At 41.2% G+C, this 576716-nt stretch overlaps 1 protein-coding gene across 2 annotated transcripts; it reads left to right on the forward strand.

Annotated features, from left to right (window-relative positions):
- The first annotated feature begins 12386 nt into the window (after positions 1 to 12386).
- On the forward strand, positions 12387 to 359033 carry LOC126248542 (DNA-directed RNA polymerase I subunit RPA1). Of its 2 annotated transcripts, none has more exons than XM_049949615.1 (32): positions 12387 to 12551; positions 19161 to 19320; positions 39999 to 40175; positions 57525 to 57707; positions 58379 to 58571; positions 73328 to 73399; positions 123187 to 123328; positions 125814 to 125954; positions 126036 to 126176; positions 129823 to 130043; positions 138207 to 138339; positions 148411 to 148633; positions 151458 to 151572; positions 153494 to 153686; positions 169988 to 170161; positions 187190 to 187348; positions 191663 to 191835; positions 191914 to 192199; positions 200634 to 200762; positions 208886 to 209059; positions 209145 to 209197; positions 215744 to 215972; positions 223365 to 223636; positions 223730 to 223894; positions 232675 to 232834; positions 255369 to 255468; positions 269625 to 269713; positions 301600 to 301746; positions 303319 to 303477; positions 331259 to 331369; positions 351678 to 351870; positions 358748 to 359033. In XM_049949615.1, exons 2-32 carry the CDS (start codon positions 19167 to 19169, stop codon positions 358867 to 358869), a joined length of 4983 nt encoding a protein of 1660 aa, XP_049805572.1. In that variant the 5' UTR covers positions 12387 to 12551; positions 19161 to 19166; the 3' UTR covers positions 358870 to 359033. The 2 variants fall into 2 exon arrangements, with proteins under 2 accessions (XP_049805572.1, XP_049805563.1); XM_049949606.1 differs by having other exon boundaries at positions 12388 to 12441.
- The last annotated feature ends 217683 nt before the right edge of the window (positions 359034 to 576716 follow it).

Genomic DNA, 576716 nt, shown 5'->3' on the forward strand with positions numbered 1-576716 from the left:
CCAAAATAACAGCCCATATGATATAATACTGTGTAAAAAGCAAAAATAGGCTGGTCTTACATAAGCCAAAGCTGCATGATTTTTTTTAATTCTTAAGAAGTACTCCACTCTAGAAAACCTTGCACTAACATAAGTAATTTGTGGGTTCCAATACAATTCACTGTCAATGACAATACCTAAAAACTGAACACTACCTAAATGGTCTCCTAGTGGCAAATTTCTTAAACCAGGAGTGGCTAAGATTTCAGGTCGCAGGCCATGCCCCGACCCGAATGCCTAGGTGCTCAGCCTCCTTCATAATTCCCACACTACCATGCCATGCTATCTGAGTGTGAGGAGAGGAAAGAGGGGAAAACAGCAAATGCACCACATTTAAATGGCAGAGCAGTCACACTACATGTGGCTTGGTTTTATATACCACATTTCTCAGTAACATAGATCACAAAAAAACAAATTTTCAGTATTAATTAATTGTCTTTGGTGCATTGAAGACACAATATAATTTTTATCTGGTACAAACCATCAGCATATGAACAGATACACACAATAGTTTCGCACTCAAGTTGCCAAGTAACCATGACTTACTTAGTTTCATAATCAAAAAAAGGTCTTTCACACAAATATGTCAATTGTAATATTGTAACACTTCTGTAACCTCATTATGGACCAAACATCGAAGATATGTTCATTATAAATCAATTAAACTGATCTACTATTTGGTTGACTTCTGGTATATCATAACAGTAAGGACTAGAACATTCTAATATGCTTGTGTGAACACGTTTCCGTTACTACTGACATTCATTCGTGCAAGATAATAACTACACCATCACATTTAAAATCACTAGCAAATTTGGGTGCCCCTTCAACTGCACTGCTGAGGTACACGTTTGGTTTAATAATAGATGTTGCAAAATACTTAGGTTTTACAAAGTCATTTAGCAACTGTGCAACTTTTCGACTGTGAATGTCAAGCAATAAGTTTTCTTTTCATCAGCGGACTCTCAAGTATTCTTTTTGTTATATTTCCAGAACGACTGTCTCCTTTGGTCACTTGGGCAGATTGTTCTGTTTCGTCAGTTTCTCCACTAAGACATCCTTATGGGACCGTGCCAAATGTTCCTATCATCCCGGATTTCAGATTTATTTCATTGTTTTTTGTTTAACATTTTGTCATATTCAGATGTTAACATTTGCAACTCTGATAACAGAAATTGTTACTTCTTTTCCACCATTAGTCTTCACTTTTACGCATCTAACACATATTTAGATCTTTTCTTTCATGCTCGTATTTACACAGTTACAGCGATAAACATATTTACATTTCAGACATACAATACCTTTAAAGGCTTGCTTATCACCTTAACAGTGGCTGTTGTTCATTGTTTCTTGAAATGCAGTTTTGTGGCTGTACGATGATGGTGATTGTAAACAAAGACTGTGATCTTTATTTCTCTCCATATCTTTCACTGTTACAATACGTACAATTCCTGTCACAAAACCCGTCGAAAATCTTACATTTGATAATTATATCTTCAGATTCTTTGTTTTGTTTGCAGACTTTACTATGTCCTGTAAATTTGTTGCCAGGGTAGCTCTTTTAAAGTGATATAACATTTCATACATAATCGATCACAGTACCAGCCGAAATTTTTATGGGAAACACTTTTTCTTCATTATTTTCTTATAATTATTTCTGAAACTTACACTTCCGTAAATTACGTTGAACATCATTTTAAATATTAATGGCATTGTAATTCTGTCAAGGATAACAAAGGACTTGTAAGTGCATTTGAATGTAATGGTCAGCATATTGGAAGGGGGACATAAAATAAACATCAACCTAAGCAAAAGAAGGGGAATGGAGTGCAGTCAAATTAAATTAAGAAATGCTGAAGGAATTGGTTTTGGAAATAAGACACTAAAAGTAGTAGATGAGGTTTGCTATTTGGGCAGTAAAATAACTGATGAAGGCCAAAGTAGAGAGGATATAAAATGGAGACTCGTAATGGCAAGAAAACCGTTTCTGAAGAAGAAAAATTGTTAACATATGAAGATATTTGTTGGAGAATAGCCTTGTGTGCAAGTGAAATGTGGCTGTTAAACAGTTCAGACAAAAATAGAGTAGAAGCTTTTGAAGTGTGGGGCTACAGACAAATGCTGAAAATAAGATAGATAAATTATGTAACCAACCAGGAACTACTGAATGTAATTGTAAGAAAATTGTGGCATAAATTGACTGAAAGAAGGGATCTGTTAATAGGACACATTCAGAGACATCAAGAGGATATCAGTTTAGTGTTGGAGGGAAGTGTGTGGGTTAAAACTTGTAGAGGGAGACCAAGACATGAGTAGAGTAAACATGTTCATCAGAACTATATTGCATTAATTATTTGGAGATGAAGAGGCTTGCACATGACAGCAAGCCCCTCCCCATCCTCCTCCATCCCACCTCCAACCTCTTCCATATAAGACAATTCACGCTGCAGCTCATGTCACATCAAAACATTCCAAAACGCAGATCAGACGACAGCGTTCACACAGGCCGTCAACGGACCGTCACGTCACATTTTGTCGCATTAAAATTTCTCTGAAATATAATTTGGTGGTACCATTGGCTGCTAAAATCGGAAGTTAATCTATTTTCGCAGCACTGACTTAAGTTATAATAGTGGATTTTGTTGGTTACCTTCTTAATCTTAATATTATTCTATTATTCTTTGTTTTCGTGTTAAATTGTAAATGTCCCATGACACGTTGCATCTTTTTTCCATTGAGTCGTCTTCCAGAAACGAATTCAGATATCTTAAACAAAAAAATAGTTATGTTTTGCAATAAAGAACAGAGCCAAGGCCACACAGTACATAAAACAGAACATAAGCTCATGAAGCAAATTTCGTTCAGCAACATTTTAAGTTAAAAAAATCACATGTAATGAAGGACAAAAATGCAGTTGTTTATGATGTTTTGAGTTATGTAAAAACGAAAAAAATGATAGATAAGGTAAACAGGATCCATTTAGTCCTGTATTGCTTGATATACACCGAAGAGCCAAAGAAACTTGTACGCTTGCCTAATATCGTGAAGGGTCCCCACAAGCACCCAGAAAAGCTGCAAAATGACTTGGTATGGACTTGACTAATGTCTGAAGTAGTGCTGGAGGGAATTGACACCATGAATTCTGAAGGGCTGTTCATAAATCGGTAAGAATATGAGGGGGTAGAGATCTCTTCTGAACAGCATGTTGCAAGGCATCCTGGTTATGCTCAATAGTATTCATGTCTGGGGAGTTTGGCGGCCAGTGGAAGTGTTTAAACTCAGAAGAGTGTTCCTGGATCAATCCGTAGCAATTCTGGATGTGTGGGGTGTCGCCTTGTGCTACTGGAATTCTCCAAGTCCGTCGAAGTGCTCAATGGATATGCATGTATGCAGGTGATCAGACAGGATGCTTATGTACATGTCACCTGTCAGTCGTATCTAGACGTGTCTGGGGTCCCATATCACTCCAACTGCGCATGCCCCACACCATTCTAGAACATCCTCCGGCTTGAAGAGTCCCCTGCTGAGATGCAGGGTCCATGGATTTATGACGTTGTCTCCATACCCATACACGTCCATCCACTCGATACAATTCGAAATGCGACTCATCTGATCAGGCAACGTCGGTGTTAACGGGCCCAGGCAAGGTGTAAAGCTTTGTGTCATGCAGTCATCAAGGGTACATGAGTGGGCCTTAGGCTCAGAAAGTCCATATTGATGATGTTTCGTTGAATGGTTCATACGCTGACACTTGCTGATGCCCCGGCATTGAAATTTGCAGCAGTTTGCAGAAGGGTTGCACTTCTGTCAGTCTGAACGATTCTCTCCAGTCATTGTTGGTCCCGTTCTTGCAGTATCTTTTTCCAGCTGCAGAAATGTCAGAGATTTGATGTTTTACGGGATTTCTGATATTCATTAAACACTCGTGAAATGGTCATACGGGAAAATCCCCATTTCATTGCTACCTCAGAGATATTGTGTCCCATCGCTCGTGCGCCGACTATAGCACCATGTTCAAACTCACTTAAATCTTGATAACCCACCACTGTAGCAGCAGTAACCGATCTAGCAACTGCGCCAGACACTTTTTGTCTTATATAGGCATTGCCGACTGCAGCGCCATATTCTGCTTGTTTACATATCTCTGTATTTGAGTATTCATGCCTATACCAGTTTCTTTGGCGCTTCAGTGTTTTTGTATGTGTACATTTTCGTTAGCAAATAAGCGTCGATGTTTTGAAATCTTGTCTTACTTCTCAACACATTACCACACAAAAATTGCTCAAGAACTTAAAGTTAAAGCAGCGAGGATGAAACAATAGAAACAAAAAGAAAAAGAAATAGAAAGCAAGCGAACTGAGAATAAGCAAGCGATATGACAGTAGGCAAGTGTAGCAGATGCCTTAGCAGCTGCGTTCACCATTGCAGCACACACACAGCCAGGAGTTCTCTGTAGCTGTGAGGGTATGGTCATGTGATGTCAGTTTCTGGTTCGAAACATCAGTGCAACCCATAGAGGATGTATGTATATGGTGTGAGTGTATGTGAGTGGAGTTTACTGCACATGTTCTCAACATCAAACCAGGCTAATCGTGTGATTTTGGGATGATGCTCCTTGTCTACAATTTGCGGTAAATATTACACTTCGCTCCTCATTTTCTATACATTTCTGCAGGTTTGAGTTTTAGTAAGAGCTATGATGCAATATTGTTGTTGCTACAGATGTAAAGAGAAGTATGTGAAAGGAGAACCAGTGATCTTTCGTAGGTATGTGCAACATATGTGTAATTGTAAATGTCATTTTGACTTGAAGCGCTTTCTAGGTCGAAAAATATCAAGGTACAGTATTTCTGTGATCATATGGCCACGTAATTAAGAGAAAAGAACTACACAAATTTGCAAGTGTTATTGAGTAAACTGCCAGTCAATGTACACATATTGGTGCTATATTCATTCACAGATAAAATTTATACATTTCATTCTGATTAATTTGCTCCAATGTATGCAGGTTTTCAAACCCTTGTATGTATTTAAGCATTTCTGCATGAGACAGGTTCCTATCAGTGTCATTGTAATGCAATTAATTAGAACAGATTTGACAATATGAATCAGTGCAATAGAAAATCTAAAAACTATATTGTTGGTTGTCATTTCTTTTATTGCTCCAATATTCCAGCACTGATTTTGTATTTTTTCTTTTTGTATGTAGAGTATTGTGTTACTTTTCTGACAAGACGGCAAAAAGAAGTTACAGATATTTTGTCTGCCTAGAAAGGTAGAAGGGTCAATAAAGTAAAATTGAAAATAATAATGGACAGGCATTTGGTGCAAGTCGCTTACCATCTTTACTGTAACAATTTCATTGTTCCAAATCTCTTATCTCTTCGTGACAGTTCAGTGCTGTTTACAGTGTTATAGGAATGTAATGAATTAGTACAGAGAATCGACAGTATGAATGATGATGATGATGATGATGATGATGAAATACCATACTCCTTCACAGAGCGTAGGGGAACGATGTGGGAGACCCGCACTGCCGTACTAGGCAAGGTCCTAGTGGAGGTGGTTTGCCATAGCCTTCCTCCGACCGTAAGAGGAATGAATCAATGATGATGAAGAAGACACAACAACACCCAATCATCTCGAGGCAGGTGAAAATACCTGACCCCGCCGGGAATCGAACGCTGGACCCCGTGTTTGGGACATGAGAACGATACCACGAGACCACAAGCTGCTTACATAAGTACAAAAGAAAACGTAAAAAACGTTGTTGGCTGTCACTTCTTATCCAGTTGCCGAAAAAACGTAAATAAAGTTGTATCTGCCTTACTCCTTTCAACATGCTAGCAGTCAATATGAGGTGTTGCATTTTGCTTTGATATATCAAGATGATTTTGCTTTGGAGACATCTGACTGTTCCATTTCTTTTCTTATGCCCACTATGTATTTTACTCACATGAATATTATATTCACCATGAGCTGCCATATTGATTATTTAAAACAAGTCTATTCTTCTACACTTAATTATAACGAAATGGTGGAAACTGGCCACCATCTCAAAGAACAGCTATCATCAACAAATGTAATTTAATATTGACTGAGCCAACTGAATAGACACGCAGTGCAGTGGCCAATGGGTGCTAGATTAGATTAGTACTTGTTCCATAGATCATGAATACAACACTTCGTAATGATCTGGAATGTGTCAAGTTAATAAAAGGTGTCTATACAAGATGTTACATTACACAAAATATTACATCACACTAGATTTTTTTTTTGGTGTTGGGGAAATTACCCACTTACTATGTACAAAAATTCATCTAATGAGTAGAAGGAGTTGCCATTAAGAAATTCTTTTAATTTCCTTTTAAATGCAATATGGCTATCTGTCAGACTTTTGAAGCTATTAGGTAAGTGACAAAAGACTTTTGTGGCAGCATAATTTACCCCCTTCTTAGCCAGAGTTAGACTTAACATTGAGTAGTGAAGATCACCCTTTCCCCTAGTGTTGTAGCCATATACACTGCTGAATTTGTTCAGATGGTTAATGACAAATTTCATAAGTATATATATATATATATATATATATATATATATATATATATATATATATATATATATATATATATATATATATATATATATATATACCAAATAGGAAAGCGCTGGTAGATAGACACAATTAAAAAAACACACAGACAAAATTTCAAGCCTTCGCAGCCAATGGTTGCTTCGTCAGGAAAGAGGGAAAGACGAAGGGATGTGGGTTTTAAGGGAGAGGGTAAGGAGTGATTCCAATCCCGGAAGCGGAAAGACTTACCTTAGGGGGAAAAAAGGACAGGTATACACTCGCACACACACACACACATATCCATCCACACATATACAGACACAAGCAGACATATTTAAAGGCAAAGAGTTTGGGCAGAGATGTCAGTCGAGGCGGAAGTGCAGAGGCAAAGATGTTGTTGAATGACAGGTGAGGTATGAGTGGCGGCAACTTGAAATTAGTGGAGGTTGAGGCCTGGTGGATAACGGGAAGAGAGGATATATTGAAGGGCACGTTCCCATCTCCAGAGTTCTGATAGGTTGGTGTTAGTGGGAAGTATCCAGATAACCCGGACGGTGTAACACTGTTCCAAGATGTGCTGGCCGTGCACCAAGGCATATTTAGCCACAGGGTGATCCTCATTACCAACAAACACTGTCTGCCTGTGTCCATTCATGCAAATGGACAGTTTGTTGCTGGTCATTCCCACATAGAAAGCGTCACAGTGTAGGCAGGTCAGTTGGTAAATCACGTGGGTGCTTTCACACGTGGCTCTGCCTTTGATCGTGTACACCTTCTGGGTTACAGGACTGGAGTAGGTGGTGGTGGGAGGGTACATGGGACAGGTTTTACACCAGGGGCGGTTACAAGGGTAGGAGCCAGAGGGTAGGGAAGGTGGTTTGGGGATTTCATAGGGATGAACCAAGAGGTTAGGAAGGTTAGGTGGACGGCGGAAAGACACTCTTGGTGGAGTGGGGAGGATTTCATGAAGGATGGATCTCATTTCGGGGTAGGATTTGAGGAAGTCATATCCCTGCTGGAGAACCACATTCAGAGTCTGATCCAGTCCCGGGAAGGTACGGACAAACTTTCAGGAAACATTCCTCACACACAAATAAAGAAAAAATGTTATGTGGGCATGTGTCCGGAAACACTTAATTTCCATGTTAGAGCTCATTTTAGGTTTCGTCAGTATGTACTGTACTTCCTCGATTCACCGCCAGTTGGCCCAATTGAAGGAAGGTAATGTTGACTTCGGTGCTTGTGTTGACATGCGACTCATTGCTCTGCAGTACTAGCATCAAGTACATCAGTACGTAGCATCAACAGGTTAGTGTTAATCACGAACGTGGTTTTGCAGTCAGTGCAATGTTTACAAATGCGGAGTTGGCAGATGCGCATGTGATGTATGGATTAGCACGGGGCAATAGCCATGGCGCAGTACGTTTGTATCGAGACAGATTTCCAGAACGAAGGTGTCCCGACAGGAAGACGTTCGAAGTAATTGATCGGCGTCTTAGGGAGCACGGTACATTCCAGCGACTGGGGAAGACCTAGAACGACGAGGACACCTGCAATGCACGAGGCAATTCTTCGTGCAGTTTACGATAACCCTAATGTCAGCGTCAGAGAAGTTGCTGCTGTACAAGGTAACGTTGACCACGTCACTGTATGGAGAGTGCTACGGGAGAACCAGTTGTTTCAGTACCATGTACAGCGTGTGCAGGCACTATCAGCAGCTAATTGGCCTCCACGGGTACACTTATGCAAATGGTTCATCCAACAATGTGTCAATCCTCATTTCAGTGCAAATGTTCTCTTTACGGATGAGGCTTCATTCCAACGTGATCAAATTGTAAATTTCCACAATGAACATGTGTGAGCTGAAGAGAATCCGCACGCAGTTGTGCAATCACGCCATCAACACAGATTTTCTGTGAACTTTTGGGCAGGAAATGTTGGTGATGTCTCTGTTGGGCCCCATGTTCTTCCACCTATGCTCAATGGAGCACGTTATCATGATTTCATACGGGATACTCTACCTGTGCTGCTAGAACATGTACCTTTACAAGTACGGCACAACATGTGGTTCATGCACAGTGGAGCTCCTGCACATTTCAGTCGAAGTGTTCGTACGCTTCTCAATCTCAACAACAGATTTGGTGAACGATGGATTGGTAGAGGCGGACCAATTCCATGGCCTCCACGCTCTCCTGACCTCAACCTTCTTGACTTTCATTTACGGGGGCATTTGAAAGCTCTTGTCTATACAACCCCGGTACCAAATGTAGCGACTCTTCGTGCTCGTATTGTGGACGGCTATGATACAATACGCCATTCTCCAGAGCTGCATCAGTGCGTCAGGGATTCCATGCGAAAGAGGGTGGATGCATGTATCCTCGCTAACGGAGGACATTTTGAACATATCCTGTAACAAAGTGTTTGAAGTCACGCTGGTACATTTTGTTGCTGTGTGTTTCCATTCCATGACTAATGTGATTTGAAGAGAAGTAATAAAATGAGCTCTAACAAGGAAAGTAAGTGTTTCCGGACACATGTCCACGTAACATATTTTCTTTCTTTGTGTGTGAGGAATGTTTCCTGAAAGTTTGGCTGTACCTTTTTGTAACACCCTATATATATATATATATATATATATATATATATATATATATATATATATATATATATATATATATTAAGGCTACAATGAAGATCTCTAGCTCTTTAAATAAGTGTCTGCAGGATGATCTTGGATGAGCTCCAGCAATTATTCTGATCACACGCTTTTGTGCAATGAATACTCTTTTACTTAGTAATGAGTTACCCCAGAATATGATGCCATACGAAAGCAGAGAATGAAAATAGGCATGGTTAGCTAATTTACTCAGATGTATATCTCCAAAATTTGCAATGACCCTAATAGCATAAGTAGGTGAACTCAAACATTTCAGCAGATCCTCAGTGTGTTTTTTCCAGTTCAACCCCTCGTCAATGCATACACTTAGAAATTTTGAATATTCTAACTTAGCTACCGATTTCTGATCAAAGTCTTTATTTATTAATGGTGTCATTCCATTTACTGTGTGGAACTGTATATACTGTGTTTTGTCAAAATTTAATGAGAGCCCATTTGCAGAGAACCACTTAATGATTTTCTGAAAAACATCATTTACAATTTCACCAGTAAATTCTAGTCTGTTGGGTGTGATAGCTATACTTATATCATCGGCAAAAAGTACCAGCTTTGCATCTTCGTGAATATAGAATGGGAAGTCATTAATATATATTAAGAACAGCAGAGGACCCAAGACCGAACCTTGTGGCACCCCCATTCTTGGTTGTTCCCCAGTTTGAGAAATCACCAGTTTTTTGTATATTATGTGAATTGTTTATTTCAACTTTATGCACGCTTCCAGTTAGGTATGATTTAAATTATTTGAGCACTGTCCCATTCATACCACAGTACTTGAGCTTATTTAGAAGTATTCCATGATTTACACAATCAAAAGCCTTTGATAGATCACAAAAAATCCGAACGGGTGACTTCTGGTTACTCAGAGAATTTAATATTTCATTAGTGAAAGTATATATATATCATTTTCCGTTGAAAAACCCTTCTGGAAACCAAACTGACATTTTGTTAAAACTTTATTTTTACAAAGGTGTGAAGATACTCTACAATACATTACTTTTTCAAGGATTTTGGATAAGGCAGTCAGAAGAGAGATTGGATGGTATTTGTTGACATCAGACATATCCCATTTTTTATGCAGTGGTTTAACAATGGTACATTTCAGTCTATCTGGGAAAATACCCTGCTTCAGAGAGCTATTACATATGTGGCTAAGAATCCCACTTATTTCTTGGGAACAAGCTTTTATTATCCTGCTGGAAATGCCGTCAATTCCACGTGAGCTTTTATTTTTGAGAGAGTTTATTATCTTCCTAATTTCAGAAGGAGAGATGCGTGGAAGTTCAGTTGTATCAAATGGTGTAGGTAAGGCCTCTTCCATTAACTGCCTTGCTTCTTCTAATGAACATTTAGATCCTATTTTCTCTGCAACATTTAAAAAATGATTATTCAAAATGTTTTCGACTTCCGGCTTGTTGTTTATCAAGTTTCCATTCGCTTTGATGGTGATGCCATCATCCTGTACTCTTCTTTGCCCTGTCTCCCTTGTAATAATATTCCAAATTGTTTTGATTTTGTTATCAGAGGTATTAATCTCAGACATGATGCACATGCTTCTGGACTTTTTAATAACCTTTCTTAATGTAGCACAGTGGTATTTATAATATTTGGCTGTTTCTGGGTCATTACTCTTTCTTGTTGTTAGATACAGTTCCCTTTTGTGGTTACAAGATATTTTTATTCCTTTAGTAAGCCAAGTTTTTTTTGCATGGTTTCTTATAATTAGATTTAACTACTTTCTTGGGGAAACAGTTTTCAAATTCTCTTACAAGTGTATCATGAAATAAGTTATATTTTAAATTAGCATCGGGTTCCTTGTACACCTCATCCCAATCTAACTGCTGAAGATTTTCTCTGAAATTTCTAATTGTTGAGTCATTAATTGAATGCACAACTTTGGAGGGTAGTTTTGAATTACTGAATGGAGCTATGTCATATACTGTAACTAGCTGAGCGCCATGATCAGAAAGCCCATTCTCAACAGGACAAGAATTTATGTTTTTAAACCTATCTTGGTCTATAAAAGTGTTATCTATCAATGTGCTGCTGTCCTTTACTACCCGAGTAGGAAAATTAATGACAGATGACAAATTGAAAGAACCGAGCAAGACTTCCATGTCATTCTTCCTATTACACTCTTTCAGTGAATCAACATTGAAGTCCCCACAAATAATAATTTGCTTTCCCCTATCTGACAGATAGCACAACAAGGCATCCAAGTTTTTCAGGAATAAATGAAAGTTTCCTGAAGGGGACCTATATACTTTTACAATTATAAAAGAGCCCTCCTTCAGTTTAAGTTGACAGGCACATGCTCCTATATGTTGCTCCAGATAAAACTTTTTTGTATCGAAGCTTTCTACACAGTGATAACTTTTGACATATATGGCAACTCCTTCCCCCCCCCCCCCTTATTCTCTCTACTCATATGTTCAGCTACTTTATAACCACTGATGTTTACCTTTTCCATATCAGACACATTATGATGCTCTGACAGGCATAATATATCTATTACATTATCAGATTGAATGTCATCTGCTATCAGCCACAGCCTGACTGTCAGCTTAGTTGGTGCGCACAGTAATACGGTCTGCCGTGTACCACCAAGCAAAACAATTATTCCAGGAAAGCCATAACGGAGAAATAGTTGTTCCAAAAGCTATTGCACAGTAAACAAAGTATTAGAAAACCCAATAATAATTCTAGCGTTTTTGGCGAACTAAGTAGCATAAATCGAGTTTTGAAAAGACCTCTACATACGCATAAAAGGTTTTACAAAAACGGTCCGTATTCTCTGTTCTGTAAGTGTGGAATAAAGCAAGTTTTGGTGAAGCCGGCTGTCAAGGCTTGTAGAGGAAGCTGAACAGTATGCATTGAGAAAGAATGCTATTTTTAAAAAATGCATAAAGCGAGTTTTGCGAAAACGGTCCTCAATTTTCGTTCTGCGCATCCGAGTTCTCACTCCACAGATATTTAGTCTCTACGGTGCAGTCGCCTGTAGGTGGAGCCTGGCATTTTTCTGGTGCGAGACACTGCTGATATCTACTGAGTTCACTATTGAAGATCTTTGAGTTGTTTTCATCATTCTTTGGTTGAGCGCACATTCGAAAACAGATGCCATGTGTTGATGTGTGAGATTTGTTGTGGAGTCGCCAGTGTACGTGTTTAAGCGAAGTGCTTTACCTGAACTGAGATGTGATTCATTTTAAGTGCAAGGTGTAAAGTTATTGAAGTAGAGAATCGTGCTTTGATTAATTAGATTTACGTGTAGGTATTTATAGAGATATAAATCAATATATCGGAGCATAATGTTTATGGATTAAATTACGTGTGATGTATTTAGACGTAATTCTGTAAACTGATTTCTGCATTGTTGTGGGACACCTCTCGTCATATGGCATTTTCGTGTAAATGTTGTATGTGAACATAATACTGTATAATGGCAGAATGACACTCTTATGACCACGACGCTATGTAATTAGTGTTTCTTAAAAGATCGGCAGAGATGTCAAAAGTATGACTACTTCAGGTCTGTTCTCAGCCATGCCAAGGTGATACAATCATGCCAGATCATCAAAGTGTGCACCACAGGACATGGACATTACTTGCACAGGTTATCACACACGTATGCAACATACTGTTAACAATTTTTCCTTTGCTTTTACGTTGTAGAAGGCAGCAGGTGTGATGGCACAAAGTTCATGATCGCCAGTTGTATTCCCAATGTCCTGGACTAAATTCCAAACCCCTCAGCAGCGTTTCATGAAATGAGGCATCCCCTTTTACACACACATAAAGAGTGCATGCATGCTTGCTTTCTCCAGTTAGGCAGCTGAACCTGCTATTTTCAGTCATTCATGCCATATGACCTTACTAAGTTGTGACGGCTGGAATGTGGCTCAGGTGGTGCCTCACAATTCTGGACTACTGCTTGCGTACTTCATCTAAATCCCTTCAAGAACTGCATCAGACCATCTCTAAAGCAACTGGATGACTGGAAAACCTAGACATTGATAGTCAATTTTTCCATTTGTTTTACTGAATGTTTAGAATTATTTGTTGTGTACTCGAGGAAAATCTTAAAAGCTGATCAAATAAGTAAATGATACTTAACTGATCTGAAAAGTTTTAATGTCTTCGCTTATCACACAGAGGTAACAGACTGGAAAAAAAGGGGGGGGGGGGTAGGCTAACATAGTGACAAAAGCCCACACAGAAATTAGGTAAACATGCATGATTATACAGGGTGGTCGGAAATGCGTGTTACAAACTTCTAGGACATGTAGAGGGTAGTGAGTAAATAACTTTTGAATAGGAACCCATGTCTGGAAACATATTGTTTCCATTCTATGACAGTTTCAATGCAGATGATTATTAGAAGTGTACTTAGGCGTGACCCAGTACAATTGTTGCAATCCATTTGAAAAGAATATTGACTCGTTCCGTTGATACTTACGCATTTGCATTACAACTTACACCTTATGGTTTACATAAGTCAACAATAACCCAGCATTACGGCACCAACTGCAACATACCGATGCATTACAACAGTGGCTCGATGCGGCGCCCACCAACATGGTTACACACATTGTACCTCCGAAGCATGTTCTGGTACACTCTCTCCATCCCACCAGGTGTCTCTTCAATGTCTTTTGCAATGGCCAGAACTCGTGCCAGCAGATTTTTCTCTGTCTTTACAGTGTCTCATAAATTAAGCTCTTCATACGACCCCACAAGTAGTAGTCCACAGGGGTTACATTCGATGATAGTGCAGCCACGCCGTTGGACCACCACAACCTATCCATCTTTCACCATACCGTCTGTTGAGATGTCTCTGAACAGCCAGTGAAAAGCGAGATGGTGCTCCATCATGCTGAAACCACATTTCCTGACGGACATTCAATGAGGGTCATTCCATATCAAATCACCCAATTAAAAAAAAATTTTACACCCACCTCCTTAGATTTTCATGAAATTTGGCTCAAATGGTTCTAATACCATCCTGACAACACCTGCAAATTTTTTTTGCTGTATCTCTTATAGTTTTTTTATAAATTTTTAAAGTTTTTTATGTTTTGCGTTTTCCGAACCTTCGGAAATGGTAAATTTAATTTGTATTCAAAACTTTAAAATTGCTTATCTTAAAAACTCTTTTAGATAGCATCATGAATTATTGCAGCAAGTTTATTTGTTATACATATTTGAAGATAAAAATGATACTATTAAAATATATTAATATTTTCTATGAAAAAAAAAATATATATGTATTTTTTTCTTAACGGATGTTTTTTTTTTTTTTTTTTATAAGAATTGCAATATCTAGAGTCTCAGACCTGATAAAATGCTCAAATTTGTTTTAATTTACTCTTAAACATATAGGCTACTTGATAAAACAAAAATAATGATGGCTTTTTAACATGTTTATTAATTATAGTAGATTACATTAGAATTATGTACAAAGATAGTGTACTTACGACACGTATGTATAACCCAACTGATTGCTTGAAACATTGAATTTTTTGAGTAATTTTGTCTTTTTAATGAACATTAATGCTGATTCAAACTGTTTTTCCACTTCATCCAAGAGCTTTCAGTTCTTTTGATACAGTCTTTTTTGAAGTAATACATTCTTCCAGTGCCGCTTGATTGAGGTGCGTCTACTACACAGACTATGTGCTCCAAAGGCACTATGCAAGAATCTTCTCTTTCAGGCCAATAAAATGATGCAGCTGGTCCTGAAGGATGTACAAATAGAATTTCTGCATCTTCTTCATCATTGAATATTGTTTTTACCAGTCCAAAGTACCAGTTACCATCATAAGTTGCAGCCACATAGCTATTTATGGATGGTTCAACACGAACCCAATCAGAAGAAGAATGGAAAGAAAAGACTAAGGAGGGTTTTACACTATCTGTAGTCCTTCTAATTTCAAAGTTGTTTCTTGGAAGTGGTTTGAAGTTATGAAAACTTCTTGTTCCAGGAATGGTTTGGGTTGCTGAAAACGTTTTTCTAGTTTTAACCATAACAAATCAGCTTCTTTTTGGTCAATAAAGTGAAAATGAATGTTTTCAATATTTTTTTCACAAAACTTGTACACATCGATTGCTGTCATTATTTGTTCTTCATCTGAAAGCTGTAGAATGGCTTTCCTTAAAATTCTTTTAATAGTTCCTCCTAGGCCATCACAAATTGACTTCCCATGACTTGTTGCAAAAAAAGTGTTGGGCCTTCAAATTAAAGTCTCTCAAGTGTTCAGTCAAATTTTTAAAACTATTTTTATTTTTGTACTGCCCAGCACAACCATCTGAAAACCAGTCATGTTCTTGGTCATCACTAATAAAACAGTGGTTGGAAACAAAAACATTGTTTTCCTCATTTCTTAGAAAAACTCCAGCTGTGTGTAGAGTACAACCACCTCTATTCCAGTGGTAACTTTGGATCTCATTTTGTATAACAAAGGAATAATTTTCACTGAAATCCATCACAATGGGATTTTGCTATAAACGAGTGTGGGGTGAGCTTTTCCAATGACCTAACCAATAAAGAAATGTAGTCTTCAACACTGATAGACTGTTTGATCATTTCTGCCCTGTCTGTGTTAACCCACTGACTGATTACAATTTCTTCTTCTAAATCATAATCTTCACTTAGTTTTTCAGTTAAGTACTCAGTTAGTGCAGTATTTGCAAGACAGCTGTCGCAATGATGTAGCATGCAGTATTGGTTTTCCGTGTTGCACACAAGCATCTTAATTAGGCCTTTATAAGATTCTTCAATTTTCACAGCATCCAGTAATAGTTTAACATTCTAGTGGATACTGCATACACATACAGTGTGTGTGCCTGCGGCACCAGCAAGGATACACCATTTAGGTCTCAACAAACAAAATTTTGAAAATCCTACTTCTACATTGGGATTCTCCCATTTGAAAGAATAATAGAGTTCTCTCAAGTTACACAAAATGAGTCTTTTTTGCATGTACACATTTTTTTGGACACTTACTTTGTCTTTTGTTCCAGGTAGCACTCTGGAACTTTCATCCTTTTCATAAAAATCTGTTACAAGTCTTACTGTATTTTCAGAAAGAGTTTTACCTTTTTTTGGACCAGGAGTTTCCAAAATACCCTTTTCAGATTTTAGCTTTCTAGCTTGTCGCACCATGTACTCACTTACATTAAATTCTTTCATCACTTTATTTCGACTCCAAGAATCTGGAGCCAAGGTCAGAATCTGGATTTTTATAGACCTCCCAACAGATTAAATCTTCTCTTTCATAAAAGAAAGCATTACATCAAAATCCTTTGCTTTCTCAACCACACTTGTATCTTCTTCGTCATCATCAGAACTTGGTGCATCATATTTTAATGCTTTTGAAACCGCCTTTTTTTGCAGTCTTTTCAATACTGCCAACCTTCCTTTTAAAATAAGACCCTTTACTTTGTTCTGACAAGCCATGAAGCTTTATTGGTGTTAAACCTAAATTATAAAGAGCAATGTTTGTTTGTACGAGGAATTCATTTCTGGATTCCAATGATTCTAATTCAACCATGACTTGATCATCTGTTTCACTTTCATTGACTTCAACTCTTAATTTTTCCTCACAAAAGTTACGACATGTTGAGCAAAGCTTTTGTCCAGGTTTTATGCTAATATTTTTTGTCAGTAATTGTTTAGAAAGATCCAAGCCTACACTTCTCAACGATTTTTTGATGGGCTTTTTGTGTTTTTTTAGTGGGTCTACACATGTTGTTTGATACTTTTCAAAAACATTTAAAAAGTAGTAGCTGTGGTGTGAACATATATTCTTAAATTCACACAGATTAATTCCAGATCGTAAGTGGATCAAATCTTTTTCTTCCTCACTCAATTCAGATACCAGTTGTAACGTTTTTGAAGGTGTGTAGGTTGTTTGGAAACAGTCAGATTTTTTAAATAACCCTACGCTACAGGTCTGAATATCTGACATACTGATTTCACTTTTGGTCTGATTACTGTTCTGGTTACTTTTATAGGATATTGGAAAAGAATCTCTGTAAACTAAGTAACAGTTCTTACTGAAAGTTCGAATAAACTTAATAAAATACTATCCAAGCACTATTTAACACTGTAATAATTTTTTACTTCAAAACACAGGAGTAACAAAACAAAATCCAAGCGTACATTGTTACTCCAAGAAGACAAAAACTTATTTTCGGTTATTTGGTACTTTTTATTTTTAAAATATAATTAATATTATTTTAAAAATTAGATAACTATTAAACAGGTTAAAAAGCCAACATAATTTTTCTTTTATCTAATAGTCTATACAATTAAGAGTATTTTAAAACAAATTTGAGCTTTCTATCAGGTCTGAGACTCTAGATATTGCAGTTTTTGTAAAACTAAACATCCATTAGCTAAAAAAAAAACTTGTAAATTTTTTTTCATTTGGAAGATTTTAATATATCTTTATGGTAATTTTTTTAACATTTAGATATAATACACAAACTTATTCCAAAATTTCATACTGATATCTTGAGTATTCTTTAACATACAAATTTTTTTAGTTGTGAGGCCATGTTTAAGTTACGATTTCCGACTGCTGAAACAACACCAAATCTAAAACCTTTAAAAATTTATTTAAAAAAAACTGTAAGAGATAGAGCAAAAAAATTTTACAAGTGCTTTCAGGATGATAAAAGAAGTAATTGTACCAAGTTTCATCAAAATCTGACATGGTTGGTGTCAAGGCCTGGGTGACTTGACATGGAATGACCCATGACGCAGCTTCCAAGAACGGGTCCAATTTGTGTCCTGGAAAGACTTAAGTATGCAGGACCCGTGAGCTTGGATGGAAGGAGGTATGGTCCAATCACATGACTGTCCAGAATAGTTGCCCGCGCGTTAGTTGCAAACCTGTTTTGAAATCCCTGAATATGCGTGGCATGAGGGCTTTCATCTGCCCAGACATGGCTATTTCGAGCGTTCGGAACACAATCCATTGTGAACCTACATTCGTCTGTGAGAAGAACTTGGGTGGGTCGTTGCAATGGTGCAGGAACCATGTGCAGAAGGTGACGCATTGTGGAAAGTCTGCTGGACCCATAGCGTGTACTCTTTGTTAGCGGTACGGATGTAATTGTTGCTTATGCAGGGCGTCCAAGACAGTACTGTGACTAACAGCCATTGCACGCACAATTGTTCGTGAACTCATTGACGGGCTATCTTCAATGCGACGCAGTACACCTTCTTCAAATTCGGGAGTGCGGCGTCGCCGTGGAGCACCAAAGTCCTGCCTCCTCGCAGTGAAGGTACCCATTTTTCGTAGCCATTGTGTAACTTGGGCAAACAGTTAATGCAATGGAGTGTGACTTTGTGGAAAGCGTTTGTGATACAGCCGACTAGCAGCTCTTCTGTTACCTCCAGCTTCACCATACACAAGGAGCATGTGTCTGTATTCTGCAAGCATGTACTGCACCAGGTTTCATCTATCGGTGATGCACAGGTATTGACTCGGTCTCACAGCAAAGCGGACAATAAGTGACATCTGGGGATCGTTGACGTAGTACATGTCATCGTGTCTACCCTGTTGCATACCAGGACAGAGATCTCTGAGATGTTTCTCTTGCCCTAAGCAGGTGATGACGAGGTACACATCTGAATTGAAACTGGTAGAACGGAAACGGTACAATTCCGGACATGGGTTCCTATTCAAAATGTTCTGTACTCACTACCCTCTACATGTCCTAGAAGTTCGTAATGGGAATTTCCGACCACCCTGCATATTTGTGGCAGAAATTGAAGTGTGATTGTATGTCATTACATTCCTCTTAGTGAACATGCAAGACAACATTTTTGTTCTTAGGTGTATTTTAATATCTGATATTTGTTCCCAGGTCAAAATGAGTGGTGGATATATTGATGCAAATAGTGTTATTTTCTCCTTATACTCATCGGAGGATGTAAGAAAATTGAGTGTTCTTCAAATTACTAACCCAAATTCATTTAATTTGTTGGGACATCCACTGCAAGGCAGCCTTTATGATCCAGCTTTGGGTATGTTTTTAAGAATAGAATTTTTTTATAATTTTGTAGTTATTTCTGTTCGTTCTTGTGTTTTGAAGTAATAAATTTTTGTTGACACTGTTTATAACTTTGTTTTGCATTAAACAGGTTGTCTTTGCTTTGTGTCAAGGTCTAATTTCTAGAGCAAATTTTCATTGAATGTAATGGAATGCTGCTGCTGTTTCAGTTAATTGTTAATAACTCACTTGACTCACTACCTGCATTTAAGAGTATGTCATCCTCTTGTCAGTGCTGTTTATGTATTTCATGTCATGACCTGTAACAGCCAAGATTTGTATTTCAGGCAAAATAATTAATAAAAAATAAAAACTGCATAACTTCTATATTATCCATAATAAAATGACTGTGGTGGGCAAAAGCAGCAAGTGAAGATCGGACAAGCAAAATTCTATGTCTGTCATTAGTACCAGTGATGCTACATGTTCCAATAACAGAAATTTCAAGATGAGATAAAAGCAGAAAATGAAATTTGGTGGTAAACTTATCTCCAAAAATTCCATTAGAAAACACTCTGGCACATAGTTTACGCTTGCTGTTACATTAATTACTTTTTATTTCTCCTGCAACAAAATAGAAAAAAGAAATATTGTTCTGCCATTTACTTTGCAAATCAGCTGTTCCACCATCGGGACTGATGACCTCAGATGTTAAGTCCCATAGTGCTTTGAGCCATTTGAACCATTTGTTCCACCATCATAACATCCCCTAGTAATTTGTGTGAAACATTACCTACTTACACTTCAAAGTTAGTGTGGATGGTCCTTTGTAAAGTTTTTTGACCAGCAACTTTGGAACTCATCATGTAAATATTTTGTTGTACATAAGGCTTAAGGCTATTTGTGGTGCAATGATAATGTGGACCGTGATTCTTCTTGGAAATCATCTGGTAACTGAGAAACTTAATCAGCATTGACCTTTAACTAAAGGGTTATATCTGAATGAGATGATACAGTACTCAGATTTTACAGATACAACATTCAGTTTTCCTTTAGAACATTATCCTAAATTTCCAAGAGTTCTACAAATCGCTTCAGGGAAATGTTGGAATGTGGTTCCCTTAATGTGTAAAAGTCTTTATCTCTCCCATTTTTTGGTGTAATACAGCTATTATCCATTCTCTTCTATGTTAAGTATTGATTCGATATGAATGCCAGCTACTCTTTTACTCAGTGAACAAGATCGCCAGTTGCTTGTTCCACATCACTGTGATATAGCATACAAATGATCCATGGAACATGAAACTTAACTCGCAGTGCTCTTCCTCTCCTGGCCTTCATCATGCCACTCATTGCTGCACTTAAAGCACCATTGTAACACTATAGTGTTCTTCACACAGTGAAGCTGTTCACATTAATTGAGTGTGAATCTCTGCTACATTTTATCTTTGAACCTTCAGGGAACATTGATTTTGCACACACTGTTTGCAGCATTGGAGTTGGTGATGTTGGAGTGTTTGCCTTGCCCAGTAGGCATGCTGAATATTATTTCACAACTGTATTTCTTAATAGCTTTTTGAATCTTCGCAATATTAAAATCAGCCGATTACAGAGTGTGGAGAATATCTACGTATGTGAGGATTCAGTGGCAAATTATGTGACTGTTGGAATACATAACTGTAAGTAGCTTCCTCAGAGCCATAACTTAGTGAACAGGCCAAGTCGATTATTGAAAAAATTTTTCTTGTTCACACCCAAGCTGTGACAAAATTTATTTATTACCCAGCAAAGCGAACTGAACGCCTACCTGGTCAGGACGGTAGCACCATTGTGTTTACACTTGAGGTATAGGGATGGGAGGCAGTAATAGCGTACACTCTTGTAACCATAGAAATGTAGAGCGGCCAACTCTGTAAGTCTGTATGTCAATACCGTGCATAGAGAATTGTAGATATCACCTCATTCATGTGTGATAGCTCATTTATTGAGGCACAGTTTAAAAAACTTCATAGGGAGAACAATTTTTCTCACAAGTGGAGTATGCAGTATGTGATGGGTGTTGGAGAACAGATTAAATAGTTATGTTTCTTAAGGTACCAGCTATCACAAGTAAAGCTCTTTACACTGGTGGGCTGTCATGTAGGAGCTTCATCTTTGATAATAGGATGGGGCCATTTTATCTACCATCCATTACAACAGTAACCACACCAACAGAGGTGCGGTACTAGAGCGTCAGATTGATGCGCTGTAAGTCATTAGTTTCATGCAGACCGATAAAATGTCATAGTTTTGTTGACGTCGAAGTGTATTGATGTATATGATCAAAAATATGAGTGAAGATTGTTTCATTTAATACAACGGTTTATGGAAATAATTATAATAGAGGGAAACATTCCACGTAGGAAAAATGTATCTAAAAACAAAGATGATGTGACTTACCAAATGAAAGTGCTGGCAGGTTGACAGACACACAAACAAACACAAACATACACACAAAATTCTAGCTTTCGCAACCAACGGTTGCTTCGTCAGGAAAGAGGGAAGGAGAGGGAAAGATGAAAGGATGTGGGTTTTAAGGGAGAGGGTAAGGAGTCATTCCAATCCCGGGAGCGGAAAGACTTACCTTGAGGGAAAAAAGGACAGGTATGCACTCGCACACACATATCCATCCACATATACACAGATACGAGCAGACATTTGTAAAGGCAAAGAGTTCGGGCAGAGATGTCAGTCGAGGCGGAAGTACAGAGGCAAAGATGTTGAAAGACAGGTGAGGTATGAGCGGCGGCAACTTGAAATTAGCGGAGGTTGAGGCCTGGCGGATAACGAGAGGAGAGGATATACTGAAGGGCAAGTTCCCATCTCCAGAGTTCTGACAGGTTGGTGTTAGTGGGAAGTATCCAGATAACCCGGACGGTGTAACACTGTGCCAAGATGTGCTAGCCGTGCACCAAGGCATATTTAGCCACAGGGTGATCCTCATTACCAACAAACACTGTCTGCCTGTGTCCATTCATGCGAATGGACAGTTTGTTGCTGGTCATTCCCACATAGAAAGCTTCACAGTGTAGGCAGGTCAGTTGGTAAATCACGTGGGTGCTTTCACACGTGGCTCTGCCTTTGATCGTGTACACCTTCCGGGTTACAGGACTGGAGTAGGTGGTGGTGGGAGGGTGCATGGGACAGGTTTTACAGCGGGGGCGGTTACAAGGGTGGGAGCCAGAGGGTAGGGAAAGTGGTTTGGGGATTTCATAGGGATGAACTAAAAGGTTACGAAGGTTAGGTGGACGGCGGAAAGACACTCTTGGTGGAGTGGGGTGGATTTCATGAAGGATGTATCTCATTTCAGGGCAGGATTTGAGGAAGTCGTATCCCTGCTGGAGAGCCACATTCAGAGTCTGATCCAGTCCCGGAAAGTATCCTGTCACAAGTGGGGCACTTTTGTGGTTCTTCTGTGGGAGGTTCTGGGTTTGAGGGGATGAGGAAGTGGCTCTGGTTATTTGCTTCTGTACCAGGTCGGGAGGGTAGTTGCGGGATGTGAAAGCTGTTTTCAGGTTGTTGGTGTAATGGTTCAGGGATTCAGGACTGGAGCAGATTCGTTTGCCACAAAGACCTAGGCTGTAGGGAAGGGACCGTTTGATGTGGAATGGGTGGCAGCTGTCATAATGGAGGTACTGTTGCTTGTTGGTGGGTTTGATGTGGACGGACGTGTGAAGCTGGCCGTTGGCCAGATGGAGGTCAACGTCAAGGAAGGTGGCATGGGATTTGGAGTAGGACCAGGTGAATCTGATGGAACCAAGGGAGTTGAGGTTGGAGAGGAAATTATGGAGTTCTTCTTCACTGTGAGTCCAGATCATGAAGATGTCATCAATAAATCTGTACCAAACTTTGGGTTTGCAGGCCTGACCGTGGTACTTGATCATCGGGAGTATGTGGCTGAGGGACTGCGTCAGCTTTCAGACAACACCACATACAAAGTTTACCAAGGTAATCCCATTCCTATGTATAGGCGAAGCTTCAAGGAATCCTCAGAACCTTAGGCCCCCTACAAAACCTTTCACCTGACTCCATCAACCTCCTGACCCCTCCGACACCCCGCACCCCTACCTTCTACCTTCTTCCCAAAATTCATAAACCCAACCATCCCGGCCGCCCCATTGTAGCTTGTTACCAAGCCCCCACAGAGCGTATCTCTGCCTACGTAGATCAACACCTTCAACCCATTACATGCAGTCTCCCATCCTTCATCAAAGACACCAACCACTTTCTCGAACGCCTGGAATCCTTACCCAATCTGTTACCCCCGGAAACCATTCTTGTAACCATTGATGCCACATCCTTATACACAAATATTCCGCACGTGCAGGGCCTCGCTGCGATGGAGCACTTCCTTTCACGCCGATCACCTGCCACCCTACCTAAAACCTCTCTCCTCATTACCTTAGCCAGCTTCATCCTGACCCACAACTTCTTCACTTTTGAAGGCCAGACATACCAACAATTAAAGGGAACAGCCATGGGTACCAGGATGGTCCCCTCGTACACCGACCTATTCGTGGGTCGCTTAGAGGAAGCCTTCTTGGTTACCCAGGCCTGCAAACCCAAAGTTTGATAGATTTATTGATGAAATCTTCATGATCTGGACTCACAGTGAAGAAGAACTCCAGAATTTCCTCTCCAACCTCAACTCCTTTGGTTCCATCAGATTCACCTGGTCCTACTCCAAATCCCATGCCACTTTCCTTGACGTTGACCTCCATCTGGCCAATGGCCAGCTTCACACGTCCGTCCACATCAAACCCACCAACAAGCAACAGTACCTCCATTATGACAGCTGCCACCCATTCCACATCAAACTGTCCCTTCCCTACAGCCTAGGTCTTTGTGGCAAACGAATCTGCTCCAGTCCTGAATCCCTGAACCATTACACCAACAACCTGAAAACAGCTTTCGCATCCCGCAACTACCCTCCTGACCTGGTACAGAAGCAAATAACCAGAGCCACTTCCTCATCCCCTCAAACCCAGAACCTCCCACGAAAGAACCACAAAAGTGCCCCACTTGTGACAGGATACTTTCCGGGACTGGATCAGACTCTGAATGTGGCTCTCCAGCAGGGATACGACTTCCTCAAATCCTGCCCTGAAATGAGATCCATCCTTCATGAAATCCTCCCCACTAAACCAAGAGTGTCTTTCCGCCGTCCAGCTAACCTTCGTAACCTGTTAGTTCATCCCTATGAAATCCCCAAACCACTTTCCCTACCCTCTGGCTCCCACCCTTGTAACCGCCCCCGCTGTAAAACCTGTCCCATGCACCCTCCCACCACCACCTACTCCAGTCCCGTAAACCGGAAGGTGTACACGATCAAAGGCAGAGCCACGTGTGAAAGCACCCACGTGATTTACCAACTGACCTGCCTACACTGTGAAGCTTTCTATGTGGGAATGACCAGCAACAAACTGTCCATTCGCATGAATGGACACAGGCAGACAGTGTTTGTTGGTAATGAGGATCACCCTGTGGCTAAACATGCCTTGGTGCACGGCCTGCACATCTTGGCACAGTGTTACACCGTCCGGGTTATCTGGATACTTCCCACTAACACCAACCTGTCAGAACTCCGGAGATGGGAACTTGCCCTTCAGTATATCTTCTCCTCTCGTTATCCGCCATACCTCAACCTCCGCTAATTTCAAGTTGCCGCCGCTCATACCTCACCTGTCTTTCAACATCTTTGCCTCTGTACTTCCGCCTCGACTGACATCTCTGCCCGAACTCTTTGCCTTTACAAATGTCTGCTCGTGTCTGTGTATGTGCGGATGAATATGTGTGTGTGTGCGAGTGCATACCTGTCCTTTTTGCCCCCAAGGTAAGTCTTTCCGCTCCCGGGATTGGAATGACTCCTTACCCTCTCCCTTAAAACCCACATCCTTTCATCTTTCCCTCTCCTTCCCTCTTTCCTGACGAAGCAACCGTTGGTTGCGAAGGCTAGAATTTTGTGTGTATGTTTGTTTGTGTTTGTTTGTGTGTCTGTCGACCTGCCAGCACTTTCATTTGGTAAGTCACATCATCTTTGTTTTTAGGTTTATGGAAATGAAATTATTAATGTGAAACCAGAACTACAAATCTTTCTTGATTTAATTTCACCTGAAAAGTGTTGAGAGTTAAATGTTCGTGGGTAACAATCTATCTTGCTGATGCTTCTCTGATGACAGTTGCTCTAAAAATTCAAAAGTGTATCATAATAAAGAAATTTGCATTAGCCAATTGTATATTGAATATAAATTCAGTTGTATTTTATCACTATGTCATCTTTTTTGGAACCAAAGGAATGAAGGTGGTTATCGGCTGTCATGAAAAAGGAAAGTGAAGCAAGAATAAAGAAAAAGAAAACTTCATTTCCTAGTAGGGCTGAACCTGTAAACTGCAGCATATTAGATTGAAAATTTATGCGTGACACTATCTTGCTATTTCCCTGGCTGCAATAATTTTAATAGGTCATAAATAAATCCATCTCATTTACATTACTTCAACGAAGGCTACTAGGGAGAACAGTTTTAGGGTAAGCTACTTTGCACTTTAAACCACATCACAATTCAGTATGTTCTCCACAATTTCACAGAAACTGATGCTGAATAACACATTCGTCAGCATCGTCAAGGCATTCATATTGTGTGTGCTTTGCTTCTTGTTTTCTTGGGGTAAATACTTCAACTCCATTGATCTCAGGATTGCGTCCTGCCAGCCATAATTTGCACACCAATCAAATTGCTCAGCTTAATGTTTGCTTTTTGTGTCCTGTCACATTCTCCTCTTGCACTTTCACTGCTTTCTCCTTATCATCACCAATGAAGTTCATTGTGTTAACAGAAGATTTCACTGCCTAATAGCAACACACACTTATTTAACTAGAGAGTGTATGTACCTAGCCCCTGCTACTGCCGGATATATGGTTTGCTTTGCCAAGTAATACATGTCTCGTGTCCCCTTCAACTTGTGTCCCCTTAACGTCACAATAGGTGGATCTGTCTCAATCTGGGGTCTAGGTAACTTCCCCCTTCTTTCCAACCTTGTGTACTCAATCCCTCTCTTCCCCGAAGAAAGAACGAATACTTCCAAAGTTAGGTTAGACTGTTCTTCTACTTTTAAATGTCTTGCTGTCTGTAAGATATGAGTATTTCTGTGTATTTATGAAAAAAAGGCCTTTTGTAATTGTTTGAAGTAATATTGTTTACATATACTTCACCTCTGCAGTACAACAGTGATCTCAACACTCCAAAATATCTTTCAGATTTTCTGAAGGACATAATATTGTCGGAAAGATTACAGTTCATAGTAATAGATGGGAAGTCATTGAATGAAATGGATGTGGTATCTAGCATTCCCCAAGGAAATGTTACAGGCTTTAGGGTTTAGAGGACACTCTGAGTAAACCTCTTAGATTGTTTGCAGATGATGATGATATTTACCATCTACAGTAGTAAAGCCATCGGAGGATGAAAAAAAAAAAAAAAAAAAAAGCAACAACCTTAAACAATAAAAAATTGAGATCCTACCAAAATATAAAAGCCAACCATTAAATTTCTTTTACACTATAAACAGAAATTTAAAGGTTTTTGATTCAACTAAATACCTAGTGTTTATTATTGCAAACAACCCAAGTTGGAAACCTCACATAGAAAATGTGGGAAGGTGAACCAAAGACTGTGCATTATTGGCAGAACACCTACTATTTGTTCGAAACTTCCTGAATGAAGACTCCATAGTCATTCTGAAAAGTGGGTAGAGATCAGTTAACTTTGGGCTGTGAGTGTTTTGTTTCCGTCTGCTGCCAATGTTGAGGTGCCATTCAATTCCAAACCAATAACTCATGTGTAATGCCAGCACTTCCTGACAAAAATGTTGCTTAGTCCCATCCGACTAGCTCTCTTCGCTTGACTGCCCGTGTGCTGGGAGACGATGAAAAGAGCTTGCTTACTCTGCTGCAAGTACCCCCTTGAGAATTCGTCCAGGATGTAGCAAACAAACAGTAGAAGGTGCAACAAATCTAATAAAGATAACATCTACAGTACACATACCTGTCCTTTAGTGCTGCATGATACAGGATCCTTACCAGATAAGATTAACAGAGGACATAAGAAAAAAATTTGGAGATGGGCAGCTAAATTGATAGTACCACGAAATAGTCTAGAGAGTGTATGATAAGTGAGTTGGGATACCAGTTGTTTTTTTCTTGTGGCAAGGTATTTTCTCAAAAAAATTGTCATCAAAATATTACATAAACTGCACCTTTAAAGGGTGAAATGCCTATCATGATAAAATAAATCATAGTTTGTGTGGAAAGATTTGCATGTTCCTTTTTTCCCATGAGCCGTTTGAGAGTGGAGTGATGGAGAAATAGTCTGAAAGTGATTCCATGCTGCCAAAAATTTACATGTGAATTACAGACTAATCATATGGTGTAGAATTGGCATGTTGATTTTATTTCACATATAATGAGAGTTCTACAGATTCCAAAATAAACAGTAAGATGGAGATAAAAAGTGTCTGATCTGCTTATAGGACTTCTGATCTACGTATAGTAGTAACACACAGTCCTTCCCCTGATGATAATATCCACATGAGTTATGATAGGACAGTTATTGAGTGTTAACCAGCAACTAAAAGAACTAGGGAGGCATAGGTGCTGAATAGATATCAGCACTATGAACGATAGTAGAATAGACATTTGTCATGATATATTTATTGTATTTTATTAACTCTTGTTCCCATTCCTATTAAGAATCTGTTGCATGGAGTGGCTTTGGCTTTAAAGTAGTGATAAGCTTTGCTGAGACTGTTGCAGCTTCTGAGATGCAATAGAGTCCCAGTGGATTCTACTATTAATGGAAATGTGGGCTTTTAAACTTTAGGACTGATGATGTCAACAGTGACGATTGTGTAATGGACACTTGATCACAAACGTCTCAGAAAGTGTGGATAGGAAGACCCACAGAACAAAATATTTCCAACTTTGCTTATTATGAATTTGGAAAACTTGGTGTGATGCTTTCAAAATTAGACTACTGGAAAAAAGGTAACTGAAGGTTTGAATAATCAGAATCACATATTAAAATGAGACAGAGGGATCAAACAATCTAGTCTTTGTCCACATCACTTGTAATCAATGTTTACTGACTGAAAATTCCTGTTAGTTGCTTGACAAGCAGTTTACAGCAGTGTAACAATAGTTAGGAGTTAAGGCAGTTTCCTATCTTTGCTTGTCGTTGTTATAGTTGGAGTCAGGAATGATGACCATCGAGTTTAGGCGTGTTCCGTGCACATTATGTCATGTTTTCTGACAGTCAATGAGTTTTCATTAGTGTTCTGTGCAACCTGCTGTGAATGTCATAGCCAGGGCAAGCATTAAACATGATTGTAGGAAGTTATTCAGTGAATTTTTATTCCATTGATTGTCACGCTGATTGAGACAAGTGACAAATTTTGTGTAAGCAAGTGACACATAATTTGCAGGATTTAAGCTTTCTTCAAGGCAAAGCATATGTATGTGTTTACAGCAACTGTTGCTTTGAACCAGCAACAATGCAGTCCCTGTCCACGCCTTGATCTGCATGACACGCCATTATTCATCAAGCGGCCTCTACTGGTAATATCAAGTTTCTCCATGTCCTGGATGGTGGTTTTTCATGATGAAATCAACAAAAGCAATAAAAAAAGCATCCCAAATTTATATAAATGCAAAGTTTCCAATATTGGCAAAGTTTTACAGAAGCTCAAAATTTAGGGGGAACTTCAGTGTAAGATGGTTCTAATAGTTTCCACAATGAAACTGTCTCGAAATCTGGTTGAAAACGCAAAGAGATTCTAGTCATATGTAAAGTACACCACTGGCAAGACGCAGTCAATACCTTCATTGCGCAGTAATGGTGGTGATGTTATTGATGACAGCTCCACTAAAGCACAGTTAATAAACACAAACTTCTGAAATTCATTCACAAAAGAAGAATAAAGTAAATATGCCATAATTTAAATCAAGAACAACTGCCAACATGGGTAACTTAGATGTAGATATCCTTGCCGTAGCGAAGCAGCTTAAAATACTTAATAAAGGCAAGTCTTCTGCTCCAGTCGGATTCCTTTCAGAGTATTCTGATACAATAGCTCCATTCTTAGCAATCATATACAACCAATTGCTCAGAGAGAGATCCGTACCCAAAGACTGGAAGGTTGCGCTAGTCACCCCAGTATCCAAGAAAGGAAATAGGAGTAATCCGCTGAATTACAGACCCATATCACTAACATGTGACGGCATGTGTGCATACGCGCATTGTCTTGATGGAAGATGACTTTCTTTCTTGCTAAACCTGGCCTTTTTTCGTGTATCTTTTGTTGCAATTTGTCCAGGAGGTTAGTATAGTATTCTCCAGTAATTGTTTGCTCAATGAGGAAATAATCTACGAACAGTATGTTTCCACTGCTCTGACTGTTGTTTTGTTTCCGGTTTATAATAGTGCACCCAAGTTTCATTTGTGGTCACAAACCGGTGCAAAAAATCTTGTTCGTTTCTCCTAAAATGGGCCAAACATTGTTCGGATATGTCCATTCTCATGCATTTTTGGTACAGCATCAAAAGTCGCAGCACCCATCTTGCAGATAATTTTTTTATTACTAATTCTTCAGTTAAAATGTGATATATCCTTTCAGATGACATCTGACAAGTGTGAGCCATTTCATGCACTTTCAGTCGGCGATCCTCCATGACCATTTTGTGCACTTTTCCATTGATTTCTGGAGTAGTGACACATCTTGGCCGACCATTGCTTGGATCATCATCTAAGCTTTCCCGGCCAAATTTAAATTTTCCCCCTGCGGGTCCGGGGGTTAGAATAGACCCTAGGTATTCCTGCCTGTCGTAAGAGGCAGCTAAAAGAAGGCTCACACATTTTGGCCTTTATGTGATGGTCCTCTGTAGGGTTTGACCTCCATTTTTCAAAATTTTCCCAAAGAGCGAGCCAATTGGGAAAGGGAGCCTTACATGGTGCATCAGGTCCATCATGTGCTGAGACCGATCACATCCTTTGTTGACATGAGTCTGCATTTCTACTCATTCTCCAACAGTTGGGAAAGGTCACCCTCCTGAGTGCATATTTTACCATCAACTGTGCAGTATAATTTGCTCTTCTGACAATGATAATGGACTTGTTTGCTTGGTTGCACCTGATATTCAGTACAGTAGCCAGTTCATTGAGGTGGGGCCGCCATGTACCATGTTGGTTGTAGCCCCCTGGCCACGCAGGGATCACTCTGCTGATGTCTGCACCATTAAATCCCCAAGTATGCCAAGGGGTAGATGCCCATCGCCCTAGGGCATCAGGACTCCCGGCAATGGCCGTCCTGCCAGGTGGCCTTTGCTGCGGCTGGGTGGCACCCGTGGGGAGGGCCCCTGGTCAGAGTGGGTGGCATCAGGGTGGATGACACACGATGAAGCGTAGTACATTATCTCTTGCTGGTGGTCAGACACCAGCAGTCTCTAAGCATTCACCAGCTCATTTCAATGCTCAGAAGTACGACCCCAAATCGTTCCCCTCACTGGCCACACCATGGGAGGAACGTCAGCCTAAAGATGGTGGCGGCTCTTATTCATCTCAGTACCATGTATGTTCGAGAGCTGATGGGGAATCTTTCATGACAATGAAGCCACAGACTTTTGTTGAGCATTTAGAGGACAAGTTTGGGAGGTGGAGGGCTCGTCCAAAATGATATCTGGGTCAGTCTTGATCAAAACAGCACCCTCTGTCCAGTCACAGGCGTTACTCCCTTGTGACAAGCTGAGGGATGTTTCTGTAACCATCATGCCCCATAAGAGCTTAATTATGGTCCAGGGTATATTTCACAGGGACCTTCTTTTGCAGTCTGACGATGAGCTACACGCCGAAAAGAACGGCGAGGTGTACATTTCATTCGGCGTGTCCACCGGGGTCCTCTCAGAGCCAGAAGACTACACCTGCCCCCTTGATGGTGGGGGCCACTTCCCTCCCTGTTGCTCCTGCACCACTTACTTCAGGAGCAACACACCCCCAACCATCGGGGACGTCTGTCCCCACTTCTAAGCCCGAGAAGCGTACCCTTGGGTCACTCCCTTCCAAGGTTTCTGCTACTGGGAAATTTGACACCTGCCAGTGGTAGAAGAGCCCAAAAGCAGCTGGTCGCAGGGCTTCATGCTCATCCTCAGTCCTGGAGACTGAATCAGTGAAATCCTTCAAGCCAGGGAAACCCAAGGAATAGTGAGAGAAATCCAAAAAGAAGGTCCCCAAGACCCAGGGAATTGCGGTGGCACCCATACTACCGCTACCTCCATGCTCTGTGTCTGTGGATGAGGTAGAGATTCTGGCATCCGCTGAGGACCTAGATCTCGCTGGACCCTCAGACAGAATGGATATAGGCGGCTCAGGCAAAAACTCGGTGGCAGCAGGTGACCCTGAGGCGTAAACTGCCTCATTGAATGTTCCATGCCTTCTCAATTTCACAATGACGTCATCCTCCAGTGGAATTGCAGTGGTGTTTTTCACCGCCTGGCTGAGCTGCGGCAGCTGTTACCACTTTAACTGCTCTGGATATGTTAACACGTGCTCCTTTGTACCTGTCCCTGTGTGCTCTGAATGCGATTACGCATGCCACCAGTCCTTCTACCTAGTACTCTGAACTTGTCTACGCGTAGACAGATTCAGAGTACCAGGCAGTAGGACTGGTGGCACATGTAAACATGTTCAGAGCACACAGGGGCAGGTACAAAAGTTTGTGTGTTAATACGTCCAGAGCAGTTAAAGGGTTAAGCTTTACACCTGCTTTCTGCATTGCCCTCCAGGAAACCTTGTTCCCAGCAATGCGAACCCCTATCCTCCGCAGCTATCAGGGATACTACAGGAACCATAGCGACTGTAATTGAGTGTCAGGTGGAGTTTGCATTTATGTCCTAAACTCAGTCTGTAGTGAACCTGTGTCCCTTCAAACCTCTGTTGAAGTTGTGGCTGTCAGAATAAGGACGATGCAGGAAATAACTGTCTGCAATGTACGTATTTCTCCAAATAGTGTAGTATCCCTGAATGTATTAACTGCACTGACTGATCAAACTCCCTGAACCTTTACTACTTTTGGGAGATTGAAACGCCCATAACACCTTGTGGGGTGGCACCATGCTTACTGGTCGAGGCAGAGATGTCAAAACTTTACTGGCTCAGTTCGACCTCTGCCTCTTAAATACTGGGGCCAGTGGCTCGAGGTAATTACTCAACCATTGATTTATCAATTTGCAGCCCAGAACTTCTCCCATCTATCCACTGAAGAGCACATGATGATCTGTGTGGTAGTGACCATTTACCCATCTTCCTGTCACTGCCCTGGCGTCAAGCCCACGGATGACTGCCCAGATGGGCTTTAAACAAGGCAGACTGGGGAACTTTCACCTCTGCTGTCACTGTTGAATTTCTCACGCACGGGAACATCGATGTGATGGTTGAGCAGGTGACTACAACAATCGTTTCTGTGGCAGAAAACACGATCCCTCGCTCTTTGGGTGCCCCAGCGAAAGACAGTCCCTTGGTGGTTGCCGGAAGTGGCTGAAGCAATTAAGGAGTGTCAGTGAGCTCTACAGCGGCATAAGCCCCACCCTTCCCTGGAGCATCTCATAGCCTTTAAATGGCTCCATAATTGCGTTCGCCAACTTATCAAACGACGGAAGCAGGAGTGTTGAGAGAGATATGTCTCGACCATTGGGTGCCCTACATCACCTTCCCACGTTTGGATAAAGATAAAACGTGTTTTCAGGTACCAGACCCCAACAGGTGTTCCCGGTGTTAACATAAATGGTGTGTTATTTACCGACGCAAATGCGATTGCTGAGCACTATGCTCGAGCCTCTGCATCGGAGAATTACCCCCCCTCCTCCTCCCTCCCCCGTCACCAGCCTTTCGCCCTCTCAAACAGTGGCTGGAAGGGAAAGTCCCTTCGTTTACTACATGCCACAGTGAAGCCTATAATGGCCCATTTACAGAGTGGGAGCTTCTCGTTGCCCTTACACATTGCCCTGACACAGCTCCTGGACCAGGTCGGATCCACAGTTAGATGATTAAACGTCTCTCATCTGACTACAAGCGACATCTCATCATCTTCAGCTGAATGTGGTGTGATGGTGTCTTTCCATCGCAATGGCGGGAGAGCACCATAATTACGGTCCTCAAACCCGGTAAAAAAACCCTTGGTGTGGATAGCTATTGGCCCATCAGCCTCACCAACGTTCTTTGTAAGCTGCTGGAACATATGGCATATGGTATGTCTGCAGTTGGGTTGGGTCCTGGAGTCACGTGGCCTACTGGCTCCATGTCAGGGCGACTTCCTCCAGGGTCGCTCTATCGCGATAATCTTGTCCCCCTAGAGTCTGCCATCTGAACAGACTTTTCCAGATGCAAACACCTGGTTGCCGTCTGTTTTGATTTACAAAAAGCATATGACATGACCTGGTGACATCATATCCTTGCTACGTTATACAAGTGGGGTCTCTGAGGCCCACTCATGATTTTTATCCAGAATTTCCTGTCGCTTCGTACTTTCCATGTCCAAGTCGGTGCCTCCCATAGTTCCCCCCATATCCAGGAGAATGGGATCCTGCAGGCCTCTGTATTGAGTGTCTCTCTAATTTAAGTGGCCATTAATAGTCTAGCAGCAGCTGTATGGCCATCCATCTCATCTTCTCTGTATTCATACTGCGCCACCAGTACTGGTGTTGCTGAGCGGTGCCTCCTGGGAGCCATCCACGAGGCACAGTCATGGGCTGTAGCCCATGGTTTCCAGTTTTCTGCTGCAAAATCGTGTGTTATGCACTTCTGTTGGCGTCATACTGTTCAGCCAGAACCAGAACTTTACCTTAATGATGATCTACTCACTGTAGTGGAGACATATCGATTCTTAGGACTGGTTTTAGACACCCTATTGACTTGGCCTCCTCACCTTCGTCAGCTTAAGCAGAAGTGCTGGCAGCACCTCAGTACCCTCTGCTGCCTGAGCAACACCAATTGGGGTGCAGATCGCTCTACGTTGCTGCAGCTCTACAGAGCCCTTGTTCAATCCCTCCTTGACTATGAGAGTCTGCTTTATGGTTCGGCGGTGCCCTCAGTGTTGCGTTTACTCGACCCAGTGCGCCACTGTGGCATTTGCCTAGCGACAGGAGCTTTTAGGATGAGTCCGATGACCAGCATCCTTGTAGAAGCCAGAGTGCCTCCATTGCAGGTTAGGCGTGCACAACTGCTGGCCAGTTACATAGCACACGTTCATAGTTCTCCTGCGCATCCGAATCACCCTCTCCTTTTCCCAACCACGGCAGTTCATCTCCCGCATTGGCGGGCCAGGTGAGGGCTTCCAATTGCAGTTCGTGTCCGATCTTTTCTTTCTGAACTGGAGTCCTTGCCTTTACCACCTATACTTGAGGTCCATCCACTTACACCTCCATGGTGTACACCTAGGCTACAGCTTCACATGGCCCTAAGGACTCAGTTAATCCCGTGGCTCTCCGCTGCCGCTTGACAAGTACCGAGGCCACGAAGTGGTTTACACCGACAGCTCAGTGGCTGACGTTCACGTCAGCGTCGCGTATGTCCGTAGGGGACTTACTGAACAGCATTCCTTGCCTGATGGCTGCAGTGTATTTAGTGCAGAGGTGGTGGCCATATCTCGTGCACTCCAGTATATCCTTTTATGCCCCAAGGAATCGTTTCTTCTGTGTACTGACTCGTTGAGCAGCCTAAAAGTTATCGATCAGTGCTACCCTCGCCATCCTTTGATGGCGTCCATCCAGGAGTCCACCTATGCCCTGGCCTGGTCCTGTCATTCAGTGGTGTTTGTGTGGACCCCAGGACATGTCGGCATCCCAGGCAACGAACTTGCTGACAGGCTGGCCAAACAGGCTTCGCGGAACCCGCTTATAGAGATGGGCATCTCTGAACCTGACTTGCATTCTGACCTACACTGTAGGGTTTTTCGACTTTGGGAGACAGAATGGCATAACAGTACACACAACGAACTGCATGTCACTAAGGAGACTATGAATGTGTGGAAGTCTTCCACGCAGGCCTCTCGCAGGGAATCAGTTGTCCTCTGCCGGCTCTGCATTGGCCATGCTTGGGTGACCCGCGGTTACCTCTTGCGCCGTGAAGACCCGCCTCTGCGTCGGTGCGGCGCCCGGTTGACAGTGGCCCCATATTCTGGTGCACTGTTCCACTTTGACTGCCCAGCGACAAAATCTTGGGTTACCAGACTCGTTGCTGCTAATGTTATCTGACAATGCCTTATTGGCTGATTTAGTTCTACGTTTTATTCGTGAGGGTGGGTTTTATCATTTGATCTAAGTTTTAGCACATGTCCTTTGTCCCTCTGTGTCCTCCATCCTAGTGCATTTAGGTTGGAGGTTATAATGTGTTGCAGAGTGGCTGGCTAAATACTTAATTGTTACATCTACATCTACATCCATACTCCGCAAGCCACCTGACGGTGTGTGGTGTAGGGTACCTTGAGTACCTCTATTGGTTCTCCCTTCGATTCCAATCTCGTATTGTTCGTGGAAAGAAGGATTGTTGCTATGCCTCTGTGTGGGCTCTAATCTCTCTGATTTTATCCTCATGGTCTCTTCGCGAGATATACGTAGGAGGGAGCAATATACTGCTTGACTCCTCGGTGAAGGTATGTTCTCGAAACTTCAACAAAACCCCATACCGAGCTACTGAGCTTCTCTCCTGCAGAGTCTTCCACTGGAGTTTATTTACCATCTCCGTAACGCTTTTGCGATTACTAAATGATCCTGTAACGAAGCGCGCTGCTCTCCATTGGATCTTCTCTATCTCTCTATCAACCCTATCTGGTACGGATCCCACACTGCTGAGCAGAATTCAAGCAGTGGGCGAAAAAGCGTGCTGTAACCTACGTCCTTTGTTTTCGGATTGCATTTCCTTAGGATTCTTCCAATGAGTCTCAGTCTGGCATCTGCTGTACCGACGATCAACTTCATATGATCATTCCATTTTAAATCACTCCTAATGCGTACTCCCAGATAATTTATGGAATTAACTGCTTCCAGTTGCTGACCTGCTATATTCTAGCTAAATGATAAGGGATCTTTCTTTCTATGTATTCGCAGCACATTACACTTGTCTACATTTAGATTCAATTGCCATTCCCTGCACCGTGCATCAATTCATTGCAGATCCTCCTGCATTTCAGTACAATATTCCATTTACAATAACAAATAACTTAAATTGGAACAATCACAAACAGATAATGTTGTGTGGAAAGCAAACTGAAGACTGCAATTTATCGGCAGAACACTTAGAAAGTGTAACAGGTCTACTAAAGAGACTGCTTATGCTTACTTGTCTGCCCTCTTCTGAAGTATTGCTGTTTGGCATGGGATTTATATCAGATAGGGTTGACGCAGAAACATCGAGAAAGCTCAAACAAGAGCAGCTCATTATGTATTATCGCAAAATAGGGAAAAGACTGCCATGCATATGATACACTAATTGGGGTGGCAGTCATGAAAATAAAGCCATTTTTCACTGCGACAGGATCTTCTCATGAAATTTCAATCACCAGCGTTTTCCTCAGAGTGTGAGAATATTTTGTTGACACCCACGTACATAGGGAGAAATTATTGTCATAATAAAATAAGAGAAATCAGAGCTTTCACGGAAAGATGTAAGTATTTGTTTTTTCGGTGCACTGTTCGAGAGTGGAACGGTAGAGATGCAGCTTAAAGGTAGTTCAGTGAACCCTCTGCAAGGAACTTAGTTGTGTATCGCAGAGTATTCGTGTAGATGTACATCTATATGAAAACACAATGAACGGATGTGCATTCATTTTCATCCCTCTGTCACTCCTGGTTCATTCCAGGAAAAGTGAAGGCTTTGTTATGTCTGGAACACTTACAGTTCCCTTGTTTAGTGACAAACCAGCACAACTTACACCATCAAACCTGTGCTATATATTGTTCATGTTTAGGTATATTTATTATTTTCGCGGTAATACTTCAATGTTTATTGTACAAAATGTTGTGTCCATAACAACAGGATGATTCTTGTATGAGCACGGTATGTTTATAACAGTGATTGTGGAAATAACATAAAATCAATTTCTTAAAATCTTCTGTAGGACCACCCAGACAGGAATTTCTATATTAATCAGGGTTGTTGAAATTTAACCCAATCCAAAAAAGCCATGATTTTTAAGTTAAAAAGATCCAACTATATTTAATTATGTTAATTTATTTAACATACAAAATATTACATAGTTAGCCTTAACACAGATTAACACATTTCAGTCGGGCCACAGTCCCTAGAAGTCATAAACTTTTTCAACATCTTTGTGTGGCTTCTGCTTATAAGATGAAGGATAAAGGAGATTCCCGTCTGTTTCAGAAATACTGTCATTGATTTCAAAACTACCATCGTCAATTTTGGAACTAGATTCTTTGAGCAGCACCAGAATTTCATCATTACTCGTGTATCCCCCCATTTTGCTACCAAACTTTTACAATAAAGACAGCAACAGAAGCACACTACAACAACGAATGTGTGGGAACTGATTGCGTGTGTGACATGTTTTGCAAGTAACTTAGCACTTCGTGTAAGCAGGAACATCCACCAAATGGCTCTCCGAAGTGCTAACGGAATCAACAATTAACGCCAAACTGTCACTATTCAGAAATAATACATTGTGAAATACTAATCAGGAAAGCTGTACTGTGAGATTCTTCGAGTTCTGACTGTTATAAAAATCACAGTGCAGCTGTAATCTCTTCAGGGAGCAACAAGGATGTGTTAAAAAGAGCCATTGTAGTTATTGAAGGCAACTATTTACAATCATGAGAATTTATCATTAATATTGTGTTTTAACTTTTCTTGCAGTATAAGAAACACAGTTAAATAACATGTAACTTGCAGGAAAAAAAAAACTTAAATGTGATGTAGAGTAATTATGACAGTAAAGTACAATTTAGTCCTTTTTAAAAGCACATAGGAATATGTAGGCATTCACTAAATTCTCTGCTATTTTCTCTGCTAAACTATATCTTAATGTTGACCAAAGAAGCCTGTAGTTGAAGAAGACTCACTAAATCAATGCAGTGCTGACAGGACAAGAAATATGGCTTTTTCACAAAAGTAATAAATCCTGTAGGTAAGTTGCCTTTTTTTCCATGTCCATTATGTTTCACCATTTGTTTAGATTGAACTGTGTTACGATTGTATCAGAAAACTAGTGGCAGGAGTATAATCAGAGTCAGCAATCCAAAAAGATGTAACACTTGCAATCCACTGTGGATGCACATCTGTGAGCCAGTTTTCCGCACTTTTTTCTTGTTCAGCAGTTAATCTTCTCCCTCTGAACCTAGGATCTAGCATATTAGCAAGATAGTGGACTGGTTCTAGCACTGGTTACTTTACTTTCTTATAGGTTTCCACATCCGGACTTTATAAAAGATTGATCCATAGTTCAAATGATTGTGGAATATTTGTGTTGTCTGCTTGAAAAAGGTCCAGGACTTTACAGCGCTCTGACAGTTGTCAAAGATGATGAGTGGCCTCTTTATATATTATAAAATTAGGCAAGATTTCGATTGTCTTAGAAGGGACTAATTCAAAGTGCTCTTTTACAATTTCTACACATTTAGAATAAAGTAGTTGTAAAAATGAGTTAATGTTTTGAATAAATTAATCATTTGAATTTAAACTGAACTGTTTGTCAGAACAAAAAAATGAGTAAAACCTCAACTTAACACCTTGTTTCTTTTTATTTATTTACTTTTTATTTAGAAAAAAGGATTTTTTTCAACCCTGATACTAATATGGATTGGGATCAAATCCCTTCGCTTGATGTAGTTGCTCTGTATACTTCACCTGAATTATCTGAGAAGCTACAAAGGGTTGCAGATGAGGAATCAAAATGAGTGTCAGATAATGATGAACTCAATTTTTGTCGATTTGTTTTGTGTAAAATTATATTTTCCTCTCTTATGTAGCCTTCAAGAAGAGAAGATGCAATCGTTGGACTTGTCTTATTTATGCAGCCTGTGAAGCACTTCACTGTAAACTCTTTTACTAAATTTTCCTTCTGACTTGTCAGCTAACACCATTTATTGCTCCCATTTTTTGTGGATTGTGTGGGCATGTTCATGAAGTACATTGTCAAAGTAAGAAGATAATGCCATTCAAAACTTAGTGAGAAGAGAAGAAATGGTTACCATAGGTGACATTGTGGAAGTATTATTTACAGAGTGCCTGCATAAGTTGATAATAGTTGATACTTACAATGCTGCCACAGCAGTCTTGTAGAAAGACTTTAGCTGCAGATGTACCTACTGCTGTTTACCTTAACCCCAACCACAGCTGCATGCGTGCATGATGACTCCTAACTTGTCAAGATATATGGGATGGTTAGTGGTGTTGCCTCTAGATTGTGGAGTCCTGGATTTGATTCTCTCTCTCTCTCTCTCTCTCTCTCTCTCTCTCTTCCTCTCTTCCTCTCTTCCTCTCTTCCTCTCTTCTGTAGCCTCCCTGTCACCACGAGAGAGAGAGAAAGAGAGAGAGAGAGGGGGGGGGCTGTGAAATGAAATTTTTGTGCTCTTTCGCTTAATTTTATATTGTATTTACTGATCTATTGTTATTACAGGTCCTGTACATGAGAAAGCCGGACCCTGTGCAACGTGCCTGAGAAATGTTTTCAACTGTCCAGGACATTTCGGTTATATAGAACTACCTTTGCCAGTAGTCAATCCATTGTTCAGCAAAATGATTTATCAAATTTTAAGAATGTCTTGTCTTTCATGCCATGCTCTTCAGATTCAAGGTTAGAAACTATAATTTCATTTTGGTATGTAATCATCTCTTATTATTCTGTAGAACTTCTTTGCATAAAATGGAACTGTTTGTAACTGGTGTTACATTTGGTAGGTGTTGAAGAGATTTGGTTTTGAGATATTAAAATATTTTGATTTTGGAAAGGACAATATTACTTGCTTTTGTTTCTCTAACATATAATTAGCTATATAAAGTAATTCAGTGAAAATATTTTTCTGTCTGCTTTGCTAGACCAAAGGCATCAACCATTCCTATCTTAAATTGTAAGAGCCAAGTGATATGTGAAGGCAAAGCTAATAATCTATAGGACATAAAATTATTACAAAGGTAAATGGAAAATTTCACTATGGCAGTAAAATATAATTTTATTCTTATTCTCCATTCAAGTGAATGGAACTTTCCCAGTGATTTACCACCAAAATGATTCCAATTGTGGTGTGTTACTATTGAAAGTCTGCCTAATACCTATCTGAGCTTTTGCTTTATTTTTTATGTCTTTCAAGGTTCAAAAATGATTAAGAACAAGGAGATACTAAAAGAATCACTAAATTATCAGGTTGCTACTAACCATAAAGAAGACACGTTAAGTTGCAGACAGGCACAATTAAAAGAAACTTAGATAAAGCTTTCAGCTGCAGCCTTCATCAGCAAAACACACACACACACACACACACACACACACACACCATTCATGCACACCTAATGCATATATGACTGCCAACTCCAGAATCATGGGTTGGAATGCAACTCTCAAGTGGATGCAAACAGAAATGTGGAGGGAGTGGGAAAGGGGGAGGGATAGTAGTATTGGATGGGGAGAGAGATCAACACTGTCTGGTGGAGTGTGCAGTGACTAGAATAGCAACAGGTGCAGTGTCAGGAGGTTGTGGGGCAGTGTGTTGGGAAAAAGGAGCGAAAAAGGAGAGGAGTGAGGAAAGACAGGTGGATGCATTGGCAGAGGGCAGCAAATAAACAGGATGGGAGACAAGAATGGGGAGGAGATGATAAGACAGATGGGGGTGGAAACTGTTGGAGGGTGTGGGGACGGTATGTTACTGTAGGTTCATGTTGGGATAATCACGGAACAGAGAATGTGTTGTAAGGGTAGCTCCCATCTGCACAGTTCAGGAGAGCTGATGCTGGAGGGAAGGATCCAGATGGCTTGGGTAGTGAAGCAGCCATTGAAATAAAGTCTGTTACATTCAGTTGCATGTTTTGCCACATGGTGGTCTACTTTGTTTTTGGCCACAGTTTGGCGGTGGCTGTTCATCCTGGTGGACAGCTGTTGGTAGTCAAACCAGTGTAAAAAGCTGTGCAATGATTGCAGGAGAACAGGCAAACGACATGGCACACTGGTGGCTCGGCCCCTGATGGGGTGGGATAAATCTATGACAGGACTGGAATAGGAAATGCTGGGTGGGTCGATTGGGAAGGCTTTGCACCTGGGTCATCCACAGGGATGTGATCCTTGTGGCAACGGGTTGGTATACAGAGTGGCTTAGGGATGGACTAGGATGTTGTGGAGGTTGGGTGGGCTTTGGAACACCACTTGGCAGGGGGGGAGTATCTCAAGTAGGATGTCGCTCATTTCAAGACGTGATAATAGATAATTAAAGCCCTGGTGAAGGATATGGTTAAATTGTTCCAGTTCTGGGTAATAAAGGGGACACTCCTTTGTGGGTGGTCCTAGGGGGTGGTGGGAGGCTTTTGAGGGTGTGAGGGGAATTGGCACAGGAGATCTGGTGGCAGACTAGATCTGGGGGATAGTGTCTGTCTGTGTAAGCATTGGTGAGACCCTCACCATACTGAGCAAGGGAATTCTTGTAACCACAAATATGCCGTCCACAGGTGGCCAGGCTGTATGGGAGGGATTTTTCTGTGTGAAAAGGATGGTAGCTGTTAATGCAGGTGCTGTTGGTGATTGGTGGGTTTAATGTAGACAGGTGCAGATGGAGCCATCAGGGAGAAGGATGTTAACAATTACGAAGATGGCACACTGGTTGACAAGGGCCACATGACGTGGATGAGAGAGAAAGTTTGGAGGTTGTGAAGGAACGAACATAGGTTGCCTTGGCCCTGAGTCCTGATCGTGAAGATATCATCCATGAATCGGAACCAGACTAGGGTTTTGGTAAGCTAGGGGAGTCTCCCCTAGATGGCCCATAAAAAGTATGGCCTAAGAGGGTGCCATGCGGGTGCTCATGGCTGTGTCTTGGATTTGTTTATATACTGTCCCTTCAAAGAAGCATTTGCAGGTTAGGATAAAAGTAGTAAAGTGTATGAGGAATGAGGTAGTAGGTTTGGAGTCTTAAGGATTTTGGGAAAGATAGTGTTTAACGGTGGTAAGAACACTGGCAAAAGGGATGTCGTGTATGAAGAGATGGCGCCAAAAATGATGATCCATGAGGTAAAGGGGGCGATGGTGGAGAGTCGGTGAAGGAAGTGATTGGTGTGTTTGATGTGGGAGGTTACATTGAGGGCAACTGGTTGCAGGTGTTGATCAATGAGGGCAGAAATTCTTTCAGTGAGGGCACAAAAATCAGCCACAATGGGTGTCCAGGATGTCAGATTTGTGGATTTTAGGGAGCATGTGGGAGGTGGGTGTGCGATGTGTCAGGAGTGAGGTGGATAATGGATCCTGGAGAGAGGTTCTGGGAAGGACCTAAGGCCTTAAGCATGGATCGGAGGTTGTGCTATCACTCTGGCAGTGTTACACCCCCTCCCCCCTCCCCCCTCCCCCCCCTCCTCCTCCTCCTCCAAGGGCTCACTTTTCTTTGGTGAGTTTGTGCTTACCCATCACTGGGCTCCAGCCTGTGCAGCATCTTTCCCCTTCCATGCTGCACGTCTGTCCTCCTGCTGTTCTTTTTCCCCTGCCTTGGGGAACATATTGGGGATATTTTTGGAAATGCGTTCTGATTTTTCAGTAGCCTGCCATCCGAACAGTCTTTCAACCGTTTTTTCTTTCGTTCTTTGTTCTCCATCAGCTTCCCTTCCTCTGCTTCGCCATTTGAGGTTCCTCTTTCTTTCTTCTTCCTCCCTATGTGCTCCGGAAAGCCAGCCTGTGCGTCCATCGTGTAACATGTGACTGGATAAGACATAATTTCCAGCAGGGGTCAACAGGCAGGGTTTGCACATACCCTGTGCTGCAGGCCAGGTCTAGGAATGATTGTCTGAGCTGTTACTTCTGAAAGTGCTAGTTGGCCCCTCTGCCAGGAGTGCAGGAGGTGTGAACAGTCACCTAAGTGGATGGGGGTGGGGGGGGGGGGGGCATTTGGAAGGAGTGCACCCTGCTGGCAATCATTTTCTCGCCATGAGCCAGTACGGAATGAGGGTAAAGATTCCACGACACTCCCAGCTGCACCTCGGTTTTTCGTTGTATCACATACTGAAGTAGATCAGTCTTTTGCTACGGTTAATCTGTTTTTTTATTCAGGAAGGTGTTGATGCATTTGCCGGCCCTGTGAAATCCTGCTCCTGTTTATGCAATGGCACTTTGCTTTTGCAGACTAATTGTGATCCTCAAGTGCAACAATTGCTTTCAGCCTTGCTCCTCCCCAGCTATCCTGTTCGTGTCGAGGCCTATCGAACACTGAATTCTTCCTGTGGTGTTATTTACACTAGGCTGCTCAATGGTCTGACTGAGGAAGAAATCCAAACATAGTCTCTGATTGGGGCATCACTGCAGTCCATCGGGTCATGAGAAAAGTTGATGCATCCTTAGTGCCTACATGCACTCTTTGTCTCATGTTTGATAGAGTAATGCTTAATCAGAGAGCAAAGGAGGCCATGAAGTTGTCATGGTCTGACTGTACATTTCGAACCTGATGGGCTGCTACCAGTGTCAACCGCACTCATATGCCCAGTCAAAACCCAGCCAAATGTGTTACTTGCAATGGGGATGCTCACGAGGGCAATTGGTCGCCTCCTCCTCCCCTCTGTATCAATTGCAATGGCAACCTTACAGCCTCATTCCAAAAACGTCCTGTGTATCTTGATGAGCGTGCTGTCCAGGAGATCTGGGTGAAGGAAATGTTGCCTTACCCTGTTACTCGCTAGTTATTGGATGGTTGAAAGCCCTGCGTTTTACCATCTGGCACTTAAGGCACCGTTCTTGCTACACCTCACTCTATGAAGGACACAACCTTTCAGACTTGTGACCTCTAACTCAGCACTGCAGTTGTAGAATCGCTCAGTGTCATGATAGTGTTCCCATCTTCTTCTCCAGCTGTGCAACAAGCCCCCTAATTGTGACCTCCGGCAGCTAAATTACCTGCTACACAACCGGCAGGTGAGAAAGGACACAAGGAATACTCCTACAAAGACTTTTTACGTCCCTCCAGCCAACAGACATCTAAGTCTTCATGTGCCAACCACAAAGGATCCAAGAAATCAAAAAAGGCAAATAGTCTTTTCCTTCGCCGACTCGGAGATACTCTTCAATAGTGTTGCCACATTATACCCTCACATGGTTAACCTCTGTTTCACCGGAGTGTACTGCCAACCGTTTTTGTGCCTTGGAATCCACAGGCCTACCCAGTGAGAATGCCAACTCCCCTTTTAGACCTCATGGAGCATGATACTCCGTACTCTGTGCGCTATAGCAGTGAGTCTTCAAAGGCTGGTACTCGCCAGCTTCTGGGATGAACCCTTCATTTTTCCCCCCTCGTCTTTCCCCATCATGACTCTCCTCCAATGGAATGTTCGCAGCATTAGATCCAACAAGGAGCAAATACGCCTGCTCTTGAAATTGCAGTGTCCACCTGTCTTTTGCCTCCAGCAAACAAAATTGCATCCTCGCAACCGCTTTGACCTCTTGCATTTCTTTCTGGTCTGCTTTGACCTACCCCCCAGAGGACGGCATTCCATGTCATGGGGGAGTCGGGCTGCTCATCTGGGATGACATTTATAGTCAAACCATCTCACCGAACACCTGGCTGCAAACTGTTGCAGTCCGAATTTTCCTTCCTCGCTTCACCTTTTCTCTTTGCAATTTCTACATCCTTCCGTCATTCGGTGTCACTAGAACAGATTTCCTCCAGCTTATTGGGCAACTCCCTCACCACTTTTTGTGGTGACTTCAACGCAAACCATCCTCTTTGCAGGTCTTCTGGATACTGCCTGAGAGATGCCCTCTTGGCTGAACTCAATTAATTAAATCTCATCTGCCTTAACACTGCATTCACAACACTTATACCCATTTGGGGCTTTCATTCTGCGCTGCCCAGCTTGCCCATTGTCTCTGAATGGTCCGTTCTCTCTGACACATACTCAAGTGACCATTTCCCCTGTGCTACCCGTTTACTGACTCCTGCCACACCCACATGTAAAGCCAATTGGCAGCTTTCAAAGACCAATTAGAGGCTATAATCCTGCCTGACGACCTTTGCCAAACAACATTTCCCCAGTTGTGATGGCCAGGTGGAGTAGCTCACAAACATTATCCTTACTGTCACAAAATGTTGCATTCCTCACACTTCACCTTTACCGCGCCGTGTTCCGGGCCTTGGTGGACTGAGGTGGGGCATGAAAATTTGCGTGTGGAGATGTGCTCTCCTTGTTTTTAACCATCATCCTACAGTGGTGAACTGCATTCATTATGAACAGTTGCCTGTGCAGTGTCATCGCATTCATCGAGGCAACCAAAAAGCTAGCTGGATTACATTTACTATTTTTTTTAACAGTTCCATTCCCTCTTCTGTCATGTGGGCCAGCCTCCAACGGATCTCTGGGACCAAGGTCCATCCCACACTTTCCAGCCTGACTGTAACAGATGATGTCATTGTGGACCCCATTGCTATCTCCCAACACCTTGGGCCACTGTTTTGCAGAGCTTTTGGCTCCATCCACTGTCACCCTGCCTTCCTCCATCCGAAATGACTCTAGGAGGCTTGGATGATATCAATCTCCTATGAGAATCGTGAATGCTACAATGCCGCCTTTACTATGCAAAAGCTAGATCATGCTCTCACTTGATCCTGATCTTCTGTCTCAGGGCTGGATGATGTTCATGTTCAGATGTTACAGCACCTTTCTCTTGTGGGCACCCACTTTCTCCTTCATAGGTACAATCACATCTGTGTGGATGGCATGTTTCTCAGACACTGGTGTGAAGCCACTGTCATACCCTTACCTAAGCCCAGTAAGTACAGAAACCTTCCTTCTAGTTGCCATTCCGTTTCTATTACCAGCTGTGTTTACAAGGTGACGGAACGTATGATTTGTGCCCGGCTGGTATGGTGGATTGAGTCTCACAATTTACTAACCACTGCACAGTGGATTTCAAGTGAACCGTTCTGCAGTTAACCCCCTCGTCAATTTGTCAAACCATGTCATGAGCGGTTTTCTGTGGAAATATCAGACTGTGGTCATGTTTTTTGATTTGGAGAGAGACTATGACACCTGCTGGAAGACTGGTATCCTCCGTACTACATGGGGTTTCCAATGCCGCGTGCCTGTTCCCTTCAGGAATTTTTAAAAGACAGAATTTTCAAGGTACATGTGGGTTCGGCCTGCCAAACACTTTTATCCAGGAAAATGGGGTGCCTCAGGGCTCCGTCCTGAGTGTCATCCTCATTGTTATCATCATTAACTGTATTATGGCCTGTCTCCTGATGGGCATCTCCAGCACCCTTTTCATTGACGAATTTGCAATCTATTGCAGTTCTCCACAGCCTTCTGTCCTTGAGTGGCATCTTTAGAGATGTCTTGGTTGCCTTTACTTGTGATGCATTGACAATGGATTTCGCATTTCCACTGTCAAAACCATTCGCATGAATTCCTTGCAGCACAGTGGGTTTCTTCCACAGTCAATACATTGTGGGCCTGTTGCTCCTGCATGCTGAAACTACGAAATTCCTGAGGTTTATGCTTGATAGGAACTTTCTTGGTCCTCTCACATGTCTTACCTGGCCGCCCACTGTAACCAGTCCGTCAGTGTCCTAATGTGTCCTCAGTGGTACTTCTTGGCAGCGGATCGGACCTCCCTCCTCCAATTGTACTGATCCCTTGTGCATTAAAAACTAGACTATGGGTGTTTCACTTATGCATCTGCACATCTGCCCATCTTATACCTTCTAAATACAATCCCACATCATGGAATCTGTTTGGACACTGGCACCATTTACACTAGCCTGGTTGAGAATCTCTTTGCAGAAGCTGCCAAACTACCATTGTCATACCAGCATGATGTTCTACTCAGCAGATATGCATGCCTTTTACCTGCCATGCCTGGCCATCCATCCTGTGCCTTCTCCTTTGACTCTTTTGACCACCAGAATGGGGCACGTTCCTCTTCTCTATTACCTCCTGAAGTTTGATTTTGACTCTCACTCTGGCAGCTTATCTTCATGGAACCTGCCACTTGCTTGATGGGTGTGAACCCTTCACCCCCTTTGCCTAATGCTGTGGCCTGTGTTCACCTTTTTCATTCACTTCATAAGGACACTATTCAAGACTTGATCTATTGCTGTAAGTTTCTCAACCTTTGCACCGAACTTCACGATAGTGCCTTTACATTCACTGATGGCTCTCAGACTGACCAAGGTGTTGTGTGTGCCTTTGTCATTGGCGCTGACCATTTTTGGTTCTGGCTTCCAGAACACTGCTCAGTATTTACAGCAGAGCTCTTCGCCTTTTATCAGGCCATGCAGTACATCCAGTGACACAGGCTTTTCAATTGTGTCCTTTGCTCCAATTCTCTCAGTGCCATTTAGAGCCTCCATGTGCTGTACACAGTCCATCCGAAAGTGGAATGGGTCCAAGAAAGCTCCACTTGCTCACACTTGGGGGAGCCACTGTGATGTTTATGTAGGTCATGGTCACCTTGGTCTGACAGGAAATGAGGCTGCTTCCAAGGCTGCAGTTGTCCTACCTCAGCTCGCAGGTTCTTCCATTCCTTCTGACAATGTCCATATTGCCATCTGTGAGCAGGTGGTGTCACTTTGGTATCACCCTTGGTCTGCCCTTCATGGGAACAGTCTCCGGGGAATTAAAACTCTTCCGGATGCTTGGCCAACCTCCTCTCAGCCCTTTCATCACGAGATCGCTTTAGCTAGGTTGCAAATAGGGAATTTTCATTTTAGCCATTGCTGTTTGTTAAGTGATGATCCCCTACCACTTCATGCTCATTGTCATCAGCCTTTGTTGGTTTCCCGACTGAATTATTGGCCTTTTAGCAAATGATGGACAGGTTGCTGACCATGTTTAGCTTTGTATCCATCGTAGCAATATGGCAAAGGATGTTTAATCTTTAGTTGTGGACCTCCATGGTCTCCATGCTGAATTTTGTGGACCTTCCTCCATGAGGAAGTCTTTCTTCTTAGTCCTCTTTCCTTCCATTGACTGGGCTTTCAACTTATATTTTGTCATAGTGTTCTAAGGTTCTGAAATGGATGCATATGACCTTAGTTGCTTTTGTGCCCTAAAACAAAACAAAACATACAATCTGGTGGAGTTTGTAGGTGGAGGAGTCGGATAATTGGTGGAGGCCTTCTGCCAGGTAGTCATTGTGATTTATAACAACAGTGTTGTTACCTATGTCTGCAGATAGGATGATTAGGTCAGGATTTGTTTTGAGGTTGTATATGGCTGTTCTTAACTCTACTGAAAGGTTTATGTTCTAAGGAAGGGGCCAGGGTGAAGGGTGGTGAGGCTAAATTGGAGGTAAGGAATTCCTGGAAGTGACCACAGGTGGTTAGGTGGTAGAGGGGGAGGATCATGGTTGAATAGTGGTGTGAACTGGCAGAGGCAGGGTTCAGTGTTGGAATTAGGGCAGTTTTAGTTGTAGGGATTGGCAGCAAAGTGCTTCCGATGCAGGCATTGGGAGAAGGAGAATGTCTTTGACAAGTCCAACATGGTTAAATTTGGGTGTATGGTTAAAGGTGAGACCTTTGGATAGCACTGAAACTTCTGTGGAGTTGAGGGTTTTGGTGGGAAGGTTAACAACAGTGTTACAGGAATGTTTTGGTTCTGGATTTGGTGGAGAGTTGGTAGGGAGTTCTGTGGGATGTGGCAAGTTGAAAAGGTCAGCTAGGAAGTTTTAGGTGCTATGAGGGGTTAGGGTGATGATCAAAAGTTTGTGTGGCATGGGCAGATGTGGAAAATAGAACGTTAAAGTACATCAGGATGAGGAATGAGGTGGGATCAATAGGAATAAACATAAATATGAATAAATATAATTACCACTATCATAGTTGAGAATCTGAGGCATCAGATGCTGCATCAATATAATTACATCCTGTTTCTCAAATGCTGTCTGAACCAGCTGCCAAAACCATAGAATCCCCCAAAACAGCATACCATAAAGATTACTTTCTGTGGATCCCCCACCCCTCCCCCTATCACATGTTCCCAGATTTGGCCAATCCCTGGCCCTCACAAATCTGGTACTGCAAACACACATCTCCATGGCACAGGCATCCCAGAACTACCTCTACTCCTTCTACAAGAAACTGCCACTATGCAGTCCTTACTCCATACAGCAGGTTTCTGAAATTTAATCCCTTGTTCTCCAGACACCACCTCCCTAAGTTATCGAACCTTTGACATCTTACTGCCACCATGGGGCACCACTATCCAACCCATATTTACCCATAGTGTTCCTACTCATCCACCTCTCATAGCAACTAAACTCTGTCTAGCTGACCTTTTCAACCTGCTGCATCCCCCAAAACTCCTTACCAACTCTCCACCAGATCCAGAGCCAAAACATTCCTGAAACACTGTTGTTAACCTTTCCTCCAAAACCGTCAATTCCCTAGAAGTTTCAGCACTATCCAAAGACCTCATCTTTAGCATTACAGTCAAATTTAAACACGCTGGACGTCTCAAAGACATACTCTCCTTCTCCCAGTCCTTGCTTTGGAAGCACTTCCTTGCTGCAAATTTCTTGGCAGTAAGCCACAGCCAATTATTTGACTCCTCTATTTATAAACTGTGCCAGAATGATCCCATCCCAGGAGTCCAACACAACATCCAATCCCTGCTTAAAGCCTTTGGCCCTTCCCAGAACCTCTCCCCTGAATCCATTTCCTTCTTCACACCTGTGACACCCCGAGCACCCACCTTTCACATGCTCTCCAAAATCCACAAACCCAACAATCCTGGATGCCCCACTGTGGCTAGTTATTGTACCTCCACTGAAAGAATTTAGGCCCTCATATACCAAAACCTCCATCCAGTTACCCTTAATGTAACCTTCCATGTCAAAGACACCAACTACTTCCTTTGCTGACCCTCCACCATCCCTACTCATGTACCTCGTGGATCACTATTTGTCACTGTTGACACCACCTCTCTGTACACACACAACATCCCTCATGCCCATGGTCTTACCGCCATTAAATACTACATTTCCCAATGTCCTCCAGGCTCCAAACCTACTACCTAATTCCTCATACACCTTAATAACTTTATCCTAACCCACAAATACTTCTTCTTTGAATGGGAGGTATATAAACAAATCCACGGTACAGCCATGGGCACCCACATGACATGCTCGTAGGCCAGCCTTTTTATGGGCCTTCAGAGACCACCTTAGCCTTCCAAAACAACAAACCCCTAGTGTGGTTCGGGTTCCGTGATGATATCTTTATGATCAGGACTCAGGGTCAAGAAACCCTATATTTGTTGCTTCACAATCTCATCACTTTATCTCCCATTTGTTTCACGTTGTCCATGTCAACCAGTCTGCCATCTTGGTAGATGTTAACTCCTCCTCTCTGACGGCTCCATCTGCACCTCTGTCTACATTAAACCAACCAACCATCAACAGTACCTGAATTTCGAAACCTGCCATCCCTTTCACACCAAAAAATCCCTCCCAAAGAGCATGGTCACCTGTGGATGGTGTATCTGCGGTAACAAGAAGACCTTCGCTTAGTACAAGTACTATTGCCAGACCTAGTCTGCAAACAGATATCCTATGCCATTTCCCCTCACACCGACAACCCTCCCACCACCCCAAGAACCAGCCACAAAGGAGTATCCCCTTCATTACCCAGTATCACCCTGGACTGGAACAACTGAACCATATCCTTCACCAGGGCTTTGGTTACCTACCGTCATGCCCTGAAATGAGGGAAATCCTAGCCGAGATACTTCCCACCCCTCGTATAGTGGTGTTCCGTTGCCCACCCAACCCCCACAACATCCTAGGCCATCCCTGTGCCATTCCCAATACCAACCCCTTGCCACAAAGATCATACCCCCTGTGGAAGACCCAGGTGCAAAGCCTTCCCAATTGACCCACCCAGCACTTCCTACTCCAGTCCTGTCATAGGTTTATCCTACCCCATCAGGGGCTGGGCCACTTGTGAAAGCAGCTATGTCATTTACCAGCTCTGCTACAATCATTGCACACCATTTTACATTGGTATGGCTACCAACAGTTGTCCACCAGGATGAACGACCACTGCCAAACTGTGGCCAAAAGCAAAGTAGACCACCCTGTGGCACAACATGCAACGGAACATAACATGTTTGATTCTCATGGCTGCTTCACTACCCAGTCCTTCAGGATCCTTCCCTCCACCACCAGCTTTTCTGAAATGCGCAGCTGGGAGTTATCCTGACAACATATTCTCTGCTCCTGTAATTATCCCAGCCCCAACCAATGGTAACATGCTACCCTACACCCTCCACCCTCCACCCAACAGCTTCCACCCCCTCTACCCTATCTTCTCCTCCCCATTCTCTTCTCTCACCATGTTTACGTGCCACACTTTGTCAATGCACCCACTCCTTTTTTCTCCACCTTTCTGCCATACGGCCTCCTGATACTGCAGCTGTTGGTATTCTGGTCCCTGCACACTTCCTCAGACAGTGTTCACCTCCCCCATATACTACTGCCCCCCCCCCCCCCCCCCTGTGCCCCCCCCTCCAGATTGCTGATTGCATCCCTCATGATAGTTGCATTCTGGCCCGAGATGCTCAAGTTGTTGGTCATCTGTGCATGAGGTGTGTTTGTTTGTGTGTATGAATGGTGTGTGTGTGTGTGTGTGTGTGTGTGTGTGTGTGTGTGTTTCTTTTGCTGATGAAGGCTGTGGTCAAAAGCTTTCTGTAAGTGTCTTTTAATTATGTGTGTCTGCAACTAGACCTGTCTTCTTTACGGTAAGCAGCAATCTGTCTTTTCCTACGTTGTTAATATTCCTACTAGGAGTTTCCATTGTTTGAAAAACTGAATTGTGATGTAATTGGTTCCATGTTGAAGCCCTCCTCATGAATAAATAACATGATGGCTCTAGCTATTACATTTCATGTCATGTAGTAATTTTCTTCATCTTCATTATCTTCTTCTTACGTTGAGTCCAGCCAGCTGTGCACTGCGTAAATCAGTTAGCTGGAGGGAATTGTTCTATTGGCCATTTTTCCATTTTATTATTATTTTTTTGAAATAAAAGATCCATTATTAGCAGTTCTTTCGATGGCACTGAACTCATTAACTTCTTTGTGTTTCCCAAGCATGATGGACAATAGTGTAGCGGTTTTCCGTGTCCCAGATGTACAAGTTGTATGTTTTCATTTTACCATTGGTGAAAAAGTTACTTCATCATGAAAGGCAAGTTTCTTATGAAAACAATCTCTTCCATGTTCTATTGCTATTATGTGGCAAAGTCAGACTGAATTAATTCATACCACTGGCAGTTGTAAACACTAAAATTTCTGCTTTAATTGTTCTGAAAGATCTTTGTCAGTTGTGGAGTGTTGAGTTCTTCATCTGCTCTGTTTGTTAACTGCTGTAGGCTGTTGAGGGAGCTTACCCAAACATGCTCAATCACCTATTTTGTAACACCAAATATTTGTGAAACCTCATTCTTGAAAGGTCATTGAACTGTCATGACAGACTGATGCAAATGAAATTAAAGGCCAACATAATTTCTCAGTGCCTTTCAGTCACTGTAGTCTGCCAAAAGAGAGTCAAAACTAGTGCAATGACACAGATCTTCAGAGTTCTATGATTTGCCTGCAAACAGTCTCAATATCATCATCTTCCGTACATGAAACAGACTATTGTCTGTTCCAAAGCCACAAATAAACAAAATCATTCCCATCTTTTTCTAGGTCTTTTGATATCTCTTTTCCCATTCAGCTTGTAGTTCAGGATCTTCTGGGGAAACAGAAATCGAAGCAGCTTTATTATGTGAAAAAGATAATTACATCAGGCAACAAAGTAAAAACTGTATGGGATATAGTGAAGATAGAGACAGGTGGGGCCAAAAAGGAAAAGGGAAAATAGCTCTAAAAATAAATGAGACTTTGGTAACAAGTGCATGTAGTGTTGCAAACCTCTTAAACAAGCTGGTGGTTATCAGGTTCAGTGAACAGTGCAATGGAGTATCTGAGACCAGTCTTTAAAAATAACTTCAGTAATATGGAAATGTCACTCACATCTCCCAAAAAAGAAGCATCCGTCATAAAATCCTTAAAATCTAAGTATTCCTGTGGGAATGATAACATATCAACAAAGTTAATCAAAGAGTGCTCATGTGAGTTGAGTTCTATCTTAAGTTATATGTGTAATCAGTCTCTTATCCTTGGAACATTTCCAGCTAAAATATGCTGAAGTTCTTGCTTTACAAGAAGGGGGATAAATAGAAAACACCAAACTATCGGCCAATTTCACTTTTGCTGGCTTTCTCAAAAATATTTGAAAGGTTCTGTTCAAGCATTGCATCTGACTGCAAATAATATATTGCCCAAGCCACAATTTAGATTTCTTAATGCTTCTGATATAGAGAAAGTTATTGAAATACATATACATTGAGAATGTACTTAATTCATTGGATAATAAATTAGAGGCTACTGGCATTTTCTGTGACCTGTCAATTTGTGATATTACTATGTCAAAAGGCTTTGACTGTGTGACACACACCATTCTCTCAAGTAAATTAGAATATTATGGTGTCACTGACAGTGTTGCAAATTGGTTTGAGTCTTATTTAATTAACAGGAAACAAAGGGTGTTGTTGCAAAATACCTATGCAGTAAGCAATCAGTTTTCATCTGATAGAGAATTAATTACATGTGGTGTTCCTCAAGATCCCATCTGGAGTCCATTGATTTTTCTTGTGTACATTAATGACCTCTCATCTATTACATTGCCAGATGCTAAGTATGTTTTGTTTGCAGGTGATACAAACATTGCAGTAAGTAGCAAGTCATGTACATCTTTAGAAATAGCTGCTAATCAAATTTTCACTGATGTTAATAAACAGTTTGAAGCTACTTCACTGTCATTAAACATTGAAAAGACCCTCTATATGCAGTTCAGAACCTGTAAGAGATTTCCTTCCAGCATGTGTATAACATATGAAGACATGCAGATCGAAGAGGTTGACAGTGTTACATTTCTGGGATTACAACGTGATAATAAATTCAGTTGGGAAGGGCATACCACAGAATTGCTTAAACACCTAAACTAGTCTGTATTTTTAGTGAGAAAAATGTCAGATTTAGGAGACATAAATATAAAAAAAACTTGCACACTTTGCTTACTTTCATTCTATTATGTCATACGCGATCATATTCTGGGGTAACTCATAAAACGAAGCAAAAGTTTTTAGCATGCAAAAGTGTGTAATAAGAATCATCTGTGGTGTAAATTCAAGAACATCATGTAGAAACCTGTTCAAGGAACCTTGTAATCTAACCACTGCTTCTCAGTATATTTACTCCTTAACGAAATTTGCTACAAGTAATATATCTCTACTTCTAACTAATAGCTCAATACATAGTATCAATACTAGGAATAAGAACAATTTACATTAAGACCTAAAATCACTTACCTTGGTCAAAAAAAGTGTCCAACATTCAGGAACACACATTTTCAATAAATTGCCAGCAACCATTCAAAACTTGGTTTCAGATAAAGCACAGTTTAAACAGAGTTTGAAAGACTTCTTGATACACAACTCTTTCTGCTCTATAGATGAATATTTTAAGAGAAACTGTTAGGCCAGCTTAAATAAAAATGTCTGTTAGATTTCAGTTTTGACAGCACTTTGTCACAACAGTCAAGATTTGGTATTTTGTGTATGATAAATTTATTAATAGTGCTTAACAATATTTCATTCTGACAGCAGATTAATTCTGTAAATATTAGCTGTTCCAGTTTACTGTCATTGTAATCACCTAGTTTGACAATCTCCTGACAAATGATCAGGGTAGTAAGTATTATATTCAAATGTTTTATGCTTTTTATGGTATACTTTGTGACATGTTCCACAGCCAAGAGAATCATCTCATTTTTTGGGTCTATGGAATGAAAACTGAATCTAATATGATCTAATCTAATCTGCGGCCTGGCAGTCTCATGAGGTACCATGTCCAGCCTCCACAGTATTTTAAATTTTTTCTTTCATATTAAAATATTTAAGTCTGTTTTAATACCTTCATTTCTAATCATGTCTATTATTCTAACTCGGATTTCACTTAGGTACGATAACACAGGGACCACCTTCACTTTAAAGAAATTCATGATGGTCTCTTTTTGCCCAGGGTTCTGCTCTTGGTACCATAGGCAGATTGGAATTTGTGTGTTTTATTTTCAATATCAGAGCAAAAATCGAAGTTTATACACAGTGTAAATAAGAGATTTGAGAGTTATTTATCCAAAACAATTTTTTATCTGACTGGGTATTTTTCTCAGAATGCCATTATTTTCTTTTTGTCACTAGAAATTTGAAATTCTATTTCTTGCATATTTCATTCTGGTGGTAGACTGATCTTTGGAGGCTTTTTTAGTAATAATGATGTCATCTGCAAACAAAAGTACATTCAGGTACTCCTCATTCATTTTCTTAATTTCTTTGTTTACTTAACATTTACATTTACAAAGAATGAAGTGAATGTAAATATTACAAAAGATAGGTGATGATACACACCCTTGGCTACACCTTAGTTAATAATTATTTCTTCTAATAGATTCCTGTATTGAATTCTCTGTGGTTTTCTATAATGTTTTAAATTACAAACAAAAGATGCTACAACATGAGTTGTTCAAAGTACATCTCCTCTTGGAATATAATGTTATGAAACTTTATTAGTACAGACTCCAAGAAAAACTTGCTTCACTACCAATAAATAAAGACGCTAGAATATTATGTTAAAACACACACACACACACACACACACACACACACACACACAAACAAACAAAGCTGTGGGTACCGGGCGTGAGTCGTGCTTCGGTAGCTCAGTTGGTAGAGCACTTGCCCGCGAAAGGCAAAGGTCCCGAGTTCGAGCCTCGGACGAGCACACAGTTTTAATCTGCCAGGAAGTTTCATATCAGCGCACACTCCGCTGCAGAGTGAAAATCTCATTCTGGAAACATCCCCCAGGCTGTGGCTAAGCCATGTCTCCGCAATATCCTTTCTTTCAGGAGTGCTAGTTCTGCATGGTCGCAGGAGAGCTTCTGTAAAGTTTGGAAGGTAGGAGACGAGGTACTGGCAGAAGTAAAGCTGTGGGTACCGGGCGTGAGTCGTGCTTCGGTAGCTCAGTTGGTAGAGCACTTGCCCGCGAAAGGCAAAGGTCCCGAGTTCGAGCCTCGGTCGGGCACACAGTTTTAATCTGCCAGGAAGTTTCATATCAGCGCACACTCCGCTGCAGAGTGAAAATCTCATTCTGGAAACATCCCCCAGGCTGTGGCTAAGCCATGTCTCCGCAATATCCTTTCTTTCAGGAGTGCTAGTTCTGCATGGTTCGCAGGAGAGCTTCTGTAAAGTTTGGAAGGTAGGAGACGAGGTACTGGCAGAAGTAAAGCTGTGGGTACCGGGCGTGAGTCGTGCTTCGGTAGCTCAGTTGGTAGAGCACTTGCCCGCGAAAGGCAAAGGTCCCGAGTTCGAGCCTCGGTCGGGCACACAGTTTTAATCTGCCAGGAAGTTTCATATCAGCGCACACTCCGCTGCAGAGTGAAAATCTCATTCTGGAAACATCCCCCAGGCTGTGGCTAAGCCATGTCTCCGCAATATCCTTTCTTTCAGGAGTGCTAGTTCTGCATGGTTCGCAGGAGAGCTTCTGTAAAGTTTGGAAGGTAGGAGACGAGGTACTGGCAGAAGTAAAGCTGTGGGTACCGGGCGTGAGTCGTGCTTCGGTAGCTCAGTTGGTAGAGCACTTGCCCGCGAAAGGCAAAGGTCCCGAGTTCGAGCCTCGGTCGGGCACACAGTTTTAATCTGCCAGGAAGTTTCATATCAGCGCACACTCCGCTGCAGAGTGAAAATCTCATTCTGGAAACTGTAGCACATTAGTGAAACTGCTTCAGTTATTTGTAACACCATTTGTGTGAAATTATTTATTGAGATAACTCTTCTTCAGTTAAATGTATTACAATTTTATTTTTAAGGTTCTGTGAGACACACACTCATTGCACAACTTAGGCTCTTGGATGCTGGTTTCATCACAGAATGTCAAGAGCTGGAGACACAGCTGAGCATGGGTCTTGATACAAAAGAGTCAACTAGTGGAGTGAGCCATGATGTGATGGTGAAAGAAAAAATTGAAAACTATGTGCAGAATGTTTTGTCAGGTAACTAACTTCATCAACAGATGCATAAATTATGGAGCATCAGTCACTCTTGTCAGAATAGCACATTACCATTTGTCTTGAGTGTAAAATTCAGTTAGCTCATTAAATGTAAATATGATGTTAATATATTCAGTTAATGTATATTCTTTTCTTCTTCATACAGTTTAATGATAAGCTGTTTAGTGAATAGGCACATAAACAGTAAGTTCAAATTTGCATTATTAACAGCACATACGCTTGTGAGTATGAGTGTTGCATGATGACAGTTCATGGCTTTCTCTATTGAGAGATCATAAGGTTGAAATCTTTGACTTTGATGGACTTTATTTTCTTCATTAGACTCATAAGAACCCCCGTCTGGATTACATCAGCACACATGTATATGAAGTTTGTAGCTATGAATGATTGTATTGTGCATATAATGAATAACAGGAAATTTAAGTTGCTTTGCATGTCACTTACTTAAATAGACAAATTAAATATCTGATGAACACAGTTAAAAAAAAATCTGTTTATCACAAGTGGTGAAATGTTTGAAGTTAAATCTTTGTCAGTTAGTTCAGTACAGCTTCTTATTATAGCTCTGTCAGTCGAAAAAATAGAAAAATTTATGGTTGCTATATGTTTTGTGATATATTACATGTGAAATAAATGTGTAATTGTTATTGCAGGTGAAAAAAAATTAGGTAGTAAAAAGAGTAAAAATGTTGAAGCGATAAGAAATAGTTATCTTCAAGCTGTAGCAACTAATGTGAAGTCGAACAAATGCATTTCTTGTCAAGCACCAATTAGGAGGATTATTTATATCCATCGACGATTTATGACAACAGTGCAAAAGGTTGATGTTGCTCCAAAATTTGTCGCGTGAGTACTCAGCAACCCATCTGCTTCAAATATATGCTAGTGCTGAATGCTGTACGCAGTAGACTAATTCCTTAATTTAACAAACATTTTTGTTTAATATTGTGTTTGTGTTTAACATTTACAGAAAGGAAACTATATTCTGAAAATGCAGTTACAAGTAATAATAAGCATTTACAGTAGTATGTGTTTGAAGCATAGAAGCTGATAAAAAGTTTGTTTTTACTGTAGCTGATAAAGAGGGATCTTTGTTGTTGACTTAAATGATTTGTAGTTGTGGGTAGAGAGGAAGCTATTCAGATACAATTTTATGTCTTAATTAGGGACTGGTGATGAGTTACACAGAACTTTGGTCATTTGTGGAAGCGCACTAACACAGTACAGGATGTCCAAGAATGAATGCCTGTATTCAGGGATGTGAATACTCATTTGAAGCAAAAAGCGTCATGTGGGCATGGGACCTATTCTGAAGGTTTTCTGAGGTAGAACATGTTCAATGTATGTTTATTTTTGTGGCCAGTGGTGTGCACATATGTGTCTTACACACCCAATCTCTTTGACGTTTTATTCAAGGCCAGCCTAACTCGTTGCTTTCTAATTCTTTGCTCGGAATAGTGAAACAGTGAAAATACTCAATTTTTGGCAATGTAATGTAATTGGATGGATAAAAAATTACTCACCAGGTGGCTGCAGGAGAACACAGTATAAAGAAAAAAAGGTTTTACTTGTGCAAGCTTTTGGAGACAGTGACTCCTCCTTCTGGCAGAAGGGTTGAAGGGAAACAATAAGCTTGAAGGGAAAGGAACTGGAGCAGTTTAGGGAAAGGGGTAGAGTTTGGAAAAGTCAGTTTTCAGCACATTCCAAGATCCCATGTTTCTTCTGAACATGTAGTTCAACAACCTGTGCAGGAACAGTAACATGTTGTTGACATGAGTCAGTGTAGTCCTGCTACCAGCACACAGTGACTTCCTACATGTATCAGTGTCCCGCATACAAGTGTGTGATCATAATATGTGGAAAACTTGTACCTATTTCACATACAGATGCCCCACTCTTCAGATTGACAACAATGCCACAAAACTTGAATTTTTTGACCGGTGAAATAACAGTCATCATTTGCTTCCATTAATACTGTTCACTGATGAAGCCATATTTACAGGGAATGGAAACAACAACACATACTACTGTGGAAACCAGTTTCCAAGTTAATTCTTCGATCAATGTTTGGTGTGACATGCTTGGTAACATGTTGATATGTCAAGACATTTTAGAAGAGTGAACAATGGGACAGAAATACTTGAATTTTTTGGAAAATTTGTTTGTTGATCACCTTAAGGATATTCCTTTGGCCATGCGGACTGAACTGTACTTCCGAGGTGAAGGAGCCTTTCTGCGTTTTGCCAGATATGTGAGGGAACATTTCAACTGTATTCACCTTAATTCCTCAATTTGTCATGGTAATACTTCACAGTTACCAAAGTCACCAGACCTTATGCCATTATATTTTTGCTTATGGGTTTGGATGAAGTCTGAAGTGTATAAATGAAAGGTGAATATGCAAAATGACTGCTTGGTTGCATCATGGATGTGCAGAAGAACTCAGACAAGCAACACATGTTCTCTCAAGAGTGTATAAATGCTTTGAAGTTGGGCGTGGGATATTTGAACATATGTTGTGAACCATACGACAGCTGTAATGTGATGCATACAATAATGCCTAGAGGTGAATGTCCGAAAAATACTTTTTTTCTCTCTCTTCCCTCTCCCGTGCCCAATTGGTACTTCCTAGAATGTGTGTCGTAATGTTTAGTGTTATTCATGTGTATATGTGTAAGCCTGACAGTTTATTGAATAATGCAGAAAATAAATAATAGTGTACATTAAATGTTTTCTATCCTGGAAACTATTTGGTATAGGGCAGATGTCCATCTGAAGTATTTTTGCTTCAGATGACCATTCCTGTCAAATCCCTGGTTATAGATTATTCCTCAGGAGACCCCTGTATAAGTTTAAGGTCACAGCTCACAGGGCAACAAAAAGGTCAGAGAAGACAAGACAAAAAAAAAAAAAAAGTAGAAGAGGGAGAAGTACCAGGAACAAAGAGAAAGAGAAGGAAAAATTGTGGAGATGGAAACTATTTGTAGTAATATCTTCTGTTGTCAACTTTCTAGCCATAATGTCAGTGTAGCAATATAGAGGATGATTCCATAATGATGTTACAAACATTCAGGAATGACGGGGAGGGGCAAATGTACGAATCTGAGGTAAGGGGGCTCTGTCCCAGAAACAAGAGTTGAAAGTCATAAACGAAAATCGTTCTGGTACTTGAGGTAGTGGTCTTTTTCTCCTGCGAGCTATTTGCCTTCCATATTTTAGGAGGAGGTAGTATGGACCAAAACAAGAAAAAAAATGTTGAAACTTTCTTCCCTTGCTGTTCAGTAATTCATATTTATTTATGTGTTTCAAGATTAACTCATCATTAGAACATTTATGAAGAAATGTGGATTCTTCATACACAGTACAGTGTTGTGTGAGCTAATTGTTCCAGAGTACTCTGTGTAGGGAGAATTCATCCTTTGTGACTTCATGACACACTTTAAAAAATCTAGTAAATGTGGGCTCAAAAAGCTGCATACCTCAAGAGTTATGAGCGCTTGTTCGGTGGAAGCAAACAGAAACATAGGTGAAACAGTGCAAGGTGTGTCCATACTGCTTGAACCAAAAATATGGAAAGCAAAGAATTTACGGTGGAGGAGATCACTGTCAGAGACATCAGAAGAAAAGTTTTGCATTAACTTTAGACTGTTGTTTCCGAACCTAGGTCCCTTCTTACCTCAAATTGATACTTGAACGCCTCACTCTCTCTCTCTCTCTCTCTCTCTCTCTCTCTCTCTCTCGCTCTCGCTCAAAAAGCTGCATACCTCAAGAGTTATGAGCGCTTGTTCGGTGGAAGCAAACAGAAACATAGGTGAAACAGTGCAAGGTGTGTCCATACTGCTTGAACCAAAAATATGGAAAGCAAAGAATTTACGGTGGAGGAGATCACTGTTAGAGACATCAGAAGAAAAGTTTTGCATTAACTTTAGACTGTTGTTTCCGAACCTAGGTCCCTTCTTACCTCAAATTGATACTTTAACGCCTCACTCTCTCTCTCTCTCTCTCTCTCTCTCGCTCTCGCTCAAAAAGCTGCATACCTCAAGAGTTATGAGCGCTTGTTCGGTGGAAGCAAACAGAAACATAGGTGAAACAGTGCAAGGTGTGTCCATACTGCTTGAACCAAAAATATGGAAGGCAAAGAATTTACGGTGGAGGAGATCACTGTCAGAGACATCAGAAGAAAAGTTTTGCATTAACTTTAGACTGTTGTTTCCGAACCTAGGTCCCTTCTTACCTCAAATTGATACTTTAACGCCTCACTCTCTCTCTCTCTCTCTCTCTCTCTCTCTCTCTCTCTCTCTCTCTCTCTCTCTGTGTGTGTGTGTGTGTGTGTGTGTGTGTGTGTGTGTGTGTGTTTATTCTCCCCTTCCTAAGCCTTCTGACTAGTCTGATGTGGCCCGCCTCGATTTCCTCTCCTGTGCCAATCTCTTCATCTCAGAGTAGCACTTGCAATCTACGTCCTCCATTATTTCCTGGATGTAATCCAATCTCTGTCTTTCTCTACAATTTTTACCCTGTGTGGATTCCTCTAGTACCATGGAAGTTGTTTCCTGATGTTTTAAATGATGTCCCGACATCCTGTCCCTTCTTCTTGTCTGTGTTTTCCATACATTCCTTTCCTCACTGATTCTGCAGAGAACCACCTCAGCCGGCTGTTGTGGCTGAGCGGTTCTAGGCACTTCAGTCTGGAACCGCGTGACCGCTACGGTCGCAGATTCGAATCCTGCCTCGGGCATGGCTGTGTGTGATGTCCTTAGGTTAGTTAGGTTTAAGTAGTTCTAAGTTCTAGGGGCCTGGTGACCTCAGATGTTAAGTCCCATAGTGCTCAGAGCCATTTGAACCACCTCATTCCTTACCTTATCAGTCCACCTAATTTGCAACACTGTTCTGTTGCACCACATCTCAAATGCTTCGACTCCCTTCTTTTGCAGTTTTCCCACAGTCCATGTTTCACTACCATACAGTGCTGTGCTCCAGACACATTCTCAGAAATTTCTTCCTCAAAGTAGGTCTGTTTTTGATACTAATAAACATCTCTTGGCCAGAAATGCCCTTTTGCCAGTGCTATTCTCTTTTTTATGACCTCCTTGCTCCATCTGTCATGGATTATTTTGCTGCCTAGTTAGCAGAATTCCATAACTTCGTCTACTTCATGATCACCAATCCTGATGTTTAGTTCCTCATTGTTCACAATTCTGCTACTTCTCATTACTTTCGTTGTTCTTCGGTTTACTTTCAGTCCATATTTTGTATTCATTAGACTGTTCATTCCATTAAGCAAATCCTGTAATTCGCCTCACTCACTGAGGACAGCAATGTCATCAGCAGATCTTATCATTGATATCCTTCACATTGAATTTTAATTCCAATCTTGAACCTTCCTTTATTTCTGTGACTGATACTTCAATGTGTAGATTGAACAGTAGGGGGCAAAAGACTACAACCCTGTCTTACACCCTTTTTATACGAATACTTTGTATACTTATTATTCACTCTTGGTTCTTGTACATATTGTTTATTACCCATCTTTACCTATAGCTTACTCCTATTTTTCTCAGAATTTCGAACATCTTGTACCATTTACATTGTCAAACACTGTTTGCAGATAAACAAATCCTGTGAATGTGTCTTGATTTTTCTTTTGTCTTGCTTCCATGATCAACTGCAACGTCAGAATTGTCTCTCTGGAGCCTTTATTTTTCCTAAAGCCAATCCTGTCTTAATCTAACAAATCCTCATTATCTTTTCCAGTCTTCTGTATATTATTCTTGTCAGAATCTTGGATGCGTGCGCTGTTAAGCTGATTGTGCATCAATTCTCACACATGACGGCTCTTGCTATCTTCAGAATCTCAGATGGTATATTGCCAGACTCATACATTCTACACAACGTGAGTAGTTGTTTTGTAGCCACTTCCCCCAATGATTTTAGGAATTCTGGTGGAATTTTATCTATCCCATCTGCCCTAATTGGTTTTAAGTCTTCCAGACCTCTCTTAAATTCTGATTCTAATACTGGATCTCCTCTCTCTTGTATATTGACTCCTGTTTCTTCTTCCACTACATCATTGGACAAGTCATCCCCCTCACAGGAGTCTTCAGTGTATTCTTTCCTCCTATCCATTCTCTCCTGTGCATTTAACAGTGGTATTCCCACTGCACTCTTAATGTTAGTACCCTTCCTTCTAGTCTTTCTCCTACAGTGGCATTCCAATCCATGACTATTAGGTTTTCATCTCCTTTTACATACTGAATTAGCGGTTCAATATACTCATATACTTTCATTCTCTCTTCATCTTCAGCTTGCGACATTGGCACATATACCTGAAGTATTGTTGTTGGTGTTTGTTTCCTGTTGATTTTGATGAGAACAACCCTATCACTGAACTGTTCACAGTAAAATACTCTCTGCCCTACCTTCCTGTTCATAACGAATCCTACTCCTGTTATACCATTTTCTGCTACTGTTGATACTACCATGTACTCATCGGATCAGAAATCCTTGTCATCTTTCCATTTCACTTCGCTGACCTCCACTATTTGTAAATTGAGCTTTAGCATTTCCCTTTTCATATTTTCTACCTTCCCTACCACATTCAGACTTCTGACATTCCATCCCCCAATTCGTAGAATGTTATCGTTTCGTTGGTTGTTGAATATTTTTCTCACGGTGACCTCTCCGGTGGCAGTCCCCTCCCGGAGATTCGAGTGGGGGATGTTCTGGAATATTTTGCCAGTGGATATATCATCATGACACTTTTTCAATTAAAGGCCACATTCCCTGTGAATACACCTTGTGTGTCTTCAATGCGGTGGTTTCCGTTACCCTTTGTGTTCTTATGCCATTGATCATTGCTGATTCTTGCACCTTTAAGGGCATTTTCCCACCCCAAGAGCAAGAGGGTGCCCTGAACGTCTGTCCACTCCTCCACCCTCTTTGACAATGCTGTTGACTGAATGAGGAATGACTTCTTCTGCCAGCCATCTTCGGCCGCTGCTGCTGATTTTTATTCAAAATCTAAGCGGAGGTAGCCTTTGAACCCAGGACCGAGGACATTTTTATTACTAATCAAAGACACTACTCCTAGACCTCTGTCATCCCTGAAAGTTGTCATCCCTGAAAGCTTGAAACGCTTAATTCTTCATCCTGTTCTCAGCAGGTGCACTCTCGAGCTTTGTGAATGATCTTTAGAGGAGCATATAATTCATGCTAACTTCTGCATAAATGAAAAGAGCACAGCCACCATTACATCGCTACCACACATTTTCAGAGGAATTAATTTGTCATGAAATGAGATTTTTCCCAAGTGAGCTGGAACGTTAGTTCAGGTACTGGACTTTTACTTTTATAGGTTAAAAGTCATACTCTGTCATCCAGATTTAAGTTTTCCATTACCAAAATCCCAATGCTGGTATGGCTTCTTTGAAATGGAAAAAATGCAGACTTCCTTTCCCGTCCTTGGCTAGTCAGAGTTGCATCTCTGAAGACACCACTTTTGATGAAACATTTTCACATTGTGTGAATTTGGCTGTGCATATAGAATAAAATACCTGTTATTCAATGAGTATTCCATATAGTTGATTGTTATATCAGTAACTGAGCTATGAACATGTAGTATATAGACATTACCATATTAAAACTTGTAAATTAATGTAAAAATTATATAAATGTATTCATTAGGCACAGCAAATTTAAACATCTGTCATTCTATTAAATATCATGAGGAAAGTCTTTCGTTGTATTGTAATTTGAGGAATCTACTCACCATGTGGAGGCAGGATAACACACATATAGAAGGTATTACAGTTTGCAAGCTTTTAGAGCCAGTGGCTAGCAGAAGGGTTGATTAATCTTACTTATATTTTCAAAAGTTGATTATTTTTGTTGATATATTTCTTTGTATTGTGTACTAGCTACTTCACATAAGTGCTGTTTTTCGTACTAATTCTCTTAGCATAAGTACATCCAGTTATGATGTAGTTGTTTACTATTAAAATAAACTTTTATTCATTAACCATAGCAACATGTCAAAAAAAGTACAGATTTCATTAATTGTTTTTTACTTCTGTCAGCACCACACTTTTTGAGGAGATGCTTATTTGTAAGTAGGATCTAGATCCTGAAAATACCTTTTAAGGTTATATCAACAAAATTATGAAAACAGACTGTGTACACCCAGGGGCAACCAGGAAAAATGCGTTATTTTTTTTTGTCCGGGAGAAAAACAGGGAATTCTTTATAATTTTGGGAATTTTACTTTTCTTTCCAGTTAAATTTTGACTGGTAAGAACTGATACTCTAACAAAGAATTTCACTTTAGCCTGCTATTGCAGAATACAAGGTGTGATTGGAAAGTTTTAAGAATGGGCTTGTAATTGTACAGTGGCGGCGCTTACATGCTACTGTGATGCATCTCCTTCAAAATAGTCCCCTTCTGACTGAACACACTGACTCCAATGGTATTTCCACTTTTTGAAACATTCCTGGAAATTTTTTTCCTGAAGTGTATTAAGAACGCTCTCTGTATTTGCCTGGATGTATCCAGTCAAGTCAAATAATCAAATTGACTGAACTGCATAGAAATATAAATTAAGTTCATCAGCCATCTCCCTAATTGTAAGTCTACGATCAGGGCGGACTAAGTCGCAAACTTTCACAACATTTTCATTCGTTTTTGAGGTTGAAGGATGGCCAAACCGTGGTTCACCTTCAAGTGATTCGCGGCCATTTTTAAATCTGTTGAACCAGACAAAAACATTTGACTGGCTCATACAATTATCTCCAAAAGCTGTTTTTAATAGTTTCTAAGTCTCAGAACCTGATTTCCCAGTTTTAAAACAAAATTTCACGCAAACTCGTTGCTCTGTTTTTACGTCCATTTTCACGCTGACAGAATCCGGCCACAAGCCCTAACAGACCCCGCACTCGACCAGCTGCCACAGTGAACTGAATAAAGGAAACGCCATTTCTTGTCAGGGCATTCAAGGATAAGACAATGACTCACTCCCCACCCTCCGTGTACCTGCCTGCCAAACCAGTAAGCAGTAGCGGATCCATTCTTAAAACTTCCCAATCACACCTGGTAATACTGAGCAATAAATCAGAAATGAGAGGATAACACCAAAATAAGACTTCAGTTGCAAACAAAATTCGCCATTTACTGTTGACAGCAGTGTGTGTCGAAGGCTTTAGGACGAAGACTGTGCAATGCTTTGTAACAACAAACTGCTTTTGACAAGTGTGATGTCACAACTGTTTACATTTCTAACAGGTTACTGGAAAATATTGTGAACGGTAGTTTAAGAAGCGTTACTTTAAAAGTAAATTTCCTTTTACTCCACATTAATTATGTTATTTATGAGAGTGTGTGATGAATTCCTTAAATAACGGAGCATTTGACTCTCATTCAAAACTTAACACTTTGAATACCAGTCTCTTAGAAAAATTGTGGGCCAAAAGACCAGCCACTTATGATGTTATTTCAAATTTCACTGGCACATTTGTGTTTGATATATCTTAAAGAGTAATACACACTAAAAAAAAGACCAGCTTAAAGGTTACTTTTGTGTATTTATTTTAATTCTCCCATAGATTAAAACTAATGCAATAATGATGGCAGACAGTATAATTATCCTTAAAAATAAGTGTGAGGTAAGTTCTTGAGCAATTTCACATGTAATTGGCTTTTCTGTGGAGAAGTTGAAGTGCTCAATGGATCATGTATTTTGGCCAGGTAACTCGCAAAATGCTCAGTACACAGCAGTGAAATTTATAATTGTGCTTGTCAGAAATATTCAGCTGCTGCAATGTATGCTTGCTCTTAGGATCCAGCCTAATCAGACCCTTCGGAAAAAAAGAAAAAAGCATTTTGCCGGCCAGTATCATATCTGAAAGCTTATGTCTACATCTACGTGGTTACTCTGCAATTCGCACTTAAGTGCCTGGCAGAGGGTTCATCGAACCAATTTCATACTACTTCTCTACCATTCCACTCTAGAATGGCGTGTGGGGAAAAGGAACACCTAAATCTTTCCATTTGAGCTCTGATTTCTCTTACTTTATTATGATGATCATTTCTCCCTATGTAGGTGGGTGTCAACAAAATATTTTTGCATTCAGAAGGGAAAGTTGGTGATTCAAATTTCGTAAATAGATCTCGACGCAAAGAAGATTGCCTTTGTTTCGGTGACCAACTCGCCTTTCATATCAGTGACACTCTCACCCCTGTTGCACGATAACACGAAACGAGCTGCCCTTCTTTGCACTTTTTCGATGTCCTCCATCAATCCTACTTGGTAAGGATCCCACACCGCGCAGCAATATTCCAGCAGAGGATGGACAGATGTAACGTAGGCTGTCTCTTTAGTGGGTTTCTTGCATCTCCTAAGTGTTCTGCCAGCAAAGTGCAGTCTTTGTTTCGCCTTCCCCACAATATTATCTATGTGGTCTTTCCAATTTAAGTTGCTTGTAATTGTAATTCCTAAGTATTTAGTTGAATTGACAACCCTTAGATTTGTGTGATTTATCATATACCCCAAATTTATTGGATTACTTTTAGTACCCATGTGGGTGACCTCGCACTTTTCTTTGTTTAGTGCCAATTGCCACTTTCGCACCATAGATCATTTTGTAATTGGAATTGATCGTCTGATGATTTTACTAGACTTAGCTTTCCTTGTAGCTACACTGTATGTATAGACCATTAACTTTTCCTGTTTGTGTGTTCACACTAGTTAACAGCGGTGTTGCTATTGGTTGAGAACGTCATGTGTCACATGTTCTGAATATGTGCTGTCATTAGCTGATAGGGTCATGTGACATAAGCTATGTTTAGCAGAAAAAAGCACATCACTATCTCAGTTTCAGTGCTTTGCAACCTTCAGTGTTGTGTGTGGTGGAATTTGTATTTATACTTCTATCATATGGAAATATGCTGTGTACATCTTGCCGCGCATCAAAGATCTTTCCAAACCAAGGGTTTTTTTAATTTAAAATTTTTTTTTATGAAATTGTTGCACTTTAGGCTGTTAAAACATTATTTATTGAGACTGCAACTTTGACACATGGTCATTTTCAAGCATTGAGGGATGTTGTAACGAACTCAGTAATATTGTCACATAAAAGAAGGTGTAATTAGATGAATGACGAACACTAACTTCACTTAATGAAGGTTTATTCAGCACTTGTACATACAAGAGCGCAGAGCGAACTGCCTCTGCCCCAAACACATACAGTATATGTACAGTTAAAGAACATTCCAGTACAATGATTCTTCACATTTCTACGGTCGCAGGTTCGAATCCTGCCTCGGGCATGGATGTGTGTGATGTCTTTAGGTTAGTTAGGTTTAAGTAGTTCTAAGTTCTAGGGGACTGAAGAGCTCAGAAGTTAAGCCCCATAGTGCTCAGGGCCATTTAAACCATTCTTCACATTTGTGGATACTTTTAGAATGTACTCGAACCAAATATATAAATTAAAATTGTACAGTTCAGGTGAGTTTTGAACTCACGGCCCACCATGCAACAGTTTAGTATCATCACCACTGCACCACGGTGCTACTCAGCTTCTGCGACATTGCTTCCTCCTTAAGAAAACAGTGTCTCACTGTTGCGTCGTCCTAGTCTGGGAACAAGTCATCGGTCCTGCATACTCCGACTCCCGATGACTGATTCTTGCCCTGACGGTGATATTCTTAGAACTTCATTTCCCGCTACGCTCTTCGTCACCTTTGCACTTGTTGCCTGTTGCTGGAGCTTCGAATTTACTGTGGGTTGCAGGATCCTTACAGGGCGTCATTCGAAGGACGTGGACCGTATCTCTGATCTTTCGTTGTCTTGTGTTGTGGTAGAAATCTTCAGCTTCATAAGTAACATCAGACAGTTGTCTTACAACGCTATAAGGTCCAAAGTAACGCCTGAGGAGCTTATCAGAGAGACCAACCTTCCAAACAGGAGTGAAGATCCAGACGAGGTCACCAGGCTGGTAGACAGCAAAGCGATGGCTCGCATCATACCTTCGGCGATTGTTTTCTTGAGCCTGCAGCATGCAGTCGAGCTAACTGCTGAGCTTCCTCAGCTCTGGTTAACACCTGGCTTATGTAATCATCATCCACGTCATCAGGGTGTAACGGAAACACAGTGTCCATTGTCGTAGTCACTTCTTGCCCATGCACCAGGAAAAATGATGTGAATCCTGTGGTGTCTTGTTTAGCAGTGTTGCAGGCAAACATCACGAAAGGTAGCATCTCATCCCAGTTGCTCTGCTCAACATTGATGAACATTGATAGCATGTCGGCCAAGGTCTTATTAAGGCGTCCAGTAAGCCCTTTAGTTTGCAGATGGTAGGCCGTCGTCAAGTGATGAGTAATGTTGCACTGACGGTTTATCTCTGTCCAAGATTTGATTGCAAAACTTTTCCTCGATACGTAATTAACGACCTTGGGGCACCGTGTTTTAATATAATGCCTTCCACGATGAATTAGGCTACCTCAGATGCTTGGGCTGTTTTCACGGCTTTTGTAATGGTCTAGCGTGTCAGATAATCAGGTTTCTTGCCAAGTAAACAGCAACTTTGTCGTGGCCTGATGGGAGTCACTGTGTCATTGATAATGGGCACTATCACAAGGTCCAGTACCCAGCACCTCCACCAGAATAATGTCACATAGAAGAAGGTGTAATTAGATGAATGACGGACACTATCTTCACTTAACGAAGGTTTATTCAGCACTTGCACATATAAGAGCACGGAGCGAACTGCCTCCGGTCAGAACTATACAGCTACAGAACATTCCAGTACAGTGATTCTTCACATTTGTGGATACTTCTAGAATGTACTCAAACCAAATATAGAAACTAAAATTATACAGTCCAGGTGAGTTTTGAACTCATAATCCTCCATGCAACAGTTTAATATCACCACCACTACACCACAGTGCTACTCAGCTTCTCAGCTTCTTCTGCGACAAAATAAACCTGTGACATGCTGTGTAAGAGCAGTTGCTATAGTGGTGTGAATTTATCTGTTGTTTCATATACCATTCACGTTAGAAACCTGGTGAAATAGTGATATAAACACATACGTTTAAATTTTGTGCAACTAAAGTGTTTATATCAAATGTGTAATAACGTAAAGTGAAATGGTTTCATTTACAAATTTCACAAACGCTGCGGACTGAGTCATCGTCAAACTTCTGCAGTGTCCCCCCCCCCTTCCACCCCCCCCCCTAAAGTTCTGGGAAGTTCTGTGCCAATGTATAAAACCTTTACCATTCAAAGGATTGATAAGTTTAACAGCTTCAAGGGAAAGTATATTGTAAATAGTCTTCATGGGTTTGCCGCCGGATCACATTGTGCAAATTCTACAGTATTTCCTTGGAACAACTGTACGACATCTTCAGGTGGTTCAACCTTGCTCGTGGCTAGGTTCGGCTGATGATATCCGCACACTGACACCCTGTTTGTAGAACACATGCGTGAAGAATGCGCAGCCACGGAAATCGTATGTGCACAGTGGTTTGCCATATTCAAACTCCCTCTACCAAAAATTGCAGAGCGGCTCTCCTGCACATGCGCTGTATGCTGCGTTTGTCAACATTTCAGCTAGACGTTACTCACCAACGGCCGTACTAGGCCATTCTGCGGCATGTCTGGCCTATAAACGCTGCTCCACAATGACAAGGAATCTTGTACACACCACATTTCCTCAGTCCAAGGTCATCCTTAACCAAACCCAAAAGGTTTCTCAGTTTTGCAGATGGTTGCAAAACACACTTAATTCCATATCTTCTGAGGACTCTTCCAATTCTTGACTGACGTGGCACCAAAATACGGCAAAAAGGCCAAAGTGGTGGGTGTCTTCGTATCTTCATTTTGCCGCATAGATTGAATTCGCCTGGGCCTGAATGCATTACATATCTGTTTCTCAGAATAGCCGTTTTGTCAGAACACTGTCTTCAGATGTTGTATTTCACTTGACAGGCTCTCAGGGTCTGATACCAATCAAGAATTGGAAGAGTCTTTGGAAGATACATAATTAAGTGTGTTTTGTTTTTCAACCATCTGCAAAACAGAAACCTGTTGGGTTTGGTTAAGGATAACATTGGACTGAGGAAATGTGGTGTGTACAAGATTCCTTGTCATTTTGGAGCAGCATATATAGGCCAGACATGCCGCACAGTACAAGAACAATGCGATGAACATCAGTGTCATACACGCCTTTGTCAACCAGAAAAGTCGGCAATTGTGGAACACTGCCTGAATACAGATCATTGTATGATTTATGAAAAGACGGAAGTTTTATCCCCAGCATCATCTTTATGGGACTATGTCATTAAGAAAGCAATACATATCCATACAGCTGATAATCTCTTCAACAAGGATACGGGATTTCAACTGAGCACAGCCTGGAACCCTGCATTGACTGCTATTAAATCACGTCGCGAAAATCAAGATTCTTCGATAACAGGCCCGTCATAACACTGTCCTAGTACTGCCGTTGGTGAGTAGCATCTGTCCGCACTGTTGACAAACACAGCGTGGGAGAGCTGTTCTGCGATTTTCAACAGACGGAGTATGAATATGGCAAATCACCGCACATGCACAATTTCTGCAGCTGCGCGTTCTTCTCACGCATGTTCAAAAAACGGGGCGTCGGTGTGCGGATACCATCAGTCGTACCTAGTCACGAGCAAGGTTGCACCATCTGAAGATGTCGTACAGTTGCTCTGAGGAAATATTGTGGAATTCGCACAACGTGATCCAGCGCCAAACCCGTGAAGACTATTTACAACACATCCGCCGGGAAAGCTTGAAGAGTCACATCTGGAAAGTATATTGTCACTTAACATGAAAAAAAAATTGTTTTACATGGGGTATAGTGTATTTTTCACCTGGGAAAAAGCGTGTTTTTAGATGGGAAATCCAGGAAAATCAGAGATATTTGTTTTGGCCATGTACACCCTGGCAGAAGGATAGATTGCAACTCATTGTAAAGATAACATGTTGAGGTGCAGACAGTTACAACATAAAGAATATTACATACTGAGCTTACAGCCAAAGCCTTCTTCAGAAAAGAAAACATTCAAACAAGTAAGCACATCTCATGCACACATGACCACTATCTCTGACCGGAAGATATTCCAGCCTGGTATTTTAATGCTATTATTTATTGAAAAGACATTCATTGCTAAAAGTCGCATCAGTTACAAAGGGTAGGAGGATTGAGGGGAGTCTCTATAGCCAGCTGAATTACATGTAAATTGTTGTATTAAATGTAACTAAAAATAATTATAGAATCTGGTAGAATAGTTCAATATTTTTTAAAAATTAAGTACACAGTAGGCATGAAGTACACACCCAGACCAATCCACTGACATGTTTGTGTTCCACTTTGTTTTTTACAGTGCTGTGGAATTTTGAAGACACACAGAACTAAGTATGTTGATAACTCTTGCTTAATTAATTAATAGTATCAATTAATGTTTCTTTGGTTATAAGTGTTGCATTACTACAAGTCATTGTTTTACATTTGGTTTTAATGTGTGTTACCAATTTGGATGAATCAAGAAAGTCTTACTGAATTGTTCTCTGTTTTGATTATTACAGGAAAGGAGAGCTTGCAGATGTGAGAGAAAGAGGAAAATCAAACATAGTCATGATGATGCCTGATGAATGCAGGTGATTATTTGTTTCAATAGACATTTCAAGTATATTGTTTCTGCTCTTAAGATTTGTAACATTTTGAAACTACCCTATGTCTCCCTGTTTCTCTACTGGATGTCACCCTCTATTTTCTTCTTTCTTCATCCTCTTCCTAGCTGCCCACAGACAAAAGCAAAGGGTCCTTTCCTATGAACAGTCTGCAAATGAATTACCTGTATCTTCAGATGTCTGCCTTGCATATTGTTCAGATTGTCATTAATTCTTCAAAAGATAGAGTGAATAATAGTATAACTGGCTATAAATGTGTGTAAATTCCAATTGAGATCAACTTCAGTTGCTGAGAGACGTAACACACTTGCACACTAGTTGCACTGAGTATTAGATTTTGGTTGTATTTTTTCGCTAACATGTAACCCCATGGTTTCGTCTTTGCCTTGCTTTTGTCAGGAAGATACAAAATGTAATTTTTACATTCACTAAAAGCTTTCGAGTGTGTAAGACACATATTTCACGAACACCTAGACATCAAATAAATATAATATTTAATATTAATTTATTTTGAACTCCAACAAAAATTCCAAAACACTAATTACTCGGCCAATGACGGAAAAAAAACTTTTTTGCTGAAAATACCTTATTCTTATGTTTTTTAGGGTGGGAAATCCAAATATGATACTTAAAAAACTACATCACCCACCTTTTCTTCACATTTTACAGTTAAATTTATTAAATTAAGTGATTAAAATGTAGTTAAAAGAATTTTAAAGGAGGTCTAATGAATGTAGATGACGTTGGTAGAAATGCTGAAAAACATTTGCTGGCAAAGAAAGGTTGATTCTATTTTTGTGTTAACAGATGGTGGTATGTTTACAGTCAACCGAACCTCACTTTCCCGTTTCCTGTACATGTGCTCAGTACAATGTCTAATCGTGGTGAATTTGTGATCAAAAAACACCAAAGAAACATTACAGACTTTGTGAAAAATGTTTATCTATCGTACTTTGGATCTAAACTTGGTGATCAACGTAAATCTTGGACACCGCATAAGGTATGTTAAGTGTGTGTTGAAGATCTGAGAAAATGGTCCAAAAAGGAGAAAAAAGCCTTTAGATTTGCTGTTCCTATGATATGGAGGCCCCCCCCCCCCCCCCCCCATGAACCATGGACCTTGCCGTTGGTGGGGAGGCTTGCGTGCCTCAGCGATACAGATAGCCATACCATAGGTGCAACCACAACGGAGGGGTATCTGTTGAGAGGCCAGACAAACGTGTGGTTCCTGAAGAGGGGCAGCAGCCTTTTCAGTAGTTGCAAGGGCAACAGTCTGGATGATTGACTGATCTGGCCTTGTAACAATAACCAAAACGGCCTTGCTGTGCTGGTACTGCGAATGGCTGAAAGCAAGGGGAAACTACGGCCGTAATTTTTCCCGAGGGCATGCAGCTTTACTGTATGATTAAATGATGATGGCGTCCTCTTGGGTAAAATATTCCGGAGGTAAAATAGTCCCCCATTCGGATCTCTGGGCAGGGACTACTCAAGAGGATGTCGTTATCAGGAGAAAGAAAACTGGCGTTCTACGGATCGGAGCGTGGAATGTCAGATCCCTTAATCGGGCAGGTAGGTTAGAAAATTTAAAAAGGGAAATGGATAGGTGGGAATTAGTGAAGTTCGGTGGCAGGAGGAACAAGACTTCTGGTCAGGTGACTACAGGGTTATAAACACAAAGTCAAATAGGGGTAATGCAGGAGTAGGTTTAATAATGAATAGGAAAATAGGAATGCTGGTAAGCTACTACAAACAGCGTAGTGAACGCATTATTGTGGCCAAAATAGATACGAAGCCCACGCCTACTACAGTAGTACAAGTTTATATGCCAACTAGCTCTGCAGATGACGAAGAAATTGAAGAAATGTATGATGATATAAAAGAAATTATTCAGATAGTGAAGGGAGACGAAAATTTAATAGTCATGGGTGACTGGAATTCGAGTGTAGGAAAAGGGAGAGAAGGAAACGTAGTAGGTGAATATGGATTGGGGCTAAGAAATGAAAGAGGAAGCCGCCTGGTAGAATTTTGCACAGAGCACAGCTTAATCATAGCTAACACTTGGTTTAAGAATCATGATAGAAGGTTGTATACATGGAAGAACCCTGGAGATACTAAAAGGTATCAGATAGATTATGTAATGGTAAGACAGAGATTTAGGAACCAGGTTTTAAATTGTAAGACATTTCCAGGGGCAGATGTGGACTCTGACCACAATCTATTGGTTATGACCTGTAGATTAAAACTGAAGAAACTGCAAAAAGGTGGGAATTTAAGGAGATGGGACCTGGATAAACTGAAAGAACCAGAGGTTGTACAGAGTTTCAGGGAGAGCATAAGGGAACAATTGACAGGAATGGGGAAAGAAATACAGTAGAAGAAGAATGGGTAGCTTTGAGGGATGAAGTAGTGAAGGCAGCAGAGGATGAAGTAGGTAAAAAGACGAGGGCTAGTAGAAATCCCTGGGTAACAGAAGGAATATTGAATTTAATTGATGAAAGGAGAAAATATAAAAATGCAGTAAATGAAGCAGGCAAAAAGAAATACAAACGTCTCAAAAATGAGATCGACAGGAAGTGCAAAATGGCTAAGCAGGAATGGCTAGAGGACAAATGTAAGGATGTAGAGGCTTATCTCACTAGGGGTAAGATAGATACTGCCTACAGGAAAATTAAAGAGACCTTTGGAGATAAGAGAACCACTTGTATGAATATCAAGAGCTCAGATGGAAACCCAGTTCTAAGCAAAGAAGGGAAAGCAGAAAGGTGGAAGGAGTATATAGAGGTTCTATACAAGGGCGATGTACTTGAGGCCAATATTATGGAAATGGAGGAGGATGTAGATGAAGATGAAATGGGAGATATGATACTGTGTGAAGAGTTTGACAGAGCACTGAAAGACCTGAGTCGAAACAAGGCCCCCGGAGTAGACAACATTCCATTGGAACTACTGACTGCCTTGGGAGAGCCAGTCCTGACAAAACTCTACCATCTGGTGAGCAAGATGTATGAAACAGGCAAAATACCCTCAGACTTCAAGAAGAATATAATAATTCCAATCCCAAAGAAACCAGGTGTTGACAGATGTGAAAATTACCGAACTATCAGTTTAATAAGCCACAGCTGCAAAATACTAACACGAATTCTTTACAGACGAATGGAAAAACTAGTAGAAGCCGACCTCGGGGAAGATCAGTTTGGATTCCGTAGAAATACTGGAACACGTGAGGCAATACTGACCTTACGACTTATCTTAGAAGAAAGATCAAGGAAAGGCAAACCTACGTTTCTAGCATTTGTAGACTTATAGAAAGCTTTTGACAATGTTGACTGGAATACTCTCTTTCAAATTCTAAAGGTGGCAGGGGTAAAATACAGGGAGCGAAAGGCTATTTACAATTTGTACAGAAACCAGATGGCAGTTATAAGAGTCAAGGGACATGAAAGGGAAGCAGTGGTTGGGAAAGGAGTAAAACAGGGTTGTAGCCTCTTCCCGATGTTATTCAATCTGTATATTGTGCAAGCAGTAAAGGAAACAAAAGAAAAATTCGGAGTAGGTGTTAAAATCCATGGAGAAGAAATAAAAACTTCGAGGTTCGCTGATGACATTGTAATTCTGTCAGAGACAGCAAAGGACTTGGAAGAGCAGTTGAATGGAATGGATGGTGTCTTGAAGGGAGGATATAAGATGAACATCAACAAAAGCAAAACGAGGATAATGGAATGTAGTCGAATTAAGTCGGGTGATGTTGAGGGTATTAGATTAGGAAATGAGACACTTAAAGTAGTAAAGGAGTTTTGCTATTTGGGGAGCAAAATAACTGATGATGGTCGAAGTAGAGAGGATATAAAATGTAGACTGGCAATGGCAAGGAAAGCGTTTCTGAAGAAGAGAAATTTGTTAACATCGAGTATAGATTTAAGTGTCAGGAAGTCATTTCTGAAAGTATTTGTATGGAGTCTAGCCATGTATGGAAGTGAAACATGGACGGTAAATAGTTAGGACAAGAAGAGAATAGAAGCTTTCGAAATGTGGTGCTACAGAAGAATGCTGAAGATTAGATGGGTAGATCACTTAACTAATGAGGAAGTATTGAATAGGATTGGGGAGAAGAGAAGTTTGTGGCAGAACTTAACCAGAAGAAGGGATCGGTTGGTAGGACATGTTTTGAGGCATCAAGGGATCACCAATTTAGTATTGGAGGGCAGCGTGGAGGGTAAAAATCGTAGAGGGAGACCAAGAGATGAATACACTAAGCAGATTCAGAAGGATGTAGGTTGCAGTAGGTACTGGGAGATGAAGAAGCTTGCACAGGATAGAGTAGCATGGAGAGCTGCATCAAACCAGTCTCAGGACTAAAGACCACAACAACAACAATGATATGGAGGGAGCCAAGAAATCATTCCGATGATTGCTTCTTTTGCAGTATTCATACTACTGGTCATAATTCAAAAAACAAGAAGGTAATAAGCTACCCTAACTTTCTGTCTGCCATCTGACCAGTAGGGCATGGTGTAGATTTGCCGGTTCCTGAACCACCAGATGATTTAAATTCTATTCCAACAGAAGTATTTTCTGATGTACAGTCTGATTTAGATGAACCAGATGGTGATGAATTCCATTGTAATACAGGTAGTCTAGAGCCCAAATTGTTTACTGAGACTGAGCTTAACGATTTGGTTAGGGATCTGTGTGTAATGAAAGAAAAATCTGAATTGCTTGGCTGTAGATTAAAAGAATAGAACCTATTGGCAGTTGGAACCAGCATATACATGTATAGAAAGAGAGAGCAGCAATTTTCCAAGTTTTTTCAACAAGAAGGTGATTCAGTAAACTGCTCAGACATTCCCAGTCTGATGAATGAGCTTGGTATTGTATACAAAAAGGAAGACTGGAGGCTATTTATTGATTCATCCAAAACTAGTTTAAAGGCTGTTTCATTACACAATGGTAACATATATGCATCTATCCTGTTGGACATTCTGTACATATGAAAGAAAGCCATGAAAACCTAGAAATTGTGCTAAGTAAAATAGGCTATTCTGCTCATGGTTGGATGATATGTGGCAATCTAAAAGTAACATGCATGCTCTTTGGTCAGCAAGTTGGCTTTGCCAAATTTCCATGTTTCTTGTGTGAATGGGACAGTAGGGTTAGGAATCAACATTGGTGCAGAAAGGACTGGTCTGTGAGGGAGTCATTAAAATGTGGTGAGAAGAACATACTACGCAAAAACCTTGTAGATCCAAAAAAAGTACTCCTACTACCTCTACATATAAAGTTAGGCCTAGTGAAACAGTTTGTAAAGGCTTTGCCTAAAGATGGAATATGTTTTAAGTATCTCTGCCAAAAGTTTCCACACGTTTCAGAAGCTAAACTAAAAAAAGAAGTTTAAAACTTTAGGATGTTTAATGAGCCAGAAAGTTCACTTTTTGAACAGTCACCTTGATTACTTCGCGGACAATGTGGGAGAGATCAGCGAGGAGCAAGGAGAGCATTTTCACCAGGACATTAAAGTGATGGAAAAATGTTAACAAGGCCGATGGAACACCAACATGTTGGGGGCTACTGTTGGTCACTTCACTGAGAAGTTCAGCAAGCAAATCATCGTAGAAAAAGCCTCACAAGAAGCTTCAAAGAAAAAAGAGAAAGAAAATATAAACCAATTCCAGCTGACAAGTGAAACCTCTATTAACACATGTTATTGTTTTAAGTGTTGTTGTTGTTGTGGTCTTCAGTCCTGAGACTGGTTTGATGCAGCTCTCCATGCTACTCTATCCTGTGCAAGCTTCTTCATCTCCCAGTACCTACTGCAACCTACATCCTCCTGAATCTGCTTAGTGTATTGATCTCTTGGTCTCCCTCTACGATTTTTACCCTCCACGCTGCCCTCCAATGCTAAATTTGTGATCCCTTGATGCCTCAAAACATGTCCTACCAACCGATCCCTTCTTCTAGTCAAGTTGTGCCACAAACTTCTCTTCTCGCCAATCCTATTCAATACCTCCTCATTAGTTACGTGATCTACCCACCTTATCTTCAGCATTCTTCTGTAGCACCACATTTCGAAAGCTTCTATTCTCTTCTTGTCCAAACTGGTTATCGTCCATGTTTCACTTCCATACATGGCTACACTCCATACAAATACTTTCAGAAACGACTTCCTGACACTTAAATCTATACTCGATGTTAACAAATTTCTCTTCTTCAGAAACGATTTCCTTGCCATTGCCAGTCTACATTTTATATCCTCTCTACTTCGACCATCATCAGTTATTTTACTCCCTAAATAGCAAAACTCCTTTACTACTTTAAGTGTCTCATTTCCTAATCTAATCCCCTCAGCATCACCCGATTTAATTTGACTACATTCCATTATCCTCGTTTTGCTTTTGTTGATGTTCATCTTATATCCTCCTTTCAAGATAGTGTCCATTCCGTTCAACTGCTCTTCCAAGTCCTTTGCTGTGTCTGACAGAATTACAATGTCATCGGCGAACCTCAAAGTTTTTACTTCTTCTCCATGAATTTTAATACCTACTCCGAATTTTTCTTTTGTTTCCTTTACTGCTTGCTCAATATACAGATTGAATAACATCGGGGAGAGGCTACAACCCTGTCTCACTCCTTTCCCAACCACTGCTTCCCTTTCATGCCCCTCGACTCTTATAACTGCCATCTGGTTTCTGTACAAATTGTAAATAGCCTTACGCTCCCTGTATTTTACCCCTGCCACCTTCAGAATTTGGAAGAGAGTATTCCAGTTAACGTTGTCAAAAGCTTTCTCCAAGTCTACAAACGCTAGAAACGTAGGTTTGCCTTTTCTTAATCTTTCTTCTAAGATAAGTCGTAAGGTTAGTATTGCCTCACGTGTTCCGACATTTCTACGGAATCCAAACTGATCTTCCCCAAGGTCCGCTTCTACCAGTTTTTCCATTCGTCTGTAAAGAATTCGTGTTAGTATTTTGCAGCTGTGACTTATTAAACTGATAGTTCGGTAATTTTCACATCTGTCAACACCTGCTTTCTTTGGTATTGGAATTATTATATTCTTCTTGAAGTCTGTGGGTATTTCGCCTGTCTCATACATCTTGCTCACTTGTTTTAAGTAGCTTACTGTAAATACAAACCATGCTTATGTTGTAACAAAGCATTTCATTAATTTCCCCATTTACCATATAGCATAGGATTTTTATACTATATAATAAAAAGCATATTGCTCGAAAACTATAGGTGATACAAGAAAACTAGCTAGATTTGGATTTAGCACATAAAAATCTATAAAGGTCAGCTATCAAAGTAAAAAAAGTTTTTCAAATAAAATTTTTCGTTGGTCTGTGTTATTCATTTGTTGGGGTTATGTTATCACCTGTTGAGCAACTGGGGTTACTTTTTTTTCAGTTTAAAGTAATTTATTTGGCTCATTAATTTGTGAAAAGTTCCATTGACAGTGTCTGTTTACTGTGGACACCCACATCTGTACTTCTGGTAATTTATCTGGTCACTTTGTATTTTTAGTGAATAACAGTGATATTTCCTCATGTTTCTTACCGTTGGAGACTATGAATTCCAGTTCTGATGAAGGCTATCAGACTTCAGATGAAATTAAAGATTTACCCCTTGTCTTGTCATGTCATCTGTTTCTTCCAGGACTTCAGAATTTAACTTAGTTTGTGATTCATCATATTTATTACTGTTAAATTAAACAAATTGTGGCAATCATCTGGTTTGTTTTAAGTGCTAAAGGTGCTTTTCGCAGTAATAATACATCACCTAGCACAGGTACACTGTGTGATCAAAAGTATCCAAACACCCTCAAAAACATACATTTTTCGTATTAGGTGCATTGTGCTGCCAACTACTGCCAAGTACTCCATATCAGTGACCTCAGTAGTCATTAGACATCGTGAGAAACCAGAATGGGGCGCTCCGCAGAACTCACAGACTTCGAACGTGGTCAGGTGATTGGGTATCACTTGTGTCATATGTCTGTACGTGAAATTTGCGCACTCCTAAACATCCCTAGGTCCACTGTTTCCGATGTGATAGTGAAGTGGAAACATGAAGGGACACATACAGCACAAAAGCATGTCTGTTGACTGACTGACAGCTGACAGTTCAAGAGGACCATAATGTGTAATAGCAGACATCTATCCAGACCATCACACAGGAATTCCGAACTGCATCAGGATCCTCTGCAAGTATGATGACAGTTAGGCAGGAGGTGAGAAAATGAAAACTTGGATTTCATGATTGAGCGGCTGCTCATAAGCCACACATCATGTCGGTAAATGCCAAACGATGCCTCGCTTGGTGTAAGGAGATTGGACGATTGAACAGTGGAGAAACTTTGTGTGGAGTGACGAACCACAGTACACCATATGGCGATCCGATTCCAGGGTGTGGGTATGGCGAATGCCCGGTGAACATCATCTGCCAGCGTGTATAGTGCCAACAGTAAAATTCGGAGGTGGTGGTGTTATGGCCTGGTTGTGTTTTTCATGGAGGGGGCTTACACCCCTTATTGTTTTGCATGGCACTATCACAGCACAGCACCTTCTTGCTTCCCACTGTTGAAGACCAATTCGGGGATGGCGATTGCATCTTTCAACACGATTGAGCACCTGTTCATAATGCACAGCCTAGGGCATAGTGGCTACATGACAATAACATTCCTGTAATGGACTGGCCTGCACAGAGTCCTGGCCTGAATACTGTAGAACACCTTTGGGATGTTTTGGAATGCTGACTTTGTGCCAGGCCTCACCGACTGACATCAATACCTCTACTCAGTGCAGTACTCCCTGAAGAATGGGCTGCCATTCCCCAAGAAACCCCCCAGCAACTGATTGATAGAGGCCTGCGAGAGTGGAAGCTGTCATCAAGGCTAAGGAGGTGGCAACACCATACTGAATTCCAGCATTACCGATGAGGGCACCTCGAACTTGTAAGTCATTTTCAGCCAAGTGTCTAGGTACTTTTGAACACATAGTCCACCTGGTTCAACAACCAGAGTGCAAAAAAAAAAAAAAAAAAAAAAAAAAAAAAAAAAAAAAAAAAAAGCTAAGTGGGAAATTCTTCAGCATATAATGTTATCACAGCTGAAGACTGCTCAACTCACGTCTTTGCTTGGGGACATTACAGTGCCTCCACCACTAATGAGAAAAAAATTTCTTTCTGGTGAGCTGGCAGTTCTTCACTACTTCTAAGGATCTGAAAGGGACTGGTGTGGCAGGTCCCAGGAATTCTTATTCCCCTATTCCACTGCTTGGTCCTGGGAAATCAGCATGAAGATGGTATCAACTGTACAGTTTATAGACACATCATCATGGTACAGTGTCAGCAGATTGTGACCGAGTAGAGCAGGGATGGCACAGCTCACAGTGTTGACAGTATTGGCATATCAGCTAGCGTAGAAAGGGAAAACAAGCTCTAGTACCATATGGTCATCATCGGCAACAGCTTGATTAGATCATGAAATATAACGCACTAGTGTATGAATAATCCACCAATAGACTTACAGTACTTGCCTGTAGCGTAAAGAGTTAGTGATTCATGTGGTTATGCAAGCCTTGTTTTTCTGTCATACATAATACAACGTACATCTGGCAATAAGCATATAAATTCGTAATTTCTATTATATAACAAATTTTTGATTAATTTTTGTATATACAGGTACGTATAAGTTCATGTTGTATGTTTTATTCATGGGGTTGCTAATGCATTGGCATTCTTGTGTGATTTGGTTGGTCCCTCACTTTGTTTATGTTGTAATTCCAGAGGCAGTCCTCTTTGTACTCTAAAATGTTGTGCACAAGGCAATGCCCACTTGTCATTCATAAGGCATTTCCCCTCTTGATGTTAATGTTGCGTCATTGTCACTAATTAACTAGTACTGCCCCAGAATTCTCTTTAAGTCGTAACTAAAATATTTATTGACCAATAGACAAAGTGTTACCTAAACAGCACCTGACTAATCTAAGCACTTCATACACATAACTGTGCATGATAGTAAAGTATCATTATACATCCCGTACACACGTGTATTGTCACAGGAGCCTAGCGAATTCAAGATATCACACATTAATTAGTAAGCATTCACTCAGGGATCAGTGTAAAAAATATTCGCAAATCTCATGGATTCAACAATTATATTACGCCTTTACCACAAAATTCAGTTGCAAATAGCTTCAGTGTATCCATTTAATTATAAATTAATGCTTGATAAGAATACTGTAAGTCAGTCTCTTCTAAACTACTAATCTTTCTGAGAAAATACACAAGGAGAAGGAAAGGAAACAAATCATTTGAGAAGTTTAAGTTTCTGTACACTCTTTTATGCATAGTACTGTAATCACATTTGATCATTCTAATCTCTACGGGGCAGTTCTGTACCTTTGTGCAGTTCCCATGACAGTAGTTCATGTATCTCTTAAATAATACAGAGTGTTTCCATTGGTATAAGACTAATTGTAAAACTTCTTAAAATCCAGTTTTTACACAATTCATGACATGTCCAAGTGAGTCTCCAGTTTCTTTCAGTCTGACACAGGTTGTACTTAATGTCGTGTGATGCAGTAAATGATGATTGATTCCATCAGTTGACACATACGTTGGTCGAAATCAATAACTTAACTTCCCTTGAAGCCAGTATTGGCAGATGCATGGAACATATTGCAAACTGATTTTTGCCCTGCCTAATATGTGATTTAGATGTGTTCTCTGTCGTCACGGTCACTGAGTCTATGAAACATGAAAAGTGTAGTTGTTTGTTTATGAAAGTGTCGAAAATATCAATTTTACTTTTGTGGATCTATGGCCTGCAAACAAAGAAAGCTAGCAATTCAGCAAAAGCTGTTGATCATCCACAATGTTTATAACAGTTGTAACCAAAAACTTCCTGACATGGTGATGAAATAAGATTTTATTTAGCCCCATTTATTTGTGCAGCAGACCCAAAAATAAGACAGTGTTCTTAAATTCTGAAGCTAATGATTCCTGTAAATAGAAAAGGAAGAACATTCATGTGTTGACATTCAGTGATGTGGGAAATATTCTTTCAAACTGTTTTTAAGGACAGAGAAGTGGCAGAATTCCTATAATCTATTCATCATAAGAATAAACCTGATGTAAACAAACACAAATGTGATGATTGGTCAGAAGCCATAGCACACTTACACTGGTGGTGGTACGCTCTTGGAAGTAGGTCCTGCTTATGCGTTAGGTATCTTATTACTAAGTTATGTTAAATGAAACTTTAAGATATTCAAATGTACTAACAGCAATCAACATTTTTCTTAATCACGCTTTAGCTATGTAGCTTTTATTTCAAAAATCGTGTACAGTCACAGCCTCTGCAGCGTTGTGCTCTGATTGTCACGCTGTTAATGTGCGGTATGAAAATGGCTGAGGCTGCTTTCTGTTCTGTAGGGAAACACGCATGGAACATGGTTAAAAAGTGCCGAGAAATTGACTGTTCTTAATGTTTTTCATAAATTTATGGAAATTATCAGCTTTGAAGTTTTCCCAGCATCGTGTACATTGAAGTTGACAACCAAAGTCACATTGAACATGTAGTGCAGTCGGTAGGATAATGGAATGTGAAACAAATGTGGTTATTCGCGCGTTGGTTCAAATCTCCCTAACATCGTCCCCCCCCCCCCCCCCCTCGTTCAATTTTAAATATCTACATCTTGTAATTATAAAACTCATAATCATTTTTTATGAAAAATGCACGTCTTTTTTCTATCTACATATTGGATGCGAAATTCCTGTTTCCGTCTCAAATACAAATACTTAATTATCAATGTTTTGTGAAAGACTGTTCATAAAAGTTGTTTAAATTAAGAAAACCTAACAATGTTTAAATTAAGAAAACCTAACAATTTAATTTTTAAGCCAAAAACGAAAAACCAAATCCTCTTTATTTGGACTATATCCATCGTTTTATACTACAGAGGTAGATAAATATCGCAAAATCATGAAAAACAATCATTTTCACAGCATCGAGCACATCATACAAATGCTGCATTTTTACATTTGCTACTGTACCATTACAATATGAATCCAACAGAACTGATCTGGATCCAAGCTGCGGGATTTGTCCCGAGAAGCAACAAGACTGTTAAGCTGCCTGATGTACTGGAACTAACGCACGCAGCTTTTTCACTCATCACTGTCGAACGCTGGCGGAATATAGAACGGCTTATCATAAAAGAACAAAAGAAAATGGTGTGCCTGGTTGGCTTTGTAGAATCTGTTGTGGATAGGCTCATTATCAACGTAACAGGTGACACTTCCAGAAATGAAATGTATTTCTCGGATTCAGATAAGAAAGGAGCTAAGACATTACCAGATGACTGACTGTAATTAATTCCTTCAGTGGCTTCAATATTTAACTATATGCTGAAGTCCTTCAATACTCTCTTTTGTTACACACAGATTATGCAGAAAAATTACCTGTGGTTAACTCAGGAATTGTTATCTTTTTTGTTTTTTATTACGATAGTGCGTTAGCTAAAAACAATAATGTGTTATGGTTTTCGTATAGTTGTGCAAGGAGCGTATTGTGGGAGATTTGCAGTATTATTTCATTGTGCTTAAAAATTAAATGACATTTGAAGCTGTATTGTTCCTCTGCTCATTTCTTTACTTGTGAACTGCAGCTGGCCACGTCACTGCAGTCTAGCTGTACCAGCTGACCAGCCAGTGCTGTCCAAGTTAAATGCGCCGGTAAAGCTGTTGTCCCACATTATCGCTAAGTCGATGTGCGTGTAATGCACGGCACAAAATGTACCCTTATTATCGTACTTGACAATACTCCAGACAGCTTGGCGCAGTCCCACGTGAAACGGAAATCCAATGAGGTTCCAGCAAACACGGAAGAATACATAGTGCGTTGTTTACATCAGGTTTATTCTTATGATGAATGGATTATATAAGCAGAAAGGTACTGCAAGAGAAGGCTCATAAAATTCCTTTAAAAAGTGGCATTCAGAATTTCAGTGCAACAAATAGCTGGTTGTGTATTTTTTGAAAAATATCGTAATCTATTATTTGAAAGTGTAAGCGGAGAAAGTGAACCTGCAGTCATAGGAAGTTTAAACTGTCAGAAGGGCTTTACATTGCCACGATTGATACAGGGTTATGAGCTCAGAGCCCTTTTCAGTGTTGATGAAACTGGTATATTTTATAGTTTACTTCCTACAAGATCATATTCTGTTAAGGGAGAAGATTGCCATGTAGGTAAAAAAAGTAATGACAATGCTATTGTGTGTAAACAGTGATGGAAGTGAAAATTTTTAAATTCCTAGGTGTTTCAGAAACATAAGGACACTACTCTGTACTTAAGACTACAACAGCAGAGCCAGGATAATGTCACAAATATTCACTAGATTTTTCAGTTGTTTAGATTTGAAGATGGGTTTAGCATGAAGGAAAATTGTATTTAGTATTGACTGAAGCCGTATAAGTCCCAAGGAAACATAATTTCTGTGGAATGTGAATGCTGAGTTCCATTCTCCAATCTGCACAAGTCATCTGTAGCCTCTGGAGCTATCATAATACACTCCTTTACAGCCAAATACAGAGTAGCTGCAGTGGAAGTGAGTTTCATTCCTTGAGAAGAATGAAGTGTTGAGGCTCGGCACTTTACATGCCATTCATATGTTGCTGCCTGGAATTGTATAAAATAACAGACTGTGTTAAATTGTTTCGCAAAGGCTGGCTGTGGTGCATCACTTGTTGAAGACGACAATGTTCCAGAGCAATGGAATAAGATCACTGGTATTTCTGAAAACTTGACATTTCAGGTCTTTGTTTGTTGTGATGATCACATCCACACTCAAGACTGATGAAAATGAAATGTGTAAAATGCTTGTGAAGGAACACCGAAGTAGGAGCTGATGGTGACAATGAAGAAGAAGAAGAAGAAGAAGAAGAAGAAGAAGAAAGGAATGTGGTTGCACCAAGTTTTGCTAGTGCTGTATAACGAATTGATACCATCAGGAAAACCGGCTGAAGTGATGAACTTGTTCAAATGGCTTGTTCAGATGTGGTCTCTGGTTTACATTAAATGCTGTTGGTTTGTTTCTCTGTCCCATTCTGCTGTCTCTCTCATTACTGCAATAGTTACTTCCATATCTCAGTGAATAAAAAGTTTATAAGTATTTATCATACAACAGAAGTGCTTTTTTGCATGCTGTTATTTAAAAAAAAAAAAAAAAACTTGTTTTGATATCTTGAAGCTTTTATGAAATGTGACAATATTTATGCCCACATGATGCCTGTACGCAGGGATGGAATTGAGCACGCCGTGCATGATCGTCTGCCAGATATAAAAGCCAGTATTTCAGGAGTGAAATGAGACATCACTCTGCTCTCAATATTGAATGAAATTTTGATATCTTGTCTACATGTTGTACACAGCAATGCATGAGCTAAAATCAACCATATGCACAGTCTACGTAATGCATTTTTACCTCTGCAAACTCTTTGAAATTTGAATTTAATGCAGCACAGTAACTATGACGAGTAATGAAGAGAAATTCAGTCCTTTATAGAATACAGATGTGACATTGAAATCAAATTTTGTCATTGCGTGATTGTCTTAAAAATGGATGATAAGTATTTCATAGCGGCCGGAACATTGTTTCTCAGCACAGCTAACAGCATTAGGCAAGCAGTATTGCGACAACAAAGCTGTGCTCAGCACGGGATGCAAACGGGACATCTGTAGCAGTCAAAGAGTTACGGAAAACATTTGGGTCCCCAGAGATTAGTTAAAAAGGGGTTTTACTGTAGTCTTTTCTCCTTTCGTAGGTAGCACAACAGCTATACACTAGGATTCAGAAGTTTTGTGGTGATATGTGGTCCTGTGCATAAATACTTCCTTTTTTTATTCAGCAGTGATGCTTTGGTAAGATTATTATTAAAACTTTGTCCCCTACCTGAAAATGCCTGAATCATGTGGTGCGCTTGTCATAAACCCTCTTCCGTTGGTCAGCCTTGGCATTGAGGGTAATTAATGTTTGTCTGATTTTGTCCTCATTTGATACTTCTGTTTAACTTTGAATGGGTCTGACCACTTTGTGCGTGGTTTGTTCCTGTGTAAGTTCCTGCAGCATGTAAGCGCCCAATATTCGTTTCAAATGATTCACAATTTATTCCAAAGTGTGTAACTTATCTATCCATAACCTCTCAAATTTCTGACAATATATTTGAATAGAATGGTTCAGCTCACTGAAAACACATGCATAAGGATTCACTTTCGATGCAATTTTGAAATCAGTAGCTGTCAGATATCATTTGATTCTAGAAACCATTTTCCATGTGTTGCTGGTGAATTGTATCCCATTATGTGACAGTACAGCCTCAGGTTTGCCCAAAGTGATCTAGTGGTTATTACATATGTATCTAATAATCAGTATGCCGACAGCATTTCTTCAATTCGTACGGCTTCACATATATTTTGAAAAGTATTGAAGATTGCAACTACATACTTTGTACCTCTTATTGCTCAATGTGTAGGTCCACAGGTAATTAACCTACATCTACATGGTTACTCTGCAATTCACACTTAAGTGCCTGGCAGAGGATTCATCGAACCATTTTCATACTGCTCCATTAAGTTTCGGGAATGCAGCCGCATGTATCCTGCTTCTTCTTCTAATATTTCGGCTGTATACCTTTCAGCCATCTTCAGAGGGAGCCGTACGACTGACGCTCCAGCGCTCGCTCCATCCTTTTAAACTCGCGGACCGCGCCACTGCGCATGCGGTCACAGATAAACAAGGCACCAGTGATGTTGATTGGCGGCAAAGACGTACAATATGCATGAGTTACGTCTGTGACTGCGCATTCGATCCATGCTGGGAGGTCGATATATTACTAGGAGCTAAACTGTAGCGACGTCTTTGTAAGTTCAATATTGAAAGTGCCGGATTCCATGATTTATCTAATGTGAAACCGCTGTCTCTATTAATTAAATTCTTCGTCAAGCGGATTTCAATGGCCTCTTTTACTACGGAGTCCCAGAAAGATGAAACAGAAGTCAGAATTTCGACATTTTCATATACCATAGAGTGACCAGAATCAATACAATGCTCTGCCACAGCCGATTTACTGGGTTGTAAGAGCCGAGTGTACCTGCGATGTTCCGTACACCTCTCTTGGACTGTACGATTCGTTTGTCCGATATATGAAAGGTCACATTCACATGGTATCTTGTAAACTCCAGGATTGCGGAGTAGTAAGTCATCTTTAACGGAACCCAGGAGTGCAGCCGTCTTCGCCGGTGGACGAAAAATCACTTTTACTTTATGTTTAGTGAGGATCTGTCCTATTTTGGATGAAAGGCTTCCCACATACGGCAGGAAAGCCATGGATTTAAATGTTTCCTCGTCATCTTCTGCATTCCTTATGGACACCTTAGGTTTTGTTTGTAGTGCCTTACGTATCTGTTGTGGAGAATACCCGTTGTCCTCAAAAACTCTCTTCAGATGTAAAAGTTCGTCTTTTAAACTACTTTCATCAGATATGACGTGTGCTCGGTGTACCAAAGTTCTTAGAACACTACTCGTCTGCAAAGGATGGTGACAGCTATTTGCATGTAAATATAAGTCCGTATGGGTCGGTTTCCGATATACTGCATGACCCAAAGTGCCATCTTCTTTGCGCCGAACCCAGGCATCCAAAAATGGAAGACATCCCTCCTTTTCCACTTCCATTGTGAACTGAATTTGTCCATGGATGGAATTCAGATGGTTTAAGAAGTCCTGCAATTTGTCCTCGCCATGGGGCCACACTACAAAGGTATCATCAACGTACCTCCAAAAAACTGTAGGCTTCAAACTAGCAGACTCCAGGGCCTTCTCCTCGAAGTCCTCCATAAATAAATTGGCCACCAAGGGTGACAAAGGACTACCCATGGCAACACCGTCAGTCTGTTCAAAAAAGTCGTTATTAAATAAAAAGTATGTGGAGGTCATCACATGGCGAAACAAAGCTAAAATCTCCTTATCAAAACTTTTTCCAATGAGATCTAAAGATTCAGAGAGAGGTACCTTAGTAAATAGCGACACTACATCAAAGCTGACTAATAGATCAGAGGTGTTCAGTTTCAAAGATTTTAATTTGCCAATGAAATCTGCAGAGTTCCTTATATGATGATCACATTTTCCCACAAGCGGCCTCAATAGTGACGCCAGGTGCTTGGCACAATCATAGTTGGGAGAACCAATATTGCTCACGATAGGACGTAGAGGCACGTCTTTCTTATGGATCTTTGGGAGTCCATAAAGCCTTGGAGGCACTGCACCACTTGGTTTCAGTCTTCGTATGACTTCCGGTGGAAATGGGGAGGCATTCAAAAACGACTTTTTTGAACAGACTGACGGTGTTGCCTTGGGTAGTCCTTTGTCACCCTTGGTGGCCAATTAATTTATGGAGGACTTCGAGGAGAAGGCCCTGGAGTCTGCTAGTTTGAAGCCTACAGTTTTTTGGAGGTACGTTGATGATACCTTTGTAGTGTGGCCCCATGGCGAGGACAAATTGCAGGACTTCTTAAACCATCTGAATTCCATCCATGGACAAATTCAGTTCACAATGGAAGTGGAAAAGGAGGGATGTCTTCCATTTTTGGATGTCTGGGTTCGGCGCAAAGAAGATGGCACTTTGGGTCATGCAGTATATCGGAAACCGACCCATACGGACTTATATTTACATGCAAATAGCTGTCACCATCCTTTGCAGACGAGTAGTGTTCTAAGAACTTTGGTACACCGAGCACACGTCATATCTGATGAAAGTAGTTTAAAAGACGAACTTTTACATCTGAAGAGAGTTTTTGAGGACAACGGGTATTCTCCACAACAGATACGTAAGGCACTACAAACAAAACCTAAGGTGTCCATAAGGAATGCAGAAGATGATGAGGAAACATTTAAATCCATGGCTTTCCTGCCGTATGTGGGAAGCCTTTCATCCAAAATAGGACGGATCCTCACTAAACATAAAGTAAAAGTGATTTTTCGTCCACCGGCGAAGACGGCTGCACTCCTGGGTTCCGTTAAAGATGACTTACTACTCCGCAATCCTGGAGTTTACAAGATACCATGTGAATGTGGCCTTTCATATATCGGACAAACGAATCGTACAGTCCAAGAGAGGTGTACGGAACATCGCAGGTACACTCGGCTCTTACAACCCAGTAAATCGGCTGTGGCAGAGCATTGTATTGATTCTGGTCACTCTATGGTATATGAAAATGTCGAAATTCTGACTTCTGTTTCATCTTTCTGGGACTCCGTAGTAAAAGAGGCCATTGAAATCCGCTTGACGAAGAATTTAATTAATAGAGACAGCGGTTTCACATTAGATAAATCATGGAATCCGGCACTTTCAATATTGAACTTACAAAGACGTCGCTACAGTTTAGCTCCTAGTAATATATCGACCTCCCAGCATGGATCGAATGCTCAGTCACAGACGTAACTCATGCATATTGTACGTCTTTGCCGCCAATCAACATCACTGGTGCCTTGTTTATCTGTGACCGCATGCGCAGTGGCGCGGTCTGCGAGTTTAAAAGGATGGAGCGAGCGCTGGAGCGTCAGTCGTACGGCTCCCTCTGAAGATGGCTGAAAGGTATACAGCCGAAATATTAGAAGAAGAAGCAGGATACATGCGGCTGCATTCCCGAAACTTAATGGAGCAGTCTTTGCGCCGCGAAAACCTGAAGATTCACATTTTCATACTACTTCTCTACCATCCCACTCTCGAATGGCGCGTGGGAAAAAGGAACAACTAAATCTTTCCGTTCAAGCTCTGATTGCTCTTATTTTATTATAATGATCATTTCTCCCTACGTAGGTGGGTGTCAACAAAATATTTACATATTCGGAAGAGAAAGTTGGTGATTGAAATTTCGTAAATAGATCTCGCCACAGTGAAGACCGCCTTTGTTTCAGTGACCGCGACCCCAACTTGCGTATCATATCAGTTACATTCTCACCCCTATTATGCGATAACACGAAACGAGCTGCCCTTCTTTGCTTTTTTTCGATGTCCTCCGTCAGTCCTACGTGGTAAGGATTCCACACCATGCAGCAATATTCCAGCAGAGGACAGACAAGTGTAATGTAGGCTGTCTCTTTAGTGGGTTTGTCGCATCTTCTAAGTGTTCTACCAACAAAGCGCAGTCTTTGTTTTGCCTTCCCCACAATTTTATGTATGTGGTCTTTCCAATTTAAGTTGCTCGTAATTACAATTTTGAACATGGCCGATAATGCAGGAACCATAGATGAAATTTATAATATTACTTGAAAATACAGCTCTTCGGTTGCATAGGTAAAAAAATTTCAACTTTACCTAGGTTTCAACTGCTCTAAGACAGCCTTCATCAGTCTGATGCTGCTTATAGTGCCGGCTGCACATGCGACCCTTAGCAGTGCGTCTTAATCAAGTTGTGCATTCCTAGGAAAATTTTATAATGTACAAATATATTTTTATCTTTAACGTGTGCACTGTTGCTCTAAACCATTTCATAACTATTTACTCTATGTAATGTAAATAATTTTTTTACTTCTGATGAAGGCTGCCTTAGAGCAGTTGAAACCTAGGTTAAGTTGGAAAATTTTTTACCTGTGCAACCAAAGAGCTGTATTTTCAAGTAATATTATAAAATTGCTCGTAATTGTAATTCCTAGGTATTTAGTCGAATGGACAGCCCTTAGATTTGTGCGATTTATCATATACCCAAAATTTATCGGATTTCTTTTAGTACCCATATGGATGACCTTGCACATTTCTTTGTTTAGTGTTAATTGCCACTTTTCGCACCATACAGATATTCTCCCTAGATCATTTTGTAATTGGCATTGATCGCCTGATGATTTTGCTAGCCGGTAAGTTACAGTATCGTCTGCAAACAATCTAATGGGCTGCTCAGATTATCACGTGGATCATTTATATAAACCAGGAACAGCAGAGGGCTTATGACACTACCTTGCGGAATGCCAGATATCACTTCTGTTCTACTCAATGATTTACCGTCTGTCACTATGAACTGTGACCTCTCTGAGAGGAAATCAAGAATCGAGCCACACAACTGAGACGATACTCCATATGCACACAATTTGATTAATAGTCGCTTGTGAGGAACGGTATCAGAAGCCTTCTGGAAATCTAGGAATATGGAATCGATCTGAGATCCCTTGTCGACAGCACTCCTTATTTCATGGTAATAAAGAGCTAGCTGTATTGCACAAGAACAGTATTTTCTGAATCTGTGTTGATTATGTATCAATAAGTCATTTTCTTCAAGGTGATTCATAATGTTCGAGTATAGTATATGCTCCAAAATCCTACTGCAAATTGAGGTCATTGATATGGGTCTGTAATTCAATGGGTTACTCCTATTTACTTTCTTGAATATTGGTGTGAACCATGCTACTTTCCAGTCTTTAGGAACAGAGCTTTCGTCAAGTGAGCTGTTGTATATAATTGCTAAGAAAGATGCTATTGTGTCTGCATACTCTGAGAGGAACCGGATTGGTATACCATCTGGACCGGAAGACTTGCCTTTCTGAAGTGATTTCAGTTGTTTCGCAACACCTAAGATATCTACTTTTATGTCATCATGCTAACAGCTGTTCTGGTTTCGAATTCTGGAATATTTACTTCGTCTTCTTTCGTGAAGGAATTACGGAAAACTGTATTTAGTAACTCCGCTTTAGTGGCACCATCATCGGTAACATTACCATCGCTATCACGCAGTGAAGGTATTGACTGTTTCTTGCCACTGGTGTACTTTACATATGACCAGAATCTATTTGGGTTTTCTACCATATTTTGAGACAATATTTCATTGTGGAAACTATTAAAAGCATTTCGCATTGACGTCCACACTAAATTTCGAGCTTGCGTGAAACTTAGCCAGTCTTGGGGATTTTGCGTTCTTGTGAATTTGGCATGCTTTTTTTGTTGCTTCTGCAACAGTGTTCTGATGTGTTTTGTGTACCATGGTGGATCAGTTCTGTCTCTTATTAACTTACGCGGTATGAATCTATCTATTGCTGTTGATACTGTATCTTTGAATTTGAGCCATATCTGGTCTACACTTACATAATTAGCTTGGAAGGAATGGATACTCACTCATAGGAAGGCATCAAGCAGAATTTTTATCTGCTGTTTTAAACAGATATATTTTGTGTTTATTTTTAGTGGTTTTGGTTGATATGGTTTTGAGCCTCGCTACAATGACCTTGTGTTTACTAATCCTTCATGACGCTCTCTATATCAGGATTATTTGTGGCCAAGAGATCAAGTGTGTTTTCGCAACCATTTACAATTTGTTTGGGCTCATGAACTAATTGTTCAAAGTAATTCCCAGAGAAAGCATATAGTACAATTTCAGAAGATGTTTTCTGTCTTCCACCGGCTTTGAACGTGTATTTTCGCCAACAAATTGAGAGTAGATTGAAGTCTCCACCAATTATAACTGTATGAGTAGGGTACTTATTTGTAACGAGATTCAAGTTTTCTTTGTAGCGTTCAGCTATTATATCATCTGAGTTGGGGGGTCGATAGAAGGAGCCAATTATTGTTTTGCTACAGCTGTTGAGTATAACCTCTACCCATAGTAATTCGCAGGAACTATCTATTTCAACTTCACTACAAAATAAACTACTACCAACAGACACAAACACACCACCAACTACTTTATTTAATCTATCCTTTCCGAACATGTTTTGCGTCTCTGTAAAAATTTCGGCAGAATTTATCTCCGGCTTTAGCCAGCTTTCTGTTCCTGTAATGATTTCAGCTTCATGGCTTTCTATCAGCACTTGAAGTTCTGGTACTTTTCCAACACAGCTATGACAATTTACAACTACAATACCAACTGTTGCTTGGTCGATTCTCGTCGTTTCTTTGGCCTGTACCCTTTGAGACTGGAGCCCTTTTTGATCTTTCCCAAGACTGTCTAACCTAAAAACCCGACCAGTCCACGCCACACAGCCCCTGCTACCCTTGTAGCTGCCTCCAGTGTTTAGTGGACACCTGACCTATTTAGTGGAACCCAAAACCCCAACACCCTATGATGCAAGTCGCGAAATCTGAAGCGTACATGGTCACAGAACTGTCTGAGCCTCTGATTCAGACCCTTCTCTCGGCTCTGTACCAAAGTTCCGCAGTCAGTCCTGTCGATGATGCGGCAGATGGTGAGCTCTGCCTTCACCTCTTCTAGATTTATTGAGTGCTTTATTTTTATGGCAAATGACACACATTCTCAAGATTTTTTGTAATAGCCTTTGCATGTTGTTGAAGTAGCAGTACTTAGCTAACGTTTTTGCTCATTTAACCACACCAAATGTCTCGCAACTTTAATGAGCGTATAATACTAATTTTGTCAACTGATACATGTCAAATGCACTCCAGTTGAAAGAAGGGCAGCTCATATTGTATTACCGTGCATTTTGTATTGCCGTGAAATAGGGAGAATGTGTCATGAATATGATGATTGACTTGGGGTGGCAGTCTTCAAACCAAAGGCATTTTTCACTGTGTCAAGGTCTTTCACAAAATTTCAACCACCAATTTTCTTCACCGAATGCAGAAGTACTTCTTTGGCACCAACCTACATAGAGAGAAATGACCATCGTAATAAAATAAATCAGAGCTTTCAGGAGAACATTTAAGTGGTGCAGTGAGCCCTCACCATTTAATTGCGAATTGCAGAGCAGTCACGTAGATGGAGATCCAGTTATAACTGTTGGCCTGTCATTGTTAGAATAGAAGATCATGGTTACTGATTGTAATGTTGACTCAGTTTTTCATCACTCCTCTGTTGAAACCTCTCTCGTATGCCTTACCAGTGTGGATTCTCTTCTTGCAACTCAGCCATGTGGTGAAACATGTCTAAGAAATATCACTAATAACATTTGGCCTTTGATCAGTGAAACCTCGACATCCTGGTGAGGTTCAGAATTTAAAAGGCACTTGGTTCTTATCTTCAGGTATCTGTGGTGATAAGGCATCTGCAGTTAAGTTTTATTCTGTGTTGATGTAATGTTTCAGAGTCGTTCTCTTGAAGATATAGAGTGCACATCTAATGAATCCTGGGTGGAGCTGCTTACAATTCAATAGATAATTTGAAGTCTCATGATTGACGTGATGTATGTACAGATGGTAATGACAGCAGTGGAATGTGCACGAAGTTGCAAGGGTGTCTAATTTAGTCACTGAGTGGCCAGTTCGTATGTACTTTAGACTCGGGTAGCAGATTATGTCGTACAAAAAGTAAGCTGTCCATTGATTTCTTGAATTTATAGTAGACTTCATCCCAAGCCAATTCCCGAAGCATCTGTCACAAGTCCGAATTCTGTGTTCGTATCAGGATGGTACATTTTGGGAGTACTCAGCTCCCTCTCAATGTCTTCAACATCTTATTAGCATTTGTCTTAACATTCGCATGCAGTACACTTCTTAGTAAACATTCCAAGTGCTTCATTTTTTATTAAGTGGGTTTCCATGTTCCGTTGATAAGTTAGAGACTCCGAATCAGTTGCTTTTTGTTATGTACTCTTGGAAAATTTCTAATGTCACTGACGTTCTCTGAATCAGGCACAATCCTTCCACTGATACTACGTGTTCTAAATACAGTAAATTCCTGTTTATCTGAAATCCGCTTTATCTGTACAGATTTTTCCGATTTTCACAGCTCACATTGGCGATGTTTGACACATTGTGCAGCTACGCTTCTGGCTAGCTAGACTGACATTTGACTGTTTTCAATTAGTTTGCACTTGGAGCCATGCATTCGCTGTTGTCTCTGCTAATCAGTGCACTGGCGCTCAGTTCGTGTGTGTGTTGGTTGAAGTTTTGGCGTATTTCTTGTTCGTACAGCATGGTTTCATGCCATTGCCATCTATTGGAACTCCTTGGAAGTACAGTATGTACAGTATTGCTCTATGCAGCACGACATAGCCCTGTCGAAACCGACAATGAGAGTGCGGTGCCAAAAACTTTCCGCCTGTTGTCGGTAGACCAAATGAAGCCGAGCATTTAGCAGTTTATCAGTGAACATAAAAAGCAATGTTATTTTGCTGTGTGGACTTTGGTAGTACAGGGGAGAGGGGATAGATGTATCGAATGTTCTCATTCGATGGCTGCCACAGTCTGGTTTCAAAAGTCAAAAGCTTTGTCTAGAGCGCCTCATGTGGTCTCAAGTCGTGCGTCTGTCTGTTTTCGATTTAACTTTGTGTGCTTGCACTACATGCTTTAAAATGTCCAGAGAAAAAAGTGGCCAAAAACCAAGAAAGAATCAGTCAAGTGTCTGTAATAAAATGCTGAATGTGACTTTGGGCACGAAAAAAAAAAAAAAAAATGATGTTCGTGAGCCACCCGCAAAAGTTGCTGCGGATTTGAACGTTGGTAGGAATACGTTTACTGATTGGAAGACAGCTCGATCAGAAATTGAAAAATTTTGTTCCATCCAAGTGTCAGGTAGTGCAGTGAAATCTTGAAAAACAATGAGAAAAGGTGCACATCCTCTGTTAAAAGAGGCCTTATTTTTGTGGCATGATCAAATAAGAACCAAAAGTGTGCCAATTTCAGGTCCTTTACTTCATCGAAAAGTGATGACTTTTTATGAGTTGATTGAAGGAAAGGAGCAAGAATTCCTTGGAAGTGATTGCTGGCTGGAATGGTCCAAGAAGCGGCATTACATTCATGAAATTACCATCACCGGCGAATCATTATCCGGGGATGAAGCCGCAATTGCTGATTTTAAGAAGAAACTGCGCACAATCATTGATGGAGGAGGTTTCACTGGCAATCAGCTTAACAACTGTGATGAAACAGGTTTGAATTACAAAATGTTGCCAACAAAAATCCTTGCCTCTAAACAAGAAAAAAAAAAAAAAAAAAGGCATCAGGTTATAAAAAAAGTAAAAAAAGAATTACTGTCCCCACATGCAGTAATGCCACTGGCAATCATAAACTGCGCCTTACTTTCATTGGCAAATCCAAAAAACCAAGAGCATTTAGATGGCAACGGCTGATAAACCTTTGCCATTGTGGTACACGGATCAGTCTAAGGCATGGATGAATGGTGTCATTTTCAAAGAGTGGTTCCAGGCAGACTTTGTTTCAGCTGTAGAAAAATATGTGGAGGAAAATGGACTTCCTCGAAAAGTGCTACTTCTTGTGGTCAACACTCCTTCTTACCCAAATGATCTACAAGATGGGGGATATCAGAGTTGTGTTTCTCCCACCAAATGTCACATCTGTCAACTGATGGACCAAGGTGTACTCGAGATGATGAAAAAACATTACAGATGCGAGCTGCTGGAATACTTAATTGGTGCGATTGATGCTGAAGAAGATTTTGTGCAAGCTCATAAAAAATTAATGTTTTAAGTGTCATCTAATTCCTCCAAAACTCTTAGATCATAAGGCAACTCTGGTGAATTTACTGGAGAAGCTACCAGGTTGTGAAGACACAAACCTCAAAGACGTTGAAGAGTGGATGGAAAATGACTTTTTTGATTTGACTGAGGAAGAAATCGTCCAAATTGTGACCAATCAGAAAGCGTCAGAAGAATATGTCTCTGATGACGAAGCAGAGAAAAAGATTCCTCACACAATCGGTTACGAAGCGATCCAAACCGCCCTGGAGTACATCAGCCAACAGGAGGAGGCGACTTATCCTGAAATCGTTTGTTTCCAATGTTGGAGATATATTGCCACAAAAAAGTTTCTCAAGCCAAAAAACAAAAAAACCATTACAGTCTTTTTTTCCAAAAAAAAAAAAAAATTTAATGAAGTGTTCTAGAACTCCAATGTCCACAAGTTAAAAGGTTTATTTTATTTTATTTATTCTCTCTCTCTCTCTCTCTTTTTCACAATTTTTTACAGTACTTTATTTTTTGTTCAAAAGAGTAGGTAATAAAATAAAAACTCCTGTTTTTTCCTGCTGCCAAATAAGACGTATTTTTTCTCTAAGAATGCAAAAGAAACAAACTTTGTTATTCAGCATTCAAAAACTTTGAGTTTTCAATCATACTTTGGCACCTGTTTAACATGTCATCACAATTTTTTTCAGTCAAAAACAGGCTTATTCACAACCATATCAATAACATTCTACGTACCATACGCACGTTTTACGATCATATTTTGCAGTATTGACGCAATTCAGGGTGTTTCACGTATGAAAACAGGGGGACTTGGTTTATCTGAAATTTTCGTTATCGGAACCAGCTGCCGTCCTAATCATTTCGGATAAACGGGAGATCATCCATGTAAATGTTAACTTTCTTCAGTAGGTCATCTAAAACACTTGCTAGTGTAACAATGAAGATTCCACCAGGAAAATTTGAGTCAATGGTAGTACTTGAAATTGATAACTGTGCCCTCCTGCGATTTCGGGGACTAGAATAGTCCCACGGCCCTTCCTTGCCTGTCGTAAGAGACGACTAATGGGAGTCTTTTATTGAGTCAAGTTTTTTACCTTGATCTTATGACTATTTTCGGACTTTTGAAGGTTTTTGTTCCTTTCACTTTTTTCTTTTTATCGCTTTTTCTCTCACATTTTTTGGGTTTTTAAATTCTGGTCCTTTTTTTGGGTTTGACCTCCACATTCCCAATTTTACCGAAGTGCGGGCCATTTGGGGAAGGACATCTTACTGTGGTGCACTACGTCTACACTGAGCACTATTACCTTTTGCACCTACCAATCAAGTGGATCTACCTCTGCACCCAAAATCCAGCGTGGCAGCCAGTCCATCGTGGTGGGGTTGTCATGTACCCTGACAACACAGGGATCGAACTGTGATGCCTGAGCTGTGACCTCTCTGTGGCAGCCAAGGAGTAGGTAGGTGCCTGTCCACTTTGGGTTACCAGGACTCTGGGCAACAGCTACTATGCTAGAAGCCTTTGCCTTGTCAGGTGGCGCCCCCAGGGGCTCAGCATTCATTTGCTGAGTACGGGCTTGGCGACCCCGGGGTCCTGAGCTGGGGACTGGTCGGCGCCGCCGGTCTCCTGTCACCGTAACCCCCGGACATGGTTCAGCGACCACCTTATGGCGCGGCGGTGGAATGTTGTGTGCTGCGGGGAATGGTAATCTTGGCTTGACCGCCTGGATTGCGAGGAAGGCCAACCTCTATAAAAACCCCTCAATCTTCTGGTGTGCTCCGCGCCTATGAGATGCATGGCTGTTGAGGTGGAACACTCGCAAGCGGGCAACCTCTGGGGCACCTGCCGCACCCCAGTTGTATAAGGCTTACCTAGGCACGCGGGGCTCTGTCTAGGTGGACTTCTAGTTCCCTAGCTGCTCGTGGGACCGAGATGGATCCTTCGAATTCCTCTTTTCCTCCTCCCAGCGGAAAGGGTGGGCCGCTGGAAGGTTCCAACACCTAGTCTCTGAAGAGGGCTCGTGCAGTCAGTCCCCCTGACTGCAGCACATCTTTGACAAGTCAAGTCTTTAGTAACAGAATGCATTCTGGTAATCAGAATGTGTTTCTCATTGTAAAACGGAAGGAGGGTAGTTTTGAGAAGGTTTCGCCCTTCTATATACAAAAGGGTCTGGAGGGCATCTGTGGCTCCTTAAAATCAGTGAAGCGTTTGCGTAATGGGACCTTGCTCGTGGAAACTTCCACTTCCCAGCAAGCCACTAACCTGCAAGCTGCTAAATGCCTTGGGGTGCATGCCATAGACACTGAACTGCACAGCACCTTGAATTATAGCAAAGGTGTTGTGACATGCCGGGATCTAGTCGACATTCCCAAAGACGAACTGCAACGTGAGTGGGCTCCGGATGGTATCGTTGATGTTCAACATATCATGAAGAGGGTTGATGGCAATCTTGTGAAATCCGACTCTTTTATTCTGACCTTCAATAGCACGAAACTTCCAGAACATATTAAAGCTGGTTTCCTTCGCCTTAGTGTGCGGCCTTATTTCCCGTCTCCAATGCGCTGTTTTAAATGCCAGCGTTTTGGGCATACCACCTTCGGGTGTAAAGGCGAAGCGACTTGTGGCACCTGTGGTAAGGCTGCTCATGAAGGAGTTGGTTGCTCGTCTCCAGCTAAATGTATCAGTTGCTCTGGCAACCACCCTGTGTGGAGTAGGGACTGCCGCATATTTTTAGAGGAACGCAAAGTCCAGGAAATAAAAACAACCAAGCGTATCCCCTATGGCGAGGCCAAGAAGATCTATAAGTCGATGCAACCTCCCACATTTGCTACATCTTTTGCATCCCTGGTTCAGAAGCCTACTGCAAAAGTCGATGCTTCGACACAGACCGAGGTGGTGAGTGTTGGCACTAACACCTGCAGCTGTCAGTGCACTTGCAACGCAGCCAGTGTTTCAGAGCCAGTAGCCCCTACTCGACTGGCGGACAAAGGTACAGTGGCGAACTTGGGCCAGCCCCTGGCGCCTCCAACAGCTGCGGCTGTTCCCAAGCCCAGTGCGCCAATTACCGCTCCCGCATCCGCTCCCCCAAAGCCCACCAAACCTCAGAAAGCTCCTGTACAGCAGCCACAGTGGGTCAAATCCCGTGGTAAACCATCTGACCATGCAGATGTTGTTTTCCGTGAGGCTTCCTCTGACTCTTCCCCAGAGTTGATGGAATACGATGTATGTTTGGGGCAATCATCTCGCCCCAAGACTGAGCCTCCACCCGCTGCAGTCTCCCCACCTCGGCGGAAAGAGAGGCCGAAAATACAACCACCGTGATGGCTCCCATATTGCAATGGAACTTGCAAGGGTTCAGGACCCATGTGAAGGAACTACGTCTCTTGATTCAGGATAGACCTATGTGTGTATGTCTGCAAGAGACAAATTTCGGTGAAACATACACCCCTGAGCTACGTGGTTATCTCCTCCACAAAAAGGACGACCTGAGTGGACAGAGAGCTCGAGGAGGAGTAGGTATCTTCGTCAACACCGACTACCACTCCTCGCCTCTCTCCCTCACGACGAATTTACAGGCAGTTGCAATATTAGTACATGTGCATCATATGCTAACAGTATGTTCGCTTTACCTGCCCCCACATGATGTGCTCGACGAGGAGGCTCTCAGTGATCTTCTTACACAGCTCCCCCACCCCTTCATCCTCTGTGGTGATTTTAATGCACACAATGTGCTTTGGGGCTCTGTGAGTACTTGCCCCAGGAGTAGAGCAATCGAGAGGCTTCTTCTGTCTTCCAGTGCCTATTTGCTAAATACAGGTCAAAGCACGCATTTTTGCATTGCCACTGGGTCGTTCTCTGCCATTGATCTATCGCTTTGCTCTCCAGCCATCGCCCACACTGCTGCTTGGGAAGTGGTTGATGACTTACACGGCAGCGATCACTTCTCCATCTGGATTCACCTGCCACATGCAGTGGAACCGGAAAGGAAACCGCCTCGATGGGTGCTCCGTAGAGCAAACTGGGCACTGTATAGTCAACTAGCCCAGTTTGAACATCGGGTTAGTGTCCAGGCATGGGTGGATCATATTACTGAAGTGATTCACCGCGCCAGTGAAGCGTCAATCCCACAGTCCATGGGACAACCGAAGCGGCAGCCTGTCCCTTGGTGGAGCGACGAATGCCGCTCTGCAGTCAGGGCTCGGCGGGCAGCTCTGCGTAGGTTCAAATGCCGGCCAACTGTAGAGAACCTTGCAGCCTTTCGGGTGGCGAGGGCAAAGTGTCGTCGGATTATACAAGAGAGCAAGAAGAGGTCGTGGCAGCAGTTCCTGAACACCATTAATCGTTCTACACGAAGTTCTATTGTATGGGAGACCATAAGGAGGATTTCTGGGAGAGGTGGGAGGTGCCCTATGGCTGCTATAATGCGGAATGGTACTCTCCAAACGACCCCAAAAGATATTGCCCAGTCTATGGCGGCTCATTTTGCAGCTATTACTGCAACCGCCAGTCAGAATCCAGCTTTCCAGCCCCACAGAGTGGCTGCTGAGAGGAGCAGTTTTGACTTCTGCTCACCCAATACAGAAGAGTACAACTGCCCATTTTCCATGTGGGAACTGGATTCTGCATTGTGTGGGGCTCGTGATACATCCCCTGGTCAGGATAGAATCCACTATAGCATGCTGCGGCACCTCACAGGGAGAAATAAAGAAATCCTCCTCCGACTTTTTAATCTAGTTTGGATGTCTGGTCACTTCCCCGACTCGTGGCGTGAAGCAATTTTAATTCCTCTTTTAAAACCTGGGAAAGACCGCACGTGCCCGGGTAGTTACCGTAGTGTTGCCCTCACTAGCTGCGTGGGGAAGACCTTGGAGCGGATGGTCAACTGCCGCCTTGTCTGGATGTTAGAATCCAGACAACTCCTTAGTCACTTTCAGTGTGGGTTCAGGAGGTATTGCTCCACCTTTGATAACCTTGCCCTCCTGGAGGCGGCTATACAGCAGGCTTTCCTGCGCCAGCATCACCTGTTGGGAATATTTTTTGACATTGAAAAGGCATACGACACTACTTGGAGGCATCTTATCAGGCAGCTCCACGAATGGGGTTTTCGTGGATGTCTTCCCAATTTTATTCGGTCCTTCCTGTCGCCACGTTATTTTCGGTACCGAGTCGGAGACGTACTGTCTAGTCGCTTTGAACAAGAGAACGGTGTCCCTCAAGGTAGTGTTTTAAGTGTGACGGTCTTTGCTATTGCTATTAACAGTATTACGTCTGTTGTGAAAAGTCCTGTGCAGTGTTCCTTGTTTGTGGACGATTTCCCTGTATTTTGCTCTTCTTCAAGCCTTGCAACGACTACTCGTCAATTGCAACTCACTCTGCGACGTTTGGATGAATGGGCACAGAAGAGTGGTTTTAAGTTTTCAACTGATAAGTCGGTGTGTGTTCTTTTTAACCGTTCTCGTTCCATTTTTGACTTGCCTGAGTTGAGGGTGAGGGACACCGTTCTGAATTTTAAAGACACGGTGAAGTTTCTGGGCCTCACTTTTGATTCTAAGCTTACGTGGCTGCCACACATTAAGGAACTGAAAAAATGGTCTCTTAAGGCGCTGTCTATTTTAAAATGTCTTAGTCACCACACATGGGGAGCAGACAGGACTTGTCTGCTCCGGTTTTACAGAGCCTTCGTGCGGTCCCGGCTTGATTATGGATGCACGGTGTATGGGTCTGCACGACCCACTTATTTGAAGCTGTTGGATGTGGTGCACCATGAGGGGATTCGGTTGGCCACTGGGGCGTTCAGAACCAGCCCCATACCGAGCCTCTGTGCAGAGGCAGGTGAACCGCCACTTCACCTCCGGCGGCGTCTACTAATGGTGCGCCAGGCCTATCAAACATTATCCACACCATACACACCTGCATACCCACTGTTGCTCGGCCTCCACTGGAAAGGCTTTTTCGCAACCGGCAACGAGCAACAAGGCCCTATGGGATTCGTGCAAAGGATTGCCTTTTAGAGATGGGTGTGGCCGGTGTTAATGTTTCACGTCGAGGTTGGAGCAGATATCCACCTTGGCTCCTCCAGAGACCCACACTGATTTTAGATTTGGCAAATTTTAAGAAAGACAGTACATCAGATTTTACTTTCAAATCTTTGTTTTTTAACATTTTAGACAGGCATCATGATTTTACAGTAGTCTACACTGATGGATCCCAACAGGGGGATCTTCTTGGCTGCTCAGTCGTGTTCCCCGACCGTGTCATCAGGATTCGCATTCCCCAGGAATACACTGTTTTTTCCGCAGAACTTCACGCGATCCTGAAGGCATTGGAGCAGATACGGTTTACTCGGGGCAAACACTTCCTAATTTGCTCTGACTCACTGAGCGCATTACAGTCACTGCAGAACCTGTACCCAACGGAGAAGTTGGAACAGCTGATTTACGACCAACTGTACATCCTCCAACGACAGGGCAAGCAAGTGTCCTTTTGCTGGGTGCCAGGGCATGTGGGCATACGGGGAAATGAACAAGCTGACAGGGCTGCCAAGGACGCCTGCAGGTTACCGGATGTGACACAATGTTCTATTCCTTTGCAAGGTGTCGTTTCTGTGCTGCGGCGGAAGTATCTGCAATTGTGGGAGGAGGAATGGCTGGCGGTGAGGGAAAATAAGCTGCGGTTGGTGAAACCCACCGTCCAGCCGTGGTGTTCCTCCTGCCGGTCACCTAGGCGTGAAGAAGTGACCCTTACACATCTTCGCATAGGGCACTGTCCTCTTACGCATGCCTTCTTACTACGGCGAGAGGAACCCCCTCTGTGTGATGCCTGTGGTGTACGAATCACTGTACGCCACATTTTAGTTGAGTGTGATTTATATCGTTTTGTCAGGGCGGAAGTTAATATTAGTGGGGATCTGCCCTCGATTTTAGCTGATGACGAGGCGAGTGTCAAGAAAGTTTTAAGGTACTGTGCTGTTTCTGGGCTTCAGCCAAAAATTTTAGGTTGGAATTATTAGTGTGTTGCCGAGTGGCTTACCACTCCTTTTTATTCTTGTCATAGGCCAGTTCCAAACATGTGCTATGTGTTTCCTTTTAACCCCTTCCCCTCCGTTATCTTGCAGCTCTCCTCATTGTGTGCTGCTTTCATTTTGCTACTGTTGACGAGCAAACTGCCTCTGTAGACTTTCATCTATAATTTTACTCCTATTTTTGCACTTGCTGCATTTCAGTGACACTCGTCCGTTGTTGTTTCCGTTCGGGCGCTAAAGACTACACTGTTGAGCGCCCATAACACCATATCCATCCACTTGTCAGGTGGCACTCACAGGGAGAGCCTTTGATTGGACTGAGTGGCATTGTTGTGGATGATCCGCAGTGAAACAAATTGAACTTAATGGTGGCAGTGCCACAGTTAGGAACAGTGCTTTTAATGCAGAAGTTTAAATCGTACAGCATTTCTGTCCATGACCATGCCCCAAGAAAAGAGCCAGACAAGGAGAAGTGGAAGTGGAAAGTTTGCTGGGTTCTTGGTTTATTCCCACACTGTCAGCAGCTCTTTTGCTTCAGCGAAGCCAATGTTTTTCATTGAAAAATTGAAGATTAGTTTAGGGAGTTTGCGGCAATAGAGAAAACGAGAAATGGATGTTTGCTGATCAAACATCACACGCCATCCAATCACAGGCCCTTCAGGCCTGTGTCAAGTTAGGTGATACACCAGTCACCATTTCTCCTCGTAACTAGTTCCATAGAATTCAAGGTGTTGTCTTCCATTGGGATCTAACACATCAAACTGATGAAGAGCTGCATATTAATCTGATGCGGTGTGGAGTCCATTTTATTGGCCACATCCAGAAGGGACCAAAGGATAATAGAATTATTACCTTCCTCCTCCAATGAAATGTTTTAGGTGTCAAAGGTTCGGATACATGTCTACCCGCTGTTCTAATGAGGCTATCTGTAGGGCATGTGGATGGGCATCCCATGAGGGCAGTCCTTGTGACCGACTCCCTCAATGTGTCAACTGTCCGGAACTGAACTTTCCTCATTCACAGCAATGCTCAGTGTTCAAGAGGGAATAGAAAACTCAAGAATATAAAATGCTTGACCAACTGTCTCACCGAGATGCAAGGAAAAAGTTTGAAAGATTTCATCTGATTAATAAGGTCTCCAATTTTGCGACTGTCATGACATAATCCACACCTCACACAATGAAAATGTCTTGCATGACACCTCCAGGTTGTGGTCTTATTCCAGGGCCTGCTTTCAGTTGGGGCAAGAAGCATCAACTCCTTCATCCCCTACATCTATAGCAGCGGTGGTTCCCACACCTTTGGTGTAGCCAGAGATGGCTAGTCATCCTCTGGCATCAGGGATGAGGACTCCTCTCAAGCTGCCTCACTCTCAAGACAAGGACCAGCAGCCACAGGTCCGGGCTGAGGAAAAGTACAGTCCTCTTCAGTCCCAGAAGATAAAATGGGGAAATCTTCACAGACATCTAAGTCTCAGAAGGATAAGGAGGATAAACAGAAAAGTAAACTACTTTCTGAGGCTTCAATATTCTGCTCCCCAGCGCTGCAGCAGTTGAGCCTATGCACAAGGATGATGGATCATGCAGCTAGGTGGGCCACAACCTGGTAGCAAAGTAATCACACCCATATTTTCCATTTGCCACTTTCTCAGACCTGACACCAGTGTTCCTTCCATTTGACTGAACTCCATCATCTAATTGCTACTTATTTCCGTAATTGGCACAGCGCTTCAGGACACATGATTTACGGCAACATACCTCCCTGCTCTGAAAAACTATCACCCGTACTGTACCAATTGCGTTAATATCGAGAGGGCATCTGTTGGGATCCATACCTTCATACGCTCAGATATTTTCACTGAGCAGGTGCCCCTTACCTCTGCACTAGAAGCTGTGGATGTTAGTGTCTGTCAGTTCGGATGACATTATGTAATGTTTATCTACCCCCAGACAGATCTGTATATTATCACAAGCTGTTAAGAGTAATAGCACAGCTCCCTGCCACATTCCTCTTTATGGGGGCTCTAATGCCCATAATCCTTTGTGGGGCAGCAACATTACGTCTCACAGAGGCTGAGTACTAGAACATCTCCTTTCAGAATTGAATGTCTGCCTACTCTCAACACTGGAGCTGCAACCCGTTTCAGTGTGGCCCACAAAATGTTTTCAGCTATTGGTCTCATAGTTTCCAGCACAATCATCTTATCTCCATTTCAGTGGTGCACCCATGGCAATCTTTGTGACAGCAACCATTTTCCTCTCATTCTCTCCCTCTCCACTCACAGACATCCAGAACATGCTCCATGTTGGTTGCTGTGGAAAACTGATTGGCAGTCTTTCTCCCCTGCAGCCAGTTTTGGAGCTAGTTGTGTGATGGATATTGACAGATTGGTACAGGATATTATTGATATTATTACTCACACTGCAGCAGCATTGATACCCTACTCCTCCGGCTCATCCTGATGACTGCCAGTACCAAAGTGATCTGAAGACATAACCACAGCTATCAGGGAGTGCTGCAGGGTGCTTCAGCGGCACAAGCGCTATCCCTCTATGGGTAATTTAATAGCATTCAATACTCTCTGCGAAACCATGATTTTTAATAAAGAAAAGGAAGCAGGAGTGATGGGAGCAATGTCTCAACTATGCGATCCCACACCTGTCTCTACTATGTGATCCCACACCCAATTGTCCCAAGTATGGACTAACTCAGTCGCATTGAGGCCATTCATCACCCATGACGCTTCCTGGCATCCTTGTCAATGGTAATATCTGCACTGATCCCGTAGTACTTGCCGAATGTTTTGCGGCACACTTTGCTGAAGTGTCTGCTTGCAGAAATTACCATCCTCATTTCCTGGCCTGGAAACACCTAACTGAGCACTGCCCGCTATCTTTCCATGCACACAGCTCTCTATCATACACTATCCTTTTTAGTGAATGGGAGCTTAACTGTGCTTTCACAGAGTGTCGCAATACAGCCCTTGGACCCTACAAAATCCACAACCAAATGCTCAAACATCTTTGAGCCAACAGAATGACACGTCTCCACTGGCGTTTTAATTGCATTTTATGGGAGGGAATATTTCCCTCTCAATAGCGGAAAGGTATTATTATTCCTGTCCTGAAACCGGGAAAGGACCCACATATTTTAGCCAATTACCAGCCAACCTCTCTAAAAAAAAGGGCAGTGTAAGCTATTAGAATGAATGGTCGACTACTGTCTTTGTTGGTGCCTTGAAGCCGGAGGGCATATATCACGATTCCAAAGTAGCTTTCTGGCTTTCTGGTCTGCCACAGATCATCAGATTCGTTGGGAATCCTCAGTGCTCAATGCTTTTGCACATCGCCAACATCTGATTTCTGTGTCCTTTAACCTGCAGAAGGCATACGATACCACCTGGCGACATCACATCCTCTCTACACTGCATGAGTGTGGTTCCCCCGGGCAGTTTACCCATTTATATCCAGAATTTCTTATCTCCAGTTTTTTCGGGTCCGGACAGGTTCGACTCTCAGCAACCACTATGAACAGGAAACTGGAGTCCTCTAGAGATCGGTTCTGTGCGTAACACTGTTTGCGGTCAATGGTATTGTAAATGCAGTGGCCCCGAAGTCTGTCATTCACTGTATGTGGATGGCCTTTGCCTGTACTATGCCTCTGCAACACTGTGTACTGCTTCAGGGAGCTGTCTGGAGACTCCTTGACTGGGCCATGAACCGCAGCTGTCAATTTTTCCCGACAAAATCATGAGTTATGCATTTTTGTCGACTCTGGACTGTGCACCCACACCCAGAAATTTATCTTGATGACCATTACTTGAAGTTGTTGACACTTTCCAATTCTTAGGTAGTCTATTTGACCACAAGATAAAAATGCTGCCGCACGTCTGATGGTTCAAGGCAACTTGTGTGAAGAAACTGAATGCTGTCCATTTTCTTAGTCACTCCTCGTGGGATGCGAACCGCACAGTTCTGAGATTTTACAGAGGGCTGACTTTATCCTACTTGGACTAAGGATGTGTTGCCTATGGGTCGGCAGCACCATCCGTAATGAGTTTGCTGGACCCTGTTCACCACACTAGCTTGCGGTTGGCAACGGGGACCTTCTGTATGAGCCCTGTCGACAGCCTCCTGGTGGAAGCCAGTGTCCCACTGCTGCTAGTTTGACGATAGCAGCTTCTGGCAAGTTATGCACCCCAGTCTGTTGGATGCCTACCCACCCATGTCACTCAACACTGTTCCACAACCAGCACTTTAGACTGTTTGTAAGCCACCCAAAAATGGGAAGACAAGCTGGGATCTGACTCAATTTTCATTTGAAGGGCTTCCAACAGCCTCTGTTAGTCTGTGTTCATACAGCTTCCTCTCGATATCCTATATGGGCTGGACCATGTCCTGTGATATGGATGGACCTCTTTGTGGCCCCAGGAAGGATGCTGAGCCTACATTTCTCCGACACGTGTTTCTTTCAGTCCTTCACAATTATTCTAATTCTGTATGCATGGATCGAAAGTCAACAACAGGGTCAATTATGCTTTTGCACATGCAAGAGGACATGAGAAGTACTCTCTGCCAAGTGCTTGCAGAGTTGGTTGCCATCTTTCAGGCTTTGTGGTATGTCAAATCCCAGGCCAAGACTAACTTTGATCCCTAGTGATTCCATCAGTTGCTTAAAAGGCATAACCCTGTGCTACCTAAAAATCTTTTAGTTGCAAACATCCAGGACCTACTGGCTGACCTCTACAGCTCTTGAAAGATGGTGAGCTTCGTCTGGACACCAAGCCACATAGACATTCCAGGAAATTTAGTGCTTGGGGAATTGAAATGGCAGGCTACTATGGCCCAAAACAAGTTCAGATCGATTAATGGGTTCACTAAGGTGTGGCATACATCTTTCCAGTTCTCTCAGAAAGATGTCATTGCTGACTACACATTGGTCACATGAGGCTCACCCATGAGTTCCTTCTGTGTCAGGTGGATACTCCTCCATGCAAATGTGGTTGTCTACTGATGATTGTGCATGTTCTTATTAAGTGCTCCCTGCTGGCCGATCTGCGGCATGCTCTCAGCTTGCCTACCTCACTATCTTAGATGCTCGCTGATGATGTGGGGACGAGAGCATCTCCCTCTGGCGGGCTCCCACCAAGCAACCACAGATTTCTTTCTTCCGCTGTCACCTTGTTGTGCTTTTAGCCCCCTTTATATGATATACTGCCTGGTTTCTCTCTTACTTATTGTGGTACAACTACTCTTACACCCTTTTAAACTCCTTGACTTGATTATATAGTTTGATCAGCCTAGTCCCCATTGTTTTCACATTTTACCTTTTGACATGTTTCTCTCACCATCAGGAGGCACCGATGACCCCGTTGTTTAGTCCTTTAAACACATAATCACCATAATTGATAACTCTGATCTGCAAATCTTAGCACAATGAATATCCATGAATCCTTCTCTAAATCAATTTGCCAGTATGACAACATATATCAATACTTGTAAAGTAATGAATTCCATAAAATTTTTGTATTTGGTCTTCTAAGTTCTCGGGTCTAGTTTGTATTAGGATCGAAATTTTACTAAGTGCTCTAGCATATAACGCAAGTCTGACAATGTTTGAAGAGTTATTCGCTACCAACAACAGATTTTATGTGGGCTTCTATTTTCATCAATAACAGTCCATTCCAACATCTGGTATATCTGGCAGTTGGTCTGATGTAGGTTATCAGGTAAGTTTGCATCTGAAAATGTTTGTTTGGTATAACTTTGAGTTTACACACACAGCCTTGTATGGCACCTGTTTTATCCTGAAACACATCTGCATTCTGCGAGATATGGTTTTAAGCTCTTCTTTGTTTACTTTGTGTAAGCTATTATATTCATGCATCTTATCGTCAAGTGCTTTCGTGCCATCTGCACCAATTCTAATTTCCCTACAAATTGACGTGATGATATATCATTAGTGCCTGCTAGTCTCACATCCACAGATTTGTATCCTCTTTTCCCTCTATTTGCATTAGTGAATTACCTTCAGCAAACTTAGTTCTACCTCTATCATGAACAGTCAACCACTAGATCCTCAACTACTGAAAGTATGTATTCCAGGACCTTGCCACAAATTTCTAATCGCAACTTGTGCATGAATCTTGACGCGACCTGTGTGGTTACCTACTGCATCCTAGATCTTGATGTTGCTCATGGTAGTGTCAGAATTTCTTTGTTCTTCTTCCACTGATTATACCTTTTATAGAAAACTAGACTCATCTCTGGTCCACCATCTACCACTGCTTCTACATTTTCTCCATTGCACTTGATGGCAGTTTGTCTCAAATGCTGCTCCTTAGTTGGTTCCTGATACGAAGTGTCTCTTATTAGTTTGCTGTTCTGGTGCCTAATAACCTGGATCTTCCTCTCATCGACATAATTCCGTATGGCCACACCAGCAGAACTTATGTGTCTAGCTGTTGTGTTTGCCAGTCTTATCGTAATTCAGTTGGTTTCCTGTGTCAGGTTGCTAGTTGTTATGGTTCAGTTTGAATCTGCCATTCCTCTTGATTTCTTCCTGTCCAGTTTTTTTATATCATATCCGCCTCTGGTTGTCTAGGTATCTATGGTTCCAAATTCTTCTTTAGTTAGTTGTGCGTTCACTTTCTGTTTCCTATATGGAATGTGTGCACTGCGAACACCAAATCATTCCGTCCTCATGCGTGACATTTCACATCTCCCAGTTGATGTCAACAAATCTTTTTCTTAGATCTGCCCCTCGAAAATACACTTGCTGTTTGTTCCCATAAAAAGTGCATTGATCGTCTTTTAAAGTGTCCAGAGAGTCTACAGACAAGAGGACTGTTTCGATATCATTGTCTTTTACTGTTAATAGCTTCATCCTGGTCAGTGAACAGCCATTTTTCAAACTTTTCATGATATCGGTCTGCGGAGTCTGCTGTTCCCAATATTCAGCCTTGTTCAAAAAATTTTAGAATAGTGCCGGAGACTGCCCTCGCATACATTAAATAGTTCTGAATTCAGTACTTATTTCATAAATTTTCCCCTTATTTCCAAGGATCCTATTTCTGTAAAAAAGGTTTCTCTGACTGGTTGTTTCTATTGTAACCATCTGCAGCTTAGCCCACAGTGTAGCATCTCCCTGCCTAAAACCTTTTATAAATTTAATTTTTGTGGCTATAAATCCAGCTCTGGGGAAGCATTCCACGAAAAGCTTTTGTGAACATGGCTGGATGTAAACCTTTCCTTCCCAGTGCGAATGTCACGAACTGGCAGTGCTTCAGCATGCTATTGTAGTGGGGTACCAGGATGGTGCTTGTAGTTAGGTACTCCACTACAGGTTGTGGTGTCATTAGGTAGATTAGCCAGGTGGCAGGTTTCTGGAGCCAAGTGGGTGTCTGCTGCTGAATCGTAGAGGCAGTGAGTGTACAGTAAGATACTTATTTAGTGTGTGAGCTACAGTGAATGTATTATCATCTTGAGGCGGTCATTTGCCAAGGTTAGACATCAGCTCTGGGTTGTGCAAAACATGCCGAACTCAGCATGTGGCTGTTGCTGGCATGGGCAACCTGCAGACTGCAGCATGGTAAGATCTCGTCATCGGCACTTCAGCAGGTGGAGATATTCAAATGGAGGCAGCATTCAGCTATGACAGGCACTGTTGAAATCAGTCATGTCAGATAATTTAGAGGCGGCGTCCAGTGCAGAACCACTGGAGTGTACCAGTTTGAATCAATGTGCTAGGTGGTGATCACAACTAGCGGAAACAAATTCGCAGTAGTAGTGTGCCCACACAAGGCAAGCCAGCAGCAGCAGCAGCAGCAGCAGCGACTCGGCAGCTGGTCAGACTGTGGACTTCAGAATAGGCTTCCTGGTGTTGGCAGCAGTCGGCCAGGAGCTGGAGCCCCCCCCCCCCCCCCCCCGCCCCCCTGCTCGATCTCACACACACACACACACACACACACACACACACACCTGGAAGGGGCCAGTTAGACTCTATGCAACATCAGGCCTAGGCACATTGTGTAGTTCTGCAGCTAGAGTGGCAGCTAACTGACCGACCTCAGGATGGCGACCAGCGTAGAGTACTTCGCATAGCTGGTGGCAGGTGGTGACCACTACTGCTTAGTTAAATGTGTCAGTATTTATGTATGTTTGGGCCACCAGTGTTTTGCCAGGTCAGCACCCCATGTCACATAGGACATGGAGGTGCGTGGTGGTGGCCCGTGACGTGTGGTAATGCTGGTCGGTGTTACTACAGCATGTTTTCTGTACTTCTGCTGGGTTAATGATGCACCCCCTGATGGAGGCGGTGAGACTCAGATGTATGGTAACTGTGTACTGTGTAGCCTAGGTAGTGGTGCCTGCTGCATCAGCCCTGCCTGCCATAGCTTCTTGCAAAAGAACACCTCAGTGGTCTCCTTGTGTGCTTCTTCCCTGATATTTCTTGCATCAAACAATGGAGATGTTTTTCAGTAACTCAGTCATGCACAAATAAAGGAACCCATGGCACAACATGCCTCCTGTTTATGGAAGATGCAGCCCAGTGAATCACAGCTTGCTAATGGTTCTGGAAAAGACTTGTTACACAATTCACATTATGATGTATTTGTACATTCCTGTCAAGTTTTCCTTTTACCAGGAGTCAACAAGGAGGTGGCTTCCCCCCCCCCCCCCCCCCTCCCTCTGCAGCTGGAAGCCATCAGGCCTAAGCGCATCCTGTAGTTCTGCAGCTAGAGTGCCAGGTTTAACTACAATGTTAATGGAGGAATACATTTTTGTTTTATCCATCTCATTCGCATGAATACACAATTTATTGCTCCATTTGTTACCGGTTTCAAGCTGACTCACCCATTCTCAAACAATACACGCTGTTATTAACCGTGACTAGTTATATAAGATGCTGCCAAAGGTATGAACACCTTTTTACAGCTATGTCGAACTGTGAACAACAAGTACTCTACTGTTACACCCATCCCCCTCCCCCGCCCCAAGGGGCACCACATCTCTTTTGTGAGTACATTTGTGGAACGCACAGTGCTCCAAGCTATTGTAGCCTCTCTTCTCTCTCAGGGTGCATTTGCTTCCCCATATCTACTGTTTCTCATCCTAGGTCGGGCCTCTCCTGCCTCCTACCTCCTCTTTCTCCCGTTTTGTTTTCGTGTATGTTGACCCGCCTATTCCCTCGGTTATGCTATTCTTTTTTGATCTTGTGTCGTGTTGCCACTCTCCCTTTCTTTTCTTTGATCCACCTTGGGGTTTGATCTCCCTTTCTAAATTCTGTTTCCATAGTGTGAGCCATTTGGGGAAGAACTCCTTCCCTATCATCTGTGGTGTGGGTTCATCCCCTCCTCTCCCCTCCTTCCTTCCACCCTCCCCCTTCCTTCCCACCATTAGCCCTTCCCCCCCCCCCCCCCCCTCGTAGGGATCACACGTGTGGTACATGAGCTGTCACTGCCTCATGTATGCCTAGGAATTATTGCTCGTCTTTTTGGGGCTTCAGGACTCCATGCAACAACCACAGAGGCAGGTGGCCCTTGTTACGGGTGTGTGGGGAAGAGCCTCTGATCGGAGTGGGTGGTACCAGGACAGATGATCTGCACACAAAGTGTGCTAAGCTCCATACCTCTGGCCGCTCTTCTGTAGCTGTTTCTTCAGACAAGAACGGTCCTCTTTCTCTGCCCCTACTTTTTCTTCCTCGGCCCTCCCATCCCTGGCCACCCATTGGGAGGAGGGCCAGGGTCATCAGCTTGGGGTGAAACCCTTTGCCTGTTGTTTGTTTGTTCCAGAACAAAAGGAGAGATTTCTGCCACTAACAAACCTACCCTCCCCCCACTCTCTCTCTCTCTCTCTCTCTCTCTCTCTCTCTCTCCCTCTCTCTCGCTCCCCCCCTCCCTCTCCCTCTCTCTCGCTCCCCCCCTCCCTCTCCCTCTCTCCCCTCCTCCCCCCTGCCCCTCCTGTTTTTGTGAATGTGTTGAACATAAGTTTGATGAAGTTGAATTACTTAGTAAGATGCAGACTGTTTCTCTATTGATTAAAACCTCTTCTTCCAGTCAGTCAGCTTCCCTTTGTATTTACAAGTGCTTAGGAGACATCCTGACGAGTATTACTCCTCACCAGCCCTTAGATATGACCCAGGGCATTATTTTCCACAGGGATGTCATCCTTCAATCTGATGAGGAACTCAGGACGAATTTGGAAGCATGCGGCGTTCATTTTGTCCAGAGAGTCCAGAGAGGTCCTGAAGAAAATCACATTGATAATTAATTTCGAGAGATCTGCTTTGGTGGTATTTATTATTTATTCAAACCCCGAGGCCCACCCAATATCCCAGGTAGTGTTGTCACCTTCCTCTCAATCAGGGTCCAATCTTACATTCATGCCACTCCATTCTTACAGGTGATGGGCACTGATTCGGTGCAACAGCTGATTCTGTCCTATTTGACATTCATCTGGTCTCTTGTACTATTCTCAGCCAATGGAACTGTGGTGATTACTACTGTCACCTTCTGAAATTGCAATCTCTTCTTTCTCTTTACTCTGTAGCTTCTGTTACATTGCAGGAATCTTGTTTTGTGGATACTCATTTGCCAACTCTGTGTGGTTTCCAAGCCTTCTGCCGGGACCAGGTTGACTCTTTGCGAGCCTGTGGTGGTGTCTGTATGTTGATCGATACATACATTGTTAGTTCGTGGGTTCCTCTTCATGTTGCTCTGGAAGCAATGTTGTTCAAATCCATTTAGACTTTGCAGAAATTATATGAAGTCTTTATCTCCCCTTTCCAGACCGACCTCCTATGCTTCCTGCTCTTCTTGTTCTCCTTTGACAGCTCTCTCCCCCTTCCTTCTCCTTGGGGATTTTAACACCAATAACCTTTTATGGGGTGGTACTGTGACCACTGGCTGGGGCTGCATTGTTGAAGACCTGCTGGTAGATTTTAACGTCTGCCTCCTCAGTTTTGGAGACCCCACATTAGTGTGGCACATGGCACTTTCTTGGTCATTGATTTATCTGTATGTAGCCCTGGGTTCTTCCCCTCTGTTCAGCGGAGGGTTCATCACAATTTCTGTGACAGTGATCATTTTCCAATTGTCTTACCTTTTTTGCAGCACACTGTCCTGGATGCCGTTTCAGAAGGGTCTTTACTAATGCGGATTGGGGTGTCTTTTCTCGGCTACCATCTCAAGTGATCCACCACATGACAGCATTGATGAGTCCATACAGAGTTTGACTGATGCCATCCTTTTAGCAGCTGCTTTGGTGATTCCTTTTTCCTTGGGTTCTCCCCAGCAGAAGGCTGTCCCTTGGTGGACTCCCGAAATTGCTGTGGCTATTAAAGACTGCTATCGTGCCCTCCAGTACTACAAATGATGTTTATCCCTCAACCATCACCTAGCCTTTAAACTGTTTCGTGCCTGGGTCTGTTATCTTATTAAATACCAGAAAGGGTTTTGTTGGAAATAATGTCATGGGCCCACATACTCCCTCTTCACAGGTATGGGCAAAGATCAGGTGCATTTATGGCCACTGTGCTCCTGTAGGTGTCCTGGGAATTTCCCTGAATAGTGTTATCCTCACCCGCCTGGTCTCCATCATTGAGCATTGTGCTCAGAATTTTGCGTAGGCCTCAATATTGATCCACTATCTGCCCGTATCTTAGGAATGACTCCATTTATCTTTCGTTCCCTGCCACTTGGAGCTTTATAATGTGTGGGAATTCACCAGCATCCTTGCTCTCTGCCCCAACATGGCCCCTGGACCAGATCGGGTGCACGACCAAATGCTTCAAAACTTACAGTGGCTAGCCAACATCATGTACGTGCCTTTTTTAACCATCTCTGGAGTGAGGGGGAATTCGTTCCCAGTGGTGAAAAAGTGTCATTATTCCGGTTTTGAAATAAGATAAACGTCTCCTCAGATGGACCGCTATCATCTGATCAGTTTACCAATGTCCTCTGCAAGTTTGTTGAACGTATGGTGAGTTGAAGGCTGTCTTGGATCCTTGAATCTCAGGATATTTTGGTTTCAACCCAGGGTAGTTTTCACCAGGGCTTCTCTGTTGCACATAATTTAGTCCAACTGGAGTCTGCCATCTGAACGGCTTTGTCCTAGTGTCAACACCTTGTTGCAGTCTTCTTCATCTGCATAAAGCTTATGATACCACATGATGCCACATTAGTGGGGCCCCCGTGACCCACTCTCAGTTTTTAACCAGAACTTTCTTTCATGTCGCTTTGCCAACTAAAGCGGACATGTTGGTCACACCTCTATGCTCTTCAATACTTTAGCAACACCTGCTGGAGTGCGTACCACTCTACTCTGGTATGGCTCTGCACAGCATTGGTCCAGGCTCACCTAGATTATGGGAGTTGCATGGCATCACCTTCGATGTTACAGATGCTAGACCTGACCTGATACACCTTTGTGAGGTACAACTGGCAACTAGTGTCTTTCAGACTGCATCTACCCCCTGTTTTCTGAAGTCAGCATTTCCTTCTTTTACCTCTTCTCTGCACCTGGTCACTTACACGTCCATGGTGCATCCCTTGTCCACTGCTCTCTCTTGACTTACCACAAGGTCCAAAAGAGTCTGCTCATCCTGAGGCCCTCTGCTGTCAGTTCTTCTCCATTCTCGGTGCATTTTGGGGTTCAGAAGTAGTCTATTCTGATGGCTCAGTGGTTGCTGGTCTCAATGGCTTTGCTGACATTCATGCAGGATGTATTGGACTCCACTCCTTGCCAGATGGTTGCAGTGTTTACACTGCAGAATTGGTAACGATCTCTTGTGCCCTTTAGCATATCTGTTCCTGCAACAGTGACTCCTTCCTCATCTGTAGTGACTCCTTCAGCAGTTTACAAGCTCAAGACCAGTTTTAGCTCTTGGCATTCCTTGATCCTGACTATCCAGGATTCCTTTTTTGCTCTTGAACAGTGCCAACATTCCATGGTCTTTGTCTGGACCCTGGGTCGTGTTGGGATCCCAGGGAATGAACACACTGCCAGGCTGGCCAAATTGGCTACCGGCAAGCCGGCTCTTGAAATTGTATTCTGGAATTGGATCTTTGATTGGTATTACACCATCAGGTTCTAAGGATTTGGAATATGAAATAGTATACTCTGACTTTGCCGAACAAACTACGGGCTATAAATGAGGCCATGAATTCGTGGATGTTCTTGATGCATGTCTCTCGCAAGAACTGCATCGTCCTTTGCCTGCTCTGCATTGGCCATACTTGGCTGACTCATGGTCGTCTCCTCCATTGTAGGAATAAGCCTCACTGTCATGGTGCCTGTTTCACGTTAGTCCACATTTTGCTGAACTGTCCTAACCTAGCCCACCTTTGGCGGACTCGTAGTCTTTCTGACTCGCTACCCGTGATGTAACCGACTGATGCCTCAGTGGCTGACACGGTTTTGTGCTTTATTTGTGAAGGGGTTTTTACCTCTCTGTCGGAGGGAGACCGCCTCAGCCTTTGTCGTCCCATTGAGTGGTTGCCAGGATGCTCTGTCGCCTCCTCTGCCCCTAACAGGTGATGGCTGTGAGGACTTCACGGTTCGCCCCAGCTCTCACCCTGTCAGCTCTTGCTCTTCTTCACCCTTCTCTTGTGTTCTGCTTGATTTCTTCTTCTTCCTCTCCTCCTCCTCATCCTCCTTCCCCTACACTTCTCCCACCCTGTCTTTGTTGCTAGTCTCTTCTGGATATTGTTGGGTAAGCGGTGGTTGGGAGGAGGGGGATGTATCCCCCATCGCAGTTTGTGCTTTATGGACCTCTGTCTGCACTGTGGATGGGGTACGTCACCCACTGTTCTCCCTTTCTCCTCATTTTTTTTCCTTCCTTGTTCCTTTGTCTAGGCTTTGTTGACCCTCAGTAGACATTGTAGTTTTATTTCCTTGGATTCTGTACACTAGGCCCTCCTTTGGTATGTGGTTTTGTTAACTTGCCTGTTTCACGTAGGAGGGACTGATAATTTCATAGTTTTGTCCCTTTAATTATTAAACTTACCAACCATCTACTATTACACCTGAACAACACAACAACATTATGTGCTCAGATGTGACAATTGACACGTAGGCTATCTGGCAAATGAGAGGACTTGTTGCTCACAGTTTGACTTCTTTGTGCAAAGCTATTTGTGCCTTTTGACATCATGTTGTATTACTATAGTCCGATCCATGAATGATGATGGTTCACATATGTTCGAACGAGGATTGCATTGCTGACAATTCCAAGCGACAGTTACAGTACGCATATGTGCATGCTTTCTGCTTGAAGAAAGCATATATCCTGTAAATTATATCTCTCCCTTGTGTATGAGGAATATATCACTTACAACCCCCCATCAGTGATGACAACTCTCAACAAATGGAACAAAAATTCGCTAAACAATTATCTGCAATCATGTTTAATGCACACATTAGCTATGGCATTCAGAACAGAGCACTCAGAACACTACTGAACGCTTATTGGCTGTTGGAGAATGTGTGACAGTAGGTGCGCAGAACTAGCCTAAACTCGACCACCATCATTTGTGACACCAACTATATTTATGGTTGATAACAGGGTGTGGAGTTTGAGAATGGGGATATCAGCCTGAAACCAGTAACCACTGCAACAGTAAATTGTGTGTTCATGCAACTGAGATGGACAAAATTTATCAAATTTTCCTCAGTACTATACAGTTGCATACCTATCATGCCACCATGCCTCAAATCAGCAAATACATTGTTAGTTCGCTGTGTACCAAATTAATCTCTATTTACTAATGTTTGGCCCATTCTAATGGTATTTGCTGTACAGGGAATTCAATTAGGAGAGTGGTTCTGTGCCTTAGATGGACTTAGGATTCAGAGCAGTCCAGACCATGATGTTACCAGATTTTGAAACACTTATTACCACAACTATGTTGGGGGGGGGGGGGGGGACCACCTCTTTCCCGCAAACAAATTCCCTTAACAAATAATTATGTAACGGCAAAATAGCCTACTCAATCTCTCATTATTGACATTTGTTCTTGTTTATCTGGTGTCTTTGTTATGCACTGGTTTGGTGCATCCTCCGTACCTCATTTTCGCAACGAAGCTTTACCTTGTGTTTCCCCAGGAAATTTATCCCTATAACTGTTGTGATACACAGCCCACATAGGGTACTGAGGTACTGCCACGTACTTTACCTGCTTTGGTATTAACCACAGGTTGAATCCTTTCCGTGCAGGTGCTATGCTTTCCTGTACCTTTTGGCATTCCATCATGTGAATTCGCCTTATTGAATTTGCACACAGTTTAACTAGTTAGTCCTTCGTAAGAGACTAACCTTGAAGCAGCACATCCCCAACAAGTGTTTTCACCAGAAGGAACATCGTTCCACAAAGCTTTATCCAAAGTCAACTTTGTAATCACTTTACCCTTTTGAGTAAGTAATTAGGTACACAGCAAATTAACGATTCTGGTGCACTACTAATGACTAAATGTGGCTACATTGTCTGTTTAATTGCATGTGCCAACATAATTAATACCATCAATAACTTCTTGTGCATCCTTTGCAATATAATCAATGACAAAATTATCATCCACAGCTATATTCTCAAAGACACAAGAATCATTGGCACATGTACTTCCCTGTCTACGTCCATTCAGGAATACACCTGTCACAAGTGCTGTTGCCTAAGTACATCATCAATAAGCTTCCAGTGCAATAGACACCACCTCAGATCACATAAAAAAATAAAAATAAAATACAGATTGCTGCTTCTTACAGCGGAACAGGTAACTGCATAAATAGTTTTTACGTCAGACCACAGATGCCACAGGTGACGGCATGATCGTCATTGGCCTATAAGTGTCATGGAATTGGCAATGTTATTTCTTCAGTGGGGTGTTTGAGGGTGATTTTGTTGCTGATAAGCAAAAGGTTGAATGACTGAACACCTAATGCGTTCGTTCTGCGGTTGCCTAGTTTAAAGTCACAGGTTAAATCTGAAGGTTTCAGGTTAAATCCTGTAATTCTACAGGTGAAATTTATTTCTATTCCAGGGCTACTTCTCAAAGTTATAATCAGAATAAATAAATTTAATGAATGAAAAGTAATGCTTACAAACATTTTTCTTGATTTAGTGTTTGAATGCAGGCAGTATTGCAGTAAAAGCTGTCTGATGAATTTTGGAGTTATGCATCACATAATTTACACACTGATCGCTTTCCATGCTGTGTGTTACTCTGTTCTGCGGCTCATTTGATGTGGATTATGAATGAAATTATTTCCATTTGCAGGTACAACAAGAAAGCTTTCATATTCTTCTCAGTTTCTTTGAATTTAATCACTCAGTTTACTGACAAATGGTAAACACATATTGCACCAACTCAACTATAAATAACAAATAGTTAACACTTAGAAGTAGATTGTCCGGCCGGAGTGGCCATGCGGTTCTAGGCGCTATAGTCTGGAACCGAGCGACCACTACGGTCGCAGGTTCGAATCCTGCCTCGGGCATGGATGTGTGTGATGTCCTTAGGTTAGTTAGGTTTAATTAGTTCTAAGTTCTAGGCGACTGATGACCTCAGAATTTAAGTCGCATAGTGCTCAGAGCCATTTGAACCATTTTTAGAAGTAGATTGGGTTAATGTTCAAAGTTCTATTGAAAATTTGACTGTAGGTGTCTCAGTATTTTGTTTTCTAGTGGTTGTTTCTTTGTGGTTGTTAAGCACTTGCGAACATGGTCATAGTGATTCTCTCTGTTTCCTGCTTATCAGATACTAGCAACAGTATGAATAAATTTATCCAACTGTAAACAGTTACCTATGAGCTACAGTGCTACGCTTGTGGATGGTACAAGTGTACAGCCACACACTACTTGTTTTACTTACAGTGTTGTTGCCATCCTTCTTTGTGACATATTATTTTCTGTTTTTCCTTAATAGAAAATTATGAAGCAGATTTCATAAATCTTATCACTACATCAGGTAACGGAGAGTCCTGGTAGAATGTAAATAACTGAACTCACCAAGCATTTAGTCATTGAAAGGGACATCGAAAATGCAGCCTTGTTTATGTGGCTTTCTATGACTTAATACTTCCACCAATCAGTGAATTCTTATCACTAAATCTGTTGGCTGTAAGTTACTGTCCAGTATGTTTTCTTATATAGTACACTAGCATTTGCATTTTACATAGTGTACAGAGAAATAAACATGGGAGTGTTAATCAAACAAGAAGTTTGATGATCACACATAATTTATGAAATGTTTGTGATTAATTGGCAATGGTTGGTGTGTACTATTATCACATTTTTTTAAAAAAATTATTATTATGGTCTACTTTGCAGGACACATTTACGAGATATCTGGGTTGAAGGACAAGATTTCATCACAGCAGTGATTCCAGCTCTCAAAGACTCAGCATTACTCCACCCTACTGACAATTTGTTCATTGATGTGGTACCAGTTCCACCACCAAAAACAAGACCTGTAAGACAAATCCTGCTTTCAGAATAGACAGTTAGTAATTTAACCTGGTAGAGTAATATTAGAAATTCACCAATTGTCAGAACAGAAGCAGATTTTGGTGGCTCATCTTCATTCCTTCCTCCCTTCCTTGCTAATAGTCTAGGGCCACTGGTGTGTATTATTACAGGACAGAAACTGGTTTTGCTTTTGTGGCTTCCGTTAAACTTTCCTTCACTCTGATATATGAAAAGCACAAAAGTTTGGATGTTCTACAGTATTAATTTATTACATTAATGAATATTCAGCTTAAAGGCTATCAAAATAGTTAGATGATGGTTTTGGAAAGCAAAAACTAGTTAACAAAATAAATTAATACTGTAGAACATTTACACCTTTGGCTTTATATTTATAAATGAAAGTTGTTCTGCCAATCAACATTGGAAGAATCAGTTAAAATAACTTTACTTCACCTTATTAACACAAATAGCAGTCATGTAGAGCTTTCTAATCACATGCACGTGCTCAAACACCATAAATATTCTTCATTTAATATGTCTTAACTTGGAATTACATTCAGTCACCACACCATCATAAAATTTCTTCATGTGTAATGTTAATATTTTTAGTAGCCTTTAAGTGCACTCTGCATCTTTGTAACAAATTCAACAATGTGTGGACCTAGAATGATGTGGCCATTACACAAATTAATTAACAAAAATAAAACTATATCATGTAAGAGCCAATGTGCGAAGAGTTTGATACAGTATCAGATGTGTCACTATCCTTGTTTTAAAATGTAGTGTAGTTTCAACAAAAAATATATTGGTGATTATTAAAGCCACATGAAATAAGCAAATAAAGTTTGAAAATATAGCATTTTGAAATTTGATTTTTGCATTTATTTAGCATTTATGCTTTTTGATGTGTTCAAACATTTAAATGATCCTAAACAATATATACAAACAAAATTCTTACCTTCAGCTTTGATTTTTTTCTTTTTCTCTATTCAGTTTTCTTTTTTAATAGAAAATAGAGGAAATTGATTATTTCCGTAACACAACACCATATTGCTGTTTCTCGTTCAAATTAACACACATTACAGGTCTATTGCAAATGTTTATATATTGAATGCAATCACTGAAGTTGTTTAATAGTGTCTAGCTCTGTTGACCTCCTGTTACAACTAAATTGTGTGTTGAGAAGTATAGCTCCACATCCACACTATTGGTAGGTGCCCAAACTGCAGATAAAGCGGCTCTTCGAAATTCATTGTATTTAAGCTTCTCACCAATTAAAAGCTGCACTTTATCAGGCTTTTCATCACATCTCAAACAGTTAACTAGGTGCCGGTGGAATGACAAATATGCTTAAAAACCTGTCAGATAGAATGCTTTCAAATTGTGGAACTTTTTTGTGCTGTATTAACAGCAGCAAATTCATTTAAATATAGCTTTGCATCACAGACTGTGGGGTTGAAGAGATCCCCAATGTTTTTGTGAAAAAAATATTAGCAGCAGCAGCAGATTTGTGACTGTTGTTTGTAGATGCTTTCTGTGTTATGTTTTGAAGTGCCTCAAACAATTAATACTGCCTGTTAAACATTCACAGTTTCTTTTCAGTAGTAATTTGATACTCTCAAGCTCCTCCCATAACAATTGTGCAGATGGGTAAGTTGTGCCTTCTAGTGTTGTAATTAAACTGATAATGCTAGCACTTGTCAGTCACAAATTTGACTAAGACTAAATCTGATGCAGCTTCATTTTTTTATATCTTCAAAAACGAGCTCAGTGACAGCATTTTTGTTTTTCAACAATCTGAAAAACTCTTTTGATTGCTGGTAAATGTGTGACCAAGTATGATACTGCATTACAGCATATTATTACTGGTCATTGTAGCAGTTACAATTCCATGTAAAATTTAAAAGAGTTGAGGAATTCAAGTGCCTAATTCTGGCTTTGTAATAATGTTTCCCTCTCGGCTTGCTAAGGTATGTTCTTTTTAATATTGAAATGTCAAGGTTTGCAGCATACTCAGTATGTTCTTGATTTCGTACTTCACCCGTCTGCTATTCCTAGTGCATGTTCTAATATGATTGTCATCATTTGCTCTGTAATTTTTACCTGTACGCTTATAAGTAGGCAGTTAGGATGCTAAATCTCTCCAAGTTTATTAATTTAAATAAGTTACTGACATTTGTTTTTGTTAATTTCATATGTTGTAACATGCAGTACTTGCTAGTTCTCTTTAAGAGTTGGGGAGGGTTGCTTGTCGTTTAATCTTCATATCAGTTCTTTTTTCTGTGGTTGAGTGGTCAAGTTCCTGTAGGAAATATTTTCCAAATATTAAGTAAGTAGTATCATACTGTCTTGTTTTTTAACATTCTGCGCATGTTACTTCTTACCATATGTGCTATTGTGTTTCATGTGTGTATTATGTGGTATTGTGTTTAACTTGTGTAGCTGTAGGAATGCTGCTTCAGCAGACATGATATAGGTCCTGTTCACAGGTAAATATTGTTGACGGAAGAAAAGTTGAACACCCTCAGTCTCAATCCTACAAACGTATTTTACAAGACTGTGTAATCTTAAAATACATCATAAAATTAAAACTAAGTGGAAATACGAATGATCTGCCTGAAGATGGAAAGGTATGTTTTGCATAATGTGATGATGTCCTGACTTTAAATTTTGTAAGACAGCAAGCAAAAAATATTACTTTTTCTGCAAAGGCATTAGTACAAGAACTGGAAGGAAATACTGACAGTGAAAAGCTCCATAATGCCTGGAAAACTCTTCAGCAACACGTGGATGAATTGGTTGATTCGGATCTTGCTCGTTCTACAGAGAAGAATCTTATTGGACTAAAGCAGGTACTGTGAATAACTTTTAATTCAAGAAACTAATATTCATCTTAAAATACCAGGATGACAGGGTTGCTGACAGGTAGACATGAGAATCATTCTATGAATTTCGTTTGTCTGCAGCATGTTCAGTGTGCTATTGCGGAGAAACGTAGGCTATAAGAATATTTTTGTAGACATTATATTTAAAAAAAAAATTATTGGAGCTCTAATAAGCAGCATTATGATAGTAAATATCAGAATATAGATGAGAAGTGATTTTTTAAAGTGTGATTATAGTAAAAATTGCACAGGTGCAATGTGGAAGTGTATAATGACTGTTGATCCCAATATAGTATGTAACAGCAATGGGCTGTTCATATTATTTAGCATAATGAACATTACAGCGACTAGAAAATGGTATTGTGACTAAAACTAGTTTCAAATGTATATTGTATACATAAACTGCTTATTGTTGCTACAAAAATTTTGTTTTAATAGTTTATAAGCACTGTTGAAGTCCTGGGAAGCTGGGGAACGTTATCAGATGTGAAGTTAATTTTTATTACTTTATTTTTATGGTAATAATTTTCCCGAAATGTACACAAATCAATTGACAGTTACAGTTTCTTTCAGTGAAGAAAAATGAGCTGTGTACCTTTGTCTGAGTACCAGAAGGTCAATGGAGATTTGTGCTGATGCTTTGTCTGTGTAATGTAGGTAATTACTTGGTTCGTGAGGTATAGGGATTGCATGTTGACTTCTTGCTGCCAGTATGCAGTATGTATTCACAAAAAATGGATTTCTTTGAATCCACTTTCTTCATTTTGTATTAGAAGTCTGTATTTGGCATCTAATATAGTTTAATAACCACTTGCACTACTCTTCCCTTTAAAAATTTTGTATGTGGTTGGAGCAGTAGCCATAGGGCGAAATCTTCAGGAAGAAATAATCAGTCAATCAGTTGCAAAATGGAGGCTTTATTTAAACCCCTTGACTGTGGTTTCAACATTTATAAAAACGTCATCTTCAGATGGACATAAGTGACAGGAAAACTTCCGGTGAGAGAGGGCATTAGTAGTTTGTGCGAGGATGATGCGCATTAGTGAATGAACATTATGATGTTGAACTTCTTTAATATGTTGTTTATGGTAATATATTTCTTGAGGTTTTTGTACACAATTTCTCAGATACGTTATACTTTTTAATTATATGAATATAATAGAGGGAAACATTCCACGTGGGAAAAATATATCTAAAAACACAGATGATGTGACTTACCGAACGAAAGTGCTGGCAGGTCGATAGACACACAAACAAACACACGAAATTCAAGCTTGCGCAACAAACTGTTGCCTCATCAGGAAAGAGGGAAGGAGAGGGAAAGACGAAAGGATGTGGGTTTTAAGGGAGAGGGTAAGGAGTCATTCCAATCCCGGGAGCGGAAAGACTTACCTTAGGGGGAAAAAAAAGGGCAGGTATATATACACACACACACACACACACACACACACACACACACACACACACACACACACACACACACACACACATCCTGTGCGGATGGATATGTGTGTGTGTGCGAGTGTATACCTGTCCTTTTTTTCCCCCTAAGGTAAGTCTTTCCGCTCCCGGGGTTGGAATGACTCCTTACCCTCTCCCTTAAAACCCACATCCTTTCGTCTTTCCCTCTCCTTCCCTCTTTCCTGATGAGGCAACAGTTTGTTGCGGAAGCTTGAATTTCGTGTGTTTGTTTGTGTGTCTATCGACCTGCCAGCACTTTCGTTCGGTAAGTCACATCGTCTGTGTTTTTAGATACACTTTTTAATTATACGCACAGTTACTATCTCGACTCTCTCTTGACCCCCTCTTTTCTTTCCCCAATCCCCCCCCCCCCCCCCATTCAAACTAGCTCATGATCTGGTTTTTATTATCATAGTCCTAATTTCAGTGCTTTAAGCAAGTTCAGCATAATAATAGTCATTCGCTAGTGTACACCATCCTTGCACGTACTATAATATTGAAACCGTGTTCAAGTGGTTTTGCATTTGATTGGCTGTAATTACTTCCTCACTAAGTCTTCCGTACCATAATTTCTGAGATGCTCAGTTTCTCATTGAAATGAAATTATTTGCAGTTATCAATAGTCGATAAAGAATGTTTCCTGGAAGTTTTGCCTTTTTCCAGTTTAAACGACTAAATCTCTTCAGGGCTCGAAACTTACAAACCCTAATTTTGAACACAGACAGTAGCATCCTCATTTCCTGAAAAACACCAGTAAGAAGTAATGTCGCTTATTTCGTGTCAGTGATTCATCAACAGTTGAACTTACTTATTCCCTTACAGTCGAGATGGGGTTGGGGATAGAGGACAGGTCAAATGCCAGAAATAGGGAAATAGAGAATGAAAATACCAATATGAATGAAACAAAAATACCACTTTTGACTTTTCATTTTCTCATATCTCGTGTGTTGCAAGAATTTTATTATTTTTTTTTATTTGGTATCTGCTACACTTTGTGTTCCATGAAAGAGCGAATCTTTGATGACTGTCCTGAGTAGTCTCATTTCTGCCATCAGTTTTCTCTTGCCAGATAAAGACTCCTTTCATTTCAAAAGCTAGCATTTTTTCCCCACCATAAACTCTTCCCGTGTGCCTCTTACTAAATAGCCATTTTTCCAGTGTAATTTAATTGTATAAAATTGTGGAAAGTATGCCTGCTCTCAGTGGCCAGAGACAGTATTGTGTGCGAGTTGTGCTTGTGTAAATGTGTGTCCCCTTCACACTTCAGAAGAAGGCCTTTTGGCCAAAAGCTTAAAAGTATAGCAGTCTTTTTGTTGTGACTGTGTGCAACTCAACATATGGTGAATATCAATCTTAACCTTTTCATATTATTGTCATTATTCCATCCTGGATATTCTGTTGCTTAATTCAATGAATAGCAAACCTTACTGCATAGACTTTGCATTTTTCTTATCGTAACAACAGAAAATAATAAATAATATGCACGGTTTTGCAGTTCATATTATTTTTAAGCATAGGAGAATGCAATCTTTTACACTGATGAGTAGTTCTGATGTTTTATAAAAATGTTGTATTTTGAGCTCTTCAGTATTTAAGGGGAAATAAGTCTTGCAGGACAGTTGCTATTCGTTTACGTTAGTGTATCTCAGTATATGTATCTCATTATTCTGCTACATTGTGTTGTATAAAGTGTAGATTTTTTACCATTTTGGGATTAGAGGGAGAATCTAATAAACCTTTTTCTCAGGCCGTAAGGAGTATGGAAGAAACTGGATTGCTTTCAATGCAAGTGACTGTTTTGCAATCCAGCTTGCATAAATTAAGAAGACAGCAAAAGAAGAATAACGATTTATAAACTGGGATTTTTGTGTTGGTTGGGAACTCAAGTTCACTATTTCCACTTTACCATCCCACTCAGTTAAAATTATGCATGGTCTGCATAAGTAGAAATACAACAAACAAAATACGTACATTTATTTCAGCTTGCAGATTGTTGTAAAGATATATACAAATACTGTGTTCATTAAATTAGGGATGTCATTAACACATTCCATATTTATATCATGTTCTTGGCCTGATAGTTATTGGCTTTATTAAATACTCTTTATAGCTTCTGGTAGCTGTAGACATTTTAGATTTTGTTTTCTTGCAGATCATTGAGAAGAAAGAAGGCATTATACGAATGCATATGATGGGCAAGAGAGTCAATTTTGCCGCTCGTTCTGTAATTACTCCAGATCCTAATTTAGATGTAGATGAAATTGGTGTTCCTGAAAGGTTTGCTATGACATTGACATATCCAGTACCAGTAACAGCATGGAATGCCAATCATTTACGGATGCTTATTACAAGAGGACCTGCTGTACATCCTGGGTAATATGTGGCTGTTAACCTGCATTAGTTATAAAACATTGTTTACAATAAAACTGTGATGTATGTTGGAAACATTAACACAGTTATCTAATTTATATTGTATTATTTTTGATAATTACAAATTTAATTATACATATGCCTATGTACTGATATAATAGTTTACCCCCCATTCTCTCTCTCTCTCTCTCTCTCTCTCTCTCTCTCTCTCTCTCTCTCTGTCTCTCTCTCCTCTTCTCTTCCTTCTTTTCACATTGCTAAAAATAAGTAAAATTATACACTCTAAAGTGAAGCATAAATCTGTGGCTAAATGCTAGGAAAACCAATGTCAGTTTTTCATGAATTTGAGATACATTACATAAATGGCTAAGAAAGTTACCAAGTTTTGTATGTTAGAATAAACAATCTTCGATAGGAATAACAGTACATGGCTTTCGGGAAACTAATGTCCTATCGTAAACAAGGAAGTATTTCATGCAATAGCAGCCAGTGTATATATTACTGAGAGACCTTCCATGTTTTTCCTTGCTAGAACAACCAATGCAAGAAAAAACTATAATACGAGAAGAAAAGGAAGTTCATTTAAATCAAACTATGAGCAGAAGAAAATAAACGAAGAGAAAATTAGGGAAAATCAAAGCATTCATTTACTGCAGATTTGTTCCCCAACTCCCCTTCTATACAGTGTGACGGCTTTCTACAAATGATCACTGTGGACTCTTCATTTAACTGTGTCCTCTGTAACCAGGAAGCACAAATCCACTCGGTATTATATGTAGGATGAACTGTTGCTGGCCATGGAGGAAACTTATTTTATGGTTTTGTGAAGAAGTTGAAGTAGTCTGAATGTGTAGTGACTCCTGGAATTGCGACAACAGGAGTATTAACTTCTCAGCCATGTTCATGAATATATTTCATGTGGAAAAATACCATAACAGGAAGTTAGAGGTTATTAATCATAAGTTCCTTGAAACTTGTCACATCCATGTGGATGCTGAGTCCATTCCACCAATAAATTTAGTCTAACATGAGCAGAACAGTTTGCTTAATGTCAGTGAACTACTTAGTTGATGTTATGCACATAGAAAACAAAGGATTTTCATTACATAAAACAATACAGGTGTAATACATCTGAGAATGTATACTATACATTTTGCTTCTGTCCACGATGTTAAATATAACAAGAAGAGGCAAACATTCAGTGAATCATGATTTGCAGCCCATTCGCATGACACCCATATGATTGTTTGTAGTGAAGGTCAAAGAGTCAAAGACCTCCAAAATGCAGCATCGTGCCAGAACCTATTATCAAAGCTGTCCAGGAGCTGCATAACATCCTTATGAATGATGGATAATGTTACAGTGTGAAAATTACATTTTATTTGAGTTTGAAAGAGTTGTTTCGACTTCCTCTACTATGTACTGATACACACCATGACAATTCCATATAGAGAAAACCTTCAAATATTGTGACATGCAGAATTATCTAATATTGCTTCTTCTTGTATGAATGTATGGGGATCAGTGCAAAATGTATAAATGCAAAAATTTTTATTAATACAAGTTCCTGATTTACTGTGTTGCCAAAAGTGGCAGAAATAGACATATTTTGTAATTAAAGAATGTCAAAAAACAACCAATGTCCAAAAGTTACTGAAACTAACTGAATACAAAAGCTTTCCAGTGTCAGAAAAATTATAAAAGTGCTAGAGAACTTTTAGACACCACAAATAATAGCATTGATACTCATATTTATTATTGCCAAATATGAAACTGCAGAATAAAGTATTAACAGCATTGAAACTTTTCTATAAATTTCAACACTTGAGCCCCACAAAAAAGATGTTTTTGACATCAGTTGTTCTTGCACTAAGCCGTAGTAATACCTAATAACCAGAGTGGTAAAAGTCAATGTGTTATATTAAATGTGGCTCAAAGATAATTGAAATCTGTACCCAGACACTCAATACAAATCTTCATAAAAAGCTCAATAGTCGTTTAGTTATTAATATATTTGTACATTATAGCTGTAGAAGACTTTGAAGTATTATAATAAGATCCAAGCAACCCCCCCCCCCCCTCCTCCCCATTGCCCCCCTTCCTCCTGGACAGGACTTTCATAATCCTAAGGGCCCAGCAGAAACAAGAAAGTCACGTTGCGTTGCATACAGATGCCTATTTATCTTCACTCAGTTCTGGAAACCCCTCCCAGATTCCTTTTGCATTCATGTGATGTCTAACACAATGCCTGATTATCCAGCCTTCCACCATCTTTCCCAGATCCTGATCTACCTATGTTACCACTCTTCTCAGCAGATGTGGAGGTTGGTGTGTCACAGGAGCTTGTGGAAATTTCCTGCACCATATCCTTCAAGCCCCTAATCCTCCTGGCCTTAGTCTCTGCTAGTGCCTGTCAAAGGTATCCCCTGTCTCTTGATCCTAGCTTTACTGATCCTGTACTCACACCCTCCTCTCCACAGTTGCCTTTTTCTCTGTTTGATGCACATTTCTAATTCATACCTCTCTGTCCCCCCCCCCCCCCCCCCCCCCAATGAACCATGGACCTTGCCATTGGTGGGGAGGCTTGCGTGGCTCAGCGATACAGATGGCCGTACCGTAGGTGCAACCACAACGGAAGGGTAACTGTTGAGAGGCCAGACAAACATGTGGTTCCTGAAGAGGGGCAGCAGCCTTTTCAGTAGTTGCAGGGGCAACAGTCTGAATGATTGACTGATCTGGCCTTGTAACATTAACCAAAACGGCCTTGCTGTGCTGGTACTGCGAACGGCTGAAAGCAAGGGGAAACTACAGCCGTAATTTTTCCCGAGGACATGCAGCTTTACTGTATGATTAAATGATGATGGCATCCTCTTGGGTAAAATATTCCGGAGGTAAAATAGTCCCCCATTCGGATCTCCGGGCGGGGACTACTCAAGAGGATGTCGTTATCAGGAGAAAGAAAACTGGCGTTCTACGGATCGGAGCGTGGAATGTCAGATCCCTTAATCGGGCAGGTAGGTTAGAAAATTTAAAAAGGGAAATGGATAGGTTAAAGTTAGATATAGTGGGAATTAGTGAAGTTCAGTGGCAGGAGGAACAAGACTTTTGGTCAGGTGATTACAGGGCTATAGATACAAAATCAAATAGAGGCAATGCAGGAGTAGGTTTAATAATGAATAAAAAAATAGGAGTGCGGGTTAGCTACTACAAACAGCATAGTGAACGCATTATTGTGGCCAAGATAGACACGAAGCCCATGCCTACTACAGTAGTACAAGTTTATATGCCAACTAGCTCTGCAGATGATGAAGAAATTGATGAAATGTGTGACGAGATAAAAGAAATTATTCAGGTAGTGAAGGGAGACGGAAATTTAATAGTCATGGGTGACTGGAATTCGTCAGTAGGAAAAGGGAGAGAAGGAAACATAGTAGGTGAATATGGATTGGGGGGAAGAAAGAGGAAGTCGCCTTGTAGAATTTTGCACAGAGCATAACTTAATCATAGCTAACACTTGGTTCAAGAATCATAAAAGAAGGTTGTATACCTGGAAGAATCCTGGAGATACTAAAAGGTATCAGATAGATTATATAATGGTAAGACAGAGATTTAGGAACCAGGTTTTAAATTGTAAGACATTTCCAGGGGCAGATATGGATTCTGACCACAATCTCTTGGTTATGAACTGCAGATTGAAACAGAAGAAACTGCAAAAAGGTGGGAATTTAAGGAGATGTGACCTGGATAAACTGAAAGAATGAGAGGTTGTAGAGAGTTTCAGGGAGAGCATAAGGGAACAATTGACAGGAATGGGGAAAGAAATACAGTAGAAGAAGAATGGGTAGCTTTGAGGGATGAAGTAGTGAAGGCAGCAGAGGATGAAGTAGGTAAAAAGACGAGGGCTAGTAGAAATCCCTGGGTAACAGAAGGAATATTGAATTTAATTGATGAAAGGAGAAAATATAAAAATGCGGTAAATGAAGCAGGCAAAAAGGAATACATACATCTCAAAAATGAGATCGACAGGAAGTGCAAAATGGCTAAGCAGGGATGGCTAGAGGACAAATGTAAGGATGTAGAGGCTTGTCTCACTAGGGGTAAGATAGATACTGCCTACAGGAAAATTAAAGAGACCTTTGGAGAGAAGAGAACCACTTGTATGAATATCAAGAGCTCAGATGGCAACCCAGTTCTAAGCAAAGAAAGGAAGGCAGAAAGGTGAAAGGAGTATATAGAGGGTTTATACAAGGGCGATGTACTTGAGGACAATATTATGGAAATGGAAGAGGATGTAGATGAAGATGAAATGGGAGATACGATACTGCGTGAAGAGTTTGACAGAGCACTGAAAGACCTGAGTCGAAAGAAGGTCCCGGGAGTAGACAACATTCCATTAGAACTACTGACTGCCTTGGGAGAGCCAGTCCTGACAAAACTCTACCATCTGGTGAGCAAGATGTATGGGAGGTGAAATACCCTCAGACTTCAAGAAGAATATAATAATTCCAATCCCAAAGAAAGCAGGTGTTGACAGATGTGAAAATTACCGAACTATCAGTTTAATAAGTCACAGCTGCAAAATACTAACGCGAATACTTTACAGATGAATGGAAAAACTGGTAGAAGCGGACCTCGGGGAAGATCAGTTTGTATTCCGTAGAAATGTTGGAACACGTGAGGCAATACTAACCTTACGACTTATCTTAGAAGAAAGATTAAGAAAAGGCAAACCTACATTTCTAGCATTTGTAGACTTAGAGAAAGCTTTTGACAATGTTGACTGGAATACTCTCTTTCACATTCTAAAGGTGGCAGGGGTAAAATACAGGGAGCGAAAGGCTATTTACAATTTGTACAGAAACCAGATGGCAGTTATAAGAGTCGAGGGGCATGAAAGGGAAGCAGTGGTTGGGAAGGGAGTGAGACAGGGTTGTAGCCTCTCCCCGATGTTATTCAATCTGTATATTGAGCAAGCAGTAAAGGAAACAAAAGAAAAAATCGGAGTAGGTATTAAAATTCATGGAGAAGAAGTAAAAACTTTGAGGTTCGCCGATGACATTGTAATTCTGTCAGAGACAGCAAAGGACTTGGAAGAGCAGTTGAACGGAATGGACAGTGTCTTGAAAGGAGGATATAAGATGAACATCAACAAAAGCAAAATGAGGATAATGGAATGTAGTCAAATTAAATCGGGTGATGCTGAGGGAATTAGATTAGGAAATGAGACACTTAAAGTAGTAAAGGCGTTTTGCTATTTATGGAATAAAATAACTGATGATGGTCGAAGTAGAGAGGATATAAAATGTAGACTGGCAATGGCAAGGAAATCGTTTCTGAAGAAGAGAAATTTGTTAACATCGAGTATAGATTTAAGTGTCAGGAAGTTGTTTCTGAAAGTATTTGTATGGAGTGTAGCCATGTATGGAAGTGAAACATGGACGATAACTAGTATGGACAAGAAGAGAGTAGAAGCTTTCGAAATGTGGTGCTACAGATGAATGCTGAAGATGAGGTGGGTAGATCACGTAACTAATGAGGAGGTATTGAATAGGATTGGGGAGAAGAGAAGTTTGTGGCACAACTTGACTAGAAGAAGGGATCGGTTGGTAGGACATGTTTTGAGGCATCAAGGGATCACAAATTTAGCATTGGAGGGCAGCGTGGAGGGTAAAAATCGTAGAGGGAGACCAAGAGATGAATACACTAAGCAGATTCAGAAGGATGTAGGTTGCAGTAGGTACTGGGAGGTGAAGAAGCTGGCACAGGATAGAGTAGCATGGAGAGCTGCATCAAACCAGTCTCAGGACTGCAGACCACAACAACAACAACCTCTCTGTCCCTATGTGTTGCACACAACTCCCCCACTTGTGAGCAGAACTGGCTCACCAGCATCCTGTGCATCTGCTGCCTTTTCCTTGCAGCTGTCAGCCACCTTTCCTCAACTCTCCATCCCACTCACACCTCCTTTCTCCCAGCCCTCCCCCCCCCCCTCCCGTACCCCTCACACCTCACCCCCTTCCTCCTCCCCCCTCCCCCCACCCAACGCCACCCCACCCCACCCAACCCAACCCAACCCAATCCAACCCAACCCAACCCAACCCAACCCAACCCACCCATCTACTTGACCCGACATGCATTCACCTAGTCAAGCTACTATGCTGCTGGCACGAATTGGCACAATGTGATAAGTGAGGAAAGTGTGGCCGTGCGTGTGCAAGTGTGTGTGTGTGTGTGTGTGTGTGTGTGTGTGTGTGTGTGTGTGTGTGTGCGTGCGTGCGTGCATGCATGCTTTACAACTCAAAAGATGAATTCATCCAAAAACCAGTAGTATTCTGTCATGTTTATGTGCTTATTGCTGACTCAGCCTCTTCCCACCAACTATTCAGTTAGTTGTTATTTTTACTCTTTAATTTATAGTCCACCAGTGACTTTCCATTACCATAGTTACGCATTTGTTATGTGAATGTGATACAGAAGTTTTATTTCACTACCATCTATTTGTTTGAGAAGTTGCCCTTTTTTCTTTTAGGACATAATTATGTATTTTCTTCTGGGTCCATCATTCTGGCAACCTTACTCTAAATCCACATTTTGCCCTCTTCTATGTGGCGTCTTATCTTTGTTACTCATCATGCAGCTCTGACTTGTAAGTAGTAGCACACTCAAGGCAAGAAATGTAACAAAGGCCTTCCGTAGCTTGATATTGTTGTATTTGCTCATTTTTGAGACTTCTTTCAGCCTGAAGGGGATGTTTATCGAGAGCTATCCTCTTTGTAATTGATTGAGATTTGTTTTAAAATAATCAAGTTCATGTAGCAATAGTATGTTTCTTTTTTATCAGTTTTGCATCGTCAGAGTATGATTTGCTGATCATCCTCGCTTATATCTATCAGCATTGTTTCATTTGTTTCTTAGCATTAATTTACACTGTTTCAGATCATCGTATTGTCCTCGAACATTCTGAATCAGCTATTAAAGAAATATCACATGCAAATCGTATGCAGTGTAGTGTAGTTTCTCCATTATATTAAATTTCATCTTTGATGCATATGTCCCATCACATTTCCTCACATCCGTGTTATTAAAAGTGGATCACATTAGAAGTTCTCATTTCTGCCTGTAACTACCATTGATCTTTTTTCACTTTCACCCATAATGATTTTACATCAAAGAAAGGCCCACTGTAATTCCCTTTCTTTTGTACCCTTGAACTTTTGTTGTCAACCTTTCCATTAGTTCTCTGCGTTGATAGTTGTGACCAGAATTTTTGTTCTCTTTTAATCTCCCTGGTGCTCTCTACCATAAGATTGTCTCTTATCTGTATAAAATCATCTGTCCTTCTGCTGTCTGAAATGTAAATCCTTAGTTTTCATAACATTGTGGTATTTCATTTTTTTTCAAGCGAAGACTAATTGTTTTCTTTGTTCTGACTATCCCCATTCTATTATTTTTCTCATGGCGATATCATTATTTTGAGAAATGTGACGAGGATTGATAGTAGCATGGTTTTCATTTCAGGGCTTGGATTCAAGCAGCTGGTTGATAGAACTAGTCTAGTTTGGTATTGTGCAATAAGGGATATTTTTTCCTTCTTTTAATGGGGGCACCAGTCTTGTGCTTTACTGTTAAGGGGTACCAAATTCAGTTTGCTAACACACTAACACTGATTGGGTTAGTCTTAAGATGCAAGACACTCGGATTTAATGTGCTAGTCCACAGAAATATTGGCATTTTTCTTAAAAAGTCCAGGTTGCAGTGTAGAGAACACTCATTGTGTGATAAGGAAGAAATCTACCTCTTCAGACAAAGAAAATGGTATGAAACAGCACTTACGTTACAATCTTCAGCACAAGTACAAGAATTTACTCAGTCACAAAATGTGCGGTGTGATGTTCACAAGTAATATGGCATAAAACAAGTTTTTAAGTGTAACAAAGCAAAGCTGTGTGAAGATATGAAACATTGAAAATTATGAAATTTAGGTTTGTGAAGTCTGTTTTAATAAATAAGAGTGGTAACAGTGAATTTTCTTGATGTGTAATTATTGTAAGCCTCCTGAAATTGCTCAGTTCAGTCCTTTTCCCCTTTTCCTGTTTTTTGCATGTAAAGTAAACTGTGACTCCCACAATCTATAGCTTTTACTAATTAAATAACCATTCTTTCTAGTGCTGTTTCTGTAGAACATGAGGATGGCTCCATAAGCAGAATCAGTGCTCAAGACGCAGCACAACGTGAAAATATAGCAAAACGTCTGCTAACACCGGTTGAAAAATCTGGCTCATTCAAAGGTGTAAAATATGTGAGTATTCTTTGATCTGTTCAAGGCATTTCATGACATGATAAACACAATATACTTTCATAAATATTTGAAATTGTTTTGGTTCTAAACTATCTTATACATTTTTTCATTTCATGATTTTATCATGGTAAACAAAAAGCTTGTCAAGAGATATATGACCTTATTGGCACTATTTGGTGAAACACGTATGTTAATCATCAAAACATTTTATTTATATAATAGAGGGAAACATTCCACGTGGGAAAAATATAACTAAAAAAAAAGATGATGTGACTTACCGAACGAAAGTGCTGGCAGGTCGATAGAAACACAAACAAACACAAACATACACACGAAATTCTAGCTTTCGCAACCAACTGTTGCTTCGTCAGGATAGAGGGGAGAGGGAAAGACGAAAGGATGTGGGTTTTAAGGGAGAGGGTAGGGAGTCATTCCAATCCCGGGAGCGGAAAGACTTACCTTAGGGGGAAAAAAGGACGGGTATACACTCGCGCGCACACACACACACATATCCATGTGCACATACACAGACACAAGCAGACATTTGGAAAGGCAAAGAGTTTGGGCAGAGATGTCAGTCGAGGCGGAAGTACAGAGGCAAAGATGTTGTTGAAAGACAGGTGAGGTATGAGCGGCGGCAAATTGAAATTAGCGGAGATTGAGGCCTGGCGGATAACGAGAAGAGAGGATATACTGAAGGGCAAGTTCCCATCTCCGGAGTTCTGACAGGTTGGTGTTAGTGGGAAGTATCCAGATAACCCGGACGGTGTAACACTGTGCCAAGATGTGCTGGCCGTGCACCAAGGCATGTTTAACCACAGGGTGATCCTCATTACCAACAAACACTGTCTGCCTGTGTCCATTCATGCGAATGGACAGTTTGTTGCTGGTCATTCCCACATAGAAAGCTTCACAGTGTAGGCAGGTCAGTTGGTAAATCACGTGGGTGCTTTCACACATGGCTCTGCCTTTGATCGTATACACCTTCCGGGTTACAGGACTGGAGTAGGTGGTGGTGGGCGGATGCATGGGACAGGTTTTACACCGGGGGTGGTTACAAGGGTAGGAGCCAGAGGGTAGGGAAGGTGGTTTGGGGATTTCATAGGGATGAACTAAGAGGTTACGAAGGTTAGGTGGATGGCGGAAAGACACTTTTGGTGGAGTGGGGAGGATTTCATGAAGGGTGGATCTCATTTCAGGGCAGGATTTGAGGAAGTCGTATCCCTGCTGGAGAGCCACATTCAGAGTCTGATCCAGTCCCGGAAAGTACCCTGTCACAAGTGGGGCACTTTTGGGGTTCTTCTGTGGGAGGTTCTGGGTTTGAGGAGATGAGGAAGTGGCTCTGGTTATTTGCTTCTGTACCAGGTCGGGAGGGTAGTTGCGGGATGCGAAAGCTGTTTTCAGGTTGTTGGTGCAATGGTTCAGGGATTCCGGACTGGAGCAGATTCGTTTGCCACGAAGACCTAGGCTGTAGGGAAGGGACCGTTTGATGTGGAATGGGTGGCAGCTGTCATAATGGAGGTACTGTTGCTTGTTGGTGGGTTTGATGTGGACGGACGTGTGAAGCTGGCCATTGGACAGGTGGAGGTCAACGTCAAGGAAAGTGGCATGGGATTTGGAGTAGGACCAGGTGAATCTGATGGAACCAAAGGAGTTGAGGTTGGAGAGGAAATTATGGAGTTCTTCTTCACTGTCAGTCCAGATCATGAAGATGTCATCAATAAATCTGTACCAAACTTTGGGTTGGCAGGCCTGGGTAACCAAGAAGGCTTCCTCTAAGCGACCCATGAATAGGTTGGCGTACGAGGGGGCCATCCTGGTACCCATGGCTGTTCCCTTTAATTGTTGGTATGTCTGGCCTTCGAAAGTGAAGAAGTTGTGGGTCAGGATGAAGCTGGCTAAGGTAATGAGGAAAGAGGTTTTCGGTAGGGTGGCAGGTGATCGGCGTGAAAGGAAGTGCTCCATCGCAGCGAGGCCCTGGACGTGTGGAATATTTGTGTATAAGGAAGTGGCATCAATGGTTACAAGGATGGTTTCCGGGGGTAACAGACTGGGTAGGGATTCCAGGCGTTCGAGAAAGTGGTTGGTGTCTTTGATGAAGGATGGGAGACTGCACGTAATGGGTTGTAGGTGTTGATCTACGTAGGCAGAGATACGTTCTGTGGGGGCTTGGTAGCCAGCTACAATGGGATGGCCGGGATGATTGGGTTTGTGAATTTTAGGAAGACGATAGAAGGTGGGGTGCGGGGTGTTGGTGGGGTCAGGAGGTTGATGGAGTCAGGTGAAAGGTTTTGTAGGGGGCCTAAGGTTTTGAGGATTCCTTGAAGCTCCGCCTGGACATCAGGAATGGGATTACCTTGGCAAACTTTGTAGGTAGTGTTGTCTGAAAGCTGACGCAGTCCCTCAGCCACATACTCCCGACGATCAAGTACCACGTTCGTGGAACCCTTGTCCGCCGGAAGAATGTCGATGGATCGGTCAGCCTTCAGATCACGGATAGCCTGGGCTTCAGCAGTGGTGATGTTGGGAGTAGGATTAAGATTTTTTGAGAAGGATTGAGAGGCAAGGCTGGAAGTCAGAAATTCCTGGAAAGTTTGGAGAGGGTGATTTTGAGGAAGAGGAGGTGGGTCCCGCTGTGACGGAGGACGGAACTGTTCCAGGCAGGGTTTAATTTGGATAGTGTCTTGGGAGTTGGACCATTAGGAGTAGGATTAGTATCATTTTTCTTCGTGGCAAAGTGATATTTCCAGCAGAGAGTACGGGTGTAGGACAGTAAATCTTTGACAAGGGCTGTTTGGTTGAATCTGGGAGTGGGGCTGAAGGTGAGGCCTTTGGATAGGACAGAGGTTTCGGATTGGGAGAGAGGTTTGGAGGAACGGTTAACTACTGAATTAGGGTGTTGTGGTTCCAGATTGTGTTGATTGGAATTTTGAGGTTTTGGGGGGAGTGGAGCTGGAAGTGGGAGATTGAGTAGATGGGAGAGACTGGGTCTGTGTGCAATGAGAGGAGGTTGAGGTTTGCTGGAAAGGTTGTGAAGGGTGAGTGAGTTGCCTTTCTGGAGGTGGGAAACCAGGAGATTGGATAGTTTTTTGAGGTGGAGGGTGGCATGCTGTTCTAATTTGCGGTTGGCCTGTAGGAGGATGCTCTGAACAGCCGGTGTGGATGTGGGAGAGGAAAGATTGAGGACTTTTATTAAGGATAGGAGTTGACGGGTGTGTTCATTGGCCGAGTTGATGTGTAGGTGAAGGATTAGGTGGGTAAGGGCAATGGATTGTTCAGTTTGGAACTGGTATAGGGACTGATGGAAAGAAGGGTTACAGCCAGAGATGGGAACTTTAAGTGTGAGGCCTTTGGGAGTAATGCCAAATGTCAGACCAGCCTGAGAAAATAAAATATGGGAGTGTAATCTGGCTAGGGCGAAGGCATGTTTGCGGAGGGAATGTAAATAAAACTTAATGGGGTCGTTGTGGGGATGTTGTGAGGGTGACATGGTATTAGAAGGTGGAAAGTGTAACATGAGGCTGAAATGAAAATGAAAATAAAAATATATGGCGAGAGATAAAGGTGAACTAGAAAGCAACTGGAGATCTGGTGTGAAAAAAGGCGAACAAGTGTTGGTTATAGCTGGGCTATGTTGATCCTGTGGTGGACTTGGGTTGGTAGACAACGATGTGCACAAAGGTTATGTGGTTGTGTTGCCGCCAAAACACGTTAAAGGGTGGAGCAATTCGGGAAAATTTCGAAAAAACCGCGTGTAAATGTATTAAAAGGAGTGGTTATGTGGTGGCAGATTGTGAAACTGAGGCTAACAATTGTCTGACTAAGAAATAATGACGTTAAAACCTGTGGGAAGCGGCTAAAAAAGATCGTGATGTGGGAAAAACAGAAATGGAAAAAAAGCGAAGAAAGGCGAAAGTTATTAGAACTAGCCGAAATAGCTGTTTAATAGCTGAAAGGAACTGTTTGTGAACTGGAAAATTGTCCAGGCGGAGCTTCAAGGAATCCTCAGAGCCTTAGGCCCCCTACAAAACCTTTCACCTGACTCTATCAACCTCCTGACCCCACCAACACCCCGCGCCCCACCTTCTACCTTCTTCCTAAAATTCACAAACCCAATCATCCCGGCCGTCCCATTGTAGCTGGCTACCAAGCCCCCACAGAACGTATCTCTGCCTACATAGATCAACACCTTCAAACCATTACGTGCAGTCTCCCATCCTTCATCAAAGACACCAACCACTTTCTCGAACGCCTGGAATCCCTACCCAGTCTGTTACCCCCGGAAACCATCCTTGTAACCATTGATGCCACTTCCTTATACACAAATATTCCGCACGTCCAGGGCCTCGCTGCGATGGAGCACTTCCTTTCACGCCGATCACCTGCCACCCTACCGAAAACCTCTTTCCTCATTACCTTAGCCAGCTTCATCCTGACCCACAACTTCTTCACTTTCGAAGGCCAGACATACCAACAATTAAAGGGAACAGCCATGGGTACCAGGATGGCCCCCTCGTACGCCAACCTATTCATGGGTCGCTTAGAGGAAGCCTTCTTGGTTACCCAGGCCTGCCAACCCAAAGTTTGGTACAGATTTATTGATGACATCTTCATGATCTGGACTGACAGTGAAGAAGAACTCCATAATTTCCTCTCCAACCTCAACTCCTTTGGTTCCATCAGATTCACCTGGTCCTACTCCAAATCCCATGCCACTTTCCTTGACGTTGACCTCCACCTGTCCAATGGCCAGCTTCACACGTCCGTCCACATCAAACCCACCAACAAGCAACAGTACCTCCATTATGACAGCTGCCACCCATTCCACATCAAACGGTCCCTTCCCTACAGCCTAGGTCTTCGTGGCAAACGAATCTGCTCCAGTCCGGAATCCCTGAACCATTGCACCAACAACCTGAAAACAGCTTTCGCATCCCGCAACTACCCTCCCGACCTGGTACAGAAGCAAATAACCAGAGCCACTTCCTCATCTCCTCAAACCCAGAACCTCCCACAGAAGAACCCCAAAAGTCCCCACTTGTGACAGGGTACTTTCCGGGACTGGATCAGACTCTGAATGTGGCTCTGCAGCAGGGATACGACTTCCTCAAATCCTGCCCTGAAATGAGATCCACCCTTCATGAAATCCTCCCCACTCCACCAAGAGTGTCTTTCCGCCATCCACCTAACCTTCGTAACCTCTTAGTTCATCCCTATGAAATCCCCAAACCACCTTCCCTACCCCCTGGCTCCTACCCTTGTAACCGCCCCCGGTGTAAAACCTGTCCCATGCATCCTCCCACCACCACCACCTACTCCAGTCCTGTAACTCGGAAGGTGTACACGATCAAAGGCATAGCCACGTGTGAAAGCACCCACGTGATTTACCAACTGACCTGCCTACACTGTGAAGCTTTCTATGTGGGAATGACCAGCAACAAACTGTCCATTCGCATGAATGGACACAGGCAGACAGTGTTTGTTGGTAATGAGGATCACCCTGTGGCTAAACATGCCTTGGTGCACGGCCAGCACATCTTGGCACAGTGTTACACCGTCCGGGTTATCTGGATACTTCCCACTAACACCAACCTGTCAGAACTCCGGAGATGGGAACTTGCCCTTCAGTATATCCTCTCTTCTCGTTATCCGCCAGGCCTCAATCTCCGCTAATTTCAATTTGCCGCCGCTCATACCTCACCTGTCTTTCAACAACATCTTTGCCTCTGTACTTCCGCCTCGACTGACATCTCTGCCCAAACTCTTTGCCTTTCCAAATGTCTGCTTGTGTCTGTGTATGTGCACATGGATATGTGTGTGTGTGCACGCGAGTGTATACCCGTCCTTTTTTCCCCCTAAGGTAAGTCTTTCCGCTCCCAGGATTGGAATGACTCCTTACTCTCTCCCTTAAAACCCACATCCTTTCGTCTTTCCCTCTCCCCTCTATCCTGACGAAGCAACAGTTGGTTGCGAAAGCTAGAATTTCGTGTGTATCTTTGTGTTTGTTTGTGTTTCTATCGACCTGCCAGCACTTTCGTTCGGTAAGTCACATCATCTTTGTTTTTAGAAACATTTTATGTATCATCTCATGACACATTTTGGGGGAACCATATTATCAGATCCATTTAAACCAATGCAGAGTATGTTGTCACTTCTTAGTCCATTCTGTAACACCATCACTGTTTAACATATTTTATATCATTTTTCAATTTCTGCGTATTGGCTTCATATAACGTTTTCCATAGGCTGTCATTCTAAACTATCTGCCCTGCAGACACTCTTCCAGTACAACTTGATATCATAATTTATCTATACTTTCAACTTTCATTTTGAAGCAGAATCATCATGTTCAGATATATGCAATTGGACCCTACTAGATTGTGCAAAGGGACATAATTAATTTTTCTTCGTTTCCATGCAGCGGTCATTTTTTCTCCAAGAATTCTCTTTTTGTTCCTGTTATCTTCAAAGTTTTGTTCTTCAAGTGCAGTACTCATCTTTTAACTTTTTTCTGTATTAGTTTGTATGTGAACCGTATTGGAAATTAATTTCTGCTTTTTTTTTAGATGTTTTCTGACTTGCTGAATCCTGGGTATTGTTCCAAATAGTTCCATGTATGTTAAGTATTTTGGGTAACTCTTGTTGCTGAGTGTCTGTGGATGTATTCATAACGTTTTAATGTAGGTGTGTTTTATATATATAATTTGCTGTGAGATTGGGTAAATTTTCTGTTGTTTTCTGGGATTTTAGTCTGTAGCTATCTTCTGTTTGGGCTGAAAACCTTCCTTAGAATTTTGCATTCCTGTTTCAAGATGTTTTCCATGTCACTTTTTATGTGAAGTGTGAGAGTTTTGCTGGCATACAAGTGTTTTTGTTCAATAATTGTAGTGTGCCTGATTTTTGTATATGGTGAGAGACATTCTTTGTTGTAGACATGAGTTCTTCCACTGTTTTCCTTGCATTTCTGTAGGTGAATTTTCTATGCTGTTGCCACCCTTCCCTCCACCTCTCCCCAAACATCATCCCCCCATCCTCCAGTACGTTCAAGTATCTCGCGTAAGTATTTGAAGTGTGAGTCACTCTTGACTTGACATTGCACTGTGAACAATTTTTGGATGTTGAGTTTTGAATATATGAACTGCGTTTTCTTGTAAGGAAATTTAAGATAACTTTTTCAGTCTATTCTTTGAGGGTTCCAATCTGTCTGATTGCTACGACTTCGTAATTTGCAAATTTGGCGAAATTGTCTCCAAAGGTGAGGCATGCAGTTTTGTTACCAACTTTCTGTAGTCAGTGACATTTAGTGTTCATGGGAAGGAGATTGGATTGGTAAATGTTGCACCTTGCTGCTGTCTGTCATTGACAGCATATTCTGAAGCTGCACAATTGTGTTGTAGTCACTTAGTGGTGAATTAATGAGTGGCCGGAAAATTACTGCACTTCTCTCACCATTAATTGTATTACTTGTGGACTGCATAAATATGTTCAGTTCAGGAATTGCTGCCACTTGCAGGGTGGGCTGCACTGAGTGGAGCCACGTACCACACATTCATAGTACATCTTCTAAGATGGGTGTGAGTATGTCTGATGGAAAGGCACTGATCATTTTCAAATCTAGAGTAATGCTTTGCCTGACTTAACTTGAAGTATCTGAAGTTCCATAACAAGTAGGTAACCTACTTCTGTCGCAGAAGGGCCAAGTTTAAGCATCCGAGTCTCTTCAGATATTGAGAGAGCTGTGACTGAATTGAGGTAGTTTTTATTCCTCATGCTGCGAAAAGTTTTACAGCTGCTGATAGTTTAGTCAATGAAATCAACAATGTCGAATATATGTTACTGGCGTATTACGCTGGGACAAGCTATTCAGTATGTTAGACAATTGACAGCTTCAGCTTTGGAGCTTTTTTTACATAACAACTCAAAGTTGCAAATAAATACTCACTTAATAAACTGAAAATAACTCCACTGTATAAACACATGCTCAGTAAAGTTATTTTGTTAACTCACATGAGAGAAATGGACAGGAATTGCTGGGGAGGTATGGTCTGTCTGTAAACTGAAAAGCAAGTAACACTTGTGGTGGGGGAAGTTGCTTTCCAGCAAGAACGCTACAGTTGCCATACAGAATAACAACAACCAAATTCTTCTCTAGCAGTGTACAGAGATTTATTTAGATTCTGTCCTTCGGCATTCCTTGCATTACTGTTTTTAGTAATTTGTATGTGTATTCCATGTAGTGTTAAAGACCCTGTGGAAAATAAACACCCCTGGGCATGTGTGCACACTGCATTGACAGTGATTCATAAGGCGAGTGCTGAAGTGAAGTTTTGGTATAACTTTGCAAAACACCCTGTAGTTGCTTTTTGTGATGTAATGTAGTAGAGAGTTTGTAGACGTATGGAGGAGGGAAGTGCGTGATTACAATCCGGCAACATACCTTCCCTCACGCTTCTAACATCCACCCCCCAATCCTCTTTCCACCCTATTACACTCCTAGGACAAAATACATCCCTCAATACAGTTTTCCTGACATAGGTGTGTTACACATGTTTAATATGTGTTCCTAAGCATTTCACTTAACAAAAAACACTATTTTCAAACCTTTGAAACACTGTTTTTAATAGTCTGCAATTTTTTCATCCCATGTAACACACAAACTATTGGTTGTAGAGAAAAAATATATTATCTATCTTGCAGGAAATTTGACGTAGTTTAATTTTGTACTTGGAAACATCACCACAAGCTGCAGTTTTCGAGATTCTAAATATATTTAAAAAATGACCTTAAATGCCCCGTCACCCTCATGCTCACATGCCACCGGTCAGCATTTTTATTCTCTTGTTCATTACACTCTTTCACCTTCAACAGTAAAAAAATTTCTACTGCATGAGTTTTTTGCCCCTAATTTTCCATCGGCAATTTTAAATTACATAAATGGGTTTGGAAAGACAGCTGCAAGAATGTAGAGAGATCAGTCATAAATATTTTAAGAACCAATAAAGCCTTTGGGCCGCTGTTATTTAAATACAATTTGCAAATTACTTTTAGTCAGGAAGAAGGAAATATTAATTTGCCCTTAATCAATAATTTGCCATTAATCAAGTGCAAAGTACTCAGGGGCATTACCATGGTGTTTAATTTGTGGTTGCAATTAGACAAACGGAACTGGCAGGCGTACTTAGGGGTGTGTGTGTGTGTGTGTGTGTGTGTGTGTGTGTGTGTGTGTGTGTGTGTGTGTGTGTGACAGAGAGAGAGAGAGAGAGAGAGAGAGAGAGAGAGAGAGAGCGCTGTAGTGCATTTTACCGGGCCATGATTGTCCTATTGTCGGCAAATCTGATGATGCACTGTTGTTAGTTAGCAGCATCTCGTAGTAGTATGAAGGCCGTGGGTGGATATCCTGGCAGTTCTGGTTGCCCGGCTCAGATGCCCACTAGAAAGTATCACTGATGCTGTCTCAGACACAAGTGTCTTCTTTCCCCCAAGTGTCCACTACCACAATATTTTAACAATCTCCAGAGTTCTTTCTCTGGATGTGGCCATATCCCCAATTGGCTAGCTTGCATTCTTCTTCCAGCCATTCAGAATTATTGTGTATGTTATCATAAACATCCTGGAGATGGGGGTATCTGGTCATTACCTGCCTGCCTGCCACAGAGGCAGAGAGTGACCAGGAGCTGGAATGGCCAGGCCCCTATCCTCAGGTCCATTACTAGATTGTAGAGTTTTGGACTGGGTCTAAGGTTAAGAATAAGAGATCAGATACAATCTGAATTTTTAACGAAAGTGGTTAACATAATAGCATGAAAAAATGCTTGCGTACATGACAGTATCCAATAGAGAATGTATACATTTATAACATTTTCATAGGTATCAGTATTATGAAAAGGTTAGTTGCTACTTTTCATAATATTGTTACATTTCATCCTGGATTTTTCATTGTTTGATTCTCGTTGGTATTGCAGTTTGAAAGCCAGAAGTGTCAGAACACAAGATCTAAACACCCAGTTGTATGTTTTTAGACAGTTCTTTTTTTAAATTGCATTTCCTACATATAGATACGTGATTTCACAGGTGCACAGGCATCTGCACAATGGTGACATTCTTCTCATGAACCGTCAACCAACTTTGCACAGGCCTAGTATAATGGCACATAAAGCCCGTGTTTTGAAGAGGGAAAAAACATTTAGATTACATTACAGTAATTGTAAGGCCTACAACGCTGACTTTGATGGTGATGAAATGAATGCACATTTTCCACAAAATGAACTAGCTCGCAGTGAAGCCTACAATTTAGGTATGTAAAATTTTATTACCCAACTTTTTTAACCTTGCAACATTCTTCTGCTCCTTTAAGTAGCACATACAAGACCATGCTTATAGAAATAGTTCAATTATATCTATTCGTAACAAATCATTGGTCATTAATAATTTATTCAGCTAAGAAGTGGGTTTTAAAAAGCATTGTAATCACATACTATAAATATGTATTTGGAAAGGTTACTTCTGATTTATTGGTCCCAGCTTTCTCCAATCTGAGCTTGTGCTCTCACTGTAACAAGCCCATTGCCTATAGTAGTTTTAATCTTTCTCATTTTCTTCCATAGCACCACTTGTATTATTAATTACTTTTATTCTTATTTCCAAAGCCATGTAAGTTGTATGCTCATAAAACATCAATAATTTCACAAAAATGTGTATGGGAAGAATTACAAAGGGTGTTCAAAAAGTTTTGCGCAGTTGTCTCTAATTTTTTTATTTTTTGCAGGAGGAGAATGAAATTTTTTGTGAACATACTTGGAACGTTTAGCTATACATTGAGCCTCCTCAATGTAGCTTCCATCATCTCTGACACATCTCGCCCAGTGTTCTTTCCATGATGTAAATGCACTTCGGTAAAATTCTGGGACTGACTTTTATACCATCGCTTGACATAGCAAATAAGGTCTTTCTCACTATCAAATGTTTTACAGCGCAGGTGGGCCTTCAGATGACCAAGGATGTAAAAATCAGACAGAGCCATGTCTGGACTGTAGGGAGGATGAGGAACAATTTTCCAAACCATTTTCCTGATTTTCTTCTGTGTCATAAGGGCTGTATGGGGTTTGGCATTGTCATGGTGTACTCTGATGAGCTGACCCTGAAGCTGTGGTCTGTGGGTCTTGATGGCAAGTGGTCTGATGATGGCATGTCGTCACACATCTGTCATTTGGGATGATTTGATCAGTGGTCTCCTTATTCACATCACTCACTGCCATCAATGGTCTACCACATCGTGGAGTGTCCAGTAGAGAGAAATCACCTTCTTTAAACCTCTTCAACCTCTGCAGCCACTGCTGGATACTGCTGTGATCCACTGTGTCCTTCTCATAAATCGGGAGCAACTTCCTGTGAATCGATGTGGCAGAGTCATCACCAGTCTTGAAGAGGAACTCCATCACCGACCATTGTTGCAACCTGAAATCTGCTTCATGGTCCACTATGGATCACCTGTAAATAAAAGAAAATATTTTTATATACCAACTTATAACTAAATGTTCCAAGTATGTTCACAAAAAAGTTCATTCTTCTCCTGCAAAAAATAAAAAAATTAGAGACGACTGTGCAAACCTTTTTGAACACCCTTTGTATTATATAAAAGTAGCCTCCTTATTTGGAAGATAATGTGTGTGTGTGTGTGTTGGGGGGGGGGGGGGGGGTTGTGAACACCAGAAAATTACACAATCAACTATGCAAAACTCCTGCAAATTATCATAAAATTTGATGGAATTTACATTTGCACAGGTGCCAGAGTCTCTAAAGAAATGTGGCAAATGGATTACAATGTTGGAAAAATTATTATACTGTATCAAAGAAACTCTTGTAACAGTCAGTGCAGTTAGGTCTGAGTGATGAGTGGTGTGCTGAACATGATGCATAATGAAGTTACAGCTGGCAGCAACTTCACCATCAAAGAATGCTGGATTGCAGTGACTGTGTGATTACTGGACACTGAAAGGCCCCACCTGTGGGTTAGCCACACTGGACAGCACTGACTGTTGATGTGTCCATATCTGGTGTGTGATGCTGTGACACCTCTTGCTTACAGGTCCACTATTGCTTTGAAGACCCCACTAGTCTAATGTGCATAGCACATCACATGTCCCTAGGACTGTTGCTGTGTTATGCACAGGGTTCAAATACTGTATTATTGCTGGTACTTTAAGTATCAAACAGAATAGTGGTTCATGCTAGAGCTGAGCAGTTGCGCAGTATGATCAGCTGTAAATAGAATCCCAAAGTACAATGAGCTACTACTCGTACTATTACTGTGTAGTATTTATCTTCTCTTCATCTGTCATTGGTTGGTTTCACCTGTCATTCTGTGTAGAAGGATTTTGTAAATTCTCCGTTCTCGGGCAGTATTGTGTGTGTACAATGGCAATATACCCAACTTGTTTCCTACAGGCGGGTGAAAGCCCAGATGATGGCATTCTGATAATGCCTACGGACACTGGCTCTCTTCCATCTCCTAAACAGAACATCCTTTGTGTGAGATATTATTTTGCTCATGAGCCAAGCTCATGGTCTCGCCTGGATATCTCTGCTGGTGTCCCTGTTCACTACAAAAACTCCTATGACACGTCTGGGCCACTTAAGTTTCTAGGGAGAAATGGAAAGTTTCTTGAATAAAAGTCACTGAAATTAACACATAAGCTGCAGAAGTTGCACTAAATTCAAAGGCTTGCTCCATTCTGGGAAGTACAAGATGTTATCATCATCAATACTCCTCTTCTTAAAAATGGGTACACTCAAAATTCATTATTGCACTTAATTACATGTACAGGTATGCCATATGCTGATAAATGTGTGTGCAAATCAGTAGTGGAGAGTGGACCACACACAGTATTTCATACTCTGTTATAATAGATTATTAATTTCAATCATACCCTCTATAAAGTGTTTTTACCTTTCTTGTGGGACCATGGTAATGTTCGTGCCTTACTCCAAAAAGTCCATTCTGTTTAACCATCTCCCTTCTTCTCTTGTGCCTGTCAGATTTTGATTGTGTTTGCAGTCTGATGCCATTTTGTACATTGTTATATTACCTGTATTTACATGCCTTTTCAAATCCATTGCAGCCAGTGTACCTCATCAGTATCTTGTGCCTAAAGATGGCTCACCATTGGCTGGATTGATACAGGACCATGTTATTGCTGGTGTGAAATTATCCTTGAGAGGAAGATTTTTTACCAGGTATGGTTGTTTTTTGTAACTGTAATTTTTGCTAACCTTTGTTAGGAGTCAAAGGAGATATGTATTATCCAAATTTTTCATCACGAAAAATGCTGCAGCAAATAATTTGCCTGTAAATTGTACTTACATGCACAGCTTTTGAGATACCTAACACACATTTTTATATTGTTTCTTGCAACTGTTTTGTGATTGATGGAAATAACAGTAGAACAACCAAAACTCGTTATTAGGTATGTGAAAATATAGCATCTATTTTTGGCAAAATTTGCATCTGTTCTTGGCAAATTTCACATGTAATTTTTTTTAATACATAAATGATTAGACATACAGATGTAAAAGATTTTCATGTTATATGCCTGGAGACGAAGCCTTAGCGCTTTGAAATTGAATTTGGGGGGGGGGGGGGGGATTGGTGATTTGGAAACTTTTTGATTATAATGTCTGCTTTTGCAATAACTTCGTTTTTTTTTTTTTTTTTTTTTAGCCCCCAAATTGGTTTTTGCCTGTTTTTTTCCATTTTGCTCTGTTTAAGTTTTCAGCAAATGATTGTTTCTGTTGAGAAGCAGCACTATTTTGTGCCTCTTATTTAAGATATTTCTCAGCAATAGTTTTATTTTTTCCACCCAATTCGATAATTACAAACTCAGCGGAATATTGATTTTTGACATTTCTTGGTTATTGATAGACATGCATATCCATACTTGATAAAGCTACAGATTGAACCAACAAGGTACTTAGCATAGAAGTAGAACCAAAAGTAGCACTATTCACTTTTTGGGAAAAGGCTTTTGGCAAAGTCTAAACATGTAAACAGATTTTGTTTTCCAGTAGCTCTAAAGTGCTGATCAAGGACAATATAAACTGACAGTTGGCTGCGAGCGTAAACGAAGTTAGTTTTAATTGTCAGAGAGGAGAGGATTGGTGCGAGGAATCAAGCACACTTGCAGGGCAACCAGCTTACATTTATATTCTTTGCTTCTGCGAAAGCAGAAATTGACACATGGTCATAGGGATTGATGATACCTTCTGGTGTTTTGAAGATGCTAATGAAAATCCATGGTGGACCAGGATTATTCTCTTCACTCACTTCAAAATAAGAAAACAGCAAGCCTTACACACTGCACAGTATTTGTTAATGCCTATCGCCCAGTTGTTTACTTATGTTGGCAGTGTCATAAACAAGGTAGTTCAGGCCTGATCTCTACCAGTATTTGATGCAACCACAGTTCAAAACACCCGTTGTCTAAAATTGCCACATGAAAAGGTCTGGATTGCACCAACTTTTAAACTTCAGCTTGCAGACAAATATACAGATTTCTTTGTTCTAAAATGCTAGTTTCCACAGTTGAGCCCTATGTTACATTACCTGACATGTATATTGTGCAGACCACTCAATCGCACACAGTTGGTGTGACACCAGAACATTGAGCGTATTGATACATTGTTGCAGTTGTGCACTTTGTATTTTGCAAATATATTCTTTTGCACTTTATCTTTAAAAATTGGCCTTTTGTAGATGATTTGCAATATCAGTAACCTAAAACTGAGTGAATTTTTGGTATTAAAAAAAAAAAAATAAAAAAATAAAGCTATTATAAACTATTGCTGATAAAACAGTTCATCTGGCTACAAGTCACTGTGAAGTAGCATTTGTTAGTTAATTTCCTGTTTTTGCATTTTGAGACGTAATTCGCACCTGTATTTGCATTTATTGCAAATTTTCCAGGTCCCTACTTACAATAATCTTTATCATATCCAATTGAAAAAGTAGTTTTTCATCTCTCTAGTTATTTTGCATTACAGACTATTTACTGTACTATTATTTCGTTTTAGATAACTAAAATCTGTATTGTGAACATTGCAATTGTTAAAATTCGTGTAACATATTTATTTTTGGTGTTTGTTTGGTTTCATGGAAAAGAGAGGATTATTGTCAAATGGTGTATCAAGCATTTCCTCGTATAGCATCAGAAATCAAGCTGCTGCCTCCAGCAATAATTAAACCGATACCTCTTTGGTCTGGCAAACAGATATTCTCAACAATCATCATGAATAGTACCCCAAAGGGAAGGCCATCTATTTATCTGGAGTCTACAGCAAAAATTGGTGCTAAGGTATTGATTTTGTTTAACAGTACAAATATAATTTAAGTGTAAAAAATAATTGCTTAAAAGAAATAATACAGTCTTTATGCTCTTCTTTACTTGGTAATTTTCTTAACATGATATCTATGAGTGTGAAATAAAGCTGTAATTCAAATAATAGAGATTTTGACAGATATTCAACAGTGTCTTGATAATATTTTAAAGTGTTACAAAGAGTAACAACTTGCATTAAATGTTCAGAAATATTATGCACTCCACAAAATGAAAAAAATGGAGTATCTCATGATTACATTACATACAAGCTACAATTGGAATTGATCGACTCATGCAAATACCTTGGTGTAACAGTGTGTAGGGATATGAAATTGAACGATCACACAGGCTCAGTTGCAGGTAAAATAGGTAGCAGACTTTGGTTCATTGGTACAGTACTAGGGGAAATCAGTTAGTCTACAAAGGAGATTGCCTACAAATTGCTTGTGTGACTCATTCAAAAATATATCTCAGTTGAGAGTGTGGGATCTGTACCAAATAGGAATGACCGGGAACATTAACTGTAGGCCTGTACATAGAAGGGCAGCATGATTGGTCTTAGGTTTGTTTGACCTATAAGAGAGTGTCACAAAGTCACTGAAGAAACAGAAGTGGCAGATATTTAAAGATTGGTGCAAACAATCCCAAAAAAGCCTACTTACAAAGTTTGAAGAACAGCTTTAAATGATGGCTCTAGAAATATATGATATGATCGCTAAGTGTCTCTCTTATATGAATCATGAGGACAAGACTGGATTAATTGCAACATGCATAGACACATTTAAACAATCTTTTTCCAGTGCTCCATACATTAGTGGAACAGGAAGAAGCCTTAATAACTGGCACAGTGGGAATTACCCTCTGTCATGCACTTTAGTGGTTTGTAGAGTACAAACATAGATGTAGATTAGTAGGAATCAGATTTGTGTTTTCATCTCTTTTGAGAAACACTCTCGTAGTCTGAGAGTGGCACAGTTTAAAACTTAAATTGGACAATATCTTTCCCATATATATCATAACTCTACAGTATTGTTTCTGTCAAATCTCTTATATTTGTTCTTTTTCATGCAGTTTCTGCTGATGTGATCATTATTATACATTTATGTAGGTAAGTTTCTTTACGTACAGACATTACCACCAATGGCAAGTGCATCAGTACTCAAACTTCATAAATTGTGCCGATCGTTTGTAGCAGAAAAAAATGCCAGCAGCTCATTTTTGACACATTCGTATTCAACCTGTCATGATGATTTGTGTCTGAAATAGTTTGTCTCCTGAATTCTTTAGAAAACTGATTCAAAACTTCTTGAAGATACCAATACTGCAGTTCTGATGTCCCTCTATTTCACAGTGATTTGCAATGAATTGCACATTTCTTGAGACCATTGATAATGATATGGGAGCCTTGTGTTAAACCAGATGCTCCCATTGTCTGTTGTCTGCTTGAAATGTACTGTTTGAGAAACATTTGCATCTATTCTGTGTTAGTATTTCATACTAATGAAGGTATTTCATTGAAGAAAGGTTTCTGTATCTGTGTCAATTTGTTTCTGATGGCTTCTTTGTTCCAGCCATCTTGCGTAAAGATGTTTTGTATATAGTGGAATTCTTCCACAATTTTGATGTTCAGTGATTCACTATCCTAATTTGCGTTATTCTCCACCACTTTCACCTACATTTGGTTTTGCAGAATTCCTGCTGTGTAGACAGACATACTATTGAACAGTTCTATGTCTTCCTTCAAAAGAGCTTTACAGATGACAAACTTTATCATTGGTATTTGTTTTCTTTGCATTCCTGTTACAAAATTTCTTTTCAGTTCCTTCAGCGCTTCTTTTACATGCGAGTTAAACAACAGTGATTACAAACAGGCCTGTTCCCATCTCAACAGAAACATTCTTGAAGGAATTGTAGGCTACGTGTCTAATTCTATGCTTGGCCCCTATTCTTAATAATATTTAAAACAACTCTTTTCAGTTTATTAAACTGGAAGCATTCCCTAGGTTCTTAAATTTAATGGATGTTTTGCAGTTTTTCTTTATTTTACCAACAGCAAGGTCAGAAATGTGTCTGTGGCATCTTTACTTTCTCTGAAGACAAATTGATATTTCCTTTTTCAGTTCTTCTCAGGTTCTCTTTCTGTTGCCTGTATATTATTCTAGTAAACAACTTATAAGTGTAAAATACACTGCTCAAAAGAATTAAAGGGTAACTTTTTTGGAACGCCATCATTTCTCCCATTGCCATGCAGAAGTGTGAAATTTGGCTCAAAGGTGCCTACAACCTTCCTCTATGACACTGCAGAAGTATGGCGCCCTGCAATGCCACCTCGGTCTGGGTGACACTTCAAGCAACAAGGTGTCAATGTGTGAAAAAAACCCCAGAAGCCAGAAGTTCATGTAAGGTAGGTTAATGTTGTCACATGGGCACCAAATTTCACCACAATTCTGCCCAATGCTACCATGGACATGTCACATCATGGGGAGCTCATCACAACCTTCCTTACCCACATCTCACTCCTTTGTTCAATGCCTCTGTGATTGGAGGTCAGAACAGCAATGCCCAAGGTTGAAATCATATGATTCTCTTATGGGTGGCTCAGGAAAACATTTGAGACACACCACCGCTCAGAGTAGACATGAAGAGGCCTCAGGAGGTGGCATAAAGTGCATCAGTGAAACTACCCCTTGCCTTGGAGCATTCATTTACATACATTTAACAGTTAAAAACAAAGATTTGCAGTGTGATGTGCAACAGAACAACGTTCTTGACATCTTGAAAAATGTAACATTTCCGCCTTGAGCTGATGGTAGAATTCTTTGTTTACGCAACCAGTTTTGGTGGGCTGACCATCACCAAGTTCATAAAAGTATTCACAGCTTCATCTTAGGCAAAACACCAAAGCAGTATCATCAAATGATAAAACCATGAGTTAGACACTGCTGTAATCATAATATAAATAACATTATCACTCTATAAAACCTGTGCTAGGTAGTGCAGTCATTCATTTTACTGGCATTAATGCTGATTTTGTATTTCACTAAATACAAAGCTTTGAACATTTTTATGACAGTCATTCAACCAAAACCAGTTGTGTAAATAAAGAATTTTACCGTCTGCTCAAGCAGTAATATAATATTTTCCAAATATATATGCACTGGAGACCACCTCCTGAAAATGTACAGTTCTTGACAATCTTTGACACTGCTGACACTACCTGGATGTTCAGCCCTTTGCTAAGGACTTCATGGGGCTGAAAGTAGGTGTAGAGCAGCAGCTGAAGGTTGTTGAGGGGTTGCCTGTCTGCAGGCATCTAGGAATCGGTCAAGGTTTGTCTCTGTACAGCTACATTTTGAAAGTGCTCAACCAAGGTGCGCAAGTGAACTGAAGGCGTTGGTGAACTTTGTGGTCATAGAGGACCCTTTGCTGATTTATTCATGCATGTGTCAGTGTCTCTGTCTTTCTCCGCAGTTTTCCCTCTGTGGCTCCCTGTAGTACCATTTAAATTGTTCTGTGATGTCATAATGCATGTCCTGTTATCCAGCCCTTTCTTCTTGTGTTTTCCACATATTCCTTCCCTCAGTGATTCTGCAGATAATCGCTTTCATTTATCTTCAGTTCAGTTTGTTACTTAGGTCCTGAATTACTCTGTATAGAGATTATTTACAATAAAAATATGTTTCTGCTTTTATGGATGCTTCTTACACTGCTTATTTGATTCAACCTTGGAATGGTAAGAGTCATAACGTACATTAGGGCCATCTACTCACTGCAGATCATTAGTGATGTAATGGTACCAAGTCATATAGTGTATTTTTTGGCAGCATTTGAGGCAGTTTGCATGTAGCTATGATTCTAGCTGCAGATCATTAGTGATGTAATGGTACCATTCCATATAGCGTATTTCTTGGTAGCATTTGAGGCAGTTTGCATGTTGCTATGTTTCCAGGTGCTTGCTGTGTTTCTAGGGAAGGTTGCAAACCTCGTAGAAAAGTAATGTATCTCTGATCTGAACATACTATTTCTGTTTCCTAGTATTTGTTCCTTCATACAGCTTCTGCTGTTTTCATGATTCGGAGAACTAAGTTTATTTAACTTGGTGGCCAGATTGCCTTCTTGTCACTGCAGTCTTCAGTTATCCTAAAGGAGGGAAGTTGGGTTTGTGCCATCGGTCTGTTAATTGAGTAAACTTTGTTTTATGAAACACAGTTCAGTTTCTGAATTGGGAGAAGTACTGTTGAACGTTACAGAGATCAGCAAAGTGGCACTAGAAATTTTTACAGATGACTGTGGTACATATATATTCTTATATGTGTCCAAGGCTTTTGATACTGTTGACCATAAAATACTACAAAACTAATTATTGTTAATACTCGATTATTGAAAGCAGTTGCATGAGCTGACAGAGGTGGGGAGGGAGTAGGGAAGGACGCATGTTGGTGATAGAGGAAAGAGGCATCTGTCCAAAGGCTTTACATCTTGTTGTGCAGCTGTTGAGTCACATGTTCAAAGTATGTTGCTTACTTCCTTCACAGCCTTTCCACAGTCCCTGTCCCATTACCACCAGACTCCTAGTTGGTTACTATGGGTGTGACGTCCTTGTACACCAATGTCCCCCTTGTCCATGGCCTTGCAGCCACCTGGAAAGCTACCTTTCTCAACATCCTCCTGATACCCAACTCACCACCTCTTTCCTAATCCATGTTGCCAGCCCCATCCTGATCGACAATTATTTCACTTTTGAAGGCCAAATCTATAAACTAATCCTTGACATTGCCATGGGTACTCGCATGGCACCACATATGCCAACTTATTTATTGGCCATCTGGAGGAAACCTTCCTATCTGGTAAACAAACACAACTTCTTGACTGGTTCAGATTCATTGATGAAATTTTCGTGACCAGGATTCACAGGAAGGACACCCTTAGCTTTTTCCTCTGTAACCTCACCACCAGTTCTCAAATCCACTTCACTTGATCCTTTCCATTACATCGAGCCACTTTCCTGGATGTCAGTCTCCACCACTCATATGGCTCTATAAATACGTATCAGGTGCTTCCATCTCCAACAGTATTTCCACCATGACAGCTGATACCCATTTCATATTAAAGTCTCTTCCTTACAGCCTCACCATCCATAGATGTCGCATATGCAGTGGAAAACAGGAGTTGTTGAAATATACTGATAACCCTAACAGATCTTTTACTGACAGACAAAATCCAGCTCATCCATAAACAAATCTCCCATGCCATCTTCTTTTCTGACATCCAATAAACTTGTTAATCAGCTACTAACTAGCACTCCTCTGACCATCCAGTATCACCCTGGCCTTGAAAAGCTCAACCACATCCTTCACCAGAGCTTTGAGTACGTCTTGTTGTGCCCTGAGATGAGGGATATTCTACCCAGAATCAATATCTACATCTCCCAAAGTAGTGTTGTACCACCCGTCCAGCTTAAAGAAGCTCCTTGTCCATCCCTATTCCAATCCTACCTCTAAACCTGCACCACATGGGTTGTTCCTTTGTGGTCGGCTCAGGTGCAAGACTTGTCCCATATGACCACCTACCACCTTCTACTGCAGTCCAGTCACTGGCATCACCAACCTCTAAAAGGCAGGGGCACGTATGATAGCAGCCATGTTATACAGGGATCCCAGAAGTGTTGTGACAAACTTCTAGGGAAGGTGAGGCACATCTTAAGGATTAAGCATTGCTTAGCAACTTGGCAGCAAAGGGTAGCAGAGGTCAAAGATCAGAAAGAAAACAAGAAAGTGATTCATTTGGACATAATGAGTACACATGGTGTTGTATGACACGAATTCTACTGTAATGTTACAATAGATGCTCAAAGTTTGCATGATCAGACGCCATGCCATGCATGCGTGACACTGACAGAGCATTGACTGCTGGACACAGTGGGAGTTATTTGATTGTAGCAGCTGCACAGATAATTTTCTAAATGAGAACCATTTCAGACTCCACACAAGTGCGATACATGAGAGATTTCATGGCTCCCCACAGAAAGAAATCAACCCATCAATGCTGGAATGATCTGTTCAGATGCCTACGAACAGCAGGTCCAATATAAGCGTCACATTTGTTGGAACAATTTCAGGCAAGCCGGAAGGAACCTTTTCCACAATGCTCAGATAGTTCATGGTAATCAAGCTGGATGGACAAAGGTAGGGCGTGACTAAGTAGTCACCAGCCAAACTGCCCACACGTTACCTGTGAAGTGATATTGTATTGCATGGTGCCACACACTGTGAGGATTTGGTGGTGCCCACAAATACTCATTGTGTTGATTGAATACACCATTCCTGGTGAATGTGGCCTCATTCAATGAACAACGTGTAAGCTGGGAAATATACATCTTGGCCACATTGTTGCAGAAACCACTTGCAAGATGCACATGTGCATGATGGTCACTGGGTGCAATAACGGGTCTCTTTGGAGGTGAAAGTCATGTATGGCTTCGGTGTTAAAATATACTGGAAACTGCTATGAGTCATTTTTAAGCGCAAGGCAAAGGAACATAAGCTGATGCTTAAATTAATCTTCACAGCATCCAACACACTTTCTTCTCTAAACAACCAAACACACCAACATTGACATGCTTTCAGTAGCCTTGCACTAATTTCGTAGTGGACATGTAGACAAACTGTGGTGTGGTTGATGTCTGCCTGGGAAGCGTTCTCAATAAATGCATCCAAAGACTCATCCATTGCTCTCACCTATTCTGTACATTAAGTGCATTTGTACAAGCTCACTTTTCATATACTGTAACGTGCTCCTCATATGCAACCTAGCACTCGAATGAGGAAATCCTCACATCCCCCTCCATTAATCTCATGTACAGCACCACCTAGTGGCATAAGATGATGATTGTGGTCATAGTTTGCCATGCAATTCTCAATTATTATGCTGTGCCCCACCTGTCATAGAAGTTTGTCACAACATTTTCTGGGACACCTTGTATAACAGCCACGTGGCAATTACTGCACAGAAGGACAAGTAATCAATTGAGTACTCGTGAGAGTGGCCACTGCCAATCTGTGACAAAACCCAAATGTGACCATTCAGTTACCTCACATGTTGCTTACCATAACACAAATGATTTTGACAGCAGCTACACTGTGTGGACAATATGAATTCTCAGTTCCAGTGCAAGTTTCTCTGAACTACACAGATGGGAATTGTTTCTCCAACATATCATGTGCTCTTGCAATCCCCCTAGCCTAAACCTCTACTAATATGTTCTCACTGCCTCACTTTACCTCTTTCCTTCTGTCTTCTGTTCCACATTATTCCTTTCTAATCCAGATCTTGCACTGCCATCCTCCGCCACTCCTCCCTCCTCATTCTCCATGTGGGTGTACTCAGTCTCCCTCCCATTCTCCTTCTTCACATTTCTCTCATTTCCTCCCTCTCAGTTTCCTCACCTCTCCATTTTCCTACATCTCCCTTTGCTTTAGCATCTCTACTCTTTCCGTACTGCTGCATGGCTATGGAATCATCTGTCGAAAGACATGCCTCTTTCCCACTACCTTCTCCATGCACCCATCCCTACCCCCACCCCACCTCCATCAGCTTAGGCAAATGCCTACCACAATCAAGTATCAATAATTAGTCTTCCTGTGGCCACGGCAATGTGCATTTGAGTGTCTGTGTAGTCGTGTGTGAATGTGTGTACTTCTGCTAGAAAAAGACTAGTGCTGGGAACTAGTATGATAGCTGTTTTCTGTTGTGTTCTGTTCTCCACCCATCAGTCCGCTATGTAGGTGGTTACGTTTCCCTTACTTTACATATATTATGAAACTGTTGTTGAATTTTTAGTAAAACAATTGTCAGACAGAAAAAAAGAAACAAAAGTGCTGCCCCTAAGGTTAGTATATTGGGTCTCATTCTGTTCTTAATGTGTATCAGTGACTTTACAGACAGTACAAGACAGGAAGAAAAATGTTCTCTTTGCTGAAGACAGCAACATCATAATCACTGATAAAATGCCAGAAATCCTATTAAAGAAAGTAAGTGAAATCCTCCAGGATGTTTGTGATTAGAGAGTATGTAATAAATTAACACTGAACATAAAAATGAAAATGGACATAGAAAATCATGGAACAAGAGCCAGTTTGGACTTTAATTTACCAGGGAAAAGCAAACAGAAAATTCCAAACAGTATTTTCTATCAGAGAGAAAAACTGTATAATAGATTTCCCATAGAGATGACAAAGTTTACTAAAATACATTTGTTTAAAAAGGTGGCTGAAACTTTCTTTGTAAGTAATGCCTAATACACAGTTGAAAATCAGTTAGAGGAAACAGAGCAGTTTTTAATAGTGGAAGGGGAGAACTGCAACACCCTGGCACATCATGATCACCATGTAATGCTTTTACAAGTAAACCAAGCACCAACATCTGTAGTGCATGACTGTAATTTCTTCTCCCTCTCTGAAGCTCATCATCTTATAATCATGGGGAGCTAACTAATTTTTTCAGGCAGATTGAGTGGAGGGCGTGAACACATGTATGGGGCATAATTACAAATTGTGTGTTTATAGGCCGGGTGTCAGCTTTCCTTACAGCCTGGAGGAAGTGCAAGAGGTGTAGCAGCGTGTGTATGGCCTAGAAGTCATTATTAGGTGTCCTTGGTCTGTACAGTGATGCAGTGCAAAATTATATTTTAGAATGTCAATTATCTAGTGCAAGGAGTGCTTAAATCAAAGAACATTGTACAATAGGGACCAGCCAAATGAGGCATTGCAGTTGTTAAGATACTGCCTCATATTTGGGAGTATGGCGTTTGCTCTGTCCAGCCATCCTGATTTAGGTTTTCCTAAATCATTTCAGGCAGATGCTGTTATAGTTCATTCAGCAAGCCGTGGCTGACTACCTGCCCTGTCCTCATAAAAATGTACTTCCTAATTCTGTCGATATTGTTCTGCTCTCAATTTCAAATAAAATTTTGATGTCTTATCTAAATGTTATTCACTGCAGTGCTTGAGCTAAAATCAACTTTACGCATCATTTACGTGTTGTGTTTTTAGCTCTGCAAAGTCTTTAAAACTTTGTGCAATGTTTACTTAATTTTATGCACCGCAGTAACTATGGTGTATAATGAAAAGAAATTCAGTCCTTTATTGAGCAAAAATATCAAACTGGTAAGATGTGCAAAATAAAATTGATGACTCTCAGCACAGGCACCAGCATTTGGCGAGCAGTACAGCTATAACAAAAGATGTCTCAGTGTGGAATGCAGAGAGCACATCTGTAGCAGTGAAACGATTAAGATGACAAATCCTATATCATTGTTAGATGATCCTGGGATGAATAAATAAATCAACTCCATCAAATCAGATTGTTTGTTTACTGTATTTTATGAGGTAGGGATCCGGGCCAGCCCAACATATACCAAAGTGAATGTGGAAAACCATCTAAACCCCACAGTCAGGCTGACCATTGCACCAAACCAATGAATGATTCAATCCCATTCTGGCTCTCCTTCCTCTCCCAAAAGCCAGTGCACTGCATGTTATGCCATATAAGCAGATGAGTTGATAATAATTAACAGTAATAAATAAAATTCAAATTATTGTATTAACATCCTGGTCAGGTTAACACATTTAATTTATTCGGAATGTTCATTTCAGCATGCTCCCTGCTGTAGAGCAAAAGATTGACTATGTAGTTGTGATGTATGATGTGACTGATGGTACAGTTACATATGCATCGAAGTTTGAAAATTTAGAAGAAACTGGGAAGTGAATGATTGAAAAAATTTAAAGTGTAATTAAAGCTGGCTGATGCCCACATGTGGCAAAATGTTTAACTGTTTTCATATACCTTGGAAATATTGTGAGTTATATGATTAATACTACTAACTGTGTTGACAATACTATCCCCAATAGTGTATATTTCATCAATAGCTTCCCAAGGAAAGTAGCAATAATGTCTGCTCTGGCCCTATGCTGCACTTCAGATGCTGCTCCCCAGTAGCTGACTGTGGATGGTGCACAGAAAGGTCTTTTAGATTAGACGACTCTCCATCCAGTCCAGATACCTATAGCTGTAGTGTAGAGGACCCAAAGGTGCCCATATAAGATCGAAAGAAATGCCCCGTATGGGCAAGAGTACTAAAATCCTAGTGTTAAAGTGCCAAGGCATTTGCAGCATAGTCCATGTGCTCCTAAAATGCTATGGAGTTCATCTTATACTAGGTACAGAAAGATAGTTGAAATCCAAAATTGACAGCAGTGAGATATTTGGGGAAAATTTAAGGTTATATCAGAAGGATAGGCTAATGGTAAATGGAGATGGTTTATTAGTTACAGTAGACAAGCAACTCAAGCCCACCGAGATAGATTTTTAAGTTGTGTGTGAGATTGTCATGTTGTGGGTGGGTTTAAACTTGTAGTTGGAATTTGCTTACCAACAGACTCACTTTAGGTGTAACCAAAAACTATTGAGAAAACCTAATTTCACTAGTATGTAAATTGCCCAGTTGTACTGTGGTCACTTGAGGAAACTTTAATCATCCAAACATCAATTGGAAAAATTACAGTTTTTTAAGAGGTGGGCGTGACAAGGCGTACTGTCAAAAATTATTGAACACATTCTCTGATAACTACCTAGAACAGATTGTTCGTAAGTCAATGTACGATGGAAATATATTAGTTCAGGTAGCAACAAATAGACCTGACCCCTTTGGGAATGTCCCCATAGAAACTGGTATCAGTGATTTTAACACAGTTGTAACAACAATGATTACCAAAGTACAAACAGCGATGAAAACAAGAAGAAAGGTTTGTGTTATCAGGAAACTAGATAAGGAGGCAGTAATGTTGTCTTTCAATAAAGAACTTAAAAATTTAACTTGGGAGAGGAGCATGTGGACGAATGGTGGCCCATGTTCAAAAGAATAGTTGACCTTGCTCTTAATAGATATGTACCTGGTAGAACAGCTCATAATATGAGGGACCGTCCAAGGGATACAGTCACTGGAGAGAGAGAGAGAGAGAGAGAGAGAGAGAGAGAGAGAGAGAGAGAGCAGAGACTACTCCATAATAGGTGTAAATGAAGCATAGGACTAAAGATAGGGGGGTGGTGAATGAAACATTTGGCTGTTCAAGAGAGCAATGTCTTGAAGCCTTCAGTGATTATCACAGCAGAATATTATTAAGGATCTCTCACAAAACCCGAAAAAATTCGTAAATACATAAAGGTTGTTAATGGTACCACCAAGTTAGTGTCCAGACATTCTTGGAACAGATAGGGACAGAACTTTGAAGGTTGCAAAGCAAAAGCAGAAATGCCTAGCTTTGTTTTCAAGTGTTTCTTTACAAATGAAAATCAAGGGATATTGTAGCAGTCGAGTTCTAGAATGACCGCAAAGATGAGAGGTATAGGTATTAGTGTTGTAGGTGCTGAGAAACAGTTCAAATTGCTGGAATCAATCAAATCTCCAGTGCACATGGAATACCTGCCGGATTTTGTCCCAAATTAATAACAGAGTTAGCCCCTCTTTTAACCAGAATTTGCCGAGCCTTACCAAAAACCATGCTCAGTAGTGGGAAGAAGCACAGGTCACATCTGTCTAAAGGGTAGCAGGTCCACAAATTTGCCATCCAGTATCATTGACAACCATTTGTTGTAGAAGATAGGAGATTTTCTGAACTCAAAACACAACAACAAACAGAATGACCATCTCCATACCAACCAGTGTGGATTCTGAATGTAATGTAACAAGGCAGTCAGATAGATGTAATACTTTTTGATTTCCAAAAAGCATTTGACTCGGTACTAATTTGCACTTATAATCATAAGTATGATTGGATTGGATATCAAGCATAATTTGTGACTGGGCTGAGGAGTTTTTGGTATGGAGGACGCAACAAGTTATCTTCGATGTAGAGTGATCGACAAATGTAGAAGTAATTTCAGGTGTGCCCAGGGGAAGAATGTCGGAATTCTTGCTGTTTATGTTGTATGAATGAACTTGCTGACAATATTAATAGTAAGCTCAGACACTACACAGATAATGCAGTTGTCTATAATGTACTGTTGAAAAAAGCTGAATAGAGTACTGTATGAAAAAAACCTGTATAAATATTTAATCAGACCTAGGAAGCCTACTTACAAAGCTTAAAGAACCAACTTTAAATGATGACTCTGGGAATACACTACAAACCCCTATGTGTCACTACAGTAAGGATAGTTAGGACAAAATTAGTTTAATTATAGTGCACACAGAAACGTTTAAACAGCCATTTCTCCCGCACTTTCTGCGTGAATGGAACTAGAAGCAGCCCTAAATAGGAAGTACACTCTGCCACGCACTTCACAGTGGTTTTCAGGTTATGAATGTAGGTGGATAGGTCAGCTCTTTTGCTCAGCTAATAACTCACAAGAATGCAAACGGACAATAGAAGTGATTATTATTTTAGGATGGTGACTGTGTTCTTCTAAGGCACTATGCCTAATCTGATAAGACTTTTCCGTACACACAGGATCAAACTTCAAATTTATTGTCAACAATGATACATCAGTAACCTCATTGAAGTAGACTTGTTTTTTTAATTTTATGTTGTAGAAGATAGAAGATTTTCTGAACTCAAAACACAACAAACAGAATGACCATCTCCATACCAACCAGTGTGGATTCTGAAAAAAAATGATTATGTGAAACCCATTTCAGACTTCTTTTCCCTCACAGCATACCGAATGTAATGTAACAAGGCCGTCAGATAGATGTAATACTTTTGCACCTTAAGAATTGAAAAATGCAACAAACAGCAATCATCACATAGATATTAATAATATTATACCTCTGTGAACTAACAGTGTGGCTGTTCAATGAAATCTTTCTATTTATATATGTGCAGCAAGCTTCCCATCTTCTGGGCTAATGTGGACTTGAGACTGAAAAACATGAGTGATCCAAAATGCGATTGTTTTTACCAGAAACTAGTATTTTCCGTATTTACAAAACATGCCACATTCAAGTCTCATTGCATTAGTTGCACATTATTTGCTAGAAACTGGCAATTGATTTAGAAATTTAATCCTAAAACTTGCTTTTTTTCATGTCAGTTGCTTTCAGTTCCCCTTCAAGAAATAGTCCTCCAAGTTTACGTTTTCTTTCCATTCACGTTTTTCCTGAGGATGGTGCTCATTTTCTAGTGTGTCAGAAAATACGTATAATTTCACAAAATTCATCTTGCATACTCTGATAATAGATCAAATTATTTCCATGCCAAGGTGTGCATATAATGGGTTCATCGACCACCTTGTCTTCACTCTTGCTCTACTGAAAACATTTCGTGCACTATACCTGTGTCACTTAGCTGCTCAAATACTGATTTACAGGTGTTGCTATGAACCACTCATGCAAATTTTTATACTCTGTGTCTTCACCACCAGAAATTTGTATTCTAAATGAAAATATTTGTTCTAATTGTAACAAATACTTAGTTTTTCATTTGTATGTTTTCAAAAATAACCAAACATGTATGGATAATCCACAAGCACAATAGTCCACACCCGGATAATTGAAGAAAGTTTTATCAAAACCCAGTTTACTCAAAAAAGCAAATTTTTGAAGAAACAAATTTTTTAACTGTCATACCAAAATATCAATTGCATAAGTGAGATAACTTAACGTTTACACAGATTTTGTAGGAACAATTCTGATTGTGTGTAAGACATTTTGAAAATTTTCGTTGCTTATTTCAGAGTAGACGGACAGACTTTGCAAGTTTTTTTAAAAGTTGATAAATCCAAAGGTGAAAGTCTAAAGCTCTGTTAATATACATTGATTTTTTTCTGTTTCTTTAATTCAACATTAATTGCCAAGGAAGCTACTTTACTGTTCATTTTGCATAGAAATACAGTAATGTACTACAATATAACACATCAGTATCATACTCTCCCATAAATGTTTGATAAGCAAAAGTGTGAAACAGCAACAAGCATTACTGAAATACAACACAAAATGCTGGATACAACAATACTAAATTGGAAATCTATTGATCACTGTCAACTATGTCCTGCTCTTTCTGGCATCTTAAAATGCCTTGTAAGTTTTAAGACATACCTTTCCTTTTCCTTGCTGACAATGTTGTTCTTTTCAAAGGTGGCTGCTTTCTTCACTTCCTGGCTGCAGTTCATGGTCAACAGGACTTCCATTAAAAGTGTCAGATAGCAATGACAGTACCTTCTTCTTAGACTTTTCACAAGCCATCGCTCGTATAGGCAGTTACTTTGAAAGCCATCGTAGATTGTAGGACTTCTAGTCCACTGGACTTCAGATCCTTTGCTTCTTAATCTTTATTTTTATATCTTCGTGATGCCATGTTCCAGCACTTTATAGTATTCATTTGGTTAAGCAGTATCTTAACTTTTTCAGTAGTATTTATACAGTCTACCAAACACTTTGTCAAGATTATATGTGAGACCACAAATAGGGAACTATGTACTAGCTTATTCAGTTACCTGCTTACTCCCATAAAGGACATTAGCACGCACATCAGTACTGTGTTTTTATTTTAGACAGGTACAGTAGGAAGAAAATAAATGAACTTTATGTGGACCATTTTTCTGGCTGGGACACCTGAAGGTTTCTGAGAAAATCTGATAAGAGCTGAGGCTACTTCATTGCATCCTTTTGGTGCTTCTGTTTCAAGCCAAGTATAACGCTTTCCTTTCCTTTGTCTGCTGTCAGGAATGAATCATAATGCAAAAGATGTACAACCAAACCTATCTTGAAGAATACTTCACCTACAGGGAGCATTGGTATTTGCTGATTTTATAGTACTGTATATCGAAACATGCTTTAGCCACATTTGGATTTTCCTCCTTTATTGTTGCATATAACTTTTTTGCATAAATTTTGTGCAACCTGTGGTGTTTTATTAATTGATTTTTTCTTCCAGATATTATTGATTTGAGAGTCTGTCTTTGGCCATCTCTTATGTTGCCTAAAATGTGGTACATACAGGTACTGTCCAGCCATCTTTTTCCTTTATGCTGTACTTTATTAAAACAGTATTATTCCTTTTTGGTTCTTTCGTGATGTTCCTTCTCCTTGACAAAGATGGCTTGAACTGAGCAATAATCAGGAATTAATGTTGTTGCATAAATCAATAATTTATTTCTATTGTTGGTTCTGGTGACAAGTGCTTTCCTACAGTTTATGTTGTTCTTTTCTGTTGAAACATTGTTGATATCCCTTTACGTCTCTCAGAAGCAAAGCACAGTTTGCATGTATTGACTTTTGCTTTAACTAGTGAGAGCAAATACTGAGTTTTTCTATGCCCTATAACAACAGCAAATATCAGTTTTTGACAAATCCATTTCAACAGGTTATGTATGGCAACAAGCTTGATCTGTAACAACAAAAATCTAAGTTTTGAACCATTGAGCACTTACTGACTTTTGAAGAAATGCTTCCCATTTGGTAGCTTGTTTTATTCTTAATAAACTGAGAGCATTTTTGTTTAGAATAAGCTGTTTGTAACTGTGAAATAGTGAATTTTTGTGCTGGAGGCTATTTTGGAAAATTAATACAGTCCCTCATTTACAGCACATTGTGTTCATATAGGAAAAGAATAAACAGCAACAGTTAAGCAAATCTTCAGTGTATTCGCTTTCTCATTTGGTATTTGGATAGGAGGTTTTGTATCACTCTCATGACTGCATCATTTGTTCTTACTGAACTAATTTTCTTCTGTACCCCATGTTTTCATAGGGTAGTCATGTTAATTTTTGGATTTGGTAGTGTTAGTGATAGAGGGTGGCTGGATACCCTTCCTGTTGCCACCATTCTCCCCACCCCCTCAAGGACAGAGTGTGTGTCTACCCCCATCTGCTTGTGTGTAGTGTTACATTGTGAAAGTGTGTGTACATTTTCTAAATGTTTGCATATCATGTAACTGAGGTGGGAGATGGGTACCAGCCTGGTATTTACATAGATGGTTGTGAAAAACTGCCTAAAAACGACATCCAGGCTGGCTTATACACCAGACATAGTTCATCTGCTGAGCAGATTTGGTCAGGGTGTGCCCCTCCCCCCCCAAATCCTGGAAGCAGTGTGCTAATGCACGTGTTTCTCTTATCAAGCTCATCCTTTTTCGATTTCAAATTATTGCTGTATAATATAACATCTGGATGAGGTGTGGGAAAAATAATAGTAACTGGACAATATTAAAAATTTATCATTGTGCAATTTTTTAAAAATATTTTTAATATAAGTATAATTAAGTGTTTTCTGCACCCAGGCTTGGCAAAGTGTAAAACCAAGACGATGGAAAGCTGGAGGTACTGAGTTTACGAACCCAGTTGTTATGTCAGAATCGGAAGTAGTGATACATAATGGTGAACTGCTGTCTGGAGTGCTTGACAAAACACATTATGGTGCATCAAGATACGGCCTTGTCCATTGTGTTTATGAGGTAAGAAGCATTCAGAATTTGGGATTCTAATGTCATTGCATCAGTCACGTTTTCAAACATGGGTTGATTCAACCTAGTTTATTGGATAGTGTATGATGAAGTCCAGTAGCTCCTATAATTATCTTACATATTATAGTAATGGAAAAAAATGTTATTGACAGTTTAAGAGATAGATTCCATAAATAGTTTTCATTAAACATTGGCCAAAGTGACTGTGGCATAAATCTGATGTTGAATATGATTTGAAATGGCTTGGAGTACAACCTGTCAGTGTTACTACAGGAAGACGAAAACATCTACTGGCTTACACATACTCTGGGCACCTATCTGACAGACTGTGCATCACATAAATACTGAATCCCCATGATTTCTCAATATTCACATAGCTCTGACTGCTATGAATAATGGAAAGTCCAGGTTGGAATAGCAACAATATTATGGAAAGGGTAGATTGCTATTCACTGTAAAGATGACACATTGAGTTGCAGAGAGGCACAATGAAAAGACTGTTACACATTGAGCTTTCGGTCAAAGCCTTCCTCAGAAAAGAAAGGAAAAAAGAACACACGCGCACACACACACACACACACACACACACACACACACACACACACACACACACACGTGACTGTGATCTCTGGCCAGAATGCAACTGTGTCAAATGGCAGTAGCAACCTGGAGTGGTGCCTGAAAGGGGGAGGGTTAGCAAAGTAAAGGTGCAGAAAGAGGAGTGAGCACTGCCTGGTGGAGCATACAGGGACCACGTAGACAGTGGCAAGACAAGGCTGTAAGGTGCAGTGGCAGGAGGCTGTTGGAACGAAAGGGGGGAGGGGGCTGAAGGAAGAAGAAAGCAGCAAAGAAGGGGTAAAAACCAGTGGGTGCCTTTGCAGAGAGTGTCGCACAGTGAGAGTGAGGGTATATGGATTGGGATGAGGTGACATGGGGGGGGGGGGGGGCAGAAAATGGTGGGTGAGGGTGTGACTACAGTAACTTATTATACACTCCTGGAAATTGAAATAAGAACACCGTGAATTCATTGTCCCAGGAAGGGGAAACTTTATTGACACATTCCTGGGGTCAGATACATCACATGATCACACTGACAGAACCACAGGCACATAGACACAGGCAACAGAGCATGCACAATGTCGGCACTAGTACAGTGTATATCCACCTTTCGCAGCAATGCAGGCTGCTATTCTCCCATGGAGACGATCGTAGAGATGCTGGATGTAGTCCTGTGGAACGGCTTGCCATGCCATTTCCACCTGGCGCCTCAGTTGGACCAGCGTTCGTGCTGGACGTGCAGACCGCGTGAGACGACGCTTCATCCAGTCCCAAACATGCTCAATGGGGGACAGATCCGGAGATCTTGCTGGCCAGGGTAGTTGACTTACACCTTCTAGAGGACGTTGGGTGGCACGGGATACATGCGGACGTGCATTGTCCTGTTGGAACAGCAAGTTCCCTTGCCGGTCTAGGAATGGTAGAACGATGGGTTCGATGACGGTTTGGATGTACCGTGCACTATTCAGTGTCCCCTCGACGATCACCAGTGGTGTACGGCCAGTGTAGGAGATCGCTCCCCACACCATGATGCCGGGTGTTGGCCCTGTGTGCCTCGGTCGTATGCAGTCCTGATTGTGGCGCTCACCTGCACGGCGCCAAACACGCATACGACCATCATTGGCACCAAGGCAGAAGCGACTCTCATCGTCCCTCCATTCACGCCTGTCGCGACACCACTGGAGGCGGGCTGCACGATGTTGGGGCGTGAGCGGAAGACGGCCTAACGGTGTGCGGGACCGTAGCCCAGCTTCATGGAGACGGTTGCGAATGGTCCTCGCCGATACCCCAGGAGCAACAGTGTCCCTAATTTGCTGGGAAGTGGCGGTGCGGTCCCCTACGGTACTGCGTAGGATCCTACGGTCTTGGCGTGCATCCGTGCGTCGCTGCGGTCCGGTCCCAGGTCGACGGGCACGTGCACCTTCCGCCGACCACTGGCGACAACATCGATGTACTGTGGAGACCTCACGCCCCACGTGTTGAGCAATTCGGCGGTACGTCCACCCGGCCTCCCGCATACCCACTATACGCCCTCGCTCAAAGTCCGTCAACTGCACATACGGTTCACGTCCACGCTGTCACGGCATGCTACCAGTGTTAAAGACTGCGATGGAGCTCCGTATGCCACGGCAAACTGGCTGACACTGACGGCGGTGGTGCACAAATGCTGCGCAGCTAGCGCCATTCGACGGCCAACACCAATATGAAATATAATAAACTTTATGTAACCAAGATCACACAAATACATACTTTAGACATTGTCAGCAGGGGGGAGCGTGTGGGGGGGATCTGTAGTATTATAAACACTGAATAAATTTTCAACTGCTAAGATCACTAAAACATTCATTCATATTGGATATCACTGTTAGCATTCAACCGCGATTCTTACACATATATTTTAACAGCGCGTTTCAAGAGACAATGCTCTCATCATCAGGTTGTAAAGTCTATGTCATGAAATTAAACGGACTAATAAGACAAAATACCATCACAAATAGTTGGGAAGTCCATAGAGTAAAACAGAATTAAAAGTATATTGGACTGTGGGTCCTCGTCTTACATTGAAGTTGTTGACACAAGTCGATGGCCGTCCCATAGCATAGGTGCCCAATAGCATAGCGTTACCGTCAAGCACACGGCTGTAACCACACCACAACACCTAGGCACGTCAGTCCACAACAGCTCCCGAGCCGGCACAGTTAGACAGCATACTTGGTAGCTATGAGACAGCCATCGACTTGTGTCAGCAACTTCAATGTAAGACGAGGACCCACAGTCCAATATACTTTTAATTCTGTTTTACTCTATGGACTTCCCAACTATTTATGATGGTATTTTGTCTTTTTGGTCCGTTTAATTTCATGACATAGACTTTACAACCTGATGATGAGAGCATTGTCTCTTGAAACGCGTTGTTAAAATATATGTATAAGAATCGCGGTTGAATGCTAACAGTGATAACCAGTATAACGACAACTGCTACCTCAACTCCATAATGGATTATATTAAAATTCATTCATATACATGACCGGATTTGACAATTCTCTGTTGTCATATTCAGATCTATGTTTACATCATTACACAATCTTCTCCTTCAGTCCAGTAAGTGGTGCTATGTATTATATGAAAAACTATTCATCCACGAGACTCAGAGGGCCATAGACACGGGTTCTCAGGTAGATGCCGGGTTTCTTGACTTCCGCAAGGCATTTGATACGGTTCCCCACAGTCTTTTAATGAACAAAGTAAGAGCATATAGACTATCAGGCCAATTGTGTGATTGGATTGAAGAGTTCCTAGATAACAGAACGCAGCATGTCATTCTCAATGGAGAGAAGTCTTCCGAAGTAAGAGTGATTTCAGGTGTGCCGCAGGGGAGTGTCGTAGGACCATTGCTGTTTACAGTTTATGTAAATGACCTTGTGGATAACATTGGAAGTTCACTGAGGCTTTTTGTGGATGATGCTGTAGTATATTGAGAGGTTGTAACAATGGAAAATTGTACTAAAATTCAGGAGGATCTGCAATGAATTGACGCATGGTGTAGGGAATGGAAATTGAATCTCAATGTAGGCAAGTGTAATGTGCTGCTAATACACAGAAAGAAATATCTTCGATCTTAGCTACAATATAGCAGGTCAGCAACTGGAAGCAGTTAACTCCATAAATTATCTAGGAGTAGGCATTAGGAGTGATTCAAAATAGAATGACCATGTAAAATTAATCGTCGATAAAGCAGATGCCAGACTCAGATTCATTCGAAGAATCCTAAGGAAATGCAGTCCGAAAACAAAAGAAGGTGGTTAGAGTACACTTGTTCACCCACTGCTTGAATACTGCTCAGCAGTGTGGGACCCGTACCAGATAGGGTTGATAGAAGAGATAGAGAAGATCCAATGGAGAGCAGCACACTTCGTTACAGGATCATTTAGTAATTGTGAAAGCGTTACGGAGATGATAGATAAACTCCAGTGGAAGACTCTGCAAGAGAGACACTCAGTAGCTCAGTATGGGCTTTTGTTGAAGCTTCGAGAACATACCTTCACCGAGGAGTCAAGCTGTATATTGCTCCTTCCAACGCGAAGAGATCATGAGGATAAAATCAGAGAGATTAGAGCCCACATAGAGGCATACTGACAATCTTTCTTTCCATGAACAATACGAGGCTGGAATAGAAGGGAGAACTGATAGAGGTACTCAGGGTACCCTCCGCCATACACCGTCAGGTGGCTTGTGGAGTATCGCTGTAGATGTAGGTGTTGGTATTGTGAGCTATACTAGAAGTTGGCATATCAGTTTTAAAATAACAAATAACAACTATGTACACACATCTTATTGCACTGATTAAAAGTGCATTTTGGCAACTGTGATGTTGTGGTCTTCAAAAATCGTTATAAAAATGTTCATTGCGAATTGGAGCCTCATACCAAGTTGCCATATTAGTGGATAAAATGTAGCACATTACGCAAAGGTTTTTCAGAAATAAAAAATTTTTAATCAGAAAGCACCATGTGCACATAGCTATGTCCACATATGTAGCACTAGCAGATGATTGATAAGTCCAAAAAACACAATATAAGCAGTAAAATCTACAATAGCGCATCTTTTTAAATTAGCTTGACATGTTCCATTCATGGGAATGGAACATGTCAAGCTAAAGTAATTAGAAGTGCTGTTGTTCAATTTACTGTATATTGTGTTTTTTAGTCGTAACGATCATCTGCGAGTTATGAGTGCTAAATACACAGTTGCTTTATGATTGTACACATTTTATTTCTGACAAACTTTTGCATAATGCGTTACATTTTATCCATTAATATGACAACTTGGCGTAAGGTTCCAAGTTGCGATGAACACATTTTGTAACATTAATTTTTGAAGAGTGGAAGATGACAGCAAAACCTGTTGAAATTGGTTGTTGGAAATAAATAAGTATTTATGTGATCATGGCTATAAAAAGTTCTCCAGTGGATGCAGCAGAGCTGGTACATGCCATGGCTGCTTTCACAGATGTGTGGCTTCTGTTGGGACAGGGTAAGCTTGTGCCAGGACTGGAACAGGAAGTGCTGGATAAATGGATTGGGGATATGATGCCTGTGGCAAGGGATTGGGATTGAAAGGGGCACAGTGTAGACTAGGATACTGTGGAGATTGGGTGTGCAATGGACCACCCACTTTAGGAGTGTGGGAAGGAACTTGGGTAGGATGTTCCTCGTTTGAGGGCGTAATGGTCAAAGCCATTATGAAGGATACAGTTCAATTGTTCCAGTCTGGAGTGGTACTGGCTGACAAAGGGGGGCCACTCCTTTCTAGCTGATTCTTGGGGGCAGTTGGAGGATTGTGGGTGTCTGGGGATATGCCATGGGACATCTGTTTGTGGTTTAGGTCCACGGATAGTGTCCATCTATGAACACCTTTGTGAGACCATCAACATAATGGTTAAGGGAGCTCTTGTTGCAGCAGGTATGCAATCCCTCAGTGACCAGGCTGTATGAAAAGGATTTTGTGATGTGGGTGGGGTGGCAGCCGGCAAAATGCAGATACTGATGTTGGCTGGTGGGCTTAAAGTGGAGACACCCACCTCTGCCTTCATTTGCCCATTTCCTACATTATTTCCCATTTCTTTAATGCCATCCCTGCCACAATGGTCTCTGCACTATCTTTTGTGCAGCACTTCAGAAGAGTATCCCTCTCACTGGCTAAAACTCGGTCCCACATCTTGTTCATGGAATCCCCCTCCCCACGCAATATATTGTGGCATAACTATAAAAATTTCTTTGTGTGGATACTACCCCTCCTTTCACAATGACCTTCACCTCTTCAGATCCACCCGTCTCTGTTCCTTATAAACGTAGTGCTACAAAAATCCGTCTCTGTGGCACAAGCTTCCCAAAACTGCCTCTGCCCCTTCCACAAGAATTTGGTACTGTGCAAACCCTGATACGTACATAACATCTCTGAAATTGAATCCCTTGCCTAGTCAACCATTCACAACAACCACACCCTGCCTAGTTAACGTTTCTAACTTGTCACAGCCCTCAAAATTCCCTATCAACATTCCAGTAAGTCCAGAGCTGAAACAATCCCAGATCACTATTGTTAACCTTTCCACCAAAATCCTCAGCCCCACAGAAGTTTCAGTTCTATCCAAAGGTGTCACCATCAGCCCTCCACCCAAATTTAACCATATTGGACTTGTTAAACACCTACTTTCCCTCTTTTGATCCCTGCAATACAAACACTTTTTTTGTCATCAGACCTACCAACCAAAGCCAACCTAACCCCAACACTGAACCCTGCCTGTACCAATTTATATTACTATCCAACCATGATCCCTCCCCGTCCTACCTGATCTATAATTGCATACCAGGTATTCTTTACCTTCAGTTTAGCTTCACCATCATTCTCCAGCTATGTACCAACCAATTGCCTGAAATCTAGCCTTTCATGTCAAAGATACTGGCTCTCCACCATTCCCACTTCCCTATAACTCCTGGTTCCCTACTGGTCACTGTTGACACCACTTACCTAGACACCAACTTCCCTTATACCCATAGTCTTGCTGCAATTGAAAACTTCCTTTTCCAATGTCCTTCGGACTCCAAACCCACTACCCAATTCCTTGTACACCTAAATAACGTATCCTAACACACAACTATTTCACTTTTGAGGGAAAAGTACACAAATAAATCCACACCGCAGCGATGGACACCCGCATGGCACACTCCTATGCCAATCTATTTATGGCTTATCTAGAGAAGACCTACTTTGCCTCCCAACACCCCAAATTCTTGTCTAGTTCCGATTTATTGACGATATCTTCATGATACAAACTCAGGACCAAGACACCCTACCATCATTCCTTTACAACCTCAACACTTTCTCTCCCTTCTGCTTCCTCAACCCAGCCACCTTTCTAGGTGTTGACCTCCTCTTCTCTTGAAAGCTCCATCTACATGTTCATCCACATTAAACCTACCATCTCTACCCCAACGTGACTCCTGCACCAGAGTGGGTGCACAACCAAATACTTCAACACTTACTGGTGGATAACCACTGTCATATACTTGCTCCTTTATAACCATCCCCATCTGGATCTGTACCTTGATGGCCTCTCCCTCAGTGTGGTGGACTTGCAGAAGTTTTGGTACTGGTCTTTGATCACAGTTGACATGCCTTCCCCATATTCATCAGCTAAAGCAGACATATTGGTTGCACCTCAGTGTTCTACGATGTCTCAGCAATACGAACTGGGGAATGGGCTGCTCTGTTCTTTTCTGGCTCTGCAAAGCACTGGTCCAGTCCTGTCTGGGTGGAAGAAGTCATTCAGCATTACCTTCGATGTTACGTATGATGGACCTGATACACCATTGTGGGGAACAACTGGCAACTGGTGCTTTTCGGACTAGCCGGATGATTAACCTCCTCGTAGAGGCTATGTTTCCACCATTATGGGTTCTGTGCCATCAACAATTCATCACTTATGTGTTATATATCCGCTGTTCCCCAAAACACCCAAACTACTGTCCCCTCTTTTCATCTCTGGAGGTCCATTTCCTACAACGATGGCTCAGGTCTGGGGCTATGATTGTCATCCACGTCCAGTCCCATTTCTCAGAACTCCAGCTTCCCCTCTTCCACCTATTCTCCAGGCCTGCTCTTCTACACCCTCATTGTTCATCTCCTGTCCACAGCTCTTTCCTGACCTATCACAGGCTCCGAAAGACTTGGCTCTGCCTCAAGCCCTCCGCCACCAATTCTTCTTCATTCTTGACATGTTTCTGGATTCAAAACAGTCTATATTGAGACACTATGGTTGCCAGTCATACTGGCTTTGCTTACATTCATGCGTGATGTAATGAACGCCACTCCTCGCCAGATGGCTGCAGCGTTTCCACTGAAAAGTTGGTAGCCGTCTCGCGTGCCATTGGGCACCGTTCCTGCACTGGTGAGCACTTTCTCATCTATAGTAACTCCTTGAAGAGTTCACAGGCTCTTAACCAGTGTTACCCTCATCATCCCTTGGATCTGACTACCCAGGACTTCCTTTTTGCCCTAAAATTGTGTGGCCACTTGGTAGTATTTGTATGGTCCTGGGTCATGTTGGGATCTGGCCACTTGATGGCTTTTGTCTGGACCCCAGGTCATGTTGGGATTCCGGGGAATCACCTTGCTGGCCGACTCTCCACATTGGCTACCGGCAAGCCGTCTCTTGAGGTCTGGACATTTGATTGGTATTATGCTGTCAAGTTGTAAGGATTTATGATACAGAATGACATACTCACTTTGGCGAACAAACTGCGGGCGATAAAGTAGACCACGAATCTGTGTAGGTCCTCCATCATCCTTTTTTATCACTTTGTCTAAGAGGCCACCTCACCCTTATTGGCTCGTTGAGAAGTTGTCAGGGTGCCGCGTTACCTCCTCTGCCCCAACCAGGAATGGCTGTCTGGGCTTGGGGGTCTGCCTTGCCCTACCTGATCTTCTTCCCCCTTCTTGCACATTCACATTGTGTTTTATTGGTGTTCTTCCTGTGTTTTCCTGTCCACATTTCTAATCATTTCTGCGTGTTATTGGATGGGATGCCTCCAATAAGTGGTGGGGGCTATGATCCCCATTGCACTTTCTGTCTTTGAGGGCATCTAGTAGACCTTGAGGTTTTGTGCACTTGGCCCTTCTTTCAAGTGTGCTTTTGCTGACTTGCCTGTTCCAGGTAGGAGGGACTGATGAATGACCTCTTGCTTTGGTCCCTTTAATTGTTAAACCAGCAAACCAACCACTAAGCACACCAGCCATCAACAGTACCTGCATTTCGAGAGGTACCATCCCATCCAAACCAGATATCCCTTCCATAAGTCTGGCCCCTCAGGGATGGACCATCTGCTGTTACAAGAACTCCCTTGACCATTATGTGACGGTCTGAAAAAGGCCATCACAGACAGGCACTGTCCCCAGATCTAGCCCACAAATAGATTTCCCATGCCATATCCCCGTGCATCCGGCAATCCTGCCACCACCTTGAAGAACTAGCTACAAAGAAGCGCCCTCTTTGTGAGCAATACCACCCCAGACTGGAACAACTGAACCATATCCTTCACCAGGGCTTTGATCACCTATTATCATGCCCTGAAGTGAGGGACATTCTGCTCAAGAGCCATCCCACCCCTCCTAAAGTGATGTTCCATTGTCCACCTGACCTTCACAAGATCCTAGTCCATCCCTATGTCACTTTCAAACCCAAACCCTTGCCACAGGTATCATATCCCTTTGGAAGACCCAGGTGCAAGACCTGCCCAATCCACCCACCCAGCACTTCCTATTCAGTCCTATCACAGGCTTATCCTAATCCATCAGAGGCCAGGTCTCCTGTGAAAGCAGCCATGTTATTACCATCTCTGCTACAATCATTGCGTAGCTTTTTGTATTGGTATGACTACCATTTACCCAAGAGTAAACTGGATCATCCTACGGCACAACATACATTTGAACATAACATGCTTGATTTCAGTGGCTGCTTCACAACCCAGACTGTCGGATTTTCTCTTCCACCATCAGCTGTTCTGAGCTGTGTAAGTAGGAGATATCCTTACAACACATTCTCCACTTGTAAAACCATCCATGCCTCAGTCTTCAGTAAGCTACTGTCCTCACAGCCTCCAACCAATAGTTTCTGCCCCCTTCTGTTACCCTCATTGTGCGCCACTTCCTGCCGACACACCTGCCAGTCTTCTCCTTTCCCACTCACTGTTCCTGTTCCCTCCTCCGCAGGCTCTTGAGGCTGCTCGTAGCAGCCTTGTCTTGCCACTTTCTACATAGTCCCTGTATGCTCAGCCAGTTGGTACTCACTTATCTTCCCCCACCTCTACTGTGCTATCCTTTCCCCTTCCAGCCACCACTCCAGGTTGCTGCTCCCACCTGGCACAGTTGCATTCTGGCCAGAGATAAATGTCATGAGTGCATGAGGTGTCTTTGCTTGTGTGACTGTGTGTGTGTTTTTTTCCTTTCTTTTCTGAGGAAGGCTTTGGCTGAAAGCTCAATGTGTTACAGTCTTTTTGTTGTGACTGTTTGCAACTCCATGTGTCATCTTTACGGTGAGTAGCAATCTGTCCTTCTCATAACATTATTGTATGAATACATTTAGTCATAGGGGCCTATGTCTCATAATGAAATATGTGGGAATCTGATTATCTGTGAGCCATTACAAAATACCATCAGATCAATTGGACATTTCAAAGTATAAATTCATGTCTGTGGACTCATTTACAAAGAATGAGTGGTGTTGCAAGGATACAAGGTCATGCAGTGCAAGTTTATCTGCATGGAACTACAGCACAAAGATATGTTGTTCATAGCCTGTTGAAAATTGTGTCACAGTGAAACTCCTGCGCAATAAACCTTGCAAACGATTGGGTTAATAATGCTGAGCAGTATTGTCTGCAGTTGGTATCTCCAGAACATCTAGGCCCATGGAATATATTGCTGCAGCATTGGAGATACTGGATGAAAGAAAATTATGAATGACACATACCAAATGGAGGCATGTTTTGTTCCCCAACAGACTGTGATTTTATGATGAGCCTGACAACCATCTGGATAGAGTTAGAGTGAAATATGCAAAAATGCATCATTTGAGGAGGAAAAACCCAGTGGCATAATGGTGTGCTCAGGGCTTTGCAGTGATAGAAATCTGTAGCTCTGCATCGAATGTAACAGTTATTTGATTTGTTGAAGTTATAGGAAAGAAATCTTCTGGCCATTTTTCCTATCATATGGTGCTGCAATTGATAATTCTTTTGTTTTGATGTGTAAAAATACTGATCGTTGAATAGCTGTCATGATGGAGGACATGCAAGACATTATAAATAATATTTGAATGCATGTGGTAAAAGTTTCTTTCCACAGAATGTATGTAATTGTGAAAATCCAGATGCGCAGTGTGAAAAATGAGAACTAGTATTTTCAAAATAATATTTTTGTAGTTCCTGTTCCCAGGAATTTTACCAACAACTTTTAGAACTAAACCATCACTTTTTGGTTTTATAGTTGATCATTGTATGTATTATTAGTAGCTGTCTTGAGTAATTATGTTATCAATAAATTACATAATGTGGGTTTGAATTTGATAAAAACTTTCTAAAGCCAAGATCACATAGATATTTCTTTACTTACAACAACCGGTTTTGACAGACTTTGCTGTCATCTTCGGGTCTTCAAAAATTTTTGGTATAAAACGTATTCATTTTGAACTGGAACATCACACGTAGTTGTCAGGTTAGTGGCTAAACTGTAGCACACTATACAAAGGTTTGTTACAAATAAAATATTTAAAATCAATAAGCACCTTGTGCACATGGCCACATCCATATACACTCCTGGAAATGGAAAAAAGAACACATTGACACCGGTGTGTCAGACCCACCATACTTGCTCCGGACACTGCGGGAGGGCTGTACAAGCAATGATCACACGCACGACACAGCGGACACACCAGGAACCGCGGTGTTGGCCGTCGAATGGCGCTATCTGCGCAGCATTTGTGCACCGCCGCCGTCAGTGTCAGCCAGTTTGCCGTGGCATACGGAGCTCCATCGCAGTCTTTAACACTGGTAGCATGCCGCGACAGCGTGGACGTGAACCGTATGTGCAGTTGACGGACTTTGAGCGAGGGCGTATAGTGGGCATGCGGGAGGCCGGGTGGACGTACCGCCGAATTGCTCAACACGTGGGGCGTGAGGTCTCCACAGTACATCGATGTTGTCGCCAGTGGTCGGCGGAAGGTGCACGTGCCCGTCGACCTGGGACCGGACCGCAGCGACGCACGGATGCACGCCAAGACCGTAGGATCCTACGCAGTGCCGTAGGGGACCGCACCGCCACTTCCCAGCAAATTAGGGACACTGTTGCTCCTGGGGTATCGGCGAGGACCATTCGCAACCGTCTCCATGAAGCTGGGCTACGGTCCCGCACACCGTTAGGCCGTCTTCCGCTCACGCCCCAACATCGTGCAGCCTGCCTCCATTGGTGTCGCGACAGGCGTGAATGGAGGGACGAATGGAGACGTGTCGTCTTCAGCGATGAGAGTCGCTTCTGCCTTGGTGCCAATGATGGTCGTATGCGTGTTTGGCGCCGTGCAGGTGAGCGCCACAATCAGGACTGCATACGACCGAGGCACACAGGGCCAACACCCGGCATCATGGTGTGGGGAGTGATCTCCTACACTGGCCGTACACCACTGGTGATCGTCGAGGGGACACTGAATAGTGCACGGTACATCCAAACCGTCATCGAACCCATCGTTCTACCATTCCTAGACCGGCAAGGGAACTTGCTGTTCCAACAGGACAATGCACGTCCGCATGTATCCCGTGCCACCCAACGTGCTCTAGAAGGTGTAAGTCAACTACCCTGGCCAGCAAGATCTCCGGATCTGTCCCCCATTGAGCATGTTTGGGACTGGATGAAGCGTCGTCTCACGCGGTCTGCACGTCCAACACGAACGCTGGTCCAACTGAGGCGCCAGGTGGAAATGGCATGGCAAGCCGTTCCACAGGACTACATCCAGCATCTCTACGATCGTCTCCATGGGAGAATAGCAGCCTGCATTGCTGCGAAAGGTGGATATACACTGTACTAGTGCCGACATTGTTCATGCTCTGTTGCCTGTGTCTATGTGCCTGTGGTTCTGTCAGTGTGATCATGTGATGTATCTGACCCCAGGAATGTGTCAATAAAGTTTCCCCTTCCTGGGACAATGAATTCACGGTGTTCTTATTTCAATTTCCAGGAGTGTATGTAGTGCTCACAGGTGATTGTTACATCATACAGATAACAGTACACAATAAAATGCACAGTAGCACATCTGTTTACATTAGCTGGTCAGGGTACAACTGTTGTACCTTATAAGCCATCTAAGGCACATGTTCACTGATTAGAACACGTCCAGCTAACACAAAGATTAGATTAGATTAATACTAGTTCCATGGATCATGAATATGATATTTCGTAATGATGTGGAACGAGTCAAATTTTCCAATACATGACATAATTAAGTTAATTTAACAACATAATTAAGTTAATATAACAACTTTTAATAATTTTTTCTTTTTTTAATAATTTTTTTGTTTTTTTGTTTTGTTTTTTTCTTAATTTATATCTAAAAATTCCTCTATGGAGTAGAAGGAGTTGTCATTCAGAAATTCTTGTAATTCCATCTTAAATACTTGTTGGTTATCTGTCAGACTTTTGATACTATTTGGTAAGTGACCAAAGACTTTGGTGGCAGTATAATTCACCCCTTTCTGTGCCAAAATTAGATTTAATCTTGAATAGTGAAGATCATCCTTTCTCCTAGTATTGTAGTTATGCACACTGCTATTACTTTTGAATTGGGTTTGGTTGTTAATAACAAATTTCATAAGAGAGTATATATACTGAGAAGCTACTGTGAATATCCCTAGATCCTTAAATAAATGTCTGCTGGATGATCTTGGGTGGACTCCAGCTATTATTCTGATTACTCGCTTTTGTGCAATAAATACTTTATTCCTCAGTGATGAATTACCCCAAAATATGATGCCATATGCAAGCAATGAGTGAAAATAGGCGTAGTAAGCTAATTTACTAAGATGTTTATCACCAAAATTTGCAATGACCCTTATTGCATAAGTAGCTGAACTCAAACGTTTCAGCAGATCATCAATGTGTTTCTTCCAATTTAATCTCTCATCAATGGACACACCTAAAAATTTTGAATATTCTACCTTAGCTATATGCTTCTGATTAAGGTCTATATTTATTAATGGTGTCATACCATTCACTGTACGGAACTGTATGTACTGTGTCTTACCAAAATTCAGTGAGAGTCCGTTTACAAGGAACCACTTAGTAATTTTCTGAAAGACAGTATTGACAATTTCATCAGTTAATTCTTGTTTGTCAGGTGTGATTACTATACTTGTATCATCAGCAAAGAGAACTAACTTTGCCTCTTCATGAATATAGAATGGCAAGTCATTAATATATACGAGGGTTGTTTTTTAAGTAAGGGCCGTTCGCGCGTATAGTCCCGTAGTTCGTGCAGACGCCGCAACAAGCCACCGCGCCACTTGCCGGCATCCTTCCCGTTCACACTGATGCAAGTTGCAGCTCTTTAGCTGATGTGTACGTATCGCTTTCTACTTTATAATGTTTACGATTATTGAATCGCCCGCCGTGTGTGAGATACAGTCAGTGATACGTTTTTTGACCGCGAGAAGCCTATCAGCTGCAGAAATTCATCGTCAGTTAACAGAAGTTTATGGCTTGAATGCAATGAGTGAAGGTAAAGTGCGTCAATGGGTTAGAGAGTTTAAAAATGACCGTCAAAACGTCCATGACGAAGAACGCTCAGGCCGGCCCTCTGTGATCACTGATGATTTGGTGGCTGCAGTCGAAACAAAGATTCATGAGGACAGAAGATTCACAATTTCCACTCTTTCTTTGGAATTTCCACAAGTTTCAAGATCGGTTTTGTACAAAATTGTGTCTGAAAACCTAAACTTTAAGAAACTGTTTTCTCGGTGGTTACCCAGACTCCTCACAGAGGACTACAAAGGGAAGAGATTTGCCACTTCATTGGACTTTTTGATTCGGTACGAGGAAGAAGGGGATGACATGTTGAGTCAAATTGTCACTGGAGATGAAACATGGGTATCCCATATCACTCCCGAAAGCAAGCGACAATCGATGGAATGGCGACACACAACCTCACCCGTCAAGGTCAAAGCCAAACAGACGCTGTCAAAGCGCAAGATTATGGCAACTGTGTTCTGGGACCGGCGCGGTGTTTTGCTAGTGGACTTTATGCCACGAGGAATGACAATCAGCTCAGATGCCTACTGTGCAACTCTAAAGAAGTTCCACAGAGCAATTCAAAACAAAAGGCGCGGCATGCTGACAAAAGGAGTTTTGCTCCTGCACGATAACGCTAGGCCTCACACCTCTCAAAAGTCTCGGGATTTGATTGATTCTTTTGGCTGGGACGTTTTGGACCATGCACCATACAGCCCCGACCTTGCTCCTAGCGATTTTCACCCTTTCCGGTACCTGAAACACCATCTTGGCGGGCAGCACTTCAATGACGACGATGAAGTGAAAGCGGCCGTGAACTCTTGGCTGTCGGAGCAGGCGGCCGAATTCTTTGAAGAGGGAATTAAAAACTTAGTTGTATGGTATGACAAGGGCTTAAATAAACAAGGCAACTATGTAGAAAAATAGGTAAAAGTGTGTAGAATCAGAAAATAAAAGTTTTTTTACAAAAGTATTTGTATCTTTTTTTAAAAATAAGAATGGCCCTTACTTAAAAAACAACCCTCGTATTAAGAACAACAAAGGACCCAAGACCGACCCTTGTGGAACCCCATTCTTGATAGTTCCCCAGTTTGAGGAATGTGCTGATCTTTGCATATTATGAGAACTGCTTATTTCAACTTTCTGCACTCTTCCAGTTAGGTACGAATTAAACCATTTGTGCACTGTCCCACTCATACCACAATACTTGAGCTTGTCTAGCCGAATTTCATGATTTACACAATCAAAAGCCTTTGAGAGATCACAAAAAATCCCAATGGGTGGTGTTCGGTTATTCAGGTCATTCAAAATTTGATTGGTGAAAGCATATATGGCATTTTCTGTTGAAAAACCTTTCTGGAAACAAAACTGACATTTTGTCAGTACTTCATTTTTACAGATATGTGTAGCTACTCTTGAATACATTACTTTCTCAAAAATTTTGGATAAAGCTGTTAGAAGGGAGATTGGACGGTAATTGTTGACATCAGATCTATCCCCTTTTTTATGCAAAGGTATAACAATAGCATATTTCAGTCTATCAGGGAAAATCAGGGAAAATGCTACTGTGCATTTGATTTTGTACTGTGATTTTTATGACGTAACAATCACCTGTGAGTACAACATATATGAACATGGCCACGTGCATGAGGTAAGTGTTTGATTTTAAATGTTTTGTTTATGACAGACCATTGTGTAATGTGCTACACTTTAGCCACTAACTTGACAACTTGGCATGGGGTTCCAATTCAAAGTAAACACATTTTATAACAAAGATTTTTGATGACCTGAAGATGACAGCAAAGCTTGTTGAAACCAGTTCCTGTAAATAAAGAAATACTAATGAGATCTGGGATGTAGAAAGTTTTTAGCTAGTTGTACAAATCATTTCTTATGACTTCTCACCATGAGAAAATTCAAGGGCTTGAATTTCTTAAATCTTTATGTTCTTAATTGAAAATTATGCTCTTGCCTGGTCAACAGTTTTGCGACTCACTTTGTGTAATGTTGCAGTTTGTTTAAAGTGTGATTTACATCTTTACTTTTTACTGAATATTTCCTAGATGTTTGAAAATGTATCGTATATTGAAATATTAAGGTGAAATAAAAACTTTTCTACTTTTGTCGAGAGTCATGTCAAACTCATTGCTAAAACTTGATCATACTATAAGAAAGTATTACACTCAGCTATTCTCCTAGGGCAATATTGAGTGAAAAATATGTATAAAAGTTTTTCTGTGTTCAGTGTTAAAGAATTTTTTGTTACTAAATAAATCATATGAAAATATAATGTGATAATGGTTGAGACAATGTTTTATCCTTCTGTATTGCTATTTCTTAATTTCACCATATTGAATTACAGCACAGAAAGAGAAGCTTTCTGTGTTGAATCTTTTTTACTCTTGGTATATAACTCCTTAGGAGGTGAAGTAGCAGATGACGAAAAACAGTACTATGTTAGTGTCCATTTGCTCCAGAACAAAACTAATTCAGTTATTGTGCACAATATGTTTTGACTGGTTGCTTGGAAATATGATGTTTATAGTTGCGTCCTCAGTATTGATCAGTTAAGTATAACTCCTCCTATAAGTATACAAAACAATATTTTTAATTGCAGTTTTGTGTTCATTTCAGTTGTATGGCGGTGTATGTGCAAGTAAGCTACTTAGCTCCTTTACCAAACTGTTTACATCATTTATGCAAAGGGAAGGCTTCACACTAGGCATTGAAGACATCTTAGTTGTAGAGGATGCAGACAGGCAAAGGACGGCCATCATACAAGAATGCAGAAAGGTACCACATAAAAAAATTGATTGTAATTCTGCCTATAAATCAATGGAATGTGATTGATTCAGTGTCTCATTAAAAAATAAAAATAACAAGTTAATGAGATTAAAGGGAATATCTAAATATTCTACAGATGTGAACTAAAAAGCACACTGAATTTTGTTTATTTACATGTGGCTGAGCATTTCAGATGGGAATATTTTTGAATAAAAAGGCATTTTATCTTTATTTCTGTAGAAAAATCTGTAGTTTACACTAAGCTCATGTTTTAACTTCAGCATGTAAGCTTCCCCTGCTTGGTTAGTTAAACTAAAGGGAATCAGTGAGATAGAATTCCTTTATCAACCTTCACAAGGGATTGGACAAATCTGTGACTGTCTGAATAAACCTAGCTTGTATTGTATGTCGGAGGGGCAGGTAGTACACTCTGACACAAAGTCCAGCTATATTTGCCAAATATCATATATAATTTCTCAGACACAGTTTACAAAATTTAATAATTGCTTTCAAAAATATGTGGAGAGGTTTATTGAATGAGGGTTAATTTGAAATTGAATTAAAATATGCTATTTATTCATTATCAGAAATAAAGCGACTAGTGATCATAACAAATTAGATGTGTGGAAGAGAATCACCAATTTGAGTTGTAGAATTGAAACGTAAAGTAGTAAAGTTGGGGTTTTCGGACAAATGTAGAATTTCTGTCTGTATATCACATGATAGACTTATAAATGCAAAGCCCTGTTGTGCAGTAAATGCTCGTAAATAGGTAGGTGTACTGCAGCCATATGATCAAATGAAATATCAGTTCAAGTTCCAAAGTGTCAAGAATATTCCAAGTCAAATGAACTGTCTACTAGTTGTTCAAGGTTAGTCTAAAACTGCACCTCCTCCTCCTCCTCCTTTCTCTACCTGGAGGAATAGCAAGTTGTATCCATCTGCATTCTCCATTTCCACATGAAATGTTATTCAGAAATACATGTAACTTCTACATGGTTTGTAGACTGCATTTAATGAGAAACCCATTCAAACACCAAGCATCAAAAAGTGGACAGTGGAGAGATGCATATTTGGAATTACTGGGAGGGACAGAATAACAAATGGTTCAAAAAACAAAGTGAGGTGGAAGATGTAATTATGCGAAAATGAGGTGGAGCTGGGCAGGACATATAGCCAAGCAGTTGAATTGTAGATGAAGCAAGGAAGCTCTTTGCCCTATTTGAAAAGGTAAGAAAGGGTGATATGATAGAATACTGGGAGGTAAGTAAATGACATTAAAAACATGCAAGAACAACACTGATGTTTGTGGCTAAATACCATACTGGATGGCGAGATGTTTATTCGGCAGTTGTCGTCAGTTGTCTGATGTTGATGTGGGTGTAACACCAGTGTATGAATAGAACCACATTTGTATTGGGGAGGCTCAATTGGATGAGCTTGCTCCTTTAAGGGGACACAGTCGCGAGGGAACTCCCATAAGGAATCAATGCTAAAACGAGCAAATGTCAGGTACACTTTCTGAAGTAACTAATGGAGATAAAGACCTGAAACTTTTACAGTGTATAGCTGAAACATCATTCTCAAATCACATAAAAACTGGTTAATGTATTTTATATATTTCATGAGTAATCATTTTTTTTTGTTCTATAAGACAAAAAATTAAAACTTTTCTAAACACCTTGGAGCTTGTAAATCTGTTCTTTTTATCACTACTGGTCTACTTTTTTATCTAATTAATCATCATTGTATTAGCAAGAGATACTGTAAGTCTGGTGTCTGTAGCAGTCATAGTTTTTGAGAAAAGTATACCAGAAGGTCGAAAAATGTAGTTTTGAGAAAAATGGTATTAAAGTTTTACATGCAAGAAATTAATGTACAATGTCATCTAGGCACACTTTTAAAACATTCCAGGGCTATACTGTGGCTCAGCTTCTTGATCTTTACCTTCTTTTCTTTGATCTTCTGGCTATCCTGGCCTCCTTGGTAGCATTTCCTGCTGAAATATCAGCTTAACGGATATGGTCCATGTCAATAATTTTCAGTCCCCTTTCAGTATTGATACCATCCTTTGTTCCCAAGAGTCTTAATACATCAGTCTTCTTTCACACACCAGCATTGAAGCACATCACTGCATCATGAACACCAAATTTTAGTGTTTCTTATCTAACGAAAAGCCTTGTCCAAATGACAGAATTCAAACTTTGATTTGGGTTTTGAGTTTTTCCATGGAGACACTTTTTCAAGAGCTCTTGTTGGCTAAGGTCTCTGAAAATGGGTTTCACAGCTAGCAGGATTTTTTCTGGAATTGAATGTTTGTGCTTGTAGCTGGAAAGATGTAGCTGGGTTGTTGAATTTTCACCAGCTGTCAGGTCTCCGTGGGCAAAGGTTATGTTGTGGTTCCTCATCTGTTGAAATTTTATGAAAGAATATAGCCCAGATGGCTCTCCTCATTGCTTCTACATTGTTGCAGTTATTTCTAATGGCCATACCATAATAAGTCTGGATCCTGTCTATTTCAGCCTTTATCAGGCCCCCTTTACCACCTAACTTTTTTTCCTTACATATCTTTAGAAGTTGTGATCCCATTCTTTTCTGTACATGTCCTATACATTCCAGTTTATTAATTTTGACTCTAGGCCCATTAGGTTTATCTTCTACCACTTTCTGATAAGCCTTACTGTCCCCGTCCCCAAGATAGTCTGTATAGAGGATACCTCTTGACTGCACAAACCTTTTGAAAATGTTAGCAACACCAGCCACTTCCATGCCTCCACTTAAACCATCATAGTCCTTTTTGCACACATGTTGTATAGTGGGATTTTTGCTACAGATGTCACAGAACTTAGTAATAATTTCAATATCCAGAACCTTCCCCGTATCAAAAGAAGTTGCTGACACAATGCCATTTAGGGATGTATGCCCACGTTTCTGCCAACTGCCATCAAAACCAGCAGAAATTTGCCTTGGGTCAGATTTCGTATCATTCAACTGAACTGCTTCTTTGGCTGCTTTCAACATTGTAGATTCACTTACCTCAGCTACAACTGCACCAATAGTCTTGTTGTAAACATCAAACTTTCTTGGAGGTGGAGGAATGCTTATCACTGCACAAAGAACAGCACCTGCACTTCGCCCTTTTCCAATAGATCTAAGTGCATACACTAATCTTATATTGTTTTCATACAATCTGCTTCTTGTTACGTGGGATGACATTGTATTGGCAGTACAGCTACATTCCAAACATGTCAAAACTAAATTACAAACAGTTCCCTTGGTTTTCACCACATCTTCGTGCAAAGGTAACGTTTCCACCACTGTTTTTACAATTTGTGTGTTTTTCGGTAAGTTCACATAATAACCTCATGGAGATCAGAATGTTTGTGTCAGTAACAACAGAAACACTGTTCACACCACATATTGCATTGTCACGCATTTGAGAGGCACTTGGAAAACCGGCAGCACCTAGAAGCTTCTTGCTTGAAGCACTGACAGTCGCACTGACTTCACTTTCAATATTGTTTTCTGCCCTCTGTTCAAAACTAGCAGTTTCGCGGTTTATTTTTACATATTTATTTCCACGAAACTTAGGCTTATATCCAAACTTCCTTATTCTACCCATTGTGTTATAATGTTTCACAAAATCATTACATTTGTATCACCAAAACGTAAACAACTAGGATGAAGAAACTGACAGATGATAGTCGACAATGCAGACAGGCTGGCAAACATCAGAATAACAATTCTCTCTTGCAACCCAAATAAAGAGTATTTATATCCGTGGAACATAAATGATTGTTGTACTATAGTCAGTGCTGACTACTGCGCAAGACACAGCAAAAATGGACATGGTGCTAGTTACCATGCTTCACGAACAAATTAATAACTCCGCATCTAATAATCAGATTTGTATGAAACAAACGGCATTTTGTAGCCAAATAATTGGAGCAGAGATTAAGACTAAAATTTGAGCCTGTTCGCGACTGTGTCCCCTTAAGCAGCATACGGCAAGATGCACACATGTTTACATTTGCTTCACTACTGTGCAGATCTGTATGTTCCAGACTCAGCGGACTGTACAGGAGGCATCTGGCCCAGATTAAAATGGGGGATCCAACAGGGAGTAGTCCTCTGTTGTCAGTAGGGTGCAGTTTAACAGACTTGAAAGTAATGAATTGATGAATCAGTTGTAGTTGCAGTTAAATCAAATGGGTCATAATGGATTAAATAATTTATACGCGTGAAACTTTTAAATCAGTTTGTATCAGACTCCTGCTATTTCTATTACTGGATTTCTTTGTTTCAAATTAATCTCAATTGCAGGTTGGTTTAAAAGCTGTAGCAGCAGCACTTAACATTACTGATGAAGAGCCAGACAAAGAAGAGGTGAAAGAAAAGCTTCTTAAAGTTTATGGAGATCGAAATGCTAAATGGAGAACACTTATCGACAGAGCTTATAAACGTCAGTTGGATAACTTCACAAACAACATCAACGGGTATATTTATAATACTGGATGAGTGTGTGCTTATGTACGCCTTTATAAAACATATTTGATACTGATGTTTATTTCCAGGGCTTGTCTTCCATCAGGTTTGCTTCAGAAGTTTCCCATGAATAACTTGCAGTTAATGGTGCAGTCAGGTGCCAAAGGATCCACAGTAAACACTATGCAAATTTCATGTCTTCTGGGACAGATAGAATTGGAAGGAAAGCGTCCGCCATTAATGGTGTCAGGAAAGTCACTTCCGAGTTTCCTGCCATTTGATATGAGCCCACGTGCTGGAGGTTTCATAGACGGCCGATTCATGACAGGCATACAGCCGCAGGAATTTTTCTTCCATTGCATGGCTGGCAGAGAGGTAAAAATTACATTTGTCCTATGTGTTGGCATTAATTTTGTTGAATAGCAGTGATCAATGCTACAGTCTTTCCGATGGTCATTCACTTATGTTTCTGAAGTCTCTGCAGTTTGTGTTCTTGTTGGTAACATTGTTGTTCTCGTCAAACTATTCCAGTTATGCTGTTAGTTGCTACTTACCAGTATAACATTCTGGAACGAACTTTAGCTCTGCTGATCTGTGCATGATTTTTATTCGAAGTGTGAAAAGTTGAAAAATAGCCAGAATGTCTTTGTTTAATTTGGTGATAAATATTTAAATAGCACAGCTACTAAAGAGATGCCCAAAAAAACAGAAATTCAGATTTGTCACCATGCCTGATGGACTGCTCAGAATGTTATGTATGCATTGTGTAGTCCTTGTTTTATGTATTAGTATGCTTCTTTAGGTACAGTCAGTTTAAAAATAAAGTGTCCTCCCTTTTAGGATATGCTCCATTATGTAGGTATACCCCAACATTTGTTTGCCTTTCCTAGGTTGACATTTGAGGTGCAGCCCAAAAGTTCTCCAAACTTGGGTGAACTGTGCTTACAAACCGTAGTACAACCAAAAATCACTAGAAGCAGCATAATACATGTTTTGTGCATATCTATATGCCTAGCAGCTTGGACCTAAGTGGATATGTTTGTTGGTGGGCAGTTTTCCATTATGATGTTTGCTTGTGTTGGTGATTTTGCAATAACCAACCTAAGAGAACAGAATTGCTGTGTCAAATTCTGTTTTAAACTCAGTAAAACAACCGCAGAAATGTTCAGAATTTTAATGCAAGTGGGTCATCATCATCATCATCATCATCCAGGAGGACCATTTACCGGTATTACACCAAAAATGGCAGTGCTGTTTGGAATATTATTATGAAAGATCTTATGTAAACCATCTATGACATCTATTGATCTAAAGTGGCTGAGGAAGGATTTGAGATGGGAAAAGCCAGAGAAGTGGCACAGGAATGACTGGATCCTACATCATGGCAATGCGAGACCACATACAGCTTTCATTATGCAGCAGTTTTTGGTAAAAAAGAATGTGGTAATTCTTCCTCATCCCCGTATTGATCCAACTTAGCTATGTTTGATTTCTTTCTTTATCCAGAGTTAAAAATTAAGTTAAAGCTGCAGTGTTCCCCTTACCTGTTGTTTTATTGCATTTGGTTTTGAAGAATCTTGAGAAGTTTCATATATTGTTGAACTGAAATAATATACTGAGATCTAATGTAGGGTAGAAGAGACTCAAGTGGACATGAAATGAGTTTTATTTGACAGTTGACTGAATATACAGGTAAATGGAAGTGTACCTGCTCCTTTGTATTAGTATCCTGTAAGATAGGAGATTCACCTGATTATTAAGCAAGTCACTGATCTTGTTAAAGTTCACAGTGGCGGACTATGTGATGGCAGAAAAGATTGTTTCAGTGTCCACAGAACAGATCGAAGTATTGTCAAGAGAAGTTTGCAACACCATCATGTGATTAACATTTGTACATTATTGTTATTTTGAAGTTAAATATTTAGTAGTTTGCCTGATTTTTTAAGATACCAAGATAATACACAGTTCTATGTTCTTTAGAGATATATTTATTTCACTTACTAATTGTAGCAAGGTGCAGAATTTCACCTTAACCAACACAAAATTGTGAGCATCATACCAGCAATATTCTGCCTTTCACATAAACCAGCATATTGATATTAATCAAACATTGCAGTCAGACAGAGAGATCTTGACATAAATGATGTGTCATCCACTGTCAAAATGGGCATAGGATGTAGGATTAAAGCTCAACCAATCCAAAACTCAAGCAGTAGTCTTGGTCATTCGGTGCTCATTAGCACAAAATACCAGGAATCTGTACCTTCTTTAATGTTAATGGGACAGATATCAGTTTGTCTCCCTCAACAGAGAGTGTAGAAGCAATAACAGATGAAAATCTAAATTGCACATAACAGCATTGTTGCAAGACGGCATCAGCATCCCACCATGCCCTACAAAGACATAAAAAGCTATTCTCTCTTGACCTGAAAAGGGAACTTGCACAAACACTTGTACCTCCAATTATTGATTACAGTGATATTACCCTGCAAGACCTTTCTCAGGAACACTGTGCTTGGAACTGGTTTTGAATACTTGTGATTCTTATATCTGTGGTGTTCTACACACTGCTCATTTTTCACCATCATATGCACTGCTATCCTGGCTGCAAGCAGACAAGTGCAGAGATTTCCATAACCCCTGTCTTCTGTAATGTCTAAGCAATGAACAATATCCCTCATCCCTTTCTCAACCGTGACACTGTTGTCTGAACAACAGAGCAAAATCCTTTCTGCCCCTCTCCATGATTCAGCCAGCTTCTCAAAGTCTTTCTGAGTAGCATGAAACCAACACTGGAGTAACCTCCTGAATTATATTAGAGAATTGAGTAATATCTCTAGCTTCAGGAGGTAGTGAAGACATGTCTACTAAAGCAACAGTAAGGATTACCATTCTCCCTGTACGCACATATTACCCTTGTACTCCTTCTTTCCAACCAGATTTTCCTTGTTTCCCAGTATTCTTAGCTGATGCAGTTTCTTTAAATTTCCTTTCCCCTGAGCTGGCTATATGAGAAAACATCTGTTTTGTCCATCTATAAATTCTTTTTATAACTGCCAGTATCATTATTGCTATTATTATTATTATTATTATTATTATTATTACTACTACTACTACTACTACTACTACTGCTACTATTAGTGGCAGCAATTGCAGTAGTACTAGTACTTCCAGCCTTAATTGTATTAGTTCACAGTCAGTATCATTTATTCACATTGACTCTTGTATCATTTTAACACTATTATTTATTTGCTTGGCAACTATGCTGTAAAAAAGTAGTGTATGTGTGAAAGCCTGGTCTGATGTAGGTGAGTCCATGATGGCCCTATTCAGATAAAGTTAAATAAATAAATAGACAGAGATGTTAACAGTATAAATTCTGGGTACATACTTTAGTAACATGTTAATATTACCCCATTGATGTCAGGTTGTGAGCTTTAATGTGATCCAGCAGAGTTGTTAGTGGTAACTTTACTGGACACAGACTCTTACACAGCCCGATATATAGTTGTTATCTGTCTGCTGGCTGGTCAAGAACTACAGACTTCGGACTTGGAGTGATAATTTAACTACAGGTGTAAGAACATAATGTGAATTCTTTTAGGCTAGATTCTCCTCAGTATGGTCTAAAACTTTGCTAGTGTTTCATTTATGTAAAGTGTTTCAGGCTAGTAATCCACAAAAGTACTTGAAACATTATTACTGTGAGGTTTCTGAACTCCTCTACTTATGTGTGTGACTACTATCTTTCATTAAATCTTTCATGACTTCGAACAAAATGAGTGATTGAAGTTTAGAGGGTCTGGAATTTGATGTCAGTTACTTTGCTTTCAGATAATTTTCAGTATGTTCATGGAAAGTCAGAATGTCTACTTTCAAATGATTGGCAACAGTAATGCCCCTGCTGCTTCTTAGCTCACAATTTTTTTTTCTTTTTATATGGCATTGTTGTAATTTTAATTATTTGTGTATTTTAATTACTAATGCTTTCAGTAAAACAACTGAGATTTGTATTTGTGTGAGATTTTGCATAAATAACAATTTTATGTATTCTTGTACATATGATATACTAGATGTGCACCTGCATCAGATATAGAATGGAAACGGGGGAAAATTTTGTTATTCTTGGGAGCAGAAATCGTAGCAGATGGATTAGACTCCAGACTGCTGTCTCATCACTCCCTCATTGAATTAAACAGCCAGTCATTGATAACCGGCAGACTGGATAATTCAAGAATTTATAAAAGTTTGTCGCCATTGTTCAGAAATATAGAGGAAACAATATAATCATAATACCCTTAAGTGCTTTTCAAATGTGATATCCTAAATTGATTTTATGTAATACCCCTTACAGTCCACCATTTTTAATGGTGGACAGTGAAGGGTAAATTGGGTTAGTGGACTTGTCAGCAAAGTTTTTATTCTTGTCAGAAAAACAGTCATGATACTGAAATAGAAACAATATAATGTCATTCAAATGAACTTAGCTGCAGTGTGTATTGAATAAGTCATTCCACAAATTATTATTTCAGTTGGTTTTTCAAACTATATTCTCAAGCCTGTCAGTACCATCACCATTTGTTCATAAAGGCATCGCTGTGTAGTTTCTCAATAAGCTGCCTCATAATAGTTAGATGTGTCATTACAATGAAACACTTCTCTCTTCTATCTCATCACAATTGGTCTGTTGTTCCACTTCTTTACTTACAAACTTTGTGTATTTGCAAAATTGCAATATATATTCTTATATTACTTAATATGTTACTGCTCCATGTACTTCTTCACTACATGAATTAGACATCAAAACTGCTGCTTTGCTTATTCCCTAAAAATGTCACTCAACAGCAACAAACTGTATCATTGACAAAACATTACTTTCCATTACATAACAGACCAAACATTTATTTGAATAAACATCTAACTTTCCTCATGCCTGAAGGGCTTTTTCGTGACACATCTTGTTCTCATTTAAATTTGCTAAAGACAGTATTATTTACTTTTTACTATTATCTTCACCTTAAGGGCTCTAGCTTGCTACAAGCTTCCTGAAAAGATGAACTTTCATATAGACTTAATTTCAGTTTAAACTGAACCAAAGACTTTGAGTTGAATTTCACATACACTAAAGACCATTTGATCTTTCAGCTATAAAATATTACATTAAGTTTCATATTCCATTTAAGTTTCATATTTTCTGTCAATTAGCATTTTCTTATATTGTGGCTTACCTCTTACTCTAAATTTCTTATTGAGCTGAAATAAATTCATTATTATTGACACACCATTTTATCATTGCTAAATCAAAAAATCACACAACACTTTTCTTTGTAAGCTTGAAGTGTTTGTTAATGATTCTGTCAACAGTTGCAGTATTTATATTTGGCAACTAGTATCAAACCTTACAGGTTCATTTTCAGGCTCGTCCTATCGAGGCTGTGGATAGTGGGAGATAAGTGCCTTGTTCTTCTTACAAAGAAGAACAGCATAGTCAGAGGATGGAGTGATTCTAGGAAAGGAAATATATAACCATCCAGCTCAGGGAAGCACTATTCCCCAAGTGGTGTTCATCAAAGTGCAATGAATCCCCCCCCACCAGTTGGTGGATTTGCTAAGAACCTAACACCCTGCTCCACTGTCTCATGCCAAGTTGGGTGTACTTTCACCCTTATACTTCAAAACATTTTCCAGACTTATATAAAACACCATAAGTTTGTTCTCTCTCCGACCTCCAATAATTACAAAGAATTGATCATTTTGCATCCAATAAATACACAAGCAAAGAACATTACTAACGTACACCGAATTACAGTTTGTACATTTATATTAAACACCACTCTTTTCCAATCACTTATTTCACTATGAATGCCTAAAACTGTTTCCATCCTGCTCACACTATTTACTTCATAATACACTTCTGATAACTAAAACGTAGCTACAATTGGCAACTTCATAAAAAGCCACTTTCAAATGGCTCTGAGCACTATGGGACTCAACTGCTGTGGTCATAAGTCCCCTAGAACTTAGAACTACTTAAACCTAACTAACCTAAGGACAGCACACAACACCCAGCCATCACGAGGCAGAGAAAATCCCTGACCCCGCCGGGAATCGAACCCGGTAACCCGGGCGTGGGAAGCGAGAACGCTACCGCACGACCACGAGATGCGGGCAAAAGCCACTTTGCTTTAGCCAAAATTTTCTTTCTACCAGTATCATATACCATCACTACAGCATTATTTACATTAACTTCCACTATTTATTTTGCATTGCCTTCAATATTAACTACAGAAGTTTCACCTTTTCCTTTAACCAGCTGATTTGTCACCAGTATTATTATTATGTTTGTTACATAATTTACCCGGAAAATACAGTTAAATTATCATTCATGATGATTCATAAATTTCATTTCTCTTTTCCTTCCACCACTCAGAATACTCTTTTTACATAAAATTACCAATTTTTCCACGTTGTCTCATCCAGCAGTCCATCTACCACATCTGCCCAAGCTCTACAGAGAAAACTATTATTACATAATGCACTAAGAGATTTGTTCTAGATGTTCACAGTAACCAAGTTACAGACCACATTTGACTTTGTATTCAAGGTATATTTAGACACTTAAACCACATTTTTATATATTTCTGTCAGCTTAATGAAAAGTTTCTCGTTTTCATTATCAAGACCATAATTTACATTACAAGTGCTATCCACATCATCACACTTGGTCTCGACACTATCAAATATATTTGCATCTCCATCAACATATCCCTTTCCATCATATTGGACAGCAGTTCATTACTAATATCACTATTTGCATCGCTGTCTGCATCAATACCTTTTGTATTACCTTTAGATCATTAATTTGATTAGCACTTTCATTCAACGCTTGTGACCAATCTTTTCTCATGCCTGCAAAGGCGTCACTATTTACAGGAACATTTTCCTGGCTGATCTCCATAGCTTGTACATCAATTAACATTTTCTGTTACTATATCAGACAATATTTCATTAATGTCACTATCACATATGCAGTGTTTACATCAACAGTTCTTTGTACTACCCCCCCTCCCCCACCCCCCACCCACCCACCCTCCACCCGACCAACATCAGTAATAACTGTGTCAGAGACTTCACCTTATACTTGAAGATTTTGTGCTCTATTCATAGTAGTTTGTTAATTTCCTTGCCTGCTCACATAACTGTTTGATTCTTTATTTGACAGTAAATGGTTGTTCACAAGTTCATGACTTCACGTCTTCTTTGTCTTCAACACTGTCAACATTAGTTTCAACTTTATATTTTTCTGCTATTGAAGTTCCTGTTGGTAAAATCTCTTACATTCAGTTAAGGATTGTTTGAAGATACTTTTACTGTCAGAAGAAATAAAGTTATTTTTGTCTGCAATTTCATCTTTTTCTTTAACACTGTTGTTTGTTATCCGCACACATCATTCCAATCAAACTCACTTAAGATTCTTCTACTTGCATCTCATTTACTTTCATTTCACTAATTACTGATTCATACTCTCCTCCGTCCTAACATGTGTTCACACTATTATTTATTCCATTAAAAACCTCATCTACCAACTTTACACATTCTGTATCAATATCACTAGTTGCATTAATATTCACAGCAGCAGTTTTTTGATCCGGCCTCATATCTGGAATACTGACATTATTTCCTTGCTCTGTATCAGGAACCAGTTCTTTACTATCATGTGTATTGTCATGTATATCAACTACCTGATCAGTGATGTCAATATTAACTTTAACATCAGTACACGGCATCATCAAATGCATAAAGATTTATGTTAGCAGTCTCTTGCTCAAACCCCAAATCTGGTACAGCAACAGTCTTTCCGTGCTCCGCTTTGTTATTTAGTTCAGTACCATCATTACAGGAGCATAATTCAACTACTACTCTCACTTCATCCTGACATGAAACAATAGCAACTTCCATTGTCTTATTACATAGGTTTTCAGTTCCATTTTCACTTGTCAGCTTTTCATTCTGTTTGCAAGTTTCTGTTTTACTTGATTCTACTTTTTATTCAGAGTAATTTCATCTGTTTGTTCAAAGGCTCCTTTAAACCTCTGAAAATTCTGCTCCATAAAGGAAGCTAGCAGTGAGGCATTAGACTGGATTGTCATGAAGAATTAGTCCCTAACTGTGGTATTCCCTCTCTACAGGATGTAAAAATCTTGCCCTTTCTTTGATCTAGCTAGGTGATAAAGTGGTAGGACATTGGAGTTGCATATAGGAAGTTGGTGATTTGGATTGCCATCCTGGCACCCAGAATCAGGTTTTCCAAAATTGTGTAAGGCATTTGCTAGGATCTTTGACTCGATAAGGGCAGGGTTGAGTTCCTTCTGCATCCTTTGACCAACTTGAGTGTGTGCTCTGTTTCCAATTAACTCCAACACTAATTTTGAAGCAGTCCAAGTCATATTTTATTTAATTTCAGTTTTCTAGTTTTGGCTACAACTCCTCTGGACCAGAATGTGATGGGGTCACTGCTCAAGTAGTGTTGAAGTAGTAATACCCTACTATGAGCACCAGTCAGCTGTGGAAATAAAACAGACTGCCAACTTGGACTGCATCAAAGATCAGTTGCGGAAGTTCTGTGGGAGGACCTTTAAGAAGTTTGGAGCTTATGGTATCCAAGAACGTTAACCACATTCCAGTTTTTCCTGTTTTGGCATTTTCTATTGCAGGATTTTTTTCTTTTCTTGGATACCTTTAATATACATTTTTAGAGTTTGCTTTTGATTTTAAATTTCGTCTGTTAACTGTAATTTCTGTTTTGCAGGGTTTAATTGACACTGCTGTGAAGACAAGTAGAAGCGGGTATTTACAGAGGTGCGTGATTAAACACTTGGAAGGACTTATGGTACATTACGATCTTACAGTCAGAGACAGTGACAAATCTGTGATTCAGGTAACCAGTTAATGTGCAGATGTTTCCATGTCATAATGTTGAAACTTGCTTTTCATTTAAAAGAACCTTTAAAGAAAGTAACAAATCTTAAATTTAAATGTGTATTATAATGCTTTAAGAAAATAAAAACTGCCCTAGAGTGTCTCCAATTCTCGGGTTGCTTAGCGAGAATATCTGCATGTAGAACGATTTGTTCAAAATTGAATGAGTGTTTTGTCACCTGTTACCTGCACCAACTGAATCAATTTGGTTTTTCTTACAATGCCTTAGTTTCAATAAGTAGAAATATATGACATTTTGTCAAAAACAAACTATGATGGCATCATTTCCAGTACATCTGATACAACCTCAAACATTCTGAAGACCATATTCATCCTGCCAGAATATGCAAGATGTGGGGAGAGTTGGCAGCCTTAGTTTTAGAGGCAGAGAACACAGAAATATAAGTTGAAGACCTTAGAGGAGAGTAAATATGATAGACGAGAGTCACGATACCTGAATTGTAGGATCACTCTCATGACAGTAAGAGCAGCAAATGAGTCGGAGGCACATGGAGAACAAAAGATGAACAGAATTATTGGTACTAACATAAAAGGAAAACAAGTCAAGATTAAAATACAGTACATAAATTGAGGAATAGAAAGAAGAAGAGAAGAAGACTGCTATGATTTAAAAAAATATATATTGATGTAAACTGAAATATAGTATAATGAATGAAAAACATGTTCTTAAGGCCTGTGATTCAGTTGGAGAATATTACTCCACTTAAGTGTCAGTGTATCAGGGCTTATAGTATACCATTAAGGAATCCTATTACACTGCATGAGATTGCTGTGGTGGTGAGTAAAAAATTGGAAGTGAGGATATGCACTTAAAATTGTGAGTAATCCAGTGTAGGGGCACCATTTTACAGCTTATAGGTGTGGGTGCAAGTAGGATTCATTGCCTCTTTAAGCAATTACCAAGTTGAAGTAGTGTTATGAATTTATATGTCTAAAATGTTCAATATAACAGACATGGCAAAGGGCTGAGTTACAAAAATGTAATATACGAATGATGATTACAACTCGCCACAGTAATGATGTACAATAAAAATCGAAATAGATTTGAATGTATCATATATCTAATAGCTTACATTTTGTAATCTGTAATACAGATTTTATTAGGTAAGACATAAGTTTTCAGTTCAACCATAACTGCACAACTGTTGAACACTTCTCTCACAGGAATCCACATTTCTTTGTCTGTGTTATTCCATTAATAGGCAAGATCATTATTTCCATTATTTTTTCTATATGAAAATTTTCTTGTGCTTTATAGATATTAGTTACCAGATTTTTTAAAATTTCAGAGCATATGGCTTTTGTTAGATTAGATTAGATTAGATTGATTAGATTTACTTTCATTCCAATTGATCCGTAGTGAGGAGGTCCTCCAGGATGTAGAACATGTCAGAAAAACAACAATACATGACAAATATTTACAACTCAAACAAATAAGCTAATGTACTATTCCACAGGTCCCAAGTGGCATGGTCGTCATTTTTTAATGAACGCTATATGAAAGAATCATTTTACAAATACTAATGCACTGAATTTAAAATAAAAAAAGTTTATTTATTTATTTATAAGGTAATAAACGTGTAATACAACTACTAAATACTTATTTACAATGAACACTTTACTGCACTGAACTGGTGCAGAAGTGAGATTGTACTTACACACACACACACCCACACACACACACACACAAATCAGTTGGTTCTACTGAGAAATTCGTCAATGGTGTAGAAGGAGTTGGCCACCAATAAATCCTTTAGGCTTCTTTTAAACTGAATTTCATTAGTTGTTAAGCTTTTTTATGGCTGCTGGCAAGTTATTGAAAATGTGTTTTCCTGAATAATGCACACCTTTTTGTACAAGACTAAGTGACTTTAAATCCTTGTGAAGATTGTTCTTATTTCTAGTATTGATTCCATGAATTGAGCTGTTGGTTTGAAAAAGTTATATATTTTTAATGACAAATTTCATTAAGGATTAAATATATTGGGAAGCAGTAGTTAGTATCCCTTGTTCCTTAAACAGGCTTCTGGAAGATGTTCTTGAGTTCACACCACATATAACTCTTACTGCACGTTTTTGTGCCCGGAAAACTTTAGCTTGACTTGATGAATTGCCCCAAAAAATAATCCCATATGACATCATGGAATGAAAGTAAGCATAGTATGCCAGCTTTTTCATTTTTATATCCCCTATGTCTGACACAATTTGCATTGCAAATAGAGATTTGTTAAGACGCTTCAGCAGTTCTGTGGTGTGCTGCTCCCAGTTGAATTTATTATCAAGCTGTAATCCCAAGAATTTAACACTGTCCACTTCTTCTATCTGTTTGTCATCGTAGGCATATACTCGTGGGACACCCCTTACAAGTTCTGAACTGCATGTATTGTGTTTTTTCAAAGTTTGGTGACAAAGAATTGGCTAGGAACCAGTGGTTAATGTCCACAAATATTTTATTAGCTGACCATTCTAAGACTACACTTGATTTCCTATTTATTGCAATGTTTGTATCATCGGCAAACAAAACGAACTTGGCTTTTGGTAATGTTACTGATGAAAGGTCATTGATATACACAAGAAAAAGTAAGGGCCCTAAAATGGAACCTTGTTGGGACCCCACATGTAATTAGTTTTGAGTTGGATGATGCCTGATAGATTGATACATGTCTCTTTCCTAATAACACCCTTTGTTTCCTGCCAGAGTTATAAGATTTGAACCATTTTGCAGCATTTCCTGTTACACTATAATATTCTAATTTACTTAAAAGGATATTGTGATTTACACAGTCAAATGCCTTCGGCAGATCACAAAATATACCAGTTGCCTGCAATTTTTTGTCTAATGAATTAAGCACATTTTCACTGTAAGTGTAGATAGCCTCCTCAATATCAGAACCCTTTAGAAATCCGAACTGTGACTTTGACAGTATGTTATTTCAGGTAAGATGGTTAAAAAGCCGATTGTACATTACTTTTTCTAAAATTTTTGAGAATGCTGGCAAAAGTGAAATTGCACGGAAATTTGATGCTATTTCTTTATCTCCCTTCTTAAACAGTGGTTTAACTTCAGCATATTTCAACCATTCAGGGTATTAGTGAAGTTCGGTGGCAGGAGGAACAAGACTTTTGGTCAGGCGAATACACGGTTATAAATACAAAGTCAAATAGGGGTAATGCAGGAGTAGGTTTAATAATGAATAAAGAAATAGGAATGCGGGTAAGCTACTACAAACAGCATAGTGAACGCATTATTGTGGCCAAGATATACACGAAGCCCACGCCTACTACATTAGTACAAGTTTATATGCCAACTAGCTCTGCAGATGACGAAGAAATTGAAGAAAATGTATGATGAAATAAAAGAAATTATTCAGATAGTGAAGGGAGCTGAAAATTTAATAGTCATGGGTGACTGGAATTCGGTAGTAAGAAAAGGGAGAGAAGGAAACGTAGTAGGCGAATATGGATTGGGGCTAAGAAATGAAAGAGTAAGCTGCCTGGTAGAATTTTGCACAGAGCACAACTTAATCATAGCTAACACTTGGTTCAAGAATCATAAAAGAAGGTTGTATACATGGAAGAAGCCTGGAGATACTGACAGAAGTAGTGAAGGCAGCAGAGGATCAAGTAGGTAAAAAGATGAGGGCTAGTAAAAATCCTTGGGTAACAGAAGAAATATTGAATTTAATTGATGAAAGGAGAAAATATAAAAATGCAGTAAATGAAGCAGGCAAAAAGGAATACAAACGTCTCAAAAATGAGATCGACAGGAAGTGCAAAATGACTAAGCAGGGATGGCTAGAGGATAAATGTAAGGATGTAGAGGCTTATCTCACTAGGGGTAAGATAGATACTGCCTACAGGAAAATTAAAGAGACCTTTGGAGAAAAGAGAACCACTTGTATGAATATTAAGAGCTCAGATGGAAACCCAGTTCTAAGCAAAGAAGGGAAAGCAGAAAGGTGGAAGGAGTATATAGAGGGTTTATACAATGGCGATGTACTTGAGGACAATATTATGGAAATGGAAGAGGATGTAGATGAAGATGAAATGGGAGATAAGATACTGCGTGAAGAGTTTGACAGAGCACTGAAAGACCTGAGTCGAAACAAGGCCACGGGAGTAGACAACATTCCATTAGAACTACTGACGGCCTTGGGAGAGCCAGTCCTGACAAAACTCTACCATCTGGTGAGCAAGATGTATGAAACAGGTGAAATACCCTCAGACTTCAAGACGAATATAATAATTCCAATCCCAAAGAAAGCAGGTGTTGACAGATGTGAAAATTACTGAACTATCAGTTTAATAAGTCACGGCTGCAAAATACTAACACGAATTCTTTACAGACGAATGGAAAAACTAGTAGAAGCCGACCTAGGGGAAGATCAGTTTGGATTCCGTAGAAATATTGGAACACGTGAGGCAATACTGACCCTACGACTTATCTTAGAAGCTAGGTTAAGGAAAGGGAAACCTATGTTTCTAGCATTTGTAGACTTAGAGAAAGCTTTTGACAATGTTGACTGGAATACTCTCTTTCAAATTCTGAAGGTGGCAGGGGTAAAATACAGGGAGCGAAAGGCTATTTACAATTTGTATAGAAACCAGATGGCAGTTATAAGAGTCGAGGGGCATGAAAGGGAAGCAGTGGTTGGGAAAGGAGTGAGACAGGGTTGTAGCCTCTCCCCGATGTTATTCAATCTGTATATTGAGCAAGCCGTGAAGGAAACAAAAGAAAAATTCAGAGTAGATATTAAAATCCATGGAGAAGAAATAAAAACTTTGAGGTTCGCCGATGACATAGTAATTCTGTCAGAGACAGCAAAGGACTTGGAAGAGCAGTTGAATGGAATGGATAGTGTCTTGAAAGGAGGATATAAGATGAACATTAACAAAAGCAAAACGAGGATAATGGAATGTAGTCGAATTAAGTCGGGTGATGCTGAGGGTATTAGATTAGGAAATGAGACACTTAAAGTAGTAAAGGAGTTTTCCTATCTGGGGAGCAAAATAACTGAGGATGGTCGAAGTAGAGAGGATATAATATGTAGACTGGCAATGCGAAGGAAAGCGTTTCTGAAGAAGAAAAATTTGTTGACATCGAGTATAGATTTAAGTGTCAGGAAGTCGTATCTGAAAGTATTTGTATGGAGTGTAGCCATGTATGGAAGTGAGACATGGACGATAAATAGTTTGGACAAGGAGAGAAAAGAAGCTTTCGAAATGTGGTGCTACAGAAGAATGCTGAAGATTAGATGGGTAGATCACATAACTAATGAGAAGGTGTTGAATAGGATTGGGGAGAAGAGAAGTTTGTGGCACAACTTGACTAGAAGAAGGGATCGGTTGGTAGGACATGTTCTGAGGCATCGAGGGATCACCAATTTAGTATTGGAGGGCAGCATAGAGGGTAAAAATCGTAGAGGGAGACCAAGAGATGAATACACCAAGCAGATTCAGAGGGATGTAGGTTGCAGTAGGTACTGGGAGATGAAGAAGCTTGCACAGGATAGAGTGGCATGGAGAGCTGCATCAAACCGTCTCAGGACTGAAGACCACAACAACAACAATTATTTCTGCTGGGGTAGTGAGGGTTAAATTCATATTATGGAAGCTTCTTGAAATGTCTGGTCTGAGGTATTCCATAGCAGCTTCTACAAAACCTGACAACCCCATCTTGTCAGTAACAGTTATAAAATGTTTGTTAAAAAGTTCTGCAACACTATACATGACTGTCACCAGTGTAATTTTTTTTTTTCCCGAAGCACCATGGATACAGGAATATAAAAAAAATGAAGAGCACACAGGTATCATTTACTCTTAATGCTATTTTTTCCTCTTCATGTCTGGTTCCACCGGTCTCCTCCTTCACTATATCCCATATAGTATTTATTTTGCTATCTGATATGACTATCTTTTCCTTGTAATATATTTGCTTTGGTGTCCGTATTACAGTCTTTAATATTTTGCAGTATTTCTTGTAATGTGGTGTAGCATCAACATCGGAACTGTTTCGGATTGACAGATACACTTTTCTTTTTGTTTTACAAGATACCCCCTTCTGTTTCTTCTGTACATAAATGATCTAAGCTTAAATACTGATGCACACAAAACAATCATATTTGCAGATGACACCACGATTCTACTAAAAGGAGACGATGATGAACAGTTACAGCAGACAGTAAACACGGTCACGAAACAACTTAGCAGCTGGGCATGGAGTAATCAGCTTGTAATAAACAGTAAGAAAACCGTTGCTCTAAAATTCCACAATGTTCCTAACAAGGACATGTTTATCCCATCAGTCTCTATCAATGACGAACCAGTTGGTAACAGTACTGAAACCAAATTCTTAGGACTTTGGCTGCAGAGTAACATCAGATGGAATAAGCCTATTGAATATCTCAATGCAGAACTGAGCAAAACATGTTACCTTCTTTGTTCATTAAAATCATGCTGTAGTGAGAAAACAGTATTGAATGCATATCATGCGTACTTTCATTCTTGTCTTAGATATGGGGTCACCTTCTGGGGAAACTCTAAAACAACTAATAGCACTTTTAAACTACAAAAAAGGGCCATTAGAATCTTGTTTGGGTGCAAGCCTAGAGACTCTTGTAAACCCCTGTTTAAGAAATCTGGTATTCCTCCATTACCATGTGTATAGATTATGGAAACCCTTTTGTTCTTTAAATTAAATGTAATAGGCAAGGACCCAAGACTGCAAAAAAACTGTGATATACATGAGCACTTTACCAGACAAAACAGAAACTTACATATGACTCAGATCAGCACAGCACTGTGCCAAAAAGGTACTTTTCACATGGGAGTTAAGCTTTATAACAAACTTCCTGAAAACATAAAAGCTATCACTGAGATCAATACATTTGGAAAATCTCTAATGTCATATTTACAGCATCACTGCTTTTACTCCATTGAAGAATATTTAAATTTATGAAATGTGTTATATAAATACTTACGTGTAAAGTGTATTATTGTAAGCTTAAATATGTATGCCTTGAAATGGCTTTCAGCCTGTATATTTATAACTTGACTTGTCCAATGTCTTATGCATAAGCTGCTATGTAGACAACAGGACCAATAAAATACAATCTACAATCAACAATCATTTGTTGAATAATCCATGGCTTCTTTGTAGACTTCTCTCTAACCTTGGTAAGTTTTGAGGGAAAACAGTGTTCGAATAAGGTAAGCACTTTATTAGCAAAAGTATTATATTTCTCATTCATGCCATGAGCACTGTAAACATCAGTCCAGTGAATGTCTCTGAGGAGTGTCCTAAAATAATCAATTTTTGGCTTATTGATTACCCTCTTGAGTTCAGATTTAACAGATTTTATATCCTGTTCAGTATTAACATTTAACAGAAGGAACTGCATGTTATGGTCTGAGAGGCCATTGACTATTGGTTTTGTAATATAATTTTGTTCATTGGTCTTTTCTATAAAGATATTATCAATGGCTGTTTGTGAGCAATTGGCTACCCTAGTGGGGAACTTTACAGTGGGAATTAAGTTGAATGATAGTGTTCCTAACTCAAATAAGATGTTATTGGGAGAGTCTTTAAGGAAATCTACATTGAAATCACCAGCAACCACTATTTCTTTGTTTTTTGTTGTTAAATGGGCCAGTACAGCTTCAAGATGGTTTACAAACAGATTAAAGTTACCTGCAGGTGCTCGATATACACTTAATATTATGAAGGATTTTTTTGTGAAATTCTGTTTCTGTTGCACATGCTTCAATATGCTGTTCTAGGCCATATTTATGAATGTCTATGCTCTTAAATTTATGACAGTTCCTGATGAATGTGGCAACTCCTCCTTTCTCCATTTCTGATCTACTTTTGAAAGGGCTGACTTCTTCCATAAATGTGATAAAAAGTGGTAATTAATGCCATACAATTAGCTTAGAATGTTTAAAGCTTTATATCACTTCTAATCACTTAATCTTGTCCATTATTTTAAGACATGAAAGTGAACAGTAAATCATATGATGCAAGAAATACGTTATTTGCCATTAAGACAATTATTTTCACAGTTCTATTATGGTGAAGATGGAATGGACATCATGAAGGCCCAGTTTTTGAATGAGAAACAGATAGGTTTTCTAGCACAGAACAGTAAAGCTGTCATGAATAAACCAGTTTTACAGAAATGGAAGGAATTAGATAATGAAACACCTACAAAACTTGTCGAAGAAGCTAAAAAGAATGTAAGTGGAAACTGTATATCAGTCAATATTGTGATAGCCATTCTTTCCATTTATATGTAACATTGAAATGTTATTCTTCTTACAGATTCCCAAATGGGTATACAGAGCAGCAAAATCTGCAACAAAAACTGAGTGGAGGTAGGAGTCAAAGTTCACCATTCATTTAAATCCTTTTATTATTCCTGTTAGGACAGTCATTGTAATCTACACTTTAGTAATAATAAACCTTCTTAAACTAGCAGGGAAATAAAAATAATACTGCACATATCACTTACTGTCACATAGTCTGTATCTGGTTATTTTTGGCTCCATCCAGAATTCCATGCATTGCTGGTTAAAGGTCACCTGTAGACTTTTATTTGCTTTTTATTTGCATTCCTTCTGCATAGTTTAGGCTGTCATCTTAGCCTTTCCTGGTCTCATGTAATCCAGCAACGAACTTCCTTGCTCCATCTACCATCCAGCTGCCTGGCTACGTATCTTGTCCATCTCTCTTTCATTTGCACTGCTATCATTATAACATCTTCCACTCTAGACTCTTCCATGATCCATTTATTTGTTTTCCTGTATATCCTAGAGTCTCTCTCAGTATGAATCTCTCTTTTGTTCCATGAGAGACCCTCAATTGTGCAATGTTTTCCACATTGGTATTCTGTGTGTTTCTGCTGTAAGTTAAAACTAGTGATATACGTTGTTTGGAAAATGTTATTTTCATTCATCAGAAGCTAAGTTTTGAAAACCAGATTTATTTTTTCAAAGGCACTCCAGACCAATTTTGTTCTTCTTTTCCATTCTGTTGCTGTCTATCCAGTCTTCTTTTAGCTGCCTTGAATGTGAAAACTGTGATTCAATGAAAAAATATTGAAAACATTCTCCAAATCTAAGAATCCTAGTCAAGTGGTAATTTACTCACTGCTCCATATTGTGATTTCATTCATGACCTACAAATTGTCCCTTGTTCTGCATACATGTGAAAAGTCAGCTAGTTCCTTTGCTTGATAAAATCAAGTGTGATTTCTTTGTGATTGGTAATGTTTTTGGTGAATATAATGGGTGTTGCAGAGAGGAAACAAATAGATACAGAGAGTTCAATGTCTTGCCTCTCTCTCTTCTTCTGAAGTAAATTGATTGCAGTTTGATAAATATGTGTCTTAATAGGTTCTCTGTAAAGAGTTTTGAAAATTCTTTTTGTATTACTTGTCTGCCAGCATCCATCATTTCCATTGAAGCATCATCTCCAAGTGCCTTTGCTTTCTTAGTATCTCAAATTGTATTGTACACCACCTCTGGTACTATTTACATAATCTTTGTTTTCACTATTAACTGTTTCTGGTTCAGCTCTTCAACTGTGGAAACATTTAGAGAAATATTCTTCTCGATTTTTAGCTACTGTGTCAATTGCCAACTTAATTGATGAAATGTTGTTTACTCACTGTAAGTTTCTACTTGCCCTTCTTCATACTCTTACTGGTTTTGATTGTTTCTCTTTTAATATATTGTGTCTTCTCAGAACTTCTTGAAGAATTTCTTGATGGTTTTGTTTAATTTTGTGTATTCTTTCAATTTTGTATTACGATTTGCTTGAGAGTCCTCAGTATTTGCTTCATTGTACAGGAGATTTTTTTTTTATTTTTATTTTGGTCTCTTCATACTTGCAACATCTTTTGTTGTATGTCTGAGTATCTTTGTTAAATAATTGCACGTTTTATCTAAGCCTATATAACCTTGCAAACGATGGAAAACCCGGACAGAATACTGACAATATTATGAAAAGGATGTGGTGCTACAGAAGGATGCTGAAGATTAGATGGGTAGATCACATAACTAATGAGGAAGTATTGAATAGGATTGGGGAGAAGAGAAGTTTGTGGCACAGCTTGACCAAAAGAAAGGATCGGTTGGTAGGACATGTTCTGAGGCATCAAGGGATCACCAATTTAGTATTGGAGGGCAGGGTGGAGGGTAAAAATCGTAGAGGGAGACCAAGAGATGAATACACTAGGCAGATTCAGAAGGATGTAGGTTGCAGTGGGTACTGAGAGACGAAGAAGCTTGCGCAGGATAGAGTAGCATGGAGAGCTGCACCAAACCAGTCTCAGGACTGAAGACCACAACAACAACAGGATGCTGCTCACCTTATATTGGAGACATTGAGTTGCAGACAGGCACAATTAAAAGACTACTAGACAACTAAGCTTTCGGCCAAAAGGCTGGCCTTGGCAACCTGATACAGTGGTCATGTGTGATTGTGAGCTGCATTTGTATGAGTGTGTGTGTGTGTGTGTGTGTGTGTGTGTGTGTGTGTGTGTGCGCATCAAGCAGTAGAAAATCCAGGATGGAATGTAACAGTATTATGAGAAGGAAAGTTGCTACTCACCTTATAGCAGAGATGCTGAGTTGCAGATAGGCACAACAAAAAGATTCTCACAATTAAAGCTTTCTGCCATTAAGGCCTTCGTCAACACTAGACACACGTGCGCACACACATACATTCTCATGCAAATTCAACTCACACACATGACTGCAGTCTCAGGCAACTGAAACCACAGTGGTGAAAGGCAACTTTCCTTCTCATAATAATGTATGTATGTTATCTAATTCAGAAGGAGGTCATTTGGGCGAAAGCTTACTTGTCTAGCAGTCTCTTTGTTGTGCCTGTTGACTCGACATATCCACTATATGGTGAGTAGCAATCTGTCACTTTCATAGTATTATCTATATAATCTTTATTTTTTAAGATGCCATTGTCCTCGATTAAATTAATCATGTATATCTCCCTAGCCAGTGGCTTAGCAAGTAAATATCACATTGCAGATTCAGAGGTCCAGGATTTGATCCCTGGTCAGTTCTATTACGTATAAATCACAAGTAATTTCTTGACCCATTCCAGTTATTGTTGATATGAAAAATGCTGAGTTGCACTGTGGTTGAAAAGTCCACACTAAACTATAGGTTCCCTTCTCATTCTGTAGTTTAGATTAGATTAGATTCAGTTTTCGTTCTATAGACCCAAAAAATGAGATGATTCTCGTGGATGTGGAACATATCAGAAAGTATAACAAAAAAACATAAAACATTTGAATATAATACTTACTACCCTGATCATTTGTCAGGAGATTGTCGAAATAGGTGAATACAATGCAGTAAACTGGAATAGCTAATATTTACAGAATTAAAACGCTGTCTTATCCACTATTAATAAATTTATCATACACAAAATACCTAATTTTGACTGTTGTGGCAAAGTGCTGTCAAAATGGAAATGTAACAGATATTTTTACTTAAACTGGTTAAACAGTCTCTCTTAAGATATTCATCTGTGTAGTACAAGAAGTTGGCTACCAAAACGTCTTTCAAACTCTGTTTAAACCATGCTTTATCTGAAACCAAGTTTTTAATGGTTGCTGGCAATTTATTGAAAATGTGTGATCCTGAATGTTGGACCCCTTTTTGGACCAAGGTAAGTGGTTTTAGGTTTTTTTGTAGATTGTTCTTATTCCTGGTATTGATACTATGTATTGAGCTATTGGTTGGAAATAGAGACGTATTACTTGCAACCAATTTCATTAAGGAATAAATATACTGAGAAGCAGTGGTTAGAATACAAAGTTCCTTCAACAGGTTTCTACATGATGATCTTGAATTTACACCCCAAATGATTCTTATCACATTCTTTTGCACCCTAAAAAATTTTGCTCGCTTTGATAAGTTGCCCCAGACTATGGTCACATATGACATAATAGAATGAAAGGAGGCATGGTATGCAAGTTTTTTTTATATTTATGTCTCCTACATATGGCATCATTCTCACTCCAAATACAGACTTGTTTAGGCGCTTAAGCAATTCTGTGGTATGCCCTTTCCAACTGAATTTATTATCGATTTGTGATCCCAGAAATTTGACACCGTACGGTAAATCTCCCCTGACCCTCGGTTCTGAGTGACTTTTCCAAAATCTACCCCTTTTCCTAGACCTCTCCAGTCCTTTTCCTTCGCCCTTCTTCCTTCCCCTTCATCACAACAGTCTTTTTATGTGTGTGTTCTGTCACTGCTTGGTGAGTAGATTTTTTATCTATCCAATTAAATGATTTCTTATTTAGTTTAATGTGTTGTTTTATTCTGAAATAATATCTGATGGAAAACATGTTTTTTTTTCCCTTAACAAATGCTACTAACATATGATCTGTCATTTCTGATATCATACCTTAAGTTACCTTCTGAAAAATTGTTCATTAGTTTTCATCCTAGTTTTGCATTAAAATCCCGCATTGGCATTTTGTAGAGCAGTGATAAACTTGGGTAGAGCAATGCTCTCAGCAGTCTCAGTTCAGACTTGAGTGCTTCCAAGTCTCAGAGGTAGGAAGCAACATGATCATTTAATTGCTGATCAGATGCAAGCAGAGATCACAATTCTCCAGTCAGTACTGTTATCGGGCATCAGTGAGTGTTTTGTGTTACATCTAATTCTTTTGACTCAGTGGATAGCAGACTGATTCACCCCCCTGTCTGCGCTGTGGGCTGTTGAGAAGCCCTTCCATATTTCTTCCCCATTAAGCAATTTATCAAAACTGTTAGCTTATGGATACTACTGTGGTGAGAATTTGTGGATTTGACTTTGAAATCTCTCCTTGTTCCTGTTCTTAATCCTCACAAATACATAATAATGGGCTCTTTTTGCAGTTCTTATAGATTCACCTTTTACATAAAAAAATGAAGGTGTTTAAGGAAAGGGAAGCTTGGTCCAGATTTACAAAGAGAGATCCCCAGGACTGGGACCATCCTGCAGTCATTCATATTGGAGGGTGCTTGTTTGCAAATAATCACAAAAAAAAACACAATTTTGCATGAAGATCTAGACCCTTAAAATTGACATGGTTGAAATAGTGGTATTGTAGTGCAGAGTTTGGCATATTGACCTGAAGTGCAGAAGGTTGTGGGATCGAATCTTACCAGGTGCTTCACCGTTTTTTAATTTTAAATCTTGATCAAAATGACTTTGATCATTATTTTTGTTCATTTAATGGGTTTAAATGTATTTTCTTTTTAAATTGCTATCCCTCTGTCATCTTGTTTTAATCATTGTATTACTTTTTACTTTTCCTTTTTCCTTTCTTTTCTCTCATTTTGAATCTTTGTGTGTGTGATGTTAATTATTTTTTGTACTTCAGTTTAATTCTTCCATTTGATCATCTTATATTTTTGTCCATGTTATTGCTTTTGTTATTTCTATCCTTTATTTTGCTTGAATGTCTTTTTATTTATAATCCCTTCTTTACTTTAAATCTTCATCTGACCTTTTTGACCATAGTGAACAAGAATTTGTTTTAAGTGTTTGTATGATGATTAGCATCCGAAAGTATATACATCTTGTATGTAACAAAAAATACATTTTTGACCCTGTTGCACAGCCACTATAGATTGTCTCACCTCTTGTGTTTTAGCTGATAGATCGGCATTTGAAAATATTTAAATATTGTGATAAGATCACATGCAGAAAGATTCCTAATGAAAACAGAGTGATAGGAAGAAACTTAATAAAGTGATCAAAATGATTTAGAAAAAGATTATAAATTTATGAAAATTATGTTTAAAACAAGTAATTAAATAAAAAACTAATCATCAAAGACATTTCATAATGATTTCAAAATAAATTTTTTTAAACATCTCGCAAGACCTTGTGCATATCAAGCTCCTATGTTAACCAGTACGCTACAATGCCTCTATCTACTATCAATTTGAAGGCTCTAACAATATTATGTAAAGGATAGTTGCTGCTCACCATTTAACGGAGATGCTGGGTTGCAGATAGGTGCAACAAAAAGACGATTGGAAAGTGAGCTTCTGGCCATTTTCTATTGTCTGTTTTTGATGAAGGCCTCGTTGGCTGAATGACTTTCCGACAGTCATTTTGTTGTGCCTCTCTGTGACTCAGCATCTTCACAATATGGTGAGTAGCAACTATCTTTTACAATATTTGTTTCATTCCGTCATGGATTTTCCATTGTTCAGTTTTAAGGAATACAATATTAAGAGGGCTCACCACGTTGAATGGCTGCAGCAGAGAGATACCTGGCATCCTAATGCACATCATTATGTAGATGGTTTCAAAAAGTCAATCTCACATCTTGGGCCCTCTCCTCATTAGTAGTAATTTCCTTTATATTCTCTCTTGTCCCTGCTTTTGAGGAACTTTGCCTTCCTTTCAGCATTCTTTCATATACAATTTTTTTTCCTGTTTTAAGATTTGGATTCTCATAAAGGACTGTTAAAAAATTCTTGAGCTAGGTAGATATATTTTTAATCTTGGTATCTGGCGGCCTTGCTCTAGTTGTTCCTGTTCTTTTGATTGGTTGATGCTTCCCTTTGAATGGAAATATTGTTTATGTTACATTCAGTAGAAAATTCACTTCAGATAAGGAAATGCACAAAGAGCAGATGTGCCTGCCAGTACTTACATTCAGGAGGTGGAACTCCCAGTACAGCTGATAGAAAAATGCAGGAAATAAGATATCATCATTCCTAATAACCTTGCTTCTCTGTCTTGTATTTCCCTTCTCTACTCTTTTCACCAAACTCAACAAATACATTTTTTTTTCACTGAAGAATGAACCTTCTGTTCAAAAAATTGGATGTTACATTCATTGGTTGCTGGCATAATAGCAAAGACTTTGTGTTTATTTTTAGAGAAATAAACAGGGTATGTCCAAAGACAATAACCTCTCAGTACAGACCGGACGAAGCCTTAGGTGCCCTAACAGAACGCATGGAAAGTCTTATTTTGCATTATTTGGACAACAGACCAAGTTGCTCACATCGACAAATCAAGAAAAAGGAAATAAAGAATATGATCTACTTGAAGTCAATGGAAGCACTGTGCCCTCCTGGAGAACCTGTAGGTGTTATTGCAGCTCAGGTAGGGGAACAGTCTGTCATATATTAATGTTATGGTAGCTCATTTGGCAGTATAATTGAGACATCAGAATGGTGTGTTTTTGCATGGAATGTTTACTGTCCACAGCCATTGTTTTGAACGGAGTTTTACAGTACCCACTATCATCAATAATTTGCGGTGTACCTTCATGTCAGCTCTTGTTTCCTATGCAATTCTTGTTACCTTGATAGAAGTGATGATACAAGGTTGATTGGAATTGTGTTTTAAGTATTAGATCCAGATAAGGCACTCCTGTTTGCTGTTGTTATAAAGCATGAGTTCTTACTAACTCCAGTCTACATTACACTTTCCAACTTCTTCTGTTGTTTCAGTACTGGCCATACAATTCTGTATCTACCAACATATTCAGCTTGTAATTGAATGTACGGAACACCATTTCACAATCACAATTAATTCCAGCTCAAAAAGTAATTATAATAAAGTCTTCACTTACACTGGAAAGATATCAAATTGATAAACAGTTTTAATTGTCCTTTTCTAGGCTTGTTAAGCATTGTTATAAAAATGATTATAGCATTTTGCTGAGGAAACAGATTCTGTACTGTTGATGTAAGAAGCATGACTGTGAAAAAGATGTACTTTGCTTGTGGATGAAATGTTTTGTTACTATAAGGGAATGTTTCAGAGTTAGAACTAACCTATTTCCAAATCTGTAAAAATAAACATTATTTACTTGACAAGAAAAAAAATCACTATAGAAAGACATTTACACAAAATTGTGTGATAAATTGTTGCAGATGTTATAATAATAACTTTGAATAACTGTGGCAATGTTTTCAAAAAGTTAATGATGGAGGCTTAAAAATTGTATGTAAGTGTAGATGTAAATATTTCATTATTTACATTTCAGCACATTTCACACAAAGAAATCAATAAAGATAAGTCAGCTCCTATGGTTATCTGATAAGATAAAGTTGCCTAATATTGCTGTGTGTTCAGGCTTAAATGTTGTACTGTGCTTACTGTGTTGTTTTCCACTCATGAACTATAAAATACTGGCATACTGCCTTGACTCTTTTGTGATAGATCTGGTTCATGGATGTACTCTGACAGATTGTTGCATTGTTCCTTTTAAGTATATGTGGTATTTCCTTCTTTTTATATGTGCTTATATTGTGCATGAACCAAACTACACCTTTTCCATTTTCATTGTCAGCCCTGTGCCCCACTTTTGTTTTTCTGTGGATACTTAGTTGCAACCAGTATTGCCACTTATTAATGCTTCTGATGTATACAGTGTCTTTCACTATTTTATGCTTACCCACCATGAACAGCTTACAAGAAAAAGTAAATAGGGAAACCACATAATACAACTCTTTTTTTTTTTTTAGTCACAGTTGGATACTGTCCCCCATCTTGCTCATCTTTACCTGACTACTACACCCATCATGTCCTGTAATGTGTTGCCCTGCTGTTTTTCTCCATATTGCTCCTTCCTGCACCAGGTTAAGTATTCCTGAATTCCATAGCAGATATCACATAAACGGTCTTTCCCTTTGGTAATATTTGATAGCAGTGGAACTCGTTCATTGAAGAAAACCTTCTTCACATGTGCCAATCTACTTCTTGTCTTGTGACCTTCTTCACATGTGCCAATCTACTACTTGTCTTGTGACAGCCAGAGCGAGAGCACCAGCAGCAGCGAGTACTGTTTGTATAAAGCGTTTATTTTGCATTTTGTTTACGACCTTCCACTAAGGAAGGGATTCTATTAGTGTTTATCTGCTCTGCATAGTAACTAACAGTTCTTGATAAAACTTTACGTAGTTTTCGTGTTAGATTTCTTAGTGTTTTCTTGATCGTTTAGAACAGAAAGCGTCCTAAAACCGTCTTTTGTTTGTTTCGCGGCCGTTAGCCACTAGTCACTTGAATCAGCAGTTGTCTTGTGACAGCCAGAGCGAGAGTACTGTTTGTATAAAGCGTTTATTTTGCATTTTGTTTACGACCTTCCACTAAGGGAGGGATTCTATTTGTGTACTATAGCACCAGCAGCAGCGAGTACTGTTTGTATAAAGCGTTTATTTTGCATTTTGTTTACGACCTTCCACTAAGGAAGGGATTCTATTTGTGTTTATCTGCTCTGCATAGAAACTAACAGTTCTTGATCGTTAGGAGAGAAATTTATTTTGTACTTATTTGCTGCGCTTAGCTTTTAAATAGTTTTTCTGGGAAAACCTAGCGTAGTTTTCGCGTCTCGTATTTCAGTGAGTGTTTCTTGATTATCAGAGTAGCTCATCAGAAGATTATCTTGGGAATTTGTCACCGTATAGAGTAGGGTAAACATAGTCATGTGTAGGGACTGTGGTTGTTGTGAGCGGACGCAAGGAGAATTGGCCACTCTTCGGGGGCAGGTGGAGGCTCTGTCTGTTAGGCTCATCGAGCTCGAGGCGCAGGCGTCGGCTCGTAGTGGCGTTGGGGCAACTGTGGTGAGACCTATGCCTACTTCGGTGGCCTTGGAATCACATGGAACCCCTGATGTCGCTGCGTCTTCCGGCAGTGAGCATCTTACCGGTCAGCCATCACTCCAGGGTGAATGGCGGACAGTGGTGGGCTCGCGCGTGCCTGGCCGAAAGGCGAAGGTGGGATCTGGCCGCGTGGCAGCTGCCTTACCCCTTTCCAACAGGTACGGGGTGCTTCCTAGAGGTGATGACATCGTTTCCGAGCCACCACAGGGTGCCTCGCCTGTTGGGCCAGTGGCCGATTCTCCGGCAAGGTCCCGACAGTCACAGAGGGCGGGCCTATTAGTTATAGGGAGCTCCAACGTTAGGCGGGTTATGGAGCCCCTCAGGAAAATAGCGGGTAGGTCGGGGAAGAATGCCAGTGTGCACTCGGTGTGCTTGCCGGGGGGTCTCGTCTGTAATGTGGAGGAGGCCCTTCCGGCAGCTATTGAACGCACTGGGTGTGACCGGCTGCAGATAGTAGCACATGTCGGAACGAATGACGCCTGCCGCTTGGGTTCTGAGGCCATCCTTGGTTCCTTCCGGCGGCTGGCTGATTTGGTGAAGACAACCAGCATCGCACGCGGAGTGCAAGCTTAGCTTAATATCTGCAGCATAGTGCCCAGAGTCGATCGCGGTCCTCTGGTTTGGAGCCGTGTGGAGGGTCTAAACCAGAGGCTCAGACGACTCTGCGACTATAATGGTTGCAAATTCATCGACCTCCGTTATTGGGTGGAGAACTGTAGGGCCCCCCTAGACAGGTCAGGCGTGCACTACACACCGGAAGCAGCTACTAGGGTAGCAGAGTACGTGTGGCGTGCACACGGGGGTTTTTTAGGTTAGAGGGACCCCCCCTTGGGCGAAACGATAAAATACCTGACGGCTTACCAGAGAGAACATTATCATCGTTGATAAAGAACGTCCGTCCTCAGAGACCAAAAACAGGAAAAGTTAACGTAATATTGGTAAACTGCAGGAGTATCCAGGGCAAGGTTCCTGAATTAGTATCTCTTATTGAAGGAAATAGTGCGCATATAGTATTAGGAACGGAAAGTTGGTTAAAACCGGAAGTGAACAGTAACGAAATCCTAGACACAGAATGGAATATATACCGCAAGGATAGGATAAATGCCAATGGTGGAGGAGTATTTATAGCAGTAAAGAATTCAATAATATCCAGTGAAGTTATTAGCGAATGCGAATGTGAAATAATCTGGGTTAAGTTAAGTATCAAAGGTGGGTCAGATATGATAGTCGGATGCTTCTATAGACCACCTGCATCAGCAACCGTAGTAGTTGAGCGCCTCAGAGAGAACCTGCAGAACGTCGTGAAGAAGTTTCGTGATCATACTATTGTAATAGGGGGAGACTTCAATCTACCAGGTATAGAATGGGATAGTCACGCAATCAGAACTGGAGCCAGGGACAGAGACTCTTGTGACATTATCCTGATTGCCTTGTCCGAGAATTACTTCGAGCAGATAGTTAGAGAACCAACTCGTGAAGCTAACGTTTTAGACCTCATAGCAACAAATAGACCGGAACTTTTCGACTCCGTGAATGTAGAAGAGGGTATCAGTGATCATAAGTCAGTGGTTGCATCAATGACTACAAGTGTAATAAGAAATGCCAAGAAAGGAAGGAAAATATATTTGCTTAACAAGAGTGATAGGGCACAAATCGCAGAATATCTGAGTGACCACCATCAAACGTTCATTTCTGAGGAAGAGGATGTGGAACAAAAATGGAAAAAATTCAGAAACATCGTCCAGTACGCCTTAGATAAGTTCGTACCGACTAAGGTCCAAAGCGAGGGGAAAGATCCACCGTGGTATAACAATCATGTACGAAAGGTACTACGGAAACAAAGAAAGCTTCATCATAGGTTTAAGAGTAGTCGAATCATAGCTGATAAGGAAAAGCTGAACGAAGCGAAAAAGAGCGTAAAGAGAGCAATGAGAAAAGCATTCAACGAATTCGAACATAAAACATTGGCAAACAATCTAAACAAGAACCCTAAAAAGTTTTGGTCATATGTAAAATCGGTAAGCGGATCTAAATCCCCTATTCAGTCACTCGTTGACCACGATGGCACCGAAACAGAGGACGACCGAAGAAAGGCAGAAATACTGAATTCAGTGTTCCGAAACTGTTTCACTGCGGAAAATCGTAACACGGTCCCTGACTTCAGCCGTCGCACGGACGTCAAAATGGAAAATATTGAAATAAACGATATCGGAATTGAAAAACAACTGCTATCACTTAGTAGCGGAAAAGCATCCGGACCAGACGAGATACCCTTAAGATTCTACAGTGATTATGCTAAAGAACTTGCCCCCTTTCTATCAGCAATTTATCGTAGATCTCTGGAAGAACGTAAAGTACCTAGCGACTGGAAGAAAGCGCAGGTCGTTCCCATTTTCAAGAAGGGTCATAAATCAGATGCGAATAATTATAGGCCTATTTCGCTTACGTCAATCTGTTGTAGAATAATGGAACATGTTTTGTGCTCTCGTATTATGACGTTCTTAGATAATACAAATCTCCTTCATCATAACCAACATGGATTCCGCAAACAGAGATCATGTGAAACTCAGCTCGCCCTATTTGCCCAAGAAAGTCACAGTGCCGTAGACACTGGCGAGCAGATTGATGCCGTATTCCTGGACTTCAGGAAGGCATTTGATACGGTTCCGCACTTACGTTTAGTGAAAAAAATACAAGCTTACGGAATATCGGACCAGGTTTGTGATTGGATTCAGAATTTCCTAGAAGAAAGAACACAACATGTCATTCTTAACGGTTCAAAATCTGCAGATGTAGAGGTAATTTCGGGAGTACCGCAAGGAAGCGTGATAGGACCTTTATTGTTTACAATATACATAAATGACTTAGTTGACAACATCGGTAGCTCCGTGAGGCTATTTGCAGATGACACGGTTGTCTACAAGAAAGTAGCAACATCAGAAGACTCGTACGTACTCCAGGAAGACCTGCAGAGGATTAATGAATGGTGCGACAGCTGGCAGCTTTCCCTAAACGTAGATAAATGTAATATAATGCGCATACATAGGGGCAGAAATCCATTCCAGTACGATTATGCCATAGGTGGTAAATCATTGGAAGCGGTAATGACCGTAAAATACTTAGGAGTTACTATCCGGAGCGATCTGAAGTGGAATGATCACATAAAACAAATAGTGGGAAAAGCAGGCGCCAGGTTGAGATTCATAGGAAGAATTCTAAGAAAATGTGACTCATCGACGAAAGAAGTAGCTTACAAATCGCTTGTTCGTCCGATTCTTGAGTATTGCTCATCAGTATGGGACCCTTACCAGGTTGGATTAATAGAAGAGATAGACATGATCCAGCGAAAAGCAGCGCGATTCGTCATGGGGACATTTAGTCAGCGCGAGAGCGTTACGGAGATGCTGAACAAGCTCCAGTGGCGGACACTTCAAGAAAGGCGTTACGCAATATGGAGAGGTTTATTATCGAAATTACGAGAGAGCACATTCCGGGAAGAGATGGGCAACATATTACTACCGCCCACATATATCTCGCGTAATGATCACAACGAAAAGATCCGAGAAATTAGAGCAAATACGGAGACTTACAAGCAGTCGTTCTTCCCACACACAATTCGTGAATGGAACAGGGAAGGGGGGATCAGATAGTGGTACAATAAGTACCCTCCGCCACACACCGTAAGGTGGCTCGCGGAATGTAGATGTAGATGTAATACCTTATTTGCTTTGATCATCCAAATAATCTTGCTTCACAGACAAGAGAATTCTTTAAGTACTGTGTTGCTCTCAACTTTGATATTAAGCAAGTCAGTACTCTCCTTTCTACCACTCTTCAGTTCTGACTTTGTTCTATTTATCTAAGTCATACACTGTGCTAAGTGTTTTGTCCATCCCTTATACCAAGCCTTTTAAGTCTTCCTTACATCAGGCCAGAAAGGCTGCAATGTCTGCAAGCCTTGGCATTGGTATGTTTCCCTTGCCTTTTTATTGCTGTTCCCATGTTTTCTTTCACTTTCTTTATCACATCCTAAACATAAGAGTTTAACAGCATTTGTGACAAGCTGCAACCTCGCCTTGTGAATAGAGTATAACGTCTAAAGGGATTAAGTTGTAGGAAGTGTTGCTGATTGAAATGTGCTATCCAGCAATAAATAGGAAACTGCTTGTGATAAAGCAACAAAAATGGGCATACAAGCAGACTCTTGTAAGACATTTTACTTCACAACACTATGTTTGAGACTGCATCCCTTAGGAAGCATCTTACAAAAAGTAGTGAAAAGGCTTGTCTTTGTAGTAATGCTGACCGTCACCATTAATACAGAAATCAGTTTTTTATGTGTAAAACTAATAGGTGGTCTCTTTGAGTTTCAGGCCAAGTATGTCACTGTTTGCATTTTGTATGAACTGATGTCCGGACAGTTTTTACAGTTAAATATGCTAGAGATAGAACCAACCAGCAATGTGGTTTATGTTTCGGTCCAAATGCATGCAGTTAATATGTTATAAAATGGTGATTGTTTTCGACGTGTAAGTCTTTTGCTTTAGGATGCTGACGGTGATTGTTTTCGACGTGTAAGTCTTTTGCTTTAGGATGCTGACATCAGCCATGATATCAGTTCACCGAAAGTGCACGCTATCCTTTGAGTGATCTCCTTTACTCCTAAAGAACTTTCCTTACACTGTGTGTGTGTGTGTGTGTGTGTGTGTGTGTGTGTGTGTGTGTGTGTGTGTGTGTGTGAAGAAGTTCAGAATAATGTTTCATGTTTTCATATGTTAATTAGTAACAAAACCTCTATAGTTTAATTGTATAAAATGATGCTGTGAAACATTTTTTGATCCCCACAGTTTGTTAATGTGTTTGAAAATGTGGTCCACTCCATTTACAGTCAATAGGGGAACCATCCACTCAGATGACACTGAACACATTTCATTTTGCTGGTAGAGGTGAAATGAATGTAACACTAGGAATACCAAGACTGCGTGAAATTTTAATGATGGCTTCCAAAAATATACACACTCCATCAATGGAAATACCTTTCCGAACTGGACTGAAAAATGTTGAAGCAAAAGCTGAAAAACTACGAAGATTACTGAAAAGAACAACTTTGGCAGATGTCCTCCAGTACATAAGTGTGAAAGATTGTCTTGACATCTCAAGGTAAAGAATTTAAGCCACAATATTAATTGTTTGTAGCAGTTTGTGAAAATATATGGTGGTTTGCTAATGTTTCACATATTTATATTTTTCCAGAGCAAGGCGCAGGATATATACATTGAAATTTCAATTTCTTCCATATTCAGCATACAAAGCAGAAACAATAATCAAACCTCACGATATTCTACAGTATTTTGAGAAAACCTTCATTTCTAACTTATTCAATGCCATAAGGAAGGCAGCAAAATACACAGGGAAATTGTAAGTTGGTGCAATACTAGTATTGTCTTTTTAATACATGTATTATAAAGGAATACTCATTAAATGTTATACTCTTACTAGTGTTGCCGAAATTCATATATAACTGTCATTTTGGGTCATGCAGCAAAAAATTAAGAACGGTCAGATAAAGGAATTAATTAAAAGTTCACTTAGGAGTGTCATTGTCAAATGTTACTTGATCACTGATGCTATGACTGATGGTTAGATTAATGAGTGCATGCTTTCTAACTATTTCAACATAGCAATGGAAGAAAACTTGGCTAAGTAAGGAATATCTCTTAATCATGAAAAAATAAAGCCATCATTGATCTGAAGATTGTTCTGAACACCTCAGTGCTTTACTAGATGTGTTCTTATTGGAGGTAGTATACCACTCCCTTCCTCCAATCTTTAAACTGGCTTGCCCAGCCAGTTACACAGGGAACTACAGTTTAACATGAATTCCAAATCACAGTGTGGCTGAACATAATTCACATCAAGAAACGTTGCCAGAGGTGAAAGAAGTGATAATTGACAGACAAAATTCCCAGGATTCACCAGGCTTCGAACATGGGACCTTTGGCTTTGTAGTTGGGCTCTTCAATGCTGAGACACCAAAGTACTTGTAAAGATACATGAAAAATACAGATTTGTGAATTTTGCAGAGTAGAAAGAGCTTTAGCATAGCAAGCAGGAAATTGGAATATTTGAGATACTGGGTGTGGAGGTTATGAAAAGAAATGAAAAGGTGTACACAGAACAGTGCACAACTACTAAGAGTAGGTTACAATATTAGGTGAGTATACTCATTTCTCATTATGCGTCAATAAGGGCCCAAACATCCATAGTACAACATTTTGTCTTGGTTGGTGATATAGCAATTCTCTTGAGCTATTAGTAGCCTGAGAGTTGTTTTTTGGTCCTATTAATGTATAGTTTCTGATAGCAAAGTGCTAATGGACAATGACTCACATTGCCATGGTAGATAAAATTGCATGTGCAACTAACTCAACATATCTATCAGACTACACGCTGTGTTCAATGTCTGTGACGTATTTTATCATTTATTGACAGACAGCCACTGTACTATACATCTTGCACATTCAGTAAGTCCTCTGAAAGTCTGTGGCACCATTTTCCTTCTTCTTGAATAACATCACATTCGCCTTGTATGTTACTACAATCTTGTGAAAGTTAACAGATTCAGTTTCTTTTATCCACAACAGATGACATTCAATATGTGCAGTTGTTGCACTGCACATTGAGTCAGCGTCTCTGCTATATGGTGACTAGCAACAAGCCTTTTCATAATGTTATTGGATATATAAATATCAGCGTCTCTGCTATATGGTGACTAGCAACTAGCCTTTTCATAATATTATTGGATATAAATGTATGTTTTGTGAGGATAGGATGGGTGGTCAGCTGTGACCTGGATGGAGGAACCATTCCAGCATTTACTTGAAATAATTTAGGAAAACCTTACTCAGGATGGTTGGACAGACCAGACTCCATCCTCCCGAATATGAGGTCAGTTCTTAATAACTGTTTTCCCTCATTTCGTTTGTCCCTGTTGTACAGTGTTCTTTGATGTACAATTTACTCTAGATAACTTATAATATAAAACATAGTTTTGACTTAATCACTACATATATTAAGGACATCCACTGGTGACTTAACTGACCAAACATTTGCTGCTATGTTGCTTCCACTAACTCTGGCCTGTTTGAAAAGCTGACTCCATGCCTGTACACACACAACCATGCACATCTTCATGTCCTCCACTCTGCTTAAAAAAATGAGTCAGCACATCCTGCCTGTGGAAAGCGATATGTTGAGGCCAAGAGATAGAAAAGACCTTACTGTCATGCACTAGAAGTGTTAACACATGATTTTCTTGTTTAAGCACTGATTTGTGATCATGTATTGTAATGTGACAGGATGGTATAGTTGCCCCTTTCCTTGGTAACCACTACTCTGAGTCCTCTAAGTAATCTTTAATTGTGTGGTATACATTACTATGAAGAATGTTTTAGTTGCCTTTTTGAATAGATGTATGTTGGTAATCTTTCTCATCTACTTGTGTGATTTGTTATACAATTTCATTCCCTGGTACAACATGCTGTTTTGAGTTTTCGGTTTGTTTTCCCTTGGTAAATGTAGGTCTAAAGATGCTCTTGTTACATGATTATTTATAGAACTACTAGTGAAACACGGGGTGTTTCAAAAAGAATGTACATATTACAAAGTATTATGTTTTCAGAACTATCATGACCTAGTATTAGAGGAGCAAATGTATTGTGTATTTTATATTCATTGCTGCTAGATATTGATTGTCTTCTGTTTGCTTGGTTACTGTCACATGTTAAAAAATGGCTATTCTGCAACAGAAATCATTTCGAGTTCTCAAGTTTCCTCGAAATGTAATGCTCAGGGTGTATACGACCCTGCACATCCGGGAGAAAACCAGGAAAAACCCAGGAATTTTTAATTGTTTTAGTTTTCAGTTAAATTTTTGTAATTTTGACTGGCAAGAACCAATACTCTAACAAACAAAGGATATTACTATATTTCGCTACTGCAGCAATAAAACATGAACAAGAGAAAAAAAAAAAAACGAAAATAAAACTTACGTTGCAAAGGAAATGCGTCATATATGACAACAAAATGCAGTGCTCATACAAGTGTCTGCCAACAGCAAAAGGCGTCAAAGGCTTTAGGAAGACTATGCAGTGCTTCATAACAACAAATTGCCTCCAATGAGCGTGACTTCACAGCTGTTCACATTAGTTTGTTTGAGCAGTTGCAAGTGAGCTCATGCGCATGCGCAGTTGACTCACATATGAATAATACCTTTTCCAGCTTCTGGCTACAGAAGTGCAAGCAGCCAGAGGCTACCTGGAAAATTTTTACTTATGCACCCAAGCTGCCAAATTCAGGCATGCGCAACAGGCCTGGATCTAGAGGGCAGGGGGCCAAACCATGGTATCTGCCCCGGATGGCAATTTCGAGTGACAAGGGGGACGGGGAGGTGCCAAATTCATATTCTTGAGGGGAAAAACCTTGTCTCACAAAGCAACTAACATCCTGCACACGTTGGTCTATCGATTATTTATATTATTTTGAAACACATCCCTGTTGGTTTTTGAACACATTCTAAGTTGATTTCTGAATGAATCATAAGTTTATTTTTGATTGCATGCATAGTGATGTCTCTGCCAGGGCAATCCCCATAGCATCTAGAAATAAACTTTCCTGCAGACAAAATGGGATGGGGATATAGGAGCTAAGCGGAATAAAGCCTAACGGGTGAATGCTAATCACTGTTTATGTGGTTGACTGAGTTTGTGAATGATCAGCATTGTTATAATTACTGGCGAAATCCATAGATTCAGACTACTTAGAGAAAAAGATGTAAATATAGATGGGAAGAGAGAAAATGTAGTACTATCTATCCTAATAATACTTTTTTATATACCTGGTCACTCTATGAACAATATAACAGGTACGTGTTCACATTGCACTTAATACAGAAACAATGGTTGCAACTTACATTCATCAATTTACAGATGCAGTTTGTGCTGTTTTATTTGGTATCATTTGTCATATGCTGGTGAACCTTTAGTGTCCATGTTCTGTATCCATGGACCTTTCATTTCTTTCACACTTATCATCATTCGCATCTGTCGCGTGACACAGTAGAGAATCCAGGATGAAATTACAGTATTAAGAAAAACATAGATTGCTACTCACCACGCAGAGGATGCGTTGAGCCACAGACTGACACAATGAAAAGACTACTAAACATTTTAAGCTTTTGGCCAGTAGGCCTTCAAAGAATTTCACACACACACACACACACACACACACACACACACACACACACAGCCAGCCACTGTCTCCAGCCACTTTCAGGCCACAGCAACCAGAGACGATGGCCATGTTTGTGAGAGTTTTGCTCATGTGAATGTGTACATGCTTTGTATTCCTGAAGAAGGTATTTTGGCTGAAAGCTAAAAATGTTTAGCCCTTGGATACATGATGGGGCTATTAAACACGCATTTAATTATATTAAAATCACCTGTAATTAGACCTTACGGTCATACTACCTGTATGTAGTCCTTAAAAATACGTTTACCATTAAGAAACCCAATAAACTTGTATTAAATGTCGAAAAGATTTTATGAAATCAGTGGTTTCTTCATGCTATGCGCATAATGCATGAAGGGGTCCTTTCAGGCCTAATGTAATCTAATGCTTTAGTGAGCGCTTTTCTCCCAGTTCATAAATGTTGGTACCTGGGATATTTTTATACTGACAATTGTTGCACGGTCAGAATCCAGCGACAACAGTGGCGGACTTACTACTCATTGTAGAAGTTGACCTCAGACGTGAAAGAAGTCGCTCTCATAGCTGATTTAAGTAAATGTGTTTGTTATTCTTTCTGTTTTCATTTCTTCTCTCTTTCTCTAACAAAGTAATTATTTAGACTCTCTTTCTAATCTAGGAACATTTGTTTCTTACAGTATGGAATCATCCAGTACATCACGGAAGATTCTGCTATAAATGCTGATGATCCAAATGTTTCAATGATTATTTCTGAATGTTTGGACAAATATGAATCTAGTAGTGCTTTCAAAGATGATACTGATCCTGCATATACACCTTTGTCAGACAGTTCAGAATCTGAAGAAAGTAGTAACGAATATTCTGATGTAAATGAAGTGGGCTTACCAGCAAACATCTGGCCTGATAACCAACAGCTGCCAGCTAATTCAAATAATGTAGCAAGTACACAACTGCCTGCAAATCTTTTTATTGGGCGCGATGGGACTCAGTGGCGCGAAACACCGCCACCTTCTAGCAGAATTCTTACACAAAATATAATGAAAATTTCTCCAGTTCTTGTTAGGGAAGTCACACACTAATACCAAAAGGTGCTTAGAGTTACTGCATCACAAATAATATTTTGGATGAAATAATTCATTGCACAAATCTGGAAGGACGACACTCAGCAGTTATGAAAGGTCAAACAGGGTATAACGTCACATATGAGGAAATGAATGCATTTTTTGGAATTCTCCTATTTGTTGGCAGTTACAGAAGCTGGGATGTTCATGTAAGGGGATTATTTCATGACTCTTCTGGCAAACCTGTTTATATGGCAACTTTTTCTGTAAACAGGTTTGAAGAAATAAGGAGAGTCTTCAGGTTCAACAATAGATGCACTCGACAAGCTAGGAGCTAAGATGATAAAATGACAGCTTTTCGCAATGTATGGAAACTATTCATAAGTAACTGCAGGCAAAGCTTTCATCCAGGAGAGAGCTGCTCAATATATGAACAGCTAGTGTCTTTCAGAGGGCGTTGTAAATTTCTACAGTTTATTCTAAGCAAACCAGGAAAATATGGAATATAGATATTCTGACTCTGTGACTCTTTGACATCTTATGATATAGATGGGCTAGTGTATTCAGGAAAAACTCCAGGTCACCCTCGTGAAGCTAACGTTGCAGTTCATGTAGTAAAGACTCGGGCAAAGATGCTCAGAGGAAGCCCAATAAACATCACGGTGGACAACTACTTTACTAGTGTTTCCCTGTTTCAAGGTTTATTGAAGGATAAAACTACAGCAGTCGGCACTCTTCGCCGTAACAAACCACAAATTCCACCTGAAATGAAACAATGTAAGACACGAGAGGTTTTATCTTCAACATTTAGATTCAGAGATGATGATGTGAGAATAAGAGTGTGGTACTACTAAGTTCCATGCATCATGACGCCACAGTTGATTAGACTCATAAAAAGAAGATACCAGAAATGATTCTATTTTATAACAAAACAAAATCAGGTGAGACAAGGAGATGGTCATTTGTATTGTGGGCTAATGTAATGGATGTAGCAGCTATAAATGCTTTCTGTTTGTTCACAAAAAGACATCCTGTATATCACAATGGGAAATCACATAAAAGGTGGCTTTCCTTGAAAGATTTGCCCCTACAACTTATTCATCTGCATGTGGTGTACAGAGCCAAAACTCGAAATTTGCAAAGAACTGTCGTACAAATATTGGTTGGATGTGGTGTCAAAAAGTGCCTGGAAATGAATTTCAGCCACGAAAGAAAAAGCCCCAGAAGAAAATGCTTTTTGTGCACACAGGAGCTGGAAAGGAAAATTGCTCAGTATTGTTCAGAATGTTTTAACTATGTATGCAGTGATCATAGTATGTGCTTGTTTGTGAAGATTGTTTCCAATAATGTGTAAAGCTTAGTGACAGGCAGCCTAATCTTTATTTGTATTATATGCTGTGTATCTCAATTTTGGTGTGCCTATGTTACATGCAACTTAGCCATTTTCTTTCTTTCTATTTTGTATTTGGATGCTTTATGCATACTGATTTGCATTGTAACTCTCCAAAGTATAATTCATAGTTTATTTTAATATTAATAAAAGTTACTGTATAAAATAATAATAAAATTAGCATTCATTAAATTGAAACTTATTCCACTGAAAATTATTGTCCATGATTTTTCTTTAATATTTTTCTAATTAAACTAGCTACAGACATGTTTTATAACAGTAAGATTTCATAATAAATAATGTAACAAAGCTGAGAAATAATGATATTTATGGAAATCTCAGTGGAGGCTTCTGAGGCCCCCATCATGCGTTAAAATCAGTCCGAACACCTGTGCATCCAAGGGTTAGTAATCTTTTCATGGTGCCTGTCTGCAACTCAGTGCTTTCTCTATGTGGTGAGTAGCAATCTATCCATTTTATAATATTGTGGATATAAAATGAAGCACCAAAGAAACTGGTATAGGCATGCATATTCAAATACAGAGATATATAAACAGGCAGAATACGGCGCTGCGGTTGGCAACGCCTACGTAAGACAACAATTATCTGGGGCATTTATTAGCTTGGTTACTGCTGCTACAATGGCAGGTTATCAAGATTTAAGTGAGTTTATAGTCGGTGCACGAGAGATGGGACACAACATCTCCGAGGTACCAATGAAGTAAGGATTTTTGTATACTGTGAATATCAGGAATCTGGGTAAACATCAAATCTCTGACATTGCAGTGGCCGTTAAAAGATCGTGCAAGAAAGGGACCGACGATGACTGAAGAGAATCATTCAATGTGACAGAAGTACAACCGTTCTGCAAATTCCTGCAGATTTCAATGCTGGGCCATCAACAATTGTCACCATGCATACATGAAACATCATCAGTATGGGCTTTCAGAGCCTAAGGCTCCCTCGTGTACCCTTGATGACTGCACGATACAAAGCCTCCCGCTTGACCTGGGCCCGTCCCCACCGACATTGGGCTGTTGATGACTGTAAACATGTTGCATGGTCGGACGAGTCTCGTTTCAAATTGTACTGAGCAGATGGGCATGTATGGACATGGAGACAACCTCGCGAAAAACCATGTACCCTGCATGTCAGCAGGGCACAGTTCAAGCTAATGGAGGCTCTGTAATAATGTGAGGTGTATGCGGTTGGAGTGATATGGGAACCCTGATACATCTAGATACGACTCTGACAGGTGACACGTATGTAACCATCCTGTCTGATCACCTGCATCCATTCATGTCCATTGTGCATTCCGATGGGCTTTTACAATTCCAGTAGGAAAATACGACACCCCACACATTCCGAATAGCTACAGAGTGGCTCCAGGAACACTCTTCTGAGTTTCAACACTTCTGCTGGCCACGAAACTCCCCGGACATGAACATTATTGAGCATGTCTGGGATGCCTTGCAACATGCTGTTCAGAAGAGATATCCATACCCTTGTACTCTTACGGATTTTTGGACAGCCCTGCAGGATTCATGGTGTCAATTCCTTCCAGCACTACTTCAGACATTAGTCGAGTCCATGCCAAGTTGTGTTGCAACACTTCGCTTGCGGGGGGGCCCTACACAATGTTAGGCAAGTGTATCAGTTTCTTTGGTTCTTCAGTGTACCTCTTGTATGGTCAGTCTTCCATAAATAACTTGTAGGAGGTCACATGTGCATTTTTATCAGTTTCTACATAGGGTAAACTCAGATAGTTACTCATAACTCCTGTTTATCACTTTCTGCTGAATATGTTACTTTTCCGAACAGTATGTTCAGTAGTTATATCATTAGATACTCCTCTCAGACTGCTCTTCACTTGTGCTAAATAAGTGTGATACAGGATGTGTTCTGTTGAGAACATCACTATGTCCCAGTTCAGTTTGACTTGTACCATTACCTCTGCTGCGTGGTAATGGGAAATAACTCATTTGCCCACTTTGATACTTTCACCTCAGTCCCAACTGCTCAGCTCTGGATCTCAAACAAGGAACTTCAGAGAAAAAATAAAGTCATTTATCTTTACTTTGAGGGGCAAAGGCCTTGCCGCAGTGGCTACACCGGTTCCCGTGAGATCACCGAAGTTAAGCGCTGTCGGGCGTGGCCGGCACTTGGATAGGTGACCATCCGGGCCGCCATGCTCTGTTGCCTTTTTTCGGGGTGCACTCAGCCCCGTGATGCCAATTGAGGAGCTACTCGGCCGAATAGTAGTGGCTTCGGTCAAGAATACCATCATAACGACCAGGAGAGTGGTGTGCTGACCCCATGCCCCTCCTATCCGCATCTTCGACTGAGGATGACACGGCGGTCGGATGGTCCCGGTAGGCCACTCGTGGCCTGAAGATGGAGTGCTTTAATCTTCACTTTGATAGTATACTTCATCAATTCTGAGAATCCCATTATTTATTATTCTCTGTAATCTTTTATAGATTAGGTGTCCAAACAGGGACACGTGGTGGTGGAAAAGACAAAGCAGGTGCTGAAGATGAGGAACAACCTGAAGTTGATGAGGATGCACAGCGTATGGCTAATATTGCAAAAAGATCTGCTGTTGGAGAAGAGCATGAAAGCTCTGATGAGGAACCTGAGGTAAGTGAAAACAAGAAGGGAAATTATCTTGCCTATTGCTAAAATGTATAATAGAATAAAATTAATTTGTAAAATGTAACTTAACGCAAAGAGAACAGATTATTCCTTTTTGGGGCACTTAAATGTGCTGAATTTTTACTGTTTGACGTAAACTGTTTTCCATGTACCATCTGGTGAGAAAGGAACAGCTGGAGCATAATTAAAGACACTCAAATTACAATACACTGTTGACTCTCAAGTTTACAGCATGTTTAAAAATTGCCTCCACAGGCATATCTAAAAAGCATAAAAAAGAAAATCCTGCCAGGATATGTTTCAAAAAATTCATAGTGCTGTGCTCAGTACCAAAGGATGCACAATGTGAATATTTCTTTATTTCTTCAAACCAGTATCTGGCATTGCACTGGCCAGACAAAATTGAGAAGTTTTCATATAATGCTCTGTGTAGCTAAGGTGTTGATGCATTAAAAGCTAATATTTTCAGCTGAAATATTGAAACGGCATTACAAAATAATTACAAGGTGTATTTAATGAATATCTGGAACAGATATAACAGTTAGCATAAAAACATTTTGGGAGTCCATGCTGTTCTGTATATTTATGTAATCCAAAGTATGAACAAATCTTATCACCTGGCTGTCCATTAAAATAGCAACACAATAAAGACAGCATGCAGTAAATGTCAAATTGGCAAGAGCTGCACTACGTGCTTGGATAATCAAATGATTAGCATTTCAGTACAACCACAAAAGTAGGTAGAATAAGGCAGTTCTCTATATAAAGAAATATTGCATATCGGGTGTCTCATTCAGAAATTACACCTGAATGTTTGTGAGAAGATCATGGTATGCTTCATCTGAGGAGGAAAGACCCCTACCCTAATGTGTAGGATTGTGACTACAGTTTAATTGTGTAAATTGAAGGAACTGCACTACAGTTGCTGAATCAACAATATTTTTATTGTTTACATGACCAGTTTTGGAATACTAAAATTTCATCATCTGGCATAACCTATAACAATCAAAAGAATATATTATGAGACGAGGGCAAGCCCAACCCTCAAAAATTAAATGTGTAATGGATAAGCGACTATACACACTCAAGAACTTCTAAAAGCATAAGAACTTTTAAAGGAATAAATAAAGAAGAAGATGGGATGCTACTCACAGAAAAAAACACTTAACCAACTGAGGTCATCTTCCACTCCAATGTTGTCATGGAACTTTTAAAGTTTCATGTCCGAAGTATAATGGGGGAAACCTGGGAATTCACAAAAACAGCCTGACAATGAGAAAATAAGAGTCAGCTTTCAGATGGAGGATCTAAGATGCGATACAAAAGGATTACATTATGTAGAAACACTTACATAGGTTCTATGAACAGTTCCCATGCTGCCCAACCTGCCCAGCAAACAGAAAAACAATGAATAGTGATAAGTAACTGGTCTTGTTATGGAGGGTGCACACCATTCATGATGCAGATGTAAACTAGAACTAGGATAGGTGGAATGGTTTAAACTGTAATGGAAAAAGGGGGCAAGGTGAAAAGTCACAACATTGGGAGGAAAGAGAACCTCTCCATAAAAAAAAGTATAATCTGTAACCTAGATATAACTGAAAACAGAAAAAGAACTTAAATGGCCGGAGTTATGTTGCAATTAACAAAACATATTTATGATACAGATCTGTGCATTCGTTAATAGTATGAGGAGGATGGGAATGGAGGCTTCTTAAAATTTCCATTTCTTCCACCATATTAAATATTGTTGATCAGCAACTGTTCTGCAATTCCTTCAATTTACAAAAGGGACTTGTACAGTTGTGACTGCCTCACAAGAAGAACTACAGTTTCATGTCCGTGGTATTGCTGCTCGGATTGGTTCAGATCCCAAGACTTTCATGCAGATATGGGATCAATGGCTTAAGGAGGGCCATACTTAATGCCATCCAGGACCTCAGTGCTCACACGAGGCTAGCACATTAGGCACGAAGGAGGAGACATGGTCACTCGCCCATGCAGGATTATGCTGCCCTAGACATAACAGCAGAAAGAAGTAAGCTGACAGTGGTGTGAACATCAGCAGTGGTGTACATGAGTGGCATCATGATGTCTTTTCATACGAGTCTCGGCTCTGTGTACGTCATTGGGGTGGACGTATCTGTATGTGAATGTTCCAAGACGGTACATTGCCTGATTGCATTTTTCGTTGTCTTACAGGCCCAGCACCTGGTCTGATGATATGGTGCGCCATTGGGTGCACACCACACTCTCCTATGGGTGTCGTTGCCAAAAACTTGGCCAGTGGCCATTACAGTTCTGATGTGTTAAGGCCAGTGGTGACGACCCATCTCCAAGGTCTCTGTGGCATTATCTTTCAACCAGATAATCTAAGACAGTCCTGTCCTGATAACACACAGAGTGTGTACAATTGTTACCCCAGCAATCATATTCTCCAGATCTCTTACCTGTTGAAAGTACCTAATCATGGACTGTCGAGAGACTGGCTCACCACCATTCACTTGCCATTTCGACTGATTACCTCTGGCATAAAGTTCAAGTAGCATGGAATGATGCACCCAAGCTAAATTTGACTCAGTGCCCAGCCATGTCAGAGACATTGTTGCTACCAGAGATGGCAGTTTCAATGTACTACATCCATCCATCCATCCATCCATCCATCCATCCACATCCATACTCCGCAAGCCACCTGACGGTGTGTGGCGGAGGGTACCTTGAGTACCTCTATCGGTTCTCCCTTCTATTCCAGTCTCGTATTGTTCGTGGAAAGAAGGATTGTCGGTATGCTTCTGTGTGGGCTCTAATCTCTCTGATTTTATCCTCATGGTCTCTTCGCAAGATATACGTAGGAGGGAGCAATATACTGCTTGACACTTCGGTGAAGGTATCTTCTCAAAACTTCAACAAAAGTCCATACCGAGTTACTGAGCGTCTCTCCTGCAAAGTCTTCCACTGGAGTTTGTCTGTCATCTCCGTAACGCTTTCGCGATTACTAAATGATACTGAAACGAAGCGCGCTGCTCTCCGTTGGATCTTCTCTATCTCTTCTATCAACCCTGTCTGGTATGGATCCCACACTGCTGAGCAGTATTCAAGCAGTGGGCAAACAAGCGTGCTGTAACCTACTTCCTTTGTTTTTGGATTGCATTTCCTTAGGATTCTTCCAATGAATCTCAGTCTGGCATCTGCTTTACCAACGATCAACTTTATATGATCATTCCATTTTAAATCACTCCTAATGCGTACTCCCAGATAATTTATAGAATTAACTGCTTCCAGTTGCTGACCTGCTATTTTGTAGCTAAATGATAAGGGATCTATCTTTCTATGTATTTGCAGCACATTACACTTGTCTACATTAAGATTCAATTGCCATTCCCTGCACCATGCGTCAGTTCGCTGCAGATCCTCCTGCATTTCAGTACAATTTTCCGTTGTTACAACCTCTCGATATACCACAGCATCATCCGCAAAAAGCCTTAGTGAACTTCCGATGTCATCCACAAGGTCATTTATGTATATTGTGAATAGCAACGGTCCTACGACATTCCCCTGCGGCACACCTGAAATCACTCTTACTTCGGAAGACTTCTCTCCATTGAGAATGATATGCGGTGTTCTGTTATCTAGGAACTCTTCAATCCAATCACACAATTGGTCTGATAGTCCATATGCTCTTACTTTGTTCATAAATACTAAATTTTGGACCCTGTGTACCATCAAATTACTTGCAGATTTAGTTATGTATTTTCCCTACAATATTGTTATTGTTGTTGCTTTCTCCAGTCTGAATACCGATTTGATGCAGCACTCTGCACTAGTCTATCCTGTGCAAGTCTCTTCATCACTGAATAACTACTGCAATCTACCTCCATTTGAAACTGCTTACTGTATTCGTGCCTACTTAGGTCTCCCTTTACATTTTTTACCCCCCCCCCCCCCACACACACACACAAACACACACACACACACACTTCCCTCCATTGTGAAAATTATTATTCTTTGATGCCTCAGAATGTCATATCAGCTGATCGCTTGTTTTTAGAAAACTTGTGCCATGAACTTCTTTTTTTCTCCCAATTCAATTCAGTACCTCGTCATTAGCTATTCAATCTATTTATGTAATCTTCAATTTTCTTCTGTGAATCCACATTTCAAGAGCTTCTACTCTCTTGATGTCTGATCTGCTTATTGTCCACATTTTAACTTCTGTACATGAATGCACTCCAGACTTCATAACCCTTAAATTTATGTTGGATGTTAAAAAATTCTTCATTTTCAGAAATACTTTTCTTGCTGTTGGTACTTTGCATTTTATATCTCCTCTACTTTGGACATCATCGGTTATTTTGATGTCCAAATATCGAAATTGGTCTACTACTTCTCGTGGGTCATTACTTAGTCTAACTCCATCAGCAGCACATGATAATTGGAATGCATTCTATTACATAAAGTTTTTATTGCCTTTCCTTGATTTTTAATCCCCTTTTCAAACTTCTGCTTGTGATCCTTTACTACTTCCTCAGTGGATAGGTTACAAACCTCTCATTACCATTCTCAACTAAGGCTTACCTTTGAGACAGTACATCCTGAAAAGGCGTACGAGAAACTTCAACAACAGATGCTTCCAGGTTTGCGTATCCTGTAGTAGTGTGGGAGTGTAAAAGCAGCCAAGAGTGAGTGTTTCGACAGCTGTAGAAGTGATTTGGTATGCCGGGTAAGCTCTGCGGTATGGTCTGTAGGTAGCATCACCTTTGATGTGTGATGATTGGCAGAGATTGAAAGTATGAGGAATCCTGACTCCAGGTCAGCTAGCTGGAGACAAATGTTGTGTGGTGGGAAAAACCATTGGGGAGGGGGGGGGGGGCACCATGGCTGGATAAAGAAGATATGGGATAAGGGAAACTCTAAAAAAAAAAAAAAAAAAAAAAAACTGTGCCAAACCAGTGACAGGGAAACCAGTCACATGGTTTTAAACAAAAATTAGACGAGTGCATGAGTGAAACGGCAGTCCCACTATGAGATAAAGTTTACACGTTATTAAATGTTTTGGATATGAAAGGATCTTTAAACTTAATAACTCACTAATGGCTTAAGCGATTCAGACATATGTAGTATCAACGGATAGAACTCAGTGAGAACCATCAGACTGTACTAATATACAGGGGGATTCAGGAGGAATGTCACATAATTTGTGAGGTGATCATACATGTGAAAATAAACCAAAAAAGTCCTGTGAAGATGTGTCCGATTTTTGATTATTACAGAAGTGAAGTGGGTTGATGACTATAAACATTCAATAATGAAAATGAAGACAAGTGTGAGTATTACTTGCCGAAATGCTGTATAAGTGCTGTAGTGGACAGAAAATAGTTGGAGAGATGACTGATATATCCTACAAGAGGTGTTCAAAAAATCCCCCGCCCATCCCAACTCACTTGTCAGTGCGTTGGAGGGTGTGTTATGTTGCAGATAGAATGTCATCTCAGCAGGCTTTAATGCATACAGCAGCTTCAAGGATGCAAGTGACAAGTTCTTCACTTGTGTCCACCTTTGTAGCATACACATCTCCCTTTAACCAGCCTTATAAACAGAAGTTTAATTGGGTTAGATCGTGCGATCCGTTAGGCCAGTTAGTGGGTCCACCAAAGCCAATCCATCATTGAGGAAATGTGTTACTGGGATACTTGCAGGTACACTGAATTGGTGATCCATTATGTTGCAGGTACATTTACCATCATCAGTGTCAGGTCACTAAAAGTGCAAGTAGGTTTTCCATCGGGTAAATGTGCATACTCAGCAGCTGTCATGTGATTCGGCAGGAACACAGACCCTATCACTAGCCCATCAACAATACCACGCCAGATGTTGACTGAGAACCTAACTTGGAATCATGTTTCTCTTGTGTCTCATGGGTTCTCCATTACCCATGCATGTGAATTGCAGGTGTTCATGATACCATTGTGTGTAAGTGTAGCTTCATCTGTAGATAAAGTGTACTACACGATGTCTCTGTGTACAGCTAACTATTCAAAAAATTGCTGTCCGCTTTTGGAGTCACCCAGATGCAGATGCTGCATGGGCTGCCCATGGAATGGATACAAGCCCTCAGAATGTAACTATGCCACACTTGTGTATATGGAATATCGAGCTGACAGATAATGCATGACTCCGTTGTACCATTGCAATAATTTCATCTCTTTCCTCACCTGACTGGACAACCTCACGTTCTGATGTTAGGTGTTCACTGTGTAGTGTTCTGGATTCTTGTAAGGTTTGAAAAACTCTGGGAAATACCCTGGCAGGAGGTATGTCGATCAGAAAAACATCTCTGGTGTTCTGTCACAGCCACAAGGGCACAGCCATTACAGTATCTGTATACAAGCACCATGTCTGCCTATTCTGCATGGGTGAACATATGTGGTATGGACACACTGGACTTGCTCAATTAAACAAAACTTAAGCGTGACATGCACATGGCCTCATGAGTGCTCATTGATCCAACCCGTGATTGCACACTGGGTATGCTTGCAGCTGTTGCCTCGGTGCAACGTCACAGTGCTGCCATCCATTGGAGAACCCGCACACACTTTGTAGGATGGGTCAGTCATCTGTTCCACGATTATTCTTTCCACCACAGTGCCTACACAGCATTTCAGTAAGTAATATTCACATTTGTCTTCATGTCCATTCATGGCTGGCTGTAGTCTTCAACCAACTCCAGTTCCATAATGATTGAAAATCAGACACAGGTTCATAGGACTTTTTTTCACACGTAGAATAACCTCACAAATTGTGTGATATACCCCCTGAATCACCCTGTTTTCTGGGAATATTTCGTATTTCAAATCGCTGGCCCCAATGTATATTCCATGCATGGAAAAGTTAATTTTGTAGGAAAACAGTGAAAGCATTAGTAAATAGAGGTAGCTAGAGATGTATGTTTGTAATTAATTTAACTTTTTAATATTTCTCAGTGATATAATGATGCAATATATGAGTAGAAACACTATTTGTGAGAAAACAATTAATCCTATATGAAAACTATGAGTAGCATTGAAAAGCTTATGAAATTTGCGCTAGACTTCATATGTATATTAAATTTATACTTTATGTATGTTTCCGCAAGTTGGAAGTGCATGTAACTGACTCATATCAGTGTAAGACTGTAAGCATCCGTGACCATTTTAGTGTGACGTACTTGGATTTCGGCAGTCCATTGGAGCAGAGTTTGCATACAGGTAGGATGTATGTGCGGATGGAAGTTGCCTCATGTGTAACCAGAATACCTTCTGAATATTTGGTCATGGACTTGCAGAGGTTTGCATGTGATGATTACGAGGAACTTTGAATTGTTATTCAGCTTGGGACTTTGAGTAATTTCTGGTTAGGTGACTTAATGCAAACATCTGTGAACTATTTTTCAGTTGACATTGATGGTGATTTGCAATTAAAAATATCATTAATTCCTGATTACAGAAATGTTAACTTAGATGTGAGCTGAAGCACTTTGAATAATTTTCATAGATTTTCTACATGTCATATGAACACATGATGGCATTAGACTTACTTAGGTTCTCACACTGACTGAGATTATTTTAATAGTAAACTATTGTGATTAGTGTGGAAAGATATTTTCATTTAATTTTTCTGCTGTAAATTAAATCTGTGAAAAGTGAGAAGTTAAAATTATTTCACCACCAGTTCCTGCCGCTTATTTATTAAAGTTGTGACTGATTTCATTTGGGTTAATGCGATGGATGCATTGGTTGGCTGCTGAACAGTAACATAGGCAAGATTTTGAAATCCAACGACACATTATGGGACCTGATGAACAGTGTTTTTCATGCACTATTCAAGTTTTCATGTGTGCAGATGTATATGGGGGCTCAAGAGTTGATCTCTGGTGGAAACAACACTGGTTAACAGTGTGAATGAGCAGAATATTTAAAGTAACATTTCCCCCCAAAAATATTTCTGCACCTTTCATGTCCTTTGACTCTTATAACTGTAGTCTGGTTTCTATACAAGATGTAAATAAGTTTTCGCTCCCTCCATTAACATTGTCAAAAGCGTAGTCTAAATCTGCAAATGTGGGTTTCCTTTCTTCAACCATTCTTCTTAGATGTGATGTAAGGTCGGTATTACTCATATCTTATTACATTTCTCCAGATCCAAAACCGATATTTTCCAAGGTTGGCTTCTACCAGTTTTTCCGTTCTTCTGTTAATAATTCATTTCACTATTTTGCAGCCGTGACTTACAAAACTGATGGTTTGGTAGTATCCACATCTATCAGCACAAGTCTTCTTTTGAATTAGAACTATTGCATTCTTTTTGAAGTCTAATGGTATTTCCCAAGTCTTCTACATCTTGCACGCCAGTTTCATCATGGCTGACTCTCCCAAGGGTTTCAATAATTCTGAGAGAATGTCATCTAATTGTGGGGCTCTTATTTCCAATTAAGTCTTTTGGCGCTCCATCAAATTCATCTTGTAATATTATCTCCCATCTCATCTTCACCCACTTCCTCTTCTCTTTCTGTAAAATTAGGCTCAGTTTTGTTTCCTGTATATAGACCCTCAACATGTACTAAACCTCCACAGTGTTTGTGAGTGTTGTTGAAGAAAACAGTAAATTTCTCATTGGAAAGGGTGTAAAGCAAGATGATTCTGTATCTCCAAAATTATTTTCAGCAGTCCTAGTGATCTGAAAACAAAGGGAAACCAAATTCTGGGAAAGAGATGAATTATGAGATTTCCTGACGATACTGTTCTGTTAGAAAACGGTATAGAACAATGTCAAATATTGCTTAGCGAACTAGTGTTAGTCTGGTCTGAAATTGTCTAAAAATGAACTATGATAAAACCAATATTGTGATGAATGGATGGACACTGGAGAGAAATATATCTGTTGGAAGTACATATCTGCAAAGGAACACAGACTATGTCTGTCCAGTTGAACTTGTAAATATGAAAGGAGAGCTAAGACAAGAAATATTTCAACATTACTGGCAAGCTTATGGAAGATATTCTTCAGTTTTGAAGTCTGGGATGTGGACGGAGCTGAAGGAAATGGTTTTTGACCAATGTATACTGCCAATAACAACATATGGTTGTGAGACGTGGACATTAAATGAATTCAAAAGAGGAATGGAAAGATCAATGTTGGGCTACTTGAAGAAAGGCAGAAAGAAAGAAAGAATGCAGTTGATATCAAATGGACAACAAAGATCAGTCACATAATGAAAGACCCAAATGGCTCAGCTTGTGAAGGAGCCATTCAAATAGAGCATGTTGTGCTGAGCTGTTCACTGTGCTATTGTGTGAACAATTTTATTATTGGCCACAGTTTGAGGGTGTTAATTTATTCTGGTGAACCACTAGTAGCGATTGTTGCAGAGTTGGATCAGGATGGTGTGCAGGTTGGGTGGGCGACAGAATACCTTTTTAGGAGTGGTAGGAAGGATCTTGGGTAGGGTATCCCTCGCTTCCAGGCTTGATGATAAAAAATCAAAGCCCTTGCGAAGGGTATGATTCAGTTGTCTCAGTCCAGGGTGCTATTTGGTGACAACAGGGGCACACCTTTGCAGCTGATTCTTGGGGATGATGGGAGGATTGGGTTGTGCGAGGATGTGGCACGGGAAATTGTCTGCGGACTATGTTTTGTGGGTCAATGCCTGTCTCATAAGACTTTCAGTGTACTGTGATAGGGAGTTCATAGTTGGCAAGATTGTATGAGGGTCATTTTTTGGTGTGGAATGTATGACAACCATCAAAATACAAATCCTGTTGGTTGTAAGTGGGTTTAACATGGACAGAGGTGTGGATTCAGTTAGCAGAGAGATGGAGGTCAATGGTCCACGAAGGTGGCACAATGGGTTGAGAGAAGTGGATGGTACAGAAGGTGTTGAGTTTGTGAAGGAAAGAAGATAGGATGTCTTGACCCTGGATCCAGATCATGACGATATCATAAATGAACTTGAACCAGAAAAAGGGTTAGGGATTTTGGTGGGCTAGGAAGGTTTTCTGTATACAGCACATAAAAAGGTTTGCAACAATGGTCTATCCTCATTTCTCCACAACTTCCAACACCTTCTCTCCAATCAGCTTCACCTGGTCCCCCTCAAACCAACGAACGACCTTTCTCTACGTTGACCTTCACCTCTCAAATAGCTCCATCCACACCTGTGTCCATATTAAACCAGCTAACCACCAACAGCACCTTTAACTGATCCCTTCCACACCAAATTCACTCCCATAAATCCTGACCATCCTGGGGACAATGTGTGTATAGTGATGAGAACTCACTTTCCTAGTATGCTCAAGATCTCTTGAGGGCTTTCACATTCGACTTAGTCCACAAACTAATTTTCTGTGCCATATTCTCACATAACCATAGCCCTCCCACCATCCCCAAAATCAGCTACAAAGGAGCACCTCTCTTGTCACCAGTATCAGCCTGGACTGGAATGACTGAACCATATTCTTTTCCAGGCCTTTGATTATCTATCATCAAAGAAGGTTGTATACCTGAAAGAATCCTGGAGATACTAAAAGGTATCAGATAGATTATATAATGGTAAGACAGAGATTTAGGAACCAGGTTTTAAATTGTAAGACATTTCCAGGGGCAGATGTGGATTCTGACCACAATCTATTGGTTATGAACTGCAGATTGAAACTGAAGAGACTGCAAAAAGGTGGGAATTTAAGGAGATGGGACCTGGATAAACTGAAAGAACCAGAGGTTGTAGAGAGTTTCAGGGAGAGCATAAGGGAACAATTGACAGGAATGGGGGAAAGAAATACAGTAGAAGAAGAATGGGTAGCTCTGAGGAATGAAGTAGTGAAGGCAGCAGAGGATCAAGTACGTAAAAAGACGAGGGCTAATAGAAATCCTTGGGTAACAGAAGAAATATTGAATTTAATTGATGAAAGGAGAAAATATAAAAATGCAGTAAATGAAGCAGGCAAAAAGGAATACAACCATCTCAAAAATGAGATCGACAGGAAGTGCAAAATGGCTAAGCAGGGATGGCTAAAGGACAATTGTAAGGATGTAGAGGCTTGTCTCACTAGGGGTAAGATAGATACTGCCTACAGGAAAATTAAAGAGACCTTTGGAGAGAAGAGAACCACTTGTATGAATATCAAGAGCTCAGATGGCAACCCAGTTCTAAGCAAAGAAGGGAAGGCAGAAAGGTGGAAGGAGTATATAGAGGGTTTATACAAGGGCGATGTACTTGAGGACAACATTATGGAAATGGAAGAGGATGTAGATGAAGATGAAATGGGAGATATGATACTGCGTGAAGAGTTTGACAGAGCACTGAAAGACCTGAGTCGAAACAAGGGCCCGGGAGTAGACAACATTCCATTAGAACTACTGATGGCCTTGGGAGAGCCAGTCATGACAAAACTCTACCATCTGGTGAGCAAGATGTATGAGACAGGCGAAATACCCACAGACTTCAAGAAGAATATAATAATTCCAATCCCAAAGAAAGCAGGTGTTGACAGATGAGAAAATTACCGAACTATCAGTTCAATAAGTCACAGCTGCAAAATACTAACGCGAATTCTTTACAGACAAATGGAAAAACTAGTAGAAGCGGACCTCGGGGAAGATCAGTTTGGATTCCGTAGAAATGTTGGAACACGTGAGGCAATACTAACCTTACGACTTATCTTAGAAGAAAGATTAAGAAAAGGCAAACCTACGTTTCTAGCATTTGTAGACTTAGAGAAAGCTTTTGACAACGTTAACTGGAATACTCTCTTTCAAATTCTGAAGGTGTCAGGGGTAAAATACAGGGAGCGAAAGGCTATTTACAATTTCTACAGAAACCAGATGGCAGTTATAAGAGTCGAGGGGCATGAAAGGGAAGCAGTGGTTGGGAAAGGAGTGAGACAGGGTTGTAGCCTCTCCCCGATGTTATTCAATCTGTATATTGAGCAAGCAGTAAAGGAAACAAAAGAAAAATTCAGAGTAGGTATTAAAATTCATGGAGAAGAAGTAAAAACTTTGAGGTTCGCCGATGACATTGTAATTCTGTCAGAGACAGCAAAGGATTTGGAAGAGCAGTTGAACGGAATGGACAGTGTCTTGAAAGGAGGATATAAGATGAACATCAACAAAAGCAAAACGAGGATAATGGAATGTAGTCAAATTAAATCGGGTGATGCTGAGGGGATTAGATTAGGAAATGAGACACTTAAAGTAGTAAAGGAGTTTTGCTATTTAGGGAGCAAAATAACTGATGATGGTCGAAGTAGAGAGGATATAAAATGTAGACTGTCAATGGCAAGGAAATCGTTTCTGAAGAAGAGAAATTTGTTAACATCGAGTATAGATTTAAGTGTCAGGATGTCGTTTCTGAAAGTATTTGTATGGAGTGTAGCCATGTATGGAAGTGAAACATGGACGATAACCAGTTTGGACAAGAAGAGAATAGAAGCTTTCGAAATGTGGTGCTACAGAAGAATGCTGAAGATAAGGTGGGTAGATCATGTAACTAATGAGGAGGTATTGAATAGGATTGGGGAGAAGAGAAGTTTGTGGCACAACTTGACTAGAAGAAGGGGTCGGTTGGTAGGACATGTTTTGAGGCATCAAGGGATCACAAATTTACCATTGGAGGGCAGCGTGGAGGGTAAAAATCGTAGAGGGAGACCAAGAGATGAATACACTAAGCAGATCCAGAAGGATGTAGGTTGCAGTAGGTACTGGGAGATGAAGAAGCTTGCACAGGATAGAGTAGCATGGAGAGCTGCATCAAACCAGTCTCAGGACTGAAGACCACAACAACAACAATGCATTGAAATGAGGGACATCCTACCCAATTTGCTTCCTACCCCTCCGAAGTAGGTATACTGTCACCTACCCAAGTTGTGCCATGTTCTGGTCTACTCACACTCCCAACTGGACTGAGGTGACATCCCTGTGAGAAATCTGGTTGCAAGACCTCCTCAATCCACCCACCAACCACTTCTTACTCCAGTCCTGTCAAAGGCGTATCCTACCGGGCAGGGTCACCTGTGAAAGCAATTATGTTGTATACCAACTCTGCTTCAGTCACTGCTAACTTTTTTTATCAATATGACACCCAACCGACTGTCCAGCATAATGAATGGTCACCACCCAGTGGCACAACATGGAGCTGAGCACACCATACTCAATTCGGTACATGTGCAGCATAAGCCTAGCCCTTCCATCTGTCACTCCGTCCCTCTGACATTCCTAGCCAACAAACCTGCTGCCTTCCTTTGAGCTTGAAAATTTCTTGGGTGTTCAGCCGGGTAGCATCATCCAAAAGGCACGATATTTCAGCAATCCGACTTCTTACCATATTCAGGCATTCTTGGTTTCTGAATGATCTCTGATGAATGCCGACTTTATATATATAATTTCCACCCTTCTATCGCAGCCTCCGTCTGGGTGCTTCCGAGCTATCTGTCCCTCTACTCACTCCCCTCGCCACAATCCCCGCTACACCTTAATCTACCTGCCGCAGTGCGAACCTGGCATAGAGTACATGATGTAGGATCTCGAGCACATATGCGCTTGCTCATGTGGGTGGTTGGGTGTGGGGGGAGGGGGGGGGGGAGCACGCACACTCATAGGTGTGGTGGATGTGGGTAAATTTACTTACTTGTGCACCCATTGAAAAATACTTCCAGATTTTAATAATTATGTGATCTACCTGTGTTTCATTTGGTATTTCTACCTGCCGTACTTAAGGAAGTTAGAAGCCTCCAGAGATTTAAACCCCATAACTCAGATAGTAGAAGTACAAGAAATGATGGAGAGCAAAACACAGCAGATTTATATCGTCTGCAGTTTTATAAGGATCTCTTCCATTCAGTGATTAACTACAGACTGAGGCTGTATGACCAGCGAGTCATCCTTACCCCAAATACAAGGCAGGCATATCATACACGGGACATACAAACTTAGGAAAGTAGCTGAGTTTTGCACAGTCATCTCTAAGGTTTTCTTTCATGGAGGAGATTGAAATTTTTTGTGAACATACTTGGAACGTTTAGCTATACATTGAGCCTACTCAATGTAGCCTCCATCAGCTGTGACGCATCTGGATCAGTGTTCTTTCCATGATGTAAATGCACTTTGGTAAAACTCTGGGGATTGACTTTTATACCATTGCTTGACATAGGAAATAAGGTCTTTCTCACTATCAAATGTTTACCATGCAGGTGGGCCTACAGATGACCAAAGAGGTAAAAATCTGATGGAGTCATGTCTGGGCTGTAGGTAGGATGAGGAACTATTTTCGAACCCATGTTCCTGATTTTCTCCTGTGTCATAATGGCTGTATGGGGTTTGGGATTGTCATGTTATAGTTTGATGAGTTGACTCTGAAGTTGTGATCTGTCGGTCTTGATGGCACGTCGTAGCTTGTCCAATGACAAACAGAAACAGTCCGATTAATTGTGGAGCCATGTTCTAAAAAGTCAATGAAAATGACACCACACTAATTCCAGAAGAAGGAGGCCATCACCTTTCAGCCTGCTGTCCGTGGAAGTCTTGGTTTCTTCTTCCGAGGGGAACCTGGATGACGCAACTCTATGGATTGAGTTTTGCTCTCAGGTTTGGACAAAAACAACCATGTTTGATCCTGAGTAATGACGCCGTCAAAACACTGTTTCCAGTCTTCAGTAAAGGTCTCACACACATTCTTCCTTATCATTTTCATTCCTCTTCTCAGTAATCTACACTACTGGACATTAAAATTGCTACACCAAGAAGAAATGCAGATGATAAACGGGTATTCATTGGACAAATATGTTATTCTAGAACTGACATGTGATTACATTTTCACGCAGTTTGGGTGCAAAGATCCTGAGAAATCAGTACCCAGAACAACCACCTCTGGCCGTAATAACGGCCTTGATACGCCTGGGCATTGAGTCAAACAGAACTTGGATGGCGTGTACAGGTACAGCTGCCCATGCAGCTTGAACACGATACCACAGTTCATCAAGAGTAGTGACTGGCGTATTGTGACAAGCCAGTTGCTTGGCCACCATTGACCAGACGTTTTCAATTGGTGAGAGAGATGGAGGCCAGGGCAGCAGTTGAACATTTTCTGTATCCAGAAAGGCCTGTACAGGGCCTGCAACATGCGGTCTGGCATTATCCTGCTGAAATGTAGGGTTTCGCAGAGATCGAGTGAAGGGTAGAGCGACGTGTTGTAACACATCTGAAATGTAACATCCACTGTTCAAAATGCCGTCAATGCGAACATGCGAACAAGAGGTGACCGAGACGTGTAGCCAATGCCACCCCATGCCATCACGCCGGGTGATTTGCCAGTATGGCGATGACTAATATACGCTTCCAATGTGCGTTCACCGCGATGTCGCCAAACATGGGTGCGACCATCATGATGCTGTAAACAGAACCTGGATTCATCTGAAAAAATGACGTTTTGCCATTCGTGCACCCAGGTTCATTGTTGAGTACACCATCACAGGCGCTCCTGTCTGTGATGCAGTGTCAGGGGTAACCGCAGCCACGGTCTCCGAGCTGATAGCCCATGATGCTGCAAATGTCGTCGAACTGTCCGTGCAGATGGTTGTTGCCTTGCAAACGTCCCCATCTCTTAACTCAGGGATCGAGACGTGGCTGCACGATTCATTTCAGCCATACGGATAAAATGCCTGTCATCTTGATTGCTAGTGATACGAGGCCGTTGGGATCCAGCACGGCGTTCCGTATTACCCTCCTAAACCCACCGATTCCATATTCTGCTAACAGTCATTGGATCTCGACCAACGCGAGCAGCAGTGTCGTGATACGATAAACCACAATCGCTATAGGCCTCAATCCAACCTTTACCAAAGTTGGAAATGTGATGGTACGCATTTCTCCACCTTACACAAGGCGTCACAACGTTTCACCAGGCAACGCCGGTCAACTGCTGTTTGTGTATGAGAAATCGATTGGAAACTTTCCTCATGTCAGCACATTGTAGGTGTCGCCACCAGTGCCACCCTTGTGTGAATGCTCTGAAAAGCACGTCATCACACATCTGTCATTTTGGATGATTTGATCAATGGTCTCCTTATTCACATCACTCACTGCCATCGATGGTCCTTTGCTTCATGGATTGTCCATTAGAGAGGAATCACCTTCTTTAAATCTCTGCAACCATCGCTGGATACCGCTGCGATACACTGTGTCCTCCCCATAAACAGGGAGCAACTTCCTGTGAATCGATGTGGCAGAGTCATGGCCGGTCTTGAAGAGGAACTCCATCACCGACTGTTGTTGCAACCTGACATCTACTTCGTGGCCAATTATGGCTCACCTGTAAATAAAAGAAAATACTTTAATATACCAACTTAGAGCTACATCTTCCAAGTATGTTCACAAAACATTTCACTCTCCTCCTGAAAAAAATAAAAAATTAGAGATAACTGTGCAAAATTTTTTGAACGCCCTTTGTAGGTGGCTGTGAGGTAACTCTTCAACAGCTCACAAACAATGAGGCCCCCTTAGATTTAGGAAAACTTTCAGTTTTGCATAATTAATTAGGAACAAATTAATGTCGCTGGACAGGATTGCAGATCATCATCATCATCATCATCATCCATTTTTAAGGGGCTTATGAATATTTTAGGCACAGAATTCATTTTTAAAGAATTTGTTAACTGTTTCACTTTTCTAGTATAAAAGTATGTGCCATATTACGAGGTGCGACAATAAAGTAATGAGACTGAAGTGAAAAAAAATGTTGCTTACCATTTTAGTCAAATTTAGTGTTGTCTCCTTCAAAGTAGTTCCCTTCAGATTATACACACTTTTTCCAGTGCTTCTGCCATTGATGGTAACATTTCTGGAACTCATCTTCTGTAATATCCTCCAAGACCCTCGTCACAGCTTTTTGAACATCTTGTGTTGTTTGAAAATGGTGTCCCTTGACTGCCATTTTGATTCTTGGAAACAGAAAAAAGTCGCACGGAGTGATATCTGGTGAATAAGGTGGCTGTAGTAGTACTGAAATTTGTTTTGAGGTTAAAAATTGCTGTACTGACAGAGCAGTATGGGATGTTGCATTATCGTGATACAGAATCCAATTATCAGCAATGTTGGCATGGACACGAAGAACTCTTTCACAAAGTCTTTCTAAAATTTCTTTGTAGTAACATTGGTTAACTGTTTGTCCAAAAGGCACCCACTCTTTATGAACAATTCCTTTGGAATCAAAGAAGCACACGAGCATGCATTTCACTTTTTCCATTGACATGCGAGCTTTTTTTGGTCTAGGTGATCCCTTTGAGCACCATTGCGAACTTTGGCGTTTTGTCTCTGGATCATACTGAAAAACCAAATTTCATCATCAGTGATAACACGGCTCAACAATTCTGGATTGATTTCCGTTTGCTCTAACAGATCAGCTGCCACATTTTTCTGTGTTTCTCGCTGTTGTGGTGGTGTGAGTTTTTTGGGGACCATTTTTGCACAAATCTTTCTCATACCAAGATCTTCTGCATTATTAGACGAACCGTTTCTCAATGGATGTTCAGTTCTTCTGCAATCATTTTCACAGATAATCTTCAATCAGATCGTAAGAGTTCACGCACCCTGGCCAAGTTGACATCCGTCTGTGAGCTTGATGGTCATCCACTGCGATCTTTATCTTCAACATTCATTCTGCCTTCACTAAACATTTTATGCTGGTGCTCTGTATATAACCTCCTCTCCAAAATCCTTCTGAAACTTGCCGTAAGTTGTTGTCGTGTTTTCACCCAATTTAACACAAAAAGAAATGGCATACTGTTGCGCAATATTATGCGATTCCATTTCCGTGACGAGAGACACAAACACGTTTTAACTTATTACAGCACAACTCACGACTGAGCAGTTGCATCGCTGTGCCGCTAGGACTAGAAATAGCTTTAAATAGAGGTCAAGGATATTGTGCCTACGCAAGCCTGCAGGGTTGCCACATCTTGCCAGGAAAATCAGTCTCATTACTTCATTGTCGCACCTCGTACATGGGTATAAATGTCTTTAAGCAGCATGATGCCCCATTTTGTCCAGTTTCTTTTGTTTATCGTATTTAAATCCTTGACATGCATTGTGTGTTCATGAATTTGTAATGAACAAACACTTGGCTACCCTGCTTTGTAAGAGTTTTCACGGCTGTTTGGAATTTGTATCGTTAAGATAAACTGATCAAAAATATTCAATTATCTTATTTTTCTGCAGAATTATTTGTAAGTAATTAGTGTTCTGATTAGTGAAACAAACAGAAGTAAAAGTGAATGAATTGGATGATGTATGTCCTTTAACAGTGTGCAAAAATTATACACTATATTTACTCATTGTTTAGGAAAAACATATTCATATATCAATGAGTGAATCAGCAGCTGCAGTTTGTAAATAACACAAATTAAGATTCCTCAGAGGAACTACTGTACACCAGCAAATCTCATTTTAGCCTGTCTAAGTTTCTGTTACAATGATTTGGAATTGATAATTACATTTTGACACTTAGGCACTTTCTTCGCGAGAGTGTCGACCAATATTAACTTTATAGTAAATTTACTATAAATTTTCTTTCACTGACTTTAAATAATGGAAAGGAAATTACTGACCATAAAGAATTAACATTGGATTGAGGATAGTTGTAAAAACTGTATGTAAATCAGCAGTTAATCTTGGGCTCTTTATCAGACTAGTTTACACTATTTGTAGCCATGACTAGATTCTATGCCTTCTTGAGGATATTTACAGACCCTAAGCAAATGAGAATATTGTATTTTCTAGAATAGTTAAACTACTGCTACTCTTATTGCTATTCATCCAGCTGGCTTTACTGCCCAAATCTCTGTTCCTACCACTTTTTACTAATAAATTTCTGTGCCCTGTTGTTCTTTCTGTATTCATTTCCTGGCATATTCTCATCTGATATTTCTTGTTTTTGGCCCTATTCATTAATATTATTTTATTATGACATGTTTGTTGTATTTACCTATCTTATTTTTCCATTCAGGCATTGTTGACAGCTCATAACAGAATTCATTCTCATTAATTTTCACATGGACTCATAATGCCATCTTATTCTGTCATTGTCAAGTTGGTTTTTAGTGCCTAAGTTAAACATATTTCATTGTATAACTATTGAAATTGTAGTAGTGAGATAGCTAATGAATGTCATTCTTCTGTCTCAAAATTACTGCTGTGTTTCATCATTTACTGAGTATCTTGTGCATCTTATAGTACTGTTTCCTGACAAGTGCTCTTGTGCTTTTATTTTTGTGTTCTGAAAATTACCTGTTCAAGTGACCTGTAAGACTTCTCTCTATTTCCTTCACATTTTCTCTTTCTTTACTTTAATTTGCATCCCTTTCTTATTATTCCATTTCATTTCCCACATTTTTCATTCTGATCCTTACAGGTAATACGAGCTTTCGTACAGGGTGTGTTGTGATATTCAGTCTGAAGACTGGTGTGATGCAGCTCTCAGTGCTACTCTATTCTGTGTAAACCTCTCATCTCCAAATAACTACTGCAACCCACATCCTTCTGAATCTGTTAACTGTATTCATCTCTTGGTCTCTCTCTCTGCAATTTTTAACCTCCACACTTCCCTCCAGTACAAAATGGTGAATCCTTGATGTCTCAGAATGTATTCTATCAACCAATCCCTTCTTCTAATGAGATTGTGCACAGATGACTTGTCTCTCCAACTCTATTCAGTATCTCCTCATTAGTTATGTGATCTACCCATCTGTTCTTTGGCATTCTTATGTAACGCCAAATTTCAAAAGCTTCTATTCTCTTCTTGTCTAAACTGTTTATTGCCCATGCTTCATTTCCATACATGACTGCATTCCATGCAAATACTTTCAGAAAATACTTCCTAACACTTAATTCTGTATTCTATGTTAGCAAATTCCTCTTCTTCAGAAATGCTTTTTCTTGCTATTGCCATTTTACATTTTATATTCTGCCTACTTCGGACATCATTAGTTATTTTGCTACTCACATAACAAAATTCATCTACTACTTTTAGTGTTTCATTTCCTAATCTAATTCTGTCAGCATCATGTGATTTAATTCATCTACATTTCATTGTCCCTGTTTTGCTTTTGTTTATGTTAATCTTAGATCCTTCTTTCAATAAACTGTCCATTCAATTCAGCTGCTCTTCAAGTCTTTTGCTCTTTCTGACACAATTACAATGTCATTGGCAATGCTTAAAGTTTTTATTTCTTCTCCCTGATATTTAAATCCTAATCCAAATTTTTCTTTGGTTTCCTTTATTGCTTGCTCGGTGTACAGATTGAATGACATCAGCGATAGTCTACAACACTATCTCACTCCATTTTCAACTACTGCTTTTTTTTTCATGCCACTTGACTCTTAAATAAGTGCCATGTGGTTTCTGTATAAGCTGTAAATAACATTTTGCTCCTTGTATTTTACCCATGATATCTTCAGGATTTCAAAGAAATTATTCTGGTCAATATTGTTAAGAACTTTCTCAAAGCCTCCTAATGCTATAAACATAGGTTTGTCTTTCCTGAACCTATCTTCTGAGAGAAGTCGTAGAGCCAGTGTTTTGTTGCGTGTTCCCGCATTTCTCCGAAACCCAAACTGATCTTCACTGAGGTTGGCTTCTACCAGTTTTTCTACTCTTCTGTAAAGAATTCTTGTTTGCATTTTGCAACTGTGTCTACTAAAGTGATGGTTCGGTAAAATTCTCACCTGTCTGCATCTGCTTTCTTTGAAATTTGAATTATTAGATTCTTCTTGAAGTATGAGGATATTTTACATGCCCATACGTCTTGCACACCAGATGACAAAGTTTTATTGTGGCTGGCTCTGCTAAGGTTATTAGTAGATCTGGTGGAATGTCACCTACTCCTGGGACCGTGTTCTGGTGTAGGCCTTTCAGTGCTCTGTCAAATTCCTCTTGCAATATCATATCTTCCATCTCGTCTTCATCTACGTGCTCTTCCATTTCTATAATACTGCCCTCAAGTACATCTCCCTTGTAGAGACCCCTCTGTATAATCCTTCCTCCCTTCAACTTTCCCCTCTTTGCTTAGAACTAGTTTTCCATCAGAGCTCTTGATATTCATGCAGCTGCTTCTCTTTTCTCCAAAGGCCTCTTTAATTTTTCTTTCCTCTAATGATATATGCTTCTGTATCCTTATATTTGTCCTGTAGCCTTTCCTGCTTAGCCATTTTGCATTTCCTGTCAGTCCAGTTTTTGAGACATTAGTATTCCTTTTGCCCACTTCATTTGGCTGGCTTACCATGATATAATCCATATATACATTTCTTCAATCTCTTCACCAGCACCGAGCGGGGTGGCGCAGTGGTTAGACACTGGACTCGCATTCGGGAGGACGACGGTTCAATCCTGCGTCCGGCCATCCTGATTTAGGTTTTCCGTGATTTCCCTAAATCACTCCAGGCAAATGCCGGGATGGTTCCTCTGAAAGGGCACGGCCGACTTCCTTCCCCATCCTTCCCTAATCCGATGAGACTGATGACCACGCTGTCTGGTCTCCTTCCCCAAACCAACCAACCAACCTCTTCACCAGCTGCAAAGCTAATTGGCGTATGAACTGGAGTTACTGTGGTGACTGTAAGCTTTCTGTCTATCTTCGCTACAATAACACATTCACTATGCTGTTCATAGTAGCTAATCAGCATTCCTATTATCTTATTCATTGTTCAACCTACTACTGCACTACACCTATTTGATTTCATATTTGTAACTCTATATTCACCTGACCATAAGTTCTGTTTCTCCTGCCTCTGAACTTCACTAATTACCTCTATATCTAATTCTAAACTATCGATTTCCTGTTTTAAATTTTCTAACCTATCTGCCCAACATTCCACACACTAATGTGTAGAAAACCACTTTTGTTTTTCCTGATGATGATGTCCTGAGAAGTCCCCACCCAGAGATTGGAATGGGTGACTATTTTACATGCGGAATATTTTACCCAAGATGATGCCATCGCCATTTAACTATATAGTAGAGCTGCATGCCCTCGGGAAAAATTATGGCTGTAGTTTCCCCATGCTTTCAGCCATTTGCAGTACCAACTTAACAACTTTTTTCGTAGTTGCAGGGCCAACAGTCTGGGACTGATTTGACCTTGTAACACCAACCAAAATGACCTTGCATACTGTATGTTCCATCTAAATATTCCTTCTCTCATCCTATGATTAACATGTGCCACATTGCTTTCATAAATCATCTTGACGGTAATAGTGTTAAAACTGTACACTACTGTGGCTGCATTGGGTGATTAGTTTCAGTCTTTATTTTCACAAATACGTTTCTTGTGTGTGTGTGTGTGTGTGTGTGTGTGTGTGTGTGTGTGTGTGTGTGATAGTTATCTACTTTTAATTGTATAGTAATCCTGTCTTTAAGGACGCCCTGCAGATGTCTTTTTATGTATAATTGTAGTGAAATAATGCAAATATTTTTAATAACTGCTTGAGACCCTCTTTACAGGGAGATGATGATGATGCTACCATGGCAAGATCAAGAGGTCGACGTAATGAAAATCAGGATTATGATGAACCTGAAGAAGAGGAGGAAGCTTTCATTAGAGGTATGGATGCTGCTGTATTAAAAATAGCTATTGGAATTTGCAAGTGAACATTGAGTTTAAAACTCATGGTTTTGGTGATTGTTTTCCAGCTGTTAATTTGACTGTAGATTATCTGGCCATACTGTAACATGTGGATCGGAATTCACTTTTGACATTTTGTGCTTAGAAATAATTTTTTTAGGGAGCTATCTATTTTTGACAAAATTGGCATCTCTGCTTTTTTTATTTGTAAATGATTAGATGCAAATGTAAAAGATTGGGACACTACATGCGGGCTTTCAACAAATGACTGTTTCTGTTAAAAAGTGATAGCATTTTCCTGCAGCTATTTCTCAACATTATTTTCCTCTGTTCACACTGTTCAATAACCACAAAGTCTGCAGAATATTAATTTGCCATTTCATGGGCATTGATAGCCATATGACCCATACTTGAAAGTTTCATGGATAGAATAAACAAGGCACTTAGTCTAGGAGCAGAAAAGAAAATATCTCTCATCACATGTAAGGGGGATAATACAGGCATACTTGAAATAGGTTTGATAGACTTTGTTTTCCAATCGGCATTGTGCAGAGTGCGGACACTAAACTGGCAGTCAGCAGCCTGTGTAAAGAAACTACAATTATGATTGCCAGAAGGGGCAGAAGCGGTGTGGGGAACTGAGCTCTGCCTCCCTCTCACGGGGCAGCAGGATACGCCTGTGTCCTGAATTTCTACAAAAACAGAAGCAACACATGCTCATTGGAATTGCTGATCCCTTCTGGTGTTGTGTGTGTAATAATGAAGCTCAGTGATACACCAGAATTAGGCTCGTCACATTAAAGACTGAAATCTGCCAGTATTTGGCACAACCACAGTTCAATACACCCGCAGCTTAAAACTGCCACATTAAACATGTCCGCGTTATACCAACTTCTGAACTTTAGCTAGCAGGCAGACATATGTGTTTCTTTGTTTTAACATGTTTGATCCCATGGCTGACTATTACGGTGCATTATGTGGCTTGTAACTTATACAGACTATTGAGCTGTCCATGATGCATGGCATCACAGCATCAGAAACAATGGTAATTCATTGCGATTATGCATGTTTTATTTTGCATTATGCATATTATCTTTTGAAATTGGGCTTTTCAAAATGATGTGCAATACCAGTAACCAAGAATTTGTTACATTAGAAAACGAAGCTATTTCAAACTTTCTCATAAAATACTTCATCTGTAAACAATTTGTTATCAAATAGCATTTTTTAGATCTTTTGCCTTTTAAGCATTTTAAGGCAGAATTCGTATTTATTACAATATGCGAATTTCTCGTGTCCCAATCCAATGTCTACAGTTATTAATTAAAAAATATAAGAATACTGTCCTTCAAGAATAAAGGTCCTTTAATATTTGCTTCTCATTAATTTTAGAGTTTTGGTAAATGATTTTTGCATCTTTATTGTACAGTAACAGACTTGCTCCCACCGTCTAGTGAAAGAACTCTCTCAACACCATTTCTGCATTGACAGTTAATGGGGTATATTGCACATAATGTACTAAAAGAAGGATTTTTCCATACAGCAATGTAACTGTTTCGCTGCTTTTGGGACAATATTTCTTGTGTTGGAACCAGAAATGGTTTTTTGGGTTTGAAGGTAGTTTGAATCCTTGAAGTGGCTGGTATTAGGCATCACTTCTCATTAAAGAAATGCCTGGTAAGCACTTTTAACTATTGTTTTATGCAAAACAGAAGAGACAAAAATGCAGATTTATGTAATAAATGCTGTTTACGATGAATTACATCCAGATGAATGATTTTATAAGAGACAGTTTGAAATAGCTTCCTTTTCTGCATGTAAATATTGAAACAGTAATCAATTTTCTATTACTGGTATTACACATCTGACAAAGCCCATTCTGGAAAGAGAGTGAGCATAAGAATGTATTTGTGGGAAAAAAAAATGCACCTGTGCACAAATGCAACAATGTGTCAGTGCACTTGTTAGTTACAGCCAAGGCCCACATAAAACAGTGGGCAGATGAATGGCCTCTCTAAGACACGTGCCATCTGTGGCAGTGCTGGACTCAGCCATGGAACACCTTGGAACAAAGAAACACACGTTTGTCTGCTAGCTTAAGTTAGTATTGTGCAAAACTGCGGGCACTGTAATGTGGCAGTTTCAGGTGTGGTGTGCTTGTACTGTGGTTGTATAATATACCAATAGAAGTCGGGTCTGAACTATCTATTGCCAAACTAGGCAAGCAATTGTGCAGCAACTCTTTGCATATGCTTTGTGCACTCTACTTTGCTTTACATTGTGAGAAGCTTGTCATTTGTTTTTCTTATTTTAATATCTATTACGTGGTTGGAGTATGATTCTCATGACGTCAGAAGGGATTGGTGATCCATGTGTCAGTTCTGCTTTTGCAGAAACATTGAACGTGGGTGTAGGTGGCTAACCTGCTTGCTCCCCCTCTGCTCTTTGTATATTGAATGTTATAAGTTCTCGCTTGTTTATGTTTGTGTGGCCACCTGCTATTTTGACCAAGCCATGAGTGTTCCTGGAAACCGTACAGCTCAAATAGCTATTTTCGGTTGTACTTCCACTCTACATACTTTGTTGGTTCTATCTGTAGTGTTGCCAAGTATGGGTTATATGGCCCACAAAATGGCTCTGCAATATCAGGGCTTATATGCTACGGATTCAAAATCAGTGTCCTGCAGTATTTGCAATTGTCGAAGTGTGTGAGAAGAGAAACACAATGTCGAGAAAGCCTTAAGTCAGAGCAATAGTCTGTTCCCAGTGAGAAAATGCTGCTGCTCCTCAGCAGAAACAGTCATTTGCTGAAAGCTTAAATATGTAAAAAAAAAGCTATTTTAGAGAAAAAAAACCTATTGAAATTTATGCAGAAAAAAATATTCCACTCAGAAAGCTCTTACTGTAGAGAATAAAAACTGATTATTCTCTTTTACTATTTTTATCTCCAATAACTTCTGTCTTTTCTGTTGTAATCAATTTTGTCTTCATGCAAATGGTGTGGCACACTTGTAAATTTATATGTGAAAATATTTGGAGAGAGAGAGAGAGAGAGAGAGAGAGAGAGAGAGACTCTTATTATGTTAGTAATAGATGCTACATTTTCAACTCCATACTCATTCCGTTAGTGAAAGGAGATTTAATTAGTTACTTCATGCCCCTTGGTTACTTTGTATGATTTCTATTATAACAATGTTACAACTGACATTTTAGGTGGCTTATATACTAAGATTATCAATACCTGTGACAGATAGACTTAATAGTGCAAACAGACATAATTTATTGTTTTCTTTCATACACATTATTGTTTATAAAGCTAATAAATTATGATACAAACTTGCTGACCAATGTATTACCTTCAGAAAGTGAAATGTATGGCACTGGTGATTTGTCTATCCTGCAGGCCAAGAAAAAAGTTTTAATCACTCAAGTAGGTCTCCAATGTGAATAATCTTGGTTTGCCCTGATATCTGAGTGGAGTTTCAGCCATAATGAAAAGAAGACCACCAAAATTTTGGACTTTCTGAGGGTTTTTTCCCCCCCAAACTACTCCGAGACTAAGCGTTTGATTGAAAAAGCCAGTGTAACCAAAAATGTGGAGCATTAAATTCTGTGTTGATGAGTACCAGAAGTTTGTTATTGGAATAAATTTACCTATAGAAATGCTAGTGAGAAAATAGTAATTTTTTCACACTTGGGGGGCGGGGGGGTCAGCACCAATTTTATGCAAAATTTTATAGGCTAATAGTTTGAGAGTATTAAACTGCAAAATTTCAGAGAAGAAATAGAGTCCTACTTTTGAAGTGTAGGGCATCTAAGATCACAATGCACAACAAGGTCGTCCCTGTCAATGGGGAAACGGTTTTTTGCAGAATAGCATTCCACAGAAAGTACTATGAAGGGCTTCAGCACTTTCTGAGTATGAGCTGGCCCAATATCCTATTTGCTTTATGATTTAGGGATGTTGGAAACGAAAAAGCTCTGGTTCATATGTAGTTTGATGCCATTCAAGATTCAGTTGACTTTGAAAAAGCAAAGTTTGTTGTAGATGGATGATTCTTGTTGTGTAGAGTGGCCTAATTTCACGCGCGCGAATTTGTAAGTAAGCAGTGAATTAAACTTATAGATAAACGTTTCCAGTTGGTATAAATATAATGTAAGTGTTGTTACATTAGTTGAAGTGTTAGTGAAGTGTTAAAGAAGATTAAACGGGGTAAGAAGTTTATTTTCCTTCTCGTGCCTATAGCACGGATTTTAGGCTTAATTTCACGCACGCGTATCGTAAGTAAACTGTGAGTTATATGTAATCACCAGTTTTTTTATTCAGTACTCTTTCAATTTATTTATATCTGCCTGAATAGTTTCTAGGGTCCTTTGTTTACGTTTTAGTCACTACTTAAATCAGCTTATACGATTTCTGTTTTTACCATGAGTGAGAAGTGTGTGACATGCCGTAGGATCGTTAGTTCCAGGGTATGGTGTGATGGGTGCTGTAGTTTCTTTCATTGGGGCGAATGTAGTAGCGTGGGAAATGGGGACATAAATGAGGCCCACCAGTGGTATTGTAGGATCTGTAGTAGAGATAGGAAAATACTGGAACAGGAAGAGAAAATTGCAGCTTTTCAAGCTGACCTAGACAAGGCAATTGAGGATCTGGACAGGTTAAAGAGGGAGAAGGGTGAACAGAGGTGGGAAGTGGCAACAGGTAATAGGGGGAACAGGCAAAGGAGAGCATCAGACAGCTTTGTCATAAATCTTGAAAATAGATTTGACCTGTTGCCTCAGTCAGAATCGGATGAGCCTCATGTAGCTGAAGCTGTAGAAAGGGCACAACAAGCTTTCAAGGACTTGAAAAAGGTAGGGAAATTTGTAAAGAGAAAGAAAGTTCTGTTGTTAGGTAGTTCCCATGGTAGAGGTGTTGGCCAACTGCTGCAGGAAAATCTAGGTCCAGAGTACCAGGTCACAAACTTTTTCAAGCCTAGTGCAGATCTGGGTCAGGTAACAGAGGATGTAGGTGCTTTATGCAAGGATTTCACAAAGGATGATGCCGTGGTTATAGTGGGTGGTACGGGAAATAGCATTGGCAGAGACTCTGAATATTCCATAGAGAGTGACCTGGTGAAGATAGCATCAGCAACGAAGCATACGAGTGTGGGATTTGTGTCTGTGTTGAGACGCTATGATCGGCCTCATTTGAACTCTTCTGTAGGGAGGGTGAACTTGGAGTTGGAGTGGCTGCTTAGGACGGATATAGGGTCCCATATTGGTTTGATTCCTGTGGATGCTATCGATAGGTGGGACTACACTAGGCATGGCCTTCACCTCAATAGGAAAGGGAAGGGAAAACTGTCTGGGTTGATTGCAGAAAACTTAAGGGGGGACACTGGCACAAGTGGTAAAATACCAGTGGTCACAGGTGTCAGAGGGATGCCTTTTTTAGGATAGGGAAGGGGGAAAGAAAACGAGTTTTAAGAGAGATTGGCAGACACACTCAGTTTGAGAAAACAGATGTACAGGAGTCAGATTTTATCATACAGCCTACATTTAAACAGTGTTTAACAGAAAGTAATCAGAAACTGCCAGTTCATCTTTGCCAAAGCAGTTACAATCCCATTAGTATGCAGTATCAGTTATCTTTATTACACCAGAACATTCCGGGACTTAGAAATAAAGTTGATGAACTACTCATTTGTATCGATGAAATGAATTCATCTAACCAAATTGACATAATCTGCCTCTCTGAACATCAAGTGACCACTGATATAGATATGTTAGACATTTCAGGATTGAAGCTAGCTTCCTACTTCTGCAGAGTGGATATGGATGGAGGAGGAGTTGCCACATTTATCAAAAACTGCCATAAATTCAAGAACATTGACATTAATAAATTCTGTTTAGAGCAGCATCTAGAAGCATGTGCAACAGAAGTAGAGTTCCATAACAGATCCTATATAATAATAACTATTTCCCGAGCACCTGCAGAAAATTATAATCTATCCTTAGATCATCTAGAAGCTCTTTTGGGTTATTTAAAAGGAAGAAACAAAGAAATTTTGATTGCTGGTGACTTTAATACAGATTTTCTAATGCAATCTCCCAGTAAACATTCACTGCAGTTAGTAATGTTGTCTTTCAATCTAACTCACACTGTAAACTTTCCAACTAGGATCACTAAATCCTCAAGGACAGCCATTTGTACAGGATGGCGGGTATGGGCAGGCGGTGGGCGTTGCGAAATAATAGTGTAAATTTTAGAGAAAGGCCATTTATTGGCTAAAGCATGATGAAAAGGGGCTACATAGGCCTAGGGAGGTGAGGGTGAGCCAGAGCTTACAATTTGGCGAACATTGTTCGCGAAGCTACCGAAAGTGGTTGTCTGCCAGAACTAAGTCCACAGTGCCGCAGCACCGGGAGAAGCGGGAGATGTTCAATGCTACAGGGCGCGCATCCGACTCGCGGGTGAGCAAGAATACAAGAGAGCGAGCCCGGCGACGGGCGGCCGGGTATATTCGACGCACCACGCGGCTTCCTCCGCCCTGATTGGTCAGGACCGAGAAAACCTTGCGGGCGGCATGGAACTTTCCAGAGCGTTGCCTGCTAAGCGACGCCTGGGGCGGCGTTACCTCGTAAGCACATGAGAGAAGCGCATGATCAAGGTGCCCTTCGTCGGTGCTGACTTCCTGTTACTAGACCGTGGGACGAAAGAATTTACAGGCAGCTAACACTGCCGGCCGTGGCTTGGCCGTAATGGAAAAATGAAGTTAGCGGTTTGAGGCTCATATAATAAAGTAAAATCCCTTATTGTCTGGCTCATCCTTTACACATTGATAACATTTTTATAGACAAATCAAAGGAACAAAATCATATCATAAAACCTGTTATAAATGGACTATCAGATCATGACATGCAGCTCCTTGTTTTAGATGTAAATTCTAAGCGGATTATCAAGACTGCTAAATCTGAGTACAGGAGAGTAGTCAATCAACCAAAAATTGAGTGTTTTAGAAAACTGCTCAAAGATACGAACTGGAAAGATGTTTATAGTGCTCATGACATGAATGAAAAATATAACACATTCATGAACAATGTCAGTACCATGTTTGAAAACTGTTTTCCTCTAAAAGTTACTCAAATTAAACAGAAGTCTATAATAAAACCATGGATTACACAAGGAATAAAGATTTCCTGTAAGACAAAAAGGAAAATGTATCTGTTGACCAAGAATAGCTCCAATGCTGATGATTTAGCTAAATACAAGGAATACTGTAAAACATTAAAAAAAAGTAATTCAGACATCTAAACAAATGCACTACGAGAAGAAGATAGCAATGTCAGGGAACAAAATAAAAACAATATGGGATATAGTGAAAGAGCAGACTGGTAGAACCAGAAAGGAACAGGAGCAAATAGCACTAAGGGTAGATGACACATTAGTAACTGATGGGCATAGTGTGGCAAATCTATTTAACAAGTACTTTATATCCGTTACTGATAGAATGGGACTTTCAGGATCAGTAAATAATGCCCTTGATTATCTGAAACTAGCCTTCACAAATAGCTTCAAGTACATGAATATATCACTCACTTCACCAAAAGAAATAACATCCATAACAAAATCTTTAAAAACAAAGCATTCTAGTGGGTACGATGAAATATCAACAAAGTTAATTAAGGCATGTTCTTGTGAGTTTAGCACAATTCTAAGTTACTTGTGTAACCAGTCAATTATAACTGGGACATTTCCTGACTGGCTAAAATATGCAGATGTTAAGCCTCTATTCAAGAAAGGGGGTAAAGAGATACCATCAAACTACAGACCGATTTCACTTTTGCCAGCATTCTCAAAAATTTTAGAAAAAGTAATGTACAGGCAGCTGCTCAAGCATGTGACCACAAATAACATATTATCAAGAACACAGTTAGGATTTCCGAAGGGTTCCGATATCAAGAAGGCTATTTACACCTACAGTGAAAATGTACTTAATTCATTAAATAACAAATTACAAGCAGCAGGTATTTTCTGTGATTTGTCAAAGGCATTTGATTGTGTGAACCACAACATCCTTTTAAGTAAATTAGAATTCTATGGTGTCACGGGCAGTGCTGCAAAATGGTTCAATTCATACCTCACTAACAGGAAACAAAGGGTGTCAGTGCAAGGGACTAGTGAATTAAGTCATCAGTCATCATCAGAATGGGAAGAAATTACATGTGGTGTCCCACAGGGATCCATCTTAGGGCCATTGCTTTTTCTTGTGTACATTAATGCTCTCTCATCAGTTACACTGCCAGAAGCAGAGTTCGTTTTGTTTGCAGATGACACAAGTATTGCAATAAATAGTATGTCAAGTGTAGTTCTAGAAAGATTTGCTAATGATATTTTCATGGATATTAATAAATGGTTTAAAGCCAACTCACTGACATTAAACTTCGAAAAGACTCACTATATGCAATTCAGAACCTGTAAGAGGTTTCCACCCAGCATATGCATAAAATACAAAGAAGAGCAGATAGAAGAGGTTGACAGTCTTAAATTCCTGGGATTACAACTTGATAATAAATTCAGTTGGGAAGAGCACACCACAGAACTGCAGAAACGCCTTAACAAATCTGTATTTGCAATTCGAGTGTTAGCAGACATAGGCGACAAAAAAATGAAAAAGCTTGCATACTTTGCCTACTTTCATTCCATAATGTCATATGGTATAATATTTTGGGGTAACTCTTCAAGTCAAACAAAAGTTTTCAGAGTCCAAAAGCGTGTAATACGTATTATTTGTGGAGTCAATTCACGGACGTCCTGTAGAAACCTCTTCAAAGAACTGGGTATACTAACTACTGCCTCTCAGTATATTTACTCATTAATGAAATTTGTTCTAAATAATATATCTCTTTTTTCCAACAAACAGCTCAGTTCATACATACAATACCAGGAACAAAAATGATCTGCACAAGGACTTAAAAGCACTTACTTTAGTTCAAAAAGGGGTCCACTACTCAGGAACACTCATCTTCAATAATTTGCCAGTAAACATAAAAAATTTAGTTACAAATAAAGATCAGTTTAAAAGGAGCCTGAAAGACTTACTAGTCAAGATTGACATGTTCCACATCCACGAGGATCTCCTCAGCACGGAACTATGGAACGAAAACTAATCTAATCTAATCTAATCTAGGGAGGCAAAAGAACTATTTTCTTACATAATTATGAATTATGCAGATTACATCAAGCATTGGTGTGAAAGATAATCTGTTGTGACAATTGATAGGTCTGTGAAATCAGCTGAACAGTTGCAAAGCATCACTAAAAAAGACTGCACCAACCGTCATGCTGAATGAAACGTCAGTAACCAAGGCCAAGGGTTTGTTTTTGCTTATTTGATAGCACAACTTAAGGGTGAGCACTTCGTTACTAAGCAAACCGCTGAGGACACCAATACTCTAATTGTAGCTACTGCTGTTGATATTGCTCGGCACTGTGTGTTGTCATTGGGGAGGACATTGACTTGTTCGTGATTCTGACTGCTTCAGTCCCGTTGTCCCCCAACATTTTTGTAGTGAAGCCAGGCAATGGAAGACAAGACGTCATAGTCTACAGCACCCTAAATTTCAAGTTGTCTCAAGTATCGAAAGATAAACTTTCTGTTAATGTATTCCTTCAGTGGCTATGATGTCACTTCATCATTTTTTGACAAATGAAAAAAAATTCCTCAAGGCATTGGAAATGTAAAAAAAAGTACAGAAAGCTGCAGAGATATTCAGCAATTCCAGTGCTTATCCTGATACGACTTATAAGTCTGGACAGAAGTTTATAGCAGCCACATACTGTGAAGATTAAACAATGCTGTTAAATGTTGTTCACTATTGAATCTTTGAAAGACATCATTCAACCTTACCTCTTTGCCTCCTACAAAAGCAGCCGCTCAACAGCCTTCTGGAGTATGTATTTGCTAGTGCAAGTTTGGAAAAATGACCTTTTAGATCCACTGCAATTAGGCTGAAAGCCTTCAGAATTCGACTTCTTAGCAGTTTCCACTACCAAAGAAGCAGCAAATGCAGAACCGTGGAAAGCTATTTGTTCCACATGTGGCGCAAGAAAAACAGCATTAAGTTTTGCAAAAAATGCAAAGGCCAATCCTGCTCCAGTGTTTCAACTGATATCCCTAGTATTGACACTGATAACAGTGACACAGGTAATGACATTTGGGAAAAACAAATAAGAGATTTATCTGAGAATATCTATACACAAGAAACAGAAAAAGTTAGAGTTTGCACTCTTATCCTTCAAGCGTTTGAAGAATTAATACTGTAAAATTAAGAAAAACTGATGGTACATAACTAAACATTAATATTGTACTCCAAATTAACATATTTTTTTATTACTTTAAGGCTGTTTTGTATAATCATATCCAACACCATTTATTGTTAATTGAATTAAGTTTCTTTATTCATAATAAGATGGTTATAAACCTAATGTATTTATTTTCATTATTATTCTTTTAAACCAGTTTTTGACTCATTATATAGCCTTATATTGTTAATTCCATACTTTTCAAAACTTTTATCTTTATAATATGTCTGTCGGGGATTATGTACCAGCAGCAAAAAATTAAAAAAAATTAATATTGGAAAAATTCGTTGAATGGAAAGTGGAAATTTGATTATGTAAATTGAAGTTGGAGCAGGGAGAAAGGCAAGGAAAGGAAAGGGGCTATTGATGTCAGCTGCATCGGGACTTTATGCAAAATCATCTGCATTGAGAGAAAATGTGTGCTGGACTGGGATTTGAACATGGGATATCCTCCATACTAGGCAACTGTGTTAACCAATGTGCCACCCAGACACAGTGTTTATCGCATTTCCACGGCTATCTCGGCATGCCTCCACCAACCTACATTCCCACCTAGCATCACCTACCCGCAGTCCCCATCCATGTCCTCCATGCTCACTACCGTATTTACTCGAATCTAAGCCGCTCTTTTTTTCCGGTTTTTGTAATCCAAAAAACCACCTGCGGCTTAGTATCGAGTGCAAAGTAAGTGGAAGTTGTGAAAAATGTTGGTAGGTGCCGCCACAACTAACTTCTGCCGTGGAATATATGTAGCGCTACACAGGCATGCTTTGCAGGCACAATGATAAATACTGGCGCCGAAACCTCTGCGTCAGTAAATAAATTTTTTTTAAAAAAAAGGTGGAAGACGAGCTTTTTTCCCTCCGCCCCGAGTTTCGACCACTGCATTTTCATAAATTATCCATCGAAGTAAATACAAATTCCGTATTGTTCATCTTCGAATGTTGCAGCGTTTCAGTGTATTACGAAAATCCGACTGGCAAGACTGTTCGGGATGTTTGTTAATATGGCCAACTCTACGTTCTGAATTTTTTCCTACCTGTGAAAAGAGATGGTTGCTAATAGGAACTTTCATGAATTGTGAATCACATGCATTATTCTCTTCACTATAAGAATAATACGAATATAAACATTTTGCCACATATTCTTTCGTGTTTGCTGCTATCTCATTTAAATTCTGTCTGCCTAATAAACTATGAAACTGGAATGAGACAACAGCAAACGCGGAAGAATATACATATCATGTCATGTTTGTATTCGTATTATTCTTATGTGTAATAGTGATACAGTCAGAAATGAAGCACGGCAATTGACTAGATTTTAAAATCTAAGATGACTCTAATTTCTGTGCAGAATGTAATGTACTAAAGAGGCGTCTGCAAAGATTTTCAAACGGAGAAAATTTTTCGCTAAACTCTCGTTCAGAACATCTCCTATCATACATAGTCTATTATTTGGTTCTTGTTGATCATTATCAAAGAAAGCAGCAGTGTAAGTAACAACAAATAGCAGTCTCTTGCCATTGTTTCGCTAATAAGACAATTCCCCCCCCCCCCCTTCTCTCTCTTTTTTATTTTATTTTATTTATTTAAAAAAAAAAAAAAAAGCGGCGGTGGCACACACAAAAGCAAGCCAGGCCGTAAACACTTATCATCAGATTGCGACAAACAATGCATGACACAGTACAGTAATGCATCTTCAGCTTAGAGTGACGTAAACACCTATAACAAAGAGAATGGCACTTATCAGATCAAAGAAAAATAAGCAATCAATTCAAACCAGACGAAGCATGTGAAAAAGGAAGGGTACCCGTACAAATACGGACGGAGCGCCTGCACATAGCAATGGCTACCTGGTAAAGCTTAACTGCTAAGCTTACGTCTCGAACCAAACTACTGTAGCTGTATCGTCATTCATTCGACCTAAATTGTGTCTCATATTACAATGGACCAACTTTGTTTCGATTTGGAGGTGCGGCCTAAAACTTTTCTCTCCCCTTGAATTTCGAGTCTCAAATTTCAGGTGCAGCTTAGATTCGAGTGCGGCTTAGATTCGAGTAAATACGGTACTTTGAGATTCCCACAGTAGGTCAAACATAAATGTGCATCCACACTCAAGATGGTGAATTCATTGCCCACTGAGGTGAATCAATTATATGGATGTATTGTGTTTGTTCTTTCAGACATGTCTGAAAGAACAGACACCATGTGGAATCTGCAAATATGATACATATTGAAACTTCCTGGCAGATTAAAACTGTGTGCCCGACCGAGACTCGAACTCGGGACCTTTGCCTTTCGCGGGCAAGTGCTCTACCAACTGAGCTACCGAAGCACGACTCACGCCCGGTACTCACAGCTTTACTTCTGCCAGTACCTCGTCTCCTACCTTCCAAACCAATGATACATATTATGTAAATTGAAGGAGGAGGGGGAAAGGGGGGGGGGAGGGTAGAAAAGGAAAGGGAAGTAAATATTGATGTCAGCTGCATCAGAACTTCATGCAGAATCAGCAGCAATGAGTGAAAACCTGTGCTGGTCTGGGTTTTGAACCAGGGATCTCTTGCTTACTAGGTGCCTGCATTACTCATTGCGCCACCTGGTCACAGTGTTTATCGCAGTTGCGTGGACTGTCTTGGCTGACCCACATTCCCACCTAGCGCCACATATCCGCAGTCCCCGTTCATGAGATTCCCATGAGAGGTCAAACATAATTGTGCAACTGCACTGAAAGGGTTGGATTCATTGTCCATCGAGGCAAATCAATTATATGAATGCATGGTTCTCCCTGACATGTCCAAAGCAAGATGCCACGAATTCATGTAAACAGAAAGTTGACGTTGGTTGTTAATCGTATGATTTACATAATTTAATAATGGCAATTTTATGTACCAGATAGATTTTTTGTCACTTTCTTTGACTTATTGAAAACAAAATTTGACACTATATATCTTTTCTCCTAAAATTTTTTGCATCAAATTGGTCAGTTCCCAAACGCTGCTCATTTCATAGCAGTGAAATGAATGTTTACCTAAGAGTGTGAAAAATTATCATTTTCTCATGCGGCTTTCGATAGGAAAATTTAATCAAACAGAAAAGTTTTCGTACTCAGTCGATGCACAATTTAATGCTCCACATTTTTGACAACCTTCACTTTTTTGATTAAACGCTTAGTTTCAGAGTAATTTGAAGTAAAAAAAGACCCTGATAAAGTCCAAAATTTTGGTAGTTTTCTTTTCATTGCGACTGAAGCTCCTCTCAGAAATCCGGGAAAATGCAAGTTACTCATATCAGAGCCCTACTTGGGCGATAAAAACAGTTTTCAGAATTCCACAAATTTTTGGAAGGCAGACTCCTATTTGGGGCTAATTTTACTGGCCTACCTAGTCCGTACCACAGGTGGTTCCCTTTCATCCTGTGGGCTGAGTGACCTGCCCTTCGTTTAACTCTCTCCAACCTATCCTTATCTCTGCCCTCAGGAAGGAACTATTAGTTCTGAAAGCTAAGAAGTGTATTACTTTCATATTTGTCTGTTAGCTGTACTAAACATTTACTTCCTGTAGGTAAGTACCAGCCAGTAATCCATTCTCATTCTATATAAGTTTTGTCAATTGAATTTTCCTTCAATACGTTATTGTTTTTAGTGTTCAATATGTAGTTTCATTGCGTTCACATTTGGTGTAGTGTTTTACGAAACTGTAAACTGCATAGAATTTTTTAATCTGTCTACTCTTAAAAATAATTATGGAAAGTAATATTAAATATACCCCAATGTTAAATTTCAGAAGACTCAGAAGATGAAGGAATAGAAAATGAAGGAGCTGAAGAAGATGCTGTTGATGGGGCAAATGAAGAGGAGGCAGATGATGATCAGGTAGCAATTTACTGTATGTAAATGTGGTATGTATTAAACAGAACGCCAAATAGAAGAGGAGAGCTATGTACAGGCACATAGAAAAGGATGATTACAAACTGAAATTTTGGACGAAGTTCTCATTCGTAGAACTCTCTCTCTCCCTCTCTCTCTCTCGTCTCCTGCTGTCTGAAATAGAAGTCAAAGTCCAAAAGCTCAGTGAGTAAATATTCCCTTTCCTTATGAGTCTGTGTACTTCAGTGCCTCTTTTATTTGTTGAACGGTGAACAGCAATCTATATTTGTCTCCAGCCTAGATTTCAATTGAGTTTGTTTTATAAAATACCCAGCCCCCTTCCCCCCAACCCAAAAAACAAATTCAGAATTGTAATATGTTTTTTACAGATCCCTTGCCTCAGTAGCACTAGTGGCGGAACAGTAAAGGGGAAACATGAAGCGTATTCTTGCTCATGTTGCAGTTTTGGGTGGAGATTTTAACTTAACAACAGCAGATTGGTAGACTAAAGTTATTAGGACAGGTAGCAGGAACAGAAAATCATGGAAAACCGGTCTGTGTTTTATCCCAAAATTACCTTGAGCAGTTAATCAGAGAACTAATCGTGAAGGTAACATCGATAAGATCTTAAATCTGTTGGTGACAACTAGAACCAAAATTTTAAACAATGGAAAATCCAGGATGGAATGTAACATTATTATTATTATTATTATTATTATTATTATTAGTAGTAGTAGTAGTAGTAGTAGTAGTAGTATTAGTAGTATTGTTATTGTTGTAATATTATTATAATAATACTGTTAAAACCAAAATTTTTGACTGCAGTATGGGAAATCAGTGATGATAAGATCATTACAGCATCACTGAATAAGGCTGTAAATAGAAATACAAAGAAAGGCAAGAAGATCTTTCTACTTAGAAAGAGCAAACATAATCAGGTTTCAGGTTACCCAAGTGGTTTGCATGAAAATTTCGTCTCCAGCACTGACAGTATTTCGCATTAACGGACAAAGTTCAGGAGTGCTGTACAATGAGCTTTGGACAGGTATGTGCGGAGCAAAGTTGTGAGGCCTGTAAAAGATCTGCTGTGGTTCAGTAACTGTATTAGAAAACTGCCATGAGAACAAAGGTAGCTTTACTGCAAATTTAAATGTAGCCAAACCCTCACAGACAAACAAAAGTTAAACAAAGCCGGAACCAGTGTAAGGAGATTCATGCATGAAACGTTCAATGAATTTGAATGCAAAGTTCTGTCTGCCAACTTGATAGATGATCCTAAGAAGTTTTGATCTTATGTTAAATCAGTAAATGGATCAAAGCCATCTGTCCTGACAGTCTGGACCATAATGACATTGAAATGAATGATGACACAGCAGAGGCTGAATTCTAAAGGTCTTTTTCCAACACTATTTCACAGAAGAAGACCACACTGTAATGCCTCCTTTCAATCATCGCACGAACAACAAAATTGCTGATATGGAAATCAGTGGTCATGGCATAGGAAAGCAACTGAAATTGGTCAGCAGAAGAAAGATCGCTGGGCCTGATGGGATACCAATATGATTGTACACAGAGTATGCAAAAGAACATGTCCCTCTGCCAGCAGCAGTGTACTGTAGGTTTTTGGAGGACCGCAGTGTTCCTGATGATTGTAAAAAAGTTGTAGAATTTTAGAACATGTTTTATGCTCACAAATTATGACATTTCTGGAGACTGAAATTCTCTTCTGTAGGAACAACCATGGATTCTTGGCAGGGGGAGGGGGGGGGGGAGAAGAAAAAAAATTAAAGATTGTGTGGAAACTATCTTGCTCTGAGCTCTGTTCATCCACAAGACCCAGAAAGCAGTAGATACAGGAAAAAGGTTGATACCATGTTCTTTAACTTCGGAAAGGCATTCAGTACAGTTCTACACTGTTACCTAATGAATAAAATATCAGCATATGGAATATCAGACCTTCTGTATAATTGGACTGAAGAGTTTATAACATGCAGAACGCAGCATGTCCTTCTGAAAAGACTGATGTCTTCAGATGTAAAAGTAAATTTGCACGTGCCCCTGGGGAGCATTATAGAACTATTACTTTTCACATTGTACGGTATATAAATGACCAATTATATGACAATGGAGGTTCCGTGAGGGTTTTCACAGGTGATGCTTTGTACATGGAGAAGTCATGATGCTGGAGAATTGTAGCAAAATGAAGGAAGACATCCAGAGGATTGATGCTTGGTGCAAGGAGTGGCAATTGACCCTCAACATAAATAAATGTAAGGTATTTTGAACATAAACAGAAAAACCATTTATTGTAAAATAACACAGCTCCAGAGCAGTCTCTGGAGGCAGTCACATTGATAAAATATGTAGTAGTATGAGTTCAGAGCGATTTGAAATGGAAAAAGTGTGTGAAATTAATCAGAGAGAGGCATATGCCAACCTGAGATCCATTGCAAAAATCCTCGGGAAATATAGTCCACTGGCAAAGGAAGTAGCTTACAGAATGCTCTTTTGACCAGTATTTGAATATTGCTCATTAGTATGGGATCCTTACCAAATAGTACTGTAGGGGAAATACTGCAGAGCCAAGTCATTACAGGTTCATTTAGTAAGCATGAAAGCATCACAGAAATGAACAACCAGCTGCAGTGGCAGATGCTGCAAGAGAGGCATTCTGCATCATGTTGTGGTTATATGTTCCTAGAACGACCAACAAATAGATTGCTTCCTCCTACGTATGTCTTGTGAAAAGACCGTGAAAATACAATTAGTGAGTTGCCCACACGGAGGCTTTCTGGCAGTAATTCTTCCTGCTAAGTACTCAGGACTGGAACAGGAAAGGGGGGAAAATGACTGTGATACACGAAATAACCTCTGCCACACACTGCAAGGTGGCTTGCAGAGTATATATGTAGATGTAGATAAACACTTTTTCTGTGTAGATGTGCTAAGTTTTATTTGTAACCTGCCACTCTGCCATTCCGTAACAGATTTTATGTCCACACTGGTTTCTTCGCCACATACAGTTTTGTACACTACGTTGTACCGCTTCTTGAATCTATCTGCCCACTCATTTGATGCTGTGAAGTCCTCGATCCCAAGTACATTGGTGTCTTTCAGCACTTTTCACACAGCATCACACCATTTATTGGAATATTCGACGCATGTGCTGCCTGAAACCAGTTCTTCGTAATTTCTTCCAGTTCTCGTGTTTCGAATAGCTGGCATATTTCATTGTTTTTGGAATTTGGCCCACCGTTACTTACACTTTCCAAAATTGTCTCACTGTTTTTCACAATAGTGTTCAATGTAGATATCAGTATTCCTAAACTCTGTGATAATGCAACATGTGTTCCACAGTGAGCATCAACTCCTTCCAGAATTTTGACATTTTCTTATATAGAAACGGTTTTCCTGTCTCTTTTGGCAGCACCGGCGTTTTCCATCCTAAACTGTGACAGAAACAAACAGTGTTAAAGAAACAACTAACAAAAGACTTCGATCACTTCACAAAAGGGGATATCCTCTGTATATCGTCATTATCACAGGGTAAAAGTTAACACCAAAACAATGTGGATGCAATAAACTAAGGTTAATACTTATTGTGGCAAACATTACTGACAGATAAAGTTAGTATCGACTCGAAACAAATGAATGTTCCTCAGAAGTTGCGCATTCTTCCGTCTTCTATCAAAACAGTTACTCCCATCAGCCACCACGCCGAGTTGTGGTTGGCAGCAGCAGGATACAAATCCCTTTTTCTTCTGACTTCAGATTCGCTGAGTGAAGCACCCTGGTGTCACGAAAGTTAAACGTATAACGTACGTAAACACTACTTGAGGGCAAACAATGTGACTGCATCATTTTATGTCAATCACTCCAGTTTTTTTCCTCCATGAACATTGTTTCATAAAATGTAAATCGCGGGAAAATTACTTGTATGTTAACGTAAAAACAGGTGCGATAACATTGTGAACATAGAAAATTTGAAGGGAGTGATAAAAAATGTCGTAAACGGCGGGAAAACGTTAATTCCAGGAACATAAAACCAGGGTTATACTGTATTTTCAGTGGCTTCCCCAAAACATGCCATATGAAAAACAGTGTACTACATTCATCAGTGATGTGGATTTCAAACAATTAAATCTCCAGTATGTGACAGTTTTATTTAATAATTGACATAACATAGATAGTTCAGCCAGCAAAGGAAAGTTAGCGGAAAAAACCCTGTAATCACAAATTTTGTACAGTTGTAGGAGGGAGTGTCATGCAGCATACTAAAAGTCCTCACTGGTGGGGTGTGAGAAGGCAGGTGGCAGGGTGTTTAACAGTTACTTTTTTATGTTTTTCTTGAATAACTCGAAAGATTGTTGTCACTACGTGGAATGCAGTACAGATATGCGTTACTAATAATACTAACACAAGAAATGCATATGGATGGAATTGTCACAAATTTCTGCACACAGATGTGCACCACCAAGGGCGAAATTTTTTCATAATCATCTTGTAGGGCAGCTGTAGCCTTCTTCCAGGAAAGACAACTTACTCTATCGAGAGCGCTGCTTGCTTTTCAGTTTCCAGATGGACAGTTCCTCAGCAGCACTCATAACTTCACTGAGCTCTTGTTTATACAGTGAAATCCCGCTTTTACACTTGTCAAAGGAGCACATTTTCATAATTTATGTGTGATATACATACATAATATGCATCAAAATTATCATCAGGAAATATTTCACTATCCAATAAAGATTTACATAAGTATTTGTGCTTGACAACCAGAATAAGTTCAAATGTGTTTTGCTAAGCATCGAAAAATGTGGAACTGATGCAGTGTTTCATTGTTTGAACCAGGAACATTTGAGGAATGCACAGAACAAAGGTGTCAGCTAGTGCTACAAGTGGTCAAGCAACAAAACACGTTCAAGGTATTCGAGGTGTCATGACGATCACAACCATCATGAAATTGTGCATGTGCAGTAGACACAGTTCGAAAACTGTTGTGATCGGTCATCGTTCAGACGAACCTTGTTATTCCCATCAGCCACCACACTGAGTAGAGCATGGAGTAGAGGGAGATGAAGCATGAATTGTTCTGACTTTTACCAATTCAGATCTGTTGAGTAGGGTGCTCTGGTGTCAACAAACTTAACTGCATAATGTTCGTAAACACTACTTGAATACCTACACCGTGGCACTGTCATTTTATGTCAGTTACATCAGATTTTTTTCCATTAACATAATTTTAAAAAGCGTAAAGCACGGAAAAACTATGTTAGTGCAAAATCAGTGAAAATTAACAATGTGAACATAGGAAATTTGACAGGCGCAATAAAAAATGTCGTAAACAGTAGGAAAAAGTTGATTCCAGGAACATAAAAGCAGAGTTATTCTGCATATTGGAGTTACTTTCAGTTTATGAAATGAGTACTTAATTGTAGTTAGGAAGTGAGCTTTTATTTAAAATATGTTCCTATAAACATTGGCAGAAGTTTATAATTTGTAAGTGTAATATTATCAGTAATATTTACAGTATTGGTGGGAATGGGATTGGATTGGTAAACATGGGACGTTGCTGCTGTCTGTTGTTTATAGCATATTGTGAAGTTGCATAATTGTAAAATACTCACTTGGTGGTGAATTAATGAAAGACCAGAGAGTTACTACATTTCTCTAAGCATTAATTGTATTACTGGTAGATTGCATAAGTGTCTTCCGTTCAAGAATTGCTGGCACTTGTAGTGGGCTGCACTGAGTGGAGCCACTCAACACACTCACAGTACATCTCCTAAGGTGGGTATGAAAATGTCTCACAAAATGGCACTGATTGTGTTCAAGTTTGGAACAGTAATCTGTTGCAGTGCATTGCTTGACTTTTGTTGAAATATCTGAAGTTCCATAACACCTAAATGACTTCACTCATATGCCTATTATGTATATTCCTGTACAATGGAGAAATTTTAATTGAAAGTGGCTTGTCTAGTGTCAGTGGATAAATACGATATTTTAGTCCCTGTGTTGTTCAGAAGTATGATACAATGTTCCTTCAGACTTGTGTGTATGTCCGAAGGAAATGGCACTGTGGCGACTACTGCTGTTGTGAAACCCCTGAAATATATTCGCAGTTATGAATATGGACAACCATCAATTGCATAAGAGAGCGACAACAGTGAAAATTTGTGCCGAACTGGGACGTGAACCCAGATCTCCCGCTTATCATGAGCAGTCACTTCACCATAAGGTTATATGAGCATGTCTCATGGCCAAACCCAAACTTCTGTATGTCAACAACCACGCATCTACAATCTGCACTCATACATCAGTTATGTATATTCCCTCATAGGCAGGACATTTTAATTGAAAGTTGCTTGCCCACTCCAGTGTTGGTGGATAAATGCAAAGGAACATTGCATTGTACTTTTGAACAACACAGGCACAGCAATATTGTATCACATTGGAAACAGTTTAAGCCTCTGGACCTCTTGAGATGTTTGGAGAGCTGAGGCAGGGTGATGCATTTCACCTCTTGTGCTGTAAAAAGTATTCCAGGCAGTGATAATGGAGACAATGGAATTGACATTGTTGAATACATATTGCTAGCATATTGCACTTGGGACAGGCTTGTCAGTGTGGTTGAAAGTTGACAGCTCCAGCTATTGAACTTTTCATGCAATAGCTCACTTAACAGCTACAAATACGTAATCATTTAAAATAACTCCAATATATAAACAAGAGCTCAGTGAAGTTACCTTGTCTACTCATGTAAGAGAACTGAACAGGGAGTGCTAAGGAGGTACTGTCTGCCTGCAGAATGAAAAGAGAGAGCACTTGTGGGGGGGATCTGCCTTTTCTGATAGAATGCTGCAGCTGCTGTAGATGACTAAGAATCACTTTCCCCTCTAGCAGTGTAGAACAACATGCAGCATGTTATGCAGATTCTGTCCATGTGTGTTTCTTGCATTAGTAGTATTAGTAACTTATATCCTCATTCCATGCAATGTTAATACCTTTTGTGGAAAATAAATACCCATGGGCATGTATGAACACTGTCACCAGTGATTCGTAAGGCTCTCTGCAGAGGATTGGCTCAACTTTGTGAAACACCATGTAGTTGTTGCTTCTTGTGACATAGGAGGGCAGATAGAGTGGGGACCTACTAAAAGGAGGGAAGTACGTGACCACAATCCAATAACGTATCTTTGCTCTTGCTTCTTCTTTCCCACCCCTCCACCACCCTGTTAACCCCAGAACACAGTTTGTCTCTTAATGTCCATCTACTGCACTTTGGCTTGGTACATATATTTTAAATTTGTTTTTAACTTACTTCATTTAACAGTAAACAGTAATTTTAGACCATTAAAACACTATTTTTTACTAATCTGTGATTTTTCCATCCCCTTCGGTGTGGCAACTATTAGTCCTGAAGAAAAATGAATATAACCTTTTTAGTAGGAAGTTCTCTATAGTTTAATTTTAATACTGAGAAAGACTTTTGCTAGAAGCTGCAGTTTTTGAATTATTCGAGAACATAAAAAAGTGTACTTCCCCACAACATCGAACCCCACTGGTGGGAATTTTAGTATGTTGTTCATGACACTCTCGTCTACCACTGTACAAAAATGTGCAACACAGTTTTTTAATCCTATTTGCCCAATTTTGGTCTGACTGGTCTAAGGTGTTTCAATGTTTCTTATTTTCAGAGTATTGTGTACACTCACCCTATGGTTAAAGGCACATTGAATTGTGTACACATTATGTACCTTACTGTCCTTGAACTGACATTTACCTAACTTAAACTCTTTGCATTCAGAATTGTCTGTTGCATTAGGCTATTTAAAATTAAGTGGAAAGAGAAAGTATAAAATAAATAGGAATTGGGAATAAAAGGTAAGAAAGGAATTGAGTGAGAGGAGGAACAGAGAGCTTTGTGGCTTTATATTAGAGATGAAATGAATATCCAGCAACTCTCTGGTAACCAGGCTGTTTTATTATCCAGCTAATTTTACTGTCCAGCCAGATAGTGGGTTTTCACTAAATTGTGAAAATTTCATAGAATTGAATTTATTTTTCATGTGAGATACTCTAAAACACAAATAAAACTGCAGTACATTTAAATCAAAATACTGTTTATTAGTCACTTTATGAAAAATGAATAAAATTAGGGCTGATATTGAACTAGATGCAAATTATGGTGAATGAACACCAGTTTCTCCGCATTAAGTGGTAATAATTGATTTTGCTTGTCTTTATAAACAAGGCCAGCACTCAGAGAAATGTCTTTCTCTGTATACCCTGCTGCAAGGTAGTGAAAGATAAATTCTAGAAAACTTTGTCAAATTCAGAGACAGAGTCATATTAGCTGATCACCAATTATAAGGCTAGTCGTTAAAATTTATTCAAACTGTCTTCATATAACAGTCGGTCATATTTGCAGTTGCATTTGTTTCTAGGACATCACACTGACTATTATTATTTTCATTTGTCGCCTCATTAAGGCAATCTCAAAACATGTCTATGCTTTGCAACTCACACTTGATTCATTCTCATCAGCTCTTCTTTTTTCGGCGGACATTAGAGATGAACTGTTGGTGGTAGAAGACTCTTCACAAAATGGCAGTAGGATCGTCTGTCAAGCTCTTTTGGCTTCCCCAGATAGCCTGTCTTGAATTTTGGGCATAGAAAGATTGCAGCCAGTTAATTTGGATCTTCATTTAAGGATTTGAAATGAGTTTCTGATTCAGCTTTCAGTGAGACTCTGGTGTGTAGTAAGTTAGGGGTTCTGTGTTCTTTTTCGTCCTTATCTAAATATTTATTTAATGCTGCAACTTGTGCTATTATTTTGGATATGCAGGAGAGACCAGAACTTACGTTCATCATTTCTTCAAAGAGCTTTGAAAGCTTAGTGCACTGCTTTGTGAACAACCACTTATGAGATGTTATCAGCCATATACAGGGACATAGCCAGTTTTTGTACCAACAGGCACTTTACCATAAAATGTGTGGAATTCCACTTCATACTGATATCTTGCACCAACTGCTGCTGCGGTAAACTTAGCTCATTGTGATTGCCGACAGTTTTTATTGAGCTAGGCTCAAATGATTGAAGTGTGTTGCAAAATGTTTACTAAAGTCCGTTCAGAATTACTTTAGGATTGACAGTTAGGCAGAAGCATGTAGAGGCGCAGCACAGAGTTGGTGCATTCCACACAGGACTCATGTACTCTTACATTCAGACGACTTGCTCAGACGGGCAAACTATTCAGTCATGAAGAGGGAACGTTTTGATTTTATTTTTATCTGTGGTAACACTTTACTAATATAATACACAAGCTGTCTACAAAAATGCATTTTCTATGACATTACAGATTTTTTGACATGTGGGAAACTTTTTCGTTATTGAACTGAGGTGAACGCATTATGCAATCAAGATCTTGAAGAATAATCATATTTTCGTCTGTTCCAAACTGAAACTCTGTTTGAGATCCATAACATCAGAGAATCTGAGTTAAATACAATGTAGAATTGTCCACTCGTGAGTCAAGTACTGATCAACCATCTGTACAGTTTCATTAAGAGATAATGGTTACTAAGTTTGTAATGAACCAATTGTTAATTTTTCTTAACTGCCTATTTATTTCCAACATAACAAAAATAAGAGTGTTTTTTTTTTTTTTTTTATAAAGGTGGGAAAACGTATCTTCAATAGGCCACCCTCTATTGTGAGAAAGAACAGAAGTGATGTAAAAATCAAGGCCTCTGTATTGCTGCAGTTAAATTGTAAACTGTAATATTTATTTTGTGTCATACAGTCTGAATTTCAGACATGAACTTCATTTGAAATTAGTTACTGATAAGGCGTCCTTATGAAAATGTCAAAACTTACAACTAGGTAATTTTGCTACGTAGATACTTGAAGCTGTAAACTGCACACTCCAAACATGCTTCTGAATCCGCTTGCGCTCGATTCCTAATAGTGGAAAATCCACTGACATCACTCTCGTCGTATTACAGGTGCTTGAAGTGTCTCTGTTGTTGTTTAATGAAACAAACATCTGCTCCACTGCATTTTCCAAAACAGCTTCATTCTGCCATGCTCTTTCCATGATGCTCTGCATATATTTGATGGCTTTCTTCCAATCTTCACAGCTGATGTTCCTAACAGCTTCTTTTGTGAGTGCTTCTTATTCTTTAATTTGGGTCCATATTAACTCTACTGGCTTGAAATGGAAGTGGTAAGGTGGTAGCCTAATTACTGCAAGCCCATATGTTTTTACCAGTTTGTTGATTTCTTACCTGGTGAACTGTGGAAAGTTACCATTTAAATTGATGTTATGGTGCTGAAATCATTCAGTCATTTCCTCCTTTTGCTTTTACGTGTCAACAACTACTGAATGATAAGGAGCATTAACTAGAACAGTTGCTGACAGTCTTTCCAGATTTGGCATTTGTGATCTTTATGAGCTTCTATGTAAATGTGACATGGCTCATTTCTTCATGGTAATTTTCTGTATTCTTTGTTTTAAGAAACTGGGGACTATTTGGGACAAAACTTTGCGAGGTGCCTGCATGAAGAATAATAAGTCTACCCCCACTGCCGGAAGGCATTGCCAATGTTCCTTTACTTGTTGTCTGTCCGGAATGCTTGACAACATGATTTGAATTGATCCAAGTTTCATCAAACCACACCAATTCGTCGATATTCATGCTACAGATCTGCCTTAAAAATCGTCATCACCATGCAGCTACATCGTCCCTCTCCATCAACAGCTCAAGGCACAGAAATGTCATTAGTGAAAGTCAAGGTTGTATCCTGTGCAACTGGATCTATATTGATAATCTCCTGCTCCATATGATGTTTTTCCTCAGAGGTTTTAATTTTCATTGTTTCTCCAGCTTTCCATTCTTTCTCGATAATTCCCAATACTCACAGCTGTGTTTGTTTGTATTCAAAGCTGCTGCAGTTCTATCGATTACCTTGTTAATAGAGAGGAGCAGGCCACCATTAAATTTTTCGTCTCAAAATAGGCAAGTAATAAGCAAAGCCATTTCCCTTGACTGCCCTCATACGTTTCTCTGCCTCGTGATGACTGGGTGTTGTGTGATGTCCTTAGGTTAGTTAGGTTCAAGTGGTTCTAAGTTCTAGGGGACTGATGACCATAGATGTTAAGTCCCATAGTGCTCAGAGCCATTTGAACCATTTTTTGCCCTCATACAGCAATCCCCTGGTTAAGAGTTCAGTATCAAACAACAAATAATCTGTAACAATAGTTACTAAACCATGAAAATGAACATAAATGAAGCCACAAGGTGCAGCAACCACCCAGGACATCAAGCTGCTTCAGGTGATTATTTGTGCTGCTTCAGGCTGGACCTTCAGTGATTTAGTTACAACTCACTGAACCTACTAGATGAAACATATAGCATATAGCCACTCAAGCATGTTACACCATGTTACCACCACTGTCATGCATGGATGCATGTGTTTTGCTTTGGTCGATATGCCTCCAATCTGCAGTAACTTTAAGCTTCCTTGCTATAGATTAGATTAGATTAGATTAATACAAGTTCCATGGATCATGAATACGATATTTCGTAATGATGTGGAACGAGTCGAATTTTCCAATAATGACATAATTAGGTTAATTTAACAACATACTTAAGTTAATATAACAACTTTATTTTTTTGTGTTTTTTTGTTTTTCTTTATTTTTTTATTTTTATTTTTATTTTTTTAATATTTTTTTCTTAATTTATATCTAAAAATTCCTCTATGGAGTAGAAGGAGTTGTCATTCAGAAATTCTTTTAATTTCTTCTTAAATACTTGTTGGTTATCTGTCAGACTTTTGATACTATTTGGTAAGTGACCAAAGACTTTAGTGCCAGTATAATTCACCCCTTTCTGTGCCAAAGTTAGATTTAATCTTGAATAGTGAAGATCATCCTTTCTCCTAGTATTGTAGTTATGCACACTGCTATTACTTTTGAATTGGGTTTGGTTGTTAATAACAAATTTCATAAGAGAGTATATATACTGAGAAGCTACTGTGAATATCCCTAGATCCTTAAATAAATGTCTGCAGGATGATCTTGGGTGGACTCCAGCTATTATTCTGATTACACGCTTTTGTGCAATAAATACTTTATTCCTCAGTGATGAATTACCCCAAAATATGATGCCATATGAAAGCAACGAGTGAAAATAGGCGTAGTAAGCTAATTTACTAAGATGTTTATCACCAAAATTTGCAATGACGCTTATTGCATAAGTAGCTGAACTCAAACGTTTCAGCAGATCATCAATGTGTTTCTTCCAATTTAATCTCTCATCAATGGACACACCTAAAAATTTGGAATATTCTACCTTAGCTATATGCTTCTGATTAAGGTCTATATTTATTAATGGTGTCATACCATTCACTGTACGGAACTGTATGTACTGTGTCTTATCAAAATTCAGTGAGAGTCCGTTTACAAGGAACCACTTAGTAATTTTCTGAAAGACAGTATTGACAATTTCATCAGTTAATTCTTGTTTGTCAGGTGTGATTACTATACTTGTATCATCAGCAAAGAGAACTAACTTTGCCTCTTCATGAATATAGAATGGCAAGTCATTAATATATAATAAGAACAGCAAAGGACCCAAGACTGACCCTTGTGGAACCCCATTCTTGATAGTTCCCCAGTTTGAGGAATGTGCTGATCTTTGCATGTTATGAGAACTACTTATTTCAACTTTCTGCACTCTTCCAGTTAGGTATGAATTAAACCATTTGTGCACTGTCCCACTCATGCCACAATACTTGAGCTTGTCTAGCAGAATTTCATGATTTACACAATCAATGGGTGGTGTTCGGTTATTCATATCATTCAAAATTTGACTGGAAACCAAACTGACATTTTGTTAGTACTTCATTTTTACAGATATGTGAAGCTACTCTGGAATACATTACTTTCTCAAAAATTTTGGATAAAGCTGTTAGAAGGGAGATTGGACGGTAATTGTTGACATCAGATCTATCCCCCTTTTTATGCAAAGGTATAACAATAGCATATTTCAGTCTATCAGGGAAAATGCCCTGTTCCAGAGAGCTATTACACAGGTGGCTGAGAATCTTACTTATTTGTTGAGAACAAGCTTTTAGTATTTTGCTGGAAATGCCATCAATTCCATGTGAGTTTTTGCTTTTAAGCAAGTTTATTATTTTCCTAATTTCAGAGGGAGAAGTGGGTGAGATTTCAATTGTATCAAATTGCATAGGTATGGCCTCTTCCATTAACAGCCTAGCATCTTCTAATGAACACCTGGATCCTACTATATCCACAATATTTAGAAAATGATTATTAAAAATATTTTCAACTTCTGACTTTTTGTTCATAAAGTTTTCATTCAATTTGATGGTAATACTGTCTTCCTCTGCTCTTGGTTGACCTGTTTCTCGTTTAATAATATTCCAAATTGTTTTAATTTTATTATCAGAGTTGCTGATTTCAGACATGATACACATACTCCTGGACTTTTTAATAACTTTTCTTAATATAACACAGTAGTTTTTATAATGTTTGATAGTTTCTGGGTCACTACTCTTTCTTGCTGTCAGATACATTTCCCTTTTCCGGTTACAAGATATTTTTATACCCTTAGTAAGCCATGGTTTGTTACAAGGTTTCTTACGAGTATATTTAACTATTTTCTTGGGGAAGCAGTTTTCAAATGCATTTACAAAAATGTCATGAAATAAATTATATTTTAAATTGGCATCAGGTTCACGGTACACCTCAGGTTCACGGTACACCTCATCCCAGCCTAACTGCTGTAGGCTTTCCCTGAAATTTGCAATTGTTAAATCGTTGACTGAACGTACTACTTTGGAGGACTGTTTAGTATTGCTGAATGGAGCTATGTCATATATTGTAACTAGCTGTGCACCATGATCAGAAAGACCATTCTCAACAGGCTGAGCATTTACCTGGTTAAAGTTATCTTGGTCTATAAAGAAGTTATCTATCAGTGAGCTGCTATCCTTTACCACCCGAGTAGGAAAATCAATAACGGGTGTCAAATTGAAAGAACCAAGTAATACTTCAAGGTCATTTTTCCTATTACCCTCTTTAAGAGAATCTACATTGAAGTCCCCACAAATAATAATTTGCTTCCCTCTGTCTGACAGATAGCACAACAAGGAGTCCAAATTTTTCAGAAATAGATGAAAATTTCCTGATGGGGACCTATATACAGTTACAATTATAAATGTGCCTTTATTTAATTTAAGCTCACAGGCACATGCTTCTATATGTTTCTCTACACAAAAATTTTTTGTTTCTATACTTGTTGCACAATGATAATTTTTGACATATATGGCAACTCCTCCTTTCTCCATATTTTCTCTAATTACATGTGCAGAGAGCTTATATCCACTTACATTTACCTTATCCATATCAGTAACAATGTGATGCTCAGACAGGCATAGTATATCTATTTCATTCTCAGCTTCTAAATCTTCTAAACAAACCAGAAGCTCATCTACTTTATTCTTTAAACTCCCAATATTTTGATGAAATATACTTACATTATTTTTAATTATACTTTTATGAGAACCTTTCCTTATTCTAACATTTGCAGTACTCTCCTGTCTGAGTTTCTCATTGTGCTTAGGCCTAGTTCCTATACCAGTGGTCACATGGTGTTCAGAGAGGCAGATTATGTCAACTGGGTTGGGTGACTTTAATTCATCAATGCAATTACCTAGGACTGAGATACAACTTGGTGGAGATAAAATTTCTGGTGATTGGTGAAAATTTATAATTGACAGCTGTGAGTGGTGATCCAATGTGCTAGAATTGTGCTGTTTAATTTCTTTCCTAAACTGAAGATTTGTTTCAATCGTAACCTCTCGTAGAACTTGACATCTTTCTGTCTTACCTCTCCTAAAAAAGGTGCTGCTCCAACACCTGTAACCACTGGTATTTTACCATTCATGGCAGTGCCTCCCCCCCTTAAATTTCCTGCTATTACCCCAGCCAGTTTCCCCTTCCCTTTCCTGTTGAGATGTAGGCCGTGCCTGGTATAGTCCCACCTACTGAGATAATCAACAGGAACCACACCAATATGAGCCCCCACACCCGACCCAAGCAGCCGTTCCAACTCCAAATTAACTCTCCCAACAGAAGAGTTCAAATGAGGCCGGTCATGGCGTCTCAGGACAGATACAAATTCAACATTGGTGTGTATCGATGCCGACGCAATCTTTACCAGGTCACACTCTATACTGTACCCAGGATCTCTGTCGATGCTGTTCCCTGGCCCTCCCACAATAACCACGGTGTCTTCCCCGGTAAATCCTTTACAGAGTGAACCTAAATCCTCTGTCACCTGATCCAGACTAGCACTTGGTTTGAAAAAAATTGTGACCTGGTATTCTGGTCCTAATTCCTCCTGCAGAAGTTGGCCTACACCTCTGGCATGAGAACTGCCTAACAACAAAACTTTCTTCCTTTTCGATGACTTTCCTACATTCTTTTTCAATTTCCTATTGAAAGTTTGTTGTGTCCTGTCTACACCTACCTCTGCTTGAGGCTCATCAGTTTCTAACTGAAGCAACAGGTCAAACTTATTTTTGACATTCACCACAAAACTGTCAGACTTAGTTCTAGGCCTGTTCCTTCTGCTACCTGTTGCCACTTCCCACCTCTCTTTGCCCTTCTCCCTCCTTAACCTGTCCAGATCTTCCCTAGCCTGATCTAGCTCAGCCTGAAGGGCAGCAATTTTCCCCTCCTGTTCCACTATCTTCCTATCTCTGCTGCAAATCCTACCTAACCACTGATGAGCCTGATCCACTTTCCCAACACCCACGCCACTGCAGTCCCCCCAGTGAAAAAAACTACTGCATATTTTCTCCAGAACTGAGGACATAGGACAGACTTCATAGCAAGAGCTTGGTGCTGCAGTTGGAATCGAGGAGACAACCCATAAGCTATTAAACTTATGAAGTTATGCAAACAGGCCCTTATATCCAGAGTTACAGAAACTGTGAGAAAAGGTTTCGTTCGATTTTTTTTTTTTTTTCATAAATACTGTCATAGACGAGAGGAATAATTTTTTGGGGAATATATGTAAGGCTTACATTTTATAAGTGGGCAAAGCTTATTCGAAGAGTCTTGTAAGTCTAGTCCTTTCTGCAATAGATAATGCCTTATTGTCTAGTGCAGTTGTTGCTCCCATTAAACTTATTGTTTATGTCATTGCATCCCAAAGGAACTTCCTTTCAAATTTCCAGAATGAGATTTTCACTCTGCAGCGGAGTGTGCGCTGATATGAAACTTCCTGGCAGATTAAAACTGTGTGCCCGACCGAGACTCGAACTCGGGACCTTTGCCTTTCGCGGGCAAGTGCTCTACCATCTGAGCTACCGAAGCACGACTCACGCCTGGTCTCACAGCTTTACTTCTGCCAGTATCTCGTCTCCTACCTTCCAAAGGTAGGAGACGAGATACTGGCAGAAGTAAAGCTGTGAGACCAGGCGTGAGTCGTGCTTCGGTAGCTCAGATGGTAGAGCACTTGCCCGCGAAAGGCAAAGGTCCCGAGTTCGAGTCTCGGTCGGGCACACAGTTTTAATCTGCCAGGAAGTTCCTTTCAAATGATTCTCACATAGTCAATTGCTTTCTTGTTTATGTTGAAATTGAACTTACAGCAGAGATTGCTGAAGACAGTGTAGGCACAGCAGTGGTTGTATCTTAATTAATTTCTTGAACTTTAATCTGGACATTTCAAATGATATTTCATAGCCAAAGTACATGTTAAACAAAAAAATATTTCATTGAGGTTAAAGTAAGTTAGGCATTTTCTGTTAGTTTAAATGGTTTTTTTACAACTACATTCCACAAAAAGTCTATGCATCCCAAATAAGTTTTCAATCAAACAAGAGTATTTGATAAATACGTATAGCTACTTAAAGATATTAATTATAAAATCTGTGGAATACCATCTCGTTGATCAGTGTAAGAAAACAATTCAGAACAGTAGACATGGTAATTCTTTGGTACATAACTGTTTTTTTCTTCCGTGTTTGCCATGAGAAGTTTGAACTTGGCACAACAAATGGCAAACTTACTATTGGCACTATTTATATTAAAATATTTGCAAATGAAATTTTTCATAATTTGTCTTGCAATGCGCGAATTATTTTCAGTAGTGAACTCAAATAACAACAAATGAAAGTGATAGCAACTTGCAATAAATAAAATTGTGTAGACAATCAGTCACTGTTACTCTCTCACTTCACTTGTGAACGAAGGTGCCATAATCATCTGAACCCATCCAGTTTGCACCTGACCACTGTGGGCTTGCTCACACTTATGTGTCACAACATGCTCAGTTACAATGTTTGACCAAATATCCAGGTGCCGATTATATGGTTTATAGGATGGTCGGACATCTGGTATGCAGTCAAAGAGCTATCTGTTTCATCTCTACTTCATATTGATAGGTAAAGGGGATTGGGCAATTACATGGGAAGGCAGTGACTGCTGAGCATAGATGTTGTGTGTTGCATGTTTGCATATAGTGCAAATAAATGAGGGAGAGGCTTACACCAGTTACATGACTAATTTAGTTTTGTATTTATTTACTTATTTAACTTGAACAGATTAGGGCCTTCAGGCCCAATCATACATCAGACCTGGGTTTCAGACATATACTATATCTTTTTCCTTACCCATAGTTATTTAAGAAATGATGATAATTTTAATATGACAAATAGCGTTAATGGAATTAAAAATGACTTGAATGTGTGTAAAAACAATGTGAATAAATAGTACTGACTAAGAACTACTACCACTACTACTGCTACAATAATAATAATGATAATAATAACAATAATACAAAATTGATGTTTTATTTTGTGATATAGCCGGTTCAGAGGGAGTGAAATTTAAGTAGACTGCACCAGCTAAGAGCACCGAGAAATGAGGATGATATGGTTGGAAAGAAGGATGTAATGGGGTAACGAGTGTGTACAGGGACAATGGTAGACAGTATTGTTGCTTCAGCAGGTAAGTTATTAACTGGGTTTGACACTGGGTATGTTACTCAGTTCTTGATTTAATGAGGAGTTTATTCTAGAGTTGGGTTCATTCTCAGTAGAAGGACATAAAGAAAGTGGTGGAGTGAGACAAAAAGGATTTGGCTACAATGGGAACCAGTCTTCTGCTATGATGTTCAAACAGCAGCTTTAAGGGCAAGGAAAGATACAAGGGATAGTGTATGTTAATAAGACAGAAGAGGAGGCAGAGTATGTGGAAATCTCTGCATTTGTATGCACACAGTCAGGATAGCTGTGCATGATGATGAAATATGACTAATGAGTCGAAAGGCGCAGATACATCGAATACAAGTGGCCATAACCAGTTCCAGATCCGTAAGCTTCCCTGAGGAAGACCTTGCAGGGTAACATAATCAACTGTTAGGAGTATAAGGGTTGCTACAGGTTTCTTTTTAAGGTCAGAATGGAAGAGCTTTTTATATTTGTGTAGGGCATGGAGAAATGCTGATGCCTTCTTGCACAGTGCACCTGTGTACACCATCCAATTTACATTTTTATGTATTATTACTCGCCGGCCGTGGTGGCTGAGCGGTTCTAGGCGCTTCAGTCCAGAACTGCGCGCCTGCTACGGTCGCAGGTTCGAGTCCTGCCTCGGGCATGGGTGTGTGTGATTTCCTTAGGTTGGTTAGGTTTAAGTAGTACTAAGTTCTAGGGAACTGCTGACCTCAGATGTTAAGTCCCATAGTGCTCAGAGCCATTTGAACCATTTATTATTACTCGTAGACTCTTGGCTGAGGGAGAGAAGTTGATATTTGCCCCATTTAGGATAAAGATAATATGGATTCCTGGTATACCAGGCTAATGAGCCTAGGATGACCAACCAGGACCACTTGGTTGAGCTTTAACCTTATATTCTTTGCCCATTTTGATAGTGAACACAAGGCTGAATTGAAATTCTCGATAGATGTCTTCAAATGTATTGGTTTTGTCCTTAGTTTCAACTGGATGTCATCAGCATACCTGTGTCTGAAGTAGGACAAGGACATAATTGCTGACACATCATTGGCATACGTACATACATACATAAGCCGCAAGCCATCATATGGTGCTTGGCGGATGGTGCCTTATACCACTACTATTTATTCTCTTTCTTGTTCCAGCTGCAAATAGGGATGGGGAAAATTAACTGTTCTTATGCCACCATATGAACTGTAATTTGTCTTATCTTCATAACCCTTCTGCAAAACATGCATTGGCAGCAGTAGAATTGTTCTGCGGTCAACTTCATTTTGCTGCTTTTGTAAATTTTCTCAATAGTGTTTCATGGAAAGAATGCCGTCTACCCCCTGTGGATTGAATTCTGGAGTCACTTCTGTAGTACTTGTGTCTTGAACGAACCTACCAGTAACAAGTATAACAGCATGCCTACGAACTGCTTTGATGTCTTCCTTTCATCCAACCTAGCAGGAATACCAAACACTCGCACAGTACACAAAAGTGTTCTACATGCAGTCTCCTTTATAAATGAGCTAAAACTCCCTAATATTCTCTCAATAAATTGAAGTCAACTATTTGTCTTCCCTTCTACCATCGCCGGCCGCGGTGGCCGAGCTGTTCTAGGCGCTTCAGTCCGGAACCGCGCGGCTGCTACGGTCACAGGTTCGAATCCTGCCTCTGGCATGGATGTGTGTGATGTCCTTGTAGTTCTAAGTTCTAGGGGACTGATGACCTCAGATGTTAAATCCCGTAGTGCTCAGAGCCATTTGAACCCTTCTACCATCCTCATATGCTGGTTCCATTTCATATCGCTTTTCTTCGCTACTACCTCTCCTTTAACTTTTCTCGACCATCCCGATTCCAACCAAACCTTTCCTTCCTGAGTCTCCAATGTTTTTTCCTATTTTTTCTCTTTCTGCATTTTTGGCTACAACAACTTTCATTTTCTTTTGTTGTATGTAATTTTTCTCCCTTGGTGGATGAGTCCGCTACATACCTTTTTAAATTGTAAACAGTGTGCAGTGTTAACCTTCGTCCTTACACTCTGTCTTTAACAACTGAAGCAATGGAAAGTTGAATTTATTTCACCTCAAATGGTCCTTTATACAGACTGAAAAATTTCTTAATTCGCCTTCCCATTTCCTCTCTTTCCTTATGAAGTCTAAAAATTCTCAGCAATAGTCATTCTCCTACATGATATCTTGGAATTCCTGAGTTCTCTTTACATTTCTTGTGGTAATCTATTGCCCATTTTTAAGGTTTTTCAGTAATTGTGTCTGTCCTTTCATTTTCCTTAACCTCCCTTACTTCTTGCCACTTCATCATTTTGAGAGTTGGTTCTCCTTCAATACTTCCTTTTCTTTTGTAACTAGTTCATTTGTCAGACAACAAAATTGTTGTTTTTCCACATTTCCCAGCTGCTTTATCCACACACTATCCTCACAATTTACTACATTTGTTAAATCTCACATTATTTCTGTTTAAGTTAGGCTGTGTCATAGCTATGCTGACACCTCATCTTTTACCTGTTGTAGCTCATTCACTTCATTGTGGAATGTAACTTCTCACCTGCTTATAAAGAACCCTAATATTGGTTTCACCTGATAATGTCCTTACCTAATTTTCTTTCAACAAGCAGAGGCCAAATAGAAAATTGATTCCCAATTTTGGTAAAATGTACATAGCTTTTTTGAAACACAAATCTTTTTTGAAACACACATCTTGTATTTGAAACTCAACATCCGCCATCTCCCATACATATTCTCTCTATTTCCTGTGATACCTCCATTTATGACTCCCTTCACAGGCAACATTATTTCCTCACATAGGTCTTTGTAGATAAAGTGTCACTGCCAGTGTCAGTAAAAGACCAATAGCAGCTTCTTGAACATGATCTCCTACTGTAGGATGAGAAAGACTCTTTGTTTTATTTCCTTCTCCTGCATTAACATTTCTCTTATATGCTGTTCTTCTTGGCAACAGATAAAAGCAGATTGTAAAACCCTTTCCTCCTGAGATTCTATTTAAGCTATAATTGCCCTTTCACTGATTGCTACCCTGAATGGTCACTGCTGTTCTCTGTACTCTGGTGATGTCGTGTTTCTTTGATTACTATCATTTTATCTTCTATATTGTTACCTCCCAGTGACCGGACATGTTCTGTTATTATGTTAGTGAGATGCCTCTTGCTCTCTCACCTCCATTTCCTTCCTTGCATGTTTTAAACACCATCTTTAGAATGTTGGACAATTTGTCTATGATGCACATTACACACTTCACCCCTTTTATTATTAGGTCTAAATGGTCTTCTTCCTCCATTACTAAATCCATTTGATTATCATAACTCTCACCGAATGTATTTAAGTTTGGTTAAATGTGCTTCATGTATCTTCTTGTCTAAGAACTTAGTGTGGGTTATACGCCATTTTATAAAGTTTCGGTATCCTTCTGAAGAACCTGTATTAACCCTTGATCTCAACAACTGTAACCGCAGTCTTTTCTGTGCACCTTTCAGACTGACTGTAGAACTCAAACCAGTCCATATTTAACCAAACTTGTGGAAGTGCATTGCCCTCCATGTGGTTAGTTACAAAATGTATCTTCTCCTTATCATCTCAAACTTTTGGTAAAACCTTGGAAAGTTCGTAAAAATAATACTGGCTTGGTTTTGCCATAAGGATCAAACTTTGGAAATTTTTGTGGCATTCATTTGTCCATGGCCAGCATCAACTTTTCCCTCCAATTACTACAGTCTCCTTGGTTTATCTCACTGTGGTCTGCATTCTTAACCCTCGAGCAGGCATACCTTTTTTCATAACACAAGCGAGCACGGTGCACTTTATACACATATAAAGAACAACAGTCCTTACGTTACAAAGGTAAACATTAATGAAGAAAATTGCAAATAAATCTTAATTTAATTTAATGAAAATAAAGTAAACTAACACCATATGAGCTAAATCACTGTTTAGTCAAACAATAATAAAATCAACCTTTCATTGTATCTTCCTGTTGCCACACTCAAGTGTTATCCCACAGTAATGACCCACTTGAAGCATTAAACAGCACAGTTGCATCAGGTCACTGCCAACCACTTATAACACAACTCATTACCATGTCTGGTGATGCAATAATGTAGGAATAGGTATGAGCTTGCAGCTGTAAAATGACAGTGGAATGGTACAAAACATTGTTATTTGTGAGTGGCACACTTTATACACAAGTGCACCTGCTCGAGAATTAAAGACGCTACAAGATGGTATTGCTATTTTCTCTTTTATAATCCTTCTCACTCCCACAAATTTACTTCTATTGTCTGGTACCTTCTATTGTGTTGGGGCATGGCCACTGCTAATTGGCTCCTTTTGTTGCCTTTTTAAATCTTGTAATGGTTCAACACTAACACTATCAACTGACAGGTCACACTCTCTTTTACTTTTTTACAACCCACCTACTAATGGCAGTTATGTCTGTGACCACCTTTTTGTTTAATGATTCTGGTCTATTGTGGACACACTGACTTTCATGTTTCACTGATGTTACCTCTTGCTCAGATACTTCGGACATGGTTTGCAATTTACAAATCTCATTAGTGCTCTGTTGCTCTTTTACTATAAGCTCTGGAGCAGAAGCATTCAATGATTTTGCTTCCTTCTCTACCATATCAATCTTTAACCAGCTGACTGTCAAGCTGAGATTAACTACTTTTGGTATTAATCTCATCCATAAAACTTTTGAATCAATTTAAATCTTCTACTCCTTTCTTTTCTCTAAATTCTCTTAGCTAAGGTACAAAAATTTTTACAGTAGTTATTCACGCAGAAATAAGCAAGTAGCCTCCTTAATCTACTAAACATTCTTCTAGGATATGGACAAATCCAATTCTACTGATTATTGTGTCTTAAAACCAATCATGCACAAATTGCAATGCTTGAATATAATTCTTTGAAATAACCTCCATCCTGGATACTAACAACTGAGTAACTGTTCAAGCATTACAGTACTATCCACAAACCACGTAGTGTTCACATGGTTGTCAGTTATTCAGATAAGCACTGTAACGACTCATGCTCATGTAGGTGAAGTTTGCAGCTTATTTACCCAGTCCTCATACTTGTTTTGTTCCATCATGGTATTTTCTAGACTTTCTCCAAAGAATCACCATGAACAGGTCAGTCCATCTACAAGTGCATGGTACAATTTGATATGATTTCCTTTCCTTGTTTGATAATCTTATTTCAGTTGTAAAAGCTTTAAAATGGGAAATCAGGGTAGTATTGTTGCTTATAACTGTTAGTCCCTAATGTTAATTAATAGTGAGATAGTTGAGTGGAAATATTTCTCTCCAGCTATGTTAGTAAGAAGCGGTAGTTGTCCTGAGGTGATAGGTCCTGACTGTACAGGTGCCAATATTTCAGAGCCCCCTTGTAAAGACTTACAAATGACAGTGCCAATTTAATATTGTAGAAGTTGTCATCTGTAGTCAATCACTGGCAAAAAGAATTAAAAAAAAAAATGAAATGGTATGTCAGCTTCAGGTCAGAGTGTCATTTGAGTAATAGTACTATTTATGTTTTTTTGATTGGATTTATTCAGTTGCACAAAAGGAAACATACTGTCAATGAAATAATTTTTCCTGCAATTATAACGTGCAATGTTTTTAACAAGGCTTGAATTTTCCTTGTACTTGTTAACAATGTCAGTGGAAAAAATAAAACCTGTGCACTTTCACGGTGTAATTCTTCACAGTGACCTAACTCAAATTTTATCTCAAAATGATATTACTGCAAACGAACCTCAGAAACTTAATTTCTACTCAACTCATTACATTTTACTCTGACAGCATAAAAAGCTTTCTACAGCAGAAAGATGTTTAATTTGAAAAGAAACAATTCTGTTCAACTACATCTTTTATATTTTTCTCCACTAGAACATAGTTATTATAATTACTTACTGGTACCTTTTTATATAACATTAAATGAGAGAGTCTGGTTTCAGTTGCGTGAGACTGAAGTCGTCTGTGGGTTGCATTTGCTTGAGTGTGTGGGTGTCTGTGTATTGTTCATGAAGGTCTTAATGGGCGAAACTATCATTGCGAGAGTCTTTTTGTTGTGCCTATCTGAGACTCAGCATCTCCGCTATATGGTGAGTAGCAACTTTCCTTCTCATAACATTGTTCGATTTCATCCAGGGCTTTCCATTGTTTGTGAAATGAGAGAGTCAATGACATAGCCGAACATTTTATTGTCTTTTGCACTCAACTTTAATTTATTCTTCCTTCATTAACAAATATGAAAAGCTTCTCATAAGAAGTCCACTCTCTGTTATTTTTTATACAGTCTTTTCTTTTCCTTTTCACTGAATGATGATCTCCAAAGATAATTTTATTTTTAACAAGGTACAGATTTTATTTCTTTTCTCTCTTTTCATTTATATTGCTGCTTAACATTGCCAGACAATTACTGCTATCTGTCAGCCAGTAGCTACACTCTGTCAACCCAGGTTACTCTCACAGTTGCGAGTTTTGCCAAGAGAGAACCTGAATATCAAATATGGTCATGTGAGGCGCAGAGGCTAAACCATAACTTGTTGGCATGAAAAATCAAAAAATAATTTTGTGAGGAAACAATGGCAGAACCTCACAAGTCATTCAGTGATCAGAATTTCCTTACCAATAGTGTTATCAGCAAACAGTTGCAGATTGCTGCTTACCCTGTCCATCAGATTGTTCATGTGTGCACTTCCCAGGGACACTACTGGTGATACTCTTTTTTCTGATGAACACTTTCCACCAAGGACAATATACTGGGTTCTACCACTTAAGAAGTCTTTGAGCCACATATCTGGGGACCTAATATGTATGCATGGACTTTTGTTAACAGTGCAATGAAGCACCATGTCAAACACTTTCCGGAAATGTAGAAATGTGGAATCTGCCTGGTGCCCTTCATCTGTGGTTTGGAGGATATCATGAGAAATGGATGAGCTGAGTTTCACATGAAAGAAGCTTCTTAACTCCATGATGATTTGTGGACAGAAACTTCCTGTCTATGGAAATTTATTGTATTTGAACTCTGAATATGTTCAAGAATTTTCTCTGACCAATGGTAAGGACAACATACAAGTGGCCAGTGAAACCTTGCACTCTGGCCTGTGTAGTAATTAGTTTTAACAGGGGTCACAGCCGACAGGTTGTGCATTCAACTGCTATCATACTAGCAGGCCAAGTGGTCTCTAGTGGTCTAATCAAGCACAGACTTCATGTGCTAACTATAAAGTGGTGCACACACAAATTTGGTAATTGCAACACTATGCTCCTGTCCATTTCTTCTGTTGTTGACATTGGATGTTGAGTCATCAACTGAGTTTTTGAACAGAAGTGATGAATGCAGATCAGGGAATATATTAGAGCTAATATATTCCCTGACCTGCATTCATCACTTCTTTTCAACAACTCAGTTGATGACTCAACATCCAACATCTGCTAAATATGCCACACTATGTGTTAATGGTTTCTCATGGTGCACAATGTCAGCTATGTTTTGTATCTTGGATATGTACATGTATATGACAACTGGTCCATAGGACCAGAAATATTTATTTTCGCCAATGACATGTCACAGACAGGTCAGATATATTTTAACATTTCAACAAGCACTTCAGAATCATGATTATGTACAATAAACGAACAGTTAAGAGTCAGTGATGGAAATTTCTTGTAAAAAAATTCTGTATGACTGTGGTTCCCACAAAGGAAAGTCATTAGTTATAACAGTGGGCTGGGCCAGCAGACTGCACACACAACTGCTGCTGTACTAGCAGGCCGGGTGGCCTCTAGTGGCTGTATCAAGCACAGATTTCATGTGCAAACTATGAATTGGCGCGCACACAAATTTGGCACTTATAGCACCCTTATTATGTGTGTCACCTGTGCTTTTTTCCAATCGCTTGGTATTTTGAACTGGGTGAGAGATTCGTGATAAATGAAAGCTAATTGAAGGGCCAATGCCATGTAGTACTCTCTGTAAAACTGTATTGGGATTCCATCCAGATCAGCAACTTCTTTATTTTCAACTCTTCCGGTTGCTTCTGTATGCCAGTCATGCTTGTTATAATGTCCTCTGTATGGGAGTCCTGTGGTGGTTGGAGAATGGTACGTTTATACGATCCTCCTGTGTAAAGATTCACACAATTTTTGTTGTACATATCGTGACTCAGCATCTCCACTATATGGTGAGTAGCAACTTTCCTTCTCTAATATTGTTAAATTCCAGCCTGGATTTTCCGTTGTTTGATTCCTCCTGTGTAAATAATTTCTTAAACGTGAAATGTAAAACTTCAGCTTTCATCTTGCTATCCTGTATTGCCACACCAGACCAGTCAATGAATGATGGAAAAGAACCTGTGATTTGCTTAGTGATTTTATGTAGGACCAGAATTTTATCAGGTTCTCAGAAAAATCTTTTGCTAAGGTGTGGCACTGGAAGTTGTTGTTCGCTTGACACATTGATATTTTTAAAGGCACATGAATTTCTACTAACTTTTGCCTGTCATCATTTGTGCATTCTTCTTTGAACCAAGAATGCTATTAAAGTGAGTCCTTTTCATCCTTAATTCACATACTCAGCACAAACTTCTCCAGAGTATTATTTACAGTCATTTTGAACTTTACCGAAAAGTCCTCTACTTCCATCATATTGTAACTAAATGTTGTCCATTTATTGTCTAAGCCTGATGCTGACAATTGTGTATCTGCTCTTCCTAACATAAATACTCACTTAGCTTTCTTAATGGATACATTAACTTTAGTCTCTCGTATTTCATGATCACTAATCCCTGTTTTACTCTGACACTGTCAGTAAGGTCAGGCGTGTTTTAAGCCCCAAGGTCTAAAATATTTCCATTACATGTGGGCTGTCAAACTTGTTGCTTAACACCGTTAATGGAAAACATGTTCAAAACCACTTCACAAGACTTACTGACTGTGCCACCTGCAGTGTATCTGTAGACTTCCCAGTCTGTACTCGTTAGGGTAAAATCACCTCCAATTACTATTGCACGATCTGGGTATTTGCATGCCAGCAAATTTAGACTTCCTTTCAATGATTCAGTGGTAAAAATTTCCAGTAATTAACTTTAATTCATCTAAGCTTGTTACTCACATCCAGATACTTCAGAGTTACACTCAGTTTTGACCTCAATAGACTCTATATTTTTGCTGACTGCATTGAACACTTCCCCCTCTTATGACATCTAATCTGGCATTCCAATATACGTTCGATGATAATTCTGGGGGATGCATTGTACTACCTGTCTACAACGAGACTTCATTGTGATATACATGATGCATTACTGGCAAGACATCTGGTACGAGTAAAACCATTGCACTGCACTTGGTGAGAAATGTAGGCTGTTATGTTTGGCAAGTAAAATGTTAAAAGTCAACAGCATCAAAGGCTTTACTGAAGTCTAAAGCTGCATTCACAGATGCCATCGCCAGAGGTCGCCCAATAAAATCGGCCAACAGCTTGGTCACAGTGCGTCCGATCCCCTTCATCAGTTTTTGGTAAAGTTAAGGAGGTTAGGTTGGAATCTGTTCTATGTATGAAGTAGGATTGATTTTAACCTCCTAGGGTGGGATGTATACCATGATGACTGTGTCCTTGGAGACAAATGCTGCTTTGCGGCTTATGCTATTAAAAAGGTGACGAATGCATGGAAATAAACTATATCTTCCTTGAAAAGAATGTGATTAGTACTGTTCATCCTGTCCTATTGAAATAACTATCCAAATTCCACAAATATGCGAGATGAGAGAGAAACATTCTATAACATACAATCTCAAACATAGCTGACATTCATCAACAGCATGTAAGTTTTAGTGAATGATAAAAACTGCCAGTCGGTTGCACAAATTTTGTTGCATTGCTGGTTGGAGGGCCCTGCCCACATTGCTCCAAAAGGCCTCAATTGGGGGAAAATCTGGCAACCTTCTGGCACAGAGACAAGCAGTAGAAACTCTTGCTTTGTGCTGCCATGCATCATCTTGCTGAAATGTAAGCCAAGGAGGGCTATCCATAAAGAACAACAAAACGGGATGTAGAATACTGTCAACATACTGCTGTGCTGTAATGTTGTCATGGATAACAACCATAGAGGTCCTGTTGTGAAATGAAATGGCACCCAACCATCATCCCTGTATGTCAAGCTGTGTGGTGGGTGACAGTCAGATTGGTATTCCACCATTGTCCAGGGCATCTCCAGACACATCTTTGCTTGTCAACTGTGCTCAGTTCCAAGTTGGGCTTATCATCGAAGACAATTCTACTCCAGTTAATGAGATTACAGGCCAAAGACATATCTGCAGATGCCCTGGACAGTGGTGAGATACCAACCTTACTGTCATTCACTAAACAGACTGACTACAGGTCACGAAGCAGTCTTTAAGATGAAGAACGTCTTGCTGGTCAGTGTGCTCAGCAACATGGTGGTGGTCCAGTTGTTATTTGGCCACAGTTTGTTGGAGGCCATTCATGTGGACAGACAGCTTATTGGTTGTCATGCCCATGTAGAATGCAGCACAGTGGTTGCTACTTAGCTTGTAGATCACATGACTGGTTTCAAAGGTAGCCCTGCCTTTGATGGAATAGATGATGATTGTTACAGGACCGGAGTAGGTGGTGGTGGGAGGATGTATGGGACAGGTTTTGCATCTAGATCTATTACAGGGATGTGAGCCATGAGGCAAGGGGTTGGGAGCAGGGGTTGTGTAGGGATGAGAGCAGTATAGGGATGGACAAGTATATTGTGTAGGTTCAGTGGGCAGCAGAATACCACTGTGTGTGGGGGGGAAGATAGTGGGTAGAACATTTCTCATTTCAGGACACGTCGAAAGGTAGTCAAAACAGTGGCGGAGAATGTAATTTAGTTGCTCCAGTCCTGGGTGGTATGAGTTAACAAGTGGAATGCTCCTCTGTGGCTGGACAGAGGGACTTCGGGAGATGGTGGGTGTCTGGAAAGATAAGGCATGGGAGATCCGTTTTTGTACAAGGCTGGGGGAGGGGGGTTAATTACAGTCTCTAAAGGCCTCAGTTAGACCCTGGGCGCATTTTGAAAGGGACCGTTCGTCACTGCAGATGTGATTGCCACAGTTTTCTAGGCTGTATCTCTTACCCCATCAAAGGCAGGGCTACCTGTGAAACAAGTCATGTGATGTACAAGCTAAGCTGCAACCACTGTGCTGCGTTCTATGTGGGCATGACAACCAACACGCTGTCTGTCTGCAGGAATAGCCACCGACAAACTGTGGCCAAAAAACAACACTGCCCAAAACGATTTTCTTCATTTCAGTGACTGCTTCACAGCGTGTGCCATCTGGATCCTTCCCACAGACACCAGCTTTTCTGAACAGCACAGGTGGAAACTCTCCTGACAATATATCTTATGTTCCCGTTACCCTCCTGACCTCAACCTTCATTGGTCTTTGGCCTTACCCACCTAGCTCCTTCCCTGTTCCCGATCCAGCACTACACAGCTCTCTGTTCCACCAACGTGCTCAGTCTTTTACTTCTCTCCTTTGTTGCTACCCCACCCTCCTCCCAACCTCTCTCCCCAGCCCTCTGACTGCCCTCCTGACTGCACCTAGCTTCCCTACCCTCTCTCCACCTCATCTCCATATGCTCCCGCAGCAGCACTGTACCTTGCCCCATCCTTGCCCTCCCCTACCCCACCCCAGCCTCTTCCTTATCCCCACCCAGTTGCCTCTCCCATCATGCACTGCTATTTGTAGTCTGGCTTTAGCTGCAAGAGACTTTGGTCACGTGTGTTTGAGTTGCGTGTGTGTGTGTGTGTGTGTGTGTGTGTGTGTGTGTGTGTGTGTGTGTAGTCTATTTTTGACAGAGGCCTTGTTGGCCAAAAGCTTTTTGTGAGAGTCTTTTTGTTGTCATTATGTGCGCTCAGCATCTCCGAAAAAAGGTGAGTAGCAACTATCCTTTCCATCATATTGTTACATTCCATCCTCGATTTTCCATTATCAGATTTAGGTTTTCCCTTATTTTCCTATATCACTCCAGGCAAATGCCAGGATGGTTCCTTTGAAAGGGCAAAGCCGGTTTCCTTCCCTATTCTTGCCACAATCCAAGCTTGTGCTCCATCTCGAATGATTTCACGGGATGTTACACCTGATGTTTCTTCCTTCCTTCCTTTGGTCCCACTGTGAGTGCAGCTTAAGAAGCATAAGATAGTCGCATCTATCTATCCATGCAAGTGCCTTCACATATGCACAATTGCCAGGCAGAGCAGCTCCTGATGTCATACTCAAAATAAAGTGCTAATGTGACACCAAACACTAGACAAAAGATTCTAAAATATATATAACAGCCTAACTGTTTAATAACGCCCCCAGATGTCAGGTAAACTAGGCACCCAAGCTAGCACACATCATATACTTACCGCCAACTTGCTTTATCTTCTAATGACATTCAAAAGACTGCTCATTGATCCAAGCCAATATTAGCAATTCAGTGGTAGCACGCCCATGTTCCAAATTCAAATCCTGCACTTTGTTCAAGATGGCTCTGTCTGGGTTGTGAAGCTCCTCATCTTTTTCGAAATAATATAAAATAAGATGGGGTACACTTCACCCCCAAGACCCATCCCATTCTGTAGTACACAAAAAGACCTTCAAGATTGTTGTAAAACAATTGAGAGTATTAATGTTGAGAAGATTCCTATGCTCACTTTGGTTTTTGATATCTAACACATCGTCATTAAGTGTTTTATCTTTCACAGAATAAATTACATGACTGAGGAATTGTTCAGTGGCAAATGACTACATTTCAAACAAATACATGCCCCTTGTCACCTCTTCCCATCACCAGTCACGTACAGGCAGTTGCTGTCATAGTACACACATCTACCAGGCAACAGTGTGTTTCCTGTCTTCCAACAAACACAGCCCAAGATCACAAAGCTCTCGTGCTGAATATCTCTCTCTCTCTCTCTCTTCCCCCCCCCCCCCCCTTCCTTCACCCACTCCTCCAATTCTTTGATTAGTTTCTTCTGTATTGAGATGAAGCCCTTTTCAATTATGTCTTCACTACCCACCTATCTGAAAGAACGGTTATTGGAAATGGTAGCCACCAAGGTATATCCTTGGCAAAGAGTTTCATCTTCAGTAAAATGGTTGTCTTTAATGAAATATTATGCAAGTGACTTGCTGTTGTACACAGATATAATCTGATAAGTTGTTCTTTTGTTTTCTTCAATGCAGTTTTAATTGAGGTCATCAGTATAGAGGTATTGGTTCAATATCGCTTTCATAGGACTATTACAGTATTGCTTTCATAGCCACAGGTAAACACAGACTCATCCTTTTTGACTGCCATGCTGTGGGAATGATCAGCATCTGGTGGAATTACTGTAAACTTGATGACAAAATCTGACAAAAGAAACATAGTAGCTCTGAAGTAAACAATTATCAACTGCCCTACTCTGTCTTCAATTGAAAAGGAGGGAGGAATTCCTTAAGGTTCTGGTAAAATAATAAGTCAGTTTGCCAATAATCCTACAGTGACTTATACTGATGTAGGGATGTAGTTTCTGAGTGGGGATATCTGCTCAAGTCTATGGCAACTTTTTAACAATAGTTCCACTATATTACATGATTGACTGGGCATTATTCTTCTGAGCACTTTACAATCATGTGCAAAATGGATATGTATGGATCAGTACATTACACTTATGAGTTGAGAAGTTCATGGAAATAGATGAACTTTGTAACTGAAAATAAATAATAGGTTACAAATGGAAAAAAATATCCTATTATATTTATAAATTTGAGAACTGCATTTATTTCCAGGTCAAGGAGTCAAAAACCACCCCCAATTTTAAAATCGATTCTGCAAGTATTGAACAGAGACGAGCATCTGTCATTGGAGCAAATAGTTTTGTTATGGATTACACATTTGACACTGTGCAGGAATCATGGTGTGAACTAAAATTTGGGGTATGTCTTGTAGCTTTTTATTCTTATAATAAATGTCCGCATTAAAATTTTTCTTTTTTGTGACTGCTTAATAGTAGTGAAAATAATTGAAAGTAATAGAATTTATTAATATTTATAATGTCTTCTTCCCTTTGAGGTTCATTTCACAAATACAGTTCTCCATTATTTGTTATTCTGATCTCTCTTAAATGTTTTGACCTTGAAACACTTGATTCTTGAAATTTTATCTCCGTCTTTCTGTATTGTTTCTTCCCTTAAAATTTTTTTTTCCATATCTTGTTTATATTGGTGGAGAGAAAAATTTTGCTTTTGGTAGAGAGCCATCGATCGATGTAGAAATAATTTTAGATAAGTCCCATGGATGTGTGTTAAGACATTTCATGTTCATGTTGTATACTAATGACCTGGCAGAAAATATTAACAGTAAACCTTGATACAATTTCAGAGTGGTTAAAGATTCTCAGTTTGCATTAAATGTCCAGAAATGTAAAACTGTACTCTTTACAAAGTGCAAAAATGTAGTACCCTGTGACTACAATAATGCTGAGCTACAGCCAGAACCAGTTAATTGCTATAGATAGCTGGATGTAATAATTTGGGTAGTATGAAATGGAATGTCTGCATAGGGTCCAGATCAAGCAGATGGCATACTTGGGTCACACTACAAGGGATATTGCTAGTAAAACGTGCTTGTGGCCTATACTAGAATATTACTGAAGCATGCGTGACCCACGCTATATAGATCTAACAGATGATGATGAATGTGTATAAAGGAGGTAAGCACACATGATCACATGTTTGCAGAAACACTGCAGACCCAAACTGACAGGCAGTTGAAGATAATGTCACCTGTCTCTCAGGTCACTCTAGCAGGAACTGTGAAGACAATGAGACTCATCTACAGTAAGCACAGGAGTGTTTAAGCAGTCATTCTTCCCACTCTCAATAAACAAATGGGACAAGAAGAAGCCATGAAACATGGTACCATGGGAAGTGCCCCCTACCATGCACATCACAGTGTTTTACATAATATGGCTTTAGATGTAGATATTGTAAAATTCAGAGGCTGTTGTTTAGTGTGAAACTACCAAACATATTCTGTGCTTGAAAATAGATAATGTAAAAATACATTCCATTATTTTGTTTCCTTGGACTCCATTTGTTTTGTATTTTGAGTTTTGAAAATTTAAAATTGTGATTACCCTTTTTGTAATCATTGTCTTACCTTTTATACAAATTGATATTAAATGCGCGTTTGAACATGGTACAATGACATTTCCATTTCTGATGATTAATTGTAATGGTATAATTTGTGGTATTTGTGAAGTTTTGTATTGGTTTGGTCAGTTGTAAGAGTATGATTATCATGAAAGGTGAAGGCCATTCATCTTAAAACTTTTTCGAACGTATTATGTGATACTTAGCTTTGATACTATTATTAACTTAGCCATGTTAATGGGGATAAAGCTCCATGTCTGTGGATTGAATTAGGCTCTTTGCTATATTTCTTCAAGTAATTGACACTAGTAGTTACCTCTATAGTGGTTTTGACTCCTGTCTGATAATTTTCAGATTCCATTAAGTATCAAGAGAGTTAATTTATCAAACATTTTGAAAACAGAGGCCCCAAAGGCTGTTGTGTGGGAAGTTCCAAATATCAAACGGGCATTTACGTTTGTTGCTCCAGACACACAGAAGCTGATACTAAAGACAGATGGAATGAACATAGAAGTAAGCCACCATACTTTATTAATTTGGATTAATGTTGTCATTACATAAGCATTCAGAATAAAAGTTTTATTTTAGCTGTTTATTTAAAAGATGATTTTGTTTCTGTAAATATGTTTTAACTAGCAACCCATTAATGCTTTGCAGTTGCTAAATATGTATGAGCACTGGATATATGTCATAATCTTGTTCTCCCCCCCCCCTCCCCCCATCCCCTTGTCCATCTCCACATTTCCCCTCCTCTTTGGTCCCTCCCCTCTTTCCTTCCCCCTCTTTGTCCTCCTCCTCACCCCTCTCTCGTTCTCCATCTCTTCCTCCTCCTCCTCTGTCTCCTCCTCCTTCCCCCACTCTATGTCCTTTTCTTCCACCACCCCATGCCCATCTCCTCTTCCCTATCTCTATCACCTTGAGCCTTGTGTTTATTGTTATTGCGAGAAAAACCTCAATTGTGAAATGAGTTAATAAATCAGTAGGGATCATTGGTATACTGGGTGTGAGAGACTTGTCCTGGTACTGGTTCTGTGAGGATAGTAGCTTCAATTACAGTATTTCTCATAGTTTTGATTCTACAAGTAGGAAGTATTATAAATTTTCATATGATTCAGATTCTGTAGTAGTATTGCAAGTATTCATAAGCCGATAAGCCGAAAATACACTCCTGGAAATGGAAAAAAGAACACATTGACACCGGTGTGTCAGACCCACCATACTTGCTCCGGACACTGCGAGAGGGCTGTACAAGCAATGATCACACGCACGGCACAGCGGACACACCAGGAACCGCGGTGTTGGCCGTCGAATGGCGCTAGCTGCGCAGCATTTGTGCACCGCCGCCGTCAGTGTCAGCCAGTTTGCCGTGGCATACGGAGCTCCATCGCAGTCTTTAACACTGGTAGCATGCCGCGACAGCGTGGACGTGAACCGTACGTGCAGTTGACGGACTTTGAGCGAGGGCGTATAGTGGGCATGCGGGAGGCCGGGTGGACGTACCGCCTAATTGCTCAACACGTGGGGCGTGAGGTCTCCACAGTACATCGATGTTGTCGCCAGTGGTCGGCGGAAGGTGCACGTGCCCTTCGACCTGGGACCGGACCGCAGCGACGCACGGATGCATGCCAAGACCGTAGGATCCTACGCAGTGCCGTAGGGGACCGCACCGCCACTTCCCAGCAAATTAGGGACACTGTTGCTCCTGGGGTATCGGCGAGGACCATTCGCAACCGTCTCCATGAAGCTGGGCTACGGTCCCGCACACCGTTAGGCCGTCTTCCGCTCACGCCCCAACATCGTGCAGCCCGCCTCCAGTGGTGTCGCGACAGGCGTGAATGGAGGGACGAATGGAGACGTGTCGTCTTCAGCGATGAGAGTCGCTTCTGCCTTGGTGCCAATGATGGTCGTATGCGTGTTTGGCGCCGTGCAGGTGAGCGCCACAATCAGGACTGCATACGACCGAGGCACACAGGGCCAACACCCGGCATCATGGTGTGGGGAGCGATCTCCTACACTGGCCGTACACCACTGGTGATCGTCGAGGGGACACTGAATAGTGCACGGTACATCCAAACCGTCATCGAACCCATCGTTCTACCATTCCTAGACCGGCAAGGAAACTTGCTGTTCCAACAGGACAATGCACGTCCGCATGTATCCCGTGCCACCCAACGTGCTCTAGAAGGTGTAAGTCAACTACCCTGGCCAGCAAGATCTCCGGATCTGTCCCCCATTGAGCATGTTTGGGACTGGATGAAGCGTCGTCTCACGCGGTCTGCACGTCCAGCACGAACGCTGGTCCAACTGAGGCGCCAGGTGGAAATGGCATGTAAAGCCGTTCCACAGGACTACATCCAGCATCTCTACGATCGTCTCCATGGGAGAATAGCAGCCTGCATTGCTGCGAAAGGTGGATATACACTGTACTAGTGCCGACATTGTGCATGCTCTGTTGCCTGTGTCTATGTGCCTGTGGTTCTGTCAGTGTGATCATGTGATGTATCTGACCCCAGGAATGTGTCAATAAAGTTTCCCCTTCCTGGGACAATGAATTCACGGTGTTCTTATTTCAATTTCCAGGAGTGTACAACATTCCCATTTCCTGTTAAAATCATCTGTGAGGAAGAAAGCAAAACAGCACATAGTTGTGAATACATTTTTGTTTAAAATCTTGTACTCGGAGAAAGTATATCAATGAAAATAATTAATTTTGGAAATTGCAATATACTTGGTCATCTACTCACCTGGTGGTGGCAAGAGCAAACATGTACAAAAGTTAAGGATGTGTGCAAGTTTTAGGAGCCAGTGGTCTCTTCTTCTGACTGAAGTGGAAAGGATGGAAATGAAGGAAAAGAACTGGCAAGGTTTAGGAAATGGGGAGAGTTATAGAAAAGTTGCCCAAAACCCCGGGTCAGGGGAGGCTTACCGGATTTATGAATTGTTGGGGACTGCACTGGAAAACATTTAAAAACCTGAGAGCTAGGTGGAATATGGGATAATAAGCAAGACAGATTACTGACCAAAAATTCTGCAACAGTTAATAAAAATGGAAAGCTAAGTATATTATACTGACACCAATTTACAGGCATTACAACATGTCGATTCTCGCAACCCTCCTGCCAGAAAAAGGAGCCACTGACTCTGAAAGCTTACACATTTCCTTAACTTTTATATGTATTTGCTCCTGCTGCTCTTGATGAATAGATTTATTATCTATCGAATTATTTTATACCAGGAGAAAGAATATGTGCGGGAGAAGCAATTCGTTTAATGTTTTAAATGCTATGCTATAGTAGCTAAAACTGACTACAAGAAAGAAAACAAAACTGCGCATATTTTGTACAAGGAGAAAGAATATGTGCAGGAGAAGCAATACGTATAATGTTTTAATTGCCCTGCTGTAGTAGCTAAAACTGACTGCGAGAAAGAAAACTGAACTGCACATTTTCACAGCACAGCATGTAGTTGTTTTCAACAGAAAATCAGTATAACATTTCAAAACAGTGTAGCCTATGTCCATCCAAACATTTATTAGAGTGTCATGTAAAATTTTTAAATAAGTTGGTCTCAACTTTTCGAGATTTTTACTAACTATGTTTCCACTTTATCTAGTATATATTTATAGACCATATAGATTTTAAAAAAAATATGTAGCCTATGTCTGTCAGAATGTTTGTTAGAGTATCATGTAAAAATTAGAAGTAAATTTGCCAACAACTTTCTGAAATGTTTGGTAACAGTGTTGAACATTGACTTGCCTTTACACTGATGACCCGAAACATTATGACCACCTACTTAATAGCTTGTTTGTCCGTCTTTGGAACAAAATACAGCACTGATTTTGTGTATCAGGGATAACGCCCGATAGCAAACCGAATGAGTTCTATAGAATTTCTATCAGGCGAATTTGGTTGCCAAGACATTAGTCTGAGTTCACAATGGTGCTCCTCAAACCACTGTAGCACAGTTCTGGCTCCAAGACACGGGCAGTTATACTGCTGAAAGATGACATTGCCGTTAGGGAAGACATCAAGCATGAAGGAATGCAGGTGCTTTGTAACTATCAGCGTGTCTTCAGTTACTACCACAGGTCCCATGCAAGTGTGTGACTGTCTCCCATAACATAATAGTGCTCCCACCAGCCCGAGTCTGTGGTGCAATGCATGTTTCGAGCCGCTATTCACCCCGATGATTGCATTTGTGGAGACAACCATCGATCTAATGTAGCAAAAATGTGATTCACTCGAAGAGCCGACATGTTTCCATTCATCATTGGTCGAATCCTGATGGTCCTGTGGCCAGTGCAATCATAACTGATGATGTTGTTGGGTCAACATGTGAACATGTAGGTGCAGTCTGCTGCGAATCTTCATGTTCTGCAATGTACAATATACAATGTGCTTTGAAACACTGATGCATGAAACAGTATTGTGGTCTTTTGGCAGAGATGCCACAGATCACCATGTATCCTTTACAGAGCAGACAGGCCTCTGAATCCCCTGTTCTGTCAAGTCATGAATGTCAAACCATTTAGTGCCTAGTGGTAGTTTCACTGTCCTTCTACCTCTTTCCGAAGATGGTCACAATAGTAGCACGTCAGCACTCAACCAGCTTCACCATTTTTGAGATACTCATTCACAGCTATGCGTAATGATAATCTGTCTTTTGCCAAAGTCACTTATCTCAGTGGATTTCACTATGGTGAGCCCCCGCCCATGTCTCCTCCCCTTACTTTTGTTACCCCACGTGCCGACAACCCATCAGACAGCATCCAATGTTACCCTGTCATGTGCCCACAAATCCATCAGGTGGCATCCAACATTGTGGTGGGCAGTGGTCATTATGTTTTGGCTTATCAATGTATATAGTAGATAATACAATGTTGTTATCATCAGTAACAGATTTAGAAGCATCCTTCAGAAAAATTTTACTTAATAGTAGTAGACACAAACATTGTGTGCTACCCTCTTGTGTTAAGAGATTCTATTATCTCTCCAATCAGAAGAAAAGAATGGGTGAAAATAATCAAAGATTAATTAGGGAAGTTTTCCAGATGACTATATCCTTCTTTGGTCTTTCCTAGTTACTATCCAGGTCTCACTTCGATATGTGAGTAGCTGAAATGAAATTTTTAAGGAAAGTAAAAGGGCATACTCCAAGAGGTCAAATGAAGAATTCTGAAATAAGGAAAGTATTAAATACATTATTCATGAATGATAGGATAGAAAAAGAGAAAGTATATTGAAATAATGGGGACAGAAAGAATAGTAAGTCATGTAACAGACTATATATCTGTAGAAAAGAGAAATATAGGAAGGCCAAGCTAAAGGTGGCTTTTGTGAAGACACAACAACCAGTAAGCCTACTCAAAAGAGAAGAAGGAGAAGAAGAACCTTTCTAGCACCCAGAGAGAAGCGTCAGGAAGAGATGAGGAAAATCAACAGTCAGATGCACACAGACATCAAAATGCTGGCAGTTGCTAGACTTGGCTTCTAGATGCATAGAACAGTTAATAAAGAAAATGTACCAGCATACATTTGGTAGAAATAAGATGAATCATGATTTTATGAGTGTTAGCTTTTCTCAGAAAGCGCAGTTGTCTTTGAAATTATTGACTTGACGTAGATGATTTGTTCAAGAGAGAAAGCTTCACTAATTGAGTAAGTCAGTAATGCACTGGTGCACTTTGGTCCTTTTTTAAGCAGTTATTCGGCATGCCATCAATTGACAGAGTTGTTGGATGCCCTACTAAGGGATTTTGTGCCATATTCTGCCCAATTGGCGTGTTACATCATCAACATTCTGACGTGGTTCGAGGACCCTGGCTGTAACACGCCAAATGTTCTCATTTACAGAGAGACATGGCGACATTGCTAGTCAAGATAGGATTTGCAAGCACAAAGAAAAGTGGTAGAAACTCTATCCTTATGCGGGTGGGCATTATCTTGCTGAAATGTAAGCCCAGGATGGCTTACTTGGAAGGACAACAAAATAGAGGCTAGAATATTGTTGCTAAAAGTGCCGCAGAAGACAACCAAAGCAGTCCTGATATGAATAGAAACGGCATCCCAGACCACCACTCCCAGTTGTTGGTCTGTTGGGTGGACGACAGAAAGGTTGGTATCTCACCACTGTCCAGGACATCTGCAGATATGTTTTTGGCCTGTTGGCCTGTTATAACATTAACTGGAGTAGAATTGTCTTCAGTGATAAGTCCCACTTGGAACTGAGCAAATATGACAAGTGAAGATGTGTATGGAGATGCTGTGGACAGTGGTGGGATACAAACTTGACTGTCACCTGACATACAGCTTGACAACCTGGGATGATGGTCAGGTGCCATTTCATTTCACAACAGGACCTCTTTGGTTGTCATCTATGGCACCCTTACAGCACAGCAATACATTAACAGTATTCTATGCCCTGTTTTGTTGCCCTTAATGGAGAGGTAATGCATGCCTTCTCTGTGCCAGAAGGTTGCCAGATTTTCCCTCAATTGAGACCTTTTGGAGCACTATGAGCAGAGCCCTTCAACCAGCATGAGATTTTGATGATCTAAAACACAAATTGACAGAATGTGGCAAAATATCCCTCAGCAGGGCATCCATCAACTCTGTCATCAGTGCCTGGCTGGATAATGGCTTGCACAAGGGCCAGAGGTAGACCATGTTATTGATTTGCTCAAGTTATGAAGCTCTTTCTCTGGAATAAAACATCCAATTTATCTGAAATCATGGATGATGAAGTTACTTCCCTTGAGAGGAATGCCTTGCTCAAGAGGGGCCCAGTTCTACTGTAAGGCCTGCAAACCATGTCAGATACAAGAGAGGGCAGTGCAGTGTATTTTTCAAAGATGCCCCCTTACGTAATTGCTTACACAATGCCATAAATTTAATCAAGGAAATAATTAAATACCAGTGGCTGTAATTTGATGGAAGAACTATACTTGGAATTAACAATTTCCTAAAGTCATCTCCTGTATCTGTACCAACTCATTAGCAAATTCAAAAAATGGTAGTGCTACAGTTATTGAGGCAATAATAGCCTATGTATACGCTGTTACAGGAATCGTCTCCATTATAGTCAGAGCAGGTATAAGAATACACACACACAGTTCATGAAGACTGTATGGAGGAAATGTACAACTTCCACAAAACATTGTACACAGGCAAACTAGGTGGAAAATTAATGTATTTGGTTTACACTGCTTTAACCCCTGTGGTGGAATCATAATCTGGGCCCCCCTTCAGGTCCGGAGTTTAGAATAGGCCCAAGGTATTCCTGCCTGTCGTAAGAGGTGACTAAAAGGAGTCTCTCACTTTTCGGCCCTATTAGTTCAGGTCCCATTCTATGGTTTGACCTGCCCATTTCAAAATTCTACAGAAGTATGGACCATATGGGGAAGGATGCCTTACATGGTGCATGAGTTATCCATAGTGCCCTTAGATTTGAACTCCTGAATCTCTTGTCATGGCTTTGCATCTCCACCTGTGATACAGCTATTTGGGAGAGGACACTTTCCGGGGTATGTCATCTTCTTCTGTTGTCTCCTGTCCTCTTTCACCCCCATGACAATATTGGATTTCTTTGCACCCAATATCCAGCTCGATAGCCAGTCCCTTGTGATGGGGCCATCATGTACCCATTTGGTGGTAGCCCCCCTGGCAACACAGGGATCGCACTGCTGGTGCCCCACATATGCCAAGTAGTAGATGCCTGTCTTCCTGGGGCATCAGGACTCCCGGCAACAGCCATCATGCCAGTTGGCCTTTGCTGTGGCTGGGTGGCGCCCGTGGGGAGAACCCCTGATCGGAGTGGGTGGCATCAGGTCAGATAACCCGCAATGAAGCGGACTACGTCATCTCGTGGTGGTGACTGTATGGCACCAGCAGTCTCTAAGAAGGGCAAGAGCGAATACAATACCGACAGGTATGACCCTAAATCGTTTCCCTCCCTCACTGCACCATTGGAGGAATGTAGGGCTGCAGAACAGAGAGTGCCATATTCGTTTCGGTTTTTAGTCTGTAGCAGAACTGATGGTGACTCCTTTCTACCTACAAAGCCTCAGTTTTTCATTGAACACCACCTTGAAGATAAGTTTGGAGAACATGCAGCACTGTCCAAGATGTGAAACAGCCCAGTCTTGATTCAGACAGCATCCTCAGTCCAATCCCGAGTGTTACTTGCCTTTGACAAGCTGGGTAATATTCCTGTTTCCGTCATTCCCCATAAAAGCCTCAACATGGTCCATGGGATCATTTTCCATCGTGATCTCCTCGTGCAGTCTGACGTCGAGCTCCATGCAAATTTGGAATGGCGGGGTGTTCATTTCATCTGTCGCATTTACAGGGGACCCAAAGACAGCAGGGTTGCTACCGGTGCCTTCATCTTGGCCTTTGAGGGTGATTCATTTCTAGAAAAGGTTAAGGTGATGGTTTACCACTGTGGCATTAAACCATACATCCCTCCCCCTATGCAGTCCTTTAAGTGCTGGAAGTTCAGGCACGTCTTCCCGCTGCACTTCTAGCGCCAAATGTTGAGACTGCAGATGTCCACTGCACCCAGATACTCTATGTGCGCCACCTCCCGCTTGTGTCTGCTGTGTAGAGCACCTCCCCCCTGCTCGCCAGACTGCCCAGTACTCCAAAAGGAGCAGAAAGTAATGGAGTACAAGACCCTGGATCACTTGGCCTACACATAGGCTAAACAAAAATTTGAAAGATTACACCCCATTTGGTTGACGTCGAGATATGCTGCAGCTACCTCACCATTGTCGTCCCGCAAGTGCCAGTGGTTCCTCACTCTGTGCCACGAGCAGTGGGCCCTCCGGGCCACTGGAATACACCCGTCCCCTTGGTGGTAGGGGGCAAATCTTCCTCTGTTGCTCCAAAAGGGCCTACTTCGGGACCAAGGCCCCCCCCCCCCCCAAACGCAGGGGACATCCCCCCCCCCGGAGAAGCAACAGCCTCCTCCAACTCCTCTCATGTGGAAGGGGTCCCTTGGGGCCCTCTCTCCCAAGGTCTCCATTAATGCCACGGCGGTCACTCGCTGGACGAACAGTTTCACCGTCTTCCTCTGTGCCTGAAGCTGCTTCGGAGAAATCTTCCCAGCAAGCCTCCAAAGAGAAGCGAGAGAGCAAGCAAACTAAGAAGTAGTCTGCTAACAAACAGGAGCCTCTGGTGGCCCCAACACCACCACTCCTTATCAGTCCTGCATCTGAGGATGCGGTGGAGATCTTGGCATTCCTTGCAGACCTGGATCTCACTGATGCCTCATCCACCATAGAAATGGCTACGAAACTCAATCAGTGGCAGCAGGTGGCCCTGAGTTATAACTTGCGTCCTTGCACACTTCATGCTTTCCCAGCATCACGATAATGTCATCCTCCAGTGGAATTGTGGCAGTTTTTTCTACCATCTGGCTGAGCTACAGCATTGCCTTTCAGGAAACCTGGTTCCTGGAAATGCAGACCCCTGCCCTCAACAGCTATAGGGGACATTACAAGAACCATAGTGACTATAATAGTGTGTCAGGTGGAGTTTGTGTCGATGTCCTTAACTCAGTATGCAGTGAACTTGTGCCCCTCAAACCCCTCTTGAAGCTGTGGCCGTCAGGATAAGGAAATAACTGTCTGCAACGTATATCTTCCTCCAGATGGTGCAGTAGCCCTGAATGCATTGGCTGCACTTATTGATAAACTCCCTAAACTTTTCCTACTTTTGGGAGATTTTAACACTCATAACTCCTTTTGGGGTGGCACCGTGCATACTGGCCAAGGCAGAGATGCCGAAAATGTACTATCACAACTCGACCTCTGCCTCTTAAGTACAGGTGCCCCACAAATTTCAGTGTGGCACATGGCACATATTCGGCCATTGATCTCTCAGTTTGCAGTCCTGGCCTTCTCCCATCTGTCCACTGGAGAGCACATGACGACCTGTGTGGTAGTGACCACTTCCCCATCTTCCTGTCACTGCCCTGGCGTCAGGCCCACAAATGCGTGCCCACATGGGCTTTAAGCAAGGCAGACTGGGAATCCTTCACCTCTGCTGTCACTGATGTATCTCCCCCACACAGTAACATCGATGTAGTGGTTGAGCTGGTAACTACAACGATCGTCTCTGCCACGGAAAATGTGATCCCTCATTCTTTAGGGTGGCCCCAGCAAAAGACAGTCCGTTGGTGATTGCCGGAAGTCAGTGAAGCAATGAAGGAGCATCAGCAAGCTCTACAGTGGCACCCTTCCCTGGAGCACCTCATAGCCTTTAAATGGCTCCATGCCCATGTTCGCCCGTTTATCAGACGACGGAAATGGAAATGTTGGGAGAGATACGTCTCGATCATTGGGTGCCATACGTCACCTTCCTAAGTCTGGGCAAAGATCAAATGAGTTTTTTGGTACCAGACCCCCAACAGGTGTTCCCAGTGTTAACATTAATAGCAAGTTATATACTGATGCAAACACGATTGTCAAGCACTTTGCTGAGCACTATGCTCGTGCTTCTGCCTCGGAGAATTATCCCCCAGCCTTTCCCACTCTCAAACACCACAGTGAACCCTATAACGCCCCATTGACAGTGTGTGAGCTCCTCAGTGCCATTGCACATTGCCCTGACACAGCTCCTGGGCCAGATCGGATCCGCAGTCAGGTGATTAAACATCTCTCGTCTGACTACAAGTGACATCTTCTCGTGATCTTCAACCGGATTTGGTGCGATGGCGCCCTTCCATCCCACTGGCGGGAGAACACCATCATGCCAGTGCTCAAAGCCAGCAAAAACCCGCTTGATGTGGATAGCTATCGGCACATCAGCCTCACCAACGTTCTTTGTAAGCTTCTGGAACGTATGGTGTATCAGCGGTTGGGTTGGGTCCTGGAGTCACGTGGCCTACTGGCTCCATGCCAGAGCGGTTTCCACCTGGGTCGCTCTACCACTGATAATCTTGTGTCCCTCGAGTTTGCCATCTGAACAGCCTTTTCCAGTTGCCAACACCTTGCTGCTGTCTTTTTTTACTGACAAAAAGTGTATGACACCTCCTGGTGACATCATATCTTTGCCACATTATACGAGTGGGGTCTCAGAGACCTGCTCCTGATTTTTATCCAGAATTTCCTGTCGCTTCCTACTTCCCATTTCCAAGTTGGTGCCTCCCATAGTTCCCCCTGTAGCCAGGAGAATGGGGTCCCGCAGGGCTCTGTATTGAGTGTATCTCTATTTTTAGTGGCCATTAATGGTCTAGCAGCAGCTGTAGGGTTGTCCGTCTTACCCTCTCTGTATGCAGACGACTTCTGCCTTTCGTACTGCTCCAATAGTACTGGTGTTGCTGAGCAGCAGCTCCAGGGAGCCATCCACAAGGTGCAGTCCTGGGCTCACACCCACTGCTTCCAGTTTTCGGCTGTAAAGTCGTGTGCTATGCACTTTTGTCAGTGTCGTACCATTCATCTGGAACCAGAACTTTACCTTACTGATGATCCCCTCACTGTAGTGGAAACATATTGATTTTTAGGACTGGTTTTCGATGCCCGATTGATTTGGCTTCCTCACCTTTGTCAGCTTAAGTGGAAGTGCTAGCAGCATCTCAGTGCCCTCCGCTGCCTGAGCAACACCAACTGGAGTGCAGATCGCTCTACGCTGCCTCAGCTCTACAGAGCCCTTGCTCAATCCCGCCTTGAGTATGGGAGTCTGGTTTATGGTTTGGTGGTGCCCTCAGCGTTGCGTTTACTCGATCCAGTGCACCACTGTGGTGGTCAACTAGCGACGGGAGCTTTTAGGACGACTCCGGTGACAAGCGTCCTGATGGAGGCTGTAGTCCCTCCATTGCAGGTCAGGCATGCACAATTGCTGGCCAGTTACGTAGCACACTTTCGTAGTTCTCCTGCACATCCGAATCACCGTCTCCTTTCCCCACCCACGGTGGTTCATCTCCCGCATCGGCGGCCCAGGTCAGGTCTTACGATTACAGTTCGCATTCGATCCCTTCTATCTGAACTGTTTTATTCTCACCCTTGTGACACTGTTTTATTTGGAACAAGGGACCGATGACCTAGCAGTTTGGTCACTTTGCCCTCTTTTAAACAAACCAACCAACCAACCATAATCTGGGCTTAGGAGGACTTCATTTACTCAGTTAATTGTCAGAACATACCACTACGACTTTCTGTGTAAACTTCGACTGTGTAGGTCTGTTGACATGATATCCTAGAGCTTATTCATGTAATGGTTGTGCAATAGATGGTGTATTCCTTTCACTCTAAAATTGGACAGTCTGCCTCACAGAATTTATTTCATTGCCAAATAATCTGAGCAGGAAATAATTCAGTACATCCATTGGCCAGTTTTATCTCCCAGTTCAGTATGCAGTGGATAAAGAACTCAACTTACCTTCAGAAGCAGGTGGGTTCAAATCCTTGTCTGGCCACCTACTTTTGATTTTCCACATTTTTCTAAATAAATCCCAGCAAATAAAAAGACGATTCCTTTCAAAAGGCCGTGGTCAATTTCATCCCCAACCGTCATCATATCTGAGCTTGTACTGGGTTTCCAATATCGTCATTGATGACAGGATGTTAAACCTTAAGCAAACATACAATATAAATCCCGTAGAACATGTCTGAGATAATGTGAGGTAGTGTGTTACTGCACAGCCTCCTCTTCAGACCTCCGTGGCTGTGCCATAGAAAACTGATTTGCGAAAAGAATGATACTCATTGGGAGGTCATAAATGCCATAATGCACAGCTGTATGCCACTGATGTTACTTGTACTTACTAAATTGAAACTTTAATTTTAAGAAAATTTCTAGTAGATTGTGAATAATTTAGGACTAAAGGAGACGACTCACCATATAGCAGAGGCATTAAGTCACTGGCACTCCACTCAGTGAAGGTGAAGTGCGATGTGGATTGGGAGGGGAACGACAGGATAGATGGAGGGGAAACTGTCGGGTGAGGAAGGTGTAGAGATAGTGGGTTAGTGGAGATTAAGGAAAGGAGATTTAAGGGAGCAAAGAATGTGTTACAAGGATAACTCCCATCTGTGTAGCTCAAGACAGCTGGTGGTGGAGGGAAGGGTCCAGATGTCACAAGTTGTGAAACAGCCATTGAATCAGAGCATGTGCTCACTTGCTGGTTGTGCCATTGGGTTGTCAACTTTGTTCTTGGCCACAGTTGGGTAATAGCCATTTATTCTGCTGGACAGTTGGTTGAGGACATAAAAAGCTGTGTAGTGATTACAGCAGAGTTGTTACATGTCATGATTGCTTCACAGATGGCCCTACCTCTGATGGGATAGGATAAGCCTATGACATTGCTGGAGTAGGAAGTGCTGGGTGGGTGATTTGGTCAGGTTTTGCACCTGGGTCTTCTAGAGGAATATGATCCTTTTGGCAAGGAGTTGGTAATGGGAGTTGCATGTAGAGGGACCAGGAGGTGGATTAGGTTGGGTGTGCAACAGAATTTCACTTTAAGAGGCGTAGGAAGGATGAATTTGCACCCATGACCCAGAGGTAGCGTCTTTGACTAATGTCAAAATGTCCTCAGTCTTGGGTTCGAACCTCATCACTGCTTAAATTTTGAATAAAAATTACTAGTAGTGATGACCAGTGGCCTTGTCAAAGGTGGCGGAGGAGTGGACAGATGTTCAGGGCACTCTCTTGCTCTTGGTGTGGGAAACTGCCCCTGAAAGGTGGAAGAATCGATAATGATCAACAGCATGAGGATTCAGAAGACAATGGAAACCACTGCTTTAAAGATACATAATGTGTATCCACAGGACATGTGATCTGTAATAAATAAGTGTCATGATGATTTCTCCATTGGCAAAAGATTCTGGACTAGTCCCCCATTCAGATCACTGGGAAGGACTACCAAGGGGGGGAGGTGACTATGAGAAAAAGATTTAGTAACCAAAAAAAGGGTAATGTTCTATGAGTTGGGGTGTGGAATAGCAGAAATTTGAACATGGTAGGGAAGCTAGGAAATCTTAAAAAGGAAATGCTAAGGCTCAGTCTAGATGAAGAGGGGGTCATTGAAGAGAAATGGAAAGAAGACAAGAACTTCTGGTCAGAAGAGTAAGGGGTAATATCAACAGCAACAGAAAATGGTATAATGGGAGTAAGATTCATTATGAATGGGAAGGTAGGGCAGAGAGTGAGTTACAGTGAATAGTTCGGTGATAGGGTTGTTCTCACCAGAATCGGCAGCAAACCAATTCTGACAACAATTGTTCAAATAACATGCTGATGTTTCAAGCAGAGGATGAAGAGGTTGAGAAATTATATAAGGATATTGAATGGGTAATTTAGTATGTAAAGGAAGATGGAGAATTGGAATGTGATTTTAGGGAAGGGAGTAGAAGAAAAGGTTACGAGAGAATATGGGCTTGGTAGTTGGAACAAGATAGGAGAAAGACTAATTGAGTTCGGCAGTAAATATTAGTTAGTAACAGTGAATACTCTTTTTCAAAACTCACAAGAGGACGAGGTATACTTGCAAAAGACTAGGAGGTATGGGAATAATTCATTTACATTACATCATGGTCAAGCAGAGATTCCCAAATCAGATTTTGGACTATAAGGTTTACCCAGGAGCAGATAGACTCAAATCAAATTTTAGTCATGATGAAGAGTAGGATGAAGTTTAAGAGACCAGTCAGAAAGAATCAGTGCCAAGAAAATGTGATACACAAGTACTAAGGAATGCAGAGACACACTTAAAGTTCTCTGAGGCTGTAGGTACTGTGATAACGAATGGCTCTGTAGGCAGTTCAGCTTAAGAGGAATGGGCTTATCTGAAAAGGGCAATCACAGAAACTGGAAAGAAAACCATAGGTACATTGAAGGTAACTGCGAAGAAACCATGTATAACAGAAGAAATATTTCAGTTGATTGACAAAAGAAGAAAGTATGAAAATGTTCAGGGGAATTTAGGAGTACAGAAATTCATGTCATTTAGGAATAAAAATAAATAGGAAATACAGGGGGCCAAGGCAAAATGGCTGCATGAAAAATTTGAAGAAATCGAAAGAGAAATGATTGTTGGAAGAATGGACTCAGCAAATAGAAAAGTGAAAATGGCCTTTAGTGAAATGAAAAGCAGGAGCAGTAACATTAAGAGTGCAATGGGATTTCCACTGTTAAATGCAGAGGAGAGAGTGGATACATGCAAAGAGTACATTGAAGGCCTCTATGAGGTGGAAAAGTTGTCTGATAAGATTACAGTAGGAGGAATAGAAGTCTACGTGATCCAGTGTTAAAATCAGAATTAAAAATAGCTTTGGACAACTTAAGATCAAATAAGGTGGAAGAGATAGATAACATTCCATCAAAATTCCTAAAATCATTGGGGAAGTGGCAACAAAATGACTATTTATATTGGTGTGTAGACTGAATGAGGCTGGCGATATACCATCAGACTTTCACAAAAACATCATCCACACAATTATGAAGACAGCAAGAGCCAGCGAGTGTGAGAATTAATGTACAATCAGGTAAACAGCTCATGCATCCAAATTGCTGGCAAGAATAATGTACAGAAGAATGGAAAATAAAAGTTAGCATCCTAAATGTGATGATCATTTTGTCTTTAGGAAAGATAAAAGACACCAGAGAGGCAGTTCTGACATTGTGGTTGATGATGGAAGTGAGACTGTAGAAAAATCAAGACACATTGATAGGATATGTCAACCTCGAAAAAGCATTGAGAATGTAGAATGGTGCAAGATGTGCAAAATTCTTAGAAAAATGAGGGTAAGCTCTAAGGAAAGACCGGTAGTACACAATATGTCCAAGAACCAACAGCAACAATGAGACTGGAAGACCAAGAACAAAGTGCTCATACGAGGACTATTCAGAAAGTAAGGAACGATAGGTCGTGAAATGGAAACCACAGTGAAAATCAAAACTGTTTTATTTGCAACACTTAAGCTACAACATCCACCTACTTATCTCCATAGTCGCCGATCCGACTTAGATGTTTGTCATAGCTCTGTACCAAATTTCCAATACCCTCGTTATAGAAGGCAGCCACCAGCGCTTCGCACCAATTCTCTACGCTGGCCTACAGCTCGTTGTCTGTGCCAAAATGTTGTCTTCATAGCCAGCGGTTCATGTGAGCAGAGATGAAACTCAGAGGGAGCCAATTACGGGCTGTATTGTGGGTAATCAAACATTTCCAATTGAAAACGATGCTGGAGCATCTTCATTGCTCCTGCAGAATCCGGCTGAGAATTGTCTTGAAGAAAAAAACGCACAACAGTTATGTAATGTTGGCTGCATAGCTTCAGGCAAAATTTCAACCAGGCCCTTGTACTTGGCAGGAGATACTATTGTTCTAGGTATCTTTATGTGTTCCCTGTGTGCTCAGAACTAAAAAGAACAACATAACACGATTGACGGGCATACTAGACACACTGCCCAACACACATGTGCAAAATTTCATCGGATTTCCACTGTGGTTTCCATTTCGCGCCTGATCGTCCCTTACTTTCTGAATAACCTTCATATTAAAAAGGGTGTAAGATAGGGATGCAATCCTTTATTCCTCCTGTTCAATCTACACATCGAGAATCAATGACGGAAATACAAGAAAGATTCGAGAGGGGGACATTGCTATCCTCAGTGAAAGTGAAGAGTAGTTACAGGATGTGTTGAACAGAATGAACAGTCTATTGAGTACAGAATATGGACTGATAGAAAATTGAAGAAAGATGAAAGTAAAGAGAGAACTAGCAGAAATGAGAATAGCGAGAAACTTAACATCGGAACTGGGAATCACGAAGTAGATGAAGTTAAGCAATCCTGCCACCTGGTCAGTAAAATAACCCTAGGCAGCAAAATATCCCATGATAGACGGAGCAAGGAGGACACAAAAAGCAGTCTAGTTCTAGTAAGAAAGGCTTTCCTGGCCAAGAGAAATCTGCTAGTATCACACACAGCTCCCAATTTGAGGAAGTTTGAGGAAGATGTTTCTGAGAAAGTAAATTTGGAGCACAGCATTATATGGTAGTGAAACATGCACTTTGGGAAAACCAGAATGGAAGAGAATCAAAGCCTTTGAGAAGTGGTGCTACCGAACAATGTTGAAAATTATGTGGACTGCTAAGGAAATTAATGAGGAGGATCTCCGCAGATTTGGCAAGGAAAGGAACAGATAGAAAACACTGGCAAGAAGGGTCAGGATGACAAGACACCTTTTACAACTTCTGGTAATAACTATCATGGTGCTAGAGTGTGCTGTGGAGAGTAATACAGGGTGTATACGACTCGGGACAACAGGCAGATCTGGGAAAAACTTGGAAATTTTTTCATCCGGGACAAAACCGGGAAACCCGGGAATTTTTTAGAAATCTGGTAATTTTTCAGTGTTTTAGTTTTCAGTTAAATTTTTGTAATTTTGACTGGTAAGAACCGATACTCTAACAAAGGCTATTACTGTATCCCGCTACTGCAGAACAACACTTCAACGATAAAACATAAACGAGAGAGAAAAAAAAAAACGAAAATAACTTAAATTGCAAAGGAAATGTGCCATATACAACAACGACACACAGTACTCATGCAAGCGTGTGCCAACAGCAAAATGTGTCAAAAGCCTCATGAAGACTATACAATGCTTCATAACAACAAATTGCCTCTGATGAGCATGAAGTCACAGTTGTTTACATTAGATTTGTTTTAGCAGTTACGAGCGGGCTCATGCACATGCGCAGTTGAGTCATGTTTGAGCAGTAGATTCTCCCGCATCTGGCTACAGAAATGTGGCTGTTGGCTGTGCAAGCAGTTGTAGCAAGCAGCTAGATGCTACCGGGAAAAGGGGGCTCCAAATTCATATTCTTGAGGGAAAAATCTTGTTTCACAAAGCGCTTAGCATCCAGTGCACGTTGGTCTATCGATTATTGATATCATTTTGAAATGTATCCCTGTTCGTTTTTGAACATTTTTGAACACATTTTAAGTTGATTTCTGAATGAATCATAAGTTGATTTTTGAATGCGTGCATAGTGTACGTGATGTCTCTGTCAGGAGGATCCTCGTCGCATCTGAAAATAAACTTTCAACAGACAAAAGGGGACAAGGCTATACGAGTTGAGGGAGTAAAGCCGAACGGGTGAATAACAATCGCTGTCTGATTATGTGGTTGATTGCGTTTGCGAATGATCAGCGTTGTTATAATTACTAGGGAAATCCATAGATTCAGACTATGAGGATGGAAATAAACGACTAACAGGAATAATAAGTGAGGAAGATTATGTATTATCTTCTCGGTGTATCTAAGGAAATGAAATTTTGACAGAAACATTTTGGCCACATCGCTACACTAGTAAGGACCAGTTGTACAGTCCCTGGCTAGCAGCCACTTAAGTTCTGTTTTGGAAGTAACGCGGAAAACGTGTTGTATGAACATGTAACAATGCCTGACCGGAGAATAATCGCGAGATAACTAAACCTGTGATTCTGGCCGGGTTAGTGAAGTTAATCGGCGAACAAATTTTGACAATGGCAGGAATAGCTACAGAACTGGTGATGACAAGACTGTTTGTTAGAGCAAAGAAGGAGAAGAAATGGGGACATCACTCAAATTATGGAAGCATAAGACGATTCCAAATTTATATAAAAATTTCATAATACTACTTTTTGATCTCGTGCTTGAGAAACTGGTGCGTATGAATGAAATGTATAACTAGTTCCTAACATAAAGCTTTTTGCTTGTAGTAGGCCAAATAGGCATTTGATATTGGTACTTCGTGAATTATATTTTGTCGTGTTATAAAAATGACCATTTGTGCCAAAACAGTCTCGTTTATTTGATGTGTGTTACAAAATTGTTGCAATATTAGAAATGCCTATTTTGTTTTATCTTGCAGACAGTGACAAAATAGACGTAATCAGATCGAGAAACCACACCAGTCTTGCGTATTATTTGTATCAACGGGTGTTTCAGTATTAGATAACATTTCGATTTTTCATGTAGCAAAACATTTCACGAACTTTGGTGAGATAATAGATTCTTTCGCAGAAAGGAAAGCATGCCATGTAAAGCTGTGGCAAGAGTAGAGAGAAAAAAAAATGCTAGGAGCTCAGGATTGTAGAAATGTGTACTTTCTTGCTTGTCTCTTGTCTTGATTGGTTTTACGTATCCTATATTTAATTTTATGTCACACAAAACAGCAAGTTATTAGCTAACAGGCAATAAAGAGTGCAAATTTTCTGAAGAGTTCTTGTTCCCCCGATTACAGGTAATCCCATTCGCTATTAATTGCGAGTTTTTTTTTTACAAGAGAGGCAGGCTGTCAAACCAGCTGACTGGGAGCAGGAGAAGCACCACAGGAAATTTCAATTTCCACTGTCCTGAATATAGTTTGATGGCATCCGTTACAAAGTATACATGTTTCAATTCCACAGAGCAAAATAAAGTGACGTGCGATAGAAGAATGCTGTCTGAAGAGGCGTGGCACTGCACTTTGGCACACTTATGACCAAATAACATGTCTTACATTTCCTGGAACACATTTGTTTTATGTTTCAGACTTTCCAAAAGACATGCGCTACAAGATGAACATATTTTTGCAAATTCGATTTTTTTTTAGTATTGACCCGGTTAGCAAATATCGTAGATCCGGGGCTGATGCACAGAGCAGTCTGAGTTATAGTGACCCGTGTTTACATTTAGTGATTTTGCTGTTTCGTCTTCGTTACTCTCACGTCAAATGAAAACAAAATGGATATCTGTGCCCAGGTGCTATCAAGTGATTTAAAATGCATTCACATAATTACGGAGGGCTAAAATATGTTATTAGTTTCAGATTTTATTTTATTTCCGCCTTTCTGACAGTCAAGCATTAATCACCTTGCAGTACGATGAAGTTATTTTTGTCTGTTTGCTAAAGAAATTCGACTTTTATTAACCTTTTCAGCAGAGGCAGTCAATGTATTTGAAACGAAATGTTTAATTCCACAGTACTGGTTAGTTTCAATTGTTCGCTGCATTTCATGTGCACGTTTTCGTCTTTCAAGCACGTATGCCATTATGCCATAATAAAGAACCAAACATGAAATAAATACAGCACTGGTGCTCCAAGAAAATTTGCGTCCCAAAAACCACACTGAAAAACTTAATATCAGGTCGAAATCTACTTCACTGAGAACTTGGATATACGAATGTGCACTTTAAGTATGCATTTTAAATGTGCACATTTTAGTATGGTTCACGAAATTCCAGTGCTCTTGGAGTATCCTCTGATGTCTTGTTTCTTTTATGACATAATGTATGATCTTTCAATGTTTTACACATATGGGCTTCCTATGTCATGGTAGCTGTGCAAGCACGGTGTCGCCTGTTATCTGCGCTCTCTGGCTACTGCTGAAACGAAGATATTTCTAACAGGTCACGGGAAAATATTGCGAATGGTGGTTTGAAAAGCGTTTCTTTCAAAGTAAATATCCTTTTACGTAAGTTGAACTATGTGCGAGAATGTACCATGAATTCCTTAAATTACATATCATTTGACTCTCATTTAAAAATCAACTCTTTGATGACAAGCCATTTAGAAGAATTTCGAACCCTGAAGATCAGACATTTATGTCATTGTTAAAAATTTTACTGGCACATTTGTGTGATATATCTTAAAGTGTAACACGCGCAAAAAAGATCAACATTATATGCGAAAGCTTAGCTTCTCTTGTAGCTTATTAACCTTAGAGACCAATATTATATGTGAACGCTTTGCTTTTCTTGTAGCAACACTATGTATATTAATTTAAACTATTAACTTTACCTGTTTGTGTGTTCGTGCTACTTAACAGTGACGTTGCTGTTGGCTGACTACATCATGTGTCCTATGGTCTGAATATCTGCTGCCATCGGCTGGCGAGATCACGTGACATGAGCTATGACTGGCTTACAAAAGCACATCACAATCTCAATTTCAATGATTTGGAAAGTAACATGCGGTGTTTGGTGTAATTCCAATGTATACTTTCGTAATATGAAAATACGCAGCATACATATTGCTGCACATCAAAGATATTTCCAAAACGTGTCTTTTTCTCTGAGGTTCGTTTTCTATTGTGCCAGGAAATTCAACGGCCATGTATAAACCCATAACCATTCAAAGGATTGATATGTTTTGCAGGGAAAGTATACTGCCACTTAACACGGAGAAAGTGTGTTTTCACCCGGGAGAAAGTGTATTTTTAACCTGCAAATCTGGGATTTTTTTTCCTTGTCCGTGTATGCACCCTGTAATAACTGTAAGAGGAAGACAGAGATTAGAATACATCCAGAAAATAATTGATGGTGTTGGTTGTAATTGCTACACTGGGATGAAAAGGTTTGCACAGAAGAATAACTCGTGGCAGGCTGCATCAAACCAATCAGAAGACTGATAAGATTTCCAGATGTGGTGACAGGTAATCAAAGCCCTGGTGAAGGATGTGGTTCAGTTGTTCCATTACAGGAAGATACTGGGTGACGAGGGGGCACACCTTTCTAGCTGATTGTTGGGATTGTTGGGCACATTAGGGATGTGAGAGGATATGGCTTGGGAAATCAGTTTGTGGACTAGATTTGGGTTACTCATGAGACGTTCAGCATACTGGGTAAGGAAATTCTCATTACTTCAGATATGCCATTCACAAGTGGCCAGGCTGTATGAGAATGATTTTTTACTGATTTCACATACCAACTCTGCTACGGTCACTGTACAGCTTTTTATGTTGGCATGACAACCAACTAGCTGTCAACCAGAATGAATGGCCACCGCCCAGCTGTAGCCAAGAACGAAGTTGACCACCCAGTGCCACAACATGCAGCTGAACAAACACGCTGGAGTTCTGTGGCTGCTTCACAACCCAGGCCATCTGGCTCTTCCAGCAACAGCTTTTCTGATTTACGCAGATGAGAATTATCCTTGCAACACATTATTTGCTCCACCAACTCTTCTGACCTCTATCTCTGCTAATCCACTCTTCTTACACCTGCATCCAGCAGTTTCCATCTCTTCTGTCTTATCATCTCATCTCAGTCCACCTCCCACTCACCTTCATCGTGTGCCACATATCACTGGCTCCCAAACCCATACATCAAATGTCTAGCCCATGCAAGTACCATCCCTCCCTCCTGGATTCTAGCCAGCTAACCTGGAGCTTCCTTCCAAGCCACTAACTACCTGTTCCCAACCCCTCTCCCTGCCTCCTGCCTCTGTCTCCCCCTCTACCAACCCTGTTGGACTCAATCCCCACCCCACCCCACCCCACCTCACCCCACCCCTCCACCCCACCCACCACCCCTCCACCCCACCCCACCCCACCTCACAATAGTCCAACTGTCCACAACGTAGGATCATAGGTGTTTGTGTTTTATACACTCTAGCTCAACAGAGAACTTACTCTGATAGCTAGATAAATTTCAGTCATCAGTTGCAAATGAATTTTATTATCTTCGCCTGTCTCGATAGATTACTTTCTAATCTTCAGAAGCCAACAATATTAGGTATATTATAAGTTTTTAGACCTTAGCGATACGTTTATGCGAAGAATAAAAAGTATATTACAGGAACTTACTTAGTTTAGCAGACATTCAATACTTTCTTCAGAGAAGAATAATGCCATGGTATGTTCAGAACCTTTCATGTTGTGTATGATTATTTTAAGCAGCATTTGACAATCTACAATAACTGAGTCAGATTTATGTATCTGTTGAGCTGCCAGCAAGGAACATATACAAAAGCATATATAAAAAATATAACCAAGGCATGCAGAGACATTATATATGATAAATTTGAAAAAACATGACCAACAATTCCAATATATGAAAGGTATGGGCTAATTTTCACATTTTATAAGAGATGATATGTTATCAAAATAGTGTCCATTTTGTAATGCAAGTTGATCATTTAACAAATCTTTTGAGTTTAGATGAGATTGTTTGTGTATTTCAAAGTCTTCTTAAAAGCTTCATTTTGTAGCCCGCATCTCGTGGTCGTGCGGTAGTGTTCTCGCTTCCCACGCCCGGGTTCCCGGGATCGATTCCCGGCGGGGTCAGGGATTTTCTCTGCCTCATGATGGCTGGGTGTTGTGTGCTGTCCTTAGGTTAGTTAGGTTTAAGTAGTTCTAAGTTCTAGGGGACTGATGACCATCGATGTTAAGTCCCATAGTGCTCAGAGCCATTTGAACCATTTTTTCATTTTGTACCCCCGTCAATTGTATGTAAAATTTCCTTGTTAAGCGAGGATGGCGGAGGAGGTGTGTGTTTCTCTATTTTAAGATGTTATGCAAAACTTGACTTATACGATTCTTACCATCTTTGTTGAGCAAGTGCTTGGGTAGATGACAATTTAATTTTTTGAAACTGGTAAAGGTAATAAAATTTATTTGCAACTAATGACTAAAATTTATTTTGAAAAAATAATTCTACAGTTGTTGAAAATTACAGCCATGAATGAAATAGGTTTCATTCTGTTCTGTGCCTGTTGATGACTTGGTGCCTCTGTTGTTTATTGACTGATCTTCTTTAATCTTCTTTTATTTACAAAGTTCACCTTCTTTCAAAAGGTTTATTTTGAAAAAAAAGTTATTTGATAGAAATTGTATTCAGGTTTTATTAATGCCTAGTTATCTATCTCTTATTGTGACTTAATTTCATAAGTTTGACTTGCAGCCTTTTGAATGATTAGCTTTTTTGGTTATTTGCTGCCCCCCCTCCCCCCCCCCCTCTCTTCCTCACCTGGATTTTTGGGAAATAATGTATTGTATCTATCTACATTTAGCTTGATGTCTTACGTTCGATCTTCCCTATCACAGTAACAGAAACTTGTAGAATTTTTAACATTTTGGTAAGGTACAATCATGCTGTGGACATCATTACTGGTTTTTCCTTTTTATCTTTGTGATCTGAATGTACTACAAACTGCTTGAGAGAAAATACTTTCATGAAAACTAGACACTTCGATTTATCAGTTGGTAGTTTTAACAGATCTTACCAGTCTGAAATGCTGAACTATAATGATCTATAAAAAATCCTTTTCAAACAAAGTGATCCATCTGTAACATACTGTAGTGGACCAAAGATAGCTGCGGAGGAACCAGAGCGAAACATGAACAGTTCTTGCTTGTCAGGATGGGTTCAAATGTTCCTATGGGCACGCTAACGTCCGTAGAGGGTTTGAGTGTCAGTTGTGGTATGTGGGTAAGTGACAGACAGACCAGCAGTGGACATACACACACAGTCCTCTATTGAATCATTCAGCGTCATTCTTCCATGAACTTAAACAAGTCTTTAATTAAAGTAAAGTAAAGTCATATTGCATGAATGACTGGGAGATCCTGAATGGCTGGTTCAGCCGCCTAATTGGAAAGGCTTTCCCTATCCTTAACACCCGCAGACTTCTTTCCTTCATGGAGTATGAGGTCTGTGTGCAAATGTATATCTCTTAAGCGTAGGTGACTAGTGTGTGTGTGTGTGTGTGTGTGTGTGTGTGTGTGTGTGTATGTGTGTATAGACTCTCCTCTCGAAGAGCACCATGGGGGCCACTTAGCTTATTGTCCCCATCTGATGGACAGATTACCATAACAGTGTCACATGGCTTCACTTCAAGAGACACTAAGGAGAGCTTTGGTATTTAAATCAGGACATTGGCGCAAAGTCTGGCGATCGGAAACTTTATGCCACCACCTCTCCTCCTGGCAACCAAATACTGGCAGTAAAGATTTCTTCCATCACCAGGATTCGAACCGGCTTACCTCCAGGTCGAGTGCCACCGCATGGGCATGCATTAGCGACCTCGGCCTCAATGGTGGGTAGTCTTTAATTATTCCGTCCAGTTAATATAGTCATTCAAGTGCATTTGGACCGATGTTGAAGAGCAGCATCTGGTACGGTGTTGGCTCCCCAGGTTCGCAGGCAGCCAGAGGTACCTCTTTCGTGACACAATGGTGGCAGAGTTTCCAGCAAAGACAAGGATTGTGTTTGCGGCTCAAGTTTTGGACCAGGTCAGTGGCTGGAGTCTAGTGCAATTAGTAGCATGTATCAACATCACAGAAGTCAGTCAAGCTGGAGTGGCTTCTCGAAGGCTGGTCCCAGGGCATTGACTTTCGGAACAGTGTCGTCGAAGTCTTATTGCTGCTGAGGGGTACTAAACATGAATGGGCCATGGCCGGCTGCAGCCAATGTCCATGGCTTGTTGCCTGATTTCAATGCTTGTGGTATGATAACACAGGCATGAAGTTCAGTGACAGCACCTGCTGTCTGGCTGTGGCCTCATTATGGTTTTGGGCTCTGGCTTCTGCTTGATGGTCTGCTGTAGTTTGGTCCTATTGTAATACCCTATTTGCCTGCTTTCTCTTCCAGGTGACTCAGCACAAATATGATTCATAGTTAATCTGCGCATGACTTCACTTGTAATTGATTAAATGCTCTTCATCTCTGTGTTTGAACACTAGAAAGATGTTTCCTGGTCTCAAAATAAAGCCCCTGTCTATACTTCATAATATTAAGTTAACTCTCTAGTAGTGTGTATTCGAATACTTCACTGTAGTTAGCCGTGGCATCTTTTAGTATGCAATAATTTTTTATCAAAGTCCCATTTTCTTTTCTCAAAATAAATCCAATTATGGAAAGTCCATGATGGAATGCTGACACTGTTATGAAAGGGGTAGGTAGATTGCTAATAAGCATGTGGTGGAGACACTGTGTCGCAGAGAGGGCACAACAAAAAGACAGCTAGACATTTGAACTCCTAGCCAGAAAGCCTTCTTCTAAAGCAGAACACTCTCCCTCCCCCCCTCTCCCTCCCCCTCTCCCCTCTCCCTCCCCCCTCTCCCTCCCCCTCCCCCTCTCCCTCTCCCTCCCCCTCCCCCCTCTCCCTCCCCCCTCTCCCTCCCCACTCTCCCTCCCCCTCTCCCCCTCTCCCTCCCCCTCTCCCCCTCCCCCTCCCCCTCTCCCCCTCTCCCCCTCTCCCTCTCTCCCCCTCTCCCCCTCTCCCCCTCCCCCTCTCTCCCTCCCCTCTCTCCCTCCCCCCTCTCTCCCTCCCCCTCTCTCCCTCCCCCCTCTCTCCCTCCCCCCTCTCTCCCTCCCCCCTCTCTCCCTCCCCCCCTCTCCCTCCCCCTCTACCTCCCTCTCCCTCCTTCTTTCCCCTCCCTCTCTCCCCCCTTATCTCTCTCTCTCTCTCTCTCTCTCTCTCTCTCTCACGCACACACATATTCACTCTTGACCACTGTTTTTGGCTGGAGACAGCGGTCGCATACGTGTGTGTGTGTGTGTGTGTGTGTGTGTGTGTGTGTGTGTGTGTGTGTGTGTTTTCTACTTTAATAGAAGCCCTTTTGGCCAAAAGCTCAAATGTATAGCAGTCATTTTGTTGTTCCCCTCTGCAACTCAATGTCTCCTCTACATGGTGAGTAGCAGTCTTATAAGAAGCCAACTTTAGAGACAATTCGGCTTCAAGTCTGAGATGCTGGATTTTACTTTCTCTTCTAAACTACTGTTAAATTTCTACTTCTGGCCTGGGGCCAGAGCTTATTAAGGTTGTAATATGACATCTTTATAAATTTACAAAATTAACTGTGAATGGTTTATTTTTTGTTTTTACATAATATTCTTGAATCGTGCTTCTCTGTAGTTTTTAATTCTTGGCTTCTAGTTCTACTAACATTTCCTTGAGTATCTGTAATGTATCTGAAAATTCATCCTTCCATTGTACGATCTCGTGTGTACTATTAGCAATATTTCACTTCATGTCATTTATCATCTGTTGACTCCGACCCATTTCATCATCACCTTTTATACATGCATCGTCATATTGATATCATTTCAAGTTTTACTTAAAAGTCCTCCAGCACTTTTGATCCAATGGCTACCTTTTCCTTGGTCTCATCAAGCCTCTCAGATAGCTCTTGCACATTCTTATAACCTTAGTCTACTCTGCTCTCTAACTCAGGGGTAGGCAACACGTCGATTGCGATCGACTGGTAGATTGCAAGTTTTTGTTTGGTAGATCACATGAGCAGTAAGAGTGCAGAAAAAAAAAGTTGAATAAAAATGACAGTTATTTCTTGTAGAGCTGAAAATGTGTGCTCATTCGACACAGGTGTGTTCCATTTGTTAACAAGTGCACAGAACTGGTACTAATGTCCATCTTGAACAGTTGAAACCATGTTGATCATACCTAATCATGTTTCTTAGATTAGTGCAATTGACTGCCACTCATTAATATGTTATTCCATTTATCTTTTTTTCAACAGAATATGGAAGAACTGCTTCTGAAGACTCAAATGAGCAAATACACAGGGTGGTAATAATTAAATTTTTCTGCTGCTTCAGAGGACCTACGTGGAAAACGAATGACCGTAGGACAATGAAACTTTGAGCACACATTTGTAAGGACATGCGGAACAGAAATAATGAATAAACCATTGAAAAAATACATTTTAGTTCCCATGTAAAGGGTAATGTTTGTAATTGTGTTCCATGCTTGTGTGCTGGGTTACAAACATTGCTCAATGTGATGACTATATGTGACGACTATCTGCACCTACAAGAGCCTGGAACCGCACTAAAGATTCCATTGCACAATTGTTTGCAGCATTTTTCAAATGGTGGACTATGGAATGTTCGGTTGTTGTGATAAAAATTGTGCACTGCTTGAAGATTGCACATTGCATGCAGCATTCTCAGCCGCGGCAATGTTAACTACTTCAACAATTTGTGGCACAGATGGCTGTTGGCCTCTCCCAGGAGCAATTCCCAAATCACCAGTTAATTCAAACTTCCGAATCATGTTCTTCAAGCCTGGTGCGGGAAGGGAATCTCTCCATGTTTCTTTAATGCCTTGATAGCTGCAAAGAGCAGCAACACTGTTGCTCATCCTGCAGCGCACATTCTAAACATCATTCCTATCAAGTTGGGTACCCATACGGTAAATTGTTTTCTGTCTACACTTTCTAAAGTAGCAGAAGTTCAATTATAACCATCCTGTACTATCATGAAACAGTTGTCAAAATACAAAGCTGTTTGTAGGAAATGTTTACAGGAGAATCTCGGAGCAGTGGCAGATATTACCTCTGTAAATCCAGTTTCCTCAAAAAGAAGAAAAACTTTGCAGAACTTATGAATGACTGAAAATAAGCACCATAAACTAGGTTTTTCCCCCACTTTTAAATCACATATAGCTATAACCATGTGTGCTGCAAATATGGCATTATCTAGCTAATTGAAGTAATTGTGTATTTTTTGAATCAAAATTCTTGGTTTTTTTTTCTTTATGTAAAAATATGTTGTATTACATATTGTGTTGTTGTTACAGGGAATAGCAAAATACGACAACATTTTGGATTTAAATCATCTGTATTCAAATGACATTTATCAAGTTTCACAGAAATATGGCATAGAAGCAGCCAGGATTATCATAGTAAAGGTGAGCTTGCACATCCTCAAAAAAGATAAAAAAAAGTTTAGAATTTACAAAAAATTAAGAAACGTGTGGCATTTCATTGAGTTAGATTGAGAGTAGCTATAGTAACATTTTAAAGGTGACACAATTGAATCACTAAATTTTTAACAATGTTTCCAGTTAAGTGGAGATTTTGGTTGGGGTAATATATTTTATAATAAGGGACTATTTATCTACAGATTTTGTGGTGCAGAATTGTACATATGAAGTACTGTTCTAAGAGAGATTTTTCTGTTGACTTGTATTTAGTCCAGAATTATATCTTATGGAAGACATTCCTGTGTATTTGTATTCATATAAACAACCAAACTAAAATAAATGAAGTGAGGGCACTTGGCAACGTAAGTGCAAAAGTAGGTTGTTCCAATGCAGCCTCACAATCCGTAGACGTTGGCAGAAGTCAGAAGTCGTTGGAGCTATTGCCAACATAGACTGACTACTTCTGTGCATCATTTCTACCATAGCAAACACTCTGTATTACATGCAAAGTTTGCTGGCACTGATGAACAGCACTGTCTCCTGCAAATTTCCTCATTCCGTGGCTACAAATATCCTACTCCCACAACTTTCAGTGGCAAAAATTGCAGACGCCATAAAGTACTGATACAGCCAAATTTGAAAATGTTAAATAGGGAGAGAGAACATATAAACAGGTCATTTTAACATGTGTTTATTGCATTTTGAACTGGAACTTCCAAAAATAGACATATTGGGTTGCCTTATAAGTTCACTCCCCTTGCATTACAGTGAAATTGCAAAAAACACATGGGAACACACCTCCCCACAGCACAGCTACATGGGAACACACCTCCCCACAGCACAGCTAAGACAGATTGGTTGCTGGCCTGTCTGCTTACACACTTCACACACAATATCGTGTACAATATAACTAAGACGACGGATCAATTTTGTAAAAAAACTATTTATTTCTTTCACTATACATCATTACTGTCGGCAGTGTATTGCCATTTCTCTGGAAATTTTATAATGCCATTCTTCCAAAATGTGAGTGTTTTTGGGTTGATGAACTCTTTGAGGATCAGTCTGCACTCCTACAAAGAGGTAAGGCATTTGCCTTTCAGGAAATTCTGCAGGAAACGGAATAGATGAAAGTTAGAAGGAGCAATGTCTAGTGAATACAGTGGTTGTGGTAAGACATCCGACTCAAAAGAATGCAACTTTTGACGGGTTGCCACAGAGGTATGTGGTCTGGCATTGTCATGATGAAAGACGAAAGAAGAGATCATGTCCCAAATTTGGTCATTTCTCATCAGTGGCTGCCTTGAGACAAGCAAACTGCAAACAGTATTTATTGGAACTGATAGTTTCATTTGGAAGAAGTTTGTAATACAGGATGCCTTTGTAATCACATCCGATGCATAGCAGAACCTGTCTGGGATGCAGCCTTGGCCTAGGAACTGATAGTGGTGGCTGCCCTGTCTTGTTGCACAATTTACTCTTCTGGGCTGGTACATGATCCACTTCTCTCATCTCCAGTTACTAGCCATTCCAGAAAGAAGCATTTGATAGTGTCTCAGTAATTAATCACATATGGACTAATGCTGAATTGAATTCGCTTAACTCAGTTCACGAGGAACCCATACATCGCAAATATTTGCGTAACCCAGCTTCTTCAAGTTTCTGGCTACAGTAGCACAAGTGACATTGAGCTCCAGCGCCAGCACCTGCGTTGTTATTTGTGGATTGTTAGCAATTATGTCACTAAGCCATTCCATGTCTGTAAATGTTGGCTGTTCAGATTGAGGTTTGTCTGTTAGGGCGAAATTCCCAGATCAGAATTGACTAAACTTCTTTTGACATGATCGAGCCGTTACTGGATTGGCCCTGTAGACAGCAAAAACCTTCTGCCGGTATTGTGAGGCAGTTTTCCCTTTATGATAGTAAAACAGCATAAATTGTTGTTAATTGTTCCTTCTTGATCTCTATATCTTGTAAACTCACATTCACACTGTTCCATCGAACACATAAAGCATGTATGTGCGCATGCCCCCCCCACCCCCCCCCCCCCCACCCCCCACACACACACATTAACATATCCAGTGGTGCATCAGGTTGTCAACCTCTATATCTTACGGGTGGCTAGGCAACTGTGTTACACTGGGGAGGGTGGGGGGGGGGGGGGGGCAGCAGCAGTGGGTGCAGGTGGTTTCTCGGGTGCTGCAGATGGAACATGTGAGCAAAATGAACGAACTTATGAGGCAGTCCAATACAGTGTGGGAAAATGAATTAATTAATAATGGATGTACTAACATGATTCCACTATATTTATGTCTGTATTTCTGTGTCTGCATGGAATTTGAAATTGTTTCTACCAAGTGAAAGTTTTCAAAGTACCAGAATGTTTCCCATCAACATATAGTGAAACTGTGACAACATATAATAAAATATTTGGATGAATTTGCTGCAGTTGTTGTTGATGATGATGATTTGTGGTGTATACCACCAATTATGAAAAACAAAGTTGTTTTGGAAATCATTCAGCAGTCAAAAGATTGCCGTAAAGATGACAAATCTGGCAATGAAATTGACATTACAAATTCTGTCTACACTATATAATGACAAGTATGCTCAACTATTTACATGCGTATTCAAATGACAAAATGAACAAATTATGGACAATAAAGAATGAAATACCAAAAATTTAATGCTGACAAAGATACTACAGACAAGAATAACATAATGTTTTACAAAAAGAAAAGAAAAGAAAATACTGTGTTTCGACTTTCAGTATACATTTTGCGTCTCCAGAGAAGGTTCTTAGAGCAAAAGAATGTTCTCTGAGAAAGTTTTCAATTTTGTGTGTGTGTGTGTGTGTGTGTGTGTGTGTGCGCGCGCATGTGTACTTTGTCAAAAGTGCTTGTTTGCTGACATGGGAGATGCAGAATTTGCTTTGGTAAATATTATAAAAGATTATCCAACTGTGGAAACCCTAGATAATCTCTCTCTCTCTCTCTCTCTCTCTCTCTCTCTCTCTCTCTCTCTCTCTCTCACACACACACACACAAACACACCCCATGCACACACGAATGCCAACTCCATCATCTTGGGCCAGAATGCCATGTTTTCTTTACGGTAAATAGCAATCTGTCCTTTCCTATATTGTTGATAAAAGATTATCCAGTAATAATAAATTAATCGCAAACTCTGACCACAAGAAAGAAGGAGGCCGAGAGTTTAAAAGAAATTCAGCATCGCTTCATAGAAATTTTCAGGGAAAAAACCGTGATGTAGAAATATTTTAAAAAGTGCATAATGTGAAGTCATGCATTAAGTTTAACAAGGGGACCTTCCAGTCTCTGAAATTTAGTTCAGGCTGAGACTTTGCGGTGTAGCAATATACATATGTCCACTCATAGAAGTCATAAAGCACAAGGGCTCTAAAGTTTTAATTGTAGCTCATAAACACCTCATATGCAGGTCATAAATAACAAGGCAGCAGGTAAGTGAAGTAGCTCAGGCAGTAGTGTGTTAGACTTTCATGCAGCATATCTGGGTTCGATCTTGCCTAACTGCTGGTATGGTTTATTTTTGTTTTATTTATTGTTTTAAACATTATAACAACTCTTAAATAAAGTTAATAACGTAAATTATTATCAGTAAAATCATAAATAATTTTATTATGTTTATAAAATGGCTGCTTAAAATGTGAATTACACTCACAATATTTTAATTTTAAAAAAGTTAAATAATTTCAAATGCATTTTTAATGGAGGTAAATTAATTACTACTGCCACAAAATTCTGGGTTGAGTTTCAATTATACAAAACTTTTTTTACGATGTTGTGTTCATTTGTGAATTTTGTATTTTATGTGCAAGCACCAGAATGATAATTGTCAGAAAAACACAGAAAACAAAAATTATTTTGGCATCTTAAACGATTTATGAAGGACGATTGTTTGCAGGAACAACATTTTTTAAAAGATCTGTTGATAAGCATACTTTGTTGACATTCCTGACAACTTCTCTTTCGTCAGAAAGCATGAAAGCATACCAGCACATCGAATCATTTCCTTAAAACTTGGCGATGATGGACTACTGATTTTATTTTTATACAGTGTTCATGAGTATTTATTTCTCCATTATTTTTAACAATCGGAGTTTTGTATATGCTTAATCAGATTTTTTACATGTCTATATAAATGAACGTCACACAGTTCAAGTAGTGGAGTACATTTCAGAGGAATCACTTTAATTGTATATGTTGATTATTTCTCATCATCCGGAAAGATTTCATCATATAATTTAGGGTTTGCTTGTCCACCCAAGAATCGATAATTAACAGAAGCCATTCTTTCTTAATTAATTGCCAAAAACACAAAAAACAATGTTGAGAAAGTCAGTGTACAGTTCTTTCGTTTGCTTCCCAGATCTGGAAGACATTATTACAACATTTTTAAAATTTTGTTCATATACTTTTACTCTTTTTTTAACTCGGGGACCGAAGTTACCAGTTCCCTCTTGTAAACACACAAACACTTGAAGTAGGATGTTTCCAGACAGAGTGAGAGCATATTGATCGGTATATGTATGCGTCACTTTATTCATGTCATGTTTTGGCAAAAATGGTTTTGCGTCCTTTGACAGCCAGAGTTCTGTAGTACTCTGACTGACATTGACATCCTGAAAATAAAAAACAATCTAGATTGAAGTATTTTGTCAGAGAATCATAAAAATAGAGAGCAAAATGAATTTTTAAATGCCCTGCAATAAATATCTGTTTGGTCAGAGTTGATAACAAAATCTCTGTTGAAATTCAGTATCACTTTTAACATGTTGTTGTTGTTGTTCTTGTTGTTGTTGTGGTCTTCAGTCCTGAGGCTGGTTTGATGCAGCTCTCCATGCTACTCTATCCTGTGCAAGCTTCATCATCTCCCAGTAACTACTGCAACCTACATCCTTCTGAATCTGCTTAGTGTATTCATCTCTTGGTCTCCCTCTACGATTTTTACCCTCCACCCTGCCCTCCAATACTAAATTGGTGATCCCTTGATGCCTCAAAACATGTCCTACCAACCGATCCCTTCTTCTAGTCAAGTTGTGCCATAAATTTCTCTTCTCCCCAGTTCCATTCAACACCTTCTCATTAGTTATGTGATCTACCCATCTAATCTTCAGCATTCTTCTGTAGCACCACATTTCAAAAGTTTCTATTCTCTTCTTGTCCAAACTATTTATCGTCCATGTTTCACTTCCATACATGGCTACACTACATACAAATACTTTCAGAAACGACTTCCTGGCACTTAAATCTATACTCGATGTCAACAAATTTCTCTTCTTCAGAAATGCTTTCCTTCGCATTGCCAGTCTACAAATTATATCCTCTCTACTTCGACCATCATCAGTTATTTTGCTCCCCAAATAGCAAAACTCCTTTACTACTTTAAGTACCGAGCGAGGTGGCGCAGTGGTTAGCACACTGGACTCGCATTCGGGAGGACGACGGTTCAATCCCGTCTCCGGCCATCCTGATTTAGGTTTTCCGTGATTTCCCTAAATCGTTTCAGGCAAATGCCGGGATGGTTCCTTTGAAAGGGCACGGCCGATTTCCTTTCCAATCCTTCCCTAACCCGAGCTTGCGCTCCGTCTCTAGTGACCTCGTTGTCGACGGGACGTTAAACACTAATCACCACCACCACTACTTTAAGTGTCTCATTTCCTAATCTAATTCCCTCAGCATCACCCGACTTAATTCGACTACATTCCATTATCCTCGTTTTGCTTTTGTTGATGTTTATCTTATATCCTCCTTTCAAGACACTGTCCATTCCGTTCAACTGCTCTTCCAAGTCCTTTGCTGTCTCTGACAGAATTACAATGTCATCGGTGAACCTCAAAGTTTTTATTTCTTCTCCATGGATTTTAATACATACTCCGAATTTTTCATTTGTTTCCTTCACTGCTTGCTCAAAATACAGATTGAATAACATCGGGGAGAGGCTACAACACTGTCTCACTCCCTTCCCAACCACTGCTGCCCTTTCATGTCCCTCAACTCTTATAACTGCCATCTGGTTTCTGTACAAATTGTAAATAGCCTTTTGCTCCCTGTATTTTACCCCTGCCACCTTCAGAATTTGAAAGAGAGTGTTCCAGTCAACATTGTCAAAAGCTTTCTCTAAGTCTAAAAATGCTAGAAACTTAGGTTTGCCTTTCCTTAATCTAGCTTCTAAGATAAGTTGCAGTGTTAGTATTGCCTCACGTGTTCCAATATTTCTATGGAATCCAAACTGATCTTCCCCGAGGTCGGCTTCTACTGGTTTTTCCATTCGTCTGTAAAGAATTCGCGTTAGTATTTTCCAGTCGTGACTTATTAAACTGATAGTTCAGTAATTTTCACATCTGTCAACACCTGCTTTCTTTGGGATTGGAATTATTATATTCTTCTTGAAGTCTGAGGGTATTTCGCCTGTTTCATATATCTTGCTCACCAGATGATAGAGTTTTGTCAGGACTGGCTCTCCCAAGGCTGTCAGTAGTTCTAATGTAATGTTATCTACTCCCGAGGCCTTGTTGCAACTCGGGTCTTTCACTGCTCTGTCAAACTCTTCACGCAGTATCATATCTCCCATTTCATCTTCATCTACATCCTCTTCCATTTCCGTAATATTGACCTCAAGTACATCGTCCTTGTATAGACCCTCTATATACTCCTTCCACCTTTCTGCTTTCCCTTCTTTGCTTAGTACTGGGTTTCCATCTGAGCTCTTGATATTCATACAAGTGGTTCTCTTTTCTCAAAAGGTCTCTTTAATTTTCCTGTAGGCAGTATCTATCTTACCCCTGCTGAGACAAGCCTCTACATCCTTACATTTGTCCTCTAGCCATGCCTGCTTAGCCATTTTGCACTTCCTGTCGATCTCATTTTTGAGACGTTTGTATTCCTTTTTGCCTGCTTCATTTACTGCATTTTTATATTTTCTCCTTTCATCAATTAAGTTCAATATTTCTTCTGTTACCCAAGGATTTCTAGCAGCCCTCGTCTTTTTACCTACTTTATCCTCTGCTGCCTTCACTACTTCATTCCTCAAAGCTACCGATTCTTCTTCTACTGTATCTCTTTCCCCCATTCCAGTCAATTGTTCCCTTAATCTCTCGTTGAAACTCTGTACAACCTCTGGTTCTTTCAGTTTATCCAGGTCCTATCTCCTTAAATTCCCACCTTTTTGCAGTTTCTTCAGTTTTAATCTACAGTTCATAACCAATAGATTGTGGTCAGAGTCCATATCTGCCCCTGGAAATGTCTTACAATTTAAAACCTGGTTCCTAAATCTGTGTCTTACCATTATATAATCTATCTGATACCTTTTAGTATCTCCAAGCTTCTTCCATGTATACAACCTTCTTTTATGATTCTTGAACCAAGTGTTAGCTATGATTAAGTTAAGGTCTGCAGAAAATTCTACCAGGCGGCTTCCTCTTTCATTTCTTAGCCCCAATCCATATTCAGCTACTATGTTTCCGTCTCTCCCTTTTCCTACTCTCGAATTCCAGTCACCCATGGCTATTAAATTTTCGTCTCCCTTCACTACCTGAATAATTTATTTTATCTCATCATACATTTCATCAATTTCTTCATCATCTGCAGAGCTAGTTGGCATATAAACTCGTACTACTGTAGTAGGCGTGGGCTTCGTGTCTATGTTGGCTACAATAATGCGTTCATTATGCTGTTTGTAGTAGCTTACCCGCACTCCTATTTTTTTATTCATTATTAAGCCTAATCCTGCATTACTCCTATTTGATTTTGTATTTATAACCCTGTATTCACCTGACCAAAAGTCTTGTTCCTCCTGCCACTGAACTTCACTAATTCCCACTATATCTAACTTTAACCTATCTATTTCCCTTTTTAAATTTTCTAACCTACCTGCCTGATTAAGGGATCTGACATTCCGCGCTCCGATCCATAGAACGCCAGTTTTCTTTCTTCTGATAACGACGTCCTCTTTGGTAGTCCCTGCATGGAGATCCGAATGGGGGACTATTTTACCTCCGTAATATTTTACCCAAGAGGATGCCATCATCATTTAACCATACAGTAAAGCTGCATGCCCTTGGGAAAAATTATGGCTGTAGTTTCCCCTCGCTTTCAGCCGTTCGCAGTACCAGCACAGCAAGGCTGTTTTGGTTAGTGCTACAAGGCCAGATCAGTCAATCATCCAGACTGTTGCCCCTGCAACTACTGAAAAGGCTGCTGCCCCTCTTCAGGAACCACACATTTGTCTGGCCTCTCAACAGATACCCCTCCGTTGTGGTTGCACCTATGGTACGGCTGTCTGTATCGTTGAGGCACGCAAGCCTCCCCACCGACGGCAAGGTCCATGGTTCATGGGTGGGCAGTTTTAACATCTGGGCTCAAAAAGTGTTTGCAGCAGCCAAGGTTTCTTCGATTATTGCTGTTTCTTTCCATTAAACAAATTATCACTTTTTGATGACGAATTCTGTGCTTATTTTTGAATCTATGAATCCGGCTGTGAGAAGCTTTAAATTCAAAGTCTGGAAACTGTTGTGCTGGTGCTAAAGCCCACTGTTTTCAATTCTTTGCATTCACTTGCTGATAATTCTCTCAGGCTTCAATAAAACAACTGATTGCTGTTTACTTGTAAAATTGGTTGCCTCCTTTTTTCTGTTTCTTCTTCCCATTGAGGTAAATATTCCTTCTGTCTTAACCAGCTTCATCCCTTTTTTTGTGATGTTTGTAATTTCTATGTGGGGTGAGCCTTTATGATATTAACGATGTTAATTTTGTAATCCAAAGAACGGTGGTCTACATCTCTTGCCTTCTTTTCTTCTGGTTCATATTGATCCAATGAGCTGTGGTCTTTGTACTTTTTGTGGGCAAGTTCATCATCAGTTACAAGTATTTCTTCCGCCAACATGTCCACAGTAAGTCTGTAAATTTTTTCATCCATCAATACTACTTCAGGAGAAATTGTCAGTGAAGATTCCAATGCAGTCGGATTACTTGCAGCAAGCTATCTTTCATAATAAACAACCCCATCTTCTAACATCACCGTCGACACTTCACAGTATATCGAATCTGTGGCTTCAGATATTTCCGCGATGTCTTCATCAGCAGACATTTTTAATTCACAGTATTGTAAAAATTCCAATAATATTTCACAGTACAAATCTCTGTCAAAGTAAGGAATGATCTGACACTATAGCAGGTAATGCCTATTGCTCAAATAGTTCTGTACAGGCCTTGATACTTCCTGACCTTCTGCTGTTTGTATATACAATAGGGCAACAGCTAACTCTGCTTTTCCACAAAGACACTGGTTCGTCAAATGTAAACGAATATTGGTAATCTTTCCACAGTTTATATCATCACCCAATTGTGTAATGACAATAATTAATGCTTCAATTGACCTCCATTAAAAATGCATTTGAAAATTATTCAACTTCCTGAAAAGGCCGTTTTGACAAATGTAATTCACATTTTAAGTAGCCTGTGATGGCCATTTCATAAACAAAGTAAAATTATTTATCACTTAATAAATAATACTTTACATCATTAACTTTGTTGAAAAGTTTGTTACAATTTTTAAAGCAATGAAGAAAATAAAATAAAATTGAGCGTGCAGGTAGGCTTGAACTCGGATGGGCTTTATGACATTATACCACGCTACTGACTGAGCTGTTTCACCTGTGTACTGGAATGCTACTTGTGACTGTATATGAGGTGCGTATGAGCTACGCTTAAAACTTCAGAGACCTTTTTCTCGGAATCTTCTGGATGGTGTCCATTGAGTTATTCTACCAAACTGTGAAGTCTGATCCTGAACTAAATTTCTGAAACTGGAACATCCCCTTGTTAGTGTGATGTTCATAAGATGGGGAATGTGAGAATCCATTAAAGAAATGGGAAGAACAGTTTCTGAAGTTTCTGGATGGGGATGACTGCGTCCCTATGATGACATAGAATTCTGGTAAGAGCCCTCCTTCTGCTCTCTTTTTTTTTTTTTTTTTTTCTTTTTTTTTTTTTTAACGTGCTTAATGCTTTGGAATTACAAATGAGCAAAGTTTTATTTTATTCTGTTAAAAAGAAGCAATTTTTGGTGAATGTCATCAAATATTAGACGACTTTATCATGAAGTACCATCTATCATGGCAACATTGCTTTTCTGGACACATGTTCATAGGACCACTTTTCCTCCATTTCCAGTCATGAATCTGTCCTTGGAGTTTTTTTGTTTGAGCAAGTCTTATATTGTTTTGCAGAACTGGGAAACAACTTTTCACCAGTCCAAAGAACCATTTGACTGTCACTCTTTCCTTGAAGAGTATGATTTAGGCCCTCTCTTCAGGTGTCTGGATTCTGGAATGATATCATATCATGGTGCAGTGTGATACCCTTCATCTCCTAAAATTAAAGCATTACAGTGGTTCTCTCACAGTATGTGGCAGACATTATAGCGTATTGCATCACATACAGACTCCCAAGCATCAACACTTGTAAACGTGTCACTGTGATCACCAGGTGCCTGCCCATTGATATTAGGGAAGCCCTTTAGGCTAATACTAGGGTTGGAACTTAAATAGTGGCAACTATTTATTCACAACCGATACAGAAGAGTTACATGTTTGCACCTGTTACTGTCCTTCAAGGTAGTCACCAGCACTGTGCAGAACCTGTTGCCAGTGATGTGGAAGGCGTAGTAGGCCTTTAGCAGAGCCTGTTCTGTTGATGGTGCGAATGGGGCGGTCTAAAGTTATGGTGATTCTCATGTATGACTGTGATGGTGTTACCCTAATTCATTATGTTCCTCCAGGGCAGACTGTCAGTGCACAGTATTACTGTTTGTTTCTGGAACATCACCTGCGATCAGCTTTGCAAAACAAGGGGCGACACTTTCTGTGCAACCTACCCATCATTTTGCGCGACAATGCGCGGGTACATACAGCGCAAGCTGTGTCTACTCTGATCGGTCAATGGGACTGGGAAGTACTGTACCATCCACCATACTCCCCGGAGTTAGTCCTAGTGACTTTGATTTTATTCCAAAGATGAAAGAACCACTTCGTGGCATTCGCTTCAGACCTGTTCCAGAGATTCGACAGGCAGTAGACCGCTCCATTCGCACCATCAGCAGAACATGCTCTGGTAACAGTATACTCGCCTTCCACATCGCTGGCAACGGGTGCAAACATGTAACTCTTTTGTATCGGTTGTGAATAAATAGTTGCAACTATTTAAGTTCCAACCCTTGTATATTAGGCTCCATGTAAGAGGATTTTATTATTGGTATGTACATGCAGTAGAAGGCCCCCACAGCAGATAGAAGCTGATATCTTGATTGCCACATTGACATTTCACCTTCAATGTTTCGACTTCGCTTGTGTTTCTGGGAAATTGGATCCACAGTGGTGATTTTTTGATAACTTGTTTACGAACATACAAGAGTCAGCCAAATAATTTTCTCATTTTTAAACTTCTATAACATTCTGCAGTTTTTCTCTTCTGTCTTTCTTTGAGATACGGGTGTCTTTTGTTGTCTTTCAAGCACAATAAATTCTGCCATTTTGACTAAATCGCTCAGTAACACTCCACCACAATAAAACTTAATTTAGTCTGAAGTATGCTGCTGAGTTAACTTCAAAACACTGTGTTTGTCTTTTGCTTGTGAGAAATGTCTCTCGTTTTATTCTAGTGAAATATGAGAATTTTCTTTGTGTTGAGCACCTTTCCCCACCATTTTACCCATATTGAGAACACTCTCACATGAAGTACATTCTCTGACACTATCTATTCTTGCTAACCTTACAATGCTTTCAATACTACAAAAAGACTATCAGAAAACGAGCTTTCGCCCAACAAAGCCATTGTCGAAAGTAGTGTGTGTGTGTGTGTGTGTGTGTGTGTGTGTGTGTGTGTGTGTGTGTGTGTGTGTGTTGGCCGAAAGCTCAAATCTCCGCTATATGTTGAGTAGCAGCTATCCTTTTCATAATACTGTTACTTTCCATCCTGGATTTTCCATTGTTAGAATGTTCTCAGAAATTGCAAGTGTAAAGTACATTCTCTGTTTTATAAATACGACCCAATTTCTATAAGAGCAAAAAATCTAGCAGGTATTCTAATTACTCTACTAAAATTTGCCAGGATTGAAAATACAGTATTGTTTTCTATGTGTTTTGTTTAATGCGAAATTTTGTATATTGAAAAATAGTTTGTTCCCAATACTTTTGTGTTGAGTATTTTCCACTGCCAAAGAAGAAAATGACATTTCTAAATGTTTAACACCAAAGCTGCTGTTTATTTATTGGCTGACCAGTTAGGGGTTTTGCCTATTTTTATGAGTCATCTATTACAGAGTACAAATATAATAATAGTGAATAATAAAGATATCAGTGATAAAGTGGTTCATATGGTAACCACTTACATATTTGCATTTAGGATACGGTTGGTGTGAGCAGTTGTATTTACAATGGTGGTTTGATAAATCTGGTAACTTTCCATGAAAGAATTGAACATTTTTGTTGCACCTTCATGGTTGGTAAGCTCGATTATACCAAGTATTGTATAAAGGTTTTCAGCAATATACAGCATACAGTTTATTGTTGACAGCCATCTGAATTGGTCAGTGTGTTGACTGTGATTGAAAATAGAGACAGCAGAGTTTTGTGGTGTTATTAAACATTTTCGTTTGAAGGGTTGGACTGCTGCACAAATCAAAACAGAATTGTATGAAGTCCACGCAGTCTCTACACAATCATTGAAGGTCATTTGCTTTTGTATTCATGAATTTAAACGTGGTCAGACAAGTACTGAAGACAAAGTGCATTCCGGCCACACATTTGAGGTCACCACAAAGGAAACCAGTAACAAAATCCATGATACGGTAGTGCAAGACCACCAAATAAAAATTCATGAGGCATCTCAGCTGAGTGAGTGCATAGTATCCTTCATGGAGAATTGGCTACGAAGAAGCTGTGTGCGAAGTGGGTGCTGAGATTGCTCACATTCAACCAAAAGTGCATCCAGCGCAACATTTCAACGCAGTGTCTAGAAGTGTTTAATCACAATGAGCAAGATTTTTATCGCTGATTTGTAACTGTTGATCAAACCTGGATCCATCTTTACACACATGAGGATGTCAGTCAAACCAATAGACAAAGGCTGATGAAAGAAGCACTGAAGAAGGCAAAGACCAATTTGTCAGCTAGTAAGGTGATGGTTTCTGTTTTTTGAGGTTCCCAGGATATAATTCTCATAGATTCCTTGGAAAAGGCAGAACCATAACTGGAACCTTCATTGTTGGATTGATCGATCGTAACTAGAATTGACTGGAAAAAGACCAATGTGGGCATGCAAAAAGTGCTGTTTCACCAGGGTAATGCACCATCCACATATCAGTGATAACAATGGCAAAAGTGCATGAGTTGGTTTCTTAATTGGTTCCTCATCCACCGTACTCAGCAGACTTATCCAAGTAACTTCTTCCTGTTCTGTAACTTGAAACTTCGGCTTGCTGGGAAGAAATTTTCATCAAATGAGGAAGTGATAGTTGCAGTCAACAAATGTTTTGTGGAATTTGACAGAACCTATTTTTGTGATGGGATGACAAAGCAGGAGAATTGCTGGACCAAATGTATATCACTCAAAGGAAACTATGTTGAAAAGTAAGGTGGGTTGTTTGAAAAACAAACAACTTTTTTCTTGCTTTTTACCAGACTTATCAAACCACCACCATATATCAACACAAATATGTCTCATATCTGCATTAAAATATGTATACGTTGGTGTATGTGCACTATATATGTTTTTTGTAATTGTGGTACATTCGTTATTGAGCATGATGTGAGCCATGTGACAGCGATCTTTGATGTGGAGTGGAGAATTTCTTCTTATTGGATTATACTCTGCACGCATTATGCTGTCTTATTTACTGTAGGTGTTACCATAATTTTGACATGTTGAAGCAAAAAATTTTATTATAAGGTCTTACATAATCTCTGGTATATTCAGTTAACTTCATTACTGTATTAATATCATTTAATACATTGTATTAATATCACTGACTATATTCAGTGGGAGACACAGGGTTCCATTCACATCATAGTTGCATAATAAACTTTCATTGCCTTTTCAGCAGAATTTAAGAGGAAACAATGTTTGATTTATATTTTAGAGGAATCCACACACAATTGTACTGTTATAATTTTCAGTCTGTGGTTGGTAGTCTCATACTCTTTAAGTGATTAAGATAGGCTAGGCTTTAATTCATATGCTGATTAAGGTGCTACTGTAAGTTTCTATGAATAATTTGTAGTTATATATTTGGTGCTCATTACAAGATGGTGTGCCTTTTATATGCTGATTAAGGTGTAACGGAATATTCCTATGAATTTTTTGCTACATGGTTCGGTTTTTTCATTGAGCATTTGCTGTGGGTGCTTAGTGAACTGAGTGTAGATTTGTATTTCATCCAAAATGTCCATTATTTAGCCTTTAGAGACATTGTGTAAAATAGATTTGTCTTGGTATTTTTAGTGGAGGTTCATGCCAAAGTTGAAAGGTTGTTTTTGCTTGTGTTTGTGTGATCTACGAGGGCAGTTCAATAAGTAATGCAACACATTTTTTTTCTGAAACAGGGGTTGATTTATTCAGCATTGAAATACACCAGGTTATTCCCCAATCTTTTAGCTACACAACACTATTTTTCAACGTAATCTCCATTCAATGCTACGGCCTTACGCCACCTTGAAATGAGGGCCTGTATGCCTGCACGGTACCATTCCACTGGTCGATGTCGGAGCCAACGTCGTACTGCATCAATAACTTCTTCATCATCCGCGTAGTGCCTCCCACGGATTGCGTCCTTCATTGGGCCAAACATATGGAAATCCAACGGTGCGAGATCGGGGCTGTAGGGTGCATGAGGAAGAACAGTCCACTGAAGTTTTGTGAGCTCCTCTCGGGTGCGAAGACTTGTGTGAGGTCTTGCGTTGTCATGAAGAAGGAGAAGTTCGTTCTGATTTTTGTGCCTACGAACACGCTGAAGTCGTTTCTTCAATTTCTGAAGAGTAGCACAATACACTTCAGAGTTGATCGTTTGACCATGGGGAAGGACATCAAACAGAATAACCCCTTCAGCGTCCCAGAAGACTGTAACCATGACTTTACCGGCTGAGGGTATGGCTTTAAACTTTTTCTTGGTAGGGGAGTGGGTGTGGCGCCACTCCATTGATTGCCGTTTTGTTTCAGGTTCGAAGTGATGAACCCATGTTTCATCGCCTGTAACAATCTTTGACAAGAAATTGTCACCCTCAGCCACATGACGAGCAAGCAATTCCGCACAGATGGTTCTCCTTTGCTCTTTATGGTGTTCGGTTAGACAACGAGGGACCCAGCGGGAACAAACCTTTGAATATCCCAACTGGTGAACAATTGTGACAGCACTACCAACAGAGATGTCAAGTTGAGCACTGAGTTGTTTGATGGTGATCCGTCGATCATCTCGAACGAGTGTGTTCGCACGCTCCGCCATTGCAGGAGTCACAGCTGTGCACGGCCGGCCCACACGCGGGAGATCAGACAGTCTTGCTTGACCTTGCGGCGATGATGCCACACGCTTTCCCCAACGACTCACCGTGCTTTTGTCCACTGCCAGATCACCGTAGACATTCTGCAAGCGCCTATGAATATCTGAGATGCCCTGGTTTTCCGCCAAAAGAAACTCGATCACTGCCCGTTGTTTGAAATGCACATCCGTTACAGACGCCATTTTAACAGCTCCGTACAGCGCTGCCACCTGTCGGAAGTCAATGAAACTATACGAGACGAAGCGGGAATGTTTGAAAATATTCCACAAGAAATTTCCGGTTTTTTCAACCAAACTTGGCCGAGAAAAAAAATGTGTTGCATTACTTATTGAACTGCCCTCGTATATATCTCATTTTAAGCACTCTGACTGTCTGTCCAGTCTAGACTTTATTACATTTGCTGCATTCGTTACTTGTTTTTGTAAATGCCTGAATGTTTATATCATTGTTTTGTCCATTTGTGAATAGTGTTGGCTCCTAATGAGTTGCCTTTTTTGAGATTTTCTTTCTTTAAGTGTATAATTTATTCTATCCGATACTGGTCTTCGGTATGGAAGTACTACAAATTTAATTTCTTTTTTTATGGTTTGTTAATTAGCTCTGGGTTATAGCCATTACTGATTGCTACTGCTCTGAGTGCGTTCAATTCTGATTTAATATTTGCTTTGCTGAGAAAGTGTTGGGTGATGTGATCTACTGCTGATCTAAAGTGTGCCTCGTGATGGCTACATGGTTGACAAGAACTATTATGAATGATCATATCTGCAGTTGTGGATTTGCAGAAGATTTTGAAAGTATATATTGAGTTTGTGTTTGTGACATTTAAGTTGAGGAAGTTAATGCTATTGTTAACATAATGTTCTATTGTGAAATTGACGTTTTTGTGCATATCGTTAAACTGTTGTTGGAAGTCACCAATTTCTGCTACTGATCCATTAAATATAACAACAAAATTTCATTGTCAGTTGCATTATATTATCCGTTAAATAGAATGATGATGTCATATATGCTTCTTAAAGAGTATTACTTTCCTTTTCTAGTGGTCTTGTCCTTAAAAGAACTTGTTTTGTAGTTGGTCGAGAAATATAGTTGCCAGTGTAAAAGACAAGCAGCTGCCCATCCGCAAGACAATCTTTCTGTGAAAATATTTGGTCATCGAAGCTAAAATCATTTTGGGATAATATAATAGTTAGTAGTTCTACTAATTCATATTTCTGCTTGAGATACTTTTCAGTATTTCAAAGGGTTTTCTTTTATGGTGTCAACAGTCTCACCATTTGGTGCACTGGTGTGTAGATTACTTACATCTAAAGAAAAGAATCTATTGTTGGCTGTAATTGTTATGTTTTTTGCACTTAAGTCTGCCGAGTTTTTGATGGGGTATTTGTAATTGTCACACACAGTTTTGCTCAGCCATTTGCCATTTCTCAATTAAGTATTCCGGACTGTTGATACTGTTTCTAGTAGGTCTAATTTGATCACTTGTTTTATGTACTTTTGGTTGTGCTCTTAGCGTGGGGCATTTTGGGTTCGTGATAATAAACCTATTCTGTTCTTTCCGTGTTCAGAGAAATTCAGATTTTTTTATTGTTCTTTTTTATTGACACTTGGAATTGGTTGTGAGGTGCAATGTTATTTGCCTTTGAGAATTCAAGTGTTTTATTTATGTACTCATTTTTCTTCATCAAGATGTTCTATTGCCTTTTTCTGCTTTTAATGCTAAGGTATTATGGGCTTTTAGTTTTTATTAATGTTGTACATGTGTTGTAGTTCCTGCTTTTGGTTGTTGTTTTTCCTTATCATATTGTCTGTTGTATAAGGATCTGTTGCTTTGGCAATTTTGCTAGCTATACTGTTGTACTCTACTATAGGAAGTCTTCCCATGACAAGTGCTGCTTTTGTGTAGCCTATCATGGAAACTGCATTGGTAGCTTTTAGTTTTGGGACAGATTAATTTTGAGTCATTTTTGTAACAGGCTCATTTCGTTATTATTAGGACAAGATTTGTTAATTAACTTTTCGGGAAGTTTCAACCAAGATTTGTTTGTGGACATATCTTCAGCACTAGTAATCGTAGTTATAAAAGATTTATATTTCTTATTATGTCTTATTCTAGCAGTGTCAATTGTACTGTCTATGTCCTCATTAATGGCATTCATTATTTTATTGAATATAGGTGCAGATAACATATTTCCAATGTGTGAATGTGTTAAATGTAGTTTGGTGTTTAGGAATTCATCCTGCTTGTTTTTGTCTATTATCTCTTCGTGTAGCTGTTTACAACCACTTTTCTTCTTTACCACATGTGGTACATGTGTATTCACTCTAACGTTGACAGTAGCATAAATTCTATGGTTCCTCTGCTTTGTAGGCAACACCTTTGGCATTTATTCTCATTTTTAGCTTTTTTCTCTGGAATGTTAATACTACATCTTAAGCCTGGTCATGTAGACCACATCGTGCTCGGTAGTGAAGGTACCACAATTAACGAAAATATAAATTATACACATACATTGACATACTATTTTAAGGTGTAACTACAACTGTGAGATCTTTTAATGCAGATATGAGATATATTTAAGTGTGATGACATAAATAGAACTGCCCATGCCAACCATTTCCTAAATGCAAATAAGTAAGTAGTTACTACGTAAACTAGTTTATCACTGACTAGCTGTGCCCTGTAGTTTTGCCCTTGGCGAAACAGTTATTTATAAAAAAAATGCCTGGTTATACATATTTATTCCATTCTGCTGTTAGTCCATCGTCTCCTCCCCGTCTCTCTGTCCACCCCCTCCTTCCCCCATCTGTGTTTGTCTCATCCTTCTCCTTATTTCTGTCCATCTCCTCCTCCACCCTTCCTTTGTCTATCTCCTCCATTCCCCTCTCTATCTGTCCAGCTGCTCACCCAGTTTCTGTCTCCATTTTATCATCCTCACCCTAATAGGAGGTTGGTGGTACTTAGCCCACAGTACTTCTTTCCAGTTCGTAACTAGTTTGTGTACCATATTTGGTTGAAATCATTCCAGGTATTTAGGATGAGCATTTTATCATTGACTTTGCCCGCATATGCATGTGTCAAACGTATTTCACATGTATGTAACATATTTCATCCATATTTGTACACATATTTCACCTTTATCTCTTGCGAATTTCACCCATAAATTCATTTTCACACATCTCATTGTTTGTGATAATGTATCTCCTGAACTATATGTCATAGAGTGGTATAATTATGCAGGTACATCCTGTGGTATACCTGGCTAATGTCTGTGAAAAGTGTTGTGAACAGAATTAGTATTAAAGAATAACACATTAAAACATCACGCATGATGAGGACAGTTTTTCGCATATCTCAGTATTTCATCTCATATTTCCTGAGCTATGAAGGATGTTCTGAAAATAAGTTTCATCATCGTTTTTGGAAGATAGGATGCTACACCAGGTGACACATACAAACACCTTGTGAATCCACATCCATTGCTGGTTCAATGACCGAAGGGGCATCAGCGGAGGAGCAATGACGTGTATGCAGAGTGCCAAAGATGAGAGAGAAACAGCAGACCAGTGTGCCTAATCACGATAACAGATGGACATGTACTGACAGTGTGGTCACCAGTGAAATTGTATGCTATTATCCAGCATGAATGGATATGTGGGACTAATGTGTCCATCATCATTGAGTGCCTGCAGACTGTGTATGGTGAACAGGCCACGTCTCATCAAATGTTTAGTTGCTGGTGTTCCATGTTCAGAGAAGGAATGCATAGTGTGGAGGATGAAGGCCATAGTCGGTGTCCCTTCGCGTCCATGAATGGAAAACAACATTGCTGACATGGAGCACGCTGTGCAACAATTTCTTGCATCACAGAGTGGTATCTTCAAACTGATTGCATTCAGTGACGACAAATGTCTCAAAGTCTGTGGTGACTGTGTTGAAAAATAGTGCAAGGTGTATAGTTCATAATGACATGGTATATTATTTTTGCCAATAGTTTCCATGTGAAAGACAATGACAAAACGTAACTTTCAGAACATCCTCGTATGTGTCGTACAGTGGTATTTATTTTTGTAGGTACATTCAGTGACGTAGTTGCGAAATGCGTTGCGAATAGAGTTTGTTACAAAGAAGTAATAAACTCGAATGTCATTCATGACGAGGCAGTTTTTCATGCATGTCAGTGTTAATGACGACATATCTCCTGAACTATGTGTCATAAAATGATATAATTTTGTTGGTATGATCAGTGGTATATATGAATACTGTCTGCAGAATATCATGAATACTGTTAGTAGTAAAGAATTAATAAATTAGAATATCATGCTTCATGTGTCAGTTTTACTGTGTGAACAGCGAAAATGTGATTTTTTTCCTTATTTTTTTTCCTTTCATCATTTTATGGGGTTGTTAACAAGAAAAAGTTTCATAAAGATTTGAAATTCTGGGTAAGGTTTGTAGCAAATCACTAACTGCTCTCATTCTCAATCAATGGGTGAACAAGTGTGTGGGTAGCCATGTGTCGTGGATGAGATACCTTTTGGAGTTAAATATTTAAAAATGTCTGTGTTCAGTATTTGAGCGCTACAAGATGCGTTGTACTGAAAATGTTTACGTCATGACATACTGTGGCTGTTAGTGGTTTGTGAGGTAAATAGTCATGGTTATGTGATCTGAAGTATTGTTTCTTCTTTTTTGTACAGGAAGTAAAGGATGTTTTTAAAATGTATGGTATTGATGTAGACAGTCGGCATCTTCTTTTGGTTGCTGATTATATGACATTTGATGGAACATTTAAACCACTTAGTCGCAGAGGAATGGAAGATAGTTGTTCACCGCTACAGCAGATGTCTTTTGAATCATCATTAAACTTCATCAGACATGCTGCACTGCAAGGTATGTAGAGTTTTAAGAGAGCATAAAAGTTTTGTGTTATTCAATGTCTCTGACTTAAAATGAAAAAGAATTATGGATACATACTTTTAAATAACAACAAAACTTGGGTTAAGTTGAAAACTTTTGTGCAGCTTTGGCTAGATTGAATTTAGATATGCACGGAGGCATTCCCATTGTGGGAACTGAACATAGATTGTAGTGGGGAAATTAAAGCTCAGTTTTTGTGCATTTGTACACACATTTGAGTCATGATTGTATGTCTGGCATACTTCATGAAACTTGTTAATGGTGCAAGATGTGGTACACTATCCTGGCGCCTGTAAGTGATAAGATGTCAGAGGATGCATCGCAGTGGGTGGTACTAGCAGTTACTTGATGATGCTTCTCATGTAAGAGGTGATACACCTACACCAGTCAGAAGATCTAGGTATTGTTACATGCTGTATCTAACCTCCTAGGTGCTTGAAGGCAGTCTAAAGAAGGGCAAATTTTTAGTTATGAAATTTCTTGAAGAAAACTCAAATACATTCCTGAATCAGATATTCACTTCTTACATGGAAACTTGGGAAATATGCCTATTTTTCTATGTAGATTGCATGCACAGGTTTCCTGCCTACTGTTATTACTAGGCACTTGTTAAAATTTGTCAGCGATTAATTATTAAGCTGTAGGGAAACCTCTTGCATCCATTAAATATGCTAGAAAATCCATATGTTTTTAAAAAACGGGTATGGCACAAAAGTTAGAAGTGGGAGAGAGATATTGCTTTAGCAAATTTGTGTTTCAAAATAGTTCAGAGATTAGATTAGATTTACGTGGTTTCCAATTGATCTGCAGTGATGTGGTCCTCCAGGATGTAGAACATGTCAGAAAAATAATAACACATGACAAATATTTTCAGCTAAAATAAATAAGCTAATGTACCTTCCACAGGTCCCAAGTGGAATGATCGTCTTTTTATTTTATTTATTTATTTATTTATTTTCTTAAGGAACACTGTATGAAAGGATCATTCTGCAACACTCATTTACTAAGATCGCATTTATGGACTGAATTTAAAATCTAAGAAAATGTTATTTCTACTTATAAGGTAATAAATATATAATAGAACTACAATACTCATTTACAATGAGCACACAACTGCACTGAAATGGTGCAGAAGTAAAACAGAGAAAAGACACATCAGACAAATAAAAGAAATCTCTAGAATCCACTTTTAATGGTGCTTTTTTCACTCTTAAGTGTTTTAACACTCACATTTGTTTATAATAATACTGGAACAGTTTGTGTTATAACCTTTAATCACCAATAATTCCGTGGATATTCAAACACACTCACTTAGAAACAATAGCTGGTTACATGATAACAACTCAGTATCTCTTATTCGACTGCCGTGCCGTGACATGCGGCCGGCGCCATTCGTAGCTAGGTGGCGCTCCCGCGCTCAGCCGAGTTGCGGAGCGCCTCTGTCACCGTTTGCGCTTACTGTTGTGGCGGCACTGTTAACTGTCGTGGCGGCACTGTTAAATGTCGTGGCACTTTCACATCACTTTTCCCCTTTTGAAAAAAAAAAAAAAAAAAAAAAAAAAAACACTCACTTCCTTGGAGACATGGACAGTGCGGAGACATGTATGGCCTCTTGTGAGGCCCCGAGAAGATCCCGCGGAGATACACGAGAGTATGGTCGAAAATGTCCAGGACGGAAGCTCGTGCGTGGAAAGTTCCTCCTGGACGAGATGATGGGTGAAAACGGAGCAGCATCCATAGGTGTCATGGACCTGGGGGTGTGCTCCAGCGAGATGGGTCCTGGAGAAGGCGGCGTCGCGACTGGGGCTGGTTCCGGCGTACTCGGAAGCGGTAGCGACGTCGGCTGCATCAACACCTACGGTAGATCGGCAGCAGCAACAGGACTTGCTTCTCGGGCTGGTGGAGGTGAAGGAAGGGGCGGTGGCACCGGCGTGGCCACCACTCGTGGGCGCATCTGGTCGTAATGGCGAACAACCATGCCGTCGTCCGTATGTATTTCACAAAGCCAGCGGCCGCGAAGAGCCTTGACCACCCCCTGGAATCCATGTAGGGCAAGATCCATACCCTCGTGCCCACACGTCGGCGCCCACCGAGTATTTTCCCGCACTAGGGGACACAGCACAAGGCTGGACAGGGTGAAGCATGTGCAGTAGAGTGCGCGGTTGGCGGCCATGCAAGAGTTCAGCAGGGCTGCGATCAGCCAGAGGCATGAAGCGATAAGAACTCAGAAATTGCAGCAGAGCGTCATCTGTGGAAAAATCACTAAGGAATTTTTTCATCCGGCTTTTGAAAGTGCGGACAAGGTGCTCGACCTCCCCATTCGATTGCGGATGAAAAGGCGGTGCTGTAACATGATGAATGCCTTGTCCAGTACAAAAATCACGGAAGGCCTGCAAAGAGAACTGAGGGCCATTGTCCGTGACGATCGTGGATGGAAGACCTTCTAGCACAAAGATTTTGGACAAAGCCAGCGTTGTCACCGCAGTGGCGGGCGACGGACATCGAACAAATGGAAACTTCGAGAAGGCGTCAATCAACAGTAGCCAATAAGTACCGAGGAAGGGGCCGGCAAAGTCAGCGTGCACCCGTTCCCATGGCTGCGCCGAATCAGGCCACGGAGAGGGCATTGTACGAGGTGCAGCCAGTTGTTGAGCACACTGACCACACACAGCAACCATGTGGGCGATGTCCGAATCAATACCGGGCCAATAAACATGCCTGCGGGCCAAGGACTTAGTCCGAGAAATCCCCCAATGGCCTTCATGCAACAGTTTGAAACATCTTTGCGAAGAGAGGCTGGCACCACGACCCGTGGAGATGCGCCATCTGTGGCCAGAAGAACAACACCATCACGAACAGACAGACGAAGGCGCAAGGCATGGTAGTTGCGAAGGGGATCCGATGCCCGGCCCTTGGTCCTGTCCGGCTAACCCCGTTGAACAAAATCGATCACCTGACACAGGACCGGGTCCCGCGCAGTAGCCGACACGACCTGCGAACCTGTAAGGGGAAAACCCTTGACCGCACGACGTTCTTCCTCATCAACGTGGAAACAGAGTAGTTCATCACGATCGAAAACCGGGTCGGGGCCCATCGGCAATCGCGACAATGCGTCAGCGATGGCGTGCTGGGCCATGGGGCGATAGTGAATCTCATAGTGAAAACGAGACAAGTATAAGGCCCAACATTGCAGGCGGTGAGCTGCCTTATCCGGAAGCGACGCCGATGGGCTGAACAGAGAGACCAGCGGCTTGTGGTCGGTGATGAGGTGAAACTTAGAACCATACAAAAAAACGCTGAACTTTTTTAGAGCATAAATGATAGCGAGCGCCTCCTTTTCGATTTGAGAGTAACGCCGTTGCGCATCGTTGAGGGTCTTGGAAGCATAGGCGATGGGTCGTTCCGACCCATCCTCATACCGATGGGCGAGAACAGCCCCTAGGACATACTGTGACGAGTCACTCACCAGAACCAAGTGCTGACGCGGACGTAATGTGGCAAGACAAGGCGCCAACTGCAAATGAGCCTTCAGGTGGACAAAAGCCTGCTCACACTCGTCGGACCAACAGAAAGGGACGTTTTTGCGTAACAGGTGATGCAGAGGATGAGCTACCGCCGCCGCGGATGGAATGAATTTTTTGATAATAAGCAATCTTGCCTAGAAACGCCTGAAGTTCTTTGACTGTAGACGGCTGGGGTAGAGTGTTAATGGCCGCAACGTGCTGATGTAGAGGACGTATACCCTCACGGGACAAGTGGAAACCAAGATACACAATGGAGGGTTGGAAGAACTGTGACTTGTCCAGATTGCACCTCAACCCAGCCGAATGCAAAACCCGAAACAGGGAACGCAAATTGCGAAGGTGCTCCTCAGTGGAGGCCCCCGTGACAACAATGTCATCCAGATAGTTTATGCAGCCAGGAACGGAAGCCGTGAGCTGTTCCAAAAACTGCTGAAAAATGGCCGGCGCGTTAGCGATGCCAAATGGTAACCACTGGTACTGATACGACCCACAAGGAGTGTTGATGACGAGAAATTCCTTGGAAGAAGCATCCAACGGCAACTGATGGTACGCCTCCGATAAGTCAAGTTTGGAAAAGAACTGGCCCCCAGCGAGCTTGGTAAATAACTCCTCAGGACGGGGAAGAGGATAAGTGTCAATGAGGCTCTGAGCGTTGACAGTGGCTTTAAAATCACCACACAATCGCAGACTCCCGTTTGGTTTAGAAACCACCATGATGGGCGATGCCCATTCGCTGGAGGTAACAGGAAGTAGAATCCCTGAAGCTGTTAACCTGTCTATCTCAGCCTTGACAGGTGCACGCAACACCACCGGAATAGGGCGTGCCCAGAAAAACTTAGGGCGAGCTGTAGGTTTAAGAGTAATGTGGGCTTCAAAATCCTTGGCACAACCCAGACCAGCAGAGAACACGGACGAAAATTCAGAACACAATCCCTCCAGCTGTTGATACGGAATATCCTCAGATATGAGGTGCACATCATCATCAATGGAGAACCCGAACAACTGGAAAGCATCATAACTGAACAGGTTTTCAGTGCCCGCATGATCCACCACATAAAACGTGAGGGGCCTAACAACAGACTTGTAGGCAGTGGAAGCATCAAACTGGCCAATGATAGGAATTTTCTGTTTATTATAAGTTCTCAGATTTCGCTTAACTGGAGACAAGGGAGGGGAGCCCAACTCCAAATATGTGCGAGAATTAATGAGAGTTACTGCAGAGCCAGTGTCCACTTGCATGCGAATGTCTTTATGCAGAACATGAACAGTAACAAACAACTTATTTGTTTGAGAAAGCACACAGTTAATATCCATGTCCGATGCCTCATCCTTGTCGACAGGAACTGTAGGGGACTGACCCACACAGAAGCAATGTGGCCTTTTTTCCTACAGGAATTACACGTGGCCCAACGTTTTGGACACGCGGCTCTGTCATTCTGTACGAAACAATGTGGACAAGAAGGAAGTGCGGAACGAACCTGCTTCTGTGGTTGCTGTTTTCGCTGTGAGCGTTGCGGCCCAATGCGACGTTGTTTACGTGAGTGAACCGCCGCCACATCTTCGTTCTCCTGTGAAACAGGCAAATTGTCCGTGTCGAAAGTTGACTGTACAGCGCCTACATCACACCACGCGTCTATTTGCACGCCAGCAGCGTGAGACACTTCAAAGGATTGAGCGATGCTTAGAACTTCCAACAACGATGGGTTTGGCAGTTGTAGGGCACGTTGCCGAACTTCTTTATCAGGAGCAAGCCGTAGAATAGCATCCCTAACCATTGAATCAGCATAAGACTCATGATGAGTGTCCGTGACAAACTGACATTTCCTACTCAGACTGTGTAGTTCCACCGCCCAAGCCCGGTAAGATTGATGGGGCTGTTTACGACACCGGTAGAACGCCACGCGGGCGGCAACGACGTGGGTGTTTTTTCGGTAATAGTTAGACAATAAGTCACACATTTCTTGGAAGGACAGAGAGGCAGGTTCCCGCAGAGGGGCTAACTGAGATAGCAGCTGATAGATCCGTGGGGAAATCCAAGATAGAAATAATGACTTACACATAGGAGCGTCGACCACGCCGAAAGCCAAGAAGTGTTGCCGCAAACGCTTCTCATAATCCTCCCAGTCTTCAGCGGTCTCGTCGTAAGGAGGGAATGGAGGTGGAGAAGAGGAAGACAGACAATGAGTAAGCGACGTCGACAACGCCTGAATAGCAGCTGTCAGCTGTGTTTGTTGTGCCTGAATAGCAGCCGTGAGCTGTGTTTGTTGTTCAATGAGCGCTTGCATAAGCTGTTCCATGTCTGCCCCGTCACGAACACACAAATCCACAACGCAGTGAAAATATCCCATCCTCGTCGCCAAAAAGTGTTATAACCTTTAATCACCAATAATTGCGTGGATATTCAAACACACTCACTTAAAAACAATAGCTGGTTACATGATAACAACTCAGTATCTCTTATTCAACTGCCGTGCCGTGACATGCGGCCGGCGCCGTTCGTAGCTAGGTGGCGCTCCCGCGCTCAGCCGAGTTGCGGAGCGCCTCTATCGCCGTTTGCGCATACTGTCGTGGCGGCACTGTTAAATGCCGTGGCACTGTCACAACACTTTGTAACGAAAAAAACTTGTTTTATTAAATCCCTGTACCTCTCTGTTTCGTGTACACAAGAAATGGTGAACATTAAATATGTCACAGTTACGGCCAATTATGGAAAACCAGTACTGGAAATACAGGGTGTATATAAAGTCCAGAAACACTTTCAGTTATTTATTGCACAAGAACCAAACATTGTACAGATATCATACATATGTCATTTTGAAGAGAAACACCTCCCTCCCTCTCCCCATTCCCCCTCCCCCCACCCTCCTCTCCCCTATCTCTCTCTCTCTCTCTCTCTCTCTCTCTCTCTCTCTCTCGCACGCACGAAGAAGGTATTGTTTAATTGACATTTGCATCTGTTTTTACTGTCTGGCACCACTCATAGTATTAGTTCTTTGCACATTTATTTGATGGTAACAAAATTAATTTGTATATGGAAATTATTTTACATCAAAACTGTTTGCATTTCTAGCAGGTCGCAGGAAATGTTGTGAATGGTGGCTTGAGAATTTCCTTTTATGTCGAGTTTTGATTCTATGATTTGTGTGTATCCATTGCTGATTTGAATATAATTAGATAGTACTTTGCTGCTGATTATTTTCCTTTTGGTTTAATTTGATCGAGTTTTAGTATTTGTTCATTAATAATTACTGCTAGAAGTTCAGTTTATTTAACTTCAGAATTCATAAAATTAATTGTACATTAACAAGTGCATCGATTACATGCAGGTAAACGAGATGAACTGGAGTCTCCATCATCCCGCATCATGGTTGGTCGTCCGTGTCGATCTGGCACTGGGGCCTTCTCCTTACTACACAAATTGGACATTCCTGAAGATTTTACTTTGTGATTTTTTGTTGATATGTTATCACTTATCAAGTAGCTGTGATTTCCACCAATTTGACACAGTTTACAGAGTGTGATTTTATCTTCTGTGTATTCATGCAGAAAATCCCATGAAAATACTGTATACAGTTGCTGTTTTTGTACAAACTAAACACACTGTACATATTACTGCTGTAAATAAATATGTTTTTGTATTTGAATAATCATTTGGTTGAACTTAATGTGTTAGACCATAATTTATTGCGTGTTTGAGTGCTTACTAGGCACAACTTTTTATTTGAATAACAGTGTAGTGTACAGTACCGCCATTGTTATTGACGCTTGTATCGACCCTCGTATCATACAGGCTTTTGTTTGTTTGGTTAGAACAGCTCAGTGTTGGTTAGACCATCAGGGAGAGCAGCACCACTAGTTCCTGCTACTAATAAGATGAGTACACCGTTCGCTTGTTACATATTTTTACGAGCTTCAAACAGGAGTTGGCGATCCTTCGCTCACAGCTCCAGGCTGCTTTGGTTTCCGACACACAACTTGAGGCTGCCACCAATGGGCGTCACTGTGGGGGATCAAACACGGGGATGCGAGGGACATTGAGCACGTCCCACGTGTCCTCCAATCGGTCCACTGCTGTGGCCGCCCAGGGTACTGCCTGCACTGAGGTTGACCCCTCACCCGTGGTCGAGTGGAAGATTATTCAAAAGTCTGGCAGGCAGCGAAAACCTCTCTGAGGGGCCAATTGCGGGGCCTCCCCAGTTCGTTTGATGAACAGATTTCGGGTGTCATCTGTGGCTGACGATGTCTCGCAGCCGGATGCAGTCACCCACCCTGTTCCAGAGGAAGCTTCTCGGCCCGCAAGGTCTGGGCATTCACTGAGGGTGGGTTTGCTGGTAGTTGGGAGCTCCAATGTTAGGTGCGTAATGGGGCCCCTTAGGAAAATGGCTGCCAAGAAGGGGAAGGAAGCCAGCGTGCACTCCGTGTGCATTCTGGGGGGAGTAATTCCGGATGTGGAAAGGGTGCTTCCGGATGCCATGAAGAGTACAGGGTGCAGCCAACTGCAGGTGGTGGCTTATGTCAGTACCAGTGCCGTGGTTTCGGGTGGCTAGCAGAAATTGTAAAGACAGCCAGTCTTGCTTCCGAGATTATGGCGGAGCTCACCATCTGCAGCATCGTCGATAGAACCGACTGGTCCTTTGGTACAGAGCTGAGTGGAGGGTCTGAATCAGAGGCTCAGGGGGTTCTGTGACCATGTAGGCTGCAGATTTCTTGAATAGGGCCATTGGGTGGTGGATTTCCGGGTTCCACTTAATAGGTCAGGAGTCCACTACACGCAGGAGGGGGCTACATGGGTAGTGGGGTCTGTGTGGAAGGGACTGGGCGGTTTTTTAGGTTAGAGGGTCTCAGGGAACCACAGAAGGGACGTCCATCTAAAAGTGGACAGGTAAAACACAATAAGGTAGCTGTAGAAACGAATGGTATTGTAGTTGTAAATTGTCGTAGCTGTGTTGGGAAAGAACCAGAGCTCCAAGCGCTAATAGAAAGCACTGAAGCTGAAATAGTTGTAGGTACAGCCGGAAATAAGTTCAGCCAAAATCTTTTGAAACGATCTAACAGTGTTCAGAAAGGATAGATTAAATACAATTGGTGGTGGAGTATTTATCGCTGTGAGAGGTACTTTGCCTTGTAGCGAAATTGAAGTAGATAGTTCGTGTGAAATAGTATGGGTAGAGGTTATACCTGACAATCGGACTAAACTATTAATTACAACGTTTTACCGACCCCTGACTCAGAAGATATAGTTGCTGAACAGTTCAAAGAAAACTTGAGTCTCATTTCAAATATGTACCCCGCTCATACAATTATAGTCAGTGGTGACTTAAATCTACCCCCGATATGCTGGAAAAATTATACGTTTAAAGCCGGCGGCAGGCATAAAACGTCATCCGAAATTGTACTGAATGCTTTCTCAGAAAATTATTTTGAACAATCAGTTCATGAGCCCACTCAAAGCATAAATGGTTGCGAAAGCATACTTGACCTTTTAGCAACAAATAATCCTGGACAAATAGTGAGTATTGTGACGAATACAGGGATTAGTGACCACAAGGCAATTGCTGCTATGCTGAATACCATAACACCTACAACTATCAAAAAGAAATGCAAAGTATATCTATTTAAAAAAAGCTGATAAAAATGCTCTTAACATCTTTTTAAGAGACAGCATTCACTCCTTCCGATCTGAATATGTAAGTGTAGAAAAGTTGTGGAATGTTTTCAAAGAGAGAGTATCAACAGCAATTGAGAGATCACATAAATTAATAAGTGATGGTACTGATCCCCCATGGTACACAAATAGGGTCAGATTGTTGTTGCAGAAGCATGCCAAATTCAAAAGAACACAAAATCCCCAAGATTGGCAAAGTTTTACAGAAGTCCGAAATATAGCATGCACTTCAATGTGAGATGCTTTTAATAATTTCCAAAATGAAATTCTGTCTCAAAATCTGGCAGAAAACTCAAAGAGATTCTGGTCATACATAAAGCACACAAGTGGCAAGACGCTATCAATACCTTCACTGCGCAATAACAACGGCGAAGTCACTGATGACAGTGCCACTAACACAGAGATATTAAACACAGTTTTCTGAAACTCCTTCACCAAAGAAGATGAAGTAAATATTCCTGAATTCCAATCAAAGACAACTGCCAAGGTGAGTAACATAGAAGTAGATATCTTCGGAGTAACGAAGCAACTTAAATCACTTAATAAAGGCAAGGCCTCCAGTCTATATTGTATACCAGTCAGGTTCCTCTCAGAGTATGCTGATGAAATAGAGTGATATTTAGCACTTATATACAACCACTCGCTCACAGAAAGATCCGTACCTAAAGACTTGAAAATTGCTCAAGTCACACCAATACCCAAAAAGGGAAGTAGGAGTAAACCGCTGAATTACAGGCCTATATCACTAACGTCGATTTGCAGTAGGGTTTTGGAACATACAATGTACTCGAACATTATGAAGTACCTCGAAGAAAACGATTTATTAAGACATAGCACGGATCCAGAAAATATCGTTCTTGTGAAACACAACTAGCTCTTTATACTCATGAAGTAATAAGTGCTATCGACAGGGGATGTCAAATTGATTCCATATTTTTAGATTTCCAGAAGGCTTTCGACACCATTCCTCACAAGCATCTTCTAACCAAACTGTATGCCTACTGAGTATCGCCTCAGTTCTGCGACTGAATTCGTGATTTCCTGTCAGAAAGGTCACAGTTTGTAGTAATAGACGGAAAGTCATCGAGTAAAACAGAAGTAATATCCGACGTTCACCAAGGAAGTGTTATAGGCTTTCTGTTGTTCCTGATCTATATTAATGACATAGGAGACAATCTGAGTAGCCGTCTTAGGTTGTTTGCAGATGATGCTGTCATTTACCCTCTTGTAAAGTCATCAGATGATCAAAACGACTTGCAAAAGATTTAAATAAGATATCTGTATGGTGTGAAAAGTGACAATTGACCTTGAATAAGAAAAAGTATGAAGTTATTCACATGATTACTAAAAGAAATCAGCTAAATTTCGATTACGCAATAAGTCACACAAATCTGAAGGCTGTAAATTCAACTAAATACCTAGGGATTACAATTACAAATAACCTAAATTGGAATGATCACATAGATAATATTGTGAGTAGAGCAACCAAAGACTGCGAGTAATTGGCAGAACACTTAGAAGGTGCAACAGGTCTACTAAAGAGACTGCTTACACCACACTTGTCCACCCTATTCTGGAGTATTGCTGTGCAGTGTGGGATCTGCGGTGAGATTGACGGGTGACATTGAAAAAGTACAAAGGAGGGCAGCTCATTTTCTGTTATCGTGAAATAGGGGAGATAGTGTCACAAACATAATATGTGAATTGGAGTGGCAGTCATTAAAACACAGGCGTTTTTCGTTGTGACGGAATCTTCTCATGAAATTTTAGTCACCAGTTTTCTCCTCCGATTGCGAAAACATTCTGTTGGCACCCACCTACATAGGGAGAAATGATCATCACGGTAAAATAAGAGAAATCAGGGCTCGCACAGAAAACTTTAAGTGCTCGTTTTTCATGCGTGCCATTCAAGAGTGGAATGGTCGGGAGACAGCTTGAAGGTGGCTCATTGAACCATCTGCCAGGCACTTTATTGTGAATAGCAGAGTAATCACATAGACATAGATGTAGATGTGAACGTCAAATTGTGAGACCAATTACCTACAGAGGCTAGTAAAGATAAGTTCTGTTCAAATCATACATTGAAGAAGCAGTAAAAGAAGAGATTAAAATTCTGTGAGTCTAGATACCAATACTAAGGTTTTCTGATGACATAGCCATTCTGGCCATCTCTAATGGAGACTTAAAATTTCTTAGCAAAAAACTGCTTTCAGTAAGCATGATGTCACAACTGTTTACATTTTTAACAGATCACATGAAAATTTTGTGAATGGTGGCTTGAGAATTTACTTTTGTGCAAGAATTTACTTTTATGCAAGATCATTTATGTTATGTGTGAGAATGTGACACTAGCTACAATTCGCTGACAGCAGTGCAGTGCAGTCTTGATTTCATTGCCTTCGGAAGTTGCGCTGCCGTATTTGTGGAATTCATGTTTATACTTAGTAATATGAAAATATGCTGTGTACATGTCGCACATTGAGATTTTTTCGAAACACGTTTTTTTTAAGTGCCAGAAAGTTGTATGCAAGTGTACAGGACCTTCACCTTTCAAAAGATTGATAAGTTTTTACAGCTCCAAGGGAAAGTATATTATCACTTAACATGGAAAAAATGTACTTTAACTGGGATATATTTTATTTTCCTCTGGGAAAACTGGTGTTGTAAACATTGTCTGTTTATACACCCTGACACGGTGCAATAAGTTGTTCAGTCATTATTTCTGAATTCCAAAAATATCTGTATAAATTTGGGAGTCACAAATGCTCAGGTAGTGATAAAATATCAATGAACTCTCTGTACTGGTATCAGGCAATGGGTTGTGCAACAATCAACCAAGGTCACGATTAAAATTATGCATCACAAAATTTATGGAATTGAAGTTCCATTAGATTTTAAAAATAATGTAATCATTATGCTTGTTAAGAATGTGAAAATTACCCCATTTTCTGTCTAGCATCACAGTCATTCACAATACTAATAAATGTACATTATTGAAGAGGGGAAGGAAAAACCGAAAGTAGGTGAGGAGAGGGCCAGCTTGTTTCTAGGATAATTACAGCCACTCTAGAAGCAATTTTAGAACTTGAAATGCAATGTAGATGGTTTTTGGTATGGTATGAATGTTACATTTTCTGTGTGTGATCTGAAACCTTCCTATATTTGATGTCTGTAGATATACTTGGTAAAATTTCTTTTGGTTGCCATTGCTGATGTTTGCTGAAATAGCCCTACCAGTCAGTTCCATCTGACCGTGTTGAAGCATCTCCACTGAACTTCGTCGCCTTGCACATGGATGGGTGTAGAAAGAGAGCGTTAATTATCTTCCAAGTACTTGAATGATGTCAACGACTGAACTTCTGTAGTAACAATTTCTTACGAAAACATTGTGTCTCAATCTTGTGCACGATGCAGGTTGCCATTTTTTTAAAAAACTGATGTTGCTTGGATAAGGTAAAGGCAAGAAATATTCTCTACGCAAGACAGTTCAACAGTCATTTTTCATGGCATGCATTCGTTGTAGCCATGGCCTCATCTTTCCCACCTCATCTTCTAAACACCTTCAAACCATGACGCCGAGGAACAAATGGCCCTCACACAGCAGGTGGAGGTGCTTGCTTGCTGTCCCACCTAGTAGATGTGATTGCTTCAACATTGTTCCATCTGTACACACCATAACAATATCTCCTACAGTGGGCTGTCCTGACACTTACTTTCTACAGAATGTCACAAACATCTTTTGTCGCCGCAGTAGGCTGGCAGTAGGACAAGTCGTTTCATAAAAATGTAGTGTCATACATCATATCTCCCCACTAATATGAAAGACGTCATGTAAACCATCTTAATCAGTTAATTACAAAATCTTGGAACATGGTGATTTTAATCACTTTAACATTAATTATACATAATGTCCATGTCAACAAACACAGACTTTTATTACACAACTATAATCAGAACCTGGATCTTCTCTTTCAATCATAATCTTCATATCTTTCACATCTGTCTTTATTCATTTGAACCTGGTTGCAGAACACCCTTTTTAGGGCTCCATGCCTCAATCTGTAAAAATTGAACCCTTACAGGATCGCTTTGTTGTCCGTCAGTCAGACTATTAACAATCCTTTTCCCAGGAATGGATAGATGTATCAAGTCCAAATTAATGTCTCTTATTAATGACTATATTCCCTTGACAGTGAAAAGATTTGAAGCTTCTAAGTCTATTCAGTCAAAAGATATGGCCATTTATGTGGCATACTTCAGTACTCAAAAACACACTCATCAAAACCTAGCCGGCCACGGTGGCCGTGCGGTTCTAGGCGCTTCAGTCCGGAACCGCGGCACTGCTACGGTCGCAGGTTCGAATCCTGCCTCGGGCATGGATGTTTGTGATGTCCTTAGGTTAGTTTGGTTTAAGTAGTTCTAAGTTCTAGGGAACTGATGACCTAAGATGTTAAGTCCCATAGTGCTCAGAGCCATCAAAACCTAAATGGTACTTCCCACTGACATAGAGTCACGAAATTTGGCAAGGAACAAGGTATCACAAGTATTGGAAAAACTGTAAATGTTGTTAATTTGTAATTATATAATACGGACACACATTTTTTATCATTTTTTATTTGTCTGTCTCTTTGTCCATCCATCTGATAAGACACGTTTTTCTCATGAACAGGCTAGTGTATGAAATTCAAATTTATGGCACTTACTAAGGTCTATGATCCCTTGGTGGTGTAAAAAATGTAAGCTTTTAAGTCAGTGCAGCCAATAGATAGGGCCATTAATGCCACATATTTTGACACTCACAAACTCGCTCATAAAAACCTGTAGGATGCTTCCTGTTGGTGCAGAATTGTGAAATTTGGCAAGAAACAAGGGTTTTAGAGCACAAGTAAAAAAACTTAAATTGAAGTTACATTATATAAAAAGATCTTTTTGCCATTACAATGTACATTGCATTCATCATCTATCAAAAGCATAATAGACAACCAGTACTGCATGTAAACATAAAATGCAATTTGTAGTCATATTTTAGTAAGTAAATAAATATATTTTATGAAATCTCCTATATCTACATATATAAATCTTCTCGCTTCTTTTTGCACGTCCGGGCTAGTCTGAGGAGCTACTGTACACATTTTGATTGGTCTTGGAATTCCCTGGACCGTTATCTTGCAGTATCTACATCGAAAACATGCAAAAATCATTGAGAGTATTGATTCCGAGGAAGGATGAACTAATGTAAATATACAACTAACTAGGTTTGCACAGCACCCTCAATGTGTGAGTCCTAATTGCACTTAGCCAATTTTAATATTTACCAGGCGATTGCCTTTGATTGCAGGATTTAATATATGTCACGATATCTACAGTTTTAGCTAACACTTCCTTGTCTACATGACAGTAACCGTTTTCACATACACAAACATTCCTTTCAAGAATCGAAGACAGACTCATTCTTCACTTCAACCATTGCTTCCTAAAATTACCGTCTACTTGAATTTTGGGTGTGCTTACATGGATAATATTTCACTATGCCAATATATTATCTTTCTTGTCAAGCCATCAGCTTGCTCTTAACGTACCTGCAACTTCATGTCCTCCATTGGTGTAGTCCATTACCTGTACTGTTCCACTGTAGGTATCATATCCCTTATGAAACCTGTTCCCTTTAGTTTCTCTCATACAAGGTTCGTGGATTACTTCCACTTCACTTTATATAATATCTACAATCTCATGGCAGCCACTTAACCTTGGAACTGGGAAAAATCAGGGATTTTTTTGTGTACTTCTGGAATTTTAGTTTATAGCTGTAAAAACCACAAGCCTTTGTAACGTCATACAGATCTCACGTAAAAGACGCTAAAGTGTTTGAAATGTGCTACTATTGGCATTTGTTAGAACCAAATTTCTCATTACACAACTCACTAAGGCAGGTTTTGCTGAGTGGTGAATGCAAATATTCTGTGCAACCAGGTGAAGTCACGTGAAGCAAGCAAGATATTTGTCCTGCAGCTTGGCTGGCACCTGTTAGTTTTTTGAACAAGGTGACATCATAAGATCTGCAATTTCCCCACTTTGCATGTTTTAGGGAGCCCTGCTTTATTATTTCACATCACCATTTTTTTTTCCAGCATGTGTTGAAAGGTGTTTTGAATTTTTTGCAATTGTACATGGCAGTAATATTTATTTATGCTTTTTAACTAAGGTTACAGTATAACTTTCATTAACACACAGTACATGAGTTTAGCATTTTTAATGCTTTTATGAAAATGGGGGGGGGGGGGGGGGAAGTACTCTGCCTATTGTAAGCTATGTAAAAAATCATTTAACTGAAGTAATATGGGCAGCGATGAGTTGATATGTGATATGAAATGGAAGAAACACAATTTGGCAATTGAACTTTCAAAGATATGTTTACCTGTTTCTCATTTTGTCAGAAAAGAAGCAGTTGCATCAAAGAGTCTTTACATCTGGAAACTGATGACCCAGTACAATGCAATCATTTTGTTCATCAACTGCAACTTCTGATAGTTCCTGCGAGAGAAATTCTCTAAAAATGTTCATTATTATAAGAGCTGATGTTGCATGGTGCATGCATGTTGTGATTCAGCAGAAATCTTTTTGGAATAGAGCAGGTACTGTTTCTCTTTTCATAACAGTGTTCCCAGATATTGAAACTGCAGCTACAGCAAACATGTTTCATACAGTTTCATACACATAAGCATTTTAGTGATGTCTTTTCAGAAACTGGAAAAAAAATGTAACTATTGTTGCATGTTACACCCAAACTTAAAGCAGAATCGCTCAGAACAAATGGTTGTGGTACTCGGATTTTGGAATACAGAAAAAAAATTAGGTCTCTGAGAAATATTTAAACACTTGTGTTTTAGGACACACAACAGCCAAAGGCCTTTTAAACGAACTAAAAAGTGGCTAGGGTGAAGAAAACATGAAGAAAATTATACAAAATATTAATGAATGGCCCGAATGTCAACTTGAAGATATTGTGAGAGTTAACAAGTGAGTTAAAACAGTCCCAGTGTACAGTGCAATTAAACATTGGTACCTCTGGATTGCACACACTACATAATGCTGTTAAAGCAGGCTATAAAAGCGTTATTTGGAATGTAGTAGAGTTTTTACAAGTTTTGTATTATTTATTCCAGGAAGTGTCAGCAAGAAGAGCTGATTATATTAACTCTATAGCTTCCACTACATTTTTCCACTTAAACTTTGCTCAATGAGATGGCTGGAAAATGTCAGCTTTTTCTATCATTCCAAATTATCAGTCTTTGCTACAGATGTTGGTTAGAATCACAAAGTGTCAGAAACCAGTCTCAGTTTCAAAGTAGTTTCAGAATACATCCAAGATAAATTACTTGGCGCAAAATTGGCATTTTTTGTATCTGTTGCTTCGCAATTAGAAACCTTTGTAAGAGAGTTGTAAAGTGATGTGCCATTAACTCTGTTTCTTTATCAATAGTGGTGGTGGTGGTGGTTAGTGTTTAAAGTCCCGTCGACAACGAGGTCATTAGAGATGGAGCGCAAGCTCGGGTTAGGGAAGGATTGGGAAGGAAATCAGCCGTGCCCTTTCAAAGGAACCATCCCGGCATTTGCCTGAAACGATTTAGGGAAATCACGGAAAACCTAAATCAGGATGGTCGGAGACGGGATTGAACCGTCGTCCTCCCGAATGCGAGTCCAGTGTGTATCAATAGTGTATTGAAAAATATTGTTAAGATTTTTACGGAATGTGTCATAAAAGAAAATGTATTGAACAGTGTGTCTTCTTTCATCTCATTTGACCTGACAAAGATTATTTTATTCCTTTATGCAGTATTGATCTTGGTTTTGCAACAAAGAATGGGTTAAAGGGATTACTGATTTACATATGTTCCAGCTCCAAAATGGCTGTTCAATCTGTATGAAGATACTGTTACAGAAATTAGTGGAAAAGTTGCCATTAACATTTTTGTTGTTGAAGGAAATTTCATATTTAGATCCAAATTTGGTGGCATCAAGTTTTTCTTTAAATCAGCATTTGGAGAAGATTATATAAGCATAATAAAGAGTTACATGTGTGTTAAAATGTCTAGTATACTGTTCCACTGAACATTCATTTGTGTAAGAGTAACATATAAGAAACTACCCTTCCCACATCACCAAAATGGAGATTCAATTTATTTAATAACAGTTCACAAGAAGTCTTCAAAAAAGTGCATGGATTTTGAATTTACTTTAAATTGTTAAGTATTTTGCCAGTATTTTTTATTTAAGTAATCGCTCATTAAGTTTATATGTATATCATTACCTGACTGTTTGCACACAATGGATAAATGTGTTATATTAAATTTTTATCAGAGTTTTGGGTGGTAAAATCAGTTAATTTAATCATATTTTAGGGATTGATTTAAAATGTGTCTACTTCTTATCTGGAATATTTCATGTCTGATATGTTATGCTTTATCCAGTGTACAGCAATTCAAACTGTCATTTTGTGGTATATAGAAATTTCAATTTGCTCATGTATGTTAGATGTTTTCAGTTACATATTAACATTTAAAACCAACACTTTTTTTTAAAAAAAAAGGCAATAAATATTTAAAGCATGCTCAACATTCAGTTTCCACCCCTGGAAAGACTATGTGGTAAAAATATAATAAAACTGTGGCAAACCTACAGAAATCTGGGAAATTTAATCAGCCAGTAGAGTGGTCACCCTGATTCTACATAATGTCATCATGCTAACTAGAGGTCTTACATGCTAGTTATTTCACAAGATTCCTTTTGGCTTGTCACCTTACATTTATGGTAGTATACTGTTTCTCTTTTTGTAACAGAGGTAGCCACTTTTACTCTAACTCATTAAATGCTTAAGCACAGGCCAGTTATATTCCTTTGTGTAAGCACCTACATGCTGATATGTAAATTCAATCCACAGTTGCTAATTCAGTGTCCCAGACATTCATAAAGCCAAGCATGCATGGAAACACTGCTGTCCTCTTTCAACACTAGCCAGATAAGTCTTTTTACGTTGTGGAGAATCCTCCGTGAATGGGAACAACAATTACTTGCATCTACACCCTCTTCTATGGGCAAGTACTTCATAATTATCTTTCAATTTAAGAGTCTAGTCTCCCTTTATAGATCCACCTCCGAGGTCATTCTTTCTGTGATTTCACCTGATCTAGGCTTAGGCCATCCCTTCCATGGGTCTGTCTACCCATTACTCTCCAACACATTCATTAGGTATATTGGATACAGAGTATCATAAACTCTCATTGATGTGTGAACCATCTTATCCTTTCTCCCTATTCATTTAAATGAAGATGTTACTCCTTAACCTTATGACTCTTCCTCCTCGCTGTACACTTTCGTTCCCATGCTCCACTAAATTTACATTCCTACTTATTTATCTTTTCATTTGGTGTCTCAGTGATGATATTACATAAATAACACCACTAATGTCACTGTTTCGGTCCAGTGATCATTTTTATAGAGTGCAGTATCATCTGTGAAATTTTCACATCTATGTGTTACTTTAAAATATTGTTACAACTTTCCCAGCATGAAGATATTATGGGACCACGCATTCGAGTGCCAATGTTGAGCATGCTGAGTTTTTAACACCACAGCATGGAAAAAGTATGCTGTGGACTCTTTCTGAAAGTGTAGAGCGATATCTAGTATGTCAGAAACTCTGAACACACGTTTGAATGTAGGCCAATGAGATAGAACAACGCCACCTATGTCACATGACCCCGTGATCCAGAGGCAGCAATGCTAGCCACTAGATCACGAGCTGTGGACAGTGAGATATTTTTCACTTCATTCAAGTTTTCTACTTCACATGTTGTACAGATTCAGCTACTGATTAGGAACAGAGATAAAGTAAGAAAGACCGTAGGGCTTCACTAAAACATGAGAATGATGAAAATATTTTATCTAATTGGAGAACCATTGTAAGTTTGTATCACATAATTTGTAGTGTCCTTACTGACTGGCTCAAGGAGTATACAAATAAGAAGTTACTGCTGCTTTTAGTCTCTCATCCTGTCACATTAATAGTTTGTACATATAAGTACTCGCAACAGGACTTCCTCTGGAAACAATTATCCTTTGGAGTAAATCATAGCAAGACATTCAGTATATCACTTTTTCGATTATTGGCATTGTATCTTGCCAAGGGAAACAATGCGGGAAATACAATCTCATGCCTTTGGCATAATTATATACTGATCAAATGTGTGTGAATTCCTAAGAGACCAAATTGTTGATGTCATCGGTCCCTAGACTAACACACTACTTAAACAAACACACACTCCCATGCCCGAGGGAGTACTGGAACCTCCAGCGGGAGAGGCTGCGTGATCCTGGCATGGTGCCTCAAAGCACCTGGTGAAAATTATTATTCAACTCAGATGTCATATTTAAAAATACAATCTCAAATCTCAAGGCTGTTGGGAAGAATAAAGTCTGCATTGATTTCGCTACAGTGAAAGCTGCCAATAAATTTGTAGAGGACAACTCTATAGGTCAAAAAAGAAAAGAAAAAGTTGCTTGTATAACGAATCACAGAATTCAGTGCTAGGGAGTTGTAAGAAATGTACAGGGGCGATTCTAGAAGTTGGTCAAGGGGGAGGGGAGCTAATTGGGGGAGGGAGGGGGAGGAGGTTTGGGGGAATGAAATATCACTTAACAAAAGGAGAGTTGGTGTCCCCAACCAACAAATTGGTAAAAGTTGGTGTTGCTTAAAGTAGTTTTTGGTAACTGTTTTGGAGTTCAGGGTAAAAAATGTGTATTAATAAGTAATAAGATGCCCATTTTAAGTTAAGTGATATTTATTCGTTTCGATAGTAAAGTATTTTGTTGCTCTTATTCTTTTGATAAAATGTGTTTGAAATACACTGCAACCCACATACATCAAAAAAGTTCCCAGAACTCCTGAAGACAAACGTTGACTGTGAATATTGTATCACAGGCACAGTCCCTTTGGCTGTTCAGAGACGTCACTAAACCCAACCATACATGAGCAGCGTCTATTAGATGTAGGGAGGTCCGATAGCCGATCAGTTCCAGACATTTCACCAGGAAGTAAGTACATGGCTCATTTTGTCTGTAGTTCCACCATGCCTAGACAGTCAATACCGCAGTTCCAACGAGTGTGCATTGTTTCTTTGTGCCAGGAAGGGCTCTCAACAAGGAAAGTGCCCAGGCATCTTGGAGTGACCCAAAGCGTTGTTATTCGGACATGGAGGAGATACAGAGAGACTGAAACTGTCGATGACGTAATGGATGACCGCTACCTATGGATTATGGCTCGGAGGAACCCTGACAGCAATGCCACCAAGTTGAATAATGCTTTCATGCAGCCACAGGACGTCGTGTTATGACTCAAACTATATGCAATAGGCTGCACGATGCGCAACTTCACTCTCGACGTCCATCTCGAAGTCCATCTTTGCAACCATGACACCATGCAGTGCAGTACAGATGGGTCCACCAACATGCCGAATGGACCGCTTAGGATTGGCATCATGTTCTCTTCACCGATGAGTGTCACTTATGGCTTCAACCAGGGAATCGTCGGAGGCATGTTTGGAGGCAACCTGGTCAGGCTGAACGCCTTGGACACACTGTCCAGCCAGTGCAGCGAGGTGGAGGTTCCCTGCTGTTTTGTGGTGGCATTATCTGGGGCCAATGTACGCTGCTGGTGGTCATGGAAGGCTTCGTAACGTCTGTATGATGTGTGAGTGCCATCCTCTGACCGATAATGCAACCATATTGGCAGCATATGGCGAGGCGTTCGTCATCATGAACGACAATTTGACCCCCATCCTGCACATCTTGTGAATGACTTCCTTTCGGATAACGACATCGCTCGACTAGAGAGGCCAGCATGTTCTCCAGACATGAACCCTGTCGAACATGCCTGGGGTAGATTGAAAAGGACAGTTTATGGAAGACGTGACCCACCAACGACTCTGAGGGATCTACGCCGAATTGCCATTGAGGAGTGGGACAATCTGGACCAACAGTGCCTTGGTGAACTTCTGGATAGTATGCCACAACAAATACAGGCCTGCATCAATGCAAGAGGATGTGCTACTGGGTATTAGAGGTAACGGTGTGTACAGCAATCTGGACCACCACCTCTGAAGGTCTCACTGTATGGTGGTTCAACATGCAATGTGTGGTTTTCATGAACAATAAAAAGGGCGGAAAAGATATTTATGTTGATCTTTATTCCAATTTTCTGTACAGGTTCTGGAACTCGCGGAATTGAGTTGATGCATGACTCACGAGCGCAGAATTTTAACAGGGTAAGTCGCTTGGGTACAGTAAGCAACGCCCCTCAGCAAACATATGTTATCACGTTCTCATCACAGTTCTTACCAGAATATATTGCAATAAATATATGGTTTGCAATGTTCAGTTAGGCCTTACATTCCTCTAGTTAGAGAACACTTCCATTGTCTAAGATATGGTCATTTAAGTAATAAGTGCCAGTAATATATATGTTGTAGTAAATGTGGAGGTAATCATGAGGAGTCAACGTGCTCAAACCAAACAGTGTGCTGTGAACAATGTCAAGGCAATCCCAAGTCAAGAGGCAAAGTTTGTCCAAAGTATCTAACACAGCAAGACAATAAAATACTCCACTACCCTCAACATATCTTTGAAAGAAGCTAAAAAATATGTTAACTGCAGACCATATGCCTCGGTGTGCAGGAAACCAGGGCAAAGATAAACTGTATTGAGAGAAGAAATTTCCTCTTCCACAAAATACACAGCACATATTCACAACAGTCATCCATCCTAACAGACCTAAGCTTACAAAACCTACACCGACTTCTACAAGCCCTCTTTGCCAATGTAAATTTACCTTACCTGCACCTCCTCCCATTTTAGAGAATTCTTACACTCCACGTCATCAAGCTGGTGCTCCCCACCTACCAGACACATGTGAATGACTTCTAGGAGGGGAGAACAGGAATTCTGCACTGACTGATAAACTATATCTGGAACATTAAAATTTAATAACTCAATTAACCTCCTCCAATGCAGACAATGTAGAGCAAGCAGAAATTTCCAATACGTTTTTCTCAGTCTTATCCAAGAAATAAAATATGGTTCAGAACAAGAAAGAAGCAGCTTCTCACTTCAAGATGGCCCTTAATATTTACAATGGAACGCTAGGTCAGCAATTTAGAACAGAGAAATAGTGGAAAAAGAACTAGATAAATAAAATATTTCCATTGTGGCTCTATACAAAACACAGTTCAAACCACAAACGCAACTTCATTTCAGAGGATGTTATTTATTGAGGTCAGACAGACCAAACGCTAAAGGAGGAGCAGCATTATTAGTTAAGAACGCCTTTAGGTACAATGTGATACATTTAAACTTTAACAGTTTAACATTTCAAGTAGCAGCTGCAGAAATAATAACACAGGATGGTAACCTCCATATTGTGTCCAATTATAAAGATCCCAGTAGTATATCCAGTAGCAATATCTGGCAACAACTGTTTACTCAGCTTCATCCACCCTTCCTTATCTGTGAGGATTTTAATGCTCACCACTATGCTTGGGGCAATGCTGTCACCGATCCAGGAGGTTGTCGCCTCTTCAGCACATTTGAGGGTCTAGACTGAGTCATTTTGAATGAAGGATCCCCAGCAATATTGCCTTCACCTCATAGACGACCATCTGCAGTGGACTTCAGTCGTGTTGCCGTATTTTCAGAAAACTTATAAGTAGGAAACTTTAAAATATTCTATTGGATCAGACCATTACCCCCCAATAAAATAGTACTGGATCTCGATATAAGTTTAAGAAGGAGTCTGCAGGGAAACATGTTAACAATCTACTCAGGAGGTAATTGGTAAACTGCATCCAGAATGGATACCACGGGAAGCCCATACAGCTCTTATGGCAGCCATTGGTCTAACATCTTGCAATTTAATTCCCCAGTGGAAAAACAATTTTTCTCTGGTAAACCACGTGTTTTTTTGGTGGATACTGAATATTCCAGAGCTGTGGCTGAAAGTAGATTAACTGAATATCATAGGGAACAGACACTGCGCAGATTCCTGGAGTTTAAAAGAATAGATGCAAACACCAGGAGATCCTCGAAGAAAAAGAAAAAGATGGCTTGAATCAACTATTGCAATGGATTGAATAAGAACTCAGTCCAATTCGCTCTCTAAAACATCTTCATGCGGTTGGATCTTCAGTGGTAGACCCATTTTGGTTAGGAGACTTTGTGGCAAAATTAGCTCTCCACCTTGTTCTGAATCCCCCATGGCTATTCCACAGGAAATTGATCTCAATCATCCTCTATTAGCTCCACTCTCCAGACAAGAGTTGGAGGTGCCTTTGAAAAATCCTACAACTTCTACTCCAGGTTTCAACTATGTTCGTTATGGGATGATAAAAAATCTTCCAACAGAGATCTTAGATCTTCTTCTTTGCATATTCAATGAAACATGGGGAAGAGGGGAGCTTATGGAGGAATGAACTACGCAGATGATTATGCCTTTATTGAAACCTGGAAAAAGATCCCAAAAATCACACCGCTTACAGACCAATTGCCTTGTCTTCTTGTGTGGGGAAAACTCTTGAAAGATGAGTCAAAAACCATCTTGACGTTTGGTTGGAAACTAATGGATTATTAACTCAATCCAAATTTGGCTTCATCAAGGGCAGAGGAACGTTGGACAACTTAACAATGTTATGCAGTCACTTTCTATCTACTTTTTAATATCATTATTCTTAGATGCGTCATCAGCTTATGATAATGTTCAGGTCTCCATATTGTTGGAAAATTTGAAGCAAATTGGTCTTTGTGTCACTTGCATAAATGGAATTAATAGTTCCCTCGAGAAGAAATCAGCCTATATGAATTATCAGAACCACTTTTTGGGGTTTATGATCCCTTCCAGAGACTGTTACATGCTAATGGTCTTGAAATATTTTCTTCAAAGTTCTGAGTTATTGTATTTTCAAGACGCCAAGTGCACTATAACCAAATTCACGTAAGGAGCTATGCATTTCATGTTAAACCTTCAACCAATTTTTTGGGAATGAGGTTTGATTCCAGACTCTGTCGGATTCCTCACATCAAGTGCATTGCTGGTACTTGACTTCCAGTGATGAAGTGATGAAGTGATGAAGTGATGAAGTCACAATGTTTTATTAACATTATACTGAGCTCTAATTAGGAGTGGGCTTGAGTATTGTTGCACAGTATATGGGAACGCCAATGAAAAGTATCTCCGTAAGTTAGAGATGCTTCAGTACAGCTGCATCCGGACTTGTTTAGGAGCTATGAGATCAACTCTTAGCAGTGCACTCCTAGTAGAAACACTGGAAATGTCTTCACATCTCAGGCGCCAATGGTTCACAAACAAGTATCTAATGGAATGGCTGGTGCTCACGTCTCACCCTGCAACCAATAAATGTGATAGGCCACACACTATGTTGAACAACAGAGTCTTATACTGTCCACCAGACTTAAGTAGAAGTTCTTCTTGTCGAAAAATCTAACCACAAGTACTATAAGATCAAGAAGACTTCCTATGTATGAGTGGCCTTTTTGAGTGTGCTGACACCCCGCACAGGTGTTTTACTTGCAATTTGGTGACTGCTATTGCAGCAAACCTCCATGAAACATAGAGCGATACTCTCCAAATTTACACTGATTGATCACGAATTGCAGCAGATGGTAGGGTTGGGTATGCTATCTTATGTCCACGTACGAGTCACTATGAGCAATACAACTTTCCCCTGCGGTTGCTTCTTATACAACGTAAGCGGTTGTAATTGTGAAGGCGATCAAGTTCTCGGTAACCACAAATTACAAAAGGATCCTAACTATCTTGGACTCAAAGAGCATTCTTAGTGCCATAGAGAGCAGAAATTGGGTCAAGCACAGCAGTAAACTGGTCATAAAGATAGCCCACAAAATAACGGTATGCTCTCGATGTAACAAGTATGTTTTACTCCTGTGAATTAAAGCTCATAAGGGTATTTTATACAATGCCAAGGAAGTTGCAATCTCTGGAATATTCTTAAATATTCAGTTACCTTATTCGAACCTTTGTCATCACATAAAAAAGGAAATGAGATCCCAGTACTTAGAGGAATGGCAAACATTTTCACTTAAAGCAAATATTATAAATTAAAGCAAATATTATAAATTAAAGCAAATATTATAAATGGGTACAACTCCACTTACGGATATTATCTTGGTTTCACAATATGTCTATACACAGAAGAGTGAGCTCTACAATAACAAGAACGAGATTCAGTCATGGTGAAATGTACAATTATGGATAAAGGGATGTAAGGTGAAAGGTTAGGGCCCATGTACCATCATGTGTCATTTCCTGTTACTACCTTGTTGGCATAAATACCTCTGAGATAGGCCTTTGACAATCACAACTTGGATTGAGTAAGATATCAGATCTCAATAATGGGGCAATAAAAAAAGGAAGGTCTTGATTAATAAGAGTTTCAGCTAACCCAAGTTATGAAATAGCTCTTAATTTATTTAAAAGGGAACAAGCAGGCCTTTAATAATAACAGCATCAGTTAAGTGAAATTACCAAAAAGAAAACAGGCAAGCCTTCTCTAATAACAGCTTCAGTTAAATAAAATTACCAAATAGAAAACAGGCAAGTCTTGTTTATTAACAGCTTCAGTTAATTAAAATCACTTACTCCTCGGCTCTACAGCCCTTGAAGGGCCTTGGCCTGCATCACAATATCCTGCAATTCTATCCGGTCCATGGCTTTCTGCCTCCGTCCTCTTGACACCTAGTTTTTTTCATGTCTTCTACAATTTCATCCTTCCATCTCTTCCTGGGACATTCCTTCCATCATCTGCCTCCAGCCTTGGCACCAAAAATCTTACATGCTCTATCTTCCTCCATTCTGACCACGTGTTCCGCCCACCACAGACTTCTTATTTTAATGGCAGTGACAATGTCAGGTTCTTCAAAAAGTTGTTATAATTCTGCATTTGTACATATAAGTCAATCTCATTGATCGTAAATTGGGCCACGTATTTTATGCAGAATCTTTCTCCCCCAAATGCTAAGGATCCTTTCCTCATTCGCAGTCATGGTTCATGTGTTGACAACTCACATAACGACTGCTGGTCTTAAAATTGTTTTGTAAATAAGGATTTTAGATTTTCGTGTTAGAAACAAGCTCCTAAGCATGGGTAGTGCAGCAAAATAGCATCTGTTGCCTGTTGATATTCTAGCTTTCAGCTTGCTGATGTCATTTCTCTCTGTGATAGTCGATCCGAGGTACTTGAAGACCGTTGGCTATCCTGAGTTTGGTCATTGCCATACGTTTGGCCTTTTCGACATGACTACCAGGCCAAGTTCCCTTGTACCTATCTTCAGTTTTTGACAGGCATCGGCTAACACAGCAGTGTTTCGTACAAGTAGTGACACATCGTCTGGGTAGGCTAAGTATGGCAGTGAACGATTAAAAATTGTTCCTCCTCTATTTAATGCAATCTGACTTTTTCTAGGCAGAGGTTGAATAGCAGTGAGGAGATATTGTCACCCTTTCTCAGTCTATTCTTCACTCCCACTTCTCTGCAGATTTCGCTCTGTATTTTTACTTTACAGTTGGTTTCACAGGGGGTCATGATAGTAAGTTTAACTGGCTTCTTAGGTATTCCAGCCTCTTCCATTACATTCCACAATGCCACTCTTGAGATGCTATCATAGGTTTGCTTAAAACTTACGTAAAGCTGGTGTAGATTTATTTCAGGTTCATAAACTTTTTCAAGAGGGTATGCATAATATGGATATTTGGTCAGTTGCTGACCTATTTCTTCTAAAGCCACTTTAATAGTCTCCAGTTCTTTCTTCCTCATAGGGAGTAGGCCCCCTAGCTGGGATCTTGAACACTTTACATGTAGTAATTAGGATTGAGATTCCTTGATAGTTCTGGCAGTTTAATTTATCTCCTTTTTATGTATAGGGCACATAAAATCCGTTTTCAACTCCATTAGCATGCACTACTCCTGCTAGATGATCAGTATTACAGTGTTTCCTCACCATTTTTGAGAAGTTCCGCATGGATCTGATCTTCTCTAGGTGCCTTATTGTTTTTTTAAGGTGTTAATGGCTTGTATTATCTGCACCAGTGTGGGTTTGGGTATTCAAACCTCTGGTCCACAATAACTTATTTCCACCAGATCTTCTTGTTCTAATCCTTCTAGTTCTGGGTTTAGTAGCTCTTGGAAGTATTCTGCCCATATGTCAAGTATTTTGTTTCTCTCCCCTACCAAATCCCCTTCTCTACTCCAATGCATATTTGTTCTGGCTTGAAACCTGGCCTTTTCTTTTTTAATCTTTTGGTACATTTTTGTACTTGCTTCTCTTCTCCTAGCTGTCCAATTTCTTCCTATCTTTCCTTTTCTAAGTTTTTCTTTTCTAGTGCTCTTTTCTTCTGTTTGCAAACCCTGTTAGCTACACAGCAATTCTCATTATATTTAATCAGATTTGCTCTAGTTCTTCTCTGAAATGATATCATTCATCCTATGTTACGCCCTTCAATTCTTCTTATACATTCTTCATCAAACCAATCTGCCATCCTTTGAGCCCGTACGTGGCCCGAAACCTCTCCAGCTGCCTCGAGGATTTCAGTCTTACATCATTTGCACATTATTTCTGTAAGTTTATTTGACGTGTCGGTATCCTTCTTAATCCCCTCTTCTAATTTCGTCTGATATGCTCTCCGTATTTCTTCTTATTTCAGTTTCTTAGTGTAAAAACTCTTTTGTTTGTGGCCTTTTTGTTAACTCAATTGTGAGATCGTTTGCCTGTACTCACTAGATGATGGTATGAACTGCAATCAGCTCCACGTTGGCTTCTAACATGCGTTATGTCCGATCTGTGCTTTCAGTCGATCAATATACGGTCTACCCGATTTTTAGTTTGTCCATCTGGTGACATCCATGTTTCTTTGTGTATCTTTTTGTGTGGAAAACATGTACTGCCGCCAATCATGTTTTTACTAATAGAAAAACCTACAACCTTAATTTCATTGTCATTTGATATTTCATGGAGGCTATGTATTTCTATAGTTGACTGATAAGCCTCTTCCTTTCCTATTTTTGCACTCAAGTCTTCTATTAACATCTTAACATCATGTTTGGGAACCTGATCATACAACTGCTCTACCTTGCTGTAAAACTCATACTTCTGTTGTTCATCTACCTCCTCTGTGACCGCATATACATTTATAATTATGTTGAAAAATTTTTCCCTTAATTTTAACTTGAACATCCATTCATTGAATGGTTCATAGCGCAGCACAGCTTGTTTCAGTTTCTTAGCGGTCACAAAACCTGTTCCAAAGGTGTTCGTTCTCCCACCACTATAGAAGATAGTGAAATTTCCCGAGTCCATTATGTCAGTTTCCGTCCACCTAATTTCCTGCAGAGCCAATAGTTTTATACTGTAGTTGTTTACTTGAATTACTTATCCTTTTTTGTTTGCTGCGGTTGTCATCAAAATATGTGTCCTGTTGTTCCTTTGTTGGCATTTGCAACAAGTGGTTTTGACAGGGGAAGAGGCACTCTTTCCCCCAACCATTTGAGGGGTAGTCCCTTACGGCTCGCCAGGTAGATGGCTCCATTTTCAGGGGAGCATACTTAGCCTTTTTAGATCCATCTACTGACCGCAAGGCAGTAGTTGATGATTGGGGGCTCCTCTGCCTTTCTTCCACGCCATTGGCCCCCACACTTGCTGGTTTAGGTCCGCCCCAGGTATTTTATTTTCCAGGTACCCTCCATATCTGGAGAACCTTCCTCTATCCACCTCCTTTGGAGGCGCCCGATGGGGAACCAGGAACCCCACATGGTGAAATTACCAAATAGAAAACAGACAGGGCTTCTTAAATAACAGCTTCAGTGGAGTAAAATTACCAAATACCAACAGGCAAGCCTTCTTTAAAAACAGCTACAGTTAAGTAAGACTACCAAGTAGCAAACAGGCAGGACTTCAGTGATAACAGCTGCAGTCAAGCAAAATTACCAAAAGCAAAACAGCCAGGCCTTCAATAATAACAAAATGATTCAAATGGCTCTGAGCACTATGGGACTCAACTGCTGTGGTCATCAGTCCCCTAGAACTTAGAACTACTTAAACCTAACTAACGTAAGGACATCACACACATCCATGCCCAAGGCAGGATTCGAACCTGCGACCGTAGCAGTCGCACGGTTCCTGACTGCGCGCCTAGAACCGCGAGACCACCGCGGCCGGCCAATAATAACAGCTTCAGTTAAGTTGTTGTTGTTGTGGTCTTCAGTCCTGAGACTGGTTTGATGCAGCTCTCCATGCTACTCTATCCTGTGCAAGCTTCTTCATCTCCCAGTACCTACTGCAACCTACATCCTTCTGAATCTGCTTAGTGTATTCATCTCTTGGTCTCCCCCTATGATTTTTACCCTCCACGCTGCCCTCCAATACTAAATTGGTGATCCCTTGATGCCTCAGAACATGTCCTACCAACCAATCCCTTCTTCTGGTCAATTTATGCCACAAACTCCTCTTCTCCCCAACCCTATTCAGTACCTCCTCACTAGTTATGTGATCTACCCATCTAATCTTCAGCATTCTTCTGTAGCACCACATTTCGAAAGCTTCTATTCTCTTCTTGTCCAAACTATTTACCGTCCATGTTTCACTTCCATACATGGCTACACTCCATACAAATACTTTCAGAAATGACTTCCTGACACTTAAATCTATACTCGATGTTAACAAATTTCTCTTCTTCAGAAACGCTTTCCATGCCATTGCCAGTCTACATTTTATATCCTCTCTACTTCGACCATCATCAGTTATTTTGCTCCCCAAATAGCAAAACTCCTTTACTACTTTAAGTGTCTCATATCCTAATCTAATACCCTCAACATCACCCGAATTAATTCGACTACATTCCATTATCCTCGTTTTGCTTTTGTTGATGTTCATCTTATATCCTCCCTTCAAGACACCATCCATTCCATTCAACTGCTCTTCCAAGTCCTTTGCTGTCTCTGACAGAATTACAATGTCATCGGCGAACCTCAAAGTTTTTATTTCTTCTCCATGGATTTTAATACCTACTCCGAATTTTTCTTTTGTTTCCTTTACTGCTTGCTCAATATACAGATTGAATAACATTGGGGAGAGGCTACAACCCTGTCTTACTCCCTTCCCAACCACTGCTTCCCTTTCATGTCCCTCAACTCTTATAACTGCCATCTGGTTTCTGTAGAAATTGTAAATAGCCTTTCGCTCCCTGTATTTTACCCCTGCCACCTTTAGAATTTGAAAGAGAGTATTCCAGTCAACATTGTCAAAAGCTTTCTCTAAGTCTACAAATGCTAGAAACTTAGGTTTGCCTTTCCTTAATCTTTCTTCTAAGATAAGTCGTAAGGTCAGTATTGCCTCACGTGTTCCAGTATTTCTACGGAATCCAAACTGATCTTCCCCGAGGTCGGCTTCTACTAGTTTTTCCATTCGTCTATAAAGAATTCGTGTTAGTATTTTGCAGCTGTGGCTTATTAAACTGATTGTTCAGTAATTCTCACTTCTGTCAACACCTGCTTTCTTTGGGATTGGAATTATTATATTCTTCTTGAAGTCTGAGGGTATTTCGCCTGTTTCATACATCTTGCTCACCAGATGGTAGAGTTTTGTCAGGACTGGCTCTCCCAAGGCTGTCAGTAGTTCTAATGGAATGTTGTCTACTCCGGGAGCCTTGTTTCGACTCAGGTCTTTCAGTGCTCTGTCAAACTCTTCACGCAGTATCGTATCTCCCATTTCATCTTCATCTACATCCTCTTCCATTTCCATAATATTGTCCTCAAGTACATTGCCCTTGTATAGACCCTCTATATACGCCTTCCACCTTTCTGCTTTCCCTTCTTTGCTTAGAACTGGGTTTCCATCTGAGCTCGTGATGTTCATACAAGTGGTTCTCTTATCTCTAAAGGTCTCTTTAATTTTCCTGTAGGCCGTATCTATCTTACCCCTAGTGAGATAAGCTTCTACATCCTTACATTTGTCCTCTAGCCATCCCTGCTTAGCCATTTTGCACTTCCTGTCGATCTCATTTTTGAGACGTTTGTATTCCTTTTTGCCTGCTTCATTTACTGCATTTTTATATTTTCTCCTTTCATCAATTAAATTCAATATTTCTTCAGTTACCCAAGGATTTCTACTAGCCCTCGTCTTTTTACCTACTTGATCCTCTGCTGCCTTCACTACTTCATCCCTCAAAGCTACCCATTCTTCTTCTACTGTATTTCTTTCTCCCATTCCTGTCAATTGCTCCCTTATGCTCTCCCTGAAACTCTGTACAACCTCTGGATTAGTCAGTTTATCCAGGTCCCATCTCCTTAAATTCCCACCTTTTTGCAGTTTCTTCAGTTTTAATCTACAGTTCATAACCAATAGATTGTGGTCAGAGCCCACATCTGTCCCTGGAAATGTCTTACAATTTAAAACCTGGTTCCTAAATCTGTGTCTTACCATTATATAATCTATCTGATACCTTTTAGTATCTCCAGGGTTCTTCCATGTATACAACCTTCTATCATGATTCTTCTATCATGATTCTTAAACCAAGTTCAGTTAAGTAAAATTACCAAATAGAAAACAGGCAGGCTTTAAACGATAACAGCTTCAGTTAAGTAAAATTACCCAATACTAACAGGCAGATCTTCAATAATAACAGTTTCAGTTAAATAAGATTAACGTATAGAGAACAGGCAGGCCTTTTTTAAAAACAGCTTCAGTTAAGTAAGACTACCAAATAGAAAACAGGTAGGCCTTCATGAATAACTGCTTCAGTTAAGTAACCGAGAGTTTGAATTGCCTCCTCATAAGGGGTGCACCAGAAGTCTTATACAGAAGATGCACAAGACAACAATAAATAGGAAGGCCAAGAAAGGACTGGCCTTCCAAGGCCCTTTTTGTTGGGTACAGAACGGCAAGTAAGTATGAACACAGCAAAGTTAATTACGTGAAAGCAGCAATAACTAGCCAAACAGTATACCCATATCACTGTAAGGTACCGCCTTTACAACGACGCTTCGAAAGGGGCCCAGAATTCAGCACAGCGAAACCGGCTTCAACTCTTTCATCTATGTGCCACGTCCCAGAGCTGGCTTACCAGGCTGCGCAGGAAGACGGCTCTCAAAGCCAGCTACGGATTCAAATCAGTCTGCAAATATGCCGAGCAACCACTCGCCACACTCTGTGCCCAAGATGCTTGCACAAGTGCTCGTCTTATTCGCCAGGTGGACCTCTCTCACTGTCCTCTTCGCTCTGTTACCACTCCCCAACTCGTCACGCCACCACTCGCCCCGTCCCCCATCAACAACCTCGAGAAAAGTTCTTAGTGGTCTCAAAGCAGACGGACATCACTCAGCAGATCGAGCTAGTGGCGCCACGAATTCGAAAAGCGACGCCAGCAACTCCGCCATAGCTCAACATCCGCCCCTTAAACCAATGGACCTCCGGCCAGTCTTCAGAAGAAGGAGAGAGAGGTTAATTAATGGGCTTAAATTGGTTAAGGTGTGCCCTGAGGACCTTACAGTGGCCAGATGCCTGACAAGCAAGTTAACTGGGCCCAGAATTTTGATGGTAGAGTATGGGCCTATGACACAAGGATGAACCTCCAAAGCTTGGCCCCTCCCCTCACCTGACCAGCACAGTTCTTCACGAAAACCTCATCTCCTACCTTGCCGTGAAAGGGGTGTCTATTCCTATTATATCGTCGTGCCAGGCGTCGGTGGGCTAACCTAATGCTATTCTTGGCCCATTCCCAATTTTCTCTGAGATCTTCAGGAGTAACGGACAAAGGGAGGAGGTCGTTGATATCCCACTAGTTGGATAGAGGGGAATTGATGGGATATGCAAAGAAGAGAGTGGCAGGAACTGCCTTGGATGCTTCGTGCTGTGCAGTGTTAAATGCAAAATTGAGACAAGGCAAGGTGGTATTCCACTTACTAAGAGACTCATGATCGTAAATGATCAAAGCTGACTTAAGATTGCGATCCAATCTCTTGGCAGACGATGACTGGGGACAATATGGCGTGATGGTTAGGTGCTTAACAGCATTACAAAAGCAAAACTGCTTAAACTGTTTGGAAACAAACTTGTTATCGCGAACAAGAGCCTTATGGGATCCAAACCAGCTAAAGGTGTTGGTCGGATGTGCGTTGGTAATGGTCGCCGTAGCTGCAAGACTAGGGATTAACCGTAAAAATCTGGAAAAAGTGTCAACAACCGCCAGAATATATCTGTTTCCATTACTGGTATGAGGAAGAGGCCCTACGTAATCGATAAAGAGTTTGTCCGTAGGGCTCTCCTCGCACACGGGTTGTGACAACCCTTTCAGAGGACTGCCTGATATCCTTATACAATGTGGACCAAATGGGGTGAGCCTTAACCTATCCCAAGGTTTAATAGAGGCCCAGATGTCCTCCCACTAGAGAATTATGAAAATAATGGAAAACAGGAGGCACCAGCTCCTGAGGTAAACAAATTTTAAAGTCCCATGCTTCGTTAACGCTTTTACATAGTATGCCATTCCTGTTGGAGTAGTCGCTAATCTCACCACCAGATAAGAGTTGCTATCGTAATGGATCTTGATCCTGTGTGGTTTTAAGGTCCACAAACAGCTGGGAAACTTCAGCTAAAACGGTACACACAACTGGATGAAACTCACTAACGTCCTTATTCTCGACAGTCCCCTCTTCCAGAAAAATGCGACTGAGGGCGTCGGCGACATGATTGTCAGACCCTTTCATATGTCGCACCTTGAAATGAAACGTGGAGACGTGGACCGCCCATCCGGCAATCTTACCAATTTACCTGGATCGAGCCGACACCCAACTTAGGGCCTGACTATCTGTCTCGAGATCAAACTCCCTATGCTCAGGATAGAACTGGAACTTCTCTAAGGCGAAAAGAACAGCCAGCGCCTCACACTCATAAATGGAGTAATTCACCTCGGGCCCAGAGAACCTTCAAGACGCAACAGCTAATGAGCATCTTATACCTTGATCTCCTGCAACAACACTGCAACAATACCGGCATTGGAGGCATCAGTTTGAACGACAAATCTTTTTTTTTTTCCAAAATCCAGGATGGTTAATATCAGTGGGCTGGTGATAGCGGTCTTGATAGCTTCAGCAGCCGCTGTTGGCTCTCACTCCAGACAAATGTCTTCTCCTTCATATGTAGTTTATTCAGGGGAGCGGTCATCTGGGCAAAATCAGGGACAAACTAGGAAAATAATTCGCCATCCCATTAAAACTGCCTATCCCCATCCTATTTCGAGGCTGAAGATATTTTTTCAACACCTTAGTTCACTCCTGGTCAATCGTAATGCCGTCCCCAGAAATTAAATGGCCCAGGGAGGACACCAGTTTCCTAGGAAGTGAAATCTTGGTCGGCTTAACGGTCAACCCCGCATTCTGTTCTGGAACTTGGAGGGGACCCCCCCCCCCCCCCCCCCAAGGATGGGGGAAATATGATTCTCAAACGACTGACTATAAATGACAACATCATCAAGGGAATTAAAGAAATTAAAGACACAAGAAAACTTCAAGTCGCCCAAGATATGATCTAACAAACGAGACAAAACCGCCGCCCTAGTGGACAAGCCAAACAGCATCCAGCTGAACTCATAAAGGATCCAATTAGTGCAGAATGCAGTTACATGTTTAGACTCCTCAGTAAGAGGAATCTGATGATAAGCTTGGTTGAGATAAAGTGCCGGGAATCACTTAGTCCCTGAAAATCAGGAAAAAGAGTTGTGAAGATCCCGCAAGAGGACAAATTCTAAGATAATCTTTTTATTAAGGAGTCTATAATCAGCCACCGACCTGTAGTCCTGGCCCTGAGTTTTAGGAACGAGAAAAGTCGGTGATGGTTAGGGAGATGTAGGCGATCTAATGACCCCCTCCTTCAACATACTCGCCAATTTCTGTCTCACGATCATCATGTTGGATGGCGGGAGACGATAAGGAGACTGTCGCACCAGAATATCATCAGCCAAGCGTATGTGCTTCTGTGACCCCCATACTATTAGAGGAAACCTCAGGAAACTCCACTAATAATTTCAACAACTCCCCTGCCTGACCTGACTCAAGATGGGCCACATCAAATTCACAGGAGTTACAATATACTGAATCCCCCACACTTGTGCAATTGCAAGAGCAAAAGGCTATTTTGTTACTAAGCGAAACCTAAAAGAGAAGGTGCGGCTCGCAAAGTCGAGATCTAATCCAGTTTTCTGAATAAAATCACACCCAAGAGACAAATTGAGCGCTAGATCTTTAACGAGCAAGAGCGTAACGGGTCATGAGAAATTACAAATTGACGAAATACCGTGCACCTCGTCAACCAGAGGCAACTCTTATCCACTGGCCACACGACATCTCTGAGGGCATGGGTGCACGGAAGATAATTTACACAAATGCCCAAACTCCAAATACCAATTATAAATGAACAATCACACGTAGCTACAAGAATCCAAAGCATGCACAAGGGTTCTTGTCCTAGATGGGCAGATAGAAGGAAGGGCAGATCTACAGGAAGCTTGAATTCGTGCGCAGCATGGCACACGCCCCCGATTGGAAACAGTCCCCCTTCCTTCTTCACCTGGCGTCATTTGCCCTTCACCTGGCGTCATTAGCTGGGTCTAGGATCTCATGCTACGGGACACACGCGCACCAAGCGATCTCGGGCGCCGCACAAAAAAACAACCTTTCTCAGAAAATGTGTTGGATGCCTGAGGAGCCCTATTAATTCTCGAGGTGGGCTCATCGGCAAATAACAAGCATTCGGTGGAATCAACTAGTGATTGAAATTCACAGAAGCTAGTGGGGCTCGAGAAAAGGCGACCTATCCTCGGTGCACATGCCTTCCAAAATGTTTGTTACAGTATTGAGTTCCGAAAGCGACACACCAAGAGCCAAGGTGGCTAGGTGCACTCATTCGAAATACTGGCTCAGTGGTTCAAATGACACCTGCACACGTCGGTAATATTTGGCTTCAGGCTCGTTCTGCATCTGCAGCGAGAGCTTCCTATCGACAATCAGTCCCCTTATTTGTCCTATTGAGTCCTCCCGCTTCAGGCCTTCAGATATAAAATTACTCAGAGTATCTTTCGCCAATGGGTAAAGTAATGCTAATATCACATGGTGAGGCATCCCCAACGCATCTGCATGAAATTCAAATTGCACCAACAGCCACAAAAGCTGCTGGACACGGCCCAAGGTGTCGAGTGAAAGCTCTGAACTGCCGTTGAGTAGGCATATAATTGGGTTGGTAGTCTAGCGAAATGATTAGCCAGAGGGCTACCTAAACATTGGGTCCCGGATGCCTGGTCAAAGAACTGATTCAAGGGAGTAACTGCTGGAGCTGCTCCCGCTTCCTGACTTTCCTAGCTTAAGGGCACTGCTTGGACATGCAAATCCCTCGCTCGATCACTCAACTGCCACACCTTGGTAACTTCAGACTAGCTAAGTTGCAAGGAGGTAACGTCCCACAAACGGTTTCCCAAATGTGCTAGACCAGTTTGCCTAACAGCAGGTTGGCTGTCCTGCAGAAAGGCAGTTTCCGCTGAACATCATCCAACGCCGTGGAAATATTATCGAGAAAGCACCTATACCTCCCCATGGTGCTCGCCTGAACACAGAGTGGGACGCCCAACGCCGAATGCAACCTGGCTGCCAGCTCTGGAACACGACCCTCGATGCTAAGCTCCCAAACTCTTAAGTTCATACTGCAAGTGCTCCTTCTTTAGATGCCCGATTTCAGGGCAGCCCCTTGGATCCATACGAACAATGGAACAAATTAATACGTTGCTCGACAGACAGTAAGGGATCCTTGCGCATTAAGGAAATGATCGCAAGAAATGACAAATAACCAGAGAAAGGATAAACAATTATAACACCGCCTCTCCTACAGAGCGCAACCACGCTCTGTGAGTACCAGTTCAAACTTACGGATCAAGGGATGTAAGACAAAAGGTTAGGTCCCATGTACCAAGATGCGTCATTCCCAATTAGTACCTTATTGACATAAATACCTCTGAAACAGATAGACCTTTGGCAATAACAATTTCATTTAATTACAACACAGACTAAGATATCAGATCTAACTAACAGGGCAATAAAAACAGGTAGGCCTTGATTAGTAAGAGTTTCAGCTAGCCCAAATTGTTAAATAGCTCTTAATTTAATTACAAGGGAAGAAGCAGGCCTTCTTTAACAACAGCTTCAGTTAAGTAAAATTACCAAATAGAAAACAGGCAGGCTTTCAATGATAACAGCTTCAGTTACGTAAGTTTGCCAAATAGGGAACAGGTAGGCCTCCAATAATAAGAGCTTCAGTTATGTGAAAATACCAAATAGAAAACAGGCAGACCTTTAATAATAACTGAAACCTGGTAGTTAAGGAAGGCAGAATTGGGTTACGATTGTGGACGGGGCCCAAATCAATTACTATTGGTTTGATTGCAATTTAACTCATTTATTTTGATAAATAATTTTTTAAAACAAGCCAATGAGGTCGCAATTAGACTTTTAAGTCACGTAACCACAGTCACAGCTGAAGGCCTTCAACGCCCAAAATGGCAATTATTAAAATAAATTAGCAAAGATACATAAAATACAGAGAGCAAATAATTTTTGAAAACAAGGCAATGTGGTCGCAATCAGAATTTGAATGCAAGTAACCACAATCACGGCTGAAGGCATTTTCTACATCTACATATATACTCCGCTAGCCACCAAGCGGTCTGTGGCGGAGGGTACAATTCGCGGCAAAGTCATATTTCCCCTCCTCTGTTCCACTCGCGGATCGCGCGAGGGAAAAACGACTGTCTGAACGCCTCAGTACGAGTTCTTATTTCCCTTATCTTTGAATGATGATCACTGCGCGATTTGAAAATTGGTGGTAATAATATATGCTCTACATCCTCGGTGAAGATTGGATTTCTGAATTTAGTGAGCAGCCCCTTCTGTTTAGCGCGTCGTCTATCTGCAAGTGTGCGCCACTTCAAACTTTCTATGAGATTTGTAATGCTCTTGCGATGGTTAATGTACCAGTCACGAATCTTGCCGCTCTTCTTTGGACCTTCTCAATTTCTTGAATCAGACCCAACTGGTAAGGGTCCCACTCAGATGAACAATACTCCAAGACTGGACGAACGAACGTATTGTAAGCTATTTCCCTTGTTGAAGGACTGCATCGCTTCAAGATTCTACCAATAAACTGCAATCTAGAGTTCGCCTTACCCGTTACTTGTGTAATCTGATCATTCCATTTGAGATCATTTCAAATTGTCACACCCAGATACTCGACTGATGTTACCGCTTCCAAAGACTGCTCGTTTATTTTGTACTCATGTGTTAATGGGGATTTTCGTCTTGTTATACGCAGTAGCTTACACTTACTAATATTCAGAGATAATTGCCAGTCGTTACACCACGCATTTATTTTCTGCAGATCCTCATTGATTTGTTCACAACTTTCGTGTGATACTACTTTCCTGTAGACTACAGCATCATCGGCAAACAGTCTAAGGCCGCTGTCAATACCATCAACCAGATCGTTTATGCAAATCGTAAAAAGCAGAGGACCTATACGCTGCCCTGGGGCACACCTGAAGTTACTCTTGTTTCTGTTGAAGTTACCCCGTTCAGGACGACATACTGCTCCCTGTCTGTTAGAAAACTTTTTATCCAACCGCATATGTCACTGGATAGACCGTAAGCGCGCATTTTTTGTAGCAAGCGACAGTGCGGAACTGAGTCGTACGCCTTTCGAAAGTCGAGAAATATGGCATCAACCTGTCAACCTGCAATTTAACAAATATACTGTCAAACAGCGAATGGCATAGCAAAAGTTAATTAAAAAAAACAACAGATCACCAAACAAGTGAGACAAATGATGGTAACTTAATAATACAATAATAAAATAAAACACAAGGGCCAATGACAGATGGTGCTCCAGGAATCGACCTCTGAGTAGGGCACACCAAAAACACTTTCGTGAGCAAAGAGAAAGGCAGACAAGGGTTGCATTCGGATCACAAGATGGTAACTCGGGCTAGTGGCAGTCTAACGAGCAACTAATGATAATCTTGGTGAGGCTACCTCACATCCAATAAAACAAATGCAAGATGTAAAATTACGCCAGAGCTGGAACCGGTGGTCTGGGCTCCGCCCACAGAATACTGTGCTTAGAGCGCCCAGAACAAGAGGGAATGACTAACACTAAGATAGAAGAACGCCACCCAACCTATAATCAAGAAGCTGTCAAACTGACATGCCTCACCGGACAGCGGCGGCAAGGTGAGGAAATGTACACTGCCGTTACATACACTAACCCCCAGGGCAGGTAACTGGGGCGTTAGCGACCACAAGACAGAAAAATACCGTTGGTTGAACTTAACAATGTAAGAAGCTGAAAATAGTAACTAGTAATTAGAAGATCAGGAAGGCTAATCAGATCTGCCTTCCCCAGGTACTCCACTCGCTGCTTTTCGCCTCGGCGACACTACGAGCAGCAACACGAATCCAAGTCACTGGAGAATCGCCAGATTTCACAATGGTGGAGGTTTCTCCACGCGAATTGCAATTCAGTCAACTTAAACATGCAGGATACGGTTTCGACGAGGTCGTGCACCCTCGTGACCACAGCCCTTCCATCCGGCAGTCCGTACACGCCCCCAGCAGTCCCGGCGCGTTGCCGCTCTGCGCGGACCTCGCTGCTACTGTGTCCCCAACCAAACTCCCACTCACACCACTCGGAAAAAGCATGAGGTCGCTCCAAAGATAGGGCAGCAGATAAGCGCCGCTGCTTCCACTAGCGGACAGGCAAAGCTTACGAAACCGAGTAGCGCCAGTGAATACGAGAAGAATACAAACAACGCAACCATGCCAACTAAATGATATGGTCCGGCAGAAACCTAAACACAGCAACAACGCGAGCCGCAGGACGGCTCAATAACAGCTTAAGTTAAGCAGAATTACCAAATAGAAAACAGGTAGGCCTTCAGTGATAACAGCTTCGGTAAAGTAAGTTTAATAAATAGAGAAGAGGCAGGCATTCTTTATTAACAGCTTCAGTAAAGTAAAATTACCAAACAGAACACAGGCAGGCCTTCAATGCTAACACCTTCAGTTAAGTAAAATTACCCAATACCAACAGGCACACCTTGTTTAAAAACAGCTTCAGTTAAGTAAAACTACCAAATAGAAAACAGGTAGGCCTTCATGACTAACTGCTTCAGTTAAGTAACCGAGAGTTTGAATTGCCCCTTCATAAGGGGTGCACCAGAAGGCTTTTACAGAAGGAGCACAAGACTACACCAAATAGGAAGGCCAAGAAAGCTTACAATGGCAGGACCGGCTTCAACTCTCTCGTCGGTGTGCCACGTTCCAGAGCTGGCTTACCCGGCTGCGCAGGAAGACGGCACTCGAAGTCAGCCATGGATTCAATTCAGCCCACAAATATGCTCAGCAACCACTCGCCGGTCTCCATGCCCAAGACGCTTGCACAAGTCCATGCCATAGTCGCTGGGCGGACATCTCACATCGTCCTCCTCGCTCCGTTACCACTCCCCAACTCGCCATGTCAGCACACGCCCCGTCGCCTATCAACAACCTCGAGCAAATATCTTAGTGGTCTCACAGCTCAGGGACATCACACGACAGTGTCACCAAGAATTCGAAAGACGACCCCAGCAACAGCTCCACGGCTCACATGGTAGATTTCCTGATCACTTATTCCGCCTTCATCTCAGGGCTTCGGACACCTGTGACTGCAACGACTCAGATATGGAGGACGTTAATCATCTGATATTTGTTTGCCAAAAGAATGATTAACGTAGAGAAACATTCATCTCTTAGCTGGGACATTTTGGGATTCCATTCCCTTTAAATATTATTAGCCTACTACTAAGCAAAGATAGTGCTGTGGTTCGATGTCTCGCAAGATTAATTTTAAGGAATGATATGAAATTTTGACCAACGATATACAGAAGCAATGTAATGACCATTTTCCCTATATATTCGATTTCAAGTGAAGTGTATTTTCTAAAGTGTCTGTGTTTCTAAAATGCTGTGTAGAAAATAAACTTGTATCATAGTTATTTCAACTATCCGTGGCTAAACAGCGTTGTACTGCTGAAGGCCAAATAAAATAAATAAAAGAAACATTCGAGCCATCAGAATCGTCGATATAGAGCCGTACATTCGATAAAGATCGTTGGGGCCCCTCGCATTCGATAGACAATCATTTTTGGAAATTAGCCATCAGTTCAATTCTTCAATAGTTAACACATAAACGAAGCATAAAATCTCAGTTCTGGGTAGGGTATTGCTCATCGGACGATGAAAAAGGCTCGCTTCACTGTGATGCCGACGAGCAGCTAAGTGTGTAACCAGTCGTTTACCAGTGGAATACGAGGGTTGTTTTTTTAAGTAAGGGCCGTTTTATTTTTTAAAAAAGATACAAATACTTTTGTAAAAAAACTTTTATTTTCTGATTCTACACACTTTTACCTATTTTTCTTCATAGTTGCCTTGTTTATTTAAGCACTTGTCATACCGTACAAGTAAGTTTTTAATTCCCTCTTCAAAGAATTCGGCCGGCCGGTGTGGCCGTGCGGTTAAAGGCGTTTCAGTCTGGAACCGCGTGACCGCTACGGTCGCAGGTTCGAATCCTGCCTCGGGCATGGATGTGTGTGATGTCCTTAGGTTAGTTAGGTTTAATTAGTTCTAAGTTCTAGGCGACTGATGACCTCAGAAGTTAAGTCGCATAGTTCTCAGAGCCATTTGAACCATTTTTCAAAGAATTCGGCCGGCTGCTCAGACAGCCAAGAGTTCACGGCCGCTTGCACTTCATCGTCGTCATTGAAGCGCTGCCCGCCAAGATGTTGTTTCAGGTACCGGAAAAGGTGAAAATCGCTAGGAGCAAGGTCGGGGCTGTATGGTGCATGGTCCAAAACTTCCCAGCCAAAAGAATCAATCAAATCCCGAGTCTTTTGAGAGGTGTGAGGCCTAGCGTTATCGTGCAGGAGCAAAACTCCTTTTGTCAGCATGCCGCACCTTTTGTTTTGAATTGCTCTGCGAAGCTTCTTTAGAGTTGCACAGTAGGCATCTGAGTTGATTGTCGTTCCTCGTGGCATAAAATCCACTAGCAAAACACCGCGCCGGTCCCAGAACACAGTTGCCATTATCTTGCACTTTGACAGCGTCTGTTTGGCTTTGACCTTGACGGGTGAGGTTGTGTGTCGCCATTCCATCGATTGTTGCTTGCTTTCGAAAGTGATATGGGATACCCATGTTTCATCTCCAGTGACAATTTGACTCAACATGTCATCCCCTTCTTCCTCGTAACGAATCAAAAAGTCCAGTGAAGTGGCAAATCTCTTCCCTTTGTGGTCCTCTGTGAGGAGTCTGGGTACCCACCCAGAACACAGTTTCTTAAAGTTTAGGTTTTCAGACACAATTTTGTACAAAACCGATCCTGAAACTTGTCTAAATTCCAAAGAAAGAATGGAAATTGTGAATCTTCTGTCCTCACGAATCTTTGTTTCGACTGCAGCCACCAAATCATCAGTAATCACAGAGGGTCGGCCTGAGCGTTCTTCGTCATGGACGTTTTGACGGCCATTTTTAAACTCTCTAACCCATTGACGCACTTTACCTTCACTCATTGCATTCAAGCCATAAACTTATGTTAACTGACGATGAATTTCTGCAGCTGATAGGCTTCTCGCGGTCAAAAAACGTATCACTGACCGTATCTCACACGCGGCGGGCGATTCAATAATCGTAAACATTATAAAGTAGCACAGCGATGCGTACACGTCAGCTACAGAGCTGCAACTTGCATCAGTGTGAACGGGAAGGATGCCGGCAAGTGGCGCGGTGGCTTGTTGCGGCGTCCGCGCGAACTACGGGACTATACGTGCGAACGGCCCTTACTTAAAAAACAACCCTCGTATTTCCTGAATGGTTGAAATACGCTGAAGTTCAGCCACTGTATAAGAAGGGAGATAAAGAAATAGCATCAAATTTGCGTCCAATTTCTCTTTTGCCAGCATTCTCAAAAATTTTAGAAAAAGTGATGTACAATCGGCTTTATAACCATCTTATCTCAAATAACATCCTATCAATGTCGCAGTTCGGATTTATAAAGGGTTCTGATATTGAGAAGCCTATCCACACTTACAGTGAAAATGCGCTTAATTCATTAGACAAAAAATTGCACGCAACTGGTATATTTTGTGATCTGTCAAAGACATTTGACTGTGGAAATCATAATATCCTCTTAAGTAAATTAGAATACTATGGTGTAACAGGAAATGCTGCAAAATGGTTCAAATCTTATATCTCTGGCAGGAAAGAGACATGTATTAAGCTATCAGGCATTATCCAACCGGGAACTAATTACATCTGGAATCCCACAAGGTTCCATTTTAGGGCCCTTACTTTTTCTTGTACATATCAATGACCTTTCGTCAGTAACATTACCAGAGGCCAAGTTCGTTTTGTTTGCCAATGAAACAAACATTGCAATAAATAGAAAATCAAATGTACTCTTAGAAAGATCGGCTGATAAAATATTTGTGGACATTAATCACTGGTTCCTAGCCGATTCTTTGTCACTAAACTTTGAAAAAACGCACTACATGCAGTCCAGAACATGTAAGGGATGTCCCACGAGTATATGCCTAACATACGATGACAAGAAGATAGAAGAAGTGGTCAGTGTTAAGTTCTTGGGATTACAGCTTGATAATAAATTCAACCAGGAGGAGCAAACCACAGAACTGCTGAAGTGTCTTAACAAATCTCTATTTGAAATGCGAATTGTGTCAGACATAGGGGACATAAAAATGAAAAAGCTGGCATGCTATGCTTACTTTCATTTCATGATGTCTTATGGGATTAGTTTTTGGGGTAATTCATCAAGCCAAGCTAAAGTTTTCCAGGCACAAAAACGTGCAGTACGAGTTATATGTGGTGTGAACTCAAGAACATCCTGCAGAAGCCTGTTTACAGAACTAGGAATACTAACTACAGCTTCCCAATTTATTTATTCCTTAATGAAATCCGTCATTAAAAATATATCACTTTTTCAAACCAACAGCTCAATTCATGGAATCAATACTAGAAATAAGAATAATCTTCACAAGGATTTAAAGTCACTTACTCTTGTACAAAAAGGTGTGCGTTATTCAGGAACACACATTTTCAATATCTTGCCAGCAGCCATAAAAAGTTTAACAACCAATGAAATTCAGTTTAAGAGAAGCCTAAAGGATTTATTGGTGGCCAACTCCTTCTACTCCATTGATGAATTTCTCAGTAGTACCAACTGATTTGTGTGTGCAGTAATGTGTTCATTGTAAATAAGTGTGTGTGTGTGTGTGTAAGTACAATCTAACTTCAGCACCATTTCAGTGTAGTAATGAGTTCATTGTAAATAAGTATTATAGTAGTTTCTATTACACATTTATTACCTTATAAATAAAAAAAACATTTTATTTTAAATTCAGTGCGTTAGTGTTTGTAAAACGGTTCTTTCATATAGTGTTCATTATAAAAATGACGATCATTCCACTTGGGACCTGTGGAACATTCATTAGCTTATTTGTTTCAGTTGTAAATATTTGTCATGTATTATTGTTTTTCTGACATGTTCTACATCCTGGCGGACCTCCTCACTATGGATCAGTTGGAATGAAAGTAAATCTAATCTAATCTAATAAGCAGCAGACGCATAGCCAATGCGTCGTGTCGGTGAATTGCGCCGCGGATGGTGTGTGTAGGTGAGCCACCGCCTGTCGATACTCGACTGCTGCATCGATGTCCTGGACTGCTGAGTCAGTTGTTGCCCTGTGACCCAAACGGTGAAATTTTCTTGTATTGCCGTGTCTACTTTGACTGGAACGCGATTGTATTTACGGTTGTTGTACGGGTTCCTATGGACAACAAAGCATAATTTGGAACTTCTCTTTTTAGTTCAGTTTTCTTAAATTCGTCTTTTAGATGGTATTTTAAGTTACTTTTCTTTTTGTAGTTCAGTTTATTTCCTACATCCCATCTCTTTAGTTTTCTTAATTTTTTGTTGATATCGGTCGCTCTCTGCAATGACGGATTTTCTTTTTCTTCTTCTTCTTCCATCATCATGATCTAGACGATAGATGTGTTCTGTCTTCTAACAAGTAAGTATGTAAATATCCAGCCATCTTTTTCTTGTTGTTCATAAGAATCTTGTTCTTAAAGATCTGTAATTTAAGTCTTGTTTTGGTAGTGTAGAGTCTCGCATTCTTTGTTGATTTTTGTCGGTTACACTTGATCTTCATATTTATAGCACATATCCCAAGGTCAGCTCTTATGTCTTCGTTTCTTAGTCTATCTAATCTTGTACAGCCCTTCACTCCTCTTAGAAATTTCATTTCTGCTGCTTGGATTCTGCTTTCTCACTTTTTAGTGGTTGTCCAAGTTTCATTTCCAAAACCTTATAAAACTTTATTTACGTGTCCTTCCTTACCTTAATTTTTCAATTTTCTATTGATTGTTCGGCATATCGTTTGATATTTCTGCAGTGTATTGCCAATGTCGAGGTTGTGGCGACTAAAGGCGGTCGTACGGCTGGCAACCGTGATCAGCTGACGGAACGGAAGTGTCAACGAGGTTCGCGTGCCGGCCGCGAGGAGCGCTGACATTTACTTACTCCTTTGCGTTCCATGACTTTTAAACGATGTGCTACGTTATAATAGTTCCGTTGTTGATTTCACAGAACCTTCCTGGAGAGCTCTACCCAAGTTTTCTGTAACATTCCATTGATTATTATTGTGTAATCACTGTCTATGTTGCGTATTCTTTCCTTAGTGATCTTTAATAAAAACATAATAAACATAGAGGATGTACTTCTTCCACAATGAGAACGCGATAGTTAGTCGCAAGCCTAACGCACAGTGGGAACCCGACGTGGTTGTGGCTCAGAAGACGATTCATTAAGACCAAGAAAGTGACGTTCGTTAGCGGAAACATAACAGATACACCAGAAACTCCCGCGATTTCAAGACTGATAGTATGAATACCACCATTCTGGCCTCACAACCCCGCGTTGTGGTTCGCACAAGTCGAGGCGAGTTTTCTCTGTGCAGGTTTGACGTCGGATTCCGCCAAGTTTGCATTGGTAGTGAGCCAATTAGGCCATCGATACGCTGCCGAAGTACAGGATATTATGGCTTCGGCGCCCAACACAGAGGCCTACACAAAACTTAAGACCGAGTTAATTCGACGAGTATCCGCCTTGCAAGAGGAGAGGGTACGGCAGGTTCTAACCCAGGAGGACATTGGAGACAAAAAACCGCCCCAATACCTCCGTCACCTGAGGAGCATAGTCGATGCAGCCACGGTCCCGGATACGCTACTTCGTACATTATGGAGCAGTAGATTGCCGGCTCAAGTGAAAGCCATAGTCGCGTCACAAATCGATATGCCGCTTGACGCCGTAGCCGATCTCGCCGACCGTATTCAAGATGCAACTGAGCCCGCTTCCTGTCCTGATCCGTCGACGGCGTATTCCAGTGCTTCGATGGAACTAAACCCGACTACAATAGTCTCGCGAATAAAGTGGAAACACGAGAACTTATTAAGCAAGGACGACACCCTCAGTAGACAAATGAATGAATTGCACGCCGACCGGAACGTTAAAGGACAGTTGCGACGGAGATCCCGAAGCCACTCTTCATCGCGCGCACACACTTATGGTGACGTGCCGCCTACTAACGTATGTTGGCATCATTAGCGATATGGAGACCAGGCACGCAAATGTAAATTGCCTTGTCCATATACCAGCAACAAACATCACACGGAAGTAAACGCACCGGGCAGATCTTCTGTACGTCTGTTCGTGACGGTCCGCAAGACCGGCCGAAAGTTTTTGATCGACACCGGATCCGACCTCAGCATTCCACCACGCGATAAGCTACATAAATACCGTCCAGCCGCCGCATTTCAACTGTCGGCCGCTAATAATTCTGCGATCATGACTTATGGAGTGCAGCATTTGGAACTAGACATCGAATTGAGACGTTCTTTGGTGTGAAACTTCATAGTCGCAGACGTGATTGAGCTTAGCATTGGCGCAGACCTCTTGGCGCATTACCGCCTGATGCCTGACGTCGCCGACGCTCGGTTGCTGGACTCAGTTACGGGGCTGTCCACCGCTGGATTCCGGCGCCACATTGAAACTTACGACGCCAAGGCCATCCAGGCTGCGTACATGTACTCTAAGCTGCTAGCGCGGTTCCCTGCTCTCACGAGGCCTCCAGGGGCCCCACAAAAGGTACGTCATGATACAGTGCACTGCTTTAATAAGACGGCTGCCCTTCCGATTTCATGCAGACCCAGGCTATTAGCTCCCGACCGGTACGCGATCGCTAAGACAGAGTTTCATGCTATGCTGGCCGAGGGCATTATTCGCCCGTCTAGTGGGGCATGGTCGTCACCCTTGAATTTGGTGCCTAAAAAGAACGGCATGTGGCGGCCGTGCTGCGACTAAAGAGCCTTAAACGCGAGAACAATTCCAGACCGCTATCCAATGCCCCTCATAAAAGACTACAATCACACATTGAGTGGCAAAAGCTCATTCTGGTAGCTTACAATATTTCCCAAGTAACTGAAATAACTAACTTATTCAATGGTTTTGCTTCCTATTATGATCTTATTCTGCACTGGTTTTGACCCTTTGAAAACTAACATTTTTGTTTTTGGAATGAAGATTTTCACATTATATTCTTTAAAAATTTGGTTAAGTTTATATATGGATCTTTGTAGTGAAGTCCTGTTACAAGGTCCTGTTACAAGGCCGTCTGCAAAGAGCATTGTATTAAAAAATTTGTTACGTGAAAATCTGACGTCTGGCTCAATTTGTTGTTTCCATGTGTATCGTGAATATCTATATTAAAAAGTGTGGGTGAAAAGCTACACCGTTGTTGGAGGCCTTGGTTTATAGGCACTTGTTCTGATATAGCATGGTTAGCTTTTATTCTTGTTTTTGTATCTCTGTATAGGCTTTCTATCACCTTTATTACTTGCTGGGGATATGCTTTCTTGTGTAATATGTTCCATAAAATTTTTCTATCTATATGGCTTTCTCATAGTCTATAAATGCGATATGTTTCCCTATTTAATTCTGTTTGTTTCTCTATAATTTATTTAAATATGAAAACATCATTAGAACAGGATATCGCTTTTCTGAAACTATTTTGTTCTTCAGATAACAGTCTTTAGGCAACGATTTGTAAACGATGATTTATTATCTTGGCGTGAATCTTATACGCTGTATCTGCTAATGTTATACCACGGTAATTACTGGATTCATTGCGATTACCTTCTCCAAAGGTAGATACATCTGAAACTGACCATAGTTTCGGGATTCGGCCTCTTTCCGATCACATATTGTGTAAATGAAGAAATCTAAGCTATAAAAATAACCCCCTGCCCCATATTTATGTAAGTCTTTAAGTTTATTTCTTGGATCGATATGAGATTGCTGTCATGTGGTTTATCCATTTTGGGTGGGTCCTCCTCCAATGCTTGGTTTTCATTACATGAGATCTGTTTATAGTGTGGAATCGATTTATATTCTGGTGATAAAGGACGTGGGATCATTGTACAAAGGTTTTACAAAGCAGGATCATGTTGTGGTAGTGGGTGGAGCGGGAAACAATATTGACAGGGATTAAGGCTACAATATTGAATGTGACCTGGTAAAAATAGCATCTGCAACGAACCATACAAATGCTGGCTTAGTTCCTGCTTTCATGTAGTATGACTGGCTCCAACTGAACAGCTGTGTTAGGAGGGTGAATATGGAGCTAATCTGCAGCTTCGGGTGGCTACTTCGTCAAACATAGGTTTGGTTCCTGTTGATGGTACTGGTAGGTGGGACTTCACAATAGGAAAGCGAAGGGTACACTGACTGAGATGATGGCAAAATCTTCAAGGGGGGGGGGGCACTGAAACTCATGAGAGTACTTTTTTGGGCTAAGATCAGTATCCAATCATCCTACATTGATTGAAATTAAGCTTAATTAAAAGTTCAGACTGGCAGGTACTAGAGATATGAAAATATCACAAGATTCTCATAACAGTACAGTGAAAAATAATGTCAGTATGTCACAAGATTTAAATAAAAGCACAGTAAAAAATAATGTTAATATATTGCATCAGACTATCAGGGGATTAAAAAACAAAGTAGATGAGCTTCTTGTCTGTATAGAAGATTTAGAAACTGAGGGTGGAATAGATGTACTATGCCTGTCTGAACATCATATAGTCACAGGTACGGAAATGGTAATGTAGATGGATATAAGCTTTCAGCACATGTAAGTAGAGACACTATGGAGAGAGGAGGAGTTGCCATACATCTTAAAATCAGTCATAGTGTTAAAAATTTGGAAACTAAAAAATTTTGCGTAGAGCAACACATAGAAGCATGTACATGTGAGCTTAAACTAAATAAAGGCACTTGTATAAATGTAGCCATGTGTAGGTCACCACTGGAAAATTTTCAACTATTTTTTAAAAACTAGAATTCTTTGTTGTGCTATCTGTCAGACAAAGGAAAGCAAATTATTGTTTCTGGGGATTTCAATGTAGATTTTCTGAAAGAGTCAGATAGAAGGCTTGACCTTGAAGTATTACTTGGTTCTTTCAATTTGACACCAGTTATGGATTTTCCTACTCAGGTGGTACAGGAAAGCAGGTAACATTTTCATAGGCCAAGAAAAATTAAATCAAATAAAAACTTTTACTGTTAAGAATTGTCTGTCTGATCATGATGCACAGCTAGTTACAGTATATGATATAGCTCCATACAGTAATGCAAAACAGTCCTTCATAATAGTGCATTCCATTAACTATTTAACACTTCAGAATTTTAGTGAAAGCTTGCAACAGTTAGACTGAGATGAGGTGTTCAGGGAACATGATGCTAATTTAAAATTTAACCTATTTCATGATACCTTTGTCAGTATATTTGAAAACAGTTTCCCTAAGAAAACAGTGAAATACAATTGTAAGATGCCATGTAAAAACCCATGGCTTACTAAAGGGATAAAAAGATCTTGTAAACAGAAAAAGGAAATGTATCTTTTAACTAGGAGGAGTAATGATCCCAAAACAATGAAACATTATAAAAACTATTGCACTGCATTAAGAAAAGTTATTAAAAAGTCTAGAAGTATGTGCATTATGTCTGAGATTAGCACATCTAATAATAAAATTAAAACAATTTGGAATATTGTGAAAAGGGAAACAGGGCAACTGAGAGCACAGGAAGACTGTATTTCTATCAGACACAATGATAAGTTTGTTAATAAGAAGTCAGAAGTAGAAAACATTTTTAATAATCATTTTTAAGTATTGTAGAGAAAATAGGTTCCAGCTATTCATTAGAAAATGCAAGGCAGTATATGGAAGAGGCAGTACCTACGCAATTTGATGAAATTGAAATTCAACCCACCTCTCCTACTGAAATTAGGAAAATGATGAATTCACTCAAAAGTAAAAGCTCACATGGAATTCATGGCATTTCCAACAGAGTACTAAAAGCTTGTTCCCAACAAATAAGTAGGATTCTCAGCTACATATGTAGTAGCTAATTGAAACAGGGAATTTTTCCAGATAGACTGAAATATGCAATTGTTAAACTATTGCATAAAAAAGGGGATAGATCTGATGCTAACAACTACTGCCCAATCTCACTTCTGACAGCTTTATCCAAAATTCTTGAAAAAGTAATGTATTCGAGAGTAGCATCACGTATTTGTAAAAATGAACTACTAACAAAATGTCAGTTTGGTTTTCAGAAAGGCTTTTCAACAGAAAATGCTATATAGGCTTTCACTGATCAAATATTAATGCTATGAATAACCAAACATCACCTCTTGGCATATTTTGTGATCTCTCAAAGGCTTTTGATTGTGTGAATCATGAAATTCTTCTAGATAAGCTTAAGTATTGTGGTATGAGTGGGACAGTGCACAAATAGTTTAATTCACACTTAACTGGAAGAATGCAGAAGGTTTAAATTAACAGTACAGATAGTCTACAAAAACCATCAGAGTTCTTTAACTTGGGAAGTATCAAGAATGGTGTCCCACAGGGTCAGTCTTGGGTCTCTTATTGTTGTTAATATATATTAACGACTTGCCACTCTATATTCATGAAGATGCCAAGTTAGTTCTTTTTGCTGATAACACAAGTACAGTAATCACACCCTAGAAGCAAGAATCAGCTGAGGAAATTGTAAATAATGTCTTTCAGAAAATTATTAAGTTGTTTCGTGCAAATGGACTCTCACAAAATTTTGAGAAAACACAGTTTATACAATTATGTACAGTAAATGGCATAACACCATTGATAAATATAGACTATGAAGGAAGTCTGTTGTTAAGGTAGAACTATCAAAATTTCTGGGTGTGCGCAATGATGAGAAATTGAATTGGAAGAAAAACATTGACGATCTACTTATGCTATTAGGATTATTGCACATTTTGGTTATAAACATATCAGTAAATTAGCTTACTATGCCTGTTTTCATTCACTGCTTTCATATGGCATCATATTTAGAGGTAATTCATCATTAAGATAGAAAGTATTCATTGCACAAAAGTGTGTAATCAGAATAATAAATGAAGCCCACCAAAGATCACCTTGCAGACATTTCTTTAAGGAACTCGGGATATTCACAGTACCTTTGCAATACATATATTCACTTATCAAAATTGTCATTAATAACCCATCCCATTTCAAAAATAACAACGAAGTGCATAGCTACAACACTATAAGAAAGATGATATTCACTATTCTGGATTAAATCTCACTTTGGCACAGAAAGGGGTGAATTATGCTGCCACAAAAATCTTCAGCCATTTGCCAAATAGTATTAAAAGTCTGACAGATAGCCAACCAACATTTAAAAGCAAATTAAAAGTACACTCCTGGAAATGGAAAAAAGAACACATTGACACCGGTGTGTCAGACCCACCATACTTGCTCCGGACACTGCGAGAGGGCTGTACAAGCAATGATCACACGCACGGCACAGCGGACACACCAGGAACCGCGGTGTTGGCCGTCGAATGGCGCTAGCTGCGCAGCATTTGTGCACCGCCGCCGTCAGTGTCAGCCAGTTTGCCGTGGCATACGGAGCTCCATCGCAGTCTTTAACACTGGTAGCATGCCGCGACAGCGTGGACATGAACCGTATCTGCAGTTGACGGACTTTGAGCGAGGGCAAATAGTGGGCATGCGGGAGGGCGGGTGGACGTACCGCCGAATTGCTCAACACGTGGGGCGTGAGGTCTCCACAGTACATCGATGTTGTCGCCAGTGGTCGGCGGAAGGTGCACGTGCCCGTCGACCTGGGACCGGACCGCAGTGACGCACGGATGCACGCCAAGACCGTAGGATCCTACGCAGTGCCGTAGGGGACCGCACCGCCACTTCCCAGCAAATTAGGGACACTGTTGCTCCTGGGGTATCGGCGAGGACCATTCGCAACCGTCTCCATGAAGCTGGGCTACGGTCCCGCACACCGTTAGGCCGTCTTCCGCTCACGCCCCAACATCGTGCAGCCCGCCTCCAGTGGTGTCGCGACAGGCGTGAATGGAGGGACGAATGGAGACGTGTCGTCTTCAGCGATGAGAGTCGCTTCTGCCTTGGTGCCAATGATGGTCGTATGCGTGTTTGGCGCCGTGCAGGTGAGCGCCACAATCAGGACTGCATACGACCGAGGCACACAGGGCCAACACCCGGCATCATGGTGTGGGGAGCGATCTCCTACACTGGCCTTACACCACTGGTGATCGTCGAGGGGACACTGAATAGTGCATGGTACATCCAAACCGTCATCGAACCCATCGTTCTACCATTCCTAGACCGGCAAGGGAACTTGCTGTTCCAACAGGACAATGCACGTCCGCATGTATCCCGTGCCACCCAACGTGCTCTAGAAGGTGTAAGTCAACTACCCTGGCCAGCAAGATCTCCGGATCTGCCCCCCATTGAGCATGTTTGGGACTGGATGAAGCGTCGTCTCACGCGGCCTGCATGTCCAGCACGAACGCTGGTCCAACTGAGGCGCCAGGTGGAAATGGCATGGCAAGCCGTTCCACAGGACTACATCCAGCATCTCTACGATCGTCTCCATGGGAGAATAGCAGCCTGCATTGCTGCGAAAGGTGGATATACACTGTACTAGTGCCGACATTGTGCATGCTCTGTTGCCTGTGTCTATGTGCCTGTGGTTCTGTCAGTGTGATCATGTGATGTATCTGACCCCAGGAATGTGTCAATAAAGTTTCCCCTTCCTGGGACAATGAATTCACGGTGTTCTTATTTCAATTTCCAGGAGTGTATTTCTGAATGACAACTCCTTCTACTCAGTAGATGAATTTTTAGATATGAAGTAGTAACTGTATAAAAATTAATTAATTAATTAATTATTTTGTGTAATGAAAACTTAAGTTAAAGTGACACTTTCTACATCATTACAAAATGTCGTATTCATGATCTATGGAGCAAGGATTAATGTAATGTAAATCATCTTTACATTTACTGTCTCTTTTTCAGTTTTATTTAAATGCTTTATCATCTTGTAATCTATAGATGGCCTTCTGTGGATACCGTATTCTATTTTGTTCACAAAACTATTCTTTGATTCTTTACCTTTTTCCCTGACACTGGATTTTAGCTTATTTCTTTCCTTTTTATATTCTTGTTTTGCAGATTCTGTTTTCGTCTGTAAATAAGTATGGTATGTTCTTTTATTTTGCTGAAGTGCTTTTGTGATATCTTCGTTCCATACTCTAAGTCCCTTCTTAATTCTGTTCTTATTCTTTTTTCCTAATGTCTCATTTGAAGTCTGTAAAATACATAACTTTATATGTTACCATTCGGTTTCGAAACTATCACTTCTATCTGTCTGGTTTATGTAAAGATTCAGTCTGCTTTGGTATAGATGTTTTATGCTATCATTCTGTAATAGGCAGACCTTAAAACGTTCTTTCCTTCTTGTTTCAGCTCGTTTTGTTTTCTTCCATAGCGAGTGCAGCTATATTTGCTACCACTACATATTGGTCTAAGTTTAACTGTTGACCATTACATAATCTATTATCCATATCTGTCCATTTGCGCTCCGAGTTTATTTATGTATATCTCTCTTCCTAAAAAGAAAAAAAAAGGATTATTATTTTCAGTCCATCACTTTAAGCAAACTGTATCAGAGAATTTCCATTATCATTTACATGTTATTGGCGCAAATGTTTCCACTGGTAGAGGCGCTAGATTATTTCCTATTCTTGCATTTAAATCTCCACAGACTAATAGGTTGTCCGTTTTGTTTCACTCATCTATTTCTTATTGTAGGGTTTCATTAAAAGCTTCAGTCTCTTCTTTTTTCCATCTTCAGAAGCGTATACCCCTATCAATGTCAGACGCCCACGATCTATTCTGAATATTGATGTTAAGATTTGTCATTTATGTAAATATAATCTTCGGTTTTTGATTAATATTTATTACTTACTACTCCATTACTTGCTATTCTGTCACTTCCTACACCTCTGAAAATCATTAGGTATCCACGCAAATCAGCAGTTCCTCTTCGCTTTTTCTTTTTTTCTATAACTGTTGCAATATCAATGTTTCTTTGTTTCAGTTCTTTGCATAGCTCTGTTTCTTTTAGGTGCAGACTTTTCCCCTATTTCGAATCATTTGTCCTTTTCTTAGTTGTTCGTCTTCTGTTTAATCCATGCAGTTAGTTTCTTTGAAGAAATTAGTAAAATTGAAGTCCCCGGTATGGGATGCTACTCGATAGGCAGGCTAGACATTTTATTAGGTTGGCACCTTTTGGTCTCAAGACTGGTCAGTAATTTTTAATCAAAGTTTACTTCCTCTAGCCTTTGGTAAGCCAGTCACATAACTGCAAAGCAGCAGCTGCTTAATTTTTCTTTGGGATTATTTCCCCTAGGAAGGTTCACTTCACCGTATATAAGAGCCCTTCCTGCCCAATGGAGGCCGCCTACATCTAAATCTAAATCGATACTCTGCAAATCACATTTAAGTGCCTGGCAGAGGGTTCATCAAACCACCTTCACAATTCTCTATTATTCCAATCTCGTAAAGCACGCGGAAAGAACAAACACCTATATCTTTCTGTACGACATCTGATTTCCCTTATTTTATCGTGGTGATCGTTTCTCCCTACGTAGGTCGGTGTCAACAAAATATTTTCGCATTCAGAGGAGAAAGTGGGTGACTGGAATTTCGTGAGAAGATTCCGTCGCAACAAAAAACTCCATTATTTTAATGATGTGCAATCGAAATCCTGTATCATTTCAGTGACAGTCTCTCCCATATTTTGCGATAATACAAAACGTGCTGCCCTTCTCTGAACTTTTTCGATGTACTCCGTCAGTCCTTTCTTTTAAGGATCGCACACTGCGCAGCAGGTATTTTATAAAAGAGGACGGAAAGTGTAGTGTGGGCAGTCTCCTTATTAGATCTGTTACATTTTCTAAGTGTCCTGCCAATAAAACGCAGTCTTTGGGTAGCCTTCCCCACAAAATTTTCTGTCTTCCTTCCAATTTAAGTTGTTTGTAATTTTAATTCCCAGATATTTATTTGAATTTACTGCTTTTAGATTTGACCCGAAGTTTAATGGACTCCTTTTAGCGCTCATGTGGATGACCTCACACTTTTCGTTATTTGGGGTCAACTGCCAATTTTGCACCATTCAGACATCTTTTCTAAAACGTTTTGCAATTTGTTTTGATCTTCTGATGACTTTATTAGTTGATAAACGACAGCATCATCTGCAAACGACCTAAGACAGCTCCTCAGATTGCCTCCCAAATCGTTTAATTAGATAAGGTACAGCAAAGGGCCTATAACACTACCTTGGGGAACACCAGAAATCACTTCTGCTTTAGTCGATGACTTTCCGTCAATTACTACGAAATGTGACCTCTCTGACAGGAAATCACAAATCCAGTCACATAACTGAGACGATATTCCATAAGCAAGCAATTTCACTACAAGCCACTTGTGTGGAACAGTATCAAAAGCCTTCCGGAAATCCAGAAATATGGAACCTATATGAAATCCCTTGTCAATAGCACTCACCACTTCATGTGAATATAGAGCTAGTTGTTTTTCACAAGAACGATGTTTTCTAAACCCATGCTGACTGTGTGTCAATAGGCTTCAGGGACCTCCTTGTGGACTGCTCTTCGTCTGGTCTCAACACTTCGAACTGTCTGCCTTGGGTGACCGTGTAAAGGCCCGCCACACACGTTCCGGTATACCTGTCAGGTAAACCTGTACAGGTGTGCCAGCCGCTGCATGCTAAACTGTGCAGGTGCAGCCACCTGCGCAGGTGACTGGAGAAGGAAGAATCAAAATACAATTCTTTCTACCTGCAAAGACGTGTAGACCTGAGCGTGTGGGTGACTCACTCCGGCGCGCCTGTACACGTTTTTGGTTAGCTGGGGCTAGTTCCCTGAGAAGAGAGCGTCTGTTCTCTCTGTATTTGCGTGTACAGCAGTGTTAACTAGTTACTACACACACGTTAGTGCTCAGCTCTTGTGATCGACATGTCAAATCGAAAACGAAACAAAGTGATAGAAGAATTTATCGAAATGTATAGGTTGGAACCTTGTCTGTGGCAAATAAAAAATAAAGAGTACCATAACCGTGAAAAGAGAAATGCAGCCTATGAAAGATTTGTTATTAAATTGAAGGAGTTAGAACCCGATACTACAAAGTAATCTGTAGTTAAAAAAAATAAATAATTTAAGAAGTAATGTAAGTAAAGAGAAGAGGAAACGTGACATGTCAATGAAATCTGTCGCTTCAACAGACAACATCTACACATCAAAATGGAGGTACCCAGATTTGTTCGATTTTCTTGGCGATCAAGATACTCTGGTGCGTCTGTGTCGGACTTGGATGACGAGGATGGATGTGAGGTCAATGAAGTAAATAGATTATTTGTAATACTCATATAATTTAATTTAATGTAACTGCATTTTGTATTTACAAATGAAAAAATTATATTTAGAGTCCACATTTATTATTAATCAATGCAAAATATTTTTAGCTGTATGAATTATTAACTTACTAAAGCCAAACTTCTTCTTTTAGTCTATTTTTTGTTTCGAAGAACCCTATTATCTTGCCATGGGACTTTGCCTTCATTCATGAAGTATGAAGTGAACCCATTTCTAAGCTGTTTAGCAGCAGACGTAATGTTCCTATGATTCAGACGTTTCAGTGCGATCATATCTGATTCCGAGGTATCCAAACCTGTAATGTCAGTAGTTTCATCGTACATCTCCTGATAGGTAGACTACTGTTTGGAGAAGCGTAAAATCTTGGATGTTGTTCTATCAAAAAATTATGTAATGCACATGTTGCCATCACCACTTTTATTATGTTCTCTGGCTCCAAATTGATTTGAGTATGCAATATACGAAATCTGGACACACGTATTCCAAAACAATTTTCGACAATGTGTCTTGCTCTTGAAATGCGGTAGTTGTAAATTTCCTTATTAGCTGAATTTAGTTGCGCCTGTCGGAAAGGCTTCATAATATGAAGTGTAAGAGGAAAGGCGTCATCAACCACAAAAACATAAGGGACATTTTCGAAATTTTCTGTAACATTGCATGGATTTGAAAGTTTGAACTCATTACTCTCTTAACTTTTCATAAAATTTAATATTCTGAAGAATGCCTCCATCATAAACACGTCATTAGTTCCAAAATCCATTAAAACGAACCAATAGTTAGCATCCACTATTGCAAGAAGTACTATGCTGTGTCTGCCTTTGCAACTGAAGTAAAAAGAATTCGCTGGGGGAATTATGTCTTTATGTTCACCATCCATGGCACCAAGACAATGTGGGGAATTCCGCCTGTCTTCAAATGTTTTAGCAGTAGCTTTCATTTTTCAGCGGAGTCAGGGAACTGAAACAACAGCAAATTAATTATATTTTTTCACACTGTGAATGCATAGCGTTGACGATTGCAACAGGCTTTATAAATTTACTTTTACAAACAAAATAAAAATAACATTTAAAATAACACAAAACCAATGCTTGTTTAAAAAGTTGGGTTATAAAGAAAATAATAAACAGATCTTTAAAATACTATAGTAAAACTATTTGTTTAATGGTTTTTAAGAAGGTTTGTGTTGTTTTTATCTTTAGTTTTATCTTATTTTAAATTATATTCCTGATATAAACAATAAAACCAAGGTAAATGACTTTTAGGGTCTAATAATATGCTTCCTTCAGGATGGAATCGAGGATGCTACCCCACAAACACCCAGCAGTGAAGAACCCTCAGAGAAAAACGTGAATCCTCAAAATTCCAAAGAACTCCCGATATCACAATCTAATTTGGCAAAAAAAGGAAAAGTGTGGAATTGACCAATGATGCCCTGCTATCAGTGAGAGATCATTTTAAAAAGCCTTCGCCCCAGGTAAGACCTGTTGGGAAAATCTGTTGCAATGAGAATGGGGACACTGGAAAATCGCCAGGGTTTGACTGTTGAAAAAAGAATCAATGACCTCCTATATGAAGCTGAAGTGGGTATGCTTAACGTGTCAACGAGTTCATACAGCTCCGAATATACAAGCAGTCCCAGCTCAAGTATGAGCTCACCAAATCCTACCGCAGCTGCATCATATGATCAGTTTACACAACAAACAACGCATGCAGGATTTATAATCAATCAAGAATTTCCACTTCCACACTCAGCAGCTACTTACTTAGCTACCTTTAAGGACTCAGGGTACTTATAAATGGTGGAAAAATCGAAATTTTTATGACTTTATTAAATTCTACAATCTTTCCTGTTTACATTGACGTATACATTACAAGGGTTTCCAACGAAAAATGACCTATATATACCAAATTTTAAAGTTATGGTCATGTATGCCGCCCCGCCCCCTTTATTTCTGTTACAGAAACCAGTATATTTTCGAAAAGAACTGTGAACTTTCTGTTTCCAGCGATTATACATATGATACATTGTATATGTTGGTAACAGTGCAGGTTTCTAGTGTCTGTAAATGATTAACTTTGCTAGTATTTACTTTTGTTTCGTGGAATCAGTTTGTTCACTTGTTACTGAATGTTTGTTGCCCAAGTGCTATATATATCTGTGGAAGCACATATCCTTTAGTATACAATAAATATGAACTATGCCACGCATCAAGAAATTCAATAAAAGGAAATTCCGTGGTAACCAGTTCACAAACAAAGCAAGCTACACTGTTGAAAGTAACCTATGTATCTGTTCTTCAGGGAAGAAACCCCCACATGGCATGCCTCCTGGTGTTTCAAATTGTTGTGTTAACAATGACGCTGTTTGTAGTGGATATGTTGTTGCTGATGTGGGCATCTTATCTTCTTTGATAAAGGAAGTGGTAAAATGTAAAAAATGTGATGGTGTAGGCAGTCTGGAAATAACTGAACAATAAACTAGCAGGAAGGGATTAGCGTCAAAATTAGTTGTTCTGTGTAGATCCTGCAATAAATCTACCTCGAAAATGACTTCGAACATTGTGCATAAAAATATGATGTGAGGTTAAAGTTAGTGTATGCAATGCGTTCAATAGGAAAAGGAAAAAAGGCTGCTCAAACGTTTTGTGGTTTGATGGACCTTGCTCCTCCTGGCAGTAGGTTCAGCAAGTACATAAAAATACTTTTAGGTGCCTTGACCCGGTGTCTAAAGCAGGTATAAACGTGCAGTAGAAGAAACTGTAAATATTAGTGGAGCCAGGGACATTGCTGTTGCACTTGATGGGACATGGCAACGTCGAGGACAACGTTCCTTGAATGGTGTTGTAAGTGCTACTTCTCTGGAGAATGGAATAGTTGATGATGTTGAGTGCTTATCTAAGTACTGCCACACCTGCCATGATAACACTGAAGGACATATTGAATACCAGTGTTCCAAGAATTATGATGGTTACAGTGGAGATATGGAGTGTGATGGAGCTCTAAAAATATTTCAGAGGTCGGTGGCCGTTTATAACGTTAGATATACGAAGTGCCTAGGCGATGGGGACTCTAAAGCTTTCAATTAAATTAATGAGTTCAATGTTTATGGCGATACCTTGGTAACAAAACTGGGGTGTTATGGGCATGTGGCAAAAGAGAATGGGTGCTAGATTGAGGAAGATACGAAGAAAAATGAAAGGGAAGTTGGTACCTGATGAAAAATCTCTGTCTGGCCGAGGCAGATTGACAGGTATACCAGAACGTGGATGGCGAGCCAGGAGCTTAAGCTTCCGCCAGCATATATCTCAGGGTATAACGGGATACGTAACCCTCCTCAACCCCATAAGGTGGCAGTCTTCGAGGAGAAGGACGTATTTTCCCCAAGTTATTCTTGTGAAATTTGTGTAAAATATTCTTATTCTCTCTTTCTCTAGCACTGCTAATCCGAGTCCTTCACTTAGGTTGCCTCAATGAAATGCAACATAGATGGTTTCTGGTCTGGTATCATTGTTACATTACCGTGTGCGTTCTGTAGGCCTATGTTTAATGTCTGTAGACCTACTTAGTAAAATTTCTTTCGGTCGCCGTCCATCATGTTGTGTAAGGTGGCCCTGCTACACAGTTGCACCTAACCGTATTGCAGCAGTCGTCACTGAACTTGGCCTCCTTGTGCTTGGGTTGGTGCTGAAAGAGAGAGTTGATTGTTTTCCAAGCCACTTGAATTAAATAAGCGACTAAGTTTAAGCATTCCGTATTAACACGTTCTGCTACAAAAACATTGTGCCTCAGTATACAATCTCGCCTACAATGCGGGATGACAGATCTTTTTAAAACAGACATAGCTCGGATAAGACCAAGACAAGAAGAATTCTCTTCACAAGCCACTTCGACAGTCATTTCTAGCGGCGTTCATTCTAGCCAGGGCCTTCTATTTTTCTCCTTGTCTTTTAAACACTTTCAAACCGCGACGCCAAGAAACAACCGGCCCCACATAGCAGGTGAGACGCTCACTTGTCGCCTCGTCTTTTATACGTGAGTGGTTCGAGACATTCTACCATCAGCACATATAGTAACACAGGGGGGGGGGGGGGGAACAGTGGGATGTCCGGACACTATGGAACGCCACGAACATCTTTCGTCATCAAGGAAGCCTTTAAGGAACTGGTTTTCAAGGTAGGTGTGGGTTCGGATAGAACGGTGTGCCTCAAGGATTTGTGCTGAGTGTATCCCTATCTGCCATAACTTAACCCTATCATGGATTGCCTCCCGCCAGGCAACTCAGACTCTCTTTTCGTCGATGACTTGGCTACACTCCTGGAAATGGAAAAAAGAACACATTGACACCGGTGTGTCAGACCCACCATACTTGCTCCGGACACTGCGAGAGGGCTGTACAAGCAATGATCACACGCACGGCACAGCGGACACACCAGGACCCGCGGTGTTGGCCGTCGAATGGCGCTAGCTGCGCAGCATTTGTGCACCGCCGCCGTCAGTGTCAGCCAGTTTGCCGTGGCATACGGAGCTCCATCGCAGTCTTTAACACTGGTAGCATGCCGCGACAGCGTGGACATGAACCGTATCTGCAGTTGACGGACTTTGAGCGAGGGCAAATAGTGGGCATGCGGGAGGGCGGGTGGACGTACCGCCGAATTGCTCAACACGTGGGGCGTGAGGTCTCCACAGTACATCGATGTTGTCGCCAGTGGTCGGCGGAAGGTGCACGTGCCCGTCGACCTGGGACCGGACCGCAGCGACGCACGGATGCACGCCAAGACCGTAGGATCCTACGCAGTGCCGTAGGGGACCGCACCGCCACTTCCCAGCAAATTAGGGACACTGTTGCTCCTGGGGTATCGGCGAGGACCATTCGCAACCGTCTCCATGAAGCTGGGCTACGGTCCCGCACACCGTTAGGCCGTCTTCCGCTCACGCCCCAACATCGTGCAGCCCGCCTCCAGTGGTGTCGCGACAGGCGTGAATGGAGGGACGAATGGAGACGTGTCGTCTTCAGCGATGAGAGTCGCTTCTGCCTTGGTGCCAATGATGGTCGTATGCGTGTTTGGCGCCGTGCAGGTGAGCGCCACAATCAGGACTGCATACGACCGAGGCACACAGGGCCAACACCCGGCATCATGGTGTGGGGAGCGATCTCCTACACTGGCCTTACACCACTGGTGATCGTCGAGGGGACACTGAATAGTGCACGGTACATCCAAACCGTCATCGAACCCATCGTTCTACCATTCCTAGACCGGCAAGGGAACTTGCTGTTCCAACAGGACAATGCACGTCCGCATGTATCCCGTGCCACCCAACGTGCTCTAGAAGGTGTAAGTCAACTACCCTGGCCAGCAAGATCTCCGGATCTATCCCCCATTGAGCATGTTTGGGACTGGATGAAGCGTCGTCTCACGCGGTCTGCACGTCCAGCACGAACGCTGGTCCAACTGAGGCGCCAGGTGGAAATGGCATAGCAAGCCGTTCCACAGGACTACATCCAGCATCTCTACGATCGTCTCCATGGGAGAATAGCAGCCTGCATTGCTGCGAAAGGTGGATATACACTGTACTAGTGCCGACATTGTGCATGCTCTGTTGCCTGTGTCTATGTGCCTGTGGTTCTGTCAGTGTGATCATGTGATGTATCTGACCCCAGGAATGTGTCAATAAAGTTTCCCCTTCCTGGGACAATGAATTCACGGTGTTCTTATTTCAATTTCCAGGAGTGTATCTACTGCAGCTCTCAACGGACCTGTTTACTTGAGCGACGACTTCAGCAATGTCTCGACCGTCTGTACTTGTGGAACATCGTTAGCGGTTTCCACTTTTCCACTGAAAAAAGTGTCTGTCTGAACTTCTGGCGGCGTAAGGAGTTCCTTCCACAATCCTTATATCTCGGTCTTATTGCTCTTCCGTTTGTCCAAACCACGAATTCTAGGGGTTCACGCTCGATAGGAAACTGTTGGTCATCTCACATATCTTATCTGGCAGGACGCTGTACTCGATCGGAGTACATGTTTTAAACGGTACTTCATGGGGAGCGGATCGGAAAGTCCCCCCTTGTCTGATGCACGACCATCTATTTTACGCAGTCTCAACACAGTCCACCGTCGAGGCATACGTTTGGCCAGCTTTCTACATAAGCCCAATTATGAGTCTCTATGCAGACGCTGCCGAACTACCGCTGTCATGCCGGCGTGATGTTCTCTTCAGCAGATACGCGTGCCACCTGTCCTCTATGCCCAACCATCCATCCTACGCGCCCTTCTTTGATACTCCCTTGATCGCCAGTACTGGGTAAGCGCAACTTCTTTGTTGCCTCACGGAGTTCGCTTTCGTATATTGCTTCGGAAGTTTAAACTTACGTTACCTGTCACGTTCCCGATGGGTGAGAACCCTGCACCGCCTTGGCTTCGCGCTGAAGGCCGCGTTCATTTTGGACTTATTCCGCTGTCAAAGGACACTACTCCAGATTCGATCTATCGCTGTAAGTTTCTCCAACTTTGCGCGGAACTTGGAGACAATACCTTCGTCTAGACCGACTGTGATATCGGATGCGCCAGCTTTCGAAACGTGGTGCTACAGAAGAATGCTGAACATTAGATGGGTAGATCACATAACTAATGGGGAGATATTGAATAGAATTGAGGAGAAGAGAAATTTGGGATCGGTTGGTAGGACATAGTCTGAGGCATCACCAATTTAGCATTAGAGGGCAGTGCAGAGGGTAAAAATCGTAGAGGGAGACCAAGAGATGAATACACTAAACAGATTCAGAAGGATGTAGGTTGCAGTAGGTACTGGGAGATGAAGAAGCTTGCACAGGATAGAGAAGCATGGAGAGGTGCATCAAACCAGTCTCTGGACTGAAGACCGCAACAACAACAACAACAACAACAACAACAACAACAACAACAGATACATGAACCTATTGATAATCCTTTGCATAGGTTTCGATGGATCGCTTCATCAGCAAGTACGTTATAATTTGACATTTCTTGAATATTTCAAAGTGATATGCGAATATGGGCGTTGATTTTAGATATTATATAAAATAAAAAAGATTTTTCAAATCAATGTATTGAAACAAAACTTTGTTGGTTAATTCGTGACTTACAGGGTGTTACTTGCACTACATTACGTCAGCTAATGCTGTTGTAATTGCTATAAACAACCGCCTCAGTTTCGTTCTGCCTATATAACTGTAAGAAAACATGGTGACAAGTACTGCCGCGAGTCTACTGAATTGTAACACAAATTGTATGTTGATCAGGATGGATTAATGCTATTGGATAACAAGGCGTTTTCTTATAGTTCTACGCAAAGTAAATTAATTTTGATTCTGTATTTTAGCGCAGAAGATTGTTATTTATAGCCGAAATCTAGATTTGCAAGAATATACATACTCTTAGATGAACTGTTTCTTGATTAACGCACAGTATCTGATCAATACTATCCGGACACATTCTGAGGAGGCCTGTCCATTTCAGGAATTTTTTATTCCAGAAACCATTGCCTGACTGGTGCTGCCACAAGCAGTCATCGTGTCCGGAATGTTCGTTGCACTATACAGTACACAATGATGTAAGATATGTTAATATTATTTCACGTTTAGCTTATTCTTAAGCAACATTAGGCGAGCACAACCTAACCACGAGAAACACCCTTCATACCGTAACACCATCCCCCCTGTACTTCACTGTTGATACTATACGTGGTGAGAGGTAAGAATTTCCAGGCATTCGCCAAACCGAAATATAGCGTGATTCATCACTGCAGATCACTCGTAACCACATAACCTCAAGTGTCACTTTCTAGAGGAAGGCCTAAGAGACGGCCAACCGATTTGGCTCATGTTTGTCAAGTGCTTGTGTACAACCTAAAATGAAAAAATCCACGTTATTTTGGCTCAACTTACCTTCACCCGTTTCTGAAAAGAACCACTCCTAAATTTCACGACGCGTAATTGACTCAAAATTGATAGTATCTGTCGATCAAAATTAATAGTATCTGTCGATAATTGAAAACTGAGCATCTTTCATCATCATATTGGGATACTTTCCTAGATATCGAGAAAGGAAACTGTTACGACTGCTGCTTATAAGGTAAACCCCGTACAACGAATGCGCCGCTGTCGTGACGACCAAGGCGTCTGGCTGGAGTGCAGAGGATCTGCGTTAGATTCCCAAATAAATTCTGTGTTTTATTTCTCATTTGCACTTTTGTTCTTATCGAAATTGTTAGGAATAGGAGGGTTACTTAGATAGTCACTTGTTTTGTTTTGTTTTAGGGCGGAAAAACAACTAGGGTCATACACGTTCTTGTCAGAAACCGTAGAAGACGAAGGAAAAAAAAACAACGGAGTTAAAAACGACTATACGGTAAGCCCAATCGATGGAAGTAAAGACAGTTAAAAACAAGGACTTGGAGAAAGGTCCATAAAATACGCCCTCGAGAAACGGAGGCCGTATTTCTACGACGGATAAAAAGTAAAATGCTACGGTTTCTCGCTTTTACGGGCATGATGACATCATCAGCAGCAAATCAGATAGACCCACCGTGGCGCGCGCGCGCGTGCGCGTATGTCGACCCGGGCAGTTAGCGGAGCTATTGCCCGCGGCAGCACCGGTGACGTCAGGCGGCGCCAGGGGAAGGCGTCACGTTTGAAACTGCCGCATCCGTCGCGCATCTGTCTTTGCTTTCTGCCGGGGTCGACTTACGCGCGCGCGCCACAGTGGGTCTATCTGATTGGCTGCTGCTGATGTCATCATGCCTATATAAGCGAGAAACCGCAGCGGCCCCGGCAGTCAGTGAACTCCTGGCGACGATTCGGAGATGGTCATCGAAAGCTCGAGGATTTTATTCGAATTGACGCGGCTTGAAAACCGAGAACGTTTTATTCATGTATGCCGTCGCGAAAAACTACTAGGACACAATATAAGTGGTTAAAAAAAGAGCATTCCGTCAGAAAATGGTGAACCTTCGAAGGTTGAGGGCCATGAGCACAAAGTAGTGGGGGAGCACCACTTAACAAATGGCGATGGTTAAAAAGCTAATGTCCAGTACCCAACCTAGCTAAAATGATCTCCTCAGGGTGAGAGGGTCCAGAGGAGGTCGTCCAAACCGCTGGGAGAGGCTTAGTTCCCTGGAGTTTGTTCCCATGAAGTGAAGACCAGTGTTGATGCCAAAGTGACACCACCTGCTGACAGACGGCAACACGATCATCGGAGGGAATGAAAGAACTAGCGGGCGGAGGTCCGAGGACTGCATCCTTGGCAGCAGCGTCAGCAGCCTTGTTTTCCGTCAGACTGAAGTGACCAGGAACCTTCATAAACATCACAGTTTCTCCATCAAGAGTGAGCAAATGACAGCTTTCCTGGACCCTTTGCACAAAGGGATGGGCGGTATACAACACATGGAGGTTCTGAAGGACACTGAGAGTCAGAACAGATGCAATTGAAAAGCCTATGTCGCCGGATGTACTGCGTGGCCTGATAGAGGGCGAAGAGCTCATTTGTAAATACTGCTCTGTGGTCCAGAATCCGATACCGAAAATCGTCGGTGTCAGTGACGAAGCAACACCTGACACCACAGTCAGTCCAAGAGCCATCAGTGTGCACTAAGGTACTATCGCGATGTTCCGTGCGAAGGTCGTGAAACTTACGGCGATAGAGCGAGTCTGGAGTAGTGCCCTTAGGAAGCAAATGAAGGTCAAGGTGAACACGGGCCGCAGCACGAAGCCAAGGTGGCGAACGGCTCACATTCATCGGGAAAGTGGCAGGTAGCATGAAGTTAAGCTGCTGGAGCAAGAACCAAAAGCGAACTGCAGGAGGTAACAGAGAAGAGGGACAGGTCCCTTACTGGCGTCATTGAAGAAGCAGGTATAAGATGGGTGGCCTGATATGGCAGAAAAACGGCATACCTATATGCTGAAGACAAAGTCATGGTGGTATGACAGCGGTAGTATGGCAGCTTTGACATACAGACTCTCAACTGGGCTAGTGTAAAAGGCGCCAGTGGCCAAAGAGGCCGCATAAGAGGGACAGATATGCATATACATAAACGAAACACCCATAGTCTAATTTCGAACGGACAAGGGACCAATACAAACGGAGGAAGGTGGTCCGATCCGCTCCCCAGAAGTACCACTGAGGTTCAATGGTTCAAATGGCTCTGAGCACTATGGGACTCAACTGCTGAGGTCATTAGTCCCCTAGAACTTAGAACTAGTTAAACCTAACTAACCTAAGGACATCACAAACATCCATGCCCGAGGCAGGATTCGAACCTGCGACCGTAGCGGTCTTGCGGTTCCAGACTGCAGCGCCTTTAACCGCACGGCCACTTCGGCCGGCTACCACTGAGGACATGTAGAACACTGAGGGACCGAGTACAGCGGGCAGCCAGATAAGAAAGGTGGAAGGACCAAGGAAGTTTCCTATCGAGCATGAGCCCCAGCAATTTCGTAGCTTCAACAAACGGAAGACGGTGGAAGTAAAGACGGTGGAAGAAACCAATTGCGCCACCAGAAATTCAAACGAACGATCATGTCAGTGAGAAAGAGAAAGCCATTGTCGATGCTCCATGAGTAAAGCCGATCGAGACATCGCCAAAGACGTCCCTCACGGAGACAAGTCCATGGAGAACTGCAATAGATCGCAAAATCATCAACGAAAAGGGAGCTGGAGATGCCTGGCGGGAGACAGGCCATTTTAGGGATAATGGCGATAACATAGAGGACGACATTCAGGGCAGAACGCTGAGGCACACCGTTTTCATGGATAAAGATGTGTGATAAGGCAGAATCCATACGTACCTTGACAACTCGGTCTATTAATAATTTCTGAAGAAAACAGGGAATGCGGCCACGGAAGCGCCCTCGCCACCTCCTCCCCGTGTGGAGTGTATGGAGGATACCAGTCTCCAGCAGGTGTCATAGGCTTTCTTCAAATGGAAAAAAAACGGGCACAGTCTGGTATTTCCACAGAAAGTCATTCATGACGTGGGTTGACAAAGTGGTGAGATGGCCAACTGCAGAACTTCACGCTCGAAATCCACACTCTGCGGCGGTCAGTAAATTGCGAGATTCAAGCCATCATACCAGCCAGGCATCAATCATATATTCAATTACTTTGCAGACACAGTTGGTAAGAGAAATGGGGCGATAACTAGAAGGAAAGTGTTTGTCCTTGCTAGGCTTAGGTATGGGTATGACAGTGGCTTTACGTCAGTGTCTGGGAAAAGTGCCTTTCGCCCAGATGCGATTGCATCTATGAAGGAGAAAGTGCTTGCCCGCAAGAGAAGGTGCAGAATCTGATTGTGAAGATCGTCCGGTCCTGGGGCGGAGGATCGAGATGAAGCTCCCTCATAGTAAATGCAGCATTCGCGATTCTGAGAAGAGAAAGGAATCGCCCGAGCGTCCTCCACTCGTTTCCGATGGAGGAAGGCAGGGTGATAGCAGGTGGAGCTCGAAATCTCCGCAAAATAACGGCCGGAGGTGTTGGATATAGCAAGAGAGTCCGCTATGACATCAGGCCGGAAATTGGGGAATCGACCTAGATCCCAGAGAGCCGTCGGAGGTTGGCCCACACGACGGAAGAGGGAGTGGAATTGTTAAAAGCGCTATTAAAGGAAAACCAGCTAGTTTTTCTACTATCCCGAAGAACGCGACGACACTGTGCACGCAACTATTAATAATGAATGCAGTTTTCCATCATAGGATGAGGGTTGCAAACGCGGAGAGCACGCCTCCGCGCGCGAATGGCATAGCGGCACGCCTCAGTCCACCAAGGGATCGGGACGGAGCGGTAAAGAGGAAGTGCGAGGAACGGAACGTTCTGCGGTGGCAAGGATAATGTTTGTGACATATTCTACCTGGTCATAACAACTGGGGAAACGTTCGTCGAAGGTCGCCAGGGAGTAGTAAAGCCCCCAGTCGGCCGTAGAAAGCTGCAATTTTGGTGTGCACGTAGGTGGGATAGGAGTCAGCAAACGGGTAGCACAGGGGAAATAGTAGCTCGAGTATGTGTCGGAAAGAACGGATCAAATGGTTCAAATGGCTCTGAGCATTATGGGACTTAACTGCTGGGGTCATCAGTCCTCTAGAACTTAGAACTACCCAAATCTAACTAACCTAAGGATATCACACACATCCATGCCCGAGGCAGAATTCGAACCTGCGACTGTAGCGGTCGCGCGGTTCCAGACTGTAGCGCCTAGAACCGCTCGGGCACTCAGGCCGGCGAGAACGGATCATTCGAGACGATGGGCAGGCTGGTCAGTGGAGAAGGAGAGATCCAAATGGTAGTAGGCGTACATGGAGTCTAGAAGAAACGTGGGTGCTCCCGTGTTAAGGCAGATGAGGTTAAGTTGATTGAGAAGGTAAGCGAAGAGACACCTCTCGGACAGGTTCTGGAAGAATCCAAAAGGGATCAAGCCATCAGACAGCAGAGAGGGGTGAGGGAGTTGCCCAATAAGCTGGGGGAAGTCTGCCCTGGTGACACCAAATAATGGAGGGATGTAAGTGGTACAAAGGGAAAAGGTCAGTGAGGAAGGAAAATGCAGACTGCAACAGGTTGGGTAGTGAGGGAAATGGATTGACTATGAACATCATCCTGGACGAGAGGCATGACTCCTCCATGAGATGGAATGCTGTCCTCGGGGGAGAAGGTCAAAGCGGACCGGGAAGAAATGCGAGAGCGGTCGGGAGGATGCAATTTTATTTCCTGCAGGCAGTGTGGGGTCCTGCCCATTCGTCTCATATAGGGTACCTAAAGAATGCTGCGTTTTCGGAATGCTATACAAGAATTCAGGCAAAATCACATTAATAGTTTTTACTACAAATAAGAAGAATGACAATACTTAACTTGTATTTACAACACGAGGTCGCAAGCGATGGACGACATGCAAATTAAGTGTCTTTGCTGTACACAAAGTCCGAACAAGCAATGGATATGGGTCACTAATAACTGTTCTGCGAGTGCCGGTCTACAACTGCGCGAATACTGTCCCAATATTGAGCGGCCGAGCCTGGCAGGAGAGGCGCCTTCCTGTAGAGGCCGCTCCTGTCGTGGTGCGGTTCTAATTAGTGCACCATTGGCCGATGTCGTTTCACTGACTTCTCTTCTTGTGTTCTTCATCTTCGTTCCGGCGCTTGTGGTTACGCCAGAACATTCCTCCCCCTCAGAGCGACGGGCCGTCGTCGTATAGGGAGTGCAACCACGGCAGGGGATGGCAGGAGTGTGGGCGCGTCGCCGGGCCGGAAGCTGTGGCTGCAGGGGACGTCAAGCTTCGGCCTTACCCCGCCATCCGGCCTTCGCTCTGGCGGAAACGTTGCCCCGAAAATGACCAGAAGGGTACGCGTCCACTTCCTGCTGCCACGAACCAGATGAAGAAGACGGCGACTGCTGCAGCGTGGGCAGGTCCAGCTCTATCGGTAGGACGAGAGGAGGCGGAGGAGGTGTCGTGGGGACACCTTCTGGCGGCTGCTACGGCCGCGCTGTCCTCTGGATCCGCGAATCTGGGGGAAGAGAGACTGAAAGATCATCGAACATAGCAGAGGCGAAGTTGATTTTGATGGCGGTGCAGCAAGCCATCTGGACCTGAAATTAGATACATGCAAGCGCCAAGTCGACAGACGATCTCGCCTCGAACCCACCGTCTGCTGCCGCTAAAAACCCTGTAAAAACAATATAATGCGGCGCGAAGCGATACTTGCGGCCTTCCTTCGGCGCCGGATGCTGAGGAGGGTGGGCCAGGTGGAGCAATGTCCGATGACGATGACTGTTAACCAGTTCCACCGGCGATGGTCCATCTCGTGGGTTCGAACGATATGAGGCGAGAAACAGTTGCAATGCTTGATCCCTGGTGTGTGCGGGGAGCGAAGTTTGGCCATCTGCTGCTTGAAGGTTCTGACAGAAGGTTCAGCCGGCCGTAGTGGCCGTGCGGTTCTAGGCGCTACAGTCTGGAACCGGGCGACCGCTACGGTCGCAGGTTCGAATCCTGCCTCGGGCTTGGATGTGTGTGATGTCCTTAGGTTAGTTAGGTTTAATTAGTTCTAAGTTCTAGGCGACTGATGACCTCAGAAGTTAAGTCGCATAGTGCTCAGAGCCATTTGAACAGAAGGTTCCGCTTCACCCTTTGACTGTGGATGGAACGGTGCACTAGTTAGATGCTGTATACCATTGCGTTCACATAATGTCTCAAATTCATTTGACGTGAACTGAGGTCCGTTGTATGACACTATTACTTGAGGCAAACCTTCGAGACAAAGGCTAGATGACAACACCTGAATTGTGCTACTTGACGTTGTCGACTTCATTAGCACAGCAAAAGGGAACTTGCTATTCCAGTCAACCACAATCAACCAACGGGTGTTCCAAAAAGGTCCCGCAACGTCTATGTGCACACGTCGCCATGGCGATTGCGACTTAGGCCAAGCACAGAATTTTTGTGGCGGAGGTGACTGAGTTACTACACATGCTTGACACTGTGACGTCATCTGTTCTATTTAGTCGTCCATACCCTGCCAGGTACAGTGTCGACGCGCTGTTTCGTACGAACAATCCCCCAGGGTCATTGGTGAAGTAACTGCAACACTTCTTTTTGCAAAGCTTTAGGGATCAACACACGTGACAGTCCACTGTCATTCTGAACAAGAATCACAGCTTTCTGAACAGCGAGGCTATGTCGACGTGCTAAGTATCGACGCACTACTGAGTTCTTTATGCTATGCAAGAAACGAGGCCAAGATGTGAGAACGCATAACGCGCAAAACGTTCAAATCTGGATCAGCTTCCGTGGCCTGTGCAATTTTTCTACAGTTCGGCGGAAATGACTGAAGTAATTGAGAATCCTGAGCATCGATGTGACAACAAGATGCAGCCAAAGCGTCAAAGTCCGTATCAGGGCCAATCGGAAGACGTGAAAGCGCGTCCGCAATACCATGTTGAGCTCTCGCATGATATACAATCTCGTTTTGGTATTTACACAACAACAAATCCCATCTTTACAATTTTTGGGCAATTCGTACGGGAACCGGTTTCGCCGGATGAAACAAGGACTGCAAAGGCTTGAGATCCGTAACTAAGCAGAATTTCCTACCATACAAATAGTGGTGGATTTTGGTGACACCACACACAATAGCGGAAGCCTCTTTTTCAATTTGTGAATAGTTACACTGTCTGGACAACACTTTTGATGCGAAAGTGATAGGCTGGTCTTTATTACCAATTCCGTGCAAAAGCTCTGAACCGATTACGCAAGAGGAAGCGTCAACTTGCAATACTACCGGTTTATCAGGATCAAAGTGAAGCATCGATCACTGAGCAATGCATCTTTAAGTTTTTAAAAGGCTTCCTGGCACTCATGTGTCCAAACAAAGGGGAAATTCTTGCGGCGCAAGCGATGAAATGGAGCCGCTATTTGTGCAGCATTCGGTATGAACCAAATATAATACTTCATTTTCCCTAAAACTGACTGCAGTTCTGTGACATTGCGGGGAACTGGGAAGTGTCGTATGGCTAACAAATGCGACTGAAGAGGATGTACACCTTGACTGTTTATGACAAGCAGGGTACTGCAACTCAGATTTAAAAAAATCGCACTTGTTCAGTCTACACTTGAGTCCTGCATCAGATAAAACACTAAACAAAGCACGTAAATTTGCAATGTGTTCTTCAGAGTGTACGACCTGCTACGACAATGTCATCCAAATAGTTTGAACAATTTGGCACTTGTTCAGTCAGCTGTTCCAAATACCGCTGTAAAATGGCGGGTACGGAAGCACTACCAAAAAGCAACCGCAAATATTTAAACAGGCCATAATTAGTATTTACTACACACACTTTTTGAGATTTTTCATCGAGCGTTATTTGAAGATAAGCGTCGCGCAAATCAGTTTTTGAAAAGTAGCGTCCAGTGCCTAATTTGTCCAGGAGAACCTGTGGGCATGAGATCGGATAAGTATAAATGTCAGTTTGTGGGTTGACTGTAGATTTAATGTCAACATAGAGGGAATGCGACTGAAGATTTGGGGAGCAAAACCCGTGGACTTGCCATTGACTAGCTGATATGAGCGCCGTAACTCCGCTGTATTGCAGTTCTTTAAGTTCAGCAGCGATTTTATCCCATAACGCAATGGAAGCAGTACTGGCCCAGCAAAATTTCCGCTGAGCATCGTCTTTCAGCGTAATATGTGCAACAAAAATATTAGCTTTGCCTAAACCGTCAGAAAAGAGTTCTGGGAATTCTTTCAGCAAGCTAGCTACACTGTCTTTGGCATTGAAAGCAGACACTGACAACACATTGTCCTGAATGTTAAAGCCAAGCAAGTCAAAAGAATCAAGACCAAATATGTTCTCACACTCGCGTGATTGTAGCACTGCAAAATCACTGTTCGCGTATGTGCGCGATCCATAGGAGGCAAAGTACATGTTCCAAGAACGGAAATGTCTTGTCCATTATAAGCGCTAGTTTTAGACAGGCGTGGGGGACGTAACAGTTCATATGTGTGATGATTTAGCAATGTGACAGAGGCACCCGTGTCCAACTGAAATTTCCCAGGTTTCCCACAAAGAAGTAAATGAACAAAAAGTTTGTTCAACTGGTGTATCACTGAAGAAACTCCATGCTTGCTAGTTTTATTAATGCCCGTTGCTGACTTTGAATATTAATGACATGGGCTTTGTGACGAGATGTTTCTGAGTGGGCCGAATTCTTATGTTTGTTCCCTTGCAAACATACGGATTGTACATGTCCGTTCCTACCACAAACGTAACACTGAGCCTTTCAGGAGAGGCAGTGTTGGCGTTTGTGTGGTGAATAACACCTAGGGCAAGACTTAATTCTGTTCGCCTGTGTAGCCGCCTGTTCAGCGAATTGCTTATGCGAGGTGGAACGTTGTTTACTCGGTGGGGCCACCGCGGAATGGGGCGATTGCAGGCAAGGGACTCAAAATGACAAATAGCTGACTGCTCAAATGTATGAGCTGACAAGGCAATGGAATCGTACTGATCTAGTATTTGCACTACCTGTTGAAATGATGAATCAGACTGTTCCAAAATTTGTTCTCTGAGTTTGACATCAAGTTCAAAAATGCTCAGATGTGTGTGAAATCTTATGAGACTTAACTGCTAAGGTCATCAGTCCCTAAGCTTACACACTACTTAACCTAAATTATCCTAAGGCCAAACACACACACCCATGCCCGAGGGAGGATTCGAACCTCCGCCGGGACCAGCCGCACAGTCCATGACTGCAGCGCCTTAGGGCTTAGACCGCTTGGCTAATCCCGCGCGGCTGACATCAAGTGCATTGTACACGATCGCATCACGCAACATAACACATGAATATAAAGCACCAAAAGGACATTTGAATTTTCATTTCCTTGTCATACCCTGCTAATCGGTTACCTACCCGCGATAATTTTGTTCTGGCCGTTTTTTTCCAATTAAAGAATTCATACCTAGCTGTTTCCGCATTCACTTGTTGGTCATAGTTGTGAGTTAGTGACGCTACCAAGTCGTTGTAAGCAAGCTCACTCGGAGTGGCGTTAGGAAACAGTTTTTGTAGGACCCTAAACACTGCACTTCCTACTGTTGATATTAGATAGGGACGTTTCACAGTACCTGGTACATTGTGAGCGAGGTTATGGCCTTCGAACTGGAACAACCACTCGAGCCATTCCTCTTCTTGGTCACGAAACTGCCGAAAAGGTGCCACAGCAGCTGTAGTAGGCGCGCAGCGTTGGCCAGTAACTGCTGCACCGTGTTGAGTAGTGATGAGATCTGCTGCATCTGAAACTGAAACATCTGCGTTAGCTGTGTGACATCTAACGCTTGCAGCTACAGCGCCTGAGCAGGGGGCGGGACAGGTGGGATGGGCATGTTGAAAGACAAAAATGCATCTAATAGACAGGGCAAGCAAACTAAATAACGAAAAAATCAAAGAAAATTTCTGCAACGCCCACCTGAAACCACGAATTAGCAAAAACTACGAGAAACTGGTAAAGCAAATCAGCATCCCTACAAAGTAAAGACAAGAGAGAATTAAGGAGCCAGCACAATATAAACGAAATGCCGTGGCCCTCGGGCACTGGGTTCGGATGATACTCATCGACAAATGTGGGGTCCTGCCCACTAGTCTCGTATAGGGTGCCTACAGAATGCTGCCTTGTTGGAATGCTATACAACAATTCAAGCAAAATTGTATTAACAGTTTTTATTACAAATAAGAAGAATGACAATACTTAACTTGTATTTACAACAAGTGGTCGCAAGCGATGGGCGACATGCAAATAAGTGTCCTTTGCTACACGAAAAGTCCAAACGAGCAATGGATATGGGTCACTAATAACTGTTTTGTGAGTACTGGTCTACAACTGCGCGAATACTGTCCCAATACTGAAGTCTTCTCCTTGTTAACACTCAGTACAGAAATATATAACTTACGACAGGCTTCTCGACCATTCTTTTTAACTTCCTACGATCAGTCATTGAGCTATCTGGGTTGCAGGTAGCGCATTAGAACTCACGAGTGTTTCCTTACGCTGATTTCATGCGGTTTTTTACGACCACCCTCTGCAATGAACGACTGTCCCTATTCATGAAATACATTTCAAACGCCCATCTCCAACTTTTCCCTATTTCTATGAATTCTGTCTCAATGTTTGAAAAAAATCACAACTATCAAACGGGGGTCTGATAGAAATTTCGTTACAACTTGTTGCTTTATACCCCCAGAAAACCTACCGAAAACATGTGTTGAGCAGATTCGCCACTGCATTATATGCAGAAGATCAACTAACGTGCTGTCAAGTGGTCATACTTATTTTAAAGAATTATTATCGAGTTGGTGCTCACAACTAAAGGTCTATACCTTGAACATAATTTGGCTCTACAGTCTTGGAATGCGTCTTACTATCTTTCTGGAGACAGAATATCAACATGCTTTCGATAAACAATGATTTTGTGGAACTCTGCTCGGTCTCTTCGTCCATGACACAGAAGGCAGTAGGTATCAGCGTCTAGGTCGATACCATGCTCGATAAATTTCCTTGATGTTATCATATGACTAAAATACGAATATCAAATATTTGTGATTGGTTTGGAGAGTTCCTGTTAAATAACGTATGTGTGTTCTTAGTGTATAGGGATGATCAGGGATGAAAGTAGTTTCATACATGCCTTTAGGGACAATTATAGCTTCTAGCAGTGGTGCAGTCAGGCACAGTGAGTGTGATGATGTCAGTTCCTGTCTCAGTGCTCAGCCTGGATGTCCATCAACTTAGTAACAAACTGTCCAGTTTTAAAACTGAGGTATGTAAGAGCCTCTTAAGTGGGTTCCTATGTTTGAAATTTCTACATGACCCAAGGTCAGTATTGTGCTGCGTGGCAGTACTGTGTTGGGTAATTGTGGGCGGAGATGAGGCTGTGGCAGATGAGATGCAGTTGTAGCAGTAAAGGTGCATGGTAACAGAGTCTGGATGCAGCTCTTTATGGTCACGCAGCACTATAGAATGCATTACAGTTTTAAAATTAGAACCTGCCTAAGTGCAAAATCATATGTCTGGTTATGACTGGGGCCCACTACCTGTAGCATACAATGGACGTCTATGTGCATTAGAAACTGCAGGTATAGATACATCAGTGCAGGTGGAGTCTGACCTATTGACTGGGTACACAGGCACTGTGTGCCATCGTGTGGTGCACAGCAGACAGCAGAGGTCCCAAGTGGCGTTGGCTATGAACTGACCAAACACAATTGGCCTGAGCAAATGCATCTTGGGATGGTGAGAGTGGTGAGAGGAGGCCATCAGTTAGGCTCAGTGGCTCTCTCCACCATGATATGGTAAGGTGGGGCCATGGCTCCCAGACAGCTGACCACTCTCTGTGGCATGATCTGGTGCTGCACAGTGTTGTTTAAATAAAGATGCAAGTGCATACCTCTCGTATCCTGTCCTATTACACACAACAGTGATGAGTGTCCATCTATACATGTTGCACCTGTGAGTATACAATTTTAAACTGAGGACAAATGCTCATGTTATGACAACCATCAGGCTTCCCATCATTTGAAACTTAGGGTAAATGGATGGATTTTCCACTATTTTAAACTTCAGGCAAGTTAGCTCTTGGGTTTCAAACTTAGGGCAAGAATTGTTTAAATTGTTACATCAGAGGGGAAAGTGTTTAAACTCTGGACAGCTGATTGTGTAGCATTTTAAATTTAAGGTAAGTGAACTGTAACATTATAGAAATGGGGGAAAACCAATGGTTCCTGCTCCCCCTCCCCCTTTCAATCGCATTTTACAGTTAGGATATAGAATTGTAAACTTTGATCACAAATAAAAATTGACAACTATGCAGGCTATGCTAAGTTCTCCCATACTGGACTGTTCTGCCATAGGGAGAAAACCTGACAACTGTGCAGGCTTTGCCACTATCCTCAGGATGTTTATTTTGGCTCACCATATTGTATTCTGATGTAGTATGACTGCACCATTAACCCCAGATCTGCCTTCTCGGGTTGGCACCTTAGATTCTGACATAGCACTGCACTAGTATCTCCTGGTCCACCATCTTGTTAATAATTTTTGAACACACTATTGAAATGCCAGCATTCTTGTATTGTAATGTAACAACAAAGAATAGAGTCACATTGCACAAAAAAGCATGTATGAGTTAGACTGACTTGTTTGTTGTTAATTGCCATCTTGAATTCTGATGATATAGGGTTGTGCAGCACTTTATACATAGGACAACTGGCCACTGTGAGGGGGGGGGGGGGGGTTAGGGGTGGGGAGAGATCTGACAACAATACATGAGAGCATTGATGATGTGATAGAGGAAAGGGAATCTGTCAACAATGCAGACTGTGCCAGAACCAGCCTAGCTATACTACTGATGTAACAGGAGCACAATACATAAACTCCATCATTTTGTCCCACTTCTATCCATCACGTGAAGAAATCTCGAAGATATCCTAAGAACTTCACTTTGGGTTTAGTACATTTCAAGTATGTAGAAATTTCGGCTAGCAGTTTTGGCTTACCTCCAATCTCCTCATTAATGAAGTTTAACAGGCCAACATGGTCCATAAAGTGGTTGGACTTTCTAGTGCCTACAAAGTCAGACATTTTCTACTTGAGTCCAGAAATGTTGTTCAGCATGATCATTTACAGCTAGCGGAATTATTCAGGTGTTGATTGGCACATTTTACTGTCCTACTGTCCTACGCCTTATTTGTCTTCTTGGACTTCTAATCTCCCGTGGATGGTAAGCCAAAGAATTTTACACTTTACAGAAGCAGGAAAAATCTGCATCTGTAAAGGTATCTGTGTTTTTATAAATGGATGATAATACTAAACTAATTGTGAGTTCTTTGGCCTAGAAAAGTGTAGAGAGGTTTCCATAAGAAATAAGCCTTTTGCAGTAATCTATTAAGGTTTTGCAGTTTTTTTCATGTTATGTCACAAATGTGCTGTCATTAAGGCGCAGTGGGGGCAGTCAGTACCTCGTAAGTTTTAAGGTTCGTTTCTTTTAAACTTCTGTCCTTAATTTTCAGTAAAACATTACGTGTCGAAGTTGGCTGTGTGTTGCCGTATATTTTAAACTTTCTCGATAAGTTCTCGATAACAGCTCATTCAGTTACACTGACTATCCAGAGTGAACAATTTCGTAACAAATTCGTAAAATTTTCTTGAATTTCGTGATTCTTTTTTCCTTCTCAGGTAAAGTGGTCATCATCTGGCACCTCTGAACATAGTAATCGAAAAATATTAAGTAAATAAATATGTCGAAATTCTGCTAAATGTATCTTTCATAGCAAATTACAAATTATACGTTCGGCTCACAGGAATCAACTCGTTCTGGCGCAGCAGCTTTCTGAAAAGAATGAATAGGCAAGACAATATGTTGTGGATTAGCAAGATTTTGTATTCAATGGGAAGTTGGTCAAGTGGCCAGCAGTCTCTCTTTTTTTTCGGTAGACCATTCAGCTGAAAACGCAGCATGACGGAAAAGGCGGTACCAAGTGCTTTTTTTCTGCTCTAATTTAGCTGCTAGAGTGTTGAAATGATAGCCTCTTTGCCGTTTTTTTGGCTGCGGCACCGGACTCAGTTCGCTAATAATGGCAGGTGCATCACAAAGAGCGCATCAGTGTCAGTGGCCGCCGTACTGGCAGGTACAGTTCTTTTTTTATTATTATTTTCTTTTCATAGCGATTGCTATGGACGCAGCTGTGCGCTGGTGCTAAACAAAACAGCAGCATCGGTGCCACGAATCGATACAAAATTAATTTGCTCAGCGCACGGGGTAGTCGAGTACTTTTACCGACCAATGATCGATTTTCTTAACAGATCTGTTGCATAAAACTATTAATTATGTGAATGGGCGGGATATTTGTGCAACTTGTCAGCTTGTGAAACGCGTTCAGGAACCGGAAACGTAATCTAGTCCAGCATGTGAGACCTGAGTTTCTCCAGGAGTATAGAAAGGGGAAATGAGACTTGGGACACTTTTTTGAGTTTTTTTTTCTTGTAAACTGGATAAGAATGATTGATTCTCGGGTATTTTCACTTCTACACGTAGCTACACTCTTCGTTTATACAGGGTGTTACAAAAAGGTACGGCCAAACTTTCAGGAAACATTCCTCACACACAAATAAAGAAAAGATGTTATGTGGACATGTGTCCGGAAACGCTTAATTTCCATGTTAGAGCTCATTTTAGTTTCGTCAGTATGTACTGTACTTCCTTGATTCACCACCAGTTGGCCCAATTGAAGGAAGGTAATGTTGACTTCGGTGCTTGTGTTGACATGTGACTCATTGCTCTACAGTACTAGCATTAAGCACATCAGTACGTAGCTTCAACAGGTTAGTGTTCATCAAAATGGCTCTGAGCACTATGGGACTCAACTGCTGAGGTCATTAGTCCCCTAGAACTTAGAACTAATTAAACTTAAGGACATCACAAACATCCATGCCCGAGGCAGGATTCGAACCTGCGACCGTAGCGGTCCTGCGGTTCCAGACTGCAGCGCCTTTAACCGCACGGCCACTTCGGCCGGCTGTTCATCACGAACGTGGTTTTGCAGTCAGTGCAATGTTTACAAATGCGGAGTTGGCAGATGCCCATTTGATGTATGGATTAGCACGGGGCAATAGCCGTGGCGCGGTACGTTTGTATCGAGACAGATTTCCAGAACGAAGGTGTCCCGACAGGAAGACGTTCGAAGCAATTGATCGGCGTCTTAGGGAGCACGGAACATTCCAGCCTATGACTCGCGACTGGGGAAGACCTAGAACGACGAGGACACCTGCAATGGACGAGGCAATTCTTCGTGCAGTTGACGATAACCCTAATGTCAGCGTCAGAGAAGTTGCTGCTGTACAAGGTAACGTTGACCACGTCACTGTATGGAGAGTGCTACGGGAGAACCAGTTGTTTCCGTACCATGTACAGCGTGTGCAGGCACTATCAGCAGCTGATTGGGCTCCACGGATACACTTCTGCGAATGGTTCATCCAACAATGTGTCAATCCTCATTTCAGCGCAAATATTCTCTTTACGGATGAGGCTTCATTCCAACGTGATCAAATTGTAAATTTTCACAATCAACATGCGTGGGCTGACGAGAATACGCACGCAATTGTGCAATCACGTCATTAACACAGATTTTCTGTGAACGTTTGTGCAGTTATTGTTGGTGATGTCTTGATTGGGACCCATGTTCTTCCACCTACGCTCAATGGAGCACGTTATCATGATTTCATACGGGATACTCTACCTGTGCTGCTAGAACATGTGCCTTTACAAGTACGACACAATATGTGGTTGATGCACGATGGAGCTCCTGCACATTTCAGTCGAAGTGTTCGTACGCTTCTCAACAACAGATTCGGTGACCGATGGATTGGTAGAGGCGGACCAATTCCATGGCCTCCACGCTCTCCTGACCTCAACCCTCTTGCCTTACATTTATGGGGGCGTTTGAAAGCTCTTGTCTACGCAACCCCGGTACCAAATGTAGAGCCTCCTCGTGCTCGTATTGTGGACGGCTGTGATACAATACGCCATTCTCCAGGGCTGCATCATTGCATCAGGGATTCCACGCGACGTAGGGCGGATGCATGTATCCTCGCTAACGGAGGACATTTTGAACATTTCCTGTAACAAATTGTGTTGCTGTGTGTTTCCATTCCATGATTGATGTGATTTGAAGAGAAGTAATAAATGAGCTCTAACATGGAAAGTAAGCGTTTCCGGACACATGTCCACATAACATATTTTCTTTCTTTGTGTGTGAGGAATGTTTCCTGAAAGTTTGGCCGTACCTTTTTGTAACACCCTGTATACGACGACGGTGTCAAGTTTGGTAGCGGGTGAGGGGGTGCGAAGGTGTACGGAATCGGCAGTACTTAACGCCGACTGCACACGACGCTGCAGTCGCAACCCTCCGAAACCAGGAGAGTGTAGCTAGTTAACTCCAGGCTGGCCGCCATTTAGGGCTTCAATTGCTCCTAAATCTCCGTCACTTCCAGCAAGGAGACCAAGGGGTGGCGTCACATATGCAGATACAGATCGTCGCAAAAGGTCGCGCCCCAACGGAACTAAGTGTACTCATCCGCTTTGCGTAAGGCAGCGCACACAGAGGTCGAGCGAAGAGAAATTTGGGTTAACGAAGCTGAAGGATGCAAACGACAGCGCAAGCCTGAACTCGGCCGATCGCCGGCCAGTGGGGCTAGCCTGGGCCGCTACAACTGTGAGGCTTTGAAATACCGCTCCTGGATTCGGAAGATGAACAACCCACTAGGCCTCCACCAGCTGGGCTATGTGCTAGCCAGAAGAGCTGCTAGGGTACTGATGCCTTGTTCGCTTTTCTTGCCCTTCGGCGAGTTTCGTGGATGCAATAGCCGATGTTTCTTCTTTGTCTTTGATGGTAGTCCAGGAGCGAACTTTATAATATCATCTGTGTGCTTTAACAGTTTACTTTCTTGATTTTTTTCTCGGCTACGAATAACAGTAAATTGATTAATGACGTGTTAAACTTACTAAAAACGCAACTGTATTTGCAGAATTCCATAGAATATTATTTTATTTATGTTTTATTTTGTTTTACACGTCTAGTTCCGTAGCACCAAATTGAGCAGCAAATCTCCAAGGTCTTTGAACATGTTAGTATATGAAATTACGACATAAAAGTAATAACACATAAAATAAAATGTTTATGAACCCCAAAAAAACGACAAGCAGTAAGTTTATGTAAACATAATCAACAATATAAGACAGGAAACAGTTTAATTTTTCGGAACTCCTCGACACAATAGAAGGAATGAGCCATGAGGAAACTCTTCAGCATCGATTTTAAAGCGCATGGACTACTACTAAGATTTTTGAATTCTTGTGGTAGCTTGCTAAATACAGCTGCAGCATTATACTGCACGCCTTTGTGCACAAGTCAAGGGAGTGCGATCCAAATGCAGATTGGATTTCTGCCTAGTATTTATTGAGTGAAAGCTGCTAATTCTTGGGAATAAGCTGATATTGTTAACAAGAAACGCTCCAACCTCTTTTCGACTATGTTCGTTAGTCTGGGTATTCTAACATCTCGAGATATATATATCTGGAGGCCAATGTCAGAATACCCAGACTAATGAACAGGGGTCGAAAAGAGATTGGAGAACTTACACCACTTAATGCCCGAACCGCCCGTTTCTGAGCGAAAAATATCCTTTGAGAATTGGAAGAGTTACCTCAAAATATAATACATGCGTCATAAGCGAATGAAAATAAGCAAAGTAGACTAGTTTTCGTGTCGAACTATCACTTACTTAAGATACCATTCGAATAGTAGCAATGGCAACTTTAAGTCTTTCAACAAGACCCTGAACGTGGGCTTTCCACGACAGTTTGTTATCTATCTGTACACCTAGAAATTTGAACTGATCAGTTTCACCAATCATATGCCCATTCTGTGAAATTAAAACGTCGGGTTTTGTTGAATTGTACGTTAGAAACTGTAAGAATTTAGTTTCACTGTGACTTAGCGTTAGTTTATTTTCTATGAGCCATGAACTAATGTCATAAACTGCACTATATTAACAAGTACCAATGTTGCACACAACATCCTTCACTAGCAAGCTAGTGTCACCAGCAAACAGAAATACTTTAGAATCAGCTGTAATACTAGTGGGTACATCATTTGTATAAATAAGCAACAGGAGTGGCCCCAGCACTGGTTCCTTGGGCACCCCCCCCCTCCCCCCCCCACATTTAACCATCCCCCACTCAGACCCCACATCGTAGCTACTCTCAACACTGTGGAGAATGGAGAATGAATGACCTTTTGGTGTCTGTCATTCAAGTAAGAGGTGAACCAATTGTGAGCTACTCCCTATACTCCATAACCGTCCAAGTTCTGGAGCAATATTTTGTGATCAATGTAATCAAATGCCTTAGTTAAATCAAAAAACATACCTAGCACGCAAAACCTTTTTTTTAATCCATCCAGTACCTCATAGAGAAAAGAGAATATAGCATTTATAGTTGTTAAATCACTTCTAAAACAGAACTGTACATTGGATAGCGAAATATGTGAAATAAAATGCTCAATTACTATTCTTCCATACAAACCCTTTTCAATAACTTTAACAAACATTGCTGGCATAGAAATAGATCTAAAATTGTCTTCATTGTAACGAAGCTTTATCACTGAGTACTTTAATCGTTCAGGAAACTGACAATTCTTAAAGGAAAAATCAGAAATGTGGCTAAGTACAGGGCTAACAAGTGCTGCTCAGTACTTTAATATTCTGCCAGGTACTCCATCACATCCGTGAGAGTCCTTGGCCTTCAGTGATTTAATTATTGGTTTAATCTTCCCCTTGTCAATATCACGGAGGAGCATTTCAGACATCAGTCTCGGAAAGGCATTTTCCAAAAGAGTAATATGATTCCCCATAGAAACTAAGCTTTTAGTTAATTGACGAGCAGTGTTCAGAAAGTTATTGTTAAATATTGTACATATATCTGACTTATTAGTAACAGAAACATTTTTACTACGAAGTTTGTGCTGCTGACAAGACACTCCCTTCACGACTGATCACATAGTTTTAATTTTATCCTGTGAATTAGCTATTCTATTCGCGTACCACATACTCTTTGCCTTCCTAATCGCCTTACAATAATGTTTGTTATTGGCTACTGTAGCTCGATTTTGACTACTTCTAACGTTTAGATGTAGTTCCCACTTTGTTCTACATGATATCCTTATCCCACTATTCAGCCACCCAGGCTGCTGTCTACTGATAGAACCCTATTTGCAAGGTTCTAATGGAAAACAGATTTCAAGGAATATGAGAAATGTGTTAAGGAAAGCATTATACCGTGTGATCAAAAAGTCAGTAAAAATTTGAAAACTGAATAAATCACGGAATAATGTAGATAGAGTGGTACAAATTGACACACATGCTTGGAATGGCATGGGGTTTTATTAGAACCAAAAAAATACAAAAGTTAAAAAAATGTCCGACAGATGGCGCTTCATCTGATCAGAATAGCAATAATTAGCATAACAAAGTAAGACAATTTTAAATGCTAGACTTTGATAAAAATAATGCCTATTGTTTCAAGCGTTGCTGTTCAAAAACTTTACAACTAACCTAACCTTATTAATCTACTACCAGTCATTTTAAAGAAAAGAACCCTCATACCAGTGAGAATTTGAACGACTTTTTACAACATTTGAATTCAGTCCACTCGAATATATGTTTCACGGCGGAGATAGAAAAGGACGGCTGCCTTACCTTCCTTGATGTTTTGGTCAGGAGAAATGTTGATGGTATGTTTGGACGTGGTGTTTGTAAGAAACCTACTCACACTGATTTGTATTTAGAGGCTGAGCGTTGACACCATCCAGCTCAGCGTGGAGGGTACTTCGCACCTTGGTTCATAGGGGTCATGTCATCTCGGAGTCTTTAAAGTCTGTCAGCTGAGATAGCCTATCTTGAGGTCACTTTCTGACAGAATGGTTATAGTGAAAGATGGATCAGACGTGCGTTGCGCCATCGACCAACTGTGCACCGGGTGAGTGATGATAGTCCCGAGGTGGCACCAAAGTCTACGGCCTTTTTGCCTTACGCAGGGAGCATTTCCAATAGGATTGGGCCGGCCGGAGTGGCCGAGCGGTTCTAGACGCTTCAGTCTGGAACAGCGCGACCGCTACGGTCGCAGGTTCGAATCCTGCCTCGGGCGTGGATGTGTGTGATGCCCTTAGGTTAGTTAGGTTTAAGTAGTTCTGAGTTCTAGGGGACTGATGACCGCAGATGTTAAGTCACATAGTGCTCAGAGCCATTTGAACCAATAGGATTGGTTGTATTTCTCGGAAATACGATGGGAACGTGTTTTACGACCATTATTTAAGATTAGGTTCTGTTTAGGTTCCGTAAAGGATAAGCTTTGTTTGCGTAAGACGGGTGTTCATAGTATGTTTTGCATTTGTAGTACTTCATGTATTGGTCAGGCTATCAGTACTGTGGTGGACCGATGTTCTGAGCATAACGTTACACACTCTCACAACGGCCGAGCAGATCTACTGTTCCAGAGGACTGTCTCGGCATCGGTCACCCTGTGGAATACAAGGAGATTCTGGCATGCACTTCCAGGTGTTGGGGTACGGTGTTGTTATTAAGGAAGCACTTGAAACTGACTTAGCAAGGAACGTTATAAATAGAGGTGGAGGTTTTTGTTTAAATCCTGTGTGGAATCCTGACCCCTCCCTTGTCAAAAACGAGGAACAGAGTTAACGCTACCTCAGTCGTTGTTTATTAATTTTTACCATCGGTAACGCCTGGCGACGGTCGTCTTTGATTTGAGAAGGCGCTAGAGTATACATTGCGTCTGGGTGTTATCTTTCAGGAACTGCTGTGTAAACCGACGCTTTAAATTCCCTTGCACAGCGCTCACTTGCCGTTTCGCCTTCAGATTGACGACGTGTGCACCTCTCGAAATATCGACGACGTCACCCGTCTGCACTCCTTAAGTTATTTGACCATAGTCTAGCGGCCGGCCGGTGTGGCCGTGCGGTTAAAGGCGCTTCAGTCTGGAACCGCGTGACCGCTACGGTCGCAGGTTCGAATCCTGCCTCGGGCATGGATGTGTGTGATGTCCTTAGGTTAGTTAGGTTTAATTAGTTCTAAGTTCTAGGCGACTGATGACCTCAGAAGTTAAGTCGCATAGTGCTCAGAGCCATTTGAACCATTTGAACCACAGTCTAGCATGAATCAGGCCGAAAGATGGAGACCTATCAATAATTTCTCACTCACACGTCATTTTTTTTTTTTTTGATCTGTAGTTGCTTCTCTAACGACTGATATCATTACAGGTATGAAAAGGTCGCGAGGAGAATCGCAGTTTGGGGTCTTTTATGTTCGGTTCCTTTTCGAGCTAGGAACATCGGGTGAAAATTTTATTTTAGCCTGGACGAGCAGCTATGTGTATATAATTACTAGAACATCTTACTGTAGCTATGTTACAGTTCATTAAACAACGTTCGAATGATGAACCGCAGTCCGCGTCCAGGCAAATTGTGCGAATCGATTAACATTTTAATTGGGCTGAAATTAATGTTCGCTAACGGCACTATCTGTATGTGCACCGTTCTCATTTTAAGTGAAAAAGAAAAACAGTCACCCTTGGACAGCTCCGGACTAGAACGAGACTGAAGGTTCCCATTTGGTTCATCGGTGTATCGGACCTTGGTCTAAAATAAGTTTCAACCGTCTGAAAAAAATCTTGCTTCCTTTGGATTTTACGTGCAAAAAAACACGTTTTTCTGGAAGGTTACTGAAGCACGCCACTTCTATACTTTAAACATGTACGAATTGGTTCACACTTCGCGTAATGGTATATAAATGGATAAAGTCAAAACGGATTTTTTTTTATCCAGCGATCCTTATCCGTTGTTGAGATACGATGGTTTGAAGTCGAGCTAAGCGAATCAGTTCAAATTTTGTAAGAAGGTAGAAAAATACATGTAATTAAAGGTCGTTCTGTTGTTGTGTGAAAGATTCATCCGTTGCCGCGATATAATGGTCTAAAGTTGCACAAACAGTGTAGGTAAAATCCGGTTTTACACGAACGCACGTGCTGAGACTGTTTAAAGTAATACAGATTATAATAAAAAATATATTGTTACGGTAATTATAAGAAGCGATTGAAAAATATATCTGCGTTCTGGTTTTACATGCAAAAAATAACGCGTCTGCACATGAAAATGTGTTTCGTAGAAATGCGATGAATTTTAAGCTCTCCATTTGCATATAATTAAAAGACTGGTTATTATAGATGATTATTGTTTCGTTGTATATAAGTTTAAGATTTTATTCACCAGTGGCTATAAAATCATTGAAATTCTTTGGGCGTGTACAACAATGCAAGTACCAATATTTGGCCAGCCGTGTATAAAATAATATACCTACATGAATGCGTGATGCCTGTTCTTTCGGAACACGAAAGAGCAGACATCACTCATTCATATAATTGATTCGGCTCTATGGGCAGTGCATCCACCACTTTCAGTGCGAATGCACAATTATGTTCTAATCTCAAATTAGTTAGCATGGAGGACATGTACAGGGACTGCGGGCAGGTAGCGCTAGTTGGGCACATGGGTCTGCTGAGAGGCATGCCGAGATAGTCCGAGTAGTTGCGATGAACACATTGCCCGGATGGCTCAAAAATGGTTCAAATGGCTCTGAGCACTATGGGACTCAACTTCTGAGGTCATTAGTCCCCTAGAACTTAGAACTAGTTAAACCTAACTAACCTAAGGACATCACAAACATCCATGCCCGAGGCAGGATTCGAACCTGCGACCGTAGCGGTCTTGCGGTTCCAGACTGCAGCGCCTTTAACCGCACGGCCACTTCGGCCGGTCCGGATGGCTCAGTGGTTAACCCAACTGCCTAGTAAGTAAAGTCTGCCTTTGGCGATGCTGCAGCTCGGACGTCTGTTTACGTCCCTGCCGCGAAAGTTCGCGGTTGCGCGCGCCGGATGTTAACCACGCAGAACATGAAGACGATCGCACAGACACCATGTCGCCGAGCAGCAACACACAACGTAAGCGTTCATGTCCGCTTTACGCACTGAAGAACAGTGGCAGGCGTATCGGACAGCCTCTATTAACATTAATACAACTAGAACACCTGTCAAATTCCCATTATCACGAAACATGCTGCATGCGTCAGACGTCGACATCGTTCTTCTGCAGGAAGTGTGTGTCGAGAGCTTCCCCGATCTCTATGAGTACGACAGATACATTATTCCCACTACAGACGGTCGGCAGCGGAACAACGATACCTCTAGGTGAAGGCATAGTAGCCGAGAATGTGGATGGAGTACCTGGCGTCAACGCGAGGACTGGCGTTCACAGTGCTGGTAGCATGGATCGTTAACATCTACGCACCGTCGGGGTCCGACAGAAGGTGCGATCGATCCCGATTTTACGAAGAGGATATTGCGTCACTCTTCTAAGGCCGGTATGAACATGTCTTATTTGAAGGCGACTTCATCTGCGTGCTCACACTAAAGGAACAGCACCTGCGCTATAATTCATGCCAGGAACTGCGGCATCTAATGCAGGACGTGAATCTAATCGCTACATGGGAGAAGATACACGGCGACAGGCGCGGCTATACATATGTCACAAGTCACTCTGCATGTCGCCTCGATCTACTTTATATAACACGTCGTCTCGACTCTGCGATTCTCGATGCGGAATTATGGCCCGTCGTCTTTTCAGACCACTCTCAACGAGTGTGGAGTCGCGGTTTTTGCAAATTGAATACAGTGTACCTTAGGGAACCTGAGTGCCGACGCGTAATCGAAGGCACTTGGCCATATGCTGACGACGCCTCTCGACATACTCGACAACGTTGCAATGGTGGCTGGAATGCGTTAAGCCTACATTGCACAGAGCGTTGACTGCATACGGAAGGGAGCAGATCATGTGGAGGCGCCACACGACGGAATTTTATTTCACGATGCTCAGCGAACTTACGGTACAATCGCCTTCGCAGTATCGTAGTACTGCTATGAAACGAGCGCAGGCTCAAACAATTTCCATAACGTGACGCCGTCTGGAGGGTGTCGGGCCACGGTCTTTGAACGAGTCCGTGGAGAATCGCAGTCGATGTATCAGGTTATCAGACGAAAACAACGTAACTGCATAACGTTAATACAGACGATCGTACTGCGTGATAGTCGCCGTATGGCAACGCAAAAAGACATTGCTAGCGCCTTTGTGGAACTAAACGGTCACCTCTATGAAGAATCGAAACACGACGAGCATCTTCCATGACGTCCCACGAACACTATCCACGTGCCCCGACACGAACGCCGAGCGAGAGTTAAGGGGAGTTTGAACTGAAAAAGTTTTTTTTCGCGTTTTCGGATGTTTATCTCACTATAAAATTTGCAATTTTCCGAATAAAATGATATATATGTATATCACTTATGTATATCACGCATGATAAGTATTTTATTTTATTTTTTAAAATATACTCTACACCGGTAGAAACTGTTAAAATTTTTACGTACAGTACTTCAAGATCTAGTAAAATCGATAACTTTTATATAGAAGGCTGTGGATTGCCGTTACAAAGGTTAAGTGTCATGTTATGTCCAGAAGAGGATGGTAACTAGGTTAAGGAAGTTGAAACAAAGTTTCATAAACAAGAAACTTTTTGATGGTAAAACCATAAGAGGCAGGCTGACAGACAAAATGATTGATGACCTACAGCAGTATTATGGGATGGCCGTTAGAAATAATACTGAGGATTTGTTGAAAATGAAGGAGGCAGTATGGGCTACTTTCTCCCACAGACTGTCAACTGATGATTCATGGTGCAATTACAGCAAAGCCCAACACTCAAACAGTTCATACAGCCATAAACATTCCATGCCAGCAGCAGTCATGGATATCATGAAACGTATTTACAGAGACCTGGCAAATCCTGAATTACTGAAGAAGTATCTGCATGGTCAGACTCAAAATCCCAATGTGTTGTTCAATAATCTTATATGGACTCGCTTACCAAAAAAATGTTTTTGTTGGAAGGAAGACACTAAAGTCGGGTGTCAGTGATGCTGTTATTGCTTTTAATGATGGCAACAGTGGTAGGGTGAGAGTGCTACAGCATGTGGGGATCAATCCTGGAGCAAACTGCATCAGAGAACTTGAACGGATGGCCAAGGTTCGCATTGATAAAGCAGAGTATGCAGCACAGTTGGGCACTAAGGAGTCCAAAAAGAAGAAAAGAAGAAAAAACTTCGAAAACGATCAAGAAGATGATATACAGTATGGCGCAGGGTACTTCTGAGTGACTAAAAATAAAAAATTAAGCATATGTTAAATGAGTTACAGTCTTTTGAAACTTAAGAAGCCGTTTCAGAAAATTTATATTTTCTGTTGCATTTTTCCCTAAATCTCAGAAACCACTTCGAGTAGAGTGTTCAAATTTTCAGGGAGTAATAACGTACATGTCCTGAGTGTACTGAACTAAAATAAGAACGTAATGTTATGTATAATTAAAATTATTTAGGATAACGTACAAAAAAGTACACAAAATTTTAACCGTGTAATTAAAAAATTGTATTTCCGGAAGCAGTGACTGAAATGTTATTATTATAGTTCAGTAGACTCAGAACATACAGTTTAATGCTGTAAAAGTTTCATGTCAGTGGCTACAGTGGTTCCTGAAATACAGGGAAGTCAACTTACTAAATTCAACATTGTCGGGATAGGATGTTCCAAATTCCCTTGACGAGGGAAGTTACAAATGACGACGTAATAGAAGCGCTCGAGCGTCGAAAAAGTGGCTGAGACTCGACGGGTCTCTGTAGAATTTTACCGGACATTTCAAGATGTTATGACTGCGCGATGAACCGGCATGTACCCCGAATTGATGTCTCCCAATGCGCTTATTCCACCCGCCTTCGCGGAAGGAATGATCATTCCTATCCACAAACTATCCCGCGGAACAGGGATACAAGCCGACCGGCAACTGACCCTTCTTAATTGCGACTACAAGGTCTACACCAGTATATTTGCAGCATGTTTTAAACGCGTACTGCGGCAAGTGATATCACTCGCACAAACACAGCTAAGAAGGGATAGCAATAAATAAACGGCGCTCAGAGAGAACCGCGATTTGATCGTACTGGCAACAACATGTCGTCTCCGTGGTGCGCTGGAATCGATAGATTTCGATCGCGCCTTTGACGGGGTGAGCCACGCCTATCTTGTGGAAGTGATGTCGCAAATGAACTTTCCACAGAGTCTTGTCACAGACATAACGCGGCTACTCCACGGCGCCTCATCCAGAGTTCTCATCAATGGACGCATGGTGGGGCCCATCACCATATCGCGGTCGGTCAGACGAGGGTGCTCGCTGTCGATGTTACTTCTTGCCATCGCTCTCGAGCCCCTGCTCTGCGGGCTCCGGAACCGACTCCAAGGAATGACAATGCGGCACCCCAAGTTTATGTGCAGAACATACGCGGACGACCTGGTGTTACTAGCACAGTTGGGCGTCGAGGCAAGAGCATCTTTGCATTGGATTAATTTGTATGGTATGGCTGTGAGAAGTCGAATGAACAGGCAGTTTATATTTACAATTGTTACACCATTCATGCAAAAAAAGAAAAGTGTTGTTTGAAAAAGTCTTCTTGTTTACGTTTTCGAAAAATATTTTATTTTAAAAGAGCATTGTCTTAAAAAAAATTAAGCAGGAGATCCTGAGTTCGAATCCCACTCTAGCATACACTTTCACTCGTCGCTGCTGATTGCGCATAACGTCCCAAAGCAGCTGACATCAATAGATTCTTTTATTTTTCCCCCCCTACACCTTTATAATGTACAAAACAATATACAGTTTGATACAACATTTACAGCTTTATTGATGACTATGCAGAAAATTAAACTAACCCAAAATTTTCTTAAAAAATAATTGTTAGAGACAAGGTCATCTTATTTGCAACCAGTAAATTTTTTACTGTATTTTCTTTAAAAACTATTTATTTTAGGACAGAAGAAACTTAAGTTTGTAATTTTTCGTACGAGATTGAAAAGCTGATAGTATTTTGCCGTACATACATCGTTTTGCAGTTCTGCTTATATCAGCACACTGATAAAGTCTAAGACAGAAAAAGAGGCACAAAGAAGAAATTATCCAAAAGGCACGGAAATCGGTGGGTGTGATGTACATGTAGAGACAAACAAATGAGTACAATTTCGGGAAAAATGGATAATTTTTTTCAAGAGAAAGAGCTTCACAGTCTCAGCAAACCAATAACGCTCTCGTTAACATCTGGCCCTTATGCAAACAACTATTCGCAGTGGTACTGATTGACAGAGTTGTTGGACATCCTCCTGAGGAATATCATGCCCAATTCTGTCCAGTTGGCATGTTAGATCGTCAAAATCCCAAACTAGTTGGAGGGTTCTGCCAATAACACTCCAAAAGTTCTCAGTTTGGGAGAGATCCGGTGACATTCCTGGCCAAGATAGGGTTTGGGTTCAAATGGCTCTGAGAACTATGGGACTTAACAGCTGAGGTCATAAGTCCCCTAGAACTTAGAACTACTTAAACCTAACTAACTTAAGGACATCACACACATCCATGCCCGAGGCAGGATTCCAGACTGAAGCGCCTAGAACCGCTCGGCCACTCTGGCCGGCCTAGGGTTTGGGAAGTACGAAGCCAAGCAGTAGAACATCTCGCCTCTCAGTATTATCTTACTGAATGGAAGCCCAGTATGGCTTGCCATGACGGGCAATAAAATGATGGCGGGGGGGGGGGGGAGGGGGGAAGTACATCGTCAACGTACCGCTGTGCTGTAAGAGTAATGCAGATGACAACCAAAGGGGTCCTGCTATGAAATGAAATGGCAGCCCAGACCTTCACTGCTGGTAGTCGGGCCGTATCGCGGGTGGCGGTCAGGTTGGTAACTGACTGTTGTTCAGAGCACCTCCGCACTCGTCCTCACTGGTCATCGGGTCTCAGTTCGAAGCGGGACTCACCACAGAAGACAATTCTACTCCAGTCAGTGAGTGTCCAGGCAGAAGACGTGCTGTTGCTGTATCTATTTCTTTCAGGTTACCTGCAATGCTATATGCTAATTTGCTAGATAGCATGTTTTCTGCTCCTCCTACTTATCCCCGCCATCAAAATCTCTGCACAAGGCCCGTAAGTTCTCTGCTGTCTGGCTGAGATGGCGCTAGGTTTCAAGATGTTTGTGACCTGGTTTTATGCGCCTACCTTTTCCTGTAGCAATTGGCTTACACTTCTACCGTGACTATTCCCTAGCAGTAAGACTTTTCTACCGACCCACCCTTCAAGGCTTTTCTACCAGTCTACTGTACCCTACTAAGCTCAAAATCTTCTCCGCTTAGGCTCTTCTGCTACTTCAGGTAACAAATGAAACTGATTGCTAACCGGAATTTGAAATGTAATTTCTGAGGTTTTCTCCTTTTGGCCATTACTTGTCACCTTCTCCCAAATCCCACTGTCTCTTTCCCCCTTTAGCCTAATTCAAAATATGCCGTTTCTGATTCTACCTAGAGGGCATAATCCTTCCTCCCGATTTTCTTTCTTCGACTACTTAAACTACAGCTCCAAGGAAGAGCCTCATCTGCCAATTTTTTAGCTTTTCTGCTTCATTCTCCCCAGCGAAACTTCAATCCACAGTCCCGACATGTTTCATCCACACCAATTAACCTATGACAACATCCACATTTGTCACTCATGACGCTATTCTTGAATTAAACTAAAAAGCACTACAATACGCTTAAATAGTAATAAGGTAATAATCAGTAAAAACTTATCTTTCGGTGAGTCGTGCAGCTAACTTCTAGGCATCAGGGGGACGTAGAATAACACGACAGATATTCATTAGACGTATGTAGTACAAAATACGAAGTCAATGCAAACTGAAAAGCATGATGTTTTCTAACAACAATCTTAAACCGATGGTATCAAGAAATTTTGCAGAGGACTTGCGACAGAACTGGCTCTGAGTTTCACTGTCACTGAACCAAGCTGAAAATTGATATTCACCTACCTCAGATTGGCGTCTGCTCAGTGTCCCATCACTCTGTAACGTAGATAATTACAAGGTGATGAAAAAGCAGCGTTGATGAAAACAGCACCTAATATCTACAATTACTGAGGCCGCGTAAATCTCGTTGTGATTGTTCTTGTAAATATTCATGATAAATTTTCGGGTGGAAAACGGGATCCTGATCTTCACTGAAAGTTCGGAAATCTGGTAGAAGTAGGTTTTCTTTTCTTTGCTTAAACATGTGTCATCAGCCCACATTTAGTATACAAAACTGCTATTATCAGTTCCCAGTTTATGCCACACGTAACGCAGCCAGAATTCTCGTAAGTCCATTCCGAAAATAATCACTCGAATATACAGTCACTTTCTACACATAACGTTGATTTCTTACATTAAGTCATCCAATGGATTTCTTTTACAAAGGTTGCTCGCCAAATATATTCTGTAGTGGAACACAGAACATCGCCACGCGGAATTTTCTAAGTCCAACATCTCACATGCGTATATCTCCCGAACAAAATATCCCACGACTCTTAAACTTTTACAAAATGTTCCGAGCAACAAAAGCTACCATTTCAAATCCATCTGAACGCGAAGGACCGAACATTTCTTCATCTTACACGTTATGGACTGACACATTTGACATGACCTTCGCGTCTCAAAAGCTAGTTCACGACTCCCTCAATGCCGTTGCTCAAAGCGCATGTACTGCTTGATAGAGTGCGGGAAAGACTTCACTCTGATTGGTTGATCAAATGAACAGCCAATCAGATCTATCTTTCAACATCATATTTTCGCCTAAACTGTTCTGAGCCAATCACTACATCAGATTCATTGGCGTCATTTCGACAAGCGTATTAATACTGTAATGTTTATTAATTAAAACTAAACGAAAATCAATCTTGAGATAACTTTAGGAAAACATTACTCTACAAATAACTATTCTGGCTGCCTTCTTACAAAAACAAGTACGCTTGGACATACGTCATCAGCAATGTGGGTACAAACATTTTCCCACGCTATGATTGCGTAATGCATTACATAAAATTAATCTTGAAATTTAACGTATGTCCCACATAAACACTCTCACTCACTCTCATTTACTCCCACAACGACATAAGACACAAATAATAATTTTGCCTGAATTTTATATTACGAGAATGAAAATTAAAGCTTTAATATGAAAATCTCAATTAATTAATTCTGCACACTGAGAGTTCTGTTTATGTTTTCAAATAATACCAAAAGATAAACTATTATAGTTCCTAACTGAATTTAATTCTCTAAGTATCGGTTTTTGGTATTTTTGGTAATTTTCTCTAATTTTGAAAATACCCCAGCCAGAAAGCTGACATTTTGCAACCAGCTTCTTGGTAATAAGAAAAGGCTACATATTAAGTTTTACCAAAATTGAATAATATTTAGTATCGTTTATTTAGATTCTTAGGGGCTTGATTATTCTGTCGCTGGAACTGACGCAAGTAGCACTTCCCATGGCCGTCCTAGCGACAGGTGCGAGTGAATCACGCTGAGATACAAGCGGTTGTCACCGCCACCGTCTCCATAGCTACGGGCTCGTACTGCATTAAAACACTACTGCGGATTGACTCGCGACGTTACACACTGTAATGGATTCAAAAGAAAAGTTAACGATTAGACGGCAGGCAGACGTTAACACTAGCTTAAAAAACCCGCCACCGATATTCACTGAAATTAGGTTTTAAATCGCGGAAGACACGAAACGAATGAAAACTCTAAAAAGCACGATATGTATAAAAACAGTTTCAAAAAGAGAGTATCCGGAAATTATGGAGAGCAGTGTAATGTATCCAAAACAGCTCTCAAAGATCCGCCGCTGCTACTGCTTACGTCCGAGCGTTTGAACGCGACCGTCCGCCACGGCTGCCAACTGCCCACTGGACCTCATCAGGTACTTCTTAGAGACATGTGCAATGTGTAGACGAACATTGGCCTGTTGAAAAATGGTACCTCGATAACACGCGAGATAACACAAGAGGACGCAGGACGCCGTGACTTATTGTTGTGTCGTAAGAGTTCCCTCAGATACTACCTGAAGTCGTGCCTGATGGTCCATCACACAATGTGTCTCCAAATCACTAGAAATGAAACTCCCCACGTCGCCACCATATCAGCCGGTGAAGGTCACCTAGGGTAATGCAGAACCACGACTCATCGCTGAACACAATATGACACCACTGATCAGCATTCTGTGCATCACTGTTATGGCACCGCTCTAAATGCCGTCATTTCTGTAGTGTTGTTAATGCCAACCTATTTATGGTACGGCAGTTCGCTAGCTTGGCTGCTGCTAGTCTCTGACCAATGATGCCGGATGATATAGAATTTTTCAGGGAGTCCACTACTTGTTCTGGGATGGCAGCCGCAGATGTGAAGCGGCTACAATGTGCTTGGTGCACAAGACGTTGATCCTCTCTTGTGGCAGTCAGAATTGGTCGACTGAAACTTTGACGAGTACGCCTGCCCTCACATTCCCACGCAACCCAATATTCGGTCACTGTTATATCCAAAAGACCACAAAGCTAGATGTTGCATGATTAGACCAGCCAGCCAAATGGAGAACCGCAATGAGACCCCTTTCAAACTCTGTCATGGGCTACAATGCTGTCTCATAAGAATGTGTGGAAACTCTTGTGTCCTTCACAGCGTTCACTCAGCATCTGACACTGTTCACGCTTCTTGCACACCCTACCACACTTGGTAACGTAGCTAAATAGGAACAACAGTAATGCACTCTGGTGGCCGTTCTACCTATTACAAAGAATTGCAGCTCTAATCATTTAGATACCCGCTAATGGTGTGTATGTGTACGAAGTTACAATGTCATCCGACCATGTCTTCTGAGTGCATTTCTATTTTTGTTGTTGTTGTCAGGCCTTGTATATTAGAAATAAGTACGTAAGTCCACCTCAGAATGGACGTTCAAAATTTCAGTGTATGTCTACACCAACATGTCTCTTCGGAAAAACATTTTGCCAACATTTATGTACACACAGATTTTACCTCGTTTGTCGAATGTTACTCGTATAGAACACTGGCTGGAAGCCCGAAAATTACATTGCGTAAAATAAAAAGTTAAAAACAGGGCAGATAGTGTGTTTTTTATATAATGTTACGTACGATATGTCATTTATGTATCGTCACATTTATTTCATTTTTGTGTAGAACATGGTACTACTAGCCACTCAATATCAAGTGTTTTACAGTGGTAAATAGTCCGTCTGCTCTATAGAAGCCAATGGATTTCAACGGATTACGTGTCTTACGTCCACCCCGTGAATAAAAACGACGCTGAAAATCCGTCAGTAGGGCGTGTACCGAATGTCGCTAAAGACTCCCACACCTGAATACCTGCAGGGAGACAAGAAATATTTTATATCTGTAGTGACAGTAGCAATACTAAGTGAAGGAAACTGAAAAAATATTTGCTCCGTTAATGTCTCAAAATTATAGAAACCAGAAACACAAGATTACCTTTAATCCATTTCTGGAACTAGGTATCTACTCGAGTTGGAAAGTGTTGAAGATGGAAAAGTTGTGGAAGAATTCCGATTACAGCTCTGAACATCGGGCGTGTATCAGTTTGCAGATGAGTCCACACTAAAAGTTATATTTTGTATGATGCCAGATATTTGAGACAGGGAAAGAGTAATTCAAAGTGATATAAATGCGCTGCATGGAGCAAAACCTAAAATAGTGACATGCTTTATGGAAGTATCAGTACAGATACAATGGGAGTAAGTGGAATTCACTGGCCCAGCCAAGAACGCTTCACATATGGAGAGTTAAAAAGATGTTTATCTTATAAGGTCGTTATATGGCATGAAGTGATACCTGTGTTGAACGAGAGTATCACTGAAAGCTTCGAATGCTTGCGGATTTTCAGCGACTGCATAACAGCGGTACGGACTGAAGAGAGATTACGTAACTCTGCAATTTACACTCCTGGAAATTGAAATAAGAACACCGTGAATTCATTGTCCCAGGAAGGGGAAACTTTATTGACACATTCCTGGGGTCAGATACATCACATGATCACACTGACAGAACCACAGGCACATAGACACAGGCAACAGAGCATGCACAATGTCGGCACTAGTACAGTGTATATCCACCTTTCGCAGCAATGCAGGCTGCTATTCTCCCATGGAGACGATCGTAGAGATGCTGGATGTAGTCCTGTGGAACGGCTTGCCATGCCATTTCCACCTGGCGCCTCAGTTGGACCAGCGTTCGTGCTGGACGTTCAGACCGCGTGAGACGACGCTTCATCCAGTCCCAAACATGCTCAATGGGGGACAGATCCGGAGATCTTGCTGGCCAGGGTAGTTGACTTACACCTTCTAGAGCACGTTGGGTGGCACGGGATACATGCGGACGTGCATTGTCCTGTTGGAACAGCAAGTTCCCTTGCCGGTCTAGGAATGGTAGAACGATGGGTTCGATGACGGTTTGGATGTACCGTGCACTATTCAGTGTCCCCTCGACGATCACCAGTGGTGTACGGCCAGTGTAGGAGATCGCTCCCCACACCATGATGCCAGGTGTTGGCCCTGTGTGCCTCGGTCGTATGCAGTCCTGATTGTGGCGCTCACCTGCACGGCGCCAAACACGCATACGACCATCATTGGCACCAAGGCAGAAGCGACTCTCATCGCTGAAGACGACACGTCTCCATTCGTCCCTCCATTCACGCCTGTCGCGACACCACTGGAGGCGGGCTGCACGATGTTGGGGCGTGAGCGGAAGACGGCCTAACGGTGTGCGGGACCGTAGCCCAGCTTCATGGAGACGGTTGCGAATGGTCCTCGCCGATACCCCAGGAGCAACAGTGTCCCTAATTTGCTGGGAAGTGGCGGTGCGGTCCCCTACGGCACTGCGAAGGATCCTACGGTCTTGGCGTGCATCCGTGCGTCGCTGCGGTCCGGTCCCAGGTCGACGGGCACGTGCACCTTCCGCCGACCACTGGCGACAACATCGATGTACTGTGGAGACCTCACGCCCCACGTGTTGAGCAATTCGGCGGTACGTCCACCCGGCCTCCCGCATGCCCACTATACGCCCTCGCTCAAAGTCCGTCAACTGCACATACGGTTCACGTCCACGCTGTCGCGGCATGCTACCAGTGTTAAAGACTGCGATGGAGCTCCGTATGCCACGGCAAACTGGCTGACACTGACGGCGGCGGTGCACAAATGCTGCGCAGCTAGCGCCATTCGACGGCCAACACCGCGGTTCCTGGTGTGTCCGCTGTGCCGTGCGTGTGATCATTGCTTGTACAGCCCTCTCGCAGTGTCCGGAGCAAGTATGGTGGGTCTGACACACCGGTGTCAATGTGTTCTTTTTTCCATTTCCAGGAGTGTATTAAATACACAAAAAAAGAAAGCAGTACAAGCCTCAAAGAAACGTGTGGAAAAATCCTATAGTGAGGATCAGGATACAGAAATCCACTCAGTCAAAAAGGATGTCGTTTATATCTTCTGTGATTTCAGCTGGAAAGTTGACAATATTGTGAGACGTGTCACTGTTGGACGACTCACGCTAGAGATGAATTATGAAACTATTTAGTTAAACTGCAGTTCCTAAGGGGCATAAATGAATGATTCTAGTAACTAAAAGTAAAGTGAAGATTACAATAGGGGAATGTCCAGACATGTTGAACGTAAAAGTCAGATTGATTACAGAAAAATTACGGGAGCTCAGTTTCAGTGAAAAACTGATCATTTTATCTATCTAGACAACATAGAGTGGATAAAAGAAAAGCTACAACGCTTGGTATGTTGTGCGTAGTGCAAACAGTACTCATGTAAAGTGGGCACCTATGCCCACAATAGATAGTTTGGCCGCTGTAAGAACTGCAACTTTGAAGAATTTTTATTAATATGTTTGGTGTAGTAACTAATTCTGCAGCCCATTAGCCATAAAAGTACGGTACATGCACCAAATGCACCTCTGAAAGACGTAGTATGTTGAGCAGAGCGGTAAATTGATCAGTTTTCATGATGAAATCTGTTGTTTACAAATTCGTGGTTTCGTTGTTCTGGGACGTTGTAGTTTCCTAACGGTACCCGGAACGCATACCGTTCTCAAACCAAATAAGAGCATCAAATTAAACAATTAATTGCAAAACAGGTTTAAAAATCAAACTAACTTGATTGCTGAGTGTACATCGGAAATGTAGAGACCGACGCAGTGGTGAAGTAAGTGCATTTCCGTGCTCAGTACTCCAGTAGCAGTGAGGATGCAAGGAATGGTGTTCTCCCGTGTTACAAGTAGTAACATGTCTCTGAGCTCTTATATCTTTGCCTTTGATAGACGCAGACGCATCGACGACAGAGATCATCGCCAGCTGTTCTAGCTACAGTCGTCTCACAGCCGCTGCTGCTGGACTCTGTTTACGAGATTTCTGTGCTCCACTGCAATCTGCCGACTTCATCTCGACCTGCCTGGGCTGTCACGGGATGCTCCGGCAGCATTTCTCGATTAAATGTGACAGACTGAAACATTTACGCAGGTTACCCGAGCTACTATTGCTTATAACGTGTGAAATACTCTGAACTTACTTACGTTACTATCAAGCCTCACTTACTGTACCGTGTGACAATCGCAGTCGTATACCACTACCTATTATTTCGCTTATTTCTTGTGAACTTTAATTTTTCCCAAGGACGAGGATTAGTGTTTTACGCAGCATTAATGTTTGATGGCCAGTAGATTCTGTAATCGTAAGAGTGTTTATTTATTTGTCATATATTAGCAAAAGTCTTCATAATACCGGCCTAATCAAGAGCTGTAGGTTCTGCCGACAATGGAACCAAAGGAACAGAATATTTGACGTCCATATGATGCTGCACATTAGAATCAAAGTGACCGTGAAGTCCGTCGGTTTGCAGTCACGTTACCGGATGAACCTGTAGTGGCACCTCGTCTAACAGAGTAGGAAGAACATTTCTGAGAAGCCTGTCACTTCGCAGTATCTGGTAGGAAGCTGGTGAGGTGAGTGGTGAGGTGCTGGACACATTAAATCCAAAAGACATAATATAACACCTTTATTAAAACGTTAATTAAAGTACACTTGACGCAAAACGATACAGGATTAATCAAGATGGAATATTTAAAACAGTTACTATATAGTCTGTATCAGTACGGAAATCTTGAAAACAATAATCTTACTTGGAAAGTAAGATGTTAATTACATTGCGAAGGTACAGATTCAGGAAACCAGATTTCTCTAACATTAACGGTCATACAACTCTGTTTCTAGATTGATTGATCGGAAACAATTTTAAATACAACACCATAACAATTAATCGTATTCAGATACAAGCTACTAGAAAAAACAAAACGGCTTAACGTAGCTTCACCGCTGCTGCCAGGGCCTCAAGGCCCGAACCAGAGGTATCGCAGTCATAAAATAAAAAAAAAATTAAGTAGCTCAATTTCCAGCTAATCAGGTTCTAGACAAGACTCACAAGTGACAATTAACTGTTATTACGACCAGCGGTCGATTTCAAAACCAGAAGAAAGAACTTCCAGGAGAAATAACAATCCTTTAAACAAATCTTGAGTTTACTTACATTATTTAAATCTAAACAGGAGTGAAGCAAAAACGTGACGCAAGTCACTTAAAATAGTCAGTGCAACAGACAGACAGTCACTTACAATAACTGCCGAACGGCCGTTTATACAATGAGATAAACAATCAGTAAGCTTTATCTGTTTACACAGTTTAAGGAGAACAGTACACAGATTTTAATTTTGCAGGCACAAGATAATAGAATAAGAACACTGGTTGCCTCGAGCAGAGAGATATTAGAGGCAATAGTCAGTCATGTAGCCTCATATTCGCAGTAAAGGCCAACTGTGAGTTTTAAATTTAAGAAAAGTAAGTGACCCGACTTCGTAAGTAGCATCAGGATCGGTTACAGTCAAAAAGTAATAGATTACTACAAATGATGCGGTCAGCATGACTTCAGTCGATAACCACGCCAACAGAAGATCAAGAAATGTGAGTCGTTATATACAGTTCACAACCTCTGAAATGAGAGGCGCTATAGGATGCGAACAAGTCAGCTGGAGGGAAACGCAAGCAAATAATGGCGTGGGTAGCAACCACGTTTAATAATAATAAGGATGTGTCGTCTGCACTTGAAAACACGTCCCTGAGGCTCACACCGTTTATTCACGTAAATCAGCTAGTAATCTACCTTAAAACCTACCTAAGGACCACCTTAAACATACAAGATTAAATAATAGTAAATGGAAGAAAACATTTAACTTTTGAGGTAGCGGCAACTTCAAAAGGTAAATAGTCACAAACTCAGTCAGCAAGACCACTGGTTTAACATCTGTACAACAAATGTTAAGGTCAGTGGTCTAACTACAAATTGTGCCAGTCAAGGTTTTGATGGTTCAGAATCTTCAGGGCGTGGCTACCTGAAGCTTATGACAAGAATTACACGCACGAAAGTACCAACACAAAACTATTGACAGTTAACTGTCCCAAACGGTATAATTGTCACACAAATATGCACACAATATAATCGGTCGATATAATTATGAGCATATTATAACAGCAAATAATTTATAATGTTGAATCATTAGGGAGCGATTAAATCCACGGGGCTGTCATTCACCAGAAACTGCAATCATGAAGGAACACAGTGCATCTGCTTAACGGACCTTAATTCATGCTTCAGAGCCACAATAGACCACGTAACTGCCAGTCTCGACTACCGCCATCGGCAATGCTCAACTGAACGTATAAACATCCTCTGCCATGGTCTTGCACCCGCGCTCACGCACCGCCCCAGCTGTTTAAACTCACAGCCTACCTGAGGACTCTCCTGCATCCCGTTCAACCCAACTTTTCGCCCAAATCGCAGCTTGGCGGGGCGTCTAGCTTTACTATAGCACACACCTTCCCTTTGCTATGGAAGGCAAATATTATTGCGCGCATCCCATCAGTCCTTTTTAATCTCTTGGGCGATGTTCTCGGAGAGGAGGTCGTTATTTGCCCAAAGGCTCAATAAGTATGGGTTCACTGGAAAGACGAATATCAGTTTTGCTGGGAAGTCTTACGTGCCTCATGGACAGCAGTATTAAAGGCAAAATTGATCCATCCAATTGAGTGATCCTACCTGCCTTGACACTGACCACTAAGAATAATAAGGGTGGAGGTAGCAGCTGACTACTTCATCAAAAGATGGTTGTGGATGCTAGGGAGTGTCCCTAATTTGAGATATTACGCTCGTTAAAGAGAATTTCTCGAATTCCCCAGACAGAAAGGCTGGTGCGTTGTCTCTGACAAGAACCTTCTAAGTCCAAAATATACTAAAGACTCCCTTCAGCTGTCTCAAAGTGACACGTGTATGGTTCAAATGGCTCTGAGCACTATGGGACTTAACATCTGAGGTCATCAGTCCCCTAGAACTTAGAACTACTTAAACCTACTTAACATAAGGACATCACACACATCCATGCACGAGGCAGAATTCGAACCTGCGACCGCAGCGGTCGCGCGTTTCCAGACAGTAGCGCCTAGAACCGCTCGGTCACCTCGGCCGGCGTGACACGTGTAGTTCCGATCTAGTGGATGTTAACCACTTGAAACTGGTGATGGAGTAGTCCGTTGCACGGGTCCCAGGTAGTCGATTAAAATTTCATGCATCGGGTGCTCAGCCCGATCTGAGTTAAGCTCAACTGCACTACTGTCAGAGCTCAATTTAGTTCTTATGCACTTCTCACACTGTTAATCAGTTTACATACGTCTCCGTCCGGGGTTGGAGTAATGGCCTTGTATGTTCCCAAAACGGTCTCATAGAGAGTGGTGAAAATAACGAAATACAGGAGCAATCACTTCTTTCAGTAAACAGTCCTTACCCTTATTATCTTGACGCGAACTGTAGCAAAGCACTCCACATCTCAGCATATAATCAGACACCATTGTTACTGATTTTAGTTCTTCCTTTAATTCGCACAACCGTAGCACATCATCTTACATTTCTCCTGAATTCTCAAACAGGCATGGTATCTCTCCCAAAACCATCCAAACCACCACCGGACCTTCCTCATCCTGTTTGTCCCCTTCTTCAGCTTCCTTCCTTCATTCCTAGAACATTCTGCTTTATACCTTTGCGACACAACTGTGTGTTAAATCTCGGAGCTCGAACCTAAATTTAGAAATTATAACGGCCCATGTAGCAGTCTGGCCAGTTTACCTAGTTCTCGCCAGAACCCAGGTTAATGCCTGATTATTCGCCTCCGACAAAACGGTTTGCATTTTGAATAAAATTTGAAACATTCCTGACCTAACAGCAAGAGCCGGCCGGTGTGGCTGAGCGTTTCTAGGCATTATAGTCTGGAATCGCGCAACCGTTACGGTCGCAGGTTCGTCCTGCCCCGGGCATGGATGTGTGTGATGTCCTTAGGTTAGTTAGGTTTAAGTGGTTCTAAGTTCTAGGGGACTGATGACTCAGCAGTTAAGTCCCAGAGTGCTCAGAGCCATTTGAACCATAACAGCAAGACTAGAGCTTCAAAGTCGTACACAGAGTAGTTCGCTTCTGCTATCGACAGGGTTCTTGAAGCAAACACGACGAGGGTCTACGTTCTCCTTGGCCTCACCTACAGAAAGTCCACCTCTGGTAGCTGAGTGGTCAGCGCGACGGAATGTCATACTAACGGCCTGGGTTCGATTCCCGGCTGGGTCGGATATTTTATCCGCTCAGGGACTGGGTGTTGTGTTGTCCTAATCATCATCATTTAATCCCCATCGACACGCAAGTCGCCGAAGTGGCGTCAACTCGAAAGACTTGCACCTGGCGAACGGTCTGCCCGACGGGAGGCCCTAGCCACACGGCATTTACATACCTACAGAAACACAGCGGCTATATAAGAATCAGAGGTATTGGTTTGGAGGACACATTGCTGATCGAAGTCTGGCCCACCAGCATGATCCACTGGTTAAAGCTGCCTTTAAAGCCTCAAATGATCCCTGCTGGGTTTCACTACATTGAAATCTCTCACCTTTCCGCCTCTTGTGGTTGAGGAATCAGCAAACTGAGCGAAGTCTGGGATGAATTTACTAAAGAAATCGATCAAACCAATGAATCTGGTGATGTTCTCTTGTCTCTAGGCTGCGGTAAGGCATGAATCGCCTTAGTGCGCTCATGTTTTATCTTGATACTTTGCCCTGATACCAAGTGCCTCACGAAGGAGATTTCTCCCTGTGCGGCTTCACAGTAAGGCCGGCATCAAATCGCGCTGTAGCACCTCCCCGGTATGGGTCAGATGTGCGCCTCAAATGTCTTACTGTTTATGACCACATCGTCTAGATAGTTGTAGACAACTTAAATTTTAGATTACCTTAACAGAATGTAACAGCTGTGACAAGACAGCCGCACCTGTTGCGAAACAAAATGGCATTACGTTGTACTCTAACAGGTTCCTATTGGTACAAAACGTGTTTAGTGGCTTCGGTTTGGAAACTAGAAGCATTGGAGATGCGTAAGGCGATACGGACGGCCGAATGACTCCATCTGCTAATAGCTGATCAATAATATTTCGCGTTTCCCTCATCTTAAGAGGAGAGACTCGATAGGGCTACTGCCTTACCAGAACTTGATCAGGGAGTTGTGTGGTTTACTTGATTCTATCGGTCACTACTAACCTGTAAGTCAATACCTCCAGATATTATCTCAACACGCCTAGCAGTGACCGACTCTTCCCTGCGTCCAGACGCGGTAGATCAAATCCCAGTTCCTTGCCTTCCATCACGTATGCTCCTGTCTCACCCTGGTGTCGGCACAAGCGAGTTACTTTCCGGCTTAACTTTAAAATACACCGCCTTAAAAACATAATTCAACACAAACCTATTCTTTTGGAAAAAGGTCGCAGCCCAAAAGTGTCACCGCACTTAAACACTTCACCATGGTGAACTCAGCCGGCCACGACAATGTCTGGACCTTAAGATACAGAGTTACCTTCCCGTAACTGGCAGAGGCTGCCGTCGACCGAGCTACACTTAAGTGACAAAAGTCATGGGATACTTCCTAATATCACGTCAGACTTCCGTAGCGCAGTAACTCGACGTGGCATGGATTCAACAGGTCGTTGGACGTCCCCTGCAGAAATATTGCGCCATGCTGCCTCTGTGAACGTCCATAATTACGAAAGTGTTGCCGGTGCAGGATTTTTGTACACGAAATCACCTTATCATTCGCTGGAACTATCCAGAATGTTCTTCAAATCAATCGCGAATAACTGTGGTCTTACTGTGGCCCAGTGACATGGCGCATCCATAAAAATTCCATCGTCGTTTGGGAACATGAAGTCCATGGATGGCTGCAGATGGCTCCAAGTAGCCGAACATAATCATTTCGAGTTAATGATCGGTTCAGTTGGACCAGAGAACCCAGTCCATTGCATGTAAACACAGCCCACACCACTCTGGAGCTACCTACTAAATGAAATCGGGACTCATCTAACTAGACCACTATTTTCCAGTCTCCTAGGATCCAACAGATATGGTGATGAGCCCAGGAGAGGCGCTGCAGGAAATGTCGTTCTGTTAGCAAAAGTACCTGCATCGGTCGTCTGCTGCCATAGCCCATTATCACCAAATTTCGCCGCACTGTTCTAAAGGATACGTCCGTCGCACGTCGCACATTGATTTCTGCGGTTATTTTACGGCGTGTTGCTTGTCTGTTAGCACTGACAACTCCACGAAAAGGCCGCTGCTCTCGGTTGTTAAGTGAAGACTGTTGGCCACTGCGTTGTCCGTGGTGAGAAGTAATGTTTGAAACCTGGTATTCTCGGCACTCTCTTGACACTGTGGGTCCCAGAATATTCAATTCCTTAACAATTTCCGAAATGGAATATCCCATGCATCCAGCTCCAACTACCATTCCGCAGTCAAAGGCTGATCATTCCCATCGTGCGGCCAAAATCACGTCGGAAACCTTTTCACAATCACCTAAATACAAATGAGAGCTCCACCAATGCACTGCCATTTTGTGCTTTGTGTAGGCGAGACAACAGCCGTATGTTTATGTGTATATCGGTATCCCACGACTATTGTCATCTCAGTGTAGATTCCACAAACGACCTCCGAACTTCAGGTACATTATAGATTGTAGCGAGGTCCTTATATCAATGGTGGTAAATGAGGAAAATACTGCCCCCTAAATCGAACAGAGTCGCTACCGATTCATGATAAACAGGAATGAACTTTACTCACCTCCCCGATGATATCTCTCGTCACTCTGAGGCTGTGGTACAACGCCCGTCCCACTTTACGACACCTCTCACTGATGCTGCCATCACCCGTCTTAGCACGTACAGCCAGTCCATACTGTTCTTCGTCAGATCAGCATTCCTGTCACATTCTTTCGACCAATGACCAACCACCAACAAAGTTAACCTGCAACCCCAAAACCAAATCACACAGTACACAAATATAGTCACAATAATGGACTAACGGTCCTTTGTAATAAGAGGTAGAAATCAGTCAGTAAGCCATATTTATTCACACTATTGAAGCGGAACAGTACCAGCTAAACGAAGATCATAACGCTGGTTACCTTGAGCAGAGAGATAGCAGAGGCAATTTTCAAACACCTAACCCATCCACAATAAGGCCAAATCCTAGTTTTAAATTTGGGAAAAGTAAGTGATACAATATTGTAAGTAACAACAGGATCGGTTCCAGCATGAAGTAGTAGATTACTGCTAATGACACAGTCAGTAAGATTTCAGTTGATTTGCAGAACAAGATCAAGAAATGTGAGGCGTTATTTACAGTCCACAACCTTTAAAATGAATAGAGGGCAATAGTATGTGAACAAGTCAGGTTGGAGGAAACGTTCCTAAATACAAGCAAGTAATGGCGCTGACAGCAAACATAATAATACTGGTATGGTGGCTGCCTATGAAAGCACAGCCCTTGAGGGTAAAACGGTTTATTCACGTAAATCAGCTAGTAGCTTACCAAAAAACTACCTAAGGGCTATCCTTAACATACAAGATAAAATAATAGTAAATGGTACAAGACATTCACCTTTTGAGATAGCGGCAGATGCAACAAATAAATAACCGCAAATGTACAGTCAGCAAGACCACTCGTTTAAGATCTCCGCAGCGAGCGTTAAACTCAGTAGTCTATGTAAAAATTATGACAGTCAAGGTTTTAATGGTCCAGAAGCCTCGCCTAATAGAGTAGGAAAATCATTTCTGAGAAACCCGTCGTTTCGCATTCACTTTACTGGATGAACCTTTAGTGGCACCTCGTCCTACAGAGTAGGAAGAACACTTCTGTGAAAATTGAGATTCAACACTTCTCTTGGTCCTGTTGACGTTAGATACGTTCTAACGATCTCATCACAAACTGCGTCAGCTACTGAACTAGAGTTGCTGACTTTTAAACACTTGCGCGCTCGGATTTTCGTCTGATCAAATACGAGAGCTATGCGACTTCCCAATGCCCTTTTCGAGTGAATTTATATTCATTGGTGAGAAGCACCAAAGTCGCGAATCATGGCTAGAATATGCAACACTATAAATGATACTGCATAAACTGTAGGCGTCAAAGACATTCCAACACTAATGTTGTTATTGTTGTTGTGGTCTTCAGTCCTGAGACTGGTTTGATGCAGCTCTCCATGCTACCCTATCCTGTGCAAGCTTCTTCATCTCCCAGTACGTACTGCAGCCTACATCCTTCTGAATCTGCTTAGTGTATTCATCTCCTTGGTCTCCCTCTATGATTTTTACCCTCCACCCTGCCCTCCAATACTAAACTGGTGATCCCTTGATGCCTCAGAACATGTCCTACCAACCGATCCCTTCTTCTAGTCAAGTTGTGCCACAAACTCCTCTTCTCCCCAGTTCTATTCAGTACCTCCTCATTAGTTATGTGATCTACCCATCTAATCTTCAGCATTCTTCTGTAGCACCACATTTCGAAAGCTTCTATTCTCTTCTTGTCCAAACTATTTATCGCCCACGTTTCACTTCCATACATGGCTACACTACATACAAATACTTTCAGAAACGACTTTCTGACACTTGAATCTATACTTGAAGTTAACAAATTTCTCTTCTTCAGAAACGCTTTCCTTGCCATTGCCAGTCTACATTTTATATCCTCTCTACTTCGACCATCATCAGTTATTTTTCTCCCCAAATAGCAAAACTCCTTTACTACTTTAAGTGTCTCATTTCCTAATCTAATTCTCTCAGCAACACCCGACTTAATTCGACTACATTCCATTATCCTCGTTTTACTTCTGTTGATGTTCATCTTATATCCTCCTTTCAAGACACTGTCCATTCCGTTCAACTGCTCTTCCAAGTCCTTTGCTGCCTCTGACAGAATTACAATGTCATCGGCGAACCTTAAAGTTTTTATTTCTTCTCCATGGATTTTAATACCTATTCCGAATTTTTCTTTTGTTTCCTTTACTGCTTGCTCAATATGTAGAGATTGAACAACATCGGGGAGAGGCTACAACCCTGTCTCACTCCCTTCCCAACCACTGCTTCCCTTTCATATCCCTCGACACTTATAACTGCCATCTGGTTTCTGTAAAAATTGTAAATAGCCATTCGATCCCTGTATTTTACACCTGCCACCTTCAGAATTTGAAAGAGAGTATTCCAGTCAACATTGTCAAAAGCTTTCTCTAAGACTACAAATGCTAGAAACATAGGTTTGCCCTTTCTTAATCTACCCTCTAAAATAAGTCGTAGGGTCAGTATTGCCTCACGTGTTCCCATATTTCTACGGAATCCAAACTGATCTTCCCCGAGGTCGCCTTCTACCAGTTTTTCCATTCGTCTGTAAAGAATTCGCGTTAGTATTTTGCAGCCGTGACTTATTAAACTGATAGTTCGGTAATTTTCACATCTGTCAACGCCTGCTTTCTTTGGGATTGGAATTATTATATTCTTCTTGAAGTATGAGGGTATTTCGCCTGTCTCATACATCTTGCTCACCAGATGGTAGAGTTTTGTCAGGACTGGCTCTCCTAAGGCTGTCAGTAGTTCTAATGGAATGTTGTCTACTCCCGCAGCCTTGTTTCGACTTAGATCTTTCAGTGCTCTATCAAACTCTTCAGGCAGTATGATATCTCCCATTTCATCTTCATCTACATCCTCTTCCATTTCTATAACATTGCCCTCAAGTACATCGCCCTTGTATAGACCCTCTAAAAAATCCTTCCACCTTCCTGCTTTCCCTTCTTTGCTTAGAACTGGGTTTCCATCTGAGCTCTTGATATTCATACAAGTGGTTCTCTTTTCTCCAAAGGTCTCTTTAATCTTCCTGTAGGCAGTATCTATCTTATCCCTAGTGAGATAAGCCTCTACATCCTTACATTTGTCCTCTAACCATGCCTGCTTAGCCATTTTGCACTTCCTGTCGATCTCATTTTTGAGACGTTTGTATTCCTTTTTGCCTGCTTCATTTACTGAATTTTTATATTTTCTCCTTTCGTCAATTATATTCAATATTTCTTCTGTCACCCAAGGATTTCTACTAGCCCTCGTCTTTTTACCTACTTGATCCTCTGCTGCCTTCAATACTTCATCCCTCGAAGCTACCCATTCTTCTTCTACTGTATTTCTTTCCCCCATTCTTGTCAACTGCTCCCTTATGCTCTCCCTGAAACTCTGTACAACCTCTGGTTTAGTCAGTTTATCCAGGTCCCATCTCCTTAGGTTCCCACCTTTTTGCAGTTTCTTTAGTTTTAGTCTGCAGTTCATAACCAATAGATTGTGGTCAGAGTCCACATCTGCCCCTGGAAATGTCTTACAATTTAAAACCTGGGTCCTAAATCTCTGTCTTACCATTATATAATCTATATGAAACCTGTCAGTATCTCCAGGCTTCTTCTATGTATACAACCTTCTTTTATGATTCTTGAACCAAGTGTTAGCTATGATTAAGTTGTGCTCTGTGCAAAATTCCACCTGGCGGCTTCCTCTTTCATTTCTTAACCCCAATCCATATTCACCTACTACGTTTCCTTCTCTTCCTTTACCTACTATCGAATTCCAGTCACCCATGACTATTAAATTTTCGTGTACCTTCACTACCTGAATAATTTCTTTTATCTCATCATACATTTCTTCAATTTCTTCGTCAACTGCAGAGCTAGTAGGCATATAGACTTGTACTACTGTCGTAGGCGTGGGCTTCGTGTCTATCTTGGCCACAACAATGCGTTCGCTGTGCTGTTTGTAGTAGATTACCCGCATTCCTATTGCTTTATTCATTATTAAACCTACTCCTGCATTACCCCTATTTGTTTTTGTATTTCTAACCCTGTATTCACCTGCCAACACTAATATTGCTTGGAATTTCCACAAATGTACTTCACCAAGAACACTTCAAACGTTAGCTGGGCACGTGCCCAGCGCTCGCACCACGCGGCTATTACTGGTGGACCGTTCGTTTTCGATATGCCCTGCTCAAAGACAACTGTGCGAAAGGAACGTGGACGTACAAGCGCGCGTTTGGCACCTCATGAAAGATCGAAATGCAGAATAATTGACATAATATTCAGAAGACCTACGCTGTACAATATATTTTTTTGTATTACACGATATTACCATATTTCCAGTAATAAAAAGTAACAAGCCATGAAAACACAGGTTTTTACACGTATAAACCACAATTTTGGAATAACTACGGGTGTAAAATGTGATTTGTACTTGCATCTTTATGGCCTCTCTTTGTCTGATCTCATTGCCCCAAACGCCGACTGATGCAAAGTATTTTTATTTGGAAACACTGGAAGATATTGTAATACTGTCAGCAACGTCACTGGACTAGTACGCAACACAGCTACTCAAATAGGACAAGAACAAAAGGACTGAGGAAAGATGAAGCACATACACAGAAAGGGTACTAGGAGCTGTCGGTGCATCCAGCTTACTCTGGAGTCTAAGTGGTTGCGTAACTAATTAGGATACTGCAAGAAATTATGATGCCAGTGTACTCAAACTTCGACACCTTCTGGGGCCCAGAATAAGCATTTCTGGAGAGGAGGCAACTCCTAAAAAGAAGAGCTTTTCTCTTTCCCATTCGAAGTATTAACGGTCGTCTGTGTTTTTTTCTATGTACTCTTATACAGACTAGCTTCAGCACGCTCTTTTCCAAACAGAAACTACCAAGTGAACTGTGAAAAGGAATCAGTACAATCATTTCTGTGATATCCTCCTAATACGTCCCATACAAGAAACCAGTCACCTGGTCCAGATAGATCTCTATCCTTCTAAATGTAGAAAATAGAAATAATGTTACAGTTACCGGAACGAGTGAAGAATTAATATCACAATCCTTTCCAGTCTTTGAGGCAATGCTCCGAAGAGTCTTAAAAAAAGCTATAGTACCCAGAGAAATTAAATGGCAAGTTTTCACAGTACTCTGTAGAAGAAAAACCAGAATCAGAAGCAGCTTGCTAGCTTATTATCTGTTGCAGAAAACTTAAAAGCAGCACGCCCATCTCAGAAAAAAATCAGTGCAAATTAGTGGTAAAGAGTGTTTGCATCAACAGCCGTAAAGAAATCAGCAGCCGCCACTGTAATGTGACATTCCATAGAAATAGGTGACTTGATCGACGAAGAAAAATAACCAGTCTTAAATTTCGAGGCAGTGAAAGGATTCCAGACAACTGTTGAGGTCGTTACCAACTTCGGTATTTCAGTCACTGTACCAGAAAAAAAGGGAGAGAGGTGAGTGGTAAGGAACGTAAACAACCTGCTTTCAGTCATATTCAAAAGAGATGAGAAATGAAAGATTTGTAGAAATTGTGCACGGTAACCATACCACAAAAGTCAAGTTGAATTCTCCTGCAAGCCATTCAAGATGCTGTACGACTATCAGGAACAGAGGAACGTCACTGCCTTTTGAGCTGAATATTCGATCTATTGATTTCTATCTTTGCTTTTGCCATGATATTTTTCGTTAATTTACATTTAACAGAAGTAAAAGTACTTCTCTAGATTTGGAACGGAACTCGTTTTGGTCACAAGAGAAATATATGCTCCTTGTCTCCTCCTTTGTAGGCCAAGTCCTAGAGACGAAAATTTCCTACACTTTTTGATTAGAACTGACTACATTAAGGACAAGTATAATTGTGTCAGCCGCGAATAGCGTGAGGCGTCACTAACACGAATTTAACGAGTTTAAAGAATTAATGGGAAAGCACAAAAGACAATCTTCATGTGGTGTGTGGCCGATAAAGTGACTCTGCGTAAGAAATACTATTAAGAGCACTGATGCTGTGGCATGACTCCTAGCCAGAATTGAATTTATCCCATCAAATTCCCAGGTGGGTTGGAGATTTTCTCTGCCCAGGGACTGGGCGTTTATGTTGTCCTCATCATTTCATCACCACCCTCATCATTCATGACAGTGGCTAGATTGGACTGTGAAAAAAATTGGGCTGTGAACAAATCGGGACTTGGTATGGGCGCTGATGACCACGCTGTTGAGCGCTCCACAAACCAAACATCATCATAATATCATCATCATCATCATCATCATCATCATATATCCCATCAAGATAAACTGCTGGCTTCAGGACAATAATTTCTGGATGAAAATAACATTGGTGCGAAAGCAAACCTTGACAATTACTTACAAGGTACACTTGACAGCAAAAAAAGTGGTCCACTGCTGAATGCAACCAACAATATGTAGCAGCATTGCAGGTCCTCCAAACGCCGATACGCTGTGGAGTACATTGGTTGTACTGTACACAATGCTTACCACAAGAGACCATAGAGAAGAATGCTCATTATGGCAGTCAGTCGAGATGTACAACAAATATTAGAAAACACGTTATTAGGGATGAGACAGTCCTTAACGTCTTTAAATAAAACTTCTTTACAATACGTGACACTGCAGAAGTCTTATCACACCCATTAAATGAAATGATGAGTTTTGTTCATGGTCCAAATTTGAACCCACTGTTAACCAAACATAGCTTGAGTGTATGACAGAGACAAGACTAGTCGTAAAGAGAAGTGTTCACCAGTATTAGTTTACAATGATGAATGTCCGAACCTGCAAATAAATGACGATACGTTTAGCACTGCACTGGAAACCCAATGAAGCTTATTGCCCCTGAGAAGAAACCACGAAAGTGTAGCGGCAGCTGCCAAGCCGAGAGGAGGCGCAGCAGGGTAGCAGCAGCACTTGAGTGATAAACTGTAAATTAATTTAGTCTTTTTTTTTTTTGTTCACGTGTTTCTGCAAAGAAGTGAACTGTACGCGTGTATTTTACTGTATAGATTAGTGGTTAGAAAGTTAACCGTAGTTTTTTGTTTTTGCGTACGTCTTGTGAATATCGTCTTGTAGGGCGGCTTCCTAGTGTGAATTTTCCGTGTAGAGAAATTTATCTGTGTTTAATAGCTTGCAGTCTCAGAATTCAGTTATAAATCTGCACACCAACTTTTATTGTTACTTTATTCTCCTTTGGTATATTTTCAAACTCAGTAGCGCCATTTGAGACCTCATATCTATTTTATACGTAGTACGATATGTCTAGGGACTGTGCTTGTTGTGAGCGAACACAAGGAGAGTTGTCTGTTGTCTGTAAACAGCTGGAAGCTGCGCTGGCTACCGTCGACAAGTGTCTAGCTAATGCTCGAAGTTGCGGTGACGTCGGGGCGCCAGTGACGAGACCTGCGACACCTTTGGTGTCACTGGAATCCCCTGGTGGCCGGGACGTCACTGCGGCTTCCGATACGCAACATCTGACCGGTCCATACTCACTCCAGAGTGGGTGGCAGACAGTGGTACGTCCGCGTGTCACTGGGCGGAAGGCGAACAGGTACGAGATGCTTCCCAGTATTGATGATAACTCTGAGCCAGCACGGGATGCCTCTCGTGTTGGGCCAACGGTCGATTTTCCTGCCCAGTCCGGACAAGTACAGAGAGTGGGTATGCTAGTCATTGGGAGATACCACGTTAGGCGGATGATGGAGCCCCTCAGGGAGATAACAGGCAAGGCAGGAAATAATTCCAGTGTGCATTCGGTATGTTTGCCGGGAGATCTCATCCGTGATGTGGAGGAGGCCCTGCCGGCGGCTATCGAGCGCACGCCGGCTGCATGTAGTGGTACGTGTCGGCACAAATGACGCCTGCCGCTTGGGTTCTGAGGCCATCCTCGGCTCCTTTCGGCGGCTGGCTGATATGGTGAAGGCAACTAGCAACGCACGCGGGGTACAGGCTAAGCTGTCTATTTGTAGCATCGAACCCAGGGTTGATCGCGGTCCTCTGGTTTGGAGCAGAGTGGAAGGTCTAAACCAGAGGCTCAGACGGCTCTGCGACGGTATCGGATACGAATTTCTTGACCTCTGCTATCGGGTGCAGAATTGTAGGCTTCCCCTTAATATGTCAGGCGTGCACTACACGCAGGAAGCGTCTACTAGGGTAGCGGAGTACGTGTGGCGTGCACATGGGGCGTTTTTAGGTTAGAGAACCCCTCCCTTGGACCAAACACGATTTGCCTGTTAAATCAGCCACAGTGAATTCAGAGAATCTTGGTTCTCGCAGATCACAGACAGAAAAGATTAATATGATTTTAATAAACTGCAGGATCTTTCAAGGAAAGGCCCCAGAATTAGTATCGCTTATTGGAGGTTATAATGCACAGATAGTATTGGGAACAGAAAGCTGGTTGAAGCCAGACGTCAATGACAACGAAATCCTAAGTTCAGACTGGAATGTTTATCGTAAGGATAGGTTAGTCACCAATGGTGGCGGCGTGTTTATTGCAATAAAAAATTCGCTAAAATCCAGCGAGGTTATCACAGTTTCCGAATGTGAATTAATCTGGGTGAAACTGAGTATCAAAGAACTGTCAAAAATGGTGATCGGATGCTTTTATAGACCACCTCGGTCGGGAGCTGTAGTTGTAGAGCGCTTCAGACAGAGCCTGCAGAATATCATTAGTAATTTTCCTGATCTTGCCGTTGTATTAGGGGGTGACTTCAACTTGCCAGGTATAGATTGGGAGTGTTATGGCATCAAAACTGGTGCCAGAGACAGGGAATCGTGTGGCATTGTTCTGGATGGCTTGTCCGAAAATTACCTTGAACAGATAGCTAGATAACCAACTCTTGAGGGTAAAGTCTTAGACCTCCTGGCAACAAACGGACCTGGACTTATCGAATCAGTTAACGAAGAGGAAGGTATAAGCGGTCATAAGGCTGTGACAGCATATGACGACGGGTCCTACAAGGGATGTTAAGAAAGGTAGGAAGATACATTTTCTCAGCAAAGGTGACAGGATACAAATTTCAGAATATCTCAGAAGTCAGTATCAAATATTCGGTGAGGACGAAGACGTTGAGAACAAATGGAAAAAAATTCAAATGCATCGTTCAATATGCCCCAGACAAGTATGATCCGAGTAAGGGTTTAAGGGATGGGAAAGATCCACCATGGCTTAATAGCCGTTTTAGAAAAGCTCTACGTAAACAAAGAGCACCTCACCTCAGATTCAAGAGAAGTAAAAACGTAGCTGACAAACAAAAGCTGAACGAAGCGAAAATGAGCGTAGGAAGAACAATGAGAGAAGCGTTCAACAATTTCGAGAGTAAGACGTTGTCAACCGCCCTGAGTAAAAACCCTAAGAGATTTTGGTCGTATGTGAAATCAGTAAATAATTGGGTCAAAATCATCTACTCATTCTCTCAGCCACCACACCGGCACCGAAACGGAAGATAACAAAGAGAAGGCCGAAATACTGAATTCGGTCTTCCGAGTTTGTTTCACCGTAGAAGATCGTAACTCTGTCCCTCCTTTCAATCGTCGTGTGAACGTCGAAATAGCAGATATTGAGATAAGCGATCGCGGAATTGAAAATCAGCTACAACTGTTTAGTAGTGGAAAGGCTTCAGGACCAGATGAGATACCTATAAGATTCTATAAAGATTGTGAGAAAGAACTTGCTCCCCTTCTAGCAGTAATTTGTCGTAGATCACTTGAGCAACGAAAGGTACCTAACGACTGGAAAAAAGCGCAGGTCATTCCCGTTTTTAAGAAAGGCCGTAAGACAGATCCACGCAATTGTAGACCTATATCGTTGACGTCAATCTGTTGTAGAATTATAGAACATGTTTTATACTCAATAATTATGACGTTCTTGGAAAATGAACAACTCCTCTATAAAAATCAACATGGATTCCGCAAACAGAGATCCCGCGAAACTCAGCTCGCTCTGTTCCTCCATGAGATCCACAGCGCAGTGGACAACGGCGCTCAGGCTGACGCCGTGTTCCTTGATTTCAGGAAGGTATTTGACTCAGTCCCGCATTGCCGTTTAATGTAAAAAATACTAGCTTACTGAGTATCGGAGCAGACTTGCGATTGGATTCAAGACTTTCTTGAACATAAAACTCAACACGTCGCTCTTAATGGAACTAAATCGACAGATGTAAAGGTAATATCCGGAATACCACAGGTACGTGTGATAGGACCGTTGCTGCTCACAATATATATAAATGATCTAGTAGAAAGCGTCGGATGCTCTTTAAGGCTATACGCAGATGATGCAGTAGTTTACACCAAAGTAACAAAGTTAGAAGATAGTAAGAATTTGCAGAACGACCTGCAGAGAGTTGATCAATGGTGCAGTGTCTGGCAGTTGACCCTGAACGTAAATAAATTCAACATATTGCATATTCATAGGAAAAGAAATCCACTACTGTACAGCTATACTATTGATGACAAACAGCTGGAGACAGCGTCTGCCGTAAAATATCTAGGCGTAACTATCCAGAGCGACTTTAAGTGGAATGACCATATAAAACAGGTAGTTTGAAAAGCAGAGACAAGACTCAGATTCATCGGAAGAATCTTAAGGAAATGCAACTCATCCACGAAAGAAGTGGCTTACAAGGCGCTTGTTCACCCGTGTATACTCCTCTGCACGGCCGTCCATCTTACGCCGCCTCAACTCTATACAACATCGTGGGTTACGTCTTGCGATCGGAGCGTTCTATACTAGTCCTGTCGAGAGTCTTCATGCTGAAGCCGGTGAATTGCCACTACCCTACCGGCGCGATATACTGCTTTGTCGGTATGCCTGTCGGCTATTGTCAATGCCCGACCACCCGTCTTATCGTTCCTTTTTTGACTACTGTCTCGACCGTCAGTACTGGTTCTGGTTGTATGTATCTGCCCTGCTACCCCCTGGAGTTCGCTTTCGTCGCCTCCTTCAGCACCTTGATTTTTCACTCCTGCAACCTTTAGAGTAGTCGAGAGCCAAACGCCACCTTGGCTCCAGGCTCAGGTTGGCGTTCACCTTGACCTCAGCTCGCTCCCAAAGGAGGTTACCCCAGCTTCGGTATACCGCTCCCGGTTTGTCGAACTTCGTTCGAAGTTCATTAATATGACCTTCATTTATACAGATGGTTCTAAGACCAATGACGGTGTCGGGTTTTCTTTTATTGTCGGGGCACACAGTTTCAAATACCGGCTCCATGGCTATTTTTCGGTCTTCACATCTGAGCTATTTGCCCTCTACCAGGCTGTTCTTTACATCCGCCGCCACAGAAATTCTGCTTATGTCATCTGCTCTGATTCCCTGAGCGCCATCCAGAGCCTCAGTGATCCGTATCCAGTTCACCCTTTCGTGCACCGGATCCAACGCTCTCTTCAGCAGCTGGCGGACGACGGTTCTCCGGTTACCTTTATGTGGCTTCCTGGCCATCTAGGTATCCCTGGGAACGAAACTGCAGATGCCGCGGCCAAGGCTGCGGTCCTCGATCCTCGGACGGCTTCTTGTTGTGTGCCTTCATCTGATTTTAGCAGGGTCATTTGTCAGCGCATTTTATCGCTGTGGCATGCCGATTGGGCTACACTTACTGACAACAAGCTTCGGGCCTTGAAACATCTCTCCACGGCTTGGACGACCTCTTCACGCCCTTCTCGGCAGGAGGAGGTCGTTTTGGCCCGGTTACGAATTGGACACTGCCGGTTCAGCCATCGCCATCTGCTGACGGCTGCGCCGGCGCCGTTCTGCCGATGTGGGCAATTGCTGACGGTACGCCACATTTTAACGCCCTGTCCGAATTTTAATACACTGCGCGTTGATCATGGCCTGCCATGTACTCTGGATGCCATTTTAGCGGATGACCCAGGAGCAGCTGCTCGCGTTCTTCGTTTTATCCACTTGACAAACCTGTCTAAGGACATTTGATTATGCTGTTTTCTTTTAATCCCTTGCCTGTTAATGTGCCTTTTATAGTATTGTCCCTTTTAGTTGCTGTTTTAACCTTGTGCCTCGCAGTGCATTCATAACTTAGTCTGGGCGCTAATGACCACTGTAGTTGTGCGCCCTTAAACCACAAAAAAAAAATTCTTGAGTATTGTTCATCGATCTGGGATCCTTATCAGGTAGGACTGATATAGGAGATCCTACGAAGAGCGGCGCGTCTAGTCACGGGATCGTTTAGCTGGTGAGAGAGCGTTACGGAGATGCTAAACAAACTTCGCTGGCAGACGTTACAAGAGGGACGTTGTGCATCGCAGAGAGATTTACTACTGAAATTTCGGGACAGCACTTTTCAGGAGGACTCAGACAACAGGCGTTGATGAACTGCTGCTATGGTCAGTGAAAGTATTTTCGGTAACTGGCAAGTATGACGACCAGTTAACATTCGTGCAGTACTTGCCTTCAGTAGTCATATTGAGGTTAAATGAAACAAAGTTGGATTACAGTACAAAGACTCGTCGACAACTAGATTAGATGCGAAGCATAATCACGAACTGGGAAAGATGGGAAAGGAAGTCGTCTGTGCCCTTTCAAAGGATTGATCCTGGCATTTCCAGTAATAGATTTAAGGAGGTCATCACAAACCTAACTCACTGAACCCTGATGGCTATTTGAGTTACCGTACAGTAACGTCATAAGGAGAAAATAGTGGGTTCACCACCGGCAATGGAGGGTGAAGCTTTGACAATGTCAGCCACTCTTGATGGCGAAACGTCAGTAAAATCATTAGATGAACCTCGGCCGAAGAACCAGAGACAGAAGCCAATAGGCAGTTTGTCAACAAGTGGCCACGAAAGCCTTAACAATTTTGAACCCTCCTATTGTTTCTTGGTCTCAGAGGCTTGGTGTTCAGAGGTTCAACTCAGAAAACTGGAGATTGGAGTATTGGAAATCTACTCGGAATATTAGACCTCTTGAGTCACTATGATCCAGTTCTTATAAAATGTATTGGTAAGGTCAGAGACTGACAAGAAGCTGGAAAGCGTTTACAAGTGAGTTATCTTTTAAGTGATGTTCAGAAGTAATTTATTTCTGGTTTTGTCCATCATGTCAAGAGTATCTTCTCGGAACAGAGAGAGAATGAGAAGTATTATTTAATTATTGTTCATGCAGCTCCTGATTAAAATCGTAAACATTATTTGAAAATACTTATTTCCTACCAGTGAATGCCGAAGACAAGGTTATGATAACGAAAGTAGTATTAGGGGGTCTTTTAAAGAGCTCAGAGCCACGCGGGATTAGCCGAGCGGTCTATGGCGCTACAGTCATGGACTGTGCGGCTGGTCCCGGCGTAGGTTCGAGTCCTCCCTCGGGCAAGGGTGTGTGTCTGTGTCCTTAGGATGGTTTAGGTTCAGTAGTGTGTAAGCTTAGGGACTGATGACCTTAGCAGTTAAGCCCCATAAGATTTCACACACACAAAGAGCTCAGACATATTTTCTTCAGTGAAATCCGCTTGTAAAATTTTTCTCCTAGTCTTATGTGGAGTACACGCAGCTGAGACTTGTCATGAAACAGATACTTTTTTCAGAGTGATTCAGCTGCTTTACAACGATAGGAATTTCTGAAGCAGTGTGTTGGAAGATGGTTATATTGCATGTCTGATACCCGGTAGAGTGCTCGGGTTGACACTCCAGCACCAATTATAGCTCACTTGAGAAAGATTCCCATTGTTCTAAAAACTCTCAGTAAGTTAAATTTATCAGTTGAAACACATTCTGTGGCAAGAGCTGTTTTGGAATATGTGTGATCATTCAAGTGCTTAATTATGGCATCTATTTAGCTGAGCGCTTATTAAATGACTTAATATCTTCGCAAAAATGGTTTTAAAATCGTTGCCACTGCACTTAATATCGATTCTGAACTTCCACAGATGTACACTAAGAAGAAGAAATCATTTCACGATCTAACCTGGAAGAAAGTGACAGATTTATTCAAAACAAATGATTTTTTTTTCATCACTAACAATCCAGTATCTAACTTGAGAAACCGATATGATACACTGAATACATTTAGATTTTACGGAAATGCTCAAAGATGACTATCAGGTCGCTGAGACATGTAAGTTATTTATCAATGAGTACCACAATGATGTCACAACAGATTTAGAGGAAGAAATGAAATATTTGACAGCCGTTCACACTTCAAACTTTCACTATATTACTTTGGAACCATTGGAACTCTTGAATGAGATGCACGAACTTAACAATTTAAGTCTGTTTCTGAATGTACTCGTATATTTTACACTCTTCTTGTGACGATTTGAAGCAGAAAGCTCATTCAGCACTTTGGCTTGTGTTAAAAGCCGTAGAAGATAAATTATGCATCATCGTCTCACAGATTTGGGAACCTTGGCAGCTGAGTATGATTTGACAAGGCAACTGGATTTTATTGCCGTGATTAAAACATTTCCTGAAAAAAAAAAGTCTCGCAAAGCGCCATTGACAGTGTTACAGGAAAGTAGGTCATAATATAATACTCGTTGCACGACTAATGGCGGTTTACGTGCGATTGCGCTGATGTCTATTTACTGAAATATGTGGGGAAGCAAGGGAACTAGTGGAGACAGAATGCTCCATATCGCAGCGTTACTGGCACCAGACATTTCATCAGTGTGAAAATCAGTATATTATTTAGCCTTTTGTTTTAAAGTGGCCTGAAAGTAAATTAAACCAATTTAAAAAATAAAATTAAAAGGAACACACACACATTTTTCAATAATTCATTGTTGAGTAAGATGTGAAGCCGAGCTCGTAAGATTGTTGGTCGTATCTTTTCTGTCCCCTGCCATTTGGGTCATGGTTGAGCTATCATACAGTCCCATCGCTGTGGTGGTCTTGGGGTCCTGATAATTGTCTTCATTATTACTTTTCAAACCAGTTTATATGTATTCTTTCAGTCTCCTAATCCATGAAAGCGTCAAGGGGCTGGTATTCTTTCTCGTTAACCTTTGCACACGCTTCGTGATTCAACTGATTTAAGTTTTAATTCTTTCAAAAACTCTCTGGGAAGCTGGAAATATAGTTTAGACTATTTTTTGTTTTACTACGTTCCAAATAACTTTAAACTGTAATAGTACATTATGCAAGGTGTATTATAATAGCTATTACTACATTTCTGAAATAACAGAAGGCATGAAATTAATTATTTCTCTTAATGAAGCAGTGTCCATTAACACGTTGTTTAGAACTTTCACTTGGGATGAAGTCCGACCCCGGTAACTGAGTGGTCAGCGCGACGGACTGTCAATCCTAAGGGCCCGGGTTCGATTCCCGGCTGGGTCGGAGATTTTCTTCGCTCAGGGACTGGGTGTTGTGTTGTCCTAATCATCATCATTTCAACCCCATCTACATCTACATCTACATCCATACTCCGCAAGCCACCTGACGGTGTGTAGCGGAGGGTACCTTGAGTACCTCTATCGGTTCTCCCTTCTATTCCAGTCTCGTATTGTTCGTGGAAAGAAGGATTGTCGGTATGCTTCTGTGTGGGCTCTAATCTCTCCGATTTTATCCTCATGGTCTCTTCGCAAGATATACGTAGGAGGGAGCAATATACTGCTTGACTCTTCGGTGAAGGTATCTTCTCAAAACTTCAACAAAAGCCCATACCGAGTTACTGAGCGTCTCTCCTGCAAAGTCTTCCACTGGAGTTTATCTGTCATCTCCGTAACGCTTTCGCGATTACTAAATGATCCTGTAACGAAGAGCGCTGCTCTCCGTTGGATCTTCTCTATCTCTTCTATCAACACTATCTGGTACGGATCCCACACTGCTGAGCAGTATTCAAGCAGTGGGCGAACAAGTGCACTGTAACTTTGTTTTTGGATTGCATTTCCTTAGGGTTCTTCCAATGAATCTCAGTGTGGCATCTGCTTTACCGACGATCGACTTTATATGATCATTCCATTTTAAATTACTCCTAATGCGTACTCCCAGATAATTTATGGAATTAACTGCTTCCAGTTGCTGACCTGCTATATTGTAGCTAAATGATAAGGTATCTTTCTTTCTATGTATTCGCAGCACATTACACTTGTCTACATTGAGATTTAATTGCCATTCCCTGCACTATACGTCAATTCGCTGCAGATCCTCCTGCATTTCAGTACAATTGTCCATTGTTACAACCTCTCGATATGCCACAGCATCATCCGCAAAAAGCCAGTGAACTTCCGATGTCATCCACAAGGTCATTTATGTATATTGTGAATAGCAACGGTCCTACGACACTCCCCCGCGGCACACCTGAAATCACTCTTTCTTCGGAATACTTCTCTCCATTGAGAATGACATGCTGCGTTCTGTTATCTAGGAACTCTTCAATCCAATCACGCAATTGGTCTGATAGTCCATATGCTCTTACTTTGTTCATTGAACGACTGTGGGCAACTGTATCGAACGCCTTGCGGAAGTCAAGAAACACGGCATCTACCAGGGAACCTGTGTCTATGGCCCTCTGAGTCTCGTGGACGAATAGCGCGAGCTGGGTTTCACACGACCGTCTTTTTCGATACCCATGATGATTCCTACAGAGTAGATTTCTAGTCTCCAGAAGAGTCATTATACTCGAACATAATACGTGTTCCAAAATTCTACAACTGATCGACGTTAGAGATATAGGTCTATAGTTCTGCACATCTGTTCGACGTCCCTTCTTGAAAACGGGGATGACCTGTGCCCTTTTCTAATCCTTTGGAACGCTACGCTTTTCTAGAGACCTACGGTACACCGCTGCAAGAAGGGGGGGCAAGTTCCTTCGCGTACTCTGTGTAAAATCGAACTGGTATCCCATCAGGTACAGCGGCCTTTCCTCTTTTGAGCGATTTTGTTTCTCTATCCCTCTGTCGTCTATTTCGATATCTACCATTTCGTCATCTGTGCGACAATCTAGATAAGGAACTACAGTGCAATCTTCCACTGTGAAACAGCTTTCGAAAAAGACATTTAGTATTTCGGCCTTTAGTCTGTCATCCTCTGTGTCAGTACCATTTTGGTCACAGATTGTCTGGACATTTTGTTTTAATCCACGTACCGCTTTGACATAAGACCAAAATTTCTTAGGATTTTCTGCCAAGTCAGTACATAGAACTTTACTTTTGAATTCACTGAACGCCTCTCGCATAGCCCTCCTCATACTACATTTCGCTTCGCGTAATTTTTGTTTGTCTGCAAGGCTTTGGCTATGTTTATGTTTGCTGTGAAGTTCCCTTTGCTTCCGCAGCAGTTTTCTAACTCGGTTGTTGTACCACGGTGGCTCTTTTCCATCTCTTTCGATCTTGCTTGGCACATACTCATCTAACGCATATTGTACGATGGTTTTGAACTTTGTTCACTGATCCTCAACACTATCTGTATTTGAGCCAAAACTTTTGTGTTGAGCCGTCAAGTACTCTGAAATCTGCTTCTTGTCACTTTTGCTAAACAGAAAAATCTTCCTACCTTTTTTAAGATTTCTATTTACGGCTGAAATCATCGATGCAGTAACCGCTTTATGATCGCTGATTCCCTGTTCTGCGTTAACTGTTTCAAATAGTTCGGGTCTGTTTGTCACCAGAAGGTATAATATGTTATCGCCACGAGTCGGTTCTCTGTTTAACTGCTCAAGATAGTTTTCAAATAAAGCACTTAAAAAATTTCACTGGATTCTTTGTCCCTGCCACCCGTTATGAACGTTTGAGTCTCCCAGTCTATATCCGGCAAATTAAAATCTCCACCAAGACCTATAACTTGGTGGGGAAATCTACTCGAAATATTTTCCAAATTATCCTTCAGGTGCTCAGCCACAACAGCTGCTGAGCCAGGGGGCCTATAGAGACATCCAATAACCATATCTGAGCCTTCTTTAACCGTGACCTTCAGCCAAATTATTTCACATTTCGGATCTCCGTCAATTTCCTTCGATACTATTGCACTTCTTATCGCTATAAACACGCCTCCCCCTTCACTGTCCAGCCTGTCTCTGCGGTATACATACCAATCTGAGTTTAGGATTTCATTACTGTTTACGTCTGGTTTCAGCCAACTTTCTGTCCCTAGTACTATGTGGGCATTGTGACCGTTTATTAGTGAGAGCAGTTCTGGGACCTTTCTATAGACGCTCCTTCAGTTTACTATTAACACATTAATATTGTTATTCCCTGTTGCATTTTGCCTACTCCTACCTTGCCGCGTCTCAGGAGGCGTCTCGTCGGGCCTAGGGAGGGAATTCTCTAACGTAAAAAACCCACATGTGCACTCCACACGTACTCCGCTACCCTTGTAGCCGCTTCCTGCGTGTAGCGCACGCCTGACCTATTCAGGGGGACCCTACATTTCTCCACCCGATAGCGGAGGTCGAGAAATTTGCACCCCAGATCTCCGCAGAATCGTCTGAGGCTCTGGTTGAATGCTTCTACTCGGCTCCAAACCAGAGGACCGCGATCGGTTCTGGGAACGATACTACAAATAGTTAGCTCAGATTCCACCCCGCGAGCGAGGCTTTCCGCCTTCACCAACTCCGCCAACCGCCTGTACGAACTGCCGCCGGCAGGGCCTCCTCCACATCTCCGATGAGACCTTCCAGCAAGCAGACAGAGTGAACACTAGCCTTCTTCCCCGACCTTTCCCCTATTTCCCTAAGGGGCTCCATCACCCATCGACGCGCAAGTCACCCAAGTGGCGTCAAATCGAAAGACTTGCACCAGGCGAGCGGTCTACCCGACGGGAGACCCTCGTCACACGCCATTATTATTACTGGGATGAAGGAAGCTGTATATTGTAATAAAAGGTGCTGGAAAGACTTCTTTGCAATACAAGATGAAATTTAGAGCATGAACTTAGCGAGGGAACAACACCCATGTATGCTACTAACTGTTTTCGTTCTATGAAATTACTATAATTGAATACAATGTAAATTGCAAATACATTTCTAAATATTATTTAAATTTGTAGATACCGCAATATACTCTAATTATGACTGAAAAAAATGTGTGGAAATCAGAAATGTGAATGCACAAATGTGCTCGGAAAAAAATTAAGTACTGGAGGAAGCAAATTTAACTTTCAGTGTCATTTCTGTAGTCATGAAGCCTGTCTTTTCCCACTTGCGTAGAAAAACAATGTTACACATTTTTATAAGGGCATCTAAGTAAACAAATTTCACAGAAGATATCCTGTAAACAATACTAACAAATTAACTTCAGTAGCTCCTTGTTTCCGGCTGCTTGTTCCCGAGGTAAAAAGAACAGTTAAAGGAAAAGCATATACAATAGGACTGATAAGCTTTGGTTTTTGTACAGAGAACGATGTGTTAACAGGCACTGTATCACTGATAAGTGATATTTACAATCTTGTCCCATACGACTTCAGGAAATTAGGAACAGTTCGTCTGATACACCTGCATATAAACTTCCTGCTCCGCGTAGGATCACTTCCCTCTGTTTCTTCGGGGAACATCTGCTTTCTAAATACAATCCAATAACATGTCACAGTCTGTATAATTTCCTCGATTGTTCACATGTTCTGTAATACAGTATAACACTACATCAAATATGCAGCGAAGTTAGTACTGTTCATACTTGCTCCATGGTACTAAAGCGTACTCTGATTCAACCTATTGCACCACGAACAACTGTTAATTTGTTCGAATTCCGCCGGAAATATCTCGTGCAATGCGCAGTACCATAAGAGAAACCAGCAGAAACGGAAAAACGTCCCAGTCGGAGCACAGAAATGTGAATATTTTCCTCCAGAAAAAGTGTGGAACCAGCTGCCTCAGTCCTCGTTCCGCTTTCCTCACCAAAAATTTGAGTTGCGAACGTATTCCTGCTCTTTTAATACAGAACATTCTAAATCCTGATATCCAGTCTCTCTACCTGTAGTGAAGCCTCCATACTCAGCAACTCCCTCTCACTGACACTGCCTATGTCTCTCTCCCACTGCCCCATGTTTCTCCCAGTGATTTACAGTATGTCTCACTGCCACTGTCTCCTCTCTCACTTATATTGTCTCCATTGTTTTTCTTTCCTACTAAAGTTTTGTTCACCGTACTTCCGCAGCTCTAAATTTCGGGGTAGGGGAGAGGGGGTGGGGGTGGGAGGATGGCCCAACTTACTTTTTTCCATGTTTAACATTTCGGTCAAGACTGTTTCTGGTGTCCACTCACCTCTCTTTCTCATTTCCACTGTCTCCTCTCTCTCTCCCTCCTAACGCTTCATCTCCATGCATCCCCCTTTCTCTTTCTCTGCTATTGTGCCATTGTCTCTCACTGACCATCAGTATCTCCTCTTCCTTTAGCTACCAGTGCTGTTGTCTTCATCCAATCTCTTTCTCTTTCAGTGATACTTTCTCTCCCATTATCACTGTCTCCTCTCTCTTTAGTCTCGCACTGACACTGTCTCCTCGTACGTCCACAGTCACTGTCTCTCTGCTGCTGCCTTTCATTGAAAAAAAAAAAAAAAAAAAAAAAAAAAAAAAAAAAAAAAAAAAAAAAGCGAATACGTTTGCACGCCAATATTTTTTTGAGGAAAGTGGAATGAGGACTGAGGTGGCTGGTCAGAATCTTTTCAAGAGTAACATATTCGCCTTTTTGTGCTCCGACAGAAGCATTTTTCCGTTGTTTCCTGTCATTTCCGCGCTACAGCAGGTTACGCAGCTTATATAAAACGAATCCTATAGGTCAGTAGAGTTTTGACAGTTTATTTATATACTTCGATACATCTATATACCTTGACACATATAAACTACAAACAACAACACATGATATAAAGTTAACACAGAATCCTTTGCTTTACGTTTTTTCTCAATTTTTTTCTCATTGATCGTAATTAATCAAAAACGCCTAGCTTATGATTTGTATCATAAAAGAGTAAAAATGTTATTAGAAATATTTTACCGACTTCCCGGTTTTTGAAGTCTTACATACTTTTTGGCTGTGATTTTAAGTTCTTTTCAGGCATTTTAAGACCCTTTTTAGCCAATTTTTTGTTAATGCAGTGGGCATACTTGTACATTCGTAAAGCGCCTATTATACAGAGAGAATGAGTCAAAGTTTTGTTCGTGAAAAAATGCAGACTAAAAACAGTTTGGTGACCTCAGTATTCTTGCGATGACACTATATTCATTGCCATGTGTCCACAATGTCAGTTAAAACCACATATAGACCTCAGACCGGATATTACATACCTATTTTACTGCGTAAGTTCGATAGATTTGAACTTCTGGATCTTGGTAACTGATAACGATATCGAAAACAGTTCCGAACTAAGAATATTATCTTAAGATCATACTGTGAAATTTTCTATGCTCTGCCATGAGCAGAGGTTACAGAAGTGGCCATTCCCATAATTGTTACTTTTTATACCCAAAAAGATAATGGTTTTCAGGATGATCCTGGGAATCGCCCATGAACAAATGGAGTTTTTGTAAGAATCTCAAGTTCCACCCTAGATGACACCTAATACAAAGGAACCAACCGATTTTCTCAGTTTTCCTGGACTGCAGAAGGAGCGTAAGTTCAAATTTTGACACCGTAAAAAGGATAGTTACAGTATACTAGTTCTTCCTATAGAGATTCAAATGGTCGTTAGGTCGAGGGCTCTCCATAACAGTTGACCCCATATTTCCGTGATCATTAGCTCCGAGATATGACCCCCGTAAAAATTACATTTTCGCGCGCGCCTTTTTGGAACGTATTGCTACCATGCGCTCTCCTGCACGGACCGACTGCATTTGTGAAGATACATTTAGTTTTTAATAATAAATTATATGTATTCTGTATTTAATTCCAATGATTATTTTTTATATCTTTAATAGTCCCGGAATAACGTTATGTTTAAATCATGGGAAATCTTTAAATTAACAGCAAAATTCATTTGCTATATTTGGAGGTGGAACCCAATTACACATATTATCCCAGGCCCAATCTTGCCTCTCAGCAGCCCTGATGACATGACCGACTGCAACTACTTAATTTTGTGGCGGAAGGAAAAATTAGAGCTCGTTGCCCGTTCCTTGAATTAGGCTAGGATTTTTGTAGCGGCTAATTGAATATTTCAACAATGAGAACTGAGTACCCGCGTCATCTATAAAACCTAGTTACTGCTCAAGACCGGAATCGAGCCAAAATCTGAACAAGTATTACAATTTATAGAGAATTAGCGAACATCCAGCAATTGCTAAATATGTAGACTACACATTATTTTAAAGAACAGTTTCGTGTTAAAACTGACTGTGAGAAAGGAAATGATGTGCTGTTAAAATATACAATTTTGTATTCTTTCTTGCAGTCGGTTTTAACTACAACTGCATGGCATTAAATCATTAGACGAATTATTTCTCCCATATATATTGTTTCACCGTACATACAGATTCAAACAAAAATTGTCTTCCTCGTAGGTTGTAAAAGAAAACTTGTGTATTGGGGAGGTTGTATTTATGGCGTTTCAGCTTTCGATTAGAATACTAGTACACGATTTGATTCGTCGGAAATTTTGTAAAGCTACTATTTCGCTCGCAGACCAAAACTATGCGAAACGGTGTCAGTTGTATATATCCACACATAACCAGCAGACAGGAAACTTTCGTATTAGGAAGGTTGTATTTATGACGTATCGACTTACGATTGGAATGTTATTACACGATTTGATTCGTCTGAAACTTTGTAAAGCTATTCTTTCGCTCGCAAACTAAAACTATGCGAAACTGTGTCATAGAAGTATATATGCACACATATGGCTCTGAGCACTATGGGACTTAACATCTGAGGTCATCAGCCTCCGAGAACTTAGAGAACTACTTAAACCTAACTAACCTAAGGACGTCACACACATCCATGGCCGAGGCAGGATTCGAACCTGCGACCGTAGAGGTCGCGCGGTTCCAGACTGAAGCGCCTACAACCGCTCGGCCACACGGCAGGCTATGCACACATAACCAGGATATAAAAGTCTCTCTTATATCCTTAATACTAACGATCCTAACCGATTTACGCATTCCATTTAAGCTACTTTAGATTGAAAGTGGGGTAGGTTGCGCTAAGAAATAACTGTTAAGAAAATGAAATTAGATACGTGTGCAGTTTCCAGGTTAATTAGCACAGAAGTTAAGCAATCAGGCCGTTGCGTGCGCAAAGTTCAAGCGACCTGTCAGAGACGGTGTCATTAAACGTGTTCTTCGTTTGGTTTCCTAAATCCGAACAAGAGAGCGATACAAAAATTGCCAATGGGGCGGTAAGAAGGATCGAACCTGGGCCAGAGGCTGAGCAGTCTCGAGCGCTGCCATCCACGTTCTGAGAGCAACAGACAGTAATTGTATCCGGTCGGCCGCTTGAATCTGCGCGTGCATCCACCTGATTGGCTAACTTCAACGTTAATTAACTCGGAAACGGCACAACGTGTCAGATTTCTTTCCTAACAATTATTTCTCAGCGCACTATATCCTGCAACTTCTGTACAAACTTTTCAGACTGTTTCTGATCACCCTGTTGAAACCTCCCCTTAGAAAAATTTATGAACGATTGTGCTGATAAACCCCTTACGTTATTTGATTTTCAAACAGCTGAGCAAAACTGAACGTACTCAGACATTTCTCTCTTTACTTATTCTGATCATCACTAAACTGACACACAATATTTTTAGCGCAACGCCATCTGACTTTCAATAATCCCTACAAAAGAATGGCCCTGACTAACAATAACCTAAATCTTTCCTGAATCACTTACCTCACAAAAATCTTCGTTACTCGAACTACTGCAATACAGCCAGCGCCAATACTTCCAGCTAAATAAAAGATTCAAACTACTGAAGGCACTAACTACTGATGGGCATAGTTAGCAAATGAAAGATTTTGATAGAGAACATACAATGTATTTACCTTAATATGTTCAAAAGTCATTATATATATATATATATATATATATATATATATATATATATATATATATATATATATATATATATATATATATATAATCAGTTCATGATATAAAGTATTGCCCCCATGCTCCCCACAAAAAATTTTACAAATTGTTTTGGGCAGTGGCCAATACAGATTTGAAGAAATATTTCATTATTACAATAACAAAGAAATAAAATGCACAGACTTATTGATACTATGTTGGTCAAAAGCTAAAATTTTCTCATAAAGACAGTCTTGATCATTTATCACAGTAGTACAGTAGTAATAGCATTTTTTTTCCAAAGTCTGAGCAGTAAAAGAAAATGCACATGGAAATAGTGGATTTCCACGCAGTTTTGAAGAAGCAGTGTTGTCCTTCTAATGGAAAGACAGTGCTAGCTCTTGACATGCAGAGAGGTAATGGGCCACAACAGAGCAAACCCACAGCAGAGTCAATCGAAGTTTTGAAGAATACTGGTAGGTAGGTCATCACAGAGCAGACCCACTGTAGTACTCGTAGAGATTATGGTATTGGTGGGCCACCAGAGATGCAGGCCCTCTGCAATCTTGTAGAAATAATGGTATTGGTGGGCCATCAAAGATGCAGACCCTCTGTAGTCCTTGTAGAGACGGCCAGCAGCCATCTGTTGCGGCTGTGCAGGTGCACAATCACCGTCGAAGAGTCTTGCGACCAATATAGAAAGTCCATAAGCCACCACTTGTGCACTCACAAAGTTTTTGGAATTGTCCTTAGAACCAGCAATGCTGTTAACCAGTCCCTTGCTGAATTATTAACACACGCGCAAACAATAACAGTCCCAACTTCTCACATACTCTGCATATACTGTGACCAACAGAAATGTGTACACTGAAATGAATACTTAAAAGTTACTTAATCTGATGAACTGGGGGCAATTACAATTTTATAACATGAGAATACAATCACAAAGGTACAGAAAACATCATTAAAAACATAATAATACAGATAACATTTGTACTAATACAGGCTTTACAAAAGAATAGAAATAAACATGTATATCAGTGTTACAGGAATTATGACATAAGTAAATAAATAAAATAATGAGAATAGTTTTCGAAACATTAATTTCACACATGAGCATTAAAACAGAACAGAATAAATAATGTCTAAACATCGTTACAAAGTAAATAACATAGTATTAGAAAAATTCTACAACATAACTCTTATTAGCTAATCACATAACTACAGGAAGAACACAAATACACAAGGGTACACAAACACATAGCGGAATAACACAAAAGGAAAGGACAGGGTTCGTTTTCAGTGTAACATTTGGTACTGCAGTCCAGCCCAAAACTTCATTCCATAGATCTTTCCTCTTATTTCAACATTTGCTCCTGAAAAAAAAAGAAAAAAAAACACCTATCTAACCCTGTTGTCCCTAAACCCTACTGTTTTGTTCGTATCCTCTTTCAAAATAATTATTCTTCATTGTACACTACTCATTTTGGTCCAAGTCTTTTTCGTATAACTTCTCAATGCATTTCTTCCAATTCATCACAACTCATTCTCTTATATAGCCTTCCCCCTCTTAAGCTAACTTAAATCTACTGAGCTCAGATGCATGCATAAACTAAGGGACGAGGCAATGCAACAGCACAACACAATTAACACAAGCAGCAATGACAAGAAATGCAAATTGGCAAAGTAAGCAGCAGTATATCTAAATTAGCAAAGCAAATGCAACATTACAATTAATATGAGCCAATGTGCAGCAACAAGAAAAATAAATCAGTAGTAAAACTAGCTTAACAGAGTAATACAAAGTGAAATTTAGAAGCACTATGCCTGGCAAACAGCAGCAGCAAATGTTATAACTTATACCCAAACATGACAAAGCTCGAGCCGAAAAAATATTACAGAAAAGATGGCTATGTCTAATACCTATGTCACATCTTAACACTAGAGTGATGCATCATGATAACTTACTCTAGCAGACAAGTTACCAAATCGTTCAAAAATTATTTATGCAATTCCTGTGAAGGGAAATGTCTATTTGAGTACCCTTTTTTTAAGAAAGTAGATCATAAAATTATTGTGTAATGGATCTGTAGACAGAAAATATTTACATTAGTACATCTTTTAAATTTTATTTTAACCAATACTGGAATGCAGCTAGAAACTGGATATTAAACAAAATAGGTATATATATATATATATATATATATATATATATATATATATATATATATATATAAAGCAAAGCATTAAACATCATTCACTAGCCATATGGCATTTCATAAAGCAGTAAAAAACTCTCAACTAGAAAGACAGTAGTCATAATCAGGTGTATAGACATAAAATTTTTCTCATCATTTCATTAAATATCAGAAAGTATGAGCTCAAAACTATAATCATATGTTTCAAGTATGAGTGTGTCTTATTTGAAATGCTTTCTACAAAGAAATGTCAATAGTGAGGTTAATGGCCTCTTTTTTTCTGCACCTAATGGCTTTTTCTCCAGGCAACTGGCACAGCTGGGCATCCAACGCATTATGTCAAGGTCATTTAACTTTCTTGTCGAAATATTTACGACAGCCATTTGCGCTACAGTGACAGTCTCATATAAAAAATTTCAAGGTCGAGAATTTGCATTACAATTGTGTAGAAACAAAATTCTATAAATATAACAGTGTCCAAAAAATTTTCGCCAGCATTGTGATACATTCACACATGTACACACATTTCATAACTCTTAAAGTACGATTCTTGGTTTCCAACATCCTTTTTCTCAAATCAGAGTCCCTAACCACTACTCATTATTCCTTACCTTATTACACATATACATATTCGTCGACACTTCTCCAATATTTCGTCATAATAAATATGTAGCTTAATCAAATTCCTCATATGGCATCAGATTATTGATCATAAACATACCTCAACAGCATAATACATATCATCGTCGTAATAATAACATCAAAACACCTCAGTCAAATCTCAAAAACGTCGTAGCTTTCTGCAATAATTTCAAAACCTAAAAAAAAAATTCTCTGCTCATTTCAATAGTTTCATCCACCTCAAATGTACTTTAAAAATCATGATCCCATACCAAATACATCATTCAAACCTCTCATAGTATCACAATGGTTCTGAAAAAATATGAACAGTTCACAAAGTACAGACAAAATACAATTACATAAGTGTGAAGTTATCCAACTGGGTAACTGCGTAAACATGTCACTGACTCAGTAAAAAAAAATGTTTGTCTCTCTCAGTTAAATGATCAGATAGCTGTGTAATTTATGTGTTAGAGAAATATGGTACCTATGTGTAAAGTTGTATAAAGAAATACCATATTAGCTATGGCTCCTTGTGCTTGCCAAACACATGGTACACAAAGTAAGAGTGTACCCCCCTGAGGATTAATGTAATTATATCCTCAGGTGTTACTGATTACAGCAATGGAATGAAATGAAATGTATCACAGAAAACTTTTGTATCATTGTAATTAAAAATTTTTTAAAAATAAATATTTTAAGTACAAAAATTAATCACTCAAATGCATGTCCTGTAGTGCTAAATGTGCGTCTTGCTGTAAGATAATTCTGTGGAAGTGTCGTAGTTATTGTCCTCCGTAAGCAAAGTTCTGCAAAAGTCAATGTACTCACCTCATCATAAACAAAAGTGAAATGCTTTGCATATAGATATCGTAGTTATTACACTTGTTGCCGTGATGAAGAAAGCACTGTACTGTAACATATTGTACTACAGAAAAGGCTGTCTAATTATAGCTATACCACAAAAGTTACTACTAAAACATGTTTTACTTTCCAGAATACAGAAAAACTGTGCAGATATAAAACAGATACACCGCAAAAGCAACAATGTAAATTGTGTCACTCATTAGTAGCATCGTGATATAATCGTGTAGCTGTCAAATAAACTAACCACTGTGTCATCTGGTATCTCTCAGAAAGTACTTTAAATCAAGAATGTATTTTCAAGTAAACCAAAATGTTGCATTCAAATCTCATTAGCAGTACCAGTATATGTTCTAAGTATGTAAGCCTTATAGTCGTTATGTAATTGTGCAACTAACAAGTCGGAATGTACACACACTGTAACATTGTGTCATCTGTTTACTATAACAATGCATTAGTAATTACCTGTCTAAATAAGTTCCCTATGTTCTTGACTGGATAATTAACTTTAAAACATAGTTGATGGTTAACAGTTTCTAAGTGTGACAAGGAATACTAGTAACGATAATTGAAAAATTTTATAGCAAAGACTAAGTTAGAAGACAGACTATCTCTCAATAAACGGTTTTACATGTGAAATGTGGTGCAGTCTTTTACCCTTTCTAGTGCACAGAGTTTAAACTTCAAAGTAATTATCATGTTGTATACGTCGGTAAGAAATGCTAAAATTTTTCTCAAGGTTAGCATCTATGTTATTCTTCTCTGAGTCAGCCGGAGTACGTGGCTGCCTGCGGTGCTAGTCATTGTCGGTCTCTTTGTTAGCGCGCGTCGTTATTAGGATTAGTTGACCTATGTTGTTGTTGTTGTGGTCTCCAGTCCTGAGACTGGTTTCATGCAGCTCTCCAGGCTACTCTATCCTGTGCAAGCTTCTTCATCTCCCAGTACCTACTGCAGCCTACATCTTTCTGAATCTGCTTAGTGTATTCATATATTGGTCTCCCTCTACGATTTTTACCCACCACACTGCCCTCCAATACTAAATTGGTGATCCCTCGATTCCTCAGAACATGTCCTACCAACCGATCCCTTCTTCTCGTTAAGTTGTGCCACAAGCTCCTCTTCTCCCCAATTCTATTCAATACACCCTCATTAGTTATGTGATCTACCCATCTAATCTTCAGCATTCTTCTGTAGCACCACATTTCGAAAGCTTCTGTTCTCTTCTTGTCTAAACTATTTATCGACCACGTTTCACTTCCATACATGGCTACACTCCACACAAATACTTTCAGAAACGACTTCCTGACATTTAAATCTATACTCGATGTTAACAAATTTTTCTTCTTCAAAACGCTTTCCTTGCCATTGCCAGTCTACATTTTATATCCTCTCTACTTCGACCATCATCAGTTATTTTTCTCTCCAAATAGCAAAACTCCTTTACTACTTTAAGTGTCATTTTCTAATCTAATTCCCTCAGCATCACGCGACTTAATTCGATTACATTCCAATATCCTCGTTTTGCTTTTGTTGATGTTCATCTTATACCCTCCTTTCAAGACATTGTCCATTCCGTTCAACTGCTCTACCAGGTCCTTTGCTGTCTCTGACAGAATTACAATGTCATCGGCGAACCTCAAAGTTTTTATTTCTTCTCCATGGATTTTAATTCCTACTCCAAATTTTTCTTTTGTTTCCTTTACTGCTTTCTCAATATAGAGATTGAATAACATCGGGGATAGGGTACAACCCTGTCTCACTCCCTTCCCAACCACTGCTTCCCTTTCGTACCCCTCGACTCTTATAATTGCCATCCAGTCAACAGTGTCAAAAGCTTTCTCTAAGTCTACAAAAGCTAGAAACGTAGGTTTGCCTTTCCTTAATCTTTCTTCTAAGATAAGTCGTAGGGTCAGTATTGCCTCATATGTTCCAACATTTCTACGGAATCCAAACGGATCTTCCCCGAGGTCGGCTTCTACCAGTTAATCCATTCGTCTGTAAAGAATTCGCGTTAGTATTTGCAGCTGTGACTTATTGAACTGATAGTTCGGTAATTTTCACATCTGTCAACACTTGCTTACTTCAGGATTGGACTTATTATATTCTTCTTGAAGTCTGAGGGTATTTCGCCTGTCTCATACATCTTGCTCACCAGATGGTAGAGTTTTGTCAGGACTGGCTCTCCCAAGGCCGTCAGTAGTTCTAATGGAATGTTGTCTACTCCTGGGGCCTTGTTTCGACTCAGGTCTTTCAGTGCTCTGTCAAATTCTTTATGCAGTATCATATCTCCCATTTCATCTTCATCTACATCCTCTTCCATTTCCATAATGTTATCCCCAAGTACATCGCCCCTGTATAGACCCTCTATATACTCCTTCCACCTCTCTGCTTTCCTTTCTTTGCTTAGAACTTGGTTTCCATCTGAGCTCTTGATATTCATACAAGTGGTTCTCTTCTCTCCAAAGTTCTCCTTAATTTTCCTGTAGGCAGTATCTATCTTACCTCTAGTGATATAAGCCTGTACATCCTTACATTTGTCCTCTAGCCATCCCTGCTTAGCCATTTTGCACTACCTGTCGATCTCATTTTTGAGATGTTTGTATTCCCTTTTGCCTGCTTCACTTACTGAATTTTTACATTTTCTCCTTTCATCAATTAAATTCAATATTTCTTCTGTTACCCAAGGGTTTCTACTAGCCCTCGTCTTTTTACCTATTTGATCCTCTGCTGCCTTCAATACTTCATCCCTCGAAGCTACCCATTCTTCTTCTACTGTATTTCCTTCCCCAATTCCTGTCAGTTGTTCCCTTATGCTCTCCCTGAAACACTGTACAACGTCTGGTTCTTTCAGTTTATCCATGTCCCATCTCCTTAAATTCCCACCTTTTTGCAGTTTCTTCAGTTTTAATCTACAGTTCATAACCAATAGATTGTGGTCAGAGTCCACATCTGCCCCTGGAAATGTCTTACAATTTAAAACCTGGTTCCTAAATCTCTGTCTTACCATTATATGATCTATCTGATACCTATTAGTATCTCCAGGGTTCTTCCATGTATACAACCTTCTTTTATGATTCTTGAGCCAAGTGTTAGCTATGATTAAGTTGTGGTCTGCAGAAAATTCTCCCAGGCGGCTTCCTCTTTCATATCTTAGCCCCAATCCATATTCACCTACTATGTTTCCGTCTCTCCCTTTTCATACTCTCGAATGCCAGTCACCCTTGGATGTTAAATTTTCGTCTCCCTTCACTACCTGAATAATTTCTTTTATCTCATCATACATTTCATCAATTTCTTCATCATCTGCAGAGCTAGTTGGCATATAAACTTGTACTACTGTAGTAGGTGTGGGCTTCGTGTCTATCTTGGCTACAATAATGCGTTCAGTATTTGCTGTTTGTAGTAGCTTACCCGCACTCCTATTTTTTTTATTCATTATTAAATCTACTTCTGCATTACCCCTAGTTGATTTTGTATTTATAACCCTGTATTCACCTGACCAAAAGTCTTGTTCCTCCTGCCACCGAACATCACTAAGTCCCACTGTATCTAACTTTAACCTATCCATTTCCCTTTTTAAATTTTCTAACCTACCTGCCCCATTAAGGGATCTGTCATTCCGCGCTCCGATCTGTAGAACGCCAGTTTTCTTTCTTCTGATGACGTCCTCTTTGGTACTCCCCGCCTGGAGATCCGAATGGGGGACTATTTTACCACCGTAATATTTTACCCAAGAGGACGCCATCATCATTTAACCATACAGTAAAACTGCATGCCCTCGGGAAAAATTATGGGTGTAGTTTCCCCTTGCTTTCAGCCGTTTGCAGTACCAGCACAGCAAGGTTGTTTTGGTTAGTGTTACAAGGCCAGATCAGTCAATCATCCAGACTGTTGCCCCTGCAACTACTGAAAAGGCTGCTGTCCCTCTTCAGGAACCACACGTTTGTCTGGCCTCTCAACAGATACCCCTCCGTCGCGTTGTGGTTACACCTACAGTACGGCTATCTGTATCATTGAGGCACGCAAGCCTCCTCACCAACGGCAAGGTCCTTGGTTCATCGGGGCGGGGGGGGGGGGGGGGGGAGGAGACCTAACATCCACAAATTCACCTTGTCGAGAGGGCCCTGCTCTGTTTGAATCCCGCCAGTTCAGATGAAATTCAGGTCTGTCGTTGCGATTATATCGTCTGTCGTCATGTCAGTAGATTCCATAGTTTCTTTCTTGTCGGTCACGTGGTGAAGAATTTCTTCCGTAATATTAACTGCGCAGTGGACCGTTGCGGCTGAAGTTATTCTGTCTCCCTTGATAATAATTATTTTGGTTCCCATATTGTCTGTTTCCCTGATTGTCTCTGTGAAAGTCATTACCGCAGAGAGATGATCTTTCCCTGTAATTATTACTACTCTGCCAAAGGTTGTCATACGGGTGGTGTCTGTTTTGGTCACAATTTACGTTGTAAGAATAGCCTTGTCGTGTCCAGTTATTATTTCTTTCATCGCGGAATTGTGACGGATGTGACCTGTAATTGTTGTGTTCCTGTTTTCGCATCCCGCGATTGTCAGTGTCAATTTCCAATTCTTGTAACAGTCCCTGAAAAGCTTCAATGTCGTCTTTGCAACGTCCTGCCAAAATAATATGTCTCAAATGTTCACGCAATTTGATTAAGCAAATGCAGATGAGTTCTGAGGGGCTGTATGGGTTTGACAGGTACTGATTATTATGTAACATGTCTTCAAAATGTTTGACAAGACTGGAAAATTCAGATTGCTCGAAATGTTTCATCATTATGATGCTATGTTTTACTCGGTCTTGAGTAGCTTGAGACCAATATGCTGAGAGGAAGGCATGATAAAATTCTCCTTCACCGTGACAATCATGAATGACCGATCGCATTCTTACAGCTGATTCATTCTCTAAGTAGCCACACATAAATTCTAACTTGTGCTCCAGTGACCAGTTGGGAGGAAAACAATGAGAGAATTGATGAAGCCATGATTCTGGATGCATGTCGTTGCCGGAATTCTTAAATGTTTTGAATTTACGTGTAGTAATGAACAGCTTACAGTCAAAGTCATCATGTCGGCGAGTCGCATATCGCTCATTGTTACGTCGTGTCGGCGGTTCCATCTCAGAATTCGGTGCACCTTGTTGATTTCTTTCATAATTTCCGAAATGCCCTGTGTTATTATTTTGTGGCTTATCCGTATTTCTAAGTCCCTCTTCCCGTGTTGTAGCTCGAGTCTCCTCTGAAATATGTAATTCTTGTATTACTTGTGCCAACTGATCTGGTACTTCCCGGATTTATCTTTTGTGTTGTGTATTAATTTGATTCTGATTTTGTTTGAATTTCCTAATTTGTTCGTACTCTTCTGTGTTATTAAAGACTACCAGTCTTGTGTCGTTCAGATTATCGTCTACCTCTGTAGATAAATTATTTAGCTTTGTACTTTCTCTGATAATGAACTAATTTCCCCCATGTGTATTTCTGAACCAATTTTCTATCTACTGTGTCCTTTAAGTTTTCCTGAGTTTTTGCAAGTTGCGGAACCGAATCGGTAGATGCATCTGAGTCAATTTTAGCCCTCAAGGTCTCGTGATTTTCATGAACAAAAGTTTGCAGTTCTCTTATGGCTGCTTCGTGATTCTGTAATGCATTTTCATGACGCGAAAAAATAGATTGGAAATTCTCACAAATTTGTGTTTTTACGTCATTACAGACTTTTTGACATTTCGATTCGATTTTAAGTAACTCAGCAGTTAAACCGTCACGTGTTTGTTCAAACGAGGTGTCTAACATTTGAAGCTGTTGCTGTGTTTGTCTCTGGTTTTGTTCCATTGTGTCTAACTTTTGAAGCTTTTGTCCCATTTGTTTCTGATTTTGTTCAAGCGTTGTGTCTAACTTCTGTTGCCTTTGTCCCATTTGTTGCATTAACTGTAATAACAATGCACTGGTGTCTGAAACATGTTCGTCAGTGCTATTCGGCGGTGCATTTGAACCGGCAATATTCGCATTTTGAAAAGCAGAAAATGTGTCTCGACTTACTTGAGAAAACAGTGAGGACACAAAACCTGAATCTACATTATTTGCAAGATTGTGTCCTGTCATTTCGGAATCCTGAGGCGAGCTCTTGCCGACTGATCGATCGATAATGCTTCCCTGTTCACTAATTGTTTCACTGTCCACACCATTATTTGCCGCCCGCTCCATTTCCGTATGCACAATTACCAAAATGCTACTTTGAATGTCTGTTAATTCATTACATGGTGGTGCTGATAAGCTACATTTGTTGTCACAATCAATTTACTTTGGAGCCTAGTGTTACGTTTTTCACACACCATAATTATCACGTATTTCACATGATAACAAGAAAAGCACAATTTGAAGAGCAAAAATAAGAAAACACATTAACATAGCACTGAAAATAATATCTAGTTACTTGCAAGCGCAGCTGCGAAATACTTGTTGCAAATCTACATGAAAGCTACAACTGTTTTACTGTACAACAATGAAAAACTACAACTACAAAGGAAATTCTCTCTACAATTGCACTCTAGCAATAAACTCTAGAGGAACGGAAGGTTCCAAATGATTGGAAAAGAGCACAGGTAGTCCCAGTCTTCAAGAAGGGTCGTCGAGCAGATGCGCAAAACTATAGACCTATATCTCTGACGTCGATCTGTTGTAGAATTTTAGAACATGTTTTTTGCTCGAGTGTCATGTCGTTTTTGGAAACCCAGAATCTACTATGTAGGAATCAACATGGATTCCGGAAACAGCGATCGTGTGAGACCCAACTCGCTTTATTTGTTCATGAGACCCAGAAAATATTAGATACAGGCTCCCAGGTAGATGCTATTTTTCTTGACTTCCGGAAGGCGTTCGATACAGTTCCGCACTGTCGCCTGATGAACAAAGTAAGAGCCTACGGAATATCAGACCAGCTGTGTGGCTGGATTGAAGAGTTTTTAGCAAACAGAACACAGCATGTTGGTATCAATGGAGAGACGTCTACAGACGTTAAAGTAACCTCTGGCGTGCCACAGGGGAGTGTTATGGGACCATTGCTTTTCACAATATATATAAATGACCAAGTAGATAGTGTCGGAAGTTCCATGCGGCTTTTCGCGGATGATGCTGTAGTATACAGAGAAGTTGCACCATTAGAAAATTGTAGCGAAATGCAGGAAGATCTGCAGCGGATAGGCACTTGGTGCAGGGAGTGGCAACTGTCCCTTAACATAGACAAATGTAATGTATTGCGAATACATAGAAAGAAGGATCCTTTATTGTATGATTATATGATAGCGGAACAAACACTGGTAGCACTTACTTCTGTAAAATATCTGGGAGTATGCGTGCGGAACGATTTGAAGTGGAATGATCATATAAAATTAATTGTTGGTAAGGCGGGTACCAGGTTGAGATTCATTGGGAGAGTGCTTAGAAAATGTAGTCCATCAACAAAGGATGTGGCTTACAAAACACTCGTTCGACCTATACTTGAGTATTGCTCATCAGTGTGGGATCCGTACCAGATCGGGTTGACGGAGGAGGTAGAGAAGATCCAAAGAAGAGCGGCGCGTTTCATCATAGGGTTATTTGGTAACCGTGATAGCGTTACGGAGATGTTTAATAAACTCAAGTGGCAGACTCTGCAAGAGAGGCGCTCTGCATCGCGGTGTAGCTTGCTCGCCAGGTTTCGAGAGGGTGCGTTTCTTGATGAGGTATCGAATATATTGCTTCCCCTACTTATACCTCCCGAGGAGATCACGAATGTAAAATTAGAGAGATTAGAGCGCGCACGGAGGCTTTCAGACAGTCGTTCTTCCTGCGAACCATACGCGACTGGAACAGGAAAGGGAGGTAATGACAGTGACACGTAAAGTGTCCTCCGCCACACACCGTTGGGTGGCTTGCGGAGTATAAATTGTAAGTAGGCTGTTTAGGTTTTTTTATTGGTAACGCCACCTCAGTATGAAAATCACCGGCTGTGCCGTGTGCAGTCTGTGGCTGCTTTGCATTGTTGTAATACTCAACCATTGTAGTGTTAGGCAGCTGGCTGTGAACAGCGCGTAGCGCTGGGCAGTTGGAGGTGAGCCGCCAGCAGTGGTGGATGTGGGGAGAGAGATGGCGGAGTTTTGTAATTTGTCATGATATCAAGGTAAATACATTGTTGGTTCTCTATTAATATCTTTTATTTGCTAACTATCCCTATGAGTAGTTAGTGCCTTCCATAGTTCGAATCTTTTATTTGGCTGGCAGTAGTGGCGCTCGCTGTATTGCAGTAGCTTGAGCAGCGAAGATTTTTGTGAGGTAAGTGATTTGTGAAAGAGATAGTTTAATGTTAGTCAGGGCCATTCTCTTGTAGAGAATTTTGAAAGTCAGATTGCGTTGCGCTAACAAAATATTGTGTGTTGAAAGTCAGATTGCGTTGCGCTAAAAAATATTGTGTGTCAGGTTAAGCACAGTCGTGTATAATTGTTCAAAGGGGAAGTTTTATGTAAAATTATTAAAAGGGGACGTTTCATATGTCGACCCTTAGCCGAGGATACCTCACTGGAATCTTCTGATTTTTTCTTATAGTTTGTGTAATTAGTGTAGCTTTTGTTTATTGCTAGCGCGTAATTGTAGAGAGAATTTCCATTGTAGTTGTAGTTTTTCATTGTTGTACAGTAAAACAGTTGTGGTATGCATGTAGATTTGCACCAAGTATTTCGCAGCTGCAATTAACTAGATATTATTTTCAGTGTTATGTTAATGTGTTCTCTTATTTTTGCTCTTCAAATTGAGTTTTTCTGTGTTGTCGTGTGAAATACTGTGACAATAATGGCGTGTGAAAAACGTAACACTAGGCTCCAAAGTAAATTGAGAAATGACAGTGAAGACGAAAGCAATATGTTAGCGCCGCAGAATAATGAATTAACTAATGTTAATAGTAGTAATTCGGTAATTGCGCATAGGGAAATGGAGCGGGTTTCAAACAATGGCGTGGACAGTGAAACAATTAGTGAAGAGGGAAGCATTATCGATCGATCGGTCGGCAATAGCTCGGCTCAGGAATCCGAAATGACGCGACACGATCTCGCAAATACTGTAGATTCAGGTTTTGGATCCTCACCGTTTTCTCAAATAAGTCAAGACACATTTTCTGCTTGTCAAAATGTGAATGTTTCCGGTGCAAATTCACTGCCGAAAAGCACTGAGGAACATGTTCCAGACACCAGTGCATTGTTATTACAATTAATACAACAAATGGGACAAACACAACAAAAGCTTCAAAAGTTAGACACAATGGAACAAAATCTTCGAAAGTTAGACACAGTGGAACAAAATCTCAAAAAGTTAGACACCACACTTGAACAAACACGTGAGGATTTAACTGATGAGTTACATCACATTGAATCGAAATGTCAAAAAGTCTGTAATGACGTAAAAACACAAATTTGTGAGCATTTCCAACCTATTTTTTCGCGTCATGAAAATGCACTACAGAATCACGAAGCAGCCATAAAAGAACTGCAAACTACTGTTCATGAAAATCATGAGACCTTGCAAGCTAAATTTGACTCAGTTGCATCTACCGATTCGGTTATGCAACTTGCAAAAACTCAGGAAAACTTGAAGGACACAGTAGATTCGATTTCAACACAAATAGACACTCTGAAACTTGGTTCAGAAAAACACACTGAGGAAATGTGTTCACTATCGGAGAAAGTAGGCGAACTTTCGGATCAGGTCACTAACTTATCTACAAAGGTAGATGATGATCTGAATGGCACAAGACCTGTAGCCTTCACTGACACAGAAGAGTATGAACAAATTAGAAAATTCAAACAAAATCAAAATCAAATCAATACACAGTACAAAAGAGAAATCCGCGAAGTGCAAGATCAGCTGACACAGGTAATACAAGAATTACGTATTTCAGAGGACACTCGCGCCCCAACACGGGAAGAGGGACTTAGAAATACGGAACAGCCACAAAATAATAACACAGGGCATTTCGGAAGTTATGAAAGAAATTGGCAAGGCACACCGAATTTTGAGATGGAACCGCCGACACGACGTAACAATGACCGATATGCGACTCGCCGACATGATGACTTTGACTATAAGCTGTTCATTACTACACGTAAATTCAAAACGTTTAAGAATTCTGCCAACGACATTCATCCACAAGCGTGGCTCGATCAATTCTCTCATTGTTTTCCCCCCAACTGGTCATTAGAACACAGATTAGAATTTATGTGTGGCTACTTAGAGAATGAACCAGCTGTAAGAATGCGGTCGGTCATTCACGACTGCCACAGTGAAGGAGAGTTTTACCATGCCTTCCTCTCAGCATATTGGTCTCAAGCCACACAAGACCGAGTAAAACATGGCATCATGATGATGAAACACTTTGAACAATCTGAATTTTCCAGTCTTGTCAAATATTTTGAACACATGTTGCATAAGAATCAGTATCTTTCAAACCCATACAGCCCCTCAGAACTCATCCGCATTTGCTTAATGAAATTACCTGAACATTTACGACACATTATTTTGGCAGGACGTTGCAAAGACGACATTGAAGCATTTCAAGGACTCTTACAAGAACTGGAAATTGACACTGACAATCGCGGAACGCACGAGCACAACAATTACAGATCACATCTGTCACAATTCCGCGATGACAGAAATAATACACGACAAGGCTATTCTTATAACGTAAATCGTGACCGAAACAGACACCACCCGTATAACAACCGTTGGCAGAGTAGTAATAATTACAGGGAAAGATCACCTTTCCGTGGTAATGACTATCACAGAGATTACCTTAGAAACAGACAATATGGTAACCAGAACTATTATTATCAAGGGAGACAGAATACTTTCAGACGCAACAGTTCAGCGCGCAGTTACGATTCCGGGAGAAATTCTCCACCACATGACCGACAAACAAGAAACTATGTAAACTACCGACATAACGACAGACCTGCATTTCATCAGAAATGGCGGGATTATAACAGAGCTGGGCCCTCTCGGCAAGGCGAATTTGTAGAAGTTAGGTCTCCGAATCCCAATAACGGCGCGCGGCAACAAAGAGACAGACAATGACTCGCACAGGAGGCAGCCGCGTGCGCCCGCTGGCTCCGAGAAAAATAACATAAGACGCTAGCCTTGAGAAAAATTCCAGCATTCTTTACCGACGTATAAAACATGACAATTGCTTTTCAGTTGAAAGTCTGCGTACTATGAAGAGTAAAGGATTACACCACATTTCACACGTAAAACCGTTTATTGAAAGATAATCTGCTTTTTTTTTTAATGCAACATTTTGGTTTACTTGAAAATACATTCTGGGTTTAAAGTACTTTCTGTGAGATACCAGATGACACAGTGGTTAGTTTATGTGACAGCTACACGATTTTATCACGACGCTACTAATGTGTGACACAATTTACCTTGTTGCTTTGCGGTGTATCTGTTTTATATCTGCACAGTTTTTCTGAATTCTTCTGGAAAGTAAAACATATTTTAGTAGTAACTTTTGTGGTATAGCTACAATGAGACAGCCTTTTTCGTAGCACAACAATACGTTACAGTACAGTACTTTCTTCATCACAACAATAAGCGTAATAACTACGATATCTATACACAAAGCATTTCACTTTTGTGTATCATGAGGTAAGTACATTGACTTTAGCAGAACTTTGCTTACAGAGGACGATAACTACGACAGTTTCATAGAATTATCTTACAACATGACGCACAGTTTAGCGCTACAGGACACGTATTTGAGTGATTAATTTTATACTTAAAACATTTATTTTAAAGATTTTTTTTTTACAAAGAAAGTTTTCCGTGATACATTTCATTCCATTGCTGTAATCTGTAATACCTGAGGGTATAATTACATTAATCCTCAGGGGGGTACACGCTTACTTTGTGTACCATGTGTGTGGCAACCACAAGGAACCCTAGCTAATATGGTATTTGCTTATACAACTTTACACATCGGTACCATATTTCTCTAACACACAAATTACACAGCTATCTGATCATGTAACTGAGAGATAAACATTTTTTTTACTACATTAGTGACAGATGTTTACGTAATTACACAGTTGAATAACTTCACACGTATGAAATTGCATTTTGTCAGTACTTTGTGAACTGTTCATATTTTTTTGGAACCATTGTGATACTATGAGAACTTTGAATGATGTATTTGGTATGGGATCATGATTTTTAAAGTACGTTTGAGGCAGATGACACTTTTGAAATGAGCAGAGAATTTTTTTTAGGTTTTGAAACTATTGGAGGAAGCTACGACGATTTTGAGATTTGACTGAGGTGTTATGATGTTATTTTTTACGACGACGATGTGTATTATGTTGTTGAGGTATGTTTATGATTAGTAAGCTAATGTTATATGAAGAATTTGATTATGCTATGTATCTAATGATGAAGTATTGAAGAAGCGTCGACGAATTTGTATATGTGTAATAAGGTAAGGAGTAATGAGTAGCGGTTAGGAACTCTGCCTTGTGAAGACGTATGTTGGAAACCGAGAATCGTACTTTTAGAATTATGAAATGTGTGTAAATGCGTGAATGTATCACAATGCCGACGAAAATTTTTTGGACACTGTTATATTCATGGGATTTTGTTTTTACAGGTTTGCAACGCTAATTCTTGACCTGTGAAATATTTTTATTTAAGACTGCCATTGTAGCGGAAACTGCTGTCGTAAATATTTCCGTACGAAAGTTAAGTGACCACCTGCACGTAATACGTCGTGGGCACACAGCTGTGTCAGACACCTGGGCGACAGCCGCCCGAACAAAAAAAAACCATTAGCCTTCCAGCGGCACAGGTAGAAGAAAAAAGAGGCCATTATAATCGCTATTGACGTTCCTTTGTAGAAAGCATCGCAACATTTCACGGCTATTGTCGTGCTAATTGAGAGAAATGCCATATGGCTAGTGAATGACGTTTCACGCCTTGCTTTGCCCATTTTGTATAATATCTAGTTTCTAGCTGCACTGCAGCACTGGTTAAAATAAAATTTTATAGATGTACTAATATAAATATTTTCTGTCTGCAGATCTATTAAATAATAATTTTGTAATCCACATTCTTCGAAAAAGGAGCTCTTGGAATGGAAAGAACAATGTAATTTGTCATGATATCAAGGTAAATACATTGTTGGTTCTCTATTAATATCTTTTATTTGCTAACTATCCCTATGAGTAGTTAGTGCCTTCCATAGTTCGAATCTTTTATTTAGCTGGCAGTAGTGGCGCTCGCTGTATTGCAGTAGCTTGAGCAGCGAAGATTTTTGTGAGGTAAGTGATTTGTGAAAGAGATAGTTTAATGTTAGTCAGGGCCATTCTCTTGTAGAGAATTTTGAAAGTCAGATTGCGTTGCGCTAACAAAATATTGTGTGTTGAAAGTCAGATTGCGTTGCGCTAAAAAATATTGTGTGTCAGGTTAAGCACAGTCGTGTATAATTGTTCAAAGGGGAAGTTTTATGTAAAATTATTCAAAGGGGACGTTTCAAAATGTAGATGTAGATGTACAATCTACTCTGTGCGAGTGGTGGCTGAAAACCACAGCTTGTGCGACTCACATGGTCACCAATAACATATTCTGAGTGTGATGCTATGTCAAAGGATAAGAAGTAACAAGTCATTTAGCAGTATGTAAACGTTTATAGAATTTCTGAAAGTTGAGATTTTCTTTTCCAATCAAGATTGGATATACAATGTGCAAACAACTACTGTTTAGTATGTAATGGAAATAAAGACACTTGTAGTCTATAAAGTTAGGAAACTGTTGTGGCGTAACAAGACAGCTACGCCACACTGAATTAGCCGAAAGGCACGCGTTACTGACGCAGGCTAGAGATAGGTCTGAAACAGGATACGTAATGAATGCTATAAAGAAAAGTACGTAGCTGCAAATACTTAACTTTATTCCATCATTTGTATACAGAATTCTTGATGATACAAGTGAGACTCTATCTTGAAATGGTTAATGGCACCTTGCTAGGTCGTAGCCATGGACTTAGCTGAAGGCTGTTCTAACTGTCTCTCGGCAAATGAGAGAAAGGCTTCGTCAGTGTAGTCGCTAGCAAAGTCGTCGTACAACTGGGGCGAGTGCTCGTAAGTCTCTCGAGACCTGCCGTGTGGTGGCGCTCGGTCTGATCACTGACAGTGGCGACACGCGGGTCCGACATGTACCAATGGACCGCGGCCGATTTAAAGCTACCACCTAGCAAGTGTGGTGTCTGGCTGTGACACCACATTCCTCCCCCGCAAATCGGCGAACGGTCGTGAGATAAGGCTTCCGCCCGCCGTGGGGAGGACCCCATGTTGACGTAAGCGATGAGGTGGGGAGCCTAACAACAGGCGAGGCTGTGCCACCCGCACCCGGCCATTCGGTCCGAGGGGAGCTAGGAAACGCCTGAAAACCTAGTCCAGGGTGCACGTCAACATGCGGAGTATGCGCCCGTAGAGAGACAGGAGGGGCCGAAGGGTCGACCTCCATGTGGTCGGGGCACCCGAAGGCCGAAGACGACATCTGGTCCGGAGCGGGCAAGAGTTCCATGGCGGAGAACAGCTGGTCACGGGAAGCGATCGGCGGCGCGTGACCCAGGGAGGCGCTTGGCGGCTGCAGCGAAGCGTCCACTGCGGGCGGCGCCGGCGGGAGAACAGGCTGCGGCGGCGGCGGCGGCGGCAGCGGCGCGTCGCCATGGGGAAAAATGGAAGGCATCGTCGGTAACACCTGGGGATGAGGCGAGCCAGTAGATGGGTCCCCAGGGCGCTGACCGGACGGCACCGTCGCTGAAAGCAGACGGGGAGCAGCAGAACCCGGGCGACGACAGAGGCGCAGCTGATTGAGATGCCGACGCACTTCACCAGAGGCCCCCAAAACCAAATACATCGCGCGGCCGAGGCAGCGAAGAATTCGCCCTGCGAGCCAACGCCGTGAACCGCGATAGTTGCGATAGTATACAACGTCGCCAGGAGCAAAAGCAGGAGTCTGCCGCTGCACAGGAACCTGATGCGGCGGATGCAGCAAAAACAGCAAGGTTCGATGAGGACGACCATGGAGCAACTCAGCCGGCGAGCGACCATCGCGGGGCTGAGAGCGACACGAGGACAAAAAGAGCAATAACGCGTCCTCCCGAGAATGCGACTTTTTCAACTTCAACATCTGTGACTTGAAAGTCCGGACCAATCGTTCAGCGGCACCGTTCGACTGAGGCGAAAACGGCGCGGACGTCAGATGTTTAATACCATTGGCCGTGCAGAATGACAAATTCTGCGGACATGAATTGTGGGCCATTGTCGGAAACAATAGTCTGTGGAAGACCTTCAATGCAAAAAATAGCGGATAACGCTTGGATGGTGGCAGAAGACGTCGTGGAAGACATCCGGATAACAAAAGGAAAATTACTGAAAGCATCGACCACAACCAACCATCGAGCATTCCAGAATGGACCAGCAAAATCTATGTGCAAGCGTTGCCAAGGGGAAGTGGCTTTCGGCCATGCAAAGAATTTCCGCGGCGGTGTGGATTGTTGTTCGGCACACGCCAGGCAAGAAGAGCACATATCCGTAATCGCAGCATCGATTCCGAACCAAGTACAGTGCTGACGAGCAAGTTGTTTCGTTCGCACTATACCCCAATGTCCTTGGTGAAGAAGCCGTAAGACAGGTGACTGTAACGAACGTGGGACCACGACTCTGGACTGATCATTATCAGAACGCAACAACAATACACCACGTCGTACAAAAAGTCTCTCCTTGTGAGCAAAAAAATCGGCGAACCAACGGATCCGCGATCCGTGACTTTGACAAGGGCCATTGCGTAGCAACAAAACGCAAAACAGTAGCAAGGACAGGGTCAGCAGCTGTGGCTGTAGCTACACGACGAAAATCAATCGGAAACGACTCGACCACGGCATCGGTTTCCGCATCAATGAACATGCAAGCAAGTTCGGAAGAATCGAATGCTTTATCCTCAGCAACAGGCAAACGGGACAACGCATCAGCGTTTCCATGCTGAACAGTGGACCGATACAAGATATCGTAGCGGTACTGCGAGAGGAAAATAGACCAGCGAATGAATTTCTGCGCTGTACGTGGAGGTACAGGCTTGTTCGGATGAAAAAGCGATGTCAAAGGTTTGTGGTCTGTGATGATGGTAAAGTGACGACCATACAAGAAATCATGGAACTTAGTAACACCAAATACGAGAGCCAATGCGTCGTTCTCTATCTGTGAATAATTGCTTCGCGCAGATGAGAGCAATTTTGACGCAAAGGCAATAGGGCGATCATGCGATCCATCTTTTTCGCATCCGCTAGGTCCAATTTCGAAAAGTATTGACCCGGGCACAGTTTATCAAAAAGATCTTCCGGGCGGGGTAAAGGAAAAGTTGCAGTCACTAGTTGTGGATTCACTGTTGCCTAGAAGTCCACACAAAGTCTCAGTTTCCCGGAAGGTTTTGGCAAAATTACTAAGGGTGAGGCCCAGAGAGAAGCCTGCACACGTTCAATCACACCTTGTGATTCCAAATCGTGTAATGTTCTTGCGACCTCATCACGCAATGCGTGGGGAACATTGCGCGCTCTGAAAAATTTCGGTTGTGCGTTTACTTTCAGTGCCAAATGTGCTTTATAGTTCTTAGCGCAACCAAGGCCCGGTGCAAAAATGTCTGCAAATTCTACACATAGACGAGAAACACTGTCTGAAGGCACAGTCTGGTTCACTGATAGGACCTGATTTACTATAGACAAGTTAAACAACTGAAATAAATCTAAACCAAACAAGTTCACTGCAGAAGAAGAACGAAGAACGTAAAATGACACAAGTGATGTTTGTCCCTTGTATGTTGCAAGAAGGCTGCACTGTCCTAACACAGGGATAGCTTGTCCTGAATAACTAGTTAACTTAACATTTGCGGCACTCAACGGAGGTGTGCCCAGTTGTTTGTATGTGTCTTTATTGATCAGTGAAACTGCAGCTCCGGTATCGAGCTGGAATGGGATCACGTTGCCATTAATGACCAAATCTACAAAAAGTTTATTGCCCTGCTGACGACAAGAGCGACTTGCACGTGCAATTTGAACTGATACAGGTACAGAAGCACTTGCGACTTGACGGGATTTCCGGCGACGTTGACGCACACTTTTTGTGGGACGAACACAGTCACTGTTTGAGATAGTGGCACTGGACGGAGTGGAATTAACTACATGAATGTCCATGGGCGAAGGTTCACGAGCCTGATAGTCCTTGGTTCGATTCCGGCGCGAAACAAAGGGCCTGGAATGGTTGTGAGTGTCCGATCGAAGAATTTTCTGGCAAACACTTTGAACATGTCCTTTTTTATGACAGTAAAAGCAAATAGCTTGGCGTGACGGGCAATTGTCACGCGAATGTCTAGTTGCACACCGCGGGCATGATTTCACTGCATTTGCCTGCTCGCGCGGGACACGTGGCTGCGCGGACGTGCGCGAGGGCTGATTAACGTTCCGTGCAGCGCGCCCGGCGGGCCGGTTAATGTGACACACGGCTGGCGAAGTTTCAAATGATTCCTGAGCAAAGTCAAGTGTGTCTTGCCTATCCAATATGTCTATCACTTGTTGAAGGGAGGGATTAACTAGTTTCAAAATCTGTTCCCGTATACGAACATCAGAAACGTTCTGTGCTATTGCATCACGTACCATTGTATCTGAATAAGGGAGGCCACATTCACACTCAAAAGCACAATCCCTTGTAAGGCCTTGCAATGTTGCAACCCACTCCCTATTAGTCTGACCGGCCGTACATTTTGTACGAAAGAACGTATACCTTTTTGCAACTACATTAACTGTTTCCTTGAAATAGGCATCTAAAGCAGACAAAATTTCTTCGTAGGACAGAGTTGCTACGTCGCATCGGGGAAACAATTTCACTATCACACGGTACGTTTGCACCCCTACACATGATAATAAGTGAGGCTGCCGCTCGTTACCTTGAATTCTGTAGGCGGCGAGATGGAATCCAAATTGGCGTGACCACTCCGTCCATGTTTCCAGGTCTGGCTGAAAATTACGGAATGGTGGTGCAACTGCATGTTGTGGCTGCGGTAGCGGTGAAGCGGCGGAGGCCGCATCGGTTTGCAGTGCACGTTGACCCTGGACGATCTGTCCAAGGGCATCCAATAACGCCTGCGTCTGCTGATTCTGCAAGCGATAAAATTCGGACAGTACATCTGGAGAATGTAGCGAAGCCATGACACAAGTAAATTGGAGCAAAGCAAGTAGAAAGAACGATCTTGATTGATCCGAGTCGCCAACTGTTGTGGCGTAACAAGACAGCTACACCACACTGAAGTAGCCGAAAGGCACGCGTTACTGACGCAGGCTAGAGATAGGTCTGAAACAGGATACGTAATGAATGCTATAAAGAAAAGTACGTAGCTGCGGAAATACTTAACTTTATTCCATCATTTGTATACAGCATTCTTGATGATACAAGTGAGACTCTATCTTGAAATGGTTAATGGCGCCTTGCTAGGTCGTAGCCATGGACTTAGCTGAAGGCTATTCTAACTGTCTCTCGGCAAATGAGAGAAAGGCTTCGTCAGTGTAGTCGCTAGCAAAGTCGTCGTACAACTGGGGCGAGTGCTCGTAAGTCTCTCGAGACCTGCCGTGTGGTGGCGCTCAGTCTGATGACTGACAGTGGCGACACGCGGGTCCGACATGTACCAATGGACCGCGGCCGATTTAAAGCTACCACCTAGCAAGTGTGGTGTCTGGCGATGACACCACAAAAACTATCTCAAATTAGCCAAAAAGCTAACTAAGCTAAGTCATAGGCACATCGTGCAAAATTTTCAGTAATCTCTCACTCTCTTTGTGCGAACCATTAGTCCTAGACAAAAAATGAAAAGGACATTTTTGTAGGATATTTGGTGTAGTGTAATTTTATATTGTGATACATTTTCACTTCATGCCACGTTTTTCGAATTCTTAAAGAAAAAACATATAACATTGACCTTCAAACGAACCCCCGTACTGATTTCTCACCAGTCAGAATTTTTAGTGTGTTGTACATGGCACACCTACCACTGTACAAAAATGTGCGGCTACACGAATTCTTTTCCATATTCGATCATTTTTGGTCTTCATTGAGTGGGCTTTTACTCCACAGGCTTAGTTGACTTTTTTGTTAACATTAATTTAAACATTTCCATGAGAGAAATGAAGGAAAAATTACTTTGGAAATGTTATGCAGAAACAAATTACGTTTACAGTACAGTCTAAACTTAACTCTTACAAGCCTAGTAGTTTCACAGTAAGAAGGCCAAACAAACAAAACGATTTAATTGTGAATTTTGGGCTGCCAAAATTCACAAAACTGTGAGGTACAGTTCACATAAACGTCCATTTTACAATTTTAAAGTGTATGAGTGAGCACGTAGCGTAGTAGCCCATTCAATGATGAGCAAGAAAGGTCGATTATGTGAACTAATTCGTGACGTGTCACAGTGTTCTATGGTGGTAAGAGGGAGTGCTATCAATAATATGTAGAAATACTGACTGATGAGGGATTAGTGTGGCTGTGGGGGTGAGTTTGAAGGTCAATTTTTTGGTTTATTCCTGAAAAACTGAAAAACTCCGCTTATGGCGAAAACGTATCCCTTCACAAAACTGAACCACATTAAATTTTCTACTAAGATACTATTCATTTTTTCTCTAGGAATAATAGTTTGTGGGAACAGAGTAAGAGAATAATGAAAATCCGACATGAGACGCAAGCACTCTAACTTAGACAATTTTTATAGGCCAATTTGAGGTCCTATATTAAACAGTTCCTTCTCGACTTCCTCTACACCACTGTAGCACTTTGTAAACAGTTATTGTTTACTCCCAGTATGAGGCATAAAGTGTTTTCTGCGTTAACACATTGTTCAAGAATTCAGCTTTCTTCATTTCCGGTTCTTGTCATTGCTGAGAAAGACTGCAGCACTAGTAATATATGCAAATCCATACATACACATGGTCTAAGAATGATTCTTTTTACGCAGCTTGTGAAACTGAGGCGAAACAAGCGCTGTATCATTGGAAGAGTTACAGAGGCAAGCAAGTGTGGCAGGGCTAATCCCAGTTCACTTCTACCAGCGGCACGTCATCATAGCACTCCTGTGCTCAATGTAGAAAGAATTGCACTATAATCTAGGAGTGAAATTAGGAATTAAAATAACTTTATCCAACTATGTGAGCGTATGCTTCAGTATATTAAATTTGACGTTGTAAGGTCTTAGAATGCCAAATATTGAACTTAGGACAAAAATAAATGGCGCTACATAATAAAACTAGGAAGCTGAAAAATTGGTCAAAATTTGCAACTGTATGTCACAATTAAAAGTTACATGACTCAGCTTGATCAGAGCAATACTTTTGTCAAAATCGGCATTTCTCCGAAAAATTGAAGGCGCTGAATATTAGACATAGAAAGATGAAAATTCTTATGTAGCCCCAGTACATGTAAAGACGCAAATTCGTATGTAACCTCATTACATGTAAAAAAACCTTACAACTGTGACACCAATACGCTACCTCTGTGAGTTTTCAGCCTGCATGTCGTGGTCGTGCGGTAGCGTTCTCGCTTCCCACGCCCGGGTTCCTGGGTTCGATTCCCGGCGGGGTCAGGGATTTTTTCTGCCTCGTGATGGCTGGGTGTTGTGTGCTGTCCTTAGGTTAGTTAGGTTTAAGTAGTTCTAAGTTCTAGGGGACTGATGACCATAGATGTTAAGTCCCATAGTGCTCAGAGCCATTTTTTTTGTTAGTTTTCAAGTTATTTGCTACAAACTAAATTTAGAATGAAAACGTCCTTATTCATGATAGTTTAAGTATCATTTGTATATGTGATAGAAGGTTCTAATTACAGCATTCGATTACAATAATGCTATAATAAAGCTGTACCAAGTTTTAAGAATGCATTGTAAATAACTATGAAAACAAGGAATCTTAAAAAATCAGTTCAGAGGTCATGTTCTACCATCAGTTCCATTCTAAAATTTACAGCTGGTGAAGTTTAAATGCAGTCGAAGTAAAACTTTTTCAGTAACTAAAGCAAACTTAACTCTATGTGTATAAAAATTAAGAAGAGTGTAAATTGTTAAACGGCAAACATTTTAATTAATATACGCCCGAGAAGGGGCCATGTCGATACTGCTACCTGTGCCTAGGCTGGTTGATAGCAGATGTTCCGTTTGGTGGTCCACGGCGTCCATATACAAATATGACCGGAGAGACGGTTGTAAAATAGACACTTCGCACTGAGATATCAATCTGCCTGCGTCAGTCAAACGCCCGCGTGTGCTACGCCTCAGATGACGTCAGGACCATGTAGCTACAAAATGCGTTTCCCATAAAGGTACGAGGTGAACTCACGTGGGCTGTACACCGTCCTGGATGGCTTAGATTTCATGAAAGTAACAGTTTGTGTGCCGCCTGTTATGGTGACAAAACCACGTGGCAAGTGGCAAGATTATTTTCCATTTTTAAGGAGAGCAATTACTTTGGTCATTAGAAGTCACGGCGATAGATCATTTTATTTGGAACCTCCCACAGAGGTCAACTCTGAACTGTTAATAGTGCTGTTTCCGATAGGACTGTTGTTAATGTTATTAGGGATATTATTTGTGCGTGTGAAATTTCAAAGAATATATCAATCAGTTAGAACTCAAAACTTTTATTTATAATCATATGTCCCGATTCCTATGAGTAAATAACAAGTAGGAAATTTTCTGTCAGTGAGTACAAAGAATAACGTTGATCTGCAGACTGGAAATTATGGTCAATATATTGTCCATCGCTTTTTGGCTGAAGGCAGAAATAGTTTTCAGAGTCTTGTAAATGGCGAATATAGGTGTAAATCATGCACAGACAATTTAAAAGTCTTTCCATAACGACATAAGAATAATAACGGCCGTTTGGATTATTTACCCGCCAGCCCACAAAACGTTTCTTTCAGCATGTGACATGGGGCAGCAGCTTGTTATAGAATCTTCATTCTGCTCACTAATATCACCAGGGAGACATTTTGGATCAGAGGAGGTAACACTTCCTTTTTTCTGAGTAATCGATGGCTCACTTCTTACCATCTGGCTCTCTGAATCAGTTCAGGCATGGATTGACCATCTCTAGTCCCTAGGGAAAGGAGTGGCTCACAGAAACCACGTTTTGTAACAAGTGTTTGGCACCAGTGGGGATACTTAGCTTTCTTTTCTGTGAAGGTGTTATAGGTAGCTCTCGTGATACACTGAGTAATGCAAACCGCTCTGCTCCTCTATAATGGCCGGCCGGTGTGGCCGAGCGGTTCTAGGCGCTTCAGTCTGGAACCGCGCGACCGTACGGTCGCGGGTTCGAATCCTGCCTCGGGCGTGGATGTGTGTGATGTCCTTAGGTTAGTTAGGTTTAAGTAGTTCTAAGTTCTATGGGACTGATGACCTCAGATGTTAATTCCATAGTGCTCAGAGCCAGAGCCTCTATAATGAATGGGTGGTCGCCTCTGACTAACTGCCACTGCTCTTAACCGTTTTTTATCGTAATTTTTCAACTACAGCTCCACACTTCCTACCGTCTTCATAATAAATCGTGTGTGAAAAACGCCTACTCTGTACTGTTTTGTGCCCATGTCTTCAGTTTAACATAAACGTTAAACAGAAGTTCACAAACACACACACACACACACACACACACACACACACAGTCGCAGTAAATCTCGATGAGTATATCATATGAACTTATTTTCTCTAAAAGATGTTGGTGCTATACTTAAACCTTTTAGAAATTTTAAAATAATCTAATCGGCCTAGTTATTTCTATATACGACATTTAAAATGTCGTGAGTGAAGAATGGGAATGGATTTCACGTGAACAATGTTTTCTGAATCCAAGTTGGTTTCCATAGAAAATATCGTATTATTCAGGGTGGAAGATTATGTTTCTTTTTTTTATGTCAATTTCTAGATTTATGCTACAACTAAATGAGAGTGATAAAGGACAGTAGTTTTGTGGAACAGTTTAGTTTCCTTCATTGTAGATCGTGGTGAGCTGTGTTGTTCGTAGGGAACAGGTCTCTGCTCAAAGGAAGTATGCCGAATTATGGTTAATAGTGGGGCTAATTCACTTGATTTATCTATATGGAACCTGAGAGATACTCTGTCGGGCCGGAAAGCATTGCGTTGATGATTTCTTATAATTTCTATCGCTTTTCAGCAATACCAGCCTTTACTGCCACGTCACTGATTTTGCAGAGGCACGGCTATTGAATGGTGGCAACATTATTTGAATTTTTCCCATCTGGAACATAATTATAGACACATTTCAACATTTCGTTTTTCGTTTTGCTATTATCTGTTTCGATTCCTTTCACCATAAGATGTGCCTGGACACTATTTATTGTGGTTGGCTATAGTGGTACTTATTAATGGCTCACTGAAAAGTCAATGAAAAGTCAGTATTACTTTTAGGTATTGAAACTATTACGTTCTAAATAAGTTAATTTTCTGCTTATAAAAGTAAAATTGTTTTCATTATTGCATTTTCAGAGAAATCGAAGTGGTTACATAAGAAGGTTAAAAAATCAGAGGCAAAAGTTATTTTATTTAATCTGTGTGTTGATGTGCGGTCTGTTTACGTCTGTAGTGTCTGATACTGCCATTCATAACTGATATAGGCACTCATTATGTATGTGATCGGTACTACTGTGGTAATTGTCAGTAGTATTTGAAGAAATTATAAAGACGACCAGAGGGAGGAATGTAGCGTTACCTGCATGTGTAACCGCTTTTGATTTCGAATTGTCACAGTTATTAACAACCCTAAGGCAATTCGCAATGAATAAGTCATACGGGGCCCATTGTTCTAACGTCGTCCTAAAAATGGCAGAACTTGAGAAAGAGCAAGTGGGAAGAGTGCTCCGCAAGAAGCTAAGTTGTTGTTCCTCGAGTTAGAAGTGACCGCAGCTCTGCCTCCGCGAAAGCGGAACACTACCTCAGGGAGGCTCGCAATTTTCCCGATAATTGGCTAACTTGAGATTGACTGGACGGAGGAGGGCAATCTATCAGTGAAGAAACGTGATTCTCACGGTTTTATTGCTTGACCTCTTGTCCGAAGAAAATCGAGAGCAAGAAAGATTTGAAGTTCTGCGGTAGTCTCGTGAGGTACTCGCAGATTATACCACTCCGGATAAAATACCACGTTGGTGAGGATCTCTGAACGTAAGTAATTTTTAACATTGACTTTCACATTACCTCTTGGGTAACCAAAGCAGAGTAGCTACCTAATCTTTCAGATTCTTACAGAAAAAATGATTCCTTGGTTTCTATCAGACATTTTAGCACGTATTCGATGCTGAAATTAGAAAATTGAGTATGTATTTTGAATTGTCATGCTATAGACGACTGTCGAAATATAACTGGATAAACTGAATAATGAATGAGGAGGTATTGAGTCGAGCTGAGGATAACAGAAATGGACGTTACAACTAGGCTGAAAGAAGGGACGGGTTGGCACGAAGCAGTCGTTTGTTTGGTAAAAGAGGGAAGTGTATGGAGTAAAAATTGTAGGAGGAGACCAAGGGACGAATACAGCAAACAGGTGCAAATAAATATAGGTTGCAACATTTATTCGGAGATAAAGCAGCTTGCACAGAAATGAGTAGCGTGGAGAGCATCATCAAACAAGTATTCGGACTGAAGATCACAACAACAACAACAACAACAATACAACAACATGTAATTAATTACTGAAAATTAAATGAGTGTCGAGAAACACTGGAAAGAAACCGTTACTAGGGAACCTACTCTAGCGAAGAAGATTGTAGGTTTTTCAATCACAGGAAATGCTAGGATTAGTATAATGGGTCACAGATGTTCCCAACGTTCTGGTTTTCTCAGTCAGATCATAGTGAACTTAGCAACTTTATTCAAGGAAATGTCCAGAAGAGAACCAGATAATTAGTTACAGTGGACAAGACCGGAGAATCCTGAACGGCGTATAAGGAAGGTGGTGCGCAGGATAAGACTGACTCGTGGCTGACTCGTCGAATTTATACCGGGTGATCAAAAAGTCAGCATAAATATGAAAACTTAATAAACCACGAAATAATGTAGATAGAGAGGTAATAATTGACACACATGCTTGGAATGACATGGGGTTTTATTAGAACCAAAAGAAAACAAACTATTGCTAGACGCGTGAAAGATCTCTTGCTCGCGTCGTTTCGTGATGATCGTGTGCTCAGCCGCCACTTTCGTCATGCTTGGCCTCCCAGGTCCCCAGACCTCTTTGGGGTTACCTGAAGTCGCAAGTGTATCGTGATCGACCGACATCTCTAGGGATGCTGAAAGACAACATCCGACGCTAATGCCTCACCATAACTCCGAAAATGCTTTACAGTGCTGTTCACAACATTATTCCTCGACTACAGCTATTGTTGAGGAATGATGGTAGACATATTGAGCATTTCCTGTAAAGAACATCATATTTGCTTTGTCTTACTTCGTTATGCTAATTATTGTTATTCTGATCAGATGAAGAGCCATCTGTTGGACATTTTTTGAACGTTTGTATTTTTTTGGTTCTAATAAAACCCCATATCATTCCAAGCGTGTGTGTCAATTTGTACCTCTCCATCTACATTATTCCGTGATTTATTCAGTTTTTAAATTTATACTGACTTTTTGATCACCCGGTATATACGTACCGGTTATTCAAGTTTCATTACCAAAAACGACATACTGCTTTTATGAACCGGATTTATACTGAGTAGGAAGTTACACTCGAATTGCTTTCGCATTGCAGCGACACTTGTCAGTAGATGAAATTAACTACGCATTTTCTGCACATAATCAGGACAGAGACAAAGCTTATTGAGCTTATTAATGACACTATGTGACGCCTCATTTCTCTGAAAAATGTAGACAACGATGCAAAGAATGAATATGAAGAATTGTATTGAGTGACTGAGAAACGGAAAAGAAATGATCGCTTATAGTAAAACTTTGATCAAGTGTTTAATAATTCTTATAAAGTGCTAGGATAATTTCACGGCAATAGAAAAGATTATCTCCGACTAGCAATATCAGTCTGTTCCTAATGGTCAGGAAAGCTGTGTTATGGGTTTCTGGAATGTGATCACCCAACTTTCAAATATTTAAGAGATGAACTCAGACAGCGGACAGTTCTTTTCAAAAGTTTTAGCTTTCTTGGGCACGCTAGAACAATTCAGGACTGGCTGTTGCCTGGAGATACTCCCAGGCAGGTGTCAGTTAAAAAGAAATGGCGTGAGACCCCATAACGAATACGGCTACGTTGCCGCTCCGTATACTTTTTTGCGTGTCTAATAACTTTAGAAAGCAGACTCACCCGCGCTGCGGCATTAGAAAAAATAAATAAATAAAATAAAAACCAGGAGTATCACATTCTGTTATTCGACAGTTGTGTTCGTATTGCGACCAGACAGAGGGGACAATTGTTTATTTATTTCCTTCAGGACTAAGGTGATAAAGGGAAGTATCTGATTAGATTGGTTCTACCTTTTTAGCTGAGGTTACCAACAAGTAGCACGTTGTGGCGATCACACAGGGTCTGCGGGCCTGATTTCATATTAGCACTTTACTAGTGTTCCAAAATGGAAGGTATATGCAGAAGCAATTGTCCATACCAGGCTTTTGATATGTCCGAAACTTCAGGAAATAATCTGATCACCTGTTACCAGTTCCCTTTGCCTTGTGTTCCTCTCTGTGGAAGCTTTAGGCAAAAATAATTCCCCAACACTGTGGCTAGTCGATGCGTATGTACTTATTCTTCCATCCTCGATCACTGTTCGGTATTGGTTCAAATGGTTCAAATGGCTCTGAGCACTATGGGACTCAACTGCTGTGGTCATTAGTCCCCTAGAACTTAGAACTACTTAAACCTAACTAACCTAAGGACATCACACACATCCACGCCAGAGGCAGGATTCGAACCTGCGACCGTAGCAGTCGCACGGTTCCGGACTGCGCGCCTAGAACCGCGAGACCACCGCGGCTGGCTCGGTATTGGTGTTTCCTGCAATTTGGATAGCTGTTAAATATTCTAAATAATCTATAATGTCGAAGTGAAAGGCATTAATGATTGTAGAGGTGTTGGTTTGTCCCTTTGATTGTTGCATTTTTATGTAATGACCATTTTGCGGAAACAGTTAACTTATTAGGCGCAAACAACGCTGTGTCTTGCTGTTTCATATGAGAAGCCTATTTTTGCCATGTATTAACTTCCGCCTAACTGGCAAGATTAATTTGACGAACCCCTTCCTCTGCTATTAGAAATCGGTCTAAGGAGGACGAAGCAAGTTCTGTCGTTCTCCCAACACAGAAACCTTCAACGAAGAAACCGCGCCCACATACATATAGAGCGCTACCACTGGTCTCAATTAGCCATGTTCTTTTAATCAAAGGCAGGGCAGCATTTCGAGAGTATAGTCGGACAGTAAAGGGACGGATGTTGCAGAATCTTTACCGTGAACCACAGAGGAAGCAGATTTTGAGACCTGTGAAGGTTTATATGCTAATTATAAGAAAATTGGTGTAACGTGCATATCCAGCAGGTACAAAAGCTTTGCTTGCGTTGGAAGTCGATTACTCCTGCGGTTAGGCGGACACTGTTGTAAAATTATGGAGCAGATTTTATTCTCGCGTATTATGAACTTTCAAGAGATCGAAAAGCTGTTCAATAGAAATCATCGTGACATGGAAACCAATCATCTTGTGAAACTCGGCTCGTCCTGTTCGGCCATAAGAATGTGAAGACTGTAAAGTGCGGCGCCCAGATTGATGCTGCGTTTCATGACTTCTTGCAGGTGTACAATACAGATACGTGCTGTCACTTAGACAATAAAATACGATCTGAAGCAAAATGTAACTAACTTTATGACTGAATTTAAGACCTCCTAGTAAACTAGACCTGTCTGATGGGTAACTAGCTTAGGACATACCTCAAGTCAATCCTACAGGACTTCTACTTTTGACGATGAACACAAGATCTTCATTTACCTGTGCACACATACTCTCGAAAACCACTGTGAAGTGAATGGCATCACGATTGACGTATCCATGTGTAGAGACTCCAAGAAGAACGAAAAGTTATCAGCTTGTATTCGTCATTGTCAAATGGTCCCAGCACACTGCGTTATTTTATGGGGCGTGCTAGTTGGTGCCGTAGGTGAAAGAAGTTATATACCACGGTGGTTTGATAAGTCTGGTAAATTTCCATGAAAGAATAGAACATTTTTGTTGCGCCTTCATGGCTGATAAGCTTGCTTATTTCAAGGACCGTATAAAGAATTTCAACAATACAGCGTATAGTTCATTGTTGACAGTCAGCTGAAGTATTCAGTGTGTCGACCGAGACTGAAAATGGGGAAAACATAGTTTTGTGCTCTTACTAAAGATTTTCATTTGAAGAGTTGGACAGCTGCATAGATCGAAACAGAATTGGACGAAGTTTACGCGGACATCTGAGCCATCATTGAAGATCATCTGCCTTTGGATTAATGAATTTAAATGTGGTCGAGCAAAAATCGAAGACGAAGCACGCGCTCTGGCCGTCCAATTGAGGTAACCACGAAGGAAATCATTGACAAAATTCGTGACGTGGTAGCTGCAAGACCATCGAATAAAAATTCTTGAGACTGCTAAGACTGTAGGCATCTCATCTGAGCGACTATATAATATCGTGAGCTGAGAATTGGCTATGAAGGAGCTATGTGCAAAATGTGTGCCGCGATTGCTCACAGTCGACCAAGAGCGTATCCGGCACAACATTTCAACACAATGTCTGGCGATGTTAAGTCGTAATTTGTCAGACTTTGCTGCACCGATTTGTGACTGTTGATGAAACCTGGATCCATTATTACACATCAAAGTCGAACCGGCAGAGGCTGGTGAAAGTGCATTGAAGAAGGCAAAGACTATTTTGTCAGCTGGTAAGGCGTTGGCCACCGTTTTTTTGGTGGGGATTCCCAAGAAATAATGCTCATAGAGTGCTTGGAGAAAGGTGGAACATAACAGGACTCTATTTGAGACAGGGCAGCCCATCACTTAGGCTTACTGGAAACAAAATTTCGTCAAATGACTAATTGATACTTGCAGTCTACGAGTCTTTTGGAGAGTTTGACAGAGCCTATCTTGCCAATGGAACGAAGAAGCTGAGGATTGCCGGAATATCTCTCAAAGCAGACTATGTTGAGAAGTAAGGTGAGTTCTTTATGAAGCAAACATTTTCGCTTGCTTTCTAACCCGACTTATCAAACCACTCTTGTATGTAAATGGGGTCCTCTATCTGACATATGTTAATTATCTATCCTCCAAAATAATGAATTTGGGATCCAGTGACTACTAAATGACACAAGAACCACAATTACTTCGGTTTATTCCTTTAAAGTTATTCATAAAACAGTAGGCAAACAAATGGTAATATTGTAGTAATGAAACCTTGGAACACCTGATAAAGGGGTCGCGGAAGTCAAATAATTGCAATCTCGGACTTGCACCGTGAGTTTTGTGGTGTTAATTGAAGATATATAAAATGCAGACTGGCAATGGCAAGGAAAGCGTTATTGAAGAAGAGAAATTTGTTAACATCGAGTATAGATTTAAATGTCAGGAAGTCGTTTCTGAAACTATTTGTATGGAGTGTAGCCATGTATGGAAGTGCAACATGAACGATAAATAGTTTGGACAAGAAGAGAATAGAAGCTTTCGAAATGTGGTGCTACAGAAGAATGCTGAAGATTATATGGGTAGATCACGTAACTAATGAGGAGGTATTGAATAGAATTGGGGAGAAGAGGAGCTTGTGGCACAACTTGACAAGAAGAAGAGACCGGTTGGTAGGACATGTTCTGATGCATCAGGGGATCACAAATTTAGCATTGGAGGGCAGCGTGGAGGGTAAAAATCGTAGAGGAAGAGCAAGAGATGAATACACTAAGCAGATTCAGAAGGATGTAGTTTGCAGTAAGTACTGGGAGATGAAGAAGTTTGCACAGGATAGATTAGCATGGAGAACTGCATCAAACCAGTCTCAGGACTGAAGACCACAACAACAACAACAACAACTGAAGAGACTGGAGGGAATAAGCTACATATGTGGCTGGAGTTGAAAACGCGCTATTCATTGAGTCTGAATGCAAGTCTTCAAAGTGAAGCTTGAAGTTACTGAAATGTTATAAAATGACTCTAGTACCCCTACGCACTGTAGCTTCATCTATTCACAGTAAATTGTAGACGGAAGCTGAAGTGGCTGCGGATTCAGTCACTGGTGGCCACAACAGCCCTCGCCAATGGCAAAGCGCAAATCAGTACGAAATTTCTCTGACTCACTCCAAACATTAGCTCAGGTGGCACAGCGGGCTGGTAAGGCCATGTCTGGTGATGGAGGCTCCTGAAGATCAAGTCTCTTGAAGAAGCCCGACGATCAAGTAATTTCTGATGAAATGTTTACTAAAAGGAAATCTTGCATTGCCGCGTTATGCGTCTCTGGCTGTATTCAGATTGTCTGGGCTTTGGATCTTCCGCATACCGAGTGGTAAAGGTGCACCGTAGACCATGCTAGTTCCCCCTTCCCTGGGCTATCCTCTAGCCGTTTATTTGGTAATGTGAGTTCTATCATTTTGTACTAAAAAAAGTCATCTCACTTTCTTTCCATCTCTCTTTGTGACTAATGAGGCGGATCCTCGTCGCTACAGTGGAGATTCTCTTTCTAACCTCTATTTTATTTGTGTTAGTCCGTCCCAGCGATACTTCTGTTGGGTAAACATTTGGTTTTTGTAACGTAAGACGTCCAACGGCACCTCATGCTTTCAAAGGCTCAAAAGCATGGGTCTCTATTACATTTTCGAGATGTTTATCTGTGACATCCAGTCTTTTCTGAGACAAATTCAGCTTTCTACTTTTTGCACAATGACACCTCCTGCCAAAAGAAACATTACTCCTTTTTTCGCTCTTGGGTTGTACAGCTGGTTGGGGGGAAAGCCCTTGTGGCACAGGAGTCCCTACTTGTGCTTGTCCACGATTGCTTCAGGCATCCCAGGTCAGCATTACGAAAGGCCGTCCGGCAGCGTGCGAGCCGTTTACCTGCGCCTCGCCCGCCAGATCCTTCAGTGGAATGGCTCGAAGGGTGGTGGTCTGCTTTACTCCCCTTGGAGCTCACGTACTTCTGCACTGTGCCAGATCTGCTTTCAGTATCCTCTCACTTATATAAGGCAAGCAAATCTAAAAAGAAAGTAAATGAAGAGTAATGACAGTCATAAATAGGAGGCTTTGGTCACATCCTGAGCAGTGTGTTTTCCGCACCTGAAGAAGTCTGTCAGTTGCTCCGACGAAACATTGTGGAGTTTTCACGACATCCGACGTCTCACCCTAGAAACAAACGGTATGTTTACTGTGGCAGCTGTCAGAATTTTAAACAGAAGTTATACAGAAACTTCGAAATAGTTCGAGAAGCCATTAACAGGTGGCACCGTGCAGCTCGTACAGAATCAGCGTGCATAATTAAACTTTTCCTCTGCAAGCAGTCTTTGCAATCGCATCAGAATGTTTTAGAAATGCCCGCCACTCACAGTACGAACGTGGCGCAAAATAAAAAAGAAATTTGCTCTTACATCCTGTAGCGCCTCAACGTAACTAGACTTAGGTGCCACGCAGATCACCGATTCAGGCTCGTTCAACATGGTGGAATGGCCCGGTAGACAATGTCTCTCAATGTGCCCCACAAAAAGCAGCCAGAGTCAGATCGGATGAATATGGAGGCCATTTCATCCCTGCGCCAGTAAGCTGGAAATAATCAAGTACAATGATTCTATTCCCGAAGTGTTCATCAAGAAAGCGAAACATCTGTTCGGTGCGATGTGGCCTGGCCCCACCTTGCATTAACCAATCGGTGGTGCGTGGTCGGTCTTCCAACGCTAGCTGCGTGGCGACCAGTAGATCCAAAATCGCAACGTAACATTCACTAGTGATCGTTTCTCGTATGGAAAAAAGACAAATAATGCCTCTGCTGCATACCATAGCCCAAAACTATGGGGAAAGAGTGCATTCAGTTCACACAAATGGCGGTTTTGGAAATGTAAAAGTCCATGATTTTTTTATTCATGACTCCATTCAACTGGAAGTGTGCTTCATTTGTGAACCAGGTTTAGCTAACATCAAATCCTTCATTATCAATCATTCTGAGAATCTGGTTCGCAGAGTCAGCCCTCTGTCGCACAGTTCGTATGGGTGTAGCCTGGTGGCTTCGGGCTTTGAGTGGAAAAATGTGTAGACTCTGTCTCAGTATTTTCTGCGTAATGGGACACTACGAACCATTCTCTACTACAAAAATTTCCCTGAATAATTCCAGAAACGGTGGCGACATTTTCAGAAGTAACTACAGTCTGTCTGGAGCCAACATTCCCAGCTGATCTTCGTTGGAATTTGGCGAAGAGCTTGATAATGATTTTCGTGTCGGGTCCTATTGGAACACTAAATCGTGTTTGAAACCTGCGCCTTGTTGCCGTAGGTCTCTATACTAACCAGAAAAAGACGTTGTTCAATGGAAAACATGATTTCAGCCTCTTCCTTTGGCACGCTAACCTTCTTTCACGTCTGAAGGGAGAAACTGATCGCTCTGATATTTTTCCTTTATTTTTATTTCATCCCTGTCAGCGATACACTGTTTCACTCTTCAGCCATGAACACTTTAAAACGATTACAAAAATGATAGTAACTGTTATTATAGGAAAAGTTTTACACGTGGTTTTAAAAACAATAAACAGTATTGAATTGTTTGGAACTACATAAAGAAAGCATGAACATTTTTTTTCTTTTAAAATTAAAACGTCGTAGGATGAACAGCTAAGAAATGAAAATACACACAACAAAAAATGTTTTGCATCACTCCGGTTCCCAGAGCTCCTGAATATAGAGGCTGACTGTGAATATTGTATCAGAGACACTGTCCCTTTGAATGTTCAGAGATGTCACTAAATCCGGTCAAAGATGTAAACAACCATGCATGAGCAGCGCCTATTAGACGGAGGGGATCCAATAGCCGATCAGTTCCAGTTATTCCACCAGGAAGGAGGTATGTGTCTCGTTTTGTCTGTAGTTCCACCATGCCTAAACGGTCAATACCGCGGTTCGATCGCGTCCGCATTGTTAGGTTGTGCCAGGAAGGGCTCTCATTAAGGGAAGTGTCCAGGCGTCTCGGAGAGAACCAAAGCGATGTTGCTCGGACATGGAGGAGATACAGAGAGATAGGAACTGTCGATTACATGCCTCGCTCAGGCCGCCGAAGGGCTACTACTGCAGTGGATGACCGCTACCAATGGATTATGGCTCTGAGGAACCCTGACGGCAACGCCACCATGTTGAATAATGCTTTTCGTGCAGCCACAGGACGTCGTGTTACGACTAAAACTGTGCACAATATGCTGCATGATGCGCAACTTCACCCCCGACGTCCATGGCGAGGTCCATATTTGCAACCACGACACCATGCAGCGTGGTACATATGTGACCGACGTATGCCGCTGGTGGTAATGGAAGGCGCCGTAACGACTGTATGATACGTGAATTCCATCCTCCGACCGATAGTGCACCATATTGGAAAGGCATTCGTCTTCATTGACGACAATTCGCGCCCCCATCGTGCACAACTTATGAATGACTTCCTTCAGGATAACGCCATCGCTCGATTAGAGAAGCCAGAATCTTCTCCAGACATGAATCCTATCGCACATGCCTGGGACAGATTGAAAAGGGCTGCTTATGGACGACGTAACCTACCAACCACTCTGAGGGATCTGTGCCAAATCGCCGTTTAGGAGTGGGACAATTTGGACCAACAGTGCCTTGATAAACTTGTGGATAGTATGCCACGATAAATACAGGCGAGCATCACTGCAAGAAAATGGTTGAAATGGCTCTGAGCACTATGAGACTTAACATCTGAAGTCATCAGTCCCCTAGAACGTAGAACTACTTAAACCTACTAACCTAAGGACGTCACACACATCCATGCCCGAGGCAGGATTCGAATCTGCGACCGTAGCGGTCGCACGTTTCCAGACTGAAGCGCCTATAACCGCTCGGCCACAGCGGCTGGCTCAGTGCAAGAGGACGTGCTACTGGGTATTAAAAGTACCGATGTGTGCAGCAATCTGGACCACTACCTCTGAAGGTCTCGCTGTATGGTGGTACAACATACTATGTGTGGTTTTCATGAGCATTAAAAGGGGCGGAAATGATATTTATGTTGATCTGATTCCAATTTTCTGTACAGATTCCGGAACTCTCGGATGCAGGATTTTTTTGATGTGTTTATATACATTTTAAAACACATTGCACAAGTGAAATTCTTCAAAGAAAGAGCACTGCGCTTTCACTTACAGTCTGAGGTACCTTCACTGACATGTTTAGGAGGACATGTTCCATAGAGACAGAGGGTGTAGGGTAGGAAAGACAGGGGTCTCTTAGGTACGATAAGGGTAAGTGTTAGGGGGCGAGGTAGGAAAGGCAGAGGGTGCAGAGAAGTTTGGTGAGTGGGTGGGGTAGTGGTATTAGGAGGAAAGGGGTAGGGGTAGGTGTAGAGGTACAAGGAGCCCTGGCGTGGAGTGTGATAGGTGGGGAAGAGATGGTAGGAGGCATAATCATTGGGACAGATCTCATTGTCTGAGAGAGGGAGTTGGTTGAAATTTCTTTTGGAGAGTATTTTAAAGGTGTGTAGGTTTAGGATTGGTGGGATGTGTCAGTAGAGTCACGGCAGTGTACGAGGATTGGAAAGGAGATGGGCTCTATAAGATTATTGGAGTGAAGTTTGCGGATGGTGTAGTTTGTTTGGATGTGTTCAGTTTTAGTGAAAAGAGGTGGGAAATTGGTAAGTTGATAATGGAACCTTGTGGGAAAAGGTTAACAGACGCGGAAAGTGAGGCGGAGTGCATGGTGTTCAAGGATCTGGAGGGACCTACAGAACTTGCGGGAGGAGGGAGGGGGTGGGGAAGCGGATATGCACGCAACAGTGGGGTGGGTCGAATCAAGGTTTGTAGGTGTGCAATACCCGAGTGCAGCCAGTTAGTAATTTTGGTTTGTTGCGGGCTTACTGTTGGATGGTTAGCAGATGAGGTTTGCATGTTAGTTGCTGGTCAGTGGTTAGTACTGTTACACCAGGAGATAAGCTGATTGAGGTGGACTTGGGTGGATCGATGGGAATTCTGTAGTGTAGGATAGAGGCGAGGAAATGTCAACAGCATACTAATAATAATAATGTCGTGTGGCTAGGGCCTCCCGTCGAGTAAACCGTTCGCCTCGTGCAGATCTTTCGAGTTGACACCACTTCAGCGACCTGCGCGTCGATGGAGACGAAATGATGATGATTAGGACAACACAACACCCAGTCCCTGAGCGGAGAAAATCTCCGTCCCAGCCGGGAATCGAACCCGGACCCTAAGGATTGACATTCCGTTACGCTGACCACTCAGCTACCGGGGGCGGACATCAGCATACTCAAGTAGGTGGTTTGGTGGAGGTGGTTTGATCCTATCAGCGGTGTAGAGGAAGGATGATGGAGCCTTGGGCCAGCAGTGGGATGGAAGGTATGGAAAAATGATGTCGTTAATGGTGACAGAAGATGGGCGAGTAGAGAAGGAGGATGTAATAAGGCGGACATAATTAACTAGAAGTGCGCAAGTCTTGAGTTTGAAAAGGAGACTGGACTGCCATACACGGTCATAAGCTTTCTTTCGGTCGAGGGAGACAAAATTAGCAGATTTATTGCTATGAGCTGCGACCCACTTTTTATAGACGCTACATATTGAGACTAGAGCGCAATATGTTAGCAGCTTTTTGATTTCGAAGCTTCTGTATAACTTCTGTGTAAAACTCTTACAGTCTTCACAATAAAAGTATAGTTTGCTGCACCTGTCTATCGGCATCAGTTTTCGAGATATTTAATTATGAAATCAGTGACTTCTTAGCTAGACTCCCTGTAGCTACCATTATTTATTAACCAAGCCCATTTCGACTTGATGTCATTCGAGTTAGAGCCGTTGTCGCTATCAAAAGTGGCATCCCTGTGTACAATACTTCCTACACCGTATACCCTCAAATTACCTACAAATTTAATCATGTATTGTTACTCCTACGGTATGTATGCACAGTAAGTAAAATTTCGTCATTTCTTATCCTTCCCGGTGCTGCTAATTTAATGACCGGAAAATGTATCTCGGAGATAACCCCGCATGGGTATAGCGCGGCGATGTAGCACCTGCAGCTTTAACCTTCTGCCTGCTGGGTCTTATCGGCCGTACCACTCTGTTGATTGCATACGTCAGCTCTCCACGTTGCGGCATCGACTGGAGGGCCAGTTGGGAGCCCATTACGTTGACATCACGCAGCGTCAGCTGTCACGTCAGCCACCTCTGGACAGACGATGCGAGGCGGCGGTCTGCAGCCCTATCGAGACCGCCCGCCCCTCATGCCATCGACCTGACGTCCCACTTGCTTTGTCTGCAGCTACGTGGGGCAGGTGGCAGTCTTAAGTGCTCACGTTTCCGCCAGACGGCTGCGGTAAAATGGTGGACTGTCTTCAAATGGTTCAAAAGGCTCTAAGCACTATGGGACTTAACATCTGAGGTCATCAGTCCCCTAGACTTAGAACTGCTTGAACCTAACTAACCTAAGGATATCACATACATCCGTGCTTGAGGCAGGATTCGAAACTGCGACCGTAGCAGCAGCGCGGTTCCGGACTGAAGCGCCTAGAACCGCTCGGTCACATCGGCCGACTGGACTGTCTTCAAGAAATCGTCTTGGAAATAGGCATCGCATGACGATCTCTGTTTCAGTCCGGAACCGCGCTGCTGCTACGGTCGCAGTTTCGAATCCTGCTTCGAGCATGGATGTGTGTGATATCCTTAGGTTAGTTAGGTTTAAGTGGTTCTAAGTCTAGGAGACTGATGACCTCAGATGTGAAGTCCCTTAGTGCTAAGAGCCATTTGAACCATTTGAAGACAGTCCATCATTTTACCGCAGCCGTGGACTTGCGACCGTAGTGTGTCAGCGTTGTAGTGTCACAAATTGCAACGGAACTATACCTGTATATTAAGTGTCCAAGACATTCTCAAGAATGTTTTCAAGAACAAAAAAGTATGTGCGAAGTTTCTTCCGCACATAAAAAAACCACGCTTATTCGCCTGCGTCTACTTGATTGAAATGGAAAACGCGGACACTTATTGCCTGGAAAAAAAAATCACAGACGACAAGACTTGGTGTTCTCAATATGAACCTACCACAAAACGACGAAGTGCGGAAATTCATGAGAATTGTCAACGCTTTGACCAGTTAACCAACATTCAAATGAATGTGACGCGATATTTGAACAACATCTCAGAGGACTTTTCTGACAGTTTCAAATAGTAGTATCGTAGTATGAACATTCTTTGCGTCATATTAAAGGGAGACTATGTAGAACATGAGAAACGTTGAAAGAGCATCTTAACGTTTCTCTGTTGTTTTTTTTCCATTAATACAGTCCCAGAACGTTTTGGACTGAAGGGAAATAAATCGTGACGCTCTAACAGATAACTGCTCAGAAACACAAGAACAAATAATAAGCGGGCCCCAGAGTATTTACTGATAAGCTGAACGACTCCCTTCAACAAACATGCTCCTACACGTTCAGTCTGAGAAGCCAAACTCTAGCTCCTTGGCTAACAATCGAATTATATCAAATTGTGAATAACAAGGATGCTACTCTAAGGAGTTTCAAGGTAAATCAGAAATATACGCTAGAATAAGCTGCGAAACAGAGTTAAGCAATGTGTTCGAAAGCCCCCACGCTACAAAGAATGACACTTTCCACTTAAAACACGATACAATTAACGCCACGAGAAAATGTAATAATGAGGATCACTTCTGGAGCGATGTCCAACGATAGCATCAGCATTAGCGTGAACAAGAATCTTGCGGATAGCTTGGGAGACATCTTTAATTATTCTCTCGTGAAGGGAACTTACCCTGTTGTGTGCGAAAGATCACGGTGTGATTTATTCTTAAGAGCGAAAACCCACAGTCACCTCCTGATTACCGTCAATCAGTATCTTACCGCTTAGTCCAAATCCCAAGCGTATAAACTGACTGGAAAAAATAGCAACATCAAAAAATAATTAATGTAGAATATAGAAATCTCGGGAATGTATTTGTGTAAGTTATATGCTTAAGTGACTACCGCTTCAAGATCACAAGGTAACATCAGGGCGAAATTAGCCATTGCTAATGGGAAATGCTGCTACATTAATAGCCGGTGTAACGCTCAGAATGCTGAATGAAAGCATACAAACTTGCTTGCATTGTGTTGTACAGGTGCCGAATTTATTTATTTATTTATTTATTTGCACGTCAAGTTCCGTAGGACCAAACAGTACTGTTTGTAATGAGCTACTGTAGCTTGACTGTGACTAGTAACATTTTGATATAATTCCCGCTTTGTTCTACAAGATATCCTTATCCCACTAGACAGCCACCCATGCTGCCTATTACTGATAGTACCCCGTTTTGGACGTTCTAATGGAAAGCAACTCTTAAAGAGCATGAGAAATGTGTTAAGGAAAGCATTATATTTGTCATCTATGATATCGGAACTATAAACATCCAGCCACTCTTGTTCCTTAACAAGGTTTAAAAAACTCTCTATTGCTGTTGGGTTAACTTTCCTACACAGTTGGTAATTATATGTGACATTTGTTTGAGTACAAAAGCCTTTTAGTTTTAAAATTTGTGCATCACGGTCTGAAGGCCTTTCACCCTTTTACTCAAGAATGCCCATCTAGTAACAAAGAATGAATAAAAATATTGTCTATGACTGTGCTACTGTTCCCCTGCAAGATCATATGAATTTAGGAAATCTACAACATCCTTTTTCTTACACCATCATACACAAAATTTATATTGAAGTCACCACATATAACTAATTTATGGTATGACTTCTGAAATTTTCCCGGCGTATTTCATCTTCTAATAATTTCCGGGTATGCAGCCGGATCCCGTCGACATTCTGCCACGATATTTCGGCCCAGAGACGTCCGGCCATCATCAGGTGAGTACACAACTACTGAAGAGCCCAGGTGCAGTCGCGGTATTTATGCCGATTCTCGCGCATGTGAAATGTACTGGCATCCTACAGCGCATGCGTCAGGTGTTGACATGCGCAGCATAGCCGAGTTGTACGTGCTGCCCTCGGTGGTGAAAATAAAAGTTCATCTAGTCATTGAGTATCGAATGACACTGTCGATTCCGCTGTGATTGTATAATTTTAATAACAGGATTCCAATTTTTATCCAGCTGAAAGCCGTTGTCACGATTTATAAGATTGTTGGCAAGACGTATTTCCACTGATTCCTTGATTACGGAATCCCAAAAACCGGAAACCGGGGATAAAATTTTTGTTCGATTGTATTCCATTGAATGTCCCAATGAAATACAGTGCTCTGCTACTGCCGATTTTGACGGTTGCCGCAGACGGGTGTATCTTTCATGTTCTATACATCGTTCATGGACAGTTCTTGTCGTCTGGCCAATATATGCAGAACCACATTCACAGGGAATTTTGTAGACGCCTGCTTTCTTCAGTTGTAAATCGTCTTTAACGGATCCAACCAGGGCCTGGTTCTTTGCTGGTGGACGGAAGATAAACTTGATTTTATTTTTCTTCAGTAATCGGCCTATTTTCGACGACACATTCCCGGCGTATGGAAGGAACGCAGTTGATTTAAAGTCGTCATCTGCGTCCTCAGTGCGTTGCTTCTTGTTATGATAGTTGCGCATGGTCTTCCTTATTTGGCGAGAAGTGTAGCCATTCTCTTTGAAAACCTTCTCCAAGAATTAGAACACTTGGAGAAGGTTTTCAAAGAGAATGGCTACACTTCTCGCCAAATAAGGAAGACCATGCGCAACTATCATAACAAGAAGCAACGCACTGAGGACGCAGATGACGACTTTAAATCAACTGCGTTCCTTCCATACGCCGGGAATGTGTCGTCGAAAATAGGCCGATTACTGAAGAAAAATAAAATCAAGTTTATCTTCCGTCCACCAGCAAAGAACCAGGCCCTGGTTGGATCCGTTAAAGACGATTTACAACTGAAGAAAGCAGGCGTCTACAAAATTCCCTGTGAATGTGGTTCTGCATATATTGGCCAGACGACAAGAACTGTCCATGAACGATGTATAGAACATGAAAGATACACCCGTCTGCGGCAACCGTCAAAATCGGCAGTAGCAGAGCACTGTATTTCATTGGGACATTCAATGGAATACAATCGAACAAAAATTTTATCCCCGGTTTCCGGTTTTTGGGATTCCGTAATCAAGGAATCAGTGGAAATACGTCTTGCCAATAATCTTATAAATCGTGACAACGGCTTTCAGCTGGATAAAAATTGGAATCCTGTTATTAAAATTATACAATCACAGCGGAATCGACAGTGTCATTCGATACTCAATGACTAGATGAACTTTTATTTTCACCACCGAGGGCAGCACGTACAACTCGGCTATGCTGCGCATGTCAACACCTGACGCATGCGCTGTAGGATGCCAGTACATTTCACATGCGCGAGAATCGGCATAAATACCGCGACTGCACCTGGGCTCTTCAGTAGTTGTGTACTCACCTGATGATGGCCGGACGTCTCTGGGCCGAAATATCGTGGCAGAATGTCGACGGGATCCGGCTGCATACCCGGAAATTATTAGAAGATAATTTATGGTACTTTCTACAAAGTGAATGAAGAACCCTCTCTAGCTTGAGCAGAAATGCTCTGAAGTCATAGTAAGGGACCTATAAGCAACAAGAATTAGAAGTTTAGTGTCACTAAACTCGACTGCCCCTGCACAACATTCAAATATCTGCTTAGTGCAGTGCTGTGATACGTCTATGGACTCAAATGGAATACTGTTTTTTATGTACATAGCCACTCCCCCACTCCGCAAGGAACTCCTTGAAAAACAGCCAGCTAATCTGTATCCTGGTAAAGGAAGCCTCTGAATTGTCAAACTATTTAAGTGGTGCTCAGATATACCAGTAATTTGAGAGTCAACATCGTGTAATCAGTTCACCACCTTTATCATCTCTAATACTTCTTATACTCTGATGAAATATGCTAATTCCTTCTCTACTTGGAAACATGACGTCCTCTAAAGGTGAGTCCTTAGCTAGAGTGACTTCCTTTAAGCAGGTATACCTATCAGTTGACTTCAGTCTAAAAAAAGGTTCAGCTTTAACACCAACTACTACAGGAATTTTTCTATGAGTGATCCTAACAGCACCCACTACAATGTCACCTATAAGCTTTTCCAGCCTCCCCTTCCCATTTCTATTGAGTTGCAGGCCATGCCTAGTGAAACCTGATCTACTGATAGACCCAACTGGCACCACTGAAATGTGACCCAAGCGCTCTGCCATCAGCGCCCTCCCCAGCCCCATGTTAAAGCGTCTAACAGCCGCATTAAGATGAGGCCGATCATGACGCTGTAACATCTGCACAAAATGCGCATTAGTTCCACCAGTTTGAGTAGCTAACTTTAACGGGTCACCACCTACATCACATTCTCCGCCCCTATCAGGACTGCTCCACCCACTATCACTACCTGATACTCCTTCGTAAAATTCCTACATAGCTCCCCTATGCTACCTGAGCCAACACTGCACTAGGCTTCACAATGGTACTCACGCCAACACTTCCTGCGACTGCTGGCCCACACCTCTACTGTGCGAACTACGCAACAGCAGAACCTTCTTCTTTCTGTTAGACTCTGCAACTGACCTAGCCTTCTAACTGCTGAGGACTGCTGCATGTTCCCTACATCTACAGCTACAAGAGGCACCTCTCCACAGTTGGTCAAATCTATTGCATATAAGCAAAGTGTCTGAATACCTCCGCCTCCTAGTTGCCTTCTTGCCAACTGCCAGTCCCCATTCCCCATTCCCCACCACCTTTCACCCTCCTCAACCCATCTAGCTCTCTATCAACTTATTTCTACTACAGATTCTGGGATTGCAGAAGTGTCCGACTCCACCCGTCTGCTTTGACCCATGACGTCATCAATATGGCGGAATATGCTATTCTGAACGTCTCCAAAATGGCGCCTATGATGTCACTACTTACACACAGCAACAAACACGTAAATACATATAAATAAGACAATAACATCTCCCTCCAAAAATACAATCAAACTAAGGGGGCAACCGCAGCAAATTGGGTGCTTTTAGGATGAGAACAAGCTAAATATAATAGTAAAAAAAAGCACACCACGATCCGAAAATTCAAAATGACGAACAAAAAGGAAAAAAAAACAAAATTACAACAAAATTTGCAAGAATTGGACACTTCTCTTGACCTATATAGGTCAACTACAGGTGACGATACCAAAACACCAATACCTACAACGAAAACTACAGGAATTGGAATCGGACATTTCCCTTGACCTATATAGCTCAACCACAGATGACGATATCAAAATACCTACACCTGCAACTACGAAAAATAAAACCAAAACCACAACCTCAAAAATCCACAAATCAAACATCCCTACATACATTAAAACACATTCAATATACCATAAATATGCAAAACATCACAACTCGAGATGAATGAACAAAAAGAAACAATTACTTGTTGTTGTTGTTGTGGTCTTCAGTCCTGAGACTGGTTTGATGCAGCTCTCCATGCTACTCTATCCTGTGCAAGCTTCTTCATCTCCCAGTACCTACTGCAACCTACATCCTTCTGAATCTGCTTAGTGTATTGATCTCTTGGTCTCCCTCTACGATTTTTACCCTCCACGCTGCCCTCCAATGCTAAATTTGTGATCCCTTGATACCTCAAAACATGTCCTACCAACCGATCCCTTCTTCTAGTCAAGTTGTGCCACAAACTTCTCTTCTCCCCAATCCTATTCAATACCTCCTCATTAGCTACGTGATCTACAATTACTTACCAGTAACAAATTCCGGCGCAGCAAACTAGGCCAGCCAGCCCATTCCCCCCCCCCCCCCAACCCCATACATACGCAAAATAAACGTCTTACCACACTATAAACAACAAACCAATAACACCTATCGAAAACGTTAAACACACATACAAAGAAAATTGATAAATCATTGAAAAAGCTTCCAAACCTTACATTTGGAATTACAAACACTGCCAACGACTTCATACATTCAACACCAAGGCTCAAATGAACCCAATACAACACATTATACTCAGCACATACACACACAGCACCAGAGGGCACCATAAAACTCAACAAGATGACCTCTACAAACACAACCAACTCATAAACTCCGTGCCGTAATGACGTCACACACCACACACCGAATGACGTCACGGGTCAAAGCAGACGGATGGAATCGGACGCTTCCATTGACCCACGGCCGTCACTGGCACTGAGCCGGAACCAGCTTTCATCAGAAAACATAACAGATATCTTCCCTGTCATCAAATGAACTCTCGCTTGACGTCACTGATGCCGCAAATGGCGGTCGTTTGGTATCAGTGGAATGCGCGCTACAGGGCTTCTGGCTCGGTGCTGACCTTGAAATAACCGATTTTTTGCACTTTGTTGATTCTCTGTGGTGCCAAGCGCTGCTCATATTGCTGCTGCAGATGCATTAAGATCCCCAGAGCCATACGCCAAACATGGTGGTCTTCCCTTTAGTAACGCCGCATCGCCTTCTAGAGCCCTGTCTTTTGCGATTGTAGATTCTCCTGACCTCCACTGCCAGCAATCATGTACGGTAGCTACAGTCCTGCCAAGTCTTTTTGCAGTATTGCAGAGGGAACATTCACCCTCTGTAGTCCTATTACATGACCTCGTTTCGGACTCACTGAGGTGCTGATAATGACGTTTTTAACGCCTTAAAGGCATTCTTGACTAAACCAACTCACCAGGTCCAATTTCAAAGGTAATTAACGCTCACGACCGTTACAGCGTGTATTTAAAGCAAACCTGATTTGCGTTCTATAGAGACTACTAGCGCCACTCTTATGCGACTGACAAGAAACTGAATAATCATCTTTCATAAGTAGAAATAAGCCTACCAACTTTCGTTTATGTCGCACAACTCCTTGGTTTGCTATTTTTTCCATCACTGTATTTTTCACGATCTGCTGACAGAATATTTACACATATTCAACATAATTTTTCATAGAGACCAGTGCATCAATTCTGAATTCAATAAACGTAACTGATGACCTGAAATGTACCGCAGGCAACGCTGAGGCCTCAATAGACACTACCAGATTTCGGCAAAACATTTAATACCGTCGGCTTTGACATGCCACTTGGAAAAATCCGTCAGATATAATTTTCAGACAGTGCACTGAAGTGTTCGATAGCTGCTCGGCAAACAGACAGCAACAGGTCAATCTGAAAAGTGCCACAAGGCTTATGTCTGATTATTGTTCTCCTAGTACGTTCTCTTGTCAATGATATCTCCTCGGATCTGTCTTCCTGTTAATACCATTTCAGTGCAGACGACCTCCTGCTTTATATAAATGACAGACCTGAAGGTATAAATACTGCCGCCGCTCAGACGAATTACGACCTGTCTTCAGTGGTTAGGTTCGAACAGTACCAAAGATTCAAAATAAATGCAAATGCCACGTATACTTCAGATGCAGGGGGAGAAAGGAAAGGGAAGGAACTAATGATATTAGCTGCATCGGTTTCGAGTCACGGTCCGGCACACATTTTCACTAGTCGCCGCCGATTCCGCATAAAGTTTCGATGCAGCTGATATCGTTAGGTCATTCCCTTTCCTTTCCTGTCTTTCCTCCCACCAACCCCCGAGCCTCCACTTCCATTTCACGTAGTATGTACCACAACAGAGCTGCAGATTTCGCGTAGCGTCTGTTCTTGGAGAAATGTCGAAAAAACAGACACCCCGCATTCATATAAATGCAAATAAGTCGCATGCAGTTTTTGTGTCGCATCAAAAATTAATTAGTTCTGACTTCCGCAAAACATATCTCTACAGTGCACTAATATAGTTTCATAAAACGGTGAAGAACTTTGGTGTAATTTTCTGTGACCTGCTCACCTGTAGACGTAAATGAATCAGCTGTTCAGATTTTTACCATTTCTCAGTTGGCAAGGAAAAGAATTCTTATCTGCAGTTCTTCTGACCGCTGTTAGCATAGACATCAGACTTCTTTTCGTAATACGCCGGCCGCTGTGACCGAGCGGTTCTAGGCGCTTCAGTCCAAAACCGCGCTGCTGCTACCGTCGCAGGTTCGAATCCTGCCTCGGGAATGGATGTGTGCGATGTCCTTAGGTTAGTTAGCTTTAAGTAGTTCTAAGTTCTAGGGGACTGATGACCTCAGAAGTTAAGTCCCATAGTGCTCAGAGCCATCTGAACCATTTTCTTGGTCTTGGTATACTGTGGAATAGTATCAACTTGCAATTCTGGAGTATTCATCGATTCGATGTTCTCCTGTAGGGAAAGTTAGTAACATAAGAAACACCACAAAACAAAGAGAATTAAGTCGTCCTGTCCCCAGGAACTTATATTAAGTGAAATGAGATGAACTATTGGGAGTAACTAACAAAAGAGAGTTTGCTCGGCCATGATACGTACGGGATACGGTCACGAATGGGGGGGGGGGGGGGTGGAGTGGGAGAAACTGCGATGTAGCATGGTACCGCAACTCGCAGCGCAAGCTGCGTATTCGCGAAGTGTGCCCGAGCATAATATTACGGCACGACCTAGCTGCCACTGACCTGAATTTGCCCGAAACGGTTTCAAGGAGATGGAAGCTAGATCACGTCAAATAACAATTACGGCAACTTCCACACTATTGTCGTAAGATCTACAAGGCAGTGATACCGTCTCAAGTTCGCAGCGGAATGGGTCTCTCAGATGGTCCCTCTGTGGTTTTATGGACCCGGAGACAGCACATCGATTGAATGTAGTTCTCACAGCCAACTCTACAAGAGTGCGGGTGGGGGTGGGTGGAGGGGGGAGACAGTGAACAGTGTTCCTGCGGCGTTTGGCCGGAGGGCGGGCGGACGTCTTGGCGTTAAGTTTGGGTGACCGTGTGAGCTCAGGAGAATGACCACGCTAGAAAAGCTCCTACATCAGCTACGGCGTGTCTGTTGCCTAAATTTGAATGCAACCATTCCGAATCTTACTGATTTACGCCATCTTGTGACGTCTTATTTTAAATGATCGGCGGATATTCAAAATGATCGGGCCCCCACCATCGGATGGTCCTTCAGCGGGGAAACACATTGGTCGATCCAGATGGCTCAACAAATTCAGTGTCAATGTGGAAATTTGCCGATTAAGTGTATCGAATTGTAAATTAACTATGCGATTAGCGCGTGATTACTATAATTGGAATCGTAATTAAGTATGTTGAATTAATCTGGGACAGAAAACATGGTTATTATGGAGTTAAACAGTCTCTCTTTGTATTGGACTGGATAGCACAGTTGTTGAGGCTTTCCCATGTGTTCGTATCAGGTTCACAACTCGTTCTGCCCACCCTCCGCTACTGCCACGCAGTCCAACACAGCGTGAGTAGTAAAACCTCTAGCCCAGTGGTAGTCAATCGTTTTTGATTAAGATCGAATATTGACATTCTAGGGCAACACCTCCGGCCACTTAGGAAAAGGGGGGTAAAGTGGCCACTCAATCAGAAATTCAACATGGTTATTGATAGAAGCTTACCGCTTACATATTGTATGGTAACACACCAAATATTCTTAAGTGAGAAATAAATTAAAATATCGGAGCTACCTTTTTTATGAAGGCTTACATAGCGATCAGTTTTCTGTACCTAAAAGGGTATTGTTGCAGTGCCATAGTAACAGGATCCTATATTTGTTTCTCTGATGCTCGGGCACATTCTCTAGGAATCTTGACGCCCTAGTATCTGTCAGAATACCAAGCGGGTTCAACGGACAATTTTCAATCAGCCTTTTGTGTTAGATCAAATACAACAGAACAGAGATGGTACTAAATAAAGCCGCGCGGAGTGGCCACGCGTTTTGAGGCGCCATGCACGGTTGCGCGGCCCCACCCGTCGGAGCATGGGTGTGTATGTTAGTTAGTTTAAGTAGTGTGTAAGTCTAGGGACAGATGACCTCAGCAGTTTGGTCCCTTAGGAATCCACACACACATTTACTAAATAATATGAATTAATTCAAAATTGAAACTTCCTGGCAGATTAAAACTGTGTGCCGGACCGAGACAATTCAAAATTGTCAGTGGTGGATGATAGCTTTGTATAGTAAAGTGTTTAGAAGTCAGTTATATCTGTTGTATTACGCGTGTTTTGGGTGTAGCTACTGTTGGGGTTAATGCCTTGGCTACTTTTCTCGACTAGTGTGGTCACTTTTCCTGATCGGACGCCACGTCGGCGTTGTTCATCCACAGAAGAAACTATTAAAGTGAAACAAATAAAACGAACTATAACTGGAGGCCAAAAGACGTTTAAACATTGATATTGTAAAATGGTAACCTACATCAATTAGTATGTTGTATTAATTAATAAAAATAATTGCAGTGTGAGACACAATCACAAAAGTTAACTGAATTTTTTCTGTCATTTTTCTTTCACTCATTGCATTATATTACAACAGCCTTAGTTTGATTTCATATTACTTTCCACAACCATTACCACATTTGACGATGACCCTCTCTGTAATGTGCGTTCACGAACCCATGTTATTTCCGTTTGACATTTACACCATAGCAGCTGAACGCTGCTAGTTGCGTACGCGCGTGATTTGCCAACACTGGAAGACAAAGAGAAAAATATCCTCCCTCCATTGGCGGCACTACGTAGCACCATGCTCCTGACGAAAGCGGCAAACTTTACATGGCTCACGGCCAAATTCACGAACGTGAATTAAAATCAAACACATCTCAAAATATTACTGTCTCTGTAAGTATTTTTGTTAGTTACTGAGCAAGAAAAATGCACTCTTATGTAGCTCTTAACGTTAGCTGACGTTTTAGGTTTCTGCTGTTAGTTGTTAGAAGCATACATGTATAAAATACGACTGAGAACCGCGGGCCGCAAGAGAACATGATTCGGGGCGCCTGCTACCAGCGTGCCTCACTACGACGACGACTAGTCTAGAAAATTAAAACCAACCTTGAAAGCTTGTGTGCTTTCCACCTGCAACACCTCTGTCTATTTGACCACGTCAGTCCCTCTTGCGCCAAGTTGGCACGGTTGCGACCAGACAAGTTAGAAACTATAGGCTGGATCTACTTCACTGGCTCCTTAGAGTACATACACCCAAATATCTCGCCTCAGAGATCGGGTATCTGTCATATAATCATAACAGCAACACAGGTCTCACTTATCTAGTATCCTAGCTACACCCACCCGTAACACAAAAATATCCGCAAGCGTCTTCCCCAAACGCCTTCCATGTTGCTGCTATCAGCCTCTGGAACAAGCTATCCACCCTGCGCACATTTCAGTGCCTTTTCCATAAAAAACTTAAACATCTGAGCAGTTTTTTCTCTGCCAAGCAAAATGCAAATGCCTCCATCTTCTCCCAGTTACGATTCCTTATCTTTTCGTCACTTACGTCTCTGTTTTTCTTCCACATTACTCGTGTTCCTCTCCTCTCCTAACCCTTCCCTCATTTCAAGTGCTGCCTGTTTGTTATCTAGAGTTTTTACTCTACCGTTCGTAAAACAATATGAACTCGTCTTTTTCCTACTATAGATTCTACTACGCTCCACTATTTATATTATAATTACTTGTAAGTGAGTGGTTTCCAACCTTCCTTAGACCACTACACCAGAGTGCAATCAGAGATCATCATCATAATCATCACCACCAACCTCCACCCCCCCACCCCCTCTATGCCATCAACACCTTTAAGCTAATCATCTCATAACAAGCATCAAAGTGCATACAGGGATTACTAAACACAGAGTTGTCGTAGCGATATTGAATATTTTAACCCCAAATTCTCCAAAAATAAACGAAAAATATACCTATTCAAGCAGATAAAAATTCACTTGACGCCTTCCTGAGAGACAATCTCCACTCCTTCCAAATCAACAATGTAAGTGTAGTCCAGATGTGGCCTGAATTCAAAGGATTAGTATCGGTAGTAATTGAGAGATTTATAAAGAATAATTAACAAACGACGAAGCTGTTCCTCCTTGGTACACAAAACTGGCCAGAACACTGTAGCAGAAGAAACGAAAAAAGCGTGCCAAATTTAAACGCGCGCAAAATATCCGAGATTGGCGGTCTTTTACAGAAGCTCGAAAATTAGCGCGGAATTCAATGCGGGATGCTTATAATAGTTTCCACAATGGAACTTTGTCTTGATACCTGGCAGAAAATCCAAAGAGATTCTGGTCGTATGTGAAGTATCCCAGCGACAAGACACAATCAATGTCTCTCTGCGCAACAGCAATGGAAATACTATCGACGACTATGCTGCCAAAGCAGTTACCAAACACAGCCTTCCGAAATTCCTCAACCAAAGAAGACTAAGTAATTATTCCAGAATTCGAATCAAGAACATCTACATCTACGTCTACATGTATACTCCGCAAGCCACCCAACGGTGTGTGGCGGAGGACACTTTACGTGTCACTGTCATTACCTCCCTTTCCTGTTCCAGTCGCGTATGGTTCGCAGGAAGAACGACTGTCTGAAAGCCTCCGTGCGCGCTCTAATCTCTCTAATTTTACATTCGTGATCTCCTCGGGAGGTATAAGTAGGGGAAGCAATATATTCGATACCTCATCAAGAAACGCACCCTCTCGAAACCTGGCGAGCAAGCTACACCGCGATGCAGAGCGCCTCTCTTGCAGAGTCTGCCACTTGAGTTTATTAAACATCTCCGTAACGCTATCACGGTTACCAAATAACCCTATGATGAAACGCGCCGCTCTTCTTTGGATCTTCTCTACCTCCTCCGTCAACCCGATCTGGTACGGATCCCACACTGATGAGCAATACTCAAGTATAGGTCGAACGAGTGTTTTGTAAGCCACCTCCTTTGTTGATGGACTACATTTTCTGAGGACTCTCCCAATGAATCTCAACCTGGTACCTGCCTTACCAACAGTTAATTTTATAGGATCATTCCACTTCAAAGCGTTCCGTATGCATACTCGCAGATATTTTACAGAAGTAACTGCTACCGGTGTTTGTTCCGCTATCATCTAATCATACAATAAAGGATCCTTCTTTCTATGTATTCGCTATACATTACATTTGTCTATGTTAAGGGTCAGTTGCCACTCCCTGCACCAAGTGCCTATCCGCTGCAGATCTTCCTGCATTTCGCTGCTATTTTACATGCTGCAACTTCTCTGTATACTACAGCATCATCCGCGAAAAGCCGCGTGGAACTTCCGACACTATCTACAATGTCATTTATATATATAGTGAAATGCAATGGTCCCATAACACTCCCATGTGGTACGCCAGAGGTTACTTTAACGTCCGTAGACTTATCTCCATTGAGGACAACATGCTGTGTTCTGTTTGCTAAAAGCTCTTCAATCCAGCTGGTCTGATATTCCGTAGGCTCTTACTTTGTTTATCAGGCGACAGTGCGGAACTGTATCGAACGCCTTCCGGCAGTTAAGGAAAATGGCATCTACCTGGGAGCTTGTATCTAATATTTTCTGGGTCTCATGAACAAATAAAGCGAGTTGGGTCTCACACGATCGCTGTTTCCGGAATCCATGTTGGTTCCTACAGAGTAGATTCAGTGTTTCCAGAAATGACATGATACGCGAGCAAAAAACATGTTCTAAAAGTCTACAACAGATCGATGTCAGAGATATAGGCCTATAGTTCTGCGCATCTGCTCGACGGCCCTTCCTGAAAACTGGGACTACCTGCGCTCTTTTCCAATCATTTGGGACCTTCCGTTCCTCTAGACTAGAGACTTGCGGTACACGGCTGTTAGAAGGGGGGGGCAAGTTCTTTCGCGTACTCTGGGTAGAATCGAATTGGTATACCGTCAGGTCCAGTGGTCTTTCCTCTGTTGAGTGATATCAGTTGCTTTTCTATTCCTTGGACACTTATTTCGATGTCAGCCATTTTTTCGTTCGTGCTAGGATTTAGAGAAGAAATTGCAGTGCGGTCTTCCTCTGTGAAACAGCTTTGGAAAAAGGTGCATAGTATTTCAGCTTTACGAGTGTCATCCTCTGTTTCAATGCCATCATCATCCCAGAGTGTCTGGATATGCTGTTTCGAGCCACTTACTGATTTAACGTAAGACCAGAACTTCCTTGGATTTTCTGTCAAGTCGGTACATAGAATTTTACTTTCGAATTCACTGAACGCTTCGCGCATAGCCCTCCTTACGCTAACTTCGACATCGTTCAGCTTCTGTTTGTCTGAGAGGTTTTGGCTGTGCTTAAACTTGTAGTGAAGCTCTCTTTGCTTTCGCAGTAGTTTCCTAACTTTGTTGTTGAGCCACGGTGGGTTTTCTCCGTCCCTTACAGTTTTACTCGGCACGTACCTGTCTAAAACGCATTTTATGATTGCCTTGAACTTTTTCCATAAACACTCAACATTGTAAGTGTCGGAACAGAAATTTTCGTTTTGATCTATTAGGTAGTCTAAAATCTGCCTCCTATTACTCTTGCTAAACAGATAAACCTTCCTCCCTTTTTTTATATTCCTATTTACTTCCATATTCAGGGATGCTGCAATGGCCTTATGATCACTGATTCCCTGCTCTGCGCTTACAGAATCGAAAAGTTCGGGTCTGTGTGTTATCAGTAGGTCCAAGATGTTATCTCCACGAGTCGGTTCTCTGTTTAATTGCTCGAGGTAATTTTCGGATAGTGCACTCAGTATAATGTCACTCGATGCTCTGTCCCTACCAGCCGACCTAAACATCTGCAGCTGCAAACATGAGTAAAGTAAAAATAGCTATCCTCAGAGTAGTGAAGCAAATTAAATCACTTAACAAAAGCAAATCTTCCGGTCCAGACTGTATACCAATTAGGTTCCTTTCACAGTATGCTGATACGATAGCTCCGTACTTCACAATCGTATACAACTGTTCGCTCGACGAAAGATCCTTACCCAAAGACTGGAAAGTTGCGCAGGTCACACTAATCCTCCGGAAAGGTAGTAGGAGTAATTCACTATATTACAGGCCCATATTATTAACGTCGACATGCAGCAGGCTTTTGGAACATACATTGTATTCGAACATTATGCATTACCTCGAAGAGAACTGTCTAGTGACACACAGTGAACACGGATTTATAAAACATCATTCTAGCGAAACACAACAAGCACTTTACTCACACGAAGTGTTGAGTGCCATTGACAAGGGATTTCAAATCGAGTCTGTATTTCTAGATTTCCAGAAGGCTTTTTACACTGCACCACACAAGCGGCTTCCAGTGAAATTGGGTGATTATGGAATATCGTCTCAGTTATGTGACTGGATTCGTGATTTCCTGTTAAAGAGGTCACAGTAGTACGTAACTGACGGAAAGTCATCAATAAAACAAAAGTGATTTCTGGCGTTCCCCAAGGTTGTGTTACAGGCCCTTTGCTGTTCCTTATCTAGACAAACGATTTAGGAGACAACCTGAGCAGCCGTCTTAGTTTGCTCACGGATGATGCTGTCGTTTATCGACTAGTGAAGTTATAAGAAGATCAAAACAAATTGAAAAACGATTTAGACAAGATATCTGTTGTTGTTGTTGTGGTCTTCAGTCCTGAGACTGGTTTGATGCAGGTCTCCATGCTACTCTATCCTGTGCAAGCTTCTTCATCTCCCAGTACCTACTGCAACCTACATCCTTCAGAATCTGCTTAGTGTATTGATCTCTTGGTCTCCCTCTACGATTTTTACCCTCCACGCTGCCCTCCAATGCTAAATTTGTGATCCCTTGATTCCTCAAAACATGTCCTAACAACCGATCCCTTCTTCTAGTCAAGTTGTGCCACAAACTTCTCTTCTCCCCAATCCTATTCAATACCTCCTCATTAGTTACGTGATCTACCCACCTTATCTTCAGCATTCTTCTGTAGCACCACATTTCGAAAGCTTCTATTCTCTTCTTGTCCAAACTGGTTATCGTCCATGTTTCACTTCCATACATGGCTACACTCCATACAAATATTTATCTAGTATCCTAGCTACACCCACTCGTAACACAAAAATATCCGCAAGCGTCTTCCCCAAACGCCTTCCATGCTGCTGCTATCAGCTTCTGGAACAAGCTATCCACCCTGCGCACATTTCAGTGCCTTTTCCATAAAAAACTTAAACATCTGAGCAGTTTTGTCTCTGCCAAGCAAAATGCAAATGCCTCCATCTTCTCCCAGTTACGATTCCTTATCTTTTCGTCACTTACGTCTCTGTTTTTCTTCCACATTACTCGTGTTCCTCTCCTCTCCTAACCCTTCCCTCATTTCAAGTGCTGCCTGTTTGTTATCTAGAGTTTTTACTCTACCGTTCATAAAACAATATGAACTCGGCTTTTTCCTACTATAGATTCTACTACGCTCCACTATTTATATTATAATTACTTGTAAGTGAGTGGTTTCCAACCTTCCTTAGACCACTACACCAGAGTGCAATCAGAGATCATCATCATAATCATCACCACCAACCTCCACCCCCCCCCCCCCACCCCATCTATGCCATCATCACCTTTAAGCTAATCATCTCATAACAAGCATCAAAGTGCATACAGAGTTGTCGTAGCGATATTGAATATTTTAACCCCAAATTCTCCAAAAATAAACGAAAAATATACCTATTCAAGCAGATAAAAATTCACTTGACGCCTTCCTGAGAGACAATCTCCACTCCTTCCAAATCAACAATGTAAGTGTAGTCCAGATGTGGCCTGAATTCAAAGGATTAGTATCGGTAGTAATTGAGAGATTTATAAAGAATAATTAACAAACGACGGAGCTGATCCTCCTTGGTACACAAAACTGGCCAGAACACTGTAGCAGAAGAAACGAAAAAAGCGTGCCAAATTTAAACGCGCGCAAAATATCCGAGATTGGCGGTCTTTTACAGAAGCTCGAAAATTAGCGCGGAATTCAATGCGGGATGCTTATAATAGTTTCCACAATGGAACTTTGTCTTGATACCTGGCAGAAAATCCAAAGAGATTCTGGTCGTATGTGAAGTATCCCAGCGACAAGACACAATCAATGTCTCTCTGCGCAACAGCAATGGAAATACTATCGACGACTATGCTGCCAAAGCAGTTACCAAACACAGCCTTCCGAAATTCCTCAACCAAAGAAGACTAAGTAATTATTCCAGAATTCGAATCAAGAACATCTACATCTACGTCTACATGTATACTCCGCAAATCACTTAACGGTGTGTGGCGGAGGGCACTTTACGTGCCGCTGTCATTACCTCCCTTTCCTGTTCCACTCGCGTATGGTTCGCGGGAAGAACGACTGCCGGAAAGCCTCCGTGCGCGCTCGAATCTCTCTAATTTTACATTCGTGATCTCCTCGGGAGGTATAAGTAGGGGGAAGCAATATATTCGATACCTCATCCAGAAACGCATACCCACGCCCGGGTTCCCGGGTTCGATTCCCGGCGGGGTCAGGGATTTTCTCTGCCTCGTGATGACTGGGTGTTGTGTGATGTCCGTAGGTTAGTTAGGTTTAAAGTAGTTCTAAGTTCTAGGGGACTGATGACCATAGATGTTAAGTCCCATAGTGCTCAGAGCCAGCCAGCCAGAAACGCATCCTCTCGAAACCTGGTCAGCAAGCTACACCGCAATGCAGAGCGCCTCTCTTGCAGAGTCTGCTACTTGAGTTTGCTAAACATCTCCCTAATCACGCTTACCAAATAACCCTGTGACGAAACGCGCCGCTCTTCTTTGGATCTTCTCTATCTCCTCTGTCAACCCGACCTGGTACGGATCCCACACTGATGAGCAATACTCAAGTATAGGTCGAACGAGTGTTTTGTAAGCCACCTCCTTTGTTGATGGACTACATTTTCTGAGGACTCTCCCAATGAATCTCAACCTGGTACCTGCCTTACCAACAATTAATTTTATATGATCATTCCACTTCAAATCGTTCCGCACGCATACTCCCAGATATTTTACAGAAGTAAGTGCTACCAGTGTTTGTTCCGCTATCATCTAATCATACAATAAAGGATCCTTCTTTCTATGTATTCGCTATACATTACATTTGTCTATGTTAAGGGTCAGTTGCCACTCTCTGCACCAAGTGCCTATCCGCTGCAGATCTTCCTGCATTTCGCTGCTATTTTACATGCTGCAACTTCTCTGTATACTACAGCATCATCCGCGAAAAGCCGCGTGGAACTTCCGACACTATCTACAATGTCATTTATATATATAGTGAAATGCAATGGTCCCATAACACTCCCATGTGGTACGCCAGAGGTTACTTTAACGTCTGTAGACGTCTCTCCATTGAGGACAACATGCTGTGTTCTGTTTGCTAAAAGCTCTTCAATCCAGCTGGTCTGATATTCCGTAGGCTCTTACTTTGTTTATCAGGCGACAGTGCGGAACTGTATCGAACGCCTTTTGGCAATTGAGCCTAAATAACGAAAAGTGTGATGTCGTCTACATGAGTGCTAAAAGGAATCCGTTACACTTCGATTACACGATAAATCGGTCAAATCTAAAGACCGTAAATTCAACTAAGTATCTAGGAATTAAAATTAAGAACAGCTTAAATTGGAACGAACACACAGAAAATGTCGTGGGGAAGGCTAATCGAAGACCATGTTTTATTTGCAGGACACTCAGTAAATGAGCAGAGCTAATAAAGACACTGCCTACATCACGCTTGTCCTTCCTCTTTTAGAATACGCTGCGAGGTGTGGGGTCCTTATCAGAGAGGACTGACAGTGTTAATCGAAAAGGTTCAAAGAAGGGCAGCATGTTTTGAAATATCGCGAAATAGTGGAAAGAGTGTCATTAAAATTATACAGGATTTAAAACACAGGTTTTTTTGTTGTTGCAGCGGACTCTTCACATGAAATTTCAACCACCAACTTTCTCCTGTGAATGCGAAAATATTTTGTTGACGCCGAACTACGTAGGGAGAAACGGTCATCATAATAAAATAAAGGAAATCAGAGCTCGCACGGAAAGATATAGGTGTTCGTTCTTTCCGGGTAGTGTATGGGTTTGGAGTAACAGAGAATTATTATGAAGGTGGTTCAATGAACCCTCTGCCAGGCACTTAAACGTTATTCTCATAGTATCCATGTAGATGTAGATGATTAACGCCTAACTAAACGTTGGAATGAAAAAGAATTTTATCTGAAAACCTTCGTTTTTAAAATGATGAAAGATAAAGGATATTTAGTTTGTTTGTGTGTGTGTGTGTGTGTGTGTGTGTGTGTGTGTGTGTGTGTGTTTGCTATAATGAATGATGAAGCAATTCCCGGTGAACAGCGAGTGCTACCTACGACTAAGTCACGAAAGCTACCTATCCACTGTAGGGGTACACACTTGTTACAAAACGTGTTTTCCCTGCACTACTACTGGTCCTAGCGACATTTGCTTTACCCGCATCCTGCTTCGCCATTTAACATCCACCTACGTAAAATGTGTGCGCTATAGTTACTTTTCGTAATGCACTTAACCGCTGCCCTCCTTCCCTCTGAAGTGGCAGAAACTGGACTACTTCAAGCTGTTAATGCTTTGTGTCTGACCACTCTAATAACAACAAGAACGATAATAATTCTGTGTACAGCGCTATAGTGTTGTGCTGCCAATTACTTTATTGTCTGTTTCAAAGTAAGTAATGAAGCACTTTCTGTTCTATTGCAGGAGCTATCCACAACTTGCAGAAGACATTTTCATGAGATATTTAGCGTTTCTCATGAATGTCTGACTTTATTTTCACAGATGTACGGTTCAAAGTGCAATGTATGTGTGTAATCGGTTGTCTATGTGAGGTGCTTGTGACCTCCACCACATGGTGTCATGCGTTAACGCTAGCAATTGAGGAAAAAGTAATTACTGATAACTTATGTAATCATTGTTAAAGTCGTAGAAAATTATGATAATAGTAATGATGTTTTAAAAGTAATTTAGTTTCATGACTGAAACACAATCAATCATTTTGGTTTTTTCCTCCGATTAGGAACCGCTGTTCTAAGTGTTGTATCTCACATTCAACGTAAGTCTTTTTGTAATATCTGTGTCAATAATGAACATAATGTAAAATTTGTAGAATGTATTGTGGGATATAAAAGAGTGTCTAACTGTCCTAATACTGCCAGAATAAATAAAACACCATCATAACCATCATCTTCCTTACAATTATTAGGCCTGTTAATCTGTTACGGTCTTGTCGAGAAGTTCTCCCGGCCGCTTTTCATTGGTCGATCAAGCTATCTTACACCGTGAGCGTGGCAGCGTGGTACGGCTTTTGGGATCCTCTGCGAGCTTATTCGTTATAGATGTTTTCTTTAGTTGTTTTGGTAGTTAAAAAAAAAAGTTCAAATGGGTGTGAAATCTAATGGGACTTAGCTGCTAAAGTCATCAGTCTCTCAGCTTAGACACTACTTAACCTAAATTATCCTAAGGATAAACACACACACCCATGCCCGAGGGAGGACTCGAACCTCCGCGGGGACCAGCCGCACAGTCCATAACTGCAGCGCCTTAGATGTTTTGGTAGTTCTGTGCATAATGTGCGAGGTATTAAATTTTAAGTTCCTTAGTAAGTAAATTAACAGATACATTTTCAAAGTTGTACTGTTCTCAACGAAGTTACCGGCTTTGTGAATAAATCGCTGCCAGCGACGCAGAAGCCATATGCTACCCTGAGCAGATCCAGATCGTTTGATAGTTCGAGTGGAGTGGTCTATTGCTCGACGTATCTTTGTAACAGTCCTGAAGCGAATGCATGAATTGCTTCCTAGCCTTCGGACTCAAGATCACAACAACAGCGCAACCAAGACCTGTACAGTAAGAGTTCGTGTTTCTGACGTAGCTAACTCTTAACTGCGGCATCCTAGGACATCCGCGTCAGTACAACACAGTCAGGGTTGACGGGTTGCTGCACCGGCAGGCGTTAACCTTAGGCCACATACACTGATGTTCAAAATTAAAGCAACAAACTGAAATTTTGCAAGGTTGAGTTTATTTTGCCACAAAAACGTATAAACAGATGATAGTAAAGTACAAACGTTGTAAAAAATACAGAACGTAAACAATTGTAACACGCACAACGGCAGACAAAAATTTTCTCCGGTTTTTATTACTTAAGGATTTGCACACAGATTCCGACAGCTAGTTAATGAGCTCAGTATGGGATGTGACAAACACTGGCACCAATAGAGGCCTAACAATGACGGAGCATCAGAGACGTGTTCTGTGGAATTCACATCGGGAGAGCGAGCAGGACAAGGCATACCTACAATATCTTCCGTTTCCAAGAAAACGTTAACCAGCCGTCCTCTGTGAAGCTGAGCATTATCGTCCATCAATACGGTGTTTGGGCCCACAGCAAATCCCAGTAACCGCAGATGAAGTCCCAAGATCTCGTCTGATACCTAACAGTAGCTAAACCTTGCCTATTCGCACGTACTATTTCTTGAAGAAGGGTTGGAGTGGTAAACATAATCCCCACCCACATCTTTAGGGATGCTTCTCGATATCGGTCTTTCTCTACAATCTTTGGGTCCCGAAATCGTGTTCCACGTGCCCTCTAGATGCAAATCGGGATTTATCTTTGAAAACAAAACCCGTGACGTCAGCATCGCCACCGGCGGCACTGCAATCACCGCCCTATTTTTCTACGTTAGTCACGTGTCCACTTGAGAATAGGGCGGATGGCCATCCACCCAACGAGTATTTAAGAGGCCGCATAGCACGTAGCCGGATTAATCACAAGTCTAGGAAACCTGCTGCGCCAATACATCCATATTCCACATTTCATTAGTTTCGGGACCTGTGCATCCTCTCCCGCCAAAATTTTAACCATCTCCCACTACTAAGATGAAATCCGCGCTGAGATATACACCCATTTCCAATCATGATCACAACGCTCCACCTCACATCATCCTTCCATTTTCTCCTTCCCCCTCATACAACTTTGTGACTTTTAGTCTCTACCTGCGGTTCTACACGGCCCCATAATCATACTCATCATCGCACCTTCACGATGACAAGTCCTTCGTGCGTCATCTAGCATCACCATTACGCCATGGCGTCATTCACGTTCAAGAGTGACTGCATTTTAACCGTAATATAAAATCGTCAAACTAGTTTTAAAAACCGTCAGTATATTCCATCTATGTGTGTTTTACAAATGCTCGTTTACTATCACTTGTTTTTATGCAAAAATACCGTTCACCTACGTAATTTTTACGAACTTTCTTGTTAGTGTCACCTTTTACATGTTCAATTGCAACCTCCTCACGAAATAGTATAAATAATAATAATATGGAATATGATTCAAATTTTTTTTAGTGTAACCTCAGAACAAAATTGGTTCCCATTTATAACCTCCCTACAGGAATTCATTCACATTGAATGTACCCACAAAATTCTTTTCTCATTTAATGTAAGCTCGAAACAGAAAAATTCTTAAACCTCATAACAAAAAATAAATTCAGTAACCTGGTAAATTTTGGTCGACAGCAGTTCTGCGTCACGGCCCTGTAAGATCATTCTGAATAAAAAAAGGAAAAAATTCTTACCTCAATAAAATCGCCAAATATCTGCTCTTGCAATAAAATTTTCCGACACAGCTCTGTACAATGCTGGCCGATAGATTTGTCATTTATGAAAGGAAGCAACTGATTTTTCTTTTGCAACAATCAGAATGATCATGGATTGGAGAAATCAGTAAATTCTTTAAATTGAAATGAATGCTTGTTAAAAATTACTTTATATCACAAAGATTAGTATTAGGACTTTTTTTAAAACATTTACATGGGAGTTCAGATACATTACTAGATATGCGCGAGGCTGCTTTTTACCTTATACAACAATACTCAGGCTCCGGCATCGCTGCACCGCGACCGGCCCAGTCAACACGATACACTATTCCAGACCAGAGCAGACTGCAGACCAGCGCAGACTAGCAACAACTTACTGCTACAGCTACACAGTTCCTACTCAGTCAACACTGCTCTCTGGTCAGCGATTCTCTTATACCTTGCATATCGCAGGCAGCGCATGAGCCATACATCGAAATTACATCTGCTCGGACGTCTTACATAAAATTACATCTGCTCGGACCTCTTACAAATTACTTTTAAATCCAGTTATTGTAACCTTTGGCTGAAAAGCGGTTTTTATCCGTTCCCATCCTGCCCCTGTTGCGGGAAATGAAAAAAAAAAGAAGAGATGAAAGAAAAAATCTGTAGCCGGAGTTTGCAACTGCAGAGCCAGACCCTGATACTCTCAATTCTAGCACATTCAGGCAGCAAAAAGTCTTCTCCAGTGCGAAACCGTCGTTCTTGTCAGCGACCATTGCCTCGTTGGACTTTGACGCCAAAGGAACAACTAGAACAACTAACTTTCAAGTTGGACTTTGTCACTCAGTGATAAAATTTCTATTTGGACTCAGTGATAAACTTCCTAGTTCAGCTAGTCGCTCAGTGATGAACTTTCTGAGTTGGACTTGGTTTTATCATTGCTTAATTATCTTACCTATTTTGAGTGGTTGAATAATTAAACTTTAATTTCTACTTTTGAACTCGCAACGGGACCATGCTTTACTCTTCATCACCTATTTCACTCAAACTGGTAGTATATACAGAGCCTGACCACAAATGAAAGTGACAAAAGTGAGAACTCCAGATGGGCAAGCGTTTAGAAAAAAAAAAAAAAAGCCTGAAGAGTTACAAAAAAATTATTTTTGGCCAGGGTTGGGAGAAGAGTCATAAGTTAGGGTAGTTTCCAGGCACGGTTGATGCAGCTCAAAGTCTACAAAACGGTAATGTGAAGGTCGTGGGGTCGAATCCATATATGGATTCTTTTATTATCGGTTTTTAAGTTACTTACACTGAAAGCAAACCGAAATGCCCAATATCTTACGTTTTTTAATACTTTCACAAAAGATATGAAAAGGAAAAGGAAAGGAAAACTTAGGACAGCAAATGAATTTCCAAGAAGGGCTTGTACTTCCAGCGTTCACGAGGACTCTGCAAATACCTTTCCAAGTAGGGATTGTAATTAAAGTGTACAGGACATAATATTTCGTTAGTTTCATTTTGACCTACGAGCAGCATTAAGCGTGGTTTGCTGCAAACTGCACGATGAACGTAAACCAAGTTTATTTTTCTATACAAGCTCCGAAACAACCACATATCTGTAAAAACATAGCGTTTAAAAGTGTGCAAAACGGCTGTAAAAGGACTGCATCTCCGGTTTCAAGATGAGTATAGCCCCAAGACGAGTAATAAAAGGATCTAATTTTATACACGAACGTGTCCTGTACGCCTTACAATCCTTTTCTCGAAATTTGTTTTCAGAGTCTTTGCGGATGCTGTAAGCACAATCCTATCTTGAAAGTTTAATTGCTGTCCCATATTTTCCTTTACACTTCCTTTTCATGCCTTTCATGAAAATATTAATAAATGCAATATGCTGACCATTATTTAGATTTATTTGCAGTGTACGTAACGTAATGATTGAAAATAAAAGAAGTTTCCGCATGGGAACACGATCCCACGACTCTCGTATTACTTTTGTGTACTCATTTTACTGCGCCAATCGCCAGTTGGAAACGACGCTAACATTTATGACTCTTGCCTCGCCCAACCCGTGCCAAAATGTTATTTTTTTTCTAAACTCTTGGCCTTCTGGAGCTTCCTCTTCTGTCACTTTCATGGAACAAATTTGGACGAAGTCGATGATGACGAATAAGAGGGTCTTCAGTGAATAAGCTTCAGTTGTTTATACCTACATCCGAAAGTGACTGCTGCATTGTGTTTCCACTGTATGAGCAGTGACTTAAATAAATTTGATTGTTTGTACGTTTCTACCTGGGAATATCTGTTTATTAGCGCGTGGCACTTCGGTGACTGCTGTCACAACAGAGAACCATGCATGTTCCACCTGTACTGTTAACTAAGGTATGTATTATGTAGTTGCTCGCCAGACAGTTTCTGCTTCCAATTTTTACATTCTCATACCTTATCATCTTATAGTTTTCTTTTCTCTGTACCGTTTCTGCTTCCAAGGCGCAAATTCGGTTAGAATTTAACATTCAGCGAGCAGTTCAAATGCTTTCGAAGCCAATCATAGCGTTTTCCATTAAACCTCTACTGTTGCGGTGATTATATCGATTCGTCTTCTTCTTCTCAGTTGTTACTCTGCTTCCTCCTGATTACCTACAACATTAGTTCTGGCTTAAGATTGTACACACTGGCCTTCTGCTATTACACACGTTACACATGGCTTTCGTGTAGTTTGCAGTGAAACGAGAGTAAAATACCGGTCGATGACGAGAGTCGGTCACTCTCCGGATGCTCAGATGGAATTGTGTTGATAATGGGAGACTGATGTCCAGATTCGAGTTCAGGTGTGCCACGCACTAATCACAGCTCTTGAACAAAGCTAACACTCTGAAAAGAGTAAAAACATTATCTCTACATTGCAAGGAATATTGTCGCAATCAATGACTATCCCGACTCAAAGTGGCACACAGTCGGTACCGCGAAAGTGAAACAGTGGCTAACCACTCTTCGTATACTCAAAGCTTCTCGCTAGCCCTAGTCTACTTTTGCTGAAATTCTGCGCAGAAACTGCTCCTCTTCTATTTTTTTTGTGTGCCGGGAAAAAATAAGCTGATGCTCGATACCCAGTCCCTAGATTGACCTATGTGGCCCTGTGCCTCACCCTTGTAAATTGAGAGCAGAAGCGATTACGACGAGGAAAACGGTTATAAATTATGGAGGCAGCAATTCCGCTGGCCGGTGTGCGTAATTTTGCACGCCCAGCAGTTCCGTCCGTGGGGCCTGCCCTCGCTGTGGTAATTCTGAGAACAGCGCCGGCTGACTTAACGTGGCACCCACTTCCGCCGCTCTGTGCTGTTTCCGTCTGCAAAACTGGCGTCGGCGAGGGACGGGACACAGTCGGGACTGGAAACAACAACCAGCGCGCTGTGTGTAATCTTCTACCGTCCATTAGGAGGAGCGGAGCGGAATTAGCCCCCACCGGTAACTGGAGAGTCGCGCCGCCAGAAGCCGGCCATGTCCCCACTCTGCTTGCGGCTTCAGCGAGGAATTAATTAGCGAACGCGAATCCTTCCGACTTGGATTTCTTTGCCATTCAGCTGACACGAAACAAGAAACTGGAAACCTAACTAATTTTCAGCTACTGTTAACATAGTCCGGTTTAAAAACATACTATCCTGTTCGCTTATTTCATAGAAACAATGAAAAATTTGAGTTATTGATCTTGCAACAAGCAAAATCAACAATATCTAGAATTCACAATGAAATGCTGCTGTCTTTCGCGCACTGATTATCAAGTTTCCTGGTGGCTCATAGAGTTTATTCCTGCCTCCATTTGGGTACACGTAACACGAATTGGTCATGGGACGTGCACAATTTAATTCTAGTATTCCTACAAAGATTAGTGGTATAAATACTAATGTCGGTCATGTCGACAAACACCTGAAACTGAACTAACTCCATATCCCGTTAGAATTTCTATCAGATTCTGTACACAATCTGTGTATGAGTTAGCCCCTTTTTAACCATAATATACAGTACACTCCTCGAACAAAAACTGTTTCCCAATAAATGATAATTAATTGAAACCCTCGGCTGGCGACAGGTGTTGTTGATATACCTCGATGGGGACAGCCGAAAATGCGTGCCCCGACCGGGACTCGAACCCAGGATCACCTGCTTACATAGCAGACGCTATATCCATCTGAGCCACCGAGGACACAGATGAATAGCGCGACTGTAGGGACTTATCCCTTGCACACTCCCCATGAGACCCACGTCCCCAACTGTCCACCATCTACATACGTAATGTACCTAATAGATATTTGCCCATCCACTCATTACTCGGGCACACTAAGGTGACGATTCCCGTAAGAGTTCGGGCAACCTGTGCGCATTCGCACAGACTAAGGTCAATGGCTGGGTAGCCTTTAACTATATATATGAAGACAGTAACTGTTCTCGAAAGAACACATACTACTGATGACCATGCAGCTTCTCTAGAATAAATGATAATTAATTGAGACCCTCAGCCTCCCAATAGTTGCAAGAAAGCGCGGGTTACATTCATGTAAAATAAGGGAGCAGAAGTGATCCACAAAACAGTTGTACAGTATCTTTGACATTGTTGTAAAATGTTAGAACATACGCTGAACGATAGCGTAATTAAGTGCCTGGAACAGAATATGATGATCAGCATGGCTTCCGCAGAAATCGGTCACGTGAAATTTAAGTCGTCTTTCCTCACGTAATATACTGAAACCTATGATGTAGGCAGTCATCTACAAACAACCTTCACTAACGATCATTACTTGATTTAGTACTGTAAAATGTGAGCTTAATTGTAAGGATGAGACATCAACATGAGTAGTCAAGTAAAACCCGATATATCAAGTCAGTGGTCGTCAAACGTTTTTGCTTAAGTGTCAATACTGACATTGTAGGACGACGCCTCGAGCCGCAAAGAGAGGAGTGGGGAGGAGGTTACAATGACCACGCCAAGAGAAATTGTTTTCACCAAACCATGGTTATTAATAGAAGTGACAGAGGAAATAATAATATGGAACTATATCCACTTTTCTGCAGCCTTACAGAGTGATCGATTCTCTGTGCCTAATCGGTGCAAAATGGCTCTGAGCACTATGGGACTTAACATCTGAGGTCATCAGTCCCCCAGACTTAGAACTGCTTAAACCTAACTAACCTAAGGACATTACACATGTCCGTGCCCGAGGGAGGACTTGAACCTGCGACCGTAGCAGCAGCGCGGTTCCGGACTGAAGCGCCTAGAACCGCTCGGTCACATCGGCCGGCGATATTGTAGGAAATTATTACATTCCTTACAACTGAGGTAACAAGAATACTATAAATGATGTACCTTATTGCAGACGACTCAAAAACAAAAAAAGGTTTTACCAAAAACAATGGGACAATGTACCTCTATCTATCTCAGTGAAAGCAATGATGATGTATTTTAGAACTAGTCTGACCATTCTCGGCAGGCAGCAGCACTGTTTAGAGCAATAAAAAAGCAATGGTCACTTTTACCGTCGTGGCCACTTTACCACACAGTTCCCTACCGATCTTTCTGTTGATTGCTAACCTACATAAATTAGTATGTTATTTTAAGTTTAGTTAATTACGCCAATTGCGAAATGAGACACGATCAAAAATGGTTCAAATGGCTCTGAGCACTATGGGACTCAACTGCTGAGGTCATTAGTCCCCTAGAACTTAGAACTAGTTAAACCTAACTAACCTAAGGACATCACAAACATCCATGCCCGAGGCAGGATTCGAACCTGCGACCGTAGCGGTCTTGCGGTTCCAGACTGCAGCGCCTTTAACCGCACGGCCACTTCGGCCGGCCGAGACGCGATCATAAATGTTTACCAAATATTTTGAATGTCATTTTTATTCTACTCATCGCATTGTACAAGGGTAATCCCAAAAGTAAGGTCTCCAATTTTTTTATAAGTACGGAACTCTGTTTGTGTGGCAGTTGGTCGCACTGTTATGAAGAGTGCTTCACGCGCTGTGTGTAAACATGCGCACGCCGCGCTCAGGAGCTCAGTCTCGCCTTGCCAGCCGTTGAGAATGGAGCTCCCATTGGATGTTACTGCCAAGTGCGAATTGCGATCAGGTATTCGGTTTTTGAACGCAGAGGGCACTGCGCCGATTGAAATACATCGCCAATTGACGGAAGTGTATGGTGAGTCGTACATGGATGTCAAAAATGTTCGTAAGTAGTGTAGAGAGTTTGCGAGCTGGTCGGACCGAAATTCACGACGAACAAAGGAGCGGGAGACCGTCAATTTCTGAGAGACAGTGTTGAAGGTTGAGCAAAACATGCGTAAAGATCGGCGGATCACCTTGGATGATCTCTGCACGTTGGTTCCTGAGGTTTCCCGAAACACCGCTCACAGAATTTTAACGGAAACGTTGAACTACTGGAAGGTGTGTGCAAGACGGGTGCTACGCATGCTAACTGAGGACCACATGCGGCAACGAGTTGATGCTTCCCGCGCATTTCTTCACGGCCTTGCAGCCGAACAGGACAACTTTCCGGACTCATCTGTCACGGGTGACGAAACTGGGTATACCACTTTACACCTGAGACCAAGCACCAATCACGCCGGTGGCGGCATCCGTCTTCGCCAAAGCCGCCGAAATTCACAGTCTGTCGGTAAAGTCATGACAACCGTTTTTTGGGATCGGAAAAGGGGATTGTTGGTCGATTTTATGCCCACTGGAACCACAATTAACTCTGACAGGTACTGTGAGACTCTGGAAAAACGGGCAATTCAGAACCGGGGAAGAGGAATGTTGAGCAAAGGCGTACACATTCTCCATGACAATGCTCACCCAAACAACGCTCGGCAAACCATTGCCTCCTGCAACAGTTTCAGCGGAACATTATCACCCACCCACCCTATAGTCCTGACTTGGCGTCCAGTGACTATCAGCTGTTCCCTAGGTTAAAAGAACATTTGGCCGGAAAGCGTTTCAGTTCCGACGAAGAGGTGGAAGAAGAGGTTCATAGCTTTCTGAACAGCATGGCGGCGAGCTGGTAAGAGATGGGCATACAAAACCTGCCACAGCGTATACAAAAATGCATCTACAGAAATGGTGATTATGTCGAAATATACATAAATGTTCAAGCTCTAAACTCATGTAAATCATTGTAGAAATAAACAGGTCTATGTACTTATAAAAAATAGGAGACCTTACTTTTGGGATTACCCACGTATTACACACTGGTTCAAATAGCTCTGAGCACTATGGGACTTAACTGCTGAGGTCATCAGTCCCCTAGAACTTAGAACTACTTAAACCTAACTAACCTAAGGACATCACGCACATCCATGCCCGAGGCAGGATTCGAACCTGCGACCGTAGCGGTCGCGCGGTTCCAGACTGAAGCGCCTAGAACCGCTCGGCCACTGCGGCCGGCCACGTATTACAACAGCTGTAATTTGACTGCATATTACTTGCCATAAATATGCACCACATTTGAAGATGATCGTCTCTATAACACACATTCACAAATGCATATTACTTCCTTTGACTTTTATATCACAGAAGCTGATAAGTGCAAGATGAGCACGCTCTTGAGTTATCACCATTGGAAAGCAAACAATAAAGGATTTCACCTCTCACTTCGATTTCCCCCCGCAGCGGCCGCGCTACATATCACTCTGTCCGTTCCATAAGCTGAAAACTTTACGAAGCTCATGCCGAATTCACCAACGATAGTTAAAATTAATCACGTAAGTATTTTTGTTAGTTTCTACGCAGGAAAAATGCGCTCTTAACGTTAGCTGACGTTTTTGGATTCCGCTGTTGATTGCTTGATGTATATTATTATAAAATATGGCTGAGAACTGCAGGTCACACAAATACTTAATTCGGGCCGCAGTTTTACGCCATTGTATTAAGGTTTGCTGTATTATATGGTTGTTTATGCCCCTCCGTTCAACTGAAAACGCAATCTGACCGCGAATGATGTGGGAAGTACTCATAGGCTATAGACTTACTTTATAAGCCCAACGATAGTGAATTTACATGTAGACCTACATCAAATGGTTCAAATGGCTCTGAGCACTATGGGACTTAACAGCTATGGTCATCAGTCCCCTAGAACTTAGAACTACTTAAACCTAACCTAAGGACAGCACACAACACCCAGTCATCACGAGGCAGAGAAAATCCCTGACCCCGCCGGGAATCGAACCCCGGAACCCGGGCGTGGGAAGCGAGAACGCTACCGCACAACCACGAGCTGCGGGCAGACCTACATCTATACCCCACAAGACACCTACACCTAACGGTGTGTGGGGGAGGATTCTTTGTGTACCAATCTCCCTTCTTCCGTTGCGCTTCAACCGCAAATAGTTAGCGGGAAGAACGATAGCCGTAAGCCTCCGTGTGGGCTCGAATCTCTCTAATTTTATCTTCGTGGTCTTTTCGCGAGCTCCACGTAGGAAGAAGCAGTATATTTTTTGACTCTTCCAGAAACGTGCGCCCTCGGAACTTTAACAGTAAACCATACCGTCATGCAGAACGCCTCTCTTGCAGTGCCTGTCACTGAAGTGCGATGATAATCTTTGTGAAGCATTCGTGCTTACTAAATCAACTTGTAACGAAATGCACTGCTCTCCATTGAATTTTCTCTGTTTCCCCTATCAGTTCTGTCTGATATTGATCTCATACTGAGGAGCAATCTTCAACTATTGGTTGAACGAGTGTTTTGTAAGGTCCTTCCTTTGTTAATGGACTACATTTCTTGAGGATTTCTCCAATGAATCTCAGTCTGGTATCTGCCTTACCTGCAATCAATTTTATATAATCATTCCACTACAGGTAAAAAAAAAAAAGTTCAAATGGCTCTGAGCACTATGGGACTTAACTTCTGAGGCCATCAGTCCCCTAGAACTTAGAACTACTTAAACCTAACTAACCTAAGGACATCACACACATCCATGCCCGAGGCAGGATTCGAGACTGCGACCGTAGCAGTCGCGCGGTTCCAGACTGTAGCGCCTAGAACCGCTTGGCCATAACGGCCGGCTATTCAGGTCACTTCGTATGCATACTGCTAGATATTTTACGGAAGTAACTGGTTCTAGTGATTTTCTGTAATCGTGTAATCATACGAAACGGGTCTTTCTGAATACGTATTCTCGATAGGTCAAATTTATTTATGTTGAATTGCCACTCCCTACACCATGCGTCAATCTTCCGCAGATCTTCCTGCAGAGGTGTGTTTTATTTTTATTTTTAACAAACCCATATGTTACGTGCTGCATACTATCAACATGGCATGTGTGATACAGTCATATTGGAACAGGACGAGAAAAAATCTTTTGAACGTATGAAAATGTAGAATTTCCATTTCCTCATATGCAATGTCCAATGCAAATAATGTTTCTACATGTACTCTATGTAAATGCATCACCTCGCGGATCACACAATGTCAGTCTTAACTGTTGAAACCTGTTATCAGGAATAAATAGCACAGAATGCTGTTTTGGTTATTAGAAATTTCTTCAAGCAAATACAGACCGATCTCTAATTACAAGAAATTTCAATCATTTCTGTCTTGCAGTATTGTTTTAATATCCTCTTCCGTTGGTCGTTGCTTAAGTTACCAGCCATGATGGTTGGAATATCTGAAAAAATAAGAAAACTGTCTTAGACCAAAATATAGTATGCCTCTTGTGTACCTACTTATCCACTCCCCTGTATTATTAACCAGCAGACAACACTAATAGTAACCTCAGACTTTTTACAAATCATGCGAAGAAATATTAAAAAAGCCTGCCTAGATACTGTCAGATCTTGATAAGATTTAAAATCTCGAAGTGGTCTAGAGGCCGCAGTGGTAGGCCTTTATGGTGGGTAGGGGAAGTAGGTGGTAGTGGAAAGGAGGCCAATGGTCCATTTTCCTGGGCTGCGTGCCAGGGGAGCGGTGAATGGATGCCAGGTTGTTAAAACATGAATTTATCGTTTATCACCTAAAACAATCGTTATGATAGAGAAATCAACGCACGCAGACAGTAAACTTTGTACGACCTGCAAGTAAGCGCTGCCGACGGCGGGTGGCCCGTCAGCTTGCGGTATTGGACGGCCACTGGTGATGACGACAATGGTTCTCTAAGTACGCCGACCGCAGCAGCACTCAGCGGCTCGTAATGCAGACTAGAGACTGCCTGGCAGCCCAGGATGCAGGGCGCAGATGCGTGCAGAATTACGTCGTGGCCCTGGGATCGATGAGATGGCTCCCAGCAGCAGCAGTATCTGCTCACACGAGCAGAGGTAACCGGCAAGGAGTTGCCTACACAAGCGATGGCGGCTAAAAGGCCGCACGGCCCAGAGCGCGATGCGTAGATATCCAGGGTAGGAGGCCAGCAGCAGCTGAAGTAGGCTACTGGTTGGCCCCTGGTTGGAGGACACTTAGTCAACATCATCGGACTTGGCACCTGTTGGGTTGGTTGCTTTGGGGAAGGAGACCAGACAGCGAGGTCATCGGTCTCATCGGATTAGGGAAGGATGGGGAAGGAAGTCGGCCGTGCCCTTTCAAAGGAACCATCCCGGCATTTGCCTGGAGCGATTTAGGGAAATCACGGAAAACCTAAATCAGGATGGCCGGACGCGGGATTGAACCGTCGTCCTCCCGAATGCGAGTCCAGTGTCTAACCACTGCGCCACCTCGCTCGGTGCTTGGCAGCAACAGCAGAGTCAAGGAAGCATCGGCATAGTACGGAAAGGGTGACTGCTACAGCCATGTAGACTCGTAGACTCGAAGACATACAGGGACGTGGGTCCGCCTTCAGAACTGGTATGATACCTTTGACTGAACGTGCTAGACCACTGAAGCTGCAATCGTTCTGGCTTCGTGTTGTGTCGGTGATATTCCAATTCGGGCCCCTCCGCTGCGCTTGGTAATGAAGTAACTGCCCAGTGTCGTAGCTACAGTTCCTGTTTTATCAGCAGGCGGTCTCTGAAGAAATAACGTTCTGACAGCTCCGGTCTGAGCTGATTACACGGCCTATTGCATTATCCGTGGCAGGGGTCACAATTTTACTCAGCAGCACCCTGTAAATTATTTCGCGATGCAACAGTGGTATGAAGGTTAGCAACTTGCTATAAATATTCAGAACAGTAAAATTTTGCACCTGTAAAAACACCGGCAAAGGTGATCCTTTGACAACAATAACAGTGACGCACAATTGAAATCAGTTAACTCACTGCAATACCTAGGTGTTGAAAGTCTGTAGCAATATGAAATGGAATGATTGCATAAGTTCTGTATAGCAGGTTGTAGGCCTCGGTTCATTGGCGGGATATTGTGAGAAAACGGTGTACAAATTATAATCTTATCTATAGTAGTGTGGCACATCCTAAAATATTGCGGAAATCGTGCCAAGTGGACTAGTAGGCGACATTCAGATTATACTAAGAACGGCAGCAGCATAGTCACGGCCTATTTAATGCAGAGGAGGGCGCCTCTGAGATGCTGAAATTCCTGAACTAGCGGAGGCTTGAAGATCTTCGCCATCTATACTCAGAAAGCCTACTTACCAAATTTCAGGAAACCATATTAACTGAGTAATCTAGGAGTGTACTATAGCCTCCTTACAGCGTTCGCTTAGAGACCGTGAAGACAATATTAGACCAAATACAGTGCGCTCCACATGCAAATGGAATTGGAAGAAATCTTGGTAAGTGGAGAGAGGAAATCATTTTCTTCCAGGCACTTCTCAATGATTTTCAGAGTGTGTATGTACGGGGTGGTTACAATAAACTGACGGTGTTCTGAGTCCTGCACTGTGGGCTACATACATCACAAGACGCTAAAACATCGTAGATATATTCATTAATCGGTGCGCTCGCGGAGTATGCTGGAAAAAATAATGGTTTCACTTGCTGCCACCAGGTGCAAATATGTGGGGCTGAAGCAGTCGGAATGAGGTGTGCGTGCAGGAAAAGTGGAGAAACGATCAAACACACAATAACCGTGGTTCTGGCACATTTATTAGGGTTGGTAACAATTTATAACATATGTTCACATGGTCTCCCGACTCAGAAACATGTTGCATCTGTTATACAGCACGGTCGATAGTTGCTTGCAGCATATCCGGTGTAATCAGAGAGATATGTCCTCAGATCAGGAGGAGTCTGTACAATTAGTGATAGACATGATCTTCCAGATATCCCCATAACATTTAGGCGGGGAGGGGGGGGGGGAATCTGGAAGACCACACTTCTTGAAATTGCCTAGAAATTTCTCGAAACAAATTTTTCACCTGGCGACCTACATGTGGTGCCGCCCCAGATTGTATGAAAATAGTGATGTGAACCCAGCTGCATTCTTGCAAAACCGGAATCACGTGTTGCTGCACAGGGGAGTCCTTAGAATGTGTTGCTGTCTCTGTACACCTAATAGGCCGGCTACGTATAAACTACCCGCAGAGAAACGGACCGAGAATGAAATAACTGAAAACAGTCAAGTAAGTTGGGTGCAGTGGATGCTCCTGCACAGAGTGTAGCAGCAATACCAGTACATAATGCGCCACAAATCTTTTCAACTGTGAACCAAGAGAGAAACAATTCCCATGATACAGCTCGGGCACTGGCTGCAGAAACTGAGGCATGTGCTGCATTATGGGATATAGCTACATCAACTTCATCAACAGCTGCCACGAGAATAGATTGCCTGCCTCTTCCTGCTGCACCGCCTGATGGAGCTGTTTCTACGAATTTCTTGGTAATATTCTTTAGCCAATTTATTGACATGAAGGCCTATTCGTAGCTGTTTCTGTCGGCAATATGATCGCAATCCAGCGCTGCAATTGCTGCCGTCCTGATAAAACAACTTTACCAGCAGTGGGACGGTCTTTCGTCTCAATAGCCACTGCGCTTCTTACAGAAAAGTAAACTTTGCCAGCCATCTATTTACACCAGCAATCACTTTACAAAGAAATCAATTTGCGCCACCAAGCACTTACTGATGTCAAAACAAAAAACATTGCACATTCTGACTGCTTACAGCGCTATATTTTCACTTGGTGGCAGAAAGTGGAACTATTGTTTTTGCAGCATTTGCCGCTTTTAGTTATTGTACAGGTTTCCCACTAAGAAATAAGAGGGAGAGACTGTCAAAGCACCAGCGTGGAGACAGACAGGTGTTCTACAGTTTCTCTGTCAACACAGATAAAATTTGAAATTCCGGGATAAAATTTTCACTCTGCAGCGAGATGGGTGCCGATATGAAACTTCCTGGCAGACTAAAACTGTGTGCCCGACCGAGACTCGAACTCAGGACCTCTATTTTTCGGAGGCAAGTGCTCTACCATCTGAGCTGCCTAAGCACGATCTGTCCTTACAGCTTTACTTCCGCCAGTACCTCGTCCTCTACCATCCAAACTTCACAGTCTCGGTTTGGCACACAGTTTTAATCTGCCAGGAAGTTCAACTTTTAAATTATTAACATTTTGACATTATATGAGACTGCTGAACACCTGTTACAAATTTTGAAGTCTTTCAGAAAAAGTGCTGTAATACGGAATGGCTGCAAAGTTGTAAAAGTGTAACGGATCTGAATCAGAGAAGCACTTATCTGTGTTAGGTGTGAAGTAAAGCATTATATATATATCGGCTCCCTTGAGTCTTTAGTGTGTCTGTAGTAAAAATAATATAACGTTTCTTACCAGACAATGACACGACAAACCTATTCCCGAACACATCACAGTATGTGAAAAACAGACTTTAATTTGTTCATCAATAGCAATGCACAACGGAAAGTCAGTGTAGGAACTAAGGGGACGCCACAACCCAGCAGTGTATGGAGGCTGCAGATTCTGGGAGATAGGGGTAAACTAAACATTATCTTGAAACGTTTTTAGAATAAACGTTATTAGTAAATGTGCGGTTTTCTAGTGTGAAAACTGCGAAATCTTCAAGAGCAAAGAAAGTTTCTGACAAATAATTTGACTGGAAGAATCTCATCTGACCGAGGATATATAGGCATGCGGAGGGGGGCTTCAGAGTGACACAATGCAAGACATGCGACTTAAACTTCTGTTGCAAGACACGTTGTAGGTACTTCATTTTCACTTCTCAGTATCACCCCTAAATATTTAAAAGATGAGATGCGCTGCCAATCTGGTGATCGAATACATTACTCAATATGCACAGTGGACTTGGAGGGAGTCTCATTATGACAGTACGAAGATCACGCATTTTATGTTGGCTGCGTATTGAATTTTGTTAGTTCCAGCAGTGTCCCATGATGGTTATTATTTTATGTGACAGCTGAGTTAGAATGGCGCCATTCAGGCTGCTGCAAACTATTTTATGGAACCTGCGAATGATCAGATGATCGAAACCGGTAGACTTATGTCACAGCAACTCTTGATGTTTCTGAAATACGCCTTTTTTGTACATTTTTATATGTGATCATTTTTTGTGGGAGTGTAATCAACAACCACAATTTTTTTTAAATCTCTATATTTAACGTGTCGTTGTCAAGCACGTACATTCTGTGTATAATGAAAGATTAAAGACCGGGTTTCTCATTCAAATATCACACTTGAATGTGGACTTTTTGTGAGAAGCTCATATCATGCCTTGTATAAGAAGGAGAAACGTTTACCAGCTCGTGTCTGAATCGGCAGAAGCAGAAGTGTAGCATACGGGGATTCCACGACATTGCTGCTCGCTTCAGTCGGGGTTCCAAGATTGTCATGTGAAAATGGAGTTGAGGGGTTCAATAGCCCAAATGCAAGGTAACCTTAAACCAGAAATTCCTTATGTGGGCGGCAATTAAATATTACGTCTTGTCTGCCCAGAACGCTCGTTGTTTACTGTACGCAGCCCCACAGAGAGCAATGAAAGCAGTAGGCGGATCAGCCCCCGATTGGTAAACATCTTCACGTTTTTATTTCTTGAAGTGCGCTGAACTGATATGTCGATCCCCATAACTGTTAACGATATCACAGAATCAAGTTGCTCCTTGTCAAGAACACTTGTATCTCCGAATACCAACAAATTTCAACGTGCTCTTTTCTGGGATGTAGTGCTGATCGTTCTGCGTGCTTTACGTCAGTGTACCGTACGTCTAAAAATGACACCTTCCTTCTCTATACCTCTCGACAATGAACTGAATGTTAGGGGGCATGCTGTTCATATGGTCGAGCAACTATTGAAATTTACGACACCATATGGCCAGGTCGTAAAACCGTCGTCGATATAAGCACAGAATGAAGACAAGCAAAGGGGAGCAAAATTTAAGGCGTTTTCCTGGGAATGTTCTATAAAAACGTAGGTGCTGGAGATAATCGAGAATCAATTGGAGCTCCTTCAGATAGTCCATAAATTTTCTGTCGTATAAAAAGTATGCGATGACTGTATGTAGGGGTTTATGATAATGGAGACAGTTAACCTCAGCAACACCACAGTCAAACTTAGAATATGTTTGAACAAATTGCACTGGGATATGAAGGTTTCATAAATAGGAAACATAAGCACTGTCAACAGCCTATTGGACAAGAATCTAGTCAGATGAATCATCTCGGCCCTCGAAGTAGAACAAGTGGTAAGCTACCTCAAGGTGGCCACTGATCAGGCGAGGTTGTCACAAGCCATTTCAGGTACAACTTAGAACACCAAAAAAAGGCAGAGAGGCGTCCGAGATTCACGGAGAGACGAATATCTAATTACTCACCTTTTCTTGTTTTTGTTTTTGAGGCTCCTCTACCAGTGTTACAAGGAATATGTGACTTACATCACTTTTTGCGACTGTGTAAAGTCTTGTTTGGAGAAACGCGTTTCGCTTTATTTAATTGCATCATCAGTGTTCACAGTAGCAATTTCCGTTTTGTTTGCAAATATCTTTAAACGAGATCACAAACGGTTCTCACTTTTGAAATTACTTTCTTAGTACTCAAGTTTATCTGCTCTTATACTATTTCCACATTTTCCACTACAAGCAATGCAGTAGCCACGATATTTCCTCGTTTGCGTATTTCGCCTTATCTAGGGTGTTCCACAATTCATGTTATACACTTGTAGAGATTGTAGAGGGGTTTTACATAGGAACCCACGTCTAGATACGTCATCCAATATCGCTACAGAGCGCCCAAAGTTATAGTCGCCGGCGCTTGTAAATGAATATATATATATATATATATATATATATATATATATATATATATATATATATATATATATATATATACGAAGTGATTCTGTAATGATGTTGCAAACTTTCAAGCATGATGGAGACGGATAAATGTATCAAATTGTGGTAAGGGTCCCGTATTACAAACGAGTCGAAAGTTACAAGCGAAAATCATTCTGATACCTCTGACAGTGGAATACATGTACCGCTACTATTGTTCCTACGGATGTAGGATATGCATCTTCCAGAGGTAACTGTATGGATCAAGACAACAAAAACGTCTAGTAAACATGGGCTCCAAAATTCATATCTGAGGAGCTATCAGCACTTCTTCATCTTCGTTAGTGTAAAACACATCTCTTCTATTGAACAGGTGCTCATAGCTCTTAAGGTATGCATTTTTGAGGCCATGTTTATTAAACATTTTTTTTTCTTTTCTGGGTCCATACTATCGTCTCTGAAAGTTTCATACCCTAGATACTTAGCAACCACAGTACTGCTACCTGTATTCCACTTGAGAGGTGTCAGAATGATTTTCGCTTGTAACTTTCGACTCGTTCATTTTCGAACAAGGGACCCTTACCACAAACTGATACATTTATCAATCTCTATCATCTTTGAAAGTCTCTAACATCATCATGGAATCATCCTGTATATACACACATTTACAGGCTTCGGCGTCTATAGCTTTGACGCTCTGTAGCCTCGCTGGATGACGTTTCCGGACATGGGTTCCTGCATAAAATTTGATCTACTGAGCCCCCTTTGCAACCTGTAGAATTTTGCTACGTGGATTGTGAAACACACTGTATAAACACACTCACATCGTGGTTACGTGTACATTGTTTCAATCGTGAGGAATGCGATCGCCTTTTGTTTTGTAGGTGTGCCTATGGCAGGATGTCTACGTCAAGTCTGCTGCTATTCAGCTGAGTGTTTCTGTGTATGAAACTATTCCAAAGTTTGTATGTGCTTGTGTGTGTGAATCCGGTATGTGTTTGTATGTGCTACCCATAAGATTTTTTTAACTGCATGGAAGTTTTAGGACGGCAGAAGAAGGCTCATATGTCCTAACTTGTGTACCTCCGTATGTTTTACTTATTGACACTTATTTGGAAAAGGGGGGGGGTGATATAACCCAGCTTGTGGTTGTGTGTGTGTGTGTGTGTGTGTGTGAGAGAGAGAGAGAGAGAGAGAGAGAGAGAGAGAGAGAGAGAGACAGACAGACAGAGAAAGAGAGGCAGTTTCTGTGTGTGTTGTGTGTTTTCCAGTTTGTTTTGCTATTGTGTCTTGTTACTTAATGATCATGTTCTGTGGTACTGTTTTTAATGTATGGTGCACCTTAGAGCTACTTATTTTGAGACTGTAGGTGGTTTTATTTTTGGCATAGTATTGCTTCTGTTGTGGTGGTTTTTCTGCAAATGCTGAAAGAGTGTTGGTTATTTTTCTTTGATATAATTACATTCAGGAAACTTTTATTCATTTCTTTTCATCTGTTCACTGTTGTCTGAAACTACAGTCTACTCTTTGTAGTCACCTTTCGTAAAGGCTCAATGGCGGAAACTGGCCCATAGTGGGAAATAAATAATAATCTACCAGCGGGAAAATGCTGCTATCAGAGTACAGAAAAGGCGAATACGCTCAAGTTTAAAAGACTCTGACTGAAAAATGGGATGCCAGCTGCTTCATTCTATCTTCTTCAAGACCTTTAAAAACTTTCCCAAAAACTTTGGAATGCGGACATGTTCGCACTCTTTTTAACATGCAACTCATCTCTCACTCCCAGGAAATCCCTTAACTGTGACTCGCTCACATCCGCTAGTCCATCAATGCAAGTCACTAATACCCACCAACTCCCACTTGCCCATTTTCACTCACTCATTCAGTCCAACTCATTGTCATTATCTCTTGTGACTGTCTAACTGTCACTGTCTCCTATGTCAAAGCCTCAGTAATCTTTGTTCTGTCCTGCTACTATGAGAGTCTCCTCCCACTACCATTGTCTTCCTCTTGTTCTCTGTTCCTGCTATTATCTCGTTCATTCAATGTAATTGCTGCTGTTTGTTCTCACTGTCACTATCTTCCTCTTTGTCATTGTCATAAACTCTGTCTCTCAATATCGCTGTCTTTCAATCACATTCACTTTCACCTTCTCCATATTCCTCTCCCACTGGCATTGTCTCCTTCATTCTTTTCCTAGCACCGTTCTGTCTCTGTCAACTACATTCCACTGCCACTTTGTCCTTCTCTTTCTCTCACGCTGCTATTGTTCCCTTCACTCTTTCTGTCATAACTACTCTCTATTATCTTCAATTGTTTATTACATTTCCGCCGGCCGGGGTGGCCGAGCGGTTCTAGGCGCTACAGTCTGCAACCGCGCGACCGCTACGGTCGCAGGTGTGTGATGTCCTTAGTTTAGTTAGGTTTAAGTAGTTCTAAGTTCTAGGGAACTGATGACCTCAGAAGTTAAGTCCCATAGTGCTCAGAGCCATTTGAACCATTTTGAACCATTACTTTTCCTTCTCTTTCGCCCACTACCACGTTCTCCTCTCCAAGCACAAGAAATGCGTTCGAATGCCAAAATTTTAGGGAAAATTTTTAAAGCTGCTGAGGAAGATAGAATGAGGCCCCGGTATCCACATTTCAGTCAGACTCTTTTAAGCAGGAGCATATTAGCCTTTCTTATGTTCTGATTTCCCTACCATAGAAGGGAATGACAGTCAAATGAAAACAACTTTACGTTTTAATAGTTTACTTATATGTAACTGAAATAAAGTAAAACTTATTTTACACCTCAGAGAGAATGTTATGTGCACAAAAATTTTCATGAGCTTCAATACTACAACATGGGTTTCCCAGAACCATTGTTAAGGTAACGGAGACTCTTTACAGCATATTTCTCCGTGCTACGTCACTTTTATAAACTACATTTTCGCCTCACATGGATATTTTATGTGCACAAGAAGTGTAATTTTGAATGTTGGAACCTCGAAACAGATAAAGATATCAACGAAATTTTCAGTGTCGTTCGAGAACGGGATCTTGGGTGTGTATTGTGAGAATTTCAGCTATTTGCTGTGCGGCTCCGTTTTTGAACGAAAATTGGTAAAAGAACTCTTTTTTGCGGTTTTCTAAGGGACCGCACATGAAGTAATAGTACCTCCACCAGCCCCTCCAGGAGGACCGTAGACCATATCAAATACAAAAAGAACCAACCTACTTACTGTATTTGACTAAGCAGGAGAAATTGCGTAATATTCATTCTTTGAGCCTATAGTGTAGGGTAGTGATACTAAGACGATCCTTCTATTGGGTATACAAATACTCCCGAGGCCAGGGGTGGGCAATTGTTTTGGCTCGGGGGTCACATTATCGACACAGAGGTTAGCGGAGGGCCGCACCTTATAATCCTTTCACTTATAATGCCGTATATACACTGGCGGTGTGTGTGTGTGTGTGTGTGTGTGTGTGTGCAGTATTCCCAAAATTTTATGAAAATGCAAGTTTTCTTTATTTCTAATCACATATCACACACAGAGTTGCAGTCCGCAGCTCGTGGTCGTTCGGTAGCGTTCTCGCTTCCCACGCCCGGGTTCCCGGGTTCGATTCTCGGCGGGGTCAGGGATTTTCTCTGCCTCGTGATGACTGGGTGTTGTGTGATGTCCTTAGGTTAGTTAGGTTTAAGTAGTTCTAAGTTCTAGGGGACTGATGACCATAGATGTTAAGTCCCATAGTGCTCAGAGCCATTTGAACCAACAGAGTTGCAATTTCGGGTGTAGCAGTGAAAGCGTTAAAATGCATTGATTAGTTTGCTTTACATTCCATAAAAGGTATCATAAAAATCATTAGATATAAATGAAAGAGTCAGAAGCAAAGGGGTATAAGTATACTTCTCATAATTTTGATAAGACTAAAGTCACTTGTACCTCTTTCCTTCTGACATCTTCAAATAAGATAGTTGTGTTCAATTTCATTTATTTTGCTAATTTAATATCATCTCCAAGTACACTAAATTTTAAAACAAGTTTAATGGGACAGATGCACCCTATCACAATTTTGCACAATGTTTTTGAAATCAGGAGTCAGACTGCTAGTTGATATTCTCATCACAGCCTGCAAAAACAGCTTCGGTATTTGCTCTTGTTGATTTTAAAGCAAGAAAAACTTTGTTCACAAATATACGTCGATCCAAATATGGAGAACATTTTGCATACAAATTTCTTGATACATGGAAATTTTTCAGCTGACAAAGATATATAAAAGTCAACTAAAGTTACAGCACTAAACATTTATTTCATTGCGTGATCTGCCTGCATGTCAATCAGCTCAAGTTGCAGCTCCCGTGGTGCAGTGTCAATATCAGCAGTGATGGGATACGATAAAACATTAAATTGAGGCTCAATTTTCTTACAATCCTGAAATCTTGTGGTAAACTCAGCCTCTAAACTCTGCAGATAATCCCTAATCTTAGCTGAAACACTTCCAGGTACTTTCTGTTTCCCTAGTAAAGGGAAATGACAAAATTTGCCTTCATTTGCTTGCCTTGCAAACAGACTTAGTTTTGTTTTAAATGGTTTCACATGTGTCCACATTTCATGAGCAAACAACCCCTTTCCCTGCAATGTCATATTCAGGTCATTCAGTTTTTCAAAAATATCAGTTGCAAACATCATCTCATATCTCCACTTTTCACATCCTATTTTTGCAACAAAATCATGAGATATCTCCTTAGTGTCCAGAAAGAAAATAATTTCATCCTGTAATGCCCATACTCTTTTCAATACTTTGCCCAAGTTCAACCACCTCACACTGTTATGGTAAATTACATCTTCATGTTCTGCATCCACCTCCTCAAGGAGAGATTTGAACTGTCTGTGATGGAGTGCCCTTGCTCTGATTGTGTTCACAAAACCAACAACAGGATCTACCACATGCTTTAAGTCTAGTTCAGTCTTGAAGAGGCTTTCCTGATGTAAAATACAATGAAAATCCAAAATATCACTGTCTGTGTCTTCGGCTTGTACCTTGTTTTTTAAAAGTTTCACCATACCTATGTTTTTCCCACAGAAAGCTCTGGCCCCATCTGTTGTAATGCTTACCATTTTGCTCCAGGATAAGCCACCTGTTTCCACACAATTAACAACACATTCTAACAAGTCCTGACCAGTGGTTCTATCGTTCATGGATACTATACCAAGTAATACCTCGGTGATGACGAAATGTTCATTAATTCCACGTATAAAGATGAGTACTTGTGCAGTGTTTTCAATATCGTTGCTTTCGTCCATTGCCAGTGAAAACCAAACAAAATCTTGGCTCACAGTCTTTAGCTGGTCTGCAAGTTCGTCACTAATTAAATCAATGCGCTGCGCTATAGTCCTCCCCGACAACGAAATGCTCTCAGATTTGCTTTTAACCTCAGGACACAATACACTTGTACACTCTACCATGCACTGTTTAATAAACTCGCCATCCGAAAAAGGTTTGTTTCGTTTAGCAAGGTTATAGGCGACCATGAAACTTGCTTCTGTAACACTATTTTGAAGCGGTGTTTACTTCGTAAATAACGCTTGTTGCTTCTTCAAGCGTTTCACGAACTCCGCTGCTTTTATTTTTCGTTCTTCATCTGAAAGTTTGCAGCCAAAGTCACTGTGTTTTGTTTCGTGATGTCGTTTCAGATTGTACTCCTTGAATACGGCAACTGTATCATGTCATAGTAAGCATGCGGCTTTATTTCCTGCGTCAATAAAGAAATATTTGGTCTTCCAATCTTCATTAAACAGACGGCACTTATCACCGACTTTACGCTTCTTCTTACAAGGGAACCTCCCCATCGTACCCCCCTCAGATTTAGTTATAAGTTGGCACAGTGGATAGGCCTTGAAAAACTGAACACAGATCAATCGAGAAAACAGGAAGAAGTTGTGTGGAACTATGAAAAAAATAAGCAAAATATACAAACTGAGTAGTCCACGCGGAAGACAGGCAACGTCAAGGATAGCGTGAACCCTGGAGCGCCTTGGTCCCGTGGTTAGCATGAGCAGCTGCGGTATGAGAGACTCTTGGTTCAAGTCGTCCCTCGAGTGAAAATTTTGCTTTCTTTATTTTGGGAAAGTTACGATCTGTGCGATCATTCAATGACGTGTCTGTTCACTGTAATAAGTTTAGTGTCTGTGTTTTGCGACCGCACCGCAAAACCGTGCTATTAGTAGACGAAAGGACGTGCCTCTCCAATGGGAACCGAAAACATTTGATCGCAAGGTCATAGGTCAACCGATTCCTCCACAGTAAAACACGTCTGATATATTCTATACGACACTGGTGACGGCATGTGCGTCGCATGACAGGAATATGTTGTCGACCCTCTTAACTTGTACAATTGGCGAATGGGTAAAAAGATTCTTCTACCTTGCCCGATTTAGGTTTTATTGTGGATGTGATAATCACTCCCAAAAAAGTGATGAAAACATAAGAGTTTCTCACATAAACTGCAACAAATGAATGCAACAGTTTCACAGTCGCACAGTTTTCCCCGTGCTCTAACAAAACATTTGTTTTTAACGTTTTCAAATTTTTCCGTGTGTAGACCGTCAAATCCTGCATATGTCCAAGCAAATCTGAACATGTCCTGCAATTTTGGAGAGCGAAGTTGATTATGTGTGAGTGCCTGAACTTCGATAATTGTCTGAAAATAAAAAATTAAAATTTTCACTCGAGGGAAGACTTGAACCACGGACCTCTCTTTCCGCAGCTGCTCACGCTAACCACGGGCCCACGGCGCTCTTGAGCTCATATTGTCCTTGATGTTGCCTATCTTGCGCGTGGACTACTCAGTTTGTATATTTTGCTTATTTTTTTCATAGTTCCACACAACTTCTTCCTGTTTTCTCGATTGATCTGTGTTCAGTTTTTCAAGGCCTATCCACTGTGCCAATTTATAACTAAATATGAGGGGGGTGCGATCGGGAGGTTCGTTGTTAGGAGTCATAATCCACCTCGCCCACATGCAGCTGGGTTGGTTGCGTGACTGTAGAGACATCTGTCGGTAGTACGCACTACCAAGTAGCGCAGACGCTCGCGGATTCTTTTAGTCGCGCGGGGAAGGGAAATTTTGTTTTTCCTATGATTTTTGTAAATGCCTTGGCGGGCCATACAAAACCCCTCCGCGGGCCACATGTGGCCCCGCTATTTGCGCACCCCTGCCCTAGGCTAAGGCCTATCCAAAACACTTGATTACACGTTTATGTCATCAATAGAACACGAGGTATGAGTCCCGGGAGAATGAAGTTTTTATGCGCAGCGTTTTGTAACGTATTAGTGTACCGATATTGCTAAAAGACTAACGAAGTTCGTGGCACGCCGTCTCTGTTGCAGGTTGCGTGTCTGACGGCTTTCAATGGCAACAAAAATTTGATTCTCAAAATTTCATACAGCTATTGACAAAAATCTAAAAATCCGAAATGCTATCATAACCTTCTTATAAAGCGGTATGATCTTATACTAAAGGTGTAACAGATTAAGGCAAATATTACAGCTGTAAAGTGTGATATATCTTAAGACAGCGCAACTCATCGTGTGCAAATATCCAGACTATATCCATCCAGTGTTTGAGAATGAGAGCACTTAGCGAGTTGCAAGAAACTTTGCACATCATTTCATACCTTAACTACACTTTTTCTCGTCGATATCTTCTGCAAAATTATGAAAGAAATAAGTTTTTCGACTAACACGTTTCCGCTGTTCATGTAGAAAACTACCACAGCTCATGACTTTTTAATTTACTACCCCCTTGCTATCACCTCTATTCGCAAAGCATTTTGCAGACAGCCTCTACATATATCAGATATGCAAAATTACATCATGGTATGACACACAGTTCAGAAGATAATACGTCGTAAGCATCGAGATGCGTGGAAACTTGTTTTTGATTAAAACGGGGAGCAAATCACCCACACTATACTCAACCAGTGTTTCAAAATGAGCCAACGTAGACTTTCAACAAACTTTAAACATTATTTAAAATCTTTTCTAAATTGTTTCTCAATTACACGCTCAATGTCAAATGTTAAACAAGCTAACTTATCTGTAAAGTACTAAAAAATTCGAGGCTGTTTTATGCAAGGAAATTGGATTCTTTAAGGGATCGGGGCTCTACTAGCTACAGTAGGAGGCACAAAATGTTGACTTTTTAGTAACTTTATACGAATGTGGCACCTACTCAAAGAAAAGCTGAAGAAAGTCCGTATTCCAATAAACTTGCACGTTTAGAAGTATTGCCATGTTGTTACCCTGATGAATATTGCAAAAAACTTCTCAGAAATGTTGCTTTACAGCTCCTACTTTGGAGGACTGCCATCAATTTCAGACTTAAAAACCCTGTTGCCTCTATTTAACAAAGAAGAATGAATGACCTTTATGTACCACAAAAAGAACATGAAATCAAAAAGGTACATAAAAACTGCAATTAAGTAAAAAATATTTTCTATTAAATTATTCTGGATTGAATAACGGTATATAAAAATTTCAGTAACTATTGTGAGGGTCCAACATCAGGGTAGATGATGTGTAAGGTTGTTGGGAACTGTGACCAGCGGATTTGTTTACTTTGATCTGTGCTAAAGACCGAGCTCCTCTCCTAGTGGCACTGTACTACAAGTCACTGGAGCAGCGAAACGTACCAGATTATTGGAGGAAGCAAAGATTATTCCTGTTTTCAAGAAAGGCCACAAAACTATAGGTCTATATATGACGTCAGTTTATTGTAGCATTTTGGAATATGTTTTATACTCATGATTTCTGACCTTTGTAGAAAACAAAAATCTCCTCTGTAGAAAACAAAATAGGTTCCGAAACCAACGTCGTGTGAAACCCAGTTCACTCTGTTCATCCACGAGACCCATAAAGCAGGCTGATGCCGTGTTCTGGAGTACTACTCATTTATGGACAAGCAATGGAAATAGCCCCAACGTTAGTGGATATTCTTTAAGCATGAAAAATAATTTTTTCTCTGTGTAAAAAGTGTGTAAAATGTTTCTGACACTACGAGGTGTGGCTAGAAAAAACCGGACTAGTACTGGTGAAACAATAAAACGAATGCAATAAGGCTGAAAGTCGCGTGGCCTGTCACGTGACTCTCGCTCCGCCTACTGCTCGAGTTTCATCTGCCTCCTGCACTCAGTCTGCCCGTGGCGTCTGTTTTAAGTAGTTGACGTTTTGTCTGTGCGTCGGAAAACGTTGAGTGTACAGAAAGAACAGCGTGTTAACATCAAATTTTGTTTCAAACTAGGAAAATCTGCAAGTGAAACGTTTGTAATGTTACAACAAGTGTACGGCGATGATTGTTTATCGCGAACACAAGTGTTTGAGTGGTTTAAACGATTTAAAGATGGCCGCGAAGACACCAGTGATGACACTCGCACTGGCAGACCATTGTCAGCAAAAACTGATGCAAACATTGAAAAAATCGGTAAACTTGTTCGACAAGATCGCCGTTTAACAATCAGAGCAGTGTCTGAGTTAACAGGAATTGACAAGGAAAGTGTTAGGCAGATTCTTCATGAAAGTTTCAACATGAACAAAGTGTGTTCAAAAATGGTTCCAAAGTGTCTCACAATTGAACAGAAGGAACGCCGAAGAATGATTTGTTCTGACATCCTGGAAAACATTGAAAGTGATCCCACCTTCTTACAAAATGTTATTACTTGCGATGAATCGTGGTTTTTTACTTACGATCCCGAAACTAAACGCCAATCGATGCATTGGAAAACTCCCGGTTCTCCACGACAAAAAAAAAGCACGAATGTCAAAATCGAAATTCAAGGCAATGATGATTGTTTTTTTGACATCAAAGGGATTGTGCACATTGATTGGGTACCAGAGGGACAAACAGTGAATCAGCATTACTACATTAGCGTCCTGGCTACCCTACGTGAGGGAGTACGGAGAAAACGGAACGATTTGTGGAGAAAAAAGTCATGGATCCTTCACCAAGACAATGCCCCAGCTCACAGTGCGTTGTCAGTGAAGACGTTTTTGGCAAAACACAACATTCCCATCTTAGATCATCCACCCTACTCACCTGATTTGGCCCACTGTGACTTTTTTCTTTTCCCTAAAGTCAAGTCAGCTTTGAAAGGAACTACACTCCTGGAAATGGAAAAAAGAACACATTGACACCGGTGTGTCAGACCCACCATACTTGCTCCGGACACTGCGAGAGGGCTGTACAAGCAATGATCACACGCACGGCACAGCGGACACACCAGGACCCGCGGTGTTGGCCGTCGAATGGCGCTAGCTGCGCAGCATTTGTGCACCGCCGCCGTCAGTGTCAGCCAGTTTGCCGTGGCATACGGAGCTCCATCGCAGTCTTTAACACAGGTAGCATGCCGCGACAGCGTGGACGTGAACCGTATGTGCAGTTGACGGACTTTGAGCGAGGGCGTATAGTGGGCATGCGGGAGGCCGGGTGGACGTACCGCCGAATTGCTCAACACGTGGGGCGCGAGGTCTCCACAGTACATCGATGTTGTCGCCAGTGGTCGGCGGAAGGTGCACGTGCCCGTCGACCTGGGACCGGACCGCAGCGACGCACGGATGCACGCCAAGACCGTAGGATCCTACGCAGTGCCGTAGGGGACCGCACCGCCACTTCCCAGCAAATTAGGGACACTGTTGCTCCTGGGGTATCGGCGAGGACCATTCGCAACCGTCTCCATGAAGCTGGGCTACGGTCCCGCACACCGTTAGGCCGTCTTCCGCTCACGCCCCAACATCGTGCAGCCCGCCTCCAGTGGTGTCGCGACAGGCGTGAATGGAGGGACGAATGGAGACGTGTCGTCTTCAGCGATGAGAGTCGCTTCTGCCTTGGTGCCAATGATGGTCGTATGCGTGTTTGGCGCCGTGCAGGTGAGCGCCACAATCAGGACTGCATACGACCGAGGCACACAGGGCCAACACCCGGCATCATGGTGTGGGGAGCGATCTCCTACACTGGCCATACACCACTGGTGATCGTCGAGGGGACACTGAATAGTGCACGGTACATCCAAACCGTCATCGAACCCATCGTTCTACCATTCCTAGACCGGCAAGGGAACTTGCTGTTCCAACAGGACAATGCACGTCCGCATGTATCCCGTGCCACCCAACGTGCTCTAGAAGGTGTAAGTCAACTACCCTGGCCAGCAAGATCTCCGGATCTGTCCCCCATTGAGCATGTTTGGGACTGGATGAAGCGTCGTCTCACGCGGTCTGCACGTCCAGCACGAACGCTGGTCCAACTGAGGCGCCAGGTGGAAATGGCATGGCAAGCCGTTCCACAGGACTACATCCAGCATCTCTACGATCGTCTCCATGGGAGAATAGCAGCCTGCATTGCTGCGAAAGGTGGATATAGACTGTACTAGTGCCGACATTGTGCATGCTCTGTTGCCTGTGTCTATGTGCCTGTGGTTCTGTCAGTGTGATCATGTGATGTATCTGACCCCAGGAATGTGTCAATAAAGTTTCCCCTTCCTGGGACAATGAATTCACGGTGTTCTTATTTCAATTTCCAGGAGTGTAGATTTGAGACTGTTGAAGCAGTAAAAGAAAAAGCGACGGAAGTAATGTATGGACTTACCGAAAATGATCTGCAGCATTGCTATGAACAGTGGACCGAGGAGGAGAGTACATTGAAGGAGATAACATGAAATTGTAAATAATTGTAAATAAATGTTTTTTCCAGCATCAGTCCGGTTTTTTTCTAGCCGCACCTCGTAATTACGTTCATGTGGCTAGTGCTCCCAACCTCTCACTCATTTTGTAAATTCCACACTTAATTTCAAAATTAAATATGATGACTAATGCGTGCCAAAAGTAGTATAAATCCATTCACTACAGAGTTGATTATTTTTATAGCTTGTAGAGATTCATGAAGAGTACTTAATCATATACAATGAGTCTCATCAATATTTAATAATAATACGTTTCTGCCAATGTTTTTAAATATTCCGTTAACCGCCTTTTCAGTAAGAGGGCTGCTACTACTTTTCACTCCTACGCTTATCAAAATTTAGTGATAATCCTTTTGCCTTGAACCATATGTTGATGATTTCAAATATTTCATCAGCTATCTTTTCAGTATGACGTGTCATCTGCAAAAGGACGAAAACTGCATCTTCTAACACTGCAATGGAAAAACTTTTACATAATATAATTTCTAAGACTTTCCGGCGATTTGTTGTCATCTCGTAGAACCGGGTGTACTGCCGGTTGTCCGCGTCTTCCCACCACGATATTTCGACGGCGTAACTCGGCGTCTTCATCAGGTGTTCCCAGAGACTGAGGGAACACCTGATGAAGACGCCGAGTTACGACGTCGAAATATCGTGTTGGGAAGACGCGGACAACCGGGAGTACACCCGATTCTACGAGATGACAACATTTACTTATACAAAAAACAACAGAGGATCTTTATCGGAATCCTACTGCACAGCAAGTTTGATTGCCTATGGAACCGCTAACTGATCTACATGCAGTTGACGTTTTCTGCTTACTGTGGTGCTGTCAGTCCCCTTCAGTACACTGGTGCTCAAAACTTGAGAACGAAAGTAACTTTCGCATGATATGCCATTGTTAGGTAACAAGCTCAATGAAACTTGGAGCGTACACATAAGGAACTGCTGCAGTATAGTACAGTATAGGAGGTAACTGAAACAAATAGGCAATGACAGGAAGAGAAATGACACTTTTGTTTGATCACAGTACAGTCGCGGGTTCGAATCCTGCCTTGGGCATGGATGTGTGTGATGTCCTTAGGTTAGTTAGGTTTAAGTAGTTCTAAGTCTATTGGACTAATGACCTCAGATGTTAAGTCCCATAGTGCTTAGAGCCATTTGAAACATTTTTTGATGGCAGTAATTACATTGCTCATCGCAATTCATGATGGGCTGCTGGACAATACAAACGGCGTGACATGACTCTTAATAGGGTGTGACCTTCACGGACACAAATGTATGCTTTGAAACATACTTCCATGCTGAACAGAAGGTTGGTAAGGACTTTTTGTGGTAGGGCATGCTATTCCTCCACCAGCGGAATTGACAACTGCCGGATAATCATTAGTGCATGTGAACGTGCTATAGTATATCTCACCAACGCATTCAACATGTTATCCATGGGATTTAAGAAGGGGAAACTGGTAGGCCAGTCCATTCGCCGAATATCCTCTCGTTAGAAAAACCTCTTCCACATGTGCTATTCGCTGCAGACGTACATTGTCGTCCGTAAAAATAGTTATGGCCGAATACACCCCTGAAATGACGCACATGGGGAAGGAGAGTTGTGACTGTATTACGTTGACTGGCTAGTATTATAGTTTTCAAAGACGTGGAAGACAGTACGCCCATGCAATATCATGCCTCACCTTACCGTAATACCTGAACCATCAAAACGATCATGTTCAGCAATGATCCTCGGTGCATTACGTTTTGCTCTCTTTCGCCGTACGAGTG

This window comes from Schistocerca nitens, chromosome 1, assembly GCF_023898315.1.
Source record: "Schistocerca nitens isolate TAMUIC-IGC-003100 chromosome 1, iqSchNite1.1, whole genome shotgun sequence".
Taxonomy (NCBI): domain Eukaryota; kingdom Metazoa; phylum Arthropoda; class Insecta; order Orthoptera; family Acrididae; genus Schistocerca; species Schistocerca nitens.

Coding starts and splice junctions, on each gene's coding strand:
- LOC126248542 (XM_049949606.1), top strand. CDS start 12,412: ATGTGTGAGATTTGTTGTGGAGTCGCCAGT. Junction 19,321..39,998: donor CCTTTATGATCCAGCTTTGG/GTATGTTTTTAA, acceptor TTGTTATTACAG/GTCCTGTACATGAGAAAGCC. Junction 153,687..169,987: donor CAGCAAAAATTGGTGCTAAG/GTATTGATTTTG, acceptor TTCTGCACCCAG/GCTTGGCAAAGTGTAAAACC.